The 576,716-nt window shown below is 33.1% G+C and overlaps 4 protein-coding genes and 1 pseudogene across 11 annotated transcripts; 3 read left to right on the top strand and 2 right to left on the bottom strand.

The window, feature by feature from the left end:
* The first annotated feature begins 3,010 nt into the window (after positions 1 to 3,010).
* Positions 3,011 to 477,495, top strand: LOC146995278 (uncharacterized). 4 transcript variants are annotated; one of them, XR_015042920.1, is made up of 5 exons: positions 3,011 to 3,367; positions 9,829 to 9,891; positions 123,816 to 123,878; positions 160,644 to 160,781; positions 166,901 to 167,173. XR_015042920.1 is itself a non-coding variant. In XM_085823161.1 (5 exons), the coding sequence occupies exons 2-5, from the start codon at positions 9,831 to 9,833 to the stop codon at positions 375,578 to 375,580; spliced, it is 327 nt and encodes a 108-aa protein (XP_085679287.1). In that variant the 5' UTR covers positions 3,011 to 3,367; positions 9,829 to 9,830; the 3' UTR covers positions 375,581 to 376,149. The 4 variants fall into 4 exon arrangements, 3 of the variants coding, with proteins under 3 accessions (XP_085679287.1, XP_085679288.1, XP_085679289.1); XM_085823161.1 differs by lacking the exons at positions 160,644 to 160,781; positions 166,901 to 167,173 and adding exons at positions 370,287 to 370,390; positions 375,482 to 376,149; XM_085823162.1 differs by lacking the exons at positions 160,644 to 160,781; positions 166,901 to 167,173 and adding an exon at positions 476,977 to 477,495.
* LOC146995279 (uncharacterized) lies at positions 96,420 to 155,009 on the bottom strand. Of its 4 annotated transcripts, none has more exons than XM_085823159.1 (3): positions 154,876 to 155,009; positions 142,161 to 142,295; positions 96,420 to 98,711 (listed from the first exon to the last, which is right to left on the bottom strand). In XM_085823159.1, exon 3 carries the CDS (start codon positions 98,624 to 98,626, stop codon positions 97,517 to 97,519), a length of 1,110 nt encoding a protein of 369 aa, XP_085679285.1. In that variant the 5' UTR covers positions 98,627 to 98,711; positions 142,161 to 142,295; positions 154,876 to 155,009; the 3' UTR covers positions 96,420 to 97,516. The 4 variants fall into 4 exon arrangements, 2 of the variants coding, with proteins under 2 accessions (XP_085679285.1, XP_085679284.1); XM_085823158.1 differs by having other exon boundaries at positions 142,161 to 142,349; XR_015042919.1 differs by lacking the exon at positions 96,420 to 98,711 and adding an exon at positions 107,009 to 107,024 and having other exon boundaries at positions 142,161 to 142,349.
* On the bottom strand, positions 176,248 to 177,581 carry LOC146995280 (uncharacterized; annotated as a pseudogene).
* On the top strand, positions 240,199 to 259,624 carry LOC118201591 (charged multivesicular body protein 5-like). Of its 2 annotated transcripts, XM_085823157.1 has the most exons (6): positions 240,199 to 244,077; positions 245,273 to 245,377; positions 245,465 to 245,511; positions 248,235 to 248,319; positions 251,995 to 252,087; positions 258,375 to 258,542. In XM_085823157.1, exons 1-6 carry the CDS (start codon positions 244,009 to 244,011, stop codon positions 258,399 to 258,401), a joined length of 426 nt encoding a protein of 141 aa, XP_085679283.1. In that variant the 5' UTR covers positions 240,199 to 244,008; the 3' UTR covers positions 258,402 to 258,542. The 2 variants fall into 2 exon arrangements, with proteins under 2 accessions (XP_085679283.1, XP_085679282.1); XM_085823156.1 differs by lacking the exons at positions 240,199 to 244,077; positions 245,273 to 245,377; positions 245,465 to 245,511; positions 248,235 to 248,319 and having other exon boundaries at positions 258,375 to 259,624.
* Positions 306,905 to 321,883, top strand: LOC146995281 (uncharacterized). The gene is made up of 2 exons (XM_085824510.1): positions 306,905 to 307,300; positions 320,440 to 321,883. Exon 2 carries the CDS (start codon positions 320,557 to 320,559, stop codon positions 321,523 to 321,525), a length of 969 nt encoding a protein of 322 aa, XP_085680636.1. The 5' UTR covers positions 306,905 to 307,300; positions 320,440 to 320,556; the 3' UTR covers positions 321,526 to 321,883.
* Positions 477,496 to 576,716: the final 99,221 nt, after the last annotated feature.

Below are 576,716 nucleotides of genomic sequence, written 5' to 3' on the forward strand. Positions count from 1 at the left end.
CGCAATCGAATTTTCCAATACTTCGAAAATGTTATATGCTTGCTTGACAACAAATTTGGTTAGAAATAGGGAACACAAGTGTGTAAACTATGCATATTACAATTATCGCTGCGCGCTTTGAAATTCGATTCTCGAATTGTTCAAGCATAACGCCTGAATCAAGGGGAAAACAATACAATCAAAATTAATATATGGAAATGATTAATTTAAAATTCCTAGTAAATGTTAAACATCCAAAATTCTTTTCAAATGCCGTTATATTTTTTGTTGTCAAATAAATTTTTTTTTGAATTTAGCGACCCCCCAAAATTTCTTCGCGACTTGCGTACCATTGCCATAATAACGCTTTGTATTCATGTAAACCTGATTAATTCTGAAGTGGTTTAAATTCTGTCAGAAACAGTACAAGTGATCTATTTTTCAATTGCATTTGGAAAAAATGATTTCAGACTTGTTTTCAACTGCATGTAACAGAGTATTATCAGAATTACGGGAAACTGCGACTGTGAAAATGGATAAACATCAGCTGTCCAATGTGAAAAATAATGTTATCATTTGGATATTGTTATCGAATTGCAGAACGCCCTTCAGTTTGTATACGAAAACATGGAAAATACATCGCTTATTGTGATCAACAGTTCGGTTAATACGATCCAAATATTACAAATACATTTTTTTAAACAAGGTTTCTTTTAAATTTTAATATGGTATATCAATAGAGTTTATGGATGGACATGGGTCAAGTGGAATAGCGACACATTCTACAGGATATTAGATGAATATGCGTTTAGACTAACATATAATATAACATCTTTCATATATTCCAAAACGAAAAAAGACTTTCGGCCCGCCGCGTATTTAGAGTGCCCCCCATGCCGCACAGACACTATACATTTACAAACATCCATGCAGTCTCCGGGATTCGAGCGCGAGTCTTTCGGTACGGTACTCAGAGTCACTAATCACTATCCCGGTTGGAAAAATGTGATCACATTTAATGGAGTCTTGGTGTATCACGATGGAACGGTGTTTGGACACAACAAGGTGCCCAGGCACAGTCGCCTTAACCCTTCTACAACAAGTAAAAAATTCCTAAATAGTGCACGAAATAACTAGAGCAACGCATATAATTTATATGTATATTTGTATCTAATTTAATTCTTGCTTTTAATTTATTCCTTTTACAATTGAAATTTTGTTATTCATGATTTAATTCCAGTCCCCGTTAAACATTTTTAACAATTTTCATTCAAGTTGCTTAAAAACATCTTTCGAAATAGAACTTACTAAGTATGGATTCACTCTTTTCAGATAAATCTACTATAATTAATCTTAGAAGATAAATATAATCAATATTATTTAGTAAATAAATTATATGTATATATATATATATATATATATATATATATATATATATATATATATATATATATATGGATATGGTATGTGTGTGTGTGAGAGAGAGAACACGTTTTAATTCTAGTTTGCAGTACATACGGGATTCGGCGGCATTATGTGTCATTTTGGTGTTGGCGACGATTTTTAAAGTCGCGTCAAATGCTGTTCCGTATACTAGGATTTTACCTAGAACAGGGTTTCTTAAACTGTAGGTCACGACTCCCGTGTTGGTCGCGGGACCTGCAGTAGGATGTTGCCAAAATTTTAGCAGTTTTGATATTTCTTTAACTTAATATAATAATTTTACAGTTATCAAATATTTTTACACAATGTATCTGAAAATAAAAAAAGCTAGACAATACAGACAAAGGGAAAAACGAAAACGTTTCGACGCATTCTTTTTATAATATAAACGTTCATTTTCCTTGCTTTGCACGTGAAGCTGTCATTTCGTTTGTTACATATTTAAAAATTTCACATCGTTCTATGTCTTAAAATTAGAAATTAAAGGGAATGACCTGAAACTGCAATAGTATATTACAGTACAAGTGAAAAAAATTGAGAGTTTCACTCACGCGTGTGTCTTATTTGCGCAATACTTATGGAGTCCCACAAAATTTGTGTAAATATTACGGGGTCCTGAGGTTTAAATGAAAGTTTATTGCAAGGTGGTAGTAGAAAGTTTTCCCTGCCATTTATATAACCGTACTTGCTACAATAAGATATTCCGCCTCTCCCGAGTAGCTAGTCAAATTATTTCGTTTGTCTAAAACTGAAGTGAAACTCATTTCAATTTAAATCTGACAGTTTTCGGAAGCGAAGTGTTTGTTTTAGACTAAAAAAATCACCAGCATTAATTGAAATGGTAACAAAGGATTCGAATTTGCAATGACCAATGCCTTTATCCCCACATCATCAAAGAATTATTTTTATCGCCAAAAAGAGGGTTCCGCAAAGAGGTAAAATTTAGTGCCAAATGTTAAATTTAACAAGAGTAACTGCCTTCTACAGTGAAAAAAAGGTAAAAACACTGAAGGACTTAATTTAGTAAATTTTTTTGTGTCAAAAAAGGGCCAGAATCAATTTTGTGAGGGGTTACATCATGAATTTTGACAAGCATCGACGTTTCCTTGATCAGTGGTTGTTAACAAGAGCAGAGTGAAAACGCTCCAACTTTATGTCACCAAGTGCTTCGGGTCTGGGAGGGGGCCGAAATTTACAATTAGCAAACGGTGCAAATCCATCCAATGAAATTTTAGTGTAATTTTTAACTGATTTTTCTGATTGGCTAGAAAGGGCACATGACCGTTCGCCACTGACTTCGCGACGAAGTGCAAAAGCTTTACGGCTCATACTAAGGCTATACTAAGGTTTAGAGGAGCCTTAGCTCATACTAGTCTTTAACTTTGTTGGATCTAGGTGCTATTCTTGCGATTATAAATTCTCTATATATTTTTCATTGTCTAATTTGATCTAATTTTCTAATTCTTTTTAAGATCTTTAATAGCTTTCTGTTTGATATATTTTTTGTATAATTTTCTAATTCTTTTTAAGATATTTAATCTTAAATATCTTTGTATTTTTGATTTTTTTAATATAATTTTCTAATTCTTTTTAAGAATCTTTACTATTTTTGTATTTGATATATTTTTTATAAATTTTCTAATTCCTTTTTCAGATATTTTATCTTTGTATTTGATATATTTTTTTATATAATTTTCTAATTCTTTTTCAGATATTTAAGCTTTAATATCTTCGTACATAACTAACCTTACTAACATTTGTATATAAATACTAATTTTTCTTACTAACTATTAACATTTGTATATAATATTTTTGTAAATAATCTTTGTAATAAATACTTTTTTTCTTGCCATTAAAATTTTTGTATTGTAGTATATATATTGTAATTTACTTGTGTAATAAAAATAAAAATTTCTGAAATGGAGTCCGAGCCTTTCAGCTCCAGGTAATGTATATTTGCGTATTTATATTGTTTTATTTATTTTTTAGCACTTCACTCGGTTTGTCGGTACTACCAATGTCCCGGTTAAATCTTTGTTGATGAAAATTAAATTATCTGCATTAAGTTTTTCATAATAAACTGTAGTTAAATTCTTTTAATGTATTGCATCAGTCTATTCTATTGGTTATCTATTTAATTAAGTGTTAATATTTGTGTTTAATTTTTTACATCAGTAATTGTTACTTAACGAAAGTTCATCCACTCATTAGTATGTACATGATTATTAATTTTATTTTCATCGTATTTAAAAGTACAGTTGGCGTCGTTTGATTTGCGTAACGTTTGTCTAGAGCTATTTTGTTAACTATATATATCGTTGAGCATAGCAGCAGAATTCAATTAATTTACTATAAATATAACTATAAACGGATAAATCGATGCTTTCACAGTATATTAGGAAAAGGAAACAATTGGTTTAATCCTCTGTTTGAAACAACGCAACAAATATAAAATTAGGGTGTGAAGTGCAGAATCGCCCACTTATTTGGCGCTTTTTACAAGAGTAAGAAAAACTGGATTTTTGTCAATTTCCTTTGACTTTTTTACATCAATGTGTACTTGAACAAAGGAAGATGCACATTGCCGATATTGTGCAATTCTCTGATGTTTTTTTAAGTGAAAATACGTCGATGTGTTACCGGATAGGGTAAATCATCTTTATATGTCACAAATTTCATTTACATGATCAGCGCAAACTGATGCAAAACGGTGATATACAATCTTTTCTAAATTTGAAAAACTGAGATTTTAGTTGGAAAATGAGCTAGACAAGTTAAGGTACTGCTAAAATGCAGCTTTGTATTAACAAAACACAGAATCACAATGAACAGTATTTCGATAGACTTGCTTTCGATCGAATTTCGGATCCTTTAAATTCGGTGATATCGGAAAAGCTGTGATAGAAGTGGCGGTACGCCTCAATGCCGTATAGGCTATCTATCTTGTCCGGAAAAGGTCTAATATTTTTTGCCGATTTGAATATTTTTTTTAAAGTTTGTTCAGCATATTGTGAATTTCAGAAATGTTGCATGAGTATATGAACACAAGATTCATGTAATGAGAAGTGCAGTGCATATGGATTGCTTTTGGAGCAAAAGCTTTAATCTGAGCTCCAATTCCCTTTTTTATCACGTTACCTGCTCCATCATAACTCATAGCTAATGTTGCTACCATCTAACCCGGATTTTGAAATTATTGAGATTATAGAATTATTATTGAGTGGACCTGTAATCTTAGCTAGTCTGAGAAAATGTAGGATGTCTTTCTTATCTAATATTTTTTGACTGTTCACAAATCATCTTGTACACCATCATAAAGTTTCCTTATTATTTGAAGTGACTTCATCAGTTATAATGGAATAAAAGTGAGCAATGGTATTGCTGTATGAGAAAAAAATTTTGTTACCTCTAGCACGCAAGGCTATTGGAAATTTTGAAGATAGGCCTTTTTTAAATATTTTTTTTATATAGCCGTTTACTTGAATTTTATGTGATTTATGTACGAAGAACAGGCTATTTGAGAATTAAAGGTAACACACAAAACATTAAAAGAATTCCCTTTGGGTGTAATATAAAATTTGAAATCTTTCAGCTTTTATTTTAATATTTTTAATTTTATATTTTTTTCTAAAGCACAAATGTGAATTACCCCAGAAGGGCTATTAGTTTCAAAATGGCATTTTGTGTCAAATCACTTTAAATGTCCGAAGCACTTTTCTAATTGTTGTCACCAAATATTATCACCCTGTATCATATTTCATGAAACTAAATAATGATAATTTGCATGAACATATGTATGTTTACGCATTGTTGAAAAACAATGTTGCCTATAGTCATTAAATTTTGGATAACATAGTCCTCCACCCGAACATATAGGCACTTGGAAGCCTGAATTTGGAATTAACATATTTTTATTATCTATTTTATACTTTGTAGAAATTTAACAAATTTTTGATTAAAAATCATAGTTTTAAAGTGAGCAGTGTAATTATTTTACATTTTGTAAAAATTTAACTAATTTTATATTGTAAACTGAAATTTAATAAAAGTAGTTAAATAAGAAATTAAAAGATCCAACTCAGTAAGTCAGAGCCGGAACAGCTAATGAAGGTTATGAGACTGTGATATTACTTTTGGTTTTGTGAAACGAAGGATTACTAGGATACTTTCAGATTGAAGTTCTGTAGAAACAAAAGTTTAAGTACCCTCCCCCTTTCTGAAGCTCTTTATTTGTTTATTGACTTTTGCTTATTAAAATGTCACTAAAGGAGATATGAGCAGAAAAACGTACATTCGGAGTTGCGATTCGTATGTTACGCTGTAAGAAAGAAACGTAGTGCCAGAGTGTCACTATGGTAAATAAATGTATTGAAAGTAAAAGTGTTATTTTCTGTAATGTGTGTGGTGTTATTTTATTGCGATATATAGCTATTCATGAGAAATAGAATAATTCAATTCAAGTGTGTTTGGTGAATTGAATTATTCTATTTCTCGTCAATAGCTATATATCGCAATAAAATAACACCACACACACATTACAGAAAATAACACTTTTACTTTCAATACATTTATTTTCCATGGCGACAGTCTAGCGCTAGCTTTCTTTCTTACAGAGTAACATATGATTCGCAACTCTGAATGTGTACAACAAGAATCAAGTTTATCGAAAATATATTTCAGCGGCGATTCTAGTGGCGCATGCGCTATTAGACAAGATTCTGCTCTGTCGCCAAGTATTTCTCAGCTAATACAAAACAAAGCCACTGTACTGAAGATAACACAGTTCAGTGAAAGAGTTTCTAAATGTCAATTACATTTAATGTTGCTGACGCAGACTCATTTTGCGTAGGATGCATATTCATAAATCGTTTCAGATGAACATACACTTGTTCGTGGTGATTAGAGAACCTTTCTTCTAGTAATGAAAAGGCTAATTTATAATTAGAGTCAACTATGGATATTGACTGAACAATACGATTAGCATCTCCTCTTAGCTCAGATTTTAAGTACTGTAATTTGACCACATCTGTTAAATTAGGATTTGAATCAACACTGGCTAAAAAATATCTTTAAGTGAAAGCTACTCGTGTAAGTTACCCGAAAACATTGGCAAAATAATTTTGGATAATTTAACATTGACCTAAGCATTCGTGAAAACCAAAGGTTCCTATTCAATTTCTTTGGAAAGCTTAGCTAATTTACGATTTAATTCGACTTCTACATCTAAGACAATATCGTCAATCTCTTCTTTCTCTTTTACATAAGCATCAATACAATCAAAAGTCTTTAATCCGGACTTGTCAGGACTTCAGCGATTCCAGATTATCGGTTTTCCCGGATTATAGATCATCAGTTTAAATCTGGTAAAATGGCATGCATAAATTATAAAATTAAAAATATAAAACCGTAATTTATGAAATAAAGAGCAATTATGATCTAAAGGGTATCAAAATTTACAAAAAAATCTTAATATTTATTTGTTTACTTTATTAAACATTTCTTTCAACAAGCACATGCGTAAAGCATACATTAAACATAGTCGAAATTAGAAAATTGCAACCAGAAAACTATTTGATGTGTACTTGTGATATTTATAATGACAAGGAATTTGATTTAAATCATATCAAAGAGGGAGCAAATCGAGATGAAATACTACATTTAATAAGGAATTATAAGCTGATTAAAATAAAAACATCTGCCATGAAGATGAGGATAGTGCTGAGAGATCAATTTCCAGTTCATTGCACGCCGTGACGTCCCCCCCCCCCCCCCCCGCAGAGCAGCTTGAAATTGATAAACAGATTTTGGAATGGTTAGAGAAACAAAGGATATGCCTTTATCCATTTTTTGCAGCAATTCCACTTTTTGTTTAATGGACATCGAAACATGCTTTCCCTTTGTAGATTCTTTGCAGCTCCAGTATCGGAAATTGTGTTTGACATAATCGAAAGTTCCAACTTACTTTTATTAAATTGCTCTAATAGTCTAAAAGAAAATAATAAGCCGTATCCAATTAGAAGATTAAGGAACAACACAATCTGCAACATTAACTGAAATAGATTATTTTAGCTTAGCTTATACCGTCCGTTATACATTAAACGCGCATGCGTAAACGTATTATGCATATGCGTAAACGCATGCGCGGAAAATTTGTAGCTTTGAGGTCCGGATTATAGATCATTCCGGATTATGGATGTCTGGATTAAAGACTTTTGACTGCACTTTCTTCAATACATAACCCGAACAAAGAATCTAAATTGGAATTTATCTTTGTCTCGAACACTTTAAACTTATTCTTCAGCACTTCCAAATCACTTCTTTGGATATTTTTGCCGGCAACGTTTTGTTTTAACTTTGTTTTCAATGTATGTTTTTTCGCTGATATCTCCTTTAGTGACCTTTTAATTACCAAAAGTCAATAAACAAATAAAGAGCTTCAGAAAGAGGGATGGTACTTACTTTTTTGTTTCTACAGAACTTCAATCTGAAAGTATCCTATGTAATTCTTCATTTCACAAAACCGAAAGTAATATCACAGTCTCATAAACTTCATTAGCTGTTCCGGCTCTGACCGCCTAAACAATTAATTAAACAACGTTGAACAATTTAATTAATTGTAACAAATTGCCTCAGGCTCTTTTATAAGTATTAGTTTATGTTTTATAAAAATTTAGCAAATTTTTGATTAAGAAACATATTTTTAAGGCAAGCAGTGTAATTAATAAAACATTTGTATTTTAAGTGTGCAAGACAGTCTGTCTGAAATTGTAGCTTTTAAATACTTTTAGTCCAAAGTAGCATTAGCCCAAACATCTAATGATTGTCTGTAAATGAAAAAAATTGCCCGTTTGGACCTAATTTTTATCCTATAAAATCTGAGATTGTTTTCATTATTTATTTGAGGGGTACTGAACCCAAGGTTTGCATAACTTTTCAACCACAAGGTTTGTGCTTACATTATTTTCTTATTTTTTATAAAAAGTTTTAGAAAAGTATTTAAAATAAATGGATCTTATATCGAGTTAAAGAAAGTGCTTACAGATTGTATTTTTTAAATAAGCTAATTATCTTTAAGATAAATGCTATTATTTTTTTATGATGACAATAATAGGAAAATAAGGGGAATAAAGTCTCCTGAATATTTCTTTTTGCAGAGTTATTTATATTAAAATAAATTTCATAATCCTTAATTTTATTTGCATGAATTTCACATATTTCATAAAAAAACAGATGCATATTTGTATCCTATAAAATAATTTGTTAAAATTCTACAGGATATTTGAGTGGGCTTCCCAGACACTGTTATTTCATAAAATAACAAGCAAATATTTATATTGTATACATCAATGCCTTTAAAGATTACGTTATTTCATGTAATTGTAAGATACCTGTTTAAGTATTTATTCCATGCTAAAAGAAATTATTTGTAAATTAGGTGATATTAATTTCTTTAAAAGTAATTCATGGGTTCAGTGCAAATTGCATTTTATTTTATAGAAGAAATTTTGTTTCACAAACTTTTTGCATACACAAAGCTTTCGGTCGAAGGCTTCTTAGTATTTTTCGGTTTCGGCACGAAAATCGCCTACAGGTCGGCAGATAGTGTGGCTGGATACGAGGTTTTTATTTATGAACCTCACGCTGTAACATCTTTCTCTATTGATTGCTATTTCCCTACTGCCAGTTGCCGCATTCATTCGAAACCATTTCGTATTTATCAAAATCTGACAAGAATATTCTGCGTGTCGTGATTTGGAAAGCCATCTTTCAATACGAAATAATCCGTAGATACACCTAGAAGATTAAAGGTGCCATTTAGTTGTTGAGTTATCGATGAAATGGTTTCATTTCATGGTTCTTGGACTATAGTTTAAGCCTAATTTTCTATCACGAATGAGGCCCACCAGCGGCCGAGCGGTGGAGTCACCGAACGCTGGTAGTCGGTCCGAGGTTCGAATCCCAGGAACGGGCTGGGCGTTTTCGTGGTTTTCCCCATGTGTAACGTGTATACAAGCCAGTTTCCCTTAGAAAGTGCTCCACAAAGGCACAGGCAGATAGCCCTTGAGGCTTTGTCATAATCACACACAATCATGAATGATGCCTTTTCTTTGTCAAAATTTTATTGCAAATTTTTCATCTCTGGCAATTTCTAAATAGATAGATTCGATGCACTTTTAAAAAGTTTAAAAAGTATACCAGTATTTCAGTGGTAAATTAAAATTTAGAGCTATCTAAATTTATGTGCAGTCATAATTCACTTGCATTTAGAAGTATCTAAATTTATGTGATGTCAATTTATGATTTAAATGGATGTGTGTGCCAAGTTTGGTGCTTTTATGCATGTACTGTCACTGTGGTTTATTATGGTCTCGGTAATAAAATTGTACCTATTTTTGTTTATTATAGGAATGCGAAGCGCCCAAGAAGAGGATGTGAGCAAACAAGCCCTGTGGATGTGGAGGCTGAGAGGTAAGATACCAATTTTTTCTCTTGGCTTCTTTTTTTTGTTATTGTTGCTTCTTTGTCTTTGAGTATGGTAGTAAAGTCATGCTGCGATAATGATGTTAATGTCACACTGCGACTTTTGTATAACTTCACAAAGTGACATAAATTTAATTGCTTTAAAGCAGCGGTTCTCAACCTTTTGACTAACACATACCATCTAAACAAAAATTTAAAAACCTTAGTACAACCAGTATGATTATTGTACATTTTATAATACTTATTCAGTTTCTCAATATAAATAGAAAAAATAAATGTTTTGCCATTTGCACAAGCTATTGGCTATCTGTATTAAATAGGCACACATAAAAAATATTAATTAAGAATTGGTTACCATTTTAATTATCAAAATTTAAGTTATATACTTAAATTTAGTGTAAAATTTGGGCCTGTTTAAGAGAGATCAATTTCTTTGTCTGGCCTTATTTCACTTAGCTTTAAGTGTGATCCACTTTTAATTTTATTCTGTATTTATTTTTCAAATAAAACATGGAAGAAAATCCTTGTTCACACAAATAGGTTGTGCGAAAAGGCAATAAAAATTTAGCTTTATTTGAAATGCCTTTAAATTCTTTTTTTCGGTGTAGCCAAAAGTTGTTATTTATGAAATCTTCAGTGGAAGTGCAATCACAGGAATTTTCTAACAATTGTTCTTTTTTTCTTCATAGAATTTTTGAACTTTGTTTCTTTGCCTACAACCTATTTTTTATCTTGTGTACCACCTGTTGAGAATTGCTGCTTTAAAGATCTGTGTGGGTGTCGCACAGTGTTACATTAGTTTAATCAGTATAATGTCGCAATAGCAGTATTTCAGACATCTCCTCCAGTAAAACTGATAACAGCAGAAAAGCGTTTTATTGATCCAGTAAGAAGTTACTCTTCCAGTTATTAAAATCTTACTGGAATCTTTGGAATTTTTTAATTATTGAATATAGTCATCACAATCATATCAGATTTCCTCAGTGATTATTGTTATATCTCATTGTATTGAAATTATATAACAGATGCGTTTATGATTCATTTACATTTTTATGTAAAACTTTGCTCTCATAAATTGCTATAAAACTATATGCTCATAGTTTTTGTGTATCACTTTTGTGTACTTGCGTGTATTGCTATAAAACATATGCTAATAGTTTTTGTGCAAATAAAACTTACATTTCTTCATTCAAATATTTAGTATAGCCAATAACTACAGTGAGCATAGTTATGTGAATGAAATTAAGCATATAAAACAATTTGTTTTCCAATAAATGTAAGAAAGTTTTAAATAGCAAATTTTCTAGTGTATAAGACGCACTTTTTTTCTTTGAAAATAAGTCGGGAAAAAAAGGAGGTGCATCTTGTATGTCGATACTCAGTTTTTGATTGCATTAATTTCTGGAAATTTCCTCTTTTTTTGGAGTTATGTGATTTTTTTCTTGTTTCCTTGCGATGTGTGGGAATATTACAGTTACGGAGAGCTTAGTAAATGTGCATCTGGCATGAAAACTGCAATTTTTGCGAACGACTTTTAAGTGTGGGAAATTTCAACTGTTTGGTGTTTCTTAAGTTTGTTGGCAAATTATGGTTCAAAAACAATGTTGAAATTGCTGTAACAAAGCATGCAAGCTGGATGCAGGCTTCAAATTTTGAGGTTACACCATCAAGAAGAAGGGGAAGGCCTAACATTTGGAAAGTTTGTGAATGGGTCAAAGCATCTTGGGATGCTGTGAAAACAGAGGCAGAGGTTAAATCATGTATGAAGTGTGGCATTATTAATACACTGGATGGTACAGAGGACAATCTGTTGTATGAGGACTCGAATGCTGATTTAGGAGAGGTTTCAAGTGACTTTTCATTTAGCTATGGTGATGAGTGTTTAGGTTTTGATGAAGAAAATTAAAAGCTCTTCCCCAGATGAATTGTGGGTATAAAGTATTACTTTGTATTTATATTTAAAATACTGTAAATTCATTATAATGAAATGTGTATAAAAAAAGGGGGATGTGCCTTATGCGCCTGCAAATACGGTAATAAAGATATAAAAATATCCATTCACTTAAGAGAAACTTAAATTCATTTCCTGCAAAAATTTTAAAAGATCCTTTTAATATATTTAATGCAGCCTTTTCTTAATTAATAAGAAGTTAATATTGTTAATAACATATTTTATTTATATCGGCAATTCTGTCAATGTATACATGTTTTTCGAATGGCCTTTCATCGAATTTTACAAAATATGACTCGTATTCATAATATAAGTTTACAATGTCTCCTTCAGCCTCATGAAATTAAACAAAATATGCATTATTATTATAAAAAATTATAATGCTATTATATGCATTGAGATGAGCAGTGACTGGCAAGAGTTTTAAAGCTATTTATTAAATTTTAAATTACTTTAAAATTGAAAGAAAGCTCCAAATTTTTAAATAGGTACTAAACATTTTGATGATTGTTTGATTTACTATTTTGAAGCTTTATTATTTATCATTTATACTTTTATTATTTTTGAAACTCGGACGCTTCCAAACATATGAATTTATAATACTTACAATTCAGTAAAAACAAATACAAACTTAAAATTTTAGATTCTAAGCTTTCAAGACAGCTTCTGTACACAAAAGTACTCGCTGTTATACACTCATGTCCATAAATTAAGGATAATGCAAAATCAGGCAAAGGAAAAGTTAGAAGCAAAACAAATTTGACTTATTTGTAAAGCTTATTTATTAAACAAAAGGTAAAGAGCAAAAACAGATGCTATATGTTTGATATTATTAAAAAAATTAGCGATTTTTTTTTCTCCCTGGAGCAAATTACCAAAAAAAAAAAAAAACTTATTTACAAAAAACCAATATTACATGGTTGGTTTGATTGTTAATACATTGTATGTCTCCCAGACGATGCAATACAGTCCGTACAACGCCTAGGCATCTGAGTATCAAATTATCGATCTGATCTTGGGGGATATTACATCACTCAAAAAGCAATGCACTCCGAAGTTCCGGTAGACATGTAGAAGGAGGTTGACGGGCTGCAACTCGTCGGCCAAGCATGTCCCACACGTGTTCTACTGGTTCAAGTCTGGTGAGAATGCTGGCCAGTCTGTACGGGTGATATCCTCCGATTGAAGGCATTCGCTTACGATATTTGCACGGTGAGGACTGGCGTTGTCATCCATAAACAAATTGTGTGCCCATGGCACCCCGAAACAAATGTACATGTTGTTCCAGAATGACGTCCCGATAGATATGGCTTGTCATGATTCCAATTTGAACATGAAGGTCAGTTCTGGAACCCAGAATAATTCCACCCCAAACGAGCACTCCTACACCACCGTAACGGTGTCGTTCAATGATGCTTTCTTGGTGGTAACGAATACCTGGAGCTCTCCATATGAAAGTCCGGCGAGAATCAGACTGCAAGCTAAACCTGGACTCGTCGGAAAACATCACACAAGCCCACTGTTGCGGTGTCCACAGTGCATGCTCTCTACTCCAGGCTAACCGCAGGCGACAGTGAGTTGCAGTAAGTGGAACGCATCTGACAGGTCTACGAACATATAAACCAATCTGCCCTAAGCGTCTGTACACGGTCTGCCTTGAAATTGTCGTACCAGTGGTTGAAGAGAGCTGACGAGGCAGGTCTCAGGCTGTGCTCCACCTGTTTGTTTTGGCAGTAACTGCCAAATACCAGTCCTTATTCGGCGCTGTAACTCTGGGGCGACCTGTGCTGTAACGTCTACTCACATTACCATCATCTGGGAATCGTTGCCAAAGGCTGGAGATGACACTCTGGGCAATTCCAAGTTTGTCTGATACTTCCAGTTGGGTACGCCCACATTCCAGACGGCCGATAATTCTACCACGTAAAAAATCATCCAAATGCGTCCTTTGTCGGTTATTGCACTGAAATGCTTATAAAGCCCCTGCGAACTATTTGGTTATTGCACTGAAATGCTTATAAAGTGCCTGCGAACAATTTTACTTCTTTGCCTGTATTCGTTATATATCACTTTCTTACATTCTCGTCATTGTGAAGTACCATCGGTGTCATCTGGTTACTTCCTAAAATTTGCATATGATTCTTGAAGATGTGTGTTGTGATGTTACAGGTAATATTTTAGTATATTTTAGAGTTCGATTTCCACGTGACTCCGAATTATCCTTAATTTATGGACATGAGTGTAGTAGCAACTTTGTTGCAGCATATTTTGGGTGCCCCCATGCTGCACAGACACCATACATTTACCACCCACCAACCTTTTTGAGATTAACTGTTATAGTAGCACCTTTCTTTTCAATTGTTGCAGGGAGATGAGTTTGCACTATCTCTAAAAAATACATTAAATGGAAAATTTACTTGTGAATTTTTAATTATAATTACTGCATATTTAAACAGAAAGTCAATTAATTAAAAACCATAACATTTTTGCGATGCAACTATCACACGGAGGACGAGTCCAAGGATTTTCAAGTTCTCTTTCCCTACGATCAGCTTCTTGAAAGAACTTTTCGGCTTGCAGCATATTTTGGGTGCCCCCATGATGCACAGACACTATGCATTTACAACCCCCGAACCTTTTCCGAGATTCGAACCCGAGTGCTTTGGTACGGCAGTCGGCCTGATCGAGCGGTAAAATATAATGTAAAAGAACAAAGCTTTACTTAATTCAGCTCAATTACTGACAAATGGATAGATAACAAACTAAGTAACAATACATCATAAAAATTAAATAGCAGAACAAATGAGGATTAAACATCATTTTAAGAATAAAAAAAAGTTAGACATTTTAAATAACATTTTAAACATTTGCGATCAGATAAAACTGCTATTTTATGTTGTCTTCTAATTCATTTAAAGTCTTCTTGACATAACAGGTTCATACACTAAATATATTACTCTTCCTTCATGCATTGGGATATCTTTCCAGATGCTAATATCTACCTGCTTTATTTCTTCTGGGATGGTCACATATGCATTTAGTAGCACTATGCACTATTCATGGAAGTCTGGTCTTATTTTATTCGATTTTTTGAATAATTAAGATTTGACTCAGGCTGAGAGCTACGGGTGCTGGGTGTGACTTAATTTGGCAGATTTCATATTATACGTAATGTAAGTTATCAAGATATTTTGTAAATGATGATGTACATAAAAATATATTTATAAATGTTGACTTATGTAAAATAACCTATGATAACTTCAGGGATTTAAATGCCCCCCTTTTTTTTTTCACTTACCCAACTGTACTCTTCGGCTAGCGTGTCCGACATCACTTCAAAATATTTGTTACGATTACTATTAATATGTTTACGTTAGTCTCCTTTAACATTAATATGTTTCAATTCATTGACCTAAATAAATAAATATATAAATAAAAATTGACTTTAATCTATAAATGCATAACCAACAAGATTTCTTATTCTATCATTTAAGAAAATTATTTCAACTTCACAGAACACTCAAGAAATCTAACTTTCCTCAAAATAAAATGCAAATGTAATGGAAACTTATTTATAAAATCATAACGTTTTCATTGCTTTGAGTTCCATATTTGTATTTTAGTACATTTTATGCAGTTAGTTTTTATATAAAGAAAATAAGATAATTCTGAATTTTTCGGTTGATTGCACAGTTAGGAGTTTTCAGCAACTCCACCTTTTCTTGCAATATTTGTAATCTAGATAAAGAATTTAAATTTTTTAAGATTAGATGTTGAAGTTCTGCGGAAGAGAAAAGGTCAGGGTATTACATATTTAATTCAGAAGTCAAACAACAAAAATCAGCGTTATATTTACAAAATTTTCACAGTAAACAGTCACTGTGAAAATTTTGTAAATATAACGCTGATTTTTGTTGTTTGACTTCTGAATTAGTATTTATTCGGCGTGTTATTGTGTCTTTATTACATAATTATTCTAAAAACCTGAAAACAGAACACTTTTAAAAAATTGACTATTGGCAAATTCAGAAAGTTACTGTTAAAAAATTTCCAGCTGCGGTAAGATAGATTTCCCACAAAGCAGGTTTAGGATTTGCTAGATTTGGCGAGAAATCACCCATTTGGCAACATCTTTCAGCGAAATTGGCAATATGCCGTAGACGGATGGAGAACCATTTAGAACGAGTTCTTACTGGTTTGACTTAGAATGTTCTCGAATGCATGCTAAAAGCTATATAAACCCTGCCTGTATGCGGAGTAGCAGTAGTATCTCGAGTCTATCGAGTTGATTTTCAGTCTAGTATTGAGTTGATTGGGGAGTGCGTAGAGAGAGTCTCTTAATGTATCGCGAGTTAGTGCATCATCGAGTCTTATCTTGGAGTGTGTTGAGCTCCAAGAACGATTGAACTGAGTCAGAAGCTGTATTCTAGTGCTTATTGTGGAGTGCATCGCGAGTTGTAGCGTCGAGAATCTCGACAGTACGTCGAGTTCTGAGAAGACTGAACCTAGTCGGGAGCTGTACTCTAGCACTTTGCTGTGAAGCTGTCTTCACTGTTACAGCCTAAAGGCTCTGTTGCTGATTGTTTCAATGTGCTTGTCGCAGTTTTTGGACGACTGTAAACATGTTTTTGGAGATGTCCTGAATAATACTGGCAAATACATTGTGTGTTTATTAAGTGTCATCGTTAATCACTCCAAATTGCATGAACCTGTACAGGAATGCAACAGTACGAAACCTTTATTGGGTCTTTCTGATGAGCCTGCTTTTGGAGTATTAGTCCTCAGATTTGCAGTGAGGACTAGCTAAAACAGATGCAGAAAATTCTGGTTGAAAATATTTTCCTTGTGTGCACTCTGGTAGCAATGGCAAGCACAGCTCTGCTAGCTTTTTTACTATAGTACTTTTTTACTGTTTTTTACTTGTTTACTTTTTTTACTCATCTGAAGAATCGGAGAATTTAAATCGCTGGTGGTTTTTTTTTTTTTTTTTTTTTTTTTTGTTGTTGTTTCCGCACCAAATTCTGCACTTTTCGATGTCTGAAAACTTCATAGCCAACTTTAACTTTTCTATGCCTTTTTCACTGAAAATTTTAAATTTCCGTTATCACTCATAAACAATAATTTAACATAAAGCAAAAAGAATGAATTAAATAATCGTTTAATGTTAGATTAAACATCTAAATGTTCTAGCAGCATTTATTTGCTCATGTATAATTATCGAAATATTTGATGTAAAATTAAATTAACAGTCATGGCTACATTATTTTATAAAATTCTGCAAATTTCAGATATTTTGCAACAATTTATTCAATAAATAAATCAAATAGAATTTTTATGGTTTCGAATTGTAGGATTATACTATTTCATTATTTTTCCACTGCAAAATTAAGGTGACCGAATAGATTTTGAGAGCATCAAATTTGTATAAAAAAATGCAGTTAAATGTTAAAGCAAATATATATTATATCCTGATATGATTGTTAATTTTTGAATTTTTTAATACATGCATTCCTATTTTTAAACAACTAGTCTGGTAATTAAAATAATGTTAAGATTCAAAAACCAAACTACCAACTCGTACTAATAATTTATGGATAAAAGTACTAAAAATGGAGATGTTACTATATTTTAAAAATATTTTGGTACTGATGTCATTCATAACAGCATTTTCCATGTTCTATTCAGCTTTCTAAATTATACAGTGAGAAAAATGAGCAACAAGAACACATAATTATAGAAAATATCATACTTGTCGATGCAAAAATTTAGAGAACCCGGTGAAATTGCCAAAGTTCTCAATAATCTGGGGCTTGATGTGATGCAATCATTTTGTTCAGTTTGATTCATTTTTTCATATTACATATGTCATTTATCCATATCAGCCCAAAACCAAGAATTTGGCACCGTTTGTACACCTTCATCAAATTCAGCAATGTAAAAGAAACTCTTGAAAAGCTAAAATAATTATTTTAGGTATTTTAGGTAAATTTAAAATAGATCAAGTCTTAAAATAAATAAAAAAGCACTATTTCATTCAAAATATTTCAGGTTCAAAGCATAAGTTTAGAGAAGAACAATTTACAAATAGATTTGAGTTTTAATACAATTTATTCCTGTGTTCTTATTAAATACGCATTACTGTTCTTTTTTAATCGATACAGATTTAAGTTTTGGTAGAGGGATAATTTTTTTTTACTTTGGTGTAATAAAGGCGTTTCTTCGAAAACATAAATTGGAAGAAATATTCTTGATGAATACTTACAAAATAATCTCTCTCTCTCTTTATTTATTTATTTATTTATTTTTAAATCTTAAATGATCATAAACAGCGTTTTTGTTAAAAATGCTATCTGTAAAATTTTCTTTAGTAAACACCAGCAAAATGGAAACTGCCATAACATAATTAGAATTTTATTTATTTTATTAATGTATGTATAATGATGTATCTAAGTATGAAATCAATTAAAAATCAGCTTGCCATTTAAAAAAAAGCCTTGCTTTTATCAATTAACCCAAGTACATTTAGAAACAAATTTAATTGGTTTAATTATTCAGAGACTACTTTTAAGGAATGACTATATAGAAAATATTTCATATGAAATAAAGTTGCAACACTTAACTAATAGGATCACGTTCATTATTCTTTGCAGAACTTTATTGACATAGCTAATTTTATCTGCATATACATGTTTATGAATTAAATGTATATTCAACTGAGTAAAAGGAAATAATTATTTAATTTAAATTTTGTATATTTTGCTCTTTAAACAACCTGTTATTAGTAGTATATTCTGAGGCAGGAAAGTGATGTTCTATTTTTATTGCATTGCATGATTATTTTCGTGTTATTTAAAAAAACATTAGCAAGCCTTGTGAAAACATAATCGAGTATATTTAGTTATCAATTAAATAAATTACATCATCAATTAAATAAATTACACAGACATCAGAAGTATGCAACCTGATAATGTAATGAAAGTATGTAGCATTTATGAAAAATTGTGGCTCGAATTGAAAGAACAGGAAATTTCTACAAATATTCTCATATTTAGAGTTGATTTTGGACTGACATCACTTTCATGAATTATTAGTTTTTTCTTCTTGATTGGTATGATGTCTCTTTCATCACTTGAGTATTCGTGATACGATTCTGCTTCAATAGATGATAAATTAGGGGAGATCTCACATCGACTAGACTTCATGATGAAATCCATAATTAACAATTGCCTGTTGTTTTTTTGTCCCCCTAAATCTTTTTAAACATCTGTATATAGATTTAAACACTTACTAAGCTCCCCTTGGAATCGGAGATTTCATTCGACATTTGTGTCATATTGTAAAAAATGATTACCTAATTTTCTTCCCAATTCAAGTCCTACACTGATGACTTTAGCTGTGAATGCAGCTGGTTCAGATTGGTCTTCATCATGTTTATTTGTTTCATGAATCATGTTAACTAACTCATCCTCATTTAGTTCTTCATCAACCATTATTCCTTTAATATATGCTTGAGCTAAATCCTCAAAACCTTCTCCTACTACAGTTTGAGCCAATTTAGTGATCTGAGAATATTCACACTCTAATGGTAATCTATCATTCTCATCTTTAGCAACATCCAGCGTATTGCTTTCCAGCATGCGTTGAGCATTGATTGTTTAATCTGAGTATATGACAGTCCAACACAATCTAAGATTGTAAATTTCTTCCAAGCATCCATAAGAGTAAGATTCATTATTCTCCATTTTTTCTAAAATATACCTAAAGGTTTGTTTGATATACACAATGTTGTAAAAGCCAGAAAATATTACTTGATTCAATGGCTGTAATAAAGAAGTTGTATTTTTTGGGCAAAAAGACTATTTCTACTTTTTTGTGTTGTAAATTTTGAAGATGACCAGGTGCATTATCTATTAAAAGAAGAGTCTTAAAAGGCAATCCTTTTTTACCTAAATAATTTTTGACATCTGGGACAAACATGGTAAGAAATCATTCATTGAACCTTATGGCAGTGACCCGTGCTTTCCTGTTAGGCATCCAATAAAAGGGAAGGTTATTTATATTTGTTCCTTTAAATGAACATGGTGTTTTTGATTTGTTAATAACCAATGGTTTCATTATATAATTGCCTGAAGCATTGCAACAGAAAAAAATTGTATGACTTTTCACTACCTTATGACCACTAGCTGATTTGCAAGGTACAGTCAAAAGTCGTTAATTCGGACACCTATAATCCGGAATGATCTATAATCCGGACCTCAAAGCTAAAAACTTTCTGCGCATGTGCCGCGTTAGCACAGGCGTTTTACGCGAGCGCGTAAGAACTTGACTACTGCGCATATGCGTGTGAGCAAGCGCAGAATACGTTTTCGCCTGCGCGTTTAATGTATAACGGACGGTGTAGGCTAAAATTATCTAATTATCTATTTCAGTTAATGTTAATGATTGCGTTGTTCCTTAATCTTCGAATAGGATCCCGCTTATTATTTTTTGCAGACTGTAAGAGCAATTTTATAAAAGTAAACTTGAACTTTCGATTATGTCAAATAGAATTTCCGATGCTGGAACTTCCAAAGGATCTACAAAACGAAAGTATGTTTCAATGTCCAACAAACAAAAAGTGAAATTGCTGAAAAAAATGGATAAAGACATGAAGAATGTGACAGAGAGGTTAGTGAAAACGAAAAAATTTCCATTGACCAGTTAGTCGGTATTCTCGGCACAGCAATTAACGGGACTTGAACAGCAGAACTCTTTAACTGAAAAGAAATTATGTCTGTTTATAGAATTAAAGAGAAAGTATTAGTATCACATAAAATGAAGCAACTTAAACAACTTACATTGAAAGAAATGTTTAATAAAGTAAACAAATAAATATTAAGCTTTTTTTTTTTGTAAATTTTGATACCCTTTAGATCATAATTGTTCTTTATTTCATAAATTACGGTTTCATATTTTTAATTTTAGAATTTCTGCATGCCATCTTACGAGATTTAAACTGATGATCTATAATCCGGAAAAATCGATAATCCGGAATCGCCGAAGTCCCGACGAGTCCGGATTAACGACTTTTGACTGTATTTTTTTTTTTTTCAGAACAACGTAGACACATCAGCATTGAAGATCTGATCAGAAATGTAGGAGATCGTGGCAATTGATTTCAGCAAATTTTGCTGGATATTGTTGTTACATTCGAATCAGCAGATGCACTTTCTCCTTTCAATCTTAGATTATGTAAAGAATGCCTTTGTTTAAATATTATTAAATCTCTCAAACCAACCATGACTTGTGGAAAAAGATACCTTTTTTTCATCTGACAAAGTCGATAGTGACCGATTCTTAAGTGCTTTATAAATTTTTAAAGCCTTGTTTCTAATAGCATCAGTATCAATTGGAATCCATTTTAAATTTTCGTCTTCTACCCATATCTAATTCTTTTTCTAGTAGAGTCTTCATTTTTTTTTTTTAATTGTCCTTATTGTGGCTTCGTTCATGGAGTAAAATTTAGCAACATTTGTTACTCCTTCTCTATTACATAGATGATCTAATATTTTAATTTTTGCTTCTAATTTCATTTTTGATTTTTTTTTAAAAATCGTTTTGGCATTATAATACTTTAAAAAATTTACATAAATTATAAAAAATGCCACAAAAACTATAAATGTTGAAAACTTGCTAGTAAACATTCAGATATGTAGATAAAAATGATGTAATCCTTGCTGCTAAAATACTGATACTGCATTAGTTCGCGTGAACCATATAATTTAAAATTTTACTGTTATGAAATACATATACATACTATTGAGATTCCCCTAACACGGGGAATCCCCATCCTTGTTGTTGCCACCAGTGTTACCAAAGAAATGAGATTAAAAAATGACTTCAAATGTATGTATTTGCATTTATGCAGCAAATACTATTTTACTAAGTTTTTGAAATCTGTTAATTTTTAAACTGTGTAAAACTGAAATCATGTAAAACAAGTAAGTACTGTATAAATCGAGGGATAGGTGTATTTCCACGAGATGTTAATACATCAGAACTTTAAATGTCTGTACATATATACTTGAAGATGAAATCCTGCAAAGTTGACAAATGTTTTTAGGAAAATGAAAATTAAAATGGAAATACAAATTTAAATTTCAATAAATTTGACTTTCTTATCGTCAAGACTGCACTTGCATTGTTTTAGAGTGGAATTCATACAGAAAAGCTTCTAATTTCAGAATTGTCGTGTAGTTTTTGTAGTAAAATATATTCCTGTTTCTAACTTTTCCAGGTCTAATAAAGAATACTGCTTTAACATATGGTTAAATAAAATGAAAAGGCATGATCTTTTGTAGTATTTGTAATAATTTGTCTGTCATGTTACCACAAGTTTTTGTTGGTGTTAATTGTTTTTTATTTTCATTTTTTACTCAGAATTGCAGAATTCCAGGTCTTTAAATTTCTAAAAGATAAGCAACAAAGCATAGTATTTAAGAAAAATTTTTATTATTTGCACTTCAAATGCCGCATATGTCAACTAAGTTTAAAGTTGTATATTTTAATACAGAATTAAAAAGAATTAACACCAACGTGCTGCTAATTTGTGTGTGTCCAGTGAATTAGAGGAAAGACCATTCTTAATGCCCATCAACCATGATTTACCAACAATGCGAGAAACAGGCCATCTTTGGAAATCAGAATTTATTTTAGCAACATAAACGTTATTTATACTAGATTTGCATTTGCTGTCATGTAAGTTTTTGATGGGCTTCTGAAACAAAAGAAAATATTTGTTGGTGGTATGATGAAATAAAATATTTGATACTAATACTCTCCGACTGTCATCTAAAATCACACAATCGTTTCCTTTGTTGAAACAATTTATTGTGAATAGGTTTTCTTTTCCTTTTTTATTTGGACATCTGCAGCTTCATTTAGAGTATGCCCTTCCTCGATGAACTAATGTTCAGTTGTAGTGGGTTCCTGGGCATAGCCTTATCCCAGTGTAGTAAGTTAATACTTTTACGAATGTTAAAGAAATAATGTTGCTGAAGTTCGTAAAAATAAAAATTCGAAGAGCAGTTATGGCAGTGAAATGAAATGAAAGCAATTGTGACATTATAATCAGTAGTAATGGCAGAGTTTGCAGCAAATATAAGATGATGAGTTTTGAAGTTAAAACCTAGAGCTAGTTGGAGTGTGAGCAGCAGAGGCAATCGGGGGCGGAGAGAGAAGAAAAAGCCCTTTTCTTCTTTTTTCTTCCCCCTCTCCTCGAGTATTCAAGGCTGAATGGTTCAGTAGTCAGGTGGTAGGCGGGAGCTTGTTGAACTTCTGTTGGCTGGCAGAGGAGTAATCCTATTGGGTGAAGTGTGATTTACAGTGTGCTACGGGGAAGGCCTAGGCTGTTTTCAATCCATACTCCTTTAGAAGGGTACAAAGACACACATCATTTCCAGGTTCCTGGGTTGTACCTTATCCTGTGTATAGCACGTGAAATACACTGGTGTGCAAAAATTAAGGACGAAGTCGAAAAATTAGCATATCAGCTGAACGAAGAGGCAGAGCGGACAGAAAGACCAATCCCGAGATTAAGTAAGGTGATCTACGGTAGCACTTGCGCAGATATGCAGGTAGACATAATGGGGGAGTGTCTGAGTTGTATAAAGCATGTTCTCGGTGAAAGATCAGTATTTCTGGCAAAGAGATTGCACACCGTATAGCAGTTAAAATCACACTGAGTTGCTGCCTCGGCGAGAAATGGCGAATAATCAATCTGTTAGATGACATCTGGATGCTTTTACCCGAGGTCATTGGGAAGTTGGAGGAAGGCCGCCGTGTGACAAGTGTGGCTGCAGAGATCGGAATTGCTCACAGCATCGTTTCACGACTTTGGAGAAAATTTAAAACTACAGGAACAGCTATCCGGGGGTTTAGTAGTGGTCGTTCACGAGGAACCACACCTGCAGATGACCGGTATATTGCCTTACAGGCCAGAAGAAACAGGCGGCAGACAGCGGGAGAAATCGCTAGACACACGACGCAGGCGACTGGACGACAGATATCGCGTTTTACCGTGGCCAGAAGACTGCAGGGTGGTGGTCTGTTTGCACGACGCCCTGTACGGTGTGTACCTCTAACGCCTGCCCATCGGAGAAGGCGTTCTCTGTGGTGCCGGGAACACCGGAATTGGAGAGACAATGAATGGGGACGAGTACTCTTTACAGATGAGAGCAGATTCAGTCTGAGTAGCGATTCTCATCGCAAACTCATCTGGAGAGAGCGGGGAAGCCGCAATAATCGATCGAACATCATTGAAAGGGACAGGTATGGAGGTGGCGGTGTTAACTTCCGAAGGTTTAGCAAGACGGATGTTGTCTGTTTTTGGTTATGAAAAGTATAAATTGTTAGTGTAACTAACTGTGCGTTCTGTGTCTGGGTGTGAGATGTTAATGTAAAACTGAGTAGCGTAGTGATCAGCTAGTGACTCAGCTTTCTCAGTTTCTGTGTATGTGATCCCAGAGGGGCCATTAAGGGGCAGAATATTTGTGTAGCATCTATTATATCTAGAAGCAGCTTTCCATATACATGATCATCAGTAGAGAGTGATTCTAAATATCTAGACCATTTGTTTTGTGCGTGTACTGACTTCCTGATTCAGCCGATTTAAAATTCTCTTAACTTCTGGGCATCTGGTCCTCTGCCATATTTTTCTAGCTCTCTTTCTGTTAGCTAAAAGTTCTCTAATAGCAGGATCTCTGGCCCTACCAGTTAACGGGACCGCCTTGCTATTTTTCAGAGCACGGTTAAGTGTGCTAGTAAAATCTTCGATAACTGCGTCTAACTCGTCTTCACTGTGTATCGCGGGTAACGGGTACTGAGTGTTGTTTAGAGCTACCCAGTTCATAATAAAGGCTCTTTTGTGTGATGTACTATAGCTACTGATATTCACCTCCATTAAAACAGGGTTATAATCAGAGAATAGTTCACGTAATCTTTCTATCTTTGATGGTTGATAAATATTTTTTAGCAGGAAAATTTCAATAATGCTTGCAGATCTATAGCATGTTGGGTAGGAGGGAGCTACAACAGTAAAGTTGGCCGTTGAGGCAAATTGATTAACAATGTGACCATTTGAATTATCATTTCTGCAGTTCCGATTTTTGTGGTGTGAGTTAAAGTCTCTACCTATGATAATTTTATTGTTTAGTTTGGATATAGCCATTAAATCGGCGAAAAATCCTTCTGTGGTTTACGGTTGAGTAACTAGATCGAGACGAACGTGATTGGTTGTAGAGTGTGTGGTATGATTATGATAGCTACCGCCTTCATGGCCGAAAGCTGTTGAACTGTGATTACAAAGTGAGAGATGGAGCGCTTAAGGATCCTCGTTAAGCGCTCCATCTCTCACTTATTTCAATTTTTTCCACCAGCATTTTTGTGATTGGTTGAAATTCTTTCTTGTCTTCAATCCATACTAATTTAAAGGGATGGCTGAGTGAATGAGGGGGTAGAGGACATGATGGAAAAATTAAATTAAGCCTGCTTCAATATTAATTAGTGATCCGATAGGAATAAAAATTTTAATTTTTCCCAATTTTTGGTGCTAAGCTAGGCAATTAGGTATATTACAATAATTAGTTAAAGAATAATTAATTAGTTTTTTGGGTCTTTTTTAAACTGGTGTAAAGGCCCTTATTTTCGTGAGCCCGTCGTAATCGCAAAAATCAAAGCTTTGCGAAATACTTTTTTTTTCCCCCAACTTTACTTAAGTACTTTTAAAATTTTTCAACTTTCTGTTCTGTTCATATAAAATTCGTGAAATTTTCAACTCGCAAAATCACCGATATATTCATTTTTGTGAAAATTACGGCCTGCAAAAATAAGGGCCTTTACAGTAATTAAACGTTTATCAAAAACCTTTATTGTATGTCTCTGAGGATGGTTTTAGGCCTTTTCCTGTGTTCTTCGGATTTGATATGATTTAAAATTGGTATTGTGGACTTGTTTGCCCTGGTTATATCATTGTAGAATTTTTGACTGGAGGAACAACTTTTGGTTGTGGTGGTGTAGGTAAATTTTGACTTGAAGTGCTTCGTTGATTTACAGTGTTAACTGCATTCTGGACATAATTAGTATCGTTTTCAGGGTCCAGAGGACGAAATATATTTTTCATGGCAATGAAATTTGATGCATCTCTAAGAATTACAGTTTTTTAAAATCTGTTTTACACGGGAACCGATTGTCCGATTTTGATGCGGTTTCCTGCATTCAATAGCAATTTCATGCTCCACAAATTTTATATCTGCATCTCAAATAGAATGCAAGTTGTAGGAAAATGCTTTTGAAAGCAGCAAGCCGCATCAAAATCACACGACTCGAAAGTTAATGATCCATTTTGATGCGTTTTGCTGCTTTCAACTGCAAATGCATGCCCCATCATTTTGATATAAGTTTTATGTCTGTATCTCAATTAGGGCGTAATTTCGCCGGGTTGTCTGTCTATACCAGGGTTTCTTAAACTGGAGTCGCTGGACTTGCAGCAGGGGGTTGCCTAGAATTTTAGCAGTTTTGATATTTCTTTAATTTATTATAATACTTTTACAATTACCAAATATTTTTACATAATACAATACATCTTAAAATAGATATGGCAATACAGACAAAGAAAAAAAAAATGAATCCGTTTCGACGCCTTCATTTTATAATAGAAACGTTCATTTTTCTTGCTTTGCACGTGACGCTGTCATTTCATCTGTTACTTATTTAAAATGTTCACATTGTTCTATGTCTTAAAATTAGAAATTAAATGTAGTGACCTAAAACTGCAAGTGTTCAAAAGAAAAAATTGACAGTTTCACTCACGCATGTGTCGGATTTGCGCAGTACTTATTGGGTTCCACAGAATTTTTGTAAATACAGTCAAAAGTAGTTAATCCGGACTCGTCGGGACTTTGGCGATTCCGGATTATAGATCATCAGTTTAAATCTGGTAAGATGGCATGAAGAAATTATACAATTAAAAATATGAAACCGTTATTTATGAAATAAAGAACAATTATGATCTAAAGGGTATCAAAATTTACAAAAAAAAGCTTAATATTTATTTGTTTACTTTATTAAACATTTCTTTCAACAAGCACATGCGTAAAGCATACATTAAGCATAGTCGAAATTAGAAAATTGCAACCAGAAAACTATTTGATGTGTACTTGTGGTATTTATAATGACAAGGAATTTGATTTAAATCATATCAAAGACGGAATACATCGAGATGAAATACTACATTTAGTAAGGAATTATAAGCCGAATAAAATAAAAACATTTGCCCTGAAGATAAGGATAGTGCTGACAAATCAACTTCCAGTTCATTGCGCGCTGCGATGTCCCCCCCGCAGAGCAGCATGAAATTGATAAACAGATTTCGGAATGGTTAAGAAACAAAGGATATGCCTTTTTCCATTTTTTGCAGCAATTCCACTTTTTGTTTAATGGACTTCGAAACATACTTTTGCTTTGTAGATCCTGTACATATTAGTAAATATATATCGGAAATTCTGTTTGACATAATCGAAAGTTCAAGCTTACTTTTATAAAATTGCTCTAACAGTCTGCAAAAAATAATAAGCCTGATCCAATTCGAAGATTAAGGAACAACGCAATCTGCAACATTAACTGAATTAGATAATTTTAGCTCAGCTTATACCGTCTGTTATACGTTAAACGCGCATGCGTAAACGTATTATGCGCATGTGCACAGGCAAAGTCACAGCCGTAAAGGTCTTATGAGCACACGTAAACGCGACGTATGCGCAGAAAGTTTGTAGCTTTGAGGTCCGGATTATAGATCATTCCGGAGTATGGGTGTCTGAATTAATGACTTTTTGACTGTATTATGGCGTCCTGGGAATCGCAAAAAATTCTCAGTGGTAATAAGGTATTGCAACTGAAAAATATACTATACGTATGTATGCCTTATAGGCTTACCATCCTCGTGGTTAGAATTAGCGTTTGAATTATCCGAGATTTCATGTTGTTTTCTTTTTATATTTAACTTAAAATTATCATTAAAAGCATTAGCAAGGCTATCTAAGGGTTTTTTTAGCATACTGAGATATTTAAAAACACACTTACCCTTAAGGGGCTCCAGTACTTTCAATGTATCACAGTTTGCTTTTGCCGTAAGAGGTGTATGCTGGTCCATGTCCGATGCGACTCGTACAGCATCCAATTGTTGCTTGAGGAGACGAGTATTCTCAATCTTAGCTTCTAAGGGGATGATTTGAGTATGGAACGAGTTAAGAGAAGATTAAGAGACATATCCTAAAATAATATGTCCAATTGTATCAAAATATTAGCAGTTTACAGCTATAAGGTGAATTATTCAGTATAATGATTTTTTAATGTTGACACTGATGGCAAATTGCTGCTAGAAATTCTGTGGTTTAGAGATATATAATCGTCCAGAATATAATATTTCATCACAATTATTCTTTTTCAAAGTAAAAAAATAAAATTTACAATAAAGCTTAGAACTAACATGAAAACTAATAGATAGTTCTTGTAACTATGCAATACATCTGGATTTATATCATAAAAATATTTTTCAATAAATAATAGATCAATAAATAAGTATCTTAATATTTTATTCATACTTACAAGCCAGATGATGGGTAACAGGTATAAGAACACACCTCTATTTTCCATGCAATGGAGAAAAATACATAGTAGCTTCATCTGCCAAACGGTCTAGTACATTTATGCAGCATTGTTGTCTAACAAGACTCCAGGTAACTCGAGAATCATGGGAATATTCCAAGTAAACACCACTTTCCCATTGAAATTTTTAAATTTCAGTCACTTAAATCTAATATCCATACATAATTTACATAATCTTACCACATAAAAGATTAATCATTATTATAATTAAAAGATTTACTTCAAAAGATATTTTACAAATAGATATTTTAGATAGGAGAAAAACATATTTATTATATATGCCTTGTACAATGACTAGAACTTTAAGCACTTAAGTGTAACTAAGCAGATGGAACAAATAAATATAATACTGGTTTTTGAGTAAATGGAATCTAATTTCAAATTTTTAAACAAAGTAAGGGGGGTATCAAAGTATCAATATACGACAATTCCAATAATGAGTATAAGGATGGTACCTTACTCTAGATATAATATTACATGAATAATTAATTTTTATTAATCATGTATAAATATTCCTTTCTTTAGTTTTGTTAGTCAAAACATACTTTTATTTTTAATTATTAACTGTACAATGTTTGTCATTTCACAGCAAAATGCATTGTGAAGGAAATACATAAAGTCCATGCGGTGACCAGACAAAAGGACGAAAGTGCACACGACAAAAGCCCACAAAAATGACCCCACTGGGATAATTGCCCACGCGACTAATACCCACACCGATGAAAGCGCACATTGATGAAAGCCCACACAGATAAAAGCCCACATAGATAGAAGGGCACGCTGATAAAAGTCCACACTAACAAAAACCCACACCGATATATACGTCATGAATAGAGATAAAATAAAAAATAAATGAATAAGAAATAATTGAACAATAAATTTAAGTAGCGGAACACATTTCATTTTCGTCTCCGGCTGAATTAAATTCGTATATATATATATATAGTACAGAGAGTCAATCAAAATAATATAATTAAAAACATATACATGTATGTATCTTTGTTTTTATATTTACGCAAGAAATGGAAGTGCCTTTGTATAAGTGTGACAAAGGGAGGTGAAAGGGAATACTGGCCACACAGCTTATTTTAATTCTACAAAATTATAAGGAGTATAATATGTATGTAAATTTTCATCATATACAGAGAATAATTTATGAATAATTTAACACTACAGAAAATTTTGCATTATATGAATTTAATATGGAGAATTAAAGCCGAACTTTCATTTTAACGAAAAAAAATAAAAGTACAGTATTCTATTATGATTAAGCGCAAACACCATTTTAATGGTGAATAAAAAGCATGGTTTCAAATAATCCAGTTAAATTTTGACAACTTGGATTTTACATAAATTAATTTCATTCCCACTTGAAATTTAATTTTTTTAATCATAATAATTACTCGTAAAATTTTTCAGGAAGTCATAGTTATTTTGGATTTCCTGAAAATGTGTGCTGGTTTTAAGTGGGCATTCGTCTTGTGGGCTTTTGTCATGTAGTTTTCTAACTGGCCGCTGGCTATTCAGGCAGGAAAGCATTGCCTTCCTTTTCTTTTGCCCCCAGCTGTGTGAAAAAGCAGTTAAAGAGAGGAGAGTCTTGCTTAATTGCTTTATTCCCTATGGAACCTGGGGCGCCAAAGAAGGCCTCAGAAGGGAGGGTGTGGCAGGAGAACAATTAAAGAGGATTTTAAATGTTTTTTGTTAGTTACCTACTAGAAAATAACATTATCTGAAATTCCGCTTGTAACTGAAGTTAACCCCTTTCTTACATTTCTTTAGTATAGTTCTTGAATAACCTTTTGTCTAAGGATTTAGTTAGAATTTCAATTATTTTAAAAATTTCAATAATTGGAAAATGAAAGGAATTAAATATTTTTTAACCATTTTTAAAGGGATAATTCACTGTTTTTGCAGTAAAACTGCAGAGTGGAAAAATATGCTAGTTCCTGATTTGATAGTGTCTCTAACAACTTTTTGATGAACTAATTAAACATGCTTGTTATATCAAAGCCATTGTTTAAAAGTAAAACTACTGAACTATTTCTAAAAACATTAAATTATTACATATATTAAAATTTACGTACAAGTAATATTTTTCATTTTAACTTTCATATGGTTGAAAACGCAACCATGTGAAAGTTAAAATGAAAAATATGAAACCGTAATAAAAGTTAAACTATTCGAATAATTTTAATAACACAGGTTTCTGAACTTAGCAACAAGAGGATTTAAGAACCATGAGCCCAGCGTTGTAAGAAAAGTAATCTTGCACATTAAAAATAATTTTTATTTCAATAAAAATATTATATTACTCGATTAACTGTAAACGCTTAAAAAACAGTTCATTTCAATTTACCGTAATTATTTATATACAAAAACTTTGATTGAAGCAAATTTAAACAGCATTTAGAAACTGAAAATTCACTGGAACACTTCTTTTGTGGGTTTTATGCTGTTATTACGTGTTGAATATTATTTCGCCTAGATTAAGAAAAAGAAACTCATAACATGTAAAAATTTATTAGGTAGAAAAACTATCAAATTAAGGTCATTTTCTTCTCCTCGAAGTGCATTGATTTCCTTATACGAATTTCATATTCTGACAGCACAGAAATAGTGGCCACATATCTTGTAGGAGGTATTTCTTAAAAGCCTCATGTGTTGACGATCAAGTAGAAAAAAAATGTTTTGTTATGGAGTTACGTTTTGAATAACTTTTTTCTTCTATTGAATGAGTTCAAAGTTTCTAATATTTTGTTTTCTAGCATGAAATGTTTCACCAGTTTTTCAGGTTCTTTTCTAAGAATAATTCTAATTCATTAAGCAGAAGTTAGTAAGAACAAGTAAGGTGTACTTCAAATTTGATCTCTTAGGTTTATTAGGTCTGGCTACCAAATAACTGTTTTTGAATTCAACATCAAATTTTAAACATATATTTTTTTTTAAATTTGTGTCTTTTATTTTCAAAAAACATGCACGTAATCCTAAGTTTCTGTGACAAAAGTTAGTATAAGAAAAGTGGGACAAATTAAATTATCTGTATATTTAGTCACTATTAAAAACGAATTCTGGCTAGACTATGGGTCCTCAATCAGGAGGAATAGCCCTAAGGGGAATTTCAAAGTTTCAGAGAGTAATTTAGTCCACCTTTTCTTTACGTATTAAGTATTTAGATTTAGTTTATGAATACAAAAAAGAACATTTATTCAAATTTTGGTATTTACCAACATGTTTGATACTTGTTTAATTTACTTAAAAAATAATCCGTATTTAAACAAACACATATCTACTTTTCAAGTTTTGGGAAGGAGAGGTTGAATGATCATTTAGCAATGGTGGAAAGGGTATATGGGGAAAAAGCTGGTGAGAATCACTGGTCTAGACTGAGCCAACTTGATTTAAATTTAGAATTTTATACTCTATATAGAATTTTATACGAATCTTTAGTTCTTACTGTAGAGTCATTAGGTTTTATATATATATATATATAATGTTGTATGATCTTAAATCCATTTAGTGCGAATACAAGTTATTATTACTTGCGCAATTGCTGCAAAGTTAGTTAATAATAATTTATTTCCTAAACAGTATTGATTAATTGATTATATTATCTCCCGAGTTTAATTAAAGTAGAATTATTTTAAAAGTGTGAATCTATACTGTATATAGGTATACAAAGATACACATACATATACATGTATGTGTATCTTTGTTTTTATATTTACGCAAGAAATGGAAGTGCCTTTGTATCAGTGTGACAAAGGGAGGTGAAAGGGAATACTGGCCACACTGCTTATTTTAATTCTAAAAACTGGTAAGTTATAACTGGTAAGTTACTGGTTAATACTGGTAAGTTATATTTTGAAAGATGTTTTGAAGTAATTTGAAAGCAAAATGTTAATAATGTTTTAACGGGGACTGGAGTTAAATCATCACGAAGAATAAAATTTCAATTGTAAAAGGAAAATTAAAACATGTAATCATTGTCATTGATCGAAAATTAGTTGACTTTTCAAGGGAATCAAACCAACTCCCGTTCAATGAACAATAATTGATAAAAATACGTAAATACGAAAGTGTTTCGTCTGGTGTCCGCCGACAACATCGCGGAGGAAAACGTCGCGGAGAAAACAACGCAAGGCGAAAACGTCGTGCTACAAAACATCGTGGGAGAACACATCGCAAAGAGAAAAACATCGCAGTTCTAAAACATCGTGGTGCAAAATATCGTCGTCGAAAATAAAGCGGTTCAAAAACTTCGCAATTTAAAAACATAGTCGTCGAAAATATCGTGATAAAAAATCAAGTATCTACAAATCATCGCATGACGATAACATCGCAGACATGCTTTTTTCAGACATGCTTTAATAACTGTAAATGGATATTCCCATAATGATTCGTGAGCGCAAGAGGGTAAGAAGGATAATTTTTACTTTCATATTTTTTATTAATACATTTTTGCTGAGAAAATAAAAAGGAAACTTAAGTATAGAAAATTAATGCAACTTATAGCACTTAATAGAATTTTAAATCGACATAGTTAACTAACAAAGACCATAATAAATTATTTTTAATAAAGATTTTACAGGTAATTTTTCATAAAAAGTATAATCTATTAAGTTGCATTTAATTTTCTATGCTTAAGTTTCCTTCTTATTTTTTCAGCAAAAATTTATTAGTTAATAAAAAAATGTGAAAGTAAAAATTATCCTTCCTTACATCACTTGCGCTCACAAATCATTATGGGAATATCCATTTACAGTTATTAAAGCCTGAAAAAAGCATGTCTGCGATGTTATCGTCATGCGATGATTAATAGATACTTTATTTCTTACCACGATATTTTCGACGGCGATATTTTTAAACTGCGAAGTTTTTGAACCGCTTTATTTTCGACGACGATGTTTTGTACCACGATGTTTTAGAACTGCGATGTTTTCTCCCACGATGTTTTCGCCTTGCGTTGTTTTCTCCGCGATGTTTTCGTCCGCTATGTTTTTGCCGCGATGTTTTCGGCTGTAACCGTTTCGTCTTTACTCGAGTTATAAGTTAAAGCCAAACCGGCAATTCTAGTCAGGCCAAATATTTCCGCGAATAGAAGGAATTATGAACCAATGCTGATATTGAAAGAACTTATTCTTATGAAGCATTTTAGTCAATTCAATTTGGAGTAAAAATCAATTACTGTAGAGAAATCCTATTTAACTCGAGTAATCGTCCCCGACACTTTGATGTTTATGCATTTGAGTACTATATTATTTGTAGAAATTAAACATTGGAAATTGTCATTATGAAATCGAATTCAAAGTAAAGTTGAAATAAACATAGAAGATTATAAAAAAAGATAAATAATGCAAAATTTGTAAAAACAAATCAAAGACAATATAAAAATAATATAAAAAATAATATAGAAAATAATATAAATAAGATCAGTGAATGTACATGAAGATATAAAGGCCAGAAAAGGTATTAAGTAACTGTCTATTAGCTCTTGGACAGTGAAAATGCTTTTTTCCTTTCTTAAATTCTTAATCATTGCGACACGACAATTAGCCAGAAATTAATTAATTTCCATTCACTAGTATTTTCAAAAAAATCTTAACAGATGGTGTCTCTCAGATAAGAACTCCACAAAATACATCCCTCAAGAATTCCAAGTCCCACCCACTACCATAAATTGCTTCAAGTTTTACCGACTGATATTATTCAAAGCCCCTACTGCCGTTAAGAATTTTCGGACACCCTACACTTCTGAGTCAGACACGAAGAGAACACTTTGCCAACTCCCCCACTAGAAAGAATGTAAGTTACTTAATACCTTTTCTGGCCTTTATATCTTCCTGTACATTCACTGTTCTTATTATATATTATTTTCTATATTATTTTTTATATTATTTTTATATTGTCTTTGATTTGTTTTTACAAATTTTGCATTATTTATCTTTTTTTATAATCTTCTATGTTTATTTCAACTTTACTTTGAATTCGATTTCATAATGACAATTTCCAATGTTTAATTTCTACAAATAATATGGTACTCAAATGCATAAACATGAAAGTGTCGGGGACGATTACTCGAGTTAAATAGGATTTCTCTACAGTAATTGATTTTTACTCCAAATTGAATTGACTAAAATGCTTCATAAGAATAAGTTCTTTGAATATCAGCATTGGTTCATAATTCCTTCTATTCGCGGAAATATTTGGCCTGACTAGAATTGCCGGTTTGCCTTTAACTTATAACTCGAGTAAAGACGAAACACTTTCGTATTTACGTATTTTTATCAATTATTGTTCATTGAACGGGAGTTGGTTTGTTCCCCTTGAAAAGTCAACTAATTTCCGATCAATGACAATGATTACATGTTTTAATTTTTCCTTTTACAATTGAAATTTTATTCTTCATGATGATTTAACTCCAGTCCCCGTTAAAACATTATTAACATTTTGCTTTCAAATTACTTCAAAACATCTTTCAAAATATAACTTACCAGTATGGATGCACGCTTTTAAAATAATTCTACTTTAATTAAACTTAGGAGATAATATAATCAATTAATCAATACTGTTTAGGAAATAAATTATTATATATATATATATATATATATATGCGGGAGAAAGGAAAAATAAGCAATGCCCTCTTCGAGACTCGAGCCTGGATCTTTCGAATACGAGCCAATTGTACTAACCGTTACACCATGAAGGCATTCTAGAAGGAGGGAGAAAATACCTTATATTAATATCAAGTGTCATACATTACAAGTTTAAAAAATTGTATTTGAACTCGAGTGGATAAACTTGAGTATTTTATGAACGATTGGAAATTCGAACAAGATATAGGCAGAGTGTGAGCTAATAGTAGAATTTTAATAAAGGCAATTTTACAGGAAATTAAAGTATTTCAAAATATTTAACCTCATTTTACACTTTTAAAATATATTAAAAGTATTTTAATTGAAATTAATATATTTATATTCAAAATTCTTGGAAAGAAGATTTGGCTTGTCATCCCAATCGTTTTTCTATTTATTATTCTTAATATTATTACGTTAAAAGCCTTTTTGAAAACAGTGATTTTTTAATATGATAGCTTTATAATTCGTGATGACGAAATTTCTTAAAAGGAATTAAAACAAAATGTTGAATTATACTCCATCCGTCCCAAATTAGTTGTTACGTTTAGGTCGAAAATTTTGTCCCAAATTAGTTGCTACATTTCAAGTCGGTGGAGTTATAAGTAACTTTCTAAGCAGTTTAGTAAATTGACATCCGTAAAATTATATTAACAGTTACAGCAGTTTAAAATCAGATACATCCCATCTACATTAAACATCTAAAAGTTGTTATAAACATAAAAAGCATTTATTATTGGAAACTTTAAATCATATGTTTCAAGTAAACCTTCAGCAAGGGAAAATCTTCAGCAGAGGGAAAAGAAAAAAACACAAGTAGTGTCTTTGTGTGTATGTATGTTTTACGAAAACGAGTACAAATTTTTTTCGCTGGGTAAACATTGTTTGGTTCTTTCCACAAACAATCCGATACGGGCTAGTGTATCCGATTGTTTCGAGAAGAGCTGTTGAGTTGGCCCTGAAAAGGCAAAGACGTCTGTGTATATTCTTTGGAAAATTGTCGTAGCATTGAAAATTTTTTAAACGTTAGCGATGGAAAAATAGACGGGAAAATCGCATGTGCAAGAATTCTAGCTTCCCTCTTGGATGAAAGTTATAGAACCGCCTCACATACATACTGACGTTTCGAGATGTAGACAGGAGTGCTGTAATGCCACACTTTATATAAACACCGCTTCGCCTCAAGAGACAACGCAATTTGATTAAAAAAAGAGAAGATACGGCCACGTAATATTAAAATCGTAACACTAGCTGAATTGTTCTAACGTAAAAGTGTACGAGAAATCTGGTGAGTAATAAACAAGTAGTAATGTTTTGTAGAGACTACTAGTTTCGTTAACATAATAATAAATCTAGGATGCCTGTTATGAATCGATCACCCTCTCAAGCGCAACCCTGGTTGGCATTGTGCCAAAACACATAGACTCGTCCAAAAGGGGTGGTATTACTTGCTGCGACGTGAAAGGTCTTCTCATCTCCGGAAAAGCTATGCTGGAGGGAAAGAAAGTCCCCATCCTTTCACCCTATTTTGAGAATAATTCGGTCCGAAATGCGCATGCGTGTTTGCGATCATGGTCGCGGATGAGTCGGTCATGCTATATCACAGTTCTTTGTGTTGCCCTCTGCAGCTTAAGCGATGGTGTAAAATTGAAATTACAAACGATAACCGCTTCGCCGACACAGCGTAATGCAAAGTTATGTTCGGGCTGGTAACCCAACATAGCGGAGAGGCGTGGCTTATAGGATGATTATGCTTGGTGGAAGTAAACACAGGAATTTAATTGTAGTTTAAATAACAAGCTTGAAAGATGGTACGAGACAACTGACGAATGTTCGAATTCCGATAATGAAAGTAAACATGCTTTAATTCCGAGTTTTATAAGTAGTGCGAAAAATTGAGAACTAAATGCGAGATAAATGTGATAGATGAAAACTACCAGTTTAAAAGGCAGGTGGTTGATATTTGGAAACCCGTCAGGATACATAATCTAGAGTAGACACTCCCATATGATAGTCAAACATTAAGGCATTAAGCTATACATTGAGGCAAAATTTTAATTATTAATTACAAGTGAAAATTAAGTATTTGTAATAAAATATCAAACGAGAGCATGTTAATGTAAATCCGGGCATAGAATCATAGGTTTAATAATTGAGAATTTCTTTTAAAGGAATGCCATTGATGTAGAGTTGGCTTCGATCGCATCGATTCGATTTATTGCATCTTCACGTAGTTTTGATAAACGTTAAGTTGGAGTAGAAGAATTAAACCACCGTGAAATTAAAAAGAACAGTAACTGATTTTCTGTTTGTGAAATCCGATAGGAAAGAATGCAAATAAATGTTAATCTTCAGTGAAGTGTAGGCGTCAGACAAGTGTTTTAGCCTTTTACATAATAAAAACGTTCCAATAAAACCGTTGAAAAAAGAATGCAGAAAATTAAAAACTTGCATTGTCGACTGGTAAATAAAGTTATTCATTCATGATACTGCTTAATATGAGAAATGAACACAAGTTTAAACTGACATGCAAACATTTTAACAATATCTGCTTCACAGCCTAAGCGATAAAATGAATTTAATAACTATTAATCACCCCCTGTGACAGCATATAATTGAAAAATCTCCTCTCTCCACAAACACTTTCATGCGTATGAGTTTTCCTATATTTTAGAAATTAATTTTATCAGATTAGTGGGAAAAGGTTTATTAGTAGTTTGTGACTCAGGACAGTTTAAAGGATTACTTGTATTCTTACACTGTTTAAAACATTCTGCTTTGTACATAGTCCTACACTTTACAAATTTTACTCTGTACAAATTGGATATATTACACACAATATTTGCCTTTGTTAATAAAATAATTTTATCTTTTCAAATATGTAGTAGTGCACAATATGGGACATCAAACTGAACTCTGACCATCATTAGTGCACACCTGCTTCCTGTTCAAAGTATATGAAATGCAGATATGAAATGTTCTCAGTGATAAATAAACTCACAATTAGGGTTAATTCCCTAGAGAACTCGAGCTTAAATAAGCCTGAAAATTAACCCTCGGGCCGACGCTATCGAACACTTTAGCCACGTTTATCATGACTAAGACAACACATTGTTTATTATTAAAGGCACCTCTAATAAATTCTGTCAGACGCACCAACTGCTTCGTCACAGAGATTTTTTCTAAAGCCAAATTGCTGTGCGGGAAATCTGTCAAAAAAGGATGTATTCTGGCATGGATAACCTTTTCAAAATTTTGCTCGCATCGAAAAGAGGGCTGATAGTACTCAGTTTTTGTGAGGTCTTTGTGAGTGTTAGGCATCTTTTAACAGATTACGCAACGAGTGATGGTGTAGCACCGGGGTGCCTGGGTCTTAGACCCTATCCACAAATGAAAATATGCCACTTCGGGTACAATACAAAGTTACAACTTATAGTATTATATAAATATGCCCAGGATATCTTAAGGGTTTTTTTTCAAATAATTATTTATAATGGCCTTAATAAATGACTTGATGAATATTTGTAACACGCATACATGATTCGGTGATGAAAATGCTGTCCAGAAAAGCTGCAAACTCCGTCGAGCCATTGGGAACAATAATAAATGAACACATGAAAATTGTCAAGCAAACATTTGGTAAATACAAGACCCAGTCAGCATTATTAAAAATGTGATCATAATCATAGAATAAAGTAAGGAGCTCAAGTTAAAAGTAAACAGTTACATACAATACAAAATCATACTATATATAAGGTAGCCATGGTGCAGTTAAGCTTAATCAAGAGTGTAACTAAGAACGGCCATAGGACTTTTGATATTACATTGATCATTTGCGTCGTAATCATAAATTTTAATTGCAGTGTTGTTAATAAACTCTATGTCTTTATAGAATTTCTTAGCAAGGCGATAGTAAAAGGTTAAAATGTGGTCAATTTTCAGTTCAGCATGCAAATCTGTAAATCCGAAGCTACCATAAAACATTACTAATTTGTCTCAAAACCCCGTTTTGTGCAGTTTTCAATTTCTTCCTTAAGGATCAACTAGAATAAGCCCAAACAGAGCAAGCATAAGGCAATATTGGACGTAGAAGGGACTTGTTAAATGAGTAACTTGTTGTCTATAGAAAGAATGCTATTTCACGCTGTTAACCCGCGAAGACGCGCGCTGCTTTTAGCTACGCGAGGACGCGCGTCGGGCTCCGTAGGTCCGAAACGTTATTTCTTAACGAAATAAAAATAAAATTGTTTGTGTAATCGAAGAAAAAAATTAAATAATAAAAAGTATATAAAATATAAAAATATACTTTGAATTTAATAATTCTAAAAAAATTGTATTTTAATACACTTTTAAGATTGAAATTATTTATCATTAACAGAAAAAATCAGACTGATTTCTTTTTGTGAGCAAACGAAATTTAATACTAATTTATGTAATATTAAATTTTTACAGAAATATTTTCAAAAAAAAACTTACATTTCACATTTTTTTTGCAAAAAATCGCGCTGTGTTTACCGCAAACATTTTTCTCTCACTTAGCGCAGCAAATTTGTGGTTTTCGGTCCTTTACGCTATTACATATATGGCATCTTTCCCTAGAACACTCCTGTTTTTTTGGCGAGTGTCCTTCCCAATTTTCCCTATATCTGCAATTTCATTTTTCACTCAATTCGCGTGGAAATTTTGCTGCGAGCTTCTTTCTTGAATGTGATCCTTGAAAAGTTCTAATGCAAATTCTTTGATAAATAAACTTCGTTTTCTATATTGCACTACTGGCGTCCTCGAAGATAACAATAATATTCTAGTATTCATAGCTGCAATGTTGAACATACTAAAGAATACTGCCATTGGTCATCTGTTGCTAATTCTAGCAGTACTATAAATGGTTACTACATCTATAGCACCCTTTGTTAAATCATTAAAAGTCATAATTTCTGTTTTTTTTATTTGCTTCTCCAGTCGAAACATCGATGGCTCTGTCATTATGCATGGTGGACAATAGAACAACGCATTTATTTTTGTTTGGTGTGTAGGAAACTAATGTCATATTTCTTTGAAATCCAAATAATGATGATCAAACTTCTCTTTTTCTGCCACAAGTAAAATATATTGGCAGTTCTTTTTTATTTTTTCTGATAGTTCCCACGAGCGTAATTTTCTTTTCAAGGTGATTCTTTACCAAGGTATAACTGGTAAACCAGTTGTACACGGTACGGTTGCGCCCTGGATTCAAAATAGGCTCTCTAAACCTCTTGACTACTTTATCAAGACCATTTTCTGAGCTGCACGACCGTTTGGGTTGTGTTCCTGCATGAATTTCAAGATTTGAAGTACAAAATGTCCTTGCATCAAAAACAGCAAAAACTTTAATTCCATATTTTGCAGGTTTACTTGGAATGTATTGAAGAAAGGAGCATCTTCTTATAAAAGGTCCTAATTTTTCGTCAGTTGTGATGTATTCGCCAGCATTTTTAACGAACTTTTCAAAATCATTTCTTACCGGAGCCAGTTTATCCATTTCTCTTCTAGAAGGACGATCTCTTAGGTCATCAAATCCCAAACATCTCATTAGGATTAAAAAACGTTTATGAGACACTGTTCGATGAAAAATGTCAAGCCCTGTCCCGTCAGTCGCCCAAACTTCGCAACATTTACGTGAGAAGCCTTCTATTTTAAAACAAAATTCTCCAAAACAAAGAAGACAGATAAATGATCTGATTTCTGTAATATTCTTGTGTCGAGCAGCTCTCTACCTTTCAAATTTGATGGCTATCTTTGACAAGATATCAATTCACGGAAACAGAAATGCTGAATTCATTACTAGATTCATCGCTTGAATCTAATGTCTCTTCAGAATTCGATTGGTGATCACTAAACTGTTCTTCATCAATTATTTCTTCGTCTTCTTCATTAACTGAATCTTCATCAGTCAACATTTCGGCTAATAGTTTCTGTAATCTTTTCATTTCATCGTCATAAATCAAATAGCGCGACATTTTTGCAACTGCCTGACATGTTTCACATTTTTAAATGACAATGCTAGCGAGGGTCTCGGGCCTGGGAAGCCCGGCTACTCAGTTTCTGAGAAAAGATGGAGGGATAAATTCCGGAAATGATTGTGAATGACATGTACCTGACCTTAAACTCAGCTACTAAGAAGTTCGATAAATTTCACCAAAGGGTGAAATTTTTGTATTATGTTTTTGTAACGACCGGGCCTGGTCGGACTTACCTGTACCAGGGAATTGACACTCCGTAGAAATGTAGGTTTTTATTGAACTTCTCCTTTTTTGTTAACAGGATTGCCTGAGTCTTTTCCACATTAACCTTAATTTTCCATCTGATGAGTCAAGTCTCTAATGCATGTATGTGGTTTTGTAGCTGTTGTATAGCCGGCCTTGTGTAAGGATCACAGTGTCATCAGCATACATTGCGAGTTTTGTGTTGTTCAGAGTGGGTATGTCATTCACGTATATATTAAAAAGTATAGGTCCGCGAAGACTTCCCTGGGGGACGCCTGCAAGGAAAAGTTTAGGTGTAGAGAGAATTCCTGTGACACGAAAGACAAAGTGTCTACCTGTCATGCAGCATTTAATTATGTGTTTAATGTACTCTTGGAGCCCCGAAATGTGTAAATTGTAAATAAGAGCACCCAGCCAAACACGATCGAAAGTCTTAGCTTTGTCGAGAAAAAAGCCTCTTGTGACGTTATTACGTTGCAAGCCTTTACTGATTAATTCTAAATCTCTATACAGCTCTACACAGTAAAAGAGTCACAGAAAAACGGCTCAGAGTAAGTTTGTAATCACGTAAGTCAGGCACAGTCTTCTCATTTTCACTTCGATTAAGGATTCTGTACATACTAGCATAAGAAATATATTAGTTCATGCAGTTTTATACGTCGATATTTATAGATAATTGTTTTGGCTATGTTTATTATAATCTTGTTCACCGTAACGGCTGGAGTGCCTAAACCATCATGCTGTGTAAACAAAACTGAAATCTTCATCTCTGAATACTGTTCCACTAGTGTTTAAACCACTGAAATGGTGATTATGGTAGAACATCTTTGGTAAAAATTTACTCTACGGTAACCCTTGGCAAATCGTTTCTTATTTTATATCAAGATCGTCACCTGGAAGAATCGGCACAAATTTCAAGATTGCCGTTACACAAAACCAAAATAAGAAGTCAAAGACATACACAAACTTGGTGTCCATGTACACATCGACCTATTTTAACTTAAAAAAAAAACAGAAAACTGCACAAACTAGGTATTGTGCACTGCCTTAACTTTGCACATGTACACATTGATCTATTTTCACTTTAAGAAAACCAGAAAGTTAAAAATATCATGTTTACAAGAAAATATTCGCCACTGTCTTAACACACAGAGACAACCAAAAATACAAAAACAGAGAGGAATAAGTTACCAAAAATACATATTTTCTAACATAAAAATATTAAACAACAAAAAGAAAAATTAACACACAGAGACGAATAAATAAATGAAGCGTCATTTTTTTAACATACCTTTTTTTTCACATGCATACGTTTAGGCTTTCCACCACCATTTCCTCCATCCTCCAGATAAGCAATTCAATTAAATTCATCGTCTGTTATTCACCTCAGACATACTCAAACGATGGTACCCACACCAAAATAATAGCAAGTTCAAAATACAAGACCATACCACTTACGTGCAACCAAACATAGCAATTAAAAAGAATGGTAAGAACCAAAAACACGGGTCCGTACAAAAGGCTTACTATTACAAAATGTAGCCCAAAACTAAATTTATCACAACACGTTGGCAATATTTCCAGAAATAACCCCTTTATATTGACAAAAACTTATTTTTTTCAAAGGCTATTTTCGCCAACATTATCAACATTACAATAACGGAAAAACTTATTTGTCGCAATGGGCTTCCAGATTTCACGAACAACCAATACCACTTGGCGATTTTTTCAGACAAAAAACAAGGTGTACCATACAGTAAAGATTAGCCGCATCTTGATTTACTACTGCTACAACATAAAATATACGTCTTTCGTAGATTTCTGCAGTTAAACTCAAAAGTTTAAAATTGCATTTTGCTTATCATGACCAGATTTTATTTTCTGCACGTAGTTAACAATTACTTATGTGTTGTCAGATAAATGTTACCAGATACAGTTAATTATTTTTTACTATCTCATGAGACAAGTTTTTTTGCTCCTGCAAGACAGCTTTACTTTGTGTTGCAAAATAAATTCCTTCTCACTCTTTTTAGACTTGCCTACACATTAAATTTTATGATTAGGTAAGATGTGATTATCATAATTTTGTTTCTCTCCTTATTTTGGCAACTTTATATGTTGATTCGTTATTTAGGTTACCTACCAGTGGCTGACTGATACAACTGCTCATATGGTTCAGCTGGTAGGTTGAGTTTAATTTCTGACATAAAAAATTTAAAAGGCATACCCCATGTTTATTTTACTATAATCGAATAGTCAAATTGAAGAAATAAATGAGCCTAAATAGATTGTAATATCAATGAACATTTTTAATGACAGAGATTAACTTAAACATAGTTGCATACAGCAGAGAAAAAAGGGCGAAGAAGTAAGAATGGTATACATATACATACATACGTAATAAACAGTTACGTCATCATACACCGCGCGGATAAACGCGAACGGCGCATGCGTCAGGAGAAGCTCTCTTAAGCTAAACGTCGTATTATAATTTATGATACAACACAAATAATGGCTACTCTGTTTATAGGTACTATATGTTAAAATATTTTAAAAGCTTCCTTTAATTTGCATTCTAATAGTGATTTGTTTAAATTTAATTATGAATTATATTCACATGTAGTAATTGCATTTTATTTATTTTTGGCAATGGCTAAGCTCCAGTTTAACTCCAGTATTTAGAGTTTTTATATACAGATGAATACATATTCCTCTTTTACATGGATATAAGATTATTTTTCAGGAATTTAAGGAAAATGTGATAAATTGGATTTATAAACACTATTTTGAATTTTGAAAAGTGTTTTTCCTCTGTTAACCATAATATAGTGCCATAAATTTCTGAATGTGTTTAGTTTTCATCCAAATAAATAGGTTTACAAAAATTTGTCATATTAATAGTTATTGCAGGATTTAGCATTATTATAAATATTTATTATAACAGATTTAGCTGAACTACATGTTTAGTCTCTCTGCAGATGAAGTCAAAAGTAAGTGGTTAGATATTTTTCTGTATTCCCCATTACGTAATTTTATCTGGTAAATTACCATTACTTATATACTAAAGGTGAAAGAATAAGCTTTCCTTGAAAATACAAAAATTTTTAGACATTTAAAAAAATTGGTATACTTAAAAAAAATCTCAAGCTGCCACATATGCGAAACTGAAAATGTTATATATAAAATATTTCAGAAATATAAATATTTTCACTGTTTGTTAACTATAATTCACTGAATTTGTTATATATAATCACAGATTAAGGTAGCAGTGCTTTTTCTCACTGCGATTTCTCATGTATTTTGATTCATAAATACATAAATATGTTGTATAAATATTTTCAACATTTCTGATTTTTCGATAGTAACCATAGGAGAAGGATTTGAGACTATCTGTGTAAAGTAATTAGGTTTTAGATCATCACTACACCTTCATATACTTTCACTGGAAGTTTTCTCTGTATATATACTGGGATGTGACACTAAGCAGTTGACAGTATGTATTTAAGAGGTCAAAGGTATATTGTAATTAGTATTTAAAATCCTGATAACATCCCATACACTGTCGGTGGAACCTAGATAGGATGTCCAAAGGATATACTGGGATGTGACATTAAGCACTCGGGAAGATGAGTTTAGGAGGAAATTGGGATATTGTGGGATGTCCTGAGGATGTAGTAAGTAGGACTTTAAATACTACCAACATCCCATACGCTGTTGATGGGACATAGATAGGATGATTTTTGGATAAAATGGGTTGTGTTTAGGAGGTGAGTGGGATGTCCTGAGGATGTAATAAGTAAGAGTTCATATCCTAATAACATGCCGTACGCTGTCGATGGGACTTAGTTAGGATGTCCTGAGGATATACTGGGATGTGACACTAAGAACTCTGGAGGAGGTGTTTAGGAGGTTCGAGAGATATTCCGCGATGTCCTGAGGATGTGCGCATACCCCGCGAGCAACATCTTCGGGATATCCCAGGCATGTTTTTGTGCTATGTGGGTTATTTGTTTTTTCATCAAACTTGTTTTCTGATTCCAGTTACATAGCTTTTAAGGCCAGAAATTCGTCAACAAGTTAAAGTAAATTTGAATGATAGACGTTAGATGCAGTTTTCACAAATAGTTTAGCTTTCTAACAAGGTTTACTCATCTCAAGCGAACATAGTTTGCAGATTAGGTTACCGTGCTGTTTGAGCTGTGACAGATTAACAAATAGAATATGGTCTTTGTGCTGAAAATACAGCAAAGTCTAATAAATCGATACCATGAACTATTAGACCAAAACTCTGTTAAAAATTAATGTTTCATTCTGCTCAAAAACACTAATCTTAAAAGCTATTGGTCTGAACCTAGAGGCCATCCAAGTAATCTTAGAGAGCCAGCAAATGCATTTTTCTTCAGTTATTTAGCATTATTATGATACTATTTATCATGTCAAGGATTTGTAAGAACAAAATCGTGAAAATCCTGAGGATTTTCATGATTTTGAATTCAAATTTATATTATTTCGATTCTCACCAAAACCGGAACTGAAAATTGTGATATTAAACAAATTCAGAAATTTGAAGTTATTCATTTGATTATTTATGACTTGGCATTAAAATCGTTATAGACTATTTGGTTTTCATAATTATTTTTTACTTTCACTGCTGCTTGTATACTCATGTTTAAAGAATCAGGGAACTTCCCGAATTAATACAATATACACATTGACTACAGACAGATATATAAAAAACTAAATTTAAGGAAAAAATATCTAGTAACAAAGTGCAGATCAGTGTTTTCACACACGCGTTTTGATACCCAATTGAGACACTTAAACTATACCTGGCTAGTAGAGAAAAATAATATAAAACTGTTAAAATTAAGACTTGGATGTTGAATAAATCTCACAAATACTTCGTTTCTGTTTTTGAACAAATGCATGGTATTCTCGTTCATTACTGTCGAGGAATATTATCATTTGTCTCCGACAGCTCTTAAAAAAATCTGTCATAACACTTTACTAAAACAAATGCATGCAACTTATACGGATTCGAGTATTAAATATTTAGGAAAATTAGTTCTTCAAATTTCACATTTCTTTATGCAATACATGTGACATGGAAACAGGTTTCGATACGATATTGCTATGGATTTTTAAAAGTTTATTTCAAATTTGAAATTATTATGAGAAAAGTTATTACCAATTTCTTACTCAGTGGTTTTTTCGTACATTCTTGAGGTACATACATTATTAAAATTGCGAACTACAACACAATATTTAAGAAGAACTAACACGGCATTTTATGACGCCGCTAAGGAGTGCCAACATATGGACATTTTCAACCTATTTCACTATGAAATTTTACACGAGGACAGGCACCTCCGTCCATATGCCGCTTTTCTACTCAGTGGAAACCAGGATTTTCCAACATAATTTGTGTTTTTAAGTATGTAGTACTCTGAAAAACTTATTTGACTTGTAAATAATGATGTTTAGAAATCTTAGCCGGATGATCATGTGACACACACAGCCATGCCCACAAGATATTACTTATATTTTTCCTGTATATACTATTTTACTTTTTGGAATCGTATTTTATTTTCTGCATTTATGACTGCAACACACACCTTTTATGAACTGATTTAGTACTATTTTATGTATAACTATTGTAAAACTTCAGATTTACAGCGCTACGATGCCTGGATACCTCATCGCCAACCAGATGTCTTATCGCTCATCACGTGACATTGGTCTCACCCCCTGCATCTGCTATCCTGTCTCCACGAGAACTACGTTCGGCATTTCCTTACCTGCAGCGCTCCTAGAAGCACCAAAGTTCGATAGCCGGAACACAACCTGCGATTTCGCAGGTTAATCGCGGCAAATAAGCGAGTTGGAGTTGGAGACTGCAACACATAACAATAAATAAACATTTTGTTTTAAATGAAACTGCTTTGTCTTTTTAAGGCAGAGCGGTGGCTTATGAATAAATTCTATTTTTGTATTAATTTGTATGCTAGGTTCTGTCCCTAAATTATTTCTACAGTTTTATGCCCATCACAAAAGATAATAAAAATGTAAAGCTTATGTTTGATTTGCAGCGTGTTGAAGATTTTAATATTTTTTGATTAAAAATTTGATTTATGCCTTCAAAAGCTGAATTATGTTTAGTTGAGGACCGCTTTTTATGTAGCCCTTTAAGACGGTCAGAGCATACGCTTGGTTTCAAGATTTCTTTCACGTGCGCGTTCGAAGTTTCATGCCGCATTTCGCTATATAGCTCCCCACCGTTCCCTGGGTATTTATGCCTGTTGCGATCCTTGCTGTTTTGTATTTTTTGAGTGATCGTTTTGCTGTGTTTAATTGCTGCGATATTTTTGGATTACTATGAATATTATTTCGGCCATAGATATTGAATTTTCCCGCTGGGACATTCTTCGAATTTTACGAGCTAAAATGGCACCAGACCTAGTTCGTAAGCCGATACCTCGTGCTCTTCGTATAAAGATACTATGTCCCTGGATGTGTAATCTTCTACTAATTTTTTTCGTGTGACACTTCAGACATTTTGGCTATTTCCGAATAATAAGATGTTCGACCATAATTATTTGGATAAATTATTATCTCTGGATGTTTCAAAATGTGATACTTCGCGCTGTGCACGTGTTGACTTGCTCATCGAAAATTTGAAACGTATCGGTATTGAAGCATACGCTTTCGCTCTTAAGGATAATATCGGTTCTCTGTTGCATTACTATAATTTACCTCAATCCAATGACCTTCAGGCGTGTGAGCAACAATTTCGTTGTGATAATTTCAAGAAAATTAACAAATGTGAAGACTGTTCTACTTCGATAATGGGTAAATTCGATTTCTTTTGCCAAGCAGAGAACGCGTATCATCAACGGGCAGTATCAAAGGAGTTCCTTGCAGTATGACCCTCGACATAACAGCCAATTTCACCATCACAGGGAAAAATTTAACTCAAAAATTTAGAGATAACCTCATTTAGACGCCATCCTGTGTTACACTTCAGATTCTGTATGGTGACAAAATATCATCTCTGAAAGATGCTAACTTTTTGCAAGGCTCCTCCCTAACTGCGCAGTGACATATTTATTCGCGATTACCAAACCAATTTTAGTTCGAATATCAGATATACAATTTACGAAATACTCGAATATAACTGACAAATGCCCTTCAGAATCACTTTCATTCAAAAATATTTTCTTATATTACCGAAATTAATTTTATGCTTAGCTTTATGAGAAAACATTTACTATTTGTTTGAAACAATTGACACTTTAAATGATTAATCGTATTCTTGCAATGTTTACAAATCCTGTTTTTACATACTGGATATGTAACATACAATAATTTATTTTTGTTAACTCATTAACCGCTGGTGTTGCGTTCACGCAACGGTCAAAATAAATGCGTATATAAATATAACTACCTAAAATATTTTATACCAGCAGATGATTTTGTGTAGGGAATATTATGAAGATTATATCTGTAAAAAATATTTGCCTTCAACAATTCATTTTGTTTATAATAATTAATCTCATACTTTAAGCAAATTTAAGCAAAATTATCGACCGTGTATTTTTGCTGAAAATATTTAAAGAAAGAATCGCCGTCTTTATGAGTGATCTATTTTTAGTCAAGGTCACCGTTTATCAGAACATTACATCACTCAGATGTTTAAATTTGATTTGGAAAGGAAAGGAAAATAAGTGTTGCGCTGACGTCAGCAGGAAAAGGGTAGTCGATCTTCTTTTTCACTCATTCCTTTCGATGTTCTGGTTCATGTTCTGGTTGTTTAAAAATGCCTAGAACGAGGTATCTTACATTAGAAGAAGCCCTACCCTTCAAAGATTTTTTGATGAAGAAATAGATGATGATAATGTTAATAATGACCAGAATGAAACTGATATTGTTGTTGTTCCCCCAGAAATTGCAGAATCTGGTGGCGAACAAGAAAGGAATGGCAAGACCTAGTATATTCAGCATTCAAAAACCATTGTATGGAGATGGTAGACATTTTATCGTAAAGTCCGTTGATAACAAAAGACTTTGTTGTAAAGAGTACCATAGCCAGACTATTTATAGATGCGAAGTATGTAATGTAGCTTTACATCATGATTGTAATCAAGCTTGTCATGCTTGAATCTTTCCATTGAAATAATCTGTATTTGTAAAAGAAATACAATGTATATTTTAATATTAAATTAATTAAAAGTAAAGTGATTTGGTAGATTTATAAAACGTTATACATCAAAAATGTAATCCTGCGCTCCACTCAAAAGAAACATCACACGAGTACAATCCTACTCACTAAACATCCGTAGTCTTATTCCGCTGACGTTGCGCGAACGCAACACTCGCGTTTTCCACAGGTGAGAGCATTTTTTTTTTTTTTTATTTTTTTATTTATTTTTTTTTTTATTTTCAATGTAAATTTATATTATAAATGCTTAATTTGATATTTGTTATTATTTTCATGAGAAAAGAAACATTCCTTGTAGTTTTGGCGATTAATGGGTTAATAAAGGTATTTTACCGTTTTAAATATGAAAGTCTTAAGATTCTCCTCCCCCGACCATAGCCTACTCACTTCCTCTGAGATTACACTTATTTTAGTATCATCTTTTCCTCTTTTTATCATTTTACGTCTCTATAATAGTTTTTATTTTTTAGTATTCCTTTCGCATTTGGTTATTAATGAGCAGAAACGGACGTTTGTCCCTGATGGGACATTAGACTCGAAACAGCATTTTTGTCGAAGCACTTATATCCGTTGTATTACTTTTCATGTTGATCACACACGATATTATCGCGCTGTACTATATTTAAAGAAATTATATGAAACATCCCTGGGTTAGGTGCTCATTTTCAGCCGGTTAGATCCTCGTGAATGGAAAAAATAAAAACTGGAGCTATATTCCAGGAAAACACTTTTCACAATAAAATGTTCAAATTGCTAACTTTTGCCTCTTAGTTCTTTTATTTAAAGAAACAAGTCTGGATTGCCATACTGCTGTGAAAATTATTACTATAAAATAATTTTGAAATTTTCCTATATATTCGCACACTATACATTAAATGCAGCATTGTTGGCACTGAAGTTTCCAATCTACGTTCGGAATTACGTTGCTGCAACGCATAGAAGTAATAAACATGCAGAAAAATTTTCCAGCTGTGACAGAAAACATTAGAAAACCACCGCTTCATCTCTAAGAGACAATGCAGTTCCATTCCAAAAATGAGAAATAGAACATTTCTTGATGCGAAATCAAGGAGAGTATATAAAGTTTTATACCGTATAAAAAATACTCGAAAACTGATATGCAAAAAACGAGCAATATTTTTTAATTGAAAGTACAGGATTCGTTTTGTTAATATTAAAATACAACCATTGCCATAAAAATTTGTGTAAAGAGAGAGTTGTCAGAATTAAACGAAATTTTACATATATAATTATTACTTTGATATAAGTAAGTGATTAGAAAATCAAAGAAAAGAGGATAATTTATTGCAGAAAAAAGTACACATGAACGGAAGTTTTAGTACTCTGTTAAACCACCTGTAGCGCGAATGCACGATGCAATACGAGCGAGCATTGTGGCATACAAGTTCCGTACGGTGTCCTGAGACATATCGTTACACAGTTGCTGTAAATGCGCCTCTGCTTCGGCTAATCTCGTCGGCTGTCCAACTCGCCATCCCAAATGATCCCAGATGGACCCGCTTGGTGACGAATCTGGGGATCGAGCAGGCCAGATAAGGATGGTAATGTGCCGAAGGCAGTCTTGTGAGATCCGTGCTGTGTGTGGCCGAGCATTGTCTTGTTGAAAACAGGCTTTTGGGTGCCCTGCCATGAGTGGCAACACATGTGGCTGAAGGATGTCATGGACGTACCGCTGGCCTGCCATTGTGCCATGGATCAATATTAGGCGTGACCGTGTATCGTAAGCAATGGCACCCCTTACCGTCACACCAACTGTGGGAACGGTCTGTCGCTGTAAAGCGGATCCAGGATTGAGGCGTTCACCACGAGTGCTCCACACACGAAAGGGATTGTCATCACTGGTCAAATTGAATCTAGATTCGTCGCTGAAGGTGACCTGGTTCCATTCCGTTAAAGTACAATCTTGTTGTGCGCGAAATCACTCGAAACGGAGGCGTCGTCGGGTGGGTGTAGTTGGCAGCACACGTAATGGGTGCTACTATACTGGATGTCCCTCAAACCAGGCGCTTTGCGATGGTTCGGGAAGACACAGGATTCCGTATTGAAGCAGCTGCCTGTGTCCGGATAGCGGCCAATGAGGCAGTTGGCTCTACGCGTGCATGTTGTATGATGTGACGGTCGTCTCGACGACTGGTCTGACCAGGTCGTCGCCCTGTAAATGACGTCACGCAGGCCCACAATAAAAATTAATGGAGAGCGGATTAAGATAGTGTCGAAACTCAGATACCTTGGCGTCATTTTTGACGAAAAAATGAATTGGATCCCCCACGTGCAAAGCCTTAAACTAAGGACAACTGCAATAGCTCGACAAATGAAGATGTTCTATGGATATAAATGGGGACTGAACCCCCACATACAAAAGGTGCTGTATTCCACAGTGGTAGAAAGAATAGTCACGTATGCTGCGGCAGTATGGGCCTATCCAATGCAAGGGAGAAAGGTTAAACACACCTTAATGCCATTCAACGACCCTTTGCATTGGGTATTACCCGGGCCTATCGCACCACTTCAAGCGAAGAAATTAATGTGCTGGCAGGCTTACTGCCCCTGCACATCCGTGCTGAGGAGGAGGCGGCACGACAGCAAGTCTTACAACTAAAAAAATGGTCACATTTGATGAAGAAATTTACTCCCCTGAGGAGTATGAGGAAAGCTGCAACCCGTTGGATGTACACCCAGCGACTAAAGGAAGAGGGGTATACGTCTCGGTGAAGCCTAAGGATAATAACCAGCCACTTGGCCTGACAGCTTACACGCACGGGTCAAAGTTGGACTAGAAAGTGGGCTGTGCCTACGCCGCCATGAGGCAGGGTTCATCATAGAAAAATGGAAGGGCCGGCTCAGACAAAACAACAGCGTTTTCCAAAGTGAAGCCTTGGCCATATTGCAAGCAATCCACTATGTACATTCCATAAGATGCAGGCAGGCCACAATAAAAACTGACAGCTTGTCAACATTACATGCGATATGGAACCCCGACCATCCCTCTGAAATTATTCAAGAGATACAGAAGGCCCTTAGAAATAATCCAAATTTTAAGATCACATTAGAATGGATAAAAGCACACGAGGGCCATGAAGGGAATGAAATGGCAGATCAGCTTGCAAAGGAGGCCACCACAGAAACAGCAATAGCAGAGACAGTTATACCATGGCCGCGTTCTTACTTTAAGCGTACGCTGAGATTGAAAGCCATGGGGAAGTGGCAATGTGAATGGGACGAGAGCAACACAGAGAGGAGGACCCATTACTTCTGTGGTTATGTGGACACAGACAGAAATATAGCAAACACGCAGCTCGCAAGGTTTATCTCAGGGCATGGTCCCTTTCCTGACATTTTCTACAAATGTGGTTTCTGCAATACAAGTCAGTGCGCATGTGGAGAACCGGGCTCGCCAGAGCATTACTTGGAGACATGCCCGCTGACTGAGGGTCTCCACATTAGACTACCAGATAATAACAGACAACCGTTCTGTAAATATCTGATTAAGCAACGGCACCTAATTAAAAAGATTGTGCAGCTAATGGACAAATTAGCGGAACTTAATCTGGATTTGTGCCAAATTGAGCTCCGTCACATAAACCGTATGTTATCCTCAAAATAAAATACCCTATGCAACTATAAGATTTAATTTCAGCAGTAAAAATTATAGACCCAGAATCAATGAGAGTATTAAGAATGTAAATATGTAAATAAATATAATAAGCTCGCGAGTAATACTATATAAATTTGCATGAGTCATACCTTCAACAAGCAATACAAACAGAAATGTAGAGTGGTGCAAGCAAGCAATGTACAGTGCATCCCCCTCAAAGTACAACGTAAATATGCTCAGTGCAAATGTGTTTATTAAGCAAGCGTGTTAATCAAGTGTGTTTTCAAGTGTACTCCAATTTACTGGCACACAGCATTATCACATATGTACCCGAAAATGTGCACTGTATACTCGAAAATGTGCATATAGGCCATCCTTAATATAAGAAATCTTATGCAATCATAAGGCCCAATGGTATCAGTAAAGATTATACATCTAGTATTTAAGAGAATACTCAAGAATGTAACTATGTAAATAGATTTCATAAGCATCGCTTGTAATATGTAATATGCTCCGCGTAAGTAAATATGTAAATATGATTGATGCGAAAGTATTAATCGAGTGCGTCGCAAATTGATTTCAGCATAAATAGTGCAAATATGTAATTAAGCCTCCTCAGTCTAGCAAGCAACATTACAAGTGTTGCCTCAATGTGGAAAGAGAGTTATGTAATGGTGTAAATATGTAAATAAGTTTCTATTGATAGCAAGCACTATTACAGGTGCAAAAACAAACGTTCACAACAGGATATGAATATAAAACTGCAGCAAATAAGGGATGTGAATATAAACTGCAGCGAATAAGTTTAGCAGGAACCCGAGGATGGACGACACTATGAATGTCTCAAAGCTTATAACACATGAACTACTACCAATGAACCGAACTAATAAACAGAAATCCAATGACTGTACTATATGTATCAGTAATTACAGACAATCATATGTAATAATCGAATAACAATGTAACAAACAGAATTATAATGTACTAGAAAGCAATATAATGTGCCAGAAAGAAAAATCTGTATGTAAAACCAGAAAATGCATGTAATCATATGAGTAGCCATTGTAATGCCATCTGTATATTATTTCTATGATTAAATAAATAATGTGCCCGGGCGGTAGGATGGAGTGAGCTCCCGGGGGCAGTTTTAGACAGTAGGACCGCCACCGGGGTGAATTAGGCGTTGGGTTTGGGCGCCAGGTGTGGGGCCCTTGTGTGGCTTCACGGCTGTTTTAGATAAAGGTGGACGTGGTGCTACACCAATTAACCTATGGTGGAGGGGTGGTGCCCACGTCCTCCGTCGCATGTCCACTGGGTCGAACACCTCCTCAAAGAAAACTCAGAACGGCCAACCTGACGAGCTGCTCGCCGAGCTAACCACCCAGCTTCCATCATCCGGATGATTCTCCACCTCTCGAACTGTGACAGCTGCTGATATTGGCTTCGATGGCAGCGTAACGGCATGTCAACCTCAGCGTTTCCTGAGTAAAATATTAAGTACACTCAAACAATTCCTAGTTCCGCTGATATGCTAGAATTATCATGCGAACCTGCGTAACGTGATCCGTCTCTCTGAAGTAGTGCCGTTCGAAGCCTGGGTGCGGCATTTCTTGACTAACTGCTGTCGTGTTTGAAGGAGCGCTGAGGGTGAGGTAAGGAGTGTGACCATTGCCACGTGGGTGGGGAAATTTCAACTCATTGGTCTGGAGGAGTTTTGATTTGCTGTCCTGTGTCTCGTGAGTTGATAATGTCTGCTGATTTGTTGTGAGGATATTATACAGCATTTTTTACAAACAGTAATACAATATGAAACTTAAGATGGATAAGATAAATTTATTTACACTATATACAGGTCACGATAGCATTTCAATATTCGCAAATTAGTTAGGAAAATTTGTATCAATCATATGAGCTACAAAGGGTCTTAGTGTTCGATTTTCGTCTAACAGTTCATAATGGAAGGTAGCGAAATAGCTCAGAGTATCGCACTCAAGGGCTTTCGTAAAAAAACCTTCATTTCTTCGATTGAGATATTTTTACGTCCAATTTGAGGTCTTTATGCAGCTGGTCGTTACGCACGTAATAGTGTGCATTAATTACCAGACGGAGAAATTTAGATTGTAAAATTTTCAGTTTACAGATGCTCTTATCCGTAACCACAGCGCAAGCAGATGAGGCGTAAATTAGGATAGGCCTAAAGGTTAAAGTATAAATAAGTTTTTCTTCTTCAGGTCCACTCTGGAATTTTTCTCTATCATTGAGAAGACACTCAAACAATCTCTGCTTACCTGTTTTATACCCCAAGAAGAACCAAGTTCAACGCCATCAAGTGGCATTACGCAATTGGCTATTTCTAACGCTGCATTTCTAAGCATTTCCATATTTACCCGACATGTATCTTCATGCCAAATCTCCTTACGATCTCACAGTTACTTCTTGGTGTGCAAATTTTTATGGCAATGAGTGTATATTGCGTTGGCATGTGGATGCCTGTTTCCAGAATTCCCTTTGTTGCTGTTTCCAGCTATGTGTTCTGTATGAATCTACAGATGTTGATGAACGCTTTACTCAGATTACCATATTGGGTTTGATTACCATATTGCGCACCAGTACATTAATTATAAAAATTTGCAATCACAGAAATAAAAGCAATAGATTTGTAAAGATATATATTAAGGCAAATTCCTTTCTATTATTAAATTGCATTAAATATGAAAATTATTTGAAAATAATTGTAGTATCAGTACATACGGATTTAAACTGCTCTGAAATTTTGTTTACACTGTTATATACAATTTTAGAAGCTATTTCTATACGCTCAGCATGTGAGGGTCCCACTAGCAATAGAGAATTAAAGTCGCTGGGCACTAGTTCCAATCCACGCGAACGAAAGGGCCAGCTGCAAGGGCGTTTTCTTGATTTTGACTTTCTGCATGCCTTCGTGATGTAACAATAGCATACTCGGAGCGTATTCGAGAGATCCTGGTTCGAGTCCCGGCTGCGGTATTGCTCAATTTTTATGTTTTCACTACGTGATCAGTGCTGGTGTTGTGTTGTACCCCGACAACATCTGACGCATACGGCGAATTCCATAGGTGTCTGAGCCTCCATCCTATAGCTCCCATGTTGCTTTCAAGTATTTCCACTGGTTCTTGCATCTGAAGACTTTCCTGTCCGGGCATCACTTTACCACAAGAGAAATGTTGCAGGCAACTATGACAGGCTGCCTTCCTTCCCAGGCGGCAGACTTCTATGAGACTGGACTGCATATACTTAACCGACGATATAACAATTGATACAGTTCCGATGCTTGTTATGCTGAGAAGCAGCTGAAATATAGCTGTATCTTTTGCAGTAGGTCTTTAAAAGTTATAGTGCTTTGTTTTTTTTATGGTGTGCGGAAAATTGATTTTTCAGATGACCCTAGTATTGTTTAAATAATCATCATCTAAATCAGTATCTAACCCATTGAAATGATCATCTAAATATAAATCTTCAAAATCCAATCAAATTCATCCGCTAAATTTAAATCAGCATCTAAGTCAGCTAAATAATCATAACTATCCAAAAGATATCATCATTTCAAACCGTCATATATATATCATTTCATCATCATTGAAAACATCGCCAAATTAAGATAAATCATCATCGTTCAAATTAAATAAAAAAATCAGTATAATCTAAAGCTTCATCATCAAGAACACCATTCTCATTTGATCAGTATCTTCATCATCTAAACCATGTAAATGATCATCTAAATTTTTATCTAAATCACCAGAATATAGATTATAAAATTATCACCAGATAAATCAAAATTATCATCTAAATCATTTAAATTATCCCCATCATCCAAAACATATCATCAGGTTAAACCGTCGGTTTAACATCAGTTTAACATCGTCACTAACCTCATCGTCGAGATAGATAAATTATAATCCTCCAGTTCACCTAAATAGAAAGCAATGTAACCCAAATCATCTTCTTCTTCATCGTCATTTAACCATCGTCTCCACTGCCGAAACCCTCTAAACTATTCTATAGATCACTATCATATCAGCTATAAAATCCTCATCAGTCAAATCTATATCATCATCAAAATCATCTAAATATTCCTCACCACACAAAACACATCATCATTTTAAACCATCGGATCACTATCACCATCGTCAGAATAAAATAAACCACAATCACACAAATCACATCATCATTCCCATACTAATCATACGAAACTATATATCATATACACCATCATCATTGAAGTCGTCAAATAATAAAATCACCTGAATACAAAGTACTATCACCTAAAGTTTTATTACCATCATACTCATTTAATCACATTCTTCATCACTATAACATATAATCACGATAACTTAAATAAAAAATCATCAGCAGTTAGTATAAATCCTCATCCTTAAAATACCAGCTAAATTATTTAAATCATCATCATTTAAATCAAGATTTTTTTTTTTGGTGTTTCGCTAGTATAACATCAAAACGAGCCACTTTCATTTAGATACATACATGTACAGGTAAAAGTGTTGGAGCTTCATTAAAGATTGCACATCTATAGCTCCCAATCACTAACCGAATAGAGCACGGACGGAAGCCCAGAAGAAGAATAAACCTGCTGATAGTTCTTTAAAGAGAGATTTAGAAGTTAGTTTTTAAGTGAGGAGGACAAAAAGGGAGAACGGTTAATAGAAGAAATGAAAAAAACTAGAAAAAGGGTCATTAGAAGGTAGTAGTAATATTGTAGTGGGTAAATCAATTATTAGCCCATCGGATGAGACCAGAACTCGAAACTTTGTGCTGTTGGGAAAGGAGGGAAATCTAATAAAACAGGTTTTACATCAAGCTTGTATAGAACACTAGCAGCTTCGTCTGGCTATAAATGTACCGGAAAAATGGCTGAAAGAAACACCAAACGGTAAATTTAAAAACAGCGTAGAATTTTACTCTGCAGAACAACTTCATAAAAAAAGTTATTACGTGTAACAAAACTACAATGAAATAAGCAATATCCCTTAATACAAATATTAATTATCCTAATAAATAAATTAACCAACTTCTCTTTGCAAAATCTTAAGAACTCAAATGGTATAAAGGAGGTTAAGAACTTTGTTTCCTAAAAAAATCACTCAGAACTTTTCAAAATCTTAAAAACAGTGAAATGAGCAATAAATAACACAAAATAATACAAGAAACAAAAAATTTCTTGAAAACAAAGTATAATTAATGATATTTTATCTTATATTTTCAAGAGAAAAAAATTACAATGAAATAAGCTATATCTCTTAATGCAAATAATTATTAACCTAATAAAAAATTAACGAACTTTCCGTTTAAGAAAAAAAAAATATGCAAAACTTTTCAGTATCTTACAAAAAGTGAAATAAGCAAAAAATAACATGAAAACAACTCAAAAAACATAAAATTCCGCGCAGAATTTTACTCTACAGAACAACTTTATCAAAAAAAATTAATAAAAATGTATTATATATATATATATGTGAAGAATTTCAATCATTTATGCTGTGTTTTTTTTAGCAGCACAAAAACGAGCAAGATTAAATAGTGTACTCAACAGCCAAGTAAGAACATATTTTAAGAAATTATAATTTTTTTTTTTGAAGAATCATAAATGTAGTCTTAGCTTAAATTATCAGATGATAAGTTTAAAAAAAAGAATCCATTTATTATTATTCAGGCGAAATAGCAGTTACAAAAATCAGATATGCGGAGTAAATAAAAAAGAATTATTAATAACTTTTTGTATGAAGTTTACTGCATCGTAACATTTAACAAAAAGCCCCGATATTCCTTTTGCGAGTCTTTTTATAGCCTCTGGAAAGGCGGAGCTTCCAAAAATGACGTCAGCCAATCCAGTTCGCTTTAAATATTTCGAGAACATTCTATAACTGTACGTGTAGAAAAGGCGGGAAAAACAACTTGACTACGGGGCTGTGGATTTAATTCCGCGTACTTTCAAATAAGAGCACGTCGCCATTAAAAATGAAAAGACATACAGATAGAATTTCAAGTGTATTCTTGATTATGGAATATTATTATTACATATATATAAATGACAATGAAATATGCCAATCTCTTAAAAACAGTGACATAAGAAATACGATGAAAACTTGTTGCCAAACCCATATTTCTAAAACAATGGTGTATTGGTGTGTATTTTAATTATGGCAAAGCACACTAGAGCTATCTGCCTAAGAGGAGGGATGCCTTCGTGGAGGACTTTCTAAGGGAAACTTGGTCGTATACACGTGGGGAAAACCACGAAAACACCCATGCAGCCAGCCCGTTCGCGGGATTCGAACCTCAGACCGAACTACCAGTGTTCAGCGACTTTACCGCTCGGCCGCTGGTGCGCCCTAAAAGAATGAAACTATTCAAAATGATGCGATTTCATCAAAAATCTATCAACAACAATAAGACAGGAAAATTGTTTCCAAAATCACATTTTTAAAGATGTGAGATGTGTGAAGTGTACTCGGAAGCTTCATTTAAACATATTTTTAAAAGTACAAAATATTATCAGTTTTCCAAAATTACTTTTGTAAAAGCAGTCGCAAGGATGAAAGTTTAACGTGTCCAAAAATCAAAGAAAAATAAACTGTACATTTTTAAAAATAAACTTTTTTAGAAAATATCCCTTTGAAAATGTGTTAAGCTCCATTTGTTAAATAAAATCGTATTTAATCGATTTATTGAAACAAGAAATATATTTTAAAATCGTAAAATATCTAAGTGCTTACGTTTCATGACGATTTGAAAATGGAGTGTGTAGAGTAAAATCTCGCTTTCCTATAGGCCATTATGTCTCAAAACGACGCGATTTCGTCACAAAACATAAAATTAAAAAAAAATTCGAATTAGAATTTCGAAACAATCGCTTCGAGGTGCACTGGCCCTTGTCTAGATACACCTATGTAGCAAATTTTGTAGCCGTGTGTCTATTAGCTTACGCGCAGTGCAAAGGAAAGAAACACACAGAACACACAGACAGACTCTTTCTTTTATTATATGTAGAGATATCATATGGCAAATTTGGAATAATTCTTAAAATAGAAGAAAAATATATGTAGAATAATACATCAAGTATACAATAACACATAATGTGCCATTATAATAAAATTATAATTTTGAATAAAGTGCTAAAATATAGGATAATACATGATGAATCATATAATAAAATTAATAAAATATAAGTATAACATGTAGAAGAGAATAAAATTGTATTTTAGAATTCATGATCTCAAATAGTTTTCAGTATTCATTAGGCAGAGTTCATAAGTCAGTAAAGTGTTCATGATTAGAGAGATCATAAAAAGTTCCTCGTTTAAGTTCATATATTTTACATGATTCATACAATATTCATAGCTCATTTTTGTCATGACACAGCAAATCAGTATCATGACTCACCTATTCAGTTCTAGTTTACTCTCACGACTCAATTTTTATATTTCATTCTGTTTATTATGGATTTTGCAAGGCTTTTTTTATTACGATCAGTAGAAATAAGTATTTGTGACAAAGATCGATAATTATCTTAAAATTCTACAAGGGTGAAAATTAAATATTTTGTTATATTTCGTCTGTTGTAGATGGGGTTACTCTGCATGGATTTAATCCAATTGTGTTAAGTTTTGGTGAATTTGTTTCATATTAGAATGAACATGTTGAAATTTTCTGATCGTCGTTCTTTTGAATGATATATCAATATTTCTGGGTGCGCGAACAGGATACGTTTTCTTGAGAGGAGATGAGAAAAGATAGTGATCACTGTCTCCTTTCTAGCAGCATATACAGAAGTCAGTGTTTATTAAGTTTCTTTGACGAAAATAAACACGATATGGCCCATGGCCAGTAATATTACATGTTAAAAAGGATTTTGTACTCTTGGTGTCAGTATTGCAATAGGGGTAGAACTAGTAATTTCGTCGACCTGTAGATGCGTTATTCCATTGTTCTTGGCATATTTGGGTAATTTGTTCTTTTATGGAGAATCGAAGATAAGATTTGGGAAATTTCGTATATAGGAAATTGCTTTCTTGATTAGGAACAGCTTCTTTGCAAGTTTGTCGAATGTTTCGTTACCGGCATTTCTGCTATGGCCTCTTATCCATGATATATGAATTTTTAAATTATCTGTTTCTTAGAGAGGTTATTGATGTCATGAGCAATAAAAGACTGATTTTCTGGGTTAGAGATAGCATAGATGGCAGATTGACGGTCAGTATTAATATTTGATTCTATAATTAAATACTTCAATTGAATTGTTTTTAGTTTTAGTTTTTATTGATGTTTTCATTTTTGGGTGTGATACAGCAGGAGATGTCTATTGTAAGGAGCAGGGCGCATTTCGTAATCCTCTGTGATGTATATGGTTTTGTTATAAGTAATATTATGGCGAAGTTGATATATTGTAGAATAAATTGCTTCTTGAATGGATTCCACATGGAGTAGAATAGTTCCAGCTAAGATATTAAGAGCAGTACTGGAGGTAGTTCCAAAGCCTCTGGTAATATTAAGCGTAAATTGTCGTTGTGTTGAGGTAAGAATTTTTTCTTTTCTTGTTGTTATAGGGAATGGCCAGATGGCAGAGCCGTATGTAATAATTTTGGTTATTACTGTACGATATAGTAATTTGGTGATATGGCGATTTAAACCCCAGTTTGTGCCATGCACATGTCGAAGATTTTGACTTATAGAATGTGTACGAATTTTAAGTTCTTTGAGATATTCGATAAAATTTTGTTTTGATGTATTATAATTTCCTAGGTATTTGATTGATTTAGTATGTTTGATTTTTTTTTGCCATTTATTTTAAGAGAAAGTTGCTTAGTAAGATTTTGTCCAGGTTTATTATTTGTCATGATTCTAGATTTGGAGGATGAAATATCAAGTTTAATTTTCTTGCATTCTTGCTGGAATATGGCTATTATTTCTTGACAATTTCTTCGAAGGATTAAATGGGACCTTCCACTAATAACAAATGCGACATCATCGGCGAAAGCAGTAATTTTAGCAAAAGGAAGCCAGGCACTTTTTATAATTTTATTAAATGTAATATTCCATAATTCTGCGCTCATACATGCGCCTTGTGAACATCCACGAACTTGTTTTCTTCTGATTAAAGTATTATTATATAAAATGAGACTATGCCGATTATCAAGGAAATTATTGATAATTTGATAGATATTATAAGGACATTCAATATTTCTAAGTGCTTCTTTAATTGAGGGCTGCCATAATGAATCAAAGGCTGATTTAAGATCTAAGTTGATTATTGCGGAGTGTAGGTTATTGATTTTATTAACATTGATTTGGTTTAGGACTGCACTGGTTGCATGAATGGTAGATTTTTGCTGCCTAAATCCATACTGATTTTCATTAATGAATTTATGATGGTGAAAATGGTATTCAAGTCTTCCTATAATACAACGTTCAAGAATTTCTCCAAGAGCTTGAAGAAGGTTAATTGGCCGATAGGAATTAGGAATATCAGGAACTTTTTTCGTTTTGAGGAAGAGTGTGATTTGTCCTGTTTTTAAGCAGTCTTGAAAAATACAAAGTTGAAGACATTTATTGCAGATTAGAATTAGCTTACGATTAGTTTTATGTATAATTTGGATGCAGATTCTATCTGGTCCAGGAGCATTTTTGTTATTGAGTTTTTTAATAATTCGATTGAGTTCCATGGATGTAAATGGGATATCATTTTCGTGGAAGTAGATTAAAACGAATTAATCTTTGTTCAGTTGAATCATCATATATGCTTTCGTTTGGTAGAATAACATCTAGGATGTTTTCTAAAGTCATCTTCGTAACATTTTTATCATTATTTCCCGTATTAGTGACTGTAAGTTGCGTTGGGTGGAAGATTTTGTTGGTTTCAATTTCGTACAATGAGCCATACGTATCCTGGTTGTTTGAACAATAGTTGCACCATGCTTAACGTTTTGCAGATATTATTTGCTTTTTATGTGAGGCTTTTCGTTTTTTGTATTTTTGAAGTAGGTTGAGTCGTTCTTCATCAGTTTGCGATGATTTGAGTTTTCTTGATCTTTTGAAGAAGGTACGTTCTTAGGTATCTTGAAACTTTCTGATAAGTTCCTTGGTAATATTATTAAGTTCTGTTTTAGTTGTACACAGAATAATAGAATTTAGAAAGTCATTTGAAATTGGATTGAACTTTCTTTTCTTTGTTATTATTGATTTTAAATCTTGTAAGTGCAGTAAAGGACGTATATTCAGTTATATCAAAAGAGATATATTTGTTATCAGATTCAGTGTTCATTTAGTATTGATCTGTTGTTAATTTTATTATCAAGATGTGTTGTAGAAATAAGAAGATCAGTCCAATCTTTATTGTAGGTATTATCAAAGGTAGGTCGGTCAGTAAAATGATTATGTAGAATGAGATTGTTTGCATTTAAAAATTCTTCAAGTATTTTTCCTCTGTGGTCTCCTCTGATCGGTTTGTAAGTATCCCCATTAAGTACTATGGGAGTTAAAGTCTCCACTAATAACATGCGACTATTATTATTGTTGTAAGATTTCATTTAGTATGGATAAGTTTTGATTTGGATTTTTGACGGAGATACATAGATACTAGTAATAAGAAGCTGAGATGCATTAGTATTGATTAAAATTGTGATTATATCTCGAGTATTAATCATTATTGTAGAATTCCATTTATTGTTTGGAATGAATATGGCTGTACGAGGAGATAAAACACCGCTTGAAGCATGACGTTGAATAATTGTCCAGTTATTTGGAATTTTTCCTAGTCTGCCAGTGATGCAATAAGATTCTTGTGTTATAATAAAATCTGCCAGATAATCTACTTGATACTGACTTAGTTGGTCGGTGACGGTCTTCTCTCTTTGAAGATTTATTTTGAGAAAGCGGATGCCATTGTTATTCTTTTTATTGAAGGAAAGGGTCTATAGATAGTCTGCAGGATCTTGCATTATTGTTGATAATATGTATTGGATTTTACTCGTCTAACTTCTGTTTGATATGTGGACCAGGAAATAGCTAAAGCTGGATGTTTACAGTCAAATTTTGTTTCATACTTTTCATTGTTAATCCAACAGTTTATGCAGTACGGAGTTTGGGAATAACAGCAAGAAACATGATATTTTCCGCCGCAGAATGAGCATTTTGGTTTGTTTGTCTTATGAGAGAAATCCTGACAGACTTGACATCTGCGTACACCGATAAACTCGGTTATTTTATTGGTGCGCCATCCAATATTTATTTGTTTTTTACTCATAAGATTTTGGAAAGTTTGACCGTGACATTTTATGATCCATTTATCAGTATTATTTTGATCATTCAGTTTAAATAAAGGTCTTAGCTCGGAAATATTTGATTATGTTTCTTGGGCTATAATTTGAATCAAGGCGTCAGAGTTGAAATGTTTTTGGAATATTATGAATTGTACATTTTGGTATTCTGGCTTCAGGAAATTTTACGTTAACTATATCTTTTACAACTGTTTTGGCAATGAGGTTATAGCTGATTTTTCCTATACCTTCTAGGTTATGACAGTGTATTGCAAGGCTTCCTTGAAGAAGGGTGTTTATTTTTTTGACGTTGATATTTAATGCTTGCAGTGGTATTATTTTCAGTGGTATATGATTTATTTGTTCTATTTTTCTTTTCCGGATCTTGCTTCGTTTGGTCATTAAATCAATCGTTCTACAGTCGTTATCCAGTTCTGGCTCTTTTCGGTGTTCATCCGGTTTCCTTTTCGGGTTTGACAGTTCTTTTTCGGTTCCAGCTTGTTTTTCAGATTTGGATTCTTTTCCGTTTTTTGCTTCTTTTCCAGGTATTGCGACTTTTCTGACTCGTCTATATTTTCCAGTTCTGGCATCTTTTCCGGCTCTTGCTTCTTTTCCATTTTTTGCATTTTTTCCAGTTTCTTCTTCATTTTCAGTTCTTTGTTTTTTATTTTTTGCATTTTTTCCAGTTTCTTCTTCTTTTTGAGTTCTTCTTTGTTTTTTAGTTTTTGCATTTTTTCCAGTTTCTTCTGCCTTTTCAGTTCTTCTTTGTTTACTTGTTTTTGTATCTCTTCCAGTTGTTTCTCCGTTTTCAGTTCTTCTTTCTTTTCTAGTTTTTGTATCTCCTCCAGTTTTTTCTTGTTTTTTAGTTCTTCTTTCTTTTCTAATTTTTGAATCCATTCCAGTGTTTGCTTCTTTTTCAGTTCTTGCTTCTTTTCTAGTTTCTGTTGCTTTTCCAGTTTTTGTTTGTTTTTCAGTTCTCCCTTCTTTTCCAGTTTTTGCTTCTTTTTCTGCTCTTGTTTCATTTTCAGTTCTTGCTTCTTTTCCAGTTTTTGTTTCGCTTCCTGGTCTTCCTTCTTTTTCAGTTCTTGCTTCTTTTCCAGTTCTTGTATCTTCTCCGGTTCTTGATTCTTTTCTAGTTTTTGTATCTTTTCCAGCTTTTTCTTCTTTTTCAGTTCTTGCTTCTTTTCTAGTTTTTGTGTCAATTCCAGTTTTTTCTTCTTTTTCAGTTCTTGCTTCTTTTCCAGTTTCTCCTTCTTTTCCAGTTTCTCCTTCTTTTCCGGTTCTTCCTTTTTATTCAGTTCTTGTTTCTTTTCCAGTTCTTGCTTCTTTTGCAGTTTCTCCTTCTTTTGCAGTTTCTCCTTCTTTTCCGGTTCTTCCTTTTTATTCAGTTCTTGTTTCTTTTCCAGTTCTTGCATCTTTTCCGGTTCTCGCTTCTTTTCTAGTTCTTTCTCGTTTTCCAGTTTTTGCTCCTTTTCATGATCAGAAGGAGGGTTTTCCAATCTACAAAATAATCAGTATATCTTTATTTCAGTAGTAAAAAAGTGAAAGTAATGCAACGACGATCACGTTTAACATGTACAACACTTCCATATTTAGATACTATATAACACTTTGGGCTCAGTTTCATAGAGAAAAATCTCCCCGTAGGTTTATTGTTTGACAGAATGTTTTTCTACAAAGGGCGAATTTGTTGTTTTCGTTATAAGGACCTAAAGCCAAGCAAAGAAGTTAAAGAATTTGGCGTGATTTGTATGCAATAAGCTACCACCATGAATCTCACGTAGAGCGTGATAATTTGCAAAGTTTCACTGCCTTACTTTTCCTTACTTAATTTTTACATATGTTGTAATAATAATAATAGTAATAATAAACAGGTGTCTTAAAAACAGAGGGAAAGAATGGCGAAAATTGCAAAATAGGAGGAAAAAATGAAACTGAAATGAAAAATGAAACAACTACAAACAAAGGATGGAAAAAGCATTTTAGAAGATATACACCTAACGTACTTTCTGAATCAGCAAAACCTGTATTTAAACGAGTATAAGTTTGAGAGCTTTAGATTCATTTATTTTTTGAATCAATTACTATTTCTTACGCATGCCAGATATTTTAAATTTCTTCAATTTTTGTATAATTTACTTACGTATTTTGTATTTTAACCTTTTCTTATTATTATCCCAGTAGAGGTAACCTTACACATCATTAAATTATCTCCGAGTTTCATCATTTAAGTCATCTTTCTCTCAGAACAATCTCTTTGCATCGCTGGCTGCACAGGTTTCAAATTTTCTCTCGTTATTCCAAATTCAGAACATTTTGCTGGTCTATTTCGTGGTCCAGCAGAGCAGCACTAGGAGTCTTGCCACCATTTGTATTCAATTGAAAATTTTATTCTCATTCTTCAGTTACATTCTTTAAGTTTTAATCATTTATACAGGAAGAAAGAAAGAAATCAAACACAGTAAAACAAATTAGGAAAAGAAATATCTGTTTTCTCCTATATTTATTGTTCCCTGCAATTTCTTTTGCCTGTTCCATTAAATTTATTGAAGGAAAATTTGCTAAGTTTTTCAGAATGTATTTCCTAAATCCTTATGCGAATTAAGCCTTTCGGAGCGTTTCGGCTACACTTTAATGGTTTTTAAAATGTAATGTTTGAATATTGACAGCTGCCTATACTGAAATATTTTCTCCATAGTCTTTAAAAAAAGAAGAATTAAAGTTCCAGGAGATTTTTTTAATGAAGGACACACATTTCTTATTTGAAGGGCAAGAGGAAAAAAAAAGATATTTTCGGATGGGAATATGTAGCATTGTAAACACCGTGTTTGTAAATTTCATCATATAGTAGCGACACTTGAGTCATAAGTAATTATGCACATATATGAGAGAGACGACATCGTGGAAAAATGAAATGGCAAAACAGGGCCGAAACAACTTTCCTGGCCGCTACAAACAACACAAAACACAAGAAAGAACGGACACCAATTATGCTTAGCACAAGAGAAATTAAAAAATAGGAACAAAATTAGACACTTATGGACCTCAAAGAAGGTGTTCGAAATTACGACCTGCGCCCTGATGCAGGTATCACATCTCTCGCACATCGACCATAAGATGTTCTGGAAAATACTGTGCATCCTGAGGACTTTCCCAGCAGCTGCCACGATATGTGCCACAAGTTCCTGTTGGACTTCTAACAGGGATTTCGTGCACTAATGTGTTGACGTACCCCGAGCGGAAGTGATAATGCAAGTGAAGTCTCGTGATCTTGCTGAACAATGCACTGGACTACCCCTACCAAACCCATGTTTAGGATACTTTCCTAAGGAACTTTCGAATACTTTCTTTGATGACGATCCAATGTTTTTGTTCTTATTTCATAGTTTCCGCTGCGCTAAGAATAATAAAGAAATATCTTTACACTGTTCGTACCCTATTTTTCTTGTGTAGTCTCTCGTCACTATGGCGCCAGGAAAGCATTTCCGACCATGCATTGCAATAAACGATTATATATATATATAATTTATTTCCTAAACAATATTGATTAATTGATTATATTATCTCCTAAGTTTAATTAAAGTAGAATTATTTTAAAAGAGTGAATCCATACTGGTAAGTTATATTTCGAAAGATGTTTTGAAGTAATTTGAAAGCAAAATGTTAAAAATGTTTTAACGGGGACTAGAGTTAAACCATCATGAAGAATAAAATTTCAATTGTAAAAGGAAAATTAAAAACATGTAATCATTGTCATTGATCGGAAATTAATTGACTTTTCAAGGGGAACAAACCAACTCCCGTTCAACGAACAATAATTGATAAAAATACGTAAATACGAAGGTGTTTCGTCTTTACTCGAGTTATAAGTTAAAGCCAAACCGGCAATTCTAGTCAAATATCCTAAATATCTTCGCGAATAGAAGGGATTATGATCCAAAGCTTATAGTCAAAGAACTTATTCTTATGAAGCAATTTTGTCAATTCAATTTGAAGTAAAAAGCAAAATCTGTAGAGAAATCCGATATAACCCGAGTAACCGTCCCCGACACCTTCATGTTTATGCATTTGAGTTCTATATTATTTGTAAAAATTAAACATTGGAAATTGTTATTATGAAATCGAATTCAAAGTAAAGTTGAAATAAACATAGAAGATTACAAAATAAGATAAATAATGCAAAGTTTGTAAAAACAAATCAAAGACAATATAAAGTAATATAGAAAAATGTAAAAAATAATATATAATAAAAACAGTGAATGTACATGAAGATATAAAGGCCAGAAAAGGTATTAAGTAACTTACATTCTTTCTAGTTGGGGAGTTGGCAAAGTGTTCTCTTCGTGTCTGACTCATAAGTGTTGGGTGTCCGAAAATTCTTAGCGGCAGTGGGGGCTTTGAATAATATCAGTCGGTAAGACTTGGGTAATGTAATTTATGGTAGTGGGTTGGACTCGGAATTCTTGAAGGATGTATTATGTGGAGTTCTTATTTGAGGGAGACTGTGTGTTAAGATTTTTTTGAAAATACTATTGAATGGAAATTATTAATTTTTGGCTAATTGTCGTGTCACAATGATTAAGAATTTAAGAAAGGAAAAAATAATTTTCACTGTCAGAGAGCTATTAGACAGTCATGAAATAGGCCCATTTTTTTTAGCTAAAGTCATGAAATAGGCCCATTTTTTTAGTAACAGTATAATAACAGCATGAGTCTGAAGACAATTAGCTTTTTACAATATATACAATTGAGTAATTACATTATATACAAATCCTTCAACTGATAGTCATACAACTTATACCGCCTTCTCAGGTTTAGGAACAAATTATCATATCCCTATCAGTTACATGATTTAGAGTGAGTATTTAACGCCTGCTCTTTTAAGGCAATGGTTGATAAATTGAATGGGTATTAGATTATTTTTGAGAATTTTAATAAGGAGCAAAATTTCGCGTTGTAAATCTATTGTATCTGTGCATATAATTTTAATTCGTTGTATTTGATTAATTATACTATTGTTAATTACTTTTTTGGATATGTTGGAGTTCCAATTTATTAATTTCTTAGTATTGAAATTGAAGTTTCTTGTTTTGTCAAAAAGTAAAATTTTTTTGTAGTTAATGATTTGAAGATCTAGAAAGTCTATGCTATTTTGTGAATTATTAGTTTTATTAAGTGTAAGACAATTCGGATAAATCTCGGAGTGTTCAATTTTATCAAAATTATTAATTGTAATAAGGTCATCAATATATCTGTAGGTGTGTTTGTAGTAATTTAAATCTTGTAGTTGTAGATTTTTTTGGAAGTTAAATTCTTTGACAAATAAAAAGATATTACAGATCGAGGTGCTGGAATGTAAGCCCATTGGCAATCCTCTGACTTGTTTAAAAATTTGATTTTGAAACTTGATGTAGTTATGAAAAAGTGTGCATTTTAGGTAGGTTTCCCATTTGTCAAGAGTCATGATATTGAGCATATCAGGGAAGAGTTTAGTTAGATCAAGTAGACTGGTATAGATTTCTTCTAGAGGAAGTGAGGTATATAAGTTTTCAAAGTCATAGCAATTAATGTTTTGGATGTTAATGGTTTGAATGGTATTAATGACAGGAGTGTTATTATGAATGATCCAGGATTGTTATGATTAGTCTTACAATCATTGAAAATAAATTTACAGATTTTATTAAGTTGAATTAAAAAATAATAGTCTACATTTTTCTTGTAATTTATTAGTTCCATTAGCAATAAATCTGAATTTTAATTGAATTTTAATTGTGTTTTATGGAAATTGGGAATCGCCTAAAGATTAGTAAATCTGTTGTAGTTTGCATTGAAAGTAATATTGAGTTTCTTATGAAAAGTTTTAAACCTGTTTATTATAGATGTTTCTGTAAGGTTGGCTAATTGATAAGTAGTTGCGTTGAGAAGTTCTTTATGAATAATTTCTGCGTAGAATTGTTTTCATATAATAAGTTATTAGTTGCTTTATCTATTTTTGTAATAGTAAAAAGCTGTTTTAATGTTTTAATATCTGATGTAATTTGTGACCAATTCAGTGTACTTTTAAACTTGAGGTGACTGATTTCGGTGGATATGCGTTGAAGAATTTTAGCTTTCCATTTTTAGAAGGTATCTATGGGTAAATTCAGTTGATAGCTTGCTTTAACTATAACTTTGTTGATAGTGTTTTCGAAAGTCTTGTAACAGAAATTTGTAGTCATGTTTCTGACTGGTCTAAATTTTGTACCATAACTCATTAGTGTTTTAAGTTGATGGTTTTATATGATATTCAGGTTGCCAGTAATTATGTGCTGGTGATGAGAATTCACGTAATTGCTGTAAATTGGTGTCTTACAATGTCATTCTGCTGTTTCATCTATTTCATGGTGGTTAGTCAGCAAGTTGCTTAAGGTCCTTTGATATTTAAATGCAACCATAGGTAATGTGTAAACTGCGGGGAAGTAATCTTTACAATCTCTGATTATTCTTGAGAAATGAATATTGTCAAACTGCGGATGTAGAAAATTGACTTTAAAATAAATTTTGCGTTGAGTGAGACTATTAGAGAGTCCGAAAAGACTAAAATGGAGAATCATGTCTTTAATGATTTGTATATCATCGTAGCTTTCTTGAATGAATTTTTTTAGTTTGATAAGGAATTTATTAGTACAGGAGTGTAACAGTTGAAAAGTTTCTTGGGAAAGTTGTCTGAGTCAAAAAAACATTTCAATTGTTTTTTCAATGCAAATGTATCCAAAGTGGATAAAAATCTTGCATTATTTTTTATTTTGCTTCCTCTTATTTCTCTCTGCGTTTTGTTGCTGTAGTGCTTAAATTGGCTGAAAATAGACTTCTTAGAAGTATCTCTATGACTATGTATATAAGTGTTAAGTCCATATGGATAAAGTGAACGTTGTTTTAGTATATAGAGAGATTCCTAAAAAATTCGTGTTTTGTGATTGGGTATTATATCTAGTATCTGAAGTTGAATAGAGTTGAAGTCATGGTGTTTAAAGTGCTCTAATTCTGCTGTATTGAGTTGTGATGGTGTACTTATTTTAATGCTATTTTTTGTGCGTTGAATTTTTTGATTTGAGCTCTATGGTTATTGATTCGAAAGTTAAGATTGTTTTTAGTCTGTCCTATATATTTTATATGTCAAGTGCCGCATGTAATCATGTAAATACAGTTAAATGTTTTTTATAAAAATTGTTTTTTGGGTTTATCTGTAGCAGGCATGGCGTTAAATTTTCAAGTTTTTCATCTCGTGGAATGACATTTAATGATTTCAATTTGAGATAAACTAGCAAGATATAAAAGTAAGGAGGCTGCTAACCTTCAATACAGTAAAGGTTTTGTATAAGAACTTTATAAATTTTAAAAATTGAAATATTAAAAAAGAAGAATGGAGGTAATATATAAAGTGGGTACATTAGGCAAGAGATAAATAGCGCTAATAGCTGCTATTTAGCATATCAAATGTTGTATGATCTTAAATTCATTAAGTGCGAAAACAATTTACTATTACTTGCGCAATTGCTGCAAAGTTAGTTAATAATAATTTATTTCCTAAACAATATTGATTAATTGATTATATTATCTCCTAAGTTTAATTAAAGTAGAATTATTTTAAAAGAGTGAATCCATACTGGTAAGTTATATTTCGAAAGATGTTTTGAAGTAATTTCAAAGCAAAATGTTAATAATGTTTTAACGGGGACTAGAGTTAAATCATCATGAAGAATAAAATTTCAATTGTAAAAGGAAAATTAAAAACATGTAATCATTGTCATATATCATATATATATATATATATATATAATCCTTATATATATATATATATATATATATGTTACCGTAAAAGACCGAAATTGGAGAATGTCGACTTTCACCGGAGAATGTCAACATTCACCAAATACGTCGGTGAAAGATCGAATATTGCATTACATTCTTGTACTCGTACATTCGGACCCTCACCGGTGTATGTCGACACTCACGGATGTGCTCTGGTGTAGGTTGAAAAGAGAGGAGTATATGTACACGCTGTCATTGCAAAAGGAAGTGTTCCACAAATATATGCTGTTGTAAAAGCAAGGGCCTCTTGTGCAATTGAAAGTGTCATAAGAGTTTAAGTTTTTGCAATAAATAAGATTTGAATCACGTAATTTAGTAAGTTTTAAACTTCTATTATTTTCCTTTCTCATTTTGAATGTACAGTGTGTTTTAAGTTCTTATATTCTTAAGTTCTTAATTTAAGTGCGTTTTTTCGTGACCGAATTACGGAGAAAATATAATATTCTTATGTGTTCAACATTCACCATAAGTAGATGGTGAATGTGGACATTTACCGGTGTAAGTCAGAAATAAGAGTATTTGGAAAATATTTCGGACATACAACAAGCGACTACGTGAATGTTGACATTCACCGGTGAAAGTCGACATTCTCCAGATTTCGGCGTTTCACCATAACATATATACGATAAACGTATATATATAGATATATATGTAAATGTGTGTGTGTGTGAATTAATGTTAGGAATTCTGATCGCACATATTGATCTATAATACAGAGCAAATTTGGCAGATGAATAAGATAAAATATTCAGATTTATTTCAATTCATATTTGCGGCTCCAATTCATTTGAAATTCTAAACCTACCTATTTCTAGAATATTTATATTTCTCATATTGTTGGAATAGGAAGAAAGTAGCACGACGTCGTGTCAGCGGTGACAGAGATAGAAAAAAATGTGCATAGTTCGACAATATTGTGGCTTAGTAAGAGAAATATTTGATTCAGGAAATTTAAATTCCCACTTAGCTAGATCATCATCTTTATGTAAATCATGTGATGGGGATATATATATCTACATAAATATATTTTAATTAATTAATTTTTATTTTTTAATTTTCTATTAATTCAAAATTATTTAATATTATATATTAAAAAAATAATTACAATGAAAAGTTGGAATCTGGAAATTTTTATTATGTTTGATGAGTACATTCTCTAAACTCGAGCTAAATAATATTCTAAATCTCTGTAAATCTAGAAATATATAGTCTAACAGAAACAGATGAAGAGAACAATTTATATTAGATTTGTTCCGAATAGAGTATAGGATGGATTTCAGTGTTTACGTAATTTGTTTTACATACATATATATTATTATTTATAAACATAAAGTCCTTTTTGTCTTTGTTACTCTAATTATATCAACTATTTGACATTCAACAACTAACTTCATAACAACTTCTCATTCACAAATTTTACAAACTGGCCGTTTAAACACGTGTATTTTGTATATTAGCTTTCTGTTTAGATATTTCATTAGTTAATGCAATAACGTTTCCTCATAATCAAAAGGTATGACAATAAATTTGAATTCTTCACAATAGGATTTTCCATCTTAAACATTTATAATATATTTTTGTAATGAAGGATTGAAAAAAACATTAAGCATTATAAATCTGAAAACGTATTATTTTCCAGACCAGCGTTTTTGTCAAAAAATTATTAAAGGTATAATTAAACTGGACCTGAAACATTATGTTTTGTTTTATTATTTTTTCCGAAAAGACTTACGTTTCCGACACGTATTGCAATCTTAAACATTGGGGATCCAATTCTTCTAGTAGTTGATCGCTGTAGTATATTCCTGCTTCTCCTTCTTCTTCTTCAAATATACGTCGATAATTATTTGCGCTGAAATATTTTTATTTTATTAAATATATATGTTCATATGTTTGAATTCATTAATTTAATAAATGATTACTTATACGTTTTTTGTCAAAAGTAGTAAGTTACAGTTTGCGAGCATTTTTACAGATTGTCAAAGATTTTTAAACGCTCAATGTTCCACGAAGAAAATATCTTTACTTATTCAAAATCTTTTAAAAACAATAAATATGGAAATGAATATTCCTCTTATTAGCCTAAATTCCATTATGAGAATATACAGGTATAATAGGAAATGAAGCTGCTGGCACCAACAGCTCAGGATGCCATATTAAAAGGTCTGATTGACATCTATCATCTCAAATCAAACCATGCAATCAGGAAAAAATTTTCCAAACACGTTTTAATAAAATAACAAACAGGATGGGACGAGACAGATACAAGAAGATTGCTCGACGGTTACCTCCCGCAAGTATCCCTATAAAGAATAAATTTTTTTCTCCAATTAGATTGGCAACAAGTCATGGAAAGTTCCCATTTTATTACCAGAGATTCTTAAGAAGCACGTAAAATGCGAGCGCGAAAAACCTGCAAATCTAGCAAAATTTAAGCTTTATAAATGGCACACTTTCTTACTTTCCCTTCTTAGAAAAGATAACCAGGATTTGCATCAAAAATTCCAGAGAAACGTTTTTCTACAATATGAAGTGTGTGTCTGCACTTCAACAATTTATGAAATATATTATTGAAAGTGAAGGAACTGTGATTATAAGTATCTAGTAATATTACAAAAGTGAATAAGCATATATTTAAGAACAAGAAAATTTTTTAAACGGTGGCTTCCGTTGACCATGCTGATGAAATTTCCAGTCGAGCGCAATTAATCAATGTTTGGGATCTCAACCTGATGGCTGCGTATGCTGAGTCGATGACTGATCATTCATTTGGACAATTTCCGCACAGGATTAAAAATTGTCTTCCTACAGACTTCTTCACTTAACGGGCCATGCGTTCAAAACACAGATTTACACGTTAACTGAAATGTATAAAAAAATTAGCGAAAACAAAAAAAGTATTTAAACGCACAATATCTCTTCGGATCTTCCTATGTTCCTGATTATTACATCTGCTGAAAACAATTTAATACGTTTAAATGCAACTACATTTCATTGAAGTGATCTATTAAATGTTTAACAGTTTTCTGCTGTTGACTTCAATAAATTTAATAATGTTTGGTATTTCATTTGTTTCCAGCAACACCTAGTCTCCTTTGCAAAGAAAATTAATATTAACTTTTGTAATTAAGAAATGATTTAGATGAAAAATTAAATTGGACTGGAGATAATGTCTCGGTTGTTTTCGTTAAAAGAAGTTGGTGCTTTCCTAATTCAAAAAATATCTCCATATATATACATAACATACATGTAATTAATTTACACACTTAAAAAAAGTATTCTTCACATGGTATCTTCAAATGGGTAGATACGATAGCTGAAAAACAAGTGTCGGACTAAAGCGGAGCTGCAAAGAGCGATTTGTTGTACTGATACTTCCGTTTATATAATTCTTGTTATTCGATGCATGTAGTTTTGTTGAAATTCGTGTTACAAATTGCTTTATTCTCTGATGTAAAATGAATTATCCCAAATTTTATTCAGAAGATTTAAATAACGGTTTCGATCACAATACACAGCAGTTACTAGTAAAATATCTGGATCAGTGACTTTTTGACGTCATTTAAAACGCTTAATTACAGGGCCGTAGTACAATTCCCAACCGGCCCCAAACCCAGGGGTATAGCGATATACAATAGTGACATGATCGAAGATTCTTTGGAAATAATCGCTATCATCGAATGACATGCATATTCTATTTAAGTAATCATAGTCATCAGCTTTTAATATTCGTTGCAAATAATCATTGTCATCGAATAATCATTGTAAAGAATTATTCTCATCGGATAATCATTGAAAATAATCTTTGTCGTTACATAAAGGGGCATAATAGCTGATGTATAAAGAATTGTACTCAAATTCTCAATAAAACAATCGAATATGTATTGCAATTTATCATATGATCATTATTTACAGGAATGATTCTTAAATGATTTCGACCTACGGCTCCTAATGACGCCGAGAAAAACTTGCGCAACTGTGACAAAAAGAAGATTTTAAAATACAATAAAAGCTTGAAAGCTAGGAAAAATGTCTGAATTTAATTTCCTTTTGTTTAAATGAAGCTTAATGTTTTTAAAGGAAACTGAATATAACGTCATTGTATGTCGAAAATCTTTCGTTAATATCAGTATTTTAAATGAATAGCTGCTTTTGGCAACTTTTATGTTTCACCATTGGATACGTGACACGATATGCTATCGCTACGTTAATTCCTTTATTGAGATTTTGAAATTTTGTTATATTGAAATAAATTTAAATCATAAACTCTAATGTATTACCTGAAGTGTCAAAGGTCTTTGTTTCCTGAGTTGGCAAGAAAAATTTATTTACGAATCGCTGGTTGCTTGGAAAGAATGAATACATTTTCTTCATAATGAAATGTTTCTATGCAGTTTATGCTATTCTAATTTTATTTATAAAAATTTAATTTCTTTTATTGTATAGTTCCTTTCTGAGTAGAAGTTTAAACTTCTGTAGGTATTTAACGTAATTTAGATGCAATGTTACTTTACTACAGTTACATAATTTTTTTTTTCCAATTTACTAAAATGCCTGAACGCAAGAAGACAGCACAAATGTTACAGCGAGCTGCATAAAAATGAAGTAAGAAACACTGGGAAACTCAGCAGGCAAGTACAAGAAAACTTGCGAGCTTCAAAAATGAATGAAGATACAACTAGAAACTCAGCAGGCAAGCATAGTGACAAGAAAGCTTACACATTCAAGAAAGTGAAGAAGAAACGAATAGGAGTTCCAGCAGACAAGCAGCAACTCAAGAAACTTCGCGTGCTCAAACTGTATCAGAAACTAGTAGAACACACAAAAGACATTCAGAAAACCAAGAAACACTGCGTGCTTCGGAAAGGGAAGCCGAAGCGAAACGGAGGCCCATTAGATAAGTGGAACGTCAACAGAATATGCGCGATGAAGAGAAGCGATGAAGATAAGTTGCGCGATGAAGATACGTTGCAAGTAAACGAAGGATACAAGACTCTCCGCGTCACCGTAAGATTCGACAGGAAATAACAGAACAGCTCAAGAACCTGCATAAACAACTCAAGACGCTGCAGATTACGAACAATTTCGGTTCGAAGAGGCAGAACTTGTACGAGAAAACAAGCTTCGCAAGAACGCATTAAGTACTCTTCACAATGCAGGAAGTTTACTTTGAGCAACACACTGTATACATAGAACTGGTAGACATATATAGTAAAGATTTTGCTTTGGCAACAGCCCCCTAGTAAAATGTATGAAGTTTATATTGGTATCTCACAATACCTGAACGAAATTTTTCTATTTCTTCATTTACTATTTTCTTAAATTTTTTATCAGTAATCCTGTCTATCTATTATAGATATAAAAATCAGAAAAATTTAATTAATTATCTTTAAATGTATCTAAGTAATGAAAACTTCGCCCCTATTCATACCGAAACAACACGATGTAATTGTAGATAGCTAGAAAGTAAAATGTATTCAGCAGGCTGTACAGCAAGCGGCATGTATAAATGGTGATAACACAAGAATGGTATTTAATGTTATATACTGGCAGAGTTTTAAAATAAGAACATATACATCAGTGTTTTAAAAATACGAATTTTGCATCAAATTGCAAAACAAATATCTTAAAATCTGCCTTTTCATGCATAAGAGTTCAGCATTCGGAAAATTATATTTTCGTAAACGGTTTAGCAAAAATAACAAAAATTATTGCCTTGAGAAATGGATAATCTTGGTATGAATCCGAATTACGCCAAGACTACCCGTCAATGGTTGTTTTGAACACGCCCTAAATGTATATATATATAACCCTTAAAAAACGTAAAGTGAGTGAATCTACTATCCGAGTGTGTAATAGTATGATAATGCTATGTCGTATGAACATAACTTCTTGCATTGTAAATAATCTGTAATATTATGATAATGCTATGTCCTATGTGTTGAAGTATGTTGTAACAGTAAGTTGCGCTATGTCCTAAACGTTGTTAGTGCTATGTCCTATGTTTACTGTAATCAGGTCCCCTGTGTCCAGAGAGCTAGTACATGGGGGCTATACCATTTTTGTCAATGGCGATGGCGTGGTGCCCCCTGTACTTGTTCCTGTCCTGTCCTGTCCTATCCGAGTGTGTCTTTATGTCTTGAGATTTTAAGAAATAAGAAATGCATTTATCAATCTGGATAAAGCTAACGCTATTGCCCGAATAACAACGTTTATTTAACACTTGATATAACCAATTTCATATACATCTTGAAAGAAAAACATAAATTTCCTAATCAGATTCTACCAATTGCAGAAAAAAGACAGAAATAATGGAATTTCTAATAACACTACAAGTAACATACCGAGGAATAAATTGCGCGGCAAAACTGATGCAATCTACAATATGTAAACCAAAAAATTTAGGTTCCGCTATAGAAATGCAATAGAATGAGAAATGAAACTATGATGAGATTTATAATGAAAAATTTACCATAAAGTATTAATATATGGTATTAGTAAATATATACTTTTAATACTACTGATTTAAATATGCTGAAACTTTCATAATATTCATTACTTACAAACGCTTTTTCATCCATCGAAGCATAGCACAAGCCATTCTCAATTCAGTGCTGGTGCACGTCAATAAAATAAGGATAAATCCAAATTTTTACAAAAAATCAATCGCCTTGACTCGTTTCTCAGAAAACGTATGTCTACAAATGCAGTATTAATATATCACATCAATATAATTCGGGATCATAAAATCTCCAAACAACGCATTAAACGCAAAAAATCGCATTAAGGCAGAATGAAGAATTTTCACTCTTACAATGGCTTTTACAACAATATACAATAGAATCTAATTTCTAAACTAAGTGTTCATTGTTACACCATATTTCATTCTTGAGGAATCTTTCATGGTTGTTCAGTAATTCTAACTGTTAACTGGTTTAAATCGAATTATGATTTCATATATATGCACAGACTTATATATGTATATATTAATACGTATCTGTAGTAACATACATCATCTTATTATATGTAGGCGCATAATTCTAAATTAATTATACTAGTCAACATAATTTATATATTGATAGCATCAGACTTTAAAAATTATTTATTACTATCTGCTTGCTAACTATTATATAATTACGTACAGTGGTACCTCGACATACGAGTTTAATTCGTTTCGTAACCTTGCTCGTATCTCAAAGCAATTTTCCCCATTGAAATAATTCGAAATGCCATTAATCTGTGCCAGCTCTCAAATCACGACCTCAGTTGTTTTTGTTAAGTGTTTTCGAATAAGAAATATGTATTTTCTTATTCAAAAACAAGAAGAAACAATTATTTATAAATAACAAATACATATTCTATAAAAACATAATTAAAAGAAAAAGTGAAGTGCCTACGGAAGCGCTTAATTTTTGTCTCTGGTCTTCGCTTTTTTCGTCATGCTCTGCTCATTTTCACCCGCAGATCGTTTAAAAAACTGTCGAAGGAGGTTTGTTTCTTCCTCCGTGTCAAGGATGCACGACTAGTTGCAACATTTTCGCGCGTTGATTTTTATCCACGCACTCTACAACTTTCTCCCACATTCCCAAGACCTAAGATCACGCTCTCTAGAAGAATTTCGGCTCGACAGCAGTTGTCGCCCAACAGTGGCGGAGGGGTAAAATCGCTGAGCACTGGTAGTTTCAAACTGGTTTCGATTCTAGGCGAATAGATTGACTGCATGGGAGGTTTCGGAGTTTTTCCTATGTGTAACGTGTATATTAGCCAGATTCCCTTAGAATGTTCTCCACGAAGGCATCCTTCATCCTAGGCAGATAGCGCAAGTGTGCTTCGTTATAATCAACTAAATCAAACCAAACACCAGAATTGCCTGTGTGGCACAGACAGACTAAACACTTGTCGAGCACCGAAGCTAGAATCCTAAGATTCGAGGACGAATACGAAGGTTGTGGAAACCGGCTTTCCTATCTCCATGCCAGAAAACCGCTAAGCGGAAAATATTTTCAAGTTTTTTGTGGTGAGTAGGCGAAATAAAGCAGGATTACGATTATCGTAGGATTTACGTTATAATCATGATGGTAAAGTGATGTAATTATATTAAAATCATGACCAGTATATGAAATTATTCGTCAAAGTTTTGGAATGATTTTGGTATATATGGTTCAAAGGTAGCATTTATGACATTGAAGCATCCTTTTTGAATATTTATATAAATATGTCGCGAGACTGCTCAACTAAGGTGAGATCGTTATAGGCAAGGTCGATTATGCTGACATTTTCTCAAGTCAGTAAATTGACCAAAGTATTATACTTTGGTACTTTAGTTTTACACTAATGTTGAGAGGAAATAAATGTTTCTTTGCTCTTATCTGTTCCGTAATAGAGTTCCAGGTAGAGTGTGATATATGTAGGGATTATAGCGATGTTCAAAGTAAAAGGTATACAGGAAAGAAAAGTGACAAAAAGAAAAATGTGCCTTAAGTTATAGTTGATTTCTTTCTTTCAGCAAATCATGTATATTCTAAACGCGATCGTCTAATACTATAACCAAAATTTATCGAAACATCGCGGCATAAAAATACATAGCAACGAATTTTCAAGCATAATTTTTTTTTATAAACTGACTAACATATTTACATTTTTGTGAAGTAGCATATTTACATGTATACGAAATGAAAAATAGATATGAGGTAATAATAAAAAACTAAATAAAATATGCTCCCAAATAAAGACGTTAAGGCAATAATTGCTACACAAAGACAGAAAGTTGGTAACTAAACTGAGAACTTTTGCGGCGAAGACAATTTATTAGTTCAAAAATCTATAAATATGTCAAAATAGAATAAATTCTATGTAGAAATGTTAGCAAAGATACTGTTACGAATTTGGTATTTAAAAAGCTAATGTTACTTCAATTATAAATTAAATGGTTTTATTTCTCGCGCAGTGCAGCGCGTGACGAATATTAAAAGAAAGCTAAGCAGGAAAATTGAAAATACAAGATGGCGTGCATTAAATAAATAAATATCTCTTTTTGATTTCGAGAAAGTACTGGAAAATTCTAGCGCGTGATTTTAAAATCTTATAAAAGGAGGAAAACGTCTCAGTTCGCAGTAGTTGCTTAGTTTGTTGTTGTTTAGAAAACTGCTCTTGTTGATTGTAGCGAATTCGCGGATTAGCGTTCTTTAGCTGTTTTGAATTACGTTCTATTGGACATTTGAGTAGTTAAAAGATAACTACTGTGAGATATTGTAATACTGCATGATAATTTGAGAAAATGTAAGCATTTTTGTTGTGATAATAATAAATTTTTGTTCATTTTTCATCGGACTTGTGCATTCATTTCATAACGAACTCGTACGCACGCAACAATTTTTGGTGTCAGAAGTGGGATTTGAATGCCAATAACAAGAGCGATGGAAGAGCAATTAAGGCAGTTGATCTCAGCCTTTACCTCGTTGAAAGAAGATATGAAATCTAATCAGGAAAGGATTGAAGCGGGACAAGAATCCGTTAAGGAAGAGATAAAGGCCATTCAAGCTGGTCAATTAACTTTTAAAGACGAAATAAAAGCCGTACAAGTAAAGATTGAAAAGAGTCAATACGAAATGAAAAGAGAAATTGCCTGCATAATGGAAACCAAATTCGATGCTATGGAAGGCAGAATAGATGTGGTTGAAAATAAAGTTGGGCAAATTGAAGAAAAGGTTTCTTCCGTAAAAGGTCAAATTGAAGAAAGAGTTTCTTCGGTGAAAGAAGAAATAGAAGAAAGAGTTCCTTCTGTAAAAGACCATATAGAAGAGCGAGTTTCTGCCGTCGAGCAACAAATTGATGATAGGGTTTCAGCCGTTGCGAAAGAAGTTGACACTTTAAAGAAGAGCATAGCGAACGAAAGAAGCAATTCTGAGGGTTTTAAATTCTTACCGATGCCTGCTCGTCCATCTCTGAAGATATCCACATATGATGGGAATACATCCTGGCAAGTGTATAAAACACAATTTTCTATCGTTTAGGATGCGAATGGATGGGATTCCCAAACTAAGGCCTGCCATCTCGCCGCTTCTCTGAGAGCAGACGCAGCGGATATCCTGCAGACGCTTCCAGAAAACCAAAGACTTGACTTCGAAGCTTTATCCGGCGCATTGGAACTGCGCTTTGGCGAGAAATGTTTAAAAGACTGCAGCAGGCTTCAATTAAAATCCCGTCAACAGAAGCCCACCGAATCACTCCAGGAACTCGCCACAGATGTTGAAAAGCTGTCCCACCTCGCCTTTACGGAGTGCCCGAGAGAAACGAGGGAAATCCTGTCCCTGCAGTACTTTATCGATGGCATCCGGGATCCCGAAATACAGAAGGCTCTACGAATGGCGGATGTTAAAGATTTGAAAAGTGCTTTAGTGTACGCCATGAAATTCGAGGCAGCCCAGCAAGCCACTCGTCGAGACCGCCACCCCGTGAGAGCTGCTCAAGTCCAGCAGCCAGAGAATCAAGTCACTGCTCGTCTAGACGATTTAACTAGACAACTCAACGCCTTGAGACGGAATATTGGTGATAAGAAACCGACCGTTAAGTGCTGGAACTGCGGTGCTGAAGGACACATACGACGAAACTTCAGAACACCCCAGGGCACGGATGTTAAGACCGCTCCTAGCAAGCAGCAGGGAAACTAATTAGTGGCCATCTCGTGGGGCGGAGGTTGCCAGATAATGAAAAGCCCCAGTTTAAAGCGCTTCAGATTTCTGCAGTGAGAGGCGACAGTAATGGACTTTTTGTAATAGGACATATTAATGGAGTTCCCTGCAATATGACAATAGATACAGGAGCCAACGTTACCATCATCCGAAAAGATTTGGCTCAACAATTGGGAAGCAAACTTATCTGGACGCCGCCCTGCGTTACCCTCCAGACTGTGTCCGGTGAGAAGATCGATATCGCGGGGAAAGTGAACGTTAATATCAGGTTTGGAAGTGCCGCTTACCATCACATAGCATATGTAGCAGACGTTACAGATCCTTGCATACCCGGATTAGACTTTTTAAGGAAATATAATTTTTCCTTGGACTTTAAAAATAATGAATTGCATTCTGCGTCTGAGGACATAACGTTATTTGGAATTAATAATGAAGAAGTTAAATCTGTCCACAGAATCATAGCACAAGACAATATCACAATACCGGCAAGAACAGAAATTTTACTCCCTGGATCTATAGCCGAAAACAGAGATTTTCGCTACGGCATCATAGAATATCCCAATAACTCTAATACCCCGAAAGGAGTACTAGTAGCCTCAACACTCGTCGACTTATCGAGAATGGTTATTCCTGTGAGAGTTGCCAATGTAACTGAGAAGGCGAGAGTTATTAAGAAAGGCGACGTGGTTGCAGCATGTACTCCAGTAACCAGCGTTGAAAGAAAGAGCAACATCCCAGAACCCGTGTCCTCAGAGAGCATTACATCGGAGTTATTGCAGAATGCGCAATTAAACGATGAAGAGAAGAATGCTGCCGATCGCGTCATTAAAGATCTTCAAGTTGTTTTCTCCCGCTCGTCTTCTGACGTGGGTCGAACTAGTTTGACGCAACATAGAATCGATACAGGCGATCATCACCCGATCAAGCAACATCCAAGACGCCTACCGTTTGCTAAACAGGAAGAGGTACGAACACTTTTAAAGGATATGGAAGAAAGCGATGTTATCGAGCCTTCAGCAAGTCCATGGGCATCTCCCATCGTTCTTGTCAGAAAGAAAGACGGCTCAACAAGATTTTGCGTTGACTATCGCCGGTTGAATGAGGTTACGAAGAAAGACAGTTACCCTCTTCCTAGAATTGACGACATTTTGGACACTCTTTCTGGAAGCAAGTGGTTCTCAACACTTGATTTAAAGAGTGGGTATTGGCAGGTAGAAATACACCCTGATGACCGAGAAAAGACGGCATTTACTACGGGACAAGGGCTTTGGCAATTCAAGGCGATGCCGTTTGGACTGTGTAATGCGCCGGCAACATTCGAACGTCTTATGGAGACTGTTTTGAAAGGCCTTTCCTACGAAGCCTGCCTGATATACCTGGACGACATCATCATCGTCGGAAAGAGTTTTGAAGAACATTTAGAAAATTTTAGGAAGGTGCTTCAGAAACTGAAAAAAGCCAATCTGAAGCTGAGCCCCGCTAAATGCAAATTGTTCCGAAAGGAAGTGACTTATCTGGGACATGTCATCTCTGCAGAAGGTGTACGCACGGATCCTGAAAAGATATCAGCGGTTAAATCCAGGGCACGTCCCGAAAATGTCCATCAGCTGAGAAGCTTCCTAGGGCTTTGCACCTACTATAGGAGATTCGTGAAGGACTTTTCTTCCATCGCAAGACCCCTTCACAAGCTGACAGAGAGCAAGCAAACGTTCTTGTGGACAAAAGAATGCGAGGATGCATTTAACAACTTAAAGGAAGCTTTAACATCTGCTCCAATCCTGACGTATCCTCAGCTCGACAGACCATTTATTCTCGACACGGACGCGAGCAATGACAGTGTCGGTGCGGTTTTGTCCTAAGAAATAGACGGCCAAGAACGTGTAGTAGCGTACTGGAGCAAGTGCTGGTCTAAACCGGAGAGGAATTACTGTGTCACCAGGAAAGAGTTGCTCGCCATAGTCAAAGCTGTAGAACATTTCCATCATTATCTATACGGCAGAAAATTCCTCCTCCGCACGGACCATGCATCATTAGCCTGGCTTTTAAATTTTAAGAATCTTGAGGGTCAAATAGCCAGGTGGATACAGAGACTGCAAGAATATGACATCACTATCCGTCATCGAAAGGGATCATCACACGGGAACGCCGACGCCCTGTCTAGAAGACCTTTGCCAGAAAGCTGCCGATATTGTTCCAGGGTGGAAGCGAAATACGAGCTGCTGACTCCGGTCGCAAGACAAATTACAACATCAACATCGGCTGATCGAGACCCGTGGAGTGATGATGAAGTCAGGAAAGACCAGCTGGAAGACCGTGACATTAAACCCATACTTGATTTAATAGAGTCATCAAACAGAAAACCTACATGGCAGGACATTTCTATCTGTAGTCCTACAACAAAACAATACTGGGCACTCTGGGATTCACTTCACATTCGAAACGGCGTCTTATACCGGAAATTCGAGTCGGATGATGGGAAGACGTGGGACCTCTGCCACGAACTGCTGATGGTAACAAATACATACTCGTTGTCATTGATTACTTCACCAAGTGGCCTGAAGCGTATCCTATTCCTGATCAAGAGGCTGTTACAGTAGCTGAGGTGATGATACAGCACTGGATTTCCAGGTTCGGGGTGCCTCTTCAGTTACATTCCGATCAGGGAAGGAATTTTACCTCGGTAGTAATCAAAGAACTATGCAAACTACTCGGCATTGACAAAACCCAAACGACGCCATTACATCCCCAGTCGGACGGCATGGTAGAGAGGTTCAATCGAACCATCCTTAATAACCTCTCATTAGTGGTTTCCAGAAGCCAGCAGGACTGGGACAAGAAATTACCACTCTTTTTACTGGCTTACCGCAGTGCTGTTCACGAGACTACCGGCTATTCCCCATCACAGATGGTCTTCGGTCGTGACCTTCGTCTGCCTTGTGATCTATTGTTTGGACGCCCTCCGGATTCTCCTTCATCGTCTGAGGAATATATTCAAGATCTCCAGGCCCGGTTTGAAGTGATGCACAACTTTGCACGAGAGAGAGTCAAATTGGCGACAGAGAAGATTAAGACCCGCTACGACACAAGAGCTACTGAACATCAATTCCACGAAGGAGACAAGGTGTGGTTGTGGAATCCGACTCGACGGAAAGGACTTTGTCCGAAATTACAGTCACCTTGGGATGGCCCGTACACAGTCCTAAATAGGCTGAATGACATCGTGGTTCGGATTCGTAAGTCTTCGAACTCTAAACCTAAAAAACCTTCGAACTCTAAAGTCGTTCATTACGACAGGTTAGCTCATTACTATGGCCATAGTACGTAATGTAAATAATTGTAAATAGTATAAGACCATGGTCCTTTTTGTTTTTAAATGTATATTTGATTTGATTTGTATTTAGTATTTGATTTGTATTTGATAGCATTTGATTTGTTTTATTTATTGCATTTATTGTTCATGTTGTTCATTATTGTAATGTAATGCTTATTAATGCATGTATGCCACAGTTGTAAGTTTAGCTTCCTGTCCAGGGATTGTACTGCCCGGGACGTGCAGTCCTTGGGAAGGGGGCAGTGTTACGAATTTGGTATTTAAAAAGCTAATGTTAGTTCAATTATAAATTAAATGGTTTTATTTCTCGCGCAGTGCAGCGCGTGACGAATATTAAAAGAAAGCTAAGCAGGAAAATTGAAAATACAAGAGCGCGTGCATTAAATAAATAAATATCTCTTTTTGATTTCGAGAAAGTACTGGAAAATTCTAGCGCGTGATTTTAAAATCTTATAAAAGGAGGCAAACATCTCAGTTCGCAGTAGTTGCTAAGTTTGTTGTTGTTTAGAAAACTACTCTTGTTGATTGTAGCGAATTCGCGGATTAGCGTTCTTTAGCTGTTTTGAATTACGTTCTACTGGACATTTGAGTAGTTAAAAGATAACTACTGTGAGATATTGTAATACTGAATGATAATTTGAGAAAATGTAAGCATTTTTGTTGTGATAATAATAAATTTTTGTTCATTTTTCATCGGACTTGTGCATTCATTTCATAACGAACTCGTACGCACGCAACAATACATTACTGAGAGCCTGCAAACACAAATTGTAAAACGAGTTTTCGAAACAGTACAGTGGTTGGCTTGTTTACACTTAGATGTCCATTGCAATGAAATGTTTCCATGGCGTATTTGAAGGGCTCGATTTGCAATAGCAAGAACTTGGCATCCAAAACATATCCTCAGCAATCATTCCGCTAATGTCAATGGCAAGCAACTTAATAAGAGAATAAAACTGTATGCATAACATTTGGCCCATTTCACTTTGACTGCAAAGAAAGAAAATTTAAATGTTTACCTAACAAACCTAACGGTTTTGGTAATTGCATGACAACTAAATATTCACTAAAACTCGAAAACTGTTTTAATGTTTGGCTCTGAAACAGCCGTACCTTCCACAACGGCGTGGAAAAGACAGTGATCATTGTTAAAAAATACCGCTAGTACTTTTTGGCAGGTTCTTACATGATTTACGTGTAAATACGGCTGGCTTTTACATTTATTTTTTTCTTCTAAACATTGGTCATTGCCTGCCCATATTTTAAGATTACACGTTAATATATAAAAGTATCGTTCAAAATATTCATTGACGTATGCGCTCGATTTTTTAATATATGTTGCGGTCACTTTAAATTAATATCTGTATGAGTTAAAGAAATGTAGAAAGCAACGAGCGAATGAAGGACAAGAATCGAAAGATAACTTCTTTGTAACCATTTACAGAAAATGTAATAACTGGTTTAATTGGACTGGGTGATGAAAAATCTTCCATCATTTTCATATTTTGGTATATTGGCTTTAGAGCATGAAATAAAGCAAGCTCAAAATATGACCTAAATCAACAGTAGCAGTTAGATACTCACTTCTCGGAAGTTATATCAGAGCGTGAAATAAATGAAGCTGGATGTATATAAATTGGCAAGATATAATATCGTTGAAACAAACGTAATTTTCCGGGAAACTTTTATTACAGATCTGGTGGCATGGGCAATCCAATGTAATTCTGAACCCAAATGGCTGTCTGAAAATGGAAATTGTCAGATTCTCGGAAAGAAGAAAAAACTGAAGTCAATCATTAAATCAAGAGCTAATTTTTTCTACATCAAAGAAAACTTTTGACCTAATCTGTAAACGATAGAACATAATCTGTTAGATATAGTCACTTTGTCGACATGGGATTCGGTAAAATAGATGAAAGTTGTAAAATATTTATTCATTTTAATTTACCAGGTATTTTATGGTTACGCATCTTTACTGTGAGTTCTCTCTTACCTCTTCCCTGTCAAAATGTAAACCTTAGTTCGTGCGTATTTAAATGAGGTAGAAAAAGGTAGTATTAAGGGAGGTTTTAGATTAGAACGTGTACGGCTTGCTGAAGGACACATTACCAGTTCGAATTCTACGATAGCAGTCTGTCGTTATTGTTGTATATTCTTGGCAATAGTACTTGTCCTCCTCGTATATGATTCAGTGAACTTCGCGTTAATAATTTCTCTGCAGCCTTTGGGCTAGCTTAATATTTAGCTAATTTTTTTTAATAGAAATACCTTACTTTTAAATTGCAAAAAAAAAATAAAAAAACATGCGTTTAAAAATCGCGATGCAGTCTTAACTGGTGGCATATATATATATATATATATATATATTTTTTTTTTTTTTTTTCATTTTTCTATTCAGTCGTTTTTCAGCTAATCACCTCAACGCTCAGTTTTCTTACTAAGATGGCTTTAAAAACTTATTTTGCCTTCTTAATATTAACACTCTGTGCGTTTACTTTATTTATTAAATATGATACTTTTTGCCCCTTAAACCACCTAAAATTGGATTCAACTACAAAATTACAATATATTTCACAGCAGCATAAATTTAGAATATCCGATAAACGGTCTCGCGTGCTGGAAATAAAAATGTTTTATTCGGTACAGTGTTGCCACTGCTCGCTGGGTTTGTTAATAAAAAATTTGTTTTACAAAATATGAAATAGGTAATAATTCCAAATTCGGCTTTCCATGGGGCCTTGCTGGGGTGAAGGGCAGCGCTACTCTAAATCTGATGGTTATCGGAACAGTTGTTTCTTCACAGTGCGGAAAACCTACATACATCCACGCAGATTCTTCTTATTGAATTCCTTTAAATAAAATACAGTGCGATAATATTTGGTGGGAATAATCTGAAAACTGATACAGCGCATTTAAATGTTTCGAATCAAACTGTCGTTTCGAGACTGATATCCCGTTCAAGATAAACGTCCATTTTGGGGTAATAAGTACAATATGCGAAACAACTGCAAAATTAGCAAAAAAAAAGCTATTGTAGAGAATTCAATCGCAAAAAGAGAATGATTCAATCGCAAAAAGAGATGACACCAAATTACGTGTAATTACGGAGGAGGTGATTAGGCTACAGGCGAGGTTGAGAATGTTTTGACTTTTATATTTGAAATGGTAAATTTCCTTTATTAACTGTTATTAGCTATTGTTGTATGTATAATATCCAATCTGTACAAGCAGAATTCGTAAACAGTGCAAGAATGCATTTAATCATTTAAACAGTCCCTTGTGTCAAACGACTCGCAAACATTTTACCAATAAGTTAAGTAATTTCGGAAATATACGAAAAGATTTTTGGTATGAAAGTGTTTCTTCAGGAAAGGGCTCTTTCAGTTTCACAAGAGTATTTCTTGACTTGCAAGTCTGATATCCAAATTAATATGGGTTTCGTAATACTTAATAAATATTTTTAGAGCCACAGCGCATTTAGAGAGGGGCCTTGCAAAGATCAACATTAGAATTATACGTATCGAGTGCTCTTGGAAAAATTAGTAGCCTTCAGAGATGCTATTTTATAAATGTTTGTAGAAAAGGAGAATTAATATTTGTTAAATTCATTTTATCGTTTAGGCTACTAAGTCGATATTTTAAATTTTTACGTTTATTAAGGTACTGTTAAATAGTTTAAATTTGTTTTCATTTTTCATAATAAGCCGAATCATGAAAGAAAGAGATTGCTTACCAGTCGAAAATGCATGTTTTTAATTATTTTTCCTTTAATGATCTTTTTTAAAACTTTTGTATGGGAACTTATATTATTTCATTAAAATTTTTTGAAATAGATTTGATAAGATCGAATGAAGTGTCAAGAATTTAAGAAAATGCTAAACATTTCTCTGACTCCGATAAAATTAACATTTAATTTTCATTTCTCATATCGAAATTCACAAATAGGAAACCAGGCATTGTTCTTTTTCATTTCATGGTGTTCTAATTTTTCCACTTCAACTGAACTTTATCAGAAACTAGATGATGATGCAATAAATCGATGTCATCGAAACGACACTACTATATTAGTAGTGTTCCTTTATAGGAAATTATCAATATTATAGGTTTTTATAAACAAGATTTTATGCCGCTGTTTACATCAACATCCACACGTTTGATATTTTAATATAAATATTTAATTTTCCTTTGCAGTTAATAACAAAACTTTTGCCTTAGTATATGGCTCTACAATTGCATTGCTTTTATTTCTGAGAATGCATATTTTTATAGTTATTATATCCATGCTCACCCCAAACCCAATACGGTAATTTAAGTAAAGTGTCCGTGAATATCTGTAGTCGAAGAATATAAAGCCGTAGATGGCAACACAGGGAATTTCTGAAGACAGCGTAGACGCATTGTATTTTAATATTAAATAAACAAATCTTGTACTCTATATATAGAAAGTATTGCCCGCTTATTGCATACCAGTTTTCTCGTCCGCCTATACGGTATAAAAGTTTGTCTCTTTCTTGCTCAGGATACATTTAGTTTCTAAGTTTAATTGTTTTACTTTTTTGAATGAAACTGCATTGCTTCTTAGATGTAAAGCGGTGGTTTTGTAATGTCTTGGTGTGGAGAAAATGTTTTTCCGTGATTACTAATTTTATGTAACATATATCCGAACTTTTTGGAAAGGTGAGTGCCGACATTTCTCCTTTTAGTGTTACATGTGTGAACTTATAAGAAACTTCCGAAATTCTTATCTAAGGAAATTTTTCTCAAAAATATGGGTAAACCAGACCGGCTTCATGAAGTAAAAAATTCAGCAATTTGAACGTTTTATTGCGAAACTTTCTTTCCCGGAGGACATTGCACCAAGCTCCAGTTTTTTATTGTTCCATTTACGGGGATTAAGAAGGCTAATGAGCACGTAACCCAGTGAACCAGCTGTTGTGTCGATGGCGAAAAGGAAGAAGGCAGACAATAAATTGCTATAAAAGTTGCTTAATTTTGAACTCTCCACTCCCACGATTTAGACTCCGTGCTTGTTCTTCCTTGCTTATTGACGCTGAAAAATTAAACTGTGTAGATTAGAGATGATGGGATGAACATAAGTCTGAATAAAATTACATGAAAGAGGGAAGCCGAATAAACAGTGAAAGATTCCTTGGGAGATGTGTTGCAAACGGCCTACTTCCGTTTACTAGCGTATTTTTGACATTTTCGCTGACATTGAATTTACAGATGAAACTCCTACTAAATTTCTTTAAGAATGCTTTACTATTCCCAAATTCAGGATCCCGGTGCAGTTATTTATTGCATAATTCAGCAAACCTGAATTTTTTATGCAAAATTCTAAGTGGCAGAGCGAGCAGGAATTGTGTAGAAAATTGATGTAGTTTTATTCCGGGATAAAATTTTCTTACAAAGTGAAATAGCTAGTACTATTACACTTTCCAGTTTCCTCCTCTCGTATTGCAGTTTTAAAGCATTATTTTTATTCCTTCCCATTTCAACTAAAACTGTCAGTGAAATTCAGTCACTAAACATTGTGGTCGAGCGGAAACAAATAAGAAAAGCTACCTTCAATATCGATGCAGTGGTGAATAGGAAAAATTTGACAGAAGCAAAGATTTAGAAATAAAATATTTAGGAATGAGATTACTATGAACGAGTGCTACTTCAACGAGTGTTTCGTAAAGTTAATTTAAAATAAAAACTCGGATGCAAATTTAAAGGTTCAAATCCCGCGAACGGGCTGGCTGCATGGGCGTTTTCGTGGTTTTCCCCATGTGTAACGTGCATACGAGCCAGTTTCCCTTAGAAAGTCCTCCACGAAGGCATCCCTCCCTTTAGGCAGATAGCTCTCGTGTGCTTTGCCATAATTACGGATGATCTGCTCGGAGGATTCGACAGAAGGAGAGAGGCTTGTGACTCGATTAGTTTTCATTATTATCATTTTTTTCTTTTCTGCGAACAAAACGGGGAAATCCCTTTTTATGTCTATGTATAAATTAGAGTAATGTAACATTTCCACTTGTGTGAAATATCGAAAAACATCTCGACATTGAATGATCCGTGCTCCGATTATTTCAACTGTAACGTGCACTTTGTAACCTAGTGGGTTGCAATATATTGAATCTCGAGAACATAGAGTCCGCGATTTTATTTTTCGTTAAGTACGGATACCAAAATTTTGAAAGCAAAACGAAAGTCGCGTTTAGGGTACAGAAATAGCTCAGTCGTATTTAGGGTGCAGATTTAGAATAAAATCGCATTTAGGTTACAGATATTAGTCGCCCAGATATAGCTCAGAAGATTGAAAACGAAAGTTTTAAAGATGGTTTGATTTAATGATGGTTTGGTTCAGATTTATGTACGGGATCCATTTTCCATAGTAACGAAAAATGCTGCTGGTCGGATTAAATGAGATTTAGCTGAACTTTATGATTTACTTGAGAGCAAGCTCATGGCCCTCGAAAGCTCAAAGGTAGAACTAAGGAAGAGTTTGCTGAATTTTTGGAGCCACTTGTTGAGTCCTGCTTACCAGAAACTGTTCAATGGATGATGCTTCGTCCCAGCAAGATAGTGCGCGCTCTTTGGATAAACGTTTGTGCTTTCTTCGAAACCAAGTGCAAAGGGAGGAAAGGATTAAGCTCGCACGTAGCCGGGTCGGGAGCTTCCCTTTCTGCTCATTCACGTCCACATTCTGATGTTCCCTATTGCTCTACAGCTGCTGCCTTCGTAAATTTCCAAGGCAATACAGGTAGGCGGAATTTAGGTTGTATTTTTTGTTAGAAATCCCACAATTCTGCCGAATGTTTTTCTGCTCGCAAAATGTGTTTAGAAGATAAACTAAAGCCTTTGGTGCAAACGCCTGTCTATTTTCGCCGCCTACGAGTTGGACATAGCTCACAGGCCTTCAGAAAAAAAGTAAAATGTTTAACATGTGTATAAATTTCACTATACCAATATGTGCTCTAATAGCGAAACTGTAAAGCGAAATGAAACTGAAAGTACTGTTTTTTCAAGTAATGCATTGTCTAATCAGCCAACTGTTAATAAAAATGTGTCTTTGCAAACATTTGATTTAAAAATAGTTTTCGAAGGTACACAACTTACAGTTCGTACGATTTTCGACAGTAGTTCACATAATCTTATCTTTCAGAAAGGGTCATCACGTTTTTGCAACTGCGTCCCAAATAGAAACAAACCATTCTTGGGGAGAGAGAGACAAGTCCTAATTGCCATTTAGTGTTTGATGTTAATTTAAGAAATTTTGAGGGAACGTATGAACATAACTTTGAAGTACTTACTCATAACAAAATATGCGAATCTGTTCCAAAAATAGTTGATCACAATACCCTAAATTAAAAGGTAGAAATATCACCTTGTCTGATTTGCAAGCTAAGGAATATAACATTGAATTACTTTTAGGAGCAGATGCCATCGGGGACATTATTGCTGGCAGCTCTCTGAAACTGCACTCGGGTGTGTCTGTAGTGGCGACTGAATTCGGATACACTGTGATTGGTAAAGTAAACAGCTTATCTGAAAAATCTACTTCAGCTACTATTCTAGCATTACTGGAAAATAATTTGTTCAACAATATAGTGTCGTTGCATTCCTCTAATCTTGTGTAACCGAACTCTGGAATTTAGATGCCATTGACATAACAGACCCAACCGAAGATGTTAAACTAGAACTTGCTCACACCAACACAGTTAAGCAATTCAAAGAGATATTAAATTTTCTTTCCGATGGCCGATATGAATTGCCACCATCCTTTAAATTTGAAATTCTGTTACCTAACAATAAATCTATGACCTTTAAAAGTCACAAAAGAATGTGTCGACGAATTGATGAGAAAATCAGTTAGGTGAATATAAGGTAGTTTTTGAAGCAACGGGAAGATCTAAAAGTAATAGAAAAGAATTTAGTATGCTTGATTTTTTTCGCCATTTATTTTAACAGAAAGTTGCTTAGTAAGATTTTGTCCAGGTTTATTATTTGTCATGATTCTAGATTTGGAGGATGAAATTTCAAGTTTAATTTTCTTGCATTCTTGCTGGAATATGGCTATTATTTCTTGACAATTTCTTCGAAGGATTAAATGGGACCTTCCACTCATAACAAATGCGACATCATCGGCGAAAGCAGTAATTTTAGCAAAAGGAAGCCAAGCACTTTTTATAATTTTATTAAATGTAATATTCCATAATTCTGCGCTTATACATGCGCCTTGTGAACATCCACGAACTTGTTTTCTTCTGATTAAAGAATTATTATATAAAATGAGACTATGCCGATTATCAAGGAAATTATTGATAATTTAATAGATATTATAAGTACATTCAATATTTCTAAGTGCTTCTTTAATTGAGGGCCGCCATAATGAATCAAAGGCTGATTTGAGACCTAAGCTGATTATTGCGGAGTGTAGGTTATTGATTTTATTAACATGGATTTGGTTTAGGACTGCACTGGTTGCATGAATGGTAGATTTTTGCTGCCTAAATCCACACTGATTTTCATTAATGAATTTATGATGGTGAAAATGGTATTCAAGTCTTCCTATAATACAACTTTCAGATTTTCTCCAAGGGATGGTAGAAGGTTAATTGGCCGATAGGAATTAGGATTTTCATGAGCTTTGTTCTTTTTGAGGAAGAGTATGTTTTGTCTTGTTTTATAGCAGTCTTGAAAAATACCAAGTTCGAGACATTTATTGCAGATTAGAATTAGCTTAGGATTACTTTTATGTATAATTTGATAGCAGATTCTATCTGGTCCAGGAGCATTTTCGTTATTGAGTTTTTTAATAAATAGATTGAGTTCCATGGCTGTAAATGTGTTATCATTTTCTTGGAAGTAGATTACAACGAATTAATCTTTGTTCAGTTAAATCATCATATATGTTTTCTTTTGGTAGAATAACATCTAGAATGTTTTCTAAAGTGATCTTCGTAACATTTTTATCATTATTTCCCCTATTAGTGACTGTAAGTTGCGTTGGGTGGAAGATTTTGTTGGTTTCAATTTTGTACAATGAGCCATACGTATACTGGTTGTTTGAACAATAGTTGCACCATGCTTAAAGCTTTGCAGACATTATTTGCTTTTTATATGGGGCTTTTCGTTTTTTGTATTTTTGAAGTAGGTTGAGTCGTTCTTCATTAGTTTGCGATGATTTCAGTTTTCTTCGTAATGCTCGTGTTTTGTGTTTGACTTAGCGGAGTTCTTTCGTCACCAGTTGATTTTTATAATGGGTATTGATGATCTTTTGAAGAAGGTACGTTCGTAGGTATCTTGAAACTTTCTGATAAGTTCCTTGGTAATATTATTAAGTTCTCTTTTGGTTGTACACAGAATAATAGCATTTAGAAAGTCATTTGAAATTGGATTGAACTTTTGTTGAAATTTCTTTTTTTTTTTTTTTTTTTTGTTATTATTGATTTTAAATCTGGTAAGTGCAGTAAAGGACGTATATTCAGTTATATCAAAAGAGATATATTTGTTATAAGATTCGGTATGTTCATCTAGTATTGATCTGTTGTTAATTTTATTATCAAGATGTGTTGTAGAAATAAGAAGATCAGTCCAATAATTATTGTAGGTATTATCAAAGGTAGGTCGGTCAGTAAAATGATTATGTAGAATGAGATTGTTTGCATTTAAAAATTCTTCAAGTATTCTTCCTCTGTGATCGGTTTGTAAGTATCCTCATTAAGTACTTTGCGAGTTAAAGTCTCCACAAAAAACATGCGGACTATTATTATTGTTGTAAGATTTCATTTAGTATGGATAAGGTTTGATTTGGATTTTTGACGGAGATATATAGATACTAGTAATAAGAAGCTGAGATGCATTAGTATTGATTGAAATTGTGATTATATCTCGAGTATTAATAATTATTGTAGAATTCCATTTATTGTTTGGAATGAATATGGCTGTACGAGGAGATAAAACACCCGTTGAAGCATGACGTTGAATAATTGCCCAGTTATTTGGACTTCTTCCTAATTTGCCAGTGATGCAATAATGTTCTTGATTTATAATAAAATCTGCCAGATAATCTACTTGATACTGACATAGTTGGTCGGTGGCGGTCTTTGCTCTTTGAAGATTTATTTTGAGAAAGCGGATGCCATTGTTATTCTTTTTATTGATGGAAAGGGTCTATAGATAGTCTGCAGGATCTTGCATTATTGTTGATAATATGTATTGGATTTTACTCGTCTAACTTTTGTTTGATATGTGGACCAGGAAATAGCTAAGGCTGGATGTTTACAGTCAAATTTTGTTTCATACTTTTTATTGTTAATCCAACAGATTATGCAGTACGGAGTTTGGGAATAACAGTAAGAAACATATTTTCCGCCGTAGAATGAGCATTTTGGTTGGTTTGTCTTATGAGAGAAATCCTGACAGACTTGACATCTGCGTACACCGATAAACTCGGTTATTTTATTGGTGCGCCATCCAATATATATTTGTTTTTTACTCATAAAATTTTGGAAAGTTTCACCGTGACATTTTATGATCCATTTATCGATATTATTTTGATAATTCAGTTTAAATAAAGGCCTTAGGTGGGAAATATTTGATTATGTTTCTTGGGCTATAATTTGAATCAGTTCATCAGAGTTGAAATTTTTTGGAGTATTATGAATTGTGCATTTTGGTATTGTGGCTTCCGGAAGTTTTACGTTAACTATATCTTTTGCAACTGTTTTGGCAATGAGGTTATAGCTGATTTTTTCTATACCTTCTGGCTTATGACAGTGTATTGCAAAGCTTCCTTGAAGAAAGGTGTTTATTCTTTTGACGTTGATATTTAATGCTTGCAGTGGTATTATTTGCAGTGGTATATGATTTATTTGTTCTATTTTTCTTTTTCGGGTCTTGCTTCGTTTGGTCATTAAATCAATCGTTCTACAGTCGTTATCCAGTTCTGGCTCTTTTCGCAGTTCATCCGGTTTCCTTTTCGGGTTTGACAGTTCTTTTCCGGTTCCTGCTGGTTTTGCAGATTTGGATTATTTTCCGTTTTTTGCTTCTTTTCCCAGGTATTGCGTCTTTTCTGACTCATCTATCTTTCCAGTTCTGGCATCTTTTCCGGCTCTTGCTTCTTTTCCATTTTTTGCATTTTTTCCAGTTTCTTCTTCTTTTTCAGTTCTTCTTTGTTTTTTAGTTTTTGCATTTTTTCCAATTTCTTCTGCCTTTTCAGTTCTTCTTTGTTCACTTGTTTTTGTATCTCTTCCAGTTGTTTCTCTATTTTCAGTTCTTCTTTCTTTTCTAGTTTTTGTATCTCTTCCAGTTTTTTCTTGTTTTTCAGTTCTTCTTTCTTTTCTAGTTTTTGAATCCATTCCAGTGTTTGCTTCTTTTTCAGTTCTTGCTTCTTTTCTAGTTTCTGTTGCTTCTCCAGTTTTTGTTTGTTTTTCAGTTCTTCCTTTTTTTCCAGTTTTTGCTTCTTTTTCTGCTTTTTCAGTTCTTCTTTGTTTTTTAGTTTTTGCATTTTTTCCAGTTCCTTCTGCCTTTTCAGTTCTTCTTTGTTCACTTGTTTTTGCATCTCTTCTAGTAGTTTCTCCATTTTCAGTTCTTCTTTCTTTTCTAGTTTTTGTATCTCTTCCAGTTTTTTCTTGTTTTTTAGTTCTTCTTTCTTTTCTAGTTTTTGAATCCATTCCAGTGTTTGCTTCTTTTTCAGTTCTTGCTTCTTTTCTAGTTTCTGTTGCTTCTCCAGTTTTTGTTTGTTTTTCAGTTCTTCCTTCTTTTCCAGTTTTTGCTTCTTTTTCTGCTCTTGTTTCATTTTCAGTTCTTGCTTCTTTTCAATTTTTTGCTTCGCTTCCTGCTCTTGCTTCGTTTTCAGTTCTTGCTTCTTTTCCAGTTCTTGTATCTTCTCCGGTTCTTGCTTCTTTTCTAGTTTTTGTATCTTTTCCAGCTTTTGCTTCTTTTTCATTTCTTGCTTCTTTTCTAGTTTTTGTGTCAATTCCAGTTTTTTCTTGTTTTTCAGTTCTTGCTTCTTTTCCAGTTTCTCCTTCTTTTCCAGTTTCTCCTTCTTTTCCGGTTCTTCCTTTTTATTCAGTTCTTGTTTCTTTTCCAGTTCTTGCTTCTTTTCCAGTTTCTCCTTCTTTTGCAGTTTCTCCTTCTTTTCCGGTTCTTCCTTTTTATTCAGTTCTTGTTTCTTTTCCAGTTCTTGCATCTTTTCCGGTTCTCGCTTCTTTTCTAGTTCTCTCTCGGTTTCCAGTTTTTGCTCCTTTTCATGATCACAAGGAGGGTTTTCCAATCTACAAAATAATCAGTATATCTTTATTTCAGTAGTAAAAAAGTGAAAGTAATGCAACGACGATCACGTTTAACATGTACAACACTTTAATATTTAGATACTATATAACACTTTGGGCTCAGTTTCATAGGGAAAAATCTCCCCGTAGATTTATTGCCTGACAGAATATTTTTCTACAAAGGGCGAATTGGTTGTTTTCGTTATAAGGACCTAAAGCCAAGCAGAGAAGTTAAAGAATTTGGCGTGATTTGTATGCAATAAGCGACCACCATGAATCTCACGTAGAGTGTGATAATTTGCAAAGTTTCAGTGCCTTACTTTTCCTTACTTAATTTTTACATAAGTTGTAATAATAATAATAGTAATAATAAACAGGTGGCTTAAAAACAGAGCGAAACAATGGGGAAAATTGCAAAATAGGAGAAAAAAAGAAAACTGAAATCAAAAATGAAACAACTACAAAAAAAAAAAGGATGGAAAAAGCATCTTAGAAGATATACACGTAACGTTCTTTCTGAATCAGAAAAACCTGTATTTAAACGAGTATAAGTTTGAGAGCTTTAGATTCATTTAGGTTTTGAATCAATTACTATTTCTTACGCTTGCTAGATATTTTAAATTTCTTCAATTTTTGTATAATTTACTTACGTATTTTGTATTTTAACCTTTTCTTATTATTATCCCAGTAGAGGTAACCTTACACATCATTACATTATCTCCGAGTTTCCTCATTTAAGTCATCTTTCTCTCAGAAGAATCCCTTTGCATCGCTGGCTGCACAGGTTTCAAATTTTCTCTTGTAATTCCAAATTCGGAAAATATTGCTGGTCTATTTCGTCGTCCAGCAGAGCAGCACTAGGAGTTTTGCCACCATTTGTTTTCAATTGAAAATTTTATTCTCATTCTTCAGTTACATTCTTTAAGTTTTAATTATTTATACAGGAAGAAAGAAAGAAATCAAACACAGTAAAACAAATTAGGAAAAGAAATATCTGTTTTCTCCTATATTTATTGTTCCCTGTAATTTCTTTTGCCTGTTCCATTAAATTTATTGAAGGAAAATTTGCTAAGTTTTTCAAAATGTATTTCCTAAATCCTTATGCGAATTAAGCCTTTCTGAGCGTTTCGGCTAATGGCCGAAATCACTTTAATGGCTTTCACAATGTAATGTTTGAATATTGACTGCTGCCTATACTGAAATATTTTCTCCATTGTCCTCGAAAAAAGAAGTATTAAAGTTCCAGGAGATTTTACAATGAAGGACACACATTTCTTATTTGAAGGGCAAGAGGAAAAAAAAAAGATATTTTCGGATGGGAATATGTAGCATTGTAAACACCGTGTTTGTAAATTTCATCATATAGTAGCAACACTTGAGTCATAAGTAATTATGCACATATATGAGAGAGACGACATCGAGGAAAAATGAAATGGCAAAACAGGGCCGAAACAACTTTCCTGGCCGGTACAAACAACACAAAACACAAGAAAGAACGGACACCAATTATGCTTAGCACAAGAGAAATTAAAAAATAGGAACAAAATTAGACACTTATGGACCTCAAAGAAGGTGTTCGAAATTACGACCTGCACCCTGATGCAGGTATCACATCTCTCGCACATCGACCATAAGATGTTCTGGAAAATACTGTGCATCCTCAGGACTTTCCCAGCAGCTGCCACGATATGTGCCACAAGTTCCTGTTGGACTTCTAACAGGGGTTTCGTGCACGAATGTGTTGAATTACCCCGAGCGGAAGTGATAATGCAAGTGAGGTCTCGTGATCTTGCTGAACAATGCACTGGACTACCCCTACCAAACCCATGTTTAGGATACTTTCCTAAGGAACTTTCGAATACTTTCTTTGATGACAATCCAATGTTTTTGTTCTTATTTCTTAGTTTTCGCTGCGCTAAGAATAATAAAGAAATATCTTTACACTGTTCGTACCCTATTTTTCTTGTGTTGTCTCTCGTCACTATAGCGCCAGGAAAGCGTTTCCGACCATGCATTGCAATAAACGATTATATATATATATAATTTATTTCCTAAACAATATTGATTAATTGATTATATTATCTCCTATGTTTAATTAAAGTAGAATTATTTTAAAAGAGTGAATCCATACTGGTAAGTTATATTTCGAAATATGTTTTGAAGTAATTTGAAAGCAAAATGTTAATAATGTTTTTGGTTAATAATGTTAATAATGTTTAGCAAAATGCAAAATGTTAATAATGGGGACTAGAGTTAAATCATCATGAAGAATAAAATTTCAATTGTAAAAGGAAAATTAAAACCATGTAATCATTGTCATTGATCGGAAATTAATTGACTTTTCAATGGGAACAAACCAACTCCCATTCAACGAACAATAATTGATAAAAATACGTAAATACGAAGGTGTTTCGTCTTTACTCGAGTTATAAGTTAAAGCCGAACCGGCAATTCTAGTCAGGCCAAATATCTCCGCGAATAGAAGGGATTATGATCCAATGCTTATACTCAAAGAACTTATTCTTATGAAGCAATTTAGTCAATTCAATTTGGAGTAAAAAGCAAAATCTGTAGAGAAATTCGATATAACCCGAGTAACCGTCCCCGACACCTTCATGTTTATGCATTTGAGTTCTATATTATTTTTAAAAATTAAACATTGGAAATTCAATTTGGAGTAAAAAGCAAAATCTGTAGAGAAAGCCGATATAACCCGAGTAACCGTCCCCGACTCCTTCATGTTTATGCTTTTGAGTTCTATATTATTTGTAAAAATTAAACATTGGAAATTGTTATTATGAAATCGAATTCAAAGTAAAGTTGAAATAAACATAGAAGATTACAAAATAAGATAAATAATGCAAAGTTTGTAAAAACAAATCAAAGACAATATAAAGTAATATAAAAAAATGTAAAAAATAATATATAATAAGAACAGTGAATGTACATGAAGATATAAAGGCCAGAAAAGGTATTAAGTAACTTACATTCTTTCTAGTGGGGGAGTTGGCAAAGTATTCTCTTCATGTCTGACTCATAAGTGTTGGGTGTCCGAAAATTCTTAGCGGCAGTGGGGGCTTTGAATAATATCAGTCGGTAAGACTTGGGTGAAGTAATTTATGGTAGTGGGTTGGACTCGGAATTCTTGAGGGATGTATTATGTGGAGTTCTTATTTGAGGGAGAATGTCTGTTAAGATTTTTTTGAAAATACTAGTGAATGGAAATTAATTAATTTCTGGCTAATTGTCGTGTCGCAATGATTAAGAATTTAAGAAAGGAAAAAAGGAATTTTTCACTGTCCAAGAGCTATTAGACAGACTAAAGTCATGAAATAGGCCCATTTTTTTAGTAACAGTATAGTAACAGCATGAGTCTGAAGACAATTAGGTTTTTACAATATATACAATTGAGTAATTACACTATATACAAATCCTTCAACTGATAGTCATCCAACTTATACCGCCTTCTCAGGTTTAGGAACAAATTATCATATCCCTATCAGTTACATGATTTAGGGTGAGTATTTAACGCCTGCTCTTTTAAGGCAATGGTTGATAAATTGAATGGGTATTAGATTATTTTTGAGAATTTTAATAAGGAGCAAAATTTCGCGTTGTAAATCTATTGTATCTGTCCATATAATTTTAATTCGTTGTATTTGATTAATTATAGTATTGTTAATTACTTTTTTGGATATGTTGGAGTTCCAATTTATTAATTTGTTAGTACTGAAATTGAAGTTTCTTGTTTTGTCAAAAAGTAAAATTTTTTTGTAGTTAATGATTTGAAGATCTAGAAAGTCTATGCTATTTTGTGAATTATTAGTTTTATTAAGTGTAAGACAATTCGGATAAATCTCGGAGTGTTCAATTTTATCAAAATTATTAATTGTAATAAGGTCATCAATATATCTGTAGGTGTGTTTGTAGTAATTTAACTCTTGTGGTTGTAGATTTTTTTCGAAGTTAAAGTCTTTGACAAATAAAAAGATATTACAGATCGAGGTGCTGGAATGTAAGCCCATTGGCAATCCTCTGACTTGTTTAAAAATTTGATTTTGAAACTTGATGTAGTTATGAAAAAGTGTGCATTTTAGGTAGGTTTCCCATTTGTCAAGAGTCATGATATTGAGCATATCAGAGAAGAGTTTAGTTAGATCAAGTAGACTGGTATAGATTTCTTCTAGAGGAAGTGAGGTATATAAGTTTTCAAAGTCATAGCAATTAATGTTTTGGATGTTAATGGTTTGAATAGTATTAATGACAGGAGTGTTATTATGAATGATCCAGGATTGTTATGATTAGTGTTACAATCATTGAAAATAAATTTACAGATTTTATTAAGTTGAATTGAAAAATAATAGTCTACATTTTTCTTGTAATTTATTAGTTCCATTAGCAATAAATCTGAATTTTAATTGTGTTTTATGGAATTTGGGAATCGCATAAAGATTAGTAAATCTGTTGTAGTTTGCATTGAAAGTAATATTGAGTTTCTTATGAAAAGTTTTAAACCTGTTTATTATAGATGTTTCTGTAAGGTTGGCTAATTGATAAGTAGTCGCGTTGAGAAGTTCTTTATGAATAATTTCTGCGTAGAATTGTTTTCATATAATGCTAAAGTTATTAGTTGTTGAACTATTTTTGTAATAGTAAAGAGCTGTTTTAATTTTTTAATATCTGATGTAAGTTGCGACCAATTCAGTGTACTTTTAAACTTGAGGTGACTGATTTCGGTGGATATGCGTTGAAGAATTTTGGCTTTCCATTTTTATAAGGTATCTATGGGTAAATTCAGTTGATAGCTTGCTTTAACTATAACTTTGTTGATGTTGTTTTCGAAAGTCTTGTAACAGAAATTTGTAGTCATGTTTCTGACTGGTCTAAATTTTGTACCATAACTCATTAGTGTTTTAAGTTGATGGTTCTGTATGATATTCAGGTTGCCAGTAATTATGCGCTGGTGATGAGAATCCACGTAATTGCTGTAAATTGGTGTCTTACAATGTCATTCTGCTGTTTCATCTATTTCATGGTGGTTAGTCAGCAAGTTGCTTAAGGTCCTTTGATATTTAAATGCAACCATAGTTAATGTATCAACTGCGGGGAAGTAATCTTTACAATCTCTGATGATTCTTGAGAAATGAATATTGTCAAACTGCGGATGTAGAAAATTGACTTTAAAATAAATTTTGCGTTGAGTGAGACTATTAGAGAGTCCGAAAAAACTAAAATCGAGAATCATGTCTTTAATGATTTGTGTGTCGTCGTAGCTTTATTGAATGAATTTTTTTAGTTTGATAAGGAATTTATTAGTACAGGAGTGTAACAGTTGAGAGGTTTCTTGGGAAAGTTGTCTGAGTCAAAGAAACATTTCAATTGTTTTTTCAATGCAAATGTATCCAAAGTGGATAAAAATCTCGCATTATTTTTTATTTTGCTTCCTCTTATTCCTCTCTGCGTTTTGTTGCTGTAGTGCTTAAATTGGCTGAAAATAGACTTCTTAGAAGTATCTCTATGACTATGTATATAAGTGTTAAGTCCATATGGATAAAGTGAACGTTGTTTTAGTATATAGAGAGATTCCTGAAAAATTCGTGTTTTGTGATTGGGTATTATATCTAGTATCTGAAGTTGAATAGAGTTGAAGTCATGGTGTTTAAAGTGCTCTAATTCTGCTGTATTGAGTTGTGATGGTGTACTTATTTTAATGCTATTTTTTGTGCGTTGAATGTTTTGATTTAAGCTCTATGGTTATTGATTCGAAAGTTAAGATTGTTTTTAGTCTGTCCTATATATTTTATATGTCAAGTGCCGCATGTAATCATGTAAATACAGTTAAATGTTTTTCATAAAAATTGTATTTTGGGTTTATCTGTAGCAGGCATGGCGTTAAATTTTCAAGTTTTTCATCTAGTGGAATGACATTAAATGATTTCAATTTCAGATAAACTAGCAAGATATAAAAGTAAGGAGGCTGCTAACCTTCAATACAGTAAAGTTTTTGTATAAGAACTTTATAAAACTTAAAAATTAAAATATTAAGAAAGAAGAATGGTGGTAATATATAAAGTGGGTACATTAGGCAAGCGATAAATAGCGCTAATAGCTGCTATTTAGCATATCCAATGTTGTATGATCTTAAATTCATTAAGTGCGAAAAGAAGTTACAATTACTTGCGCAATTGCTGCAAAGTTAGTTAATAATAATTTATTTCCTAAACAATATTGATTAATTGATTATATTATCTCCTAAGTTTAATTAAAGTAGAATTATTTTAAAAGAGTGAATCCATACTGGTAAGTTATATTTCGAAAGATGTTTTGAAGTAATTTGAAAGCAAAATGTTAATAATGTTTTAACGGGGACTAGAGTTAAATCATCATGAAGAATAAAATTTCAATTGTAAAAGGAAAATCATATATATATATATATATATATATAAAATCTTTATATATATATATATGTTACCGTGAAAGACCGAAATTGGAGAATGTCGACTTTCACCGGAGAATGTCAACATTCACCAAATACGTCGGTGAAAGATCGAATATTGCATTACATTCTTGTACATTCGGACCCTCACCGGTGTATGTCGACACTCACGGATGTGTTCTGGTGTAGGTTGAAAAGAGAGGAGTATATGTACACGCTGTCATTGCAAAAGGAAGTGTTCCACAAATAAATGCTGTCGTAAAAGCAAGGGCCTCTTGTGCAATTGAAAGTGTCATAAGAGTTTAAGTTTTTGCAATAAATAAGATTTGAATCACGTAATTTTGTAAGTTTTAAACTTCTATTATTTTCCTTTCGCATTTTGAATGTACAGTGTGTTTTAAGTTCTTATATTCTTAAGTTCTTAATTTAAGTGCGTTTTTTCGTGACCGAATTACGGAGAAAATATAATATTCTTATGTGTTCAACATTCACCATTAGTAGATGGTGAATGTTGACATTTACCGGTGTAAGTCAGAAATAAGAGTATTTGGAAAATATTTCGGACATACAACAAGCGACTATGTGAATGTTGACATTCACCGGTGAAAGTCGACATTCTCCAGATTTCGGCGTTTCACCATAACATATATACGATAAACGTATATATATAGATATATATGTATATGTGTGTGTGTGTGAATTAATGTTAGGAATTCTGATCGCACATATTGATCTATAATACAGAGCAAATTTGGCAGATGAATAATATAAAATATTCAGATTTATTTCAATTCATATTTGCGGCTCCAATTCATTTGAAATTCTAAACCTACCTATTTCTAGAATATTTATATTTCTCATATTGTTGGAATAGGAAGAAAGTAGCACGACGTCGTGTCAGCGGTGACAGAGATAGAAAAAAATGTGCATAGTTCGACAACATTGTGGCTTAGTAAGAGAAATATTTGATTCAGGAAATTTAAATTCCCACTTAGCTAGGTCATCATCTTTATGTAAATCATGTGATGGGGATATATATATCTACATAAATATATTTTAATTAATTAATTTTTATTTTTTAATTTTCTATTAATTCAAAATTATTTAATATTATATATTAAAAAAATAATTACAATGAAAAGTTGGAATCTGGAAATTTTTATTATGTTTGATGAGTACATTCTCAAAACTCGAGCTAAATAATATTCTAAATCTCTGTAAATCTAGAAATATATAGTCTAACAGAAACAGATGAAGAGAACAATTTATATTAGATTTGTTCCGAATAGAGTATAGGATGGATTTCAGTGTTTACGTAATTTGTTTTACATACATATATATTATTATTTATAAACATAAAGTCCTTTTTGTCTTTGTTACTCTAATTATATCAACTATTTGACATTCAACAACTAACTTCATAACAACTTCTCATTTACAAATTTTACAAACTGGCCGTTTAAACACGTGTATTTTGTATATTAGCTTTCTGTTTAGATATTTCATTAGTTAATGCAATAACGTTTCCTCATAATCAAAAGGTATGACAATAAATTTGAATTCTTCACAATAGGATTTTCCATCTTAAACATTTATAATATATTTTTGTAATGATGGATTGAAAAAAACATTAAGCATTATAAATCTGAAAACGTATTATTTTCCAGACCAGCGTTTTTGTCAAAAAATTATTAAAGGTATAATTAAACTGGACCTGAAACATTATGTTTTGTTTTATTATTTTTTCCGAAAAGACTTACGTTTCCGACACGTATTGCAATCTTAAACATTGGGGATCCAATTCTTCTAGTAGTTGATCGCTGTAGTATATTCCTGCTTCTCCTTCTTCTTCTTCAAATATACGTCGATAATTATTTGCGCTGAAATATTTTTATTTTATTAAATATATATGTTCATATGTTTGAATTCATTAATTTAATAAATGATTACTTATACGTTTTTTGTCAAAAGTAGTAAGTTACAGTTTGCGAGCATTTTTACAGATTGTCAAAGATTTTTAAACGCTCAATGTTCCACGAAGAAAATATCTTTACTTATTCAAAATCTTTTAAAAACAATAAATATGGAAATGAATATTCCTCTTATTAGCCTAAATTCCATTATGAGAATATACAGGTATAATAGGAAATGAAGCTGCTGGCACCAACAGCTCAGGATGCCATATTAAAAGGTCTGATTGACATCTATCATCTCAAATCAAACCATGCAATCAGGAAAAAATTTTCCAAACACGTTTTAATAAAATAACAAACAGGATGGGACGAGACAGATACAAGAAGATTGCTCGACGGTTACCTCCCGCAAGTATCCCTATAAAGAATAAATTTTTTTCTCCAATTAGATTGGCAACAAGTCATGGAAAGTTCCCATTTTATTACCAGAGATTCTTAAGAAGCACGTAAAATGCGAGCGCGAAAAACCTGCAAATCTAGCAAAACTTAAGCTTTATAAATGGCACACTTTCTTACTTTCCCTTCTTAGAAAAGATAACCAGGATTTGCATCAAAAATTCCAGAGAAACGTTTTTCTACAATATGAAGTATGTGTCTGCACTTCAACAATTTATGAAATATATTATTGAAAGTGAAGGAACCGTGATTATAAGTATCTAGTAATATTACAAAAGTGAATAAGCATATATTTAAGAACAAGAAAATTTTTTAAACGGTGGCTTCCGTTGACCATGCTGATCAAATTTCCAGTCGAGCGCAATTAATCAATGTTTGGGATCTCAACCTGATGGCTGCGTATGCTGAGTCGATGACTGATCAATCATTTGGACAATTTCCGCACAGGATTAAAATTGCCTTCCTACAGACTTCTTCACTTAACGGGCCATGCGTTCAAAACACAGATTTACACGTTAACTGAAATGTATAAAAAAATTAGCGAAAACAAAAAAAGTATTTAAACGCACAATATCTCTTCGGATCTTCCTATGTTCCTGATTATTACATCTGCTGAAAACAATTTAATACGTTTAAATGCAATTACATTTCATTGAAGTGATCTATTAATTGTTTAACAGTTTTCTGCTGTTGACTTCAATAAATTTATGATGTTTGGTATTTCATTTGTTTCCAGCAACACCTAGTCTCCTTTGCAAAGAAAATTAATATTAACTTTTGTAATTAAGAAATGATTTAGATGAAAAATTAAATTGGACTGGAGGTAATGTCTCGGTTGTTTTCGTTAAAAAAAGTTGGTGCTTTCTTAATTCAAAAAATATCTCCATATATATACATAACATACATGTAATTAATTTACACACTTAAAAAAAGTATTCTTCACATGGTATCTTCAAATGGGTAGATACGATAGCTGAAAAACAAGTGTCGGACTAAAGCGGAGCTGCAAAGAGCGATTTGTTGTACTGATACTTCCGTTTATATAATTCTTGTTATTCGATGCATGTAGTTTTGTTGAAATTCGTGTTACAAATTGCTTTATTCTCTGATGTAAAAGGAATTATCCCAAATTTTATTTAGAAGATTTAAATAACGGTTTTGATCACAATACGCGGCAGTTACTAGAAAAATATCTGGATCAGTGACTATTTGACGTCATTTAAAACGCTTAATTACAGGGCCGTAGTACAATTCACAACCGGCCCCAACCCCACGGGTATAGCGATATACAATAGTGACGTGATCGAAGATTCTTTGGAAATAATCGCTGTCATCGAATGACATGCATATTCTATTTAAGTAATCATAGTCATCAGCTTTTAATATTCGTTGTAAATAATCATTGTCATCGAATAATCATTGTAAAGAATCATTCTCATCGGATAATCATCGAAAATAATCTTTGTCGTTACATAAAGGGGCATAGTAGCTGATGTATAAAGATTTGTACTCAAATTCTCATCAAAACAATCGAATATGTATTGCAATTTATCATATGATCATTATTTACAGCAATGATTCTTAAATGTCTTCGACCTACGGCTCCTAATGACGCCGAGGAAAACTTGCGCAAATGTGACAAAAAGAATATTTAAAAATACAATAAAAGCTTGAAAGGTAATAAAAATGCCTGAATTTAATTTCCTTTTATTTAAATGAAGCTTAATGTTTTGAAGGAATTTGAATATTGTACACAGGAATCAACAATATAAATATCTGTGGATTTTTGCCTCCTTGTTTTTTTCTTCGTAACATCATATCTCCGGAACGGGGAGTTTGAGTTTAGAAGGAGGTACCCCCGGATTTCAAAACTTCTTGGTAAAACTTTCCGACTATTGTTATCTTCCTACGACTATCACTCGAGATATTATATAAAATTTCGGAAAACGGTAATTTTTCGTATTTATTTTTCCAAGTAGCCGAAGTCTAGCGCACTGGACATCAAAATGCTTTACTTGGAAAAATGTTGGCCGTTCTCACTTTCAAATCGTAGAGTTTGTTTAAGAGATATTTTTAAGTTAAAAAAAATATGAAATAAATAGTATTGCCAAACGTGAAACTTATTGTTATTATTATTTACGGTCATATTCTGAAGTTGAAGAAAGCACGTGATTCCATATAACGTCATTGTATGTCGAAAATCTTTCGTTAATATCAGTATTTTAAATGAATAGCTGCTTTTGGCAACTTTTATGTTTCACCTTTGGATACGTGACACGATATGCTATCGCTACGTTAATTCCTTTATTGAGATTGTGAAAATTTGTTATATTGAAATAAATTTAAATCATAACCTCCAATGTATTACCTGAAGGGTCAAAGGTCTTTGTTTCCTGAGTTGGCAAGAAAAATGTATTTACGAATCGCTGGTTGCTTGGAAAGAATGAATACATTTTCTTCATAATGAAATGTTTCTATGCATTTTATGCTATTCTAAATTTATTTATAAAAATTTAATTTCTTTTATTGTATACTTACTTTCTGAGTAGAAGTTTAAACATCTGTAGATATTTAACGTATTTTAGATGCAATGTTACTTTACTACAGTTAAATAATTTTTTTTTTCCAATTTACTAAAATGTCTGAACGCAAGAAGAGAGCACAAATGGTACAGCGAGCTACAGAAAAATGAAGTAAAAAACACTAGGAGACTCAACAGGCAAGTACAAGAAAATTTGCGAGCTTCAAAAATGAATGAAGACACAACTAGAAACTCAGCAGGCAAGCATAGTGACAAGACAGCTTACTCATTCAAGAAACTGAAGAAGAAACGAATAGGAGTTCCAGCAGACAAGCAGCAACTCAAGAAACTTCGCGTGCTCAAACTGTATCAGAAACTAGTAGAAAACACAAAAGACATTCAGAAAACCAAGAAACACTGCGTGCTCCGGAAAGGGAAGCAGAAGGGAAACGGAGGCCCATTAGGCAAGTGGAACGTCAACAGACCATGCGCGAAGAATAGAAGAAGTAGCAAGTAAACGAAGGATACAAGACTCTCCGCGTCAGCGTCAGATTCGACAGAAAATAACAGAACAGCTCAAGAACCTATATAAACAACTCAAGACGCTGCAGTTTACGGACAATTTTTGTTCGAAGTGGCAGAGCGTATACGAGGGAACAAGCTTCTCATGAACGCATCAAGACATACACGTAGTACTCTTCACAATGCAGGAAGTTTACTTTGAGCAACACACTGTATACATAGAGCTCGTAGACATATATAGTAAAGATTTTGCTTTGGCAACAGCCCTCTAGTAAAATGTATGAAGTTTATATTAGCATCTCACAATACCTGAACGAAATTTTTCTATTTACTTCTTCATTTACAATTTTCTGAAATTTTTTATCAGTAATCCTGTCTATATAATATAGATATCAAAATCAGAAAAATTTAATTAATTATCTTTAAATGTATCTAAGTAATGAATACTTCGCCCCTGTTCATACCGAAACAACATGATGTAATTGTAGATAGCTAGAAAGTAAAATGTATTCAGCAGGCTGTGCAGCAAGCGACATCTATAAATGGTGATAAAACAGTAATGTGATATAATGTTATATACTGGCAGAGTTTTAAATTAAGAACATATACATCAGTGTTTTAATAATAAGAATTTTGCATCAAATTGCAAAACAAATATCTTAACTTCTGTCTTTTCATGCATAAGAGTTCAGCATTCGGAAAATTATATTTTCGTAAATGGTTTAGCAAAAATAACGAAAATTATTGCCCTGAGAAATGGATATGCTTGGTATGAATCCGAATTACGCCAAGACTACCCGTCAACGGTTGTTTTGAACACGCCCTTAATGAATATATATAACCCTTAAAAAACGTAAAGTGAGTGAATCTACTATCCGAGTGTGTCTTTATATCTTGAGTATTTAAGAAATGCATTTATCTATCTGGATAAAGCTAACGCTATTGCCTGAATAACAATGTTTATTTAACACTTGATATTACCAACTTCATATATATCTTGAAATAAAACATAAATTTCCTAATCAGATACTACCAATTGCAGAAAAAATACAAAAATAATGGAATTTCTAATAACACTACAAGTAACATACCGAGGAATAAATTGCGCAGCAAAACTGATGCAATCTACAATATATATACCAAAAAATTTATGTACCGCAATAGAAATGCAAAAGAATGAGAAATGAAACTATCATGAGATTTATAATGAAAAATTTACCATAAACTATTGATATATGTTAATAAATATATGCTTTTAATACTATTTATTTAAATATGCTGAAACTTTCATAATATTCATTACTTACGAACGCTTTTTCATCCATCGAAACATAGCACAAGCCATTCTCAATTCAGTGCTGGTGCACGTCAATAAAATAAGGATAAATCCAAATTTTTACAAAAAATCAATCGCCTTGACTCGTTTCTCAGAAAACGTATGTCTACAAATGCAGTATTAATATATCACATCAATATAATTCGGGATCATAAAATCTCCAAACAACGCATTAAACGCAAAAAATCGCATTAAGGCAGAATGAAGAATTTTCACTCTTACAATGGCTTTTACAACAATATACAATAGAATCTAATTTCTAAATTAAGTGTTCATTGTTACACCATATTTAATTTTTGGGGAATCTTTCATGGTTGTTCAGTAATTCTAACTGTTAACTTGTTTAAATAGAATTATGATTTCATATATATGCACAGACTTATATATGTATATAATAATACGTATCTGTAGTAACATACATCATATTATTATATGTAGGCGTATAATTCTAAATTAATTATACTAGTCAACATATTTTATATATTGATAGCATCAGACTTTTAAAATTATTTATTACTATGTGCTTGCTAACGATTATATAATTACGCACAGTGGTACCTCGACATACGTGTTTAATTCGTTTCGTAACTTTGCTCGTATGTCAAATTGCTCGTATCTCAAAGCAATTTTCCACATTGAAATTAATCGAAATCCCATTAATCCGTTCCAGATCCCAAAACACGACCTCAGTTGTTTGTTAAGTGTTTTTAAGTAAGAATCAAAAACAAGAAGAAACATTTATTTATAAATAACAAATACATATTCTATAAAAACATAATTAAAAGAAAAAGTGAAGTGCCTACGGAAGAGCTTAATTTTTGTCACTGGTCTTCGCTTTTTTCGTCATGATCTGCTTATTTCCACCCGCAGATCATTTAAAAAAACTTTCCAAGGAGGTTTGTTTCTTCTTCCGTGTCAAGGATGCACGGCTAGTTGCAACGTTTTCGCGGTGATTTTTATCCACGCACTCTACAACTTTCTCCCACATTCCCAAGACCTGTTTTATATCTCTTGTAGCGATAACCTCCTCCACCTCTGGCTCCTCTTCAAAACTAATTTTTCGTTAACACAACGTATGCTGCTGCAAATACAGATCGTGTAACTCCTCGGTTGTCAGCTCCTGAGACTGTTGTTCGACGAGTTCGTTCACATCTCTCCCATCCACCTCCAGACTCATGGATTTTCCCAGAGAAACAAGCTCCTCTACCTATGCGACTTTGGGTTCCAATCCTTCGAAGGCCCTTTCAGCAACAGCCTCAGGCCACAGCTTCTTCCGTGCAGAGGTTAAGGTCCTCGTTGTAACACCCAGCCAGGCCTGATCAATAATTCCTAGGCATATGACGATCTTAAAGTGGCCTTTCCAGAACTCTCGAAGGGTAAGGTTTGTGTTCTCCGTCACCTCAAAGCAGCCCCAAAAAATGTGCTTGGTGTACAATTTCTTAAAATTAGAAATCACCTGCTGATCCATCGTCTGCAGGATAGGAGTGGTGTTGGGTGGTAGGTAGGGAACTTTTATATACTTGAACTATTAGAGTAAATCAACTTCGTGATTTGGTGGGTGAGTAGGGGCATTGTCGAGGAAGAGAAGGGCTTGCATGGGTAGGTTGTTTTTCTGTGGGTATTTTTTAACAGAAGGGCCAAACACCAGGTTTATCCACTTCACAAAGAATTTCCTGGTGACCCAAGCCTTCGGATTTGTCATCCACATACCTGGCAGATTTTCTTTTGAAATATTATATGACTTAAAGACTCTGGGATTTTCCGAATGGTATACTAGCAGAGGCTTGATTTTACAGTCGCCAATCTCATTGGCGCAAATTACTAGAGTTAATCTATCCTTCATGGGTTTGTGACCTGGCATCGTCTTCTGCTCTGCCGTTATGTAAGTTCTATTCGCCATCCTTTTCTAGAAAAATACTGTATCGTCACAGTTAAAGACTTGCTGGGGGGATGTATGCTTTGGCTAGTATCAGTTCGGAAAACATTTTGATGTGAACCTCAGCTGCCTTCACATCGGAACTTGCTGCCTCACCATGTCTGAGGACGGAGTGAATGCCGGTCCTTTTCCTAAAGATGTCAAGCCAGCCCTACTGGATTTAAACAAGTCTTCCGATTCCTCATTTTTAGAAGTGTGTGGGATCTTCTTTAGCAAATAACCGTAAATTGCTCGTGCCTTCTCACATATGAAGCTTTATGTTAAGGTTCCTCCTTGAAGCTGCTCCTCTCTCACCCACCCCATCAGTAGTTTCTCCATCTATTCACGGAGAGAGGTCCAGAGTTTAGACATTATTTTATCGGCCTTAGATGGCGTTATACCCTTTATCAACTCCTTTTTTTTAAGCACAGTACATATCATTGATGTGCTACGACCGTACATCATCGCCAAGTCAATTACTCGCACACCTTGCTCATGGTTTTCTATGATTTCACGCTGTAATTCAATAGACAACATCTTATTCTTTGTACCCATGGTTATAAAAATAAATATGATAATGTTTTCTAAATGTACAAAAAGCAAAAAGCGCCAACCCAGCTTATCAAATATGCTTCCAAAACGAGGGAAACAAGCACACAGACTGAGATCTTGTCTGAGGTGGGAGAAACTGTTAGACGCTGCATCTAAATATAAATAACCATCGTCTTCACTGCCGAAACCCTCTAAACTATTCTATAAATCACTATCATATCAGCTATAAAATCGTCATTAGCCAAATCTACATCATCATCAAAATCATCTAAATATTCCTCACCACACAAAACACATCATGATTTTAAACCATCGTATCTCTATCACCATCGTCAGAATAAAATAAACCACCATCACACAAATCACATCATCATTCCATACTAATCAATCGAAACTATATATCATATACACCATCATCATTGAAGTCGTCAAATAATAAAATCACCTGAATACAAAGTACTATCACCTAAAGTTTTATTACCATCATACTCATTTAATCACATTCTTCATCACTATAACATATAATCACGATAACTTAAATAAAAAATCATCAGCAGTTAGTATAAATCCTCATCCTTAAAATACCAGCTAAATTATTTAAATCATCATCATTTAAATCAAGATTTTTTTGGTGTTTCGCTAGTATAACATCAAAACGAACCAGTTTCATTTAGGTACAGACATGTACAGGTAAAAGTGTTGGAGCTTCATTAAAGATTGCACAGGTATACATCCCAATAACTAACCGAATACAGCACGGAGGGAAGGCCAGAAGAGGAAGAATCCTACTGGTAGTTCTTTAAAGAGAGATTTAGAAGTTAGTTTTTAAGTGAGGAGGACAAAAAGGGAGAACGGGTTATAGAAGAAATGAAGAAATCTAGAAAAAGGTTCATTAGAAAGTAGTAATAATATTGTAGTGGCTAAATCAATTATTAGCCCACCGGATGAGTCCAGATCTCGAAACTTTGTGCTGCTGGGAAAGGAGGGAAATCTAATAAAACAAGTTTTATATCAAGCTTGTACAGAATACCAGCAGCTTAGCTGCCAGCCTTCGTCTGGCTTTTAAATGTACCGGGAAAATGGCTGAAAGAAACACCAATTTTTAAACTTGAAAACAGCGTAGAATTTTACTCTGCAGAACGACTTCATAAAAAAAAAGTTATTACGTATAACAAAATTACCATGAAATAAGCAATATCCCTTAATAGAAATATTAATGATCTTAATAAATAAATTAACCAACTTCCCTTTGCAAAATCTTAAGAACTCAAATGGTATAAAGGAGGTTAAGAACTTTGTTTCCTAAAAAAATCACTCAAAACTTTTCAGTATCTTAAAATCAGTGAAATGAGCAACAAAGAACACAAAAGAATACAAAAATCAAAAAAATTCTGGAAAGCAAAGTATAATTAATGATAATGCAAAGTATAATTAATGATATCCCTTGTAATGTTGCGCGCTTCCAACCTGCACGCAACAATAGTGGTGACTGCTAACAACTGGAAAGTAGACAAATTCTTGAGAAGGGTTTAAATCCCTTTTTATTCAACTTTAGAAATTACAAATGCGTGCTCTTGACGCTCGCAAACTACGCCGACCCGGCGGTAAAATAAAAATAAAAAACTAAAAAAAGAATAATAACATGTGACTAACTACGAGGCTCTCTATACGTAACTAACCTCACCGCGTTCTAAGATACCGCTGATAATTCAGCAAACTTCTGAATATAACGTTGAAAAATTAACAACAAGAACTTAAACGCGTGGTTCTTCAATTTCTAACTAACCACCTCCACGCTCGTGCAGCAAGAAACACACTTTCGAACTCGTTTCCCTTCTATTTAACTCAGATTACTTCCGCTGACAATTTGAATCCTTTGCGCGTTCTACTAAAATTTACATACTCTGGCATTGGCAATTCCAGGGGAAAGTAAGGCTTAACAGGAAAGATAGTTTAAACTTAAAATAAATATTAGTTAAAATAAATATAAACCCTACATTTCCCGCTGCCAGAATTTGGAAAACTTGGAAGCAGGTCCTAGAAACGACCTATTGGAAAGTTTCCACAATTCTGATCTAAATTTTAAGAGCCTCGTTGACATAAAAAAAATCTGTTATCTCACAAAAGGTAGAACAAATTTCTGTAGATACTTATTTAATTCTCTCTTCTTACAGCAACCTTTCCCGGACTTCAGCAATCAATCTGTTCTCTTCCTTCCAGTATCTGGAAGGAATAAGTATCAGTATCTTTCTAAATACATTATAATTTACACTTTCTTGACACTGAATAAGTTTTTGTTTTTGAACGATTTATTTTCCTTAGTTACTGCTTAATTCACATTCATTCAAGTATTCAAACATGAATTTAACTTTACCCTGGCTCTCCACCATGTGAGGAGTCAAACGGGAATATTCGTGTTTTAGTATTGCAACACTTCTCCTAACCACAATGATTTGTTAGAATTCAACGACCAAATAGACACACCTTACTCGACATTATACAAGTCGATGAGCTACTTTAACATTCTTAAAATTCAAGTGTAGGTGGAGAACATTACAAAACACATTCATTCTAAATTCCCCCTCATTTATCTATAGACATGCAGGCTTTCGCTCTAAAGCATGATTTTATCTACAGTTTAATAATTAAATTTGAATTCATTGCTTTTGAGCATTTACTTTTAGCATCTAAAATTTTATGCTTCTAGACTAAATTCTACTTTTACATAACTTTCAAGCATTTACGTATATTTACAAAATTCTAATACATATGATTTTTACAATTTACCATAAAATGAATAAGAGAAAAATAAATTTTTACTTTACTCATTCTTCGCCAAGCTAGAGGCACTGAAACTAAAGTTGTTATTAATACAAGAATACGAAGTTATTTTTATCTTCGGCCAAATTCTGGCTTTAACATAAAAGAATTAGTCTTTCGACCAACAGAAACTGCTTGTTCCTAGATTTTATACTTAAAGAAAATAATACTTTTGCATTAGCTAAATAAAGTAAAATAAAAGTAAATCTCAACCGAAACACATTGACTTTCGTCAAAACATAGAACTTTGTATTTACGCATAACATTTCGGAACAAAAGAAAAAAAATGTTATAGAAGATTTTAACTTATCTTTGAGTTTTCGATGATTGTAACTCCGACATTCTCTTCTGGCAGAACTGCTCCCATGTTATAGATTCCAATTTTTTCTCTTGGCTTCTTTTTTTTGTTATTGTTGCTTCTTTGTCTTTGAGTATGGTAGTAAAGTCATGCTGCGATAATGATGTTAATGTCACACTGCGACTTTTGTATAACTTCACAAAGTGACATAAATTTAATTGCTTTAAAGCAGCGGTTCTCAACCTTTTGACTAACACATACCATCTAAACAAAAATTTAAAAACCTTAGTACAACCAGTATAATTATTGTACATTTTATAATACTTATTCAGTTTCTCAATATAAATAGAAAAAATAAATGTTTTGCCATTTGCACAAGCTATTGGCTATCTGTATTAAATAGGCACACATAAAAAATATTAATTAAGAATTGGTTACCATTTTAATTATCAAAATTTAAGTTATATACTTAAATTTAGTGTAAAATTTGGGCCTGTTTAAGAGAGATCAATTTCTTTGTCTGGCCTTATTTCACTTAGCTTTAAGTGTGATCCACTTTTAATTTTATTCTGTATTTATTTTTCAAATAAAACATGGAAGAAAATCCTTGTTCACACAAATAGGTTGTGCGAAAAGGCAATAAAAATTTAGCTTTATTTGAAATGCCTTTAAATTCTTTTTTTCGGTGTAGCCAAAAGTTGTTATTTATGAAATCTTCAGTGGAAGTTCAATCACAGGAATTTTCTAACAATTGTTCTTTTTTTCTTCATAGAATTTTTGAACTTTGTTTCTTTGCCTACCACCTATTTTTTATCTTGTGTACCACCTGTTGAGAATTGCTGCTTTAAAGATCTGTGTGGGTGTCGCACAGTGTTACATTAGTTTAATCAGTATAATGTCGCAATAGCAGTATTTCAGACATCTCCTCCAGTAAAACTGATAACAGCAGAAAAGCGTTTTATTGATCCAGTAAGAAGTTACTCTTCCAGTTATTAAAATCTTACTGGAATCTTTGGAATTTTTTAATTATTGAATATAGTCATCACAATCATATCAGATTTCCTCAGTGATTATTGTTATATCTCATTGTATTGAAATTATATAACAGATGCGTTTATGATTCATTTACATTTTTATGTAAAACTTGGCTCTCATAAATTGCTATAAAACTATATGCTCATAGTTTTTGTGTATCACTTTTGTGTACTTGCGTGTATTGCTATAAAACATATGCTAATAGTTTTTGTGCAAATAAAACTTACATTTCTTCATTCAAATATTTAGTATAGCCAATAACTACAGTGAGCATAGTTATGTGAATGAAATTAAGCATATAAAACAATTTGTTTTCCAATAAATGTAAGAAAGTTTTAAATAGCAAATTTTCTAGTGTATAAGACGCACTTTTTTTCTTTGAAAATAAGTCGGGAAAAAAAGGAGGTGCATCTTGTATGTCGATACTCAGTTTTTGATTGCATTAATTTCTGGAAATTTCCTCTTTTTTTGGAGTTATGTGATTTTTTTCTTGTTTCCTTGCGATGTGTGGGAATATTACAGTTACGGAGAGCTTAGTAAATGTGCATCTGGCATGAAAACTGCAATTTTTGCGAACGACTTTTAAGTGTGGGAAATTTCAACTGTTTGGTGTTTCTTAAGTTTGTTGGCAAATTATGGTTCAAAAACAATGTTGAAATTGCTGTAACAAAGCATGCAAGCTGGATGCAGGCTTCAAATTTTGAGGTTACACCATCAAGAAGAAGGGGAAGGCCTAACATTTGGAAAGTTTGTGAATGGGTCAAAGCATCTTGGGATGCTGTGAAAACAGAGGCAGAGGTTAAATCATGTATGAAGTGTGGCATTATTAATACACTGGATGGTACAGAGGACAATCTGTTGTATGAGGACTCGAATGCTGATTTAGGAGAGGTTTCAAGTGACTTTTCATTTAGCTATGGTGATGAGTGTTTAGGTTTTGATGAAGAAAATTAAAAGCTCTTCCCCAGATGAATTGTGGGTATAAAGTATTACTTTGTATTTATATTTAAAATACTGTAAATTCATTATAATGAAATGTGTATAAAAAAAGGGGGATGTGCCTTATGCGCCTGCAAATACGGTAATAAAGATATAAAAATATCCATTCACTTAAGAGAAACTTAAATTCATTTCCTGCAAAAATTTTAAAAGATCCTTGTAATATATTTAATGCAGCCTTTTCTTAATTAATAAGAAGTTAATATTGTTAATAACATATTTTATTTATATCGGCAATTCTGTCAATGTATACATGTTTTTCGAATGGCCTTTCATCGAATTTTACAAAATATGACTCGTATTCATAATATAAGTTTACAATGTCTCCTTCAGCCTCATGAAATTAAACAAAATATGCATTATTATTATAAAAAATTATAATGCTATTATATGCATTGAGATGAGCAGTGACTGGCAAGAGTTTTAAAGCTATTTATTAAATTTTAAATTACTTTAAAATTGAAAGAAAGCTCCAAATTTTTAAATAGGTACTAAACATTTTGATGATTGTTTGATTTACTATTTTGAAGCTTTATTATTTATCATTTATACTTTTATTATTTTTGAAACTCGGACGCTTCCAAACATATGAATTTATAATACTTACAATTCAGTAAAAACAAATACAAACTTAAAATTTTAGATTCTAAGCTTTCAAGACAGCTTCTGTACACAAAAGTACTCGCTGTTATACACTCATGTCCATAAATTAAGGATAATGCAAAATCAGGCAAAGGAAAAGTTAGAAGCAAAACAAATTTGACTTATTTGTAAAGCTTATTTATTAAACAAAAGGTAAAGAGCAAAAACAGATGCTATATGTTTGATATTATTAAAAACATTAGCGATTTTTTTTTCTCCCTGGAGCAAATTACCAAAAAAAAAAAAACTTATTTACAAAAAACCAATATTACATGGTTGGTTTGATTGTAATACATTGTATGTCTCCCAGACGATGCAATACAGTCCGTACAACGCCTAGGCATCTGAGTATCAAATTATCGATCTGATCTTGGGGGATATTACATCACTCAAAAAGCAATGCACTCCGAAGTTCCGGTAGACATGTAGAAGGAGGTTGACGGGCTGCAACTCGTCGGCCAAGCATGTCCCACACGTGTTCTACTGGTTCAAGTCTGGTGAGAATGCTGGCCAGTCTGTACGGGTGATATCCTCCGATTGAAGGCATTCGCTTACGATATTTGCACGGTGAGGACTGGCGTTGTCATCCATAAACAAATTGTGTGCCCATGGCACCCCGAAACAAATGTACATGTTGTTCCAGAATGACGTCCCGATAGATATGGCTTGTCATGATTCCAATTTGAACATGAAGGTCAGTTCTGGAACCCAGAATAATTCCACCCCAAACGAGCACTCCTACACCACCGTGACGGTGTCGTTCAATGATGCTTTCTTGGTGGTAACGAATACCTGGAGCTCTCCATATGAAAGTCCGGCGAGAATCAGACTGCAAGCTAAACCTGGACTCGTCGGAAAACATCACACAAGCCCACTGTTGCGGTGTCCACAGTGCATGCTCTCTACTCCAGGCTAACCGCAGGCGACAGTGAGTTGCAGTAAGTGGAACGCATCTGACAGGTCTACGAACATATAAACCAATCTGCCCTAAGCGTCTGTACACGGTCTGCCTTGAAATTGTCGTACCAGTGGCTGAAGAGAGCTGACGAGGCAGGTCTCAGGCTGTGCTCCACCTGTTTGTTTTGGCAGTAACTGCCAAATACCGGTCCTTATTCGGCGCTGTAACTCTGGGGCGACCTGTGCTGTAACGTCTACTCACATTACCATCATCTCCAGTATCGGAAATTGTGTTTGACATAATCGAAAGTTCCAACTTACTTTTATTAAATTGCTCTAATAGTCTAAAAGAAAATAATAAGCCGTATCCAATTAGAAGATTAAGGAACAACACAATCTGCAACATTAACTGAAATAGATTATTTTAGCTTAGCTTATACCGTCCGTTATACATTAAACGCGCATGCGTAAACGTATTATGCATATGCGTAAACGCATGCGCGGAAAATTTGTAGCTTTGAGGTCCGGATTATAGATCATTCCGGATTATGGATGTCCGGATTAAAGACTTTTGACTGCACTTTCTTCAATACATAACCCGAACAAAGAATCGAAATTGGAATTTATCTTTGTCTCGAACACTTTAAACTTATTCTTCAGCACTTCCAAATCACTTCTTTGGATATTTTTGTCGGCAACGTTTTGTTTTAACTTTGTTTTCAATGTATGTTTTTTCGCTGATATCTCCTTTAGTGACCTTTTAATTACCAAAAGTCAATAAACAAATAAAGAGCTTCAGAAAGAGGGATGGTACTTACTTTTTTGTTTCTACAGAACTTCAATCTGAAAGTATCCTATGTAATTCTTCATTTCACAAAACCGAAAGTAATATCACAGTCTCATAAACTTCATTAGCTGTTCCGGCTCTGACCGCCTAAACAATTAATTAAACAACGTTGAACAATTTAATTAATTGTAACAAATTGCCTCAGGCTCTTTTATAAGTATTAGTTTATGTTTTATAAAAATTTAGCAAATTTTTGATTAAGAAACATATTTTTAAGGCAAGCAGTGTAATTAATAAAACATTTGTATTTTAAGTGTACAAGACAGTCTGTCTGAAATTGTAGCTTTTAAATACTTTTAGTCCAAAGTAGCATTAGCCCAAACATCTAATGATTGTCTGTAAATGAAAAAAATTGCCCGTTTGGACCTAATTTTTATCCTATAAAATCTGAGATTGTTTTTATTATTTATTTGAGGGGTACTGAACCCAAGGTTTGCATAACTTTTCAACCACAAGGTTTGTGCTTACATTATTTTCTTATTTTTTATAAAAAGTTTTAGAAAAGTATTTAAAATAAATGGATCTTATATCGAGTTAAAGAAAGTGCTTACAGATTGTATTTTTTAAATAAGCTAATTATCTTTAAGATAAATGCTATTATTTTTTTATGATGACAATAATAGGAAAATAAGGGGAATAAAGTCTCCTGAATATTTCTTTTTGCAGAGTTATTTATATTAAAATAAATTTCATAATCCTTAATTTTATTTGCATGAATTTCACATATTTCATAAAAAAACAGATGCATATTTGTATCCTATAAAATAATTTGTTAAAATTCTACAGGATATTTGAGTGGGCTTCCCAGACACTGTTATTTCATAAAATAACAAGCAAATATTTATATTGTATACATCAATGCCTTTAAAGATTACGTTATTTCATGTAATTGTAAGATACCTGTTTAAGTATTTATTCCATGCTAAAAGAAATTATTTGTAAATTAGGTGATATTAATTTCTTTAAAAGTAATTCATGGGTTCAGTGCAAATTGCATTTTATTTTATAGAAGAAATTTTGTTTCACAAACTTTTTGCATACACAAAGCTTTCGGTCGAAGGCTTCTTAGTATTTTTCGGTTTCGGCACGAAAATCGCCTACAGGTCGGCAGATAGTGTGGCTGGATACGAGGTTTTTATTTATGAACCTCACGCTGTAACATCTTTCTCTATTGATTGCTATTTCCCTAGTGCCAGTTGCCGCATTCATTCGAAACCATTTCGTATTTATCAAAATCTGACAAGAATATTCTGCGTGTCGTGATTTGGAAAGCCATCTTTCAATACGAAATAATCCGTAGATACACCTAGAAGATTAAAGGTGCCATTTAGTTGTTGAGTTATCGATGAAATGGTTTCATTTCATGGTTCTTGGACTATAGTTTAAGCCTAATTTTCTATCACGAATGAGGCCCACCAGCGGCCGAGCGGTGGAGTCACCGAACGCTGGTAGTCGGTCCGAGGTTCGAATCCCAGGAACGGGCTGGGCGTTTTCGTGGTTTTCCCCATGTGTAACGTGTATACAAGCCAGTTTCCCTTAGAAAGTGCTCCACAAAGGCACAGGCAGATAGCCCTTGAGGCTTTGTCATAATCACACACAATCATGAATGATGCCTTTTCTTTGTCAAAATTTTATTGCAAATTTTTCATCTCTGGCAATTTCTAAATAGATAGATTCGATGCACTTTTAAAAAGTTTAAAAAGTATACCAGTATTTCAGTGGTAAATTAAAATTTAGAGCTATCTAAATTTATGTGCAGTCATAATTCACTTGCATTTAGAAGTATCTAAATTTATGTGATGTCAATTTATGATTTAAATGGATGTGTGTGCCAAGTTTGGTGCTTTTATGCATGTACTGTCACTGTGGTTTATTATGGTCTCGGTAATAAAATTGTACCTATTTTTGTTTATTATAGGAATGCGAAGCGCCCAAGAAGAGGATGTGAGCAAACAAGCCCTGTGGATGTGGAGGCTGAGAGGTAAGATACCAATTTTTTCTCTTGGCTTCTTTTTTTTGTTATTGTTGCTTCTTTGTCTTTGAGTATGGTAGTAAAGTCATGCTGCGATAATGATGTTAATGTCACACTGCGACTTTTGTATAACTTCACAAAGTGACATAAATTTAATTGCTTTAAAGCAGCGGTTCTCAACCTTTTGACTAACACATACCATCTAAACAAAAATTTAAAAACCTTAGTACAACCAGTATGATTATTGTACATTTTATAATACTTATTCAGTTTCTCAATATAAATAGAAAAAATAAATGTTTTGCCATTTGCACAAGCTATTGGCTATCTGTATTAAATAGGCACACATAAAAAATATTAATTAAGAATTGGTTACCATTTTAATTATCAAAATTTAAGTTATATACTTAAATTTAGTGTAAAATTTGGGCCTGTTTAAGAGAGATCAATTTCTTTGTCTGGCCTTATTTCACTTAGCTTTAAGTGTGATCCACTTTTAATTTTATTCTGTATTTATTTTTCAAATAAAACATGGAAGAAAATCCTTGTTCACACAAATAGGTTGTGCGAAAAGGCAATAAAAATTTAGCTTTATTTGAAATGCCTTTAAATTCTTTTTTTCGGTGTAGCCAAAAGTTGTTATTTATGAAATCTTCAGTGGAAGTGCAATCACAGGAATTTTCTAACAATTGTTCTTTTTTTCTTCATAGAATTTTTGAACTTTGTTTCTTTGCCTACCACCTATTTTTTATCTTGTGTACCACCTGTTGAGAATTGCTGCTTTAAAGATCTGTGTGGGTGTCGCACAGTGTTACATTAGTTTAATCAGTATAATGTCGCAATAGCAGTATTTCAGACATCTCCTCCAGTAAAACTGATAACAGCAGAAAAGCGTTTTATTGATCCAGTAAGAAGTTACTCTTCCAGTTATTAAAATCTTACTGGAATCTTTGGAATTTTTTAATTATTGAATATAGTCATCACAATCATATCAGATTTCCTCAGTGATTATTGTTATATCTCATTGTATTGAAATTATATAACAGATGCGTTTATGATTCATTTACATTTTTATGTAAAACTTGGCTCTCATAAATTGCTATAAAACTATATGCTCATAGTTTTTGTGTATCACTTTTGTGTACTTGCGTGTATTGCTATAAAACATATGCTAATAGTTTTTGTGCAAATAAAACTTACATTTCTTCATTCAAATATTTAGTATAGCCAATAACTACAGTGAGCATAGTTATGTGAATGAAATTAAGCATATAAAACAATTTGTTTTCCAATAAATGTAAGAAATTTTAAATAGCAAATTTTCTAGTGTATAAGACGCACTTTTTTTCTTTGAAAATAAGTCGGGAAAAAAAGGAGGTGCATCTTGTATGTCGATACTCAGTTTTTGATTGCATTAATTTCTGGAAATTTCCTCTTTTTTTGGAGTTATGTGATTTTTTTCTTGTTTCCTTGCGATGTGTGGGAATATTACAGTTACGGAGAGCTTAGTAAATGTGCATCTGGCATGAAAACTGCAATTTTTGCGAACGACTTTTAAGTGTGGGAAATTTCAACTGTTTGGTGTTTCTTAAGTTTGTTGGCAAATTATGGTTCAAAAACAATGTTGAAATTGCTGTAACAAAGCATGCAAGCTGGATGCAGGCTTCAAATTTTGAGGTTACACCATCAAGAAGAAGGGGAAGGCCTAACATTTGGAAAGTTTGTGAATGGGTCAAAGCATCTTGGGATGCTGTGAAAACAGAGGCAGAGGTTAAATCATGTATGAAGTGTGGCATTATTAATACACTGGATGGTACAGAGGACAATCTGTTGTATGAGGACTCGAATGCTGATTTAGGAGAGGTTTCAAGTGACTTTTCATTTAGCTATGGTGATGAGTGTTTAGGTTTTGATGAAGAAAATTAAAAGCTCTTCCCCAGATGAATTGTGGGTATAAAGTATTACTTTGTATTTATATTTAAAATACTGTAAATTCATTATAATGAAATGTGTATAAAAAAAGGGGGATGTGCCTTATGCGCCTGCAAATATGGTAATAAAGATATAAAAATATCCATTCACTTAAGAGAAACTTAAATTCATTTCCTGCAAAAATTTTAAAAGATCCTTTTAATATATTTAATGCAGCCTTTTCTTAATTAATAAGAAGTTAATATTGTTAATAACATATTTTATTTATATCGGCAATTCTGTCAATGTATACATGTTTTTCGAATGGCCTTTCATCGAATTTTACAAAATATGACTCGTATTCATAATATAAGTTTACAATGTCTCCTTCAGCCTCATGAAATTAAACAAAATATGCATTATTATTATAAAAAATTATAATGCTATTATATGCATTGAGATGAGCAGTGACTGGCAAGAGTTTTAAAGCTATTTATTAAATTTTAAATTACTTTAAAATTGAAAGAAAGCTCCAAATTTTTAAATAGGTACTAAACATTTTGATGATTGTTTGATTTACTATTTTGAAGCTTTATTATTTATCATTTATACTTTTATTATTTTTGAAACTCGGACGCTTCCAAACATATGAATTTATAATACTTACAATTCAGTAAAAACAAATACAAACTTAAAATTTTAGATTCTAAGCTTTCAAGACAGCTTCTGTACACAAAAGTACTCGCTGTTATACACTCATGTCCATAAATTAAGGATAATGCAAAATCAGGCAAAGGAAAAGTTAGAAGCAAAACAAATTTGACTTATTTGTAAAGCTTATTTATTAAACAAAAGGTAAAGAGCAAAAACAGATGCTATATGTTTGATATTATTAAAAAAATTGGCGATTATTTTTTCTCCCTGGAGCAAATTACCAAAAAAAAAAAACTTATTTACAAAAAACCAATATTACATGGTTGGTTTGATTGTTAATACATTGTATGTCTCCCAGACGATGCAATACAGTCCGTACAACGCCTAGGCATCTGAGTATCAAATTATCGATCTGATCTTGGGGGATATTACATCACTCAAAAAGCAATGCACTCCGAAGTTCCGCTAGACATGTAGAAGGAGGTTGACGGGCTGCAACTCGTCGGCCAAGCATGTCCCACACGTGTTCTACTGGTTCAAGTCTGGTGAGAATGCTGGCCAGTCTGTACGGGTGATATCCTCCGATTGAAGGCATTCGCTTACGATATTTGCACGGTGAGGACTGGCGTTGTCATCCATAAACAAATTGTGTGCCCATGGCACCCCGAAACAAATGTACATGTTGTTCCAGAATGACGTCCCGATAGATATGGCTTGTCATGATTCCAATTTGAACATGAAGGTCAGTTCTGGAACCCAGAATAATTCCACCCCAAACGAGCACTCCTACACCACCGTGACGGTGTCGTTCAATGATGCTTTCTTGGTGGTAACGAATACCTGGAGCTCTCCATATGAAAGTCCGGCGAGAATCAGACTGCAAGCTAAACCTGGACTCGTCGGAAAACATCACACAAGCCCACTGTTGCGGTGTCCACAGTGCATGCTCTCTACTCCAGGCTAACCGCAGGCGACAGTGAGTTGCAGTAAGTGGAACGCATCTGACAGGTCTACGAACATATAAACCAATCTGCCCTAAGCGTCTGTACACGGTCTGCCTTGAAATTGTCGTACCAGTGGCTGAAGAGAGCTGACGAGGCAGGTCTCAGGCTGTGCTCCACCTGTTTGTTTTGGCAGTAACTGCCAAATACCGGTCCTTATTCGGCGCTGTAACTCTGGGGCGACCTGTGCTGTAACGTCTACTCACATTACCATCATCTGGGAATCGTTGCCAAAGGCTGGAGATGACACTCTGGGCAATTCCAAGTTTGTCTGATACTTCCAGTTGGGTACGCCCACATTCCAGACGGCCGATAATTCTACCACGTAAAAAATCATCCAAATGCGTCCTTTGTCGGTTATTGCACTGAAATGCTTATAAAGCCCCTGCGAACTATTTGGTTATTGCACTGAAATGCTTATAAAGTGCCTGCGAACAGTTTTACTTCTTTGCCTGTATTCGTTATATATCACTTTCTTACATTCTCGTCATTGTGAAGTACCATCGGTGTCATCTGGTTACTTCCTAAAATTTGCATATGATTCTTGAAGATGTGTGTAGTGATGTTACAGGTGATATTTTAGTATATTTTAGAGTTCGATTTCCGCGTGACTCCGAATTATCCTTAATTTATGGACATGAGTGTAGTAGCAACTTTGTTGCAGCATATTTTGGGTGCCCCCATGCTGCACAGACACTATACATTTACCACCCACCAACCTTTTTGAGATTAACTGTTATAGTAGCACCTTTCTTTTCAATTGTTGCAGGGAGATGAGTTTGCACTATCTCTAAAAAATACATTAAATGGAAAATTTACTTGTGAATTTTTAATTATAATTACTGCATATTTAAACAGAAAGTCAATTAATTAAAAACCATAACATTTTTGCGATGCAACTATCACACGGAGGACAAGTCCAAGGATTTTCAAGTTCTCTTTCCCTACGATCAGCTTCTTGAAAGAACTTTTCGGCTTGCAGCATATTTTGGGTGCCCCCATGATGCACAGACACTATGCATTTACAACCCCCGAACCTTTTTCGAGATTCGAACCCGAGTGCTTTGGTACGGCAGTCGGCCTGATCGAGCGGTAAAATATAATGTAAAAGAACAAAGCTTTACTTAATTCAGCTCAATTACTGACAAATGGATAGATAACAAACTAAGTAACAATACATCATAAAAATTAAATAGCAGAACAAATGAGGATTAAACATCATTTTAAGAATAAAAAAAAGTTAGACATTTTAAATAACATTTTAAACATTTGCGATCAGATAAAACTGCTATTTTATGTTGTCTTCTAATTCATTTAAAGTCTTCTTGACATAACAGGTTCATACACTAAATATATTACTCTTCCTTCATGCATTGGGATATCTTTCCAGATGCTAATATCTACCTGCTTTATTTCTTCTGGGATGGTCACATATGCATTTAGTAGCACTATGCACTATTCATGGAAGTCTGGTCTTATTTTATTCGATTTTTTGAATAATTAAGATTTGACTCAGGCTGAGAGCTACGGGTGCTGGGTGTGACTTAATTTGGCAGATTTCATATTATACGTAATGTAAATTATCAAGATATTTTGTAAATGATGATGTACATAAAAATATATTTATAAATGTTGACTTATGTAAAATAACCTATGATAACTTCAGGGATTTAAATGCCCCCCTTTTTTTTTCACTTACCCAACTGTACTCTTCGGCTAGCGTGTCCGACATCACTTCAAAATATTTGTTACGATTACTATTAATATGTTTACGTTAGTCTCCTTTAACATTAATATGTTTCAATTCATTGACCTAAATAAATAAATATATAAATAAAAATTGACTTTAATCTATAAATGCATAACCAACAAGATTTCTTATTCTATCATTTAAGAAAATTATTTCAACTTCACAGAACACTCAAGAAATCTAACTTTCCTCAAAATAAAATGCAAATGTAATGGAAACTTATTTATAAAATCATAACGTTTTCATTGCTTTGAGTTCCATATTTGTATTTTAGTACATTTTATGCAGTTAGTTTTTATGTAAAGAAAATAAGATAATACTGAAATAGAAAATTTCATTTAAGCAAAAACGTAACAGAAATTACTTTATAAAATGAAAATGTGTGCAAAAAGTAAACAAAATAAAATAAAAAAAAAAACTATTAGGATTAATGTAAAATATTATTTTATAATACCACAGGAGCTATGTTGTTGAGAAACATTCTCTCTAAAAATTGAAGTTCTAATTCAGTTTTTAATTGGAATATATTTAATTCTGAATTTTTCGGTTGATTGCACAGTTAGGAGTTTTCAGCAACTCCACCTTTTCTTGCAATATTTGTAATCTACTTGATAAAGAATTTAAATTTTTTAAGATTAGATGTTGAAGTTCTGCGGAAGAGAAAAGGTCAGGGTATTACATATTTAATTCAGAAGTCAAACAACAAAAATCAGCGTTATATTTACAAAATTTTCACAGTGACTGTTTACTGTGAAAATTTTGTAAATATAACGCTGATTTTTGTTGTTTGACTTCTGAATTAGTATTTATTCGGCGTGTTATTGTGTCTTTATTCCATAATTATTCTAAAAACCTGAAAACAGAACACTTTTAAAAAATTGACTATTGGCAAATTCAGAAAGTTACTGTTAAAAAATTTCCAGCTGCGGTAAGATAGATTTCCCACAAAGCAGGTTTAGGATTTGCTAGATTTGGCGAGAAATCACCCATTTGGCAACATCTTTCAGCGAAATTGGCAATATGCCGTAGACAGATGGAGAACCATTTAGAACGAGTTCTTACTGGTTTGATTTAGAATGTTCTCGAATGCATGCTAAAAGCTATATAAACCCTGCCTGTATGCGGAGTAGCAGTAGTATCTCGAGTCTATCGAGTTGATTTTCAGTCTAGTATTGAGTTGATTGGGGAGTGCGTAGAGAGAGTCTCTTAATGTATCGCGAGTTAGTGCATCATCGAGTCTTATCTTGGAGTGTGTTGAGCTCCAAGAACGATTGAACTGAGTCAGAAGCTGTATTCTAATGCTTATTGTGGAGTGCATCGCGAGTTGTAGCGTCGAGAATCTCGACAGTACGTCGAATTCTGAGAAGACTGAACCTAGTCGGGAGCTGTACTCTAGCACTTTGCTGTGAAGCTGTCTTCACTGTTATAGCCTAAAGGCTCTGTTGCTGATTGTTTCAATGTGCTTGTCGCAGTTTTTGGACGACTGTAAACATGTTTTTGGAGATGTCCTGAATAATACTGGCAAATACATTGTGTGTTTATTAAGTGTCATCGTTAATCACTCCAAATTGCATGAACCTGTACAGGAATGCAACAGTACGAAACCTTTATTGGGTCTTTCTGATGAGCCTGCTTTTGGAGTATTAGTCCTCAGATTTGCAGTGAGGACTAGCTAAAACAGATGCAGAAAATTCTGGTTGAAAATATTTTCCTTGTGTGCACTCTGGTAGCAATGGCAAGCACAGCTCTGCTAGCTTTTTTACTATAGTACTTTTTTACTGTTTTTTACTTGTTTACTTTTTTTACTCATCTGAAGAATCAGAGAATTTAAATCGCTGGTGTTTTTTTTTTTTTTTTTTTTTTGTTGTTGTTTCCGCACCAAATTCTGCACTTTTCGATGTCTGAAAACTTCATAGCCAACTTTAACTTTTCTATGCCTTTTTCACTGAAAATTTTAAATTTCCGTTATCACTCATAAACAATAATTTAACATAAAGCAAAAAGAATGAATTAAATAATCGTTTAATGTTAGATTAAACATCTAAATGTTCTAGCAGCATTTATTTGCTCATGTATAATTATCGAAATATTTGATGTAAAATTAAATTAACAGTCATGGCTACATTATTTTATAAAATTCTGCAAATTTCAGATATTTTGCAACAATTTATTCAATAAATAAATCAAATAGAATTTTTATGGTTTCGAATTGTAGGATTATACTATTTCATTATTTTTCCACTGCAAAATTAAGGTGACCGAATAGATTTTGAGAGCATCAAATTTGTATAAAAAAAATGCAGTTAAATGTTAAAGCAAATATATATTATATCCTGATATGATTGTTAATTTTTGAATTTTTTAATACATGCATTCCTATTTTTAAACAACTAGTCTGGTAATTAAAATAATGTTAAGATTCAAAAACCAAACTACCAACTCGTACTAATAATTTATGGATAAAAGTACTAAAAATGGAGATGTTACTATATTTTAAAAATATTTTGGTACTGATGTCATTCATAACAGCATTTTCCATGTTCTATTCAGCTTTCTAAATTATACAGTGAGAAAAATGAGCAACAAGAACACATAATTATAGAAAATATCATACTTGTCGATGCAAAAATTTAGAGAACCCGGTGAAATTGCCAAAGTTCTCAATAATCTGGGGCTTGATGTGATGCAATCATTTTGTTCAGTTTGATTCATTTTTTCATATTACATATGTCATTTATCCATATCAGCCCAAAACCAAGAATTTGGCACCGTTTGTACACCTTCATCAAATTCAGCAATGTAAAAGAAACTCTTGAAAAGCTAAAATAATTATTTTAGGTATTTTAGGTAAATTTAAAATAGATCAAGTCTTAAAATAAATAAAAAAGCACTATTTCATTCAAAATATTTCAGGTTCAAAGCATAAGTTTAGAGAAGAACAATTTACAAATAGATTTGAGTTTTAATACAATTTATTCCTGTGTTCTTATTAAATACGCATTACTGTTCTTTTTTAATCGATACAGATTTAAGTTTTGGTAGAGGGATAATTTTTTTTTACTTTGGTGTAATAAAGGCGTTTCTTCGAAAACATAAATTGGAAGAAATATTCTTGATGAATACTTACAAAATAATCTCTCTCTCTCTCTTTATTTATTTATTTATTTATTTTTAAATCTTAAATGATCATAAACAGCGTTTTTGTTAAAAATGCTATCTGTAAAATTTTCTTTAGTAAACACCAGCAAAATGGAAACTGCCCTAACATAATTAGAATTTTATTTATTTTATTAATGTATGTATAATGATGTATCTAAGTATGAAATCAATTAAAAATCAGCTTGCCATTTAAAAAAAAGCCTTGCTTTTATCAATTAACCCAAGTACATTTAGAAACAAATTTAATTGGTTTAATTATTCAGAGACTACTTTTAAGGAATGACTATATAGAAAATATTTCATATGAAATAAAGTTGCAACACTTAACTAATAGGATCACGTTCATTATTCTTTGCAGAACTTTATTGACATAGCTAATTTTATCTGCATATACATGTTTATGAATTAAATGTATATTCAACTGAGTAAAAGGAAATAATTATTTAATTTAAATTTTGTATATTTTGCTCTTTAAACAACCTGTTATTAGTAGTATATTCTGAGGCAGGAAAGTGATGTTCTATTTTTATTGCATTGCATGATTATTTTCGTGTTATTTAAAAAAACATTAGCAAGCCTTGTGAAAACATAATCGAGTATATTTAGTTATCAATTAAATAAATTACATCATCAATTAAATAAATTACACAGACATCAGAAGTATGCAACCTGATAATGTAATGAAAGTATGTAGCATTTATGAAAAATTGTGGCTCGAATTGAAAGAACAGGAAATTTCTACAAATATTCTCATATTTAGAGTTGATTTTGGACTGACATCACTTTCATGAATTATTAGTTTTTTCTTCTTGATTGGTATGATGTCTCTTTCATCACTTGAGTATTCGTGATACGATTCTGCTTCAATAGATGATAAATTAGGGGAGATCTCACATCGACTAGACTTCATGATGAAATCCATAATTAACAATTGCCTGTTGTTTTTTTGTCCCCCTAAATCTTTTTAAACATCCGTATATAGATTTAAACACTTACTAAGCTCCCCTTGGAATCGGAGATTTCATTCGACATTTGTGTCATATTGTAAAAAATGATTACCTAATTTTCTTCCCAATTCAAGTCCTACACTGATGACTTTAGCTGTGAATGCAGCTGGTTCAGATTGGTCTTCATCATGTTTATTTGTTTCATGAATCATGTTAACTAACTCATCCTCATTTAGTTCTTCATCAACCATTATTCCTTTAATATATGCTTGAGCTAAATCCTCAAAACCTTCTCCTACTACAGTTTGAGCCAATTTAGTGATCTGAGAATATTCACACTCTAATGGTAATCTATCATTCTCATCTTTAGCAACATCCAGCGTATTGCTTTCCAGCATGCGTTGAGCATTGATTGTTTAATCTGAGTATATGACAGTCCAACACAATCTAAGATTGTAAATTTCTTCCAAGCATCCATAAGAGTAAGATTCATTATTCTCCATTTTTTCTAAAATATACCTAAAGGTTTGTTTGATATACACAATGTTGTAAAAGCCAGAAAATATTACTTGATTCAATGGCTGTAATAAAGAAGTTGTATTTTTTGGGCAAAAAGACTATTTCTACTTTTTTGTGTTGTAAATTTTGAAGATGACCAGGTGCATTATCTATTAAAAGAAGAGTCTTAAAAGGCAATCCTTTTTTACCTAAATAATTTTTGACATCTGGGACAAACATGGTAAGAAATCATTCATTGAACCTTATGGCAGTGACCCGTGCTTTCCTGTTAGGCATCCAATAAAAGGGAAGGTTATTTATATTTGTTCCTTTAAATGAACATGGTGTTTTTGATTTGTTAATAACCAATGGTTTCATTATATAATTGCCTGAAGCATTGCAACAGAAAAAAATTGTATGACTTTTCACTACCTTATGACCACTAGCTGATTTGCAAGGTACAGTCAAAAGTCGTTAATTCGGACACCTATAATCCGGACCTCAAAGCTAAAAACTTTCTGCACATGTGCCGCGTTAGCACATGCGCACAAGCGTTTTACGCGAGCGCGTAAGAACTTGACTACTACGCATATGCGTGTGAGCAAGCGCAGAATACGTTTTCGCCTGCGCGTTTAATGTATAACGGACGGTGTAGGCTAAAATTATCTAATTATCTATTTCAGTTAATGTTAATGATTGCATTGTTCCTTAATCTTTGAATAGGATCCCGCTTATTATTTTTTGCAGACTGTAAGAGCAATTTTATAAAAGTAAACTTGAACTTTCGATTATGTCAAATAGAATTTCCGATGCTGGAACTTCCAAAGGATCTACAAAACGAAAGTATGTTTCAATGTCCAACAAACAAAAAGTGAAATTGCTGAAAAAAATGGATAAAGACATGAAGAATGTGACAGAGAGGTTAGTGAAAACGAAAAAATTTCCATTGACCAGTTAGTCGGTATTCTCGGCACAGCAATTAACGGGACTTGAACAGCAGAACTTTTTAACTGAAAAGAAATTATGTCTGTTTATAGAATTAAAGAGAAAGTATTAGTATCACATAAAATGAAGCAACTTAAACAACTTACATTGAAAGAAATGTTTAATAAAGTAAACAAATAAATATTAAGCTTTTTTTTCTGTAAATTTTGATACCCTTTAGATCATAATTGTTCTTTATTTCATAAATTACGGTTTCATATTTTTAATTTTAGAATTTCTGCATGCCATCTTACGAGATTTAAACTGATGATCTATAATCCGGAAAAATCGATAATCCGGAATCGCCGAAGTCCCGACGAGTCCGGATTAACGACTTTTGACTGTATTTTTTTTTTTTTTTTCAGAACAACGTAGACACGTCAGCATTGAAGATCTGATCAGAAATGTAGGAGATCGTGGCAATTGATTTCAGCAAATTTTGCTGGATATTGTTGTTACATTCGAATCAGCAGCTGCACTTTCTCCTTTCAATCTTAGATTATGTAAAGAATGCCTTTGTTTAAATATTATTAAATCTCTCAAACCAACCATGACTTGTGGAAAAAGATACCTTTTTTTCATCTGACAAAGTCGATAGTGACCGATTCTTAAGTGCTTTATAAATTTTTAAAGCCTTGTTTCTAATAGCATCAGTATCAATTGGAATCCATTTTAAATTTTCGTCTTCTACCCATATCTAATTCTTTTTCTAGTAGAGTCTTCATTTTGTTTTTAATTGTCCTTATTGTGGCTTCATTCATGGAGTAAAATTTAGCAACATTTGTTACTCCTTCTCTATTACATAGATGATCTAATATTTTAATTTTTGCTTCTAATTTCATTTTTGATTTTTTTTTAAAAATCGTTTTGGCATTATAATACTTTAAAAAATTTACATAAATTATGAAAAATGCCACAAAAACTATAAATGTTGAAAACTTGCTAGTAAACATTCAGATATGTAGATAAAAATGATGTAATCCTTGCTGCTAAAATACTGATACTGCATTAGTTCGCGTGAACCATATAATTTAAAATTTTACTGTTATGAAATACATATACATACTATTGAGATTCCCCTAACATGGGGAATCCCCATCCTTGTTGTTGCCACCAGTGTTACCAAAGAAATGAGATTAAAAAATGACTTCAAATGTATGTATTTGCATTTATGCAGCAAATACTATTTTACTAAGTTTTTGAAATCTGTTAATTTTTAAACTGTGTAAAACTGAAATCATGTAAAACAGGTAAGTACTGTATAAATCGAGGGATAGGTGTATTTCCACGAGATGTTAATACATCAGAACTTTAAATGTCTGTACATATATACTTGAAGATGAAATCCTGCAAAGTTGACAAATGTTTTTAGGAAAATGAAAATTAAAATGGAAATACAAATTTAAATTTCAATAAATTTGACTTTCTTATCGTCAAGACTGCACTTGCATTGTTTTAGAGTGGAATTCATACAGAAAAGCTTCTAATTTCAAAATTGTCGTGTAGTTTTTGTAGTAAAATATATTCCTGTTTCTAACTTTTCCAGGTCTAATAAAGAATACTGCTTTAACATATGGTTAAATAAAATGAAAAGGCATGATCTTTTGTAGTATTTGTAATAATTTGTCTGTCATGTTACCACAAGTTTTTGTTGGTGTTAATTGTTTTTTATTTTCATTTTTTACTCAGAATTGCAGAATTCCAGGTCTTTAAATTTCTAAAAGATAAGCAACAAAGCATAGTATTTAAGAAAAATTTTTATTATTTGCACTTCAAATGCCGCATATGTCAACTAAGTTTAAAGTTGTATATTTTAATACAGAATTAAAAAGAATTAACACCAACGTGCTGCTAATTTGTGTGTGTCCAGTGAATTAGAGGAAAGACCATTCTTAATGCCCATCAACCATGATTTACCAACAATGCGAGAAACAGGCCATCTTTGGAAATCAGAATTTATTTTAGCAACATAAACGTTATTTATACTAGATTTGCATTTGCTGTCATGTAAGTTTTTGATGGGCTTCTGAAACAAAAGAAAATATTTGTTGGTGGTATGATGAAATAAAATATTTGATACTAATACTCTCCGACTGTCATCTAAAATCACACAATCGTTTCCTTTGTTGAAACAATTTATTGCGAATAGGTTTTCTTTTCCTTTTTTATTTGGACATCTGCAGCTTCATTTAGAGTATGCCCTTCCTCGATGAACTAATGTTCAGTTGTAGTGGGTTCCTGGGCATAGCCTTATCCCAGTGTAGTAAGTTAATACTTTTACGAATGTTAAAGAAATAATGTTGCTGAAGTTCGTAAAAATAAAAATTCGAAGAGCAGTTATGGCAGTGAAATGAAATGAAAGCAATTGTGACATTATAATCAGTAGTAATGGCAGAGTTTGCAGCAAATATAAGATGATGAGTTTTGAAGTTAAAACCTAGAGCTAGTTGGAGTGTGAGCAGCAGAGGCAATCGGGGGCGGAGAGAGAAGAAAAAGACCTTTCCTTCTTTTTTCTTCCCCCTCTCCTCGAGTATTCAAGGCTGAATGGTTCAGTAGTCAGGTGGTAGGCGGGAGCTTGTTGAACTTCTGTTGGCTGGCAGAGGAGTAATCCTATTGGGTGAAGTGTGATTTACAGTGTGCTACGGGGAAGGCCTAGGCTGTTTTCAATCCATACTCCTTTAGAAGGGTACAAAGACACACATCATTTCCAGGTTCCTGGGTTGTACCTTATCCTGTGTATAGCACGTGAAATACACTGGTGTGCAAAAATTAAGGACAAAGTCGAAAAATTAGCATATCAGCTGAACGAAGAGGCAGAGCGGACAGAAAGACCAATCCCGAGATTAAGTAAGGTGATCTACGGTAGCACTTGCGCAGATATGCAGGTAGACATAATGGGGGAGTGTCTGAGTTGTATAAAGCATGTTGTCGGTGAAAGATCAGTATTTCTGGCAAAGAGATTGCACACCGTATAGCAGTTAAAATCACACTGAGTTGCTGCCTCGGCGAGAAATGGCGAATAATCAATCTGTTAGATGACATCTGGATGCTTTTACCCGAGGTCATTGGGAAGTTGGAGGAAGGCCGCCGTGTGACAAGTGTGGCTGCAGAGATCGGAATTGCTCACAGCATCGTTTCACGACTTTGGAGACAATTTAAAACTACAGGAACAGCTATCCGGGGGTTTAGTAGTGGTCGTTCACGAGGAACCACACCTGCAGATGACCGGTATATTGCCTTACAGGCCAGAAGAAACAGGCGGCAGACAGCGGGAGAAATCGCTAGACACACGACGCAGGCGACTGGACGACAGATATCGCGTTTTACCGTGGCCAGAAGACTGCAGGGTGGTGGTCTGTTTGCACGACGCCCTGTACGGTGTGTACCTCTAACGCCTGCCCATCGGAGAAGGCGTTCTCTGTGGTGCCGGGAACACCGGAATTGGAGAGACAATGAATGGGGACGAGTACTCTTTACAGATGAGAGCAGATTCAGTCTGAGTAGCGATTCTCATCGCAAACTCATCTGGAGAGAGCGGGGAAGCCGCAATAATCGATCGAACATCATTGAAAGGGACAGGTATGGAGGTGGCGGTGTTAACTTCCGAAGGTTTAGCAAGACGGATGTTGTCTGTTTTTGGTTATGAAAAGTATAAATTGTTAGTGTAACTAACTGTGCGTTCTGTGTCTGGGTGTGAGATGTTAATGTAAAACTGAGTAGCGTAGTGATCAGCTAGTGACTCAGCTTTCTCAGTTTCTGTGTATGTGATCCCAGAGGGGCCATTAAGGGGCAGAATATTTGTGTAGCATCTATTATATCTAGAAGCAGCTTTCCATATACATGATCATCAGTAGAGAGTGATTCTAAATATCTAGACCATTTGTTTTGTGCGTGTACTGACTTCCTGATTCAGCCGATTTAAAATTCTCTTAACTTCTGGGCATCTGGTCCTCTGCCATATTTTTCTAGCTCTCTTTCTGTTAGCTAAAAGTTCTCTAATAGCAGGATCTCTGGCCCTACCAGTTAACGGGACCGCCTTGCTATTTTTCAGAGCACGGTTAAGTGTGCTAGTAAAATCTTCGATAACTGCGTCTAACTCGTCTTCACTGTGTATCGCGGGTAACGGGTACTGAGTGTTGTTTAGAGCTACCCAGTTCATAATAAAGGCTCTTTTGTGTGATGTACTATAGCTACTGATATTCACCTCCATTAAAACAGGGTTATAATCAGAGAATAGTTCACGTAATCTTTCTATCTTTGATGGTTGATAAATATTTTTTAGCAGGAAAATTTCAATAATGCTTGCAGATCTATAGCATGTTGGGTAGGAGGGAGCTACAACAGTAAAGTTGGCCGTTGAGGCAAATTGATTAACAATGTGACCATTTGAATTATCATTTCTGCAGTTCCGATTTTTGTGGTGTGAGTTAAAGTCTCTACCTATGATAATTTTATTGTTTAGTTTGGATATAGCCATTAAATCGGCGAAAAATCCTTCTGTGGTTTACGGTTGAGTAACTAGATCGAGACGAACGTGATTGGTTGTAGAGTGTGTGGTATGATTATGATAGCTACCGCCTTCATGGCCGAAAGCTGTTGAACTGTGATTACAAAGTGAGAGATGGAGCGCTTAAGGATCCTCGTTAAGCGCTCCATCTCTCACTTATTTCAATTTTTTCCACCAGCATTTTTGTGATTGGTTGAAATTCTTTCTTGTCTTCAATCCATACTAATTTAAAGGGATGGCTGAGTGAATGAGGGGGTAGAGGACATGATGGAAAAATTAAATTAAGCCTGCTTCAATATTAATTAGTGATCCGATAGGAATAAAAATTTTAATTTTTCCCAATTTTTGGTGCTAAGCTAGGCAATTAGGTATATTACAATAATTAGTTAAAGAATAATTAATTAGTTTTTTGGGTCTTTTTTAAACTGGTGTAAAGGCCCTTATTTTCGTGAGCCCGTCGTAATCGCAAAAATCAAAGCTTTGCGAAATACTTTTTTTTTTCCCCCAACTTTACTTAAGTACTTTTAAAATTTTTCAACTTTCTGTTCTGTTCATATAAAATTCGTGAAATTTTCAACTCGCAAAATCACCGATATATTCATTTTTGTGAAAATTACGGCCTGCAAAAATAAGGGCCTTTACAGTAATTAAACGTTTATCAAAAACCTTTATTGTATGTCTCTGAGGATGGTTTTAGGCCTTTTCCTGTGTTCTTCGGATTTGATATGATTTAAAATTGGTATTGTGGACTTGTTTGCCCTGGTTATATCATTGTAGAATTTTTGACTGGAGGAACAACTTTTGGTTGTGGTGGTGTAGGTAAATTTTGACTTGAAGTGCTTCGTTGATTTACAGTGTTAACTGCATTCTGGACATAATTAGTATCGTTTTCAGGGTCCAGAGGACGAAATATATTTTTCATGGCAATGAAATTTGATGCATCTCTAAGAATTACAGTTTTTTAAAATCTGTTTTACACGGGAACCGATTGTCCGATTTTGATGCGGTTTCCTGCATTCAATAGCAATTTCATGCTCCACAAATTTTATATCTGCATCTCAAATAGAATGCAAGTTGTAGGAAAATGCTTTTGAAAGCAGCAAGCCGCATCAAAATCACATGACTCGAAAGTTAATGATCCATTTTGATGCGTTTTGCTGCTTTCAACTGCAAATGCATGCCCCATCATTTTGATATAAGTTTTATGTCTGTATCTCAATTAGGGCGTAATTTCGCCGGGTTGTCTGTCTATACCAGGGTTTCTTAAACTGGAGTCGCTGGACTTGCAGCAGGGGGTTGCCTAGAATTTTAGCAGTTTTGATATTTCTTTAATTTATTATAATACTTTTACAATTACCAAATATTTTTACATAATACAATACATCTTAAAATAGATATGGCAATACAGACAAAGAAAAAAAAATGAATCCGTTTCGACGCCTTCATTTTATAATAGAAACATTCATTTTTCTTGCTTTGCACGTGACGCTGTCATTTCATCTGTTACTTATTTAAAATGTTCACATTGTTCTATGTCTTAAAATTAGAAATTAAATGTAGTGACCTAAAACTGCAAGTGTTCAAAAGAAAAAATTGACAGTTTCACTCACGCATGTGTCGGATTTGCGCAGTACTTATTGGGTTCCACAGAATTTTTGTAAATACAGTCAAAAGTAGTTAATCCGGACTCGTCGGGACTTTGGCGATTCCGGATTATAGATCATCAGTTTAAATCTGGTAAGATGGCATGCAGAAATTATACAATTAAAAATATGAAACCGTTATTTATGAAATAAAGAACAATTATGATCTAAAGGGTATCAAAATTTACAAAAAAAAAGCTTAATATTTATTTGTTTACTTTATTAAACATTTCTTTCAACAAGCACATGCGTAAAGCATACATTAAGCATAGTCGAAATTAGAAAATTGCAACCAGAAAACTATTTGATGTGTACTTGTGATATTTATAATGACAAGGAATTTGATTTAAATCATATCAAAGACGGAATACATCGAGATGAAATACTACATTTAGTAAGGAATTATAAGCCGAATAAAATAAAAACATTTGCCCTGAAGATAAGGATAGTGCTGACAAATCATCTTCCAGTTCATTGCGCGCTGCGATGTCCCCCCCGCAGAGCAGCATGAAATTGATAAACAGATTTCGGAATGGTTAAGAAACAAAGGATATGCCTTTTTCCATTTTTTGCAGCAATTCCACTTTTTGTTTAATGGACTTCGAAACATACTTTTGCTTTGTAGATCCTGTACATATTAGTAAATATATATCGGAAATTCTGTTTGACATAATCGAAAGTTCAAGCTTACTTTTATAAAATTGCTCTAACAGTCTGCAAAAAATAATAAGCCTGATCCAATTCGAAGATTAAGGAACAACGCAATCTGCAACATTAACTGAATTAGATAATTTTAGCTCAGCTTATACCGTCCGTTATACGTTAAACGCGCATGCGTAAACGTATTATGCGCATGTGCACAGGCAAAGTCACAGCCGTAAAGGTCTTACGAGCACACGTAAACGCGACGCATGCGCAGAAAGTTTGTAGCTTTGAGGTCCGGATTATAGATCATTCCGGATTATGGGTGTCTGAATTAATGACTTTTTGACTGTATTATGGCGTCCTGGGAATCGCAAAAAATTCTCAGTGGTAATAAGGTATTGCAACTGAAAAATATACTATACGTATGTATGCCTTATAGGCTTACCATCCTCGTGGTTAGAATTAGCGTTTGAATTATCCGAGATTTCATGTTGTTTTCTTTTTATATTTAACTTAAAATTATCATTAAAAGCATTAGCAAGGCTATCTAAGGGTTTTTTTAGCATACTGAGATATTTAAAAACACACTTACCCTTAAGGGGCTCCAGTACTTTCAATGTATCACAGTTTGCTTTTGCCGTAAGAGGTGTATGCTGGTCCATGTCCGATGCGACTCGTACAGCATCCAATTGTTGCTTGAGGAGACGAGTATTCTCAATCTTAGCTTCTAAGGGGATGATTTGAGTATGGAACGAGTTAAGAGAAGATTAAGAGACATATCCTAAAATAATATGTCCAATTGTATCAAAATATTAGCAGTTTACAGCTATAAGGTGAATTATTCAGTATAATGATTTTTTAATGTTGACACTGATGGCAAATTGCTGCTAGAAATTCTGTGGTTTAGAGATATATAATCGTCCAGAATATAATATTTCATCACAATTATTCTTTTTCAAAGTAAAAAAATAAAATTTACAATAAAGCTTAGAACTAACATGAAAACTAATAGATAGTTCTTGTAACTATGCAATACATCTGGATTTATATCATAAAAATATTTTTCAATAAATAATAGATCAATAAATAAGTATCTTAATATTTTATTCATACTTACGAGCCAGATGATGGGTAACAGGTATAAGAACACACCTCTATTTTCCATGCAATGCAGAAAAATACATAGTAGCTTCATCTGCCAAACGGTCTAGTACATTTATGCAGCATTGTTGTCTAACAAGACTCCAGGTAACTCGAGAATCATGGGAATATTCCAAGTAAACACCACTTTCCCATTGAAATTTTTAAATTTCAGTCACTTAAATCTAATATCCATACATAATTTACATAATCTTACCACATAAAAGATTAATCATTATTATAATTAAAAGATTTACTTCAAAAGATATTTTACAAATAGATATTTTAGATAGGAGAAAAACATATTTATTATATATGCCTTGTACAATGACTAGAACTTTAAGCACTTAAGTGTAACTAAGCAAATGGAACAAATAAATATAATACTGGTTTTTGAGTAAATGGAATCTAATTTCAAATTTTTAAACAAATTAAGGGGGGTATCAAAGTATCAATATACGACAATTCCAATAATGAGTATAAGGATGGTACCTTACTCTAGATATAATATTACATGAATAATTAATTTTTATTAATCATGTATAAATATTCCTTTCTTTAGTTTTGTTAGTCAAAACATACTTTTATTTTTAATTATTAACTGTACAATGTTTGTCATTTCACAGCAAAATGCATTGTGAAGGAAATACATAAAGTCCATGCGGTGACCAGACAAAAGGACGAAAGTGCACACGACAAAAGCCCACAGAAATGACCCCACTGGGATAATTGCCCACGCGACTAATACCCACACCGATGAAAGCCCACACAGATAAAAGCCCACATAGATAGAAGGGCACGCTGATAAAAGTCCACACTAACAAAAACCCACACCGATATATACGTCATGAATAGAGATAAAATAAAAAATAAATGAATAAGAAATAATTGAACAATAAATTTAAGTAGCGGAACACATTTCATTTTCGTCTCCGGCTGAATTAAATTCCTATATATATATATAGTACAGAGAGTCAATCAAAATAATATAATTAAAAACATATACATGTATGCATCTTTGTTTTTATATTTACACAAGAAATGGAAGTGCCTTTGTATAAGTGTGACAAAGGGAGGTGAAAGGGAATACTGGCCACACTGCTTATTTTAATTCTACAAAATTATAAGGAGTATAATATGTATGTAAATTTTCATCATATACAGAGAATAATTTATGAATAATTTAACACTACAGAAAATTTTGCATTATATGAATTTAATATGGAGAATTAAAGCCGAACTTTCATTTTAACGAAAAAAAATAAAAGTACAGTATTCTATTATGATTAAGCGCAAACACCGTTTTAATGGTGAATAAAAAGCATGGTTTCAAATAATCCAGTTAAATTTTGACAACTTGGATTTTACATAAATTAATTTCATTCCCACTTGAAATTTAATTTTTTTAATCATAATAATTACTCGTAAAATTTTTCAGGAAGTCATAGTTATTTTGGATTTCCTGAAAATGTGTGCTGGTTTTAAGTGGGCATTCGTCTTGTGGGCTTTTGTCATGTAGTTTTCTAACTGGCCGCTGGCTATTCAGGCAGGAAACCATTGCCTTCCTTTTCTTTTGCCCCCAGCTGTGTGAAAAAGCAGTTAAAGAGAGGAGAGCCTTGCTTAATTGCTTTATTCCCTATGGAACCTGGGGCGCCAAAGAAGGCCTCAGAAGGGAGGGTGTGGCAGGAGAACAATTAAAGAGGATTTTAAATGTTTTTTGTTAAGTTACCTACTAGAAAATAACATTATCTGAAATTCCGCTTGTAACTGAAGTTAACCCCTTTCTTACATTTCTTTAATATAGTTCTTGAATAACCTTTTGTCTAAGGATTTAGTTAGAATTTCAATTATTTTAAAAATTTCAATAATTGGAAAATGAAAGGAATTAAATATTTTTTAACCATTTTTAAAGGGATAATTCACTGTTTTTGCAGTAAAACTGCAGAGTGGAAAAATATGCTAGTTCCTGATTTGATAGTGTCTCTAACAACTTTTTGATGAACTAATTAAACATGCTTGTTATATCAAAGCCATTGTTTAAAAGTAAAACTACTGAACTATTTCTAAAAACATTAAATTATTACATATATTAAAATTTACGTACAAGTAATATTTTTCATTTTAACTTTCATATGGTTGAAAACGCAACCATGTGAAAGTTAAAATGAAAAATATGAAACCGTAATAAAAGTTAAACTATTCGAATAATTTTAATAACACAGGTTTCTGAACTTAGCAACAAGAGGATTTAAGAACCATGAGCCCAGCGTTGTAAGAAAAGTAATCTTGCACATTAAAAATAATTTTTATTTCAATAAAAATATTATATTACTCGATTAACTGTAAACGCTTAAAAAACAGTTCATTTCAATTTACCGTAATTATTTATATACAAAAACTTTGATTGAAGCAAATTTAAACAGCATTTAGAAACTGAAAATTCACTGGAACACTTCTTTTGTGGGTTTTATGCTGTTATTACGTGTTGAATATTATTTCGCCTAGATTAAGAAAAAGAAACTCATAACATGTAAAAATTTATTAGGTAGAAAAACTATCAAATTAAGGTCATTTTCTTCTCCTCGAAGTGCATTGATTTCCTTATACGAATTTCATATTCTGACAGCACAGAAATAGTGGCCACATATCTTGTAGGAGGTATTTCTTAAAAGCCTCATGTGTTGACGATCAAGTAGAAAAAAAATGTTTTGTTATGGAGTTACGTTTTGAATAACTTTTTTCTTCTATTGAATGAGTTCAAAGTTTCTAATATCTTGTTTTCTAGCATGAAATGTTTCACCAGTTTTTAAGGTTCTTTTCTAAGAATAATTCTAATTCATTAAGCAGAAGTTAGTAAGAACAAGTAAGGTGTACTTCAAATTTGATCTCTTAGGTTTATTAGGTCTGGCTACCAAATAACTGTTTTTGAATTCAACATCAAATTTTAAACATATATTTTTTTTTTAAATTTGTGTCTTTTATTTTCAAAAAACATGCACGTAATCCGAAGTTTCTGTGACAAAAGTTAGTATAAGAAAAGTGGGACAAATTAAATTATCTGTATATTTAGTCACTATTAAAAACGAATTCTGGCTAGACTATGGGTCCTCAATCAGGAGGAATAGCCCTAAGGGGAATTTCAAAGTTTCAGAGAGTAATTTAGTCCACCTTTTCTTTACGTATTAAGTATTTAGATTTAGTTTATGAATACAAAAAAGAACATTTATTCAAATTTTTGTATTTACCAACATGTTTGATACTTGTTTAATTTACTTAAAAAATAATCCGTATTTAAACAAACACATATCTACTTTTCAAGTTTTGGGAAGGAGAGGTTGAATGATCATTTAGCAATGGTGGAAAGGGTATATGGGGAAAAAGCTGGTGAGAATCACTGGTCTAGACTGAGCCAACTTGATTTAAATTTAGAATTTTATACTCTATATAGAATTTTATACGAATCTTTAGTTCTTACTGTAGAGTCATTAGGTTTTATATATATATATATATAATGTTGTATGATCTTAAATCCATTTAGTGCGAATACAAGTTATTATTACTTGCGCAATTGCTGCAAAGTTAGTTAATAATAATTTATTTCCTAAACAGTATTGATTAATTGATTATATTATCTCCCGAGTTTAATTAAAGTAGAATTATTTTAAAAGTGTGAATCTATACTGTATATAGGTATACAAAGATACACATACATATACATGTATGTGTATCTTTGTTTTTATATTTACGCAAGAAATGGAAGTGCCTTTGTATCAGTGTGACAAAGGGAGGTGAAAGGGAATACTGGCCACACTGCTTATTTTAATTCTAAAAACTGGTAAGTTATAACTGGTAAGTTACTGGTTAATACTGGTAAGTTATATTTTGAAAGATGTTTTGAAGTAATTTGAAAGCAAAATGTTAATAATGTTTTAACGGGGACTGGAGTTAAATCATCACGAAGAATAAAATTTCAATTGTAAAAGGAAAATTAAAACATGTAATCATTGTCATTGATCGAAAATTAGTTGACTTTTCAAGGGAATCAAACCAACTCCCGTTCAATGAACAATAATTGATAAAAATACGTAAATACGAAAGTGTTTCGTCTGGTGTCCGCCGACAACATCGCGGCAAAAACATCGCGGAGGAAAACGTCGCGGAGAAAACAACGCAAGGCGAAAACGTCGTGCTACAAAACATCGTGGGAGAACACATCGCAAAGAGAAAAACATCGCAGTTCTAAAACATCGTGGTACAAAATATCGTCGTCGAAAATAAAGCGGTTCAAAAACTTCGCAATTTAAAAACATAGTCGTCGAAAATATCGTGATAAAAAATAAAGTATCTACAAATCATCGCATGACGATAACATCGCAGACATGCTTTAATAACTGTAAATGGATATTCCCATAATGATTCGTGAGCGCAAGAGGGTAAGAAGGATAATTTTTACTTTCATATTTTTTATTAATACATTTTTGCTGAGAAAATAAAAAGGAAACTTAAGCATAGAAAATTAATGCAACTTATAGCACTTAATAGAATTTTAAATCGACATAGTTAACTAACAAAGACCATAATAAATTATTTTTAATAAAGATTTTACAGGTAATTTTTCATAAAAAGTATAATCTATTAAGTTGCATTTAATTTTCTATGCTTAAGTTTCCTTCTTATTTTTTCAGCAAAAATTTATTAGTTAATAAAAAAATGTGAAAGTAAAAATTATCCTTCCGTACATCACTTGCGCTCACAAATCATTATGGGAATATCCATTTACAGTTATTAAAGCCTGAAAAAAGCATGTCTGCGATGTTATCGTCATGCGATGATTAATAGATACTTTATTTTTTACCACGATATTTTCGACGGCGATATTTTTAAACTGCGAAGTTTTTGAACCGCTTTATTTTCGACGACGATGTTTTGTACCACGATGTTTTAGAACTGCGATGTTATCTCCCACGATGTTTTCGCCTTGCGTTGTTTTCTCCGCGATGTTTTTGCCGCGATGTTTTCGGCTGTAACCGTTTCGTCTTTACTCGAGTTATAAGTTAAAGCCAAACCGGCAATTCTAGTCAGGCCAAATATTTCCGCGAATAGAAGGAATTATGAACCAATGCTGATATTGAAAGAACTTATTCTTATGAAGCATTTTAGTCAATTGAATTTGGAGTAAAAATCAATTACTGTAGAGAAATCCTATTTAACTCGAGTAATCGTCCCCGACACTTTGATGTTTATGCATTTGAGTACTATATTATTTGTAGAAATTAAACATTGGAAATTGTCATTATGAAATCGAATTCAAAGTAAAGTTGAAATAAACATAGAAGATTATAAAAAAAGATAAATAATGCAAAATTTGTAAAAACAAATCAAAGACAATATAAAAATAATATAAAAAATAATATAGAAAATAATATAAATAAGATCAGTGAATGTACATGAAGATATAAAGGCCAGAAAAGGTATTAAGTAACTGTCTATTAGCTCTTGGACAGTGAAAATGCTTTTTTCCTTTCTTAAATTCTTAATCATTGCGACACGACAATTAGCCAGAAATTAATTAATTTCCATTCACTAGTATTTCCAAAAAAATCTTAACAGATGGTGTCTCTCAGATAAGAACTCCACAAAATACATCCCTCAAGAATTCCAAGTCCCACCCACTACCATAAATTGCTTCAAGTTTTACCGACTGATATTATTCAAAGCCCCTACTGCCGTTAAGAATTTTCGGACACCCTACACTTCTGAGTCAGACACGAAGAGAACACTTTGCCAACTCCCCCACTAGAAAGAATGTAAGTTACTTAATACCTTTTCTGGCCTTTATATCTTCCTGTACATTCACTGTTCTTATTATATATTATTTTCTGTATTATTTTTTATATTATTTTTATATTGTCTTTGATTTGTTTTTACAAATTTTGCATTATTTATCTTTTTTTATAATCTTCTATGTTTATTTCAACTTTACTTTGAATTCGATTTCATAATGACAATTTCCAATGTTTAATTTCTACAAATAATACGGTACTCAAATGCATAAACATGAAAGTGTCGGGGACGATTACTCGAGTTAAATAGGATTTCTCTACAGTAATTGATTTTTACTCCAAATTGAATTGACTAAAATGCTTCATAAGAATAAGTTCTTTGAATATCAGCATTGGTTCATAATTCCTTCTATTCGCGGAAATATTTGGCCTGACTAGAATTGCCGGTTTGGCTTTAACTTATAACTCGAGTAAAGACGAAACACTTTCGTATTTACGTATTTTTATCAATTATTGTTCATTGAACGGGAGTTGGTTTGTTCCCCTTGAAAAGTCAACTAATTTCCGATCAATGACAATGATTACATGTTTTAATTTTTCCTTTTACAATTGAAATTTTATTCTTCATGATGATTTAACTCCAGTCCCCGTTAAAACATTATTAACATTTTGCTTTCAAATTACTTTAAAACATCTTTCAAAATATAACTTACCAGTATGGATGCACGCTTTTAAAATAATTCTACTTTAATTAAACTTAGGAGATAATATAATCAATTAATCAATACTGTTTAGGAAATAAATTATTATATATATATATATATATATGCGGGAGAAAGGAAAAATAAGCAATGCCCTCTTCGAGACTCGAGCCTGGATCTTTCGAATACGAGCCATGAAGGCACCATGAAGTTACACCATGAAGGCATTCTAGAAGGAGGGAGAAAATACCTTATTTACTCCCCCTTTTAAAGGCCACTGGGTATTAGGGGACCCAGTCGTCAAATCTTGGTGGAGAAGAATCATCATCCACCACCTTTTTTTTAGTTCAGGCATCATGCAGGAGATATGAAAATTTAGCAATGTGCTTGCCTGGACTCTTAACTTGAACCTCTCGAATACGCGCCGAGTGTGCTAACCATTACACCGCGAAGGCATGCTGGAAGGAGGGAGAAAATACTATCCTGTTATGTATTATTTCAGCCTGTACTGTCAATTCTACTTTCCGCTTCCTCACCCGGATGTAAATAAGTTAGTAAGTAAACATGTTTAGAATGCAAATGAGTGAAGAGTATTTATGGCGAAGCTTTTGCGATTGAAAGGAATTGCGAGAATTGGCTATGTCAACTTTTGCTGTCAGGGTTTAGCCGTTGCATTAAGTGCACCAGTAAGTTAATTTTCTGAAAAGGCCTGTTAGGCTAATCTTGAAATCCTCTATTTATTACCTTGAAAATTTAGGTTTATTGGTTGTGCTGATGCTTTAGCAACTCAATATTTTGTCGATTGAGTTGTTAAAATATCAACACAACAATTTAAGTATTGTTGTATGGTTGTGCTGAAACTTTAGCAACTCATTCGTCAATACTGAGTAGCTAAAGTATCAGCACATCTGTACAACAATATTTAAATGTAAGCAGTAAGCATAAATATGCAGAATGAAGTAAGCTTTGTAAACAATTTTATAGCTAACTTAATTTTGATAGCAAACACTCATGTAAACAGATCATGTTTGCAAACACGCCCTAAAAGAACATCATCTACATCATGCCTTTATCTACTGCAATATGCAATGTCCTGAAAGATGATGCCTGTACCATTACAATAAATAATGCCATAAAACATATACATGTACAACTATGTATCGCTATATATATCATGTAATGTAATGCATTTTAATTTAACGCCCGACGGTGCAGAACTTGCGGTGTTGGCTGGAGTCACAATTTCATTGTGACTCGAAGACGCCGGAATGTTGTTGTTTTTCTAGTTTGTGTTTAGAGCTAATGTGTACTTACTTCAGGTAAATATTAGGTGGCTCGTTTACTTCTACGTAACATAACATCACAAGCAGTAGTCTATATGTTAAGCACAAGGTGTACTCTTGGATAAAAGGTTTCAACCTTTAACCTTATTCTATTGTTACTGAACATCAAGTTGATTAGTGAGTTTGGTTTGGTTTAGTGTATGTGAGCACAGCAAAGCCTCGAGGGCTATCTGCCTGAGTAGAGGGATGCCTTCGTGGAAGTCTTTCTAAGAGATACTGGCTCATGTACAAATTACACATGGGGAAAACTACGAAAAGGCCCATGCAGTCAGCCCGTCTGCGGGATTGGAAACTCTGACTGAACTTCCAGTGTTCCACGACTTTACCGCTTGGCGGACTCTTTTGACTAGTGAGAAGTCACCAGCAATCTTACAGAAGGTCATTGACAGTTTGCATGCTCCTGTGAAGGATTATAACTTGTTTGTTAGCTCCATTCTTGAAGCTAACATTCAAACATAAAATTCTATGTTTTACTGGGGTTAGTTTCATAAAAAAAATTTCTATTGATTTCAAAAGAGAAAAAAAAATTGAGCATTTTTTGAGATAAGAATAGTTGAGATAAGCAGTATGCATAACAACTTACAAATGTTACATTCTAAACGTGAAAAAAAATTTTTTGATTGGTAGAACGTATCTCATCTAAGACTTAATCATTTATTTTGGATTCGCAAAACTTTCTAGACATTGTTCCTTTGAAAATAAATCTGAGAAAAAGTTCAAATATCAGAAAAAATAAATAATTAGTTAGACAAATAAAAATTAATAAATAATGGAGTAAAAGCTGTACATTAAGCAAGCGTCAGTCATCCAATTCTCAAGCTTTTCATGTAGGCACAAGGCTCAACAGCGGCTAAGCGGTAAAAAACATGGAGGTAGGAAGTAAGATGGAGTCGCCCTAAACAAGTTTCTCCGTACCCTGCTCTGAAGCACCGGCGATCCCTACGTGGTGACCAAAAAATTGGGTCATTTACCATTGAGTTCTATGGGATTTGACGCGTTCTGGTGTAAATATTTTGTAATTACGTCGCAAATATACATATAAATGTATATATTTTCTTTTTCTACAACACTTCAGAGTCCTAAGTATGTGAAAACAACATATTTTTAAACAGCATTTCATTCTGAACTGAATTAAATGCTATACTTTTCACAGGACGGTTTAATTTGAATGAAATATTTTCACAAGTTTTCGTTAATTACATTAGGAAAAAAAATTAAGGTAATTCGATTTTATTCGGTTAAGGTACAAAAATTAAGATCAAAGTTTATTGTATTATTAATATTAAAATTATGCATTATTTCTTTTCTATATATAGAGCTTCTTCCTAAAATTCTTTCTTAAATATGACATGGTTTTTTGGCTTCTTTTAAATCGAAAAATGTAAGTCAATTTATAATTAATGCTCTATTCGGTTCATTTTAAATTAGAGAATTATTAGGAATTAGCGAAAAGGGAATAATTCTTTTAATTATACTTATCAGAATTTTTTTTTTTTTTTTTTTTTTTTTTTTAACCCTTCATTTCAACAATACATATTCCAAAACTCTTTATTACGTTCTTAAGTGCACATCTCATAGCATTTGCTTTACAATACCTTTTAGCAGATTGCTTTCCAATACGAACAATTCTTGCTTAAATAGTTTTATAACGTATTTGTCAACAGGATTTCAATTTATGTTTACAATTCAATATTAAAGTTATTATATATTTAGATAACATTTATAATCATTATAAATTAGATACATTTAATCATTAGATTTCTTCACAGTACTTTCACAGTTGTTTATAAGTGAATAAATTCTTCATTTCAAATACATTTATAAATAATTTAATGAATATTTAAGTATTTTGTCAAAGGCAGATATATGCTTTTTGCAAGCACGTGCATAAATACCCATACATATTTCCTATTTATCATTTCCGGCATGTGCAAATCTTTAATTTCTGTGCATTCACTATATTTTTCGTGTAAAGTAATTTACACTAATTTAGCATACACCCGAAAGTTTTACATAAAAAATATATATGAATATAATTTGAATGAAAATTATAAGTATTATTTTTAATACCCACTCAAAGGTCAGTTTTTCTTCAAAATTCCTCCACGATGGCATCTATCTCTTTAGGCAGATAGCCCTTGCATGCGTTACTCTATTTAATAAAAACTTAATCTGACCTATGTGCCTAATTACAAATATTTTAACATACATAATTTTATATTTACATTTAGCCATCAAGTTTCAAACTTTTCAAATCTTCTAGAAAATAAATTTTGGCAGATCTCTTTTAGCAATTTTCTTAAAATCTATATTTTTGTAGTGCAACAGCTTAGAATTTTATAAAACAAATTCATAATCAAAATCGCTGTTGTTAGTTATCGAAAAATAACCAAGATGCGATTTTTGCGTAAATGTCAGTAAACTATACAAATTGCTATTATCCATCACACTATGAATGTTTCTTTCATGCGAAAGTGTCCCTTTTTCGATTTCTATGGAACTGTCGTGTGTCGAAATACTATCAGAATCTTGTCAAGCGAGCTTCTGAATGTAAACAAAGAACACCCCGTCTGGTGACCGAAGCTTCAAAGCAGTGCTTCACTTCTACCGCGGAATGGCCCCTCCTCCCTTTCCTACCTCCATGCTAAAAAACGCTGAACACTGGTAGCTCGGTCCGGGGTTTAAATTCCGATGGAAAGGCTGACAGCATGGGCACTTTCGTGGTTTTCCCCTTGCGTAACATGTATACGAGCAAGTTTCCTTTAAAATGTCCTCCACGAAGGCATGCCTTCCCTTGGCTTAGTGTCATTTCGTCCGTTCTCTTTTCATGCCGAGTTTGAAATAGTGTCGTTCGTCTGCTGCCATTCGCACTTATTCTGTCTTTCCCATTTCATTCGATGTTCGAAAAGTCACATTATGATTAAGAAAAGATATTATTCAAACGAACTGACCCTTACTACTTTGACCTAAGTTAGCCTTTGTGTTCTAATATTTATTAAACATTTTCTTTAGATAAATTTTTTCTGAGCAGAATAATGAATTTCAGACATGTTCAAGAGGTGTGTGTTTGAATGTAATTCCATTTTTGTCATATAGTGTCTTTTTTTTCAATTTCACATACTTCTAAATAAAAATAGAACGCCTGTTCCTCTGCTTTGACAGAAAATCAAAATGTAGCAAGTGTATAACGAAGATGTACATGTTTTATTAAAAATATAGCGAGCCCTCTATAACGCAACCGTTCATGGTTTTAAAGGATTTTGGTTGTAGATATGGTGATCTTAGAAATGTGATATTCACTGGCAATGTTTGTTTATGTTCACAAAAAATACAGGTTTCTTTCAAAAGGTGACCTCTTAGAAATGTCGTCAATAGATATAATTCACTGTAATTATTTTCTAATGGATAATGGAATTAATTTAATCTAATGTCTAGAAAACAGCTATTTACCGTAGGGAGATTTAAAAGCACTATAACTGTAATTAAGAGCACTGTAATTGTTCCTTCACAATCAGCTGTAATATAAGATTAGCTGGTTTCTGTGTATTTTTCATGTTATGTAACTGATATCCATAAATCTTGAACAAATATACAGCAAATGCAAGAGAAATTATTAAAAAATTACAATTTGAAACATTAATACTATTTTTCTATTACTATATATAATACTATTAATGAATGATGAATTTATATAATATGTATACTTAGAATCTAAAAGCGATGAACTTTGATGACTCTATAAATATATATTTATGTAGTTACAAAATTTTATTAGATGTTATTATATGCATAGTTCTTTATAATCTTCCCAATCTCTAATGAAATGTTACATATTTATTACTACAGTTTGAGATGATTTTACTTAAATTTGTAGATATGCTGACTTCTGAGAGTTGTTCCATCCCCACCCAAAATAAATAAATAAATAAAATAAAAATTAAAAACACTATTCCGAATTGCTGTAGTTTAAAGATTAAGAGGTTACATTTGGAATTCATTTTTTTGACAGGGTGTCAGCTGACAATTTTAATTTATTCTGAAGTCCAAAAGAAACTATTTCTAGAAAATCACCAAATTATAATTGTTACATTCAAAAAAGCTTTCAGTGAGAAATATGTTTAAACTTTGATAATAAGCTCAGTCTAAAGTAAAGAATAAAGTATCTCTTAGCCAAGTTTTCATTGTGCTTAACTGTTTTAATATTCCTAAACTAAAAAGGAACTAAAATGAACTAAAGGAAAAACTAAAAAGAAATTTAAAAAAAAAAAAAAAAAAAATCTGAAATGTTTCAGATTTTAAATTACGTCCAAAGGGGCGTTTTTTAACATTTTGTGTGTTACCTTTCTTTATCAAATATCATGTTCCTCGCACTTAAACCATAAGATCCAGTGCAACAGCAATATCGCAAAATACTCGTAGTTTTAAAACGAGCATATCTTTAGAATTGCCGATACAGAGACTCACGCGCTGGAGATAAAAATGTTTTTTCTGCACAACGTTGCCATTGCTCGCTTTGAAATCCTTGAGTTTGTTAATCAAAAATTCGTCAAAGTTTTAAAAAATAGGAAATCGATCATAAAACAAATTTCAAATTTCAAATTTGGTCTTCCACATGCTCATATTCGTTGGAGGATTACGTTATTCAAAATTCGATGACTCTATGTACCATTGTTTTATCACAATACGAGAAATATACATACATTTATGCAGATTTTTCATTATTTAATTTCTTCAAATATAATGCAGGACTCTAACATTTTGTGGCAACAGTTTGAAAAGTGAACCGACGTTTATGAGTCCGACGCAAAATGCCAAAACGAAACTAATAGTCCTTCAGGATTCAAATCCCTTTGGACTAAAAATAAAATTCAAGTGTTTTTAATTAAAAAGTTAATGGTTTTAATAATGAAACATAATTATATTTAATCTCAGTCATATTACCTTAAAAATGGCATGTGAGAAACTCCGCAATGATATTTTTCATTTTCACATACTCATACCAAAGTTAAATAAGTAAATAAATAATAAAATGCAATTTCAGATTTATCATCCAAACGTTATAGCTAATCACTTAATCAGAGAGTATAAAGTTTGCTTTCAATGTAATAAATTAAACAAATAAAGAAGTGATAAAATACAAACTAGACATATATTTGAAACATTGAAATTCAGATTTGAGTACTCCATTTATTATAATTAAAATTATAAATACACGATTTAGTAATAAAAAAATAAGCCCCTTTTATCGGCGTGTGCTTATATCTGTGTGGACTTTTATCAATGTGCGCTTTCATCGCTGTGGGTATTTGTCGCATGGTCAATTATCATAGTGGGCCTTTTTTTTGTGGGCTTTTGTCTGTTAACCAGTCCATGCATATCATTAAAGCTTCTTTTGATAAACATTAAACATAACAGTAAATGGCAAAAAATAAAAATTATCTAATATAAAGTATAACTGTGTGTGTCAGTAAGATAGAATAAGAAACAGACTGTTGTTTAATGCAATGAATAAGTAAGAATAACAAATAGTTTATAAAATACACATCATAATACGTGTACATCCAATGCACATTAACTTTTTGGAAAATTTTGGAATGTGTATATTGAAATCACTTGTGAAATGCAGAGTTGCCAACTCTCCCGATTTAGGCGGGAGACTCCCGATTTCCGACCGCTCTCCCGCCAATCCGATTTACAATATATTTCTCGCGACTTTTTCTCACGAATCTTTTAATTTTTCTGGTGGCTTCATAGTTCGTGCTGGTCTTTTCTGTACAGAATTTCCATGACTATCATTTCCAGGTTCTTCATTTATTTGTGGATACTCGGTTGGCTTTTTCAATGAATTGTTATCATCGTGTTCATCATCACTGTTGGATGGCAAAATTTTCTCAGCTTCTTCATCTGTTGTATTATCTTCTCTATAGTATCTGTCAGTTATTTCTGAATTATTTACATTTCCATTAGTTTGTTCCTTATAAAAAATAATAAGTTCTTCTAATATTTGATTTTTATCGAATTTTAAATAATTTTCTTTTAGTAAAGGTGATCTATGTTTCTGTTCATCAAATTTTACATCCCTCACTTCTTGAATTTTATTTAGTTCAGGGCTATAAATTTTGTATGCTTTTCTCTTCATGCTATAGCCTATCATAATTCCTTTTTTAGCTTTTAGATCCATCTTTCTATGTTTCTCTCGTCTTATATGAACATATGCTTCACATCCAAATCTTGTAAGATAAGTAATGTTTAGGCTTGCGTTCTTTATATAGTTCATATGGTGTAAACCTTTTATCATTTTTGTGACTCCTGTTATTCACATGTACAGCTACCTTAACGCTTTCAGACCAAAATTTTATCGGTAATTCTGCATCAATTAACATAGTTCTAGCAGATTCAATTATAGTACGATTAAAACCTTCAGCTTTTTCGTTACTTTCCAGAGTATAAGGCGTTGTAAGTTCATGTTTAATTCCCATTTTTTCAAAAAAAAAAAAAAAAAAAAACTTATATTTTTAGCTAAAAACTCACTACCATTATCACTACGAATTCTTTTTAGTTTGTTTCCTGTATGTCTTTCTACTTGAATGATAAGTTTGATTAGAGCTTCTCAAGTTTCACTCTTCTTCTCAATTGTTATCACAAATATGAAATTACTGTAATCATCTACCACTGTTAAAAAATAACAGCTTCCATCTATTGATTTCTTAATTGGTCCAACTAAATCTATGTGCCATAATTCTAAAATATCTTCAGATTGCTTAAATTTCACACTTTTATAAGATGTTTGTGTTATTTTACCTAATGTATAAGGTTGACAATTGTTTTCAGAAATTTTTACATTTTCTAACCCAATGACCGATGAGTGTTTTTTCATTTCTATCAGCCTTTGATAATTTATATGACCTAGTCTCTGATGCCATAGTACATCATTAACATAACTAATTTTAGCTTCTTCAACAATATTTCCTTCAACTTCAAATTTATTTCCATTTCTGTTAGCTATATATAGAATGTTTCCCTGTTTATGATCACTTCTGCTTTATTCTTGATAAAAATTACTTTTAAATCATGATCTACAATTTTTGATACTGACAGCAGATTTTCCCTTAAATTCGGTACTTGCAGAACATTTTCTATCAGTTCTTATTTCTATCAGTTTGCATTTTAATGTTACCAATACAACTCTATTTGATCATGGCCCCTTTTTCAGCCGTCATTATTTGTCGTTCTTCATCTTTAAAATGAGTAAATATTTCTTTATTAGTTGCCATGTGAGATGTGGCTCCTGAATCAATAATCCATTTAATTTTTCTATTCTGTTGTTCATTTATTTTATTCTTTCCATCATTTCTATCTTGATTAAGATATGTGCTTTCTATTTTCTTAGGTACTTCAAATAAGCATGTAGCTGATTCATATTCTCTTTCCTTGACATTCTATAAGTTTTATTTGTTACATTTCTCTGCTGTCGGTGTTCTTGTTTAGTTTTCATTTTACATTCAGTTGATTTGTGGCCGAATTTTCCACAGCAAAAGCATTTTATAATATTATTATTATTTCGACATTCTTTTATTAATTGTCCTAATTTTCCACAATTAAAGCATCTTCTTTCATATTTCGATTTTATCCAGTTTTCTTTTGCCTTAGAACTTACTTCTATTTCTTTTCCTCTTTGTTTATTTTTTCCTTCTGTTTCTTTTAAAGCTTGTCTAATTGAAGCTAGATCTTTCTCTTTATTGCTTTTAATAATTTTAACATCAAATTCCTTTCTAAGTCCTTCTAGTATGAAGTAAATTAATTCTTTATCTCTTATTTCATCTCCAACTTGAATACTTTTACTTTAGAATTACAGCTCTATTCATATAATCATCTACTGATTCATTTTGAGTCATTTTCAGTTGAACTAATTCTATTCTACATTTGATTTGAATATCTTCTGTTCTTGCTGTGGGCCCACCAGCAGCCGAGCAGTAAAGTTGCTGAACACTGGTAGTTCGGTCCGAGGTTCGAATCCCGCGAACGAGCTGGCTACATGGGCGTTTTCGTGGTTTTCCCCATGTGTAACATGTATACGAGCCAGTTTCCCTTAGAAAGTTCTCCACGAAGGCATCCCTCCTCTTAGGCAGATAGCCCTAGTGTGCTTTGCCATAATTAAATACACCAAATGAATGAAATGTCTGTTCTTGCCGCCATTTCATTTTTGATTTTCTCCCATAACTTCTTTGCGTTCTTTTCATTCGCATGTTTTAACGCTTGTGGAGCTGTCATAGTTTGATTCATTATATTTCTTGCTATCGCGTTATTATCATCCCATATTTCCCAAGTTTTTATTTCATTTTCGAAATTAACATCATCCTTTTTATATGGTTTTGGTGGTTCATCAGCTTCTATCATACTTCTCCATATTTTTAAACTTTTTAATTCACTTTCAATTCTGTTGGCCCAAATAAAATAATTATCATCACTTAATTTTTCTGTATGACTCAAATTTATCATATTATATGCCATATTTTCTGATTTATATTCACTAATTATAATACAAGTCTAATTTTTCTCTTAGAGAAATTGGCGATTTTGTTAAGCCTAAACAACATTAATGTTCTGAAAGTTATAATGAAACTCTCCGTCTTCCAGATACATTTTTAACTTATTCATTTTACAATTTACTATCAATGTTGCCAAAATATTAAAACTTAAAATTATGCTTTATAAACAAATACTATCATTTTTTCCCCTAAATCTTTGTAAACATCCTCATATTGATTTAAACTCTTACTAAGCTGCTATTGGAATCGAAGAGCTCGTTCAACATTTGCGTCATATTGCAAAAAATGATACCTAATTTTCTTCCCAATTCAAGTCCTACGCTGATGACTCTAGCTGTGAATGCAGCTGGTACGAATTGATCTTCGTCATGTTTATTTGTTTCGGGAATCATGTTAACTCATCCTCATTTAGTTCTTCGTCAACCATTTTTTTCTTCAATATGTGCTTGAGCTAAATCCTCAAAAACCTTCTCCTCCTATAGTTTGGGCCAATTTAGTGATCTGAGAATATTCATACTCTAATGGAAATCTATCATTCTCATCTTTAGCAGCATCCAGCCATATTGCTTTCTAGCATGCGTTGAGCATTGATTGTTTAATCTCAGTATATGGCAGTCCAACATGCTTAACACAATGTAAGATTGTAAATTTCTTCCAAGCCATCCATAAGTGTAAGAGATTCATCATTCTCCATTTTTTCTCAAATATACCCAAAGATTTGTTTGATATACAATGTCATAAAAGTCGGAATTATTACTTGATTCAATGGCTGTAATAAGGAAGTTGTATTTTTTGGGTAAAAAGACAATTTCTATTTTTTGTGTTGTAAATCTTGAAGATGAATAGTCGCATTTTCAATTAAAAGAAGAGTCTTAAAAGGCAATCCCTTTTTACTTAAATAATTTTTGACATCTGGGACAAATATGTTTAGAAACCATTCATTGAACGTTATGGAAGTGACCTATGCTTCGAGATTGTAACATGAATCTTTGGCATTCGGTAGCATTACTAGATGAAGAGTCTGTGCTAGCAGCTAGATGAATATGCGTTTAGACTAACATGGGAACAATGGTTATACCTAAAAAGGGAGAAAATATATATTATAAATAATTCTGCATGAATTAAATGTTTTAAATTAGCTATATTGTGAATTTTTATTTAACTGAATTATATTCAAAAGTTAAAAAAATTAATCTATTGCTTTGTTATTAATATTATTAATCTGTTTCTTAATGTCTTAGTTTATTCATCAGTAGGAGACCAAATAACTTTAAAACATAATTATCTTGTATTTTTTCGAATGGCCATAGGCTAGTAAATGTGTTAAAGTAAAATAACATAAAAATTGCATTTCAAGACTATTGGCCCATTTGGGCTAATAAATTCATCTCTAATTTCTATGATGCTAACTATTTTCTTGATCCATTGAGTATTTCTGTAAGAAAAGAGTATGTATTAATGTTATTATAATTCATATTGTAGTTTTTACAATTGCTGAACAGTATTCTTTACAAATTCTTCTGTTTAAACGAATTATAATATAATACTGTGTAATTTAGGCCAGGCAGGATGTTAGACTCCCTGTCGTTTCAAAACCTGGTGGCGTAGGAGGTGATGTGAGGATCCAGAGGAGACACCACCGATGTCCCCTCGAGTTGGGACTGAGACACAAAATGTGCCTCCAAGGAGCGACCTGGGTAAAATTAATACTTTATTTTAACTTTTTCTTTTTGTACTTTTCATGAACAGCTTTCTTTTATAAGCTAAACGTTTGGAATAGTAATTTTTCCATCTTTTCTCAATAACAAACTCTTTTTAGAAAAGGCCTGGTTAATTTCAAATTGCGTTAATAGGGAATCTTTCATAAACTAGCAACAAGCATTCCAGAATTCCTTTGTTATTAAATTAATTTTGTCCCTTGTGCTGAGAAAGGACTATGATTTGACACAAGATGCTTCCTAACTGCATAAATAAGACATTTTTCTTAAATCCTTTATGAAAGTCTTTTTCTATTGAGTTGAATTGAATTTATGAATTTTTGTGGAATTTTTGCATGCTAAAAACAGACTTTTTTGTTTTACATGATGCTAAATTTGACTTTTGAGTGCCATTTTTTTTTAATACAGTTGCAAAATGTATTGCAACTGTATTCAGGGACTACTGTAGTTCTCTAGGAAAAACGATTTGACGATTTAAATGAGCATCTGAGATGCTGCAATTTCTTCTTGGTCTATGATATCTAAAATAAATAAAATAACAGCATTGGAAATTTTTGCAGATTTTATGTCCTTCTAGGAAAGTGAATTTTTATATTATACTGATATATGACATGCTTTTATAAGATGGTAATGTTCTTTTCCATGTAAAGTCATTAAAAATGGGAATCTAAAATATTTTTTGTTTTATGGAAGAATTACTTTTTCCAATATCTACAATTAAAATAATTTCGCAGATTATTTTTCTTTGACTGAAACATGTTTACTACGGGTTGAGAAGTGAATAGAGTGTTTATATCAAACATTTAACTGTATAGAACTTTGAAAGTGATTTCAAATATCAATACTGCTTATATTTCCTTTCAAAGAAAAACCTTTAGCTGTCCCCATTAAATTTTAAAATATTTGCCAGAAACAAGAATACTGCTTGCACTGATTAAGAAAAAGCAGAGCTTTTTGCCAACTCTCTCAAAAATCAGTTCAAGCCAAACGTTTTTCCAGCTAACAACCCTCTGGATCAAGAAATTACGAACTTCATGACTGATGGGATTTCCTCCCCAAAGAATATCACACTTTACCTCTCCACCTGAAGACCTCATGCAGCTCATTAAGCTAGATAAATTAATTACTAATATATTTCCACATATTTGCTTTAATTCCCACATCTAATGATGAACTTGCAAATCAGTCATTTGCCTGATCCATATGGCAAGCCGCCACTGCCTGTCACTTACGATATCTGATAAGAAAAATCAAACATTTATTTAAGAAATTAAAATTTTGTATTATTTCATGTTTCCATTAAAGTAGGGGTTTTCAACGTTTCACGCCTGAGAGCCACATGGATAAATTCATAAAGATCCGCGGGCCACGTGTCTGACAAAAAAATAGTGTAGTCTGAAAATTTATAAAAAAGGGAGCTTTGTTTTGTAAGACTATAACTCATTCTAGCCAAAGATATAGTGTTACAGATTTGCATATATATATATATATATATATATATATATGACTTTTTGGAACCAAAACATCAAATGGAAATTGAATTAAAACGTTTTGGAACTTTTTTTTAACTATGAAAAAAAAAGCGTAAAGATGATTGTACGGAACGATGTTACAAAATGCATTTACAATAAAAAAAGAAAACAAATTACATTACTGGCGGGATATGGTAGATACTTTAGTTTTAAAGTAAAATTTGACGTTGTTTTTGCTTGATTAGAGCTTCAATATCCGGTTTAATCTGTCTTGCTGAGTTTCCTCCAAATGTCTGTTTGTCAGCCGTGTTCTTGTTTTCGATTTTAGGATTTTAATTTTACTACAGAGCTGTTCACGTATGTAGGTACTGCCAAAGAAAGAAGACAAGAAGTGTGTATGTTTACGAATTCCCTGGATACTTGTCTTCGGTCACGTACTTCGAATAAAAATTAATTAGTGTAGGATTTTCAAGAAACTTGTGTTTTACTGCAGTCACACTCTAAATCTATAAATTCTAATTGAAGTTCAGGTGAAACACTTGCAACGTCTACTGAAAATGGTAAGGAGAACAATCTAATTTCATTTTTACGAAAATCACAAAATCTGCTTTTGAATTGAAATTTGAAATGCATTGTACATAATTATTTGTATTCCACGCTGTAGAGTTCTTTGCACACTCCACCAATTTTAGAAAAGTGAGTGGGATTCTTATTTAACTATTGACTTTCCCAGAGGATTAATTTTGTATTAAAAGCTTTTTACAATATAACAAAGATTATGAACAAGTAGATCTTTTAATTAAGACGCAATAAAACGTCAAACAAATATAGTAGACGATACTTTTACCCTGTTTGAAGGTAATAAAGATGATTTAAATAAAGTTCTTTCAACAATGAATTCCATTGATCCTGCTATTCAATTCACTTTTGAACTTGAGACTTGAAAATCTCTTCCGTTTCTCGACACTCTAGTCACGCAAAACACATCCATCTTCAGTACTACGGTTTACTGAAGCCTTCCACCTCACTTCAAATCATGTCATCCGACTAAACAAAAGTTAGCTTCATTTTATTCCTATGTTTTCCGGGCTCTTCAAGTTTGCTCCTCCAAACTATCCTTTGATGAAGAACTAAATTATTTAAAAGCGATAGCTATTGACAGGGGCTTTTCACCCAACATTATTAATGAAGCAGTTAAAAACTTCTCATCTCAACACACAAAAAAGCCCACTCTTGTTTTAGGAGATTATAAAAATTCCGTTGCCATTCCCTTCTTTCCATCAATTGGCTATAAGGTTGCACATATTTTGCAGAAAATTGACTTTCGGGTCATTTATTCTCCGATCAATAAAATTCCGAGTTCTATACTCAAGGACCCCATTCCGGATATGAATTCCTGGGGTATTTATAGGATTCCTTGCCAGTTTGGTTTAAATTACATCGCCCAAACTAAGAGAGCCTTAAAATTTCGCGTTAAAGAACATGAGGCATATGTTAGGAAAAAGGAAACACAGAAGTCTTCTGTTGCCCAACATTGTTGGTATGAAAATCACAATTTAAATGTTTCTGCTGCCAAAATTATTCAAAAAGCATCTTCCATTGGTGAACTGGATTTTCTAGAGGCATTTCACATTAAAAAAATCTTTCTGTTCTAGTTAATGACCCTGATTCCAATCCACTTGCCTTCAGCCTTTAAAGAAATTATGTTTTAGTTCTGGTTTCTTCAACAGATGGCGCCAGTAGCTTGTTTCTTGTCCTGGCTTTTCTTGTCTTATGTTGTCATTATATCTTATCTCGTTCATTTGCTCTTTTGCAGCTGAATATGATGGTTCGGTAAAACCATCGAAACTAGTCCTGCGATATTTGAAAATATAACGCTGATTTTCGTTGTTTGACTTCTAAATTAATATAGGTAGATCTTTTCCCTGTAAGCGGTAGTTCATATCATTGAGATGACCTGCAATGTCTGCAAGAAATGCAAAGTCTCTCAACCATATCTCATCACTGAACTCGTGAATAGAGTTTCCTTTAGATTCCATGAATTGTTGAATTTCGCTCTTCAAACAAAACAGACGCTGAAGCATCTTTCTTCAAGAGTGGACAAGATCAAACAAGAGTGGCCTCAACCAAGGTACTTCCACATAATACACAACATCACCATATTCAGCTTCCAAATCAATCAAGAACTGTTCAAATTACCTGTGATTAAGTCCTCTAGACCGAATGAAATTAACCACTTTTACAACAACACTCATCACATTGTTCAAAGTTTGAGAATAACTTCTTGCACAAATTTTCTTGAAGAATGATGCAGTGGAAAATCATCATAGTATTATTTCCACTAGCCTTCATATGAGATATGAGTAATGTTCTTAATTTCATTTTGTCTCCAGTCATAGATGTAGCACCATCCGTGGTTATAGCAGATATATTACCGAAGTCAACATTACATTTATCCAAAGTTTGTGTCAGACTGGAATATAAATCCATTCCTCGTATTGTACTTTTAAGTGCAACAACTCTGGCTTATTCCTCTAATATTGTGAAGTCTCTATCAACGCAACGAATAAAAATGGTTACTTGTGCAATATCTAAATTGTTGCATCTGTCGATTCATCTATCGCTACAGAATAAAACTCAAATTTTTTGCATTTACATTTTAATTTTCTGAATATATCTCTTGCGAGATCCTATATGCGCTTGGCTACTGTCACACCAGACAAGCTAATATTCGATATGACTCGAAAGCCAAAGTACATCAACTGCACTCTGAAGACATTCTTTTGAAATTCTCCATAAGAAAATGGTTTTCCACCCTTAGCAATTTTTCTGCTATTACGTAACTAACACGAACACTATTTTCATATTCTTTATTCGCTGTGGTGAAGAAAGACTGCTGAAAATTTAGTTTTGATTTTAATTCACTCACCTTATCACTTCGAAAATGACCTTCCAGTGCAGAATGTGTCTCACTGTGCTTAGTATCATATCTCTTAATGTTGTATTCCTTCATCACAGATACACTGCCGTTGCAAATAAGGCAAACTGCCTAAAATTCGTCATTTTCAGAAAATTTTACCTCAAATAATATGAGGCATGTCAATAAAATGTTTTAAATATCAAGAATAGGAGGGATTTTTTTTTACGAGAAAAAGCTGACAAGGCAAGTTTTCTTGAAATCAAAAATTCTTCAATGTTTCTTCAAATTCAAATGTGGGGTCACTAAAACACCTTCAGCGGGCTACGGGTTGAAGAACCCTACATTAAAGTAATGGCAGCAACATCGAGTTAATTTGCTGACTTGTTTGACATTTTATACATAAAACATTATAATAAATTCAGCGGCAATGATTAGACCCCATAAAATTTGAGTTACTTTCGAAGTTTGAGAAAATAATGAATTAATGTTCATTTCGATTGAAGTGGTTGCCATTTGTATGAGGTTTATTATGCTGAAAGCCAGCTTTGAACTGCGACCGCAATGGTTAAGTGTGGAGCCATATTTCTGTGATCCTTCACACGCGCATCGCGATTGCACTAATACCTGCTCTACTATTTCTTTGGTTATTTTAACGTTCATCTGGAATCTCTCCGCTTAGTTTTGTACAATAACTTATAGGAATAACTATTCATGCTCGATTCAAAACTGTTCGATAATTTTCTAAAATGTTTCAAAATTTATCTTTGTATGTCTGAAAACGGACGACATTCGCATTTTCAGACTTGTCTTTAACAGAGACGATTTCAACGAGGAATATCTTCTATACTTCAAAATCTCCTTATAAGTTGGCTGTGATTCGTATAATATATATGCATTCCGATGCAAAACACAACGAAAGACCATATTAGTCTATGAAAGTCAATATTACGTAAAATGAAATAAAAAAATTACAGTATTCAGCGTTAGTAACAATTATTATGTCACTGGAAACTGCATATGTGTGCCGACAATAAAATAATCACCAGTATATGAGGCGAATGAAGAAATATGGTGAAGTGGAAAAAAGGTTAAAAGCAGTAAGAAAAAAAATTCAAAGGTTTCAGATTTTAAATTAATTAAAAATTTAATTGCGTTAAATTACTTTTTTAACGTTTTCCTTATTTTTTAAATATCATGTTCTTTGTATTCAAACCATGAAACTCAGTTCAACAGCAATATCACAAAATAATTTTTAAATGAGTATATCTTTAGAAATTCCGATACAGTCTCGTGCCCTGGAGATAAAAATGTTTTTCTTTCGCACAGTGTTGCCACTACTTGCTTCAAATCGTTTAGTGTTTTGGTCAATAACACGTTGAAGTGTTTCTGAACAAGAAATTGATAATAAAACAAATTTCAAATTCAAACTAGGGCTTCCACATGCCCATATTCTATGGAAGATTACGTTATTCCAAATTTCAATGGCTTTAGGTTACGCTATTTTACAGTGCGAGGAATATACATACATTTATGCAGATTCTTCACTATTTAATTTCTTTAAATATAATATAGGGCGATAATATTGGGTGGGAACAATTTGAAAAGTGATTCGCCGTTTATAGTTTTTAACGCCAAATGCCCATGTACTTTAAGTTTACATTTCTCAGCTTTAAAACAATACTTTTATTCTATTTGGGTCTTTCAAGATGACGTATTTATCTGTTTTGGAAAATTTCAAGATGCAACATTATTTGACACATCTTTTCAAATCAAGAAAGTATCTCTGCCCTGAATGCTGTTGATGTGTAGTTGTGAAGAATATCCAGTTGCGTTGATAATATTGTATGATACTTCAGTATTCCTTTCTGCAATGGCAATGAAATTCAAGTACTTATTTAACGTTCAAAATTGCATTTCTTGTCAATTTTTTGTCAGCAGTGTATTATACAAGCAAATAAATATTTACTTAATTATATGTAGTTGAAGAAAGTCTGTCGAAGAGAAACCTTTATTTACAATGTATTGATTATACATTACGGTTGCAAGTAATGAGGTTTTCTATTCGTTCAATTTATATCTTTAAGACAAAAATATACCCACTGGCAAAATGATTTGTGTAACATAATATGTATATTATTTGATTACGACAAAGCATGCATGGGTTGTCTGCCTAAGGGGAAATGTCTTCTTGGAAGGAGTTTTAAGGGAAACTAGCTAGTATATTCCTTAAACAGTAGACAAATCATGAAAACGCCGATGCAATCAGCCCGTCTATCTAGAATCGAGCTCAGGTCAAAGTACCAGTGTTCAGCATCATTATTGCACGGCTGCTCATAGGTCAATGTAGCTGGATAACACAACAACTCTGTTTTCACACCATCTATATATATAAAGAAGAAAATTTGTGCGTTTCTCACCAAACTTTCTACAATTGTTTTCTGGGTCTTGCAAAGGTCGACCACCACTTTTTTTCCAAAATGAAGTAGCTAAAATCAGAGATATTAATTAAAAACTTGGGAAAATGATAATTTTCGCCCTAATATTTCCGAGTGGCAACCCTCTCGCAATCAAATCCTAGAGATTATTAATAAAAAATTTCTAAGTTTGACAATGAAATAAAAATAGAATTGCCAAACATTAAATACATTATTCCCGATTCCAAAAATCCGTGGTAAGCCATTTCGACTGGTCCCATCTTCTTTCGAATTTAATCAGCTGACATACTAATTAGAAACTCTGAAAGCGCTGATTTTCGCACACATTTTTCCGAGTGGCAACAGTCTCGAGCTTTGGAGATAAAAATGCTTTATTTCGAAGTGTTGCTACAGCTCGCTTTCAAATCATGGAGTTTTTTAATAAAAATTTGTAAGTTTTACAAAATCTATACATATGTATGTTTGTTTGTTCATGTTATTAATTTCTGTTGAATAAAGGTCAAGATTTTGCCACATTTAATCAACTAAAATTAATTATAGGTGAAATATTGAATGGAAATTAAGCTTTTAGGACTATTTGATAAGAAAAACAAAAATCATTCAAAACTGCGTGCCATTGTTGCTGATATAATGAAACAGAATTAGCTTATTTTTCTATCGAAAATTTTTATGTGGGTTCCATATCGCATCAGACTGAAAAGTGTATGAATGTGAATTGTACTTTTTTTTATCGTTTTTAGGGAAGGATTATAGCGGTATTACAGATCTGTGCTGTTAGATGCATTGCTCTCAATCCAACTTGTACTTCCGCTAGTCTCAAAATAAATTTGCAAGTTTTATTCTTTTGAAACTAGTTGAATTTTATCTGCAATCCACGTTTACATGGAAACTTTGAAAGAGAAATTAAAGGGCCTGTTTTATACCTTGATGCAGATATAAGGATACTGCACATAGCAGGTAATTCTCAGTAATCTGAAATACTTCCACAATGGATCTTTGAGAATTTTCCTAATTAAATACCAAAGGACCAACGATATAAATTTCCAAGCACCTACTATCTTAAATATCGTTTCATTCCACGCGCTTTACCAGCTCATATCAAGTGAGATGTAATTAGTACTTTGACACATACGTGATTATACTGAGTTCTAGAGCCAAGTGAACCTGAATAAGAGTTAGGGGGGGAAATGCTTAATGTTGTAACAATTCTGAGGAAACATTTATGTGGAACAAAATTTAAAAGAGTATAAACAAACACGACACTCAGACAGCAACTCTAAATTATTATTAGGTCCCAGGCAAAATTTCTGTATATGGAACATGAGTCGTTTTCTTAGAAATGTTTCTACTGTTGGCTTTTTCGGAGGGAAGGAGAGTTTCGAGTTACTTGAGGGTTTTGGTTAGTTAAACGAGACAGTCCGAATTTCAATGTGCTACCTGTTATTAAATGATTTAGCTTAAAGAGCTATTTTGAGCTGTGATTTACATGATTATTGGATGAATGCTAAAACTTTCTAAAAAATCTTTTTAGTATCATAATTATAATACCTGAGACATCATGTTCTGTATAAAGGAAAAACGGTGACAGATATCAGCGATAAAAAACTAACAGCAAAGTGATTTGTTGAGGCACTTGTGTTGAAAGCGACCTCTGTTATTTATAAAAAGAATGATTATCCTATCTTAACGTTGAGCTTCTATTCAGAAAACTATGAGATTTCTTTTCTACCTTATTTTCTATTACGTGATATCAGATATTTAGAAGAGATCTGTTTGGCAAAATATACTTTAACAAAAAAAAAATTTCTTCCATCAATCTCAATAGTGGCTTCTTTGGACCTTGCACGAAAGAGACTGAGTGGGCCGGACTTGTGTTCTTCACATCTCGGAAGAATATCATGTGATGTACCAACAATTTACGTTGTGTGGTATTAGCGTTTCATAATACAGCCAAACCCCAAAACACACGCCAAAATAATAGTAATACATATTTATCTTGTGAGTAAAATTGAGAAGACTTGGACTGTTGATGCTTTAAAAATGAATTAGGTATAAAAGATTAGGCATTAAAAATTGTTTGCTGTATTATTTTATAATTATTTATCTAGTTATTCGAATGTTTCAGTTTTTAGCATTTGAAATCATTTGTATACTTTGTTTCAGAAATTTCTTGCAAATATTTCTGAAGAAGTAAGGATTCTGAAACTGAATTAATTTCATGTAACGGTTATATTAAAAAACGAAAGATGATAAGAAGCAATACTTTTTTAGTTTAATTAATTAACTGCTGGAAAACACAAACTGCAATCATTATTCCAGCTCCAATAAAAGTAAAATATAATAATCAAAATAAAATATTCTAGCAACGATAATAACGATAAGTCATATAAATAATTAAATATATAACTTCAACTCTTTGAACAAGATTTGTATCTGTGATTGTAATCTTATCCAAAGATTTGTAATTTTTGAATAAGATGTAAATTTTCAGAGGCCGGACTCATGTTAATTTTTAATGGTAATCAAAGTAATGTGAAAGTGGACTAAAAGGCAATAAAATTTTAAAATATCTCCCAAATCTGTATACAGGAGGACTGGACTGGTTCTGTTAATTGGCAAGAAAACTTGATCATGCTTTTATTGTCGCAGATAATTTAAATATAATTCTAAAAAAGCTTTCCTTCCATGCAAATGTTATTTCTTGCTTGGTGTTATTTATAACAAAAGTGCTTTTATTGGGTTACAAACTTTTCCATTTGTGCATTGTTTTGTTGTTAACATATGATATATGCACACCTTTCTTCTTGCTTGTTTATACTATAGATATAGCGCAACTTTTATAAATTATGACAGCAAATATTGTAAGAATGTAAAATAATAAAAGAAGTGTTATTTCAGCCCCCTCAAAAAAGGAAAATGCATACTTAGCAATATTTTACCCTTTATTAAACTTTACAACTCAGTACATCATACATAATTAGAATAATCATCGTACATAATTAGAACAGTCTTTGAGTTGTAAGCGTCTTATTAATAATGGAGGTAAACCCAGTTGAAAGGCATCTCTTTCTACATTCTGAAGTCTTTTCCTGATACTAATGTAACACAAGTTTTCCAGCGTATGACACTGCTTGGATTTATCATTTATATATATAAGCATCTTAATGCTTTCTTCATTTCCAGAGATTATCAAATTATTTCTCCAATTCTGTGTGCATAATTTAGCACCAGCAATTATAAGTAAATCCACAAATCTCTGGCTACCTCTTCTACATGCATAGAACAATGGGGTAAAACCATACTCATCACGCCTGTCGATTTCAGCTCCAGAAATGAGCAATTTTCGCACTCAAATTTCTTGTTTTTCGATAACTGCCAAGTGAAGAACAGTACTACCCAACCTAGTGGCATTAACGTCACATCCCCGTTCTATGAAGAGCGTAAATAAATCTGCATATGAATATTTTTCACTACCTGAATTTATTTCGTCGAAAGCAGATCTGAATACAACAAACATCAATAATGTTGTTCCGATATCATCGGTGAGGTGAATCTGAAAAAAGAAAAAGTTTAGAACTTTGTAAAAGGGAAAATATTTTAATAATAAAAAAATTACAAAAGCATACAAAAATAATTGATAAACAATAAAGTCATAAAAATGTCTATTTTTCATCTGAAGAAAATCCACAGCTGTCAACAATGAAATCTCAAAACCTGGAGATTTTTGTAACGTGATTGAAAACCAGTAGAGTTAGCATCTATGAAAACCCTAAATATGAGCAATCTCTATGCAAGATATACAGAAAAATGTGGTTGAATATTTCCCCAACTGAATTAAATAAAAAAACAAATGCATGTCCAGTAATTAACAATATGGATACAAAGCATTATAAGAAATTCCTTTTCGTCAAGAAAATAATGCATTTATTTATTAAAACACAGAATTTTTCTAACAAAACACCTAATAGTTGTAACATTTTTGACCCTTAAAAGAAATTTCACTGCTGAAAATGCAGCTGTGAAATGAATTGCTTAATTTCTAACTTAATTTGGACCTCACCATCGTTACTGAGATTTTCCAGGTACTTTTTTTTTCCCCTCGATTTTGTACTAAAATTGGAGGAAATTGTATATGTCTCAAATGAAGAATTTCAAAGTAAAGAAAAATGAAGTTAAAGAATGAGAGGGGCGTTCTAAAATACAATTTTGAAAAATAAAAATGATAATATAAAATTAAATTCAGTAGGTAGGCAAGCATATAATAAAAAAAAGACATGTAAATTTTATTATTATCCTCAGTATTGTAACATGAATGGCATTTCACATCAAGAACAAAATATTTTAACACTAGTATATGTGTCTGTCACAGCTCTGTTATTATATGATACATGCAAACAGTTAGAACTGGATAAACCATTTAGCAAAATAAGCGTATTTTTAGGGCAACAAGGAAATGGTCATTAGGAACAAAACGTCGTTAGAAACTCGAGGAAAGGATGTACTTTTAAAGGAAAGGATGCAGTAAAACTGGCATAAAAAAAAATTTATGCCAGTTTTACTGTGGATTGAACCAAGACCAAGAAAGAAGAAATGGGGGGGGGAGAAGTAAATGTATATGAGGCTTAGTCTAAATCTGGGTCTACATATTTTATATATACAGTATGTATATATAAAATAATAATAATCTTCATAATATGCACATGGAAATGTAAATTTTAAAATTTAGTTTAATTAAATATTTATTTTATAAGGCAAATGGATAATTTTAAGAAAAAAATTGAAAATTATTTTGAGTTTTCTTTTTCTGTGTGACAAGTGAAATATCTGTTAAGAATCTATGATAATTATTTAGGAAGATCAAATTAGATTCAACATTTCAAACCTAACAATTTTTATTTCATCTTCACCTCCAAACTACACACGTGCACCATCGCGCGCGTTCGACGACTGACTCTCTCCTTGAGAATCTTGGGATAGAATTTTGTGGTCTGTAATTATATGCTGCCATCTCTCAGCTGTTCTGGGGTTAAATTGGTATGATATTTTTTTAGACTTTTTCAAATAAGATAAACCACAACAAGAGTATCCCCCCAGTGAACAAGCGAAGTGAGAGAACGACAGTATTTACACATACATAGCATAAACAAAAGGGAATTGGGATGCTGGGTTGTGTCAGTTGCTGAAATCACTTACATACATGAAATTAAATAAAAGTAGAAAACAAAATAAAGTAATACAGGTTAAATCTAATTGACATGAATAAATGAAAATAAAGGTTTTTCAGTTCTGAAATTTGTAGAGAATAATTGTGATATGATGAACATTGAAAATCGAGTAACTCAAGAGTAATTATGATCAAGTTAACCAATTTCTGTGATGAGTCTCTTGCTAAATTTCACAATTCATCCAGATTTTGTGGTTTTGGAATTGTTGACAGAGTTTCCAGTAGTATTTCCTGGGACTTTAGGTTCATGCTCGTGAGGAATTTGTTGTATTTCATCATTATATATGAATGCAGGTTTCACTCTGTCTAGGGAAACATTGCTTTGCCTGACATTTATGGATATTTTTATAACTTTGTCGCTTCGACTTATGACTTTGTGGGGACCTGTATATGGTTGAGTGAGCGGTGGTGTTATTTTGTCCACACGAAGGAAAACGTGTACACTTTTGCAATTCTGAGTGCACAAAGATTCTTGTTTGGTGATTTTGGTTGGGAAATGGCTTTAACTGCTGCATTTGTGCCTGGAGTTTCTCGACATACTCATAAGATGGAGTTGTATTTTGGGCACTTTGGGAAAATAAATCTGCTGGAAGTCTTAGTGAAGTTCCATACACAAGATCAGCACTTGATGCTTGTATGTCTGTTTTAACAGCAGCTCGAATGCCAAGGAGAACTGTTGGTAATGATTCAGTCCATCTTGGGTTTTCATGGGCTTTTAAAGAATTTTTCAAGACTCTGTGAAAACGTTCTACTAAGCCATTTGCTTGGGGATGAAAGGCTGTAGTACGAATTCTTGTTGTTCCCATAATTTGTGTGAGCTCACTGAACAGAGGTGACTCAAACTGGCGACCCTGATCTGTGGTGATGGTAGATGGGCATCCAAAGCGGGATATCCATCCTTCGAACAAGGCTCTGCATGCTGTTGCTGCTGTCATATCAGCGATGGGTATCACTTCAGGCCATCTGGTGAACCTGTCGATGATGGTGAGGCAGTACATTTTGCCCTCTGAAGGAGGCAAGGGTCCGATTAAATCCACATGCAGATGAGAAAATCGTGCGTCTGGTGTAGCAAATGTACCCAGAGGTGTTTTTGTGTGTTTGTGAACTTTGGATCGCTGGCATGCATCACAACTTTTTACCCAGTCTTTAATATTCTTTTTCATATTGGGCCAAACATAGCGAGCAGAAATTAATTTGCAAGATCCTGTTGTTCCTGGATGCGAGAGGTTCTGAAAATGGTCAAACACTATTTTACGAAAAGATGCTGGCACAATAGGTCTTGGAATTCCGGTTGATACATCACAGATGAGTTCTGTTGCTGACACTGGGCTGGGCATGGACTTTATTTCTAGTGAATGATTGCTGTTTTGCAGATTTTGTAAATCATCAGCTTTCTGAGCGTGACTAAAGGCTTCAAAATCAAGAAATGAGGAATTTGAGATGTTGTTTATCTCAATTCTGGATAATGCATCTGCAACGCTATTATTAACACCACTGGTATGACGAATGTCAGTGCTAAACTGAGAAATGAAATCAAGTCGACGCCATTGGCGCGGACTGCACTTCTCTGGATTTTGCTTAAAGGCGTAGATAAGAGGCTTTTGATCAGTGAAAATGATAAAGTTCCGACCTTCGAGCATGTGCCGGAATCTCTTCACCGCAGTGTAAATGGCCAATAGTTCTCGATCATAGGTGGAGAATTTTTGTTGACTGTTGGTGAGCTTAACAGAGAAGAATGCAATCGGTTCCCAGTTGGTTGTGTTGAGTTGCATCAAGGAACCATCAACTGCCAGGTCACTGGCATCAACCCAAACACTAAGTTTGGCTCCTGGAATTGGGTGACGAAGAAGAGTTGCGGTAGCTAGTGAATTTTTGGCATCTGTAAATGCCTGTTCGCTAGCCTCAGACCATTGAAGTGTTTCTTTGGGATCGTTTTGTTTAGGTTTTCTGCTCTTTTTATTATTTTTGATACCTTCTGAAAATTTATTTAAGGGTGCTAATATGTGTGCTGCTCTAGGAACGAAACGTCTATAGAAATTGAATAGACCTAAGAAGCGTCTTAATTGAATTATGGTAGTAGGTTTAGGAAAATTCAAAATACAGTCTACTCTATCTTTCAGGGGTTCTGTTCCTTCTTCAGATACTTTGACACCTAAGAAATTTATTGAGGAAACACCAAAAACACACTTAGAAGGTTTAAGGCTAAGGCCATAATTTTGCAATCTTTCAAAAAGTATTCTTAGATGCGAGATATGCTCTTCCTCAGATTTAGATGCTACTAATATATCGTCTACGAATGCATAAACAAATTTTAAATCTCGAGTAACTTCATCGATGAATCTTTGGAATGTGGCTGCAGCGTTACATAGGCCAAATTGCATGCGACAGCTTTCAAATAAGCCGAAGGGGGTGATTATAGCACTTTTGTGGATATCATCAGGATGTATAGGGATTTGATGATAGGCTTTAATTAAATCAAGGTGCGAGAAAATTTTGCAGCCATGTAGTTCAGAAGTAAAATCTAAGATATTAGGAATGTTATAATTATCTTTTATTGTTTGTGCATTGAGGGCTCTGTAATCTCCTACAGGACGCCATTCCGTGCTGTCCTTTTTAGGGACCATATGCAAAGGTGATGCGTAGTTACTTTTTGAAGGACGAATGTGGCCTAATTCTATCATATTTTGGAATTCTTCTTTGGCGATTCGTAGGCGGTCTGGGGCAAGACGTCGTGCTTTAGCAGTGACGGGAGGTCCTGTGGTTTGGATGTGATGCACTACTGTGTGCTTAATTTCTTGGTCAGCACGGGGTGGTTTTGTGATTTCTGGAAATTCTAATAATAATTTATGGTATATACTGTCGCCAGATACTGTCTTTATTGAATGTATTGCACTAACTCGTAAACTGCATTTAGAGCCAAGATTAGTGTTACCGTCGATTAATCTTTTTGTGTGGAGGTTAGGCATCAAGTTGAAATTATACAAAAAATCTGCACCAATAATAGGGGTTGAAACACTGCCGACAAGAAAGGTCCATCTGAATATGCGTCTTAAACCTAAGTCTAAGGAGAGATTTTGGCTAGTGTAGACGGAAATTGGTGTAGTGTTTGCTGCTGAAAGGGTCATTTGGATGCGATTTCGCCTTTGCAATGCTGTTGCTGGAATTATAGATACGTCAGAACCCGTGTCGATGAGGAAGTTGACATTTGTGCGCGCATCTCTAACAAAAAGGCGACGAGAATTGGAGGGCAAGGCTGTAGTCGCCGCTATGCCTCGCCTGGGCCGTTTTTTGAAAATTTACAGGGTGGGGTACACTTTATAGCTCTCTCACCAAATTTAAGGTGGTACCAACAGGTATCAAACTTGTTTTTATTTTGAGAGGGGCTGCGTTCTCTTTAGCCGCGATATTTATTCTGACTACGAGTGCGGCGACGATCACGCGATATATTATCGATTCTTACGTGCAATTTTTTTATCTCTGCGAGTAAACGTTCTTCAATGGAATCTGAAATATTAGCAGAACAAATATTTGTGGCACTTACCGCTACAGGAGATGGTGATACATCGATGACACGATCCGCAACTTCCGCAGCTTTATCCAAGGTTAAAGGCGTGTTCGCTGCGAGTATCGACCTGTACGAAACTCGGGATATGCTGTAAAAACAGTTAGCATTAGTTCATCGGAAATGCTGTATGACTCAGCGCGTCGTCGCATTATGCGTAAGAGTTCACTTGGCCGGCGATCTCCCAACTGTTCGCCGCCGAGGAGTTTTTTCATTTCTTGATGCGTCGATTCTCCGCACCGCTTGATTAGCTCAGTTTTAATGTGATTGTAAGGATCCGTGGAGTTGGGGGCTTTGATTACATCTCTCACAATTGATGCGGCTTCGGCGGGCAGGTGCGAAACAATGTAATTATACTTCGTGCGAGACTCCGATATCGCTTTCGGTGTTCCCAATTCAAATGTTGCTTCGCACATAGTGAACCATAGTGAAGGATCGGCGAAGTTGTACACAGGTATCTTTACTGCTCCGATTATTGCTGTTCCTTCAGTCATTTCCAGTCACGTGGCTAAGTCCCAAGTAATATGTAAAAAAAAGAGAATTTTTTTTTTTTTTTTTCCGTGCAAATATTAGTTTAAAACAATAACGCTTGGTTGCTGCAAGGCCGGGTCACCATTGTTAAGAATCTATGATAATTATTTAGGAAGATCAAATTAGATTCAACATTTCAAACTTAACAATTTTTATTTCATCTTCACCTCCAAACTACACACGTGCACCATCGCGCGCGTTCGACGACTGACTCTCTCCTTGAGAATCTTGGGATAGAATTTTGTGGTCTGTAATCATGTGCTGCCATCTCTCGGCTGTTCTGGGGTTAAATTGGTATGATATTTTTTTAGACTTTTCCAAATAAGATAAACCACAACATATCTAAAAGAAGTTACTTCATCCTTATACCAAGCATTTTAGGCCACTTTCTGTGGCACGTTTGCATGATTCCTGAGTTTTGCAGAATTACATAGTTGTTGTAAAGAAAATAAACAAATCATTTAAAAAACAGTGCAATGAATGCAGTAATGTATGAATGGCAACATGTCTTTTGACCAGGTCTGGCACTAGTAGGAATTTATTCACTCAGTGGCTAAATATATTATGCAAATCAGATCATATTCACACTACATACCTAGGAAAGGAAAAAAGTTAATTCCCTTCCAGTCCTACTATTATTTTTTGTAATAAAATATAATAATTGTGTAACCACTTTTTCATAAATTTCAGATTCACATGCTTCACTAAACCATCTAAAAGACCGAGACAAAATTATTGTCATTCAAAATACAGACAAAATTATGTTTAAACTCTCCCCCCCCCCAATTCACCAGAACTAATACTAAGTTCTGATTTCTTTGCAACAGAACGCTTTTAATTCTGTGTAGGAAATCTTTGCCTTTCTTTTAAAACACTGACAAAATTTATAAAAAAATACCTTTCTGTCAAATTTTTTAAGTCTGGTTTAACCCTTTGCGACACGCATATTTAAAATATATTTTAATCTTTAAAAAAATGCCTTAGAATAAGTCAGATGGACTTACTTAAGTGCCTTTAAGGCTTGAAAAAAATTCTGCGCTTTTATTTTTTACGGTGGAAGGTGGGATACCATTTGTCCCACCATGCAACTAGCACATGTCTTATAGCATATTGGTGTATAGCAGGGAAAAAAAATTATATGTGGAATGAATAAACAAAATAAAGCGTGCATTCTAAAATATTCATAATAAACACACTAAAATGCATTTTGTACTTATTGCATATATGCATGACTTGTAAAATTTTGCATATGCACATTTTGCATGTAGTATATATTTAATATTTTTAAATTTTAGGAACAAAAGAAAATATTTTCTTGAATATTATTTTAAGATTAAAATTTGATACTCGTACATATGATACTAAATAAAATATTAAAATTGGCACTTGATTCAAAAACATTTATATATGACTAAAATTGAAAAAAAAGTCACTTTCATGAAACTTTGAAAAACATGTTATTTCATTCTTTTGTAAGCATAGAGGCACTTCACATGTTTCACACATGCAAAATGTTCGTCGTTATTCTTTCGATATGCTGCAATATGCACATCTTCTCCTGCTCGTTCTCTTTGGCGTTTTACTTACATTTTTTAGTGTCTTTTCTGGTTGTACGAACGGGTTTTTAGTTTTATTTGAACTGGGGATTTCAGTTTTCTTTTCAGCTCTTTCTTGCCTGCAAGTGCCATTAGACCTTCTGTAACTGAGAGAAGAAAACCTTTCATTGTTTTTACATCATGATCAGGTTCGCGAACAAACTTGAATAAATGTGTTTACTATACTCGCATCTAAAAAGTAAAAAAAAAAAAAAAAATCATGTGCCACCATTTCTTGCTTTTGCGGTCTATTTCATATAGTCCTTTCAGTTGATCAATCAGTCGACATATCCCATATTCTTATTGTATGAAATAATGCTGTTTGGGCACAGTACTTTTTTTTTTTTTTTTTTTTTTTGTCTTTCCATCTCGTTCCTTTCTATTAATTTCTTTCATTTCAGTTGCCTTTTCCAGGCAAGACAGGATAGAAACGGATCTTTTATCCTTCCATTTTATGCAATAAATTGAATCATCGCTAACTGAAAAGTCTATATATCCTCTTGACATAAATTTGTGGGTAGATACTTCCGATTCATATTTACAGTGCCACATGCATAGATGCATCTGTGTCTTTAAAAAGCGAAACAAATTATGACTACTTCCCTTTCTTCTTCAGCAATAACTTCAATTTCAGTTATTCTCTCCTGGATTTCAATTTCATCTGAATCAGAAACTGACATCTGAAGCATTTGAGTCGCAATCAGATGGCAATTCAGCAAAAAGATCCAAAGCTTCCTGAGTTGTTAATTTTTTCCTAGACATTTTAGCACATCAGAGCATACAACGGATGTAAAAGCGCGCGCAATCACGAAAAAAGTAGATGCAAAAAAGAAAAGAAAAAATAATCGTGAGTGCTGCCATCTATTGAGCGGAAATTCAAGTGTGTGGTGGGACAAATTTTAACCCACTTATTTCAACTGCAAAATTAATGTTATAAAATATTGAATACAATTAAGATTTTTGAAAATAAAGTACTTTTGAATATTAAAAAGTATCATACATATCATAAACTGTATACCAAAATTTTTAAAATATTGAAAAATGCGAGATACAGGGATATCACTCTTGTGATCCTATTTTGAATATTTTTTGCTTATAAACTTAAGCCCTGGTATAGTAGTAACATCTACTGAGAAAAATAATAACTAAAATAGATTATTTTTAAAAGATTAGAAAATTTCTAACGGAAATTGCTAACTGAGAAAATAAATATTAATTAGGTGGGACATATATTGACCCACCATGCCGCAAAGGGTTAAGTAATTTATTATGCATGAATTGCATTCTTATATAATTTTTTAATATTATAAAAGCTAATATAATATAGTACAGTCAAAAGTCGTTAATTCGGACACCCGTAATCCGAAATGATCTATAATCCGGACCTCAAAGCTACAAACTTTCTGCGCATGCGTCGTGTTGACGCATGCGCGTAAGACCTTTACGGCTGCGAATTTGCGTGTGCGCGTGCCCAAAATACGTTTACGAATGCGCGTTTAATGTATAACGGACGGGATAAGCTAAGCTAAAATTATCTAATTATCTATTTTAGTTAATGTTGCAGATTGCGTTGTTCCTTAATCTTCGAATTGGAGCAATTTTATAAAAGTAAGCTTGAACTTTCGATTATGTCAAACATAATTTCTGATATATATTTACCAATATGTAAAGGATATACAAAGGGAAAGTATCTTTCGGAGTCCATTAAACAAAAAGTGGAATTGCTGCAAAAAATGGATAAAGGATAAAGGATTTGTTTATCTAACCATTCCGAAATCTGTTTATCAATTTCACGCTGCTCTGCGTGTGTGTGTGGGGGGGGGAACGTGGCATATCCTTTGGATAAAGGCATATCCTTCTTTTATCTAAACTTTAACGTTTGTTTACCTAAACTTTGTTTATCTTTAACGCCGCGGAGCGCAATGAATTGGAAGTTGATCTGTCAACACTATCCTTATCTTAAGGGCAGATGTTTTTATTTTATTTGGCTCATAATTGCTTACTAAATGTGGTATTTCCTCTGGATGTACTCCGGCTTTGATATGATTTAAATCAAATGCCTCGTCATTATAATTCGCTTCCAATAGCGAAGAAAGTGACAGAGGTTATTGAAAATGAAAAAATTTCGATTGACAAATTAGTCGGTATTCTCGACACAGCAATTATAGGACTTGAACAGCGGAACTTTGTAACTGAACAAGAAATTATGTCTGTTTATGGAATTAAAGAGAATGTATTATCACATAAAAAACGAAGCAACTTAAACAACTTACACTGAAAGAAATATTTAATAAAGTAAACAAATAAATATTAAGCTTTTTTTTTTGTAAATTTTGATACCCTTTAGATCATAATTGTTCTTTATTTCGTAAATTACGGTTTCATATTTTTAATTTTATAATTTCTGCATGCCATTTTACCAGATTTAAACTGATGATCTATAATCCGGAAAAATCGATAATCCGGAATCGCTGAAGTCCCGACGAGTCCGGATTAACGACTTTTGACTGTAATATGCAAGACTGTCTGAGTTTTACTCCAGTAAAGTATTCATCTGAGAATTTATTACAAATTTTATGAAGGTTGATGATATATTTTTATTTCAAATATTTTATTTCACTTTTTTAAACATGAAGTGGAACAAAAATTTCATATTATTCATGACATTATTAAACTACCTTCTCTATGGTTTTGCTGACCTCAGAGTATTGAGCTAATACTTTAATTCGAAAGCCTCTTATACTATTCAGTCACTTATAAATTACTCCTTTTATCCTTAATTAATTTAAATTTTAAATGTTGGCATGTCTTTTGTGTAAAGCTTAAACTGTAATTATATAATTTGAACATTTTAGGCATTTTAAATTTGTGTGTGCATTAAAACAGTTGTCAAAGCACACTGTTATAATTCTTGACACTATATTTAAATACAATTCATCATAGAAAATTTTTTAAAGAAAAAGTTTATTGTGTTAAGGCTATTGAAAATCTATACAATAATTTTTTAGTAAAAATCTTTTCCTTTATGCATATAATTTCTAAGTAAATATTTTTGTTTTAAAAAATCGTCATGTTTAAAAAACTATTAAATAGATGCAAAGTAGTTTATGAAAAGTCAGTTATTAGGTTATTAGAGGAAGAAAATTTGCGTGGCACAATATATAGAAATGTGTAAATCTTTTCTGGGGAAATTTTAATCAATTTAATAATATCAATGTTTGTTGAAAAAAAAAAATGTCATTTTATTATGAGGAGTGGAAATAATAAAATTGTATGCTTTAATTTGTGCATTTTCTTATTTTTATGTGCAGTATGTACTAATTCTGTAAAATATAAAAACATGACTGCACTTAGTTGAAACATGACTGTTTAAGGAAATCGGTTGTTTTATAAAAATTTGTGAATTTAACAGATTTTATTGTTTGAAATAATTAGCGAAATTATTGTATTATGAAGATGCATAAATACAATTTTTGAATGAAATTTTAACATGCATTTGTATTATATTTATATAAAAAAACAAATTTACTTTTTATTGAGATAATTATGTCCATCTTTATTTTTTGTGTATCTCTTACAACTAAAAATATTTTATCAGAAATGCTAACTTTCCATAAAAGTTCTATTTTATTAGAACTGAGTATTTTTTTTAATTGTTTTTTCTTTATATATTGATGAGCCAAACTACATTTGCATGCAAAAATATTTTGTTTTATGTATTTTAATACATTTTTCTCATTTTATTGAACATTTGTTCATTTTATTGAACATTTTATTGAACAGTTCTTGGCTATGTTGACCCATTCTGGCATAATCTGTTATAACTTTCATCATGTTAGGTTATATTTCTGTGTATTTGTTTTACACATTAACTCAGTATATTCTGCTTAATTCTGCAGTTTCATCTTATGTTATATTTTGATGATAAAATCTAAGCATTTTGCTTTTAAATGATCCTCTATGCACTTGAAATGTTATTCATATTTTTGAATAAATTTGCTACCATTTGTGAAAAACATTTTTTCGCTTATGCATCTCCAGTAGGTGGGGGGAGGGCACTGAATAGGGCACACTGCTCATTCCCTCACATATATGCATTAGACACTCATCAGCTGAGCTGTAATACACAAGTTTGGACCGCAAGGAGAAAAAAAAAAAACTTTTATGCTCAGCCAGAAATGAGAGATATTACTGGTGCATTAAAATTAAGTCACCAATTCTTGTCTCTCTTTGACTTTTTTTTCTGATGTTAGAAATCATCAACCTCACAGGACTGCCAGCTCCAGCAGTTTACTAATTATGACTGAATTTGCTACTTCAACATCGTCTGGAAAACTGGATGAGAGTTATTGAGCGCCAACACTGTGTGATATGATTTTAAAGCTTCTCTTTTCAAAAGAGATCTTTTGTAAATCAAAAATGAACTTCTTAACCACAGTAAAATCTGTTGCCTTCATCATGCATTCTTTCTTGACTGCATCAATTCCGACATGAGAGCTTTCAACATTTCTATGAACTCTTTTTGTTGCCTAGGGCAGATGGATTTATTGGATACAGCGTCCCACCTCCCGTGGAAAAGAAATGTTGTCTGCTTCCCGTAATGTGCCTGCGACCTCAAGTCATGTGGAAAGAAATCTGTTTTCGGCAAAAATAATATCGATGCCCCCATTCCTCTGCAGTGTCACCTTTATATGTTCCCAAAGAAGGTGAGACTCTACAAAATCGTAAATGTTTAGGAGAATGTTCCTGAATGTTCCATGACTGGCACAGCAGAGAACGGGCTGTCAGTGCCTTTCGGTGCAAAAGAACAACTTCCACTTAAGGTTGTCGTATGTGGCTTAATCAGTGGATGAAAACTCTGACTCCACCAGAAGCAAAATACAGATCAGGGAAGCAAACAACCAGCAGCTGTTTCAGGTGTCAGCACTTTGGGCATATGCAAACTGGATGTCCTAACCATTCTGGATGTCTTTACTGCTTATCATGTACCTGCAAGTTCCCAGGAGATGCAAAATACCTGCATAAAATGTAACTCATACAAATTTGGTGACTTTTACAAAATGTCCTTTCCATCACAGCCATAGCTGGGAAAATTCCAGCTTCAACTGAAAGCCTAGAGTTTTGGACTTTATCGAAACGACTCCCGAAAATCGAGGCAAACTTTGTCGAACAATTTGAAAATAAGGAATTTGACCAAAATTTCAGTTTTAAGGTCCTCCACGATTTAGGACTTTCTGTGCAAAATTTTAGAGACTGTAAAATTGTGTTCACTTATGTTTGGCGAATTGTTTCGAGAAAAAACTGTAAAGGTGTCGACAATTTCCATAATAATGATTCGCCTGGACAGTTCCTGAGCAAACAGGCAAGAAGTGCCTATCTGTATTGATTTTTCATACCCCCCCCCAACAGAGGAATCAAATCAGGTACATTTTACTGCCAGACTCCGTAAGAAACACTCTGAATGTCTGCAAAGTATCACTGCAGCTGTGATTTGCCTAAGTTTGTAAGTTCACTGTGTGTTTTCGTAGCAGTTCCTTTCTAGGTTAACTACCTGAAAGGCAAGGACACTTATTATGAAAGAGAACACTTATTTGTTATTTAACTCAGGACTTGCAGTCTGCATTGTTCAAATGTATGTTTCCTTGCTCCTGCTGACAGAAATACTCACAATGTATTTCTAACATTACTTAAGCAGGAGAAACTGTGTTTCGAGATTCCGTAGTATTTAAGTGGGAGAAACTGTATGTATTTCGAGCTCCCATAGTATTTGTTTAATACTTATTGATACAGGTACATGATGGCAATGAGTTTTTGCATCTATTATCTTTTTGTATTGTGTTAAATAACTGATGTTTCTGACAAATTCATCACTCCCCAGTGATCTGTATTGTTTAAACATGTACAGAAAATTTATGTAAATGAATTAAAAAAAAGAAATGTGAATAGATGAACATGTTTTAGAAGGCAAATAATTTTGTGTATTTAATAAATAACCAATTTTTTAAAGTTTATTTATCTTGATTAATTTTCAATTTAAATATTGAAATTAATTTTTATTAACTTTTTCTGCTGTTGATAAACATTTAATGCTCTGAACATTCATATTTAAAATAACTTTCTATTTTTAACATTTTAAAAATTTATATTATATGAAATTATATATAATTCTTTTATTTTTAGAATTATTTTGATTTAGAAAACTAAGAAATCGGGAGATAAAGATGAAATTTGTCACAAAAAAAAAAAAAAAAAAAAAAAAAAAATCTCCAAGATATATGTTGTCTTTGTTATTGATATTTGTTGTTATATCTGATCATGTTTTTCTGCTTGCAAAAGTGCAACTTCATTTGGCATTTCTGTGTAAATTAGAAGCACTAAATAACAACATAATGCTTTGTAATTTCAATATTGAGAATTGAATTATTATTCAGAATGAATAATTCCTAAAATTCAATATTTCAGAATTGTGCCATGAAATGTTTAATTTTCTTAATTTGGAAGCATTATTTTACAAATATTTTGAAAAAGGATAAAAATCTTTTCAATACTTTATATTTCTTACATTTATATTTTTTGCCTCCTCCTTGAAATTTTCCAATTAATATCTAATGTTAATTAGTTGTTAAAAGAAGATATTTTTGAATTTGATATCTGAATTTTTTGTTTTCTGTGAAAAAAAAATGGATGCAAAAAAGTATGTCACAAGACATATTTTTAAGATTTTAAAATTTATTCTTTTTGACAATTAGTCAGTTTTCGAAGAGCTATTATTAGATTTATTCTGAATTTTATTAATTGCTTTATGTTGTTCAATATATTTAATGCAAGATATCTTGCACTAAACAGTAGGTATGACAATGACAGCTATTTAAAAAAAAAGAAAGAAAGAAGAAGCATTTCTTGTGGAAAAAAATTATTTCTAATTATAATTTTCTCTGTTACTGAGAAACGTTAATTCCTAATATTAATTCAGAAGTTATTAATATATTTTTATTTTCTGAATCTGTAAACATTATTTAACAAAATAAAGGTTTTTTCATATTTCCAAGAGTTTTATTAAAAAAAAGCAGGAAGTGTGGGAACATTTTTCTCAATTTATTATTTTTTTTTCTAATCATAGAATTGCTTCTGTCTTGAAAATTTCTCATTAATAACTAATATTCAGTAATTGTTAATATGAATTAAATTTATTACCTCAACATTTTATTTTATATATCTGAAAATTATTACAACAAAATATTGCTTCAGAAATAAATTTTATATGTTGTGGAAAAAAAATTAAGGAGGCTGGCAAAATTGTCTGTTATTATGTAAACCAAACCCTGGTACCTTGTGTTACTATGGAAATGCATGTATTACCTAAGAATTACGTAAAAAAACTTTGCATCTATTTCATATTTCATAAGAAATATATTTGATATTTTTTGTTGTAATTATATATTTGTGAAACTTAAATTTACATAGTATTAAATACTACATTTCTCTGAAAATTTCAAATGGGAAATGACAGTTTTGCATTTTAAAGCTGGGCTAATTTTTAGCATTCAAGAAGTATTTCAGGTCTTGTATTTAATTTTTTTTTTTTTTAAATAAGATCTTAGGCTAAAAAATGAAGTCTAAGAGGATTTTAATATTAGTGTTTCAACCTATAATTAATTGTTTTTTGTTAAAACCCATGAATTTTTATGCAGGATAAATCAAAGCACAGGATAAAAGAAATCCACTTTTTTTGTTAATTTTTTCCTTTAAATATAAGACCATGTGGAATTTTTTAAAACTTTTCTGTTGTCTTTCATTCTGAAATACTTCATTTAGTTGTGAAATCTGTAGAGTTCACAGCTAAGTGTTAAGGAAAAATATAATTTTTTATTCTTACGTGCCTTAACGTTTAGCTTTAAACAAATTATGCTTTGAAACATTCTGCATATACTTTTTAATTGTAAAACAGTATATTATTTTAATATTAATAATATATTAAATAATAAATATATATTATTTTATATATTAAATAATAAAAATATATTATTTTAATTATAAATAAGTATTTTGTAAGGAGGCAAAGCTAATCTTTGAGGAGTAGTATGCATGTGCATCAAACTCTCTTCAGAGGATAATGCACCTGGTGAAAGGGAGACATGAAGTAATTTTCTTCCTTCAATTCCTTTGTTCCTAAACATCTTTCATGTGTTTTTTTTTTTTTTTTAATCAGCACGATTCATACAATAAAATTGATGAAATGCAATTTTCACTACAGGATAGGAGGGAAAATAATGCTTCAAAATAATTTTATCCAAGTTTTTTAAAATGGTTAGTTAAGGTAAAAGAATTGTTGTAAAATACGTTTTTGTGAAAAACTAGTCATAAAATGATATTTTATTAAAAAAAAATAATTGTGAGAAAGGAGGGGAATCACTTTTTTCCCTTCATAGATATGTACTGTGAATTTGATCAATTTTGCATTGGAAATTTCTTCATGAAGGCAGTCCTTTTCATCAGTCAATATCATGTATCATGTCAGTGTCATGTATCAAGAAAAGGACAAGTCAAATAAATTTAGATGAAAAAACAAATTAATTATAGAAGGACTGTATCCTGTCCTTTTTAAATAATTTATTTGCATGTTGTTATCGAATATTTTGTCTAATATTCATGAGGAACTGGATTGAAAGTTTTAAAACTTGAATGTCTGAAACATAAAAATACCCTTTAGCTTAGAGAATTAAGAGAATTAAGTTTATTAATTACGAGAATTAAGATGTAGAGAATTAATTTTTAGTTCATATATATTTTAATTGTGTAACTATATTACTGAGATACCAGATAAATCATTTCAAGGGAATAATTTATTAGTTTAGTCTTAAACAAATCATTTCTACCTCTCCATGTGCATATTGTTTTTATTTAACATTTTGGGGCACAAATGATAAGCCTTAATAAAGATTTAAAAATGTGCGTTTTTGCTTAACTAATGAAAAGGCATTCTGTGAATTGAATTTGCAAGGAGAAGGAATAATTTAATTGAACATTGTGCAGGTGTTATTGAAATAAAACTCAAAACAACAGTTTTTAATTTATATAGGGAGAATAATTTATAAAATTTCTAAAACATTTATTTTGGTAAGTTGTAAAATTTCTTTACAAATAATTTTATGGAAGGATTGCATCCATTCACTTGCTAATAGAAAATGTTGATTTTTGTTTTAGAATAAATTTAATTTAAAGCAGTTTTCTAATTTCTCCACCAAATACTCAAAACTAGGCTTGAGTTTTCACATGTGTTATCATTTACCCAGGCTTACACATAGCATGTGAGGCATGAATAATCATGAGATATTTAAGAATTAAATCTTAAATGATTTTAATTATTAAATAATAGTTGCATTCATTCCGAACCCTTCTTACGTAATTTTTTTAAAAAATTGATAGCTTAATATCTCTGTTGCAATGAAGTGAATGAAAAATCCGACTTTTTCACTTTAGATCTATATTTGAATTATTTGAAAGAAAAGTACTCTGAGAATTTCTGCTTTTAAATTGTGTTTTATATTTATGCTTATGAGAATTACCCCACTTTAAATTTCTACACTTTTTTTCTGCATTAATCATTTTCATTTTGCTGAGCTACTGTCTGTGTACTATAGCAAGTTACTTTATTATGATTAGCTTTGTCCTTACTGTTCAGTAATCTTAAAAATTATTTACAGTACATGTGAATATGAAGTTCATAATAGTTGAAGATAACAGAGCATGCAGTTATATCAGTATTTCTATGATAGGGAGAGGTTCTAAAATCACAGATTCATAAGTGAAAGCTTTTATATTCTGTGTATAAAATCTCAGGAAATTGTACAGATAGCCTTAAACGATTTTTATTTTTAGTCTTTTCTTCTTATTTTGATTTTTAATGTATTCCCCCCACCCCATATTTAATGTGAGTGATACTGTTTATTTTGCAAAATGAAAATAAGTCTATGATTTTAGCAGACATTTTTGAACAACTTATTTTTCTATGCATAGACCTGATATGCAGTTCTGTTCTAATATATATGAATAAATGTTCTGATATGAATATTTCATCCTACAACCCCTCAAGGCAAATCAACAGTTATATATTTAATAACTTTAGTTATTATGTGTTTTTGTTTCTGGCTTTCACAGGAATAACACCTTTTCTAATAAAAAGCTATGTTTGAAATTTATATTGTTGAAAATATTTAAATGTCCGCTGAAAAATTATATAGTTAAAATATAAATAAGTAAACAAAATGAATAAACTTTTAAAATGACTTTTTCTAAATTATAAATAAAAAATATTTGCTCTCTATGGTTGCTGATTTAAGTCAAAGATTACTGCATATTAATTACCGTATTTTTCGGCGTGGGACGCCCACCAGTGTATAATGTGCATCTATAATTTTACGCTAGATTTTTAAATTTTTGTTTGTATATCTGTATAACGCGCCATTCGAACAATAATGTACTGCATTGACAAGTCTTAAGAGGAACAATATGTGTGTGGGTTAAATGCTTGAGGGAGTAAATATTCCTGCAAAGAGGATGGATTCAATGCAAATGTCCAAAAGAATGCTATGGTAGGGTTTCGAGAGAAGGTGGATGTAATCTGGAGAAAGAATGCACTTCCAACACGAAAGAAGTCATGGAATTAGATTTCAGATGTTTTCTCTTTCTGTGAAGCTGTGATTTTCAAGTGAACATCGAAGGTTTTAGTTGAAATACAGTTGATCTTGTGTTAATTTTAGTAGTAAATATGGTTCCTGCAAAAAACACACTGCTAGTTTTAAATGCAAAGTCATTCAGTTTGTGAAAGAAAATGGAAATTGTGCTGCAGCAAGGGTGTTTGGTGTTGGTGAATGATAATGATTCACCAACAATGATGTTTGTTTATGTACCAGATTTGCAGTGACGGTGAAGGTAAAACAGAAATCGATGATGTGCCTGAGGATATAACGGAATACCAGCATGTTGAACATTTTATGCTATCCGATAATGAAAAGATTTTAAATTTAAGAGGTATGTCATTTCTTTTAAAACAGTATAAGTAAACACAAAAATGTAACTTATGTATGCCGATTTTTTTCCATATTTTTAATTTATTATTTTTATATCCGTCGTGCACTCGTATAACATGCACTCGTAAATTTCAATCATATTTTTGGCAAAAGTGCATGTTATACGCTGAAATATATGTTATGTACTGTGTAGAAATACATTACTTGCCATTTAATGTCAGAATTAATAATATAGCTGCTAAAAATAGAACATATTTTGGGTTTCATATGTTAATTATACCAAAATGTATCATATTTGCATAAATTTATACATTTTGAGCAGAAGGCTTAAATAAGGAGGGATAAATATTATTAATTCAGTAATAAGAATAGAAAATAGGCAGAATATAATTGAACATTTAAAAATTGATACTTATTGGAATGAACTATGCTTCAATGCGTATGTTACTTTGTACATGAAATACTAATGACAATTTTAAATAATCAAAATGACAATAAAATTTAATACATCAAAGGCAACCTCATGGACAGAGGACTGCATATCTAGTAGAATAAAATATTGTTAGTTCTGTCTTGAGACAAGTTTTGGAATTTTATTGTTGAAGAGACTTTAATAATGAATAGTCTTTTAACAAATTTTTAATTCTTTTTTCAATTAAAATAATATGAGATTAAGCATAAATATGAAATTCTGAGACGACAATCATTTTAAACTGCTTAATATGTATTAAAGGAAAAGATTTGTCTATTAAATAGTTGATATTTTGAAATATGTAATTATAAAATTGAATTAAATAAATATGTAAAAATTTATTTTGCTGCTGTCATAAAAGAAATACAGGAATTCATAATTTGTTTCACCTTTTCAACAACATCTCTTCACTGAATATATAAATATTCATGATAGCTAATGATATTCAATTATCTACATATCTTGTTTACCAATCACCAGTTTACCAATTATCTTGAGAGTTTATTGCAATGTTTTGGTATCTGAATGTAATAATTATGATGGATGTAGAATTTTTGAAATATAAACCAGGTTACAAAATGCTATAAAATAAAAAAGAACATTTATTAACACAATGTAAAGAGGAATAAATGGACAGTCAGCAGCACTGCATGACCGAAAGTGTAAATCAGTCCGGAGAATACAGCAGCACTGCTATGATGACGTGGCTATTTGACATGGCAGTAATGAGCCATCTTCATCACTTGTAATATGCTGCAAATGTGGGTAAAAACACAGATCCCATGTGGCACACAGCCATCACACCTGTCCTGAAGAAGTGGATTCTTAATTAACTTGCTTGAAATAAAACTTGAGCTTACAAGAGCAAGTCCATGTTGTGCTGGATATATCTCTACTATTCTTTTTAATGGCCATGTAGCTGGGAAAATGTCACCTTTTAGCAGAATAATATCACCAATTTCCAGGAATGACCATTCTCATCTGGATTTCAGCATATGCAAGCATTCACTGTGCCATCTCTCTTCTTCATCTTCTTTATTTTCTGCAACAGAAACCTCATGGAATGAAGGGGAGGCCTGATACAATCACATTCAGGAACACTTGTAGTAGTTTCTCATAATTCTTTCAAAGTTCACTCAGTTTTCTCTTTGCTGCAATAAAGTTACTTCCTTATCACAGGAAATGTGAATGTAGGCAGGAGAATTAACTTGCTTGAAATAAAACATGAGCAGTAATTGTTACAAACACAAACAAGTCCATGTTGTGCTGGATAAACCTCTACTATTCTTTGTAATGGCTGTGTAGCTGGGAAAGTGTCACCTTTTAGCAGAATAATATCCCCAATTTCCAAGATTGACCATACTCATCTGGATTGCAGCATTTGCAAGCATCTCTTCCAGAGCTTTATTTTCTGCAACAGAAACTTCTTGGAATGAAGGTGTGAGGCCTGATAAAATCACATTCAGAAACACTTGTAGTAGTTTCTCGTAATTCTTTCAAAGTTCATTCAGTTTTCTCTTTGCTGCAATAAAGTTACTTCCTTATCACATTAAATGTGTCAGGTATGCCTTGGCTTGCAGCAAACCTCTTGAATGCAACAGTCAATTGTTAAATCTCAGACAGCTTCTTGGTGAGCTGTTGTTGCCATGCAAACGAATACAGTCAAAAGTCTTTAATCCGGACTCGTCGGGACTTCGGTGATTCCGGATTATTGATTTTTCCGGATTATAGATCATCAGTTTAAATCTGGTAAGATGGCATGCAGAAATTATAAAATTAAAAATATAAAACAGTAATTTATAAAATAATGAGCAATTATGATCTAAAGGGTATCAAAATTTACAAAAAAAAAAAGCTTAATATTTATTTGTTTACTTTATTAAACATTTCTTTCAACGCGCGCATGCGTAAAGCATACATTATGCATAGCCGAAATTAGAAAATTGCAACCAGAAAACTATTTAATTTGTATTCGTGATATTTGTAATGACCAGGAATTTGATTTAAATCATATCAAAGACGAAGTACATTGAGATGAAATACTACATTTAATAAGGAATTATAAGCCGAATAAAATAAAAACATCTGCCCTGAAGATAACGATAATGTTGACATATCAACTTCCAGTTCATTGCGCGCCGCCACGTTCCCCCTTCCCCCCCGCGCAGAGCAGCGTGAAATTGATAAACAGATTTCCGAACGGTTAAATAAACAAAGGATATGCCTTTATCCATTTTTTGGAGCAATTCCACTTTTTGTTTGATGGACATCGAAACATACATTCGTTTTCGTAGATCCTTTGGGAGCTCCAGCATCGGAAATTCTATTTGACATAATCGAAAGTTCAAGCTTACTTTTATAAAATTGCTCTTACAGTCTGTAAAAAATAATAAGCCGGATCCAATTCGAAGATTAAGGAACAACGCAATCATCAACATTAACTGAAATAGACAATTAGATAATTTGAGCTTATACCGTCCGTTATACATTAAACGCGCAGTGAAAACGTATTCTGCGCTTGTGCACACGCAAATGCGCAGTCGTAAAGGTCTTACGCGCACGCTTAAACGCTTATGCGCATGCGCAGAAAGTTTTTAGCTTTGAGGTCCGGATTATAGATCATTCCGGATTATGGGTGTCCGAATTAACGACTTTTGACTGTAATACAGCATAGCTGTTAGCAGTCCATTTACCATGTCCTTAGTTAAATTTTAAGTCATTGGGACCGTATAATTAATACTACAGTTAGCAAATGGCCCTTATAATTTGCAAACTATGCATTTTGCTTTGAAACTTTTAATAATTTTCTTTGCTCCATTGATACAACGGTTGTGTTTTAAAATGGAATTTACCACTATACAACTTGCATATGGAATTTCATTCAGCTCAATCAAGAGTTCATCCAGTCTATTAGGAGACTGAATAATAAATGAATGGTTAGCATTATAATTTATTCTAGTATGCTGAATACAACCTGCCACTTGTAGGAGGCTATCTTCAAAAAAATTATTTGATGCTGCGAACACTATAATTTTCAAAGGTTTCTTGCAACTTAATAATTGTATGCCATCTTTAAAATGCACTTACTATACCCACAATACTAAATAATGCCTTGATGCTTTTCTACATTCCAAAGAGTTATAGGGAAATGTTCACCCTTGAAATTTGGCAAACAGTTTTGTATCTTTTCGATAAGGGAGCTGTGCTATTTAAGAAAGTACTTAAAGTTTCAATTTTTAAACTGTGTCATGAAAGTATGGTATTAGTTCTCTTTTCAATCAATGCATCTGATCCTCAGTGATGTTACAGAATTCAAAAATCAGTCAAATTCAAGGGGCCTCTTTTACCACCACAGTCAGTTTATTTTGAGCTTTTCTAACAGACTTCCCAGGAAGCAAGGTCTGTTGGGTATAATTTTGATGGAATGTAATTCTGATCGAGACCTCAGTAAAACTCCGAGATTTCCGTACTTCAGTTAACAGTAAATGTTTTCCATCTGCGACAAGGTGATGATAACCTTATTAGTGCAACAACATACCATGCAAAGATTTGAAACTTATAGTAACTCAGAATATTTTGAATGGAACCAACAAACTTTGATAGCATTCAGTTCTAATCTAGGAAAAGAAGAATAACTGTAGTTATGACAGCTATTGTAATATTAAGTTCTTGCTGTTATAATTAATCACTTTTTGGTATGCAAAATCTGATGCATTACGAAATGTATCTCAACTGCATTGTCTGGAAGTGAATGCATCTAGGAATTTTAATATACTGAAACTTTATCCATTTTTCATTAATACTATTAGGAACCAGATCATACCAATCACTATCGGAAATCCAAAGATGTCGATACGTAATCTCCATCGCTTTTACAGCTATTGAAAGGTTAAAAAATCTCCGATGATTGTAATTGTAATTTTCTTCAACAGCCAAGACTGTCTTAATCCCATTTTATAATAATGTTGAATCAGATTATAATTTCGACAATTTAGACAATTTATTAGGCATAATTTGCACATTGAGAGAACCAGTTTCCTGGTTCAACAAATATTGGCTTTAGGAAAAGCTAATTGGTTCACCATTTCCTTAGTTTAAACCACTTCTTTGGTTCCTTAATTTCTTTAGTCACCTGTTTCGTAGCTTCCAATATATAAACTGCCTACAAGTATCAAAAGCCTTTTCAGTGCTTTTCAATCTAAAGAAAAGATCATCGCATAGAAATAATTTCTTATTATCTCTGATGCGTGGCGAATCTTTTTCACCATCCACTGGAATTGTTTCAAAGTATCATTGGCAGAAATGAAAAGGAGGCATGAAATAAGTTACCATGATTAATCGATCCCATACTTCTGAATCTTTTTCCCCCACTCACTGCAATTGTTTTAAAGTATCATTGGCAAAAATGAAAAGGAGGCATGAAATAAGTTACCATGATTAATCGATCCCATGCTTCTGTTCTGCGAAGCATTTCTTCCTTCTTTAGCTATAAGAATGTGCTCATACAATTCGGCAGTATCAGACATAAACACTACAACATGTATTATGAAACTTCCAAGTACCAAAACTAATCCCACTTGATAGTTAGTCCTACAAATAATATGGAATTCAAAGACTTTCCTTTATATTAGGTTTAGAAAAACCATAGCACTATTTGGTATAAATGCAGAATGTTGAGGAATGTATTATGCATTATCAGGTAAACCTGTGTGTTAAATTAACTAGACTCATAGACTCAGTTTTTCATAATCGGACATGTATTCTTTATAACCTTTTTACAAACTAGGATTTCACTTAAATTTGTGATCAATGGCAATTAAGTGTGAAATTGCCACTTCTTTATATTCTCTCATATTTTCAGCAGAATCTCAAAACGGAAGCTTCACGAAGAGTCTAATCAGAATTCACTTTGAAAAGCTTTAGATGATATTTCTCTTTGTGTGCTAGCACTGTAACCCTTTGAAGTAACTCACTAGTTTCCCAAAACCACTTCAGGGCTTTGTCAGTGTTTAACTCAGTCCAAAAGTTGTCTAGTGCAATTGCGGTTTCATTATCACGAAATGTGTTTCGAATTCTTCCAGAAAGTACTCAACCAAAATATGTGTGTTGTGCCACTACTGAATTTTTATTTATACCTGGCAACAAAAGGCAAATCCATTATAACTGCCAATAAAAATGTCAATTTTTCTCACTATATTCAATATCAGCTAACAACAGAATCTTCAGATGACAGAATATTATGATCCGTATGCCTCGGTGGAAGAGGAGAGGTAACTTATTTAGCATAACACTCTCTTGCAGAATGAAATTTTAGAATCATGAGCGGAAAAGCACATCTGGATAAACAGTAGATAGAGCATAACTTCTTTTCAGTGGTAACTTCAGTGTACAAGACTCCAAAATAAAGCTGCATTCATTACCAGTATGCAGAACAGAACAACTGTGCTGGTTTCCCATTCTATCAAGTGCTTGAATGATTGCAGTGGGAAACAATACTTCTTATTTTTTCCATGTTAAGCTTTAAATTATAAGAATTTGAGATCACAACTGGATTTAAGTCAGCTGTAAAAAAACTGACTTACTGTTCTCATGTAGCAGTGTGTATTACTTAAATTTCGAAAAACTAATGCAAGTATGTTAAGTACCACAGAGGCAATTAAAGCATGGATTATATATTTTTTATGTTATCTTTCCCTCTGTTACATCTAATTCCTTAAATTTAAATATTTTAATGGTACCCATTCTTTAAACAAATAAACATAATTTATTCCTTTACATTGATAAGAAGCAATTTTATTTGCACTTGTATTAGAAATACATTGGCATTTTCGCTAAGGTCTCTTTTCATGCTCAGTATTACAAATTTCTAATGAAGCACATCTATTACTTAAATTCTAAGAAGCTGTCACATAAGGAATGTCAATAGCTACTTTCTGAGACCATAAATAATGAGTATTGGAGCCTACGTTTTGACACAAAATAAATATTAAAACAACTGTTCTCTTGTAGAAGCTTCTACATGCAATGAATATAAGTTCCGAATTATCTCATTAGAAACATCACCCTAACACTGTAAGCTTGAATGATTTGTTACTGGTTAATCTGAAAAAGTTTTTAATAAAGATATTGTTATCTCTTTTTGTCATTATATTGCTTGAAATCGTTGTATTTTCAAAAATAACAGTTACCCACTGATTAATATAATGTACTTTAAATACCCAAAATATTACCTGCCTTATTAAATCTACCTTAGCAGCTAGAAGCATCTCTCATTGGTCTTACTGGGATACTGCACATCTACTGTATCTACATATATTATATATATAAAATCTTGTGGCACTTTGCATGTAATATGCAGTTCTTCTGTATAAAGTCTGAAACTTTCTGAGTGAAAATTCACTTTGCAGCCCATAGCTACCATATCGAGTTAACACTAATCTAAAACAAATGGCCACTGTAAGATACATAATCTGTTAATTACTGTAATGAAAGTCGGTACAGAACAGGAAGTCTTTTTTGGAGAAGTTTTCTGTTACGAGAAGTTGATTCTCTCACAAGTGGGATGGAGTTGGAAGTTATCTTGTCTATAAGAAGATGTCCAAGACTGTGGCCAGTAATAGACACTTAGTAAGGTATCAGGATGGTAAGTAACATCATCATATTTTCATCTATTTCGCAGAGTATATAGAGAGCAGTAAATGCTTTTACCAATTTCTACTGCACTTCTACTTTTTATATAGCCTTAAGAATAGAAATAATTTTTTATTGCTTTGAATGTTTAAATGCACCTTGAAGATTGAATATCTAAAAATTTTTAAAAAAAATTAATAAATAATTACTTTGAATGTATGTTCATTCAAATTAGAAATATTTGTGTTAATTATATATTTTTATCTAATTCACAAAGTAGCAAAAATAAGTGTCTGTCTTAATTGCTTAAAGCAAAACCAGGAAACACAATTTACTGCAAAAAGAACTGCATCTGTGTCATCTATCCTTTTCTCAATTTAAGGGAACCACTTACTATATATGTATTTAAAAGAAGACTGTTAATTATTTAAAAATTTTTAATCTGTTTGTTTTCAGTCCCAAATTTAATTAAGTAGAAACCTATATTCATATAGAAGAGCATCTTATTGCTAGAAACTAATTAATAATAGAGCCTTTTAATGCAATCTTCTGAGTCCTAATATCATGTAAATGTGATGTGTTTGAATTCTGCACATTTGTTATTGAGAAAGCTGATACAGATGACATGGCAAATACTGTCGTTCCATTAGAAGGTTACCAAGTTATGAAGTAAATATGAGGAGTATCATGTTTTCTGATTGATTTCTCATATCAAAAGTTACATGCTGATGTTGTAGTGACACAGCAATCTCATTGTGCATAATGTTGCAAAGTCACAACATTATGTCATCTTTAATATGTCCAGAAGTCCGCAAAATTCCATGCTTCTGCGACCATCGCAACTTCATGTAATTTCATGCAAAGATATTGCTTTCGCATCTTTCCATACCACATTCTTTTGAAAAAACATACGATCTTAGGTTGTAACTATATGGTATTGTGATGACGTACTAAACATACCATTTTTGCTCAATTACTGAAAAACGAATTCCTTATTAGTTTTGTAATTACCTTTTTTTGGGATTGTTGCAAAGACTCATTATAATGAATACCTTTTTGTAAATATAGTCTGTTTTATTAAAAGATTTAATTTTTTAATTCATTCTTTTCCTAAGTTCCGACATATATCTACTTACTTGTTATTGAGAACATCTGAATATTGTGCATATTTAATATAAAACTACATCTTTTAACAAACTGTTCAGTACCTCAGATTGACTTATAAAATAATGAACTTAAAAAAGGCATATTTAGATCTTTCTGCATAAAATATAACTGACCTAATAATATAAGCATCATTATGAATTTTGCTTGATTTTCATTGTTTTTGTACATAAAAAATTATTACATTTAGAAAATAAATTTTGCAGGAGTCCTGTTTCTTCCAACGATTTGTTTCAGTACATTAATACTGAATTTAATCTACAGATTTTTATTAAAATATTTACCTGATAAATGAAAGTACAGCAAAATATTATTCTTTGTTTCTGCTGAACATACAGAACTTTGTTTTTACATGCTGAGTTTTAAATATTTTTCTTTCATTAAACACTACATACATTTCAACTCTTCTTCAAATTCACTGCTCGTTTGTCCCACATTTTCTCAAAATATAAATTGTCTGCTGCATTCATTGTTTTATTATCTGCTTCTATGTGAACTTTATATAAATTGTCAATTTTTACCCTATTCATGATATACCAGTTTCATTAATCAAAACGCATAAAATATGTTCCTAATTAAATTCCACAATATTGGTTATTAATTCACATAGCATACTATATAAAGAACAGTGTTTACTGAAAAGATAATAATGTTTTCAAATTCTGTTAATCCCTTCTGGGTACATTCATAAGCCGTTTTAACAGAAATATTACATAAAGCATTGGATTTTAGTACGAAGGAATAACTTTTAATTGAACTGAATAACCTTCACTGAAATTTAATGTAAAACAAATAACCTTTTAATGCCGCTGTTATGCAATAACAAAGGATATCTCAAACTGCAGAGTAATCCATAATTTCATATTTTCTACATCCCACTTATTAAATTGTAAATCCACAAGAAAATTTTTTAAGTCTTGCATTCATAGTTTAGAAATTAAAAATTACCTTTAGTTACGACAAATCTTATTAATGAATATTAAAACATTTTCTGAAATATTTTTAAATTAATATAATTGATTATTAAATTAGAAAACTTTTAAACAAAGTTTTTAGTAATTTTTTTTTTTTGATTTTTGTTGTAGTAAATTCGTCAAATATTTTCGAGGTATGGATATCATTTAGCACTTCTTGTTCCATATATAATATAGGTGTACTGTTTAATCATTCTTCCCACTTCGTACTTCTTAAATAGTTTTTAAAACAGAGGAAGATCTTTCTCCTGATGCATTGGAAACTGTAATGGTCAAGAAAATTTCCAAAATAATACATTGGGAAAAGTTCATGACATTTCTCGGGCAGTGTGTACTTCTGTGGCAGAACTAAATATGTCTTCATCTTTCTTTAAAAATCATAAAAATTGTCGTACTTCATCATCAAATTCTATAACACTTATATCACCTTTATAAATATTTTAATTTTTCCGTGCAGACTTTTTGCTCTTAACTCGAAAAATTTAAAAGAATATTTTAAAATTTTCTGTGTTATTTATGTGAGCTATTATATTGTTCCTCTAATATATTGTCACAAATAACAATAAAAGAATTAAAAATAAAGTCTTCATGTTGTGAAAGTGATTTCGATTCTTCAATAATCTTGTCAAAAATATTTTTTTTATTTGTGGTCTGCGATTCCGCTTTTGATATGTCAGAGATGTTATAGAAGTTTCTTCTTCTTTTATGTTAAAAAATTCATGACGGAATCCTGCAATAAAATTTTCTAAAGATTTTAAGAAATCAGCTCCTTTAAATATGTTGCATTGAGCTGATTGTATGGATTTGCTAGTAGCAATGATTTTCTGTAAAATGGTGTTCCAAATTATTATAATGAGTATAGTTCCGTATCTGCACATTTTTTAAATTAAAGATGTGTCCTCCACTACAGTTACTTTTTTTTTCTGAAAGTTCATTGTTTTGTTCCAGATTGGATGTTATCCAAAATTAAAATACAAGTACCAGAAAGAAATATCTAGAGTTTAAATGAAGCTAAATTAAAAGCATGTTTAAATATGAGAACATTTGGTTTCATTCAGAATATTACAATTTTAAAATTTTAACTAATCTTCATAATATAGTAATTTTGTAAATTGTAATAAAACTACATAAATGACGTTATATTATTTATTACAGTATAAATAACATTATATTATTCGAATATTATTCTGAATGCTTATACTTATCAGTTTAGCAAATGAGACATAGGAATAATTTTTTCATGTATGAACAAAGCAAACTGAGCAGTGTACTGAAGCAATGTTTAAAATGTTAGAGCCGTATTATAACAGTCATTGATGACTTTTTTGTATAATGCTGGCAAATTTAGTTAGAAAGTGAGGAAGTCGTTTGAAGCTTAACGCTTCATCCAAAGTCATCAATAAAAAAGATCATCTGTCAAACAGAACAGACAAAGAGGAGATAGATTGTTTTATTGCAGTTTCTGGCACAAAACATTACGAGGTTATCTGCACCAAACAAATGGTAAAAACAGGGAATACAAAGTATGTTAAAAGTTTCTTATGTATAATTACTATACAATTTAGGTGTGTTAAAAACACAATTAGTATGCATTTTAGGTGTCATATATAAAGGTGTCTATTTTATGTGTCATATATAATAAAAGTCAGACTCCTTTAAAAACTGTAACACTTTGCGATGATGGTTTTCCCCCATTGAGTTGTTTAAATCTGATTTTAAACATTTAAAACGTTTTTGGCAAAGATAACTAAAACTCCAACATTATAACAAAATATGGCCTACTGTCAGATTTTCATTACAATTTGTGCAATGGGGATTCTTGCCGTTCAGCAGATATTCCTGAGTCAGTCCAAAATGACCTATTCTCAACTGGGTCAAGATAACTTGTTCTCCTCTATTTGCCATATACAGCCAGCATTCAATTGTGCATTTAACACTTCTCAGCTCGTTAATCATTTGGTCACCCAATGCCTCTCTGCCATTTAAGATTCATCATCGTACTAATATCTATGAGTGGAATCTGGGAATTGGATATTGTATTTAGCAGTTTTAGCTGTAATGTCCGCAAGTTCATTCGCTTTTATGGCACCCTGGCCAGGGATCCAGAAATAAAGAATCTGATATCCTCGATATTTTAGTCTGATTAAGCTTCAGAATTCTGGTAATACTGCAATGTGAATTTATACTTAAGCTCTTTCAATGATGTTAGGACACTCAATCTGTATAGATAACGAAAGTCCTGCAATGTTCTTTTGACATAAATGTCAGAGCATGACAAACTGCAGTGAGTTCAGAGGTAAAAACGCAGCAAGCCATGTGTAATCTCGATACCCCCAATTTTTTTTTCCTACTACAACGTGATCTCGAAATTTTAATCCATCTGTACAGAGGGATATCATTTCTGTATTTGTGTCTCTGTTTCACAATGATCTGGCTGTAAATAACATCACTTTATTGAGTTGGTGTGTTCTTTTTGGAAGTATACAGTGTGAACTCTGTATAAAAGACAAAGTAGCGAATACTCGCTATGTCTTTGAGGAATAAATAGTGCAGAAGAAGGTTTTAAATAACCTTTATATTTCAACTAAATTGAACAGATGCATGTACTTGGTGCTCACAATTCACCACCACTTGTGGCTAACGAAATTAACAGAAAATAAAAATGTGAAATGCACATTAAATTAAGATGGCTATCGATTGGCTCCTTAGCTTAAAACTAAACGCTAAATTGGCTGCACATGACAAAGCCAGGCCTAGGAATATCAGTATGAACTGAAAGGTGTCTAACGCTGACTAGAGAGCTAATTGCGAATTCAGAATTATCTCTGCTACTACTCCTTTTCGAACTTTTGAAACGCAGCTCAAATACTGCTTCTGAAACACACTTAGATTAGCACATGATGTCTTTAAAAATTTACATTCCATCAGGAAACTGAAATCAGGAGGGAAAGGAAAGCAAAACTAAAAACAATTGCTTAGAAATAAGGTCGTTACAACTTGTGCTAGATTTATCCCAGTGTTGGAAGGTATCTAGAGACTGACTGTTCCAGTCCTCCTATGGTGGCATCTCAAAAGGATTCTCCAGCTGTGTATTTAGGTTAGTCATATATTGTAAGGTGCAAACTCTTAAACCAAGCGACGGGATACATGTTGGGCATGCCTGATATAAACGGGAGCATGAATCATTGAGTAAGTGTAGACGGATGGGATTCTGGATCTGTGTTTAAAATAGGACTTAAGACAAAGGTGCTTGCTTCTTAAACTCAGAGAAGTCTCATTGCTTTTCACTAAAGAAAATCTAAACTCATAAGCATAGATCCCAATTGCTTGGTGGTGTACTGGCTCAAGTTTGTCGAGCACGAAAGACCTTGCTCATCCGTAAATGACTGATCCGTAGTCGAGTATTGAACGGATAAGGGACCTATATATAAGAAGCAATGATTTAAAATTTTTTCTTTGTCATTTGTTTTTGGATTCAGGCTTTTTTTTTTTGTTTTGTTTTTTTTTGTTCTGTTCTGTAAAATGTGTAAAGTTTGGGTGCATATTGATTGACAGATAAGATTTGGTGGCTTCAAGTCTTTCTTGGTTGACCTGTGTTGTACAGTTTTCTAGCGTCAGGATAAGGAGGTTTTATTTATTAATCTTAATATGCTGTATTTCTTTCTTTCCATTTAGGCCATTTCGTGAGTATGACGGATGGTCGGCAAGACGGTTTACGCATTTTGGATCGGCTATTTAGTCCTGATTTTCGCGACCGATTACAGAGCAGCGAGCACACGCCAAGTTTCCACCACATGCAGCTTTTGGATGACCAATCCAATGGCACTTGAAAGCAGCATAGTGGGTTCAGAATGTAAGTCTGATGGGACAATTGAAGTAACCTGCCTTTATGGCTTTCAGTAGATCTGGAGATGAGCATGTCAGGATATGTTTTGTGTTAACTGTGTTCTGTCCCTACGGATTATAATTCGACGAACTTCAGATACGTTTTGCTCAGCTAGTTTTTCTAACAGGTCTGCCTCAGATACTGATATCTTGTCTATTTCTGAAATAACACCTCAGGCTGAGTTCAAAGACTTATGTGGGGACACATTAATAAAACACATATGTGGGGTCGCCCACGTTTCTGATTTTGGGAAGAGAGAAGGATTGTGCATCAGATAGAGCATTTTTATGTATTTTGTCCCTCCAGCTGCAGCCAAAATATACTCGTGGACGAGGAATGGTGATAGATTTCCTAGTTGACCAGTAATGACTAAGAACTTTCGACTTCTATTCGTGTTAACAATGGTAAAAGTGCACATTCACTTAGCTTAACCAAAATTTTTCATTTCCATGTGATTGGGGGAAGAATTTAAAGTTTCCATATTCTAAGTAGGTAGGATTCGGGTCCGACCGCCCCACTCACAAGGACACAAATATGGAGCTCAACAAGAGTCCTGTATTAGAGCTAGCCAGACGTATATGCAGACTGAAGTCCCTCAGTCAGCTTTCGTAAACGCAAGAACTTCCAAAAGCTTGACTTCAATCTGCTGACCAGTTAAGACTAGTGACTAGCTGGTTGACACTAGCGGTCACAGCTAAGTGCCTCCCGTTTAGGCAGAAGCAGAAGCCAAAGGATCGTGTTGGGAATTGTATTTTGTCCATCAACTAGCAGGATCACATTTTCCTGCCATACGAGTCTCTATGGGTGATGCTGCGCAGCTTCAATGTTAAACGAGCCCAAAGAGTTACAACAGCAGCTTATAGTGTGCAAAAAGTAGGCAAGCCAATTGCATATAAATGATGTGCAAATCATTCTGAACTTTTCGAAATCGACAATTTCTCTGATCCATTTGAAACAAAAACCTTGGGTGTGTCATGGAAACCAATAAAGATCGCATTTCCTTCAAAGTAGAGCGTAGTGTTATCATAACATAAGAGATGTATCATATCACATACATAAGTGATGTGTCTTATCTTCAATTGCTAGATTATTTGACCCTTTTGGCCCAATTATAGCCAAAGCAAAGATTTTTATGCAGAAACTGTGCCGTCTTAAAATTGATTCGAATGATGGACTTCCTTCTGCAGAAAATTAGGAACGGCATCAGTTTCTTTTGACACTAGAGAGCATAAACAGCATCAATGTTGTCAGACGTGTAGTGGTTGATCAAGCTAAAAATGTTGAAATCCATTGTTTTGTCGATGCTTATGAACTTTGTTTCAGAGGAGCAGTTTATTGCAAGTCTGTAGATTCTTCTGGGAGAACATTGGTAAGGTTAATCTTGAGCAAATCAAGAGCTGGTCCTTTTAAGAGCCTATTGATTCTCGAGGCATGAGCTATGTGCCACTGTCCTATCGTCCGAGTTGGTGAAAAACGCCCATATCGCCTTGAAATTAGTGATGTCTCAAGTCTACTTATGGACAGACTCAATGATAGCCCTCGAATGGATATAAAAGGAACCTATGGATGATAAGATGTTTGTTCAGCATAGTGTGGCCACAATTCAAGAACTTTTTATCTGTTCAACCGTGGCATCGAATCAGAACCCGGCGGATCTCCTGTCACGGAGTGTGGATTCTGATAAGCTAAGTGCATCACAAATTGTATTGTCCAGCGTTGCTGGTGGGCAGTGACTATCCAACTCATGCAGTATCTATCTGAGATTAATATTTTACATAATTTACTGAAATTGAGTAATAAATATATAACTATTTTATGTGTTAGTAGTTATATTTTCAGGTTTATTTGAAAATGCCCCTAGCAAGATTGTCACGACCAGCTAAGTGTTCAGTATAGCCAAATATTCCTGATACAACAAACAGAAAATGATTGCTTTGGAAAGGACATCCACCAATTAATATGGCATAGAACTGTCTTGGGTAAAAAGTAAGTTAAAAAATGCGTGAATCCCTACCTGGATTCTGATTATAGTTCTCAGAGGCTGTTTTTCAGTCACATTTTTGAAGGAACAACCAACTTTATTAGTCAAACATACAGAATAACTGAGAGACATTTTAAGCGCATGCATCTTCCCGCACTGATATTCTATGCTCCAGGTTTCCCTACATTTCTTACTGGTATTATGTTGGTAGCATAGCAACGTAAATACGTTACAATGCTTATTAACTTTACATTAGATTAACACCTTTAAACCTGAGCTGTATGAGCAAAATTGAATGAAAGCTTAATGGTGCCGCATATATAATGATCTTTAGCCTCATCTTTTGAGCAAAATTCAAGCAAAACTTTCATTTATTTCATCAAATGATGATCTTATGAGTCCTAGATTCACCAAAAAAAGTTTGCCTCATACCAGAGACGAGCCAACTTTCGTCTTTGGTATCTAAAAACTTCCATGGTATTCCAGCAACAAATTTTACAGCTTTTTTTCATTTTATTTGGAAAATTTTCACAATGATTAATATGAATACTAAACCTGATGGCTAACAGGGTAACCTTAACATGCTGGTAAATTAAACGTGTTAAGTTCTCTCTGATTATTAACATACATACTTACAGATATCCGGTTCATTCCTGGTGATTTATAACTGAAATTTAACTATAAATTTGGACAAGGCCTAACTAAACAAAGGTGAGGCTACTTTGCCTGCAGTTAAAACTTCGATATAAGTGCTAGCATAGTTACAACTCAAAGTGGAAGACTGTGAATGGGCCTAGCCCAGATGTTTCCCCCCCCCCAAGTTTAGAGATAAATATAACCAAAATGTCTGTACATTTTAATAACAGGAATAAGAAGGCTAGAAAATATTTTTGACCTTGTCAGGCGTATGAAATTACCCAAGACTGCTCTTTGCAAGGTTTCAGGATATGTTTAAAAAGGGGTGTTTTCTTAGAAGACCGTATTGCATGAAGACTAATTAATTAATATGTCTAGAAAGACTTTAATAAGTCTAGTTTTATATCACAGGAAAGGATCTTCCTGCATTTTTTTTGCCGAAAATGGGTAGCTACTAGATCACTTATACTTTCTATGCTGCATTCATGAAAGTCAGATACAGCAGGACTCGGCCACCTTGTCGCCTAGAAGATGTCCAAGAACTTGTACGCTGACTGTTCTCTTGACCGTGATGAATTAATTCGGCTAAATAAGATTATGTAAGGTAAGCCCATTTTATGTATTTAGTCTATATATTTAATGTCGGCAAGAAGTACCAACTTACTGGTAGTGTTAGCAGTATTACTTATCTTTAGATATCGAGAAGAGTTTTTTTTTCGGGGGGGGGGGCATTATAGACGAATAATTTTCTTTGCAAAGATCTGAAGTATAGCCTTTCATCCACGACTTCTTTAAAAGCGCCATTTTGCATAAGAATAAAACTGCCAAGTAGCAGATGATTATTTATACCTTTAAAAATATAATCAGTGAAATAAAGAACTTCCCAGCAGACGGCATTTTTTATAGCAAAGCAAAATCATGTAAAATATGTGCAAAAAGCCTCTGTATTCTTGCGGACAACCAAACACATTGGTTGTATGATGAAAATATATTTATATGATAAAAATTCTGCTTGAAATGGTAACTTGTATATATACGTGTTGTTATTGAAATCAATTATAATTTACACCTGATATTTTTTCATTTACAGAGATATTAACAATATTTTTCAAATAATCCAAAGATTTTTCTAATATATAAAGCTATGCTTTAATTTTATATTGTCTTCCATGTTAATGCACCTTGAAAGATTAAATTGTTAAAAATAAAATAAAGTTAAAAAATTAAACAAATATTTACCATGCATGCATATTTGTTCATTTGAATTAGAAAAATGTTATTATAGATATTTATTACGCATTATAGTTTATCCTTTGTTTGTGGAATTATTAATATAGCAGAAAAGTGTTGAAGAGGGCATTTTATGTTAATATTTTACCCGTAATAAACTTTTAACTCTTTAAATAAATAAAATTAGGTGACAGGATGACTTGAGAAAAAGAACACAACTCATTTATTTTTCATCAATTCAACTTACCAGTTGTTGGTGGGCAACAATCCTATGTTGTCATCTTACGAAAATTAAAACATACAGAAATTTAAAGATAATATGAAGGAGAAACATAGAGGATGTTAGAGTGTGTGTCTTAATTAAAGCACAATCTGGAAATAAAATTTACCACAAAATCTAATCCTTAAACACTGCATCTATGTTAGGCCTAAGACTTCGTGTCGGGAACCACTTACTGTATACTTTAAAAAAACCTTAATATTTCAAAAATTTTAAATCTACTAGTTTTCTTAAACTTGATCTGGAGGAAGCGTACATTCAAATAAAAGAGCATCTTGATGCTAGAAATTAACATCAGAGCATCTTAATGCAATCTTAATATCCTGCAGTATGAGTATGCAGGAAATCTATATAGTTAATAGAGAGAGCTGCTATGGATGGCATCACAAGAACTGTTATTGTTGGAGTAGAAGGGGACTGAATTCTGCAGTAAGAATGAGGAAAAATTGGCTATACGGATTATTCGTATTTTCTGTTTGTCACCTCATATGGTGGTTTCCCTGAATTTAACTCTTGTCATGAACTTCCATTTCCTTGATTTGCAGTATTGGAGGAATAATTTCTAAATAAAACCAATTAATATTGAGTTTTTTAGCTCTGTTGATGACCTCTGTTAAAATTTTATCATGTTCTTGTATAGTGCTAGCAGCAATGAGGATGTCATCAAAATAGACCAATACTCCTGGTATATCACCAAAGTTTTCAAGATTGCGTTTTTGAAAAATTTCAGGTGCACAGGAAATACCCATTGGAAGCCTTAAGAATTTATAGCATCCAAATGGTGTGCTAAAAGTACAAAAATCACTACTATTTCCATCTAACGCTATTTGAAAAAAAACCCATCCTTTAAGTCCAAAACAGAGTAAATTGATTTATTACATAGCTTTGGTAAAATCTCCTCAATTGTTGGAATCAACACATGTTCTCTTTTTATTGCTTTGTTAAGATCTTGAGGATCAAGGCATATTCTTAAGGATCCATTAGCTTTTTCAATTATTACTAGATTGCTAACCCAGTTCAAAGGTTGATCAACTTTTGCAATAATGCCCTGTCTCTCTAATTCGCTTAATTTTAATTCAAGTTTAGGTTTTAAACTAAGTGGTACTCTATGTGGTGGTCTCACTACAGGAGCTATCTGATCATCAACCATGATTTTATACAATTCACTAAATTTTCCCACACCTTCAAACACTTCTGAATTATTAATAATAAATTGATCTTTAGATGGAGGTAAAACAATTGTATACTGATCCAACTTACCTTTAATTGATATTCCAACCTTATTTATAAACTGAATTAAATTAAGTTTAACACATGCATCAATTCCTAATAATGGACGTATATGCTTGCTAGAAACAATTAAAAACTCTAGAGTATGATCCACACCATCTGAGGAACACTGTAACATTAATGACCCATCAGGTTTAACCTTGGACCCCCCTCCCCAAATGCTTCTAATACAACATTATACTTGTTTAAAATAAGATTAGAGTTCTTAGCACTCAGTGTTTCGTAAGTTTTCACAGGCAAAACATTCACTTCAGACCCTGTGTCCAACTTAAAAGTCACAGTTGTCCCTTCAATTAAAGTTTTAGTCCACTCTTTTGTAGATGATGTTGAGCACAGACTTTTAGTTCTTTGAACATTTATGGAATTCACGAAGAATTCATTATCAGATTCCCTATATACATCTCTGTTATCATGCTGAGAAACAGTTTGGATGTGCTTCAGTCTGCACATAGTCAAAAAGTGATTTAGTTTGCCACAATTAAAGCATTTTTTCCCATATGCCGTACACCGTCCATTAACGTGATGTCTGTTGCATTTTTTACATAAAGATGTCTCAGTATTTGAAGTGTCATCACTCCATCCTCTGTGCTTCCTCACTTCACTTTTTCTCTAGTTACGCTGTCAACATTGTGTTCTCTTAATGTTTGAGCACGAGCTTTGCTTAATTCAGCTGCTTTCCCTAATTCAATTGCTTTTTCCAAACTCAGATTATTTTCTCGCAGCATCCTCTCCTGTAAACTGGCATCTGATACTCCAAGGACAATGCGATCACGTATGACAGAGTCACTCTGCTCACCAAATCCGCAAGATTTTACAAGTTTTTTCAGGTCGGTTACGAAACAATCAAAAAGTTCCCCTTCTTCTTGTTTTCTCTTATTGAATAAAAATCTCTTCCACAAAATTTGTTCTAGGTGTCGTGAAAGCTTCAAACCTCTCAAGCACTTTTTCATAGTTACCCTGATCTCCTGTTGAAAGATTGAACGTGTTGAACACTTCAACTGCTTCCTCACCAGTGGCATTTAAAAATAAAGCAACTTTCACATCTGAATCTTTTGAAGCATTTCCTAAAGCTTTCATATAAATCTGGAACAGCTGCTTGAATCTGCGCCAGTTTTCAGCCACATTGCTGTCGAAACTTTGGCCTTGTGGTGGGCGACAAAATTCCATCTTTCGTCTGCTGAGAAGAAAAACAACAAAGGCGATTGATTGCCTGGCAATTAGTTGTAATACTATTCCACACGACTACGCCATGTTTTAATCATATTAATATTTATTGATATATAATTAAGTTCATTACAACACTTTCACATAGCACATTGTTTATTCCACACGAACATTAACTGACAATTACTTCAGTTTGACCAGCAACTAGTGTGTTTCCACATATATGTAACAGATGTTTCCTCTGGTATTGATGTTTGAATCTCTTATTACTTTTTCCAAGACCAGATTGAAGAGAAGGCATCCTAGTGCATCACCCTGTTGAATGCCATTTTGAATTTCAATTGGTTTGGATTGTTCATTCTGTAATTTTACTAAGTGATGCAGGGAAAAAGAAGGAAGCATGATTAGCATGATTTTTAATTTTCCTCTATTTCTGAATAGAATTAAACAGTTAATTTTAGCTGTTATCTTTCTAATACTTCGAATGTTTTTCTGTCCTATCCCAAAAAAATTCACTATTGAGTTTAATTGTGAGGACCCCATTTGTAAGAGAGGTATTTTCTTCCTTAAAAGACAATTTCAAAGCTAGTGATAAAATTATAGGATGACTAAGAATTAAATCTAATGTATATGAAAGTGCAGAATGGGGGGAGGAAAAAAACTGCATATTAAAATTACAGTTTGAGAACAGATTCATGCTGTTGATGATCTGTAAATAATTTTTTTTTTAAATGTGGGTTTGAAGGTTAGTTTTTTTTGGGGGGGGAGGAGAATGCTGTAGTGCTTTGGTATTATGTCATTAACCTGTTTCATATCCTTGGACAAGAAATCCTGCCCATTTGAGATCTAAACAAACTTTTCCAATAAGGGGGAAAAAAAAAAAAAAAGGAAGAAGTAATTATTTGGTTCCTAGAAAATTTTATAGTTATTATCATAACACTTCTTAATACTAAAATGCAAATACAGTGGGTGTAATGCATATCATACATAAATGAAGCACAGCACGTGATAATAGCCATAAATGTTTTTCTGCTATGCAGGTCATAAGCAATTTTTCAACATATTATAATGTCTCCAGTCTTTCTTTGTGATCACTTTCACACCTTTCAGAATGTTAGCCTATTTAATAATGTCACAATCATAGACACCTTTATTCTCAACAGATGGTAATCAAAAACTAAATCATAGAAACATCAAGAAAAGTAATAACCCAGTTCTTAACCACTGAGCATCTTCAATCCATGATGAAGATGAATTTTTAGTTAACTTCTGTAAAAGACTACAAGCTTTATCAGAATCGAAACATCAAGGTGTAGTGAGAAGTAATAAAATATTAAATTAACTTTTTCTAATTTGCAAATAATAAATATTTGCTTTATATTGTTATTTGTTTAAGTCAAAGAAAATGTAACTAATTAAAAAATAAATAAAATTTTAAATTAACTTTTTCTTATTCATAAATAAAAAAATATTTGCTTTCTGTGGTAGTTTGTTCAAGTCAAAGCTTACTCTGTGTTAATTATGTATTACAGTTTGTCTGCAGTATTAATAATGTAGCAGAAAAAAGTGGAGAGAATACATTTTGGTTTCATGTTTTAAAACATATTTCTGTCTTTCATGTTTTGTGAAAGAGGGAAATTTATTTTTTAAAATAAATATAAATTTATAAATCATATAAATCTATATCTATATATATATATATATTGAATATATAAAGAATATAAGGCTTATATATATATATAGGAAAGTTAAAAAAAATATTAGTTTAATAACTATAAAAATGAATTTTTTTTTAAATTAATATAGTCATTGAAGTTGACTATGTTTCTACACCTGTGTTATTTTATATATGAAATATTAATGATATTCTTTAAATAATTTCATACATTAATACATTTAGATAATTTTTTCACACAAGTCTTTCCAAAACGAAAACAGGTTGTTACTTTATGAATGCAACCCCCATTAAGGTATGTAACATCAAAAGAGCTTAGACACAAGGTGTTTAAATTGATTGCTAGCAAAGGTAAAACCTCAACTGGTTGGTTTTTTGGATCATTACATTTGATTGTCGATTATTTAATTTACTACAGGTAAAATCAATGATAGATTCCCAGTAGAAAATTTATTTAAAAATGTGGTAAGCAAAGTATTTGCCGATAAATTTACTTCAGTAAAGAATTGTTTGAAAAAACTCATGGAAAAAGGTATACAACTGATTACTCAAATCAGAAGCAATATGCAAAATGCTTTTATGCCAATATGGGATAATTACAGCTTATGGACTAAAAGAGAAAAAAAAAAACTTTTATAAATAATATATATGGCTCATTTAATATAAATAAAATCCAAAACTGATGCTCTTACGCCCAGTGGGAGCGAAGCTACAATATGGGGACATTTGCGAGAGGTTTCAGGAAAAAAAGTAGTATACTACAGTATTCACAGATACTGGGCAAGATAAATCTGAATGGAAAGATGTATGGGTATTGACTCCAGAACAAATTTCGCTATTGACTGGCATGACTGATAAAGGTCGCCTTGGTTTTTTTAGCCAGTTAAAATTTATGGAGATATATGGCAGGTTTCCGGGATCAGCCTGGGATATCAGTTCCGATGTTATTCAGTACCTTTTTCAACAGCTCGGGGTTCCTTATAATATTTTTTCTTTGTACGAACCTACCGATCGCCAGTTTAAAATGGCATTGTCAGACTATTTGTCGTTTACTTGGATATCTTCCTTCCTCCGATGCTGACCTAATAAGGGTATTAGGCAAAATGGTGCATAAATGACTAAGACTTAAATCATTTAATTAAATTTTTATTTATAATGTACTCTCCGTATAGCAATACATTATTCCATCCGATATGGCTAATGTGCTCCAATAATTTAAATCCTGTGTTCTTGCCTTCTATAGCATAGCCGAGGTGATTGTCTAATTCTGCATCCATGGCACGTTCTACGGTGAGTTTTGTAGTTGCTTGCTGAAAACAGCTAAATCTTCGATAATTCATTTAGTAGATTGGGATCTATGCTTATTTGTTCTTGTTCCATTGCTTATTCTTCATTTATCATTAGTACTTTAAGGTGCTAGCTTAGTTAATAATAAGCACTTACACAATTTTATTTGCAGACTCGGTAAAGACCATTGAAAAGTATAATGAAGTATTGTTTAATCAGGGATTATCTGACAGTTATGGATTCACTGATAGAACTATCTAATGAGAGAGTAGAAGTATCACTTACGTCCCTCTTTAGAACCATCATCGTGCAAATTTCTTGCAATGAGCTCAAGATAAATTCACTCACTTGATCGGGCTATAGATTCAGAAGAGTGTATAGATGAGTTTTGCTTTTGGAAGTGGATTGGCTAATAGAAATAAATGAAACCTTTTCCAATTAATCGGTTTCCTTTGACTCCTACGGTTTAACCATTTAAACAAACATGATCTGCTTTGTATGATGCAGGAAAGTTTCTATCCCTTTAATATTATAGCTTAGCCATAATATTGAATGTGACTTTCAAGTTTAATATAAAGTTTTTGCCATATTATTTTGAGTTTATATTAATTACGAACACCTTTAACCCATTGGCTCACCTTCGAAAGTTTTAGTCTCATTCTTTTCCCTTCTGTCTTGAACTTGGGTATCCTAAATCCATTACGGGATTTGCCCCAATAAAATGGAAAGCCTAAGAAATTAAATGATGACCTCCCGTCTTTATTACGATTAAAGTTTAGCATTTTTGTCTTCTCTGCATTCAACTGCAATTTGAATCCAGACAGACGTTTGGCTAAAGTTGACCTAATCCATCTGGAATCATTTTCATATTGGCAACATATGTCATCTCCATAACGTAATAATATTACCTCGCTTTTGCAATAAATTTTAACAACATTCGTCTATTACATAATGAGCAAAAATATTCGCAAAGATAGTGCTGCAGCAACTACCTTGCACTACTCCTCTTTCATGAACACTCATTTTCCCATTTGATAATGTACCTGATTTCAACATTCTGATAATATATCGTATAAGACTGTCTTTGATTTTTATTTGTAATACTTTAAGCAGTGTTTCTTGATTTATGTTTCTGAAAAAGTTTTCCAAATCGACATCAATGACAGCTTGTACAGGTCTGGAATATAAATGATTGCGTAGTTCCTTAATTGCTAAATGACAGCTCCTTGGAGGTCTGAATCCAAATGAACAATCTAGCAATATAGGCTCATATATGCTTTCAAGAACTTTTTGCATCATCTTTTGAACCAGCTTATCCTCAAAATTACTAATCCCTAAATTACGAAACTTGCCTATCCTATCTCCTTTTGGATAGATATTTGACACATATATCCAGGTCTATAGCGCATTTGTTTCATATTAGTTATTAGCTTTCTTAGATTGCTATCCAAGTTTTGACCATAACTTTGCTTATCTACTTTATCTACCCCAACAGCTTTATTACCGTTTACTTGATAGTAACATTTTTTTAAAATATTTTTCATTGAAGTAATGCATTAAACATTTGAATTCCTTGGTCGCATCGTGCTAAGATACCCAAGCTATCCTTAACATTTTTGTATCCGTTATTGTGTGAGCTTCTTTTGTACTCATAGCGTTTCCTTGTTAAGGGTAAATTTATCCACCGACCTAACCTCCCAACTTCATTAGTAATATGCTGGATCTGACTTCCTAATCATGTTTTTAAATTCCTCGCATTTATATTTGTCCATTAATACTCCTTTAATAGGAAGAATGATAAGGATTTCCCAAGTACACTTATAAACTTTCATAACATGCTGTGCTCTTCGATTTCAGGAACGTTATCTGTATCTCTCCTATAATGATATAGATAATGTTGTCTTCTGGTAATCTTGAAACTATCGACCATTCCTATACGGCCTATTATGTCTCTGTCTACGCTTAACTATATTTGTTACCAATTATAGCCCAAGACTCTATAACAGTATAGTGGGTCAAAGGTTATATAAGGCTTGAAAAGACTCAACAGATTTACTACCAGAGCCATTTAAGATACTGGACATCCTCTCTAGATTTATGCCTTCTTTTAGATTTTCTATGTAGTACGTTGGGTTACCTTTTTTTATCAAGTCAAAGGTTATATAAGAAAGAAAGCAAGTAAATCTGTGTATAAGAAAGAAAGTCGTAAATCTGTAGAGTCTTGAAAAGACTCGGCAGATAAATCCAAGACTCGGCAGTAAATCTTTTCAAGATAGATTTCTTTTAGACTTTTCAAGACTCGGCAGATTTACTAGCACAGAGCCACACAAGATACTGAACATGCGGGTATTAATCTTCATCTCAAATGCCTTATTGAGCATAGTTTGCCCCTTCATTAGCTAAAAATTTTTCAAAAATAAGACTCTTTTTTTCCCCCTTTCTTTTTCCCTTTTTTTTTCTTTTGTTTGTTATTTCCACTTATTGAACTAAAATTTAGATCAGTTTTTATCAAATTCACTCGATATACGTTTTTACTAGAAAATGCTTTTTCTACAAAATATTTTCTAATTTGATCTATTTTTATGGGGCTTTTCTGTAATAAACAGTTATCTAGCTTTTATATTCTTAATATTATATTTATAATATTTCTTATTCTTAATATTATATTTTTGACTACAAAATCTAACGGCTAACATTACCCAATGTCCATTATTTACCTCACTATGAAGATTAATAATGGACTTCATCATCGGTCAGCTTTTTCTTCTCAATTTCCATGTTTGTAATACCTCTCCTAATTTTTCTAGGTTAATAACATTAAAACAATCTCCTTCTTCTCACCCATATTTAGAGCTTGTAATATCAATAATATCCTGTTGCGTTAATTCCTTTTTAGAGCTCTCAGTTCTTTTAAGCGCCGAATCTTCTATACTTCCTTGCTTTATACGCTCAGTAAAAATTTCAGTGGTATCATTTATAGGAGTGTTATAGGAATTATTATATGTATATGAATATAACCTGCTTATTTAGATATGTCTGTTGTAGAATTTTCCAGAGCTACATGAGACTCATCTTCTTGATCAATAAAAATACCCGAATCATCTTTGCTTAATTCATCTGCAAGTTTTATTCTTTCACCTTCAACATCTCTATTACCCATTTCTAACATGGCTATTATTTTAGAATAGAGTTGAGAAAGCTGTTCTGTTGGAGTAATTTCCTGAAAGGAATACTCATTTTTTGTTGATCAAACTCTACCAGTATACTATTAATATCTCGAGCAATGCTCACAAACCACAATTATATCCATCAGATTGCTGTCGCTTAAATTCTATAAAATCAATCTTTTTATTTTCTAAATCTTATTTAATAACAGATGGAATTTCCCAATTGTAAAAATCCACGTAGAACGCATAGTATTAATCATTGCGACCCACTACTACAAGTGTAGCCCAATGAAAGTTACCTGTATTAATATAAAATGTCCTTGAGGATAATTCAGAAAAGTTAAAAAAGCCATCAATGAATAGTTCTAATTGACTATTTAATTCATTACCTAATGAATAGGACTTTTTTCATAATCATCATGAATGGCTTGGATACGCGTATATGGGATATAAATTTGAACAACATCCCTTATATCTTGATCTTCAAGCCAATATTTACTATCATTAGTTTTATAGACTAGATTATTAGTATGAATACGATAAGGAATACTGGAATTATTATTTAAAGTTGAAGGTATGACCTCTACACTAGTATTACTCAAATACGGATTGGTATAATCAATAAAGGAATTTCTGTTTTCTTCTTTTACATCAGATTGATTATAAGTACTTGAAAAATCAATACCATACTAATACCTTAATCATTTAAATTATAAGTATATAAATTATGATTGATTATAAGTACTTGATCTTTTCCTTTAATTGTTTTTAATTAATAAAATTATTGTTTAAATCTGATGGTAGAACATGAGAAGTTCTCAACTCTTTACCAGTATTATTCAAATACTGATGAGTAGAATCAACTTTGCATTTTTTTAACTCATTTTGTACATCAGTGTTAGGTGAATCTTTTTTTATTCCCGAAGATCTCTTAGACTGCTGAGGAATTTCTTGTTGACTAACCTGCAAGTATCCTGACAAACGAAAAAAAGATGAAGTTACACACAATATGACAAACAAAACAAAAGATGAAGTTACATTGACACAATAGCTAAAACTGTGTATAAAGTATTATAATGGTCCTGTCGGCGTCTGAATAGTTTGATGTCTAGTGTTTTAAGATAAGGAAAGCTCTTGTGCAGGATCTTGATGAGTTGATCGTCGATCCCATTCGGATTCATTGCTTCAGTAAGATTTTGATTATTTTTGAAACTCAAAGGAAGAGAACTTAAATCTCATTGCTTGTTCCTGGTGGTTGTGTGTTGATTTTGCTCATACTCTGGAGTGACGAGTTTTTATTTGAGAAATCATGGAGGAATGCAACATCCATTATTTTTCTTGATGCTGTGCGTTGTTGCATCTTCGCTTCTTTTGTTTTGGTTAATGGAATTTGGAATAGCAATTCGACACGTATTGAAAACTTTGTTGGAACATTTTTGATTATTTAATATAATTTTATGGATAGGAAGGACTTTTTAGAAATTTTCTTACAGTGATCTTTGGAGATATTTTGTTGGGAAAAGGAGAAGGGTCGGTGCATTTCTTTTCTTCTTAGCACCTCTGAAGAGGTGATCAGGTTTGCTGGTGGGTGCTGGTTATTCCCGTGGCAGCAAATCTGCTCTCTTCTTTTTTTGTGTGCATCCACGGAATAATTGCAATGATGGCTTGATGTATTGGGAGGTATAATATCTTGTTGTTGGGATGTAGTGCTTCTTGGAATTTCCTGATGCTGTGAAACTGATGTTCTCTGCGATGAGTTCTGGAGCGCAAACATTAGTATTGGATATTTCACTTCTCTGAGGTTGTCTGTTAGGGGGCTTTGCAAATGCAGAGCAGGAGACTGACGTTAATTACGGAAGGGGAAAGTAAACGGCTGTGTCAGGGATCATAAGGGGAGATATATTTTAAAAGAAAAGTGTTTTTAGGTCTCATTCAGGATCAGTATATCAGAAATAAAATCTTCAATGGAGCTAGAGTTCTCTGTTCTTCAGGAATTTCCTCTCACCCTCCTCTGAGCAATACATACAGGTACATGTAAGTCGGCTGAAAAGCACTGCTATAAACAAATAATTCGACCCAATTCCAGTTGAACAGCGCTTATTATACTAATTGTTTATGGAAAGTATCCTAGTTTTTGAAAAGCTTCATATCATCTAACATAAAATTAATTAATTAATCATCTTAAGAATGATTTTGTTGGGATTATGTGTTGAATATGGCAAAACATATGAGGGTTGGCTAGGCATGATTTCATGGAGAATTTTTTAGGGAAAATGGGCTCATATTTACATACCTTAAAGAAATCCATGAAAATGCTTACACAAAGTGGTAGGTTGTAATAGGGTTCCTTCAATCCATCTGTTAAATTTGCATCTAATTGTCAAGTTCTCTCCCCTTTTTTGGCTAGTTTATACATTCAAAGGAAAATACATGTTACTCACTGAACTTCGCACGTTAGTCTGAATAACCTTTAAACCCGATGAACAGTATATTTCTGTGACAAGGCGAGCTTTCTGAGTGTACAATCTGTTTTACATTTAGCGAGCTTATGCCGATTACATTTATTCGCTATTTTATGTAATTTCTGCAATATTTTGTAATTCTTTTATTTTTTTCATTTACATTTTATTTTTTTAAAGACAATTTCTTTTTATTCACAAATATTTAGATTTTCTATTTTTCTAATAAGTGAAACATTTAATTAGATTCTGATATTTTGTTTTCATAAGATAAAGTACGAAACCTTTGTTAAAATTTTCATAGCTCACTGTGTCTTATGTCACTGTGTCTATTGTGTCTTAGCTCACTGTAGTTCAGTGACCGTATTTTAATGTGCCATTTTTCTTGCGAGTCCATTCATCCAATTTGAAACTTGGAAATGAATTAACAAATCGATCTTTTGATTCAATTGGTCCTATCGACTTGAATACATGCGACGGGGGACGTGGGCACCACCCCTTTACCGTCGGTTAATTGGTGTAGCGCCACGTCCACCAATATCTAGAGTTGAACCTTGAGTCTTTCAAAAGAGCAATTACATGGCCATACAAGGGCTGTTAATATTTAGTATTACATTCTTGTTTGCTGGTTAACATATTCTATGGATAACGTGATTTACAGAGTTACATACTGACTTTGTCTCTCATTTCCGGCATACAATGCATATGCATTACCTGAATTACATTAATCTTACATTGCGTTGAATTACTTTTGTGTACAGTTACAGTTTTTAGCTGTACATTTCAATAAATATACCTACATTACTTGTAGATTGCATATAAATACAGTTTGCATGTACAGTTATATATGCCAATATTACATGTGCCTTACGTTACATTATTTTTATATACATACATAGTCAGGCACGCTTGCTTCACATATTACTTAATTTTTGCCTACACTGCTTAACTTAAGGTTACATATACGTGCAGTTGCATACAGATACGTGCAGATACATTATGATTAATTTTGAGATAGAAATATTTACAAACATAATAGTCTTACAGGTTACTTACATTACATGTTATTTGGGTAGTTATTGCATAATTTTCCAGTACATGAAATAGACATTCCAATATGTACATTGCTTTGCGTTAGACATCCTATATCCCTTATTCATAATACAAAACATATATGTTACCCATGCATTTTTATTAGACATTTCTGCATTTATATTGCATTACTTTAAATTGCATAACTTACTAATACATAGCTTACTGATACACAAAAATATTTACTTATTTACATATATTACTCTCCCTTACATTACATTGCTTACAGATATATGCACTTTCATACATTCGTTATGCCTACATTATATATCAGTTCATTATATATGGACTTACGGTATAATTTGGCGAAATTTATTTACACAGTACATGCACATTGTTAAATGCAACTGACTTTCCAGGTATGAATACAGGCAGTCTTTATACTGTGAGTTTCTAGTCTACATTATAGTTTCTTACAATTCACTTGAATGACAGTTTTCCTACATTGCAATACATGCCCTTTTTAAAATGCTTAAGTTGTTTTTACATGCTGGGTGACACAAGTCTGTATCTAAGTCTGACAGTCTGTCCATCAACTGTACCAGCTTTTTAAAAAAGTGCTGCTGTTTTATCATATATTTACAGAATGGCTGGCGATTTGTTTCAGGGACATTGATATGCAGTCCTTCTGTTAATGGGCATGACGTTAGATAGTGCTCTGGTGAGCCTGAGTCGCCTCATGCACATTGACTTGTGGGACTTATGCCACGCTTGAAGAAATATTCCGGGTAGGGTCCATACCCGGAAATGAACCTTTCCAACTGTGCGTTCGCTACATTTCGGCTAGTGTCCACACAGCCAATGAAGTAGTGGGTCCTTCTCCCTGTGGTGCTTTGGTCCCATTCGTACTGCCACATGCCAGTGGCCCTTAGGCGTAGTGTCTTCTTTAAATACGAATGCGGCCATGGGATGATAATTGGTGCATCAGGCGGGTCAGTTGTAGCCTCTTTGGCGAGTTGGTCGGCAAGCTCATTGCCATAGTGGCCAACATGAGCCTTTATCCACTCTAATTTTGTGCGGTATTGGGGGTTGCTTCTAAGATCTCTCTGGATTCCCTGTATAATCTCCGAGGGATGATATGCATTCCAAATGGCATATAACGATGATAAGCTGTCCGTTTTAATGGTAACATGGCTATGCTGGTGCGAGTGCAGGTAGCGAATCGCTTGTGCAATTGCCACTGCTTCGCTTTGAAAGACACTGTTATGTTGTCTTAACTGTCCCTTCCATTTCTCGATTGCGTTGTCTTGTTTCATGGCGACATAGGCGCATCCCACTCTTTCGTCCAATCTAAACCCGTCTGTATAGATGGTCATTTCCCTTGAGTGATGAGTTGCAGTAGGATTAATTGAGATAAGTATCCCTTTGCCTTTCTCTGCCGGGTGGACGTCAAGAGGGCAGAAGTTTGTTTCGTACTCATCCGGGTAGTATGTTTCATCGTCAAAAGTAACTGCCTTCTTAAGTTGCAAAATGTGTTGGCGTGCTGCCTCCTCCTCAACCTGGATGTGCAGGGGAAGGAGACCAGCAAGTACGTTAATGGCATCGGTGGAGGTGGTGCGGTAGGCCCGTGTGATTCCCGATGCGAATGGTCGTTGTATGCTGTTAAGATGTCTGACCTTCCTTCCTTGCATTGGGTAGGCCCATACTGCGGCAGCATACGTCACTATTTTCTCGATGACTGTCGTGTACAATACCTTTTGAATATGAGGGTTAAGCCCCCATTTGTGACCATAAAAGAGTTTTATTTGTTTGGCTATGGCTGCCGTCCGGAGTTTGAGATCCTGCACGTGAGGGATCCAGGTCATCTTATGATGAAAAGTGACCCCTAAATGTCTTAGCTGGTCCACTATCTGCAAACGTTGGTTTTTAATCTTTATGGTGGGGCGTCTTACTAAGGATCCTCCTTTTTTCGGAATTAAAAGGACTTTTGACTTATGTTCTGCAATTGTGAGCTTAAGTTTGGTACACTGGTCATGAAAGATCGCGCAAACTTCATTGCAATTTTTCTGTAATTTTTCTCGCGTGGTACCCTTTACGATGAGCGCCGCGTCATCCGCGTATGCAATGATTTTAGTGTGCGCCGGCCACGTCGCTGTCAGTACTTCATTGAACGTTAAGTTCCATAAATGCGGCTCAGCACACGATCCTTGCGGACATCCTCTAGTTTGCACCTTTTCGATAATGCCTGCATTATGCACCGCTAATAGCTTCCAATCCTGCAGGTAATTGCTTATTATACTATATATGTTACTTGGGCAATTTGCCCTTCGTAATGCCTGCTTGATAGCCGGCCACCACAGCGTATCGAAAGCATTCTTTAGGTCTATAGTAAATGGGAAGTATCTTTCATAAAATTAAAAAACATTATAAGCGCATTTCTTAAATAATAATTTTAACGGGGATGGCTGTATTGGCGTTTACGAGGTTTGCCCCTCGTGTAACGTGCTTAAGAGTAAGTTTTGCTTAGAAAGTTCTCCACGAGGCACCCTTACCCTTAGGCAAATAACTGTCGAATGTTTTGCTATAATCAAACAAACCAGACCAAACAATAGATATATAAATAAGTAGCTTATAAAACTGCTATATTTTATGTATATTTATCAAGGAGTATTTAAATATATATAAGGATTAAAAGAAAGGAAAATTCGGATCCTAACTGTTTGTATATAATGTAATCCCTATGGAGGCCCTAACAATTCTTTCTCACTTAAAGTCGTAACCCAAAAAGAGAACAAGTAAAATTAAATTTCAGATACGTATACAATACTGAATCTAATACAAAAGATTACAAAAATAATAAAGATATTTTTCTTTGATATTTTATACCTTGTTCTATATTGGTTCCATTTATATATACCTATGCATAGATATATATAATATAAGGATTCCATTTAAGGTTTATAGTAGTAGTTAATACTACTACATATAAAACCCAAAAGTGCATCAATAATGTATTTTTCAGTATTATTTAACTTCATTCTGAAGAATTTTCTGCAGTCTAGTTTGCGTTATTTTATTCATAAGTCTCAAATAAAAACAATTATTGTTTATATGTCATTAGAAAATTAACTCAAAAGCAGCGACCACAATGTAATTGGAAAACAGTCCTTAGACGTGAAAAGGTCGAAAGCCATTTGGTTATGACTATTTTTTCAGATACTCAGCTACTTCGCATACATGGAACATAGCATTCGAAATGAAAAACTCAATATTTACTACAAATTCATTGATGTAACAAATATCTGTCTTTCTACTCCTATGGGTTTAAAAAAATATGTTATTTGCCTTACAGTTTATCGTTAAGTAATACATCATTTTCAAGTAATACAAAATTTTCAAGTAATACAAATATCGTTAAGTAATACAAAATTGCATTCATTCGAAGAATTCAATTTGTATTTTCCTCTGTATAAAACTGAATGTAGAGAAGTTAGATGTTTAAACAACCCCCACATTTTTTCAAGATCTCGAGCAAGATTGTCCCCTCCTTGTCAGTTCTCCCCCTGAAAAAAGGGATTGTAAATTTACGACCTGACCGCATATGGGGTGATTTCGTCTGTTAGTGCCTCGGAGATGATAAAGGGACTTCTTCTTCTTGTGTTAATTCTAGTGTTAGTTAGTCCGAGAAAGTTTGAGTGTAGTTTTTGAATGTCTTCTGGATGAAGGTCTTCAAAGCTCGGAATAGAACCTTCGATGATTGTGATTTTGCTCTGTGTTGAAAGACCCTCACGCAGCTGGATGGAATTTTGTTTTTGATATTAACAGTTATAAGCGACTGGGAGAGGTTGTCGTTGTCGTTGTTTATTGACTCGTGAGAATTTTCTTGGCATGCTGATGTGATTTTGGAGGTTATATAGTAGTCTGAATACTCAGACAGACTATACAGACTACTGAATACTCAGACTACTATACAGTCAGTAGTCTGTATAGTAGACTCAGTCTACTATGCAGTGAACAGGCAGTCAGTAGAGATGTGGATTGTTACAAGCGCAGCTTGTGGGGGGGGGGGTAAAGAGTTCTCCTTCCACCTATATCTGCAAAACTTTGGCTAGGAGGAAGAAAAGGAAAAACTTCAGAAGTTGGTAAGTACTACTTCCGTGTCCTTCCGTAAGACCGTGGTTATACGTAGTAAATACATTTAATAAATGCTTAAAACAATCCCCGTGTATAGCTATACCTTATACATCTGAAACAATGAAACAAGAAATCATAGAAATGCATACCAAGTAGGTGCTTAAAAGCAAAATTATTGTACCTGAAATTGTCTCTAAGCTAGTCCAGTAGTTTCGGAAAAAGAATAAATCAAACACAGCATAAGTCGTTGTGCTTTGCTGTCGATTTCAGAAAGCTACACAGCACAAATTTACGCTCTTCTCAAAACAGAGGCTATAATTAGGAACCTGTTATTAAATATATAACACTTGATTTAACTTCTTGGCACTTTGAGCCAAGCAAAAGGCCAGGAAATATGTTAGAATGCCATTTACCACAAAATCTAGCCTTTCTAAGATGGTCATTTGGATAATGCGAAGCTCCAACTACGCTTCAAGAAGGCGAGGAACATAACTCTAAGACTCGAACTAAACAGGTAAACGTTCATCTCTCTAGATGACATAAGACATAATAGTTACTAATAACTCGATTGATGGGCACATTGAGAAAGTGCGAAATTGATTTGAAACGTAAATGGGTCTAAACATAAATTCAACTTCGTTACTTGAGATACAAAATATCACATCGAAGGACTGAGACATGAAGCCAAATAATTGCAATTAAATATTTGATTCAAGCTGTCTTGAAATTTCCGAATCTGGAGGAGAAATTGGAGATCTGTATAGATGCGTCTGATATGGTGGTAGAAGCTGTGCATAACCAGGATGGTAAGCCGTATTGCAGTTTCGTATGATCCTTAAATGAACCTTTTTAATTCATTTAAAATTTTTAAAAGTGTTATAATAAGTGTACTAATTAAAAATATAACAACAATTTTCTTATTTATTGTTTTTTAAGCTTGAAAGCTAGTACTAGTATGTTAAAAATGAAAACAAATGAAAATTGTCTGATTTTTAAGATTTCATTTTAGTTTTATGAATGTCCTGCAGATGGTAGCACTGAAAATCCTTTTATAAAAATAAAATTTTAAGGGAACTTTCATTAAGCTGGGTAAGGAGCTTAATAAAAAGGAAAAAAATATTTCTTATTGCTTTTGTGAAAATCTTCATCTGTTAGTGGACCTTTTGAACTGTTTTTTATCGATACTGTTGGTAGTCAGAATTATTATAATTCTACTAAAAAGTATATTCACATTATTACAGATCATTATACTTAATATAAATAGATATGCACTTAAAATAAAAATTCAAATGCTTGAAATGCTACCTTTACCTCAAAATTTAAGCATTTTTTTGAAACCATAATGTTACATAGCTATTAGCTACCGTTATAGACTAGAGACCTAATGGTAAAGTAGAAAAAGTTAATCAAACTCTTATGACTAGATTAAAGTGTAATTTAAATTCTTATCAATATTGTATGTATAAAATTATTCCTCACGTTAGTGAAGAAGGAAGCATGTAACAAAATTTCCATCATCTTACTATGGAAAATTACCATGTGATCAAAAATTGGGCTGTGTATCCACCAAGTGAAGAAGCTAGGAAAATTCTTTCGATAAGGTCTGTAACAAGTAATTTTAAACCTGGTGCTTTACTAATGTATGAGGAAATTCAATATCCTAACACCAGAAAAATCTCCTCCTTTTTCATGCCCCTACAAAATTTTAAAACAATATTCTGAAGTTATTTTTGAAATAAATAAGCCAAATTCTTTTACCAAAAAGGATTCAGAAATCGCCCATTCTACGCCAACCTATTCTACCTGGCTCTGGCGTGGCAGAGCGTTTTCTCGTTCATCCCCGGCCGTCACAAATTTGTGCCAGTGTCTTAAAACATTTTAAAAACTATAACTTTTGGCACAAGATGGCATTGTATGTCCATATGGTTTCAGATACATGCAGATTTTACCTTTTACTCAAAATGAAAGTAGCGTACACGTGGTTTTTTATTATATAAACATAAGGGCAAAGGAATGTTTCCGAGTGGCATGCTTTATGACGGCTCTTTAAGCTATCATATATGTTAAAATTAGCGTTTAAGTATCTTCTTCCTTTACATGAAAATATATAAAAAAGAAATTTAGAAATAATTTTTGGAAGCGATATTTAAATTATTCCAAAGTTTTAACTGATGAAATACATTACTAAATTTTTAAATTTATAAAAAAATACAAGAAAAATCTTACAAATGGCAAATGAGTTATTACGAATGCAAGGACTGTAACGTAGTACTGTGTGTAGATCCCCCTGTTCAAATTTTAAATTCATACATAAATTGTGTTTATGAGTTTATAAATTGTGTTTACTCCGAGGCACTAATACATAAATTGTGTTCAAATTTTTCATACGAAAAAAGAATTTTAAGTAGCATATTTAGTTTTCAGATATATAATATTAAAAGTCATTAAATGGTAAGTAAATAGTGAAAATGTGTAAAATATATATTTAAACAAGAAATAACTTAAGTAAATAAAGTATCTATAAAAATATAATATAAAGCATATGCTGTTTAAATACTCCATAGAACATTACTAAACAACGCATTGATATTTCGGTAATTTCAAGGATTTAGGCTTAATAGCAAAATAAATATTTATATATATTGGTAGACATATATTGTCATCCAATAACAGTGCATTTAATTCTCCAAAAATATGTACGATTGCAAAGCAAAATGTCTTTACGTATTCTCAGGATGTCCTATTTGAGTCGCAACATATGAGTATGTTGATTCTCAGATGTCCTGAGGACGCTGTAATGTAACATACCGAGGATGTCTTGTTTAATTCGCTATGCTTCTGGATATGTGAGGATGTCCTGAAGATGCTGATTCTCAGACATTCTGAGAACTTCGCTGACTCCGAGAACTTTTCTGACTGTCCTCCCTTTACATTATAAATTAATGTTGTTCATATTTTTTATTGTTTCATTCCCTGGATTGTTCTTTAAAAGCTTTAAATCCATCCTATGGGGATTATTGTTCAAGTAACCAAAACATTTGTATGAAACTCTGAATATAGTTGGTAAACTTAAGTAAAATATGTGGTTAACTGCATGATGAGTATTCGAATATTCAGGAAAAAGTTAACTGTTATTAAAGAGGTGAAACAAATTCTTTCAAAACAAACAAATTACTTGAATTACAAATTTCTTATATGACAGCAGTGAAATAAATTTTGCTTTATTTGATTGTCTTAATTATTTGCTCTAGAATAATTATTTTCATATATGGTATGGCTGATAAGCTTCTTAATTTTTTTGTTATGTGTTCATTTTTTGTTTTTGAATGAAACTTATTTTAAGTAAAAAAGAATTGGAATCTGTTGGAAAAACTACTAGTGTTAGACTCTTTCAACGATAAAATCAGAACTCTCGTCTCCTCTAATATTTTATTCTCTAAGCTCTAAAATGTTCCAGGTTTGGTACAGTAAGGAAATTTATTTTGACAGTGTGTAGGTGAATAGTGCTTCAGGATGCTGGTGTTCCCAGATTTTGGTTTAGATTAATTTTTTTTTTTTTTAAATTTATTTAGTGGTTACTTTAATAAACTGGAATGACTTGAAATAAATATCAGTGTAAAATTTAATATATAGCTGCTATCAATATGTTTCAATTTCAAAGTATAAACAAAAGAAATTTCTTGCAGGTTTCAACCTCTAAACTTCAGGTAGGAAATAAATATGAATTTTTGCATGTTATTCAAAATGGATTATTATTAGAATTACTTTATAAGTTTATTTAATAATAATTACCTTATAAGTGAAATTTAAAATTTAGTTTAATCTTTATTTTTGTTCTGTTAAAACTGTATTTAAATTTTCTCAAAAAAATGTTCTGGTCCATCGGCTGTTTTCGTATTATACATTTTGCCAGCATGCAATCAGAGTCTAAGACCATGACATATAAACTTTGAATCTTATCAGCATACCATTAAGATAAACTTCTCTAAGAGGTTTTTCATAGGTCTAAGGAACTAAAGCTTTCTTCCCCACAGAACTGGAATACTACTGCTGAAGATACAGCAGCAGGGTTCGTACGGTCCTTAAGAGTCCTTAAGTTTTTGGAATTGATTTTTGGTCCTTAATTTTGGCCAAAATCGGCAGAAGGTCCTTAATTTTAATCAGCTGAAATTTCTGTCTGTTTTATGACTGCCATTCTGAGTGTGAATCAGCATTTTGGAGTAATATTTTTTGGCGATTCACTGACAAATATGGCTATTTTTTGAATGGGTTGATGAGTTATAATTTGTTCCTATTTGTAATATAAATAATGGTGGGATACTCGAATTTCTGAGCAGGAAGTGAAACATAAGCATTTGAAAAGTATTTCATTTTTTTGTAATGAACGAGCCCTCAAACAACTTTCCGCTTTTGGGAATGTGAATTCTATTACAGGGTTCTAAATTTGGTGATTATCAACATTTTGGCGATTTTAAGATCGGTTTCTATAGAAAATTTTTAATTCCGAGATCTGGGAATTTTTTGTCAATTTTTTTAGAACATTCTAACATTGATAAATTTTATTAAAAAATGGTAACATATTGGGATTATATTTAAGAAATAACATTAAAATAAAGCATTTTTATTTTTCACTGTCATATTATAAAGTTTCATTTTGGCCACATTTTATACAAGTTTTTGAACCTATGCTGAATGCATTGTATCGCATAACGATCTTGGAGCACGAAGTGACATCGATTCTGGTAATCTCCTTAACACAAATAATGAACTAGGAATGAATGGCAAAGTGGATCAAATAGACAGAATAGAACTCAAACCAATTCAAGATTCTCAAGAACACCCTGTTGATGTTGTCCTTGGTACCGTCCCTGTTATCTATATTGATGACGAATACACTCAACATCCTTCTTCGAATCATAGCAAGCGTTTCAAAATTTCAAACCTAAGAAAACCATTACTAAAATATTTCTGCTTTAAAAAATTAAAAATAAACAAAGGACTTATAGCATATTATCGAGATCTCAGATAAGTTTACACAATTTCAATTCATATTCGTCAAAAATTCGTTTGCCATGACACCAATCTCATTCACTGACCAGTGACTACCTAAAAATTGGACATTGACTGAGCAATGACTGATTAAGTGACGATCTCATTGACTGACCAGTGACGGACTAAAAATTAAGCATTCACTGAACAGGGACCGAGAAAGGGAAGATCTCCTTGCCTGACCAGTGACTGAATAAAAATTGGACTTTGACTGAAAAATGACTGACTAAGTGACGATCTCCTTGACTGAGCATTGGATTTTGACGGAAAAAATTGCCTTTTTCGATAAGAGAGAGGAAGGATGTTTTCAGTTCAATCGATTTCGCTACAGCTGAAATGCAAACATGCTGAAATGACAAAAGAAAGTCATTTTAAAATGCTTTTTTGCAGCTACATTTCAGAACTGTAAAATAAAAATGAAATTATATGTTAACCTGAAATTAAAATGATTATTTGCAGTTAAATGCTATTGCTAAATTACTTTTTCTTGTGTTCTTAAATTAATTTACTAGTTTACAGACTATATTCAGTTATGATTTACCAATATGCTCTATTTTTAACTATAACTTCTCATTGAATTAAGGGAAGCTGTAGCTATTATTGAAATTTTTCTTAGGCATATTTTCCCTTGCTGTCTGTGCTCTCAATTCGAAGTGACCGTCAGCCACTTCCTTTCTGTTTTTCGTAAGTTATTTGTCGGCATTTCGCATAAAAATCTCCAGATTATCATTAAAACACGAATAAGGATGTTATTTTTTATTTTAGATTTTTTCTCTCTGTGGTCTGTATGTGAAAACGTACTAGAAATAATAAATGAGAATTTATTGCTTTCTTTTCAAACGAAGTATTTTCAATATGTGTCCCACAGCAATATGCTCTGTCATTAAGATTGCTAATAGTTTTACCCTGTTTGAATCCTCGGCAACGTGCTGGCTGCATGGTTGGCTTCTGCAGTTTCCCTTATCTCAACGTATATGTGGCAATTTCCCTTAGAACGTTCTCCGCAAAGTCCTCCCTCGCGCCAGGTAGGTAACCATTCTTTTCTTTTACAAAAAACCTGACTTTTACTCAAACAAATCAGTCATGACATGAAGTTTGGAAGAAATGGTTTTAAATAATTTTTATAAAAATGTCTCGATTGGATATATACTGGAAGTTAAAAGTCGTAATGTCTTGAAAATTAAAATAAATTGGAATCAAAGTTTGGTCATGCCCGCATTTGCAGTTGTCGACCTATTTAAAATCTCTGCCTGGCGATTGATACCAAAATTAATTAAATTTTAATATTTTAAAAGTTAGAAGCATATCGCCCCAGGATTGATATCCAACGATATTGATATCCAACGAAATTTCAATAATTTTATCCTAAACTCAGTTCATATTTAGGCAGTTATGTCTTTATCTTGTGAAAAGACACTTCTACTTAATTCTTTGACAAGAAAGTCACATAATGTCAGTTCGCGCGGTGTCATAAAACCAAGTGGTAGCTTAACTCCCAACAGCTCATTAAATGATATTCTTAGAATTCCTTAATCCCGGTACAGGAGGATACTGAAAAAAATATATTAGCACATGATAGATCAATTCTACTCTCAAAACAGTAATTTAAGTTCTACAAATAATATCCTACTAAACTCTGTCAGCAATAGAAAATTAAAATCAGCAATAGAAAATTCCTGAAAACATCAAGGTTGATTTTATGCCACTTCTCCTTCAAAATGTTCCACAGTCCATCCAATATTTGGGGATGCCACGTATAAAGAGCTTGTTTTAAACGTGCAAATGCACATTAATCCATAGGAGACACATCAGGAGATTTCGGGGATGTGCATCTAGAAGGTACAGCTTTAATTCCGGTTTCATATCTCATTTTTTCAAACCATAAAGCAGTAGATTTAGAGGTATGAATTGTAGCCTTTACCTGATTGAACTTAATACATTCAAGATCTTTTGGATAAAGAGATGAAATTTCGTCTTAAATATAGGTGTTTAAAGTTTTTTCTGATTGTAATCCGAATTAGTTTTGATAGTTCCTACTTTCTTTACTTTAAATTTCTCATTATAGAAGAATCCAATAAGAAGAATAAAACCTTTAGAAAAATTGTCCTTGATTTTTCTGAACCAATATACTATGTCTTTTTCTCCTCTTTTTTGGTAGTAAATTAATCTTTTTCTATTGCAATAAAAAATAAGATTTAAAAATGCGTGTGTCGTTAACAATTCTTCCAAAAGAGACTATGTGCCCAGTGAATATATAATAATAAAGTGCCAAATATAAAACTAATCAATTACCACGCAGGAATGATGTGAAGGGGATTATGCGATTAAGAACTATCTTGTGACATAATATCTCTTCCTTGTGACTATAAAATATTTTAAATAAATTTATTAACGCTGTAAGTATTATATTAATCTTATGATAGTTATTTTTAATTTTGAAATCCTTTCTTTCAAATTCTTGTTTTCCACTTCCAACGTCCTACCAGATTGAGTTTTAATTATCGCTTTGCGTGTAAATCAGGTAGAAGGAGTATTTAAGGAAGGCTCAGCTTACTTAAGTAGGAGAGCTCAGGAATCCTTAGTGGCGTGTTTGCCGTCAGGCTACTTCGTTATTAAACCAAGTGCGCTCGGCCGTATTGTACGTGCCTGTTGATAATTGCCGGCTAATTTAATTAAGGCCAACTACGTTAAGTAATTGTGTCTACCTTCGGCTCAGTTTAGTTTAGTATTAGATTAGTTTCTTATTTTCATATCTTGATTTTAAAAGCCAAAATGGAAGCTTTCCTGTAAGCCTGAGAAGGGGCCATCTGCTAGCATTTTCTTTGAGTCTTTGAACCTTTAATAAAATATACTGACACTGTTTAGCGAAGTCCGTGTCATATAAGAATATATCAAACGCTTCCGAATATAATTTATGGAAAAAAAGTCATTTATAACTGGCATCACAATTAATTACTTTATGAATATTAACACAAATAGGACAATTTAACATGTGACGCCATCTATTAATGACTTTTAAAACAATTTTAACTGATTAAAAAAGAATATATCATTTAACTAAATTTTATTGCAAACTTGATTTATAACTTTACCAAACCAAAGCTGAGGTATTATTTATATAACTGTATTTCTGACAAATTTAATGTATAGTTATTCCTTAAATAACTGCCTCTACGGCATGCAGTACTTCAGCTTAGTAATTTTACCGTAGCCTTTGTGTTGATAACCATATTTGACTAAAAGGATCTAAACTACACCGCGTTTACTTTCAAAATAAATCTAGATGTGCTTGACCGGATTAATGCTTATGCAAAGCAACTAATGTCTTTACAGAACAATTGTAAAAATTTTAGCAACACTTTTGCGCGTTGCTGCGAATAATACAAATAGAAAATAACAAATGTAATACTTTTAACTAAATTAATTAAATTTTTACTTTAAACTAATGTAATACTTTTAACTTAAAATCCGCCGTTGATCAAAAGTACATTTCTTTTATTTCTAATGTTACAAAGTTTATTCAAAGAGATAAAAATTTTGTGTCACTAGGATTTATGAGAAATGACATTAAATAATAATTAAGAAAGCAAAATGTTGAAATTATATTAAAAAAATCAGCACAAATATATATATATATATATATATATATATTTTTTTTTTTTTTTAATCCACAGCTTTCTTCTTGAATTTTTCTCCTTCATGTTTGCAATATTTGTTTATAATGTATGCAAAAGTATTCTTAAACCTTCCAAAAATGGTCGATAGGCGGTGAACGGATTTGAAAATGCCTGCGTTGTCAACAGATATCTATGTTGAAAATAAATATTTTATTAAATAATTAATTTTATGCACTCCATGATGTGAATGTAAAGAATGAAACGTCTGTGCGTGTGTCCAAATTTTAGTCACATTTAGTGATGCATATGTTAAAGCAAGAAAATAGAATTTTTAATCGAATTTTAATTGTTGTTGATGATTTCTTCACTAAAAAGCGGAAAACTTAGGACGGTTGTCTGTCTAAAAGACATGTCATTAAGGTTTTTGTTGAAGCAGGAGACGTGAAAAATGAGTAATGCCCTTGCAGGGCCCAAATCCTGAACCTCTCGAATACGAGTCACACATGTTTCCAATTATAGTATAATGTATTTCTCCCGCCTCCTTAGAGTGCCTTCGTGATGTAGTGGTCTGCATACTGGGTGCGTATTTCACAGGTCCGTGGTTCGATTCCTGGCCTTCCTCATTTTTCATCTTTCCAGCTTACAAAAAATGCCTAATGTCTCTACAATACCATGAAGGTATACGGAAAGGAGGTGAAAAATACCTTTTAGATGAAAGATCTGTTAAAGCGATCTGTAAAAACGATTACACGTTTACTGTTGGAGTTCATCTAAAAAAATTCTAGGAAAATAAATTAATTTAAAATAAAATTTTATTTTTTGGCAGGATCATTTAATAATAAAAAAGGACAGAACGTAGACGATACTAATGGTAGAAAAAGACAATGGACAATTATGACTTTTTTCTTTTTAATAAAAGTTAATCAGTAATTTATACATAATTAGACTTAACGTAAGAAGTTCAACTATTTAAATCTCACTTTTCTGTAGCCCACCAGCGGCCGAGCGGTAAAGTCGCTGAACACTGGTAGTTCGGTCCGAGGTTCGAATCCCGCGAACGGGCTGGCTGCATGGGTGTTTTCGTGGTTTTCCCCATGTGTAACGTGTATACGAGCCAGTTTCCCTTAGAAAGTCCTCCACGAAGGCATCCCTCCTCTTAGGCAGATAGCCCTCGAGGCTTTGCCATAATCACACACACACACACACACACACTTTTCTGTATATTCCAATAAAACATATTACATATTTCCATCAGTCTTTAAGCTGCAGACGCTTTAAAAGCAATAGAGGCAGTCCGAGATGAGTTGCATCTCTTTCCAAATATCTAACGTTTTTTCTGATTGTGATATAACACAGGTCTTCTAAGGAAGAACAATACTTCGATTTCCAAATAACGTAATTGAACAGGCTAAATCTTCTGCACCTAAATTCGTGTGGTCGTAAATTCGCACCAAAATTGATGAGTAAATCAACAATTTTCTTGTTTCTAGTTTTGCATGCATAGTATAATAGAGTATGACGAAACTTGTCACAAATGTCGGCATGACTTCCAGAAAACAGAAGTTTTCTAACTAAAATTTCATGTTCAATCTCAATTGCAAAATATAAAGCAGGGTGACCCCAGCGATCAACAGCATTTACATTGCATTGACAATCTATCAGAAACATACACAGATCTAGACGTGAGTGATTTTCAGATATTGGAACAAATTTCAGTGCATCCCATCTAAACCTTACTATAGCAGTACTCAGAGCTGTACTCCCATACACGTCGGCATGGTCAATCTTCGGAAGAAAGTCGGTATTAAAATTTCGCATAATTTAAAATATTTCAATAAGAATGGTTACATAATCGATTCCAAACAATTAATGAGACATGAATTTGCAAAACGTATCTTCATATAAATTTTAAAACTGTAGAAATTCAGTACAAAGGAAATGTCCCGTAAATCCCAACTGTTCAATAAAATACTCAAGGAACATTCTTGTACTCATTATTATGCACATAAAAAATGACAGAAAAGTAAGAATATAGCGAATTTAAAATTTAAATGAATATAAATGAATTTAAATGGTATTGTAGATTAGTTCGGGAATTAAATCTTTTATATGTTTGCACATTTTTTAAAATTTTTTTAAAAAATTATTTTGGCTTTTTTTTCTTTATTTTGACTTTAAATTTGCTTTTTTACTTTTATACGTGTTTGTTAAAATTTAAATTTAAATTTGTTTAAATTTATATACATGCATATATACATTTCTGAATCTGGTTCTGGTAGCAGAAAAGCACCGAGGAAATTAGTTTTTTCTATAGAGGGAAATTTGAGTATTTTCTCTTTTTCTACACCTGTTCTCACCAGTGGTGTAAGTAGAACTCTTGGGCCCCTATGCAAAAAATTTTCTTGCCCCCCCCCAAAAAAATACAGTAGTAAAAAAAAAGGAAAGAAAACAGACTGAAAGGTTTTAGATTTAAACGGTCAACCAAAAGGGTTTGTTAAAGTTTTTTACCCTGAGCACGCAGTCTACCAGTCTGCTGTTGTACTCATTCCTGCTAACCTTAGCTTTCGCACCTTTTTTTCCTTTGTATGTGTATGTTTTTTTAGTTTTATTATTAAGCATCGTTTTCTCCGCAATTACGCCACATACAGTTCAACACCAAAATCACAAAATTCTTTAAAAAGCTGAATAACTGCATATGTTTAGAACTCTAGATGCAGTATTAAGTGTTGGCATACATTTTTATAGTCTTTTCAGTTTTTTTCCAGTTCTTTATATCAGTATCCAATTTTCTTAGTAAGATGGCTCAAAATTTTTTTTTATAATTAAGTTTTTATATACTAAATTTATTTATTAAGTATCACGTTCATATAACATACGCTCTAACTTGCGCCATATAAAACTCAGTTCAACAGCAAAATCACAATATATTTAAAAACAGCATATTTATATTCGCTACATTATTTTTTTTAAAACTAACCGTTCGCACCGGCAAGCCGCATAATATAGTTATCATAAAAAAGAATAATGATTTTAATGAGTCAGCTAATATATATAATTTTTAAATACTGAATACTTCTAATTAAACATGCCATGATTTTAAACACGTTTACTTAAATAAATCATATCAGAAAGTGGTAAAAAATGTTTTTAGGAACTGCGCTTGTTGCTTTTTAAACGCTTAGTTTATTATTCAGTAACCTTCCAGATTAAATATGAAAGTATCTTAGGCTTTTCTGAACGCGTGGAAGACAAAAGAGTTTTACTTCTAGCAGCGGCAACAGATTGCTTTCAAAGAGACGACTTTGTTAATTAAAACTGAAAGATAAATAAATATCTTACATTTGTGCACATGTTTGGGTAAAGGACTACGTTATTCAAAATTTAATGGCTCTAGGTACCGTCGCTTTCTTAAAATGCGAGAAACATACATTCATACATGCAGAATCTTCATTGTTTAATTTCTTTAAAAATATTCGCGGGTGATAATATTTGACGGCAACAGTTTGATGAAGGATATGCCGTTTATAGTGAACCAAAGCAAAGCGTATTATACTGTAAACTGTAAGAATCATTCACATTTATGAATTTAATTTTAAGTTTGATACTAGGACTGATTTTTGGAGTTGGTTAATGGAAATGCCAGTAACAGATTAAATATATGAACAAAATTAAACTCTCGAAATTATATGTTTTGAAAATTGAGAGCTGCAAATAGTGTACCATAAGTTCTCTTTTATTTTTGAAAAATTCATTCCAAATTAAGTATTAGAATCATGCCTAGTTACTTCTTTGATTTATACTTCAAAAATATATCTGTTGATTATTCGATTATAATAACGAAATATATAGAAACAAAATAATACGCAAAATAATTACACAAATATAAAATAATACCACTTTAATAAAAATTATCGTACTTGTTTTCAGGCATCTGGTAATTTAATTCTTGTAATTTTATACCTTGTTACATATTTTGTTCCATTCATATATGCCTATATACATATATATATAATTTAATGATTCCATATTATGTATATAACCAAAAATTGCATCAATAATGTATTTCTCAGTATGAATAACTTAATTCTTGAGAATTTTCTGCAGACTAGTTTGCGTTATTTTAGAAGTCCCGAATCAAAAACAATTAAACAGGGCGTTAGAAAATTAACCACACAGTAGCCACCCTCAATGTATTTGTAATTTGGTAAACAGTCCTTAAACGTGAAAAGATTGAAAGACATTTGAGTTGCGTCTATTTTCTCATATACTCGGATATTCCGTATATATGTAACATAGCATTCGAAATGCAAAACTCAGTATTTGCACTATAAGCTGCCCAGTCGGTATAGTGGTCAGTGAAGATGACTGCGATGCCGAAGGGCCTGTGTTCGAATCCCGGAGAAGGCATGACTGTAACTGTCCGTCCCTTCATAGGATAGGCGATGGTGGCCCACCTATTAGGTGCCTCCATAATAAAGAGACCACCACATCTGGTCTTGTATAGATTAATGGACTGGGTTACATTTGTAATTGTTCACAATCTGCCATTGGGAAAAATGTTTTAGTTCTTATTTGGGCGGTGGGTTACCTTTTTGAACTATTCAGAAAAATGATTGTAACCTCGACACCAGTTGACATTACATAAAAAAAAAAAAAATTACAAACACAAAAAGAATGTATTTAAAAATATGCATATGTGCGTTATAAGGTATTTTCTCCCTCGACTGCGCATGCCTTCCTGGTGTAATTGGACGCTGATGAAAGCGCACATTGATAAAAGCCCAGACAGATAAAAGCCCACACTGATAAAAGCCCACACTGATAAAAGCCCACATAGATATAAGTGCACGCTGATAAAAGCCCACACTGACAAAAACCCACACCGATATATATGCTACGTTAAAATTAATATTTTTTCCCTTTTTTCTTCAGCTTCACAAAGCAGGTTCATGAATAAAGATAAAATAAAAATAAATTAAATTAATAAAAATAATTGAACAATAAATTTAAGTAGCAGAACACATTTCATTTTGGGCTCCGGCTGAATTAAAATCCTATATGTATATAGAACAGAGAGTCAATGGAAATAATATAATTAAAAACATATATATGTATGTGTAACTTTGTTTTTATATTTACGCGACAAATGGAAGTGAACCTCGTATAAGTCCGACAAAGGGAGATGAAAGGGAATACTGGCCACACTGCTTCTTTTAATTCTACAAAATTATAAGGAGTATAAAATGTATGTAAATTTTCATCATATACAGAGAATAATTTATGAATAATTTTCACTGCAGAAAATTTTGCAGATAATGAATTAATTATGGAGAATTATAGCCTAACTTTCATTTCAAGGAGAAAAATAAAAGTACCGTATTCTATTATGATTAAGTAAACATTTGTGTGCGCTATCACAAACACTGTTTTAATAGTGAATTAAAAGCAGGGTTTCAAATAATCTAGTTAAATTTTGACAACTTGGATTTTAAATAAATTAATTTCATTCCCACTTGAAATTTCATTTTTAATCATAATAATTATTACTTGTAAAATTTTTCATGAAGTCATAGCTATTTTGGATTTCCTGAAAATGTGTGTTGTTTATAAATGGACATTCGCTCGTGGGGTTTTCTCTTGCAGCTTTCTAACTGGCCGCTGGCTATTCAGGCGGGGAACCATTGAGTTCCTTTTCTTTTGCCCCAACTGTGTGAAAAAGCAGTTAAAGAGAGGAGAACCTTGCTTAATTGCTTTATCCCCTATCGAGCCTAGGGTGCCAAAGAACGGCCTCAGAAGGGACGGGATGGCAGAAGAGCAATTAAAGGGTGGTCAGGAATAAATTAAAGAGGATTTTAAATGTTTTTTGTTAATTACTAGAAAATAACAATATCTGAAATTCCGCTTGTAACTGAAGTTAACTCTTTCCCTTGCATTTCTTTAGTCTAGTTCTTGAATAACTTTTTATCTAAGGATTTAGTTAGCATTTCAATTATTTTAAAAATTTCAATAACTGGAAAACGAAAGGAATTAAATATTTCTTAACCATTTTTAAAGGGATAATTCACTGTTTTTGCAGTAAAACTGCAGAGTGGAAAAATATGCTAGCTCCTGGTTCGATAGTGTTTCTAACAACTTTTTGATGAACTAATTAAACTTGTTTGTTCTATCGAAGTAAAGCCATTGTTTAAAAGTAAAACTACTGAATTATTTCTAAAAAAAGTTAAATTATTACATGTATTAAAATTTACGTAAAAGTAATATTTTTCATTTTAACTTTCATATGGTTGAAAATGTAGCCATATGAAAGTTAGAATGAAAAATAAGAAGCCATATAAAAGTTAAACTATTCGAATAATTTTAATAACGAAGATTTCTGAACTCAAGAACAAGAGAATTTAAGAACCATGAACCATTGTAAGAAAAGTAATCTTGCGCATTAAAAATAATTTTTATTTCAATAAAAAATATTATGTTACTCGATTAACTGTAAACACTTAAAAAACAGTACATTTTAATTTACCGTAATTATTTATATTCAAAAACTTTCAATGAAGCAAATTTATTAAACAGCATTTAAAAATTGGATTTCACTGGAACACTTCTTTTGGGGGTTTTATGCTGTTATTACATGTTGAATATTATTTCACCTAGATTAAGAAAAAGAAACGCGTAACATGTAAAAATTTCTTATTTAGAAAAATTATCAAATTTAAGTCATTTTTTTCACATCGAAATGTATTATTATCCCTACACGAATTCTATATTCTGACAACACAGAAATAGTAGACTTCTAGGAGATATTTCTTATAAACCTCGTGTGTTGGCGATCAAGTAGAAAAAAATGCTTAATTATGGAGCTACGTTTTGAATATTTTTTTCCCTTATTAAATAAGTTCTTTTTTTTTTTTTTTTTTTTTTTTTTTTTAAATTTGTGTCTTAACTTTTATTTTCAAAAAACGTGCACGAAGTTTTATATAACAAAAGTTAGTATAAGAGAAGTGAGACAAATTAAATTATATGTACATTCAGTCACTATTAAAAACTAATTCTGTCTAAAAGCTGTACATTAAGAAAGCGTCATTCATCCAATTCTTAAGCTTTTCATGTAGGCACAAGGCTCACCAGCGACCAAGTGATAAAAAAGCTGAACACTGGTAGTTCATTCCAGGGTTCAAATCTCGGTGGAAAAGCTTACTGCATGGGCGCTTTCGTGGTTTTCCCCTTGCGTAACATGTATACGAGCGAATATCCTTTAAAACGTCCTCCACGAAGGCATGCCTTTCCTTGGCTTAGTGCCATTTCGTCCGTTTTCTTTTCATGCCGCGTTCGAAACAGTGTCGTTTGTCCGCGGCCTGTCGATCTTATTCTGTCTTTCCCGTTTCATTCGTTGTTCAAAAAGTCACTTTTTGATTAAAAAAAGATATATTCAGACGAAATGACCCTTACTACTTTGACCTGACTTAGCCCTTGAGTTCTAATATTTATTAAACATTTTCTTTAAATAAATTTATTCCGAGCAGAATAATGAATTTCAGACATGTTCAAGAGGCGTGTTTTTGAATCTAATTCCATTTTTGTCATTATAGTGTCCGTTGTTTAATTTCACATACTTCTAAAGAAATAGAACCACTGTTCCTCTGCTTTGACAGAAAATCAAAATGTAGCAAGTGTATAACGAAGATGTACATGTTTTACTAAAAATATAGTGAGCCCTCTATAAACGCAACCGTTCACGGTTTTAAAGGATTTTGGTTGTACATATGGTGGTCTTAGAAATATAATATTCACTGGCAATGTTTGTTTATCTTCACAAAAAGTACAGGTCTCTTTCAAAAGGCGACGTCTTAGAAATGTCTTCAACAGATATAATTCACTATAATTACTATTTTCTAATGTGTGTGTGTGATTATGGCAAAGCCTCGAAGACTATCTGCCTAAGGGGAAGAATGCCTTCGTGGAGGGCTTTCTAAGGGAAACTGGCTCGTATACACGTTACACATGGGGAAAACCACGAAAACATCCATGCAGCCAGCCCGTTCGCGGGATTCGAACCTCGGACCGAACTACCAGTGTTCAGCGACTTAACCGCTCGGCCGCTGGTGGGCTTATTTTATAATGAATAATGGAATTAATTTAATCTAATGTCAGCTACAAAACGGTTATTTACAAAAGGGAGATTTAAAAGCACTGTAACTGTAATTAAGAGCACAGTAATTTTTCTTTCACAATCAGCTGTTAGATAAGATTAGCTGCTTTCTGTTTATTTTTCACGTTATATAACAGATATTCATACGTCTTGAACAAATATACAGCAAATGCAAGACAAATTATTAAAATATTACAATTTGAAACATTAATACTAATTTTCTATTACTATATATAATACTATTAATGAATGATGAATTTATATAATATGTATACTTAGAATCTAAAAACGATGAATTTTGAATCTAATGACTCTATAAATATATATTTATGTAGTTACAAAATTTTATTACATGTTATTATATGCATAGTTCTTTGTAATCTTCACAATCTCTAATAAAATGCTTCATATTTATTACTATATTTTGAGGTGATTGTACTTAAATTTGTAGAGATGTTGACTTCTAAGAGTTGTTCCATCCCCCCCCCAAAAATAAATAAATAAATAAAATGAAAATTAAAAACACTATTCCAAATTGCTGTAGTTGAAAGATTAAGAGGTTATATTTGGAATTCATTTTCTGCCAGGGTGTCAGCTGATAGTTTTAATTTATTCAGAAATCTAAAAGAAAATATCTCTAGGAAATCGCCAAATTATAATTGTTACATTCAAAAAAGCTTTCAATGAGAAATATATTTAAACTTAGATAATAAGCTCAGTGTAAAGTAAAGAATAAAATATCTCTTAACCAAGTTTTCATTGTGCTTAACTGTTTTAATATTCCTACACTAAAAAGGAACTAAAAGGAACTAAAGGAAAAACGAAGAAGAAATAAAATAAAATTCAACTGTTTTTAATTAAAAAGTTAATAGTTTTAATAATGAAACAGAATTATATTTAATATCAGCCATATTACCGTAAAAATAGCATGTGAGAAACTCCACAATGATATTTTTCATTTTCACATACACATACAAAAGTTAAATAAGTAAATAAATAATAAAATGAAATTTCAGATTTATCATCGAAACGTTATAGCTAATCACTTAATCAGAGAGTAGAAAGTTTGCTTTCAACATAATAAATTAAATAAACAGACAGACAAATATTTGTCTCAAATATATGTATACAAACAGACATATGTGTGAGACGTTAAAATTCAGATCTGAATAACTCCATTTATTACAATTAATATTATAAATACATGGTATAGTAATAAAAAACCATATGTCCATTTCGATTATGTGCGCTTTTAAATCAGTATGGGCTTTTATCAGCGTGGGCTTATATCAACGTGGGCTTTTATCAGTGCGAGCTTTTATCAATGTGCGCTTTCATCGTTGTGGGTGTTTGTCGCGTGGGCAATTATCATAGTGGGCTTTTTTTTTTGTTGGGTTTTGATGCATTCTTTTAAATATCGTCGATAAAAATTAATAAGACCTCACAACGTTCTGAGTTCATGAACGGTTGTTGGAAGTTTGTAATTAACAATAGTTTGGACTTTGTTAGGTAAATTTCTGTATAAGTTCAAACCACAATACATTCATACCTTCGTGCAGATTCTCCATTATTGATTTCTTTAAAGCGATAATATTTGGTGACAACAATTTGAAAAGTAAATTACTATGAGTCAATGCAAAATCCATTTCGAGACATTCCATTCGGGACAAAAGTCCGTTTGGGGCTTATTATTATGAAAAGTTTTGTTAAAAGAAGTCAGAATCTCAATCCACTGACAACACCCGATTGATATCTGAAATAACTTAGCATGCATATTAAGCAACTATAGATATACAAATGTATGTGATTGATTTTGTAGGAAACGGTGCAATGCACGCATACATACAATTATTAGATATTTACTCTTGAGGACGTGCAGCACGTGTAACTTTCTTTCTTTTTAATCTGAATTTGCTTCAAGTTGTTTCTAAAATTCGCTTTTAAACATATATTAACATTTTTCTTATTTTAAGCAGATACTTGATTTTTTTCATCAATATTCTCATCTTTTTTAATACAACATAGATTGGGGTTACCACATTCTGAGGAAAAGAAGTCAGGGATGCTCCAAACAAAATTTTAACCAGTTTTATCGTTCGGAAAGGAAAATTTTGCCAGAAATTTAATTTCCGAAGGATATGGTTAGAGCACGATAATAATAAATGAAAAGTAGTCATGCATAAACTACCGGCTGCTATCAGAAAGTTATTATTTTGTAAACCTACATTGCAGTAAGAATACAGAGGCTGTTCACACATTTTTTAGACGATATATATTGTATTCACAAAACTAAGGGGACTCATCGGGAGATTTAGTAGGGATATCAGCTAAGAGTATGGCCTTGATACCAGTTTTTTGTTCCATTTCTTTTAGGAAATTTACAGTGGATTTTGTAGTGTGACTGCTAGCTTTGTCCTGATGGAGTCTCACACATGGATGGCACTGTGGGTAAAGCGATGGTATTTCATTCAGAAAAATTGGCGATAAAATCTGTTCCTGATAGTATTTGGAGTTAATCTTGACATTTGTTTTGCACTCTCTTTATTTTTAACTTGCCATTATAAGAAAAACCAGCAACAATCATGAATCCCTTAGGAAAAACTTTCTTTCGATTCTTTGAACCATGTACTTAAATTTTTTCTCCCCTTTTATGATAATAAATGGCTTTTTTTTTTTTTTTTTGTTACAATCATTTAGATAACCCATGGTTCATCTATTGTTATAAATATTTTCCATTTTTCTTGGGATACGAGTTTCTCATATAGAATTCTGCAGCGTGTCCTGCATTGAACGATATGCTTTGGAAGAAGACGATGCACATTGCGTTTTCTTGCTTTCTTAAGGTTTAAATCAATGTTTATCATTTTGTTTACAGTGGACACCGGGCATTTTAATGATTTTGCAACTGTCCTTTGACTTGTAATATTAAACAACGTACCTTTGCAATAGTCGAAGATGTCCGTTTTTTCTTTGCATACTTGTTTGGAATTTTTGTCCCACTTGTGGCTCCAATTTGAAGCTTTTTTCCTTTATTGTTGATGATATTACCTATCGACGCTTTAGATATCACTAAACAATGACTCTCACATCGTTTTTGGATAACGGAGTATGCATTATTGTCGTCGGAAAGAGCGTCAATGTAACCTTCGAACCACTGCTTTGTTAAATTCGCCATTTTGAATAAAAACAAAACTTTCAAGCCACAGACGATAATTTTGACTTTTAAAAACATAGTACAAATGAAATTACTTCTTTTGCAGCAAACGATTTTTTATTACCGCTTACCAAAATCGTCTAAAAAATGTGCGAACAGCCTCTGTACATAGTGATATTAAAATAACAATATGCGATAGTAGCTGAGTCGAACACGTTGCACAGAGCGCCATGAATCCGGCTCATTTACCATATAAAGAAGCCTGAGGGACACCTCACAATCATGAATCTTGATGGCATTTCCCAGGAGGGACATCGGAGGAACAAAGAAAAAGGGGGGCCAGGATTTCGAAAGATCCAACACATGAGCAGTAGATAAGGCTACAATGAGTTGGAGCATAAAATAACAGATGTAAGGTGAAATCGCATGTTTGGAAAGTTTTCTAAGTGTGAGAACAATTGCGACGTCCGGTTAGCTTAACAAGAATCTACAGAAAAAAATGGTTCAGATAATAAATGTAAGGGAAAATAAAATGGATAAAATGCTGTTACAAAAATGCAGATACGAAATTGAATAGAGTGAGAAAATAACCAAAGAAATATAGTTTAGCAATTACAATAAAGGAAGGAGAAAATTATGCGAATATTTTTAAAACTTTCAGAAACTAGCGCTAAAACACCTAGTTGGGAAAATACGCGAGCCCAAATAGGGTATTTTTCTCATATGAGGTTTCCTTTGCTTAATTTTTTAAGTTAAGGTTTTGCATTTTCCCACGTTCTACCTGTTTTCGAGTAGTAACCTAGATTGTATTACTTATAATAATTTATACTCCTGTTGATATATATTTCTATTTATTCTTTCCAGATTTAAGTTTTCTTTACCTAGCAACATTATATTCTTTTCAGGTGCTTTTGTTTGTTACTACCATTTCCAGTTTCTTATATTTCATTTACATTTAACGTGTAATTTTAGATTTAATTTATTGCTCATTTATATAGGTAAATTCAACCATGGATCGGTTATCTAGAAAGACAAAACCTAAAGAAGTTGCACCAAATCTGTTAAAATATATGGCAATGGTAAGTACCATTTTTCATAATTTTCCCTCCAACATGACTCAAGTTTTCCTCATAATCAACCTAGCCTCTTATTATTTTCACTGAAGAAATTCTTCCATAATTGGCATATTTAATATTTTATATAATCTGATTATTCCTATTCTTACTTAAAAATAAATTTTATGTGTGAAAATATTTGCTCTCATTTATGAGTCGAAACGAATACAGACAAAATGACAAAACGAGTTTTTTGGAATTATGGATCATCTTTGCCAAACTTACGGATTTCTCTTTGAAATTATGTTACAATTTTTATTTGAATTATGTTCATAACAGCAACTTTGTTTATCAGCAGCAGACAGATTGAACATAAAAAAAAATAATAATATCTCATGTTTTTCAAATGGCAACAGACTAGAATGAAAAGTAAAAGAAGGCGTTAAAGTGAAAGAAATCAAAATCGCATTTCGAGACTAAAATTCCGTTAGGGTTAAAAATCACGATCCCTTCTTACGAATGAATATCGAGTTGAATTATAAATATAACTACATCCAATTGACTTTTCGTCCAGGCAAAACGACTACAGCCCTCACATTAACTTAGACTTGTACCTAATAATAGTCGATTCATTATTTAAAGTAGGTCAAAGCCATGAGGATTATATGCCTGACAGGAGGGATGCCTTCATTTAAAGCTTTCTGAAGCAAATTTGTTCACCGTTTTGTTCTTATCATTTCTTCATTTAAAGCCAGTTTGTTTGCCTGGGATCCAACCCAAACTTCCTCGAATTCAGTGGTCTTAATCACTCGGCCAAGAATGAGGTGCACCTGATAATGAAAAGAAAACAATTCTGAAAAAATAATTTTTAGTCTTAATGCATAAATTTTAATACCTAAAATATATTTCATATTTCATTTCTGAGGGGGGGAATTTAATTAAATTATTTGTTTTTCTGTTATAATATTTGTGAGTTACAAACGAAAAAGTTTTTCTGTTATAATATTTGAGTGACAAACAAAATTTCTGTGGTCCTTCGTGTGAAATGATTCGATAACTTGAAGACAGACAGAAATGGTATTTTTTTAATTGGAACTGTCTGGTATGTTACAGCCCGATTTAAATTATATTTACTTTTCATTCGTTTTTAAAGTACATTAACCATATAAGTTTTTATTTTAATTTAATTATTCCTTTTTTCTTTTTTTTAATAATGCAGGTTAATAAAAGGATTGAGTCCATAGATATGAAAATAGCAGAGTTAGATGAAATATTAGTAAATTATAAAGATCATCTGGAAGAAATGAGAGAGGATCCAGCAAGAGTGAGTTTTTCAACCCTTTTGCAAGTAAAAAGAAATATGTGAAATTGATTCAAGATTATTTAATTATATGATTTTTTTCTTTTGTAGATTTGTATTGAAATCGCAGAGTCGAGTGTACAAAAAAGAAAAAAACTGTAAGTACTTTTTTTCCCCAATTTTCAGATACAATGATCTGTCAACAACCTGTTTTTATATTTCATACTGAATTTTACCTAACAAATGTTTTTATGTTTGCCATTTTTCAATGTAAAAATAAGCTGGATGCATATGTGAGGTTTTGGAGACTACGAAACCTGTCCGGTATTTATATATGGAGTAGATAAAAATGTAAACTATATGTCATAGAGCTGTTTTTATCTCCTCTTAAGTGTGGAAAATCTTATATCAGACTTTGTATAATTGCAATCTTACTTTTTTTATTTTCAGCCACTTTTCTTATTTACTTTATTTCAAAAAAGAATTACGTTTTTCATATCTCAAAAGCGCGACTTAAAACATATATTAGATTTATATATAGCATTATTCTAACATAGGCATTTTGACACAAATTCGGACTTTTTCCGAAAGAAACATATCATTTTTTTTCATTTCGATTCTACGAAACAAATTATGTTTAGATGTTAAATTTTGTAATTTTTGGTGAGAAATTGAAAAATTTATCTTGGCGCATTTCTTTTGAGTTTGGCCAAGAATAATTCACTTGGCGGAATTCTTAATTTATATTAACCTACTTACTTTCCTTATTTTTCATTGATGCACGAGAGGAAAAAGGTCCATCGTTCATTCTTTCAAATAAGTGTAACAAAGTGCGTGAACCACATTTTCGTTATTATCGCTTATATAAAATACGCCAAATTTCAAAACGCACCAAAATGTAAATTTACATATATCTTAGGAAATATTGAATAAAAAATTCTGAGTTTTTGCTGATATGCTTAGAAATACATCTACTTTAAGATGATGTTAAAATTTTTGTAGGTTATAATACAAACTTTTTTCGAAAAATTTATAAAAAGTATTCAAAAATACAAATTTTTAAAAGATATAATAAAAATGTACGAATTATATTTGGATTAAGCCTAAATTCGAATTCTGGAAGAAGGAATCAAGTTAGTTTAATAAAAAAAAGAGATATTAATAAATATGTATCTAGTTCAATTAAACATTGAGGAGCTAAAATTTTTAGAACTAATTTTTATAAAAGTACTCGTGAGATTTTTACAAAACTTGGCAGTTTCGCATAATTTGAGTCGCGGAATCGAAATACGAAAAAAAATTGGCATATCATTTCAGAAAAAGTCCTATTTTGTGTCAAAATACCTATATTAAAACCATGCTATATATGAGGGGTCGTCAAACTTCATAACGACAGGAGCCGCATAGTAGATTTCATGAATGTTCGAGAACCGCAAATACATATTTATACCGTTTCAAAAATAATAAGACATGTATTCAATGGAAAGAAACTTTTGAAGTAAATTAATGAGAATTTCGCATTTTTTATGTAATTAAACATGGTTACATATAAATGCAAATACATGTTTTGTTTTCTGCTGGCCTGTATTCAGTAAAGTAAGTCCCAATAAAATATAAATTTGAAATTACTGTATTATGTAGTACTGTTCAGACAGGAAAAGGTAAACATTTTCTTTTTGTTTCCTTTATCCTCCTCCTTTTATAATTGCCGTTTGATTTTAGTAGAAATAAGCTAAAATCCGAAAAATATAAATTGGTCTTTAAGAATACAGTTATGTAAAACATTTTTCATTTGAGTGAATTATAAATAATTAATTAAAAAAGTGTTTTTTTAAAAAAGTGATTAATAAAGAAACGTGACCATGCCTGCTATATATAAATCTAATAAATACCCTAAGTCGCCCTTTTGAGACCCGAAAAAAGCAAGTTGAAATTTGTCAAACGGGAGATATAGAAATGTCCCATTTTTTTAGGGGGGGGGGGCTAGTGTACATGCATACATACAATTCTAAATCCAGTCCACCGGTAATTCTAAATTCATATATTACGTTCCTCAGATTAAATTGATTCCTAAAATAAATAAGTGAAATTTTGAAACAATCCTGTGTAATTACCTTTTTGAAATCTTAACTTTTTGATCACCATTGTATTTAGGTATAACATGGAAGTACGTTATGGGAAATTTTTAAAGCATGTAGAATTTTAATATTATTACGGATTTTGTATTTAGTTAGCTATTTTTAGTAGAACTGTAATTAAAATTGTTTTATATCTAATCACAGTACAGCAGGAGACTTTTAAGAGAAAGCTACGTTGGAAAAGTAAAAATACAGAAGCACGCGCATTTAACAATGAATAATTAGATATCTCGTAATTCTATTCTTTTGCTTTCCAGAAATCTCGAGAAAACGGAAATTACCAGAAGCTTCTCGTGACTGATTAAAAGGCTTTAAAAAGCTGGAGAGAAACATCTCAGTTCAGTTGTCTACTGACTGTTGTTATTGATTGTAGCGAATTCGCGGTGAGATCGGATTAGCTTTCCTTGCGCTTTGGATTGCGTACTATTTAACGTTTTATTAGTTTAAAATATAACTACTGTGTGATATTGTACGAATATCTTTGAGGGAAAAAATCTAGCATTTTATTACAATACTTGTGATAAGAATAAATTTTATTAACCTTTTATCAGACTTGTGCATTCAATCTATTACGAAACCGTATGCACGCAGCAATATTTTTATATACAGTTCATTGTGAAACTCTTATCATATGTTATATGGTTACTGTACACTGTGGATATAAATACCTCCACATGTAAAATTAAAAATATATTGATATTTTATTCTTAACAATTTTATTACATTTAAATTCCTCTTAATAGATACGAGATGGAGAAGGATCGTCTGGCTGATCAGTCTTTTCGTTTGGAGAAAATAAAATCTCTTGTGCAGAGATTTAATGCTATTGTGAGTATTATTCTTTAATGTCTGTTAGGCTTAGTGATATTTATTAATGATCTGTCGTAACGAAGGAACTAAACTGAAATTATAATAATAATAACAATAAAATACATCTGTGACAAGTTTTCGACCTTACGGCCTTGGTTCTAGTGTAGAATTGGGTGCCCCTTCGATTAGCGATAATTTTTGTAAAATTTTGGCGACGAAATCTTATTTCTGGTTACCATGATAGTGTAACTTTGCCTCCTGATTTTTTTAAATAAAAATAGATTGATGTGTACATGGACAAATTTAAACAGTGCGCAATGCCTAGTTTGTGCAATTCTGGGATGTTTTTTTCTTTTTAAATGAAAATAGATCGATGTGTACATGGACACAGAGTTTATGCAATTGTTTGACTTTTTATTTTGGTTCTGCGTAGCGGCCATCTTAAAATTGTGTCTTCCTGGCGCCGATCTTGGCGTCAAAAAAGAATCGCCAAAAAACAAGGGGCACCCAATTGTAAACTTTTACCACGGTCTTTACTTCCATAAATCTCCTATTCCCTAGGGTCACCTATTAGTTCGTACAATACTCCGGAAGTTAAATTTTCCGAAAAACTACAATGAAGATATACGTCGGGTAAGTAATTTCTTGGACGGAAAAGCAGTTTTCTTAAGTTTTAGCAGTAGTTAGATGAGGTATAATGCTTATATGGCATAAATGTACTTTAGAGTAAGTCCTAGGAAGTAGCACGTGATCACTATACACTAACCAAAGTACAAAATCATGATAAAATAGAGATGCAAATAAATGTAGTAAAAATGCAGAAATCATCGTAAAAATAAAATAATGCTTTAAAATATTTGGGTAAACAGTAAAGATGAAACTGAAATTATATATCTATGTCGTAACACAATTAAGAGGCAATCGGCCTAGTGCGGCCTTTACCAATATACACTCATGTCCAAAATTATCTTTACATACCCAAAAATGATGATATTCAATGAAATATCGAATTAATGTGATCCGTATTTGCAGGGAATGTGTGAAAACCAAGCTTAATGAGCATTATCCAATCAAAAGTAATCAAACGGTTTGTGATATGCAAATCTAGGCGTTACGTCATCCAAGGGTGAATCAAGCGCTTTGCGCAAACTGAATATTTGAGTGAATTTCTGCAACATAGCGTTTGATTTCAGTGTGTAGGGACTCAAAGCGGTTTGTTATGGCTTCGAAGTATCATTTGGAAGAATCTGTAAAGTGGCGAATTATCGGCCGTTTAAAAGCAGGGCAGTCAATCATGGAAACAGCCACATGTTTGAATATTTCAAGACAGACAGTCTCTAAGCTATGGAAACAGTTTCAAAATGATGGAAGTGTTGCAAGAAGGCCTGGACAAGGTCGGAAACGAATGACAACTTCTTCTGAAGATCGGTATCTGGCATTAACTGCCCGTCGTAACAGAAAGGCTATTGCTCGCCAGTTAAATTCAGAGCTTGCAGCCGCCACTGGAACTCTTGCATCACGGCAAACAATATACAGAAGGCTTAATGAAAAAGGCCTGTATGCCAGAAAGCCAAGGGTATGTGTTTTACTGTCTTCACAGAAAAAGAGGGATCGCTTTAATTGGTGTAAAGAACATCAAAACTGGACTGAACTTCAATGGTCCCATGTTCTCTTTACTGATGAGTCGTGGTTTAGTTTAACTGGTGATTCTAAACGTGTTTACATCTGGAGGGAGTCAGGAACACGAAATGATCCCTCGAACATTGTGGAACATGACCGTTTCGGTAGTGGAGGTGTCATGGTATGGGGTGGAATAATGATTGATGGACGTACGCCCCTACACGTGTTCAGCAGCGGATCTGTGACAGGCCAGATATATCGAGATGAGGTCTTAGATCCTTATGTAAGACTTTTCAGGGTTGCATATGGACCTGACTTTTTATTTATGGATGATAATGCCCGTCCACATCGAGAAAACCTCGTTGATGAATTCCTTGAAAGTGAAGACATTAAGCGAATACCTCGGCCACCAAACTCTCCTGACCTTAACCCGATAGAGAACTTATGGGACTACTTTGGAAGAGCAATTGCATGTATACATCCTCCTCCTAGAGATGTAAATGCTCTGAAGACGGCATTGCTGGAAGAGTGGAGATTAATTCCCCAAACTGTGGTTAACAACGTTATTTCCAGCCTTAAAACACGTTGTGATATGTGTGTACAAGTCAGGGGAAATCATATTCCATATTAAATTCGTAAGACTTAATTCTTTTTCTGAATCATTCCTTTTTTTCTTAACTCTTTTTGTCACACTTTATTACCATTTTTATTGTTTCATGCTACAATTTTATATCATATGAGGTGATCTTCAATTTTTTCTTTTGCATTTATGTGTCATCATGTTATGTATGATTCCACGAAAATTCATTAAATTATAAGTCATAGTCTCTGAGAAATCCGTGAATTTATGCATGTAAACATAATTTTGGACATGAGTGTATTATAAGTAGGGTGTCTTTAATGATTTATTAAAATCCTGACACCATTAATATCTGCCATCGTATTTAACCTATATTCCATTTTAGTTGATTAAATGTGGCAAAACATTTATCGTAATTGATAAGTAATCAATAAAACAATTCGACAAAATAACTGATGATCTGTGGTCATGTTTAATCCATCATAATCGAAATTAGTTGAAACAGTGGATACAAATTCAGCATTGCATATTGTTGTTTCAAAGCAAATTAGAAATCGATGAAAATCTGTGGTTTTATTTTTATTTCCTCCATAACTTTTGATATTAGAATCTTGAGTTGTTCGTTTCAGATTGAGCCCACATTCCTTCAAAATTTTCCTGCTATTATACTGTTCTTTTCTTTTTGTATTTGCGCATGCGTATATATTAGATTGATAGTGACAAGCAAAAATTTCACCAATCAAAATCAAAGAAACAGGAGATTATATTAAATTATTAGATTATTATAGATTATATTATTAGAACTATTATAGATTATATTATTAGATTATTATTAAAAAATATTGAATATTGGTAAAAGCGCAGTTTGAAGAAGCGGGTATTCACTCAGGTAGAGAAAATATATATGCAATATAGATAAAATATGTGAATGCCACGCATGTGCACTCAGATGGTCTTCGGCCGCCTTCGCTACCGATTAATTTGGTCAGTTCCATAGACTGCCCGTAGCAAGCGATTGAACTTTTTTGGGAAAAAAGGTGGACGTCGACCTTTCCCAGCACCCAGAAAAGAATTATAGAAAGTTTGGTGACGATAGCTATAGTAGTGACTGAGTGTATCATGAACAAACAAACAGACATTCTTCTTTATATATAGAGAGAGAGATGTATGAAAGGGTATTGCTAATCTTTCAGTAGAGCCTTGAATACTCCAATATAGCCTTGAAATTAGCTTGCTTATAGTTTCTCAAGGCTATTAGAGTTAAATCTCTTGCTCTAGCAGTTATAAATTTTGATCACATGACTAACAAAATACGTAGTATTTTATGTTAATAACAATTGCCAGGAGTTGTATCAAGATTTATTGTCACATTGAAATAGTTAATGAACGCAGTTTTTTAAACTTTGGAGCAAATCTTATTTCAGACTTTTCTTGTACAGACTGTGCAATTATGTGAGTTTAGGAGTGGTAATTTTTTTCAATCTATATTACAGACTGATGCCATGAATATGACAGTAAAAGAACTGAAAAGACTGTCCAGAAAAGTAAAGACTAATACTGTAAGAAAAGTAAAGATTGATACTGAGGTAAGAAATTTATATTTTGCTATTCCGTAACATGAACAAAAAATATGATATGACCAGAAAATGACCAATTCCATGTTAAGACGTAGAATTGGTGGAATAGCAACGAGCTTTAAGTAAACTATCAACTTCTGGTTGATGGTTTTGAAGTAAAATCTAATTGGCTTATAAACCCTATGGTTCAATGTTAATTATAAACATCACTCATTTTTTAGTATTCCATTCTCTCATACGATGGATATTTGTAACTGTACAGGCTCATGTACACATCAGTTGACACACTTAAAAATATCCCGTCAATCGTGGTATATCCTCTGGTCATCGCATTCACAAATCAATCGCCTAACAAACACAAAATTTTTAAACGCAGCATATCTATAGAATTTAACGAGCTCACAATTTATTGGTCCGTCTTATTTTTCAAGTTAAATAATACCGGTACATAGAAAGGTCTGAAAAAAACCATTTTTTATTTTAGTCAGCCACATAGATGCACAGAATCCGTTATAAGTTATCAAACATGTTGTGGTTTACGACATATGCTTGGAATACGATTCGAGTTCGATGAGTCACGTTGCACACACCACCCTTGTTTACATTCTTCGAGACACTACTACAGTCTGTCTACCACTAGAGCTGTTTCATCGGCATGTCCAGGTGGTGACGGTCGCTAATAGGAACAATGAATAGTATATGCAATTAGAGTGAACCAAATCATTTTTTTTGATGAATGCTGGCAGCGAGAAAATGTTTATTATTCGGCTAATAGCTCTCGTAAACCTCATAACTATTTAGTAGTAAGTTCGAATGAATAAGTAGAAATTTGAAAACAATTATTTGAAGAAATATTATTCAACCACGCAACTCCAATAATTAATATAAAATTCTAATAAAAATATCTAAAAGTGAAAACATTTTTATGATTTTTAAGTAAAAAGTAAAGTTTTGTTTATGTGATAAAGTAAAAATATCTCCAAGAAAGAAAAAACTGTATGCTTTTTCCGACTATGCAAAATAGATGGGAAAATGAAAAGGTTAACATAAAATGAAAGGTTATGTCGGCAAGTGAAAAACTCTTAGGAGAAAGTAAAGTATCTGATGTGGGCACCCCACGACTTCATTGAAAGATCTAGGAAAGTACACACATATATATACATATATTTTTTTTTCTGCACTTCATTTAAACTTATTTTCTGGAATTCCATTAGAGATGCATTTCTCATTCAATCGATTCGTGTCTACGCAAAAAATAAATAACTCAAAACATCTTCATTCAAACTTGTAAAATACAAAAAAAAAATTAAATACCAAATACAATTAAAAACAGCTAAAAAAAGAGTTTTTGCAAAATAACGTATGTTAAAACAATATATATAAATCTAAAATATACTATAAGTCGCGCGTTCAAGACATACAGTGTCTCACAAAAGTGATGGGACACTTGTGCTTTATAAAAGGAAACTGTGGTGAAATAAATTTAAAAAACATGTAAAAATTTTTTGTGAATGTCTTTCATACTTAAATTTAGTAACAATTATTACATAACATACATTTTCTCAAAATATTAAAATATTCATTTAATAAAAATACAATTGTTTAGAACGAAGCAAAAAATGGCTCGCATAAGTGATGGGACACTTACTTTTCCATCAAATATTTATCCAAAAAATTTACTTTTTAAAAGGTTTTAATATTTTGTTTTATTTCCTTTTACTTTTAAAACATGATTTAATCTTCTTGAGATGGACTAATTTTTTTTGTGATTTCTGGAGTGATCTTACCCCATTCTTCCTGAAGCACCGATTTTAATTGTTGTTTTGAAGAAATGGTGTGTTTGCGAATTCTTGATTCCAATTCTTGCCAAATATTCTCTATGGGATTTAAGTCTGGAGATTGTGATGGGGTTTTTATTATTTCAGGACAGTTATACAGCAGTCTGTGTCTGACGTTCAAAGCAGTGTGCTTTTTTTATACCATTGTCCTGGGAGAATTTAAAATCGTTATGAAGGTTCAATTTTCGTGCTGAAGATTTCAAATTTTGATTTAAAATGTCAATATACTTGTACTGATCCATTATACTGTCGATAAAAACAAGATTACCAACTCCAGCGGACGACATACACCCCCATACCATAACTCCTCCTCCACCATGTTTTACTGTTGGCACCAAGTTCTGTTTGCGAAATTCTTCCCTGGGTTTTCTCCACACCAAGATTCTACCGTCAGAACCAAATATATTAAATTTACTCTCATCAGCAAATATAACTTCATTCCAGTAATCAGAATTCTTAATGTTGGATTTTGCGAAAGCCAGTGTGAGTTTTCTATTCTTTTCACTTACGAAGAATTTTTTCCTGTCTGCTCTACCGTGATATTCAGTAGATCGAATTACTCTTCTAATAGTGTCAGCATTAGCAATTACTCCATATAATGCTTGTAAATCAGCAGTAACTTAAGGAGCACTTATTCTTGGATTTTTTTAATATTTCGAACGATAATTCGCTTTATTCCATTGGATAGTTTTGATGGTCGGCCAGGTCTTCTTTTATCCTGGATCATATGATTCTTTTTATATCGTTTAATGATACTGAAAACTGTTGAATGACTCAAGTTAACTGTTTCAGCAGTTTCTCTAATAGATTTTCCACGTTCAATATCCAAATTAATAACTAATTTTCGAATTTCAGGAAAAGTTTCTTTTTGTTTAGCATTCATGGCTGTACAGAGCTAAAAAACACAAAAATTTCGAAACAAACTGGAGAGAAATACTGCAGACGATTTTATAAATTATTGCCAATTGCTTTTGAGTAAAAATAAAAACCCAAAAAAAATTTTTTATAGTAGTACGTAGTAGTATCTAATGGTGTCTCAGCACTTATGTGAGCCATTTTTTGCTCCGTTCTAAACAATTGTATTTTTATTAAATTAATATTTTAATACTTTGAGAAAATGTATGTTATGTAATAATTGTTACTAAATTTAAGTATGAAACACACCCACAAAAATGTTTACATCTTTTTTTTAATTTATTTTATTACAGCTTCCTTTTGTAAAACACAAGTGTCCCATCACTTTTGTGAGACACTGTAGTTCAGTTTCGTCATTCGACCGAGTAGAACGAGAGATATAGACCCCGCCCCCCTTTTGATTTGATGTACTTATCCTAGCAAGTTTTATTTTCTGTTCTGTGTCTTCTCAAAATTATCCCGTTCAGAGCAAAAAATGTCGTTGTTTTAGAAAAAAATATTTTGGTTTACCTAGTTACAGCAGAGAAAGCAGTCTATGTATCTTATGGGGAAAACAGAAACAAATGTTCAAGTAAATTTAACCCATGAGAATTCTAAAGTAAAGCCCGCTTAAAGCTCTCAAATGTAAACTGTCTTTCACTATTGATAATAGGGAGAAAGCCAACAATAGCTGCCAAAAGTTTTCCCTTGAACTCAAAAAATCTAGTTGTACTTAAATGTATTAATAAATTTCCATTTTAGTGGGAGCTGATGAAAGTAGAAGTCACAGTAAATACAAAATAATAGGATAATTGTTTAGCAAAAATAAAACACTACAATCGCTATCATACAACTTAAATAATTTGAAAATGAAGTTCTTAAGTACTTAAGTACAGAATTTTTATAACTATAAAATTCAGATTGAGCCAAAAGTTTCACAAAGCTTTTACATCTATGATTTAAAAAAAAAAAAAAGAAATTTTACATCATAATGTTTAGGAATTAACTTAGGTGAAAATTTTGTCTCTCGAGACTGCCTTCCAGCTTTCCTGCAAAACCATTTTCTGTAATAGAGTAAATAATGACTTTCTCGCAAATAGATACTAGGCATAATGTCCAAAATAGTAGACCGTTTGTTTTCCGATCTAGATATCAAGTATAAACAAGATAAAAATCTTACCTAGTCAGAAGATTTTCTTTCTTTAATCCAAGCAATCACGGGATATTTTTTATTTACTGAAAAAAATCTACTCAGAAGCAGACAAAAGCCCTCATTATAAACTAAAAATTATATTTTAATTTCACATTGCACATTACTACCTACAGTGGATCTCAAAAGTGTTCTCCACTTTAAGAATTTGCAGAAAAAGTGCTATAGCCCGGAACTGAATTCGAATACAGAGCTCAAATAATTTTTCATGCCATCTTCATGCTGATTTTGAATAAAACCAAATTTTTTGGTTTTAAATATTGGCAAATTTTCTTTTTCTGAAATTGAAAATATAAGGAGGCATAAATAAAACACAGCAGAAAAGTTATCGTACACCGAAACATTTTCGTAAAATTCCATAAATAAAATTATCGTCTGCCATTTTTAAAAATTTTTGCATTTAGGAGACGTTTAAAAAGGTGTTTCGCTTTATTCTTTGCTTGATTATGCTCTTATATTTCATTTAATATTTTTAAATGGGTCGTAGTCATAAGGAAACAACTAGTAGCATTCAAAAATTGATTGTTTCATCATAAGAGTGGAAAATCTATCCGGAATATCGCTAAATTAATAAATTTATCCCATTCTAAGGTGCAATATGTGATAAAATGCTTTAAAGAAGAAAATTGGATCGAAAATAAAATAAGAAGAGGTCATCTGGGAAAGTCTTATCAGAGATTTATAGTTATAAAATTAGTGAAAACTCTATCTTTGAATGTTGTAAAGATTTCGACAGAATTTACTGAAAAGTTTTCTACTTCAGTTTCACCTGAAACTGTTCGACGAGTACTCAGATCAGCTAGATTATTTAGATCAGCTGATCGAGGAAAATATAGAAAACCTAGGCTTTCAATCGCAATAATTATTAATGGTAAATAAGCCTGAAGCGTCTTATTTGCAGACGAAAGCAAATTTAACGTTTTGGATTCCAGTGGGCGTATAATTGTAAGGAGACGAGAAAATGAGGAACCGAATCCCGAGAACTTCGTTGGAACCATGGAGGTAGGAAGTAAGTCCTTTCTTACCTCCATGGTTGGAACAGTAAAGCATGGGGGTGGAGGTGTCCTTGTGTGTGGGGGGGTCATGTCAACACATCAGGATTAGGTAATTTAGTGTTTGTTGGTGGCATAATGAACCATGCTCTTTATTTAAATCTTTTACAAGATAATTTAAAATTACTCGCCCAAAACTGGGGTACTGCCAAACTCGACATAATCTAGTAAATGACTTCACTATACGACTTCCTTCCATACAGAAACTTAACGCTTTCAGTAATATAATCGATATTAATTCTTCCCCTACCACCTGATACTTTTCGTTTAATTCCGATTCCAACCTGATGCCATTAACTAGAGCGGCCTTCAGAACATGAAAGTAGTGTGTCTCGCTGCAGTATTGAACTAAGAGACTTTTACCAATGTCTTTAAATCAACCCAGAGCCTTCCCTTTAAAAACGGAAGCTGATGTTTCTATCTTCTGCCTCCCCAACTAGATACGATAGAAAGTGACTTTTCTAACCCTTTCACAAAATATATTGCAAAGCTTCTACCATCAAAACTGAAGGCTGGATTCATCGAATTAGCCTTATCGTTTTACGGCATCTACAGTGTACTCTATTCCTTCACTTAGGATCCACCAGCTGTTGAGCAATACAATCGCTGAACACCGTCAGGTCTCCCTGGGTTTTGATGTTAGAGCATTTTCATTGTTTTCACTATGCGTAACGTTAATAGGAGCCAGTTTCCCTTAAAAAGTTCCTCCACGAAAGTATTCCTCTCCTTAGGCAGATAGTCCTCGTGTGTTTTGTATTAATGAAATAAACCAAATTGAACCTTCGGTTGCATTTCCCAGCGTTCCTCCCACTTCCAATATGGCAGGGGCTAAACTAAAACTTTTGGAATCTTCAGGCATCCTTAACTATGCATGTTGGGCATTAGTGTGCTGAACTCCATCTACTCTGAATGTTAATTCCTTCAACCACAAAAGACAGACAGACAACTTTTTCCGCCGTCTTAGCTTCTAAGTCAAATTTTGTCATGCTTCCAATAAGGTCGTAACATTGTCAGCGCTTCATTAAAATTCTGAATACTTACGAAAATAGTCTGCTTTCATAGCTTGACCTTTTTTTTTATGCTTTTAGAAATATATGTTTTGTTCTACCATTTGTAAATTTTTTAATGCATGCATAATAAAACAGTTGTTTTAATACAGATGTAGCCAATTTTAACTGTAATTTTTAGCATCATTCTATAATTTAGATAAACAAATTGCAATGCTAGAACTTGAGGGCAAATTCTTGTTTCCGTTGTACAACTTGAAGCTTAGTACTGACAATATTTCCATTTTTATTACAGACTGAGGCTATGAAAAAAAAAAGTTAAAAACAAGAACAAAGAGTGCAGAATGAATGCTGGTTTTGAGGAATTCGTATTGGTATTGAGAACTCCAAAGCGAAGAAAAGCAGCATCTTCTGAAGAGAGTGAAGCATCATTCAAAGAAACAAAGCCAAAGAAAAAACCAAAGGTTGGTAAATGGGTCAGCTCCGATTCTGAATCTGAAAAGAGCATGAGTTCCAGCGAAGAAAGTGAAAGCAGTCAAGAATCAGAAGATCAGTGGAAAGTCAATAAAAGCTGTGAAGGGAATCGAATAAAACTCAACATAAATAAGAAAGCCATTAGTAGTGAAGATGATGATGAATCCACTTCTCGAGAATCTGCACCGAGGAAGCGGGAGAACAAAATCGTCTCAGATGAGAGTGAAGAGGAGGAAAGTTCATCAGAAGATGACAAACAAGACTCTCGGCCATCATATCAGCCTAACTATGGTCCACCTGAGCAAGTCCCTCCTTTTATTTCAAATCCATATGTAGCAACACCAGTGCCACAGCCTAATGGAGGATTTATGATCCATACTTTGTTACGAGCTAGGAATCCCGAAAACGAAGAAGATGAACTGACAGGTGTTACTGACATAGTTTCATACATCACACAAGAATAAATCTAAATCATGTAAATTACCATTCAGCATTTTAGAGAGCATTTATCAATGTAGATAACTTGTATGTATAAAATCATATTTGCAATATGTTTTATTTCTAGTTTTATATTTCATGCTAAAAGTTTACAAGCTGTTGTCTTTTTTTTTATTGATATTTTGTACATTGATTTGACATTTTTTATGGCTTTACAAAATTGGTACCGATTCTTTGGTTATTTTCACGTCCTGTTCTTTTTGGAATGGGTTTATTAGTTACTGTTTCTAATGGTAAGTATCAGCTAGGTACTTAAAGTGTAAATATGCAAAGTCCTCCTGGTAGTAGTAAATGCTGTAAGGATCTGTAAGGATGTCTTTTCTCCCTCTCCCCCGTTAAGCTGCCATTACATATGTATATTAAAAAATATTCTGCTTTGGATTTGTATCATGTATTCTGTGTTGCTATTTAGCACCATAGATTTCTGTACACGTGAATGATCTGTATGTCTGTTATTTATATAAGTGTATTGTTTATACATCCTACTTTATCACATGTGTTATAATTTTCATAATTCATATCTATTCAGATGTAAGCTATTTTGTTTTTTAATATTAAACGAATGAAAATTCATTTTTCTGGTGCCTTTATGAACATCTACTCCTAGACTTTAGGTACCAAACCTAATCATTCCCATTTCATGAACTCTATGAACAGATTCTACTTAGTATACTGTCGCTTAAATGTGTAAAAACAATTAACACAGGACTGATTTAATGTTTATTTTACTTTCCTTTCCTTTTCCCACTATTTCCGTGTGTAGCTTGCTGATAGCAAGCTGTATACCGGCTGTATACCGGCTGAATTAAAAAGTACATTGCAGGTATAGCAAATGCATGAGTGTGTCCGGAGGACAGGATGCAAAATGAAAATTTATTTTACTGTATGACAGATTGGTTTAAACTAAGAGCTGGTTTGGCTGTTTACTGGTGACCAAAAAAAGTCGTAAAAAATTCCTTAAAATATACAAATCATTTATTTAAAAAAATGTAGACTGTGCATAAGTGATTTAATTTTTTATATTAGTTTATAGTTTCTGAATGAATTCTGTATTTATTAATATTTCTTAATGCATTCTGGGTTACATGTAGAAATGAAAAATATAGAATTCTCAATAAAAATTACCTTCGTATCGATAATGAAGGAAAATTTCAGAAAACATCATAGTTTTTGGAAGCTGATTCTTTTTTTGTTTGTTTTATATTCTTATATGTAGGATAGAAAGATTTATCTGCAATAAATTTAGTTTAAAACTATAATATATATTAAAATACTAAAATATGCACATGTTGGAGCAGTCAGTTTAGTATATACAAAGTGTTAAAAAAATATGCTAGTTTAATTTTGACTTAATAATCTCACTTTTCTGTTTTTCACCTGTTTTGAGGAATATCCTTATTTTTTTATAAAGTCTAAAAGTTAGTGAATGCTGCTGAGAAAGGAGACAAATTATGGATTAGAAACATTTTACAAAATACAGGACTGTAATTGTTCTTCTGGATTCATTTTTTTCCCTCCTGTTAAAATTGTATGTCAGAATGAAAAATACCAAAACTTTTCCAAAATTCAAAACTGATCAAGAAGTACTAAAAGTACAATCAAAATATCAAACAATACATAAAAGAATTTAATATGTAATCAACTTATACATCTATAACTATGAAAAGAAAATTTTTTAAATTTATGACATAGCAGAAACTGATTTTTAACTTAAAAAAATTTCTCATATATCTTCAGGTTCTCCCAATTTTTTTTCCTTCCCCTTCTTGATAGCATAATATACTTTTTTTAAATGCATGATAGTTTTCAATTTCAAAATTAGTCTGATTAAACTATGGCCTTTTAAAATTCAAAATTAATACATTTTTAATTTGCTATGAAGTTTTATTAGCTTAAGCAATTGATAGTAATTTTTTTAATGTGAAATGCTGAATTCAAATGCACACAGTCTCATTAAGTGATTAATTACAAATTAGCTAGCTGATGAGTTGATAGTACACTATGAGCATTTTATTTCTAGGATAACAAATTTTTTAACCACCTAACATTTGTAATTACATCATGATTACTTATTTTTCATTTTAAAAATAATTCTGTAATTGAAGTTGTCTTACAGCAGCAATCACTGAATTCCTAAAATTTTAAGCTATTTAGCAAGTTTCTTACCTGTTTAAAACATTTGAATTATTTCAATGTATTGCGATTAAAGTACATTGATACACATAATGATTAAGTTTTATAATGTATTATAATTTCAATGTATTACATTTTATAAAGGTTTATAATGAACAGATTTGTAATATATAAACATAAAATAAATTAGATTTTAATAAAATATATATATGCATAGGTAATTTATTAATAATCTAAACAATATATATTTATTTTTATTTACTTTGATAAGTCAGATATGTAAGTAGAACAATGCAAGGTGTTTACACAAAACACTATTCAAATCAAAATTAGTTTTTCCCCCTCCTAAAGAACAAAAGGCCGAACAGATTAGTTGGATAAGTGAAATGGTGCTCTGTGATGATAAACTGTATTTAAATTTTGGTGAAAGATCATCTTCAAAATTCTCAGCTGCATCATAGAAATAGTTTTAAAATCAATTCTGAATAGTTCAGGATTTAACACAGTTTTATATAACACAGTTTTATGTTCTATATGATGGACAACTTATGATTTGATTTTTCTACATGGTCATATATTTGATATATTGACTTTTAAATATAATTAACCAATACTGATTTTTAATATTATGCTGAAAAGGAAAATTTCTGATACAGGTTATTGAAAATGCTAGAGTAAGCTATTAGAAGTCCAAGTTAACAATTTAATGACTACTTTCTTAACGGCATTCATGTTATTCAAAATGTTCGAACATTTTGTTATACTCGCACATTTAAGCATATTCTTACAAATTTTCTGAATGTTGTTAGTATGTATTTTTATGAACATATTCTTTCTTTCTTTTTTTACTGGAATTTCATTGAATGCAGCTGATGAAAAGCTCATGGCAAACTGAGTGCAAGCATATGCCTTCAAAATTCACTAAATTTAAGATGGAAAATATTTTGTCCGATTCTGCCAGATCCATTCGTTTAAACTTTTAAATCAGATTTATATTATTTTATGAAAGTATTCTTTGCCTGAATTTTTTTAATAAAGTCCTTTTATGGAACAATATGCTCAGCACATTCCAAGATAAGTGAATGAGTCACAAATTATTCTTATTTCTTCATATAAATTAGTAGGAACTGTTCTTACATTTCAGATACTAGGTTGGGCCTAGTGCATCAGATGATATGCCAGAGCATTTGGACAGGTGAGATTTGCTTTCACTAGAGATGTTAGAACATTATCTGAATATTTTAATAGATTGCAGTTTTACATCATGTGAAGAAGTGAATGATTGCGGTATTTCAGAAATTAGGGATATTCATATATCCACAAGAATAATATTGGATTATAAGTCTTACTAAAAAACAATATTATAAAGTATTTCAGAAAAGAAAATTATAAAATCGTAGTTTTATTGATTTTCATAAAAAATAAATACATCTATAAATATTTGCTATTAAACACTTTTTAGTTGTAATAATTGTAATTGAATCGTGATTCAACAAATAAATATTTTCATAATATAAGTAAACACAAATTTTTACATTTCAAATCTATGTACATTTACACAATAAGTTGCTTCAAGGAATTTGTCAAGATAAATGATTTATACATTTGAGGTTTTTTTAGACATACAAAAGTACTTACTTAAAAACTTGCATGATTTATACTTTACATGTCACCATATATTTGTAGTAATTTTTGCCACGCAACTCGTATTAATATTCATATTCGTATTGTGAAACTCCTGAAAAAGAAGTTGCTATTATTGCAAAAACTCTTAAGATCTCAGTTTGTCACAACAACATTAAATGAATATTTGTTAAAAGTCTTAGTTTTATTGGAAAATGCTGCTTGATGAGATGTCACAGAAGTTCTTAAAATATGAAGCATATTTAGGATACAGTTCTAAACATCTCAGTTTCTGTTTGCAATTTTCTCAATTCTTGTTAATTACATAGGATACAAAATCATTACGAAACTATAAAGACTGACTGTTTCTCATATAAAGAAAGGCATGTATTCAGAAGTTAGAATCGATTTTTAATATAATTTTTTTTTTATTAAAAATAAAATTTTCGAGATCAAATTTCTGCTGAATTTGTTGTTCAGTTATATAAAAGAAGTGTCAGAGCTCTGTTATTTAGGGTTCCTTCCTGTATGCTCTGGCTAGACTTATGATTTATCCCTAAAATTAAGAGAGGCTCCAGTGCAATAACATATAAAAATATTTGAGGTAAAAGTTTTGCAACACGTAAATGAAAACCAAAACCAAAACATGACACCTTTTATTTTCAGAATGATAAGGCTAATAAAGAATTTGACCATATGATGTATCTTTACACGCCTCACAATAGACCTTCACCCTTTAAATGAGGTTATTAACCATAAAAAAACTTGTCGCAACAAATCCCATTCTTCTATAGGTAATGATTTTAATGTTTAAAGCAGGGGTTCTCAACCAAGGGAGATGTGGTCAGACTTTTATTTGGCTATTAAATATTTAATTTTACATTATAAACATAAAAAACTACTTTTAAGTTTTGTTATCAACATTTTCTATACTTTTATCTGCTTAATTCATAAAAAATATGTTATTTTTCATGTTCTGGAAAGAAGGGGAGATGATCTTCTAACAATGGTGAAAGATGTGCATGGGGCAAAACAGGATAAGAACCACTGGTCTAGAGATCCCTGGAAGGGTGTTGATGTCGTGCTAACTCCCCTATAGCAGCGGTACTCAAATGTTTTGGCTCACGGAACCCTTTTTAGAATCGGTGTCTACAGCGGGCAGTGTTTAGGAGTGCTTAGGAATAGTGTTAAAAGAAGAACGTGGGAAATAAAACAAAGTAATGTAAATACAGGACATATCTAAACAGCAGCAATATGTTTGTGCTATGAAATTATTTTTTAAAAATTTAAATTTTAAAATTTTGAAATTTACAATCGTATTTCAGTATTTTCTCAGCTACCAATTAATGCCATGGTTTCGTCAAGACTTGATCATACAGCAAAGTTACTTCAAAATTCAATAAATTGAATTTGCATTACAACAGACTGTTGGTGAAAGCAACAATAAAAAAAGTCCATACAATAAAACACATCGAATTCAGCTAAAATACTCGTAAATACACTGGTGTACAAAATTAAGAGATGGAAAACATTTTCCCTCATTTCTCCTAAAATACCACGCAAAACCTGGACAGTTTATTGCCATATAATGCCACTGTGGTGCTGGGAGATGAGTTTATGTATTGCTGTGCATGTTGCTACATCAGCAGGAGATATACAAGTCTGCATCCAGCTGCTCAACTCTTTCCGCTTTGCAACACAGTAACGATTTTTATTGTCTTTCTTAAATAATCTTATTGTTTTTCGCTGTTTTTTTATGAGAACACATCATCGTTTGGATGCTGGTATGAGATGAGAATTGTGGGTATGCTTGAGGCAGGGCAGTCCAAACTTCAGGTTGCAAGGGAACTGGATGTAACATCAAATTTCATCTCTAGTTTGAGGACAGTTTAAAAACAGAAGACTAGGACATGGTTGCCCGAGTGCCAGAAAGACCAATGATGATCAGCATTTGGTACTTCAACCAAGCGCCAGAGAACGTCTACAGCCATACAACCTGTCTTGTGACCTCATTACTGCCACAGGTTCAAAAGAACAGAAGGCTCCATGAGACAGGACGATATGCTAGAAAGTTCGCTATTTGCATTCGACTCACTCCCTCTCACAAAAGAAAGCATTTACAATGGTGCATACAACACCAACACTGGACACAGTTTCAGTAGGCTAATGTTTTCTTCATGGATGAGTCCAGATTCAGCCTACAACCCAATTCTCAGAGATTATTGATATGGAGGGAACCTGGGATCCGATGCCATTCCAGCAACATAATGGAAAGGGAGCAATGTGGTGGTGGAGAAGTGATGGTCTCAGTAGAGATCATTCAAGATACCCGCAAGCCGCTCCATTTGTTTCACACTGGGTCCATGAACGCCCAGAGTTACACACAGGAGATCCTAGAGCACAATGTGTGACTTTTCAGGGGAGCTGTTTGCCTTGAGTTCATTTTTATGGATGACAACGCACTACCACATAGGGCCCACCTAGTTGATGACTATCTGGAAAGCGAGGATATACACCGAATGGATTGGACAGCCAAATATCCTGACTTTAATCCTCCTGAACATCCTTGGGATGCTCTTGGGGAGGGTTATTGCAGTACACCAATGCTCACCCAGAACCAATCAGGAGTTAAACTGCTGTATATTTATTTATTAAATATCACCATAAAATACAGTTCAACAGCAATATCGCAAAATAATTTTTAAAATGAGCATATTTTTAGAATTTCCGATACACAGTCTCGCACGCTGGATGTAATTTTTTTTCATACAGCGTTGCCATTGCTTGCTTTGAAATTGTTGAGATCGTTAATAAAAAATTCGTTAACGTTTTACAAAATATGAAATCGGTAATAAAACAAATTCCAAATTAGGGTTTCCGGATGCCCATGTTTGGTGGAGGATTACATTATTCAAAACTGGATGGCTGTAGTTACCGCTGTTTTATCACAATGAGAGAAACATACATACATTTATGCAGATTCTTCATTATTTATTTCTTTAAATGTAACACAGGGGGATACTATTTGGTGGCAACAATTTGAAAAGTGAAACGGACATTTAAAGTTTTCGACACAAAATCCCAAACCGAAATTAATAGCCCTCTTCGGCTAGCGCCCTTTGGGATTAAAACAAATTGGAATGGTTCAGGTTTTAACGTTGCTCAAAAGAAATCGTTTTTTCCTCGATGTCAGCTCCTCTAATTCTGACGCTTGAATTGTTTATTTTATATGACGTTTGGTTTCCAGACCAATATGCTTTGTTGCTTCAATTTTATTTGTTCTTACACATAACTTTTTCAATCGCTTTTCATGTGATAAAAGCTTTTTCCCTTTTGGTTAACCGATGTTGTAACATCTTTTTATTTGGAAAGTAATACGGACATCGAAAGTGATTCGATGAAAAATTGAGGTTCGAGGCTAGGATTGATTGATCCGCTCCGGAATGGATTCAAAGGATCAATTTACTTTACTTTGTGAATTTAATTCCGATTCTAGAAAACGTAACTCTTTTACCGTTCACGGAGAGCTGTAGTTGGAATAGTGTTAGGAATATATAGTTTTGCAATCGGATTCGGGAAAAAAAGAGCAGAGATCTTATTGGAAACGTGTCAGGAAAGTTCGGTTCTCATATTAGGGTAGAAAAGAATAATTATCATCCTCGACGTTTTGAAACATTTTCATTCTAGCATTTTATTGTTAGTTCTGTGTAGAAAGGCAATCTTCAAAACTACAGATGAAAGAAATCAGTTTAGAGAGTTAGCATTTGATGAGTCAATTTTTCAGATCCCACGACCCGTGCAATTCTTTTCGCTCCAGCTTCGTTAATTGGTCCCGATCCGCTCATTCCATCCTTTCCGCCCTTGGATCCATACTCGCTAACTGCTCAGATTCACCCCTTGTTCTCGATCTTTTTCATTAATGTTATTACTGGTGAAAGATGAGACATAAAAAAGAGCTAATTCATTTCAGAGAGAAAACGGCTCTGATTCGATCCCAGAAAACAGAGGTTTTGTCCATCTCTGTTGAAGACTAGTAGTCCTTTCGAGCTAAAAGGAAAGAAAGTTTTCGTCACAAAATGCACTGAATCTCATCCATGAATGCCTTCGTCCAGTTGTGCCTATTCCAGGTATACCTTCGTCGAGGACTTTCTAAGGGAAACTGGCTCGAATACACATTACAGATAGGAAAAACCATGAAAACACCCATGCAGCGAACCCGTTTGCTGGATTCGAACCTCAGACCGAACTTCCAGTGTTCAGCGACTTTACCGCTCGGCCCCTCGTGGGCTAGAGTGTGATCTGGATATTGTTTCAAGATTATACATTAGACATTTGAAATTAACAGCTTTTACCGAAGATGATATTTAACTGAAATATCTGATCTGAGATTTCGAAAGAATATGAATATGAATAAGGAGATTACGGTTGAGGAAGTAATAGAAGAAATTCTCGTCTCATCAGCTGACGAGATAGGCTCTAAAAAGCAATCAGGTGGCAGATTTAAATGTGAAGTAGTCCCTTCAAATTCGAAGGGAAAATTTTATCGTATTTTATCCCTAAAATTTATCATATCTCTGTTAGGGGAAAACGCGATAAAATTCTGGCGATTCTTAAAAAAATCGAATTTAGCTTGCAGCTTGCAATACGACAGTTCACATACTTCAAAATAAAATGAAACACTGAAAAGTGTATAGCATTTTTACTTTGAAAGAAAGAGAGGATTTTTAATGGAAATGTCTTGCATTTGCCTTAGTCATGAGGAAAAGCACTTGACCAATGATGACCTAGAAATTTTTTAACTTTTGGAATTCGATTCCTTTCGCTGACTATAATTGCGTAAATCGGATAATTATTTGTTCACATTTTTATTGCATTTTGTTCGCTTTATAACTTCAGTACGTAATCCACTACATTCTTATTATTACGTAAAGCAGTAGTATTTGTATTACACTAAAATGACAAAAATATGACGCATCTGTCCACAGCAGTGCTTCTAAAATTTTAAGATAAATTACCACTTTAGCCGGAGCGCACCGCAGCCCTAATTAAGATGAGCTCCGGTACTTCTTTTTATAAAACTGAATCACAATTTAAAGGGAACAAAATTTAGAATTCCTAACGTTTTAGTTTAACAATAAAAAGACCATGCAATATTCTTATTTCCCTAGACAAACAAACTCATGAGAAGTTCAAATAAAGTCCCCTCACTCACATGCGGAAACCTTTCCGCAAAGCAATAAATTTGGGGGAGTTTGTTTAGGAACGTCTAAATTTCTCGCCATGCCATCGTATCTAGTGTATTGTTATCGATGTTTACAGTTAGTTATCCTCCCAGGAAGGAAAATTCGTGTTCTTAAATGTGCGTTAAATGACAGCGAATACAAAAAGAGTGAAATACTGAGATAAACTGCTCAAGCACGTCCTATACATCGTCTTTCCCACAGTATCCACGAATGGGAGGGGGGACGTAACCCGCAACTTTACATTTAGGAGTCCCATTCAGGACTCATTTACCCCTGAAAACCATCTTCTTGATGGATATAATTATACCAACAGAGAGCTGCGGTCAAAGAGAATGTTCTCTCTCACCAAGATTCCCCTCATTTTTTGTTTCCACCCACTCATACCCTCATTCTGTTTCGCCTTGGAATTTTCATCAGCTATACTTTAAGTATGTTTAATTTTTGTGATGATAAAAGAACTCCCCCTCCCCCTACGATCAGAACTTAAATTGGGCCGGAACCCACCGTATCTCGGCTCCGGAGCTTCTTAGTTTTTGTAATAAATCATAATTCTAGCCGGAACGCACCGGAGCCCTGAATAAAAAGACTTCGGCACTTCTTTTATGTAGTTGAATAACAATTTCAGTAGAAATTTTATCTCGAAAATTTCATTTTAACAATAAAATTATATTAAATCGCGTATTAAATTTTAATTTATCTCTTTACATTTTATTTAATTTTAATTAGTTAATTACTTCAATCTTTAATTATTTCAATAAATAATAATTAATTATCTAATAATTATCAATTAATTTATAATGATATATAATAATTATTGATTAAATAACAATTTATAAACATTAATTAAATAGCTATTAATTAATTTGATAATAACTAACTATTTAATTTTAAAAGTATTAGAGAGTTTAATAGTCATTTTATTTATTTATTTACTCTTGTTCCTCTCTGCTGACGGTCTTCCATAGGGCTCCGGCACTTCTAATCTTAGAAATTAAGCCCTGGTCCACAGTAAAATGATTTATAGAATTTCTTGTATCCTGACCTCATTTTTCAAAAATTAAATTTCCAGCAGTTCTGTTAAATCCTTCTATTTTAAATTTGTGTCCATTGACAGCCAAAATATGTTTACTTTTGTTTGTTAGCTCTTCTTTCATTATTTTTACATTTCCGTTGCATGGATATGTCAATTTGGCGACTTTCCAAGTTTTCAGAACCTGCATTTTGAAGTTTGCCAAAGAGGGCTATATCGCCAAATCAGTTTATTTTTTACAATTTTTAACTATTTATCTATACCAGAGTTTCTTAAACTGTGAGTCGCGTCCTGCAGCAGCGGGTCGCCAAACATTTTGGCAGTTTTTGATTTTTCTTTAACTTATTATAATAATTTTACAATTACCAATTATTTTTACACGGGGTATCTGAAAATAGATGAAGTAAGAAAATATAGACAAAGGAAAAAACGATGTTTTGACGCATTCTTTTCATAATATAAATGTTCATTTTACTTGCTTTCCACTTGACATTTTCATTTCTTCTTCTACTTATTTATAATTTTCACATTGTTCTATGTCTTAAAATTAGAAATTAATGACCTAAAACTGCAATAGTATATTACTGTACAAGTGACAAAATTGACAGTTTCAGTCACGTGTTGGATTTGTGGAATGTTGATGGGGGTCCCAACGAAACTGTCGAATTAACGATTGAGTGACACCAACAGGATGGGGCCGAGCATTGTCATGGAGCAACACAATTCCTTTACTGAGCATTCCTCTTCGTTTGTTTTGAATGGCACGCCTTAGTTTTTTTAAAGTCTCACAATATCACCTCTGGGAAGAAATTCAGTAAGCAAAACGCCTTTTCTATCCCAGAAGACAGTGCACATGATTTTTTGTGATGATATTGTCACTTTGAACTTTTGTTTTTTCGGAGAATGAGTGTGTCTCCACTCCATCGATTGTTGTTTCGATTCTGGTGTGAAATGACACACCCAAGTTTCATCACCTGTCACAATTTGGTTTAAAAAGTTTTCTCCCTCATCATTGTACCGCGTGAGAAATGTCAGGGCACTACCAAGTCGCTTTGTTTTGTGAACATCAGTGAGCATTTTTGGAACCCATCGGGAACGCCGAATAAAACAGTACGTGACATTTGTGGAAATGCCTCTGAAAGAGTTGTCATTGTGAAGCGTCTGTTAAAAGAAAGTCTATACATATTCTTTACAATACATATTCTTTGGTCTGTTCTCATGAATTGCTTCATCAACTTTCCTTATCATCGGTGAAAACTGAAAACTTTTTAAACCAAATTGTGACAGGTGATGAAACTTGGGTGTGTCATTTCACACCAGAATCGAAACAACAATCGATGGAGTGGAGACACACTCATTCTCCGAAAAAACAAAAGTTCAAAGTGACAATGTCATCACAAAAAATCATGTGCACTGTCTTCTGGGATAGAAAAGGCGTTTTGCTTACTGAATTTCTTCCCAGAGGTGATATTGTGAGACTTTAAAAAAACTAAGGCGTGCCATTCAAAACAAACGAAGAGGAATGCTCAGTAAAGGAATTGTGTTGCTCCATGACAATGCTCGGCCCCATCCTGTTGGTGTCACTCAATCGTTAATTCGACAGTTTCGTTGGGACCCCCATCAACATTCCACACTCCGAGCCTCGGCGTGGACATTTGTTCGACCTGCATTAAACATTCTTACCCACTTTCTCACCATTCCATCACTTATCGCGTATTCACCGTAAACTTCTGTCACTTGACGATAAATTTAGGTCGGTTTAACATTCCTCGCGTTCAAAAATTTAATCACGGCACGAATCTCACAGTCATCGGGAGAACTAATTGTCTTAAACATTTTGAATGTGCACACCAAACTAAAAACACAACATAGAGCAACCAAAATGGCGCAATTGAAAGTCAGTGAACAAGAAAGACTAGTGCCCATGCGCGGGACGCCTACCACAGCGCTGCGACGGCGCTAGAATGAAACGGTACTTAGTTTCCGAATACGCTACGTACTTTATATACATATTTTTTAAATATATATATATTAATTTCAAGCTAAATGCTGCGTCATCTGCTTCATATATCCTGTTTAAAACTTCGTACATTCTTAGTACATTAATCTTTAACAGGACTGGCCGCTCCATTTCAAGTGACATCTCATATGATCTCATTTGTCACTTCATATGTCATCTCATTTGTCTGATAGTTTATTTCTTCATCTTTAGCTGGTTTATTAGCCCAAAGGAGGCGTTAGCCCAAACGGACTACTGCTCTCGAAACGGGGTTTACGTTTCGAGGTTTACACGGGATATCGCTTTTCAAACTATTGCTGCCCTACATTCTTTTTAAAGAAATTAAATAAAGAAGAATCTGCATGAATGTATGCATGTTTCGCGCACTGTGAAAAAACGACGGTACCTACAACCATCCAATTCTGAATAACGTAGTCTTCCACCTGAACATGGACACCTGGAAACCCGAATTTTAAATTTTTGTATTTACTTTATAATCTACTAGCAGCTTCGCTGCCAGCCTTCGTCTGGGTTTTAAATGTATCGAAAAAATGGCTGAAGGGAACACCAAACGTTAAATTTAAAAACTGCGTAGAATTTTACTCTGCAGAACAACTTCATAAAGAGAAAAAATTACAATGAAATAAGCTATATCCCTTAATACAAATACTTATTATCCTAATAAAAAAATTAACCAACTTTCCGTTGAAGAAAAAAAATCAGCAAAACTTTTCAATATCTTACAAATAGTGAAATAAGCAAAAAATAACATGAAAGAAACTCAAAAGAAAAAATTCCGCGCAGAATTTTACTCTGCAGAACAACTTTATCAAAAAAATAAATAAATAAAAAATAAATAAATAATTAAATAAAAATGTATTATATCTATATAAAAAAAATGACAATGAAGTATGGCAATCTCTTAAAAACAGTGACATCAGAAATACGATGAAAATTTGTTGCCAAACGCATATTTCTAAAAGAATGAAACTATTCAAAATAATGCGATTTCATCAAAAATCTATCTACAACAATAAGACAGGAAAATTGTTGCCAAAATCATATTTTTAAAGATGTGAGATGTGAGAAGTGTACTCGGAAGCTTCATTTAACAAATTTTTTAAAAATACAAAATATTATCATTTTTTTTCAAAATTCTTTTTGCAAAAGCAGTCGCAAGAATGAAAGTTTAAGGTGTCCGAAAATCAAAGAAAAATAAACTGTACATTTTTTTAAATAAACGTTTTCAGAAAAAATCCCGTTGAAAAGGTGTTAAGCTCCCTTTGTTAAATAAATTCGTATTTAATCAATTTATTGAAACACGAAATTTATTTTAAGTTCGTAAAATAGCTCAGTGCCTACGTTTCATGACGATGTAAAAATAGAGCGTGTAGAGTAAAATCTCGCTTTCCTATAGCCCATTATGTCTCAAAATGACGCGATTTCGTCACAAAACATAAAAAAATTCTAATTCGAATTTCGAAAAAATCGCTTCGAGGTGCACTGGCTTTTATCTAGATGCACCTATGTACCAAATTTCGTAGCCGTGGGTCTATTAGCTTACGCGCAACGCGAACGAAAGACACACACAGACTCTTTTATTATATGTAGAGATTTCATATTTTGTAAAATTAATGATTTTATGCTTAACAAACTCAACGATTCGAAATTAAACAATGGCAACAGTGCATGGAATAAAATATTTCTATCTCCAGCGTGCAAGATTGTCTGTCCGAAATTCTAAAGATATGCTGTTTTTAAATATTTGTTTATTTTCCCGCTGAATTGAATTTAATGTGGCTTAAGTGCGAAGAACGCGATATATAATAAATAAAGCTAACGCACAAAACGTTAATAATAAAAAGACAAAAAAAAAAAAAAAAAGTTTTGCAAGCCATATTACTAACAAACTGAACATGTTGCTTTGCTGCTTTTAAAATTCTTACAATTTTGTTGTTGAATTGCATTAGGCATAAGTGCGAAGGAAATTATGCTTAATAATAAGTCTAAATGACAAAAAATAACAGGAATGAATTCAACAGCAGACTGGTAGGCTTCCAGCTCAGAGAAAACATAAATAACCTTAATAAACCCTTTTGGGCGACCCGTTAATATCTGAAACCATTCAGATTTTTTTTTTTTTCGTTTGACTTTGTAATGACTTTTGTTAACGATTTTTTTTTTTTTTTCTTTTCAAGTGACATATTTGTGCCAAAGAATATGTTAAAGAACATAGACGCTCTTTGTTTGTGCTTTACCATTTTTTATAGCATTAACACTATTGAGCAAGTTCCTTAGATTGGTTATTTGAATATGGAAAGCACACGAGTGTTATTTGTTTAAATGATGCCTCTCGTTCAGGATTTTCTAATTTTATTGAATAGGATGATCTGGTAACAGCCATTGGAGCGGCTACGAGATAAGCAGCCCTCAATTTAGCCTATATAAGATGATATTGAATTGCTGTTGAATTCTTTTTCAGTTGTTTCATCTGAGTGATAAAATCCGCTTTGTTACAGAAATTTGGCGAAATATAAAGGAGGGAAGTTGGGGGTACTCAAAATAAATTTATCATCGATTAATTTCCTTTTCGAATTTGTGTTTCAGCAATATTCAGTCACAGAATTAAAAAAAAAAAAAAAAAAAAAAAAATTGTGGACACCACATTATTTCCTTGTACGGCCTACTAAATCATACACATTTTTTGTCGCACTTTATTTAAACATCTTTCCTTGAATTATTGTAAATTCATTAATCGATCCCTAGAGACAAGTTGAAAATGCTATAAAAAGACGCAAATTTCGAAATTAAATATTCTGGTCAATTTTTGTCGTTCGTTAGACACACTTCTTATCGTTTTATTTTTTCATAAAGCGTATAAAATTTTTCATATATAAGTATATAAAATATAAGTACTTATAAATATAAATATCCAAATATAAATACAAGAAACGGGAGATCGCATTAAAAGTTAGATTTCGTTATTTGTCGAAAATTCTTCCCCCCCCCCTCCTTTTTAATTTGACGATTACGACAAATGATTGTGAAAATAAAGGCCAAGAAAGAACCTATTACCTGAAGCTGACTGCGATGCCGATGGGCCTGGGTTCGAATCCCGGAAAAGGCATGGCTGTAACTGTCCGTCCCTTCATAGGATAGGCGATGGTGGCCCACCTATTAGGTGCCTCCATAATAAAGAGATCACCACATCTGGCCTTGTATAGATTAATGGACTGGGTTACATTTGTAATTGTTCACAATCTGCCATTGGAATAAATAAATAAATAAATAAAATATTTGCCCTACAAATCCATTGAAGTAATAAATTTGTGTCTTTCTACTCCTATGTTTTTAAGAAAAGATGTTACTTGCCTTAAAGTTTATCGTTCAATAACCCATTTTCATAGTAAATAAATTGCATTCATTCAAAGAATTCAATTTGTTTTCTTATTTTCGTCTTTATAAAACGGAATGTACAGAAGTTAGATTAAACGACCCTCATATTTTCCCACGACATCGAAGAGCTCAGTCTTCCCTTATTCCAGGGATAAATAGAAGGGCTAGGTCATTCCTTTGTTCGACTCCTCGCCCACGCGAGCCTCATGGAGGGGGGAACTGGAAGTTATCTGACGTGGCTCTGTTGCACCTGCTCTGATTTCGCACATTTAAAACTGTAGTTTCATTCAGTTGCGAGACGATTTTCTGGAGGTCGCATATCCCAAATTAATTTTAATCATACATACAGTGTCTCAAAAAAGTGATGGGACACTTGTGCTTTACAAAAGGAAACTGTAGTAAAATAAATTTAAAAAACAGTAAAAATTTTTTGTGGGTGTGTTTCATACTTAAATTTAGTAACAATTATTACATAACATACATTTTCTCAAAATATTAAAATATTAATTTAATAAAAATGCAATTGTTTAGAACGGAGCAAAAAATGGCACAGATAAGTGATGGGACACTTACTTTTCCATCAAATATTTATCCAAAAATTTTACTTTTTAAAAGGTTTCAGTATTTTGTTGGATTTCCTTTTCCTTTTACAACATGATTTAATCTTCTTGGGATGGATTCCACTAATTTTTTTTTTTTTTTTTGATTTCTGGAGTGATTTTACCCCATTCTTCTTGAAGCACCGATTTTAATTGTTGTTTTGAAGAAATGGTGTGTTTGCGGATTCTTGATTCCAATTATTGCCAAATATTCTCTATGGGATTTAAGTCTGGAGATTGTGGTGGTGTTTTTATTATTTCAGGATAGTTATACAGCAGCCAGAGTCTAACGTTCAAAGCAATGTGCTTAGGGTCATTGTCCTGGTAGAATTTAAAATTGTTATGAAGGTTCAATTTTCGTGTTGAAGATTTCAAATTTTGATTTAAAATGTCAATATACTCAATAAAAACAAGATTACCAACTCCAGCGGACGACATACACCCCCATACCATAACTCCTCATCCACCATGTTTTACTGTTGGCACCAAGTTCTGTTTGCGAAATTCTTCCCTGGGTTTTCTCCACACCAAGATTCTACCGTCAGAACCAAATATATTAAATTTACTCTCATCAGCAAATATAACTTCATTCCAGTAATCAGAATTCTTAATGTTGGATTTTGCGAAAGCCAGTGTGAGTTTTCTATTCTTTTCACTTACGAAGAATTTTTTCCTGCTGCTCTACCGTGATATCCAGCAAATCGAATTACTCTTCTAATAGTCTGAGGATTAACAATTACTCCATATAATGCTTGTAAATCAGCAGCAATTTTAGGAGCACTCATTCTTGGATTTTTTTTAATATTTCGAACGATAATTCGCTTTATTCCATTGGATAGTTTTGATGGTCGGCCAGGTCTTCTTTTATCCTGGATCATATGATTCTTTTTATATCGTTTAATGATATTGAAAACTGTTGAAGGACTCAAGTTAACTGTTTTAGCTGTTTCTCTAATAGATTTTCCGCGTTCAATATGCAAATTAATAACTAATTTTCGAATTTCAGGCAAAGTTTCTTTTCGTTTAGCATTCATAGCTGCACAGAGCTAAAAAACACAAAAATTCCAAAACAAACTGGAGAGAAATACTGCAGACGATTTTATAAATTATTGCCAATTGCTTCTGAGTAAAAATAAATACCCCAAAAGATATTTTTATTGCTTACTTCAGACGATTTTTGTTGCATAGTACGTAGTGTGCCATCACTTATGTGAGCCATTTTTTGCTCCGTTCTAAACAATTTTATTTTTATTAAATTAATATTTTAATATTTTGAAAACATGTATGTTATGTAATAATTGTTACTAAATTTAATTATGAAACACACCCACAAAAAATTTTTACATGTTTTTTTTATTTATTTTATTACAGTTTCTTTTTGTAAAGCACAAGTGTCCCATCACTTTTTTGAGACACTGTATTTGTTATCTAATAATGCAAATATTTAAAATAATTTGTGTATATATATATATAGTTTCAGTCAGTTTTACTTTTAAATTCTATATTTAAAGTATCCTTTATGTAATATGGCTTCTTGTGCTGTAGCAACGTGCCGTAACTCTTATAGAAATACGAAAGGAAGAGATATTGTATTTCATGCTTTTCCCAAGGACAATTTGCTTTTGACGAAAGAATGGATACATAAATGTCGAAGACAGGATTCTATTAATGTGAAAAACGCAAGAATTTGCAGCGAACATTTTCTGGGCAGTGATTATGAAGATGACATGAGAAATCGCTTGCTTGGATTACAGCAAAAGCAACTGTTGAAATTACTGTGTCGAAAGTAAATTTATGTTGTGCAGTAAACGAAATAACACCAAGAAATCGGAGACATTTGAAAAGAAAACTAATGCAGAGTGCTTTTGAAAGACTACACGAATTAAGCCCAAAGAAAATTTATTTTGAGGCCGAGAACGAAATTGAAGCTGACAATAATAAATCAAATGTGAATAATTTTGAAAAAAAACTCACAAGTGACAATATACCTGAATGCCCTAAGTGTAAAGATAAACAAGAATGTATTGATAATTTGAAAAACAAAATAATATCCTTATAAAATTGTAATAAAATATTGAAAAATAGAGAAAAGAAAAATTTTAGAATGTTTGCTCAGCGACAAAGAAGGTGGACAAGATCTAGAAAGAAATTTGTATCGGAAATTCAGAAATTAAAATCCCAAACAGCGAAATTTAGGAAAAAACAACACAGATCGGAGAATTTGGAAAAACGTCTAAAGCATATTTTTACAAAGACGCAGATTAACTCATTGCTGGAAAGAAGGAAAAAATCAGGTGGACTAGTGAAGATATTTCACGTTGTATTGTCATAAGAGCTCTGTCATCTAAAAGCTACGATTTTTGGAAAGAAAAAAATGGGAATTCCTTTACCTAGCACTAGCACATTAAAGAGATGGTGCGCTAAATTTTCATGTAGTCCATGAATTCAGAGTGATGTTCTTGCTGTAATGAAGGAAAGATGCGAATATTTGAATTCTGTAGAAAAAATATGCGTTCTCAGTTTCGACGAAATGCACATAGATTCTAAACTCTGCTATGACTCCAAACTGGACCAAATTCTTGGTCCTTTTCAAAAAGTGCAGTTTGTTTTAATCAGAGGTCTCATTTCGCAGTGGAAACAACCAATATTTTTTGATTTTAACACTCCAATGAAGAAAGAACTTCTTTTTTCACTCATAAGACATATTCAATCATCTGGAGTAGAAGTGAAAGCAATAGTGTCTGATTTAGGAGGATCTAGTACTTTGTGAAAAGAGTCACAGATTTCGATTAATAGTTCTCAGTTTCCAAATCCAGTATTGCAAACGAAAAAAATATGGGTTTTTTGCAGATTCAGCGCACTGCCTCAAATTACTGACAAACCACTTTTTAGATAAAGAATTTGTTTTAGAAGATGGAACTGTTTTAAATGTTGATATTGTTAAAGCGGTTTTAAATAAAGATTCAGGAGAAATTAAATTATGTCACAAACTAAAACCAAATTATTTAATGTCAAGGGAAACGAGAGACAAAAAGTCGCTCCAGCAAAAACATTATTTTCAAGAACTACAGCAAAAGGTATACTCCACCTCACAGGAAATAAAAAAGCATCCGACTTCATTGAGTTAATCGACAATTTTTTCGATATTATGACTAGTACCAAAACATACCCTCCTTCAGATAAAATATTTAAAGCAGCATTTGGATTAAATGAACATCATGAAAAAAATTCAAGTTTTGGAATTAATGAAGAAAGTCATTGGTGGATTAAGAGTTCAGGGAAAAGCCAACTTACTGCCTTTCCAAAAAGGAATAATAATTTCAATAAATTCTCTTTTTGGCCTACACCAGGATTTGAAATCATCGTATGATGCTAAATATATTTTAACCTCTAGATTAACCTCTAAATATATATTTTAACCTCTAGACAATTTTCGACCGCCGAAAAAGAAGCATTAACATATGTTGCAGGTTATATTGCCTATCGTGGGCGAGACAAAGACCCATCATTGGGAACAATGTCTAAAAATAGTGCTGATGAACCAATATTTAATTCAGAATGGATTAAATTTTTGTCGTTAGGAGGTTTGACTACAGCTTCTCATTCATGGATGAATACAGTTTATGAGTTCGAAAACATATTTTGTGCAGTTCATGGTACAACTTACTATAAAGGGAAGCATGTCATTGGCTCTTTAATTAATTTAATTAATAAACTGGAGAAACATTATCCTGAAGTTAACAGAGAAGCAATTCGTTTATTTTGCAGAGTGCGAACTTTTATTAGAATACATTTTTTAAATAGAAATGCATATGTTTTTTCCCAAAGAAAAGCAACTAAAAAAAAAAGGGGGGGATTGCTTTGAATGTGGCAGCTAATAAATAATGTTTCAACAACTTTTAGTTGCATTGCGACTGTACAAAAAAGCATATATAATATGTTTTGATTTGAAATATTTCTAGATGACATTTTAGAAGTTAATAGAGTAAAGCATATTTCAAATGACAACTAATTCTGTTAAGTTATTGTTACAGTTATTTTTATTGTATCCTCTGTTATTATTGATTCGATTTTGTGCTAGCTTAGCATTCTAGATAAAATATATATAAAGCATAACATTAAAGTAATTGGCATAAGAACACCTGCCCCCTTAACCCCCACTTTTGAAAAATTAAACATTTTTTTTAGGTACTGTGAGTAAAGTTGTTTTGTCTAAATTAAAATAACAATCTTACACGTATTTATTTAAATGAAATATTGATGTAAGCCTAAGTTGCAAAATTATTAAAAAAATATATGTTATTATATTGAATCGGGAGAAAAATATGCCAATGTAAAATTTAAAATGATAATATCTCGTTTAAGGGGAAAGGAATTTTTTGCGATAATAATCGGAGTCCAGAATGACTGTATTCATTCCCCCACACCGATATTGCATCCATTATTTCCTCCGAGGCACGCACCTGGGAAAGAACAATAAAGTTCTTAAACATTCAATGGTAAACACATGTTCTGATACTGTGCAAGTCATCACTATACTAAGACACTATTGGTCAAGTCTACTAAGACACTACTGGTCAAAGTGCCCACATTCCTCTTGATGAAACTATAGGGTCCTAGATTAATTCAAATTTTGCAAGCTTGTGAATAAGGCTGCGGATTATTTGTGCTATGGATACCAACGATATGGATCTTTTGGCTATGGAAAATAACGTAAGATTTTTTTTTTAAATTTCATTATACACTGTTGTTTTTAAGGCATCTTGAATTTATATTTGCCCTGTAAAATAGCTGAAAAAAAAAACAGTATGTTTTATTTGCATGTTTTAGTTTAAATTAATAAGATATGTTCTAGAACTTTCTTTTCAGAAATTTTAGCTAAAATAGACACATGTTGCTTTAGATTTAACTTAGATAGAACTTAGATAAACTACTTTATTTAACTTAGATAGAGTAAACGCGTTGCATGTTGATATGATCATATTATTACAGCAAAAGACATTTTGTGAAAATTTTCTATGAAGAACTCAGAACAGCTGTTCTTCATGTTTCAAAAATATTCTCTCCTTCTAAAAAATGACATTTTCAGTAAATTAAAGAATTCAACATAGCAATGAACTTCATTTTGTTACTACAAGGAATTAAAAATTTTGTTCATGCGCTTGAATTACAACGTCTAACTAATCTTTTTATTCTTATCTGCACTCAGTGTTTGTCAACAGTCTGCTATTGTTTGAAATAATGCATAACTTTTTTACTTACCTTCAAATAATTTCCTTTGAATTAACAGTAAGAAGTCTTCCATTAAAAACCTAATGTCATGCTTTTTGAATAAGCATAAAACTTCGCCAACTGACCTTAATTTTTAAAGCCTTGTTTCCCTTAAAATTCTTAATACAATTATGCCTTTAAGAAATTTATTTCTAAAATTAATACTTCAGTTTAGCTTAAAATTTAATGCATTTTAATTTTACCTATATTTTTTTACAAACATAATATGTAATAAATCTAAGCTTAATATTTACCATTTTGAAAGTGATACTAAAAAAGTATTCCTAGTTATTATAAATTTCGAGATTCGCATACAAAATTGTGAAATATACATGTGACAACAGAAAACAAACTTTATGCTCTCTCTATATTACAGAATGTTAATTAAGAAGTTTATTGAATTTATAATTTTATTGTGAAACACTATGAAGCAAATAATATGCTAATTAAAGTACAGAAGTAAAAATAATTTATTACTTAATTCATAAACTTTACATAAAAACCTGAAAAAAGAATAATTAAAAAATAATACAATATAGCATTTCATAAAAATTAGTTTCGACTGCTTGTTAAAAATGAATGGTTTTTCCTCTTTGCACATGTAAACCATGTCTCCTAAATAAAGAAAAAACATTTCTTTTAAAATCATAATCATGCTCTTAAAAAAAGCTTATAAAAATAATGTTAATAGATGTTTAAAACATGTAGTTATAATCATATTTCTTTATAATATCTTAAGTAATTAAGAACAGCTTAAATTCTTTAAAAAATTGGATTACAATGATCCGTCTCATTACCGCAAGATACCTCAGTCAATCGCTTTTTAATTTTAACCAGCATTCCTCATAAAATAACTAGTTAGTAAACATAACGTCTCTAGGATGCCCACTATTATTGAAGATCAAAATCTTCAGGAATCACGTATAGAAAGCTTAGTTCATTGTACAAAAACAGCGAATATGCAAATCTTTTCATAAATGAAGCCATCATAGATATTAAATATAATATACAGTATACTTATATTCAGAATTCATAACTTGAATAAATTTCTCGAACTGTTCTAGCATTCGAAAAATATTATATTTATTACCTTAAATTTCTAAAACAATATTACATATTGGTCCAAATGAATTACTGGGACTCAGACAACATTTCCTCCCTAGCTTTCTTTTAGCACAGGATTCTGAAATTGTTTTAATGATTTAGGTAATATTTGTCTTCCGTAAGGCGCTCATAAAACGAGTTACCCTAAATTTTTCGTCCGCGTAGATTCAGTCCGCGATTTCAGTTTGCTTTTAAAATTCGTCTTTTTAAAAAATTACTTCAACAATTTCGTTCTGTATGAATGTTGGAGAATTTCGAAGTTTAGGCTTAACATTCAAAACACTATACTCACTTCACCATAAAATACAGAGAATTCTGACCCATGTCTCCGAAGTCTAGGATTCGCTATTGATAGTTTCTATGTACCCTGCTTCTTTAAAATATACGTTTTATTTGAGAAGGTGTTTTCAAAGCTAATAAAAACTTTTGAGCGGGAAAAGCAATTAGCAAAACCTCCCGTTTAAAAAATAGCAATCAAAAATATCTCATTAAACTTCTGTGAAATTCTCGCTAGAAAATCATGTTTAAAATAAAGCTTCATCGTGACTAGTTATGTATGCACGGTTATTAATATTTCTCAATGAATAATCAGTAGCCCAAGCTGGCCAACAAAAATATCTTTCCGATGAATTACGCAATTCAGTGGAAAATAGGGAATAATTAATGGCCCTTATTCCCCATTCTGGATCCTTTTCAGAATGTACAATTTCCTTAGATTGAAGATTATGCAACATTAGTTTTGTTATAAATGAACGCAACATTAAACTAATTCAGTAAACCAAATTTAACCTTGTAACCAATTAATATTTACTTAGATGTGAGTCAAGTTTCTCCAGGATATTTTGGGAACTTCATCAACGAAACTATCCAAATCGTATTATTATGAAAAGACTCTTGGGGAAAGTGTAGGAGTAGTCATGTTTTAAACCTTGGAAAAAGAGGAAAATTTGCACAAATTTCCAAGAACAGTTACCCGGCTGAGCTAATAACGAGTAGTGATATTTCCCGCACAATTACTAGAGGAATTCTAAACAAATAAGAAAACATTGCCGTAGAGAATGCCGTAATATAATTTTAATTCTAAAAACGCCTTATAATGATACTTGTAAATATAACCGAGTACAAAATCACAGAGTGTAGTGAGATATACAAATATTAAAAATATGCCTGTGTCTTGAGATGAATTTCCTAAGTAGATTGCCGAAGAAAATATTCCCAGTTGACATTTAGTAAATTTTTAGAGAGAGCGCCACACATTTTGTTAAGGTATTAGGAAATTCATTTGATTTGAAACAAAAAATAAAAATATATTACTCTTTAATAAGCAAAACATTTCTGAGAATTCAGTGTTATCAGCTGTAAAATATTCTTATTATTTAATTAAGTATTACTGATAAAATTACAATTATTTTCAGTTTGCTAATGACTTTGCAAAACTGTATCATTTATCTGTACTGATTATTTTCAAGGCCATATCTAAAATAAATATAATAAAGCAGAAAACTACATAGGCAGGTTTGGAACACATTTCTCACAAAAATTTCTTAAAGGAAATAATTTCCCTGGATGAAACTAGCAAACGCTATCTCATGCAATTGACATTGGAAGACATCACTGATAATGCGAAAAACAACTTTCCAATTCGCCCTATCCCACGACGAATGGCAATAGAGCCACATCTTAAGGGCGGAGCTTACTCGGGATCTCGAATATTCAATGTTAAGGAAAAACTTACATGAGTAAATAAATGTACAAATATTAGGGATTTGATTAAGAAACTCTAGGATTTCAAAGCGAGCAATGGCAACGTTATACAGAAAACATTTTTATCTTCAGCGCGTGAGACTGTATCGGATGATCAATTTAAAATTATTTTGCAATATTGCTCTTGAACTGAATTTTATGGTTTCAGTGCAAAGAACATGATATTTATTTAAAAAAGGTAACACACAAAATGTTTAAAAATACCCCCCCCCTTTATACGTAATTTAAAATCTAAAACGTTTCAGTTTTTTTTTTTTTTTTTTTTTTTGTCCAAAAGGATTCGAGTCCCGTAGGACTACTTTCGTTTTGGCATTTTACATCGGTTAACTGTTGCCACCAAATGTTAGAGTCCTGCATTATATTTAAAAAATTAAATAATGAAAAATCTGCACAAATGTATGTATATTTCTCGCATTGTGATAAAACAACGGTATCTAGAGCCATCCAATTTTGAATGACGTAATCCTACTGCAAATATGGGCATCTGAAATCCCAAATTCGGAATTTGTTTTATTATTGATTTCGTATTTTGTAAAACTTTAACGACTTTTTGATTAACAAACTGAAGGATTTCAAAGCGAGCAATGACAACTATGTACAGAAAAAACATTTTTATCTCCAGCGCGAGAGACTCTGTATCGGAAATTCTAAAGATATGCTAAATTTAAAACTGTTTTGCGATATTGCTCTTGAGCTGAATTTTATGGTTTAAGTGATATTAGTGAATAGTGCTGAAGTTTATGGAATGTGATATTTAATAGGTAACGGTAACAGAGAAAATGTTAAAAAAAAAAAAAAAAAAAAAAAAAAAAAAAAAAAAACGCCCGTGATATTTAATAGGTAACGGTAACAGAGAAAATGTTTAAAAAAAAAACGCCCCTTTGGGCGTAATTTAAAATCTGGAACCTTTCAGATTTCTTTTTTATATATATACATTGCGTTGTTTCTTAATTTACCGTCAAATGCTGTGCATTTTGGATTATGCTCGTGTGACCACAATGAATTATTTAAATTATAAAATTAATATGAACATATTCCAAATAAATTAACACGTACCAAATTTCAAGTTGTTTTTAAGTATTATGAAATGTAATACTTGAAAAAGAAATGCACACGAAATTAATTTATAAATTAGTTTTATTTTTCAGGCGTTCGAAAACTGCAATAAATGTTAAATAATAAAAACTAACGAAACTGTATTCGTCAACTGGCCCAGTAGAACGCTAGATATAGAAGTATCCTTTTTTTTTTTTTTTTTTTCCGTGCAGTGTACATACATACACATACACACGCATACATGTAACACACATTTAATCATTCGATCCGAATTAAAAATAGCTAAATGTTACTTGGCATTAAAAAAATTAACCAAAAAGCAGCCACCCGCAATGTATTTATAATTTGAAAAAATGGTCCTTAGACATAAAGAAGTTGGAAGCCACTTTAGTAAAGACTATTTCTCAGATATTCAGATACTTCATGTCATCATTCGAAGCACAAAACTTATTTATTGATGTATCAAATATGTCTATTTCTACCCCTGTGCATTCAAGAGAAATTATTTGAGCGATAATTATCACTTAATAATTCATTTTCATAGTACAAAATTACATAAATTTTACTATATTTTCTGGCCTCACAAAAGTTAGATGTTTAAACGGATTCTTGCATTTTTGCACAGCTCCGAAGCCCACAGACACCCCTCTGTTTCTAGCACCCCGTGTTTTCGTTTCTTTAGAATTTACGATTTGACTGAAACTGGTCAGCATTCGATTGAGCAATCGGAAAATACGTTGCCATTTTTTTTTCATTCCTAGAAACTCGTTCCAATAGAATATACACTTGCTTTGAATAATGTCACGTGGTATACAACCATGTCGAATGGATGTTATGTGTTGCTGAGAATTCTTAATGTAGATAAAAATTCTCACGAATATTAAGCAGACATATAGTCAGTTGAAAGAATGCTGACTCACGTTTATTTCTAAACTCTTTAAAGTGTAATTATTGAATGCTGTAACACAAAAATAATTGTAAAGCTTGATTTTTCGTTTCTCTTTATGTAGCATTATTAGCAGCTAAGTCACAAATCTTAAAAGGTATATTATGTCATTCATACCAATGAGATTTCAGTGGAGAATAACTGCTCTTTCCTATTTCGCCTAAGATTTTATATGCGCTTTTTTTTTTTTTTTTTTTTTTTTTTTAAATTTTAATAATGTATATAGTAAGAGATTTACTGTGTACGACACAATCAAACTCATTTATGGCGAACCAAGTTTATAATAAACTCAATGTGTTTTTTTCAGTTTTCATGCATTCTGAAAAACGAAAGATATTATCCTTTCATATTTAATCTGTACGTTATTGACTAACACTATGAACTTTTTAAAGGCAAAGCTATGTTAGAAAACGATATTTATAATATGATTTTTTACTTTTTAACCGGATTAATATAAATAAAAATACTTTTAATTCATGATATATCTAATTAAAAATATGAAATATATTCTAATTATTAAATTGCGTGTTTTTCTTCAAATTTTAAAAATACAGGTGATACATAACAATCTCATGCATTCGAAATGGGTATTCCACTACTATTCTTTAAAATATTTTCTATAGCACTAAGCTACAGAAATACTATGAATAATCATTACTCCTAGATCATATATTAACAGAATAGAAAACGTGAAGTTTTCAGTCATGTATTACTATGCAACTAATCAAAGTTCAACGCACGTGTCCTGAATGACGACACGATTTCAGTTCATTTTCTATTTGTCTTTATGTATCATTAAAATTATTAGTAGATAATTAAGAAAGCTTAGGTGTGATATTACGCCATTCATATTGATGAAAATTTAATGTGCAATAGCTGCTCTTTCCTATTTTTTCTGAGTTTTTATTTCCGCAAAATATTTTTTTTTTTAATTTATATAATATATATAAGAGATTTACCTTGAACGGTACAGTCAAAATCATTTAAAATTAAACCAACCCATGTGTTTTTCGCTTTCCTTTCGAGACTGTTGCCCTTCGGGAAAATTAAATAACTTAATTTTCATAGTTAATCTGTTTGTTATTAAATAACAATCTGAACCGTTTAAAGCCAAACCTGCGTTAACGAAAATATTTATAGCACTATCTTGCACTTTTTAATCTGATTGACATAAATTAAAAAGCATTTAATTCATTATATATCTAATTAAAATATTAAATACGTTTAAATATTTAATTAATCCAAAGGGGCAGTTTCCCTAGATGGACTATAAATTTCGCTTTGGGGCCCACCAGCGGCCGAGTGGTAAAGTCGCTGAACACTGGTAGTTCGGTTCGAGGTTCGAATTCCGCGAACGATCTGGCTGCATTGGCGTTTTCGAGTTTTTCCCCATGTGTAACGTGTATACGAGCCAGTTTCCCTTAGAAAGCCTTCCACGAAGGCATCCCTCCCCTTAGGCAGATAGCTCCAGTGTACTTTGCCGTAATTTAGTACAAACTACTTTTAAATAAGTAAAGAGAAATTCCTTTTGTAAACATTGTTGCAGAAATTCTGCCATTTGGTTTTGGTTTGGTTTGGTTTATTTAATTATTGCAAAGCACACTAGGGCTATCTGCCTAAGGGGAGGGATGCCTTTGTGGAGGTTTTCTAAGGGAAACTGGCTCGTATACACGTTACACATGGGGAAAACCACGAAAACGCCCATCCAGCCAGCCCGTTCGCGGGATTCGAACCTCGGACCGAACTACCAGTGTTCAGAGACTTTACCGCAGGACCGTTGGCGAGCCTTCTATTACACAGGACCTGTGTGTGCAGGATCACCTTCGAAATTAAGAGAGTTGTATTTAAAATCGGTGCTAAACTAAAGCTGCTTTCTTGCCTAATTTTATACTATTGAAAATACCAGTAATTGTCAAAATTATTCGTATACAATATGTGCAAGATTATTAATGAGCTGCCAAACCGCAGTTAACCATCTAATATACTACATTCAACGTTATTATTTTTCTTTTTGAATGTCAGGTTTTCATTATTTCTGCCAATATATCTGTAACAAGACATAAAGTTTGAGTTAATGTAGAATAGAAAATTACCTTGCAGCATATCCAATACGACTTAGTGGCAGTACTTCATTTTCTAGAAAAAACATTTTAAATTATTATACTTAATACTGCCATTTGAAGGGAAATCAATCAAAGAAATCATTTGCCATCATAGACAATGATAACCTATCAAATCACTGTGATGATAAATGATTTCCTATGAAAGAAAATCGTTTCCCAACATACAGGAAATTTAAACACGATTATTATGCATAAAATATTTTTCTTTAATATAGATATATAAAATGCTCATTGATTGGATGAAATTTTATATATTACCAACTTTTCTACATTAAAATTAAAATTAGGCAAAAGTTTACATTAAGTAATGTCAATAGAATATCATTTTACAAAGTGGTTAAAGTCTAATTTAGAATGCAAATGCAGAAAAATAAAACAAAGGGCCATACGGGCATCTTTTACATTAACGGTATTCCTAGGGGCATACGACAAAAGAAGCAGTAAACTTTCCTAGCTGTTCCGTAGAAATCTGATCTTCAAACATTAAAACGTGGGGGGGGGGGGGACTAACAGTGTACTTTTGAGAAATGGGATTATTTCTTCCTTTTGACCTGATCTGCATGTATTTATTAGTATTTAGTAAGCACTGAAGGTCTGAGTGACCTAAAGTATGAAGTTCTGTGACCGAGCTTTCAAAATTAAAATACATTTATAAAGAAAGCGCACCAAAATTATTTCTAAGCAGTATCACCAGACAGTGTCTTTGAACTCTTCTAGAAACACTTAAATTATTTAAACAGAGAAACACGAATTTAACTGTGTTATTGCCGGATTGAAGCAACGAATCTTCAATTTGTAGGTCGGATGTTACGTGTTAACAATGGCTTATGAAAGAGTCATCATCGGCACAGGGGCTACAGTGGCTAAACATTTTCATAAGTTTTAAGGGTTATTATAAAAACATAGTTTCCTGTTATAATGCAAGGTACTTATTATTTAGCAGTCATTTTCTTATGCAAAACATAAACGTGCCAAAAACATTTAATAAAAGTAAAGGCATGCGAAACGCGAGATTATACACCCAGATCTTCGATGATGTTTAACCGATACTTTCAATACTGAATATATCACAAAGTAAATACAGTTTAAATTACATAAATAATGCATATCTTTGCTTATATTTTAGTTTATAAAGAATTTCTTAGAATTTGTCTGACGGAAATGATGAATATGTGATATTGAATGTTATTTGCCTGTCTCATAAATTTATTAAGTATAAGGGAAGAAACCAGCTTTCATTGTACAAGAAAGACGATGCCTTTATTACGTTTAATATTTACGTGAATAACCTGTCCCTGTAATATTAATTTTTTATTATTATTTTTTTTTTTTTTCAGGCAACGGAACTTCGTCTCTTAATTAAGGAGGTCTACGAAAGTTACACGAGTGACTTTTCTGACGAAATTAACTCTAATTTGTTCTACTTGATGGAAAACAGTGATGTTCAAGTAAGAATTAATCTACTGATGTTTTATCAGCTTACTGTTATGTATTTCATTTAAGACATTTTAATTATAGCAGATGTTTATTTCCCTTGATAATTCCAAATTAATATTTTTATTAGTACTTAGAATTGTATTTAAACCTATTTTAATATGCGTTGAATTATCTTAGAACCACATGTAATTAATACAGTAAGACAATACACGTACACTAGGCACTTAATAACATTATATCACATGTCCCCCCTCTTCTTCTTCTTTTTTTTTTTTTTTTTTTTTTTCCTCTTTGCGTGGGTGTGAACACTCGCGCGTATGTGTATGTATGTGATTTAGGCCCAGAGATACAAGAGGAGGAGTTATTTAATGTGAACTAACTACATAGTTTCCTTTTTTTTTTTTTTTTTTTTTTTTTTTTGAAGACACGTCAATGAGGATTTAAGACTACCATCAATATCATAGATAGGTAGATAGTCCTGTGATTCATAATTATCAGTAAAATTTGACTAAGACTGGATCGGTGCTCCCTCCAGTTAGATGCGAAATTTATTGACATTCCTTTTTGTAAGATAAAATTCTATTTTCAGATTCCATTTGTTCTCATTTCGCATAACGAATCAAAAATTTCTGCAAGTGATTATTTTTAACTTTCTTTCTCTTGTTTGTTTAACTCAAGTTGAATATTTTAGATTGACTTTCATGTACACATTTTAAAATTGATGATGAAAATTTCATGAGCATATTTTTGCTAAAAAGTAAATATTATTTACAGTTATTATTACAAAATTATTTACAGTTCTAAATGCACTGTACATATCCGCTTTCACAAAGCATTCTAAAAAACATTCTATCTTCAGGAGGGTAATTTCTGTTAGGTAGTAATTTAATCTCGGATATCTTAATCTTTTCTTCTTATACATACTTCAGTTTAAGGGGGGGGAAATCTGTGCTAATTAGTTGCGATTTATCCAATAAGTTTTAAGAATTCTTTTGCACCAATTAATGAAAGCGAGAACAACTCCAGGATTCTCATACTCCGCGAACGTTATTCCTGAACGTTCAAATGCATTCGTATAATTTGTAATCTGATCTTCACAATGGATTTCAATTTAAGGGAAAAAGAATAATATGTTAAACTGTTATGATTCACCAAAAGGTTTTAATTATTAATTAATGATTGTTGGAATAAATTATCAATTAATTATTTTGCAAGCAATGATTGTATGAGCCATGACCATTGAGACAACGAATGCCTCTTATCGGCTACGAATGCTTCGAATCGGCAAAAATTACGCACGGTGAATTAAATGGGACTTTTTTCTCAGATTTTTATAATATTAAACAAATAATTTAGAAAAATACACTAAATTTTTAACACACTTGGATTGTAAGAAATGAATTTTTTATTGTTGAAATTTTTCAACACACTCTACAGGCCAAAAATTGTTTATTCAGTTTTACCATTGGCTGGATTTTGAATTCGGACTGAATTACTACGAATTACCCCTCCGCCATGTGAGACGTTTAAAAATTGAAATCATTCTTAAACTAAATTTGTTGCCTTCAATGGCTTAATTCTCAATTTCTTGCCTTAAATTGTACTGAAAATATAAAATGTCAAATATATCTGTATCTGATCTTACCATGTTTCAGAAATTTTAACATCATTTTATAACCCTTGAGAATTTTTAAATTCTTAGCGTTTTTAATAACTATCTGTGCATTTCCCAGAAATCAATAGACAAATAACTTTATTTTTTTTTTTAATTTGTGTCTACAATGGCACTGCGCTGAAGATGATTTAAAGCGATTTGTTTCTGCGAAATATTCTAATTTATTTAAGTGAGTATAGAATTGTTGAAGGAATTTTTTATTCACGAGCATTTGGAAACCAAGCGTTAACAAATGTATATTCGAAAAGGTGGATAGAGAGTTTGGCCTCAATAGTGCATTTTCTTTGATGTTTAAGTAAATTACGGCAGTTATTTTCAGTGAAACTTCAAATATTCATAGGAAAATAATTTGAATCACAACCATAGCTTATAAAACAGTTTCTAAACTATAGTTCTTGATTTTAGCTTAAGTGAAATAGAAACATTTTATTTTTCAAAACCGTACTCTAACAACAGCTTATTTCCTTTCCCAAACAGGATAGCAGCAGCCCTGACGAGTCTAAGAACGACCACGGAGTCAAATCAGTCCCATCAATTGCTGATCACGTGAAACTGATGAAGAGAAATTGCAAAAGAAGATTCTCCGAACTGGAAAACATACCTTTAGACATGAGGGTTCAAGCCAAGAGAAACAAAAAAAAATCAGCTCATAAACGGAGAAAAGTTAGCGGTGATGTTAATTGACTGGTAAGTACTTAATGTATTTTTGAAATGCATTTTTATTAAATTATACACTTTGTGTTAAAAGGTCTAGCAAACATTTATTACTGAACTTTTATTTTAAACATAGTTTTCTAAAATTAACTAAGTTTTTTATAAATGAACTCAGCATTTTGTATAAAATTTTATAACAGATAACCAGCGGTTCTTCACCTTTTGGCTAACGCGTACCATCTAAACAAAATTGAAAAACCTTAGAACCACCATTACATTTTACAGGGATTATTTTTCAATTTCTCAATAAATATATTTTGCCATTTGTGCAACGTATTGGCTATTCGTATTAAATATGCACGAATAACAAGATTAGATTGAAAATTGGGTACCATTATACTTATTACAACTTCAGTTATAAGAACTAAATTCTAAAATTTAGTGTTAAATTTGGGCTTGTTAAACGGAAATCAATTGTTTATTTGTGGTCTTAATTTCACTTCGTTTTAACCGTAAATTATGATCCACTTTTAATATTCTTCTTTATTTATTTTTCAAATATAACACGGAAGAAAATCCTTGTTCACACAAATAGGTTTGCAAAAAGGTGATAAAAATATAATAGCTTTATTTTAAATGCCTTTAATTTTTTTTTTTTTTTTTTTTTTTTTGTGTGCGTGTGTGTGTGTGTTCGGCCAAACGTTAATAGATGTTATTTTTTAAATCTTCAGTTAAAGTTCGATCACAGGAAATTTATATCAAGTGTTCTTTTTTTCACACGATTTTTGAATTTAATAGTTAAAACTATTTAGTTTCTTTTACGTACCACCTATTTTGCTCCTGCGTACCACCGGCTGAAAATCGCTGATCTAGACTATCGCTAGAAGGGAATTAAATGGTGGCTAATAGTTGAATTTTTATGAAGCAAAAATATGCAGTGCATTGGGAAAACTGTGAAAAGTGACAATATGGTTTCCTCCAGCCCTCAATGTTTGACGTATTCATTCTTAAAACCTTATAGGCGCGTGGTTACTTTATTGAGATTTTCTCCTTGTGAATTTTATAATGGAATTCTATCAGGGACAATAATTTAGGAAATAACAGGTTTTAACTCATATTGTTTTTAAAAGTGTGTTAATTACATGCACAGCTTTTTTTCATTGTTAAATTACTTTAACATATGATGGTTATTGTTTGTGACTTTTTCATGTTTTAAGCTTTATGCTTATTTTGTAGGTAAATTTTCTTGGCCGCTAAAGAAGTCCCTCTCCAGCTGTATCATACAGATCAACATGCCAGATCTGGGAAAAACTTTTCTCCTCCAGTGTGGGAAACCTGACCTTTCAATTAGGAAAACAATCCATATTTTTCTCCAACTTCTCAAACCTGTGATTTGTAAATACAAAATCAACTTGTCAACTATTTTAAACAATTTTTCTATGTAATTTTTTAATTACTGTGCGGTAATAAAGTTATTTTAATTATTTGCATCTTTAGTGCTTACGCTTGTATTTATGAGTTAAATGCTATGTTTGTTAATGTGTTTCGGCCAAAGCGTTTAAATTACAGCTTTACTGAAAGTCTTTGAAGAATTTATGAAAAAAGTAGCAACTCAGAAATTTAAATGTAATTTAACTGATTTTAATATATATTCAGTAATGTAACTAATGACATATATTTCTGCACGGTGCAGGATTTTCGAAAATATTAATAGTCTAACAATAATTATGATATTCCAAATAATAAATAACAAAAATTTGGAATAATTATATTATTCAACTAATTTTTATAATTATATTATTTACTTCTTATTCATAAATCCGAACTTTCTGAATAAATTAAACAATTTTTGCAAAGTATATTCCTATGCTAATATGTTCATACGGACAAAAAAATTTAAACTTACTACGCACGACTAAGATAGATTAGTAATTAAGCAAGAATTAATATACCGAATTGTGTTTATATTTATTTCCTCTACAAGTCTCTTGTGTCACCCAACCGCACATTGTAACAAATAGCTTACAAGCGAATAAAACATATTGCTTCTCTTAAAAACTAAAGGCGGTTTAATTGTTTATCGCAGACCTAAGTTTCTTATTTACTTCTCATCATTTTCAATTTAAAATTTCAAATATATGACATTTATTCTTCAATTCCTTATATCCAAGTTTCTAGTCAAAATGGTTCTTGTTATACATACACCGAATGACGAAAAACACCTCAATTAAAAAAAAAAAAAAAAGTTTGTGTGTTAAATTTGCTATGCAAGGCTTTTTGCTATTCTCTGTTAACCTTATATCCCTGTATTTCATGATACATGGATGTGAATATTAACGCTAATGTACTTTATAAAGTTTCCCATATATTTTATATTAATTCACACGTTAAGAAATAAGCAATAATTAAGTATTCTGCTATGCTTGAGCCTACAGTTTAGAAACAAGGTTAAATTTACTAGAAACTAGGTTAAGATTATCACGCGCAATGCTTTTTAAATTCTATGTAGTATATACAATTTGGTATGAATACAGTCTTTATTACATAACAATGTATGCAATTAACCGATGTATGTTCAGCAGAAATAAAGGAAGAGCGGATTCTGCAAGTGATGGTATATTATCTAAATACAGATTTTTAATTAATTTAGAAAATTGTATAATAGCAATTACTCATGAAAAGGCAACTTTATGACTATTTAAGAGGTTTTTGAATATATAAATTTATTTTAATAATAGTTTTAATGAGAAACAAATTGTAAGTATACATTCAAATGACAGTAAATTAAATTTCAATAATGTACTTTAAATGAAACATCAGTTTCCTTCTCATGAGCAGAAAAAATTACTTATTCTCGCTATCACAGTATCCCTCATGAACGATCTATAAATATATTTTTAAGACATCAAAACATGAATATTCACACAAAAAGTAATGGAAATTCACTGACATATACCAACAGTAAAGAGTAATTATTTTCTTAAAAACCAAAAGGCTATCGACAGCGCAGTCTAAAATAGGTTTCGTAAAAGTAAAATGAAGTCTCGAGTACGTACATTTTATGGAACATGGAATTAAACTCCAGTATGAAAAGGTTTCTTTGAAAACACAACGTTATCGCAAATATGTAACTTCTGCGGAATAAGTAAATATTCCATAATTTGTGTTTGAAAGTTTAGTTGTGATGCAGGAAAATAAACATTAAAGGATTAAATGTGATAGCCGTGTGCATTTTTGTAAATAAGCAAACATATGAAACATTTAGGAAACTTTTCCATATTTTCTGCTTTGTGTGTATTATTGACAACTCAAAGGAATTTTCTGTATTGAGCTTAAGTGATTACGAAATGAATTGGAAAATCGAAAATTTAATAATCACTTCAATATTTTACCAAGAATGAAATGTCATATATAAATAGTTTAAAAAAATAACAGGAGCACAACAAATACGTGTATAAATTATTTTCTTAATAAGAAAGAAACTCCCGATTTACTAATGAAACATTCAGGTCACCCTTTGAATATTTTACCTATTTGTAAAGCGATCTATGTAACAGTAGAATATTGCTTGAGACAGCGCAAATAGAAGAAAAAAAAAAAAGCTTTTTTTTTTATTATTCACATGATATGCAATAAAATATTAAAACGTGACTCTCTGTCCATCAGTGCAATACAAAGTGTCAGCAAGTATAATTTTCTATACTGAGCTTTTGTCAAATACGAAATGGTTAAAAAGCAAAAAGTAGAAATATTTTAGTACCGGAGTACGAACAAAATTCCCCCTTTAAGCAAATGGTTTGAAAATTAATCAGAAATGTATACAAAAGTACGTTCATATATTATACTATTCTTTGTAATAAGTGATGAATGATTTCTTTTTGGTGGAACGAAGTCATAACCTACCAAACTGGTAACGATACACTTAATTCAACTTCAAGACTTACTAACTTGCAGTAAATACTTGGACAGATAGAGGAAAATTATGACTTTTTTCATATAATCAAAGGAAACGTCAGTAGTAAGCCACGGTCCTCAGCCAGCGGAAGTGACGTCATAAAAAGGGGCGTGGCCTCCGCCATCATGGATGTTGGATGTTGGATGACGTAGACGGAATAACATCATCAAAGTTTCTTTTATGTGGCAACAATCCTACTTTTCAAAGTTTTTATTTTTTGTGGCAACGACACTATTTTTTATGTTTATGGCAACGGTATCTTGAACCACGTGTTTGGCATGATATCCGTTTTATTTTATTATTTTTACTTATTTACGCTTTTTTAATTGTTTAATACGTTATTATTTTTAATTGATTCCATTATATTTTAATCCATTTTTAAGGAATTTAATACCATTTTCCCTGAATTTTAAAAACAACTCCACAGCGCAGATTCGAACTCGCTATCTATGAGATGGGAGGCTGGCGTTTTACCGCTCGGCTACCCCTTCATGTTATCAAAACTATACAAACTTTGTTGATTCCCTTTTACACGTCTTACTTTTATTCAAAGGATTCACCAAACTATGTCTGACAAATGTAATTTTTACACTTTCCATTTACACATTTACCCTTATATTGAACTTATAAAACATATTCATGCTGTATTTCTGATTCCTTTTCCCCATAATAAGTACAGACTTACACATGTTTCTTTATTGTAAGACCTACTGACTTTAAACAAATCTTATAACGAGCAATAAATTTTCATGGTATGAAGCCCACTCAAACCAGTGCATGGAGCATTTCTACCCAGTTAAGTTTAGATACGTACCAATTGCACTTCATTTCTTCTTATTTTACTCTACAGGCATTTATGCATATATATTCAGAACACTCCCTTTTATTCAGTAAGATTCATTTATATTACTAACACAAATTTTGTTAACTCTTTGAAATATTTTACAAAAATTTTTTCTTGCACACATCCTTCTTAAATCACCAAACATACAGTGAACCTTGATTTTTCCTTCATGTAAAAACGTCACTCGGATTCTTAATATGATTCCACCATTTACCGCAGAAATTTATAAACACTGCTCTATTTGAACTTATCACAGCCTTACTCTCTTAACAAGGTACAGAAGGTTGAATTATATTTTAACTACAGAGAAGAATATCCACTTTGTAACGTATTATTTTAAATTTGAATTATAGTCTCATACTGTGAAGGAGAACTTAAAGTCTATAATACACATGAAATTAATATTCAGCCATGGAAATGAAACTTTATTGCCTTTTTTCCAACTTGGAATATAAAAATTTGTTAACTTGGAATATTTTTAACGTATTCATTGTAAATTAACTGAAAAATACCCATATTTCACATTGTCAATAATTTATTTAGCACTGAACTCTTACAGCCTTTCGAGAACGAAATTTAATTTACCATACCTGACAAATGACTCCTACATAGTTATGATACATTACACAAAATATTGAGTAGAGTTCCAAATAATGATCTAACATAGTAATTAACGTAAAAGGCATTAACACAAATAATGTTAAGATAGAAATTTCAAACTGACATTCCTTAATAATGAGATTTTACATCTTTTTTGACATTTAACTTTTCATAGATAGTAAATAAAATTACACACAAATAATTATACAAAATAGGTAATAATGACAGAAAATCCATATAAAGATCTACCATAGTCACCAACTTTAAAAATTTTAAAGCTTTTTTTAATATGTCATAAGAAAGACCACACTTTTTTGAAAAGCATTATTTTAATTAAACATCGGAACCACACAGTCCTGCGCACATGTATAACATTTTTATTTATTATGAGCATGACACATAATAAGTAATTAAAATTTTCACAAAGTACGAAACACATTTCTCTTTTAACTGACTGTACTCTTAAGAAAAATGCAGTATGGAATGCTTAGAACACTCAGTGCCACAGTTCCTCATTTCCCCACGCATTGACCAAAATATACATGTACTTTAAAATCAGTTAAACAAATTCAAATGTTAGAATTCAAACAGTAATACTTCACAAATTAGATAAAAGAGAGGTACACAATGAACTTGAATGATAAATACAGAAAAGTATGTAAGGACCGAGAAAAAGATGTATTCGTGGAGAACTTTTTAAGATAAACTTGCTCTATTTTTGCACCCATATTTCTGCATTTTAGATTAAGGAAACATTCAAGATAATTCCTGTATAACTGGATTTTATTCACACTTGTTAGTAATGTCATTTATTAGAACAGTCGCAGATATATAGGATAAGTATGCCATTTCCACGGAAAAGAATTTTCGCAAGCCAGACTTTAACAGTGAAATATAAAAGGGAATAATAAAATTCCATATTTCCAACAAAATTAGTATCTGAGTTTGCAAAAACATGAACAAGAAGCGAATATTTTTTCTGAAAATGTTCCGAATGGGATAAGTCAGGACTAGTTTCATGAACAGAGCATGAAAAATAATGATGAATTTTTTAATTTTATTTTGTCTGTAGTACATTTACTTATGCTAAAATCTTTCATTTGGTTTCATTTGGTAGGCACAAGTTGATATATCAGAGTGATTTTGTGTTTTAAAGCTTCAAATTCAGAAATACTACAACTCAAAAGCAAGAAGATTAAACGACAAGAGAATATACTGCAAGCAAGCGAACGTGATAAATGACTTTTGGGGCTGATTTTTCATGAATTCATAGATCGGGTGCAAAATTTTAATGCACTGTATATGAACTATTTTTCAAATGTATTACGATCACCGTTTTCCAACTTTACATAGACTTTAAGTAAACATTTCATGTTAATTTACCATTTTTTCCTGAGATTTATCTATGTATTTACTAAATTTTGCATTTTGTTTATAAATATAATGCCAAAAGGACATAAGAGAACATTTGTTTCTTGAAAATATCCATAATTTTGCCGAACTGTTATTTCTTTCATATCTTTGAAATAACCTATTAAACACATAGTTGTCTTGTATTGACCAGACAGCCGTTGGTCCTGCCAATGTCTGAGGGAAGTCACAAAGCTAGAGAATTTAAGTAATATTTTACCAGTACGGAGAACTTCTTACGGCGTTTTTGATGAAAATTGACCGAATTTAGTAGTTCATTACTAACCTAGGAGCCTTTAACTATTTTTTTTATTCGAAAAAAACACACCAGAAATTATCATTAAGATTTTCCATACAGATTTTCCATGTACTACTTTTCATGCCATTACATTTCCAATGAAATTTGATTCATTGTCGGATAGTTAAATGTTTGTTATTTTTTGGTATACGAATGCATTGTCTCACATACGCTCATTACATATGATTTAACAAAATTGCAAACAAGTTAGAAGTTAATGGAATATTTCCTGAAATATTGTACATTTCATTCCGGAAAGTTTACATGAGTACCTTCATTTCGAAACCCCTAATGTTTCTTTTCCTGCATTCAAAGTAAATTTTGAGTATAGAATTTTCAGTTTTGACAGAAGTTATTTGTGGGTGGCTGTGATGTGTTCGTGTTTTCATAAACCGTTTTTGTGAAGCACTTTATTGGTAACCTTTAGAACACTTTGAATATTACCATTTTTTACCTTACTGCCACTGCAAACCATTGAATTTTCAAATATTTTCCTATTTATGTTTACAATGCCCCGTAAAGTCATGAGAGCAAATTTTTACTAAATAGTTATATTATTTGATTTAATAATTTTGTTACACGTTTGGAAGATTTAATTTCAACAACACTTTCACGCTAAACCAGAAGTTAAGAAAAGAAATGTAATTGTTATTTTAGTATTCTATGGGGATAGATTAATTTTCTCTGACATTGACGTATTCGTATGTAGATAATAGAGACTTTGAACACAGCTCATACAGACTTGGAATATTTTCTCTAAGTCACCACAATCACTGACTTGCATTGTCATAGACTTTTTCTCGTGAAGTCTATTTCTTTCTGAAAAGTTTATATACTAATTTCATTAGAAACATGTCTAAGAAAATACCTCATCTTCATAAGAAACATCAGAGCTTTGCTTGAAATTAATAATAAAATAAGAATCATTGTTTTTGACTCAAAAGTTTCTTCTTTATCATATTCGAAATGTACAATTAACTGTACATAACTAATATATTGTATTGATGAACCAAAGTTATATTTTAACTTACTGCATTACATTTCAAGTGAATATGTTTTATTGCACCTTTTAAAAAAATCTTAAAGGCTTAAATGTTTCATTACAAAATTTGTACTTTCTAACTTCATTCTACTGAAACGAAAGCATTCATAACTTACTGCGAAGAAACATTTTTACATATTATACTTTTTGATTAATTTTCAAACCACAGTATTATATTTGAAAAATTTGTTTCCTAGTCCACTGCTAATATATTACTAATTTTCGCTCTTTCAATACATTTCATACGTGACAAAAAAAACTCAGTTTAGAAACTTTTTTTCCCTTAACACCTTGCATTGCATTGCTGAACTGGAGCCATGCTTTCATTTTTATTATTTTTAGCGAAGTATCGAAATGATTATTTACTTTCCGCTTTTTCCAAAGAATTTCATAGACACATATGTTCAGTATAGAATATTTTCCTAACTTAAAAGTATTATTACCAAAATAGAAAAATATGCAAAAGTTTGCTAAAAATTTATATATTTGTTTTTACAAACATGTACACGAATACCCACATTTAATTACGTAACGTGTACTTTCCTATATCAGAACTCAAATTTCGAACACAAATTTTTAAATAATGTCATATTCCATAAAAAGTATGTCTTTGTGAGGTCATTGTCTTTTCGTAAACAGAGAACGAAATTTTCAGAATAGAGAATTTTCAGAGGAGGAAATATGTCGAAAGAAATTAATGGTGTTACCGCAATTTCGGTTTGCGCATTTTAAAAAATCCATACAATATGCACAAATCTATAACAATCACTTGAATGATATTTAATACCCAATTTAGAAGACAGACCTGATATTTGATCAATATGCTTTCGGTTTTATCTTCTTCTCGGTATTAATAGATTGAATACGTAATTCAATTAAACTTTTCCTTGAAAGCATCAATTTCATTTGTAAATGTTTTACAATACTAAATACTAATATTATTAAAATTCAGTAAAAGGCCAACCACTGGCAGAGTGAATAAGACTACTGTAATTGTGTTAAGCCGGCGTTAAAATCCCAGAGAATGAGGTGGCTACTTAATCGTTTTTGTATTTTTTTTTCCCCCATGAACAATGCGAACACGTGCTAGTTGCCCTTAAAAAATCCTCCTCGTATTCGTCCTTTGCCTTAGGGAAATAGCCCTCGTATGCTATATCAGGTGCGCTGCAAACTCGGGAAAGTTTATGTTCTTTCATTATAGTTAATTAAAAAAGCAATCAAACCCAATAATACTGTTTATGAATGTTTCAGAAGTTATTCAAGACTTAAAGAAACATACTACTTGTTCCTTTCGCAAGCGTTACTAGAACAGAATTTTTGATAGGATTAAATTAGATCAAGAAAATTGCAATCTATTTGCTATGCATTAAAGAAAAACAATTAATTCCACATTATCATTCATTTCAAAATGTTATGGACAAATCTTTAAATAAAAAATACGTATTTATAACAAAAACAAGATCAAAAGAGGAAAATATTTCAATTTTTCAATTTGATTGTGAAGAAGGAGAAAAATGCAGTAAATTTTTTGTATTCTTTAAGAAATCTTCAATTTCATAGCATCGACCTAGCGGTAATGTCGCTGAACTGGTAGTTTGACCTAGGCTGAAATCCTAGTGAACGGGTGGACTGCATGGAAGTTTTAATGGTTTCCTTTACTGTAGCGTGAATACGAGATATTTTCCCTTCAGAAGTCTTCACGAAAGCATCCTTGTTCATAGGCAGATAGTTTTAGTCTCTTAATTAAGAAGAATCGTAGGTTACCTCACTTGCGTAAACAAACGAAAGCGAGTTCTCGCTCTATATTGGCTCTTATAAACTTTTGCATTGATTTAAGTTTAATGTAAATTTGAACGTAACTGTAAAATTAATTTTTTTATTTCACAAATATTATTAAATTTATATAGCATAATCATTGGAATGCAAGTGAGCTAACCTGTTCTTCTACGGACTTTGAGTCATTACGGCTTTTGATGCTGCACACTTGAAAAATGTACATTGCCCTTTGCCGGTATTCGAACCCTGGAGCTATCGAATACGCGTCGAGTATGCTTCTAATTACACCGCGATGGATTACGTAAAGGAGGGGAAAAAAACCTTATTAATTAAACTAACTATCATAGTGTCCAAACTCTACTATTCTATTCTAAGCAAGACATTGAAGAAAGTTGCTCTGCAGTAACTCTTATTCTCGAAGTAAAGGAAAACAAACTACTGAAATATTATGTCCTTTGATTGTAATGAATTTTGAGTTTTCTTCGTTTGAAAATATAGTTATTTTAAAGAATTTTTTTTTCCTTTTATGAAAATACACGATGTACTGTTTACTGAGATCAATGTACTAGGAAAAAGAAACATAATTTATCATATCAGATATACATGAAAACAATGAACAAATTAGAACTCACTTCAGTTATCTGCAATCAATGCATATATTCTCTAGGAATACATCAAAGATGAATGCGTTGATTATATAATGGAGTTCACGGATTTATATGAGATTAAAAGCATTTCCGTCATTAGGGACTTCAAAACGAAATCTAACGACGCAGGTGTGGAATTGCAATTAAAAAGCGCGTAGGATAAGCGATTTTGTAGAAGAATAACAAATATCATAAGCTTGAATTATTTTGTCGGTTATGGAACTTAGAATTTCCAAATTGTGAACATTACTGATAAAACAGTAATAATAATAAAATAATATTTAAATAATAAATTATAAAATATTATATATATTATTAAATAACTATTAATAATATATATTATTAAAATAATAAATTATGCAATAAGGCGAGTTTTTTTTAATGTTTTGTGCGTTACCTTTATTTATTAAATATCATGCTCTTCACACTTAAACCATAAAATTCAATTCAACAGCAATATCACAAAATAATTTAAAAATAAACAGATCTTTACAAAATCAGAAGACAAACAACAAAAATCAGCGTTATATTTACAAAATTTCCACAGGACTAGTTTCGATGGTTTTACCGAACCACCATCCTCTCAGCTGCAAAACCGCAAATGAAAATCTGCAAAACCGCAAATGAAGATCTTTACAATTTCGGATTCAGAGTCTCGCGCGCTGGAGGTATATATATATATATATATTTTAATCCCTTACAATGTTGTCATTTCTCGCTTTGAAATTGTTGAGTTTGTTAATCAAAAATTCTTTAATGTCTGACAAAATATGAAATAGATAGTAAACCAAATTCCAAATTAGGGCTTCCAGAAAAGTGAATCAACACAGAAAGTGAATAGACGCAAAATGCCAAAAGGAAATTAATATCCTTTCTGGGCTAATGCCCTTTGGGCTAAAATGAAACTACACAAAATGATTTTTTTTTTTTTTTTTTTTATTTATCCAAGTTATTTACATTTGCAGAATAAAAGAAAAATCTGAAAAGTTTCAGATTTTAAATTACGTCCGAAGGGACTTTTTTTAACATTTTGTGTGTTACCTTTATTTCTTAAATATCACGTTCTTTGCACTTAAACCATAAAATTCAGTTCAAGAGCAATATCGCAAAGTAGTTTTAAATTGAGCATATCTTTAGAATTTCCGATACACAGTTCCGCGCGCTGGAGATAAAAAGGTTTTTTCTGTACAACATTGCCATTACTCGCCTTTAAATCGTTTAGTTTGCTACTCAAAAATTCGTTAAAGTTTTACAAAATATCAAATCGATCACAAAACAAATTCCAAATTTCAAATTTGGACTTCCACATACCCATATCCGCAGTAGGATTACGTCATTCAAAATTCGATGGCTGTATGTACCAATGTTTTATCACAATGCGAGAAATATACATACATTTATGCAGATTTTTCATCATTTAATTTTTTCAAATATAATGCAGGACTCTAACATTGGGTGGCAACAGTTTGAAAATTCAAACTGACATTTATAGTGAACCAACGCGAAATCGCAAAACGAAAACAACAGCCTCCAAGGACAAAGGCCCTTTGGACTAAAAAGAATATTAATGAAAAGACTTGGATATTATTCTTTAAATTGTTAAGCATTATTCGTTAGATTAACCTTTGAGAGAATTTAGGGAATAACGTAAGAGTTTCACTTATCATACAGTGTTAAAAAATCTTTACTATCCTTTTTTTGTTGCTTTATTATCCTTTTTTTGTTGAAATGCTTTTAGAAATTTAAAGCTTTTGGAATAAGATAGCTCAAATATTTTTTATCCATTTTTAGTGTAGACTATACCTTTTAGAATATAAAATCATAAGAATTCCAAACCTTTACTCTAAAATATTTCCAAAATTAATTAAAATCTTTATTCATCTACTTTTTAAAATTTTTATGTTTTGAATGCGCACTCATCGTTCAGTGGATAATACTTTTAATGGATGGACAACAAGAGGTCATCCGAAACTCTAAAACGAACGACGTAAAAATTTTAAAATATGCCATTATACGAATGATTGATATTTTATCGTAAATTATTATTCAGTGATTTAAGAAAATAATAATTTTAATATGATTAAATTTGATTGAAATTGAACTAAGGATTTACATCTTCTGTATTACACACTTTTAGACAACAGATAGGAAATACAAAATATCAGAATTTTTCTTTAATGTGAAAGCTTAAAAAATCCTTCAAAAGGAAAAAAAAAGGGGGGGACCAAAACGTTACAATTATTGCAACGTAATTTAGATGAAGGGACAACTTCTCCAGCAGCGCGGGAAAGAATTTAGGGGATAACGTAAGAGTTTCACTTATCATACAGTGTCAAAAAATCTTTACTATCCTTTTTTTGTTTGTTTTGTTTTTAGTTTTTTTGTTTTGTTTCTAAAAATTGTTGCAACAAACTGTAGTTTTATTCTTGAAACGTGATTCTAACTTGAAACATGAATGAAAGCTTGAAAAAAATCTTCAAATGAAATGACAGATACTTTCTCACGATTCCGAAAATCAAAGATGTATATCGTCTGCATCTTTCCTTTTGGATACAGGGCCAAGTCAAAATTGCTTGAATGCGGCGGGGGCGGGGGAGGAACAGAAGAAAAGGCAGGGACAACCCTGCAGTAGGTTGTCCCTGCCTTTTCTTCTTTCCCATTCTGTCTGTTTCATTGTGACTGAGGGTAATAAAATTTCCCGCGCTGCTGGAGAAGTTGTCCCTTCATCTAAATTACGTTGCAATAATTGTAACGTTTTGGTCCCCCCCCTTTTTTTTTTTTTCCTTTTGAAGGATTTTTTAAGCTTTCACATTAAAGAAAAATTCTGATATTTTGTATTTCCTATCTGTTGTCTAAAAGTGTGTAATACAGAAGATGTAAATCCTTAGTTCAATTTCAATCAAATTTAATCATATTAAAATTATTATTTTCTTAAATCACTGAATAATAATTTACGATAAAATATCAATCATTCGTATAATGGCATATTTTAAAATTTTTACGTCGTTCGTTTTAGAGTTTCGGATGACCTCTTGTTGTCCATCCATTAAAAGTATTATCCACTGAACGATGAGTGCGCATTCAAAACATAAAAATTTTAAAAAGTAGATGAATAAAGATTTTAATTAATTTTGGAAATATTTTAGAGTAAAGGTTTGGAATTCTTATGATTTTATATTCTAAAAGGTATAGTCTACACTAAAAATGGATAAAAAATATTTGAGCTATCTTATTCCAAAAGCGTTAAATTTCTAAAAGCATTTCAAAACATTTTTGATTGGTGCTATTATTAAATAATACGAAATATGAAAAACAGATTTTGGTTTTTAAAATAAATTTCTATCATGAAACTACATTTATAATATTCTGTTGCATTCTGATGACCATACTTTAGATACTCCTTTCAGTTTTTAAATTAAATGTTGAATCGAATTGCAGATACAAATTTATGCACAATGAGAATGAAATTTACGTATGGTGGAAATAATCATACAATACTTGCCACCAAGAATAATTCTCAGTAACTGAACAGTACTTCAGATTCTGCATATAAAACTGTACAATGTTAATTATATTATAAAATGTTCAGGAAACATCAAGAATTTCACCTTATTTGTAATCATTCTCATTAAATAACCATTAAATAACACAAGCAGTATTTTGAATTTGGATTAACTAAGTCTCAAGTTGTAAGTCGCAAGAATAAATTAAAAAAAAAAAAGTAAATTATTGTAATTTCCAAAACTGGTATAACTGTGTATAGATTTCCAAATGATAAAGTTTTCTTATTTTTTAAAGATCTAAAATTTCACAAATTTCATTTGTAAAATTTAAAACGGAATTTTTTAAAATTTGCTTCAGATTTTTTAAAAGAGAAGTTGTAGAAGAGTTTTAAGTTTAATCTCGATTTAATTATCTGTATTTTGGTTTTGAGCGATTGTCTAGAAGATTATTTGAAGCAAAACTAAAAAACTGTGTATGTCTTATTATAAATTTTAATTGTTTATACATTTATATACTTAAAAAGCAGAATTTGTTCATAATACAGCTAAAGCTTCGTATCTGAGACACACTGTGTATACTTAATAGATTTTTCTAGTATAGTTCACGATGATCTGTTTTCTCTTTGAAGAAATGAATAAGTGCACTCCTTGTACGAATATTGTTTTTGATCAATTAGAAATGTTACTGCTGTTATATAATTATTAATATGGAAAGAGATCAGCATATGATGCTGAAACTTTGTTCAGAAAATTTATTAAGGATATTTAGACAGTAAAGCTCAACAATTTACGCAATGAGTATTTGTTTTATAGTGGATATTTTCATTGAAAATTATTTTAATTGGAATAGGGCTGGGAAACCATTTACAGTCCAAAATTCAGAAAAAGTGGGCGATCAGTACTGAAAGCAGAATTCTGAATTAGTATTTAGTGATTTTATGTAAACATGATAATCTGGGAAAGAATAAGAAAGGTCAACAATAACTTTACAATTTTACGAAAGTATAAATTAAGAATCTCAATATTTTAATATTGCACAATTTGGATGGCGACAAGAACGAGAAATACAGTTTAAGAATACTCAAGCGGCAAACTTTCAGATTTGTGGGTTTGTTACACTATGCAAAATGTGCTATTCTATGTAAAATATTTAATGAATTATTCATAAAATGTAATTTTAAGAAATCGATAACAAGATGAAACTTGGAAAAATCATATTTTAATCCAGGATTTATTTTGTTGAAATCGAAATTGTGCTAAACCTTGCTTTCCTCAGTATCCCCACTCGAATGACGTAATGTTAGGAAAAGGTTTCAGATGTCTTTCATGACCTCATATCACATGAATTTGCAGCTGACCAGGAAATCTAAGTTCCCGAAGGTCACATCTCAGCCCCCTTTCCAGCTTTGGCAAGAATAATCTGAAACACCATAACAATGGATCACTTTCTTCTTTTCTACCCACTCAACCTCCCATTTATGTGGATTTACCTATTATGGAACATTCCATATCTAGGGCCAAAAGCTCAATTTTTCATCAGAACTGGCATATTCATTAACGTTTATAATCATCAATAATGTTTACGATCTTATACAATAATATTTTAGATTCTTATTCAATAAAAGGATATTTCGATTCTCGTAAAAAGCTGTTTGCCTCGTGGAAACTAATTTCTGAAAGCTGCGTTTCCTATTTTTTTTTTTTTTTTTTTTTCGTCGCCAGTTCGACAATTTCCTAGGGGCAAAATTCTTATCGGGTGTGGGGCTTCACTTATGCGCCTTATAAAAGTTATTGTTTCGCAACCTATTGAAAAAATGTTTTCGACTTGGGGTAGGGTCTTCAGGATTCTAAGCCCGTTCTACTCTTTGACATTTAGCAAACACCTGTCTCCTTTGTGACAAGGTCAAGTAACAATGCCTTTGTTGGATAGTATTGGTTTCCGCTAATGCAATCATTTTCTCTGACTTCCTCAGAAATCGGATGAAATGCAACCTTCATGAAATATCCAATCCCTCAATGCAAAAAAGCATTTGCTCTCAGCCGTGTTGGAGTTGTGTGTTTTGCTGCCCAAACGTTTCCTAGCAGAATCCTTCAGGGAGTAGCAGAATCTCTTCACCCGTGGTAAGTATAAAACATTTTTTATTCTAAGTAATCTAATAAGCATTTAATAATCTAGCAGAAATGATTATGCCTACTTTTTTGCGAGGTTATTCATGTAATTTTAGGAATTCCTGCGCGTCTTATCAAAATTTTTAGCCTTGGAAGAATTTCTGCACTAGATTTTGTAGTTGGATTTAAATTTGTAAGTATAATATACAAATGTTGGATAAAGGCACACATTTTTTTCGAAACCCATTAATACCTACATTTTATCGAGAGAAAAACAAAAAGTGTTAACTATTACAAATAATAGGACATATAAAATTCTCGGCCAAGATGTTATGTATCCGCTGTATGAAATTATCTTTTATTTCGGAAAATTCACTTAAGTTCCTTACTATCAAGTGTTTTATTTGTTGCATGTTAAAAGTTTTAGTTGGCAATACATTTTACTAATTTAGAACATGACTTCCTGCAGCACAAATTTAATGGAAGAATAAATTTTATGCATTTTATAATGTATGGCAAAAGGCCTTCTTTCTTTCCAAATAAATAACATGTGATTCTAGATATTACAATAAATTGTTATTATTGTTAACTATTGTATTATCCTTTAATCACTAGATAGCATGAAATTTATGTGTAGTTACAAAATTTTTGTTTCACGTTCAGAACAAAGTTCAAAGCTATCTGAACGTAATTGATATCTAGTTATTCGATATTTTAAAACATTCGAAAGATTAAGCATTGTTTCAATTATTGGCTATAAATTCGTGATTCCAGTATCATTAGTGAACCATTAAGGTAAACTATTACTACGGCAATTTCAAGCTTATTATAAATTACTGTAAACCTAAATTTCATACGATCGTTTTCTATACAATTTCTTACTTAAATTCTTCACTTTGATAAAAAAAATTTTGGCCTGTTGATTTTATATGAAGAATCTCAAAATTGCATAGTTTAAAACACTAAATGAAACAGTGATAACATATATTTAAGAGGTTGCATAGAAATTAAATTTCGTAAGACTTAAGATAATCATAAAATTTATAGAAATAAACTTTCTCTAATTTAAATAGTATTCTACAAAAAACGTTCAACCCTCGTAAACTTATTTTATAGAAATTCGTGTAATTTTAATTATCTATTGAAAATATTAATTACTATATCCTTGGAATATTTTAACCGCATAAAGCTATGGTCTTTTTCCCTCTTCTTCTTCCCACTAATTAAAGATACAGATCCTTACAAAAACTTGCGTTTAAAATTTTAAGTGAAACGTTTGGCTAAATTTAAAGCTTACACTTTCCTGTCCATTTGTAGAATTGAATGTATCACTAGCAAGAGTGTTAAGAGATGTGCAACCTCTCTAAACACATTTTCTCAAATTTAATTTTTTATAGTTCATAATTTAATGCTTTAAAAGCGTAATGCGGAAGTTCTTAGTTTGAATATTACAGACAAAAATAGCATAGAGTTTTAGCAATGTAGGATATATATTTGCTTTTGTGTCAGAACTAATAGTGCATGATAGAGATGGGATGTTTTGAATACCGCAAATCTTAAAAAGGATTCAAGATTCGAGCCTTTTTTTTTGGGGGGGGGCATTGAGATCATTCCATATCTTAAGTTGAAAAACCATTATATGTTTCAACGCAGAATTTTGAAAAACTGAGTTTTATTATTAAACAAACGAGATTGTTACAATTTCAGTATTACTACATGTCATCTCATTAGCGACCATGAAAGCTATATTGGTGTCGAACTCCTCTTTAACAAACTTCAAGGTGCCGAGAATTTGATTCACTCTATCCGATCTGAAGGGTCGAAGTTGATTGATAAATTACATAAGAACGTCTGCTTCTTTATAATTATTATTGTCATAAACAAATGTTAATAGTAACTTTAATTAAAAAAATGCATTAAAAGTTAATTATTATTATGCAAAACAGCTAAATTTCTGGTTAGTTGTTTTTCGGTTTCAACACAATTGATATCTGCTTTGCTTATGTGCGTGCTCATCATGGTTTCTACGGAAATGAAAGAGCTGATTTCTTAGCTAAAGATGCCTTAAATTTACCCATTGATATCAACATTAGCATTCCAAAGAGTTATTGGAAGTCCTTTCATTATAAAAAGCTTTTAGCTATGTGGAATGAGGAATACATTTCATCTTGTAATGCTGAAGTCACCAAAAAGTTCCTTCCTTCTATTTACCATAGACTGAATTCCGAGTCTTTCCTCTCGTTAAATTTTAAAGTGTCTCAGTTTTTATCTGGTCACGGTAAATTTGCAAGTTATCTGTTTCGTTTTAATCTACGATCAAACAATTTATGTGAATGTTCAAAAAGAGTTCCTCAGGATGTGGAACATTTGATTTTCTCGTGCCCTACATTTGATGGGCCTATATTATGCTTACAGAACGATTTGAAAATGTTCGGAGTGACTTGGCCAGTGAACTTATCTGTTTTCGTGAAGTCCAGACTGCTGTTCTCTGCTTTTGTTCGCTTTATTTATGCATGTGATTTTTAATGTTTATCTATACATGTAACCTTTAATGTTCTAGTTAACTTACTTCTGTAAGCCCCGTGTTGTACATATGTGGTGCACGGGGAGTCTGTATGTTCTCAAAGGAAAAAAAAAAAAAAAGTTTAATAATCTTACACGAAACATTACTTAGCATAAAAACGTGTCTTTCCGATTACACTTTTCCATTTAAAACGAGTATTTATAATTATAAATAAACATCGAGCTTGAACAGAGTGCTGTTTGATTACTCAGAGAACTAGAATGAAATTAAAAGCATTTTATCTCAATGTATCAAAGTTTCTTTGGCTTGGTGCGTGACACAATAGGTTTTCCTAAGATATATTGTGTATTCTGATTTTACAAGAAGGTGTGTTATATTTTTCTCTCATAGCCTTTTGTTTAGAACACAGCCAAAGGTGAAGTAATCCAAACGTAGTTTTTCCTATTCTAACCGCAAAGAGGGGAATTTAAGAGTTAATAATTTTCCAGTTGAAAGTTGCAGAAAGACCGCAAAAATGTTTTATACAAAATTTTTCAGTCCAAGATTTCCACAAAAGGTGTTATCTGATTTTTGAACAACTGAAACCGTAGATAACCGTATAAAGTAACATTAAGTGTAAAATGTATAGGAAATTGGACGGGACCAGATAGTTTGTTAGATCTGGGGGTTTAGTATAAACTGGGTTCGCTGTACAGGGCCGTTCCGTGACCTTCGAGAGGTAGAAGGCCATGACATTTAATAAACATGGCGGAGCTTTCCGTCCGACGTTATCGTCGGAAAGTCGTCTGAATTTTTAAATTTACGTCGGAAATATAACTTTATCATGTTGCTTAGTTAATCAAAACAGCTGAAAGAAAGGAGGCTTTATATACATACACAATTTTTAAGCTTTTTACAGATAGTTTAATTAACTTTGTGCATAAATATAATTGAAAGAACCGAAAAACAAACGAACATTTTACAAAAATTTAAACGCTAATTGAAAATTACCACTGTCATGATAAATTGGGAAGGGGTTCTTAAGATAATAATTAATATTTTACCTAAGCTCAAGTATTAATTTATTCGCGTTTCAGAGAAAAATATATAACCATCAACTTCTATATCTCCAGCATATGTAAATGAAATGCTATATAAATTAGCTAATAAATGTGATAAAAATATTTCATACAAGAAACATACCTAAATCTTATAACAAAAAAGCCTTCCAACATTCATATTTGAAATGAAATAACCTAACAAACAACATACACAACTGGCAATAAAAAGCATATACACGACAATCATAATTCGCATTATCCTAAAATTTAGAACCTAAAAATATGTATATGATTGAAAGAAATGGTGCTAAGAAACATCAGCATTACTACTAAATATTGTAACCCATAATTATTTCATTTTTAATCATACAATTTTTAAAAACATTAAATTTTACATTAACTGCAAATTGCAGTTCTGTTATTTTTCTTTTGGAATTTGTAGTATATCTCTTAGTATGAATACAAATGTTGCAAGTTATGTTTTTTAATTATTACATTTGAATACATTCCATTTTCATTTTTAATTTTTGTACATGCTTGTGATAGCAAAAAAAAATTCAAGATAAATGGGTGGTGTGTTGGTGGTGTATTTAATTATGGCAAAGCACACTAAGGCTATCCGCCCAAGGGAAAGGATGCCTTCGTGGAAGACTTTCTAAGGAAAACTGGCTCGTATACACGTTACACATGGGGAAAATCACGAAAACACCCATGCAGCCAGCCCGTTCGCGGGATTCGAACCTCGGACCGAACTACCAGTGTTCAGCGACTTTACCGCTCGGCCGCTGGTGGGACTCAAGACAAATGAGAAAAAACATTTTGTTGTGTGCTATTTGAAGAAGAGCAGATTTAAATGTGCAGTTCTTACTATTGTGTATATTATTCAAATTATTTCTGCCCAGTATCCAAGGTAAAGTACCCAAAGGAATGTTATAGATTTGGAAAAAGGAGTAAAATGACCGTGAGAATCTGCCATTGTCTAAATTTAGTGTATATAAATATATTTACATATGATCGAAAGAAATTATGTTAAAAATCATCAGCATTGCTACTAATTATTGTACTTTTAACAGCTTGCTATTTAAAAAACATTAAATGATTTTTTATATATTAAATGGAAATAGTAGTTCTGTTTCTTTTTTCTGGTAACTTTCAAACACTGCATAGTTTATGTGCTTTTTAAAATATTGCCACATTCACTAAATATGTCAAAGTATTTCCTTTACATACGCTGAAGTTGATGGTCATATATTTTGCTCTGAAACGCGTATAATTAAATACTTGACCCTAGGTAAAATATTAATTATTATCTTAAGAGCCTCTTCCCAATTTATCATGACAGTGGCAATTTTCAATTAGCGTTTAAATTTTTGTAAAATGTTCGTTTGTTTTTCGGTTCTTTCAATTATATTTATGCACAAAGTTAATTAAAATATCTGTAAAAAGCTTAAAAAGTGTGTATGTATATAAAGCCTCCTTTCTTTCAGCTATTTTAATTAACTAAGCAACATGATAAAGTTATATTTCCGACGAAAATTTAAGAATTCAGACGACTTTCCGACGATAACATCGGACGGAAAGCTCCGCCATGTTATTAAGTGTCACGGCCTTCTCCCTCTCTAACGTCACGGCCGTTCCCACTGGGGTTTATCTGAGCTAACGAAGTCAGTTCCATGTGTCGACTAGCCGAAGAACGTGTATGTTTAATTCAATAATTGACAATACATATTTTTTGGACTAGCTCCGCTATGCCTGCAGTTCAGATTTTTCAACTTGAGGCCCTACGGAAAAAAAAAACTGGTTTTGGAGATGCGTCGGTTACATCAACTGTCTCCGTTAACTCAGATAAACCCCAGTGGTAACGGCCCTTTGCAGTTTGATTGTATATGAGTCTGCAATATTATGAAATGCATGAGAATTTCCAAGCAATCGGTGCGCTGCCCTTGCTCGAAACTAAATTTAAATCTGGACGATAATTCTGGACATCAATAATCTATCAACAAATAAATTCTGAATGGTTTCAACAACTCACGCTAAGGCATAAGTAGCATAGAAAGTGCTGCATCCCGTACGATTCGTGTTGTTTACCAGATAAACAGCTCAATCACGGCTGCTGAATTTTGAAATGTTCATTAAAATCTGAATTGCTGTTCGAATTCTTTATCAAATTTTAACAAGTGAATGAGCCCCAGGATTCAAAAGATTAAATTATACGTTTTATTTTTCTAATTTGTGTTTTAACAAATGCAGCAATATTTTTTAAATCATTTTCTTGAACTTATATTTCATTAAATGCAGGTTTTTAAGTTTTTTTTATTTTTTTTTTATTAAGCAACTTTTAGAAATTGAGTGATATTTTTCTTTATTTGTGTTTCTCGAATTCTTATTTGATGGATTCGCGAATTGTTCAGAGCTCAAATTCAAGAAAATTTAGATTTAGGTTACTTATTCAAATGAATTTATATGTTTTTGCCGAAACAGAATTCGAGCACCTGAATTTGGCAGAATTTTAGCTTTAATTATGCATATGGTGCAAGCACATTTTTAAGAGACTATTATATATTTATGGCAAAGTTTTGTTTCCAATAACTCATTTAAAGTCTGGCCGACTGTCCGTGTTACGAGTTGCTAACATTCCATGAAACAACATATTTTTAATTTGTTTGCAAATTATAACAGTAATATAGCAATACTTATAACGAACTGAGTGATCTGAAAAGAAGATATTTGCTTCTTTATAATATTATTAACTTTTTGAAAAATTCATATATTTAACACAGGACTCCAAATTTTATATATAACTGTTTTCCGATATACATTAAGGATATTTTTATTTTATTATCATGTAGCATTGGAAATGCTATCTGTAAAGCATATACCATGTACACATTGTACAATATACTAATATAAATTATATTGTATATATAATAATATAAATGCATAGCAGTTGTAAGGTATGGGAAAAAGCGGTGAATGGTGATGTATTATTATTTTCGAAACCTATTTTCTCTTAAGTTAAATTTCAAGAAATTTTTAATTAATTAATATTGTTAATTTGCTGAAGCAATCTGAATATTTTTAACATTACATTATTTAACAATAAAACAATTAAAAAACAATCAGAATAGCAGGAAAGCCGAGTATGGCTTGGTTGTAGGCTTCCAATTAACACCACGAAGGCATGCGGAAAGGAGGAAGAAAATACCTTACATCCTCCCCCTTTTAAAGGACGACTGGTGATTAGGGGAACCAGTCGTCAAATACTGGTGATTGTGAATTATCATCCACCCCCTTTTAGTTCGGGTGTGACTTGCAGAACTGCTAAGATCTTTTGATGCTGGAGACGTGAAAAATGTTCAATGCCCCCGCCGGATTCGAACTCCGGACCTCCGAATACGCGTTGTGTATGCTTCCAGTTGTACTGCGAAGGCGGAGGAACGAGGGGAGAAGAAAACCAAACTCACCCTGGACTTTTGTGCCGTAGAAGACGAAAAAGAATGTTGTTAATGCAATAATTAACCTTGGATTATTTTCGAATATCTGATTACTTTAAACTACAGACTTCAGTTTGATTTGTCTTTCAATATTTTTTTCCTCCTATCAGTACTACGGCCACAAAATGTTATTTTTTACAACTGTGCAATTTATACGTTTCATTAATCCTCTACTGTAAGATTTATGAACGAAAACTTTTGCGTGAAATAACCGTTTAATTAAGATACAATAACACCCCCGAACAAGTATTAACTTAGAAGTCAAACAACAAAAAGGAGTGTCATATTTTCAAATTTCAGTCACAAAATCAAAGTTATATTATTAAATCTGAACATATAACGCTAATTTTTGTTGTCTGACTTAAAAATTAACCGTCTAATTATTATTGAAAAAAAAAAGTTTCATTTTATAGTACGGGTACATTGTTAATTACAATTTTAATTTCTTGCGTAAAATCAAAAATGACAAAAAAGTAAAGTTAATCTTAAATAAGATATACCCAATAGTCTTCAAGCGTGTGATAGTTTGAAAACGTTCCGGTAGGTGCAAAGGAATCCTCCATTATTTACACTGTCAAGGTGTCACTTCTAATTTTATTCTTGTAACACTACGTCCCCTTTTAAAACGTTTTATTTTCATTTGAGTTGTAGGAATGTGCTCTGAAAACGTCCCCATCTTTTGGCTTTCAGTTTAACTGGTTTCGTTTCAAGGAATAGGGTAGCCTCCTATTATTATTATCATATTCAACAGTAATTTACTCATGTGACGAGTATAGCTCGTCATCTGGTTTCATGACATATAGTACAATATAGAGCTACGCTCCTCATATGACTAAAGTTACTCTTGAGTTTCATAATATGGAGGCTGCCATATTCGTCAAATCGAAGTTTCGGAGCAAGAAATTATATAATAATGGTGTAGTAATACTCAGATTTCCAGTTAGCAAAGAAATGATTTTACATTCTAACGTAGCACGTAATTCAACTCGAGAAAATATTTTTTCCCCCCTCGGATCAAATTTTATTTCTTTTCATTTTGAAATGTGGCGATACTGATGTTTCAAAGAATAAACTGCAGTGGAAATTTTGCAATGTATAATTAGATATCCCGGATAATGGAAATTCAAAATACAATAAATATTGCTTAAAGCTATGATTGGCTATCCTAATAATTTCCCATAGTAATGCAAAAGGGAAAGATTTTTTTAGTTTTATTTCTAAACCAAAGATTGAAATTAGCCCCCTTGTTAGTGATAGTATAAATTTTTATTAACAGTATGATATAAATTTTACAAGATACACATTTTTATTAGCATATGTGCTAACTGACGTGTACAAAATCTGACCCTGCTGTTAGCATTTGTACTAAAATTGATTACATCACTGCATTTAAAGGATACAGAGTATGAAATATCTTTTCTACATGTTTAAACAATTTGCATTAAAAATTAAAAATTGCTCTTCCAGGTATTAAATACTATTTAAATTTAATACCTTAGTTTTGAAAATATATCTTTTTATATATTTTTTAAAACCCATTTTGTCACTCTTCTTGTTTCTTAAATTATTTAGTCCCATATAAAGTAGAGTCCATTTGGTTTAGTCTGGATTGTTAAACAGATCTAGATTGTTTAACAATCCAGACTAAACAAAATGGACAATTTTGACAATTGATTGACAATTTGAAAACCAAACAACAATTTGATTCATTATTTCAAAGCTTGAAATCTAGAAATACGGTATACTGTTAATTAATCTAACACATTTCAGTAAGATTTGGATTAGTAGATGTAGAAGTAAAAATTGCTGTTAAAGAAAGGTATGGGCGTCATGAGGAAATTCTACTTCTTTCTTAATTCTCTTGCTTTAATACATATCTAATTAGTTGCTTAATAATGACCTTTAGAATTGCTTTTGGAGAGGATTTTTTCTAATGCTAAAAAGATTCAAATTTATTTGTTAGAAAATGAAAAACTATGATCAGAATAAAATATTAAACTATAATGGAAGATTAATAAGAATAAAACGAATAAAATATTAAGACTCTCGGAGAATTCCCTTAAATATTCTCAGATATATTATATTTTTAAAACTATTGAGCTACTATTTCCATGCATTTCATTAATCGATTTAGGAATAGATTAAAGATTCTATTAAAAATATACAATAAAAAATTTCATTTAATCTGCACATGATCATATGAGTGAAGTTACACACTGAACGGAACTAAATGGGAAATAAAATTAAAATTTGTACTTGAAATAAACAAAATAGCAAATTAAGTAAGTTAATTTATTTGAATTAAGCAAAGCACAAGATGGCTGTCTGCCAAAGGCAAGTTATGCTGTCGTGGAGGATTTACAAAGGAAACTTCCTCATATTCATATTACACATCCTCAACATTACCCATAGCAGCTTCTTTGGCCAGCATGTCTGCCCTCTCGTTACCTAAAACACCAATATGGGCTTTCACCCAGTTCATTTTTACTTCATGTAGTTTCTCAACTTTTACAAGTTGATCTTTTATATACTAGACCAAAATATTCCCAGAAAGCCTTCCACGAACGCATCCCTCTCATTAGCAGATAACCCTCGAGTTACTCTGTGTCAATCGATTAATATATATACATTTACAAGGCAGCAGCTGTCGCCAAATATAAATGTTGGCACAAAATTTGGATTGAAATAATTAGGAGAATGCGGAAGATACATTCAAGTCGTACCTGGATTTTAGGTGAAAAAATTACAGAATTTTGTGAAAAGAAAAATTCCATTCAACCAATTTTGTGTTTTTGCATTCTTTTTTCTCTTGGCATGATCGTCCATTTCGAACTTGCATTTAGCACTTGAAAATAAAGTAAATTTTTCCTTTTCTTATAAGAAATCAGATAGAGAGCCTTTATTATTTGGCAAAGTCGGATCGTAAAATCCATCTTTAGTCATCCTTAAAATTTCGTACGAACCACGTGTCTGGATCGAAACGTTAATGAGTCATAATGTTTTAGGTGGTTAATCGTGTAAGGTTGCTGTAAATAACGTGCTTGCCTATATTTTGGCTGCTGCTCATTTAATGGTTAGGTTATTAGAGCACGGCAAAGCACGCAAGAGTTGTTTGCCCAAGACCAGGGATGCTTTCGTAAAGGACTTTTTAAGGTAGACTGACTGATTAATGTAATTATCAGTCACATGGAGAAAGTCACGAAAACCAACCACACAGCCTTCGGTGGATCGCTTCATTAAAGGAAAAGTACAAAAATACCAGCTACTGCAGTCTTGCATGCATGTATGCGGTGTCTCCGTAGCTCGGAAATAATCACCCCAGTACTGTAGATTCATACATTTATTTTTAGACAATGACTACGTATAATTAAGGTTAATTGAAGAAATGAACATGAAGAGATTACATACGTCGATGCCGAACAAGAAGTTAAACATCTGCTCCTACCATTAAATTACTGAAGGATACGGAACATTATTGAAGCGACTTGCTATAAATGTCTAGACTTGTCCTACTTTTGAGTGTCAGCATCTTTCCGCCAATCTGCTGTCTCTGTTCCGACAGAAAGCTTTCCAACACTCCAAGAATACGATAATAAGTCCATCTGCTGACTGAGAAAGTAACGTACGCGATCCCACATGCATTGTTTAAAGGACATATGATTAATCTTCAGTTAGAAGCATAAGTTTAGTGACTTTTGGCAGAATATTTATTCAACAACAACTATAAAATGATAACCCATGAACCGTAGCTAACTACAATATTGAATGAGAAAAACCTATCGCCAAAAAAGCATTCAAATGACATAAAAAAATCTCCAAAACAATTTGCATTTTATTGTTGACATCTGAGGGATTTCACCGATTTGAGGTGCTGGCAGGTTTTAGATTTTCTACCGCATTAAATGTTGAGAAATTAGGAATAAGTTTTCTGCTGGAGTAAATAAAATTTAATTTTAATATGTTTCTTATCGAGAGGGGTATATAATTTTTGTTCTGAGAATAAAAGCATTAATTTTTTTAATTACGTAATCTTGTTGAAATAAAATAAAAATGTACACGAAGGAATATAATTTTCTCACTAGCATTAAAATAAATATATATTTGGCTTATAAAAAAGATATTACCCGACTATCGAACCTTATTTTAATATCCAGATGGGTTTAACTTCCTCAAAGTTTCGATATTCCGATTCGATTCTTACAGTTCATCCAATTTTAATGGACAGCACGCGGGGGGGGGGGCGGGTCCGAGGGTCTTCCACTCCTCTCGCCTTCCACCAAACCACACGAGAAGACTTTCGGCTCGCGGCATATTTAGAGTTCCGCCATGCCACACCGACACTATATATTTACAAACAACCATGCCTTCTCCAGGATTCAAATCCGGGCTCTTCGGCATGGCAGTCAGCGACGCTAACCACAACACCGGTTGGGCAGCTAGACCTTAAATTCGTAGCACATACAGTTCCTTTGAACTAGACCTTTAGTACTTAAACTAAAGGCGGCATATACGTATATCTCTAGATAAGTTACATTCGCTTAAATTTTACGCCTTATTTTCATATTCAAATTTAAGGCAGAATGCGCAGAATCTAAACGGAAACTGATTACAATAAATAATTTAGCACATACTCGCAAAGTTTTAGAATAAAAAGCTGGTGTTTTCAATATATACAAGTGCATTGGGATTCAATATATACAAATGCATTGCATTATTATAAGTGCATTAGGAAACTAAAAACGAAGGGAAAGCTGAAAAAAATGGATTAAAAGGATTTAGAGTGGGGGGGGGGAAGGAATAAATAAATTCTTACAGGTATGAAATATATTTTTGCTTTAGATATTACATTGAATTTTTTATATTATTCTTTTATTACGAATGAAGTAATAAGCTTTTGGGAATAAATAAGTACAGAAAAATTATCAGAAGTTACATTTTATAAAGAATGCCATAAATTTAAGTTTAATGATGCTACTGAAATTATTAATTTAATCGGATAAATTTCGCTTTAAATCAGTAATACATTATTCATATTTTTCAGTGTTTGCATTAATTATAATTGGAAGAAACGGAGTGGTGTTACAAGAAACTTTCGAAATTTGTTCTTTTAATTGTAGCCGTGATGTTTTAAAATTTTATGTATTTCATAATGTGAATTTTCCTGTTTACAAAGTTACTTATAATTTTAAAAAATTGAATCTTTTTTTTTTTTTTTTTTTTTTTTTTTGAGATTTCAGATGGGGTAAGGCCTAAAAAATAAGGCTTTATTAAATGTTCTTCACCTTAATAAAACCTTTTTCACAGTTGTTTTCATAGGCAAAACTAAAAAAAAAAAAAAAAAAAAAAAAAAAAAAAAAAAAAAAAATATGTGATTTGAATTGCTTTAACGAAATAAAAGGTTGTAAGGTATTTTCTCCCAACCTTTCCGCTGCCTTTGTGACGTAACTGGAAGCACGTCCCACAGATAATCGGGAAGTAAAAAGTTCGAATCCCGTTGATGGCACTGCGGATTTCTTTGATGTTCTTAGTTCAAAAAATTCTTTAAAAAACAAAGAGAGAGAGAGACTGTACAAGTAGTCTTAACTACAAGGTGGTGGATGATATTTTGTCACCGCCAGAATTTGGCCCGTGCCTTCATGGAGTAACTGGATGACGCGCGACGCGCAATCGAGAGATTCGGAGTTCGAATCACAGCGAGGGCAGTGCACACCTTTCCTGTGTCCCGTAGCGACGAACTCTATGTCTCTACGAGGTAACATACGAATTACATTTTAAGGGTTTATGAGACAGTTTTCTTCCCATAAAAAATAACAATAGATTTGTGTATAATTAGGCTATTTCCTGATTAAAAAGTGTTGCCCTTTAATTCATTAAATTAAAAAATTTAACTCTGTTCCATGTAGTACTAGGAATGAGTTTTATTATCACAAAAGTCAGATAAAATGTAATATTACATGTTCTTTAGAAAATAATGTTTTTAATAACGTTCAAAAATAAGTTCAGAATTGCTGAATTTGTTTCTTTTAGTTCATTTTGTTCAGAGGTATTCAAATAAGTACTCTATATTAATAATTATTTTATTTTAATTTTTAGGCGAAGAAAATTGTCAAAGAAGTATTGTTCGGAGAAAGCTTCTTTGACGACTGCAAGCGGACTTTTTTGGGAAAAGAATTTGTTAATAGAAAGTAACAAGAGGAAAACAAGCTAAAAATGATCTTCAACAAAGCGTACGTTGATGGACTCATGACAGAGGGTTCTTCCAAAACCCCAACATTGTTAAAGGAACAGGCGCTTCAAAAAATTGCTTTGCAAATGTGTCATAACTTTGAACTCAAGAAACATATTTTTTCCATTAAACTGAATCGGGCACATTTTTATTCTGTTCAGCTCGTAACAATGGATTGGGAAGAATCTATTTCGAAGCGCTCTACAGAAGTGTGCAAGGAACTTTTTCTGCCATGCACAGTGCAGAAATGCTTAATTGATAGCATTCGAGCAACTGCACAAGAGCTATTAGTTTGGAGTGGAGAATGGAAGACAATGTTTAACATCCCTTGCGACTTCACTGCACAGTTTTGGACGCCGGCAGATTGGACAAACGGCCATTTAGATGAGAAGAAAATCGCGGAACGCTTGATTCGAGACAACAGAATTTCAAATGATCAGCGGTATAGATTATCATGCATATACGGTATAGAAGAATCCGTTATTCAGTTATGGAATCAAATGTCATCGGAAAAGAAAGATTCACTAGTTGCAGGTATTCATCATAATTTTACAAGATCATCAGTAGTCCATCTGTGGTCTAAATATATGAAAGATCCCGAATCGTTCGTATGCCAGGAATGTTTTTTTCTTAATTTGTTTCAAAAAGCCCTTAACGAGTCAAATCTAGCGGCAGTTTTGTTTTCTTGGCACAAATTAAGTAGCAGAATAAAACGAAAAATACTTACGAGGGAATTACGCATCGACGAAGACGCCGATCTTGACAATGGTGATATTAGAATTTATGTTCCTGATAACGATGACAATCAAGATTATGATAAGGAAATGTTCACAAAATATTTTAGTTTTATAGTTGAACATAAGTGGAAAATAAACCATTGTACAGATACCTATCCGTTTATGAATTCCTGTAGTATAAGGCTAATTTTGGCACCGAGACGTTTGCATATTTGATGACATTTTTATTAGCACTGGCCCATTATTCCGGATGAAAGAAATCCAGATGAAGGAATACGAATGCATGGTAAAGAATTTTCTAGTATGATATCACAATAACCACCGATCTCAGAGTATTCTGTTTCAGCTTATATCTACTAGTCAGCTAGAACAGAGTTACACATTTTATCGTTTTCATCGCTATTTCACTTGTACGAGTTGGTTTTAAAAACGTTATCTTAACAGATGTAAATCATATGATTTGTAAATTTTAAGCTTTTTTATATGTACTTTTTGATATTGAGAAAAGAGTAAAACTAAACAACTGTAAAAGAAACAGTTTTAATAAATTCTGAATTTTTTAGAAAACTATGAATTTAGTGTTTCTTCCTTGAATCGATTCATAATATTAATTATCGTATTTAGTGGCGAATTTTTCTTCTCATCAGGCTCTGAAATTTTAAAATTGTTCACCCAGTTTTCCCATTCCATTCCTCAAGGAGTTCAATAATCGAGCTCGCCTAAATTTTAGAATGTATTTGACCTCGCAATGAATGTTTCCATTTTACTGATTTGCTCAAGGAATAAAGGTGAATGGTTGAATAAAGGTGAAGGAATAAAGGTGAATATATCTTTACACACACAGACCACACAGACACTACTTCCAATAGCATTAAATAATTCAAAGCTTAGACATTCACAGTAAACAACAATAAGAGCGAGTGAAATACGGGGAAGTAGAAATGAAGATAGTTTATTAATTTTAATTTTATTATGAGTTCTTATTGAAAAATAGTATTAATTTAAATTAATAATATTGTGATAGTTACAGATAATGTATTCAAGAGCGCTTTTCTTTTACTTTGTTTTTACTGTAACTGCTACCACCGTTTAACCACGTTATTCGTAAAATTAAATTATTTTCAAAATGTTTCCCTCTCTATTTTCTTAAAAAAGGGAGTGGATGCATGAGTCAATAGGCTAATTATTCCCAGTTTATGCTGTTGAATTCTTTCTAGCACTTTTCGTTTTGCTTGTAACGTAATAAAGAGATTTACAAGAAAGAAAACTTAACGTACATTTATATTAAATTTTCTTTTTATACAAGAAATGTTTCAATAAAAGACAGCGAAACAATCATTAATCAGAATACGAACTATTCTAATATAGAATATTTATAATTACGTGCTTATAACAGTAAAGCAACCCCAACGAAAAAATTAATTTGAGAGCTTAACGTTGGAAATTCAAATATCTTTTTATACAGCAGACAAGCAATGAATAAATTTATCATTTAAGTAACTCAAAATTCGTCATTAAATTTTATCTCACTATGTCATTTTTACGTGTAGTGGGATACCTGGAGTTCCTGGAATATTTAAAAGAAATCTCTATGAATATTCTAGCTTTAAATTTAAATTTAAGTGACCTTCTCAAATGTAACTATCAATTTTTAAATAATTATGTACTCATAATCATTTATTTATGAAAACAACTTCTGAAAGTCATTAGTATTTCTAGAATGTAAATAAACATAAGTACTACTAATTACAAAAGTACGCTCTGAGCTATCCCTTTCTACATCGGTAGAGACTATTATATGTATATATATATATATATATATATATATATATGTCAAATATATCGCGGTCTTCAAAATATATATATATATATTTAACAAACATTCTCTATTCGTAAAAAGCAAATTTAAAGTTCATTTTAGTTTGCAGCAATAATAAATCATTTATTTGTAATTCACTTAAAGTTTAATTAACTTTAAATTTGCTTTTTACGAATAGAGAATGTTTGTTAAATTCAAATTTCTTTCCTTCCAGCAATGACGCAAGATTTAATTTCGCAGTAAAACTAAAATATCCAATACGATAAGAAAATTATAGAGTCATGTTTTCAATTCTGAATATAAATGCACAGCTATTTTTAAGGCAAGCAACAATTAAACATTTTTAAGCTATTAATTTATCTTTACTAAGCGTAGACTAATTTATCATATAAATTCGATTCAGCGATTAGGTTGCAAAATTCTTTTCGTGGCTAAAATCATTCTTAAACATTTTACAACACTGTTCCATTTCGTTTCTGTGCATAATATATTAAAATATCTTGACAGAACCTATGTTTACGGCTTTGACTTTTCAATTGATTTAGATTACAACTTTAGTAAAGTACAACTTTGATATCTTCATTAACTGAAGATATAGAAGTATGTAATCATAAACGAAGTCGCTAAAATTCAATCTTAGATACATTGCCAGAGGCTGTCAGTTATAAAACTTGGAATACCGTTAAGTACCTAATTACCTTAAAATGTTCAATTATTCAAGGTATTTTTTACTTCTGTTTTACACAAAGCATTTAAAAGAAAATATCGTGTTTGGAAACGCTATGTGTTGCTAGAAATAAACCGAAAGTTATACCAAGATTTGCATGGTCCAAGTACATCTCTCCTTCGAGAGTCATTCCTGAAAAGTTAGTGGCTAAACATGAATGAACTGCAGTTAAAAAAAATTAGCATGTTAGGAAAAAACCATAAAGACTTCAAATTGCATTAAAAAAATAAGACGCCGCAAAATTTAGTAAATAGAAAATGACGGAAATAAGTACAAAACCTGCAAAAGTTGACAGCTTAAAAATATTTACAAAACAATATAAGTGTCTAAAAATTTATAGTTAAAAATTGTTTGAAAATACATAAATTATTCCTAACTGAAATACCAAACTTGACTGAAATAAAATATCTAAGGTGGTACCTAGCGAAAACAAAGCACAACGTCTGTTTAATAGACGAAAAGTCTGTTGCTGTTGTTGTGACTTATCTCAATTGTCTGAGAGTAACATCAGGACAGGCCCACGAAATTCATCGGGGCAAGAAGTGCAAGATTGCGTCTGTCGTTGGCAAGAGCCTTGAGCACCATGCAGAGAACAGTAGGACTGTGCTCAGTTTCCACGCAATTTTGATAGACAGCTTGCCCGGGGTGACGGGTCGGAAAGTCTCCAACACCTCCTTCCCCTACCATCGTCGTCTCAAGAGGACATTTGGTTTGCCTATTTCATGGAGGTAGGAAAGGGAGGAGGGGCCATTCCGCGCTAGAAGTGAAGCACTGCTTTGAAGCTTGGGTCACCAGACGGGGTGTTTTTTGTTTACATTCAGAAGCTCGCTTGACAAAATTCTGATAGTATTTCGACACACGACAGTTCCATAGAAATCGAAAAAGGGACACTCTCGCATGAAAGAAACATTCATAGTGTGATGGATAATAGCAATTTGTATAGTTTACTGACATTTACGCAAAAATCACATCTTGGTTATTTTTCGATAACTAACAACAGCGATTTTGATTATGAATTTGTTTTATAAAATTCTAAGCTGTTGCACTACAAAAATATAGATTTTAAAAAAATTGCTAAAAGAGATCTGCCAAAATTTATTTTCTAGAAGATTTGAAAAGTTTGAAACTTGATGGCTAAATGTAAATATAAAATTATGTATGTTAAAATATTTGTAATTAGGCACATAGTTCAGATTAAGTTTTTATTAAATAGAGTAACGCATGCAAGGGCTATCTGCCTAAAGAGAGAGATGCCATCGTGGAGGAATTTTGAAGAAAAACTGACCTTTGAGTGGGTATTAAAAATAATACTTATAATTTTAATTCAAATTATATTCATATATATTTTTTATGTAAAACTTTCGGGTGTATGCTAAATTAGTGTAAATTACTTTACACGAAAAATATAGTGAATGCACAGAAATTAAAGATTTGCACATGCCGGAAATGATAAATAGGAAATATGTATGGGTATTTATGCATGTGCTTGCAAAAAGCATGTATCTGCCTTTGACAAAATACTTAAATATTCATTAAATTATTTATAAATGTATTTGAAATGAAGAATTTATTCACTTATAAACAACTGTGATAGTACTGTGAAGAAATCTAATGATTAAATGTATCTAATTTATAATGATTATAAATGTTATCTAAATATATAATAATCTTAATATTGAATTGTAAACATAAATTGAAATCCTGTTGACAAATACGTTATAAAACTTTTAAGCAAGAATTGTTCGTATTGGAAAGCAATCTGTTAAAAGGTATTGTAAAGCAAATGCTATGAGATGCGCACTTAAGAACGTAATAAAGAGTTTTGGAATATGTATTGTTGAAATGAAGGGTAAAAAAAAAATCTGATAAGTATAATTAAAATAATTATTCCCTTTACATTTTATAATAACTCAGTTACAAGTTTTAAATAATACTAAAAAAAAAAAAAAAAAAAAAAAAACCTTATTTTATTCCCTTTCAGAAATGTTCAGAGAAAGTCAAATACTATTTTCCTAATAATTCTCTAATTTAAAATGAACCGAATAGAGCATTAATTATAAATTGACTTACATTTTTCGATTTAAAAGAAGCCAAAAAATCATGTCATATTTAAGAAAGTATTTTAGGAAGAAGCTCTATAAATAGAAAAGAAATAATGCATAATTTTAATATTAATAATACAATAAACTTTGATCTTAATTTTTGTACCTTAACCGAATAAAATCGAATTACCTTAATTTTTTTTTCTAATGTAATTAACGAAAACATGTGAAAATATTTCATTCAAATTAAACCATTCTGAGAAAACTGTCCTGTGAAAAGTAGTGCATTTAATTCCGTTCAGAATGAAATGTTGTTTAAAAATATGTTGTTTTCACATACTTAGGACTCTGAAGTGTTGTAGAAAAGGAAAATATATACATTTATATGTATATTTGCGACGTAATTACAAAATATTTACACCCGAACGCGTCAAATCCCATAGAACTCAATGGTAAATGACCCAATGTTTTGGTCACCATGTAGGGATCGCCGGTGCTTCAGAGCAGGGTACGGAGAAACTTGTTTAGGGCGACTCCTTCTTACTTCCTACCTCCATGGCCTATTTAGAGTGCCCCATTCCACATATACACTTAACAAACATCCATGCTTTCTCCGGGATTCGAGACCCGGGCCTTTCGGTAGGGCAGCTCCTGGAATGCGATGAAACCTTAACCCAGCATCCTAATATTAGACTGTTAGGTATCTGAATTTTAATTCTCTTAATGTAAACATTCTTGCAGTATGATCCCGGACTGTAATCTGTTTAATGTATTCGTACCATGGCTCGCTTGTCATTCGCCCTTCTTTTGTTCCACTAGAATAATTTATTCGCTTACAAAACTAACATCCTCTGGCCTTGTTTTTTTGTATTGTATCAGAAATGTATGACGTCGTAGATGAATTCCGGTTTGCTTATTCGAGTCCGTAATGTAGTGATGTGGAAAATCTTTGAAGAATGTTTGAAAATAAATTATATGTTTTTCTTTTAAAATAATATAGAGCGATAACACTTGGTGGCAACAATTTCAAAACTGATTCAGTCTTTTACAGTGATCCGACGCAAAATCCAGTTTCCAGACTAACACTTCTGAGCAAACTCTCCTGTAATCTAATAAAGAAAATAAGGTAAAAAAAATCAGAAAGCTTTCAGATTTTATATTACGCCCAAAGGGGCGTTTTCTTCACGTTTTGTGAGTTACCTTATTTATTTCATGTTCTTCGCTCTTAAACCATAAAATTCAATTTAACAGCAATTTCACAAAATAATTTAATAAAAAGAGTCTTTAGAATTTCTGATACACAGTCTCGAGCGCTAAAAATTACTCAACAATTTCAAAGCGAGTCGAGGCAATACTGTACAGAATAAAATATTTTAATCTCCACCTCGTAGGGAAGTTGATTTCAAAACTATGTTGTTTTTTAAATATTTTAGCCCAAACGGCGTTAGCAAGAATGCTCTTGAAAGGACTGTCATATAAATTTCAAAAGCACCATAGTCGTGCATGTTTGAATTCACGATGCGCCGTAAGTATTGACATACATTTTTCTGTTCTTTTCAGTCTTTTCTCAGTTGATCATATGAATTCGGCTTCACGAAACTCTTTTTTGTCTTTTAATTATTAACGTTCTGTGTATTCACTTTATTTATTAAATATCACGCCGCATAAAATGCCATTCAACACTAAAATCACAAAATATTTAAAAACAGCACATATTTAGGATTTTCGATAGACAGACTAGTGAGATGCAGATAAAAATGTTGTACTCCATACAGTGTTTTCCACACAGCTCGCTTTGAAATCGTTGAGTTTACAAATGAAAAAGTCATTATTAAAGTTTTACACAATATGAAAAACACTCATGTCCACAAGGATTGTCCATCATTGAGGATAATGCAAAATCAGGCAAAGGAAGAGTTAGAAGCAAAACAAATTTGACTTATTTGTAAAGCTTAATTATTAAACAAAAGGTAAACAACAAAACAAGATGCTATATGTTTGATATTATTAAAAATATTAGCGATTTTTTCTCCCTGGAGCAAATTACAAAAAAAAAAAAAAAAAAAAAAAAAAAAAAAAAAAAAAAAAAAAACTATTTACAAAAAACCAATATTACATGGTTGGTATGATTGTTAATACATTGTATGTCTCCCAGACGATGCAATACTGTCCGTACAGCGCCTAGGCATGCTGAGTATCAAATTATCGATCTGATCTTGGGGGATATTACACCACTCAAAAAGCAATGCTCTCCGAAGTTCCGGTAGACATGTAGGAGGAGGCTGACGGGCTGCAACTCGTCGGCCAAGCATGTCCCATACGTGCTCTACTGGATTCAAGTTCGGTGAGAATGCTGGCCAGTCCATATGGGTGATATCCTCCGACTGAAGGCATTCGCTTACGATTTTTGCACGGTGAGGACGAGCGTTGTCATCCATAAACACAAACGGTGCGCCCATGGCCCCCGAAACAAACGAACATGTTGTTTCAGAATGACGTCCCGATAGATTTGGCTTGTCATGGTTCCAATCTGAACATGCAGGTCAGTTCTGGAACCCAGAATAATTGCACCCCAAACGAGCACTCCTGCGCCACCGTAACGGTGTCGTTCAATGATGTTTTCTTGGTGGTAACGGGTACCTGGAGCTCTCCGTATGAAAGTCCGGCGAGAAGCAGACTGCAAGCTAAACCTGGACTCGTCGGAAAACATCACACAAACCCACTGTTGCGGTGTCCACAATGCATGCTCTCTACTCCAGAATAACCGCAGGGGACAGTGAGTTGCAGTAAGTGGAACGCATCTGACAGGTCTACGGGCATATATAGACCAATCTGCCCTAAGCGTTTGTACACGTCTGCCTTGAAATTGTCGTACCAGTGGCTGAAGAGAGCTGACGAGACAGGTCTGAGGCTGTGCTCCGCCTGTTTCTTTTGGCAGTAACTGCCAAATACCGGTCCTCATTCGGCGTTGTAACTCTGGGGCGACCTGTGCTGTAAGGTCTACTCACATTACCATCATCTTGGAGTCGTTGCCAAAGCCTGGAGATGACACTCTGAGGAATTCCAAGTCCGTCTGATACTTCCAGTTGGGTACGCCCACATTCCAGACGGCCGATAATTCTACCACGTAAAAAATCATCCAAATGCGTCCTTTGTGTCATAACTATTCGGTTATTGCACTGAAATTCTTATAAAGCGCCTGCGAACAATTTTACTTCTTTGCATGTATTTCTTATATATCCCTCTCTTACACTCTCGTCATTGTGACGTACCATCGGAGTCATCTGGTTACTTCCTGAAATTTGCATATGATTCTTAAAGATGTGTGTAGTGATTTTACAGATTTATTTATTTCAGATTTCTTCATGAACTGGATCTTACATGAAAATAAGTTTCGATTCGATGATGCCATGGATTTTTAAAATTACAGTATTAGATTAGAATTATTATAAAAACAATTTAACCAATTTTTTGCTTACTCGTTTATTTGTATACCACTCTGCTACATACATTTTAAAATTAAGAAGCGATATACATATAAACTTTTCTCAGATTTTTTTCAAATGAAATGGCCTTGACAATTTTAGGCGGAGCGGTGGCTTTGGAATAAATTTAAGTTTTAATGTTCACTTTGTTTGGTTTTTGTGCTTACGTATTTTTTGTTTTCTGATCACCACCATTGCTTTTAAGAACGTAGTTGAGAAATTTTATTTAGAAGTGTGCGTGACGATGACGTAACCCATCATGTAAAGCTGATAGAATTTTAAAGAAAATTTTAAAGAAATTCTAAAATCCTTATCCAGGGTCGCATGCTTAAAAATATACGTAAAGGCATATTATTCAAGTGAAACAAAAGCAACAGTTTGAAGGTTTTAAACGTAAAAATAAAGTCACTATTGATCAATTACGTTAACCTAAACTCGTATTTATTTTAACATAACCGTCCTTGACTTTTAAGCATTATGAAATACTTGTGCCCTGTTTACATATGCTCTGGGTGTATAAACCCCCAAGAATATGCCTAAACACTAACGTTCAAGTCGTACATTTAGTACAAACTCAGTATACATCTTTAGGTAATTTAAAGCGAAACATTCTCGTGTAGAATTAAAAGGTTTAGTATTAGGCGAAAGTAAAAAAACTTAGCATTTTTATTACTACTTTCAGTTGCACTTTTGTTTCAATTTTGATTCGAGGTAAGATTTTTCTTACACAATCTCCATCCTTCCAAACATGTTTTCTGTTAAATACTTCTGAATTTTCATTTTACGAAATATTTGGAATTTATTCTGCCATAAATATTAATGGTAAGAACGAAATCTGGAAAGCTTTAATGCTCTCCTCAGTGCACGAGTGGAGAATGCTGTCTCTGACTAATAGAGTGGTTCGTGTTGGAAACTCGAGAACGAGCGGAGAAGGTGTTTTTTTCATATTTAACTTTTGATAAATCTGAATATAACCCCTTTTCGTACAATATTTCGTATATATTTCGTACATTTGGTGCAAAATAATAATATTTGCACAAATAGATCTTCGGTATTGAAAAATATTTTAGCATGTTCTAAGTACTTAAACCGAAGAAACAAATTCTTTCCCCCTGTTCGCTAACGTATCTTCTAAATCTAAATTTATTAAAAGAAATGTGTTAATTAATTGGACTGTTTATTAAAATGAAATCTTTCTAAACATATTTACAGCTGTGGCATTTAATAGTGAATTTATTCTTTGGTGCTGTATCAAAATTTCCGCTAAAAATAAAATATAAACTTTTTATCTTTCTTTTTTATCTTTAACTATCTGTTTATAATTTTCAGATTTTGCTTTACATGCAAATTAATATATGTTCGAAATGCAACATTTTAAGGATCAATTCTTCCGATTTTTATACATAATATAAAGGATTACAGTTTCATTTAATCAGACACTCTTGCAGGAAAATACAATAGCTTTCAAATATCAAAGCAAACTTTTGTCATATCTTTACAAATAATTTTAAAATACTTATTGTTAGAAAAAAATTTAAATGGTGACTTCTGCATCTTTCACGCAGTTTTGTCCAATAATGTAAATCTGTAGTAAAAGTATGCTTTAAATAAATGCGTAAAGAATCCGTAACTTTGAGCGCTGGCCTTTGATGAAAAATGAAGATTTCATCTCTAACGGTATAACAGAAGCTTATGTTAGTTAAATTATTAAACCAATATTTAAGACAGATTTGACCGAAACTGTGTTGACATATGATTAACTGTTCTTTCTGTTGATTAGACGCTGATCCCTCCAAAAATATTCCTCGTGTATAAATTGTTCTTTTATAAACAGTTTGTTCAAGAGATAGGTTGTTCGTTTTAGTTGTTCAGCTGTTTGCATTTTATTAGTGTGTTAAGGAATGTTTAGGCGTTTGCTGGGCTATTTCTGTCAGTGTTTGAGGCGTGTTTGGCCTGCAGTATTCGGAGTTAGGTTATTTGAATACGGCTAAGCAAAGGACGGCAATTTGCATAAGAGGGAGTGATGCCTTCCTGGCGGACCTTCTAACGAAAACTTTCTGGCATTCTCCCTGCATAAGAGAAAATCTACCAAGCAGCCATTATTTCTCCTTGCTTCGGGCCATGATCGGATCAGTATTCACCAGTCCTAGAGACTCGGCCACTTTCGATTTTTATGTCCTATATACGACAGCTCGAGATACTTATTTATCGACCCGAACCTTTTGGGACCTCTCTCAGGTAACAAGTAGTCAACTCCTCATTTTCATATTCGCAGCAATCTCTGGTGTAAATACTTACGCAACAAGCTTGGCGAGTTTGCTTCATTTTGTGTATTAGGTATTAGAAATTAACAAATATATTAAAATGTTCATTACTGTTGAGGGCACTCGCCTTATGGCGTTTGTTTAATGCAGCGCATTCCTATAAATGTTATACTGAGGAAAATAATTATTATTCACTCTGTCATGTAATAAAATCCTTATTAAGTACTTTTAATCTGTACTTGTGCACTGATCACTGTACAAGGGTGAGATAAGTCTTTAGTCATTCTTAAAAGCCAGGTATTGAAAGCGAAACGAGTTGCGAAGAATTAAACTTCATATCTTTCTATCCATTCCTCATGGTAAAACGATTCTGCATGCTGAAGATCATCAGCATTTAGGCAATGGAATATTTAAAATGGCGCAGAGCGAAGGTCATCTTCCCCCGCACAGCAAGGAACTGGAAAAAATTCACTTTTTACCATGCTGTCGCATCATAGCTGTAAGAAGAGAATATTCCATAGTTCAACATTGAATTTAAAGCAATTTATCACTGTTTCAGTACGTTAGAGTCAAGTGTTGTGTCTTAAGATTTTCATTGTACTACACATTTAATTTATAAATGATTTATTACTCCTTTCAAAGTTCTATATAATAATGTGGACTAAGACCGCAAGATTAAGGGAAACCGAAAATTGTTATAGGAAGGTTGTCTTTTTAATTGTTTGGTAGTGACAAGACAAATGTTTAAAGCTAAAATAACCAAATTTCCCGCATTAAAGACGAGATAATTTAACACCTCTAATTATTTCGCGGAAACTTTTCCCTCGAGGGCGTTGTCCCATTTTAGGAAGAATTAGTATGGTGTTTTCTGGGGAACATGAAAGTTGGAAAACTTCACCGCAGGCTGCGTTTTGCGAGCACTTCGATCTTTGAAATTGGGGAGGCGAAACGAATTGGTAAACACATTATCAAGCAGAAGATTAGAATTTCGAATCACATGTATGCCGTAGGTCCGCAGCTGCTGGCGATTTTTTCCCTTTAAGTGCAAATTATCGTTGCGTTTTGATTGCTTTGGTCACATTTATTTGGCGTAAAGAGTGCGTATTGGAAAGTAGGTATACATCCAAATGATCCACAAAAGATCTAATGTTACGTTCCGACAAATGTACACTATTCAGATAGGCAATGACTTACCTTTGACATACCGTCTCTGCCAAAGATAAGAGTATGGATCCAGAAAACGTGTCAGCAGTTAAAGAATGAAGACGCCTGGAATTCGATAGCAGAGACGTTTCTTGTGGCTATGCACATATTATAGGAGATTTGTGAAGGAGTTTTCTTCCATCGCAAGCAGCTTTTAGAAACTAACAGAGAGCAAGCAAAAATTCTTCTATAAATGTAAGTGAGGATGTATTTGACAAACTAAAGGAAGCATTATATCTGACAATCCTGCCGCATCATCATCTCGACAAATCATTTAACCTTCACACAGATGTGAGGAACGACAGAAACGGAGCTATTTTTTCCAAGAAATAAACGGTCAAGAAAATATCATACAATACTGGAATAAATGCTGGTCTAAGCAGGAGAGGAATTGCCGTGTCAATGGGAACGATTTGCTCGCCATAATTAAAGCCGTAGAATATTTCCATCGTTACCTCTGCGGCTGAAAATTCCTGCTCCGGGACAGACCATGCATTGTTGACCTGGTTCTTAAATTTCAAGTATCTCGAATCTAATAGCCAGGTGGAAAGTGTCTGTGTGCATGTGGAGAGTCCAAAAGTATGGCATAAATATCCGTCACCGGAATGGATCATCACATGGAATCGCCGTCACTTTGTATAGAAAACCCTGCCTAGAAAACTGCCGATATTATTCCAGAATCGAAGCGAAATACGAGAGCCATGTGGCAAGTAGCCGTGCGCATGTGGAGAGTGCAAGTTTATGGCATAAATATTCGTCACTGGAATGGATCATCACATCGAATCGCCGTCACTTTGTCTAGAAAACCCTTCCTAGAAAACTGCCGATATTATTCCAGGATCGAAGCGAAATACGAGAGTGAGGTGGCAAGTAGCCGTGTGCATGTGGAGAGTGCAAGATTATGGCATAAATATTCGTCACCGGAATGAATCATCACATGGAATCGCCGTCGCTTTGTCTTGAAAAACCCTGCCCAGAAAACTGCCGATATTATCGGCATCTTATCCAGGATCGAAGCAAAATACGAGCTGCTTAATCCGGTTGTACGTCAAGTTACAAAGTTAACATCCTGTGATTCCGCTATCTCCAGTTCGCGAGAATGTCTATCAGAATTCCTCAATATATGCTGTTTGTAAATATTTTTTGCCCAAAGGAACATTAGCCGAAATACTCTCGAAAGTTGTATGTGTGCGTAAATAAAAAAAAGTACACTTAGCGTAATATAAAATCTGGACGCTTTCAGATTATTTTAACTCTTTTTTTTACTTTTGTTATAAATTGTTGGTGCTCAAAATGTCAAACGGAAGAAAATGTTAGGAAGTACTCCTTTGAACTTTAATGTTTTAAATTATTGTCTCTTGACGAGTCGATTTGAAGCATTAAAGTATGAATAATTAATTTGCATTTTCATAGTTTTAATTTCAAATGTTTTAAAAAATTTCATTATTTACTAAACTTTTAATTTCCATTTTACTTCTTTCTAAAATTTACTAGTCCTAATATTTAACTTTTAAATTCATTTTAAACACGTTTTCTAGGATATCGTATTCAATTATATTCTGATTTTAAATTGTAGCTTATAAGACGTAAGAACTATCAATATTTAGTGAAAGAGTTTGGTGAATGCGAAACTGAAAAAATTTATTCTTTGAGTTTTAAGTAGAGATATGCATTTTCAGGTAAGCTGAAAAATTTTAAATCGAATTTCTTGAAACAAGGTTTGCTTCAGAGAAGTAATGAATTTTAATCCAAATATAATCCAATCTAGTACCAAGTATGAATTATTGGGAAATGGCTGATCACCAGTTTTTCCATCTCTTTCTGTGGTATAAATGGTTGAACATTTTATTATGTGAAGATAGCTCTATGTTATTGTGCCCATCCGGCATAAATTTGATTGAGCCAGATAAACTACTGATCTCAGTGGTATTCTGCCTATAAGTTATCAGTCAGTCAGTCAGAACGTCGACAAAATACTTCGATAACTAAACATATGTTAAATAAAACTGCGCTGTCTCTTTGAGGCAAAGCGGTGGTTATTAACAAGTATAAGATCACTGTTTGCCATTGCGTTGTCGGTGTTTTTCGGAATTTAGATTTGTAATGCGACTGAAGGCAGTTCAGTTAATGTTGAAACTTTCACTCAGTTTGATCGGTTTGTAGAAGATAAAATAACTATAGTGGGCATTTTCAAATGACGTTAACAAGCATCTAATTGAAGTTATAATACAGCTCCGCGCGAATAGTAGTAGTAAAGCTTTCCTAATTCGTAACTGTTGTGCATTTTCCTACTTTAAAGATGAAGGTCATTCAACTATGTTTTTAGCACTGAAATAAATTTAGGACATTATTAAAAGTGGCTATTAGTTTAAGTAGCTTGCTGCTGTACATCGCCTATTGTTTTAAAAGTAGTCAATCTTTTGTAAACTGCGGGATGAATATTGCACCCATAATGATGTGTCAATCAAATATTGCGTCTTCAGAATTTCTTTATTCGACAATAAAATTATGTTGACCTCGGCCACGTCTGTTTGGATGTCCATCATTTCATCTACGCAATAAAGCCTTCACAGTTCAATGGAAAGAACCATCAACAAAGCATTCCAGCTATTCCAAAATTATTTCGTAACGGATATTTTCTCACATACCTATTCCCAAACGGGTATTTTATCTAATATCCGTTTATTAAATTCAAGAACGGGTTCCGCTTCAAATTCAGAAACAAACATTGAAATTATAATATAGACGTTTTCTTTTTATATTTGAAATGAAATAATTTCCATTATAGTTGAATCGAATTATTCTATTTCTCGTCGATAGCTGCAAACCACGATAAAATAATACCACACATATTATAGAAACAACGAAATCTAACTTTCAATACATTTATTTTCCATAACGACACTCTAGCGCTAGGTTTCTTTTTTACAGCGTAACATATGAATTGCAACTTCGATTGTGGAACAAAAATCAAGTTTCTCACAGACTCTAATTCAGCGCCGATTCTGGTGCCGCATGCGCTATTTGACAAGAATTTCCTCTGTCGCCAAGTATTTCTCAGCTAATACAAAACAATAGTGATGATTTCAGCGAACTCACATATTTTCGTATTTAGAATAAAGGGCTGAATTGCAATGCAATATAATTACAATTTCTCGAATTAATAATCTTACTCGGTTCAGAATAAATACTGCCTAATTTTGTGAACGCAACTATCAACTTGAAAATGGTAAGATAATTTCTGGTTATGGAGAATTATATTTCTTATCACGGTTTCCTCTGAAATAATTTTGATATTTATGATTAAATATTTCGAAATTCCTAATGCACTTAAATAAAAATATTAAGTGGAATTAAAATTTCAGTTCACAAAGAGATGTAGACTATGATCATATCACAGAGGTGCTAAGCAAGATAATTACTACTTAAATATAAATTACTAAACATTAAAGTACTACTATAAAATTACAAAACTATTAAAGAAAATAAATGAGTACTTAATTAGGACTACTACTTAAAAGCAAATTTTAAAGCTTTTTTAATTACATAATTATTTTTGAATTTTCAAGATCTTTGATGTTTAAATAAATATTTCAAGTGAATAAAGGTTTTAAAAGTGTTCTTTTTGCAAGAAATACATCAATCAAAATCAAGAATCATTCAAATACAAAGAAAAGGAAAATTTTGTATTTGGAGATTAAAATAAATATCCGTATGAGTATCGAAGGCAGGTACATATGGCAACAGTTTAATCAATAAGACTTTAGATTTTTGCTTAAACCTAAATATCTGTTCTTAGCTACATGTCGAGAGTTAAAAAAAAAAAAAAAAAAGTCTACTTAATTGTTTTCGGGTTACACATTTCGTTACCTCAGAGTGCTCGAAGGCAGCCTTTGTGTAGTAGATGCTTCGTAAACATCATTCGAGTAGACAGTGTCGTATCTAAGTTACGTGCCACTAAATTCACAAAGGTAGATTTATAATCATGGCAACTAACGGAACGGGTTGAAGTTTATTAAGAATATTTATACCCTTGTACTTTGATCGGTTATTCTGGCACACAGCGGTAGATGCACTATTCTCGCTCTTTACAGATTGCTGAACGTAAGTGAAAGCCCAAAAATGAAGCTTCTTCAGTTTCGATAGCCTTGCAAAAGCAACAGACAGATGAAGACCTGAACTTCGGTGATCAGCAAGCTATGTCTGGGGCAGCTGTAGAACAAACCCTTACCGAAAGAATTAAATATATTACTTAAATTATATAAATAGTACTTAACATTAGTTGAAAATTTTTTCACACTGTGAGCAACAAGTTTAACAAATGACAGACATTTTTTTTTAGTTGTAAGGTAATAACTGCAGCCTTTGTTTTGCTACTGCATTTTGGAAAGGAACTGAATATATATCTAGCATATCAAAAAATACAACTCGTTTCCATGCCTGCAAGCGTATATAAGAACTTCCATAATTTTCCACATGCGCCGTAATATGCATAGCAGCTTCTTTGAAAACGTGTTTTTGGAATTTCTCCAAGAAGGATCGTAGAAAATGAATCAAATATTCAAATATATAATAGATTTAAATAATATTCAATTGCTCGATGCAGAAAACATGCGAAACAGATTGTTTAACCAGATGCTTGTGTGCTACATTATCTTAATTTAAAAAGATCTTAATTTAATTTAAAGACAAACATATTCCGCCGGTATAGTGGTTAGGCATTCTGACTACCGTAACGATGCGCCCGAGTTCGAATCCCGGAGAAGGCATGATTCTAATCGCCCATCCCTTCGAAGGAGACAAAGGTTCCGTCCCTTGTAGTGACTAAAGGCTATTAAATAAAGCTCTCGTCATTAAAAAAACATTCGTGTAAAATTTAAATGTTTAGTACCGGTTTGTTTAGATTTCGAATAATCTGTACGGAATTCTAAGCCATTTAGTAATCTGGCCCATTTCTTCCGGAGCAAAATGTATTTCTAAAGGTGGAAGGAAAATATAAAGATCTAAAATGTGAAGTATTTATTGGATCACTAGAAATTTCGGACTCCCCATTGTTCACCCTGATAAATGTGTGGAAGGTAAGAAATTTAAATTTTTTTTTGCATTAAATTGTACGTTTATTTCGATTTTAATCCTACTTCCCACTTTTCTTAATCAACCTTCATCCTCCCAAGCAATAGTCACAAATGTGAAAGAAGTGGCTAAATACAGAAGTACTCCTTCGCTCCATAACGTAACTGATAGGACATTTGCTTGCACAGCACGGTAAGAGCCTGTTAGCTGCATTTATAATTATCTGAGACTTTAATTTTTTGGCTACAGAAATATACGATTCTTTAAATACAATCTTGTTCTAAGAATGATTTGGATATCTACGTATTCCTCCTGTGTAAAGGAGAATTTTATCTTACTTCTGTTTCTTTTTTTTCCTTTTGGACTGCAGGTTTTGGTCTTACCATATGAGCTGATAATTTGACCGTGCAATTTAAAGTCTTCCGTTTAACCTAAAATTCATATTTAATTTTAAGGCTAAACTTCGCATTTCGATAAATTAACCATTTTAACACGCAGATTTATGATTCCTTTAAAGCACGTTTCTGCGACTTTTGCAAAATACGCTCTGTGAAAAGGCAACTGCGGTCGTCTTTTCATCTCCTAAAATTAGCTTGCTTTAATTCTCTTCAAATTTAAACGTTCAGGCGATGCGTTCTAAGTAATTAGAATTAGATAGTAAAATCTATTCAAACGATTACTTTATCTCCTTTATGATATAGCTTGTGAACGTGTTATGCCGCTACTGAAGAACTGCAGACGACTTTGAGGTGAGGCACGTGCAATCCAGGTATAACTACTTCCCCATTTCCCGTAATACGTGCCATTATGAACATAAGGAACAGTTTGGAGGGTAAAAATGAAACGAAAGCGGCAAATAATTCGTTATTTCCACTGAAAGTGTGCGGGTGCGAGAAATATTTTCTACAATTGTAAAGGTCTCTTCGAAATGACAGCTGTTAGACCTATTGGAGTTGAATAAAATTTAGTTGCATCAAAACTTAAGTTTCTCACGTCTTCGTCTGCCTATGAGTCGATCTTTAGTCACTGTTTTTCGTTAACAGTGATATGAAATTTCAGCGTTCAGTACTGAACTTTCCAGCAAGCTGTAAAGTAATGTAATTGTTTCTCTTGTTTTGTGATTATGTTAATCAAAGTCTGCTTGTAGTACTGAAAAGTGAATTTTCACTAAAGAATCTTATATTCTTCCTTTGGTGTTAGATGTTGTAATGCATAAGTCTATCCTCAGATTTAAGGTACGAGTAATATACAGCATATCTGTTAGTATGCAAATTATAAAGTAGCCAAATAGGAGATGTGACGAAGATAGCATAGGGAGAAAAACTAATTTTGCTTGCTAAATTCAACGGAAAGGAAAATTAGCCTAATTATATCTACATGGTAAGGGGGGCTCGCTCCAATGCCAATGATTTCAAATTACGGAGTGCCTATGGTTTAAAACCATTTACCTCCTAATCAGAATTAAATAAAGTGACCAGAAATAAGAAATTTGCATAAGTTAGTTTACTTGATGCAAGCTAGAGGGAGCCACATATGCTCGACAAAGGTTAGGGATAGAGATAAATATAAACAATTGATAAAATAAAATATTAGTTTTTATAATCCTTTTACAAAATTTTTAACATTTTGCAACAGACCTGGTGAGTACACACGATTAATTATGCCGTTTCCTAAAAACGCCGAACCGTTCAGGGGGTTAATTTGGTTACTGAGATAATTATAACGTGATAATTTATTCCTGTTATATTTATGCCAATCATAAGCACTGAAACGTTTTAGAACGTCATCTTGCTCTTAAATCGTAATAACATTCATTAACCCTGCATTATCCGATATTAATTATTAAATCAAATAAAAAACTGAAACTTAAAAATATTATTAAATACCATTTCTAGCATTAAAAAAATTTGCATGAAATGGTAGTACATGTATCATCCCTGAATTATCGGAGATACAAAACAAGATTAAAAGTCAACAATGATATGTACTTAGATAGAACCCTGTAGCTAATTCCTATAAATGTTTAGATGTTTACATAGATAAGTCCTTCAACTTCAAAGATCATATTTCTTACATCTTAAACAAAGCAAATTCAGCCTACATGGCAATTTATTCTATTATCGGCAAAAAATCAAAGCACAATCTAAAAATAAAGAAAATGCTTTACATATCTCTAATTCGACCGATCATGCTATATGCAGTGCCGACCTTGGCAATCTCCAACAAAACTGAGCGCAAAAAACTGGATATACTTCAAAATAAAATTCTACGTAGCATTGTGAATGCACCTTGGTACGTGAGAAAATCTGTAATTCATAACGGCCTGGATATTGCATCTGTGCATAACTTTATACTGATGACAGCTCACATCTTCGAGAAGATGAAAGATAGTCAGTATAACGCAATTAAACAAATGTTGGATTATGATCCAACCATTGAATACACTGTCAAACGCCCAAGGACAATTCATCACAATTCGTCATGGTTGTAACTTGTAAATTTTAATTTTAAAATTTACTTGAACTCTGAATGTTTTTCGCACTGACCACAGGTCATTAACTTTGCTTAACTTTCTCCGATCGAGAAATTGGACTCTATCCCATTATTTGTGTTACATCTTATACTTATGTTAATTAAAAACTTATTTTATTCAAGATTTTTATGTTTCATTACGGCCTATCTAGCTACTGCATACTTCTGAAGGACTTTGAACTCTTATGCCATCAACAGCTTCGAACTGTCTTCGTTTCTTTTGTTGTGTTGAGATGAGAAATTATAATAATTATGTTGTCATTCACTTCTTTCTATCAATTAGCTATAATGTTGCAGGTATTTTGCAGAAATTTAACTTTCGGTTCGTTTATTCTCCCATCAATAAAATTCCGAGTTCCATACTCAAGGACCCCATTCCGAACATGAATTCCTGGGGTATTTGCAGGATTCCTTGCCAGTGTGGCTTAATTTACATTGGCCAAACTAAGAGAGCCTTAAACTTTCGCGTTAAGGAACATGAGACATATGTTAGAAAAAAGTCTTCTGTTGCACAACATTGTTGGTCCGAAAATCCCACTTTCAATTTTTCTGCTTCCAAAAATATTCAAAAAACATCTTCTATTGTTGAGCTGCATATTCTAGAGGCATTTCACATTCAAAAAAATCTTTCTGTTCTAGTTAACGACCTTAATTCTAATCCATTTTTGCCTTCAGCCTTTAAAGAAATTATATGTTAGTTCTGTTTTCATAAACAGATGGCGCCAGTGGCTTATCTCCTGTCCAGGCTTTCTTATCTCACCTAATCATTATACCTTATCTCGTTCATTTGCGCTTTTGCAGCTGAGAATGATGGTTCGGTAAAACCATCGAAACTAGTCCTATGAGAATTTGAAAATATAACGCTGATTTTTGTTGTTCGACTTCTAAATTTATAAATACAGCATACTAAAATTTGTTGTCAGTACGGAAGATCTATTTCTGCAAATATTATGCGAAAAGGGGTTGGATTTAGAATTTTCCAAAAGTCAAATATGAAAAAACACGTTTTGTCCGCTCGTTTTTGAATTGACCAGATGTCACATGTGGCCATGTCTGGGCGCTTTGGCGTTAAGTCCTGTTCACCAAAATACGGCAGACGGTAGTGGTATTGGTAGGTAGCATTATTCAGAATTAGTCAAATACTTGTAGCGTGGATAATTCCCGCCATTGTTCTCCCTGAAAACTGGTAGTGTTGAGCCCACGCGTTCGGTGGTAGTAGTGGTTATAGAGAACAATTTTAAGTCTCCTGTCTCGGATGAGCTTAAATTTACCTCTCACAGATGTTCGAGTGGTCACCTACCATCTGCCTAATATGAGGACTACTCACCTGTGACCGCTCCGCGTAGGGCCAAATAGGCGAAGCATGTATGACAATTATTATCGCCATCATTATTATGTAATATGTTAAAACCGTTTTTGCTTCGTAACTTAAAAAGCTAACAATTTTTTGCATAACAAATTTCCCTTTGGAGACCCGAATCTGAATAGTCTGAATTGTAGGAGAAGTAGTGAATTGGATAATATATTTGTTTTCAGAGTGGTCAGTATTCGCGTATAGTAAGTTTAAAGAAATGAAATTGTTTTACTGATTTAGTGTAATATCATTCTGATATTATAAATGCTGTAACGAAAAGTTCCAGTGTTTTCTTTAAAATAACGTCTTCAGTATAATTACAGAGAGTTCAACACTTATTGCTACAACTTTCTGGTGAAAATGTAAATATAACGCTAAATATGTTTCTTTATACATAAACGGTAACATCAGATATAGCTATACGTATAAATACGAACTGGTGGCAAATAACGTTAAGATACTGCGCATCTGTCGGTTAAAGAGCGCTTAAAACACCTTCAAATGCTGGTAACTGGACATGATTTCAAATCCAGGCTTACTTGTTGGTTTTACCGATGTATAGCATTAATACGCCCTGGATGGTATTAGAAGCCCCCTCACTCAGGGCAGATTTTTCTGCAGACTGAGAGCTCTTCTGTGCTTTTTCTTGTTAAAAGAATGTAATTTAACTTTAAATATTATGCGTCACACGCTTTGAAATAGCAGGAGTAACGGTGCAATATATTCTGAGTGCATATTTTAACATGATAATCAACTCAGCCACTAATCTGTGATCGCGTTTCTCGTGACGTAAGAACAAGAATTAAACAGAACTGATTCAGACATAATACGTCTCAAACTTTTCTTAGGCCCCACCAGCGGCCGAGCGGTAAAGTCGCTGAACACTGGTTGTTCGGTCCGAGGTTCGAATCCCGCAAACCGACTGGCTGCGTGGGCGTTTTCGTGTTTTTCCCCATGTGTAAACGTGTATACGAGCCAGTTCCCCTTAGAAAGTCCTCCACGAAGGCATCCCTCCCCTTAGGCAGATAGCCTTCGAGGCTTTGCCATAATCACACACACACACAAAGTTTTCTTATTTTTTTGTATTTTATCTTAAGGTACACACCTTTATGGTGGACTAATTTGATGAGCCCTTATGTGTGAGGCCCTTCGTGGGATTCCGTGATAAGCTGTAGTAAGAACGGAATTAATTCCAGCTGTAAACAGAATATGCAACCAAAGCATCAGAACTGAGTTTTCTCTTTCCACCTTTCGCTGATCAGCGCGATTATCGTGCGTTCCGCAAGACTCATTCCAGCTGTCTGTCTAACTAACCGCGTAGTTGCCCTACGTGAGATAACAAAATTTTTTGAAAGAACAACGAAAAACAATTTCGCATTCTCACCACCACTATTTCAAAACGAGCCAAAAAATTGGCTTTACGAGAAAACTCTCGCATACGGAACAAGGAAAAGTTTAGGTGTAACGCAGGCGGAAAATCTCAAGTTAACGAATTTTATTCCTATAGCGGTGATTGTTGATATATTATGCGTGCATTTATTTTGAAAGATACGTTCTAGAACGTATTGAACTAGGAATGAAATTGTCTCGCAGTTAATAGTATTAATAAAAAAAAGAAAAGAGCTAATTCACTACAATATGGTTTTATTAACTCTTAGTTGCTTAGAGAGGAATTAGAGTCATTATGCGACATTATCTATCAAAATTCTTCTTGATTTGAACTCTAAAATACAAGTCACTCCGAAATTTGAAACTAGCATATCACTACCATTGGCAATCAATTACCTTTTTTACTTTTAGATTAGCCATCCATTACCTGCCAATTAAAATGCAGTGACTGTTAAAGAGAACAATTCTGATAGCGACAAGCAAAAATTCAACCTTATACCTTCAATGACTGAAAGTTATTTTTTTATTGGTACCACCGGTTAATGTGATTACATTATATTTGTTTTTCATTTTAAGCACTTTTGCTGCGCCGTACTGGTAATTTTCCCTACGGCATTCGAGTTCAAGTTCCAAATCAGCTACGCCGTAAGCGCTACGATACCCATACGAGATGGATTCATTTACAAACGACGCAGCTTAAAAAAATTATTACGTATTTTAGAATAGAGAGGGTAAATTTAAAATTATTGCTAATTATAATTATGATTTTCACTTACATATTTTTATCTCATAATTTTTATTTACATCTTCGCATAGCTATGCTCAGTCAGTGACTCTCGATTTTAAGTTAAATACGCTTTGCATTACTTTGTGTATAACAGTCTTAGTTTAAATACTGATTATACTCTGTGATACTGTGAAGAGTTGTACAGCTATGTTTTTTGGAAACTTCCAGAATACTGAGGTGTTTCTTTTTGAAAAATAACTTTTATCAACCTCTCATCGTACCTAAATGTATTCAATATATTACGAACCCGTAACCACACAACAATATATTATCAGAAGAAAACGATATGTAAAACATATCTTAATGCTTTTGAGCAATATTATGCTTTAACTAAATTATATGTGGATCCTAAGATCAATATGTTAATCAGCTGTTAATTATATTTGAATTGTGAGTTCACTATATTAATCATGTGTGAGTTATGTGTTGATTATGTTTGAAATGTGAGATTAAATCATGCTTCTTTCTTCTTGTAAAGCATTTCATGAAATGATTGCGACTTTGAAATAAATGTTAATTTTATCATTTGCGATGTTCAAAATATTTGCTAAAAATTGTTTAACGTTACATGTGTTCATTTCTATTACAACAGTGTCACGAAATTATTATTTTGCTATTATGATACCTTAATTACCTCCTCAGGATTTATGTATAGGTGCTGCTATTCGAACAGAGGATATCTGTGTACATGCTAATCATTATCTCTCTCTCTATATGTGTGTATATATAATATATATAGTTACAACATATATATGTAATATAAAAGGACTTTGCGATACTGATGGTATTGAATATATAAGGTTGAATCCGTAATGAAGTACAATAATTTTAATTGAGCAAAATGCTAATCTATAATGAATAGATGACTGGCAGCCGAGGAAGATTAAATCTTCACTTTATTTCCAGTAAATATATTGCGGCCGCAAAATACTTGGCACATTATTTGTGCCTATAAAAAATGTTTGCATTTTTGATAGATTTTCAATAAGAAGAGATCCGTCGTCAGCAAACCAGCTACTCGGAAGAGTGGAAAGCGAGTGCGTTATCCTCAGGATGAAATCGTAGAAAGAATATAAGATTCTTTAGTGAAAATTCACTTTTCAGCACTACAAGCAGAATTTGATTAACATAATCACAAAACAAGAGAAACAATTACATTACTTTACAGCTTGCTGGAAAGTTCAGTACTGAACGCTGAAATTTCATATCACTGTTACCGAAAGACAATGACTAAGGATCGACTCATAGGCAGACGAAGACGTGAGAAACTTAAGTTTTGATGCAACTAAATTTTATTCAACTCCAATAGGTCTAACAGCGGTCATTTCGAAGAGACCTTTACAATTGTAGAAAATATTTCTCGCACCTGCACACTTCCAGTGGAAATAACGAATTATTTGACGCTTTCGTTTCATTTTTACCCTCCAAACTGTTCCTTATGTTCATAACGGTACGTATTACGGGAAATGGGGAAGTAGTTATAACCTGGATTGCACGTGCCTCACCTCAAAGTCGTCTGCAGTTCTTCAGTAGCGGCATAACACGTTCACAAGCTATATGATAGAGGAGATAAAGTAATCGTTTGAATAGTTTATACTATCCCAATAAAGGACTAATCTCTTCGCAGAACGCATCGCCTGAACGTTTAAATTTGAAGAGAATTAAAGCAAGCTAATTCTAGGAGATGAAAAGACGACCGCAGTTGCCCTTGCACAGAGCGTATTTTGCAAAAGTCGCAGAAACGGGCTTTAAAGGAATCATAAATCTGCGTGTTAAAATGGTTAATTTATCGAAATGTGAAGTTTAGCCTTAAAATTAAATATGAATTTTAGGTTAAACGGAAGACTTTAAATTGCACGGTAAAATTATCAGCTCATATGGCAAGACCAAAACCTGCAGTCCAAAAGGAAGAAAAAAAAAAAAAAAAAAACAGAAGTAAGATAAAATTTTCCTTTACACAGGAGGAATACGTAGATATCCAAATCCTTCTTAGAACAAAACTGTATTTAAAGATTCGTATATTTCTGTAGCCAAAAAATTAAAGTCTCAGATAATTATAAATGCAGCTAACTGGCTCTTACCGTGCTGTGCATGCAAATGTCCTATCAGTTACGTTATGGAGCGAAGGAGTACTTCGGTATTTAGCCACTTCTTTCACATTTGTGACTATTGCTTGGGAGGATGAAGGTTGATTGAGAAAAGTGGGAAGTCGGATTAAAATCGAAATAAACGTACAATTTAATGCAAAAAAAATAAATTTAAATTTCTTACCTTCTACACATTTATCAGGGTGAACAATGGGGAGTCCGAAATTTCTAGTGATCCAATAAATACTTCACATTTTAGATCTTTATATTTTCCTTCCACCTTTAGAAATACATTTTGCTCCGGAAGAAATGGGCCGGATTACTAAATGGCTTAGAATTCCGTACAGATTATTCGAAATCTAAACCAACCGTACTAAACATTTAAATTTTACACGAATAATTTTTTAATGCCGAAAGCTTTATTTAATAGCCTTTAGTCCTGAGCCACTACAAGGGACGGAACCGTTGTCTCCTTCGAAGGGATGGGCGATTAGAATCATGCCTTCTCCGGGATTCGAACTCGGGCGCATCGTTACGGCAGTCAGAATGCCTAACCACTATACCGGCGGAATATGTTTGTCTTTAAATTAAATTAAGATCTTTTTAAATTAAGATAATGTAGCACACAAGCATCTGGTTAAACAATCTGTTTCGCATGTTTTCTGCATCGAGCAATTGAATATTTTTTAAATCTATTATATATTTGAATATTTGATTCATTTTCTACGATCCTGCTTCGGAGAAATTCCAAAAAGACGTTTTCAAAGAAGCTGCTATGCATATTACGGCGCATGTGGAAAATTATGGAAGTTCTTATGTACGCTTGAAGGCATGGAAACGAGTTGTATTTTTTGATATGCTAGATATATATTCAGTTCCTTTCCAAAATGCAGTAGCAAAACAAAGGCTGCAGTTATTGCCTTACAACTAAAAAAATATGTCTGTCATTTGTTAAACTTGTTGCTCACAGTGTGAAAAAATTTTCAACTAATGTTAAGTACTATTTATATAATTTAAGTAATATATTTAATTCTTTCGGTAAGGGTTTGTTCTACAACTGCCCCAGACATAGCTTGCTGATCACCGAAGTTCTTGTCTTCATCTGTCTGTTGCTTTTGCAAGGCTGTCGAAACTGGAAAAGCTTCATTTTTGGGCTCTCACTTATGTTCAGCAATCTGTAAAGAGCGAGAATAGTGCATCTACCGCTGTGTGCCAGAATAACCAATCAAAGTACAAGGGTATAAATATTCTTAATAAACTTCAACCCGTTCCGTTAGTTGCCATGATTATAAATCTATCTTTGTGAATTTAGTGGCACGTAACTTAGACACGACACTGTCTACTCGAATGATGTTTACGAAGCATCTACTACACAAAGGCTGCCTTCGAGCGCTCTGAGGTAACGAAATGCGTAACCCGAAAACAATTAAGTAGACTTTTTTTTTTTTTTTTTTTTAATTCTCGACATGTAGCTAAGAACAGATATTTAGGTTTAAGCAAAAATCTAAAGTCTTATTGATTAAACTGTTGCCATATGTACCTGCCTTCGATACTCATACGGATATTTATTTTAATCTCCAAATACAAAATTTTCCTTTTCTTTGTATTTGAATGATTCTTGATTTTGATAAGATGTATTTCTTGCAAAAAAAAAAACACTTTTAAAACCTTTATTCACTTGAAATATTTATTTAAACATCAAAGATCTTGAAAATTCAAAAATAATTAAGTAATTAAAAAAGCTTTAAAATTTGCTTTTAAGTAGTAATCCTAATTAAGTACTTATTTACTTTCTTTAATAGTTTTGTAATTTTATAGTAGTACTTTCATGTTTAGTAATTTATATTTAAGTAGTAATTATCTTGCTTAGCACCTCTGTGATATGATCATAGTCTACATCTCTTTGTGAACTGAAATTTTAATTCCACTTAATATTTTTATTTAAATGCATTAGGAATTCTGAAATATTTAATCATAAATATCAAAATTATTTCAGAGGAAACCGTGATAAGAAATATAATTCTCCATAACCAGAAATTATCTTACCATTTTCGAGTTGATAGTTGCGTTCACAAAATTAGGCAGTATTTATTCTGAACCGAGTAAGATTATTAATTCGAGAAATTGTAATTATATTGCATTGCAATTCAGCCCTTTATTCTAAATACGAAAATATGTGAGTTCGCTGAAATCATCACTATTGTTTTGTATTAGCTGAGAAATACTTGGCGACAGAGGAAATTTTTGTCTAATAGCGCATGCGGCACCAGAATCGGCGCTGAATTAGAGTCTGTGAGAAACTTGATTTTTGTTCCACAATCGAAGTTGCAATTCATATGTTACGCTGTAAAAAAGAAACCTAGCGCTAGAGTGTCGTTATGGAAAATAAATGTATTGAAAGTTAGATTTCGTTGTTTCTATAATATGTGTGGTATTATTTTATCGTGGTTTGCAGCTATCGACGAGAAATAGAATAATTCGATTCAACTATAATGGAAATTATTTCATTTCAAATATAAAAAGAAAACGTCTATTTTATAATTTCAATGTTTGTGTCTGAATTTGAAGCGGAACCCGTTCTTGAATTTAATAAACGGATATTAGATAAAATACCCGTTTGGGAATAGGTATGTGAGAAAATATCCGTTACGAAATAATTTTGGAATAGCTGGAATGCTTTGTTGATGGTTCTTTCCATTGAACTGTGAAGGCTTTATTGCGTAGATGAAATGATGGACATCCAAACAGACGTGGCCGAGGTCAACATAATTTTATTGTCGAATAAAGAAATTCTGAAGACGCAATATTTGATTGACACATCATTATGGGTGCAATATTCATCCCACAGTTTACAAAAGATTGACTACTTTTAAGACAATAGGCGATGTACAGCAGCAAGCTACTTAAACTAATAGCCACTTTTAATAATGTCCTAAATTTATTTCAGTGCTAAAAACATAGTTGAATGACCTTCATCTTTAAAGTAGGAAAATGCACAACGGTTACGAATTAGGAAAGCTTTACTACTACTATTCGCGCGGAGCTGTATTATAACTTCAATTAGATGCCTTTTAACGTCATTTGAAAATGCCCACTATAGTTATTTTATCTTCTACAAACCGATCAAACTGAGTGAAAGTTTCAACATTAACTGAACTGCCTTCAGTCGCATTACAAATCTAAATTCCGAAAAACACCGACAACGCAATGGCAAACAGTGATCTTATACTTGTTAATAACCACCGCTTTGCCTCAAACAGACAGCGCAGTTTTATTTAACATATGTCCAGATATAGAAGTATTTTATCTAAAAATGTTCAACCATTTATACCACAGAAAGAGATGGAAAAACTGGTGATCAACGATTTCCCAATAATTCATACTTGGTACTAGATTGGATTATATATGAATTAAAATTCATTACTTCTCTGAAGCAAACCTTGTTTCAAGAAATTCGATTTAAAATTTTTCCGCTTACCTGAAAATGCATATCTCTACTTAAAACTCAAAGAATAAATTTTTTCAGTTTTGCATTCACCAAAGTCTTTCACTAAATATTGATAGTTCTTACGTCTTATAAGCTACAATTTAAAATCAGAATATAATTGAATAAGATATCCTAGAAAACGTGTTAAAAATTAATTTAAAAGCTAAATATTAGGACTAGTAAATTTTAGAAAGAAGTAAAATGGAAATTAAAAGTTTAGAAAATAATGAAATTTTTTAAAACATTTGAAATTAAAACTATGAAAATGCAAATTAATTATTCATACTTTAATGCTTCAAATCGACTCGTCAAGAGACAATAATTTAAAACATTGAAGTTCAAAGGAGTACTTCCTAACATTTTCTTCCGTTTGACATTTTGAGCACCAACCATTTATAACAAAAGCAAAAAAAAAAAGTTAAAGTAATCTGAAAGCGTCCAAATTTTATATTACGCTAAGTGTACTTTTTTTTATTTACGCACACGTACAACTTTCGAGAGTATTTCGGCTAATGTCCCTTTGGGCAAAAAATATTTACAAACAGCATATCTTGAGGAATTCCGATAGACAGTCTCGCGAGCTGGAGATAGCGGAATCACAGGATGTTAAATTTGTAACTTGACGTACAACCGGATTAAGCAGCTCGTATTTTGCTTCGATCCTGGATAAGATGCTGATAATATCGGCAGTTTTCTGGGCAGGGTATTTCAAGACAAAACGACGGCGATTCCATGTGATGATTCATTCCGGTGACGAATATTTATGCCATAATCTTGCACTCTCCACATGCACACGGCTACTTGCCACCTCACTCTCGTATTTCGCTTCGATCCTGGAATAATATCGGCAGTTTTCTAGAAAGGGATTTCTAGACAAACTGACGGCGATTCGATGTGATGATCCATTCCAGTGACGAATATTTATGCCATAAACTTGCACTCTGCACATGCGCACGGCTACTTGCCACCTGGCTCTCGTATTTCGTATCGATTCTGGAATAATATCGGCAGTTTTCTAGGCAGGGTTTTCTATACAAAGTGACGGCGATTCCATGTGATGATCCGTTCCGGTGACGGATATTTATGCCATACTTTTGGACTCTCCACATGCACACGGATACTTGCCACCTGGCTATTAGATTCGAGATACTTAAAATTTAAGAACCAGGTCAACAATGGATGGTCTGTTCCGGAGCAGGAATTTTCAGCCGCAGAGATAACGATGGAAATATTCTACGGCTTTAATTATGCCGAGCAAATCGTTCCCATTGACACGGCAATTCCTCTCCGGCTTAGACCAGCATTTATTCCAGTATTGTATATTTTTTTGACCGTTTATTTCTTGGAAAAAATAGCTCCAATTCTCTCGTTCCTCACATCTGTGTGAAGGTTAAATGACTTGTCGAGATGATGATGCGGCAGGATTGTCAGATATAATGCTTCCTTTAGTTTGACAAATGCATCCTCACTTTCATTTTTACAGAAGAATTTTTGCTTGCTTTCTGTTAGATTCTGAAAGCTCCTTGCGATGGAAGGAAACTCCTATAGAAATCTCCTGTATTATGTGCATAGTCCCAAGAAACTTCTCTGTTAATGGATATTTTTCAGCTGTCTCCAATCTCTAACTGTTGACACTTTTTCTGGATTTATACTCCTATCTATGGCAGAGAGGGCATGTCAAAGGTACGTCATTGCCTGACTGAGTAGCGTACATTTAGCTGAACGTAACTTTAGATCTTTTGTGGGTCATTTGGATGTATAATTACTTGACAATACCCACTCTTTAAGCCAAATAAATGTGACCAAAGCAATTAAAATGCAACGATAATTTGCACTTAATGGAAAAAAATCTCCATCACTGTCTTATCAGCTACTGCGGACCTACGGCATACATGTGATTCGAAATTCTAATCTTCTGCTTGATAATGTGTTTACCAATTCGTTTCGCCTCCCCAATTTCAAAGATCGAAGTGCTCGCGAAACGCAGCCTGCGGTGAAATTTTCCAACTTTGATGTTACCCAGAAAACACCATACTAATTCTTCCTAAAAAGGGACAACGCCCTCGAGGGAAAAAGTGCCAAACAATTAAAAAGGCAACCTTCCTATAACACAACTGGCTAAATTTTTCGGTTGTTTACATTGCTACAGATTTCTAGAAAAATTATTTCCTTTAATCTTGCGGTCTTAGTCCACATTTTTATATAGAACTTTGAAAGGAGTAATAAATCAGTTATAAATTAAATGTGCAATACAATGCAAATCTCAAGACCCGACACTTGGCTCGAACGTACTAAAACAGTGATAAATTGTTTTAAATTGAATGGTAAACTACGAAATATTCTCTTCTTATAGCTCTGATGCGACAGTGTGCAAGAGAGTGAAATTTTTCCAGTCCCTCGCATTGCGGGTGAAAAGGAGCGGGTGAAAAGGAGTGGCGTTCGCTCTCACCATTGTAAATATTTCGTCACCGAAATACTGATGATCTTCAACAAGCACAACCCTTTTACCACGAGGAATTGGTAGAAGGATATAAGAAGTGACACTTGGCAACTTGTTTCGTTTTGAATACTCACTGTCAAGAGTGATTAAATATTTATCTCCCTCTTGTAGAGTGATCTGTGCACAGCCACAGATTAAAAGTAGTAAATAAGGATTTGAAGGTGAAATAATAATAATTATTATTATACTGAGTAAATAATAATTATGTTTCTAGTTTATGATTAATAGGAAAGCGCAGCATGGCAGGGCGAATGCTATCAGAACCTGATGATTTGAGTAAAGTTTCAGATTTGTGTATTGTCTGTGTCCGCATACTTTAATGCGACATTGATGTCATGCGAATATTATTTAAAGAATAAAAAAATACGTATTTTCTTCATTTCCATATTGTCGTGATAAATGTTTTAGAGAGTTCGCAATTATTAATTTACAAAATATGTCTTAGGTTTAAAATACAGTAATGAACATTTTAATAGTTTTATTGTTAATACCTAATACATAAAATGAAGCAAACACGGAATGTTTATTGAGTAAATTATGACACCGGTGATTACTGTGAATATGAAAATGAGCTGTTCACTCATTGTTCTCTGACAGAGGTCTCGAAAGGTGCGGGTCGATAAATAACTTTCTCGAGGTGATGTATACAGGACATAAAAAATTACAGTAGGTAAATCACTAAAACTGGTGAATACTGATTGTACGATCATGGCACGAACCCAGGCAATAAGATGTCTGCTTGGTTGATTTCCTCTTACATTTAGGGAGAAGACCAGATATCTTTCGTTAGAAGGTCCGCCAGTAAGGCACCACTCCCTCTTATGCATATAGCGATCGTTTGCTTAACCGTATTTAAATAACTTAACACCGAATACTGCATGCCAAACACGACTCAAACAACAAGAGAAATAGACCAGGACATCCCTAAAACTTTCCTTAACCCATTAATAAAATGCAAACTGCTGAACAGCTAAACTGAGCAAACTTTCTCTTGAACTAGTCTTTATAAAAGAACAAACTATGCGTTGGAAATATTGCTCAAATTTTTGGAGAACTGCGTCTAGTTAACAGAAAGCACAGTGAGTCATATGTCAACACAATGTGGAGCAAATCTGCTTTACATAACCGCAAAACTTCATTTAATAATTCAACTAACATAAACTATTATTAGTCCGTTCTAGATTAAAACTGCATTTTTCAGCAAAGACCAGAACTGAGAGTTATGAATTCATTTCTCAGATATTTAAAGCAGAGTTTTATTACAAATTTACATTATTGGACAAAACTGTACAGAAGATGCAAAAGTCACCATTTATTTTTCCTAACAATAATTATTTTCAAATTATTTTTAAACATATTACAAAAATTTGCTTTGAAAGCAGTTTTTTGATTCATGGATGTACGTCTGATTAAGTTAAACAGTTAAAATTTATACTATGTATTAGGTATACCTACATAATTTATATTATGCATGTATGTATTTCAATTTATATTACATATCAAAAGCGGAAGACTTGATAGTTAAAATTTTGCACGTAGAACATATATTAATTTGCATGTAAAGTATCTTTTGAAAGTTATAAACAGTAGGCTAATAGGTTTATATTTTATTTTTTTAGCAGAAATCTTGATATATCACCCAAAAATAAATTCACTGTTATGTGCCACAGTTGTAAATATGTTTAAAATAATTTCCTTTAAATAAACACACTAATTAATTAACACATTCCTTTTAATAAATTTTGATTGAAGAAATACATTAGAGAACAGCGGGAAAGAATTTCTTTTGTGCGTTTAACTAAATACAGCATGCTAAAATTTGTTGTCAATACGGAAGATCTATTTGTGCATATATTATTATTATTATGCGAAAAGGGGCTGGATTTAGATTTTCCAAAAGTCAAATATGAAAAAAAAAAAAAAAAAAAAAAAAAAAAAAAAAAACGTTTTGTACGCTCGTTTTTGAATTTCCGAAGAGGATGAAATCTATTAGTCATCGGCCACTCGTGCACTGAGTGTGTTAAAGAAGAGCTTTTGCAAACGTTTTCCAGATTTTTCAGATTTTCCAGATATGTTCCCATTAATATTTATAGCATAGCAGTTTTCAAATATTTCCCATTTAGCTGACAGTGTTCATTGTACTGGCACGGATCTAGTCCCTAGCGAGCCTGAGTGTTTCACTTGTCCAGATGTCACATGTGGCCAAGTCTGGGCGCATTGGCGTTAAGTCCTGTTCCCCAGAAAACGGCAGATGGTAGTGGTATTGGTACGTAGCATTATTCAGGATTAGACAAATCCTTGTGGCATGCATGGTTCCCGCCACAATTCTCCCCGAAAATTGGTAGTGTTGAACACACGGGCTGGGTGGTAGTAGTGGTTATAGAAAAGGACTTTTAAGTCTCCTGTCTCGAATGGGGGGCCCGGGTCGGTAACATGATTAGCTTAAATTTACCACTCAGAGATACTCGACTGGTTACCTACCATCTGCTTAATATAGGGACTTCTCCCCTGGAACCGCTCCGGTTAGTGCCGACTAGTCGAAGCATGTATGACAATTATTATCGCCATCATTATAATGTAATATGTTAAAACCTTTTTTGCTTCGTAACTTATAAAGCTAATAAATTTTTTTCATAAGAAAACTTTATTTTTTTCTTTGGAGACCCCATATCTGAATAGTCTGAATTGTAGGAGAAGTAGTGAATTGGATAATGTCTTTGTTTTAATAGTGGTCAGTATTCGCGTAAAGTAAGTTCGAAGAAATCGAATTGTTTTACTGATTTATTGTAATATAATACTGATATTATAAATGCTGTAATGAAATGTTTTGAGTGTTTCCTTTAAAATAACGTCTTCAGTATAAATGCAGAGTGTTCAAGACTTTTATTGCTGCAGTTTTCTGGTCAAAATGTAATATAACGCTAAATATGTTTTTTTATGCGTAAACCGCAACATCATATGAATACGAACTGGAGGCAAATAGCCTTTAGATACTGAGTTACCGAGTCAGTTACCGAGCGCTTAAACACCTTCAGATGCTAGTAAGTGGACATGATTTCAAATCCAGGCTTACCTGTTGGTTTTACCAATGTATGGCATTAATACGCTCTGAATGGTTTTAGAAGCCCCTCACTCAAGGCAGATTTTTCTGTACTGAGACTGAGAGCTCTTCTGTGATTTTTCTTCGTAAAAGAACCTAATTTAACTTTGAATACTGTACGTCACACGCTTTGAAATAGCAGGATCAACGATACAATACATTATGAGGGCATATTTAAAGATGATAATCATGTCAGCCACTAATTTGCTATCTCCTTTCTCGTGACGTAAGAACAAGAATTAATTAGAACCGATTCAGAGATAATGCTTCTCAAAGTTTTTTTTTTCCTGTATTTTATCTTAAGGCACACTTCTTTATGGTGGACCAATTTATGAGCCATTATGTGTGAGGTTCTTCGCGAGATTCTGTGTTAAGAGCGAAATTAATTCCCAGAATATGCAACCAAAGCATCAAAACTGAGGTTTCACTCTCCAACTTCCGCTGATCGCCGCGATTATCGTGCGTTCCGCAAGACTTATTGCAGCTGTCGAATGTAGTTGACTCTACGCGGTTAGTTAGACAGAATGAGATGACGAAAATTTCCTGATAGAACAACCCTAAACATTTTCTCATTCTCCCCAGCACTATTTCAAAACGAGCCGAAAAACTGGCTTTACCAGAAAAGTCAGATGTTAAATCGCTATTTTGCCCAAGTTATGCCACTGTTACATACTGCCACATTGGATGCCATTCAACACTTCAAGTGTACAGGTTTATTCCAATATTTGGAATTTTTTTTTTCACTTTTAGGATTCCTACTAAGGACAGTTATAGATTGGCAAAGACTTCAGGGTCATATACCTATTGAATAAGTGAAGACCTAAGACCTCCGCATTAACAATAGAGTAGTATAATTTTATATGTCTATGTCTATGTCTTATCACTTAGTAAGAGGCAATCGACCATTAACGGCCTTTACCAATATATGACACTTGACTTTTAAATGCTTGAAGAATCGAGTAAGTTGTATCCAATAATATGGAAGTACTTGTACACATGCTGTGCTAGAACTCAGAGATTACTAGCGATGGAGGCTCCTATGCCGCCGTCCGTAAAATAAGTAAACTTTGAACAAAAGAGGTGCTCGTGTGGCGCCATCTATTAGTAGTGATCAAAAGCATTTTAGTTGACTGGAGCCCTAGTTGCGCCATCTCTTGCAGGATGTATTGTAAGGCATTTTTAAAATTTCATAAAAATTATTCTTTTGATAAGCAATAATTGGCAAGTAAAATGATGAAAAACACAATTTGAAGTACATTGAAACGTTTCACAAGAATAAAAACTATTTGCACACAAAGTCTACCTGCTTTGGCAGAAACAAAGTCCACAGTGCTTTGTAATTTGATAAGTAAATCTACAAGTAAAGAAAATGAAATAAAATTTTGGTACAATTTCAACAGAGACGGAAAATGTTAGGTTAACGAATTTTATTCCTTTAGCGGTGATTGTTGATATATTATATGTACATTTATCTTGAAGGGCACGTAGTAGAACGTATTAAACTAGAAATGAAATTGTCTCGCAGTTAATTATATTAATAAAAGGAGAAAAAGCTCATTCACTATAATATTCACTACAATTAACTCTTAGTTGCTTAGACAGGAAAAGTCAGTATGTGACATTCTCTATCAAAATAAATCTTGATTTGAACTCTAAAATCCAAATCACTCCTAAATTTGAAACTGGCATATAACTACCATTGGCAATATATTACCTTTTTAGTTTTAGATTAGCCATCCATTACCTGCCAATTAAAATGCAGTGACTCTTGAAGCGAACAATTCTGAAAGCGACAAACAAAAATTCAACCTTACGCCTTCAGTGACTGAAAGTCATTTTATCGGTACCACCGTTAATGTGGTTACATTATATTTGCAAATATTGATCTTATTTTTTATTTTAAGCACTTTTGCTACCTTGTACTGATCATGCTTCTGACGACAAAATTGCCTCAGTAATATCAGTAGCTAAAGAGAAACAAAAAGTTTCAGTTCTCGAAATTTTAAGTTCCGAATTTGCTACGTCGTAAGCGCTACGCAAGCCATACGAGATGGATTCATTTACAAACGACGCAGCCTAAAAAAAATTATTACGTATTTTAGAATAGAGTGGGTAAATTTAAAATTCTTGCTAATTATAATTATGATTTTCACTTACATATATTTATCTCATTATGTTTATTTACATATTTTTTAATCTTACGCATAAAATTTCCTTGCTACTGCATTAATGCTTTCGCTAAGAAGTATTTTCTATTGCCAAGCCTGTTTCCCTTTGAAGGGTGGATATGTAAGAGTGAACTCATACTAGGGAGATATCACAGGGCTATGTTTTATAACTCATTCAACTGGCATGAGATGGATATTTCGCATAGATTTTAAAGGAGCCGCTGTGCTGAGTCAGTGACTGACGATTTTAAGTTAAATGCGCTTTGCATTACTTTGTGTTTAACAATCTTAGTTTAAATACTGATTATATTCTGTGATACTGTGAAGAGTTGTACTGCTATGGTTTTTGGAAACTTCCAGAATACTGAGGTGTTTCTTTTGGTAAAATAACTTTTATCAACCTATCATCGTACCTGAGTGTATTCAATCTATTACGAACCCGTACCCACACAATAATGTATTATCAGAAGAAAACGATATGTAAAACATATTTTAATGCTTTTCAGCAATATTATGCTTTAACTAAATGATATGTGGATCGTGAGATCAATATGTTATTCAGCTGTTTATTATATTTGAATTGTGAGTTCACTATATCAATCAGGTGTAAGTTATGTGTTAATTATGTTTGAAATGTGAGATTAAATAGTGCTTCTTTGTTCTTGTAGAATATTTTATGAAATGACTGCAACTTTGAAATAAATGTTAATTTTATCTTTTGGAATGTTCAAAATGTCTGCAAAAAATTTATTTAACGTTACACGCGTTCATCTGTATTATATGAGTGTCGCGTCATTATTATTTTACTATTAAAATACTTCAAAATTCCTTTCTTAGGATTTATGGGTACGTGTTGCTGCTCAAACAGAGGATATTTGTGTACATGCTAATCATACCTTCCCTCGTTTCTTCTCTCTTGCTCTCTCCATATGTATATATAATATATTAATATATATTGACAACATATATATGTAATAAAGAAGGACTTTGCCATCCTGATGGTATTGAACGTCGAAGGTTGAATCCGTAACGAAGAGAAAGAATTTTAATTGAGTAAAATGCTGATCTGTAATGAATAGGAAACTGGCAGCCGAGGCAAATTAAATCTTCCTTTTATTTCCAGTAAATATATTGCGGCCGCAAACAACTTGGCACAATATTTGTGCCTATTTAAAAATGTTTGCATTTTTGATAGATTTGCAATAAGAAGAGACCCGCCGACAGCAAACCAGCTACTCGGAAGAGCGGAAAGCGAGTGCCTTATGTTCAGGATGAAATCGTAATTCAGACTGAGTTGCATTATTTTGTTATGGTGACAAAATGTCACGGTACCAATATGTTATGTTAAAAAATCACATGGTACCAAAATTGTTTCCTTTCCTACTCTGTTGACATAACACTTAAAATTTTTTAACAGTAATATACTAATATCAATAAGCCCTGTACATTTGCGTTGTGTTTTCGGATTAACCCTGAAATCAACTTGAGAATGAGACGGGTGAAGATCATGAACACACACACAAAAATTTAACCTTTGAATGATCTAGAAAAACTTATTTATTTAACTATTAATGCCAAGTATAAATATATATATATCCATTAGTTGAAAAAAAATATCAAAATAGATTCAACAAAATTTGAACTATTGTTTTACACATCAAACATTCCAAGTAATTATTTTTTTTCTTTTTTTACATCCTTGTAATTACTATTAAATTTAATATTGCAAATCTGGTAAAACATACCAAAATAATCTATAAATTTAAGAACACTACCCTCCCCGGGGAGAAAATAAAAAAAAAAATTAACAAGTTACACTTTCCACTTCACACAGAATTCCTCAATACAACAAAAATTATTGCTTAATATTGCACTCAATATCATCATTTAAATACTATTATTGCACATAACAATTTTTATTATTTAATGTTTTTTTCTTAGATTAATTAAAATAAGGTTTAACCGGATAAAGATAAGTAATGACACATTTACTATTCTACAAACAAGTCGTCCTGAGAAACAAGAATGCTCTAATACAAGCACTATTTCAAATCATCCTCACCAATGAGTAATTCAAAAAAACATTCAAGTAAATAATTTCCTGAAGAACTTAATTTTCTTAACCATTAAGTTAAGTTACAATAATTTTAATAAGGTTATAAATCTTTATTCCATTTAATGCTTTTACTTGATTGATACACCAAAGAAAAATGATTTCTATAGAGTTAGGATAAAGTTATCAACTATAAAAAAAATTTAGGGGTCAACAAATTAACAAATTAAGTTAATTCAATCATTTTAACTGCAGAAATCTATAATATTTAACTAACCAAGAATTAACCAAAAAGAAAAGAACTTATCTGTTAAGGAGCATCAAACAAAAGAAAACCATCGAAGCTCATGAGGAATGCTGGCAGCCTGTTGAATGAAAAAAAAATGTTCGTCGAACAGTTTGGATTCATTACGGTAGCCTAGAAGTTCTAGTAGATTTTAGGATGAACAAATGAGGTTCCAATACGGCAAGATAAGTGAAATACAGTGCTGGCGGCCTGTTGAATGGAAAAAATGTTCGTAGAACAGTATGGATTCATTACGGTAGCCTTGAAGTTCTAGTAGAATTTAGGATGAGCAAATGAGGTTCCAAAAACAACGGTTGTAAATTAACGCTCTGGTCTCGAGTGAAGCGACGAATCAATGGTGCGCATCATTTTTCTAGAAATTTACTTCTGTATATTTTTCTTGAGATACACAAACACACACAACAAAAAACTGATGAAAGAATTTCGATTTTTTTTTTGAAGACATAGATGCCCATACCTACGGCCCGCGCTCACAGCGCTTAGCCAAGAGGCCCGTAGGTCTATCGGGGCGAAGCTCCATTTTCTTCGTCGGAGTCAGCTGTCGCCTCCGGCCAATTCAAAGGGCAAAAGAAGTAAAGTGCAAAAAGTGTCAAAAAGTGTGCTCGTCCCACAAAACAACCCGTTAAAAGGGAAAGCGCCGGACTGCCAAGTTGGCGCAACCCATTTTTCGCCGAAAGTTGAAATAGTTGCAACCACAGCATACCCTCATGTTATCAAACTCGCCAAAACCACTATTTTGAAACCTCAACGGAAAATCTATGTCGCCAAACCCTCGCCAAATAAACACCACCTGCGACCGGGGGAGATTAGGAATTTCAACAACCCTGCAAGGGTCCCAACGAAGGAACGCTGAAAACTCGCAAAAAGTGACTTTTCAACCGGAAAGAAGGCATTTCATCCCACTTTAACTAAATCACAAGCGAAACGAAGAAAATCTACTAATTAAAGCTCATAACTGAAATGCAATTAAAGTTAGAAAAATGAAAGTTATGCCAAATTAAAGAGCTAATTTTTCTGAAACTAATGATATTAAATACTAAGAAATCAAATTAATTTTTGACATGAAAAACTGAGTTTATTACGTAGAAAAAAAATACTTATCCATTGTTTGCGTGTACAAGATTGAAGACGCAGTTCGCGTAAATTCGGAAAGCCAAAATATATTACACTAGAATTAATAGGCCCAAAAAGAATATAACCAAACTAGCGTAGCTCAAATTTTGAATAATTACAAATTAAAATTTTGATTTTTATGAATCACTTAATTAAATTAAATTCGCTACACAACAATTTCATTGCTACATTGCGAATGATTTTTTTTAGTTCAATCCAAAATGAATTCACTTGATCTTTGCACCATGAAATACTTCAAATTATTTATAAAGATCTTCAACAAAGTTGCAGAAAAAAAGTATAAAAGCAATTTGTTGATAATTCTTTTGCACGGAATTTAGAAAAAAGGTTAGTCATCACACAGCTTTTTGGAAAAGCATATAGAGCCATTAAATTTACCTGTCTCGAAACTCAAATCTCAATTTACAGAAGAAGAGTTACGAAACCGGTAAAACATTCTGAGACGATTATGTTTTCTAGCTGATTTAACATGCATGAGATGTATGCTTCGCGTAGCATTTAAAGGAACCTCTCAGTGACTGTCGATTTTAATTGAACGTTGTACTGTGTTACAGTAAGAAAGTGGTGTTTCAAATCTAATCGACGGAACTGTAACAGAATAGATTTAAGGAAAACGGTTCCTATATCTGCAAGAACAAATTTGAGAGAAATTTTCTATTATAAGAAAAATATTAATGCATTTTCTTCTTAGAAGTGTTACACGTTTACCGAGCCCGTTACATTGTTGTAGTAACAATGAAATTTATTATAGGAATTGATGTATTGATTTCCTTTTGTTGTAACGCACTTATAAAGTAAACGTGGCTAGAAACTCCAAGCGGCGGTGATGACTGATTCTCGTCTGTCTCTTTTTAATCTGATTTTCGTCTATTGATATATTTTCTACGAACAATTTTTCAATAAAGATGTCGACTGAGTGCAATCAGAAGATTAAAGGAGCACATCTCAAGGTAAAATGCATGTAAGGAAAAAAAAAAAAAAAAAAAGGACAGTTTCAAATTTACATTTTATTGCGGAAGGAATTCTTGCTCAGGAACAGATCAGGCATCGTTGACCTGTCCCTTAAATTTCAGGAATCCCGAATCTGATAGTCAGGTGGCCAAGTAACCATGTGGATGTGGAGAATCCAAGATTATGAAATAAATATCGGTCATCGGAAGGGATCATCACATGGAAAGGTCGATGGCTTGTCTGTGCCTTGACCATGCCTTGACCATTGGAGGGACGAACACGTCAAGAAAGACCAGCTGGAAGCAGGCGGCATTAAACTCTTAATTTATTTAATGGAATCTTTAAATAAAATACCTACCCGGCAGCACATTCCTATCTAAAAACCTTTTAAAAAATCTATGATTCAGAGAACCTAAAGTTTTATTTTTCATTTTGCAGTTTGTTCTTCCCTTTGAACCCCCGCCCCCAAAAAATATATATATATGTGTGCAAAATAAAGGTTTTTTTTAATGATTTTTAATGCCATATACTAATAATATATATATAATGAAATGATACTGCGCTCTCTGGGACTCACTCCATATTCCAAATGGAGTTTTGTATCGGAAATTTGAGTTAGATGATTGGAAGGCACACCGATGCGGATGGTGCTTCCAAGATCCCGGATCGCGGACTTGCTAAAAAAATTGCATAGCAGTCCAACAGGAGGAATAATGAAAACTTTGTACATAGTTCGAAAACGGTGCTACTGGAGTAATGCAAGATCTGACGAGCAAAATGGGTGTCAATCATGCGATGCTTGTCCAGGTCGGAAAGGACCAATGAAAGGCAGCCGAGGGAAGAGGCAACGTTACAGTGTAGTAGCGCTCTGACATTGTCTCTGACATCCTGGGATCTGTGACATCCTGGGATCTCTGCCACCAATAGCTGATGACAACAAATGCATCATCTTTGTCATTGATTAACTCTCCACGTGGCCTGAAGCGTATCGAATTCCTGATCAAAAGGCTGCCACTGTAGTTTCAAGTGACGACTGCCTCTACTCTGTGATGCTGGGGAAAGAGGTACGACTATTTTTGTGAAATGTTCCAGAAATCTGAAATTTTTCTTCTGATAACATAAACTTTATCAACCTATCATTCGAGCTGTATGCATTAAATCTATTACGAAGGCATACGAAAGCAACAGTATTAATATGTATATGTAGGACTATAAATGTATAGTTTATAAATGTATGGATTATAAATATCTGTTTCACTTTTCAAATTGTTGCCACCAAATATTATTGCCCTGAATTATATTTGAAGAAATTAAATAAGGAAGGGTAATGAATTTATGTCTTCTCACACTGTGGAAAAACAACGGTATCTAGACCCATCATATTTTGAATAGCGTAGACTTCCATCTGAATATGGGAGCCCACCAGCGCCCGAGCGAGAAAATCGCTGACCACTGGTAGTTCGGTTCGAGGATCGAATCCCGCGAACAGGCTGGCTGCATGGGCGTTTTCGTGCCTTAGAGAGTCCTCCACGAAGGCATCCTTCCCCTTAGGCAGATGGCCCTAGTGTGCTTTGCCGTATTCTCAATGCACCAACACCATCTGAATATGGGTGGGAAAGCCCCAGTTTAGAAATTTTTTTATTGTCTATTTCACATTTTTTAAAACGTTCACGAATTTTAACTCAGCAAGTTTAGAGTGAGTAGTGGTAACTTTGTAAGGAAAAGAATATTTTTATCTGCAGCTCGCGAGAGTGTCTATCAGAATTTCTAAAAAATATTATAATAAATAAATTTGTTTGAAATATTTTTTCCCAAAGGGACATTAGTCGAAATGCTCCCGAAACTTGTCTGTGTGCGTAAATGAAGAAAACTCACATTGTTTTAATTTAAATTTAGTCTTTGGTTTAATTTTTGGTGTTCAAAATGTCAATTGCAACAAAACGTAAGAAGTTATTATTTGTTTGAAATTTAATATTTTAAATTATATCACTTGACGAGTCGATTTGAAGCATAAAAGTATGAATATTTAATTTGCATTAATTGCAAAGTTTTTAATTTCAAACGTTTTTAATACTTTCAGTATAGTCTAAAATTTCAATTTACATTTTACTTCTTTCTAAAATTTATTAATCGTAATATTTTATTTTTAAATTCCTTTTAAACACTTTTCTAGGATACCATATTATTTTATTTTCTGATTTTAAGTTTTAACTTATAAGACATAAGAACTATTAATACTTAATGAGAAAAAAAGAAGCTTGTACTGTTTGGTGAACGCAAAACTGAAAAAAAAATTATTCTTTGAAATTTAAGTCGAGATATGCATTTTTAGTTTAGTTGAAAAATTTGAAATCGAATTTTCGGAAACAAGCTTTGCTTCGAAGAAGTAATGAATTTAAATTCAAATATAATCCAATCTGGTACTTAATATGAATTAATTCGAATTTGATGACCACCAGCTTTTTTCATCTCCTTCCGTGGTATAAATTCTGAAAAATTTTAAGAACTTCCGAGAACTTGGCTAAACAGGGTCAATTTTTTAAAGGAAACCGCGTTGTCTCCTTGAAGGCAAAGCGGTGGTTATTAACATACATTTGAGATCGCCTTATCGTTAGTGGCTAGGCTGCCACTGTTGTTTGGCATTTGCTTTCGTGATGTATTTCGGACATTCATAATGCGAGTGAAGACAATTCAGTTAATTTTAAAACTTTTACTCAGTTTCATAGGTTTGTAGAAGATAAAGCTGGAATAGTGGTTATTTTCCAAATGGCATTGTCAAACACGGAATTGAAACCATGCACAGTCATAAAGAAATTTTAACACAGCACCCCGAAATAGTTTTTTTTTCCAGTGGCAGATGTGAACAATTACAAGTGCACCCCGAAATAGTAGTAGTAAAGGTTTCATAATTAGTGACTGTTGTTGCATTTTCCAGTTTCAAAGATGAAGGTCTTTCAACGATGTGTTTAGCTTTGAAATAAATTTAGGAACTTAATAAAAGTGTTTATTATATTAATATGCAATATTTAATTATAATGTATTATAATATATAATATTTGCTTTAAGATTAGTCAAGCTTTTATAAACTGTGGGATGAATATTGTACTCATAAAAATGTGTGAATCAAATATTACGTCTTCAGAATTTCTTTATCCAACAATAAAATTATGTTGACCTCGGCCACGTCTGTTTGAAATTCCATCTACGCAATAAAGCCTTCACATTTATTACAATGGAAAGAACTATTGTTAACGCATTGCAGCTATTCCTAAATTATTTCGGAATGGATATTTTCTCACATACGTATTACCAAACGGATAATATATCACATTCCCAAACATGTATTTTATCTAATATCCGTTTATTAAATTTAAGAACGGGTTCCGCTTCAAATCCTGAAAGAAAGTCGGAAATAATAAAATATAGTTTTTTCTCTTTATATCTCAAATGAAATCATTTCCATTATAGGGATGATTTCAGATATATTCGTATTTAGAATAAAGGGCTAAAGCGATGCACTATAAATACAATTTCTCGAATTAATAATCGTACATATTTCAGAATAAATATTTCCTAATTATGTGAAGCTATTATTAAAAAATGATAAGATATTTTCTGGTTATAGAAAATTATATTTATAATCACGGTTTTCAAAGAAAAGAGTTTGGTATGTATGATCAAATATTTCAAATTTCCCATGCTTTTGAAGAGAAACATCCAGCGGAATTAAAATTTCCGTTATACCATCACAAAGAGATGCAGAATGCCATTTTACAAAGGTATCAAGCAAGAGAATTACTACTTAAGTATAAAGTACTTCCTACTGAAAGGAAATAAATTAGTACCGTATTTAATTCATGCTCCGATAAATTCACAAAGATGCATTTATAATCAGATCATCTATCGGGATCGATCGACATTTATTATGGAATTTTTAAAATTTCAAAGAAAGAATTAAACATATTATTAGCACTTTGCATGAGTTTTTTTACACTGTGAGCAACAAGTTAAAAAAATAACATACATTTTATTTTTTAGTAGATAACTGGAGTCTATTGCTTTGTTACTACATTTCGGAAAATATACATAAAAAATATAACTCTTTTTCTATGCCCCCACAAATTCCACATGCACCATAATATGCACAGCAACTTCCTTGGAAACGTTTTTTGGAATTTCTCAGATGCAAAATCTTAGATAATGAATCAATTATTCAAATATATTACAGATCTGAATAATGTTTTATTGCTCGATACATAAAACATCCAAATATATCGCATAAGAAGATGGTGGTGTGCTACGTTCTGTGAACTCAAGTGAAGATCTTAATTTAACATATTCCGCCGATATAGCGGTTAGTGATTCTGACTGCCGTAACGATGGGTCCGAGTTCGAATCTCGAAGAAGGCATGATTCCAGCTGCCCGTCCCTTCAAAAGAGGCCACGGATCCGTCCCTTGTAGTGGCGCAAGGCTAATGGCTGTTAAACTAATCTCTCGGCAATTAAATAAATATTCGTGTAAAGTAAAACGTTTAGTACCAGTTGGTTTAGGTTCTGAATACACTGCACGGAATTCCAACCATTTGGTATACAGCACCATTTCCTCCGGAGTAAAATATATATTTATAGAGGTGGAAGTAAAGATCTAGAATGTGAAGTATTTATTGTATCGCTTAAAATTGCAGATGCCTAATTGTTCACCCTGATAAAGGTGTGAAAGGTAAGTAATTTAATTTTTTTTCTCTAAATTGTACGTTAATTTCGATTTTAATCCGACTTTAGACTTTTCTTAATGAATCTTCATCCTCCCAAAGAATAATCACAAGTGTGAAAGAGGTGGCTAAACATAGAAGTACTCCTTCGCTCCGTAATGTAACTGATAGGACTTTTGTTTGCACAGCACGATAACTAAGAACCTGTTAGCTGCATTTAGTTAACTGAGAATCTTTCATTTTTTGGCTGCGGAGTATATGATTCCTTAAATACTGTTTTGTTCTAAGATGAATTGAGTATCTACGCTTTCCTCTGTTAAGGAGAATTTTACTTTCTCTTTTTTCCTTTTGGACTGCAGGGTTTGATCTTGTTATATGAGCTGATATTTTTTAATACAATTTAAAGTCTTCCTTTCAACCTAAAATAGATATTAAAGTATAAGAATAAACTTGATATTTCGATAAAGTAACCGTTTATGCACTCTTATTTATGATTCCTTTAAGATAATTTCACAAACTTTTTAAAATATACTCGGTGCAAAAGCAGCTGAGGACGTTTTATGATAACCTAGTAATAGCTTGCTTCATTTCTGTTCTCGACCTTTAAACGTTCAAGCAGTGCGTTTTGTGAAGGGTAGTCCTTTATTGTGATAGTACAGACGATTTAAAAGATTACTTTATTTCCCTTATGAAATATCTTATTGACTTGGTATTTTTCAATTGAAGAACTGCTGAGGACTGTAATGAGGGGAGTGGAATCAAGATTATAACTATTTTCCCACTTCTCGGAGTATATACCTGAGTGAACAGAAACATTTCCAAGTTTGGAGAAGAAACAAATTAAAGGAAAGTATCAATTTGTTTCTTATGTCCACTAAAAGTGTGCAGATAAGAGAATTTTTTCCTTTGATGGTAAAAGTCCCTCCCGAATGACCGCAGATCTTTTGCTTGGATTCGAACTAAATTTAGGCGTAGGAGAAGTATGTAGATGAAACTATGTAGATGTAAGTATGTAGTGTGTAGATGACACAATAATTGTTATAATGTCATGAATCCACAAATTGAACCTAAGGAACCTAAACGAGCCGAAGGAAATCCCACACCATATTTCATTTCTACCATCACCAACACCAAAATAACCAAAACGAAAAAAACAACACACACAAAAAAAGAAAAAAAAATTGAAAGGTTTTTCAGATTTTAACATGAGTTAACATGAGTTTTTTTCATGTTAACTCATGAGGGTTTTTTCAACATGAGTTTTTTTCAACATTTTGCGTGTTACCTTTATTTGTTAAATTCCATGTCTCTTCGCACTTAAACCATAAAATTCAGTTCATAAATAATGATATGATAATATGATAAAATAATTTTAAATTGCCCATATGTTTGGAATTTCCTACGCAGTCTCACACGCTGGAGATAAAAATACTTTTTCTGTAAGCGTTGCCCTTTCTCGCTTTAAAATCGTTTAGTTTTTTTAATCAAAAATTCGTTAAAGTGTTACAAAATATGAAATCGATAACAAAACAAATTTGAAATTATAATTAGGTCTTCCCCATGCCCATACTCTATGGAAGATTACGTTATTCAAATTTTGATGGCTCTAGGTACCGTTGTTTTATCACAACGCAAGAAACATACATTTATTTATGCAGATTCTTCATTATTTAATTTCTTCAAATATAATACAGGGCCATAATATTTGGTGGTAACGATTTGAAACGTGATACAGTATTTTAAAGGTTTCGACGCAAAATCTGAAAACAAAAACAATAGTCCTTCAGGGGAAATTCGCCATTTGGACTTAAAGAGATCAATAATAACCGCAGACCAGTCGCTGCTCTTAACGCTAGTAATATACCTTCCGGAGTCTCAACTCCAGTGTTGTAACAGGAGAACAACATGTTGCTCTCCCCTCTTTTATAAATTTATCGGTACCCGAAGAACGAAATTTTATTCTAAATTGTAACGATATTCTTTCGGGAATCATACAAATTTCTAATCAGTCTGGTTTTGACCAGAGAGTGTTGCTGTAACTCTCAAAGCCGCTCTGCCACATCTTAGAGTGGCTCACTCTGGAGCTGACACAGCCTACTATAACTCTAAGAACTATATTACGCTCCAATTTTACGATTCCCCTCAGCATGAAGATTCAATACTTTTAACGACGTTATAAAACTCTGTTTATGGAATACCAATGATATCATACCTAATCTTAGCAAATTCAGAGTAAAATCTGTATGAAAAGTGTTTTCACCCTATTCTTATGCAAGAAACCAAACTCCAGCCAGGGAGCGTTCTCATGCTTGCAAATTACAATTTTTCTTCATGACAGGCAAACTGTCAGTCGGCTGGAAATGTATCATTGTGGCACATGTATAGATATTAAAGACCATACCCTTCACAGAAGGATGAATACACTGAGTCTGAACAAACCCGAAGCTAATATATCGAATTTTTTTCCAAATTCAACTTCAGTAATTGGGATCTCTTCCAAAGGTTTTAAAATCCCTGAGGAAGATATTAACAAACTGCTCTAAACTCTCAACAATATTATTATTGCTGGTGATTTAAATTTTCATAATCAGTTTTGTCGTTATAAAAATTCGAATTTTGTCTTATTTTCCAGAATGGGATGAAGACATCACGCGACCAGTTCTTCTAATCACAATATCCAAAATATATAAAGTCTCTAACGGCTAGTGGCAACAATCTTGGGCGTGAATCTGCCGGGTAACACAAGCAGAAAACACTGATTCCGTTCTTTTTGTAGATGCAGTGGTAGCTCCCACAGACACGAAGAAAGCCGAGTTCTATTGTTAAACCTTTAACTGTCATGCCCGAGATAATCTCGGGCACAGCACTAGTGTTCGAAAATGTCACGCCCGAGTATTACTAGGAGTAATTTTTTTTGAGTGCATCGTATTGTTATACCCGAATATATATCGGGAGACGTTTATTTCGGCTTCATCTCTTTGTCAAACCCGACTGTATCTCGGGAAAAGTTAATGTGCGCTCAGTTCAATAGATGACAGCACTTTACTGAAGATTTCAAAGGTTAGAGGTTATTTGGTTCAAGGTGCATGGGATCTTTTTGTTGTAAAATAGCGTCCAGTTCTTTGAAACGTTATATAGATGATTTAGATTCTTCAACCGAAGATGAAGGATGTGTGTTTGATGAGCAGTATTCATGATACTTCCATGGTCAGCCTCAAAAATAAAAAATGGAGATATACTCAAGCCGAAGATTGTTTCTAATTACGGTCTAACTATGGGTGGTGTAGATCGCTGTGATCAGGAAATATCCTTTCATCCAACAATTCGAAAACGTCAGATAAAATATTATAAAAAGATACTTTTACATTTACTAGACAAGGTACTCTGGAACTCATATTTTCTCTATAAAATTGTAGTTAGGAAACGTATTACATTTTTATCCAAGTTGTAGAAGAGTTTTTCATAAATATGATGATGCAGCTTCTGGACAAAAGAATGTTGGCAGACCACTACAATAGATAACCCTGCCCGTCTTACTGAACGACATTTTATATCCCATTTTCCTCCTATTCCTGCGAAACGTGAGCCTACAAGATAGTGCAAAGTGTGTTGTTCGAAAAAGGATAAAAATGGGGAAAAGATAAGGAAGGAATCACGATTCTGGTGTAGTGATTATGGAGTTGGTTTGTGCTTGGAAAAGTGTTTCCAGTTGTACCACATAAGATTGAATTACTGAACTACTAATAGGTATTCACTTATATTTATTTATGTTTTAGAAAATAGTTAATTTTTTTCATTTTTAGAAAACAATGCTCCACTAGAAGCGAACTTTGCAACTGCCATGTTGAGTGACAGCTGCCTCAAAGAAAATATGCAGTGGCTACAAAACTTTAAAAATTTTACCCATGTAAGTCAAAATATCAATTTTTAACTTCTTAAGTATATTTTATTTTGTACTAAACATTTGGTTTTTGAAATAAAAAAATTTGACAATTTGTGTACCCAAATCATCAAAATAACTTGACAGTTAAAGGGTTAACAGTCTCCAAACCCAATTAGCACTCCATAGCGAAGATACTATATTTCGCGAACAACACTTATACCTCCCCACAAGATGTCGAACGTTTCTTAAACCCATCTTTCAAGAGACTAAAAGTTAACTTCGCTTTTTGAGGTTAGCACTTATATTGCTAAACCACAAGCCTAAATATGCTCCTTGACTTAACTCTACCTCCAATCGTATGATAAAAAACGTTAAGTCCAAATTTGTTTTTTCCTGTAATAATGGTAATTACTAAACTGTCTCTGCACATTAACAATGAACATTATTATTCCCATAATAATGTTCATTGCTAATTAACTACATCGCTATATTTAAAGAAAACAGAAATGTGAATTAATATTGCCTATTCGAAACCTGAGCAGTACCATTCAAACCCTCAAAATTAACTAACTCTTATCTTCGTTATCAAATGCAACACGAATTTACGTTTCCTGAAAACATCAATGTTTTCCTCCGAAACGAAAATAGCAATATTATTAAAAAGTTTGGATTCGAAAAAAAAAATACTATGCGACTCACCAGCTTCTACGAACAGTGGAATACATTCACGTAGGCTTCATCAATAAAATGCTTTAAGTTTTAATTTTTGTATATACTATATATACATAAGATGTAAGAAATATAATTTATGTATTAACATAATACCGAAGGAGAAGCGAACTCGCTCTGTTTGGTGAATGAAAAACTGGCAAAATTATTTTTAATTTATGCTTTCTTACTTTGGATGAGTAATGTGAAATTGAATTTTTGCGACTAAGTTTTAATTCCCAGAATTAAACAATTTCATAATCAAATTTAAGCCAAGTTTGTTGACCACCAGTTTTTTTCCTACTATCTTGTGGTATAAGAATTTTAAAATGAGCTTTTGATGACACGCGTGGATTATAATGTTGTTCTTTTTTGAATAAAACTGCTTTGTTTCTTTGAATCAAAGTGGTGCTTTCGAAAATGTGTTAGCTGACAGTTTGCTTTCTATCTAGGTTGGTTTTAGAATGATTTTGGCTGCTAAACGTATTCACGTTGCGTTTTGTCACTTTGATTTGCAACGTGAGTGATGGCAATTCCACGGAAACTGTAAGAAAAACAAAAGTCACTAACCGTAACATTTTCCTAAACAAATATGCTTAAATCAGCACGGTTTTTCAATGAATAAACAATAATCCAACCAGCTGTGCATATTGAAATTAATTCTTGATTCCAAGTCGACCTAATTGATGTACAGTATAATCCTGATTGTGGTATGAAATTGATTTTAATATATAGAGATCATCTTGCAAAATTAGTCCTACTCCGAAGTCTGCACGATAGAGCTTATAAAGTAACATATCGTCTTCTGGATATTTTCACAATTTTTAGAGCCCCGAACATTCTCCATTCCGACAATGAAGGGAATTTTGCAATCAGCTCATAAAGAGTTTATGTGAAATGTGGAGTGATATAAAAATAGTTCAGTGTAATTCAAGACACATTCAATAGCAAGGTTCTGTCGAACGGGCGAACGAAGACGTTGAAAGCATGTGGCCAACACGGATGTAAACAAACAAGACATAAAAGTGGTCGAAGGATTAAAATTTGTTCAATCAATGAAAAACAAAGCATATCACGAGGGAATCAAATTTTCACATTATAAAGCTATGTTTGGTTGTCCTATGAAGCCGAGACTTGCTAACTTAGTTTTGCCATGTCATTTGAATAGTAACATGGCCACTGAAGAGTACGTAAAAAGTTATAAATATTAATAATGAATGCAGGGTTAATACAGAAGACAAAGACACTAATCTCGAATGAACAATTGATTTAGAATCGCAAGATAATAATAATAATACATGTGAAAAAGGATCATGCATAACGATGGAAGTAGATACTGAAGTTCAAATTCTAAAAAGAAAGAAAGAAACAGATATATGCTCTGACAAAACGAGTGCGATTATCAGCAAAGCTCAAAATTTGAAAGTGTTTCGAATGGCATCTAAGGAAGGACTTCAGAAGCAGGTAAAAAAGATGAAGATTGCAGCTACTAAAATCTTTCCGAAACGTAGTGTAGGATAAAATGTTGAAATAAAATTACCTGATATTTATAGATCGAAAATGGAATCAAAATTAGTAACAGCCATTATTAGAGATATTAAAGATGATGAGTTTTATATTCTTCATACTACGCTTGATAAATTAAAATCGTTGTATGCAAGAAACCAGGTTAACTTTTGAAAAGAAAATGTTTCCAACATCGAAGAAGTTGGTAAAGGAGAAATAAGTGTACATGAAGTAGTAAAAATCTTTCTTTAATTGGGGGAGGGCAAGAAATCAGAAAATGCAACGGTTCAAAGAAGTGTACTACGAAGATGTGTTTCTGCAAATCAGCTGATCTACTTGGTAATTCAAAATGCCACAACAATCAACCTTGTTGTAACAGGTAGTAAGAAGTATTAGATGTATTCAAGAAAAACACACTACATTTTTCTTATCTTTTAAATTTCGTAATTTTTAGTTTTATTTCTTTTCTGAGCTATGAATTAAATGTTTTAACTGTTGCCAAAATTATTTTTAAAAATTATTCAAATCTCTTCAGTTGTTATCAAGTGAATTGTACATTAGTTCAGCTTTTTCACATGGGATCTTATTTGTGAAATGGCAAAATATTGTATTTTTTTATTTCTTGTAACTGTTTGAAAGATAATTGTAGGACAGTTTTATCAATATAACCTTAAATCAGACCTTATTTTGAACACTTTTGCAATTTATGCTAACAATTCAAAAATTGAAGTGTTTTCCAACCTTTTCGGGACACACTGTATACATTATATCTGAGAATAGAAAATTCTATCATAAGTAATCCCTCGTTTCGGTCTTTTACCGGAAGGCGTTGGTTACTCCTTGGCTTTATCGCAAAGGCTCGGTAAAAGGCCGAAATGGAATAATATTAAAGCCTACTTCGGACTAAGCCACAGGTAAATGCTATGTTTTAGACCTAGGAAAACTTCTTCTGGTTTTTACCGTAATATAATATTCGTAGAAGCTCACCAGCTCACCAGTCGTGCACCGTTGTTTTTAGAATCCAAATCTTTCATCAATAACGATATTTTGGTTCAGAAGTCGTTCAGACATTCAAGCAGTACGAATCTTTGATAACGAACATAGGAGGCTCATAGGTCTATAATTTTGAGGGTTTTGGATTTTTTGACTTGCCAGGTTTTGGAATAGACACATTTAGAGCACGTTTCTAGCTTTTCGGAAACTAAAAATGTAATAGTTAATTAAATAAAGAATAAATAATAATAAAAAAATAAAGTTAATTAGCAATTTTATGAAAACACGAAAATTTAGTGGTAAGTCTTTTAAACATACCAACTTGACTTTAGAGGTCCACATAAGTGGACCTTCGATTTTGAGTAGCTGGTTAGATTCCAGTATCATTCACTCAATTTCAACCTGATCATCATGTCTGTGAATTTTTCAGCTTTTAAGTTTTAAGAAGGATAGCAGCAGATGTGCGTGTTTTTGAAAAAAAAATCAGAGCAACAAGCGGATTGTATTGAAAAAATGGCGTTGTCGCAAAACCTTCGAAAACACGAGTAATAATTAATTAACTAACAATTTATTTATAATTTAAAAGTGCATATTTAGAAAGACTTAGGTTACAGCTTTTATTTAACGTGGTTTTTTTGTTGGTTAAAGTGATTTTTTATTGCACTGTATGGAAATGTATATGGTCCACAAACGTGTACGTTAATCCGCTAGATAAATTAGGCTCACCTGTTAAATTTTGGGGGGATATTTCTGAATGTCAGTTGCTGTTCTTGAAGTTTATGTTTCCGAAACAGCCCATTGATTACATAAATGATTATACAGAACTAGTATTTAATTGTAATGAAAAACAAATTATATTTTATAGATTTTTTGGATCTTTTCTTACCTCCTTTTTAATTAAAATGCAATTTTTATAATCTTGGCGTTTTATTCTCCATATTTCTAGACCCTTGAGAATAAAGCGAGTCCATAGCTATTGTTGAGCTAATTTAGTATTTTTAATATAATTTATTTTTTGTAATTACTTTGTTCTTTCATGATATTAGTTGTAACTGATATCATTTACAAACTAAAATTAAGTTTTCCTAACAAATAGGGGCCCACCAGCGGCCGAGCGGTAAAGTCGCTGAACACTGGTAGTTCGGTCCGAGGTTCGAATCCCGCGAACGGGCTGGCTGCATGGGCGTTTTCGTGGTTTTCCCCATGTGTAACGTGTATACGAGCCAGTTTCCCTTAGAAAGTCCTCCACGAAAGGCATTCCTCCCCTTAGGCAGATAGCCCTCGTGTGCTTTGCCATAATTAAATACACCTACACACACCACACCCAACAAATAGGAGCAAGCGGTGTAATAGATGGTTTTCAATGCAGTTCTGTGAACGTAAGATATAATATATTTTACTTTAGACATTTTAACTCCTGAAAACATAAAATGTCTTCTGCAAAAAACTGATTTGTCAGAAATTTCTGATAACAGTGATGATGAGTGGCCTACCTCTGTCAACAGGGAAGATAGTGTCTGTTCAGAATCACGTTTTGATTGAGATGATGAGTTGTTTGATTGAGTTGATGAGAATACAAGTGAAAATGTCTCAATTTCGTTTAGCATTGTAAATAAATTGAAAGAGTTGTATAGAAGAAAAAATGTACGATATTTAATACAATGTAATGCATGCACAAGCAATATACTTTTGGATCATATTTTTAAATAATTTCAAGCATAGAGAAATGTACAAATTAATCAGTATAGCTACTAAAAGTCGAGCCTACTGAAAGACAATAATTATTTAATATTTTGAAAAGAAATAAAACTTATTTTAAATATACTTTCCTGAATCTAATTTTTATGATGCCAGGTACGTTATTATTATTATTATTGCAGAATGACCGAGAAATTTTTATGCTTGCAGGGTGACTTTGAGAATGCCCTACAGTATCTTTCACCATCGGCTTCGTTTTTTGAATACCTGAGGGCTGAATGTTTTGAAGAAAAGAGCTGCCCAAACTAATTTATATTCCACTCAGTTCTCCAAACATTAATCTGTAATGAAAATGCAAATAAAATAATTCGACTTGTTCTTCTCCATATTTGGATCGACACACTGAAATTTCTCTCAATCAAAATTGTATTTGTCAAGAGACTTATCGATAGGATGTTTCCTTGAAACCTTGGCAAGAGACTATTCACTTTGCGCCCAAATCTGCATTTTTCAGATAATTTAGTATCCTGCTATCACAAGCAAAATAATCTCACAGGTGCTAAATCTATCATGGAATATCGCTTGCTAGTCCCATCAGCGTTGTGCAGATATGAAAGAAATCTAATCATTAATAGATGAAGGCTCAAGACATCCTTCAAGCTCCAATGTGGAAGAACACCTCAAGAAGCAGAGGAACGTAATTGCTCAACCAGGTAAAAGACTTGTGTCTGTATGGTGTAAATAACGTACCAAAATTCCTACATGACAAAAATGCATCCAAATGTAGAATTCTTGGCTGTACATCAAAACAAGGGTCTTCTGTACCAAACGTAGAGTACATTTATGTCTTTTAAAAATAATTGTGTTGAAGTTTCATACAAAATAGTGTGTTGCTAAAGATAAAATAAAAATTAAATTTCCTTAAAATATAATAAATTTTATAAATTAGGATGTTGTTGTGAATTTCCTTTGGGTATCACATTTTATTTCATATTTTAATCTAATGGCTGCTTTAAATATTAAAATTTAGAATTATTAAAATATGAGATTATTTACTTATTTGTATCCAGAGGTACACATATGTGTACCTAAATATTTTGCTCCCCAAATATACTTGTACAAAAAAAAACCCTGTTTGTTTTCCATCTATAGACAGAAAGAAAGCAAGTAGATAGAAAATGGGGGTTCACCTGCACGCAGTGTGGGGTGTGGGCGTGGCCAACGACGTCACACAGAGGGCGGGACCAAAGGCAACGTCATCACACTAGGAGGCGTGGTCACGAGTGGAGTTGAGGTGTTGGTAGATTGTTGATTGAGTTGTAGACCTCCTGCTTTTCATTTAAAGTTAGTTTTTTATATTGGCAACGGGAAATATTTTCTGCATCTTAATTTTGATGATATAGCGATGCTGCCCTCTATTAATGAAAAAGTGAATGATATGTTTTAGAAATATATTTTTACGTCTGGTGTTAAAATTATTCAATGCGCGACTCTGAAAACAATGTAAAAGAAACAAATATAAAAAAGACTTTCCTTTAATAATAGTTCATCATGTCATGAAAATGAAATTACAAGATAATTTGTTTTTATTAGTCAATTTTATTCTGATACTTTTATCCTTTCTAGTTTTTCATGAAACTTTAACTTATTTCTCAGGTTTTCTGTTTCATAATAACATATTCATTTACTGTCATATTTTTTTAATACTTAACACGTTTCTAATTTGTAATATTTTATTTAATTTCCCCATACTATTTTTTTTCATACCTTTCATAATTTCAGAATACCTGATTTTTAACTTATACGTTATATTTCACAAACGTTCCCGCACGTGCTGTTTATTTGTTACATTACTTAATTTTAGATGCAATTTCACACTTTTTTTAACGTTATAATGTTCAATATATTCTGAATTTTAACTTCATTTACTTTTCATTTTATTTCATTTTAACTTCATTTCTTTCATTTTTTTTTAAACCATTCTAGTATTCTATACACACTTTAACTTAGTGGTATGAAATTGTATTTAAAAAGAAACGTTTATTTTTCATGATCTTAGTTCTTTTACTAAATTTTCTACAGAATTTCTAATTTCTTTCACGTGTTTAACAATATCTTCCTTACATCACCGAATATTTTTTAAAAAAAACTTAAGTCTATAACTGTTAATTGCTTTTCTTACGTTCATGATTTCCCTTCTGTGTTTATATTTCTTAATTCTAGCTTAACTTATTTATTATAATGTTTTTATTTCTGTCTCATCACTCGTAATTCCAACATTTTATCCCTTTTTATTCATTTTAACGATATGGATTGTTTTCATTTACTCCATATTCAAATATTTCCTTACAATTTTTATAATACTTGTTTTATTCCTCGATCATAATAGATCATCTACAGGTTTTACTCAGAAATTTCCATTCACAACTTTACAGTTTAATACCATTTATATCTAAATGTATTTCTTTCTCATATAGTTTTATGGTCTTGAAAGTTTCTAACACCATATTTAGTTTTAAATCCCGATTACCTTTAAGTGTGTTGATAATTTTCATTTCTAATTTTACAACCACGTTCAGTGTTTCATCCACACATACCAAAATATTTCTTACATTTTCTGATATTTAGTCTATGTCATATTTCAGTACTTCAAATGAATTTACACTGCTCACACTATTATTTTTTCATGTTTTAGAGACACTGACTATACTAATTTTACTATTTTTCCTGCACTAATTGCATCTATGTCAGCACTCATGATAAACTAGCAATTGTTTTGCATCACATGCATAAAGAAATTCTTAAAACCAACTTTTTCAATATCGTACTCAAATTACTGTTTTCCAGATAGGAATTACCAGTATTCTTTGGTTTTACTCTGTTACATCTTTTTAAACTTTAACATCTTACTTTTAATTCTAACATACATCTTTTAAACAGTTTTTTCTTTTAATGATAGCCTTACCTTATTTGTTCGAATTAATTCTTTCATTCACCTTCTTTACTACCTTTCAGTACCTTCATAATTCACTATGCAAACGCAATGTCTTTCAATAACATTCTGTTTAATAATACCACAAGTTTCCTTAATTGACAAAAAGCGAATTATTTCTCATTTCAAAATAGAACTACTATATTTTTGCACAAACATTTCCTTTATCCATTCAAGCCACCCCTTAACCTGTAACTGATGTAGCGATAGGAAAGGAGATTCTTATCATATGCTCTTTCGACATTTGAGGTTTCTAGAACTTCTTTGACAAGTATATCAATACCATCAGAAAATATACTTAACACTTTTACCCAGTTTAAAGGCAACATACTGTTATAAGAATGGTTTTAGTTAAATTTATAACACAAATAAACGCATTTTGTGCTAAATAGGCATAAACATTTAGATTCAGAGTATTTCTTTTTAATCCGATGTAAGACTTGAATTTCATTCATGATACGGATTGTCTCTTGATTTTCTTTTTGTTTACATTACACTAATAGAAAATTTTTATTTTACAAGTTCAGCTTTTAATGAAATAGAAATAAAAACTACGATACACCTGCTGATTTTAAGAAAAGGAACTTTGATATATTTCTGGAAATGTAAATGCTTTTAGAGTTTTCTTTCAATAGCGTTGATTTTCATTACTTTACTAACTTCAATAATTCTCTTATTAGCTAATACGAATGAAAGAAGATTGTCAAAAATGTGACACAGTATAATTCTTACGAACATATGTACCTTTACCAGCATACAGATATTACCGATTGAAATGAAGAAAGATACAGATATTTTACTCCAATCTACATTAAATTAAAAAAAATATTTAAACTTTCATACATTCCAAAGAATAAACGAAAACTCAATAGATATTGTCATGTTTGTATATATGAGATAAAAGTTTTATGAATGGTATTTAAAGTAATGCTTAGAACTTCATAAAAGCGAACATTCACTATGTTAATACACATATCATCAGTTATTTACATTAATCAATGTAATATTAATCATTACATGTACTATATGCATATATATTTAAAGTTTAATTGTCTTACAATTGAATAATTAACTATTGAGAGAAAGAGGTTCATATCTTACACTATTTAGTTCACATGGAACAAATTTTTCCATCAACCACATTGAACCAAGTTTTTTAAATTCACCAAAGCTCTTTTATTTCTGCATTTTCACACTCACGACACATTTTAAATGTGACTATTGATTACCATTTCAAACACCGATATCATAACTCAGTGTTAACTCAGTGTAACTACATCATAACTCATTTTTTCCCTACTAACTACAATTTTATATATTCAAGAAGTACATCTAAGACATGATCATTTTCTATGTTCTAGCAAATCGATTCAATTGCGAACATACTATTAAGACTTGCGATTTTAGAAGACTTGCATGTATTAACGATGTCAACGTTTCTTCATTTTTATAACATTCACATCAAATCATGTCGCATTCGAATGTGGTGTAAGAGATCACTTTTTCTTTTAAACACTTGTAAACAATGGATGCAATTTATAAGAAGAGAAGTATCATGCTGTTTCAAAACATCATCATCAGCATATTTCTGTTTCTTTTGACACCGGCAAAATTAAAAAAAAAAAAAAAAAAAAAAAAAAAAAAAGGTTTGTGAGATTTTCTTCAAATTCTGTTTTACTTGAAAAAATGTCCAAACATTCAATACGATGTAAAGATTCATATTGTTTTAAATTCTTATGCTCACTAAATATTTTTTATCACGATTTACTCTTAAAAGTAACTTTATAAGTTTTCATATCCTTTTTACATGAAAAGAACTTGTGATTATTCACTACAAAATTCTAAGACGAGGAGCTTCGCGACTTTTCAAACTACAAACTTAAATTTCTTAGGACATACACTACATCTGATGTTTCTTTCATGAGATTTCAAATATCTCTTCAGATTACTCGTATTCAAGAAACCTTACAAATATATCACATAAGTTCAGCGAACAATCGCTTCATAAACTATTAAATTTTCAACACGAGTGAATCACTTGAAGCATATACTGCACTGTAAACATACAATACTTAAAAAAATTGTTATAAAAAATAAAAATACATTCATTTCACCAAGAAGCTTTTCTATTTAAATACATTTATTTATTTCCAAAGAACAAGTTTCTGTATTATACATAAAATATACTTAGAATTTTCTTTCATTAGTTAATATCAAATTAACAACAATATCCATTTACTGATATTTGATATACATGTTTGCTTTAAAATTAAAACTAAAATTTCAATATATTTCTATTAAAAAAAACATAAGGAAAAAAAAATACTCATAACATCAACCAAAGACAGAAATTTAAATAGAATAGCTGTACTTATATTAGTGCATTTTTATAATCTTCATAACATTTCGATTCAAAAAACCTATTACAAAATAAATGAAACATTTTTTTCTGCCTTAAAGAATCTCTTATATTTTTAAAATTAATACATAAAAATATATCTTCCCCAATATATTTAATTCTATCCTCAACACTTATTATAATGCAATCATGTCTTGTTTGTGAAGGATGATTTACAATACAACCTTCGCATTTAAATAGTTTTTTAATCCTGAATTTAATTCAGTTTTGATAGAGTTTATGAGTTCTTTTAAAAAGTTCATCATCATCACTTACCATATCCGAACAATTGTTTTTACATTTGATTTGCAACGGTAAAATAATTTCAAAAATACTTTTATATAAAGTATTAGATACATCAGGAATAATTTCTTTTAATTTTTTTTAAAATATCACAGTTTACTTTTAGGTATGTAGGTTTTAGTTTAAAAGAATTTTCATCTTGTTTAAAAACTTGTTGAAAAATACACTCACCTTCTTTGTTGAAAACTACCAACTCATTATTGCAAATGATGCTGGCAGTCGTATAGACAAGATTAAATTCATATATTTTTGAGGAAAATTCTTGCCATGTTGCAGGAGTTATAACAACACCGCGTGTAGTAGGGTATAATATTTTATTTTGTTCCACACATTCACGTAGATGAATGTTCATTCTGTTTTCAAACTGATTTATGGACACAAAATATCCCCAACCAAGAGTCCACTGTGCAATCAACTTCGAACTTTCTTTTTTCTGTTCTCGATTATTCGGCATGAAGATATTTTCAGGAACAGACTTCATATATTGGGCAAACCAGTCATCCTCTGGAAGTTCATCCTCATTATCTTCCAAGCGTCGTTTTTTAATTTTCGAAATTTTTATGTTTCGGAATGTGATACTAATTCTAGGATCTTTAACGTCAGGTTGAGAGGGTATTCCGTGCATCCAAAATTGATTCGTTGGGGGTTTCATTACAAGGAGAGTTCCATGAGTTAAGTCCACGCTTCGAGATGTGAAATTTCGCCTGGTAAATACCATTTCACGTTTTGCACCTAAACTGATGATAGGTATATCACTTTCAGGTTCGAGACAAGTTTCATTGTCTTTATGCGTTGAAATTTTCGCCACTCCGTCAGGATAATAGTTCAATAAAGCAAAATTATATTTTTTGCCAGTTATCCTTTCAACATAATCTTTTACATTTAGAAGAGTTTGAGTCCATGGTTCTGCACAAATGCTCGTTCCAGAGAATTCGTAACTAAGTCCTTCATCACCAAAACTGAGTACTTTTCTTCGTGGAACGTACTGAGTCTCATTAATTAATTTCAAAACTAATATTTTTAAAATCATAATTTGATTGTTCATCTAGCAAAATATCAGCTTCATTTCGTGAATAAAATTCTTCGTATAATTCCACATTTAACTCTGTATCACATATATTCCTCATATTCGCTTCTGAATCTAACGACAATTCTGAATGATATAGAAATACGTAGCATTCTTAAATAGCAAAAATTATCTAAAACATACATTAACGAAATGATTTCATCAACACTTATCGTAATACATTCTTGTCATGTCTTGTTTGTGAAGCCAGTCTTTCCGGCATCATATGTGTAAAAATAATCATGATAGGATAGTGGGAAAGAGTTATAGTGTCCTAATGTTGTTATACTGAACCTCGATATTACATATATGCATAAGGAGAATCTTAAAAGCATCATCCACTTATCATGATAGAGTAATGGAAAATTTCTAAAACTCTGATAATCATACGCGAAAGAATGTATTATCTTAAGGTTATTGTTGCTATTCCAAATTTGACAGTACATACAGAAGTGAAGGAAGATCCTTGATAAGCGCTGTAGACTACACGTTATCATGATAACGTGCAGCACTTATCAAGGGTCTTCCTTCACTTCTGTATGTATTGTCAAACTTGGAATAGCAACAACAACCTTAAGATAATACATCCTTTCGCGTATGATTATCAGAGTTTTAGAAATTTTCCATTACTCTATCATGATAAGTGGATGATGCTTTTAAGATTCTCCTTATGCATATATGTAATATCGAGGTTCAGTATAACAACATTAGGACACTATAACTCTTTCCCACTATCCTATCATGATTATTTTTACACATATGACGCCGGAAAGACTGGCTTCACAAACAAGACATGACAAGAATGTATTACGATAAGTGTTGATGAAATCATTTCGTTAATGTATGTTTTAGATAATTTTTGCTATTTAAGAATGCTACGTATTTCTATATCATTCAGAATTGTCGTTAGATTCAGAAGCGAATATGAGGAATATATGTGATACAGAGTTAAATGTGGAATTATACGAAGAATTTTATTCACGAAATGAAGCTGATATTTTGCTAGATGAACAATCAAATTATGATTTTAAAAATATTAGTTTTGAAATTAATGGGACTCAGTACGTTCCACGAAGAAAAGTACTCAGTTTTGGTGATGAAGGACTTAGTTACGAATTCTCTGGAACGAGCATTTGTGCAGAACCATGGACTCAAACTCTTCTAAATGTAAAAGATTATGTTGAAAGGATAACTGGCAAAAAATATAATTTTGCTTTATTGAACTATTATCCTGACGGAGTGGCGAAAATTTCAACGCATAAAGACAATGAAACTTGTCTCGAACCTGAAAGTGATATACCTATCATCAGTTTAGGTGCAAAACGTGAAATGGTATTTACCAGGCGAAATTTCACATCTCGAAGCGTGGACTTAACTCATGGAACTCTCCTTATAATGAAACCCCCAACGAATCAATTTTGGATGCACGGAATACCCTCTCAACCTGACGTTAAAGATCCTAGAATTAGTATCACATTCTGAAACATAAAAATTTCGAAAATTAAAAAACGACGCTTGGAAGATAATGAGGATGAACTTCCAGAGGATGAGTGGTTTGCCCACTATATGAAGTGTGTTCCTGAAAATATCTTCATGCCGAATAATCGAGAACAGAAAAAAAAAAGTTCGAAGTTGATTGCACAGTGGACTCTTGGTTGGGGATATTTTGTGTCCATAAATCAGTTTGAAAACAGAATGAACATTCATCTACGTGAATGTGTGGAACAAAATAAAATATTATACCCTACTACACGCGGTGTTGTTATAACTCCTGCAACATGGCAAGAATTTTCCTCAAAAATATATGAATTTAATCTTGTCTATACGACTGCCAGCATCATTTGCAATAATGAGTTGGTAGTTTTCAACAAAGAAGGTGAGTGTATTTTTCAACAAGTTTTTAAACAAGATGAAAATTCTTTTAAACTAAAACCTACATACCTAAAGGTAAACTGTGATATTTTAAAAAAAATTAAAAGAAATTATTCCTGATGTATCTAATACTTTATATAAAAGTATTTTTGAAATTATTTTACCGTTGCAAATCAAATGTAAAAACAATTGTTCGGATATGGTAAGTGATGATGATGAACTTTTTAAAAGAACTCATAAACTCTATCAAAACTGAATTAAATTCAGGATTAAAAAACTATTTAAATGCGAAGGTTGTATTGTAAATCATCCTTCACAAACAAGACATGATTGCATTATAATAAGTGTTGAGGATAGAATTAAATATATTGGGGAAGATATATTTTTATGTATTAATTTTAAAAATATAAGAGATTCTTTAAGGCAGAAAAAAATGTTTCATTTATTTTGTAATAGGTTTTTTGAATCGAAATGTTATGAAGATTATAAAAATGCACTAATATAAGTACAGCTATTCTATTTAAATTTCTGTCTTTGGTTGATGTTATGAGTATTTTTTTTTCCTTATGTTTTTTTTAATAGAAATATATTGAAATTTTAGTTTTAATTTTAAAGCAAACATGTATATCAAATATCAGTAAATGGATATTGTTGTTAATTTGATATTAACTAATGAAAGAAAATTCTAAGTATATTTTATGTATAATACAGAAACTTGTTCTTTGGAAATAAATAAATGTATTTAAATAGAAAAGCTTCTTGGTGAAATGAATGTATTTTTATTTTTTATAACAATTTTTTTAAGTATTGTATGTTTACAGTGCAGTATATGCTTCAAGTGATTCACTCGTGTTGAAAATTTAATAGTTTATGAAGCGATTGTTCGCTGAACTTATGTGATATATTTGTAAGGTTTCTTGAATACGAGTAATCTGAAGAGATATTTGAAATCTCATGAAAGAAACATCAGATGTAATGTATGTCCTAAGAAATTTAAGTTTGTAGTTTGAAAAGTCGCGAAGCTTCTCGTCTTAGAATTTTGTAGTGGATAATCACAAGTTCTTTTGATGTAAAAAGGATATGAAAACTTATAAAGTTACTTTTAAGAGTAAATCGTGATAAAAAATATTTAGTGAGCATAAGAATTTAAAACAATATGAATCTTTACATCGTATTGAGTGTTCGGACATTTTTTCAAGTAAAACATAATTTGAAGAAAATCTCACGAACCTTTTTTTTTTTTTTTTTTTTAAATTTTGCCGGTGTCAAAAGAAACAGAAATATGCTGATGATGATGTTTTGAAACAGCATGATACTTCTCTTCTTATAAATTGCATCCATTGTTTACAAGTGTTTAAAAGAAAAAGTGATCTCTTACACCACATTCGAATGCGACATGATTTGATGTGAATCTTATAAAAACGAAGAAACGTTGACATCGTTAATACATGCAAGTCTTTTAAAATCGCAAGTCTTAATAGTATGTTCGCAATTGAATCGATTTGCTAGAACATAGAAAATGATCATGTCTTAGATGTACTTCTTGAATATATAAAATTGTAGTTAGTAGGGAAAAAATGAGTTATGATGTAGTTACACTGAGTTAACACTGAGTTATGATATCGGTGTTTGAAATGGTATTCAATAGTCACATTTAAAATGTGTCGTGAGTGTGAAAATGCAGAAATAAAAGAGCTTTGGTGGATTTAATAAACTTGGTTCAATGTGGTTGATGGAAAAATTTGTTCCATGTGAATTAAATAGTGTAAGATATGAACCTCTTTCTCTCAATAGTTAATTATTCAATTGTAAGACAATTAAACTTTAAATATATATGCATATAGTACATGTAATGATTAATATTACATTGATTAATGTAAATAACTGATGATATGTGTATTAACATAGTGAATGTTCGCTTTTATGAAGTTCTAAGCATTACTTTAAATACCATTCATAAAACTTTTATCTCATATATACAAACATGACAATATCTATTGAGTTTTCGTTTATTCTTTGGAATGTATGAAAGTTTAAATATTTTTTTTAATTTAATGTAGATTATAGTAAAATATCTGTATCTTTCTTCATTTCAATCGGTAATATCTGTATGCTGGTAAAGGTACATATGTTCGTAAGAATTATACTGTGTCACATTTTTGACAATCTTCTTTCATTCATATTAGCTAATAAGAGAATTATTGAAGTTAGTAAAGTAATGAAAATCAACGCTATTGAAAGAAAACTCTAAAAGCATTTACATTTCCAGAAATATATCAAAGTTCCTTTTCTTAAAATCAGCAGGTGTATCGTAGTTTTTATTTCTATTTCATTAAAAGCTGAACTTGTAAAATAAAAATTTTCTATTAGTGTAAGGTAAACAAAAAGAAAATCAAGAGACAATCCGTATCATGAATGAAATTCAAGTCTTACATCGGATTAAAAAGAAATACTCTGAATCTAAATGTTTATGCCTATTTAGCACAAAATGCGTTTATTTGTGTTATAAATTTAACTAAAACCATTCTTATAACAGTATGTTGCCTTTAAACTGGGTAAAAGTGTTAAGTATATTTTCTGATGGTATTGATATACTTGTCAAAGAAGTTCTAGAAACCTCAAATGTCGAAAGAGCATATGATAAGAATCTCCTTTCCTATCGCTACATCAGTTACAGATTAAGGGGTGGCTTGGACAAAGGAAATGTTTGTGCAAAAATATAGTAGTTCTATTTTGAAATGAGAAATAATTCGCTTTTTGTCAATTAAGGAAACTTGTGGTATTATTAAACAGAATGTTAGTGAAAGACATTGCGTTTGCATAGTGAATTATGAAGGTACTGAAAGGTAGTAAAGAAGGTGAATGAAAGAAGTAATTTGAACAAATAAGGTAAGGCTATCATTAAAAGAAAAAACTGTTTAAAAGATGTATGTTAGAATTAAAAGTAAGATGTTAAAATTTAAAAAGATGTAACAGAGTAAAACCAAAGAATACTGGTAATTCCTATCTGGAAAACAGTAATTTAAGTACGATATTGAAAAAGTTGGTTTTAAGAATTTCTTTATGCATGTGATGCAAAACAATTGCTAGTTTATCATGAGTGCTGACATAGATGCAATTAGTGCAGGAAAAATAGTAAAATTAGTATAGTCAGTGTCTCTAAAACATGAAAAAATAATAGTGTGAGCAGTGTAAATTCATTTGAAGTACTGAAATATGACATAGACTAAATATCAGAAAATGTAAGAAATATTTTGGTATGTGTGGATGAAACACTGAACGTGGTTGTAAAATTAGAAATGAAAATTATCAACACACTTAAAGGTAATCGGGATTTAAAACTAAATATGATGTTAGAAATTTTGAAGACCATAAAACTATATGAGAAAGAAATACATTTAGATATAAATGGTATTAAACTGTAAAGTTGTGAATGGAAATTTCTGAGTAAAACCTGTAGATGATCTATTATGATCGAGGAATAAAACAAGTATTATAAAAATTGTAAGGAAATATTTGAATATGGAGTAAATGAAAACAATCCATATCGTTAAAATGAATAAAAAGGGATAAAATGTTGGAATTACGAGTGATGAGACAGAAATAAAAACATTATAATAAATAAGTTAAGCAAGAATTAAGAAATATAAACACAGAAGGGAAATCATGAACGTAAGAAAAGCAATTAACAGTTATAGACTTAAGTTTTTTTAAAAAAAATATTCGGTAATGTAAGGAAGATATTGTTAAACACGTGAAAGAAATTAGAAATTCTGTAGAAAATTTAGTAAAAGAACTAAGATCATGAAAAATAAACGTTTCTTTTTAAATACAATTTCATACCACTAAGTTAAAGTGTGTATAGAATACTAGAATGGTTTAAAAAAAAGTAAATGAAGTTAAAATTCAGAATACATTAAACATTTTAACGTTAAAAAAAGTGTGAAATTGCATCTAAAATTAGGTAATGTAACAAATAAACAGCACGTGCGGGAACGTTTGTGAAATATAACGTATAAGTTAAAAATCAGGTATTCTGAAATTTATGAAAGGTATGAAAAAAAATAGTATGTGGAAATTAAATAAAATATTACAAATTAGAAACGTGTTAAGTATTAAAAAAATATGACAGTAAATGAATATGTTATTATGAAACAGAAAACCTGAGAAATAAGTTAAAGTTTCATGAAAAACTAGAAAGGATAAAAGTATCAGAATAAAATTGACTAATAAAAACAAATTATCTTGTAATTTCATTTTCATGACATGATGAACTATTATTAAAGGAAAGTCTTTTTTATATTTGTTTCTTTTACATTGTTTTCAGAGTCGCGCATTGAATAATTTTAACACCAGACGTAAAAATATATTTCTAAAACATATCATTCACTTTTTCATTAATAGAGGGCAGCATCGCTATATCATCAAAATTAAGATGCAGAAAATATTTCCCGTTGCCAATATAAAAAACTAACTTTAAATGAAAAGCAGGAGGTCTACAACTCAATCAGCAATCTACCAACACCTCAACTCCACTCGTGACCACGCCTCCTAGTGTGATGACGTTGCCTTTGGTCCCGCCCTCTGTGTGACGTCGTTGGCCACGCCCACACCCCACACCGCGTGCAGGTGAACCCCCATTTTCTATCTACTAAAGCATATAAACTTCGATAATATTTTAAAAATAACTTTGGGTATGAAGAACGTAAGTGAGAGTCGTGGTAATTAAAGAGATATTACAGATTGAGCGTTTAAGTCCAAGATGTTTAATTCCGCAAAGGCGACGAAGATTTGCTTATATTTAGCTTTGAAAATCTAAAATTCTATGATTCTACGCTGCCCGGGAAGAGACAGATGGCCATCTTAAGTAATAATACGTAAATAATTCATAACGTGTCTGTATTTTGTTTCCTTCACCGTAGAAATTTGGTAACATTTTATGGCTTCTGTTATTAGTGTATTTGGAATGTTGCCTAAAATTGTTCCACTTGCTGGGTAAATTAGCTGCTTTGATTAGAAATTTTAGCATTAACAGAAGTCACGAGGATATAATAACCTGTTAAATTTGCTAAGCGGTCAATGTCCTTATAACGTGTTTCGTTTATTTCTTAAGTAACTCCTTATCACCATCAATGGTTCGGATAATAAAATATTCATAATAAACCAATCAGCTTCGATAAAGGTTTTCCCAGTCCTGCGGGACCAACATCCCTTTTACTCGCATAAAGGAGAAACGCTGAGTAAGTACTACATGACAATAATTTATGTTACTCTATTTATGACCAATTAGAATAGGTACAATCCACAAATTTAGTTACAGTAGATTTCCGATTAACGGAAAACGGTATCCACGGTTAGCTAAAGTCATAGTTATAAGAACTGAAGTTTAATAAGACGAAGAAAGGAAGATTAATCTACATTATAATTAACAGATAATAATAAATAATACACCCACATTTTACATCAGTATACTTTGAAAAATAAGTTAATTTTTTACGTAAATTCATCATTCAAGAAAGAAATACCTTTCAAATTAGAAGAGAAAAATTTTGCTTACATTATTTTTATGTTTCGATCGGGTTCTATATGAAATGGAAAATGCACAGGTACATATTTAATTTAAAGTTTGGATTTTTCCGGATTCAAATGGATAACGAATAACAGGTTTGGGTGGATGATTTAGCAAACACTTACGTATTTTAGGCTATATACTGTTGTAATAACAGCGCAACGACTGCCTTACCATCAAGCTTTACGTGAAATCTTTCTCCTTCGCTTGTCTGGCACTGCACACACTGTTCCAAATTTTTCTTTAAGTCGCTATTAACATGCAATATGTGCATGCTGTATTCCGGCTGTCCTGATATGGGTGCTTCTAAGAGCGCTGAAGGTGAACAACTGCATGAGCTGGCCAGTGCAGAAGGCTGATATGGGCACAATTGTCCTGAAAAAAATTTATAAGAACAAGCTTTAACGTAAACAGTGTAAAAAATGTACAAAATTTTCGTGTTTGGTTCTGTTTATAGTTATGGCATAGTACTCGATGTATGCCTTTGTGGAGAATATTCTAACGAAAAATGGCTCAAGAAAGTGGGGATAACAAGGAAAGCACTCATGCAGCCAGACCGAGTTACTAGCTTTCAACGACTTTACCGCTCGTTCGCTGGTGGCCTTTCGATTTGATAGGAAAAGAAATTATACGATATAAAAGAGCAAAACAAAATAAGCAATGTTTTTGTATTAATAATACAGAGGAAAAGAAAAGAAAGACACGAATCTAGCTTGTGTTTCACCTCAGTTACTTGGTTACTTAGAGTGAAACTTCAAACCAGCAACATTTGAGTTAATTTCATTTGAGCACGTGCGCCCACCTACCTAATGAAATCCATATTCAGCCTTCGAGGAGGGACGTGAAATAGCTTAGTAAATGAAGGGGTCCAAAAATTCACAGCTTGATTTAAGAATCAAACGCACACTTTACATTACGCTTATAAGACCGATTTTGCTGTATGCAGTGGCTGCATGGGCAACTGCAAATAAGACGGAGAGAATAAAAATAAGTGTGCTACAGAATAAAATACTCAGAGCTATTACAGATACACCGTGGTTTGTGCGAAATCAACAAATTAATGATGACCTGAAAATTCCCTGCATTCATGATCAAATTCTTGTCAATGCGCATAATTTCTTTGCAAATATTCAAAATTCACCATACAGCGCCATTAAAGCACTTACAAACTATGATTCTACCTAAGAAAGTATCGTGGAAAGACCGCGATCTATCCACTACAATCCAAAGTGGTGATTGTGTACATACTCTACATATTTTTGCCATATCTACTAGTATTTAACCAAGAATTGTGTTTTGTGTTTATCTAGTATCAACTGTTTTTTGTGTCACTTAGGACTTTGTGTTTACCCAGAGTGGAACTGTTTTTGACAAAGCCTTAGGACTTGTGTTTCTTCATAAAATTTTTTAATTACTATATTTTTTAATTACATTACGTGAATAGTTCCTATCATTAAGATTGCGTTATCATCTGTTGTAACTGCTGTTTTTAAACTCATTTTATATTTTGGCATTTTTGGTAGAAATTTTGCTTCATTTGTATAATTTGTAATGGGAATTTTTAACTCGTTCCTCAAAAAGCGAAGTTAATCTTCAAATGAAACTGAAACCAGCGAAATCTGAATCTTTTTTTTACACCAAATAATGTAATAGTAATCCTTCGAAGGATCACGAAGGCTGTAGAGTAAAGACCGCTTTTTGTTGCCCGATAAGCTGCCCATAGAAGATATTAGAACCCTGAAAAAACTTTCAAATGCCTTGGCATCTGTAGAATTTTGTACAAGCACTTGAAATATTACAAACTATTATTGTATCACTACAGAACACAAATAAAAAAAATTAAATTGTTATCAAATTTTACTGTAATTAAGAGAAATAAAAATAAATGTTCACTTAATATTAAAAATTAAGGAAAACCGCCTAGGTGGTGCGATATTTTTGTAAAAAAAAAGTGTATCAATCTAGATGATAAACAGAAAAAAATAGATCTGGAGGAAAATACACATCAGGGGGAGTCTGGTCTCCATATATTTCTCTGGATGGTTTGTCGTCACTGGCAGCTGCTTACACCAGTTGTGTTGTGAACAGATTATTATGAACATAGGTCATATTATATGATTGGCAATATCCTAGAATGAAAAACATACGTAATATATATATATATATATATATTCATTATAAAGACTGTGTCAGTCACTTTCGACAGTTCTTCAAGACCATATTCCCTACCTTCAAATAGAAGAATCCATCGAAACTCCTAATTTAATTAAATAAACTTTAATAGAGTGACAACAGTTTTTAACTTAAAACACAAAAATTGATTTAGATGTTGAAACTTCGAGAACGTTCAAGAAATAAGGTAAAAGTGGAGACACCATTGTCCTCCTGTACTGCATGTTTGCTAATCAGATGAAAAGCGACGAGAGATAAAAGTCACACCGTGCAAAAAAGAAAAAATATAATATAAAATATAAAAAAGAAATTCAGCAGTCAAAATTAGATTACGAAGTTGCGATCTTTAAGCACATGAGAAGGAAAAGATCCGATCCAATCATCTTGTGGAATGATTTGGTAACTAAGAACTTCTGAAAAATTTGCATCATTACAGTTTTGAAGAAACGCTTGCTTAGTTATTATGTATTCCACATAAATAATCGGTCGAGTTTCAAGTCATCGTTTATCAGTTCGTTTCTCTCATATTATTTTTCCATGCTACATGAATTTCGTGGATTTCTGCATTTGAGTCCGACAGCCAGGCTGCACAAACATACATAGAAGTGGCCTTGTAATACGTAGATGTAGTATTGACTTTTTTTTGAAGAACCGTGCAAAAAATTTCTCTAGGACTGTAGAAAGATGGCTGAAGATGGCAATCTTATGATGTACGAATAATTCTCTAACTGAAATGTGAGCATAAATATTAAAGTACGTTGCACATTATCTATCGAGCAATAACAAAAAAAAAAAAAAAAAAAAAAAAAAAAAAAAGGAAAAAAGGAAAAGAGAAAAAAAGAGCATTTTCGTCGCACTACAGATTACCATAGATATTTTAATAACTATACCAGATTTTTAGAAAGAAATTTTAATTTATTAAAATGAATAACACATGCAGGATATGTATTTCACTGATTAATATTTAACGAAAGAGAAACAAACATACGCTGTTTACTGAAAGAAAAGCTGGGTAAATTTGTTCTTTGAGTTTTAAGTCAAAATATACATTTTCAGATTGAGTGAAACATATGAAAACGAATTTTAGAAACAAGCTTTGATTCGAAGAAATAATGGTATTTAAAATGAAATATAAACCGACACTAAATGCTTAGCAAATTTTATTGTCAAATTACTGACCACCAATTCTTTCGTCACTTTCTGTAGTATAAAATTTTGGAAATCGCTTCTCTTACAGTAAAATCTGGTAATGTACAGGAATTTTCATTAATATAACTGCATTGTCTCCTTGAGGCAAAGTGGTGGCTTTAAAGTATATGTTAGATATTTGTTGTTTAGATTGTACTTCGCTGCCCAATGCGTTTCTGGTTTTTTTCGGAACTTTGATTTGTGTTATAAGTGAAGACTCTACACTTAACTTAGAGTTTGGAGACAGTTTAAGAAAATTTAAAAACTTATCTCTACTTTTCTGCCCTCTAACAAATAGGTGTTCTTAAACCAACATGGAGTTTCAATTGACATACAACTAGCAATTCAAGAGTTTTGGAAGCCTTTTACGAAAAATGAAGTTAAGCTAGACATAAAACAGAGCTTCCTTTCATTCAGGAATTTGTTTAATGCTAAATGGAGTGATTAATCAATAAATTCTCTTTTATAGCAGTACAGATTATTATTAAACTCTTCCAAGTATAAATTGGGATTTCAAATAGAATTTTATATATTTACTTTGCGTGCCAAATTCACCATTTTATTTGAGAAATGCTAATTTTTATTGAAATGATGATTGGCAATGCCAAGAATCTTCAATAGTATTCAAATTTTCTAGACTAGCACTTCAAATAAAGCTAAAAGCAAGCATAAATATTTTACACAAAATTTACCTCTCGACATCACTTTCAACATCAAATATTCTCGAAATCTTTAACCAGGGGAGAAAATGTCCCATATGCCAAAAAATAATAGCTTTCATTTCAGAGTATTTCATTTGCTGTAGAAAGACACAGTTTTATTTTTTAAAATAAATCAAACGGTTAGTCGGAATATTTAAGTAACTGTGCTAGCAATGGCTGTGTATACAAAAGGAATTAAACGAATGTTTAATTCATTTTATATACTTACTTAATAATAACAAATTATTTAATTTAACATTTTTTGTAATGAGTGAAAACTAAATATAACTACAAAAATACTAAAACAAATAGAAAGGAAACCGTATTTTTCCAGTTCCAATACTAATAATGTCCGAGTTAGGACTAATTTCTTTCAATTAAGTGATAATTTAGTTTCTTTGGTGTGTAATATTTATGAACAATTAAATTCTTGAGTTTCTGGACAGTTTAAAATTTTTTGTCTCGCAAGACATTAAAAATAGCAATACAATATAACAGTTTTCTTCAAATATTTAAGTAATCACAAATTAAAAGCTTCATTTAGGGCATAACATTTCTTTTTAGAAATTAGAGACATTTGCGTAATTAAAATGGGTCTTTCATTTGGAGCATTTAACAAGGTTCAGTATTTGAAGTCGAAGCTTTATCACTTGTACACTATACAGAAATAACTAGTTCAGTGTCGTGTTGCCAGACTCTTAACAGCTGCTCAACTATATATTATCAAAATGGACATTAATTTAGATTACAGCTCCGCTATATTGTAAGTTAATAATTGCGAATTGTAAGATCTTGGATCATATGAGCCCAGTTTTCTATACAGGGTGATTCTAAATTGTTACAAATTAAGAATAATATTACTAAGTGAATATTATAAACCTACTCCAACGGCAACGCTGAATGCCGAGATTAGCATGAAACGTTCATGCTGTGTTCCGGCAGTCAGAACTTCGTGTCCCATAGAAGGGTGCTTCAAGTAGAATGAGCGCAGAACAGTATGTCCAGGAGGGCAGGATAGAAGATGGCAAAGGGGAAAAATTGATACTTTGATTGGATTGGATTATTTAATTATGGCAAAGCACACGAGGGCTATCTGCCTAAAGGGTGGGATGCCTTCGTGAAGGACTTTCTAAGCGAACTGGCTCGTATACACGTTACACATGGGGAAAACCACGAAAACGCCCATGCAGCCAGCCCGTTCGCAAGATTCGAACCTCGGACCGAACTACCAGTGTTCAGAGTCTTTACCGCTCGGCCGCTGGTGGGCTTGATATTTTGATATCAATGTATTCAGCCATTCATTAGATAATTAACTTGTTGCGATCGTTTACGAGGTTGACATCTTGCGAATCAAAGCTGTGCATTTGATTGTTTGCCTTCAAAGTGAGCACGAAGTAACACTGGAATGCCAAGTTTTCGGTTTTTTCCTTTTTGTGCACTTTCTGTGAGTTTTTCATTAAACTTACTGAGCACCTTTTGGTCTCATTCATTCGCTTTTCAATACTGTTTTTTTTTCTTTCTTTGAGAACACACAGACTCCCCTTGCACCACATATGTACAACACGGGGCTTACAGAAGTAAGTTAATTAGAACATTAAAGGTTACATGTATAAATAAACATTAAAAATTACATGCATAAATAAAGCGAACAAAAGCAGAGAACAGCAGTCTGGACTTCACGAAAACAGATAAGTTCACTGGCCAAGTCACTCCGAACATTTTCAAATCGTTCTGTAAGCATAATCTAGGGCCATCAAATGTAGGGCACGAGAAAATCGAATGCTCCACATCCTGAGGAACTCTTTTTGAACATTTACATAAATTGTTTGATCGTAGATTAAAACGAAACATATAACTTGCAAATTTACCGTGACCAGATAAAAACTGAGACACTTTAAAATTTAACGAGAGGAAAGACTCGGAATTCAGTCTATGGTAAATAGAAGGACGGAACTTTTTGGTGACTTCAGCATTACAAGATGAAATGTATTCCTTATTACACATAGCTAAAAGCTTTTTATAATGAAAGGACTTCCAATAGCTCTTTGGAATGCTAATGTTGATATCAGTGGGTAAGTTTAAGGCATCTTTAGGTAAGAAATTAGCTCTTTCATTTCCGTAGAAACCATGATGAGCACGCACATAAGCAAAGCAGATACCAATACCTCTAATTCTAAGTGAACTAACAGTTACTAGGGTTTCGATAACCAATTTATCGCAGCTGGTAATACTGTTCAAAAGTTGAAGAGAAGAAAGAGAATCAGAACAAATAAGGTACTTTGAGGATGTTGTCCCATAATCCTGGATCCCATTTGACGGCAAGATAAATGCACAGAAGTTCTGCTTGAAAAACTGTACATTCATTCCGTATACGGTGAATTCCGTATTCCGTATTCCAATACTGTTGTAAGATCAGGTTGGAATTCCAATATTCCTCTTTTCTGCCTCTCAGAGCGGAATGCGACCCAAAGTTCTATGGTAATTATTGCTCATCTGGATGAGTACTATAATCCCTCCTAATTTGTAAACACTATTTAGAATCACCCTGTATAATCAGACAGACAAAAGGTAGATTAGTGTTTCTAATGAAATGCAAAATTTTACAAGCAGCTCATTTATCCTATATATTAAAACAAAATGGAAAACTTTATGTACGATTACCCGATCATATCTTATTATGTAAATGATTCATGATGTGTTATCGCTCTTAAGAGCACTGTGTGTGTTTAGAAGAATGTCATTATGTGTCGAATTCAGCTCTCTGTGCCTTAGACATGGAGATGCAGGGGTATAAATCAGATTTCTGAAATTTAAGATGTACATTTTACATGAAGTCAGTGAGAACGGAGGTATTTTAGAATACCATAGTCCCTCGTATTACTAGTTTTTCTGACTTGCAATTTAACTATAAAGCCTATATTTTAATAAGTGGATAATCATTCACATAAATTGATTTCTATTTCCACTTTACAGCTGTGCATAGCTTCTTTTTTTATCGTATATTGTAGGCATCAAAGCATTCATCTTAAAATCGAAGAGCTACGGTAATTATCCTTAATGATAGAAATTTGAAAACAATTATACGCCCGTTTCAGTGGGAAAACTATTAGTATAGAAATTGTAGGTGCTAAATTATGTTTAATTTTTTCTGAAAGCACATCCTTAATTTTGATTCCATTTCTTGTGAGGTCTTCTGGTAACGTTTACCAGCTGAATCAGATCTGAATTTAACTGTCTATTGTATAACAGTGTTTAGATTGTATAACAGTTCTTGAAATGGCAAAAGTGGGAGATGATTACGCTTCAATGAAAGCCGCTAATCTTTCGAATAAGACATGAATTCGTTTTAAAGGGGAAAATGTTAAGGGAAAAAAGAATTCTAACCATGAAAGCAAAATTATGATTGAGAGTCATTTTTATTAAAACTAAAATGTTACAGCAAACGGAAACCAGAATTTCTTATTTGCTTTAAGACTATTAATTTTATGTATACTGCGTTACACTCTTTCCACGAGAATTTTTGATGGCGAAATTTTACTCTATTTGGCATAAATTTCTTTGTATGTCATAAATGCATTACTTAACAATGCACCCGCTCTCTTCCTAAAATCAGTTAGGCAGAGCTTCAAATGCTTGGACTTTAAATATCCAAAACACATGTCATCTACAGGTTTTTTTTTCTATTTCTGTATCAAATGAAAGAAGAATGTTGAAATTATTTTTTAATTTTTTTTTTTTTTTTTTTTTACTTGATTGTAGAATTTGTACTACTTGATTGCAGATTACTCGCTAGAATTACTGGTATTATTTGAAGCGTCTTAGAAACATCAGAGTTTGAGCACATTTTCTCAAGTATACACAGTCCTCGTGTGCCTCATGAAAACTAGCCTGATAGTTTGACCACATATTTTAGTCTCTGTGGGTTGAAGCAATAATAATTACTTCTCGTTATTTGATTTTGGTTCAATTATTATGTAACATAATACGTGTTTATTTTCAAATAATGTGTTAACTCAATCCCTGATCGCCCGAATTACTTCGTGTTGAGAGAACTATCACGCAGTGATTGGCCCGAGTTAACTCGTTGTCCTCAAGCGCTTAACATGCAATTAGCATGAACGCTAAAAGTAAATACCCACAATTTTTACTGCAAAGCAAATGTTCCTCTCTCTAGCAATTAGAGATATAGTAGCACTAATGAAGGAATTTCCACTTGAGAGTCTTTCATTGAAGAACAAAGTGCCTCTATATTCTTCTTCTGCTTATGACGCTTTATAAGTTGACACCGCGGGGTTGCGTTTAACACAATGGATTTTCTACAAAACGGAATTTATTTCTTTGAGCTTTCATTTTAAGGGCTTAAACAAACATGCTTATACTATGAAATTTCTGTAGCCACGCAAGAAGTACTTGTTTTGAAATGTGAAGTCAAATAACAGTCAGTTATTTTCTGTAACTTTGCAGTGTACGTCACATTGTATTTAAGCTGATAATTTAGCTTTCAAATTATGTTGTCACTCTTTGTTAAGTATAAATTTTCGTACTTTTTACCCTGTTAATAATTCTTTTAAATATTAATATTGCTACCTGACTGTCTGTTAAGAGACATCTTTACTCCTTTGCTATCGTTGACTAGCTAAAATCCGGTAATGCGCATGCGAAAATAATTTTTTCCTTAGTGATTTGATGGCATTTGATTTGCATTTCTAATGCTGCTAACTGAGTGGTTATATTAATAATAAATGAAATTAAAATTTCAAAAAATATTTACTTTTCGTCATTTCCTAGTTTCCGTCTAAAACAATTGAAAAGAGACGAAATCTTAAAAGAAAATGTTTTAAAGCAGTTCACCTTATTAATAATTTTGGAAGTTCTTTAAACATTTTTTTCCAATGGTCTTTCCGAAAATGAGATGGCTAAGCACTTTCGGTTACTGAGTATTTCTGTTTTCTCTGAGACAGATAAACCTCCAGTTGTTAGTCCTAAGTGTTTTTATTTCAGTAGTATAATTCTTTTCTCTAATTATCATTTCTCTTGTTTCCTACGCCGCCTAAGACTCTTTTTTGTATATTTTAAAATGCTTGCAAATGTAATGACTCGAGTTACCATTAAAAATTTTACATTACTTATAGCTTCCAACTGTGACCAAAACTCTGGTCTTCCTTCCTGCATTATAATTAAAACGCTTCAGAGGAGAAAAAATTACTGTTTTTATTTTGCTATAAAAAGATTAATATTAGCATATCGAATTTTGCATTTGTTTTTTTTTCTCTAATTTTAAATTTATGTTTCACATAAGCTCTTTCTCTCCCTTTTAGATTTGTTCAGGTTATGTAATTTAACATAAAGACTTTCACAAGAGGACATGCTGCGGTTGAACAGAGAAGCCAAATCCTGGGATTAAAATGTTCGCCATTTGTAATTGAAATGTTAATGAAGCCTGACACTGAGTATTAAACTAACATATCGAATTTCAGAGTTTATTTCTCGGTTTAGTTAGGTACAACTGATTTTTTTTACAATGAGCTTTATTAAAATAGGCTTATATGGAGTACTTTTCACTAATTCACAGTGTAATAAAATTGTGTTTGTGTAAGAAATCCAGAGGAAGGTTTTTAAAGAAGACCTAGTTTTAGTTTTTCGAAGAGCAAATATTTTCAACTAATTCTTTGGGAGAGGAAGCTAACACTTCAATTTGTAACGAAAATGAATGAAAACTTTTTTTCCGTGTTGTGAGTATTTATTATATCCTAATTACGTACAAAAGTTACTTTTATATCTGGGGATAGGCATAAAAATTCTAGTCGATCTGTTGTTGCCTCTCACATTCGCATGAATGTTTGATCCGCAAAAGAAAAGGGTTCTCTTTTAGCCACATTTATAATAATGTGTGTTTAATGATAGCAAGGAGAAATATTCAAATCACGATTTTCTTGAATTATTTCCTTATAATAATTAATAAAGATAACAAGTGACAGTAATGGCAACAAAATATTGTTTTATTTAAAAACAGTTTCAATAAAGTGAGATTACAAGTCTGCATTTCAGAAAAAATAATTTTGAGAATGGAATTGCATAATGCATTTGCAAAATAAAGAATACTTCCAATTTTGAAGTTCATTCTCTCAATATGGTTTAAGAGAAATTAGTTAAATAACGTTTAAACATTTTACATTTTCTAGAATCTTTGCAAATCAAATCATGTTTCAAAGGAAGAGGACAGTTTAAGCTTCAAAGGACAGTTAAAGAAGTACAAGCTTCTTTTAATAGTTCAAATGCACAGTAACCTATAGGAGATACATCAGGGAACTTGATTGGGATGGATATAGAGGTATGGCTTGGAGTCTTGTCCTGAGGAAACTTAACAGAGTGAAGATTATTTGGATAAGGAGATGGAATTCCTTCTTTAAAAATAGGTGCTAAAACATATTTCTGATAGTAATTCGAATTAATTTCGTCTTTTTTTCTACTTTCCTTATTTTGGTTTTCTACTATAAGAGAATCCAGTAATTACCTATACCTTTAAAAAAACTTCCGATGCTTTCTCGGAACCCATATTTTCAGTATTTTTCTCCTCTTTTTCGGTAGTAAATGGATCTCCTTTTATTTCAAGTAGATAAGTATATCCACGCCTTATCAATAGTAATTATATATTTTCCTTTTTCACCTAACAAATAATTTTCATACAGAAATTTGCACATTGCCTTACGCTGAGAAACATGTTTCGGCGTTAGGCGTTGAACATCATGTTTTATTGCTTGTTTGTTTGTTTGTTTGTTTGTTTTGTTTTCATTAGCTTTAAATCAGATTTTATAATTGATTTTATAATTTTGTTCACAGTTCCTACAGAGATATTTAAAGATTTTTCAATAGATCTTTGGGAGTGGGAGCTAGATTTTCCTTTAAAACATGAGATACGACTGTAGATTTAATAAGAGTGGAATACACCATAAGAGTGGTATGGTATTGATCGGTATGGCCTTTTTTCCTTTTTTCCCAGTCAGATGTAAACTTTGACGTTTCATATCAATTATGTAGAAATAGTAAAACCATGTTTTTCACATCTTTTTTAATAATTGAATAAGAGTATTTCTCTTCTTACAGCGTGAAAATATATTTGATGATATATATATATATTTGATCCATCGTTTATTTTCAACGACATTTTAAAGAAAAGAATATTTTTAATGCTGCAGACGATAATTAAACCTTATTCCAATTTGATACCAGTCATGCCTATGAACATAAACGCCAGCTAGCTCTATAAGTATTTATTAACAGAGCCCAGAATATGTTAAAAACAAAATGATCAAAACAGAAATACTCAAAATAGAATACAAAAATTTAAAAATTGACTTTCATGTAATATAACAAGATTTCGAGAGTAAATACAGTATAGAGAGTATAGATGTTACAGTGAAACACCGAAATCTGGAGAATGTCGACTTTCACCGGTGAATGTCAACATTCACATAGTCTCTTGGTGTATGTCCGAAATATTTTCCAAATACTCTTATTTCTGACTTACACCGGTCAATGTCGACATTAACCGTGTACTAATGGTGAAAGTTGAACATATAAGAATATTATATTTTCTTCTCCGTTATTCAGTCGCGAATAAACGCACTTGAGACTTGAAATAAGAACTTAAGAACATGAGAACCTAAAACACACAATACATTCAAAATGAGAAAGGAAAATAATAGAAGTTAAAAACTTACTTAATTATACAGTACGTTCTAAATGAGAAAATAAAATAACAGTAGTAAAAAACTTATTAAATTATGTGATTCAAATCTTATTTATTGCAACAAGTTCATGACCTCTCTTTTCGACTTTCACCAAAGCATATCTGTGATTGTCGACATACACCGGTGAGGGTCCGAATATACAAGAATGTAGTAAAATACTCGGTCCTTCACCGACGTATTTGGTGAATGTTGATATTCTCCGGTGAAAGTCGACATTCTCCAATTTCGGTCTTTCACGGTAACATAGATATATTGAGATACAGCATAGATATATTGAGATATTTAATCATATTAATGATTAAGTATCTCAATAGTACAAGTATTCCGTAGTAATGCATAGATTTCAGATTCTTTTAAATTTTTCCCCAAGCATATAAATACAGGATAATTTTTGCATTTTTGTATTGCTATGATCAAATACGACAGATAGATATAAATAATTACTTTTTCCAAAACATTTAAGAGAATAAAGATCAATAGCGGTTGCAAAGGATGTTTAGACATTTTTGGAATAATTTCGAGGGCGTTTAATTAAAGCTTAAAATGTAAAGAGTTTCTTTTTAAATATTTGATTTAACAGCATTTTTTCTAGACTATAGATCTACGTTTATATTGTAAAATTGTTCTCTAGTTTTTAAAATATTCAAAACTAGCACATAACACATAAGCTTTCCGTCACATGCGCGTTCCAAAATAGCAGCCTTGAAAGGAATTTTGAGTAATATCTTTAAAAGTCCCTACGATATCTGGATAGTTACCAGGCGTCTATCTGGTCCAAGACCATGGATTAAAATTTACAGAGAATCTTTTAAAAAGTGAGTAGAAATACATAAAGATTATAATGGGAAAAACTACAGAGAGCCACATGGTTCGAGATAGCCTAGAAGGAAGAGTAATAATGATATTATTTTTCTCGTTGTTTTTTATAATGTTTTTCTTTTTTATATACACAACGCAAACATTACGGTTAGAATATCGATTAATGATAATGGAACTTAAATCAATTAATGCTAATGGTACTTAAATCATAAAAGTCGCAATTCATGAATGTACTTTTGGAAATATATGCACGGCAGAATACATTTCTTCGGTTCAGATGCGATTTGTAAAGCTAACAGACTGATCCAAGCTCCAAGTGAAAGAAATCAACTTAGGGGATGAAGAAGGAGAAGGAGGCTGTGACCAACTGTCACTCGAGCTAACAGACTGATCACCATTAGTTTTAAGACGACCTATTACTTCGCTTCTAAGAAAAAAATCTATACATAAAATTTCTATAACCACCGATGGCTGAGTAAAATTTAAATTATTGGGAATTTTCGTGTTGCATCTTCACTTCGGTTTGTAAGAGTGATTTTTCTCGCAATGCTACTTGCCATCTAAAATGTCAACTACTAGTTGGGCAAATAGAACCGATGACTCTGAACACTCCACTCATTCGACCGCAAATAATATGAGTAATGAAAATAAGACTAAACGCGAAGCACCGTTACGAGCATCTGAAATAAATGACTCACTGCAAAAATTGAAATCAGACCCAAATTGGGCCAACGATAAATCTAAAGCGAAAATAGTCACTATTTTAGAAAGAGACCGAATTGCAACAAAACAAAAGTGTCCAGCTTTGAATAAACCTACCGAAGATTTATTAGAGAATTTTGCAAAATATTTGCCCCCTCTTGAAGAAGAAACTCAAAAACGCCAAAATTCTATTATGGAAATCATCAAACTTAACACCCAGGAATTAAACAGAAATAAGGATAACAACAGCAAACGGTAAAGCCATCAAAACGCGCAAGAAAACATAGCGGGTAGTCAATGTAATGAGTCTTCCAATTAGCACTTTAAATGGAAATCAAAACCTTGATCAAATGGATAATGACAGTACTCCTGTCACACAAAATAATAGCAACACTCAAAGTAATTCCAGCTCACAAAGCTTTAAAAATGAACCATAAAAATATCGCCAATTATCATAACTAGCAATGTTAACTGGTTACAAATAAGAAAGGAAATTAAAGAAAAGCTCGGAGTTACAAAACTCGAATGTAAGAAAGAAGATGATACTTTAAAACTTCAGCTTTACACTGCAGACGACTTTCCAAGTGTTCAAGAAAAAAATCACTAAGGAAAAGATCGAACTCCACACTTTTCTCCTAAAATAAGAAAGAACCATAAAACCCTTATTAAAGGACTGACCCTTGAAATGCCGGTCGAAGACGCCAAACAAGAGCTCTTAAACCTTAACATTAAAGTAATAAAATGCCAGCAACTACAGAGAATGAGAAAGCGTCCCAACATTTCAGCCTGTATTTTATCTAGAAATCCCTAGAGGTCCCGACGGAAAGAGAATTCATCAAGTTACACATATAATGGATATGCGTGTCAAAATTGTCGGATATAGATCTCAGCCCGGTTCTGTGCAATGTTTTAAATGCCAGTGATACGGGCACACACAGAAAGCATGGCATAATACCGCTAGATGTGTTCGATGTCTCGAAACTCATAGAAAACCGATCATGGCATGAACCCAGGCGAAAGGATAGCTGATTGGTTGATTTCCTCTTATGCAGGGAGAATACCAGAAATGTTTCGTTAGAAGGTTCGCCAGGAAGGCATCACTATCTCTTATGAAAATAGCAGTCGTTTGCTTAGCCGTATTCAAATAATTTAACACCGAATACTGCGTGCCAAACACGGCTCAAACAACGAGAGAAATAGCCCAGGAGATGCCGAAATCTTTCCTTAACGCATTTTTAAAATGCATACAGCTGAACAGCTAAAATGAAAAAACTTTCTTTTGAACTAACCGTTTATAAAAGAACAATTCATGCACGAGAAATATTATTCGATTTTTTTTGGAGAACAGCGTCTAATTAACATAAAAAACAGATAGTCATATTTCAACACAGTTTGATCAAATCTGTCTTTCATAACCGTAAAATTTCATTTAATAATTTAACTAACATAAGCTACTGTTAGTTCGTTATGGATGAAATCTGCGTTTTTAGCAAAGGCCAGCATTTAAAGTTATGGATTCATTACTCAGATATTTAAAGCATAAAAAATTTACATTTTTGGACGAAACTGTGCAGAAGATGCAGAAGTCACGATTTAAAAATCTTTTCCCTAACAAAAATTATTTTCAAAGATACGACAAAAATGTTCTTTGACATTTAAAAGCAGTTTTTGTTTCCTGCAAGAATGTCTGTTTAAACGAAACTGCAATAATTTATATTATGTGTCAAAAGCGGAAGATTTGATCCATAAGATGGCGCATTTCCAACATATAGTAATTTGCATGTAAAGCATCTTCTGAAAATTATAAACAGAAGGTTAACAAGTTTATATTTTATGTTTTTAGCAGAAATCTTTATACAACACCAAAGAATAAACACACTGTTATATACCACAGTCGTAAATATTGTTATAAATTTGGTATTTAAAAATCTAATGTTAGTTCAATTATAAATTAAATGGTTTTATTTTCCGCGCAGTGCAGCGCGTGACGAATATTAAAAGAAAGCTAAGCCGAAAAATTAAAACACAAGAGCGCGTGCATGAAACATTTAATAAATATCTCTTTTTGATTTCGAGAAATTACTAGAAAATTCTCGCAAACGATTTTAAAATCTTATAAAAGGAGGAAAACCTCTCAGTTCGCATTTACTTACTTAGTCTGTTGTTGTTTAGAAAACTGCTCTTGTTGACTGTAGCGAATTTGCGGATTAGCTTTCTTTATCTGTTTATAATTAAGTTCTTTTGAACGTTTTAGTAGTTAAAAGATATCTACTGTGATATATTGTAATATTGCAAGAATATTTGAGAAAATTTAAACATTTTTGTTGTGATAATAATAAATTTGTTCATTATTCATCGGACTTGTGCATTCATTTCGTAACGAACCCGTAAGCACTCAGCAATATAATTATAAAGTTTTCAACACATTCCTTTTAATAAATCTAGATTTAGGAGATACATTAGAGAACAGCGGGAAATAATTTCGTTTGTGCTTTTAGTTAGAGCATGCTAAAATGTTTCATCAATACGGAAGATCTACTTGTGTAAATATTATACAAAAATAGGTTGATTTAAATTTCACAAAAGTAAAATATGACAAAACACGTTTTGTCCACGCATTCTAGAATTTCCAACGAGGACCAATATCAGTCAGAGACAGCATCGTATACTGAGTGATTTTAAATAGAGCTTATGCAAAAAGTTTCCAGATTTCTTTCTTACCATTGATATTTATGGCAGAACAAATTCCAAATATTTCGCAAAAATTTAAAAAAATGTATTTAACAGAAAACATGTTTGGATTGATTAAGAAAAATCTTATATCAAATGAAATTCGAAACAAAAGTACAATTGAAAGTAGTAATAATGATGGTAAGTGTCTTACCATTCGCCTACACTAAACATTTTAATTCTCCACGAGTATGTTTCGCTTTAAATTACCTAAAGATGCATACTTGAGTATGTACTAAATATACCACTTGAATGTTGTTGTTTAGACATATGCTCTGAGTGTTTATATATAAACAGGGTACAAGAGATTTCATGACGCCTTAAAGTCAAGAAAGATTACTCTCCGTCCTTTGGTAAATTTGTTAAAATAAAAAATTGTTTAGATCACCGTAATGATCAACAAGTGAATTTTTAGTCTACGAGATTTTATTTTTACTTAAAATTCTCAGTAATATCTAGAATACCTGCGGGAAATAAAGTATGCTTTGTCTTCTTGCATAAAAGTCTCCGCTGTGCAATGCTTGATGGAGGCATTCTGTCAGGTGGAATTTTCTTTTGATATTTCAAACTTTTAATAACTTTTTAACTTATGAGTGTCTATGCCCGTTTCATTATTTTTTAAAGCGTAACTTCATGATTTATGGTGATGAATTCAAACCAAAAGTTCCAAACACTGTTGTGTAACATTGTTTCCAAGATTCGGTGTATATGACAGATCATTCAATTTACCTAGTTTATGATTGCTTCGGTGAATATTGCTTCTAGGCAATTAGATACTTGAAGAATGAAGCAAACCTTAGTCTCACGGGGTACATACCTTTAAAATTCTCTTTTCACGTCGAAATTTATTTCTGGATTTAGTCATTATTTTTTTTTTCATTTTTATCTGAAAATATGGTACTATGAATTCATGTCAGATAATTATGTGACACAGATCACAAGTAAAGAAGCATTCCTGTCTGTTTCTCTGGCTTCTCCACTTTCAATCATCTGGCTCGCAGAGTTTCAGTGATATTCAATTATCTGCTCTAGGATTCAAGATCATAAAATTGTGAGAAAAGACATATGCGTTTAATCTCTGTACACACGTTTTTCGCTCTGTCAGGATCGTAATTGTCTCGCTCTCTAAGGAACTCGAGACAAAGTGTCATTTAGTGATTAGAATCTTTCTCGGTACTCAGAAATCATTTTCTTAAAACCAGGTTTCTATTCGTTTCCCCAAAAAAATAAAAATCTCATATTTTCATCATTAAATTTATAATCTAAATGTAAATTTGCACTCAGAAATGCTTTTTAAAAGAAGCAGTATTTTAGGTTTTTCATTGCTGAAATGTTCGAGTGCTTCCTTTAAAATTTCGCCCTGGTATAAATAGCAACCTGACTACTTTTGATCCCTCACCAATAAGAAAGTCGCACACCAAACATACGCTATAAATCATTCGGCGCTCGATTTTTAAACAAGTGACTTACTTTGTTACTCGTAATTAAATCTGGTGATTACTTTTATCTTACCGCCATTTGGCTGGCAGTCTTTCTTGTACTGGTTCGCAGCTATACCTTAGCAGTCTCGACAGCGGGGGAGACCAACGCGAGACCAACCAATTCACTTGTACAGGTGTCAGATGCCGCCCAGGTTGGGCGGATTAGTGTTAAGAACTGTTCCAGAGAATACGGCAGACGATGGCGGTATTCGTAGGTAGAAATACTGAAGATTAGCCAAATCCTGGTGGCTTGCATGTTTCCCGCCACTTTAATTCCTGGGAACCGGGAGTGTTGACCCCATGCGCTGCTGGTAGTAGTGGTTACAGAGAAAACTCTTAAGTCTGCTGACTCGGAATGGGGCCCTGGGCCGGTAGCATATTTTTTTTTTTTCCTTTGAGAACATGCAGACTCCCCGTGCACCACATATATACAACTCGGAGATGCTCGTCTGGTCACCTACAACTTGCCTAAAATAAGGACATCTCATCTGGGACCGATCCGTATAGTGCCGAATAGGCGGGGCATGTGTGACAATTATTATTATCATCATAATTATATAATGTATTAAACCCTTATTACTTCGAAACTTATAAAGCTTATTTGTATAACAAAACTTTTTTTTTTCTTTGCAGACCTTTCTTTAGTTTCAATTGCAGGAGAAGTAATGACTTTTATGAGGTATTTGTTTTGAGAATGGTCAGCATTCTAGTAAAGTAAGTTTGAAGAATTTGAATTGTTTTACTGATTTAGTGTATTATAATACTGATATTATAGATGTTGTGATGAAACGTTCGAGTGTTTCCTTTATAATAGCGTCTTCAGTATAAATACAGACAGAAGAACAGTTTTATTGCTACAATTTTCTGCTCAAAATGTAATATGATGCTAAATATATTTTTTATGCGTAACCGGTAACATCAGATATTGCTGTACATATGAGCAGAAAGTTGTGGCAAGTAGCTTTTAGATACTGCGTATTCGGTCAGTTACCGAGCGCTTATAAAGACCTTCAAATGCTGGTAACTGGACCTGAATCCAAACCCAGGCTTACTTGTTGTTTTTTCCTATGTGTGGCTTTAATATGACCTAGCTGGTTTTAAACGTCCCTTATTGAGAGCAGAATTCCCTGTAGACTGAGAGCTCTTCTGTGCTTTTTCTTGTTAAAAGAACCTAATTTTACTTTGAGTACTATGCGTCACACACTTTGAAAAACCAGGAATAACGGTGCACTGCATTCTGAGGCACTAATTTGCGATTGCGTTGCTCGTGACGTAAAAGTACCATTTAATGAAGTTTCTGTCTCCTTTCGCTGATCGCCGCTATTGTAGTGCGTTCCGCAGGACGTGTTCCGGCAGTCGAATGTAGTTGACTGTACTGGGAGGCTTAAAATAGTTTGACAGAATGTAAGTCCAAGTAGAAAATATGAAAGCGACGAAATTTTCTGAGACCGAAATAACAATGAAAACATTTTCGTATTCTGCCCATCACTATTTCAAAACGAGCCAAAAAATTGGCTTTCCAAGAAACCTTCAACAAGCACATGTAATTTACAAGAAATTATTCCAAAATGAAAATTCACGAGTACACCAGTTTTATTTCTTTAGCGGTGACTATTGATTAATTATGTGTATATATGTTTTGAATGTGTGTATTAGAACGTCTTAAATTAGCGATGAATTAATCTCTCACTTAATAATAATAATAACATAAACCGGAAAAAGTTAATTCACTACAATGTGTTTTTTTTACTCTTAATCGCTAAAGTCAGGATGAGTTATTTTGCGATATTCACTTTAAAAATAAATCTGCTTCATTTGAACTATAAAATCGAAGTCACCCCAAGCATTTGAAACTTGCATATCACTATCATTGGTAGTCATTTACCTTTTTAGTTTTGAATTAACCGTCAATTACCCACCAATTAAAAATGCAGTGACTCATGTAGCGACCAATTTTGAAAGGCGACTAGCAAAAATTCTACCTTACCCCTTCAGAGACTAAAAGTCATATTAGCACTAGCGTTAATTGTTCTTTATTTTTCATTTTAAGCTCTTTTGCTACATTGCACTGCTCAGTTTCACGACGAGGGGGAAAAAACTCTATATATCTCAGGAGCTATAAAGAAGCAAAAGGTCTCAAAACTTCAAGTTCCGAATCAGCTACGTCGTCAGTGTTACGCTAATCATACGAGATGGTGGTGGTTGTGGTGTATTTAATTATGGCAAAGCACACTAGAGCTATCTGCCTAAGGGGAGGGATGCCTTCGTGGAGAACTTTCTAAGGGAAACTGGCTCGTATATACGTTACACATGGGGAAAACCACAAAAATACCCATGCAGCCAGCCCGTTCGCGGGATTCGAACCTCGGACCGAACTACCAGTGTTCAGCGACTTTACCGCTCGGCCGCTGGTGGGCCCATACGAGATAGATGAAGCTATATATGACGCTGTCTAGAAAATTTATTATTTATGATTTATATTATATATTATTATGATTACTTTATGATTTTAATTTACATATTTTATATCCTCATAATTTTGGTATGCATATTTTTTAATTTTACATTTAAAATTTCCTTGATACTGCAGTAATACTTTTGCGAAAAGTCTTTTCTGTCGCCAAGCCTGTTTTTCTTTGAAAGTGGGGGGATATGTAAGAGTGAACTCAAAGTACTGAAATATCTCCGGGTTAGCTTCGCTCTTTAGATGAACCTTGCATTATGTTGTCTTTAAAATTTTTAGTTTGAAGTGTACTACTGTTTGTACTCTGTGGTACTGTGAAGATTTGTATGACTATTTTTTGGGGGAAAGTTCCAGAATTCTGAGGTGTTTTCTTTGGTAAAATGAATTTTATCAACCTCTCATCGGAACTGTGTACATTCAATTTATTACGAATCCATACCCACGCAACAATATTTTATCAGAAGAAAATAATATTTTAACATCCCGGAATGCTTTTGATCAATATTATGCTTCAACTAAATTATATTTGGATCGTCAGATCGATATGTTTATCAGCTGTGAGTTATATGTTAATTATTTTTGAACTGTGAATGCACTATATTAATCATGTGTGTGTTATGTGTTAATTATGCTTGAAATGTGAGATTAAATAATGCTTCTTTGTTCTTGTAAAATATTTTAAGAAATAATTGCCACTGCGAAATAGAAGTAAATTTTATCATTTGCTATATTCAAAATATTTGCAAAAACTTTATTTAACGTGACATGAGTTCATCTTTATTACATCAGGGTCACGATATTATTGTTTTACCATTATGATACCTCAAAAATCCTTTCCTTTCCTTCTCTCTTTCTGCATATGTATATATAATATATAAATACATAATGACTACATATGTATGTAATAAAAAAGAACTTTCATACTGATGGTATCGAAAGTAGAAGGTTGAATCCGTAATAAAGAGCAAGAATTTTAATTGAGTAAAATACTATTCTATAATGAATAGGAAACTGGCAGCCGAGGCAGATTAAATCTTCATTTTATTTCCAGTAAATATATTGCGGCCGCAAACAACTTGGCACAATATTTGTGCCTATTTAAAAATGTTTGCATTTTTGATAGATTTGCAATAAGAAGAGACCCGCCGACAGCAAACCAGCTACTCAGAAGAGCGGAAAGCGAGTGCCTTATGTTCAGGATGAAATTGTAATTCAAACTAAGGTGCACTATTTCATTGCTACATTGCGAATGATTTTTTTTAGCTCAATCTAAAAGGAATCCAATTGATCTTTACATAATGAAATACTTGAAATTATTTCTAAACACCTTCAGCGAGGTTGCAGAAATAGGGTATAAAAGCAATTTGTTGATCTTTTGCAGGGAATTAAGAAAAAAGGTTAGTCACTATGCAGATTTTTGGAAAAGCAAATAGAATCATTAAATTTAACTGCAGTCTCGAAACCCAAATCTCAATTTACATTGGAAGAGTTACGAAACGGGTAAACCAATATGAGACGATTATGTTTCATAGCTCACTCAACATGTCCAAGAAGTATGCTTCGCATAGCATTTAAACAAACATCTGTTCTCAGTGATCGCCGATTTACTGTGTTACAGTAAGAAAGTTGTGTTTCGTATCTAATCGACGGAACGATAAGACCTGACAGAACAAATTTAAGGAAAACCGTTTCCAGTACAGTTTTACCAGACCCGTTACATTTTTGTAACAATTAAATTTATTATTGGAGTTGATTTATTGATTTCCGTTTGTTGTTATGCACTTATAAATTAAACGGGATTAGAAAATCCGTGCTGCAGTGATGACTGATTCTCGTCTGTCTCTTTTAAATCTGATTTTTTCGTATCGTTATATTTTTTAATAACCAATTTTTCAATAAAGATGTCGATTCAGTTAAATCATACGATTAAAGTAGCACATCTCAAAGTAAAACGCATGTAAGAAAAATAAAAACAGAAGTTCTAAATTTTGCATATTATTGCGCAAGAAGTCTTGCAAACCTTTCGTCTAAAAGAACAGGTTTTAAAATAGCAAAAAATACTAATATTCACCAATACTAATAATACCAGCTTTGTAACAGTATACTCATAAAAACGATAGTAAATAAGTATTGTTTTGTTAACATAACTAAGTTAAACCTAAATAAAAGGTTTTCTTGGCTAACATTTCATTAAAATAGAAATTAAATTACAAAAATTTAAGGCTGAATCCTAGGACATGCTGGAGAAATCAAGACATTCTTTACTTGTCCTAGGCTTGGACACGCCTTTTTATAACGTAATTTTGGCTTGGTCTCTTTCTAGGAACTAGTTACAGTCCACCATAGCTTCATATTTGAAGAAACTTTAAATTATATTTGAACTGAGTAGAAATGTTAGCTGTACAATATTACTGCGCGAGATTTTTTTACTATAAATTTACTTGCTGTCGTTAACATTAAACACAAAGATTTAACGTTCAAAACTTAATTATTAAAATTAAATTTACCAAACGATTAAAAGAATTAGATGAATAATCTAAATTTATAATTGCACCTGCTCGAAATGCAAAAAAACGAATGCCTCAAAATAATTTTGATAACTTATCAGGAATAAATATTTCAATATTTTAAATGAGTACGTCTAATATGACGGATTCCTGCAATAGAGATGAAAAGAGCTTCATCGCATAGAAAGACCGGCGATAAAGTATATACTTCTGTTCCATATTCCACAATAAAATAAATTTCTCTATGCTTTAGTATTATATTAAATAAAGATTCTTGAAATAAAAAACTTTGCTCATCAAAACAAATACATTTTGACTATATGAAGCATTTTATTTAGAATTTTTAAATGTAAAAAATTAGCTACCCTGTTTTCAGCAATTTAATAATAGGATTTTAGCTCAGAAGGGTTCTAGTCTCGGAACGAGATTATGCGCCGAATCACTGTAATAGGCTATATCAGTATTCCAAATTAGCAATTAAATGTATTATCTTTCTTTACTACATTTAAAGAAATTAAATGATGAAAAATCTGCATAAACGTATGTATTTTGCTCGCATTGTGAAAAACAAAGATACCTAGAGCCATCAAATTTCGTATTGGTTTTTGTGCACTTCGTAACTGGAGGATAAGCGTTATCTGAAAGCGACTTTCCGCCAGTTCTTATTCATATGTACAGCAAAATCTAATGTTACAGTTTACACATGAAAACGTATTTATCGTCTATTACATTTAGAGTCAACAATTGTAGCAATAAAACTGTTCAACTGCCTGCATTCGCACTCAAGCCGTTATTTCAAAGCAACCATTCGAACATTTCATAACAGCACTTATAATATCAATATTAATACACTAAATCAGTAAAACAGTTAAATTTCTTCAAACTTACTTAATTCGAATGCTGACCATTCTCAACACAAATACCTTATATAAGTCACTACTTCTCCTACAATTCATTAGAAGGTCCTCCACGAAGGCATCCTTCCCCTTAGGTAGATAGCCCTAGTGTGCTTTGGCATAATTAAATACACCAAATACTCCTACAATTCAAACTATTCAGATTCAGGTGTGCAAAAAAAAGTTTTGTTTTGCAACAAAATCTAAATTTAAAGGTTTCGAAGCAATAAAGGTTTGGATATATTACATGATAATGATGATAATAATAATTGTCATAATAATTGCCTTTCATTCGGGTTGTCGTACGGATACGCGTTTATCGAATATAATTTCAGAGGATAGTCGAATTTTAGTTGGATGTACGTTAGTTATTTTAAAACTTTATGACATATAACCGCTGCAGGTTACTTTAATCTCTATAGCATTGCACATTTTATTACCGCTATAGGCTGTTTTTAACTTTATGATATGTACCTTTTCTTATTGTAAAAACTCGTATTTGTTTAATAATTGTGAGAGTTTATTCCTACATATTTTTTTTCATCAAATGACCATTAAAAAAAGCTTGATATTCGCGGTTTTCAAGACCCTTTGACGAATTCATATCGATTCCTACAGCCAAAGGATCCTCCTCTATACTTGTGTTACGTCGCGATAGCCTCGTATGTCGCACTTCAGGTGTATAAATACACTTTCAAATTAAACGCCTGTATACATTTCAGAACTACTATGAGAAATATGAACTTATAAGTTGGTGTTGGTGTATTTAATTATGGCAAAGCACACGAGGGCTATCTGCCTAAAGGGAGGGGTGCCTTTCGTGGAGGACTTTCTAAGGGAAACTGGCTCGTATACACGTTACACATGGGGAAAACCACGAAAACGCCCATGCAGCCAGCCCGTTCGCGGGATTCGAACCTCAGACCGAACTACCAGTGTTCAGCGTCTTTACCGCTCGGCCGCTGGTGGGCCATGAACTTATAAGAAGAGCTATTACTGGATACAAGATATAGGTTACATTTTTTTTTTTTTTTGGTTAAACAAATCTAAAGCGACCGAATATAGTTTCGTGATTGTTCACTGTATTGTTGCCACGGTTGAGGGATTAGGGTTACCATCTCGGTAAATCTTGAAAGAAACCTCATTCTAATGATAAACCTACTCCTATCGGGCGGAGTATTTAACGTAATCTGCGTGAAACGTTCTTCAGACTCCAAGAAATGTTGCAAAGGGAATTCTTTACGGCTTCAGATGCGCTTCGTGGTATATTTATTGTTTGTCTATGAAATCCTTGATTTCTTTAAGAATATCAACCGCATGTAAGCCTGTTGAGCTGATGCTTCAGGGCCTATAGCCAAATTTCTAAACATCAATCTCGCGATTGAGTGACTGCAGTAAAAATGCAAAGTATTGGAATTTGTAAAATAAACTTGAAAATTAATACATACTTCACATCAACAATAATCAGATAATAGACTTGCTTAACAGATGTATTTCGCGCTAGAGTTTTCTTTTCAGTCAACGTCATAGAAAAATGTATATTTCAGTGTTTTATAGGCATGCTCATGCTTTGCCAGCAGGATCGCCATTTGCTAGACAAGCTTTATTTACGCGTAGATGAAAAATGTTAGAAAAGTTTTCCTGTCTGCATTTTAATCTCCTTGGCAAAGCATAAGGTGCAGAGATAATTGAAACTGATCTCAGAAACAACGTACTGTCAACTACTGAAGAGCCCAAGGTCGATATCAATGCCAGGATCATTCGGAGCTTCTTCGTCGAAGGCGCCTCGCTTCTGTGACTTTTCACTTTGCGCATTTTCGAATGTTATTTGTTTGTTATCATTGCGTATTGCTTTGATTGCTTATAGCCAGGCAGCAACAGTCCCCATTCCGTTATTTTCTATGCAGTCACCCAGAACATTTTTGTTGTATTTGAGAGGTTGACTATGTCTCTTCTTGGTGTAACCTGATTAAGAGTTTATAGCTATTTTTGACAACAAAGAATGAAACAAATTAAAGAATTTCGAATCTTGTCGTGGTCTAGGACAACACACCCTGCGGGAAGAGGCTAATACCAAGCTAGAGAAAATAGATGTAAAAATTCATAAGGGCATGCAGCCTGAGTTCTTGATGAACACTGAGTCGGTTAATAAACCTCGACTATTGATAAGTGATAATTAGACAATGGTTTAAGGGTCAACTAGAATAGGTGGAACTAAAAAAAGAAGACTATCTTTGCACAAGAGCCTTTATTTCGTATGATTGTTTCACAAGCTCTGGAATGGAGGTTTCTATGCAACTGGGAAAAAGAACGGAATTCAACAAAAAATAATATTGAACTCTCCTTTGATGAGTTTTTAAAAGTGCAAAAGGCAGATGAAATATTTATTTCGCTGAAACGTGATAAAGAAAGAGAAAGAGAAGAGCATGTTTTTTTTATTATATCGAAATAAAGCCAGAGGTTTTTTGGAGAAGCAAAATCAAAATTTCTAGATGTAATAGATGCCACGAAACTTAAAACCGGTATCAAGAATGTAAGGAAAAAATCAGAGGTGGTATACTGGTTGAATGCATGCATCAAATGCACACGAAAACTTTAGGTGTATAAATAAAGTTAAATGCTTTATGAAAAGACGAAATTTAATCACCGTTACCGGCTGAAATAATATAAGATTATTACTTACAATGCTGAAATGACTCGTGATAAGAATGAAGGTGCTATCAAAAGACAAAATAAAAGTTTTGTGATGGTGCTTTTCAACTTTCTATAAAAATTTCTATAAAAGTTAAAAATGGTAAATTGCGTGGCTTTGCTGAAGTGCATCGAGGAAAATATAAACATTTTCTTAAAACTGGAAAATTTAATTTGAAATGGTTAAGAGAATACTTGACTGAAGAATATCGTGAAGAATTTATCTTGACGTGATAAAATATTTTAATGCCAAGGTTATGGACATTTTATCGGAACGAAATCCAATTTTCTCTATATATAAGATCAGGATAAAAAGAGCGGGAATATAGGAGTGATTTTGAATGCATGGATTGTAAAAATGCCAATGTTAAATATACATTGCGTCTTTGCGTAAAAGTCTAATGTCTTGACAAGATATGCGTCTGCTTTAAAAGATAAATAGACTTCTTAATCAGAAAACCAGATTATGGATCTTAGAATATGGAAACATCTTAAGAAAGATAAAAGCTTTAGAAGTATTCATACTTTTGAAAAAGATGTTTAAAAATATTTTTGTTAAGTGTGAATGTGAAATGTGTTTTTTTACTATTTGATGTTAGCGAATTTGAATGAAAATTAGTAAAATAAAAAATGAGCAGAATTGCATTTTAAACGAAAAAAAAGTATATTTTGTTGACTATTACGGACTAATTTGTAATTTATTAAATGTAATGAAAAGCTTTTCTTCAAATATATTTGTTATATGAGATGTAAACGTACGATTGCGTAGTATTCTGAGTTTTCTTAGTCATGATGTACTTGCCTGTTGTGTATTGAACTACTGCATATCAGGTTTATATATTTTGGTAATCCACCAATCCTGAGATCGAACACTCAAACAAATTTCAGTCCCTCCAACTAGATGATGAAATGAACTAGGGAATAACAGACAGTAATCCTGAATCAGATCATGCAACAGCAATGAAGACATGAGGAGTATCACGCAACAGCCATCAAAACAGAGCCACTAGCAATAAAGATAGGAATCGGATAACGAAACAGCAAAAATGACATGAGAAAATAAAATCTGTAAGGAAAGCTGTTAATAAAATTCAATCTCTTATTATTTCGGATTTACATATTAACTGGGAAAAGATGAAAGAAAATATAGACTTATTCTTCAGCATATATATATAGAGAGAGAGAGCCCTTAAAATGGAAAACTTAAATTTTAAACTCTACGATGCCGAAGATTATAAGAAAGCTACAGGTTGCATACTCGAAAGGAATATCTATTTACTTTGTTTTTAAACCCAAATCCTTCATAGTAACGCGCAGTTGTAGCATACTAAACAAGAGGAATAATAATTTTTAAGCAATCTGAAGAGCTTTGTGCTGAATGTGAAATGATACTTGCTCTTTTAACAACTTTTACATGTATAGAGATTAACTATTGTGTTTTCTTATTAGATTACTGAGCGTACCAGCGGCCGAGCGGTAAAGTCGCTGAACACTGGCAGTTCGGTCCGATGTTCGAGTCCCACGAACGGGCTGGCTGCATGGGCGTTTTTGTAGTTTTCCCCATGTGTAACGTTTATACGAGCCAGTTTCCCTTAGAAAGTCCTTAGAAGGCATCCTTCGACTTAGGAAGATAGCCCTAGTGTGCTTAACCATAATTAAATACACACACACACACTCTTATTAGATTACTATAATACATATGTTTTAAATATTTGTGGAATATTCTGAGGAGGGTAGGAAATGAAATGTTCGCAACTCAGTAAATAGAATATTCGCAAGCTTGTCTATCAGCACCATGGAATCTGCTATCAGAACAAATGTTTAGACTTGATAAATAAGCACGTTATATAATTTATGTTAAATAAAGACCTTAATAGCAATTAATTAAATTATATTAACACAATTTAAATTTACGACACAACACATATAAAACTGCAGAACGATTGAGATTTAGACCTGTTATGGCTTATATTTTTCTAAACATTCTTTAAATATTTTCTAATACATTAGTCATGACGTAATCACCATGTAATTACTTTATTTCTTTAGCGTGCTATTTTTCAATTGCTGACTTATAATAACAAACTCTAAGAAATATAGAAAAAAAAGGTAATTTCCTTCAGTTTTGCAGACACATATTTATTACTAGTGAATTAATTTAAACTGATATTTATAAGAAAAATCACGAAAAGGTAATTGCACATTATATTGACTATTACAACAAATAGCACTCAAAACTTGACATGCCTTAAAAAGACATGCAATGTTTCCCTTTTTAGCCCTTCCTTCAATCAGGAGGCCCACCTATATGTTCTCTACACTTTATATTTAATATGAAGTTATTGGTAATGAATTTCTGGACAAACCTCTCAAGGCCTTATGCGCCAAACACAGGAGACATTAACAGGTAACAGGTGACGGAGGACGGGGACGCTTGGTGTCTAACATAGGTAAGCAGGCATGTGTCCCGCGTCCTCCCCTATTTAGAAGCATTAACTCCCTGGAGCCATAGAAGGCTCCACCGGGAATTTATAATGATTTGAAACATAGAGGTAACAGTATCATACTGGAGCGGTTTCAGATTTACATTGGTGATAGAATAACATAATGCTGTGATTGTACAAAGGTGCATATAAATATAAATAAACATAGAAGAGTAACAGAGAGAGAAGGCAGGAGAAAGAATGACAGTAACAAAATGCGGTACTTACAGTACTTACAAGTTCACAAGACTGGAGCAGATACACAATATTTACAGATACGCTGATGCTAGTTATTACAAGTACACAATTCCTACATTAGCAAATACGTAATACAGTTTCTAACACATGCGCAAATACATCATATACATGCATATACATGCGCAAATACATCATATTTACAAATATGCTGGCACTAATACTTACAATTGCATGATACTTATTTAAAAAAAAAAAAAAAAAAAAAAAAAAAAAAAAAGCAAATTCGCAATTCAAAAGCAAGTACGCAATTACACATATACAAATACCCTAATGTAGATACATTAAAAGCAGATACACATTACAGTTACATCGATTATAATATTGTATAGAAATCGTAAATAGGGGGACAATAGCTATGCATGTTGACATTCCTATTATGTAAATAATTATGCTATTATAGAAATGCTGGTGTTGTGGATTATTCTGGTAATACACCGATATAAGTGCTTACAATACAATACTTACAGGTGTCAATACTGGAGTAAATGCATGATTTTTACAGATACGCTGATATTAATATCTACAGGTACACAGTTCTACGGAAGCAAATACACAATACAATCGAGAATACGCAAATACAAGATATTTACAAATGCGCTGTCACCAGCGCTAACAAGTACATGATACTTACAAAAACAGATTCGCATTACAAACGCAAATACGTAGTTAAGGAGACATTAACACCAAGTCGGGCTATATTACCTGGCTGCTTCTAGAGCGCCTTAGCATGATTCACAGCCTCCCTCAGACGACTGTGCCGGCGGGGCGCCAACGCACCGAACAGCTTGCAGAGACTTCTCATGTTCATCGCAACAATTCATCACACTGCGGGCTGCGTGGGGAGTGGTCCCCCCGGCACAGCGCTTAATATCTACATGAGAGCGTCCCTATAGCGAAGGCAACAGACACGACAGTACTAGTACGGTCCCTGCCAAGCCTGCAACTACCATAGGATAGACCTATGGTTCTAGTCCTGTGAAGTCTGATTATATACCCAAAGAGACCGACGCTGTCAGGACACAAGTCTAGCCAGTGGTCTGAGAGAACCCCAGGGCTCCTCCCATAAATGGTCGGTTCCGGAAATTCCCAACAGTCGATCCCCTGGAATCGGTTTGCCCAGCGTCATTAGATTATACGAGCCAGGGCTTGGACCAAGGCATCGTATAGTTTCCAGCGGGGCCACGAGGAGGCTGACGCTGAGCTGTGGGAGACGTAAGCAGGCGAACCTGAAGCCATTCCCACAGCCCCTGCCCATGGATCAAACGTCGGGTTTCCTGCCTTCCTCCACTGCTTACGACAATGTCCCGCGCACGGTTCACGTCGCTTACAGTGTTTTCCAGCCGATTCCAGGCATCCGACCCCCGGGTCAGGGAACCGGCAGTTCGGGCTTTGGATCAAACAGCAGGTCTCCTCCCGCTATGCGGTCGGTTCTGGATATTTGTCCTCGGGTCCGAACACCACCCGCTTAAACCCAGGAGACAATATGAAGTTGCTGATTTAAAGTGCCAATTGAAAGAACTTCACACCTAGAGATAAGAACACATGAACTAAGTCTCACTCGTAAAGACTGAAAAGAAAATATTAAAATTGAATATTGATCAATGAACGAATCTTAATTCTTTTGTCTGTCTAAAAAAGTATACAATATTCCAATCATCTCTTAAAACAACGATAACCTACTCACCAGTCTTTTTCTACGTTTTGCATGATATAAAAGATTTTTAAAAATCGGTTTTTAGCACTCGTACAAACTTACTTTGAACAAAACTGCGTTGCTTTTATAAAGCAAAGCGGTGGATGTATATTGCACTGTAGGCATTCTGAGACCATAAAATTTGAATAGCGTAAAACTTTCATAGAATATAGGCGTGCGGAAGCCCAAAGTTGAGTTTGAAATTTGTTTTATTATGTTTCGTAGCAATTCAACGAATTTTTGATTAACAAACTAAACTATTTCAAAGCGAGCAATTGCGACACTGTACGAAAAAAACATTTTTATCTCCAGCTCGCGAGACTCTGTATCGGAAATTCTAAAGATATGTTCATTTTAAAATTATTTTGCGATATTGCTGTTGAACTGAAATTTATGGTTGAAGTGCGAAGATCATATTTAATAAATAATGGTAACACAGAAAACGTTAAAAAAAGTCCCTTTCGACGTAATGTAAAATCAGAAAACTTTCAGATTTTTTAATTATTATTATTATTTTTTTAATTTTATTTTGCTTTGGTTAGGACACTATTCCGAACTTCCTAGTATACTTGCGAAGAACATGATATTTAATAAATAAAGGTAACACACAATATGTTACAAAAACGCCCCTCTGGACGTAATTTAAAATCTGAATCCTTTCAGATTTTATAGCCGAAAGGAGCGTTAGCTCAGGAGGGTTGTTAGTTTCGTTTTGGCATTTTGCGTCGATTCACTTTCTACGTTGTTTTAATTTTTTATTTTATTTTATTTATTTATTTATTTATTATTTTTATTTTATTTTATTTTATTTTTTTTTTTACTTTTGGTGCTCCAAATGTCAAGTGGACGAATTGAAACGAGTCTTTACTCTTTTTTTTTTTTTTTTTTTTTAATTTTAGTGCTTTGAATTATTAGCCCTTTACGAGTCCATTTGAATCATTAAAATGAATAATTAATTTGCATTTTCATAGTTTTTAGTTTAAAATAGTTCTAAAAAATTTCAACATATTTAACATTTCAATTTACATTTTACTTCATTCTATAATTTATCCTTTTAAATTGGTTTCCTAGGATACTATATTCTATTTTATTCTGATTTGAAATTTAACTTTTATGTATATATATATATATATATATAAGATGTATATTTATATTATTAATATTTAACGAAAGAGAAGCAAGTTTATATTGTTTGATAAATGCAAACCTGACCAAACTTATTCAGTCAGTGTACGTATTTTCAGTTTGAAACCGAATATATCGAAACAAACTATTATTCGAAGAATTAATGGATTTTGAAATTAAATACAATCTAACATAATTAACTGCTAACCTGCTGACCGCCAGTTTTTTCTTGCCCTTTCGCAGCATAAAACTTTGAAGACGCTACCAAACTTAAGAGAAAATGTTTTTCAAAAACCTCCTTCTTTTAAACAAACAACTGTGCGTTGACTCTTCGGGGCAAAGTGGTGATTATAGAATAATTCTTAGAAGGAGGCGCAATTAATGTGATACCTTACGCAAACTAGTGGGTGAAGGAAAGGTTTTTCCGGTAAAGAATAAGGAAGAGATAACCATGCATTTGGAATGTATATACATGCATGCATACGCCTTACAGCATAGTTCTGTACTTGACCGTTCCCATCAGCGGAATTGTTTTCCTATTTCCATATGTTTATGTGGGTTTGTTCCCTCTTGATGAATTTTCTGCCTTTTCTAAAAGTGCAAACAAATATGCGTGATGGCAATCCATCACGCTTTAATGAATGAGCGGAATTTTTTCTTAAATTCTAAAATATTTATCGAGAGTTTTTTGCATCGAATTAAGTATAAACCTGCAAGGTTTTTCAACTAAAAATATATATACAACTCAGAATATATTGCCCTATAAACTCCGACGAAAAATGTATTTGTTCTGGGAAAATTCGCCTTTGAAGATGGATTTTCTTTAAGCTCCGTGGATAAATTTTTAGTAAGTATACATGACAATTTTCCATGTTACGATACTATGAATAAGTAGAATAGGTAGTATTCCAAAAATTCATGGTCATGATATACATGTCATGATTTCTCAATCGAGAGTAGACTTGCCATTAAAGAAACAAAGCTTCTACGGGAAGCAAAATCTTAGTTACCCGGACAGAATTTTAATAAGACACAGAAAGGACGATTAATCTATATTATATTTAACAGAATATAGTAAATTCATCTAAATTTCTAAACAATTCATATAAATTTTCAATTAAATTAATTTGGGAGCTAAGTTAATTTTTTTAAATTGAGTCAGGATTCAGAAAAAGAAAACCTTTCAAATTAGAAAGCGAAAATTTTGTTCATATTGTTTTCTTTATTTCGATCGGACTCAATGTGAAACAGAAGATTAGTAGGCAAATATTTAATATGTATTTGGGGTTCAGTAATTTGGTTTCAATGGAGGATTTAACAATACTTATGTATTTTAGATTCTGAACGTTTAAATTAAGCATATAGAACTAAAATATGCGAATAAAAAATCTTTGGAATCATAAATATTTTTTAATTATCAGCTGTTACTTTTCGTTATCATGCTGATTTTCTACCTTTGGATTTCCCGTAGAAATAGCTTCATTCTGATAGTTTATGACAGTAGTTTTTCCTACGTTCCGGCAAAAGAAAGCAAAAATTGAAATGGAATACAAATATAAAATTTTAAATTATTATTAACCCAAAAGGAAGCTAGCGCAGAAAGGCTATTAGTCTCGAAGTAGCATTTTACTTGGAATCACTACAAACGGCTCTATCACTTTTCGAATTGTACCACCGAATATGATCGCACTGTATTCTATGTAAAGAAATTAAATAATAAAAAATGAACGTATGTATTTTTCTTGCAGTGTTAAAGATCAGCGTAACCTAGAGCCATCAAACTTTAGAATAACTTAGTCCTTTGTTAAAATATGGGCATCTGGAAGACCGAATCTTTGAATTTCGCTTTGTTTTATTATCTTTATCACATTTTTAAACTTTTAATGATTTTTTTATCAAAAAACTCTACGACTTCAAAGCTAACAGTGGCAACACTGTAGGGGGGAAAATTATTTTTATTTCCAGTACATGAGACTGTGTATCGAAAATTCTAAAGATGTGCTGTTTCTAAATATATTACCTCAAATGTTCTCGAAATTTGTGTGAATGAATGCATGTGTGAATGAAATTTGTATTCATGAAATTTGTATGCATGTGAATGAAAAAAAGCCTCCGTGAGCGTAATATAAAACCTGAAACCTTTCTGATTTTTTATTACTTTAAAATTAATGAAAAAAAAACTTCCTTTGGCGCATACCTTCAGTTTTTTTCCTACAGCAAGAGACCCGTGTCTTATTATCTTCTAACTCCATTCCTCCTTATTCAGAGCCTTTGCCTCATTCAAACTGCTGTTTTGTCTTGACTCTTTTTTTAACACAAAGGCCTGGGTCAAAAGCCCTGTATTTGTAATCGGTATCTGATCCTGTTTGCATTTTTCTTCATTATAGATGGTATTGATTATCTCATTATTGATCATAAATATATAAATAGATCTACACATTCAATTCCCAGGTTTTTTTTTTTTTTTTTGGTTAATTTCATACAACAAGATATAAAGTTTCTTACACTTCACGTTTTATTTTTAAAAAAGTATTATTTCCAAGAAATGTTTTCTGGGAAACTTTGCATACACACTATTGTCTCCAGACAGATTCCCTTTTATTTGGCTTTGCATTAAAATTAGAGATATGAATTCAAACCTTCTCATATAATTATTTGAGAAAAAGTGATAAAGTATAGGAAATACGTTCTGTCTAATTTGAGCGTTGCAAAGTGTTTTATATAAAATATAATTTCGGAGGTTCGCTTAATGTTGCAAATATTTTGCTTGTAACGAATTAGTTACAAAGTAGTTTTGCGCTGAGTCGTGTGGTTTCTTCCGAACATGTGCTGTACCACTACGGTAGTTAGATACCAGGGTACATTTGCACACTCTGATACCACTTCTAAATCCATTCTTTAAAAGTTGCTAAATAAATTTGAAAAGGTAACTTGGTGAGTTAGAATAAGGATTAAAAAAAAAGGGCTATTCAGTTGGTAATTCAGAAAGCCGGTGAGATGGGGACAACAAATGCAACTTACCATTAAGCGCTACTGAGAAAACAATAAAATAAATGCAACATATACACACAAATCGTAATTAGAAATCCAAAAACACAGCACAAAGATTAGCATATTCACAGATGACCCTTTTGCTGATGATGGGTGTCTTAGAGTTTTAAACGTTTAAATTTCGTGGTTCTTTATATCGCGGAAGACGCAAGAGCTGCCCATCTTTCAGTTTTTTAACCTAAATATTTTTTCTAAGCAATATTTGTTTTTTATTTTTCGAAGTAACGGAAGAAATATTACAGCTTTTTCTTACAGAATCCCTGTCTATGTTCCCTTTCAATGACAGAGTTAATCCTATGTTATTTAGATAATTAATAAACAAAGGCGAAGATCTTATTGTTATCGCATAGTCCTATATGCATATATACGTATTTGATGAAATATATTTTTCTAGAAATTTATTCACTGAAGTAAAAAATTCCATATACCATTTACTAAAATTTCTTCCCAGTTTATATCAATCTATGTCAGGATACGAACATTTCATTATTAATTTAATAGAGTTCTTTTGATAGCGAGAACATAATAAAGCCCTCGTACATGAAACTCAATTTTTTATAAAGGGCATATTTATAAAGTTATAAAGTTATATAATATATATATTTATAAAGGGATCCTTTAAGCATGAAAGATGAAATTTATACTTTTACGTTTCAATAGTAAAACATAATCGTTAGTGAACATAATCAAAAGTGAAATTAAGGGAATATTCTCCCAAGAGTATACAAATAAATAGTTATTTACAGCAATATGTACTTTGTATTGCTTTTGCATATGATATAAATATTCGTTGCTTTCTTCGTCCATTTTGAACCCTAGCCATTTTAATCTTAGCCTAAACCTAACCAAATTTTAGAAATAAAAGTGGGTGTAGCAAGTATTTTATATCTTAATCTCTTTTCAAACTGAAATAGGATGTAAATTTATTTTATGTGAAACTTCAAGCTACTTTCGTAATAGATGTTTTGTTCATATGAGGTATTATAACCAGTTACAGAAAGAGTTAAGTCTTCTGTACTGAATTCAATATTCGTCATAGAGTGTAAAGAAGGACTCCAATCTTCAAATATCGTTTTGACTAGAAGTATCAGTGCGTATTTTGTGCTTGCAGTTAAAAAGGGAACAGGGCTGATTTAGTGCATCAGTTTAACGTACAGTATTACCAGAATTATAATCACCAGTTTTAATTGTATAATTGAATTAACACCAGTTTTAATTGTATAATTTTAAAAAGACAGGAATTATTTGGCACCGCAACATAATACTAATTACTTTTCTATAATAAACAAAACTTCTATTTCAAATATTGGTAGTACATATAACATTACAGATCAAAATAAGCACTTACATGTGGTAACTTTGTGTTACTTCGGACATCCGTTTATTAACATTGGGATCCGGAAAATGTAGAAGATTTCTTTTTATTGGTTTTGTATTTTTTTAGTTATGCTTAATTTTAAGTCATTTTGTAAAAATGTTACATTATCAATATTATATTGATAATGAAACAAATTAATTATGAGTGACATATTAATTATCAATATTAATTTGTCACTATAAGTAAACTGAATTACATTGTTGAAGTCATTATTTATACAAACCCGTTTGTAGCACAGTTATTTAAATCTTGTTAAATAACTTTTAAATTATTTAAAAAAAGGCTGAATCTTTCTTCATCAAACGAGATGTACTGGATAAGGGAATTGATTTTATTTACCATATACCCCATTATGTCCATTGGATAAAGATTCCGGAATATTTGATACTGAAAGGGATGCTGAGAGGCACATTTTGGGAGGCATATTTTTATGCATTGCTTCTGTTTGTAGCTTTATTTGCAAGCTAGTCTAAAGAATTTTAATTTCTGTAGACATTACGATCCATCATTACAATAACCAGTGTCAGTTGTTAATTAAAATGCCGAAATTTGACGGCACAGTAAGTACAAGTTCTATCAGAAATCCGAATTCATATTTGGGAAAGATGAATAATAATAATAACATCTAGTGGTACTTAATAGGGCTTCTTGGTGAATCATTCCATTCAACATTTAGCCTTAAATAAATTCCTGAATGAATCTTAACTCACTTTTATATCCAACTTAATTCCTCATTTTCTGAAAGAAAAATGTCTAGACTACGATTTTTGAATTTTATTGCAATTTCGGGCGATTTTAAATTAGCAGAATTTTCTTCACTGACATTACAAATAAAAGTTCCGAATTATATCGCAGACACATTTAGTAGCCAACACCATTCTTAGGAATAATTAGCTACAGAAAAAGCAAAACAATAATCTAATGTTTTCCTAAACCACCGCTTTGCCTTAAAAAGCAACGCAGTTTTATTTAAAAGCGTTCAGCACGCCATTTCAGACACACGATTAATCTTACAATTGTTTCCAATTATTTATACCTCAAGACAGAACGAAAAAACTGGTGGTCAGCAATTTGGCAATGCTTTATGTTACCTATTACACTGTGTTCCATTTTATTTTAAACTCCGCTTTTCCTTAAAAAAAATTCGATTTTAGAGTTTTCATCCAAAGTGAAAATGCATATATATATATAACCCAAAAGAAGAAATCTGCCTAGTCCATTCTCTAAACTGTGTATGTTTTCTTCCCTTTCGTTAAAAATTAGTAATTAAAATACATATCCTGCAATTTATATATATATATACGTACATATATATATTAAAAATAAAATAGTATCTCGAAAAGGTTTTTAATAGATTTTAAAAATAAAACATAACTAGCTATTAAATTTTAAAACCAAGTAAATTGTCAATTGAAATTCTAGAATACATTAGATTTTTTTTATAAATATTTTAAACTAAAATGATAAATAATTATTTAAATGTATTATTAAAATAATAATATTAAATATTAATAAATATTTAAATAATAAATTTAATAATATTAAAATTTTAATATTATTAAAATAATATTAAAATGCAAATATGTATATGTATATTATTTCAAAATAACTCATCAAGGGGTAATAATATAAAACATTAACATTCGTAGAAATATGTTCTTTTGGCCACGCGTTTCGTTCCACTTGACATTTTGAGCTCCAACGAATTCAAAAATATAAATCTTAAAATAAAAATAGCATCATAATAATGATAATATACATGTATATATAGAGAGATGTAGATAACTAGATGGAGATAAATAAACGTCTCAAATAGATAGATACGCATAGGGAAATTCAGGCGTTAATCTAGAATAAATGTAAAATTAATTACAAGGACAGTTACGATGCAGAGTAGTATTTTAAATTTTAAGATTAAAGTCCGAATATGCAGCACTCAGCTAAAAGGCAAGTTGCCTCAAGCAACCGGAAGATTTTCCAATTTTAAAACTTCATTCCCCTTAGGAAAAGTAAGCAAATAAGGGACTTGAGGTCTTTGTAAAAGATATCTCTCACGTAAAACTAGGCGTACTAAAAACGTACGTACATACTTTGGATGAGGTGGTCGTGGCATTGCCCATTTTCTGTAATGATAACTTCGTTCTTAAACTAAACAGTAAATCTTTTTTTAATCTACCAGATGAAGTACTTTATCTACAATACGAAATACAGCATTCTGTAAATAGAAAAAATTGAATTTAATTCACAGTTTTTCACATTTTAAACATGCTTTATATTAATGGTTGTTTTTTTTGCCTCATTTCATAAAACAGGTACTTATTTTTGAGATAACTTCTCTATGCGACCCCGTGGCCGTCATTCGCCCAGTAAAAATATCTGCGAACATACCAGTGATTTTGAGGATCTGAAAAATTCAAATAAATCTTATAAAACGAGCTTTTTGTGGGGGAGGATGTAAATATTAGATTTGTTAAGTTTTTCGATTGTATGTAGCCGTTACGAAAGTCTCAAAGCGTGTGAGGGCCTCTCTTGTAGCGACATCAAATGACATTAAAAAGGTAATATAGGGCTTTCATAATGATTCATACGTTAGTAATACATGCCCGGAAGAAAATAATCCACTCAACTCAAAAGGGTTTTGTAGCTAATTCATTTATAACGTTAGGTAAGTCTTCGAAATTATATTTTATCTAATACATTTTGTAACTCTCAAATTAAGGAGAAATTTTCGCCCCATATTTATAGAGGCCGCTGCCTTTCCACGCCCAATTTATCGTTGTTTCTCAAATCATAGTATGAGAAGGTTTGAATTAATATCTCTAATGGTAGAGAAAAACAAATAAAATACGCTGTCTGCATGTAATAATGTATGCAAAGCTTCACGCAAAAATATTTCTTCACATTTTCAAAAACATTTTTGAAAGCCATTTTGAAAAAGGAAAATGTTAAATGTAGAATATATGTATTTTGTTGTATGAGAATCAGAAACAAAATCTAATAATGGACTCTTTCTATATTGCCCACCAGCAGCCGAGCGGTAAAGTCGCTGAACACTGGTAGTTCGGTCCGAGGTTCGAATCCCGCGAACGGGCTGGCTGCATGGGTGTTTTCGTGGTTTTCCCCATGTGTAACGTGTATACGAGCCAGTTTCCCTTAGAAAGTCCTCCACGAAAGGCATCCCTCCTCTTAGACAGATAGCCCTAGTGTGCTTTGCCATAATTAAATACACACGTTTCTATATTTATTAGTAGTAATGCGATAATCAATACCATCTATAGTGAACAAGAATGCAAAACACAATCAGATACCGATTAGAAATCTTGGGCGCTTAAACCAGTCCTTTTATAAAAAAACGTTAAGGGACGAATTAATATGATTCCTACAACAAACGATCGTCCCCTAGACGTGTGTTATGTCGCGACAGACTCGTATGTCGCACGTCAGGTGTACAAATATATTTTCAAACTAAACATATGTCCACATTTCAGAATTAGGATGAGAAATGTGAACTTATAAGAGGGGCTATTAAAGCATATGAGATATAGGTTACATATTTTTGGTCAAACAGTTGGAAATAAATCTACAGCGACCGAATATAGTTTCGTAATTGCTCACTGTATTGTTACCACGGTTGAGGGAGAGGGGTTACCATCTCGTTAAATCTGGAAAGGAACCTCATTTTAATGAGTTTGTTCTCAAGGCAGAGCCAATAAACTCAGAAATCCTGATTAACTGATGCGTCGTAGAAAGACCCTTCCTGAAGCCTTATTGCTCATTTGGGAGAAATCCTAGATGTAGTAGTAGTCTGTTATAGAAGAGATCTTCGAGTATCTTCCCTAGTAAGGAAAGGATGCTTATAGGGCGATAACTTGGATGTTTGCCCGGTGGTCTTTTGGGCTTGGGATTGAGAAAGATATCAACGTGCTTCAAACAGATGAGAAATGCGAGTTATTAAGACAGGCGTTGTAGATGCTCACAAGCGTGCAGATAGTACTGTGTGGGATGTTTTTCAGCAGTTTATTTGTAATTCTGTCGTTTCCGAGGGCTTTCATGCTTTCGGAGTGCTTTATAATTTCCCAGACCTCTCTGGGAGTAGCAAATTTAATGGTATTGTGCGGAGTAGGAGTTGCGATCCAGTCTTTAACGTTACCAGTAATGGCGGCGATCGAGCCTTGATCGGAAGGAGTATCGTTCGCGATGAACTGCTCGGATAAGTGACTTGCGAAAACAAAATCATTTTTTTTTTGTTGTTTTGTGAAGGCAAAGCCGTATTGGCTTTTGATTGGCGGGATGATCTATGAGGGTTTCTTGATTCTTCTCAGATAGTTCCAGAATGAACTGTCTTCTAGATTTAAATTTTAAATTTTTGCATTCCAAGTTTCAGTGCGATGATCTTAAATTTTGAACTTGGTTAGTCTATTAATTTCAGTTTTTATTGCAGAGTTTCAAGTGCGGTTAGATTGTTTCCGTTTCCTGGTTATATTTCTCAGGGTGATGATTGATCTGATGTGTGAGGAAAAGGTGCCGTGAGTGTAGGAGTCGATCTTCTCTGTCGTGGCCTGAATTAGGAAATCATTCAACTTTTTCTGAGAATTTTTTCACAGCCGTGTCAATATTCTCTGGAGTCCTTAGGTTAACAATATTAATTGGTGATGTCAATGCAACCTTATAGAAAAGCTTCCAATCTGTTATTTTCCTTGGGTGAGTAAAATTAAGTTTGTTAACACCGAGCCTTGCTAGTACAGGTACGTGATCCGAAGCTAGATCCGTAATCACTTCCATAGAGAAGGGAAGATTGAAGTTTGCAATGAAAATGTCCAAGATATCAGAGCGTCTGTTGAGGATGTTTGGACGATAGGTCGGCTGATCTGGTACAAATATAAATAGGTTCGTTTTCCACGTAATGGTGAATTACATTCCCATTTGCGGTCGAGTTGAAGTCGCCTCCAATATTTGTGGGGGTTTGATTACTGAGATAGCATTCCAGGTCTTCTTCTGTGATGCGATTGTTAGAGGGATTATAAATTGCGCAGAAGCTAACGTTGTCTAGTTTAGGAATATTTACATTTGAACATACGATTTCAAATGATTAAATGCAGAAGAAAAACCCTTTTCAAAATTTAAAATAGATTTTAGTAATCTAATTTATCTAATTTTCTTTCAAGTCTTGCAAAATGATTTAGAAAGTGTGTCCAGTGAGGGTACAATCATTTCTCTCGAGCTATCTATGACTTCGACAGAAAGATTCAGCAGTCTTTGTAAAGAATATCTTCTGTCTTTCATAATAACCCCCAAAAAATTAAAAAAACCCTACCAAACGCTTATCACTTTTAAAATTTAATAGTGCTAAAATACTATAGTTTATTATTAAAGTTCTTAGAAATTCCAATAATTCAAAAACAAATCTACTATTCATTAAAAATTAGGTAATTGTCAAAATCCAGTTTTAAAAAATTGCATTTTATTCTTTCATATAAAAAAACTTCATTCAGCCATCGATTTCAAAGGAAAAAAAAAATTAATGTAAACTTTTTATAAATTGAGCTCTTATTTAAAACTTATAAATCTATTTATGAACTCAAAGGTGGAAAATCTAAAGAAAATTTATTTAAAAGATCTGTTCATCTGTATCTGTTGGTACAAACAGTAATAGTTTCTGAAATTTTCCCCTTGTTCGGTAAATGAAAATATGCGCGGAAAAACGGTTTCAACAGAAAATATATATATAGATAGATAAAATTGTAAAAAAAATCGTTTCTGCACGTTGCCTTTTGTAAGCAATGTGAACACAGAACTTAGACACGATAGTTTATCAAAAATTTTTTTAAAAAAGGATGCATTTTTGGACCATAACGACAGACACCAAGAGTTTAGCTAAATAAAAGCTTGAATTACAGATTAACATCGATGACACTTCCTTACCCGCAATATATGTCAGCAGTAAAAGCTGTTTTACAGACGATAGCTTTTCACTAAATTTCAGAATACTCTTGAAATACTTGCACATTCTGCTATTTCTTCTGTACAATAAAATGAAGCTTTTTCAAGCGTGGGTTCAACTACATAAATTTACAGCTCTATCGATTCAAACTGAAAACCACATATAGCTTTCTACGCTTAATGAACGCGGCTGAAGGTATTCAACGTTCTAATCTAATGAGCATCTTTTTAGACAAGAAGTTGCACACAGTTGAGAATTTGATTCAGAACGTGAGTTCCAATTACAACCTAATCCTAACCTAGCTAGTATGCGTAAACGTCTGGACTGAGCGAGAACATTATGAAACAAAACATAAAATAAGGAAATTAACTTGAAGCTAACTGTTTAAAAAAATAAAATTACAAATGCCGCAACTCTGGCATTAGGTCTGAAATAATGTGTCATTAGAACCTGTAGCGCCTTGGTCCTATAGCCTTTTTCTTGTAGTATCAAACAAAAGCCAGCATTGGAACAAAAAACAGGTTTATTTCTGAAATATAACTTTGATTTAAGACATTTAAAATTAAATTGAAGACCATTAGTGCGTATAAGAATAATTAAAGCATTTTCAAGTTGTGCGCCATCTACAATTCTTTAAAAAAAAGTATTATCAAATAATTCTGTAACTTACTATTACAGTAACTTTAGTTTTAAAACAAGTAGTGGCTAGGTAACACTACGTCTTTACAAGAAATTCATAGTCCACATTTTTATAGTTAACATATTTTAAGTTTGGTTATTTGTGTCTGTCCGTTAGTTCAAAATTAAAAGGACATTTTAAATGGGCTATAAAAAGACGATTTTTTTAATAATTTAAACATACTGTTTTTCAGTTTATTAAATACATTAATTAAATTTTCTAAAACATTTAGTAACATTTCATTTAGTCAAATGTTTAGAGGCATTTTGCTACGAAGTGAGAGACTGACGACATACCAGCCTACGCATGGATTGATTTCGTGTATTTAATTATGGCAAAGCATTCGAGAGCTGTCTGCTTAAGAGGAGTGATGTCTTCGTGGAGGAATTTCTAAGAGAAGCTGTCTCGGAAATGCGCTACAGATGGGAGAAAACCACGAAAACGCCCTCGCAACTAGCCCGTTCGCTATTAACAGTGTTCAGCGACTTTACCGCTCGGCCGTTGGTGGGAACGAAGATCACGCTGGGAAGAGCGTCAACATCCTGGTACTTTGATGATGATCACGAATAAACGACAGCTAATTTGAACATATAAATGGTATTAAAACAATTGAAATACCAAAGTAATAACAATTTTACAAAATCATATGACTTCAATTCATACATTACGTGTATAGAAAATCTATGAGAAATATAACATTCCGTGTAATATTTATATTAATTCACAAAGTTTAAAGCTGTAAGTTGCATGATATTTTATTGCTATTGTGTTTTAACTTTATATCGTAACACCACTGGTAATATTGTCCTTATCATTATGCACGTTGACAATTCTCGCAAGATAACGTTTTAAATATGCTGCGCCATCAGATTCTTTTTTTAATTATCATTTCATCGAAGGAAATACAATATTTTTCTAAGACTTTAAAAATAACGAATTCTATTCATCTTCTGAGGACATAGCCCTGTTGTAATGCTGCAGGAGTTACATCTGACCGGAAAATCATAAGACGATATCACAATACCAGCAAGAACATAATTTTTACTTTATGGATCCATAGCCAAAAAGAGAAATTTCCGCTACGCCATCAGATTATCACAAGAACTGTAACAGCCCGAAAGGAGTACTGCTAGCCACAGCACTCGTCCACCTATCGAGGACTGTTTTGTCCGGGTGAGAGTTGCCAATGTAACTGATAAGGAGAGAGTTATTCAGAATGAAGTAGTTGCAGCATGTACTCCAGTGACCAGTACTAAACGAAACCGTAACACCCCGGAATCCGTCTTCTCACAAAGCATTAATAAGAGTTATTGCAAAATGCACAATCAACTAAACGATGAAGAGAGGAATGCTGCCAAACATGTCAGTTAAGAAATTCAAGTAATTTTTCTCCCGCTCATCTTCTGACGTGGGTCGAACCAGTTGAGAATTGATACCGGGCTTCATCCACCAATTAAGCAACATCCAAAACGTCTACCAGTTTCTAAACAGGAAGAGGTAGAATCATTTCTAAAGGATATGGAAGAAAGCGATGTAGCATTTAAAAGTCAAGTATCATATATTGGTAAAGGCCGTTAATGGTCGATTGCCTCTTACTAAGTGATATGACATAGACATAGAAAGCGATGTTATCAGTAAGTCCACGGGCATCCCCCAATGGGCCTTGTCAGAAGGAAAGACGGTTGAAGAAGATTTTGCATTGACTATCGCCAGTTGAATGACGTAGCAAAAAAAGACAGCTACCCCTTTTTCAGAATTTGACGATATTCTGGACACTCTTTTCTGGAAGCAAGTTGTTTTCGACGCTAGATCTAAACAGTGGAGATACATTCGATGACCGAGAAACGATTACCATTTATGATATTAAGCATTTAGCTCTGATAACTGTAACATACGTCTGTGATAATTTATAACAAACTTCTAAATGATGTGAATGTAACACTGCAGCAACTGGCAAATTTATAGTTTTCTCTGAAATCCATTTCGCACTTCCGCTTGGGTTCTCTATTTTGGGTAATAGGCATAAAATCTTTCGCGGCTGCATCTTAAAATGATCCAATATTATGCTTATCATGAAAAAATAAAAATTTCTGTCGAATCTTTGTCTACCAATTCCCTCTTGCAAAAGTGTGATACAAAGATTTTCAATAAATGTGCCTCACATCCGCATTAAATTCCATGATGAACTCTTTTAAAAAAAACTGCTTTGTCACTTTCAGGCAAAGCGGTGGCTATGAAATATATTGTTGATCACTCTCCGCTGTTCCTTAATGTTGCAGCAGTAGTTTCAAGTTTTTGCGTTTTGATATACCTGCCATCAATATTTAGAACTTCTGATGCTGTTATATGCTATACTTCCTCAATCCCAAATTAGTTGCATTTTAGTTTGAAAATTTTGTCTCAAATTAATTGCTACATTTAAAGTAGGAGTCATAAATAACTTTCGATTCAGTTAGTAAATCCACAAAAGTAAAATTATACAATATTATACAATGAACACAAATAGGTAATGTAACTAAATTTTCATTGTCAGTTTTTACTTTTCAGAAATGTAGCACATATATTAGGACAATTTTTCGTAGCAAATTCACAGGGTTCGCGCGCTCTTAAAATTCACGCCCCATTTTGTAAGGACTCTACGCCAGTATATCCGAAAGATCATGTTTATATGATTAAGGTAAAGCTTCGAGGGCTGTCTGCCTAAGGCGATGGATGCCGTCTTGGAGGACGTTATATGTGAACTGGCTCGCATACACGAGACAGATCATTGAATTCACAATTTATTAGCTAGAAGTTAGTTTTACGCAATTACTGATGGAAGAGTCCTTACAAAATGAGGCGTGCCTTAAGGGAGTCCGAACCCTGGATTTTTTAAACTAATTTGGTACTGATTTAAGGAGGGAATGCTTGGTAAGTAAATGTTGATTGATAACGTAGCGCTCTTAAATTTCTGAAAAAAATATACAAATGATTTCGTAAGATCTTCAGTATCAATAATCAGTACAAAAGTATTCAAATGTAGGAACTAATTTGGGACAGAGTTATAACGTGTACTTTCCTATATTATACTCAAAAGATTTTGTTTCTTCATATGTTAGAAATGCTTATGGTCCGACTATGCTACTATGCTTATATAAAATAATGTTCTTTTAATCACCATCACCTGCACTTGTTTCGTAAAACTGCTGTCATGGAATGCTTTTTTACATGCTTCTACAGCATGGGCACATTGAAAAATAAAATATAAGGCATTACCAATTTATAAACTCTGAAGATTTTAGTTCTCACTTTTTTTTCCTTCATGGATAATCTTTCTGATGAAACTCACTATCCCTGATATTGTCTGAACAATATTTCCCCGTTGGCACAATAGTAACATTAATTTATTGGCATTCTTTATTTCACAACAAGTACAGTAAGCCATTTTTTTATTGTCACCTTTCAAGTGATCCTTTTATTCTATTGCGTCTAACTATCCATGCCTAAGATTGAGAGCTTGGTTTTTATATCACTGTTTAGATACCTTTGTTACGAATCTTGTGTTCGGTTAGGTATTTTTAGTAGTGCTAAACATAGAAAATGCCGTGGTCTACAAAGCTAATATTTATTATTGAGATATCCAGAGATACAAGCACAGATAAGTAGAAGCAGAATAATACTAAGTACAAACAAGGATAAGCGGTTACAGAGGTCATATATATAACTTTATAACAGATCATGGTTTAACAAATCATAAACAAGACACAATAAATAACCAATCAAAAGTAACGTACAGAATGAGATTTAAGTTTCAGAATAACTCGGACCTGGCTGAAAGCTAATGTATGTATCGGACGTGACAGAAAGCTATACTTCCTTTTAACCAGTAAGAATGCGATTACAAATATCTCAACACTCCCCCTTAATCGCACATTATACATAACATAGAAGAATTACACAATTTTTAAACAGCTCAATGATAGCAGTTCATAGAATTTTGTTTTTTAACAAAGACTTAGTTAACATGTCTGCAATTTGTAAACCTGATTTTACATATTCAATTCTAATATTATTTTCCTTAACAATCTTACGAGTGAACTTTAATTTTGTATCTATATGTTTCAACCTACTTGAAAAGTTTTCATTAACAATACTTTTAATACATGATTGGTTATCCTAAAAAATATAAACATTTTTATCACTGGAAATTTCATTTACTACATTTTTTATCCATAAAACATCTTGAATACCTTTACATAAAACAATTATTTCAGCTTCTGTTGATGAAAGTGCAATACACTTTTGCTTGTTACAGCACCACATAATAGGACAGTTTGAAAACATTATAAAGTAACCAGTAATTGATTTCCTATCTTGAGTATCTCACCCCCCCCCCAATCTGCATCTACATACAAACACAAGTTTGCCCTTTCCAAATCACCCTTGGTGCTACTTTGGTAGACGGTTGCACGGATTTTGGCGATTTTTTGGCGACTTTTCTTTTGGCGAGTAATACAACTTATGGTAAACCCATTGCTGGATAAGTTATTTATGGTAACCGATACTTTGTTGTCATTTTATTAAAAAAATAATGCGTTTTATTATGCACAACTTCCATGTTTTAAATATTATTTATGGCTTCTAAATATTAAAAATCAATTTAATTTAACATTTTTATTTGAAATAAAAATTTTGTTGTTTATAATATTTTATATAATTTTATGCTGTTGATGATGTAATCAATGACGTTACCTTACTTAAAAAGTAATTGGTTTTATTAATATCTATAAATTTAATCTAAAGTTTTAAACATTATTTATGGCTGTTAAATATTAAAATACAATTTATTTTTGCATTTATTTTAAAAATTATTTTATTATGAATGATTATTTAAATAATTTTAATTCTATGCGTGATGTAATCAGCTGCCTGATTGGTTACTGAATATTTGGGCATTACCACGCCATTTTAAAATTTTATTATTCATCTCTTCGAATTCGTCAGATTTCAAATGGAATGGATATATTCGTTTCGAAGATGAATGTTGGTATTGGTAATTACCAAGAATTATTGGTATTGGAATAAAAAAATTTCCCTTTGAGACCTTATTTTGGCCAACCTGGCTTTCCTAATCAAAGGTTTATTTATAAATTGTTAATAGCGTCAGAGGAAATTTATTTAAAATTTTTGGAGGAAATGACTACCTCTTCAATGAAATGCGAGATATGTGGATAACAGATGAAGATGATTAAAAGAGACGATTCAATTATGATTTCGATTTTTTTGTGGTACTTATCAATAAACACGACGTTAAATTACTCAAAAAATATAAGTACATATTTTTCTTTTATTTTGTAATTGTATACTGCAATTTTTGTTAAAAAAATTAATACACTATTTTCAAAAATTGCTGAGATAATTATTGTCACATATGTTTTAATGCTAATTATATTTCATATAACGTATTTTAAAGTATTTGAATTTAATAATATTCTAATTCTTTTAAAAGTTGGTAGGATGGTTTTTAATTCGATATTCAATTTCAGTAATATTTTATCAAATTAAACGTTTGCACAATGTTTTTATAGCCGTGTTTTTATTCTTTTTCTTTTTTTTTTTTGCTAAGTAATAATAGCCTTACTTTAGTATTTTATACTCATACTAAATGTATTTATTTACACTTGCCTGCCATCTTAAAAAACAACATTTTCAACAAAAAATTAATCCAATTACTTTTAACGATATTTAATTTTTTTTTAAGTTTCGAATACTTTACTATGCGTAAAAACAGCGTTTTTCAAGATGGCTGACGATTGCAAAAATCGCGCCAACAATTGCGCCAACGTAAATCGCCAAAAATCCGTGCAGTCGTCTACCAAAGTAGCACCTCACCCTTTTTGTATATCAATTTTAAATTTAAGGTGTTTTTCAAGTACCTAAGAATTCTTTTTAGAGCACACCAGGTAACATCAGTAGGATGCTCCTGCAGTTGGCTTAAGCAATTTACTGCAAAAACAATATCTGGCCTTGTGATATAGGCTAAGTAAAGTAAAGATCCAATTAATTCTCTGTATGGGCCATGAAATGCATTTCCTTTCTGAAAATCAGCTGCTGTAGATTTTGGTTCAATGGAAGTTTGGGCTGTTTTACAATCAGACATTTTAAATTTATCAAGTAATTTTCAATATATGGTTTCTGATCTAAATATAAACAACCAGATTCAAATTTCAGTCTAATGCCTAAAAATTCTGAAACCCTTTCAGATTTTGACATTTGAAATTCACTAGACAACAATGATATTATAATATTTGTTTCTTTTACATCTGAACCTGCAATTAATAAGTCATCAACATAAAGAGCCATAATTACTTCCTTACAATTTAAATTTCTAATGAAAATACATGGTTCAGAGTCCAATTGCTTAAAATCTAATTTAATAACATAATTAAGAAATTTCTGATACCATTTTAGCACAGATAGCACAGATAAGTAGAAGCAGAATAATACTAAGTACAAGCAAGGATAAGCGGTTACAGAGGTCATATATATAACTTTATAACAGATCATGGTTTAACAAATCATAAACAAGACACAATAAATAACCTATCAAAAGTAACGTACAGAATGAGATTTAAGTTTCAGAATAACTCGGACCTGGCTGAAAGCTTATGTATGTATCGGACGTGACAGAAAGCTATACTTCCTTTTAACCAGTAAGAATGCGATTACAATTATCTCAACAAGTAGAATTATAATTACATTTTTTTTTTTTATATTCCGTGAAATGCAGCACGAGATATATTTTAAGAGAAATCTACGTCCGAAAAGTAAAAATACATGAACACGCGCGTTTAATATTTAACAAATAGATATCTCGTAATTTATATTTAAATTGAATAAATGTAACCGTAATTCTACTCTCTTGGTTTTTAGAAATCTGGAGAAAACAGAAATGACCAGAACTTTCCCGTTACCGATTAAAGAGCCTTAAAAAGGAAAGGTTTTCTTGTAGTACTTCCATCGGCTCTGAAATAACAGGAACTTTCCCATGACTCTTGGGAATAACCCATTCCTTTCCTTTGTCTTCATCAGTAGGTAGACGTTTTTCTTCTGTGCAACGTTTTTTCGCTTGTTCATCACCCTTTTTTATCTTCTATTTCGCAAAAACTCCAATAACATTTTAAATTCCATGTGCTTTAATGAATTTCATTAATTCATGGAAATTTGCATCCTCTTTGTCCTTCTGCGGGACTAGAACACTGCTTCTTTCTGTGTCGGACATCGCTTTTGAATGCCTTTCTCCCTTTTCGTTTCTTTGGGATTGTCGGATGTTTCAGGAAATCATCTCGTTGTGGAAAGACAGGCTGTGACATCGTAGAATTCTCAGGATCAGCGTAATCGCTGAAATCATCCTCGTCTCGAGAATTAGCTGTCCTAAAAGAGGACATTTTAAGTGAAACCCGAAGGTAACAACTGCAGTAGTTGAGCAAATTATTAGACTGATACTGGAAACAGAGCTATGTGTAATACGTTTAATAGCCACTTAATGATTGACAAGTAAAAATGGAAATGAACGCTGATGATCAAAGGCCTATACGATACCGCAACATTAATGGAGTGGGTTATTTTATTCTAGAAATAATGACGTTAACTGCTTCTTACACAGGTCAAAAGGAATCTGAAGCGTCTCCAATCGCTAAATAGAAACTTAAAATGTATCTTTTTGTTCTTATTTTTAAAAACAATACAGTTGCTAAACCAACCTCCATCGCAAATATTTCGATAAAATGTATAATTCAAGAATAACATTGATTTTTATTTCCTTATTCAAATTTGGAACTTTCTTGTCATTTTGTACCATCTTATTTATTGAAATAAAGCCTATAATTCCATTTTCATTTGGAAGCACTGTTGCATGATCTCACGAGCGGAATAGTAACGAAATGTGAAAAGGTAAGAGATAGAATTTTGAAAGCGATGGGAAGAGAAGGATTAGAAAATTAATGTCAGTAAATCAAGAAGAAATAATATTGTTAATATGAAATTATTCAGAGAACACCGGATTACTAAATGAAGAAGCTTTGTGGACAATTAATGCAGATACAAAACAAAAAAATAAAGAAGTGTCCTTCGGTGATTATTTCTCCTTTTCAAAAATACGATTCATGTCCCCTGAACAGAAATTTCAAAGCTTTTTCGATCGGATATGTTAAATCATACAGGAATGAACGCAGAAACGTAAACTTTCCCCGAATATGGGCATCTGGAAGACCAAATTTTGAATTTGTTTTATTATCGAGTTCATATTTTGTAAAACTTTAACGAATTTTTGTTAACAAGGATTTCAAAGCGAGCAATGGCAACGTTATGCAAAAACAACATTTTTATCTCCAGGGCGCGAGACTGTATTGGAAATTTTAGAGATATGCTCATTTTCAAATAATTTTGAGATAGAGCTCGTGAACTGAATTTTATGGCTCAAGTGCGAAGAACATGATATTTAATAACTAAAGATAACACACAAACCGTTAAGAAAACGCCTCTTTGGACTTAATTTAAAATCTGAACCCTTTCAGATTTTTTATTAATTTTTTTTAATTTTATAAATTTTGGAGGATTTTGTATTTTTTAAACATATATAAAACACTAAAGCAGAAAGAGGATAAGAAAGATTTTACGAATTAATAAGGATCTTTGACATGTGTGGCTAAATCAAAGAGCTGTAAAGTTGTCGAAACGCTTGGAAATATTAGATCATCTTATATATCATAGACCATCACTCATAAAAAGGGTATATGACCCTGAGGCTTGTGCCCTACTATATTTGTTCCATCTGGGAGTCCTAAAAAGAGAAGAGTAATCCAATAAATGTGCAAATCTATGCACTATTTGTTCTGAAAACTTCATATATACCAGAGGAGAAATATCATAAAATATTGTTTAACATTTATTACTGGTAAGAACATTGGAACATCAATTTAATTTTTAGCAATCTATGCAGTACGAAACCCAAGATTGGGAAAGTCCGAACTTCTGAAAGTCTTCATTTTCAACGTATTTCCTCTCTTTCATTTCTACCAATTAGCTATATTTCCTGTATTTAAAAGAATAGTGGAATTGCCTGTTAATTTGACGATGACTGGGGTTTTGTCACTGCAGTTAAACGTCTGATATATCTACTTCATTTAGTGTCCCTTTTCAAAATTTCGTCTTAAATTCCATTAATTAGACCATTTTTGTCAAAGTCTCGAAAACAGCAATTTATTTCCACCAATGGTTAAAAGTGTCGTCAGAACACACTCATACTTCTTACATGGCCGCAGACCACAAGCATAGACCTTATAAGAAATAGACTAACCCAAGCGGGTTTCCTCCCTTGTCTGAGGCGTTGCCGGCTGTCACCTTCATCACATCCGGAGGAATGGGGACGACTTCCAGAAATTTACATTGATTGCCTATTGCAGCATGTATAATTGTCAAGAGAAAGCTAGTTGTAGCGTCTCATGAATTTCTACATGTTTTTATTTTTGAAATTGAAATTAATTTTTAAAAATGCAGTATATTTATCGAGCATAATTAACATTCCAAATTATTATAAAGCTATTGCATGCTTTCAGGACTGGATATTTTTTTAGCTTTTCGTATGCTGTAAGGAAATTTGTAACTACTTCTTTTAGAAAATAATATTTTAAATCTGAACTAATAGAAAATTTCAAACAAGCAATTTTCTCTTGCAATTTTTATGCTTTTTATTGATGTAAATAAGTAAAAAATATTAAAATATTTGAAAACGAATTTTTGAAAGTTTTGTTTAAAATTCTAAATTGTGCTGCTTTTTTAAAATTATAGATGAGTATTATAGCACAATTTCTGTAAGGGAATTTTATTTCAATTATATTTCATAATACATCATCGTGATAAACACTTTTGACTCCTTAATAATTTTTATACATTTAATTCTAATATTAAAATTGTATTTAACCATAATAATTAATTTTGCTTGCATTTTATAATGATAATTTTTTAAAATTTATTTTTAGTTCTGCATAAGATTTTTTTTTATTTATCGTTAATTTAATTTATTAGCCCATGCATGAATATATGTATGTTTCTCGCACTGTGACAAAAACGACAGTATCTAGAGCCATCGAATTTTGAATAATGTAATCCTCCACGCGAACATCTGGACGGCCGAATTTCGAATTTGTTTTAATCTATTTTACATTTTGTAAAATTTTAACGAATTTTTGATTAACAAACTCAGCGAGTTCAGAGCGAGCACTGTACGGATATGCTGTTTTCAAATGTATGTGGTTTACGGGCGAAAAACATGATATTCAATAAATATAGGTAACACACAAAACTTTAAAAAAAGAGTGCTTCTAGATTTTATTTTATCTTTTCCTTCATTACCCTCAGAAAATTTTATGCTCCGAATTGTATGAATTATTAAAATAACTAATCCACCTTAATGTTAATAATTTAATGATCATATAATCAAATAAATATGATCGTTTTGTAATGTTATAGTTTCGAAAATCACTGCCTGAAAATGCTCATTAAATTTTAAAAAAAAATCATCAGATCTTGTTTAATTTTATCTTATTTATTTCAAAGCATCGCGTACTATCAATCTCATTTAATTTTACTTTATTTTTAAGCAAAATTAAGCTCATAAATTTTGTGCTTAGAGTTTTTAGTGTTTTACCAAAGTAAAGATGTTTGTACAAAAATTACGCGTGAAAAGTGCGCGAAATGCAGTAAAAAGTGCTTTAATGAGATATATTAAATCCTATTTGGAAAAAACTGTGGCTTTCATAATCTCATCATTATACAACGTATCACATTTAATAATTAAAGAGTTATGTGATACAAACGCCATAGGTTTCAGTGTTAAAGTAAACCAGATTGTCCCTACTCTTTCTTGCCGACATGTCGGTGCCGCGTGCCCCGCCCACTGGGTTAGTCTATCTCTTATAAGGTCCATGACCACAAGGTGTTCCTGGGCAGAAGTCCTATCCCGAAAATCCACTCCTAAGAACTCAAGCTTTTACAAGAGAAGGAATTGTGATTCGCATCATTAAGCCTATAAACTCAAGAATTATGCTAATATTTTGCGTCTCTTACAAAGTTACGAAAATGAACCATTGATATCCGCTAGATATTATACATGATATCCGCAGAACATAATACAAACTGAACGGTAGGCGGAGCTTAGAATGGAAACAGGTGTAGCAATAATTTGACATATGTCTTTTTAAACGAAAAGAGTGCAAATTCAGTTTCTATGAATAGAAGTTTTGTAATATGAGATACTCTATTGTAAATAAGATGTAAAGGTATTTTGTTTTAATAAACAATAGGAAATGCTACTAACTCATTAAAGAAACATATTTAATATATCAACAATCAATCATTAATTACAAATTAATGCTTTCTGAAAATCTTAAGAGTAAATCTCTGATCTCATAACACAGATCATTTTTACTAAATGCCGTTCTTTGTCAATAAAATTAGTTCTTATGCAATTAAAGATATGCTTCCTAACTGAAATCTTGATTTAAGTTTTTCTTTTGTATATATTTAAGTTTTCAAAACCTAATCTATCCATGCATTAGATACCACAAAATATTAATTTAGACGTTAAACAACAAAAATAAGCGTTATATTTTAAAATTTTCACAGGACTAGTTTCGATGATTTTACCGAACCATCATCCTCGGCTGCAAAAGCGCAAATAAAGGAGATAAGATATAATGATTAGATAAGATGAGATAAGAAAGCCTGGACAGGAGACAAGCTACTTTTGTTCGGCGTGTTATTGTATCTTAATCAGAATAGACGTTTAAAATTAATGTTTTACGCTAATTTACCTAAACAAACTAATTTAATTAACCAAGAATGTAAATGGCATATTAATTTTTAAGGGTTATTATAATTAATTTTGTTACGAAATGTACAGGCGCTGTAAGATAGCTTCCCGGCAAAGCAGTTTTAGGTTTGGCATAAAATAACAAGGGAAGGCAGTGTTGCCACATCAAGCAAAAAATTGCCCATTTGGCGACATTTAGAGACAAAATTGGCGATATCCCATGGAAGGATGGAGAACCTTCTGGAACGAATTCTTACAGGTTTAGCCCAGAATGTTTTCGAACACAAAACGAAAGCTATATAAACCCTGCTGGTCCGCAGTCAGTTAGTGCGCGTCTTTCATCGAGTGAGTGTGTCTCGTCTAGCGAGTCAATCCCTGCGGAGGCGATCGCGTTGACAGCCGGCTAGCGAATGCCGAGTGGGTTGTCGAATGCACCGAAAGAGTCTCGTAGATTATCGTGGTTAGTGCATCGTAGAGAGAGGGTGTTGAGCTCCGGAAACGACTGAACCGAGAGTCAGGAGCTGTGCTCTTTGTGTCGTCGAGTGCATCGCGAGTTGTAGCGTGGAGTGTCTCGAGAGTACGTGGAGTTCCGAGAACGACCAAGCAGAGTCGGGAGCTGTACTCCGGAAAGCAGAGTTGGGTGCTTTGCAGGAAGCTGTGTCCACCGTGATAGCCTGATAACCTGAAGGCTGTGTCGCTGATCGTGTCAGCGTGTCTATAGTAGTTCATCGACGACTGTAAAACGTGTTTTGGAGCTGTCTAATTGCGTATTGTCTAAGTAAAGTGTGTTTCGATACATCATCAAGTGCCGTCGTTATTCACTCCAAATCTACGAACCCCGTACGAACGTGAAGGAGGAAAATAACGTAACAACTGGTGTCAGAAAAAGAAAAACGCAACAATTGGTGTCAGAAGTGGGATTTGAGGGTGAATGCCAGTGACAAGACCAATGGAAGATCTATTAAAGCAGCTCGTGACTGCCTTTGCTGAATTCCAAGAAAAGATGGAAGCCGGACAGGAGAAGTTGAAAGCCGGATATGCTGATATAGAAGTCGGATATGATGAGATAAAAGCTGGATATGAAGAGATGACAGCTGATATGAAAGCTGGACGAGAAGAATTAAATGACGCGAAAGAAGCTTTTTATTCTCTAGTGCCTGGAGGGGAAGTGGGAGAAAGTGAAAATGAGACTGTTAAGTTCGTCAAATCTGTTAGTGAAATTACGAAGTCGCAGTTCGCAAGAATTGAACCATCTGAAACCATCATCATGCATGTGATGCAGAGATGGAAGAGTCTAACGTAGAGCTTATGCAGGGTGCACCAGTATTGCAAGAAGATTCTCCCATTTTACAAACTGAGTATGTATCTCCTAATACAAGATGAACAGACACGAACTTGATTTTAAGCGAGGATTCAGAATGGGATGCAGAATTTGGAGCTGGTTCCCAGGAAACGAAAGAAAATAAGCACGTACCATCTACTAAAAGTATCGCGGTGAACTGTACACGTGATGCGAACAAACTTCAGAGTAGTGAACAAACTGTTTCAGATTTTCCTGTGGATGAAATTTCTGAAAGGACTGAATCTTCAGACTGTATGCAAAACAGAAATGTACTTGAAAACTGGAGTGGAAAAGTATTTGACCCGGGTATATTTTAATGAAAAGACTGAGACTGAATTTCATTATGAACTATAATTTTGGGATGTTTTTAATTTGTGTATATAACTTGAACATAGTGTAAGCATTTGTTTCCTTTAAAATTGTGATGTGTCTAATTTGTGCATATAACTTGTATACAGTGTAAATATTTGTTCCTTTAGTTATGTTATTTTTAAGTTTTAAAAAATTTTGTATCAAATTTGGCTTCTGACCAAGGGTTGTACTGCCCGGGACGTGCAGTCCTTGGGAGGGGGCAGTGTTACGAAATGTACAGGCGCGGTAAGATAGCTTCCCCGGAAAGTAGTTTTAGGGTTGCCATAAAATAACAAAGGAAGGCAGAGTTGCCACATTTGGTGAGAAATCGTCCATTTGGCGACAAAATTGGCGATATCCCATGGACGGATGGAGAACTTTCTGGAACTAATTCTTACCGGTTTAGCCCAGAATGTTCTCGAACACAAGCCGAAAGCTATAAAAACCCTGCTCGTCCACAGTCAGTGTGCGTCTCTCATCGAGTGAGTGTGTCTCGTCTAGCGAGTCAGTCCCTGCGAAGGCGATTGCGTTGACATCCGGCTAGCGAGTGCCGAGTGGTCGTCGAGTGCACCGAAAGAGTCTCGTAGAGTATCGCGGTTAGTGCATCGTCGAGAGAGTGTGTTGAGCACCGGAAACGACTGAACCGAGAGTCAGGAGCTGTGCTCTGTGTGTCGTCGGGTGCATCGCGAGTTGTAACGTGGAGAGTCTCGAGAGTACGTGGAGTTCCGAGAATGACCAAGCAGAGTCGGGAGCTGTACTCCGGAAAGCAGAGTCGGGTGCTTTGCAGGAAGCTGTGTCCACCGTGATAGCCTGATAACCTGAAGGCTGTGTCGCTGATCGTGTCAGCGTGTTTATAGTAGTTCATCGACGACTGTAAAACGTGTTTTGGAGCTGTCTAATTGCGTATTGTCTAAATAAAGTGTGTTTCGATACTTCATCAAGTGTCGTCGTTATTCACTCCAAATCTACGAACCCCGTATGAACGTGAAGGTGGAAAATAACGTAACAACTGGTGTCAGAAGAAAAAAGAAAAACGCAACAACTGGTGTCAGGAAAAGAAAAACGCAACATTATCATTATTGTTAGTGAAAATTAGTTGAAAAGAGAATTTCGCCTGTCTTGCAAGGTAAGGAGGATAAAGACCATGTGAAAGATCCATTTTAGTATTAATTCAATTGCATTTTAATTCCCTTATTAAGAATTTTGTTTTAGGAGTCACTACTTTTAATTTACAGTGTCTTTGTTATTAATTAAGTCACGATCTTTACAAGTCACGATCTTTACAAGTCCCCCCACAAGAAGCACATTCGTCACCGTAGAGACAATGCTGCTCAGAGTTCATTAAGAGAGAAAGAGTTAACTGCTAACCTTGACAAAGCATCAGCATTCCCATGTGAACTTCCTTTGCGGTATGTCACAGTCTGCCCATTTTAGAGAATCGCCTATCTGTAGATCACTGGGTGGTCCATTGTCGCTGCTCCAGAATAGCCGCTGGCTACGCATTATTTCCCTCTTCTTATCAGTTTGGCTACATTTTGGCAAAAACCGCAGGTTTCGTCTCGCGCCAATGTACTTAAAAATCAAATAGAGGCCATCTCTTTCTCAATCTGTCTCATAATTTTAATGCTAATTTTTTTAGTACTGACTTTTGCTGTGATTAAAATGTCAGCGATTTTAAACGCTAAGCTTACCATATTTAGGGTTTTTTAATCATAACAAATAAGAATAGATTAATATTTTAGATTTAATGCCCTTCTAGAAAATAGGTAAAACCGCTTTTATCGTTTACTTCCTTTTCATACTTATGAATAAAAAGATTTTATTTTGACATTTTTTGTGGAGTGCATAAAATCCTTAAGAACTGTTAACTCTTTCAAAGTGCTTCTATTATGTAGGCAAGTTTGTCTGATTTATCAGGAGATAAATAAGAGACAAATGTATGCATAATAATTTTTGTGATTTTCATTCATTCAGTGATTGCTTTCAATGATTTTCATTGATTGTAAATTAAATAAAATCAATTTATCTTTAGACCCTCTTTTAGGGTAAGATCTGCCAAAAAGTATTTAAATATCAGTAAAGCTGACGTTACTTCTAAATTGAATCAAAACATCAGTTACATTGTATAAAATTTCGGCCAGTTTTATTTGCTGGAATTCTTATACTCCTCAAGAGATAAAGGATATTCAGATAAGTTAATAAAAAAATACCTTTAAAAAATTTTGTTATTTTGTCTGTAATAAGGTGTATGTCAACTTACTACTAAATGTATGAAAATTAGGATTGGATGACAGAAAAGAACGCGAACGCTATCTGCTTAAGGGGATGGATGCTTTCGTGTAAACCTTTTTAAGAGAAAATTGCTCGCATTTACGTTCCTGGTGGTAAACTCCACATGTAATCAACCCGTTCTTCGGGTTTGATTGGATTAATTTTGTTCGCTTACTGAATTACATCAAAGCACACAACAATTACCTGTATAAGGGGAGTTATGCCTTCGCGGAGGACTTTCTAAGAGAAGCTGGCTTGCATTTACGTTACACAAAAACCGTGAATCCAACTATTTAGCCAGGATTCAAACACAAGCGAGCTACAAGTGTTTAGCCAACTTTACCGCTCTACTCAAGAGCCCGTAAAAATATTCATAAAGGAAAAGTATTGAATTAACCGGTTTCATTTACTAACCTATATTTCTCAATCGACAGTACATAAATTGCGCATATGAGGGGGATTATCTGTGAATAAATAAACTGTATTGCACTTTTCTCCACTATTTCATATTACGATGGAATTATTGCATTTCAAAGTTATTTCTCATGAATTAATTTTGCTCAGTTCATGATTTTTGATATTTTCAAAGAGAAAATTCAATACTATAAATAAAAAAATACACAAGAAGATACTTTATGCAAAATTTGGCTTAAACGGTTTTTTTAATTTTGCTTTGAAAATATTCCAGGGTAATCGTTTTCATTACTGGAAGAAATATGAAAAACAGATTTACTACATTGTGTCAACACCCAGTATATCCTTATTCTTTTGAAAACGTGAAAGATTACTCTTTCTAAAATAAATTAGAAAATATATTATGTGCAAATAGAATATTCGTTGAAAATGAAATAGACTTCAACCTTTGGATATAACGATAGTTTTAGACGAAATTTCTACTTTTGAAAAGAAATTGACGTATAATTAATTCTTCATGAACATTTAAAACTGTTCTCAAAATTCTTTTGATGATTGCATGTATAGTTCAGGGAATTTTTTCTCTCCTAGCATAAACAAAAGCCAATTTTACAAAGAAAAATTCTCGTTAAAGATATACCTTCTTTGCCTGATAGTCCAATGTAATATTTGTTAAAGTTAAATGATTAAACGCAACCAATGTATCTCGGATTTTGATTTTTATAATATAATAACAAAACTATCGAAAAAAGCAGATTTAAATCTCTGTTATTGTTATGTAAAGCTTTATTATTGCTGTAAGTTCATCTCAAAATCTAATTGTATTGAATCTCATTCTAATCACCTAATGGTAATAAATATTATTATTATTATTATTTCATTAAATTAGTCATTAACATTATTTTATTAATGAAAATATGTTATTAAAAATCGCATTCCAGCCTACAGACTTACAAATCTAGTCCGTATTTACTATATTTTGTTAAATTTTGTTCTCGCTTTCTAATTTCTAATACGAAAATACGCGAATATAAATGAAGAGTGAAAACAAAGTTAAAAAATTCACAAATTATTTACGAGATTGATTAGAAATAGTGAGTGAAATGTAAACATTGCATACATTTTGTTCTAAATAAATTGTGCACTGGATATGCATCCAGTACTGCATATTTATTTATGCACTATTTAGTTAGAACTTCATTTAAATGAAACAAAATTATCAACGAAAAGATTGCAAATCTAGCAACCCCTTCACTATGGGACGTAAGCGTCCGACTAACATGTAAATTTTACTTCATCCATGGAGGGGGACTAACGACCTTTCTCATTAGGAAAATGTCAAAGAGGGGGCAAACCTGTTTCAGATCGCGCCGGTCTGAAGGCTATATTATGAGAATTTTGGCCCGGTTTTAGAAGGTTAAATCACACTAATGAGAGTCAGTAAAGAACAACTAATGTCGGCAGTATAGTATTTTCTATGAAATTTTAGTCTATACAATTCGTTACACAAAGTGTAATTAGCTCACTAAAGCTACTTGCAATAACAAATTTTAATCTTAGAAAATATTATATACACTACTGTGAACGTTCATGTCTTGTGAGAATAAATTAATGCTATTAGTTTTTCTTATTTTAATTGGATAACTTATAACACAAAATTCTTTTAATATTCACTGAACTATTCCGAAATTAAAAGTTCAAAATCAGAAGTTTCAAAAATAAATTTCTGAATTTTCGATCGAATAGCTTATTTGTCACCCTTTCTATTTCTTCACCTGACACAAATGCCTCACCTTCCCCACCCCCGTCCGGCCCTTCTGAGAAACAAATTTAATGTTTTTGTTTTTTGCAGCTGATTGCGTGCTTTGTTTCAAATATCATATCCTGTAAATTTGCTTCACTTTTAGCATAATATATTTATAATTGCTACCAAAAACATTTTGGTTTGATTTCAGTGTAGAAAAGCGTCCGTAGGGCCTATGTATCTACCTAGAGAAAGGAATGCTTTCGTGGAAGACGTGTTAATCACAATAGACGGATTTATACAATTAAAACGTAGCGTGCCATTTTGATACAAGTTGCAGGAAGTCCAGATAGCAATTGAAAGATCCATCAATCTAAACCCGCAGAGTGTCGTTACTTTAGATCACTAGATTTTTCAAGTTTCTAGTTTCAAAAACATTTTTAAAGGTCGAGTATAAAGAAAATTAATTTAAGATATTCGTTGCTTCCGTACCGGTTCGTAATGCATATAATACACAAAATAGTAATAATATTTTGACAGAATTTATTTTCCTGGAGAAACTATTTACAGATCTCATTAGACAAATCTACTTGTAAAGGTCTTCTCTATACAACAGAGCACAATATCAGTAGTTACAATTAGTAGTTACTCCTTCAAACTACTTAAAATGTTATTATGTAATTATTAAAACTACTTAAATGTTGGTAACAGTTATATATAGGAATTAAGCACAGATAAAGTATCAGGTTAATTAGATAGACAGGAATCACAGGAAAGACTTCTCAAGACGGCTTCGTGTGGCATTCGAATGTTGCCGCCGTATTACTAAATTCAAACGATATTAGCTTAAACTAGCAGAGTTGTTGCTCGGTAGTAAATGTCGTCTTTTCTTAGACATCAAGATGTTTCTCTACCTGTCTGTATCCGCTCTATAAGTCAGGTGTCGCAGACCACTTGCTTCCAAAAGAAATGTCTAGAATGTAGTCAATTCTGGGATCATAGTAGCTGTCTTTCTTCGTGATACTGAGGTCGTACAACTGGCGATAGTCCAACCACAATCGTAATAAACTAGTCTTCTTTCCGACTAGGACACTGGGAGTGACGCAAGAACTCACTGAAACCTCGCTTTTCTTCATTTTCTTTTGTATCTTCTTCCTGTTTAGCAATCGATAGACGTTTTTGCTGTTGTGAGATTATTAGATGACCACGCGTATCGATTTTATGCTGCCCAAACTGAATAAGTTTATTATACCTATATCAGAGGATAAACAACAGGAAACATCTTGAAATTCTTCAACAAAACTCTCTTCAGAAGTGCTGTATTCAGCAAAAATTTGAAACTTAAGGTTTCTAAAGACACAGAGGGAGAGGGACTGTTGGTTCGCTTAAGGGGTCTCATACATCTTAAAATCTCAAAAAAAGTGATTTTTCAAATTTTGGCTCACTTTAAAGCTAATTTTTTTTTCTGCTTATTTTGACACCACTCCCAAGGATATAACTGCAGTAGTTTTTTCCCTATGACCAAATATAAAATTTAAGTCAGGCGTCATTTTGTTGATTTAAAGGGGCCATTTTGTTGATTTAAAGGGCTGGCGCAGCTGGCGTCAGCAATGAGGCTGTCTGTTTGGGTTTCAACACGGATATTTTGTAAACATTTTTTGCACAACTTGTTTTATAATTTGTATTTTTGCTTGAGTTTTTTCTAAGTTGTGTGTTGAAATCTAAATCCAGCTTTGGATTAGCGTGAAGCGTGATTGTTTACAAGCTCTTTTGCGATTTATAAATTTCTTTTGACTTTTTTGAAGGTGTTTTTATTATAACATTGCAGTTTTTGTTTAGTATTTTTATCACCTGATAATTATGGAAAATTGTGAGGAAGATGTAAAAAATAAAAGATCTTCTGGTACTCGACCAAAAAAAAGAAAGTTACAGGGAAATCAGCATAATGTTACAATGAATAAGAAGTGTGGTGTCAGTTCTTCGTTTAAAAAATTAAATAGTGACACTGTTTTGCCACCAAGAGATAAACATAATTTTAGAGCCTAATTTTAGTGGTTGTAGACTATTTGATTTGGATATCCTATTTCAATTTATGGAAAATAATTTATGTTGTAAAATTTGTAAATGTAATGTTCATTTAAGTGAACTATTTCATCATGGTTTAAGCTCAAAATTTGAGTTACTATGCTCAAAGTGATCATGTAAAAGAACTTTTAGAAACTCTCATATGTTGGGTGTCCGAAAAAATATATCAGAGCTAAACAGAAGATTTACTTTTGAAATGCGAACTCTTCGTCAAGGGAAAGCTGCTATGCAGAAATTCTGCTGCGTTATGGATCTCCCTCCTGTGATTGCACATCGTTCTTTCAAATTCGTCGTTAAATGTGACTGTAAGTGGAGACGGTACGTGGAAGACTCGAGGACATACGTCTTTGGTTGGAGTCTGTTCCGTAATAGGGTCAGAAAGCAACACAGTAATCGATACAGAAGTACTGTCTTTATATTGCAAAGGTTGCGAGTCATTTCTAGAAAATGGCGTAAGTGAACACAAGGCCTGTTTGGAGAATCATGCTGGTTCTTCAGGAAAAATGGAAATGATTGGAAAGATAAAACTTTTTTCATGTTCCATGGAAAAAAGAGGTGTAAAATATACTTCTTATATTGGTGACGGTGATGCAAAAACGTTTGCAGGTATAACTGACGCCAAACCATATGGTTCATTAAATATAGAAAAAATTGAGTGTGTTGGACATATTCAAAAACGAATGGGAACAAGGCTACGCAAATTAAAACTTGAAAGAAAAAAAGTAAAATTAAATGACGGTAAACCTCTGTCTGGGAAAGGGAGCCTAACAGATAAGTTAATAAATGAAATAACTTCGTATTATGGTAATGCGATTAGAGAATATAATGAGTTCGTTAGTGATATGAGAAAAGCCATTTGGGCAATTCACTAACACAAAATATCGAGTGATGAAAAGCCGATTCATGACTTTTGTCCTACAAATGAAATCACATGGTGCAAATACAATAAATCTAAGCAAAATAAAACTGATTATAAGCATATAAATTCTGTACCAGTCGCTGTAATGGAGGCAATAAAGCCAGTTTTTATAGATTTGTCACAACCTTCGTTTTTGAGACGTAAGCTTGGCGGCAAAACACAAAATAATAATGAATCATTTAATTCCTTAATTTGGAAATTTTGTCCAAAGACATATGGTGCTGGTAGTAGGATAGTTCAAATTGCTGGAAATGAAGCAGTAATTGCTTTTAACGAAAGGTCTGTTGGTAGACATTCTGTAATGGATGAGCTACAGCTTTTTAGAAGTAAGTTTTCTATTGAAGGATTTTTACAAATTGATAACAAGAGAATAGATAACGCAGAAAAGAAATGCTTGTCAGAAACAAAACAACAGCGTAAACTTAAAAGGCAGCAAAAAATGTCAGAAGTGCAGGCCTCCATAAAAATGATGGGGATGTTTATTGTGCTGGTGCGTTTTAATTTGTAAATAAAATTTTAGCAGTTTAGCGTACAATTTGAAGTAAGTCGTAAAAGGTTTTTTCACCCATGTTAAATAAAATATATATGATACAGTATAATACATATCATATGCTTAAATGCTTGAGTTTATTTAACTAAACTGGTTACATAAAAATAAATTATTTGTGCAAATATGCTACATGTATTTTAATATACGGCTATCATTCTGTCATGGTAATGTATATAGTAAGGAAAATTTAACGTGTATCATACTAACAAAAGCTTATGCAATTTATTAGGATTTATACTTTTTAAATATATTTTGAAAATAAATATACTATGCACTTTATTATTAGAAAGTTATATACTGAAGTATTGGCATTAAAACTAAAATTTCTTAAAATACGGTTTTTCGCAGTTGTATACATAGCATTTAAAGTATGCTAAAGTTACCCTGTGGAAGAACTATTAAATGTTTTATATGTTTGATATACAGTAATATATTATAGAAAACTTTAGCTAAGACATTTGGCTATAAGTAAATTCTAATTTGTAAGGAAGTTTTAGTTGTATCATTCTTAGTCGGTATGTTGTACTTCGATGAATGTAGCAGTTTAGCATACAATTTCAAATAAGTCGTAAAAGGTTTTTTCCCACCAATTTTTAAATAATATTGTATAATATGATACATTTCATATGCTTAAGTGCTTGAAAGTATTTAACTGAAGTGGTTATGTAAAAAGAAATTATTTATGCAAATATGCTACACCTATTTTAATACACGGCTATCATTCTGTCATGGTATTGTATATAGTATGGTAATTTTAATGTGTTTCATATTGACAAAAACTTATGCAATTTATTAGGATTTATGCTTTTTAAATATATTATTTTGAAAAGAAATATACTACGCAATTTATTATTAGAAAGTTGAATACTAAAGTATTTGCATCAAAACTCGATATTCTTAAAATGCATTTTTTCGCAATTGTATACATAGCATTTAGAGTATGCTAAAGTTACCCTGTGGAAGAAATATTAAATGATTTATATGTTTGATATACAATAATACATTACAGAGAACTTTACCTGAAACATTTGCCTATAAGTAAGTTCCAATTTGTAAGAAAAATTTTAGTTGTATCATTGATTGCGTAGAAGTTGCAAATCATTTTTAGTTGATATGTTATACTTTGATGAAGGCAGCTTATTTTACATTAATTATGCTTATACCAACTATTGGAAATTGTATAACATTACAGTATCTCTCAGAAAATAAGCTTTTTATATATTTCATAACAAGAAAAGTATTTAAAAAAAATATTTACATTAAAACTTGATTATCTCAAAACATGAATTTTCACTGTTGAGCGCATGATATTTTAAAAACGGTTCTTGGTACACACTTTAAATTTAATGGACTTCTTTATATGAGAATTATCATCTAACTGAACCAAAAATATATTGAATATTTTAATAGTCAAAAATTTTATGCATGGAAATATTAAATTTTTTTTTATTAAAATGCATTGTATAAATTGAGTTCTAAATAAAATGAGAATTTAAGATGAATTTCTTAAGATTTTTGGTTCGCAGTAGTCTTTAGATGCTATACAAGCTATATATTAACTATGAAGTTAAAATATATAACAGAATGTTTTAAATTGTGTGCGCAAGGTGGGAGTATTACGTGAACATATAAAAAATTACCTCACAAAGAAGATTAAATTATAAAAACATTTGTGGAAACACAAACTATTTGCTTACTAATTCACAAAGCAGCTGTGCTATGTAGTCAGCTGTAAAAAACTGGAAGTAATTGCTTTAAAAATAAATAAGCTATCCCAATTCTTACAACAAGATCATGTTCAGAGATTTTGAGGGTTTTAAGGTGTACGAGACCCCTTAAGGTAGTTCAATGGAGAACGTGATGCAACCACTTCGCATTCCGCAATGACTTTCGGTTTGGCACTTACGTTTCAACCGTCACCGGAATGACGGCCTTGATAATTTAACGAAAGCATATATTACTGTTACTCCTTTCGTGCTCTTAACGTTCTTAACATATTTCATAATGCCTTACTGGAAATTTCTGTTTTCAGCTATAATCCTGGAAGGAAAAGTTCTGTTCATGCTGGTTCTATCATCTCGACTTGAGGTTTTTGGGAGTTTTTTGAAAAGCCTTAACTTGTTTTTAATTCCTAATAGGATTACATAACCAGATGCTGAATGCCATTCCATATTTTTAAAGTAAAAAAAAATTAAAACAATATTTCATTAGAAAGACTAATCCGAGCAAGGGTCGGTACTGTTTGCCACATAAGCCATGTGATGGTTGTCAAAAATTCCAAACGGGACATTATCGTATAAGTTTTCATCGATGTCGCTTTTATCACCGAATACTTTCAAGGCAGGGCAACGTTCAGATTCGTTTACCTTCAATCGTTGAGCCAGAACTTTTCGGATGATGGTAAATTACTCCTGTATCGATTGTTATACTAAAGGAACTCTATTTGTATGCCTCATGATTGAAAAGTCCATTATTGCCACCAACCATAACAGAAATCTGAAAGGATTTTATGTGGGACTTCTCAATATCTGGCAATCTCTGGCAAATTCCGCTCAACATCCACGATTTGTTTTCGTGACTTCTTGCTGATTAGCAGCATTATCTTCTGTGTCCTAATGTCTTCTGCAGTTCTTTCGTAAGTGTTCATCACCACTGCAGTTCTAGCATACTAAGGTCGCTTTCGTCTGACGTCTGTTCCGCCTTAAGGCACTTACTTAAGTGGGTAGACTGCCTGGACGAGCTGTCACTTGTCCACTAGCTTCTGGGTTGGAGTAGTTCCGATTGGGCAATGGTGTGTGCAAGTTTCTGAAAGGACTGCCACGTTTTTCATGGCGTACACTCTAGACATTTTTTAAATCCTTGAGATCCACTATTCGCAGTTGTTTCTATACCTCAGGTTCCCGTATGCCACCGAGGAAGTATTTCATGGATTGTACTTCACGTATTTCTGTTGAGCAGTCAAAAAAGGAGAGATGGGAGAGCATTTCGATATCAGTGGCGAGCTTCTGGATTATTTTGGTGAGCTTCTACTATCGAGATATTAACTGCAGCCTTCTGTAGCCTTTTAAACACTTCTTAGTAGAGTATTAGCGTACCGGTACAGCATCAAAATCTAGCCTCTGGTTTTCTGGAAGAGTGGGACCGATATCGTCTTCTTCTATTCTCAAAGAATTTGCGAAATTTCAGGTTTTTCTTCGGAATCCTACCCATTTCCATTTGGAGCTATACAGAACTGAGCCTTGTACATATGCCGAATGTTTTTTCCATCACACGTGTAATGCATGAGAAATGGGTCGGAAAACATAGGTACCAATTTAAAGGTATCAGAATCGTCTCCAGTAGTCATTATGAATGTGTTCAAGCTGTCAGATTCTTTGGCGACAACAGCAGAAACTCTGTCATCGATTTGTTGTTCGACATCAGAAACTCTTCCTTTGATTTGTAGTTTGACAGCATTAACTCTTTCTTTGATTTGCTGTTTACCAGCAGAAACACGTTCTCCAGTTTCTCTAACTCTCCTTTCGACCATGTTATTTCTGCTTTCAAAATCCTCGAAAATCTTCTACTGTTGTCTTTTATTTCTTCTTGACAGGCTTAAGTATCAATTTTGGATAGATTCCATCTTTCCTTGAACTGATATTATTTCCCCTTCCCCTCTTTTGTTGGACGCATTTATTTCTTCTGTAAAGGATTCAACCTCTCCTTTTATATCTTCCTGGAACGCAGCAAAGACTGTCACAAGCTGCCTCAGATGCTCCTCAATTGTTCTTGTCACTAGCATTCTGTCCTACTTCCAACACCCAAAATTGTTCCTGGCATAAAGGTTCGTAAAGCATGCGGAAGAGCTGGTAGCTTGTTAGAATTTATTTGTCCCGAAAAAACACTAAACAATTCTGGAGTTTTTCGAAAAGTACGAGTAAAAAAATATAATTCCAAAAATATTCGAAATATAAAGGAACACTGCTAGTAGTTATCACTTTAAAGTGCTGAGGATGATGAAGAAAATACGATGAAAAGCGCACGTAAAGAGCGAACTTAAATCTGTCAACACTCCTTATTCTATGCTGAACTGCAAAGTTCAGAACTGAAGTTCATTCTGGTCTTATCTCATTTTCTCACTCTCCATACCAAAAGCCCGAAACTGACAAAACTGTTGGACGTTCGAAATTTTGGAAGAGAAAACAAATGAAGCCACAAGGAAAAATCTACATGGCTTATAATGATTGTCACATTAAAAAAAACTATAAACTGTATTTATAGTGGTACCTCGATATACGAGTGCCCCAACATACGAGTGTTTTGAGACACGAGCTACCGAGCGAGCGATGTTTTTGCTTTGAGACGAGAGCAAGATTTGAGATACGAGGAATCGCACACTACACCGCTGTACACGACCGCAACATGCGCGCGCATGTTGGTGTCGTGTGCAGCGTCCAACAGTTTCTCCCACCTCAGACTAGTCCTCAGTCCTCAGTCTGAGTGCTTGTTTCCCTCGTTTTGGAAGCATTTTTGATAAGTTGGGTTCGCATTTTTTGCTTTTTGTACATTTAGAAAACATTATCATATTTATTATTATAACCATGGGTCCAAAGAAGAAGATGATGTCTATTGAATTAAAGCGTTAAATAATAGAAAACCATGAGCAAGGTGTGCGAGTAATTGACTTGGGGAGGATGTACGGGCGTAACACATCAATGATATTTACTGTGCTTGAACAAAAGGAGTTGATAAAGGGTATAACGCCAACTAAGAGTGTTACAATAATTTTTAAGCTCCGACCTCTCTCCGTCAAGAGATGGAGAAACTACTGATGGTGTGAGTGAGAGAGAAGCAGCTTCAAGGAGGAAACTTAACACAAAGCATCATATGTGAGGAGGCACTATTACGAATTATTTACGAGCGATTTACGGTTATTTTCTAAAGACGACCCCACACACTTCTACAAACGTGGAATCGGAAGACTCGTTTAAAGCCAGTCGGGGCTGGTTTGACAATTTTAGGGAAAAAACCGGCCTTCACTCCGTCGTCAGGCATGGTGAGGCAGCAAATCCGGATGTGAAGCAGCTGATTTTTACATCAAAATGTTTTCCGAACAGATAGTAGCCAAAGCATACATCCCCCCAGCAAGTCCTCAACTGTGACGAGACAGGGTTTTTCTGGAAAAGGATGCCGAATAGAACTTACATAACGGCAGAGGAGAAGATGCCAGGTCACAAACCCATTAAGGATAGATTAAATTTAGCAATTTGCGTCAATGCGAGTGGCGACTGTAAATTCAAGCCTCCGCTAGTATACCATTCGGAAAACACCAGAGGCTTTAAGTCATATAATATTTTAAAAGAAAACCTGCCAGTTATAATTTTAAGAAGATATGTGGAGGGCAAATCCGAAGGCGTGGGACAGAATGAACTTCTTTGTGGAGTGGATAATTCTGGTGTTCTGTTCTGGTGTTGGCCTCGACAATGCCCCTACTCACCCATCAAATCTCGAAGATGATTTACTCGAAGAGTTCAAGTATATAAAATTTCCCTACCTACCACCCAACACCACTCCTATCCTGCAGCCCATGGATCAGCAGGAGATTTCTAATTTTAAGAATTTGTACACCAAGCACATTTTTCGAGTTCTGGAAAAACCACTTTAACATCGTGATGTGCCTAAGAATTATTGTTCAGGCCTGGCTGGGTGTTACAACGTCTGCATGGAAGAAGCTGTGGCCTGAGGCTGTAGCTGAAGGAGAATTCGAAGGATTGGAACCCAAAGTGTCAGTGGTAGAGGAGCTTGTTTCTCTGGGAAAATCCATGAGTCTGGAGGTGGAGGAGAGAGATGTGAACGAACTCGTAGAGGAACAGTCTCAGGAGCTGACAACCGAGGAGTTACACGATCTGCATTTGCAGCAGCATACGGTGGTTCAACGAAAAATTAGTTTTGAAGAGGAGCCAGAGATGGAGGAGGTTATCCCTACAAGAGATATAAAACAGATCTTGAGAATGTGGGATAAAGTTGTAGAGTTCGTGGATAAAAATCACCGCGAAAAAGTTGCAACTAGTCCTAAATCGGAGTTGTTCAACGAAACTTGCCTAACTCGATTCCGCAATACCTTGACAAGTAGGAAGAAACAAACCTCCTTGGACAGTTTTTTTAAACGATCTGCGGGTGAAAATGAGCAGATCATGATAAAAAGAGCGAAGACCAGTGACAAAAATTAAGCGCTTCCGTAGGCACTTTTTCTTTTAATTATGTTTTTATAGAATATGTATTTGTTATTTATAAATAAATGTTTCTTCTTGTTTTTGAATAAGAAACTACATTTTTCTTATTCAAAAACACTTAAAAAAACAGCTGAGGTCGTGTTTTGGGAGCTGGAACGGATTAATGGCATTTCGATTACTTTCAATGCGGAAAATTGCTTTGAGATACGAGCAAGGTTACGAAACATATTAAACTCGTTTGTCGAGGTACCACTGTACTTAATTATATAATCGTTAGCAAGCAGATAGTAATAAATAATTTTAAAACTGTGCTGCTATCAATATACAAATTATGTTGACTAGTATAATTAATTTAGAATTATGCGAAAACATATAATATAAGATGATGTATGTTACTACAGATACGTGTTAATATAATACATATATAAGTCTGTGCATATATATGAAATCATAATTCATTTTATACCAGTTAACAGTTAGAATTACTGAACAACCATAAAGGTTCCCCAAGAATGAAATATGGTGTAACAATGAACACTTAGTTTAGAAATTCGATTCTATGATATATTGTTGTAAAAGTCATTGTAAGAGTGAAAATTCTTCATTCTGCCTTAATGCGATTTTTTGCGTTTAATGCGTTGTTTGGTGATTTTATGATCCCGAATTATATTGATGTGATATATTAATACTGCATCTGTAGATATACGTTTTTTGAGAAACGAGTCAAAGCGATTGATTTTTTGTAAAAATTTGGATTTATCCTTATTTTATTGACGTGCACCAGCACAGAATTGAGAATGGCTTGTGCTATGCTTCGATGGATGAAGAAGCGTTTGTAAGTAATGAATATTATGAACGTTTGAACATATTTAAATGAATAGTATTAAAAGTATATATTTACTTATATCATATACTAATAGTTTATGGTAAATTTTTCATTCTAAATCTCATCACAGTTTCATTTCTCATTCTATTGCATTTCTATAGCGGTACATACATTTTGTGGTTTACATATTGTAGATTGCATCAGTTTTGCAGCGCAATTTATTCCTCGGTATGTTACTTGTAGTGTTATTAGAAATTCCATTATTTTTGTATTTTTTCTGCAATTGGTAGTATCTGATTAGGAAATTTATGTTTTATTTCAAGATATATATGAAGTTGCTTATATCAAGTGTTAAATAAACGTTGTTATTCGGGCAATAGCGTTAGCTATTTCGAGATAGATAAATGCAATTCTTATTTCTTAAATACTCAAGATATAAAGACACACTCGAATAGTAGATTCACTCACTTTACGTTTTTTAAGGGTTATATATATACATTAAAGCGTGTTCAAAACAACCATTGACGAGTAGTCTTGGCGTAATTCGTATTCATACCAAGATTATCCATTTCTCAAGGCAATAATTTTTGTTATTTTTGCTAAACCGTTTACGAAAATATAATTTTCCAAATCCTGATCTCTTATGCATGGAAAGGCAGCTTTTAAGATATTTGTTTTGCAATTTGATGCAAAATTCGTATTTTTAAAACACTGATGTATATGTTCTTTTTTTAAAATTCTGCCAGTATATAACATTATATAACATTCTTGTGTTATCACCATTTATAGTTGTCGCTTCTGTACAGCCTGCTGAATACATTTTACTTTCTAGGTATCTACAATTACATCGTGTTCTTTCGGTACGAACAGGGGCGAAGTATTCATCACTTAGATACATTTAAAGATAATTAATTAATTTTTTCTGATTTTGATATCTATAATATATAGACAGGATTACTGATAAGAAATTTAAGAAAATAGTAAATGAAGAAGTAAATAGAAGAATTTCTTTCAGGTATTGTGAGATGTCAATAGTCTACGAGCTCTACGTATACAGTGTGTTGCTCAAAGTAAACTTCCTGCATTGTGAAGAGTACTACGTGTATGTCGTGATGCGTTCATGCGAAGCTTGTTTCCTCGTATGAGCTCTGCCTCTTCGAACCGAAATTTCCCGTAATCTGCAGCGTCTTGAGTTGTTTATGCAGCTTCTTGAGCTGTTCTGGTATTTCCTGTCGAATCTGACGATGACGCGGACAGTCTTGCATCCTTCGTTTACTTGCGACATCTTCCCGTCATCGCGCATATTCTTTTGACGTTCCGCTTGCCTAATGGGCCTCCGTTTCGCTTCTGCTTACCTTTCCGGAGCACACAGTTTTCTGAATGTCTTTTGCGTCTGCTACTAGTTTCTGATACAGTTTGAGCAAGCGAAGTTTCTTGAGTTGTTGCTTGTCTGCTGGAACTCCTATTCGTTTCTTCTTCAGTTTCTTGAATGCGTAACCTTTCTTGTCACTATGCTTGCCTGCTGAGTTTCTAGTTGTATCTTCATTCATTTTTGAAGCATGCAAGTTTTATTCTACTTGCCTGCTGAGTCTCCTAGTGCTTTTTACTTCATTTTTTATGTAGCTCGCTGTAACATTTGTGCTGTCTTCTTGCGTTCAGACATTTTAGTAAATTGAAAAAAAAATTATGTAACTGTAGTAAAGTAACATTGCATCTAAAATATGTTAAATACCTACAGAAGTTTAAACTTCTACTCAGAAAGGTTCTATACAATAAAAGAAACTAAATTTTTATAAATAAAATTAGAATAGCATAAAATGCATAGAAACATTTCATTATGAAGAAAATGTATTCAATCTTTCCAAGCAACCAGCTATTGGTAAATAAATTTTTCTTGCCAAGTCAGGAAACAAAGAACTTTGACACTTGGGGTAATACATTTGAAGTTATGATTTAAATTTATTTTAATATAACAAATTTGCAAAATCTCAATAAAAGAATTAACGTAGCGATAGCATATCGTGTCACGTATCTAAAGGTGAAACATAAAAGTTGCCAAAAGCAGCTATTCATTTAAAATACTGAAATTAACGAAATATTTTTCGACATACAGTGACGTTATATGGAATCACGTGCTTTCTTCAACTCAGAATATAACCGTAAATAATAACAATAAGTTTCGAGTTTGGCAATACTATTTATTTCATATTTTTTTAACTTAAAAATTTCTCTTAAACAATACGATTTGAGAGTGAGAAGAGCCATCATTTTTCTAAATAAAGCAATTTGATCTCCAGCGCTTTCCGAAATTTTAGATAACATCTCTAGTGATAGTCGTAGGAAGATAACAATAGTCGAAAAGTTTTACCAAGAATTTTTGAAATCCGAGGGTACCTCCTTCTAAACTCAAATCTCCCCCCCCCCCGTTCCGGAGGATATGATGTTACGAAGAAAAAAAAAACAAAGAGGCAAAACCCCACATATATTTAAACTGCTGATTCCTGTTTACAATATTCAATTTCCTTTAAAAACATTAAGCTTCATTTAAATAAAAGGAAAATAAATTCACACATTTTCCCTAGCTTTCAAGCTTTTATTGTATTTTTAAATATTCTTTTTGTCACTGTTGCGCACGTTTTCCGCGGCGTCATTAGGAGCCGTAGGTCGAAAACATATAAGAATCATTGCTGTAAATAATGATCATATGATAAATTGCATACATATGCGATTCTTTTGATTAGAATTTGAGTACAATTCTTTATACATCAGCTACTATGCCCCTTTATGTAACGACAAGAATTATTTTCAATGATTATCCGATGAGAATGATTCTTTACAATGATTATTTGATGACAATGATCATTTGCAAAGAATATTAAAAGCCGATGACTACGATTACTTAAATAGAATATGCATGTCATTCGATGACAACGATTATTTCCAAAGAATCTTCGATCACGTCACTATTGTATATCGCTATATTTCTGGGGTTAGAGGGGGTTGTGTATTGTACTACGGCCCTGTAATTAAGCGTTTTAAATGACATCAAAAACGTTAGTAAAACTTAGGATCCTTACATACTATCCGCCAGAGTTATTAGTTTGAAACTGAGGTCTAAAACGACCTTGTTGAAAACTTTTAGCTCTAGAATCTAACGCGAGGCCAATCTTTTACAAACATTTCTCTCCAGAAACTAGATATTAAAAAGTCGTTTTTACATTATCATCTCTATGGACAAGTATTTTCATCTGTACTGCATCTATAAACAGGAGTTTCTTAGTTGAAATCTGGTTCCTTATGGAAGGAAAACTAGTTTAATGAAATGTTACACAATCAAATGGCAAGTAACATGAATATTTATATTTCTCCTTTAAAATTCTTATTTCATTCATGACGTTATTTAATTTTCTACCCGTGCTCTCTGACTTGTGTTGTAAAGAAAAACACCAAACACGAGCGTGTCTATGAACAAGTGTTCAACACTACCGCCTGCAATCAAAACACTAACGTCTTAAAATTCAACATAACAAAACCTCAGAACACACCTTATATTCATCTCTAAACCCTGAGGTACTATTCTGAAAAGTGGCTAACTCTGAAGTGTAGCGTCAGAGAGCCTAACTACATTCATTCAACCTCTATCACATATTCACAATAATTTGCTCTTTTTACAGTCACACGAATAAGTTAAAATTTTTGGCATTACTCTAATATTTTTTACTTTTAACATATCACAATATTTCTTAACTTTTAAGATAACAGTTCACATTGTATATAAGGACATATTAACATGCCGTTAATTTTACGCATTTTAAAACATACATTAGTAGTACATTGTTAACTTCTATTCTTTTCCAAGCAAGTGCCAATTCTTCTGCATTGAAATTCTACATTTCAAAAGTCTTTCAGATTAAAACTTCTTTCTTGCCAGAATCTTTTAAATAAAATTTTATACAATAATTTTTACAATTTTCTTAAGGTACCTTTCTCAAAGATTATCAATGCTTTTTCAATATTCAAGTATTTACACATTCCTATTATACATTAATTTTAGTTTTACTCGCGAGTAATTGAAAAACAATACCAAAATAGGTAACAACTCCTTTCTCGCCTTTTTGGCGATAAAGGTAGGACTCACATGAGGTAAAAATTCTTGAATTCTGCCACTTGCAGTAAGATTGAAAAATTAACTTATGGTTTCAAAGTAACATAAAGTTTTACTTATCTTTGTGATATTCAGACATCCTTTTTTCTGCCCAGTCCTGGAAGGTGGCGAAGACTACGGTCTGGTTGATCTTCCTTTTTGTGCGGGTTCGCCCTTCGGTTCCTTCCTCCATGAGCTTTCTTTTTCTTCCAGTTCGGTCACCCTTGAAGACCTTTTTTTTAGCATCTGCCTGTGGTCTCGGCCGTTTGATGGCAGCTGGTCTTGGCGGAACCGGGACAACTGTCTCTCGTTGTTGCCTGGATCTCGTTGCTGGCTGTTCAAATTTTTCTTGCGTCTTTGCATCTGCAGCTGGTCTTCCTTCATCAATTCGTCGACATTTGCTGCGTAGACTCCTATCCGATGGGTAGATCTTCTGTTTTGGAGCCGTGTTATAGTTGCTGTCATTTCTCTTGGCTTTCTTTGCATTAGTCGTACTTCTCCCTTCTTCATTCTGGGGGTGGTCGTGCCCTCTCTTCTCTGGTCGGTGGAACGACTTCTTTTTCTTGTTACCTTCAGTTTTCCAACGGGGGAACTTTCTTTTCAATTGCTCCTGTCTACTAATGGCTTGCCCTTGGGATTGTCGTTGTTCCACCTCTGGAGCTTGAGCCTGCCGTGTCGTATCCTGCAAAAGATCTTGAAATATTGGCATTTTATTACGATTATAAAATGGTTTTATCTGGTCTACGTTTGCGGTGCAGGTTTCACCATTCCTGGCTTTTAACACCACTAAGCCTGAGTTACTTTTTCTATGACATATGGTCCTTCAAATCGTGGATAAAATTTGGCAGTTTTATCTTCTGGTGCTGAAGAAAGTTAATGCTTAATTTTTAACACTTCATCTCCTACTTTATAAGTTACTCCCCGTCGTTTCATATCATAATAAAGCTTCTGTTTTCTCTGTGCTACTTCAGTGTTCTTTTTTGCTTCTTTAATTTATTTTTCTATATTGCCCATTTTAAATTCTGGGGCTCTTTGTTGAACATAAAATAATTTATCTAACGCGTTATAATCTTTCTACCTAAAAATAACTCAGCAGGAGTTTTGCCCGTCGTATCATGTTTTGCGGTCCTAAGGGCGAAACCTAATTCATTGACATAGTTAACCCAGCTTTTATGAAAATTTTTAACATAGCTACGGACAATTTTCATTATATTTCTTTTGACCCGTTCCGCTATATTTGATTGCGGCCGATACGGGACCATTTTTAAATGACGTATGCCCAGTTTTTGGCACATGTCTTCAAATATATTACTTACAAATTGAGGACCATTATCCGATATTACTTTTAGGTGCGCCCCATATTTTAAAATATATTTATTTAAAATAGAATCAGTAACTAATTTCGCGGAGGCTCGTTTTAACGGAACAATTTCGATCCACTTACTAAAATGATCAACCATAACAAGGAAATAGCGACTTTTATTTAACTGACTTTTTGGGAAAGGGCCCAATAAATGGATGCCAATTATTTCATTTGGAAATTCCGATTTAATACTATTTAGAAACCCGGCCGGGCGGAAATTAATATAATTAACTGCTTGACATGTTGGGCAGGACTGGACATACGCCCTGGTTAACTTTTGCAGCTCAGGAAAATAAACTGCTTCGCGTACGCGTTGGATGGTTTTTCGAATACCAGCATGAGAAGCTAAAGGGGAGTCGTGTAACTCCTGCAGTATATTTAATCTAAGACTAGCTGGGATAACAGGTCGAAATTCGTTGTTGGAATTCGTAGTTTTTGTATAAAATAATAGACCATCTATTAGTTCGTAATGGGCCGCCCTATTTCTTATCGCCACAATATATTGGTGGCTAAAATTTTCAGGATCCTTTAAATAATCATAAATATTTTTAAATTCAGGATCCTTACTCAGTTCGGTTATCACAGTTTCTCGGGAATGTAACTTACATGCTGTGAGCATTGCCACCTTTACAGTATTAACTTCTTCATCTATTTTTATTCTGGATAGGGCATCTGCTACGATATTTTCCTTTCCGGGGCGTGTGCTTAATTACCAGATTATACTCTTGTAACTTTATTGCCCATTTTATTAACCTTGGGGATAAGTTTTTCCCTGAGTACAATCTAGTTCCCGCCGCATGATCAGAATACACTGTTATTGGACCTTTCCAAAATAGACTCGGAACTTTTGCACTGCTAACAGAGCTGCAAGTGCCTCTCTCTCAGTCGCGGAATAATTTCTTTGTGTTTGATTTAAAGTTCTACTAAAAAATGCCACGGGCTGCTGATTTTGCGAAAGTACCGCTCCTAGCGCATAATCCGAAGCATCCACTGAAATTTCTAAATTCTCATCGTTTTCAGGAAATTTCAAAACAGGGGCTTGCGTTAATGCTTGCTTTAATTTTTCGAAAGCACTATTGGCTTCGGCCGTCCACGAGAATCTTGCCTTTATCCTTTTTAATTTTAACAATGGTTCAACAATAGCTGCAAAATCTTTTATAAAACTCTAACTTCAATCTTTGGAAGAGTCAAATTTTTCACAATAACTGTATTTAACTTGAAGAAAGAGGACTTTTCTTGGCCTTCGGATTTCCGCATCCTCCCGTCAGCAGAAATCCGTTTTAGTTTAATTTTCTTTCTTCCTTTCCATGCCTTCCTTGTTTTTCCGCTGGCCTTCAGACTTTTTTTCTGGCTTACTATTGAACTGTCGACGTTCGCCGGTTGTTTTTGGATACTCAGGTTTCCTTGCCCTCTGATTCGTTTTGCTTCCGTAGCCGTGTTCTTGCCTTTGCTGTGGTCTTGGCGCACCAAATTGGCTTCGTTGCTCATACTGGCGTCTTCATTCGATGTCCGCCGTTCTTCTACTTTCAAACTGGATTGTTAGCTCAAATAACTTTACCAGTGTAGTCGGATTCCTTAATTAAATAAAGTCTTGTACTTGGGGAACTAAACTCGGCAAAATCACTTGGATTATCTCAGGATGCGGACGGTTTCCATACAAGAGTTTAAAGACGTGAATGTTTCTTAAAATAAAGGTGGAAAGATTTTCGATTCGTTGCTGGTATATGCTGAAGAGTTCCGTTTCTAAACTTGCACGATCTCTTACGACAGGGAAGGCTTTTACTAAGGCAGTCTTAAAATTTTCGTAAGTATAGGTGGGACTTCCCGCTTGACCCAAGAGGCTTCTGCCTATACATTTGAACCAATTAAGCGCTTGGCCCCTCAAAGCGCTGGTAGCTAAGGTGACTTTACGGAACTCATGGACTGGATACAGCATGAAGTGGTCATCCAATTTTTCCAAAAAACTGGTTACCGGTGAGTTTCCATTAAATGTTGCTTCTGGTTTCATCGATGCGCGCATGGTCTGGACGATGTACCCAAATCCTTCCAGGGCGGCAGCTGGCATTTCTGGATTCTGAGCCGCTTCTGCAGGCACCACAGGTTCTTCTTGAAACTCGGCCATGGTTATTTTTCTTCGTCGGGCGCCACTATCAGGACTTATATTCCTCTTTACTTGCTTTGGAAACATGAACTATCCTGACTCGGAACAGGGAGCTTACTCAAGCTATGTTTACTAAATTACGTGATTCAAATCTTATTTATTGCAACAACTTAAACTGTTATGACACTTTCAATTGCACAAGAGGCCCTTGCTTTTACAACTGCATTTATTTGCGGAACACTTCCTTTTGCAATAACAGTGTGTACATATACTCCTCTCTTTTCAATCTACACCAGAGCATATCTGTGATTGTCGACATACACCGGTGAGGGTCCGAATGTAGAAGAATGTAATGCAATATTCGATCTTTCACCGACGTATTTGGTGAATGTTAACATTCTCCGGTGAAAGTCGACATTCTTTAATTTCGGTCTTTCAAGGTAACATATTTTTATACGATTATATACATATATATATATATATATATATATATATATATAACACTTTCAATTTCGCAATAGGCCCTTGCATTTACAATTGCATTTATTTGTGGAACACTTCCTTTTGCAATAACGGTGTGTACATATACTCTTCTGTTTTCAATCTACCGAAAGTCGACATTCTCCAATTTCGGTCTTTCACAGTAACATATGTTTGTACGATTATATATATATATATATATATATATATATATATATATATAACACTTTCAATTGCACAAGAGGCCCTTGCTTTTACAACTGCATTTATTTGTGGAACATTTCCTTTTGCAATAACAGTGTGTACATATACTCCGCTCTTTTCAAGCATATCTGTGATTATCGACATACACCGGTGAGGGTCCGAATGTAGAAGAATGTAATGCAATATTTGATCTTTCACCGACGTATTTGGTGAATGTTGACATTCTCCGGTGAATGTCGATATTCTCCAATTTCGGTCTTTCACGGTAACATATGTTTATAAGATTATATATATATATATATATATATTGTTTATATATATATATATATATATATCGTGTATATATTTTTTTATATATATATATATACAAACGTTTATTGCAATGCATTGTCGGAAACGCTTTCCTGGCCCATAGTGACGAGAGACAACACAAGAAAAATAGGGTACGAACATTGTAAAGATATTTGTTTATTTTCCTTAGCGCAGCGGAAACCAAGAAATAAGAACAAAAGCAGGGGATCGCCATAAAGAAAGTATTCGAAAGTTCCTTCGGAACGTATCTTAAACATGGGTATGGTAGGGATAGTCCAGTGCATTGTTCAGCAAGATCACGAGACCTAACTTGCATTATCAGTTCGTCTCGGGGTACTTCAACACATAAGTGCACGAAACCCCAGTTAGAAGTCCAACAGGAACTCGTGGCACATATTGTGGCAGGTGCTGGGAAAGTCCTGGGGATGCACGGTATTTTCCAGAACATCTCATGTTCGATGTGCGAGAGATGGAATACCTTTAACAGGGTGCAGGTCGTAATTTCGAACACCTGTTTTGAGGTCCATAAGTGTCTAATTTTGTTCCTACTTTTTAATTTATCTTGTGCTAAGCGTAACTGGTGTCCGATCCTTCTTGTGTTTTGTGTTGTTTGCACTGGCCAGGAAAGTGTTTTCGGCCATGTTTTGCCATTTAATTTTTCGTCATCGTCGTCTCTCTCATATATGTGTATAATTACTTATGACTCAAGTGTTGCTACTATATGATGACATTTACAAACACGGTGTTTAAAATGCTACACATTCCCATCCGAAAATATCTTTTTCTTTTCCTCTTGCCCTTCAAATAAGATATATGTGTCCTTCATTGCAAAATTACCTGGAACTTTAATTTTTCTTTTTTCGAGGACAATGGAGAACATATTTCAGTATAGGCCGCTGTCAATATTCAAACATCAAATTGTAAAAGCCATTAAAGTGTGGCTGAAATGATCAGAAGGGCTAAATTCGCATAAGGATTTAGGAAATACATTTTGAATGATTTTGTAAATTTTCCTTCAATAAATTTAATGCAACAGGCAAAAGAAATTACAGGGAACAATAAATATAGGAGAAAACAGGTATATCTCTTCCTAATTTACTTTGATTTGATTGATTTCTTTCTTTCTTCCTGTATAAATAAATAAACTTTAAGAATGCAACTGAAGAATGAGAATAAAAGTTTCAATTGAAAACAAATGGTGGCAAAAATCCTAGTGCGGCTCTGCTGGACTACGAAAAAGACCAGTAATATGATCCGAATTTGGAATAACGAGAGAAAATTTGAAATCTGTGCAGCCAGCGATGCAAAGAGACTCGTTAAAATACAGGTTTTGCTGATTAAGAAAGAACGTTACGTGTATATCTTCTAAAATGTTTTTTCCATCCTTTGTTTGTATTTGTTTCCCTTTTCATTTCAGTTTCCTTTTTTCCTCCTATTTTGCAATTTTCGTCATTGTTTCCCTCTGTTTTTAAGCCACCTGTTTATTATTTCTGTTATTTTTATTGCAACTTATGTAAAAATTAAGTAAGGAAAAGTAAGGCACTGAAACTTTGCAAATTATTACGCTCTACGTGAGATTCATGGAGGCCGCTTATTGCATACAAATAACGCAAAGTACTTTAACTTATCTGCTTGGCTTTAGGTCAGAACAACGAAAACAACAAATTCACCGTTTGTAGAAAACAATTCTGCCAGGCAATAATTTACGGGGAGTTTTTTCCCTATGAAACTGAGCCAAAAGTGTTATATAGTATCTAAATATGGAAGTGTTGTACATGTTAAACGTGATCGTCATTGCATTACTTTCACTATTTTACTAGTGAAATAAAGATATACCGATTTTTTTGTAGATTGGAAAATCCTCCTTGTGATCATGAAAAGGAGCAAAAACTGGAAAACGAGAAAGAACTGGAAAACGAGAAGGAACTGGAAAAGAAGCGAGAACCGGAAAAGATGCAAAAACTGGAAAAGAATCAAAAACTGAATAAAAAGGAAGAACAGGAAAAGAAGGAGAAACTGGAAAAGAAGCAAGAACTCAAAAACAAGAGAAAACTGGAATTGACACAAAAACTAGAAAAGAAGCAAGAACTGAAAAAGAAACAAAAGCTGGAAAAGATACAAAAACTAGAAAAGAAGCAAGAGCAGGAAAAGATACAAGAATTAGAACAGAAGCAAGAACTGAAAAAGAAGCAAAAATTGGAAAAGAAGCAAGAACTGAAAATGAAACAAGAGCAGAAAAAGAAGCAAAAACTGGAAAAGAAGGAAGAACTGAAAAACAAACAAAAACTGGAAAAGCAACAGAAACTAGAAAAGAAGAAAGAACTGGAAAAGAAGCAATTACTGGAATGGATTCAAAAACTAGAAAAGAAAGAAGAACTGAAAAAGAACAAAATACGGGAAGGAATACAAAAACTAGAAAAGAAAGAAGAACTGAAAATGGAGAAACATATTGAAGAGATGCTAAAACAAGCACACAAAAATGAACTGGAAAGGCAAAAGTTGAGGGAAAAATTGCAAAAACAAAAAAAGAGAGACCTGAAAATGAAGAAGGAACTGGAAAAAATGCAAAAACTGGAAAAGAAGCAAGAGCCGGAAAAGATGCCAGAAATGGAAAATATAGAGGAGTCTGAAAAGACGCAATACCTGGAAAAGAAGCAAAAAACGGAAAAGATTCCAAATCTGAAAGACAAGCTGGAACCGGAAAAGAACTGTCAAACCCGAAAAGGAAACCGGTTGAACTGCGAAAAGAGCCAGAACTGGATATCGACTGTAGAACGATTGATTTAATGACCAAACGAAGCAAGACCCGGAAAAGAAAAATAGAACAAATAAATCATATACCTGCTTCATTTTACCAAAATTTATTATCAACAACATTTTTATTATCAAGAACTTTATGGTATTCTTAGTATATGGACGGCATTTGATAATATTTTGCTCGGTAAGTGTAGCTACTGATATATTATTAGCTAGTAATTAGTCATGCTAACTTTAAGATACCAGTATTATTTTAGCAGCAACTAAGTACACTCTTTCGTAGTTCAGATCTATGTTTTCAGTGCCTTTCATGGCTGCGAGGTCTTCCGGTTTTACCTGGAAAGTCACAGTTTATTGACTTTTTTAACACATAGCTTTACACATGACAATATTTTTCAACAATAAATTTATGTTGTGCTACTGGCTTTAAATTGTGCAAATAAATATTGCACGGCATATCTTTCATAATTGAACTCATGAAATTAATTTATACAAATTTCATTTTAAAATTTGTTTGACCCTGAGCTGTCTTATCCAACTGCAGATATTCATAGAACTTTATATCAAGGTTCAAAGAAACGTTCAAAAAGGAATGTTTATCCACTTTTAATTATTTGTTAATCAGCATGATTTGCATTACTAAGATTGTAATTCTAAACAAATTAAAAGCTATTGTAGTATGTACATTAGCTTTTCATTTGCTTTCACCTTGTTTAAATTCAGTTTGACATACCACAGTTTCCGTCTCTACTCAGGATTTTTTCAGTGTAAAAATTCAAGATTACAAATTGAAATGAGCGAAAGAAATAACTTTTAAAATGTGTGTATACATTACATCAGAATCATAATATAATTAGATAAATAAACTGAATAATATGTTGTAAAGCGAATTTATATCAATTTCGATTTCTTTCAAAATAGAAATTCCTTCGCACCTCACAAATCTCACAGAAACTCTCGGTTTGTGATTCGTGAGCTTTAGTTTTTTATATTTGGAATTTGGCAGCAATATGATTCACTGTTACGATGCAAATTCTTGCTCACAAATTGGTTATCTAACTAGAAAATGGTATAATTAAAATAAAATGAGTATTATTAGATGGAAATGTTGGTTTCCTTTGCGTTTATCTGAATGGTATCGTATATATAAACCTGTTGGAGACGTTTTTTCCCACACATCGAAGAGAGACACATAGTCACATATTACAAATAATATGAATACAAGAATATAGTGTAAGATGAAGCTCTACCACATTTCTCTATTACTTAAGACTGCGAAAGATTTGTTAAAGCATTACAGGATCATACTCTGATGGATCTCGCCGTTCTGTTTCATTTTCTGCCCTCGAAAACACATTATCTTAGACCAATAGATTACTTTTGAAGGAATGGATTATTTGAAAACATTGTAACTGTAAGAATTATTCTCTGACGTTATTACTGAAAAAGCGGTTGAGAGCATAATCTTTGGCTATGCGCTTTAAGCTGTATTAAAACCATTTTGAAATGTAAGGCCTACAAACTGAAACGTAGCTTCATCTTATTTCTGTACTATTCATTAGAGTTATATACATTCCCATCAATAGATACTGAATGGCTAAATATTCTGCTTACCCAAATCAGTTATTTATTTTCCTCTCTTCTTTTTCTTAATTTTAATTAGTCCGGAAAGTAAAGCTATAGAGAATTTCACTTCTTCATTAGAAATCTGATTTAGAATTTTGTTTTCGGAGATAAAAGTTTGAATTCTTTATCCCTTTTCTAAACACAAAGATTCAAAAACGTAACGTCGAAATTTTTAAAACATTTATACACTAATAGAAGGAAAAAAAACAGAATATAATGCTTCAGCAAGCATGTAAATATCTCTATCTCTTAAGTTTCAGCTATGTTTGTTATAGTATATTCAGGCGTATAAGGCGCACTTTTAAAAGAAAATGCAAGATGGAAATTTATGGGTACGCGCTGTACGCCAGCTATAAAAATGTTATGTTTAGAAATATGGAAAAAGTGATTAGAATTAGATAAAATTAGATTTATGCGTGTAATTAAATGCTTTTTATTTAAGAGAAATAACATAGTTTATGTACTTAAAAATTTTCGTTATCGGATTCTGTTTCATTTTCACCTTCACCTCTGATCCATACTTGCATAGACAGATCCAAGTTCCTCATATACGTCTCAAGCTATAACTTGAAGCACATCATCGAATTCTGTTTCAGTTTTGCCGTTACTTTTACTCTGATCCACACATAAATAATCATCTTTCGTTGCATCTAGACCGTCAGATATACCACATAAATTAAACGGGGTTTAATTTTATTACGTGATTTTATTATCTACTGACACACTATTTATGCACTGGCATGACGTATTTGGTCTCCATTTGTAATTGTTTTTTTCACCTTCACTTTTGTTCGAGTATTCCACTAACGTTTAAAATATTCTATCGATGATTTATTGACATATATGTCTAATATCTGAACTAATGGCAATAATCCGCCTGGATAAACTGTCATATCTGTATAACACTCTTTCAACAACATATTTGTGTTATCCGTTAGATGGAGGCTGAGCATGTCCCAAAGTATTATACTTTCTTGATTATCTGAGGCAAAAGGAAGCTTTTGCCAAATATTTCTTATCCACAGTTTCACAACATTTTTCTCCGCCGATCATTTCTCGTGAATACGGGTGAAAACACTTTCGGGAACCTGCACTTCAGCAAAGTCTTTCTTTTCAAGATATCGATGAGCTTTTAATTTCGTACGGTCGGCTAAGCAGGATATCAGTACAGTGAGGTGAGATTTCTCGTTGGCCTATTGATGTTATGTTAACCGTTATTTTTCTTTCATATCATTGTTTCTTTATCTCCTACTATATCAAAACTACAGGAATGACAACCATATTTGCAACACGTGATAGTAAATAAATTTTTACATATTTTTAAAAACTCATCAAAGTTTTATCTCTATATTTTCGAAGCCTTTGAAAAAATTTTATCTCTTTTTCTCGGAGAACTGAATTATTCCGTGAAGTAAATCGAATACACAACCTCAGTTTGCTTTAGAGTTTTCACTTCCATTTGCACTCCATTTTTCTATTTTTAAGGCAAAGAAACGTACGCTGTTTCTTGTTACAATTAATCCATTCTAGTGATGATGGGGATTTTCTACAATGCAGTTTCCAACACTTTCGCCGACGGTAAGCTATTTCATTACTTCTTTATGCAATACACATTTATTCTTTGGCGCAATAATCATTGTAAAATTTTATGCCTCTTCCACTCGTGTACGAAGCATTCACGAAAACCATCCTGCATGATTTCCATTTTCTTTCGCAAACTGAATGACGTAACATTTGAAACTTGCATTGTGTTTGTTTCGTTCGGCGAAAGCCATAACTACTGCTGAAGAAAGCACTGGATGAACTACACTTCACTAAAATCAAATGTGATATCTTTAAGTCTTTGATGTTGACATCAGAACCACGGCTTCAAATGACTTCAGAAAGAAGAAACATGACTCCTAATTCCGCAAACTCACTTTGGTCGAAAGTGCACTCTTATCCAAATTATGTTCCTTATTTCTCGAAGTCCTAGAATAACATTCTCTTCCACATCCAGAATGAATACAAATCACCTCCTACCTTGCAGAAATATTTTCCCCGATAATCAATTCTCCTGCGCACCACCTTATCGCTTGCCAAACTGCAATGTTTCCGCAATTGACACATTTGCTCGTGTTTCCTAAGGTATGAAATAATCAAGAAGAGCTGTTGCGGGATATGATGTTTTTGGGATTGCCAAACCAGCATGTGTATTTTATTGCTTTCTTTATTTACTAAAGATCTGATGCATCGTAATTAAGCGATATAAGAACTTGATTTATATGCGATTACGTTTTCTTATACAAAATGTTCCAACAATGTGCTTATGCGTTGTGATTTCATTTATTCAAAACTCAGTCTAGTTATATTTATAAAATTTTCAATAGCAAACGAATGTTTTAAGAAAACAGTTTAAACGTTTTGGGTCAAGATACTTTTCAAAAAAAGTCTAATCCAAGAATTATTTATATGAGAAATTTTATGTAAAGCCAAATGGCGCACATTTTTACGTTTGAAATTTACTGGCATATTCCATGACAAATTTACTAAGAGATTTCAGGATTTTACCAGCTATAGGAAGTCAAGGATTTCTAGAATAATTTACAAAGTCAAGGACGAGTTCTGTCTATTGTTAATTGGTATTTTTATTTCCAAAATAGAACGTTGAAAATTAAATTTTGAGAGAAGTCTTTTTAATTTTTTTGGCACGCTGCATAATGATTTCATTTCAAAAAAGCTGAAAATAAAAGTATCAGTTTTCTACATTTTACTAATTATTCTTTCCTCCAATACCTAGACTTCATTTCGAAAACTTTCCTTTTGGTTATAAGAAATAAATCACAAAACAATTAACTGATGTCAATCGAAATCAGACGGAGATACTTATGTTCAAAATTATTTCATAACAAGGCAAACTTTTTCCTCATAAAATTATGAGTGTCGGAGAAACATATGAAGAGCTAGGCTTCGTAATTTTTACAAAACAAATGACTTTAAATTTAAAAGTACCAAAGCGCAAACATTTACGTTTTTCAAAACACATTTGTACTTGCAAGTCAATGCCTACCACAAACGACCAAGATCCGGTCTGAACTTTTGCAGACAGTGCACAGACATGCGTTTCGAGTACCTTTCATTTTGGTTATTTGCGTATGCCATATAACCTTCTCAAATATTCTCATGCTTGTGACTCAGAATTGAATTATCATTTTAACTGATATTTTTATGTGATGTGTAACAATAATTTTGTTTATTTTTCAGGATGAAGATTCAGGCCCCCTTTGCGCATACCGACTGTAATTTGAATAGCCAGTTTACAATAACAAGCTTAATAGTAACCGACCGTCATAGGAAGACGCCCGAGGCTTAAGGGAACGCGAATCTCTATCAAAGTTGCAACTTGTGTAAATGCAATTTTGACTTTTAAATTCCTTTATTTTCCCTTTCTCGTGTCAAAAATGTTTTTCTCTTCAATATTTAGTTTAATAACGTGAAACTTTAATTTAAATTTTTCTTTTCGCTATTTTTACTTTAAAAAGATTTTAAGTTCTTTCATTTTACAAAAGTAATACTGATTTTAAAAACTATAAATATTTCCTTTTGGTTTTTTATTTTAAAAAATTGCTTTTAAATGCTCACTTTATTTATTTTACAGAAATATTATATACTCTTATAAGCTAAACATATTTCTATTTCGTATTTCCATAAATGCCATTTTTTAAAAATATTTTACTCCTTTTTATTAAGGGGTGTTGGAAACCCTATAGCAACAATGTTGAATTGGCCATTTTTGGATTATCTTTTCTGAAAATCTGCTGTTCTTACAGGTTTGAAGGCTTTTACGTAATCAAAGTACATCTATCACCTCGCGCTCTTTCAAGCACGAGGCAGCTTCGTCTATGCACTCGCCATAGTAGGAAAATAATCTCTATCTTTGAAATTTTATCCTCTAATTTATTACACATGACGGTACACAATATACAATAAAACAAATATCACTATTATAGTATACATTTAATTATATACATAATATAAGGCGCGCAAAACATGTTTTAAGTAATCTCTTTCCACACGGCATGGCTGCCGGTGCAATCGCTAAAGTACCAAGTCTCGTATTCACGCCACCAGCCTGCCTCGATCGGTTTTTCCGAGCAATCTCGAATTCTTTTAATACGGTGTCTTTAATCATAATATTGTTATTTCAATCCATTTCATCGAGAATCGCGATCAAACTTTTAACTTTTGTTTTTAAACTCTGCAAAATAATTTTTCCTTCTTCAGATATTTTATAGAGATTAAGAATCACTTCAGCATGATGTAAAAAGAACAGCCATTTCTCAGCTTTCGATGGTGGGTCAAACATAACTCCTTTCATTATTTTCAAATGTTTCAATAATCGTTTCCCTTGCTCTAAGAATCTCTAAGAATCTCCTATATCTTGATAAAAATAAGAACCTTAATTTCTCATTTCCATATAAAATATACTTTCTCGGTGTCTACTGGCTTTAACGCCTGACATTCGAATCATGTTATTAACAGACATAAAAACAATTATAATTTTCTAAGTTAATATGGTTAATATATAAATTAAGAAGGACTTACCTTTGATCCCGATAGTGAAAATATCGAACGAAGAGCACAACTTGACGCTGTTAACTTTAATCATGAGCACACTGCAGTGGCACGTAACTTGACATGATTACAACACGGTAATTCACATTACCCCTGATTTAACTTTTCACGATTTCACTAGGATGATGAACACTGATGATCCCATTTTACCACTCACTGGCTGTTAACTTTTTAGCACATCACGCTTTCACAAATCGGATGAATTTATTCGCACACATGGCCCTAAACGCGCCATTTTCTTTCGTCATAAAAATCTTCTCTCATCGTAAATCCATTCGTGAACTATCACCGAATTTCATTTTATAACTTTCAGTAACTTTTCACAACCATATTTATTTATTATTTTCACTATTTAGTGATTTCCTTTTTCACAATCTTATCCTATCGACTGCGCCGATTTGCACCTCGCGCCGTTTCAACTCCGAGGCGGGTTCGGTCATTTCTCATGCACTCGCCATAATAGGAAAATAATCTCCATCAGCTTTCAAATTTTATCCACTAATTTATTAAACAATACACAATAAAACAAATACCACTACTATACATTTAGCTTAAATTATCTCTTTGCACACGGCATGACTGCCGGTCCAACCGCAAAAGTCACAAGTCTCGTCTTCTTCCCACCAGCTTGCCTCCACTCTGTTTTCCGGCGTAACTACGTCCCTTCCTTTAACCGTCTTTCGCCCCTCGCGGATAAAATGTTCTGGAAACGTCGTTCGCTAAGGGAAGGAACATCACAATACCTAGCTGAATATCCTGAAACGAGCTTTTTTATCATTTTAGATTTTAGAGTATTTTACAGTATATTTTGTTACGCATAGTAAAATTTAGCACTGATTATGATCAAAAGCTCATTTCGGCAAATATTTGGAAGCGTAGTAAATAAGGTATAAAAATTTCAGATACCTGTGAGCAGTAGTTCTTGAGAACAGGTACTACATCGAGTATAAAAAATCACGTTTGGGGGAAAAACGCGATTTTATGTAAAAATTCTCAATTATCAAAGTATTCAATGACAAATTAAAGCTAGATTTTGTACAGTCCTAATTTTCATAGAGATTAAAGAACGGTGTTTTAAGAAAGCTAAAATTGTAGAGAATTTGAAAATGCAAATATCAGAAATCCTCATTTTATGAAATGTTTTGGCTTTCAACACCCCTTCAACTATTCTATTCTTTAAAGTCCTTTCTCTTTTTTTCTATTCTGGTAAAACTTGATATATAAATTTAATTCTTTGTCTTTTAATTTTTAACTTTATATCTCTGGTCGCATTTCTCTTTAAGGATTAACATTTTGCATTTGGCTTATTATTATTATATTAAAATTATGCGAAATGAACAAACAGTAAATAATGAGATGCTCAATTAAAAACAAATACAGATTTAATGATAAAAGGGAAATTTTTAATGTCATTACAAACAAGATTTCAAGGGGTTCAAGAGGCCGTTGCCTAAAAAAAAAAGAAAACAATTCGTCGTTTCCGGAAGAAATGAAACTTTAAAAAATATTTTCGTTGTCACAAAAACCAAACTTTTTGAAACATTACGTTATTCAAACTCTTACGTCACTTCCGAGTGTCACGTTATCTAAGATGGCATAGGTTTCGGCTACGTCACCAAGCCTCTGGCATCTCCTGAGGGCGGTTGGTTACTACACCTGTACCAACGATAGTGAACTTCCGGTGATATCCTTCTGTCTGTACCTGAATGAAACTGGCTCTATTTGACGGCACACTAGCGAACACTAAAAAGTCATGATTTAAACGACGATGATTTGAATAATTTAACTGGAATTTTGAGGACGACAATTTAGATTAACTGCTGCTGATTTTTTATTTAGGTGATCGTGAGTATATGGTTTAGTGATGAAGAGTATGAATAATTGAGTAGGATGATAATAAAACTTTAGTAGATCGGGCTTTGTATCTAGGTGAAGTTCTTTTATTCTGACGACGACTTCAATGATGATGATGAAGATGATACATAGGATGGTTTAGAATGACTGATGTGATTTGGGTGATGATGGTTTATCTTATTCTGACGATGATCATGGTGACGCGATATACATGATGGTTAAAATGACGATGTGTATTAAGTGATAATAAATATTTAGATGAATTAGATGGTGACATAGTTTTGACTGATGACGATTTTATACATGATGTGAGAGTGATTTATATAATAATTTAGAGGACTTAGACAATGAAGACGATGATTAAATGAGGATGAAGAAGATGATGATTTGGTTGATATTGCTTTCTATTTAGATGATCTGGAAGATTATGATTTATCTATCTCGACGATGATAATGGTGATGATGACATATACGACGGTTCAAACTGAAGGTATGATTTCGATGATGATGATTATTTAAATGATGGTTTGTAATTATCTGGTGATAATTTTATAATTTCTTTCTTGGTTATTCAGATAACAATTTTGATGGTGAATTAGAAGGTTGAGGTGATGAAGACGATGATCAAATGAGAATCATATTGTTGATGGTGGTGATTTAGATGATACTGCTTTTTATTTAGTTGATTTGAGCTATGATGATTTATCTTAATTTGGCGATATTTTCAATGACGATGATGATGATAATATATATATGATGGTTTAACATGAAGATGTGTTTTGGGTAGTTATGCTTAGTTAGATGTCTTAGATTAGCAGATGAAGTTGATTGGATTTAGAAGGAAATTTATATAGATGATGATTTCAATGAGTTAGATATTGATTTAGATGAAGGTATATTCATTTGATAATGATTATTTAAACAATAAGAGGGTCGTCCGAAAAATTACTTTGCCGTAAACCATAAAAAACAAAGTCTTATTACCTGGAAAACCTATTGCAAAAGATACAGCTATATTTCTGCTACTTCTCAGCATAAGAAACATCGGAACTATACCAATTGTCATAGCGTCGGTTACCTATTTCCATTAGAGTGTCATAGAAGTCTGTCGCCTGGGAAGAAAGGCAGCCCGTCACATTTGTCTGCAACATTTCACCTGTAGGAAAGTGTGCCCAGACAAGAACGTCTTCAGGTGCAATAACACGTTGAAGTATTTAACAGCAAGATCGGAGCCATAGAATGGATGGTCAGACATCTCCCAGCGAAACGTCTGCAACATATATTTTGTGGAATTCCCCGTATGCGTCCGATGTTGTCGTAGGACACCACAACACCAGCACTGAGCATCCCAAACCATTTGTTCTGAATGGCTCTTCAGATGTTCTCTAGTAAAGCGCAATAAAGATCAGCTTCCACCGGAGCACCACTCGCCAATACGTCAATGAGCAGTATGCCTTTACTATCCCAGAATACCGTGGACTTCAATTTCCGTGCATAGACTGAGGATCGTCCGGCGCGTGGATCCCTGTGACGCCAATCAATCGTGAGTTGCTGTTTTCTGTGGTGAAGTGAGCTACCCACATCTCATCACCTGTAACGATTCTGTTAAATTGCGTTCAATAAACTGATTTATGTATCTGCTGCCTCTAGTTCTTTGTGTTTAAGTTTTGAGTATTCGAAATGGAACTCAAATACAATCAATCATATATATAGATTACATATCAATTCATATATTTGAATTAAATACATATTTACTTACCGGCCCGAAACTTTCTTAACACGTTGAGCGGGGCGCCGGTCTCTGGGGACCGACAGTGAACTTTCCGTGTGGCCGGCGTCGGTCCCTGGGAACCGACACTGGAATTTTCGTTTGCCTGGCGTCGTTCCACGGAACCGACAGTATAAGTTAAAAAATAAATATAGTCTCAATGAAATGTGATCAAATTTAGCATTAATGAAATGTATTGAAACATTCTAAACAAAAATACGGCTTAGCTTTAAGGCTTAGCTCCCTGCCGGCTGAACGGAAAGGACAGCAAATTCGGCGCCGAACTCAGCGTGTTAATTAGAAAGCTACCGCTCGGCCTTAAAAACGCACAGCAGTTTGGTTTAAATAACCATTGATAACACTATTCTATAACGTTCTTTCTATAACGTTCTATAACGTATTATTCTATAACGTTCTTTGTACGTTAAAGTACATATAGCACAAGAGTGTGCAAGGAAACTGATATATAACAAATTTATTTAATATTTTTCATATAATAAGGATAATTTCAAACTGTAAACATAATTCTAAAATTCCATGACATTATCGAATTGAGACCTGTTTCGATGTCAGATATATCTCGTAATGAAATCTGAAATTTTTTGAAATTTAACAACTAATTTTTCGAGGTATTTGACAGTCCAATCTGTATAAGTTTCATTTATTTGTTTAAATGTTTGTAAAGTGTTATCACAGATTTTCATAAAAAAAGGGTGTGAGAGATAAATGATAAAATTGATAGATAGAAATGGCGGGAATATTATGCATTTGTTCAGAAACATAAACGTAGTATTTGTGAGATTTCTCGCACAGGCAAGTTATAATTGTTTTGTTAAATTCTTTTTTTTCATATTTAATTCTTTTAAATTAATTTCTCAAAGTTTGTCATAATTTATGTGACTCAACTAGATACGAAAAATTGATTCGGAATGTAAAAGAAATATATGTATTCTGTAACATTATTTTTTGTAAAGTTTAATTTTTTTTAATTAACAAAGTCTGTAACCAATGTTTGCACTTATTTAATGCACGGAGTTCCAAGCAATTTCACTCATCATCCTACAAGCTGCAATAAACACAAAAACACAACTCTGAAAATGAAATATTCTAACAAGGATTGTAAAGCCAAAGGCATATAACTAGTCTCCTCTGTATGCTCACATCATTCAATATGATTTCTCTCACAGCTTATAGATTTTCAGATGAGTTACTCACGTTCGTTTTTAAGCAAAATAATGTAAAACTGCAATTAAAAAGTTTAAAATTTCGACAAATTGACTAAATGAAAAATATATTCGCTGGTCGCTTAAAATTGCTTCAACGGTACCTAGTTCCAAATTGCAAGACGGCTATTCCACACACGGATAATCGAGAATTAGTATAACATTCTACAGCAAAATAATGCAAATTCCTGGTTTTTTTCATATAATGCATTCATGCTGTCAGATTTATAATGTCTAATCTTATAATATTATTGTAAAATTACTGCCGGTAGAAATCATTCCTTGAAAATGAAGGCCCCTTGCCACCTTCTTGATGCCTAATTTCAAATGGATAATTCAAACGTGGCCAAAGGAGAAATATTAAAATTTTCAAAAATTCGTGTTTACAGTTTTTTAATACCTAGATTTACCACTGCTAACTATAATATTATGATATAATAATATATTAATAATTAGTCAAATGAAATTTATGTGGCTTCGTGTCAACCACTTGGTATTTTTAACCCTGTGTTTGAGCAAAAACAGAATATTGTTTATTAAGCTATAATAAACATCCTACAGTAACATTTAGTTATTGTACATTGTTTTTTATCAGCACTTACGAGCTGAAGTTTCGTCTTATTAAACTATCCATATTGGTGTTTTTCATGCTCCTGTATTGTTTTTGTATATAAATAATGGAAATTACAATTGGGATGATCAGTTCCATAAAACTCTCAGTATTCTGCAATCCTAACCACATGACCAATGGTGCCCCAAACATACAAGAAACAAACAGGTATTTACAAGTAGGAATGATTTTCGAAACGTTTGCTTGAACAAAACTCAAAATAAAATTCGGCGAATCAAAATGTCGAATCAAAATGTTAATGTTTCATAAAAATGTGCAGGATAATGTTAGACGTAAAGCCTGTTTTCGTTTCCCTGGCAGACGTACTAGAAAGTTTCATAAATGAAAGTTTTCTCTTTTGGTGGGGTAGTGGCTGTGACCTATACATCGAGCATTCATTGCTGGACAGTACGTGTATAATTACAGATAGATAGAGATAAGTAATTAATAGAGTATTTCACATATATAAACTCATCATTCAGATCTTCGAAAGTGTTCAAATAGTAAAAACACGATACCGTATGCTTTCACCACTTCACTTATGATGTATACTATGCCCATATGAGGTACTTCTCCCTGTTAGAGTTAACTAAATCTTAGCTATTGAAATATTGCATTTTCAAATTCTTTCCATTTGAATTTAACATGAATAATTTTACTCTGATCTCTCTCTTTCTTTTCTGTTTGTTTCTTACTTCTAGCCATTTATATCCAGTTCTATATCTTCTACTTGTGCCTCTGATATTTAATGTAACGGCATTTTGCTTTAGAGTAAATAGATTTAAAATAATTAAAAATTACATTCCTATTTTCAAAATAGTTTTATTAATATTTCAAGGTAAACATTTTGATATTCGTCAAATGGAACTCGAACCTAAAATTTAATTTTTTTTAAATCTTTAATCTATTTCCAGCACTATGCATAAAAACGCCCTTTCTTGTTAAAATAACGAAACTGATTTCAGGTTTACTAGTAATGAATCAAATTGCAAATTGCTTAGATGACATTTTTCAGCTCTCAGAATACATTCCATTTAACTATGCAGTAAATCGAATGATTGTTTGCAGTTAACAATATGTAAAAAGCTGTTTGGGCCCGGTCGAGAAACAGGTGGTTTACATCTGGAGGAAACGAATGTTTGACAATGTCTATATACTATATATAAACTAATAATTAGAAACTTCCGCGTAATGCCCTTATGAAATAATTCACTGTATATTAGAAAAGTACGAGAAACAGACGCATATTTTTTCGAATGAAAAAAATCGAAAAATTATGTGCTTACTAAAATCAAAAATCTCAGGCGAACAACAAATAAGGCCTTGTAAGGCCTTATGTGTTGTTCCTTATAAGTTATGTAAATTTCCTTATAAGGCCTACTAAAATATACACACTTTTTGCTGCTGATCATTTAAATTTATTTCTTCGAATTGCTTTTTCAAACTTGAATACCCGATTCCTAAAAGAAAGTTGCTGATTTTGAAATTACGTATACTGCACAATTTTGGTCGTGCGTTTATGAATTTTTTCTAATTTTATTTCTTTATTAGCGGAAGTACCCGATGTCAATTAAGTTAGATTGAAAGCAATGTATCTAACAACAGAGAGAACGATACCGTTGTAATCCTTCTCTAACGATGCAAAAAATACGATTCATAGTTATACATTTTTCAGTCTGGTGCGATATGCAACCCCACATAAAAAATTTCGATAGAAAAATATAATTCTCTCTCATTGTATCAGAAGCAATGTCACTCAGCTTTTAGTGATTTTCGTCTTTCTAATCAAATGGCCATAACAGATCAAGTTCATCCAATATTTCACCTATATTCAACTTTAGTCGATTCAATGTCGCAAAATATTTATCATAATTGATCAGAAATCAATAACGCAAACAAACAAACAAACACACAAACAGACATTCTTCTTTATGTATATAGGTTATGTAAAACTTACAAATTTTTTTATTAACAAAATGTACGATTTGCAAGCGAGCAGTAGCAACACTTTTCGAAATAAAACAATTCTATCTCCAACGCCCGAGCCTGTTACCACTAGGAAAAATGAGTGCGAAAATTAGAACTTTCAGAATTTTTAATTAGTATTTTGGCTCATGAAAGTGGTTAAGATGAGAATAGTCGAAATGGCCTCCCTCGAATTTTCGCAATCGGGAATAACGTATTTAATGTTTGGGAAAGCTATTTTTATTTCATCTTTTATCTATTTTCGTATTTTAACAAACTCTAGGATTTGAAAGAGAGTAATGGTAACAACTTTCGAAATAAAGCAGATTTTCGTCTCCAGCTTGCGAGACTGTTGCCACTCGGAAAATGAGAAAAATTATCGTTTTTCCGAGTTTTTAATTTATAGCTCTGATTTTAGCTACTTTTTTTTTTTTTTTTGGAGAAAAGTGACGTCGACCTAATTGTAGAAAGTTTGGTGGTGATAGCTATAGTAGTGACCGAGTTATGAGAGGACAAACACACAAACTTTCTTCTTTATATACTATATAGATAACAAGTATGAAACGTTCCCAAATGTAAGTATGCGAACCGCGAGACTGTATCAAAATTTGGATTTACTTATTTGTCAAAAAAGAATTTTTTTAATTATTCGACATCGCCAAAACATGAATATTTTCGTGATTTAAAAACATTTCGATAACTGGAAGTATATTACTACAAGCAACGATTGCAAAAATAAAGGTCGTGTAGGGACTTTTAAGCCGGATAAAGGATGTTGGTGTACATATACGTGAGCATATACATATACGGTTGGTACAGCTAACCTGCAATATAAAGAGAGAAGCAAGCCTACTCTTTAGAAAATTTCAATATTCTTCGGCTAATCGTTTTTGAGTTATGCGAGATACGTACACACATATATTATATCTACATACATACAGAGAACACGAAAAAATCCCTTTTGAATGCATTATAAAATATACTATGAAAAGGAAGAAGTCTTTATTCTGTCCGTATGAGATGTCGCACAAAAATAATCCAAATGGATTCAGATATGGACAAAATGGATATTTCCACTGAAATGTGATACTTGAAAATTTTCGTGATTATAATACTTCCTTTATATTGTAAAATGCAGTAATAAAATATTACCTAAATGGGAAATCTTAAAAAGATGAGAATTAGTACCAGAATTCCACAGCTATACTTTTAAGAAGTGGTCGTAAAAAAAAGTGGTTCGCTGAGAACTTCGTTCTAAAAGTTCAAGCAATAACTAAAACATTTTCGAATAAATTGTGTGTGAAAACTGTATGTCCCGTCGTTCAAAAGTAGTGGACTGTAAATTCACTTGATGTTCCCTCAGTGTAGAACCCAAGAAACCTCAGAGTCATAATGTTGACCGAAACTACTTTATTGGCTTTCAAACATTAAGTTGGCTGAGGAACGGCGAAGAACTCTTTCAAACCTCCGACTTCAGTAGCGGCTCACCAAGTAAACTCAGGAGAACCTCTGCTTAGTTGAAACTCACCGCAACTTAAAAGCTCTAAACCCGAGCTTTGCGATCCTAACAAATTTGTGTCTGCGCCTCTCCTCGGTACAAAGAGAGAAATACAATTTACGTAACATAGAACTAAAATATTTAATCCTTTGCGGCGCACTGTACGTTAAAGTCGGAATTTCAGCAAGAAACGTTGTATTCAGTCTATTTTGTCCTAAATAAGTATACAGGTAAAATGTTGTAAAAATTGCACTTACCGTTTTAATTCTGTGGGTGTTCCATGAGGTGGAACACTGCGCCGCCAGAGCTTTTAAAAGTGCGACTAAGCGAGCATTGCAGTGAAGCACGAAAATGAGTAGAAGCGTTTGCATAAGAATGAAAAACCTCTGTATTATGGCTGTATACATGGTTTCCTGGATATACACAATATTCTTGAATATATACGGATAAATGAGGTACATATCTATATACACAAGTCCTATATACAAAAATGTTTATAAATTTTCCTATTTCTTATCTTCGTGAAATTGTTCAAAGCAAGTCACACCTTTTTGATGGAAGCACAAACCAACTAAGATTAAAATAATTAACTACGATTAATATTAACAAAAAAGAAAAATAAGCTTATAATATATAGATACACGAAAAATATCTACACAATTATTGAAAATAAACGGGAATGAGACTAAAATGACAGCAAAAATTTCGCGTAGGTCTAAGTAAAGATGAGTCAAGCTACTAATGAAATTCCCGCCTAAAAACTACCCCCAAAAATTTCGAGATGCCAATATTAATGCTTTCATAACCCAAAAACCACCTCGCCCCTCAATGCTGCTTTGTTTGAATTCATTCCCTCCCCAAAAAAAATCAACGGAAACAGAAAACGAAAACAACGGATGTTCTCTCCTAAGAGCACAGATGTTCTGATTAGTAAGAGCATGAGATTGCTAAAGGCGCAGTGTTCCCGCTAATGGAACACCTAGTTTTATTCAATGATTCTGCGTATGATTTTTGTATGAAAGATTAAAAAAATAATTTGGAGTACAGCCAGCAAAATTATGCCTTTCTCCAAATAAAATTTTTATATCATTAAAAAAATAGAGAAAATTACTTGAAAAAAATGGATTTTAATAACACATAATAAATTAAAGTTATGCCTCCTTGTGATATGCTGCTATCTACGGTTTAAAAAGAAAAGTTCAAAGTATATTATAAAAGCATTTTTATCTATTTACGGTTGAATTTAGAGGCTTTCGTAGCGATTCAATTTGGGTGTTCCATGTAGTGGCACACTGAGACACAAAAGCTTAACCATATTTTAGAATCATTTATTTACTTATTTTCTCAGAAACATCGGTCATCTTAGGATGGTAATCGACAAGAGGATTTATTGTACCTATATTTTCTTTTTGTAAAATTCTGCCTTTACATTTTCTAGATCTAAATTTAAATTTGATCTTTCTCAAAAAATAGTGTGAAAATGAATGCATTTCCGTCAATAATCTATTCCGTTAATAACTCTATCTGGCTGCAGTGGTCCAGAGGTAAAGTCGTTGAACGCTGGTAGCTAGACCCAGCACAAAAACACGCTGCTTGAGAATTTTGTGGTTTTTCTAATGTGTAATGTGCGTACGAAACTTTTCCTGAGAAAGTCTTCCCCAAACGCTTCCCTCCCCTTAGGAAAAGAGCCCTAACGGGCTCTTCCAATAATCCAATAAATATAAATACGGTACTGAAATATTACGTAGTTCATCCTGACTTGTGTCATCACAACTAACGAATCGCAACATGCAAAGGATACTTATATAAAAAAAGATTACTTTGAAGAAGCTGAAGGAAAAAGAACAAAAGAAGTCTTAATTTTATTCAAAGAACATAATATTAGAAATTTCAGACATGCATAAAACTTTTAAATACATTTAATCTAAAGTAAATGCTCCTTTTCCCTTTTTTAATTTTTTAAAAATATATTGTTCATGAAGAACTGCCAATACAACTTTATGAAATGACTTAATTAAATAACAACGTTTAATAGTTAAGTAAATAAATTTAAAATTCTCTTAAAATAAAAAATAAAAAACTGCGTAGTACTCCCATACGTATCATTAATTTTCTACTTTTCAATGCAAGAGTTCCTTCTTGGATTTTTAGCAAAAAATTATTAATGAAAGGAAATATATGAAATATAGAGGTAAAAATATTCCTCATTCTTACTCGCACCTGGAATTCATTACTCGAATACGCACCAGCACCTTTTAAAAGTAGAAAAGATATATCTGCAGAATAATCGTCATGCGATTATTTTATTTACTCTCTTTTATAGGAATATATTTTCCACGACGATATTTTTAAACTGCGAAGTTTTGGAACCGCTTTCTGTTCTTCGTCGATGTTTTGTACCACGATTCATTTTTTCGATGATGTTTTAGACTTACGATATGTTTTCCTGCCTTCTTTTCTCCCACATGTTTTCTACAACGAAGTTTCCGTCTTACGTTGTTTTCTCCGCTACGTTTTCGTCCGCGATGTCTTCGTCGGACCTCCTAGAATTCACTCGCAAGCAAGCGAAGTAATCGTTCCATTTAGACTCTTGTCCTTCGACAAAATAATACCTGGCCCATTATGGATTTATGCAAATGTACAGAGACGTATAAGATTATGGGGTTCATTTAAAAATGACTTTTCAGTCCACTTTCAAATTAGTTTGATTACCATTAAAAACGAACATGAGAAAGGTGTCTAAAAATTTGCGTCTTATAATTAGGAATTTTTGAATAAGATTACAATCAATTTTTTTTTTCTTATGGTTGGCACTTGCCTATGTCGGCATCGTCCTGCCCTAAGGCCAGATCGGTAGTCTCTTTATCATGGAGGCGCCTAGTAAGCGGGCCATCATTGCCTCCTATAAAGGGACAGACAATTTTACATCCATGCCTTCTCCGGGATTCGAACTCGAGCCCTTCGGTATCGCACTCAGTTTTCCCTAACCACCATAACGCTAAAAAAGGCTTGCAGCTACAGATTTGATTTTATTCTTGACTTATCATTATAGTCGTTAGAATATTTTATTCTCACAATTAAATATTGTTTTTTTTTTTTTAGCTTGTACAACGATGATTCAAATTTTAGTGTTTTTCCAGCATCAAAGCGGTGCGCACATTGATTACAGACATGTTGTTTAAAAAAATAAAATTTACGAAAAAAAAATGCAGATCAATTTTTTAACAGTGGGAATCAATTTTTCGTAACTATTTCAGTAGTGTCAGTTAGGTCAGACTTGTAGAGATTAATATTAAAATATTAAAACTGATACTCGGTCTTTCAGAAAGCCTCACAAGTACTTTCTCTCTTTCCATAACAATGTATGTTATTGTCGTTATGATTGATCAATACCAGTATTGATCACCGATAATTTTTAAGAAAATCTGTGATAACTCTTTACCGACGTTTAAACAAAGGAATGAAGCTTATACAGGGTGAGCTGTCAAGTACTTCAGAAACTGTGTTCTTAAACGTTTAAAAATATTTCATATCTTTTAATGAAATACATCTGACACTGAAGCATGTCTCCATTCGATGATGCCACCGATGCTTGAAATTTTATTCACAGTTTCAGCATGTTTATAATAAAAATTGTAACCAATGTGCTACTCACTAGTTTTCTCATATACTCCTGCGCTTTATGTACTTTAAAATTACAAACGGCTACAACTGTGTCTCTGTTCACCTTGTTTATTTAATCAAACTACTTTGTCTTTAACTGACAGAGTGTTGGCTTTATAGTAATATATACTTCTCACACTTCTGCTGCTTTGTTTTGTGTTTAAAATGTTTCTTCAGTTTTATTTGGACCGTAAACGCTTCAAGAAAGTAATTCAGAAATCTGATTTAGAATGTGCGTGTTGATGATTGACTGATTCAGATGCTTGATTATTTTCTGATTAGATCTCATTTGCGTCTGCAAGAAGTGCCAATAATTAGGTAATAAATCTATGCAGTCTTTTCGTCAGAACTCGTTGGTATGCAAGTAAATAAAATGCTTACACAAATGAATAAAATACTCCTCATATTACCATTTCGACGTTTCATATACAGATAATTTGACTAAAACCTGAATTTATATTTTCTCTCTCATTGTAATGTTTTTTATACTTTTATAAACGTTCTTCCAAATAAATGTTTCCACAAAATTATTACAATAGGTTCTCAAGCATTACCCTCTTAACCTTCTAAAACCGGGCCGAAATTCTCATATTATAGCTTTCAGACCAGCGCGATCCGAAACAGTTTTGCCCCCTCTTTGACATTTTCCTAATGAGAAATGTCGTTATTTCCCCTCCATGGATGAAGTAAAATTTACATGTTTGTCGGACGCCTACGTCCCATAGTAGAGGAGTTGCTAGATTTGCAATTTTTTCGATGATTATTTTGCTTTCAAATTTAAATGAAAGCAAAATTCTAAATAAATAGTGCATAAATAAATGTGCAGTACTGGATGCATATCCAGTGCACACTTTATTTAGAACAAAATGTATGCAATGTTTATATTTCACTCATTATTTCTAATCAATCTCGTAAATAATTTGTGAATTTTTTAACTTTGTTTTCACTCTTCATTTATATTCGCGTATTTTCGTATTAGAAATTAGAAAGAGAGAACAAAATTTAACAAAATATAGTAAATACAGACTAGATCTGTAAGTCTGCAGGCCGGAATGCGATTTTTAATAACATATTTTCATTAATAAAATAATGGTAATGACTAATTTAATGAAATAATAATAATAATATTTATTACCATTAGATGATTAGAATGAGATTCAATACAATGAGATTTTGAGATGAACTTACAGCAATAATAAAGCTTTACATAACAATAACAGAGATTTAAATCTGCTTTTTTCGATAATTTTGTTATTATAATATAAAAATCAAAATCCAAGATACATTGGTTGCGTTTAATAATTAATTTTAACAAATATTACATTGGACTATCAGGCAAAGAAGGTATATCTTTAACGAGAATTTTTCTTTGTAAAATTGGCTTTTGTTTATGTTAGCCGAGAAACAAATTCGTGACTTATACATGCAATCATCAAAAGAATTTTGAGAACAGTTTTAAATGTTCATGAAAAATTAATTATACGTCAATTTCTTTCCATAGGTAGAAATTTCGTCTAAAACTATCGTTATATCCAAAAGTTGAAGTCTATTTCATTTTCAACGAATATTCTATTTGCACATAATATATTTTCTAATTTATTTTAGAAAGAGTAATCTTTCACGTTTTCAAAAGAATTAGGAAATATTGGGTGTTGATACCATGTAGTAAATTTGTTTTTTATATTTCTTCCAGTAATGAAAACGATTACCCTGCAATATTTTCAAAGCAAAATCCTAAGAAACCCAAGAAATTTCCAATCCTAAGAAAACCGTTTACGCCAAATTTTTCATAAAGTATCTTCTCGTGTATATTTTTATTTAAAGTGTGGAATTTTCTCTTTGAAAATATCAAAAATAATGAAGAGCAAAATTAATTCATGAGAAATAACTTTGAAATGCAATAATTCCATTGTAATATGACATAGTGGATAAAAGTGCAATACAGTTTATTTATTCACAAATAATCCCCCTCATATGCGTAATTTATGTACTGTCGATTGAGAAATATAGGTTAGTAAATGAAACCGGTTAATTCAATACTTTTCCTTTATCAATATTTTTACCTGCTCTTCAGTAAAGCGGTAAAGGTGGCTGAACACTTATAGCTCGCTTGGATTTGAATCCCGGATAAATAGTTGGATTCATGGTTTTTGTGTAACGTAAATGCAAGCCAGCTTCTCTTAGAAAGTCCTCCGCGAAGACATAACTCCCCTTATACAGGTAATCGTTGGGTGCTATGATGTAATTCAGTAAGCGAACAAATTAATCCAATCAATACCGAAGAACGGGTTGATTACATGTGGAGTTTTCCACCAGGAATGTAAATGCGAGCAATTTTCTCTTAAAAAGGTTTACACGAAAGCATCCATTCCCTTAAGCAGATAGCGTTCGCGTGCTTTTCCGTAATCCAATCCTAATTTTCATACATTTAGTAGTAAGTTGACATACACCTTATTACAGACAAAATAACAACTTTTTTAAGATATTTTTTTTATCAACTTGTCTGAATTCTCTCTATCTCTTGAAGAGTATAAGAATTTCAGCAAATAAAACTGGCCAAAATTTTATAACATTTAACTGATGTTTTGATTCAGTTTAGAAGTAACGTGAGCTTTACTGATATTTAAATATTTTTTGGCAGATCTCATCCTAAAAGAGGGTGTAAAGATAAATTGATTTTATTTAATTTACAATCAATGAAAATCATTGAAAGCAATCACTGAATGAATGAAAATCAGAAAAACTATTATGCATACAATTGTCTCTTATTTATCTCCTGATAAATCAGACAAAATTGCCTGCATAATAGAAGCACTTTGAAAGAGTTGACAGTTCTTAAGGGTTTTATGCACTCCACAAAACAATGTCAAAATAAAATCTTATTATTCATAAGTATGAAAAGGAAGTAAACGAGTAAACGATAAAAACGGTTTTAAATATTTTCTAGAAGGGCATTAAATTTAAAATATTAATCTATTCTTATTTGTTATGATTAAAGAACATTAAATATGGTAAGCTTCAAGAGCGTGCAAAATCGCTGACGTTTTAATCATAGCAAAAGTCAGTACTAAAAAAAAAATAGCATTAAAATTATCAGACAGATTGAGAAAGAGATGGCCTCTATTTAATTTTCAAGTATATTGGCGAGAGACGAAACCTGCCGTTTTTGCCAAAATGTAGCTAAACTGATAAGAAGAGGGAAATAATGCGTAGCCAGCGGCTACTCTGAGCAGCGACAATGGACCACCCAAAGATCTACAGATAGGCGATTCTCTAAAATGGGGAGGGCATGGATGGTACGACAGTTGTACCAATGCCGGCGTCTGAGAAAGTCATTCTCCTTGTACAACTGCTGTACCAGCCGGCTTCGAGAGGTTAATCGCATTTACGTTTACTCGGCTGGAGAACTCAGTAAAGGACTTCTTACCACTATGCCCACAGTTGGATAATCTACGGTTTCTGGCAAGTACTATCTTAGCTGGTAAAAGGCAGCAGACCAACAATAAAGGCTATTCACATTCAATGTTCCCATGTTTAGCTATTGTCTATTTTGCCTTTCTGCTCACTTTTCGAATATTTGATTTTGAGTGAAAGGATCGTTAAGATAGTAGATTTATAATCATTCATCCTTTGGTATTTAATTAGGAAAATTCTCATCGGAAGACTCAGTGTGAAAGTAATTCAGCTAACAGGGAAGTACTGCTATATGCGGTAGAATTACATTTGCATAAAGGTATAAAACCGGCCCTTTAAAAGAGCTTCAACGTTTTCATATGAACGTGTATTTCTGTTGAAATTCAACTAGTTGCATAAGCACAAATCTTCAAAATTTATTTTGAGATGGTGGAAAAACAGTGCTGATGTGCTATCAAGCTAAAAAAAAAAAAAAAAAAAAAAAAAAAAAAAAAAAAAAAAAAAAAAAAGAAAGGGGAGGACTGTGCTATATCTCCCGTTCTACTGGGCCGATTGACAAAATTCAAACTGCGTTTTTCATGTCTCGAAAGCGCGACTTAGGAATATATTAGATTTACACATAGCACTATTCTAACATAGGCATCTAACATAGGCATGTGTTGAAATCTTACTCCAGCTTTGGATTAGCGTGAAACGTGATTGTTTACAAGCTCTTTTGCGATTTCTAAATTTCTTTTGACTTTTTTGAAGGTGTTTTTATTACAACATTGCAGTTCTTGTTTAGTATTTTTATCAGCTGATAATTATGGAAAATTGTGAGGAAGATGTAAAAAATAAAAGATCTTATATTCATCGACCAAAGAAATGAAAGTTCCAGGCAAATCAGCATAATGATACAATGAATAAGAAGTGTGGTGTCAGTTTTTCGTTTAAAAAATTAAATAGTGACACTGTTTTGCCACCAAGAGATAAAGAGAACTTTAGAGCCTAATTTTAGTGGTTATAGACTATTTGATTTGGATATCCTATTTCAATTTATTGAAAATAATTTATGTTGTAAAATTTGTAATGTTCATTTAAGTGAACTATTTCATCATGGTTTAAGCTCAAAATTTGAGTTACTATGCTCAAAGTGTTCATGTAAAAGAACTTTCAGAAACTCTAATATGATGGGTGTCCGAAAAAATATATCAGAGCTAAACAGAAGATTTACGTATGCAATGCGAACTCTTGGTCAAGGGAAAGCTGCTATGCAGAAATTCTGCTGCGTTATGGATCTCCCTCCTGTGATTGCACATCGTTCTTTCAAATTCGTCGTTAAATGTGACTGTAAGTGGAGACGGTACATGGAAGACTCGAGGACATACGTCTTTGGTTGGAGTCTGTTCCGTAATAGGGTCAGAAAGCAACACAGTAATCGATACAGAAATACTGTCTTATATTGCAAAGGTTGCGAGTCATTTCTAGGAAATGGCGTAAGTGAACAAAAGGCCTGTTTGGGGAATAATGCTGGTTCTTCAGGAAAAATGGAAAAGAATGGAAAGATAAACAATTTTTCATGTTCCATGGAAAAAAGAGGTGTAAAATATACTTCTTATATTGGTGACGGTATCAGGTTCAATGTTCTGTCTTACTTTCTTCGGGAACATGCAAGGACCTGACTCGGAACAGAGAGCTTACTAAATCTATGTTCAATAACTGTGGGAAGTAGACAGGATACACAAGAAGGGTATACAAAACCCTTTGTTTTTCTCTCTTTACAATAATTTCCGTACTTCGGAATACAAAGACCCACTACTTGTGGTCTAAACGTAAGAATATAAAAATATTAAACTAAACTCTAACTTAACTTTGGAATAATAAACATGGAAGATTGGTCTTATATTAACAGGAAGCCGTATGTAGTACAGAGAACTGTTAACACTACAATACGTTTAAAAATTATCACGAGGATTAAACCTCTGGCCTGGAAGCCAACCAGTAACTGAGTAAAACTTCTAAGGTAAGCGGCCTGCTTCGACTAACTCCATCCTCTCTCTCGCTTGGCAAAAAGCCACAACTTAAGTACTTGGAGTTCGCCAGACAAATTTTGCATAAATAAGTTAACGCTTTTAATTCTGGCCGGAAGTAGAAAATAAGAAGTGATAGTAAAGATTTAAAATAAAATAAACGTTAGTAAAACTTAAGATCCTTACATACTTCCCGCCAGTGTTAATTAGTTTTAAACTGAGGTCTAAAACGACCTTGTATAAAACATTTAGCTCTAGAATCTAACGCGAGGCCAATCTTTTACAAACATTTCTCACTAGAAACTAGAAATTAAAAAAAAAAGAAATTTGTTTTTACAATAGCAGCTCCAAGGACACGCAATTTTTCATCTGTAGTGCATCTAAACAGGAGCTTTTATTCAAATCTGGTTTCTTCCAGAGATCTGGAAGGAAAACTAGTTTAATGAAATGTTACACAATGAAATGGCAAGTAACATGCATATTTATATTTCTCTTAACATTCTTATTTCATTCATGACTATTTTAATTATCTCTACCCGTGCTCTCTGACATGTGTTGTAAAAGAACACCAAACACGAATGTGTTTATGTATACGTGTTCAACACTTCCTCCTACAATCAAAACACTAACGTGTTAAAAATTCAACATACCAAGACCTCGTAACACACCCTAACTTCAACTCTAAACCCTGAGGTACTATTCTGAAAGTGGCTAACTCTGAAGTGTAGCGCCAGAGAGCCTAACAACATTCATTCAACCTTTAACACATATTCACCATGATTTGGTCTTTTTACAGTAACACGAATAAAAAAAATTTTTAACATTACTTTCACTTTTACCATATCACAGTATTTCTTAACATTTAAAATAACAGTCCACATTGTATATAAGAACATATTAACATGCCGTTAATTTTACGCATTTGAAAACATACATTAGTAGTACATTGTTAACTTCTATTCTTTTCAAATCAAGTGCTAATTCTTCTACATTGAAATACTACATTTCAAAAAGTCTGTCAGACTAAAACTTCTTTCTTGCCAGAATGTTTTGAATAAAATTTATACAATAACTTTTACAATACTTAAGTCTTTACATATTCCTATTATACATCAACTTTTGTTTTACGCGCGAGTAATTGAAAAACATAATACCAAAATCGGTAACAACTCATTTCTCGCCTTTTTGGCGATAAAGGTAGACCTCGCATGACGTAAAACTTCTTGAAATCTGCCACTTGCAGTAAGAATGAAAGATTAACTTACGTTTGCAAAGTAACATAAAATTTTACTTATCTTTGTTATATTCGGACATTCTTTTCTGAGCCCAGTCCTGGAAGGTAGCGCAGATTCTCGTTTGTTTTATCCTCCTTCTTGTGCGGGCTCGCCCTTCAGGGCCTTCCTCTAGAAGCTTTCTTTTTTCTCCAGTTCGGTCACCCTTGAATACCTTCTTTTTCGTTTGGCCGTTCGATAGCAGCTGGTCTTGACGGAACCGGGAGAATCCTTTCGCGTTCCTGCTTGGACCTCGTTGCTGGCCGTTCAAATTTTCCTTGTAACTTTTCCTCCGCCGCTGGTGGCCCTTCCGCAGTTCGGCGACATTTGCTGCGGAGAGTCCTGTCGGATGAGTAGATCTTCCGTTTTAGAGCCGGATTATAGTTGCCGTCATTTCTCCTGGCTCTCTTTGCATACGTCGTCCTTCTCCCTCCTTCATTCTGGGGGTGTTCGTGAGCTCTCATTTCTGGACGGTTTTTCTTGTTACCTTTAATTTTCCCGCGGGGAAACTTTCCTTTCACTTGCTCCTGCCTCTTAATGGCTTGCCCTTGTACTTGTCGTTGTTCCACCTCTGGAGCTTGTGCCCGCCGTGTCTGCCGTGCCGGATCCTGCAAAAGATCTGTAAATATTTGCATTTTATTACGATCATAGTAGGGTTTGATTTGATCAATGTTTGCGCAGCAGGTTTCACCATTCCTGGCTTTTAACACTACTACAGCGTGAGGTATTTTTTCTATGACATATGGTCCTTCAAATCGTGGAAAAAATTTTGCAGTTTTATCTTCTGGTGCTGAAGAAAGTGAATGCTTAATTTTTAACACTTCATCCCCTACTTTATAAGTTACTCCCCGTCGTTTCAAGTCATAATACAGCTTTTGTTTTCTCTGTGCTACTTCAGTATTCTTTTTTGCTTCTTTAATTAGTTTTTCTATATCACCCATTTTAAATTCTGGGGCTCTTTGTTGCACATAAAATAATTTATCTAACGGCGTTATAATCTTTCTGCCTAAAAATAACTCAGCAGGAGTTTTGCCCGTTGTATCATGTTTTGCGGTCCTAAGGGCGAAAGCAAATTCATTGACATAGTTATCCCAGCTTTTATGAAAATTGTTAACATAACTACGGATAATTTTCACTATATTTCTATTCACCCGTTCCGCTATATTTGATTGCGGCCGATACGGGACCATTTTTAAATGACGTATGCCCAGTTTTTGGCACATGTCTTCAAATACATTACTTACAAATTGAGGACCATTATCCGATATAACTTTTAGGGGCGCTCCGTATTTAAAAATATATTTATTTAAAATAGAATCAGTAACTAATTTCGCGGAGGCTCGTTTTAAGGGAACAATTTCGGTCCACTTACTAAAATGATCAACCATAACAAGGAGATAGCGACTTTTATTTAACTGACTTTTTGGGAAAGGGCCCAATAAATCGATGCCAATTACTTCATTTGGAAATTCGGATTTAATAGTATTTAGAAACTCGGCCGGGCGGAAATTAATATAATTAACTGCTTGACATGTTGAGCAGGACTGGACATACGCCCTTGTTAACTTTTGCAGTTCAGGAAAATAGACTGCCTCGCGTACGCGTTGGATAGGTTTTCGAATACCAGCATGAGAAGCTAAAGGGCTGTCATGGAGCTCCTACAGGATATTTAATCTAAGACTAGCTGGGATAACAGGTCGAAATTCGTTGTTGGAATTCGTAGTTTTTGTATAAATTAATAGACCATCTATTAGTTCGTAATGGGCCGCCCTATTTCTTATCGTCACAATATCTTGGTGGCTAAAATTTTCAGGATCCTTTAAATACTCATAAATACTTCCAAACTCAGGATCTTTACCCAGTTCGGTTATTACAGTTTCTCGGGAATTTATTGTACATGTTGTGAGCATTGGCACCTTTACAGTATTACATTCTTCATCTATTTTAATTCTGGATAGGGCATCTGCTACGATATTTTCCTTTCCGGGGGTATGCTTGATTACCAGATTATATTCTTGTAGCTTGAGTGCCCATCTTATTAACCTTGGGGATAAGTTTTTCCCTGAGTACAATCTAGTTACCGCCGCATGATCAGTGTACACTGTTATTGGCGCCTTCCCAAAATAGACTCGGAACTTTTGCACTACTAACAGAACTGCAAGTGCCTCTCTCTCGGTCGCGGAATAATTTCTTTGTGTTTGATTTAAAGTTCGGCTAAAAAATGCCACGGGCTGCTGATTTTGCGAAAGTAGCGCTCCTACCGCATAATCCGAAGCATCCGCTGAAATTTCTAAATTCTCATCCTTTTCAGGAAATTTCAACAGAGGGGCTTGCGTTAATGCTTGTTTTAATTTTTCGAAAGAACTATTGGCTTCGGCCGTCCACTAGAATCTCGCCTTTTTCCTTTTTAATTTTAACAATGGTTCAGCAATAGCTGCAAAATCTTTTATAAAGGACCTATAATATGAACAAAGTCCTAGAAAAGAAGAGAGCTTCTTCGCCGTGTTTGGAGTCGGATACTTTTGTACAGCGATTATTTTTGATTCGTCTGTCTCTATTCCTTTCTGAGATATTTTGTAACCTAAATATTTTAATTGAGGGGCTGCAAATTTGCACTTTTCGACATTAACTTTTAGACCGGCTTCATTTAATAAAGAAAACACCTGTCTTAAATCCTGTACATGTTGGTCGAGATTATCACTAGTAATAATGATATCCTCTAAATAGATAAATGTGGACTTTCCATGAACAGGCCTTAACACAATGTTCATATATCGCTGAAATGTTGCCGGTGCCCCTGAAAGGCCAAACGGCATACGCAGAAATGCATAAGTGCCAGACGTGGTTATAAAAGCAGTCTTAGGCACGTCCTCAGGCCTAACCCCTATTTGAAAATAACCAGTCGTTAAGTCTAAAGTCGTCATATATTTGGTGGATGTTATGTTCCTTAGAATTTCTTCAATAATAGGTAACGGATATACCGGATATTTAGTTATGGAGTTTAATTTACGGTAGTCAATTGCGAATCTCCACCTTTTTGGATGTGTCAATGGATAGTCATTATTTTTCTTACATAAAACCACCGGGCTAGCATAACTACTTGAGATGGGCGTTATGATCTTTTTACGTAACTTATCGGTGATATGCCATTCTATAATTTTTTCCTTATTCTTATCATACCGGTATGCTTTGTGGCGAACTGGCATTGAATCTCCGGTGTCAATACTATGGTTAGTAACCTGAGTAAATTCTGGAATATCACTAAATAACGAAGCAAATTCACTTACCACTTGTCGGATTCTTCGTTGCTCTTCATTAGGCAGGTGGTCAAGGTTTAATATCGGCGGTTCAGCCTTTTCTTCACGAACTGGTTTCATTGTCAGCTTAAGGGACGCTTCTTAAAACTCTAGCGTTGCTTGTGCCTCTGAAAGAAAATCTATTCCTAAGATAATATGTGCTTGCAGATTCTTTACTATGAAAAACATAACCTTTACTTGGTCGTCCTTGATACGGACATACAGCGGTAATTTACCTATACACTTACATCTTTCTCCTTGCGCAGCTAACACTGTCGTATTATCCGAATTATATATACGATATTTACGAAAATACTTCCTAAAAAAATCTTCTGCCACACAGGAACACTGCGCGCCTGTATCCAGGAGTGCGGTGGCTGGGATATTATTCACCAACACTTCAATCTTCGGAAGAGTCAAATTTTTCACCATTACTGTATTTAACTTGAAGGAAGAGCGGTTTTCGTGGCTTTCGGATTTCCGCACCCTCCCGTCAGCAGAAATTCGTTTTAGTTTAAATTATTTTTCATTTCCGTGCTTTTCTTCTTTTTCCACTGGCCTTAAAACTTTTTTCCTGGATTGCTATTGAACTGTCGACGTTCGCCGGTTGTTTTTGGATACTCAGGTTTCCTTGCCCTCTGATTCGTTTTGCTTCCGTAGCCGTGTTCTTGCCTTTGCTGTGGTCTTGGCGCACCAAATTGGCTTCGTTGCTCATACTGGCGTCTTCATTCGATGTCCGCCGTTCTTCTACTTTCAAACTGGATTGCTAGCATAAAATAACTTTTCCAGTGTAGTCGGATTTCTTAATTCAATAAAGTCTTGCACTTGGGGCAGTAACCTCGGCAAAATCACTTGAATTATCTCAGGATCCGGACGGTTTCCTAACAAGATTTTGAAGACGTGAATTTTTCTTAAAATACAGCTTGAGAGATTTTCGATTCTTTGCTGATATATGCTGAAAAGTTCCGTTTCTAGTTTCGCACGATCCCTTACGACAGGGAAGGCTTTTACTAGGGCAGTCTTGAAATTCTCGTAAGTATAGGTGGGACTTCCTGCTTGACCCAAGAGACTTCTGCCTATACATTTGAACCAATTAAGCGCTTGGCCCCTCAAAGCGCTGGTAGCTAAGGTAACTTTTTGAAATTCGTGCACGGGGTAGAGCATGAAGTGGTCATCCAATTTTTCCAAAAAACTGGTTACCGGTGAGTTTCCATTAAATGTTGCTTCTGGTTTCATCGAAGCGCGCATGGTCTGGATGATGTAACCAAATCTTTCCAGGGCGGCAGCTGGCATTTCTGGATTCTGAGCCGCTTCTGCAGGCAGCACAGGTTCTTCTTGAAACTCGGCGATGGTTATTCTTCTTCGTTGGGCGCCACTCTCAGGTTCAATGTTCCGTCTTACTTTCTTCGGGAATATGCAAGGACCTGACTCGGAACAGAGAGCTTTCTAAAGCTATGTTCAATAACTGTGGGAAGTAGACAGGATACACAAGAAAGGTATACAAAACCCTTTATTTTTCTCTCTTTACAATAATTTCCGTACTTCGGAATACAAAGACCCACTACTTGTGGTCTAAACGTAAGAATATAAAAATATTTAACTAAACTCTAACTTAACTTTGGAATAATAAACGTGGAAGATTGGCCTTATATTAACAGGAAGCCGTATGTAGTACAGAGAACTGTTAACACTACAATACGTTTAAAAATTATCACGAGGATTAAACCTCTGGCCTGGAAGGCAACCAGCAACTGAGTAAAACTTCTAAGGTAAGCGGCCTGCTTCGACTAACTCCTTCCTCTCTCTCGCTTGGCAAAAAGCCACATCTTAAGTACTTGGCGTTCGCTACACAAATTTTGCATAAATAAGTTAACGCTTTTAATTCTGGCCGGAAGTAGAAAATAAGAAGTGATAGTAAAGATTTAAAATAAAATAAACGTTAGTAAAACTTAAGATCCTTACATAGGTGATGCAAAACCATTTGCAGGTATAACTGACGCCAAACCATATGGTTCATTAAATATAGAAAAATTTGAGTGTGTTGGACATATTCAAAAAAGAATGGGAATATGGCTACGCAAATTAAAACTTGAAAGAAAAAAAGTAAAATTAAATGACGGTAAAATCTGTCTGGGAAAGGGAGACTAACAGATAAGTTAATAAATGAAATAACTTCGTATTATGGTAATGCGATTAGAGAATATAATGAGTCTGTTAGTGATATCAGAAAAGCCATTTGGGCAATTTACTACCACAAAATATCGAGTGATGAAAAGCCGATTCATGACGTTTGTCCTACAAATGAAACCACATGGTGCAAATACAATATAGCTAAGCAAAATAAAGCTGATTATAAGCATATAAATTCTGAACCAGTCGCTGTAATGGAGGCAATAAAGCCAGTTTTTATAGATTTGTCACAACCTTCGTTATTGAGACGTTGCCTTGGCGGCAAAACACAAAATAATAATGAATCATTTAATTCCTTAATTTCGAAATTTTGTACAAAGACATGTCGTGCTGGTAGTAGGATAGTTATAATTGCTGGAAATGAAGCAGTGATTGCTTTTAACGAAAGGTCTGTTGGTAGACATTCTGTAATGAATGAGCTACAGCTTTTTAGAAGTAAGTTTTCTATTGAAGGATTTTTACAAATTGATAACAAGAGAATAGATAACGCAGAAAAGAAAGGCTTGTCAGAAACAAAACAACAGCGTAAACTTGAAAGGCAGCAAAAAATGTCAGAAGTGCAGGCCTCCATAAAAATGATGGGGATGTTTATTGTGCTGGTGCGTTTTAATTTGTAAATAAAATTTTAGCAGTTTAGCGTACAATTTGAAGTAAGTCGTAAAAGGTTTTTTCACCCATGTTAAATAAAATATATATGATACAGTATAATACATATCATATGCTTAAATGCTTGAGTTTATTTAACTAAACTGGTTATATAAAAATAAATTATTTGTGCAAATATGCTACATGTATTTTAATATACGGCTATCATTCTGTCATGGTAATGTATATAGTAAGGAAAATTTAACGTGTATCATACTAACAAAAGCTTATGCAATTTATTAGGATTTATACTTTTTAAATATATTTTGAAAATAAATATACTATGCACTTTATTATTAGAAAGTTATATACTGAAGTAATGGCATTAAAACTAAAATTTCTTAAAATACGGTTTTTCGCAGTTGTATACATAGCATTTAAAGTATGCTAAAGTTACCCTGTGGAAGAACTATTAAATGTTTTATATGTTTGATATACAGTAATATATTATAGAAAACTTTAGCTAAGACATTTGGCTATAAGTAAATTCTAATTTGTAAGGAAGTTTTAGTTGTATCATTCTTAGTCGGTATGTTGTACTTCGATGAATGTAGCAGTTTAGCATACAATTTCAAATAAGTCGTAAAAGGTTTTTTCCCACCAATTTTTAAATAATATTGTATAATATGATACATTTCATATGCTTAAATGCTTGAAAGTATTTAACTGAAGTGGTTATGTAAAAAGAAATTATTTATGCAAATATGCTACACCTATTTTAATACACGGCTATCATTCTGTCATGGTATTGTATATAGTATGGTAATTTTAATGTGTTTCATATTGACAAAAACTTATGCAATTTATTAGGATTTATGCTTTTTAAATATATTATTTTGAAAAGAAATATACTACGCAATTTATTATTAGAAAGTTGAATACTAAAGTATTTGCATCAAAACTCGATATTCTTAAAATGCATTTTTTCGCAGTTGTATACATAGCATTTAGAGTATGCTAAAGTTACCCTGTGGAAGAAATATTAAATGATTTATATGTTTGATATACAATAATACATTACAGAGAACTTTACCTGAAACATTTGCCTATAAGTAAGTTCCAATTTGTAAGAAAAATTTTAGTTGTATCATTGATTGCGTAGAAGTTGCAAATCATTTTTAGTTGATATGTTATACTTTGATGAAGGCAGCTTATTTTACATTAATTATGCTTATACCAACTATTGGAAATTGTATAACATTACAGTATCTCTCAGAAAATAAGCTTTTTATATATTTCATAACAAGAAAAGTATTTAAAAAAAATATTTACATTAAAACTTGATTATCTCAAAACATGAATTTTCACTGTTGAGCGCATGATATTTTAAAAACGGTTCTTGGTACACACTTTAAATTTAATGGACTTCTTTATATGAGAATTATCATCTAACTGAACCAAAAATATATTGAATATTTTAATAGTCAAAAATTTTATGCATGGAAATATTAAATTTTTTTTTATTAAAATGCATTGTATAAATTGAGTTCTAAATAAAATGAGAATTTAAGATGAATTTCTTAAGATTTTTGGTTCGCAGTAGTCTTTAGATGCTATACAAGCTATATATTAACTATGAAGTTAAAATATATAACAGAATGTTTTAAATTGTGTGCGCAAGGTGGGAGTATTACGTGAACATATAAAAAATTACCTCACAAAGAAGATTAAATTATAAAAACATTTGTGGAAACACAAACTATTTGCTTACTAATTCACAAAGCAGCTGTGCTATGTAGTCAGCTGTAAAAAACTGGAAGTAATTGCTTTAAAAATAAATAAGCTATCCCAATTCTTACAACAAGATCATGTTCAGAGATTTTGAGGGTTTTAAGGTGTACGAGACCCCTTAAGGTAGTTCAATGGAGAACGTGATGCAACCACTTCGCATTCCGCAATGACTTTCGGTTTGGCACTTACGTTTCAACCGTCACCGGAATGACGGCCTTGATAATTTAACGAAAGCATATATTACTGTTACTCCTTTCGTGCTCTTAACGTTCTTAACATATTTCATAATGCCTTACTGGAAATTTCTGTTTTCAGCTATAATCCTGGAAGGAAAAGTTCTGTTCATGCTGGTTCTATCATCTCGACTTGAGGTTTTTGGGAGTTTTTTGAAAAGCCTTAACTTGTTTTTAATTCCTAATAGGATTACATAACCAGATGCTGAATGCCATTCCATATTTTTAAAGTAAAAAAAAATTAAAACAATATTTCATTAGAAAGACTAATCCGAGCAAGGGTCGGTACTGTTTGCCACATAAGCCATGTGATGGCTGTCAAAAATTCCAAACGGGACATTATCGTATAAGTTTTCATCGATGTCGCTTTTATCACCGAATACTTTCAAGGCAGGGCAACGTTCAGATTCGTTTACCTTCAATCGTTGAGCCAGAACTTTTCGGATGATGGTAAATTACTCCTGTATCGATTGTTATACTAAAGGAACTCTATTTGTATGCCTCATGATTGAAAAGTCCATTATTGCCACCAACCATAACAGAAATCTGAAAGGATTTTATGTGGGACTTCTCAATATCTGGCAATCTCTGGCAAATTCCGCTCAACATCCACGATTTGTTTTCGTGACTTCTTGCTGATTAGCAGCATTATCTTCTGTGTCCTAATGTCTTCTGCAGTTCTTTCGTAAGTGTTCATCACCACTGCAGTTCTAGCATACTAAGGTCGCTTTCGTCTGACGTCTGTTCCGCCTTAAGGCACTTACTTAAGTGGGTAGACTGCCTGGACGAGCTGTCACTTGTCCACTAGCTTCTGGGTTGGAGTAGTTCCGATTGGGCAATGGTGTGTGCAAGTTTCTGAAAGGACTGCCACGTTTTTCATGGCGTACACTCTAGACATTTTTTAAATCCTTGAGATCCACTATTCGCAGTTGTTTCTATACCTCAGGTTCCCGTATGCCACCGAGGAAGTATTTCATGGATTGTACTTCACGTATTTCTGTTGAGCAGTCAAAAAAGGAGAGATGGGAGAGCATTTCGATATCAGTGGCGAGCTTCTGGATTATTTTGGTGAGCTTCTACTATCGAGATATTAACTGCAGCCTTCTGTAGCCTTTTAAACACTTCTTAGTAGAGTATTAGCGTACCGGTACAGCATCAAAATCTAGCCTCTGGTTTTCTGGAAGAGTGGGACCGATATCGTCTTCTTCTATTCTCAAAGAATTTGCGAAATTTCAGGTTTTTCTTCGGAATCCTACCCATTTCCATTTGGAGCTATACAGAACTGAGCCTTGTACATATGCCGAATGTTTTTTCCATCACACGTGTAATGCATGAGAAATGGGTCGGAAAACATAGGTACCAATTTAAAGGTATCAGAATCGTCTCCAGTAGTCATTATGAATGTGTTCAAGCTGTCAGATTCTTTGGCGACAACAGCAGAAACTCTGTCATCGATTTGTTGTTCGACATCAGAAACTCTTCCTTTGATTTGTAGTTTGACAGCATTAACTCTTTCTTTGATTTGCTGTTTACCAGCAGAAACACGTTCTCCAGTTTCTCTAACTCTCCTTTCGACCATGTTATTTCTGCTTTCAAAATCCTCGAAAATCTTCTACTGTTGTCTTTTATTTCTTCTTGACAGGCTTAAGTATCAATTTTGGATAGATTCCATCTTTCCTTGAACTGATATTATTTCCCCTTCCCCTCTTTTGTTGGACGCATTTATTTCTTCTGTAAAGGATTCAACCTCTCCTTTTATATCTTCCTGGAACGCAGCAAAGACTGTCACAAGCTGCCTCAGATGCTCCTCAATTGTTCTTGTCACTAGCATTCTGTCCTACTTCCAACACCCAAAATTGTTCCTGGCATAAAGGTTCGTAAAGCATGCGGAAGAGCTGGTAGCTTGTTAGAATTTATTTGTCCCGAAAAAACACTAAACAATTCTGGAGTTTTTCGAAAAGTACGAGTAAAAAAATATAATTCCAAAAATATTCGAAATATAAAGGAACACTGCTAGTAGTTATCACTTTAAAGTGCTGAGGATGATGAAGAAAATACGATGAAAAGCGCACGTAAAGAGCGAACTTAAATCTGTCAACACTCCTTATTCTATGCTGAACTGCAAAGTTCAGAACTGAAGTTCATTCTGGTCTTATCTCATTTTCTCACTCTCCATACCAAAAGCCCGAAACTGACAAAACTGTTGGACGTTCGAAATTTTGGAAGAGAAAACAAATGAAGCCACAAGGAAAAATCTACATGGCTTATAATGATTGTCACATTAAAAAAAACTATAAACTGTATTTATAGTGGTACCTCGATATACGAGTGCCCCAACATACGAGTGTTTTGAGACACGAGCTACCGAGCGAGCGATGTTTTTGCTTTGAGACGAGAGCAAGATTTGAGATACGAGGAATCGCACACTACACCGCTGTACACGACCGCAACATGCGCGCGCATGTTGGTGTCGTGTGCAGCGTCCAACAGTTTCTCCCACCTCAGACTAGTCCTCAGTCCTCAGTCTGAGTGCTTGTTTCCCTCGTTTTGGAAGCATTTTTGATAAGTTGGGTTCGCGTTTTTTGCTTTTTGTACATTTAGAAAACATTATCATATTTATTATTATAACCATGGGTCCAAAGAAGAAGATGATGTCTATTGAATTAAAGCGTTAAATAATAGAAAACCATGAGCAAGGTGTGCGAGTAATTGACTTGGGGAGGATGTACGGGCGTAACACATCAATGATATTTACTGTGCTTGAACAAAAGGAGTTGATAAAGGGTATAACGCCAACTAAGAGTGTTACAATAATTTTTAAGCTCCGACCTCTCTCCGTCAAGAGATGGAGAAACTACTGATGGTGTGAGTGAGAGAGAAGCAGCTTCAAGGAGGAAACTTAACACAAAGCATCATATGTGAGGAGGCACTATTACGAATTATTTACGAGCGATTTACGGTTATTTTCTAAAGACGACCCCACACACTTCTACAAACGTGGAATCGGAAGACTCGTTTAAAGCCAGTCGGGGCTGGTTTGACAATTTTAGGGAAAGGACCGGCCTTCACTCCGTCGTCAGGCATGGTGAGGCAGCAAATCCGGATGTGAAGCAGCTGATTTTTACATCAAAATGTTTTCCGAACAGATAGTAGCCAAAGCATACATCCCCCCAGCAAGTCCTCAACTGTGACGAGACAGGGTTTTTCTGGAAAAGGATGCCGAATAGAACTTACATAACGGCAGAGGAGAAGATGCCAGGTCACAAACCCATTAAGGATAGATTAAATTTAGCAATTTGCGTCAATGCGAGTGGCGACTGTAAATTCAAGCCTCCGCTAGTATACCATTCGGAAAACACCAGAGGCTTTAAGTCATATAATATTTTAAAAGAAAACCTGCCAGTTATAATTTTAAGAAGATATGTGGAGGGCAAATCCGAAGGCGTGGGACAGAATGAACTTCTTTGTGGAGTGGATAATTCTGGTGTTCTGTTCTGGTGTTGGCCTCGACAATGCCCCTACTCACCCATCAAATCTCGAAGATGATTTACTCGAAGAGTTCAAGTATATAAAATTTCCCTACCTACCACCCAACACCACTCCTATCCTGCAGCCCATGGATCAGCAGGAGATTTCTAATTTTAAGAATTTGTACACCAAGCACATTTTTCGAGTTCTGGAAAAACCACTTTAACATCGTGATGTGCCTAAGAATTATTGTTCAGGCCTGGCTGGGTGTTACAACGTCTGCATGGAAGAAGCTGTGGCCTGAGGCTGTAGCTGAAGGAGAATTCGAAGGATTGGAACCCAAAGTGTCAGTGGTAGAGGAGCTTGTTTCTCTGGGAAAATCCATGAGTCTGGAGGTGGAGGAGAGAGATGTGAACGAACTCGTAGAGGAACAGTCTCAGGAGCTGACAACCGAGGAGTTACACGATCTGCATTTGCAGCAGCATACGGTGGTTCAACGAAAAATTAGTTTTGAAGAGGAGCCAGAGATGGAGGAGGTTATCCCTACAAGAGATATAAAACAGATCTTGAGAATGTGGGATAAAGTTGTAGAGTTCGTGGATAAAAATCACCGCGAAAAAGTTGCAACTAGTCCTAAATCGGAGTTGTTCAACGAAACTTGCCTAACTCGATTCCGCAATACCTTGACAAGTAGGAAGAAACAAACCTCCTTGGACAGTTTTTTTAAACGATCTGCGGGTGAAAATGAGCAGATCATGATAAAAAGAGCGAAGACCAGTGACAAAAATTAAGCGCTTCCGTAGGCACTTTTTCTTTTAATTATGTTTTTATAGAATATGTATTTGTTATTTATAAATAAATGTTTCTTCTTGTTTTTGAATAAGAAACTACATTTTTCTTATTCAAAAACACTTAAAAAAACAGCTGAGGTCGTGTTTTGGGAGCTGGAACGGATTAATGGCATTTCGATTACTTTCAATGCGGAAAATTGCTTTGAGATACGAGCAAGGTTACGAAACATATTAAACTCGTTTGTCGAGGTACCACTGTACTTAATTATATAATCGTTAGCAAGCAGATAGTAATAAATAATTTTAAAACTGTGCTGCTATCAATATACAAATTATGTTGACTAGTATAATTAATTTAGAATTATGCGAAAACATATAATATAAGATGATGTATGTTACTACAGATACGTGTTAATATAATACATATATAAGTCTGTGCATATATATGAAATCATAATTCATTTTATACCAGTTAACAGTTAGAATTACTGAACAACCATAAAGGTTCCCCAAGAATGAAATATGGTGTAACAATGAACACTTAGTTTAGAAATTCGATTCTATGATATATTGTTGTAAAAGTCATTGTAAGAGTGAAAATTCTCCATTCTGCCTTAATGCGATTTTTTGCGTTTAATGCGTTGTTTGGTGATTTTATGATCCCGAATTATATTGATGTGATATATTAATACTGCATCTGTAGATATACGTTTTTTGAGAAACGAGTCAAAGCGATTGATTTTTTGTAAAAATTTGGATTTATCCTTATTTTATTGACGTGCACCAGCACAGAATTGAGAATGGCTTGTGCTATGCTTCGATGGATGAAGAAGCGTTTGTAAGTAATGAATATTATGAACGTTTGAACATATTTAAATGAATAGTATTAAAAGTATATATTTACTTATATCATATACTAATAGTTTATGGTAAATTTTTCATTCTAAATCTCATCACAGTTTCATTTCTCATTCTATTGCATTTCTATAGCGGTACATACATTTTGTGGTTTACATATTGTAGATTGCATCAGTTTTGCAGCGCAATTTATTCCTCGGTATGTTACTTGTAGTGTTATTAGAAATTCCATTATTTTTGTATTTTTTCTGCAATTGGTAGTATCTGATTAGGAAATTTATGTTTTATTTCAAGATATATATGAAGTTGCTTATATCAAGTGTTAAATAAACGTTGTTATTCGGGCAATAGCGTTAGCTATTTCGAGATAGATAAATGCAATTCTTATTTCTTAAATACTCAAGATATAAAGACACACTCGAATAGTAGATTCACTCACTTTACGTTTTTTAAGGGTTATATATATACATTAAAGCGTGTTCAAAACAACCATTGACGAGTAGTCTTGGCGTAATTCGTATTCATACCAAGATTATCCATTTCTCAAGGCAATAATTTTTGTTATTTTTGCTAAACCGTTTACGAAAATATAATTTTCCAAATCCTGATCTCTTATGCATGGAAAGGCAGCTTTTAAGATATTTGTTTTGCAATTTGATGCAAAATTCGTATTTTTAAAACACTGATGTATATGTTCTTTTTTTAAAATTCTGCCAGTATATAACATTATATAACATTCTTGTGTTATCACCATTTATAGTTGTCGCTTCTGTACAGCCTGCTGAATACATTTTACTTTCTAGGTATCTACAATTACATCGTGTTCTTTCGGTACGAACAGGGGCGAAGTATTCATCACTTAGATACATTTAAAGATAATTAATTAATTTTTTCTGATTTTGATATCTATAATATATAGACAGGATTACTGATAAGAAATTTAAGAAAATAGTAAATGAAGAAGTAAATAGAAGAATTTCTTTCAGGTATTGTGAGATGTCAATAGTCTACGAGCTCTACGTATACAGTGTGTTGCTCAAAGTAAACTTCCTGCATTGTGAAGAGTACTACGTGTATGTCGTGATGCGTTCATGCGAAGCTTGTTTCCTCGTATGAGCTCTGCCTCTTCGAACCGAAATTTCCCGTAATCTGCAGCGTCTTGAGTTGTTTATGCAGCTTCTTGAGCTGTTCTGGTATTTCCTGTCGAATCTGACGATGACGCGGACAGTCTTGCATCCTTCGTTTACTTGCGACATCTTCCCGTCATCGCGCATATTCTTTTGACGTTCCGCTTGCCTAATGGGCCTCCGTTTCGCTTCTGCTTACCTTTCCGGAGCACACAGTTTTCTGAATGTCTTTTGCGTCTGCTACTAGTTTCTGATACAGTTTGAGCAAGCGAAGTTTCTTGAGTTGTTGCTTGTCTGCTGGAACTCCTATTCGTTTCTTCTTCAGTTTCTTGAATGCGTAACCTTTCTTGTCACTATGCTTGCCTGCTGAGTTTCTAGTTGTATCTTCATTCATTTTTGAAGCATGCAAGTTTTATTCTACTTGCCTGCTGAGTCTCCTAGTGCTTTTTACTTCATTTTTTATGTAGCTCGCTGTAACATTTGTGCTGTCTTCTTGCGTTCAGACATTTTAGTAAATTGAAAAAAAAATTATGTAACTGTAGTAAAGTAACATTGCATCTAAAATATGTTAAATACCTACAGAAGTTTAAACTTCTACTCAGAAAGGTTCTATACAATAAAAGAAACTAAATTTTTATAAATAAAATTAGAATAGCATAAAATGCATAGAAACATTTCATTATGAAGAAAATGTATTCAATCTTTCCAAGCAACCAGCTATTGGTAAATAAATTTTTCTTGCCAAGTCAGGAAACAAAGAACTTTGACACTTGGGGTAATACATTTGAAGTTATGATTTAAATTTATTTTAATATAACAAATTTGCAAAATCTCAATAAAAGAATTAACGTAGCGATAGCATATCGTGTCACGTATCTAAAGGTGAAACATAAAAGTTGCCAAAAGCAGCTATTCATTTAAAATACTGAAATTAACGAAATATTTTTCGACATACAGTGACGTTATATGGAATCACGTGCTTTCTTCAACTCAGAATATAACCGTAAATAGTAACAATAAGTTTCGAGTTTGGCAATACTATTTATTTCATATTTTTTTAACTTAAAAATTTCTCTTAAACAATACGATTTGAGAGTGAGAAGAGCCATCATTTTTCTAAATAAAGCAATTTGATCTCCAGCGCTTTCCGAAATTTTAGATAACATCTCTAGTGATAGTCGTAGGAAGATAACAATAGTCGAAAAGTTTTACCAAGAAGTTTTGAAATCCGAGGGTACCTCCTTCTAAACTCAAATCTCCCCCCCCCGTTCCGGAGGATATGATGTTACGAAGAAAAAAAAAAACAAAGAGGCAAAACCCCACATATATTTAAACTGCTGATTCCTGTTTACAATATTCAATTTCCTTTAAAAACATTAAGCTTCATTTAAATAAAAGGAAAATAAATTCACACATTTTCCCTAGCTTTCAAGCTTTTATTGTATTTTTAAATATTCTTTTTGTCACTGTTGCGCACGTTTTCCGCGGCGTCATTAGGAGCCGTAGGTCGAAAACATATAAGAATCATTGCTGTAAATAATGATCATATGATAAATTGCATACATATGCGATTCTTTTGATTAGAATTTGAGTACAATTCTTTATACATCAGCTACTATGCCCCTTTATGTAACGACAAGAATTATTTTCAATGATTATCCGATGAGAATGATTCTTTACAATGATTATTTGATGACAATGATCATTTGCAAAGAATATTAAAAGCCGATGACTACGATTACTTAAATAGAATATGCATGTCATTCGATGACAACGATTATTTCCAAAGAATCTTCGATCACGTCACTATTGTATATCGCTATATTTCTGGGGTTGGAGGGGGTTGTGTATTGTACTACGGCCCTGTAATTAAGCGTTTTAAATGACATCAAAAACGTTAGTAAAACTTAGGATCCTTACATACTATCCGCCAGAGTTATTAGTTTGAAACTGAGGTCTAAAACGACCTTGTTGAAAACTTTTAGCTCTAGAATCTAACGCGAGGCCAATCTTTTACAAACATTTCTCTCCAGAAACTAGATATTAAAAAGTCGTTTTTACATTATCATCTCTATGGACAAGTATTTTCATCTGTACTGCATCTATAAACAGGAGTTTCTTAGTTGAAATCTGGTTCCTTATGGAAGGAAAACTAGTTTAATGAAATGTTACACAATCAAATGGCAAGTAACATGAATATTTATATTTCTCCTTTAAAATTCTTATTTCATTCATGACGTTATTTAATTTTCTACCCGTGCTCTCTGACTTGTGTTGTAAAGAAAAACACCAAACACGAGCGTGTCTATGAACAAGTGTTCAACACTACCGCCTGCAATCAAAACACTAACGTCTTAAAATTCAACATAACAAAACCTCAGAACACACCTTATATTCATCTCTAAACCCTGAGGTACTATTCTGAAAAGTGGCTAACTCTGAAGTGTAGCGTCAGAGAGCCTAACTACATTCATTCAACCTCTATTCACAATAATTTGCTCTTTTTACAGTCACACGAATAAGTTAAAATTTTTGGCATTACTCTAATATTTTTACTTTTAACATATCACAATATTTCTTAACTTTTAAGATAACAGTTCACATTGTATATAAGGACATATTAACATGCCGTTAATTTTACGCATTTTAAAACATACATTAGTAGTACATTGTTAACTTCTATTCTTTTCCAAGCAAGTGCCAATTCTTCTGCATTGAAATTCTACATTTCAAAAGTCTTTCAGATTAAAACTTCTTTCTTGCCAGAATCTTTTAAATAAAATTTTATACAATAATTTTTACAATTTTCTTAAGGTACCTTTCTCAAAGATTATCAATGCTTTTTCAATATTCAAGTATTTACACATTCCTATTATACATTAATTTTAGTTTTACTCGCGAGTAATTGAAAAACAATACCAAAATAGGTAACAACTCCTTTCTCGCCTTTTTGGCGATAAAGGTAGGACTCACATGAGGTAAAAATTCTTGAATTCTGCCACTTGCAGTAAGATTGAAAAATTAACTTATGGTTTCAAAGTAACATAAAGTTTTACTTATCTTTGTGATATTCAGACATCCTTTTTTCTGCCCAGTCCTGGAATGTGGCGAAGACTACGGTCTGGTTGATCTTCCTTCTTGTGCGGGTTCGCCCTTCGGTTCCTTCCTCCATGAGCTTTCTTTTTCTTCCAGTTCGGTCACCCTTGAAGACCTTTTTTTTAGCATCTGCCTGTGGTCTCGGCCGTTTGATGGCAGCTGGTCTTGGCGGAACCGGGACAACTGTCTCTCGTTGTTGCCTGGATCTCGTTGCTGGCTGTTCAAATTTTTCTTGCGTCTTTGCATCTGCAGCTGGTCTTCCTTCATCAATTCGTCGACATTTGCTGCGTAGACTCCCATCCGATGGGTAGATCTTCTGTTTTGGAGCCGTGTTATAGTTGCTGTCATTTCTCTTGGCTTTCTTTGCATTAGTCGTACTTCTCCCTTCTTCATTCTGGGGGTGGTCGTGCCCTCTCTTCTCTGGTCGGTGGAACGACTTCTTTTTCTTGTTACCTTCAGTTTTCCAACGAGGGAACTTTCTTTTCAATTGCTCCTGTCTACTAATGGCTTGCCCTTGGGATTGTCGTTGTTCCACCTCTGGAGCTTGAGCCTGCCGTGTCGTATCCTGCAAAAGATCTTGAAATATTGGCATTTTATTACGATTATAAAATGGTTTTATCTGGTCTACGTTTGCGGTGCAGGTTTCACCATTCCTGGCTTTTAACACCACTAAGCCTGAGTTACTTTTTCTATGACATATGGTCCTTCAAATCGTGGATAAAATTTGGCAGTTTTATCTTCTGGTGCTGAAGAAAGTTAATGCTTAATTTTTAACACTTCATCTCCTACTTTATAAGTTACTCCCCGTCGTTTCATATCATAATAAAGCTTCTGTTTTCTCTGTGCTACTTCAGTGTTCTTTTTTGCTTCTTTAATTTATTTTTCTATATTGCCCATTTTAAATTCTGGGGCTCTTTGTTGAACATAAAATAATTTATCTAACGCGTTATAATCTTTCTACCTAAAAATAACTCAGCAGGAGTTTTGCCCGTCGTATCATGTTTTGCGGTCCTAAGGGCGAAACCTAATTCATTGACATAGTTAACCCAGCTTTTATGAAAATTTTTAACATAGCTACGGACAATTTTCATTATATTTCTTTTGACCCGTTCCGCTATATTTGATTGCGGCCGATACGGGACCATTTTTAAATGACGTATGCCCAGTTTTTGGCACATGTCTTCAAATATATTACTTACAAATTGAGGACCATTATCCGATATTACTTTTAGGGGCGCCCCATATTTTAAAATATATTTATTTAAAATAGAATCAGTAACTAATTTCGCGGAGGCTCGTTTTAAGGGAACAATTTCGATCCACTTACTAAAATGATCAACCATAACAAGGAAATAGCGACTTTTATTTAACTGACTTTTTGGGAAAGGGCCCAATAAATGGATGCCAATTATTTCATTTGGAAATTCCGATTTAATACTATTTAGAAACCCGGCCGGGCGGAAATTAATATAATTAACTGCTTGACATGTTGGGCAGGACTGGACATACGCCCTTGTTAACTTTTGCAGCTCAGGAAAATAAACTGCTTCGCGTACGCGTTGGATGGTTTTTCGAATACCAGCATGAGAAGCTAAAGGGGAGTCGTGTAACTCCTGCAGTATATTTAATCTAAGACTAGCTGGGATAACTGGTCGAAATTCGTTGTTGGAATTCGTAGTTTTTGTATAAAATAATAGACCATCTATTAGTTCGTAATGGGCCGCCCTATTTCTTATCGCCACAATATATTGGTGGCTAAAATTTTCAGGATCCTTTAAATAATCATAAATATTTTTAAATTCAGGATCCTTACTCAGTTCGGTTATCACAGTTTCTCGGGAATGTAACTTACATGCTGTGAGCATTGCCACCTTTACAGTATTACCTTCTTCATCTATTTTTATTCTGGATAGGGCATCTGCTACGATATTTTCCTTTCCGGGGCGTGTGCTTAATTACCAGATTATACTCTTGTAACTTTATTGCCCATTTTATTAACCTTGGGGATAAGTTTTTCCCTGAGTACAATCTAGTTCCCGCCGCATGATCAGAATACACTGTTATTGGACCTTTCCAAAATAGACTCGGAACTTTTGCACTGCTAACAGAGCTGCAAGTGCCTCTCTCTCAGTCGCGGAATAATTTCTTTGTGTTTGATTTAAAGTTCTACTAAAAAATGCCACGGGCTGCTGATTTTGCGAAAGTACCGCTCCTAGCGCATAATCCGAAGCATCCACTGAAATTTCTAAATTCTCATCGTTTTCAGGAAATTTCAAAACAGGGGCTTGCGTTAATGCTTGCTTTAATTTTTCGAAAGCACTATTGGCTTCGGCCGTCCACGAGAATCTTGCATTTTTCCTTTTTAATTTTAACAATGGTTCAACAATAGCTGCAAAATCTTTTATAAAACTCTAACTTCAATCTTTGGAAGAGCCAAATTTTTCACAATAACTGTATTTAACTTGAAGAAAGAGGGCTTTTCTTGGCCTTCGGATTTCCGCACCCTCCCGTCAGCAGAAATTCGTTTTAGTTTAATTTTCTTTCTTCCTTTCCATACCTTCCTTGTTTTTCCGCTGGCCTTCAGACTTTTTTTCTGGCTTACTATTGAACTGTCGACGTTCGCCGGTTGTTTTTGGATACTCAGGTTTCCTTGCCCTCTGATTCGTTTTGCTTCCGTAGCCGTGTTCTTGCCTTTGCTGTGGTCTTGGCGCACCAAATTGGCTTCGTTGCTCATACTGGCGTCTTCATTCGATGTCCGCCGTTCTTCTACTTTCAAACTGGATTGTTAGCTCAAATAACTTTACCAGTGTAGTCGGATTCCTTAATTAAATAAAGTCTTGTACTTGGGGAACTAAACTCGGCAAAATCACTTGGATTATCTCAGGATGCGGACGGTTTCCATACAAGAGTTTAAAGACGTGAATGTTTCTTAAAATAAAGGTGGAAAGATTTTCGATTCGTTGCTGGTATATGCTGAAGAGTTCCGTTTCTAAACTTGCACGATCTCTTACGACAGGGAAGGCTTTTACTAAGGCAGTCTTAAAATTTTCGTAAGTATAGGTGGGACTTCCCGCTTGACCCAAGAGGCTTCTGCCTATACATTTGAACCAATTAAGCGCTTGGCCCCTCAAAGCGCTGGTAGCTAAGGTGACTTTACGGAACTCATGGACTGGATACAGCATGAAGTGGTCATCCAATTTTTCCAAAAAACTGGTTACCGGTGAGTTTCCATTAAATGTTGGTTCTGGTTTCATCGATGCGCGCATGGTCTGTACGATGTACCCAAATCCTTCCAGGGCGGCAGCTGGCATTTCTGGATTCTGAGCCGCTTCTGCAGGCACCACAGATTCTTCTTGAAACTCGGCCATGGTTATTCTTCTTCGTCGGGCGCCACTATCAGGACTTGTATTGCTCTTTACTTGCTTTGGAAACATGAACTATCCTGACTCGGAACAGGGAGCTTACTCAAGCTATGTTTACTAAATTACGTGATTCAAATCTTATTTATTGCAACAACTTAAACTGTTATGACACTTTCAATTGCACAAGAGGCCCTTGCTTTTACAACTGCATTTATTTGCGGAACACTTCCTTTTGCAATAACAGTGTGTACATATACTCCTCTCTTTTCAATCTACACCAGAGCATATCTGTGATTGTCGACATACACCGGTGAGGGTCCGAATGTAGAAGAATGTAATGCAATATTCGATCTTTCACCGACGTATTTGGTGAATGTTAACATGCTCCGGTGAAAGTCGACATTCTTTAATTTCGGTTTTTCAAGGTAACATATTTTTATACATATATATATATATATATATATATAATATATATAACACTTTCAATTGCGCAATAGGCCCTTGAATTTACAATTGCATTTATTTGTGGAACACTTCCTTTTGCAATAACAGTGTGTACATATACCCTTCTGTTTTCAATCTACCGAAAGTCGACATTCTCCAATTTCGGTCTTTCACAGTAACATATGTTTATACGATTATATATATATATATATAATATATAACACTTTCAATTGCACAAGAGGCCCTTGCTTTTACAACTGCATTTATTTGTGGAACATTTCCTTTTGCAATAACAGTGTGTACATATACTCCGCTCTTTTCAAGCATATCTGTGATTATCGACATACACCGGTGAGGGTCCGAATGTAGAAGAATGTAATGCAATATTTGATCTTTCACCGACGTATTTGGTGAATGTTGATATTCTCCGGTGAATGTCGATATTCTCCAATTTCGGTCTTTCACGGTAACATATGTTTACAAGATTATATATATATATATATATTGTTTATATATATATATATATATATATCGTTTATTGCAATGCGTTGTCGGAAACGCTTTCCTGGCCCATAGTGACGAGAGACAACACAAGAAAAATAGGGTACGAACATTGTAAAGATATTTGTTTATTTTCCTTAGCGCAGCGAAAACCAAGAAATAAGAACAAACGCAGGGGATCGCCATCAAAGAAAGTATTCGAAAGTTCCTTCGGAACGTATCTTAAACATGGGTATGGTAGGGATAGTCCAGTGCATTGTTCAGCAAGATCACGAGACCTAACTTGCATTATCAGTTCGTCTCGGGGTACTTCAACACATAAGTGCACGAAACCCCAGTTAGAAGTCCAACAGGAACTCGTGGCACATATTGTGGCAGGTGCTGGGAAAGTCCTGGGGATGCACGGTATTTTCCAGAACATCTCATGTTCGATGTGCGAGAGATGGAATACCTTTAACAGGGTGCAGGTCGTAATTTCGAACACCTGTTTTGAGGTCCATAAGTGTCTAATTTTGTTCCTACTTTTTAATTTATCTTGTGCTAAGCGTAACTGGTGTGCGATCTTTCTTGTGTTTTGTGTTGTTTGCACTGGCCAGGAAAGTGTTTTCGGCCATGTTTTGCCATTTAATTTTTCGTCATCGTCGTCTCTCTCATATATGTGTATAATTACTTATGACTCAAGTGTTGCTACTATATGATGACATTTACAAACACGGTGTTTAAAATGCTACACATTCCCATCCGAAAATATCTTTTTCTTTTCCTCTTGCCCTTCAAATAAGATATATGTGTCCTTCATTGCAAAATTACCTGGAACTTTAATTTTTCTTTTTTCGAGGACAATGGAGAACATATTTCAGTATAGGCAGCTGTCAATATTCAAACATCAAATTGTAAAAGCCATTAAAGTGTGGCCGAAATGATCAGAAGGCCTAAATTCGCATAAGGATTTAGGAAATACATTTTGAAAGATTTTGTAAATTTTCCTTCAATAAATTTAATGCAACAGGCAAAAGAAATTACAGGGAACAATAAATATAGGAGAAAACAGGTATATCTCTTCCTAATTTACTTTGATTTGATTGATTTCTTTCTTTATTCCTGTATAAATAAATAAACTTTAAGAATGCAACTGAAGAATGAGAATAAAAGTTTCAATTGAAAACAAATGGTGGCAAAAATCCTAGTGCGGCTCTGCTGGACTACGAAAAAGACCAGTAATATGATCCGAATTTGGAATAACGAGAGAAAATTTGAAATCTGTGCAGCCAGCGATGCAAAGAGACTCGTTAAAATACAGGTTTTGCTGATTCAGAAAGAACGTTACGTGTATATCTTCTAAAATGTTTTTTCCATCCTTTGTTTGTATTTGTTTCCCTTTTCATTTCAGTTTCCTTTTTTCCTCCTATTTTGCAATTTTCGTCATTGTTTCCCTCTGTTTTTAAGCCACCTGTTTATTATTTCTGTTATTTTTATTGCAACTTATGTAAAAATTAAGTAAGGAAAAGTAAGGCACTGAAACTTTGCAAATTATTACGCTCTACGTGAGATTCATGGAGGCCGCTTATTGCATACAAATAACGCAAAGTACTTTAACTTATCTGCTTGGCTTTAGGTCAGAACAACGAAAACAACAAATTCACCGTTTGTAGAAAACAATTCTGCCAGGCAATAATTTACGGGGAGTTTTTTCCCTATGAAACTGAGCCAAAAGTGTTATATAGTATCTAAATATGGAAGTGTTGTACATGTTAAACGTGATCGTCATTGCATTACTTTCACTATTTTACTAGTGAAATAAAGATATACCGATTTTTTTGTAGATTGGAAAATCCTCCTTGTGATCATGAAAAGGAGCAAAAACTGGAAAACGAGAAAGAACTGGAAAACGAGAAGGAACTGGAAAAGAAGCGAGAACCGGAAAAGATGCAAAAACTGGAAAAGAATCAAAAACTGAATAAAAAGGAAGAACAGGAAAAGAAGGAGAAACTGGAAAAGAAGCAAGAACTCAAAAACAAGAGAAAACTGGAATTGACACAAAAACTAGAAAAGAAGCAAGAACTGAAAAAGAAACAAAAGCTGGAAAAGATACAAAAACTAGAAAAGAAGCAAGAGCAGGAAAAGATACAAGAATTAGAACAGAAGCAAGAACTGAAAAAGAAGCAAAAATTGGAAAAGAAGCAAGAACTGAAAATGAAACAAGAGCAGAAAAAGAAGCAAAAACTGGAAAAGAAGGAAGAACTGAAAAACAAACAAAAACTGGAAAAGCAACAGAAACTAGAAAAGAAGAAAGAACTGGAAAAGAAGCAATTACTGGAATGGATTCAAAAACTAGAAAAGAAAGAAGAACTGAAAAAGAAGAAAATACGGGAAGGAATACAAAAACTAGAAAAGAAAGAAGAACTGAAAATGGAGAAACATATTGAAGAGATGCTAAAACAAGCACACAAAAATGAACTGGAAAGGCAAAAGTTGAGGGAAAAATTGCAAAAACCAAAAAAGAGAGACCTGAAAATGAAGAAGGAACTGGAAAAAATGCAAAAACTGGAAAAGAAGCAAGAGCCGGAAAAGATGCCAGAAATGGAAAATATAGAGGAGTCTGAAAAGACGCAATACCTGGAAAAGAAAGAAAAAACGGAAAAGATTCCAAATCTGAAAGACAAGCTGGAACCGGAAAAGAACTGTCAAACCCGAAAAGGAAACCGGTTGAACTGCGAAAAGAGCCAGAACTGGATACCGACTGTAGAACGATTGATTTAATGACCAAACGAAGCAAGACCCGGAAAAGAAAAATAGAACAAGTAAATCATATACCTGCTTCATTTTACCAAAATTTATTATCAACAACATTTTTATTATCAAGAACTTTATGGTATTCTTAGTATATGGACGGCATTTGATAATATTTTGCTCGGTAAGTGTAACTACTGATATATTATTAGCTAGTAATTAGTCATGCTAACTTAAAGATACCAGTATTATTTTAGCAGCAACTAAGTACACTCTTTCGTAGTTCAGATCTATGTTTTCAGTGCCTTTCATGGCTGCGAGGTCTTCCGGTTTTACCTGGAAAGTCACAGTTTATTGACTTTTTTAACACATAGCTTTACACATGACAATATTTTTCAACAATAAATTTAAGTTGTGCTACTGGCTTTAAATTGTGCAAATAAATATTGCACAGCATATCTTTCATAATTGAACTCATGAAATTAATTTATACAAATTTCATTTTAAAATTTGTTTGACCCTGAGCTGTCTTATCCAACTGCAGATATTCATAGAACTTTATATCAAGGTTCAAAGAAACGTTCAAAAAGGAATGTTTATCCACTTTTAATTATGTGTTAATCAGCATGATTTGCATTACTAAGATTGTAATTCTAAACAAATTAAAAGCTGTTGTAGTATGTACATTAGCTTTTCATTTGCTTTCACCTTGTTTAAATTCAGTTTGACATACCACAGTTTCCGTCTCTACTCAGGATTTTTTCAGTGTAAAAATTCAAGATTACAAATTGAAATGAGCGAAAGAAATAACTTTTAAAATGTGTGTATACATTACATCAGAATCATAATATAATTAGATAAATAAACTGAATAATATGTTATAAAGCGAATTTATATCAATTTCGATTTCTTTCAAAATAGAGATTCCTTCGCACCTCACAAATCTCACAGAAACTATCGGTTTGTGATTCGTGAGCTTTAGTTTTTTATATTTGGAATTTGGCAGCAATATGATTCACTGTTACGATGCAAATTCTTGCTCACAAATTGGTTATCTAACTAGAAAATGGTATAATTAAAATAAAATGAGTATTATTAGATGGAAATGTTGGTTTCCTTTGCGTTTATCTGAATGGTATCGTATATATAAACCTGTTGGAGACGTTTTTTTCCCACACATTGAATAGAGACACATAGTCACATATTACAAATAATATGAATACAAGAATATAGTGTAAGATGAAGCTCTACCACATTTCTCTATTACTTAAGACTGCGAAAGATTTGTTAAAGCATTACAGGATCATACTCTGATGGATCTCGCCGTTCTGTTTCATTTTCTGCCCTCGAAAACACATTATCTTAGTACAATAGATTACTTTTGAAGGAATGGATTATTTGAAAACATTGTAACTGTAAGAATTATTCTCTGACGTTATTACTGAAAAAGCGGTTGAGAGCATAATCTTTGGCTATGCGCTTTAAGCTGTATTAAAACCATTTTGAAATGTAAGGCCTACAAACTGAAACGTAACTTTATCTTATTTCTGTACTATTCATTAGAGTTATATACATTCCCATCAATAGATACTGAATGGCTAAATATTCTGCTTACCCAAATCAGTTATTTATTTTCCTCTCTTCTTTTTCTTAATTTTAATTAGTCCGGAAAGTAAAGCTATAGAGAATTTCACTTCTTCATTAGAAATCTGATTTAGAATTTTGTTTTCGGAGATAAAAGTTTGAATTCTTTATCCCTTTTCTAAACACAAAGATTGAGAAACGTAACATCGAAATTTTGAAAACATTTATACACTAATAGAAGGAAAAAAAATCAGAATATAATGCTTCAGCAAGCATGTAAATATCTCTATCACTTAAGTTTCAGCTATGTTTGTTATAGTATATTCAGCGTATAAGGCGCACTTTTAAAAGAAAATGCAAGATGGAAATTTATGGGTTCGCGCTGTACGCCAGCTATAAAAATGTTATGTTTAGAAATATGGAAAAAGTGATTAGAATTAGATAAAATTAGATTTATGCGTGTAATTAAATGCTTTTTATTTAAGAGAAATAACATAGTTTATGTACTTAAAAATTTTCGTTATCGGATTCTGTTTCATTTTCACCTTCACCTCTGATCCATACTTGCATAGACAGATCCAAGTTCCTCATATACGTCTCAATCTATAACTTGAAGCACATCATCGAATTCTGTTTCAGTTTTGCCGTTACTTTTACTCTGATCCACACATAAATAATCATCTTTCGTTGCATCTAGATCGTCAGATATACCACATAAATTAAACGGGTTTAATTTTATTCCGTGATTTTATTATCTACTGACAGATTATTTATGCACTGGCATGACGTATTTGGTCTCCATTTGTAATTGTTTTTTTCACCTTCACTTTTGTTCGAGTATTCCACTAACGTTTAAAATATTCTATCGATGATTTATTGACATATATGTCTAATATCTGAACTAATGGCAATAATCCGCCTGGATAATCTGTCATATCTGTATAACACTCTTTCAACAACATATTTGTGTTATCCGTTAGATGGAGGCTGAGCATGTCCCAAAGTATTATACTTTCTTGATTATCTGAGGCAAAAGGAAGCTTTTGCCAAATAGTTCTTATCCACAGTTTCACAACATTTTTCTCCGCCGATCATTTCTCGTGAATACGGATGAAAACACTTTCGGGAACCTGCACTTCAGCAAAGTCTTTCTTTTCAAGATATCGATGAGCTTTTAATTTCGTACGGTCGGCTAAGCAGGAGATCAGTACAGTGAGGTGAGATTTCTCGTTGGCCTATTGATGTTATGTTAACCGTTATTTTTCTTTCATATCATTGTTTCTTTATCTCCTACTATATCAAAACTACAGGAATGACATCCATATTTGCAACACGTGATAGTAAATAAATTTTTACATATTTTTAAAAACTCATCAAAGTTTTATCTCTATATTTTCGAAGCCTTTGAAAAAATTTTATCTCTTTTTCTCGGAGAACTGAATTATTCCGTGAAGTAAATCGAATACACAACCTCAGTTTGCTTTAGAGTTTTCACTTCCATTTGCACTCCATTTTTCTATTTTTAAGGCAAAGAAACGTACGCTGTTTCTTGTTACAATTAATCCATTCTAGTGATGATGGGGATTTTCTACAATGCAGTTTCCAACACTTTCGCCGACGGTAAGCTATTTCATTACTTCTTTATGCAATACACATTTATTCTTTGGCGCAATAATCATTGTAAAATTTTATGCCTCTTCCACTCGTGTACGAAGCATTCACGAAAACCAAACTGCATGATTTCCATTTTCTTTCGCAAACTGAATGACGTAACATTTGAAACTTGCATAGTGTTTGTTTCGTTCGGCGAAAGCCATAACTACTGCTGAAGAAAGCACTGGACGAACTACACTTCACTAAAATCAAATGTGATTTCTTTAAGTCTTTGATGTTGACATCAGAACCACGGCTTCAAATGACTTCAGAAAGAAGAAACATGACTCCTAATTCCGCAAACTCACTTTGGTCGAAAGTGCACTCTTATCCAAATTATGTTCCTTATTTCTCGAAGTCCTAGAATAACATTCTCTTCCACATCCAGAATGAATACAAATCACCTCCTACCTTGCAGAAATATTTTCCCCGATAATCAATTCTCCTGCGCACCACCTTATCGCTTGCCAAACTGCAATGTTTCCGCAATTGACATATTTGCTCGTGTTTCCTAAGGTATGAAATAATCAAGAAGAGCTGTTGCGGGATATGATGTTTTTGGTATTGCCAAACCAGCATGTGTATTTTATTGCTTTCTTTATTTACTAAAGATCTGATGCATCGTAATTAAGCGATATAAGAACTTGATTTATATGCGATTACGTTTTCTTATACAAAATGTTCCAACAATGTGCTTATGCGTTGTGATTTCATTTATTCAAAACTCAGTCTAGTTATATTTATAAAATTTTCAATAGCAAACGAATGTTTTAAGAAAACAGTTTAAACGTTTTGGGTCAAGATACTTTTCAAAAAAAGTCTAATCCAAGAATTATTTATATGAGAAATTTTATGTAAAACCAAATGGCGCACATTTTTACGTTTGAAATTTACTGGCATATTCCATGACAAATTTACTAAGAGATTTCAGGTTTTTACCAGCTATAGGAAGTCAAGGATTTCTAGAATAATTTACAAAGTCAAGGACGAGTTCTGTCTATTGTTAATTGGTATTTTTATTTCCAAAATAGAACGTTGAAAATTAAATTTTGAGAGAAGTCTTTTTAATTTTTTTGGCACGCTGCATAATGATTTCATTTCAAAAAAGCTGAAAATAAAAGTATCAGTTTTCTACATTTTACTAATTATTCTTTCCTCCAATACCTAGACTTCATTTCGAAAACTTTCCTTTTGGTTATAAGAAATAAATCACAAAACAATTAACTGATGTCAATCGAAATCAGACGGAGATACTTATGTTCAAAATTATTTCATAACAAGGCAAACTTTTTCCTCATAAAATTATGAGTGTCGGAGAAACATATGAAGAGCTAGGCTTCGTTATTTTTACAAAACAAATGACTTTAAATTTAAGAGTACCAAAGCGCAAACATTTACGTTTTTCAAAACACATTTGTACTTGCAAGTCAATGCCTACCACAAACGACCAAGATCCGGTCTGAACTTTTGCAGACAGTGCACAGACATGCGTTTCGAGTACCTTTCATTTTGGTTATTTGCGTATGCCATATAACCTTCTCAAATATTCTCATGCTTGTGACTCAGAATTGAATTATCATTTTAACTGATATTTTTATGTGATGTGTAACAATAATTTTGTTTATTTTTCAGGATGAAGATTCAGGCCCTCTTTGCGCATACCGACTGTAATTTGAATAGCCAGTTTACAATAACAAGCTTAATAGTAACCGACCGTCATAGGAAGACGCCCGAGGCTTAAGGGAACGCGAATCTCTATCAAAGTTGCAACTTGTGTAAATGCAATTTTGACTTTTAAATTCATTTATTTTCGTTTCTCGTGTCAAAAATATTTCTTTCTTCAATATTTAGTTTAATAACGTGAAACTTTAATTTAAATTTTTCTTTTCGCTATTTTTACTTTAAAAAGATTTTAAGTTCTTTCATTTTACAAAAGTAATACTGATTTTAAAAACTATAAATATTTCCTTTTGGTTTTTTATTTTAAAAAATTGCTTTTAAATGCTCACTTTATTTATTTTACAGAAATATTATATACTCTTATAAGCTAAACATATTTCTATTTCGTATTTCCATAAATGCCATTTTTTAAAAATATTTTACTCCTTTTTATTAAGGGGTGTTGGAAACCCTATAGCAACAATGTTGAATTGGCCATTTTTGGATTACCTTTTCTGAAAATCTGCTGTTCTTACAGGTTTGAAGGTTTCTACGTAATCAAAGTACATCTATCACCTCGCGCTCTTTCAAGCACGAGGCAGCTACGTCTATGCACTCGCCATAGTAGGAAAATAATCTCTATCTTTGAAATTTTATCCTCTAATTTATTACACATGACGGTACACAATATACAATAAAACAAATATCACTATTATAGTATACATTTAATTATATACATAATATAAGGCGCGCAAAACATGTTTTAAGTAATCTCTTTCCACACGGCATGGCTGCCGGTCCAATCGCTAAAGTACCAAGTCTCGTATTCACGCCACCAGCCTGCCTCGATCGGTTTTTCCGAGGAATCTCGAATTCTTTTAATACGGTGTCTTTAATCATAATATTGTTATTTCAATCCATTTCATCGAGAGTCGCGATCAAACTTTTAACTTTTGTTTTTAAACTCTGCAAAATAATTTTCCCTTCTTCAGATATTTTATAGAGATTAAGAATCACTTCAGCATGATGTAAAAAGAACAGCCATTTCTCAGCTTTCGATGGTGGTCAAACATAACTCCTTTCATTATTTTCAAATGTTTCAATAATCGTTTCCCTTCCTCTAAGAATCTCTAAGAATCTCCTATATCTTGATAAAAATAAGAACCTTAATTTCTCATTTCCATATAAAATATACTTTCTCGGTGTCTACTGGCTTTAACGCCTGACATTCGAATCATGTTATTAACAGACATAAAAACAATTATAATTTTCTAAGTTAATATGGTTAATATATAAATTAAGAAGGACTTACCTTTGATCCCGATAGTGAAAATATCGAACGAAGAGCACAACTTGACGCTGTTAACTTTAATCATGAGCACACTGCAGTGGCACGTAACTTGACATGATTACAACACGGTAATTCACATTACCCCTGATTTAACTTTTCACGATTTCACTAGGATGATGAACACTGATGATCCCATTTTACCACTCACTGGCTGTTAACGTTTTAGCACATCACGCTTTCACAAATCGGATGAATTTATTCGCACACATGGCCCTAAACGCGCCATTTTCTTTCGTCATAAAAATCTTCTCTCATCGTAAATCCATTCGTGAACTATCACCGAATTTCATTTTATAACTTTCAGTAACTTTTCACAACCATATTTATTTATTATTTTCACTATTTAGTGATTTCCTTTTTCACAATCTTATCCTATCGACTGCGCCGATTTGCACCTCGCGCCGTTTCAACTCCGAGGCGGGTTCGGTCATTTCTCATGCACTCGCCATAATAGGAAAATAATCTCCATCAGCTTTCAAATTTTATCCACTAATTTATTAAACAATACACAATAAAACAAATACCACTACTATACATTTAGCTTAAATTATCTCTTTGCACACGGCATGACTGCCGGTCCAACCGCAAAAGTCACAAGTCTCGTGTTCTTCCCACCAGCTTGCCTCCACTCTGTTTTCCGGCGTAACTACGTCCCTTCCTTTAACCGTCTTTCGCCCCTCGCGGATAAAATGTTCTGGAAACGTCGTTCGCTAAGGGAAGAAACATCACAATACCTAGCTGAATATCCTGAAACGAGCTTTTTTATCATTTTAAATTTTAGAGTATTTTACAGTATATTTTGTTACGCATAGTAAAATTTAGCACTGATTATAATCAAAAGCTCATTTCGGCAAATATTTGGAAGCGTAGTAAATAAGGTATAAAATTTCAGATACCTGTGAGCAGTAGTTCTTGAGAACAGGTACTACATCGAGTATAAAAAATCACGTTTGGGGGAAAAACGCGATTTTATGTAAAAATTCTCAATTATCAAAGTATTCAATGACAAATTAAAGCTAGATTTTGTACAGTCCTAATTTTCATAGAGATTAAAGAACGGTGTTTTAAGAAAGCTAAAATTGTAGAGAATTTGAAAATGCAAATATCAGAAATCCTCATTTTATGAAATGTTTTGGCTTTCAACACCCCTTCAACTATTCTATTCTTTAAAGTCCTTTCTCTTTTTTTCTATTCTGGTAAAACTTGATATATAAATTTAATTCTTTGTCTTTTAATTTTTAACTTTATATCTCTGGTCGCATTTCTCTTTAAGGATTAACATTTTGCATTTGGCTTATTATTATTATATTAAAATTATGCGAAATGAACAAACAGTAAATAATGAGATGCTCAATTAAAAACAAATACAGATTTAATGATAAAAGGGAAATTTTTAATGTCATTACAAACAAGATTTCAAGGGGTTCAAGAGGCCGTTGCCTAAAAAAAAAAAGAAAACAATTCGTCGTTTCCGGAAGAAATGAAACTTTAAAAAATATTTTCGTTGTCACAAAAACCAAACTTTTTGAAACATTACGTTATTCAAACTCTTACGTCACTTCCGAGTGTCACGTTATCTAAGATGGCATAGGTTTCGGCTACGTCACCAAGCCTCTGGCATCTCCTGAGGGCGGTTGGTTACTACACCTGTACCAACGATAGTGAACTTCCGGTGATATCCTTCTGTCTGTACCTGAATGAAACTGGCTCTATTTGACGGCACACTAGCGAACACTAAAAAGTCATGATTTAAACGACGATGATTTGAATAATTTAACTGGAATTTTGAGGACGACAATTTAGATTAACTGCTGCTGATTTTTTATTTAGGTGATCGTGAGTATATGGTTTAGTGATGAAGAGTATGAATAATTGAGTAGGATGATAATAAAACTTTAGGTGATCGGGCTTTGTATCTAGGTGAAGTTTTTTTATTCTGACGACGACTTCAATGATGATGATGAAGATGATACATAGGATGGTTTAGAATGACTGATGTGATTTGGGTGATGATGGTTTATCTTATTCTGACGATGATCATAGTGACGCGATATACATGATGGTTAAAATGACGATGTGTATTAAGTGATAATAAATATTTAGATGAATTAGATGGTGACATAGTTTTGACTGATGACGATTTTATACATGATGTGAGAGTGATTTATATAATAATTTAGAGGACTTAGACAATGAAGACGATGATTAAATGAGGATGAAGAAGATGATGATTTGGTTGATATTGCTTTCTATTTAGATGATCTGGAAGATTATGATTTATCTATCTCGACGATGATAATGGTGATGTTGACATATACGACGGTTCAAACTGAAGGTATGATTTCGATGATGATGATTATTTAAATGATGGTTTGTAATTATCTGGTGATAATTTTATAATTTCTTTCTTGGTTATTCAGATAACAATTTTGATGGTGAATTAGAAGGTTGAGGTGATGAAGACGATGATCAAATGAGAATCATATTGTTGATGGTGGTGATTTAGATGATACTGCTTTTTATTTAGTTGATTTGAGCTATGATGATTTATCTTAATTTGGCGATATTTTCAATGACGATGATGATGATAATATATATATGATGGTTTAACATGAAGATGTGTTTTGGGTAGTTATGCTTAGTTAGATGTCTTAGATTAGCAGATGAAGTTGATTGGATTTAGAAGGAAATTTATATAGATGATGATTTCAATGAGTTAGATATTGATTTAGATGAAGGTATATTCATTTGATAATGATTATTTAAACAATAAGAGGGTCGTCCGAAAAATTACTTTGCCGTAAACCATAAAAAACAAAGTCTTATTACCTGGAAAACCTATTGCAAAAGATACAGCTATATTTCTGCTACTTCTCAGCATAAGAAACATCGGAACTATACCAATTGTCATAGCGTCGGTTACCTATTTCCATTAGAGTGTCATAGAAGTCTGTCGCCTGGGAAGAAAGGCAGCCCGTCACATTTGTCTGCAACATTTCACCTGTAGGAAAGTGTGCCCAGACAAGAACGTCTTCAGGTGCAATAACACGTTGAAGTATTTAACAGCAAGATCGGAGCCATAGAATGGATGGTCAGACATCTCCCAGCGAAACGTCTGCAACATATATTTTGTGGAATTCCCCGTATGCGTCCGATGTTGTCGTAGGACACCACAACACCAGCACTGAGCATCCCAAACCATTTGTTCTGAATGGCTCTTCAGATGTTCTCTAGTAAAGCGCAATAAAGATCAGCTTCCACCGGAGCACCACTCGCCAATACGTCAATGAGCAGTATGCCTTTACTATCCCAGAATACCGTGGACTTCAATTTCCGTGCATAGACTGAGGATCGTCCGGCGCGTGGATCCCTGTGACGCCAATCAATCGTGAGTTGCTGTTTTCTGTGGTGAAGTGAGCTACCCACATCTCATCACCTGTAACGATTCTGTTAAATTGCGTTCAATAAACTGATTTATGTATCTGCTGCCTCTAGTTCTTTGTGTTTAAGTTTTGAGTATTCGAAATGGAACTCAAATACAATCAATCATATATATAGATTACATATCAATTCATATATTTGAATTAAATACATATTTACTTACCGGCCCGAAACTTTCTTAACACATTGAGCGCGGCGCCGGTCTCTGGGGACCGACAGTGAACTTTCCGTGTGGCCGGCGTCGGTCCCTCGGAACCGACACTGGAATTTTGGTTTGCCTGGCGTCGTTCCACGGAACCGATAGTAAAAGTTAAAAAATAAATATAGTCTCAATGAAATGTGATCAAATTTAGCATTAATGAAATGTATTGAAACATTCTAAACAAAAATACGGCTTAGCTTTAAGGCTTAGCTCGCTGCCGGCTGAACGGAAAGGACAGCAAATTCGGCGCCGGACTCAGCGTGTTAATTAGAAAGCTACCGCTCGGCCTTAAAAACGCACAGCAGTTTGGTTTAAATAACCATTGATAACACTATTCTATAACGTTCTTTCTATAACGTTCTATAACGTATTATTCTATAACGTTCTTTGTACGTTAAAGTACATATAGCACAAGAGTGTGCAAGGAAACTGATATATAACAAATTTATTTAATATTTTTCATATAATAAGGATAATTTCAAACTGTAAACATAATTCTAAAAATCCATGACATTATCGAATTGAGACCTGTTTCGATGTCAGATATATCTCGTAATGAAATCTGAAATTTTTTGAAATTTAACAACTAATTTTTCGAGGTATTTGACAGTCCAATCTGTATAAGTTTCATTTATTTGTTTAAATGTTTGTAAAGTGTTATCACAGATTTTCATAAAAAAAGGGTGTGAGAGATAAATGATAAAATTGATAGATAGAAATGGCGGGAATATTATGCATTTGTTCAGAAACATAAACGTAGTATTTGTGAGATTTCTCGTACAGCCAAGTTATAATTGTTTTGTTAAATTCTTTTTTTTCATTATTAATTCTTTTAAATTAATTTCTCAAAGTTTGTCATAATTTATGTGACTCAACTAGATACGAAAAATTGATTCGGAATGTAAAAGAAATATATGTATTCTGTAACATTATTTTTTGTAAAGTTTAATTTTTTTTTAATTAACAAAGTCTGTAACCAATGTTTGCACTTATTTAATGCACGGAGTTCCAAGCAATTTCACTCATCATCCTACAAGCTGCAATAAACACAAAAACACAACTCTGAAAATGAAATATTCTAACAAGGATTGTAAAGCCAAAGGCATATAATTAGTCTCCTCTGTATGCTCAGATCATTCAATATGATTTCTCTCACAGCTTATAGATTTTCAGATGAGTTACTCACGTTCGTTTTTAAGCAAAATAATGTAAAACTGCAATTAAAAAGTTTAAAATTTCGACAAATTGACTAAATGAAAAATATATTCGCTGGTCGCTTAAAATTGCTTCAACGGTACCTAGTTCCAAATTGCAAGACGGCTATTCCACACACGGATAATCGAGAATTAGTATAACATTCTACAGCAAAATAATGCAAATTCCTGGTTTTTTTCATATAATGCATTCATGCTGTCAGATTTATAATGTCTAATCTTATAATATTATTGTAAAATTACTGCCGGTAGAAATCATTCCTTGAAAATGAAGGCCCCTTGCCACCTTCTTGATGCCTAATTTCAAATGGATAATTCAAACGTGGCCAAAGGAGAAATATTAAAATTTTCAAAAATTCGTGTTTACAGTTTTTTAATACCTAGATTTACCAGTGCTAACTAATATTATGATATAATAATATATTAATAATTAGTCAAATGAAATTTATGTGGCTTCGTGTCAACCACTTGGTATTTTTAACCCTGTGTTTGAGCAAAAACAGAATATTGTTTATTAAGCTATAATAAACATCCTACAGTAACATTTAGTTATTGTTCATTGTTTTTTATCAGCACTTACGAGCTGAAGTTTCGTCTTATTAAACTATCCATATTGGTGTTTTTCATGCTCCTGTATTGTTTTTGTATATAAATAATGGAAATTACAATTGGGATGATCAGTTCCATAAAACTCTCAGTATTCTGCAATCCTAACCACATGACCAATGGTGCCCCAAACATACAAGAAACAAACAGGTATTTACAAGTAGGAATGATTTTCGAAACGTTTGCTTGAACAAAACTCAAAATAAAATTCGGCGAATCAAAATGTCGAATCAAAATGTTAATGTTTCATAAAAATGTGCAGGATAATGTTAGATGTAAAGCCTGTTTTCGTTTCCCTGGCAGACGTACTAGGAAGTTTCATAAATGAAAGTTTTCTCTTTTGGTGGGGTAGTGGCTGTGACCTATACATCGAGCATTCATTGCTGGACAGTACGTGTATAATTACAGATAGATAGAGATAAGTAATTAATAGAGTATTTGACATATATAAACTCATCATTCAGATCTTCGAAAGTGTTCAAATAGTAAAAACACGATACCGTATGCTTTCACCACTTCACTTATGATGTATACTATGCCCATATGAGGTACTTCTCCCTGTTAGAGTTAACTAAATCTTAGCTATTGAAATATTGCATTTTCAAATTCTTTCCATTTGAATTTAACATGAATAATTTTACTCTGATCTCTCTCTTTCTTTTCTGTTTGTTTCTTACTTCTAGCCATTTATATCCAGTTCTATATCTTCTACTTGTGCCTCTGATATTTAATGTAACGGCATTTTGCTTTAGAGTAAATAGATTTAAAATAATTAAAAATTACATTCCTATTTTCAAAATAGTTTTATTAATATTTCAAGGTAAACATTTTGATATTCGTCAAATGGAACTCGAACCTAAAATTTAATTTTTATTAAATCTTTAATCTATTTCCAGCGCTATGCATAAAAACGCCCTTTCTTGTTAAAATAACGAAACTGATTTCAGGTTTACTAGTAATGAATCAAATTGCAAATTGCTTAGATGACATTTTTCAGCTCTCAGAATACATTCCATTTAACTATGCAGTAAATCGAATGATTGTTTGCAGTTAACAATATGTAAAAAGCTGTTTGGGCCCGGTCGAGAAACAGGTGGTTTACATCTGGAGGAAACGAATGTTTGACAATGTCTATATACTATATATAAACTAATAATTAGAAACTTCCGCGTAATGCCCTTATGAAATAATTCACTGTATATTAGAAAAGTACGAGAAACAGACGCATATTTTTTCGAATGAAAAAAATCGAAAAATTATGTGCTTACTAAAATCAAAAATCTCAGGCGAACAACACATAAGGCCTTGTAAGGCCTTATGTGTTGTTCCTTATAAGTTATGTTAATTTCCTTATAAGGCCTACTAAAATATACACACTTTTTGCTGCTGATCATTTAAATTTATTTCTTCGAATTGCTTTTTCAAACTTGAATACCCGATTCCTAAAAGAAAGTTGCTGATTTTGAAATTACGTATAATGCACAATTTTGGTCGTGCGTTTATGAATTTTTTCTAATTTTATTTCTTTATTAGCGGAAGTACCCGATGTCAATTAAGTTAGATTGAAAGCAATGTATCTAACAACAGAGAGAACGATACCGTTGTAATCCTTCTCTAACGATGCAAAAAATACGATTCATAGTTATACATTTTTCAGTCTGGTGCGATATGCAACCCCACATAAAAAATTTCGATAGAAAAATATAATTCTCTCTCATTGTATCAGAAGCAATGTCACTCAGCTTTTAGTGATTTTCGTCTTTCTAATCAAATGGCCATAACAGCTCAAGTTCCATCCAATATTTCACCTATATTCAACTTTAGTCGATTCAATGTCGCAAAATATTTATCATAATTGATCAGAAATCAATAACGCAAACAAACAAACAAACACACAAACAGACATTCTTCTTTATATATATAGGTTATGTAAAATTTACAAATTTTTTTATTAACAAAATGTACGATTTGCAAGCGAGCAGTAGCAACACTTTTCGAAATAAAACAATTCTATCTCCAACGCCCGAGCCTGTTACCACTAGGAAAAATGAGTGCGAAAATTAGAACTTTCAGAATTTTTAATTAGTATTTTGGCTCATGAAAGTGGTTAAGATGAGAATAGTCGAAATGGCTTCCCTCGAATTTTCGGAATCGGGAATAACGTATTTAATGTTTGGGAAAGCTATTTTTATTTCATCTTTTATCTATTTTCGTATTTTAACAAACTCTAGGATTTGAAAGAGAGCAATGGTAACAACTTTCGAAATAAAGCAGATTTTCGTCTCCAGCTTGCGAGACTGTTGCCACTCGGAAAATGAGAAAAATTATCGTTTTTCCGAGTTTTTAATTTATAGCTCTGATTTTAGCTACTTTTTTTTTTTTTTTTTTTTTTTGGAGAAAAGTGACGTCGACCTAATTGTAGAAAGTTTGGTGGTGATAGCTATAGTAGTGACCGAGTTATGAGAGGACAAACACACAAACTTTCTTCTTTATATACTATTAAGATAACAAGTATGAAACGTTCCCAAATGTAAGTATGCGAACCGCGAGACTGTATCAAAATTTGGATTTACTTATTTGTCAAAAAAGAATTTTTTTAATTATTCGACATCGCCAAAACATGAATATTTTCGTGATTTAAAAACATTTCGATAACTGGAAGTATATTACTACAAGCAACGATTGCAAAAATAAAGGTCGTGTAGGGACTTTTAAGCCGGATAAAGGATGTTGGTGTACATATACGTGAGCATATACATATACGGTTGGTACAGCTAACCTGCAATATAAAGAGAGAAGCAAGCCTACTCTTTAGAAAATTTCAATATTCTTCGGCTAATCGTTTTTGAGTTATGCGAGATACATACACGCATATATTATATCTACATACATACAGAGAACACGAAATAATCCCTTTTGAATGCATTATAAAATATACTATGAAAAGGAAGAAGTCTTTATTCTGTCCGTATGAGATGTCGCACAAAAATAATCCAAATGGATTCAGATATGGACAAAATGGATATTTCCACTGAAATGTGATACTTGAAAATTTTCGTGATTATAATACTTCCTTTATATTGTAAAATGCAGTAATAAAATATTACCTAAATGGGAAATCTTAAAAAGATGAGAATTAGTACCAGAATTCCACAGCTATACTTTTAAGAAGTGGTCGTAAAAAAAAGTGGTTCGCTGAGAACTTCGTTCTAAAAGTTCAAGCAATAACTAAAACATTTTCGAATAAATTGTGTGTGAAAACTGTATGTCCCGTCGTTCAAAAGTAATGGACTGTAAATTCACTTGATGTTCCCTCAGTGTAGAACCCAAGAAACCTCAGAGTCATAATGTTGACCGAAACTACTTTATTGGCTTTCAAACATTAAGTTGGCTGAGGAACGGCGAAGAACTCTTTGAAACCTCCGACTTCAGTAGCGGCTCACCAAGTAAACTCAGGAGAACCTCTGCTTAGTTGAAACTCACCGCAACTTAAAAGCTCTAAACCCGAGCTTTGCGATCCTAACAAATTTGTGTCTGCGCCTCTCCTCGGTACAAAGAGAGAAATACAATTTGCGTAACATAGAACTAAAATATTTAATCCTTTGCGGCGCACTGTACGTTAAAGTCGGAATTTCAGCAAGAAACGTTGTATTCAGTCTATTTTGTCCTAAATAAGTATACAGGTAAAATGTTGTAAAAATTGCACTTACCGTTTTAATTCTGTGGGTGTTCCATGAGGTGGAACACTGCGCCGCCAGAGCTTTTAAAAGTGCGACTAAGCGAGCATTGCAGTGAAGCACGAAAATGAGTAGAAGCGTTTGCATAAGAATGAAAAACTTCTGTATTATGGCTGTATACATGGTTTCCTGGATATACACAATATTCTTGAATATATACGGATAAATGAGGTACATATCTATATACACAAGTCCTATATACAAAAATGTTTATAAATTTTCCTATTTCTTATCTTCGTGAAATTGTTCAAAGCAAGTCACACCTTTTTGATGGAAGCACAAACCAACTAAGATTAAAATAATTAACTACGATTAATATTAACAAAAAGAAAAATAAGCTTATAATATATAGATACACGAAAAATATCTACACAATTATTGAAAATAAACGGGAATGAGACTAAAATGACAGCAAAACATTCGCGTAGGTCTAAGTAAAGATGAGTCAAGCTACTAATGAAATTCCCGCCTAAAAACTACCCCCAAAAATTTCGAGATGCCAATATTAATGCTTTCATAACCCAAAAACCACCTCGCCCCTCAATGCTGCTTTGTTTTAATTCATTCCCTCCCCAAAAAAAATCAACGGAAACAGAAAACGAAAACAACGGATGTTCTCTCCTAAGAACACAGATGTTCTGATTAGTAAGAGCATGAGATTGCTAAAGGCGCAGTGTTCCCGCTAATGGAACACCTAGTTTTATTCAATGATTCTGCGTATGATTTTTGTATGAAAGATTAAAAAAATAATTTGGAGTACAGCCAGCAAAATTATGCCTATTTTTTCTCCAAATAAAATTTTTATATCATTAAAAAATAGAGAAAATTACTTGAAAAAAATGGATTTTAATAACACATAATAAATTAAAGTTATGTCTCCTTGTGATATGCTGCTATCTACGGTTTAAAAAGAAAAGTTCAAAGTATATTATAAAAGCATTTTTATCTATTTACGGTTGAATTTAGAGGCTTTCGTAGCGATTCAATTTGGGTGTTCCATGTAGTGGCACACTGAGACACAAAAGCTTAACCATATTTTAGAATCATTTATTTACTTATTTTCTCAGAAACATCGGTCATCTTAGGATGGTAATCGACAAGAGGATTTATTGTACCTATATTTTCTTTTTGTAAAATTCTGCCTTTACATTTTCTAGATCTAAATTTAAATTTGATCTTTCTCAAAAAATAGTGTGAAAATGAATGCATTTCCGTTAATAATCTATTCCGTTAATAACTCTATCTGGCTGCAGTGGTCCAGAGGTAAAGTCGTTGAACGCTGGTAGCTAGACCCAGCACAAAAACACGCTGCTTGAGAATTTTGTGGTTTTTCTAATGTGTAATGTGCGTACGAAACTTTTCCTGAGAAAGTCTTCCCCAAACGCTTCCCTCCCCTTAGGAAAAGAGCCCTAACGGGCTCTTCCAATAATCCAATAAATATAAATACGGTACTGAAATATTACGTAGTTCATCCTGACTTGTGTCATCACAACTAACGAATCGCAACATGCAAAGGATACTTATATAAAAAAAGATTACTTTGAAGAAGCTGAAGGAAAAAGAACAAAAGAAGTCTTAATTTTATTCAAAGAACATAATATTAGAAATTTCAGACATGCATAAAACTTTTAAATACATTTAATCTAAAGTAAATGCTCCTTTTCCCTTTTTTAATTTTTTAAAAATATATTGTTCATGAAGAACTGCCAATACAACTTTATGAAATGACTTAATTAAATAACAACGTTTAATAGTTAAGTAAATAAATTTAAAATTTTCTTAAAATAAAAAATAAAAAACTGCGTAGTACTCCCATACGTATCATTAATTTTCTACTTTTCAATGCAAGAGTTCCTTCTTGGATTTTTAGCAAAAAATTATTAATGAAAGGAAATATATGAAATATAGAGGTAAAAATATTCCTCATTCTTACTCGCACCTAGAATTCATTACTCGAATACGCACCAGCACCTTTTAAAAGTAGAAAAGATATATCTGCAGAATAATCGTCATGAGATTATTTTATTTACTCTCTTTTATAGGAATATATTTTCCACGACGATATTTTTAAACTGCGAAGTTTTGGAACCGCTTTCTGTTCTTCGTCGATGTTTTGTACCACGATTGATTTTTTCGATGATGTTTTAGACTTACGATATGTTTTCCTGCCTTCTTTTCTCCCACATGTTTTCTACAACGAAGTTTCCGTCTTACGTTGTTTTCTCCGCTACGTTTTCGTCCGCGATGTCTTCGTCGGACCTCCTAGAATTCACTCGCAAGCAAGCGAAGTAATCGTTCCATTTAGACTCTTGTCCTTCGACAAAATAATACCTGGCCCATTATGGATTTATGCAAATGTACAGAAACGTATAAGATTATGGGGTTCATTTAAAAATGACTTTTCAGTCCACTTTCATATTAGTTTGATTTTGATTACCATTAAAAACGAACATGAGAAAGGTGTCTAAAAATTTGCGTCTTATAATTAGGAATTTTTGAATAAGATTACAATCAATTTTTTTTTTTCTTATGGTTGGCACTTGCCTATGTCGGCATCGTCCTGCCCTAAGGCCAGATCGGTAGTCTCTTTATCATGGAGGCGCCTAGTAAGCGGGCCATCATTGCCTCCTATGAAGGGACAGACAATTTTACATCCATGCCTTCTCCGGGATTCGAACTCGAGCCCTTCGGTATCGCACTCAGTTTTCCCTAACCACCATAACGCTAAAAAAGGCTTGCAGCTACAGATTTGATTTTATTCTTGACTTATCATTATAGTCGTTAGAATATTTTATTCTCACAATTAAATATTGTTTTTTTTTTTAGCTTGTACAACGATGATTCAAATTTTAGTGTTTTTCCAGCATCAAAGCGGTGCGCACATTGATTACAGACATGTTGTTTAAAAAAATAAAATTTACGAAAAAAAAATGCAGATCAATTTTTTAACAGTGGGAATCAATTTTTCGTAACTTTTTCAGTAGTGTCAGTTAGGTCAGACTTGTAAAGATTAATATCAAAATATTAAAACTGAGACTCGGTCTTTCAGAAAGCCTCACAAGTACTTTCTCTCTTTCCATAACAATGTATGTTATTTTCGTTATGATTAATCAATACCAGTATTGATCACCGATAATTTTTAAGAAAATCTGTGATAACTCTTTACCGACGTTTAAACAAAGGAATGAAGCTTATACAGGGTGAGCTGTCAAGTACTTCAGAAACTGTTCTTAAACGTTTAAAAATATTTCATATCTTTTAATGAAATACATCTGACACTGAAGCATGTCTCCATTCGATGATGCCACCGATGCTTGAAATTTTATTCACAGTTTCAGCATGTTTATAATAAAAATTGTAACCAATGTGCTACTCACTAGTTTTCTGATATACTCCTGCGCTTTATGCACTTTAAAATTACAAACGGCTACAACTGTGTCTCTGTTCACCTTGTTTATTTAATCAAACTACTTTTTCTTTAACTGACAGAGTGTTGGCTTTATAGTAATATATACTTCTCACACTTCTGCTGCTTTTTGTTTTGTGTTTAAAATGTTTCTTCAGTTTTATTTGGACCGTAAACGCTTCAAGAAAGTAATTCAGAAATCTGATTTAGAATATGCGTGTTGATGATTGACTGATTCAGATGCTTGATTATTTTCTGATTAGATCTCATTTGCGTCTGCAAGAAGTGCCAATAATTATGTAATAAATCTATGCAGACTTTTCGTGAGAACTTGTTGGTATGCAAGTAAATAAAATGCTTACACAAATGAATAAAATACTCCTCATATTACCATTTCGACGTTTCATATACAGATAATTTGACTAAAACCTGAATTTATATTTTCTCTCTCATTGTAATGTTTTTTATACTTTTATAAACGTTCTTCCAAATAAATGTTTCCACAAAATTATTACAATAGGTTCTCAAGCATTACCCTCTTAACCTTCTAAAACCGGGCCGAAATTCTCATATTATAGCTTTCAGACCAGCGCGATCCGAAACAGTTTTGCCCCCTCTTTGACATTTTCCTAATGAGAAATGTCGTTAGTTCCCCTCCATGGATGAAGTAAAATTTACATGTTTGTCGGACGCCTACGTCCCATAGTAGAGGAGTTGCTAGATTTGCAATTTTTTCGATGATTATTTTGCTTTCAAATTTAAATGAAAGCAAAATTCCAAATAAATAGTGCATAAATAAATGTGCAGTACTGGATGCATATCAAGTGCACACTTTATTTAGAACAAAATGTATGCAATGTTTATATTTCACTCATTATTTCTAATCAATCTCGTAAATAATTTGTGAATTTTTTAACTTTGTTTTCACTCTTCATTTATATTCGCGTATTTTCGTATTCGAAATTAGAAAGCGAGAACAAAATTTAACAAAATATAGTAAATACAGACTAGATCTGTAAGTCTGCAGGCCGGAATGCGATTTTTAATAACATATTTTCATTAATAAAATAATGGTAATGATTAATTTAATGAAATAATAATAATAATATTTATTACCATTAGATGATTAGAATGAGATTCAATACAATGAGATTTTGAGATGAACTTACAGCAATAATAAAGCTTTACATAACAATAACAGAGATTTAAATCTGCTTTTTTCGATAATTTTGTTATTATAATATAAAAATCAAAATCCAAGATACATTGGTTGCGTTTAATAATTAATTTTAACAAATATTACATTGGACTATCAGGCAAAGAAGGTATATCTTTAACGAGAATTTTTCTTTGTAAAATTGGCTTTTGTTTATGTTAGCCGAGAAACAAATTCGTGACTTATACATGCAATCATCAAAATAATTTTGAGAACAGTTTTAAATGTTCATGAAAAATTAATTATACGTCAATTTCTTTCCATAGGTAGAAATTTCGTCTAAAACTATCGTTATATCCAAAAGTTGAAGTCTATTTCATTTTCAACGAATATTCTATTTGCACATAATATATTTTCTAATTTATTTTAGAAAGAGTAATCTTTCACGTTTTCAAAAGAATAAGGAAATATTGGGTGTTGATACCATGTAGTAAATTTGTTTTTTATATTTCTTCCAGTAATGAAAACGATTACCCTGCAATATTTTCAAAGCAAAATCCTAAGAAACCTAAGAAATTTCCAATCCTAAGAAAACCGTTTACGCCAAATTTTGCATAAAGTATCTTCTCGTGTATATTTTTATTTAAAGTGTGGAATTTTCTCTTTGAAAATATCAAAAATAATGAAGAGCAAAATTAATTCATGAGAAATAACTTTGAAATGCAATAATTCCATTGTAATATGACATAGTGGATAAAAGTGCAATACAGTTTATTTATTCACAAATAATCCCCCTCATATGCGTAATTTATGTACTGTCGATTGAGAAATATAGGTTAGTAAATGAAACCGGTTAATTCAATACTTTTCCTTTATCAATATTTTTACCTGCTCTTCAGTAAAGCGGTAAAGGTGGCTGAACACTTATAGCTCGCTTGGATTTGAATCCCGGATAAATAGTTGGATTCATGGTTTTTGTGTAACGTAAATGCAAGCCAGCTTCTCTTAGAAAGTCCTCCGCGAAGACATAACTCCCCTTATACAGGTAATCGTTGGGTGCTATGATGTAATTCAGTAAGCGAACAAATTAATCCAATCAATACCGAAGAACGGGTTGATTACATGTGAAGTTTTCCACCAGGAATGTAAATGCGAGCAATTTTCTCTTAAAAAGGTTTACACGAAAGCATCCATTCCCTTAAGCAGATAGCGTTCGCGTGCTTTTCCGTAATCCAATCCTAATTTTCATACATTTAGTAGTAAGTTGACATACACCTTATTACAGACAAAATAACAACTTTTTTAAGATATTTTTTTTATCAACTTGTCTGAATTCTCTCTATCTCTTGAAGAGTATAAGAATTTCAGCAAATAAAACTGGCCAAAATTTTATAACATTTAACTGATGTTTTGATTCAGTTTAGAAGTAACGTGAGCTTTACTGATATTTAAATATTTTTTGGCAGATCTCATCCTAAAAGATGGTGTAAAGATAAATTGATTTTATTTAATTTACAATCAATGAAAATCATTGAAAGCAATCACTGAATGAATGAAAATCAGAAAAACTATTATGCATACAATTGTCTCTTATTTATCTCCTGATAAATCAGACAAAATTGCCTGCATAATAGAAGCACTTTGAAAGAGTTGACAGTTCTTAAGGGTTTTATGCACTCCACAAAACAATGTCAAAATAAAATCTTATTATTCATAAGTATGAAAAGGAAGTAAACGAGTAAACGATAAAAACGGTTTTAAATATTTTCTAGAAGGGCATTATATCTAAAATATTAATCTATTCTTATTTGTTATGATTAAAGAACATTAAATATGGTAAGCTTCAAGAGCGTGCAAAATCGCTGACGTTTTAATCATAGCAAAAGTCAGTACTAAAAAAAAAATAGCATTAAAATTATTAGACAGATTGAGAAAGAGATGGCCTCTATTTAATTTTCAAGTATATTGGCGAGAGACGAAACCTGCCGTTTTTGCCAAAATGTAGCTAAACTGATAAGAAGAGGGAAATAATGCGTAGCCAGCGGCTACTCTGAGCAGCGACAATGGACCACCCAAAGATCTACAGATAGGCGATTCTCTAAAATGGGGAGGGCATGGATGGTACGACAGTTGTACCAATGCCGGCGTCTGAGAAAGTCATTCTCCTTGTACAACTGCTGTACCAGCCGGCTTCGAGAGGTTAATCGCATTTACGTTTACTCGGCTGGAGAACTCAGTAAAGGACTTCTTACCACTATGCCCACAGTTGGATAATCTACGGTTTCTGGCAAGTACTATCTTAGCTGGTAAAAGGCAGCAGACCAACAATAAAGTGCTATTCACATTCAATGTTCCCATGTTTAGCTATTGTCTATTTTGCCTTTCTGCTCACTTTTCGAATATTTGATTTTGAGTGAAACGATCGTTAAGATAGTAGATTTATAATCATTCATCCTTTGGTATTTAATTAGGAAAATTCTCATCGGAAGACTCAGTGTGAAAGTAATTCAGCCAACAGGGAAGTACTGCTATATGCGGTAGAATTACATTTGCATAAAGGTATAAAACCGGCCCTTTAAAAGAGCTTCAACGTTTTCATATGAACGTGTATTTCTGTTCACATTCAACTAGTTGCATAAGCACAAATCTTCATAATTTATTTTGAGATGGTGGAAAAACAGTGCTGATGTGCTATCAAGCTAAAAAAAAAAAAAAAAAAAAAGGGGGAGGACTGTGCTATATATCCCGTTCTACTGGGCCGATTGAGAAAATTCAAACTGCGTTTTTCATGTCTCGAAAGCGCGACTTCGGAATATATTAGATTTACACATAGCACTATTCTAACATAGGCATGTGTTGAAATCTTACTCCAGCTTTGGATTTGCGTGAAACGTGATTGTTTACAAGCTCTTTTGCGATTTCTAAATTTTTTTTGACTTTTTTGAAGGTGTTTTTATTATAACATTGCAGTTCTTGTTTAGTATTTTTATCACCTGATAATTATGGAAAATTGTGAGGAAGATGTAAAAAATAAAAGAACTTATATTCATCGACCAAAGAAATGAAAGTTCCAGGCAAATCAGCATAATGATACAATGAATAAGAAGTGTGGTGTCAGTTTTTCGTTTAAAAAATTAAATAGTGACACTGTTTTGCCACCAAGAGATAAAGATAACTTTAGAGCCTAATTTTAGTGGTTATAGACTATTTGATTTGGATATCCTATTTCAATTTATTGAAAATAATTTATGTTGTAAAATTTGTAATGTTCATTTAAGTGAACTATTTCATCATGGTTTAAGCTCAAAATTTGAGTTACTATGCTCAAAGTGTTCATGTAAAAGAACTTTCAGAAACTCTAATATGATGGGTGTCCGAAAAAATATATCAGAGCTAAACAGAAGATTTACGTATGCAATGCGAACTCTTGGTCAAGGGAAAGCTGCTATGCAGAAATTCTGCTGCGTTATGGATCTCCCTCCTGTGATTGCACATCGTTCTTTCAAATTCGTCGTTAAATGTGACTGTAAGTGGAGACGGTACATGGAAGACTCGAGGACATACGTCTTTGGTTGGAGTCTGTTCCGTAATAGGGTCAGAAAGCAACACAGTAATCGATACAGAAATACTGTCTTATATTGCAAAGGTTGCGAGTCATTTCTAGGAAATGGCGTAAGTGAACAAAAGGCCTGTTTGGGGAATAATGCTGGTTCTTCAGGAAAAATGGAAATGAATGGAAAGATAAACAATTTTTCATGTTCCATGGAAAAAAGAGGTGTAAAATATACTTCTTATATTGGTGACGGTATCAGGTTCAATGTTCTGTCTTACTTTTTTCGGGAACATGCAAGGACCTGACTCGGAACAGAGAGCTTACTAAATCTATGTTCAATAACTGTGGGAAGTAGACAGGATACACAAGAAGGGTATACAAAACCCTTTGTTTTTCTCTCTTTACAATAATTTCCGTACTTCGGAATACAAAGACCCACTACTTGTGGTCTAAACGTAAGAATATAAAAATATTAAACTAAACTCTAACTTAACTTTGGAATAATAAACATGGAAGATTGGCCTTATATTAACAGGAAGCCGTATGTAGTACAGAGAACTGTTAACACTACAATACGTTTAAAAATTATCACGAGGATTAAACCTCTGGCCTGGAAGCCAACCCGCAACTGAGTAAAACTTCTAAGGTAGGCGGCCTGCTTCGACTAACTCCATCCTCTCTCTCGCTTGGCAAAAAGCCACAACTTAAGTACTTGGAGTTCGCCAGACAAATTTTGCATAAATAAGTTAACGCTTTTAATTCTGGCCGGAAGTAGAAAATAAGAAGTGATAGTAAAGATTTAAAATAAAATAAACGTTAGTAAAACTTAAGATCCTTACATACTTCCCGCCAGTGTTAATTAGTTTTAAACTGAGGTCTAAAACGACCTTGTTGAAAACATTTAGCTCTAGAATCTAACGCGAGGCCAATCTTTTACAAACATTTCTCACTAGAAACTAGAAATTAAAAAAAAAAGAAATTTGTTTTTACAATAGCAGCTCCAAGGACACGCAATTTTTCATCTGTACTGCATCTAAACAGGAGCTTTTATTCAAATCTGGTTCCTTCCAGAGATCTGGAAGGAAAACTAGTTTAATGAAATGTTACACAATGAAATGGCAAGTAACATGCATATTTATATTTCTCTTAACATTCTTATTTCATTCATGACTATTTTAATTATCTCTCCCCGTGCTCTCTGACATGTGTTGTAAAAGAACACCAAACACGAATGTGTTTATGTATACGTGTTCAACACTTCCTCCTACAATCAAAACACTAACGTGTTAAAAATTCAACATACCAAGACCTCGTAACACACCCTAACTTCAACTCTAAACCCTGAGGTACTATTCTGAAAGTGGCTAACTCTGAAGTGTAGCGTCAGAGAGCCTAACAACATTCATTCAACCTTTAACACATATTCACCATGATTTGGTCTTTTTACAGTAACACGAATAAAAAAAATTTTTAACATTACTTTCACTTTTACCATATCACAGTATTTCTTAACATTTAAAATAACAGTCCACATTGTATATAAGAACATATTAACATGCCGTTAATTTTACGCATTTGAAAACATACATTAGTAGTACATTGTTAACTTCTATTCTTTTCAAATCAAGTGCTAATTCTTCTACATTGAAATACTACATTTCAAAAAGTCTGTCAGACTAAAACTTCTTTCTTGCCAGAATGTTTTGAATAAAATTTATACAATAACTTTTACAATACCTAAGTCTTTACATATTCCTATTATACATCAACTTTTGTTTTACGCGCGAGTAATTGAAAAACATAATACCAAAATCGGTAACAACTCATTTCTCGCCTTTTTGGCGATAAAGGTAGACCTCGCATGACGTAAAACTTCTTGAAATCTGCCACTTGCAGTAAGAATGAAAGATTAACTTACGTTTGCAAAGTAACATAAAATTTTACTTATCTTTGTTATATTCGGACATTCTTTTCTGAGCCCAGTCCTGGAAGGTAGCGCAGATTCTCGTTTGTTTTATCCTCCTTCTTGTGCGGGCTCGCCCTTCAGGGCCTTCCTCTAGAAGCTTTCCTTTTTCTCCAGTTCGGTCACCCTTGAATACTATCTTTTTCGCCGCTGCCTGTGGTCTTGGCCGTTTGATGGCAGCTGGTCTTGGCGGAACCGGGAGAATCCTTTCGCGTTCCTGCTTGGACCTCGTTGCTGGCCGTTCAAATTTTCCTTGTAACTTTTCCTCCGCCGCTGGTGGCCCTTCCGCAGTTCGGCGACATTTGCTGCGGAGAGTCCTGTCGGATGAGTAGATCTTCCGTTTTAGAGCCGGATTATAGTTGCCGTCAATTCTCCTGGCTCTCTTTGCATACGTCGTCCTTCTCCCTTCTTCATTCTGGGGGTGTTCGTGAGCTCTCTTTTCTGGACGGTTTTTCTTGTTACCTTTAATTTTCCCGCGGGGAAACTTTCCTTTCACTTGCTCCTGCCTCTTAATGGCTTGCCCTTGTACTTGTCGTTGTTCCACCTCTGGAGCTTGCGCCCGCCGTGTCTGCCGTGCCGGATCCTGCAAAAGATCTGTAAATATTTGCATTTTATTACGATCATAGTAGGGTTTGATTTGATCAATGTTTGCGGAGCAGGTTTCACCATTCCTGGCTTTTAACACTACTACAGCGTGAGTTATTTTTTCTATGACATATGGTCCTTCAAATCGTGGAAAAAATTTGGCAGTTTTATCTTCTGGTGCTGAAGAAAGTGAATGCTTAATTTTTAACACTTCATCCCCTACTTTATAAGTTACTCCCCGTCGTTTCAAGTCATAATACAGCTTTTGTTTTCTCTGTGCTACTTCAGTATTCTTTTTTGCTTCTTTAATTAGTTTTTCTATATCACCCATTTTAAATTCTGGGGCTCTTTGTTGCACATAAAATAATTTATCTAACGGCGTTATAATCTTTCTGCCTAAAAATAACTCAGCAGGAGTTTTGCCCGTTGTATCATGTTTTGCGGTCCTAAGGGCGAAAGCAAATTCATTGACATAGTTATCCCAGCTTTTATGAAAATTGTTAACATAACTACGGATAATTTTCACTATATTTCTATTCACCCGTTCCGCTATATTTGATTGCGGCCGATACGGGACCATTTTTAAATGACGTATGCCCAGTTTTTGGCACATGTCTTCAAATACATTACTTACAAATTGAGGACCATTATCCGATATAACTTTTAGGGGCGCTCCGTATTTTAAAATATATTTATTTAAAATAGAATCAGTAACTAATTTCGCGGAGGCTCGTTTTAAGGGAACAATTTCGGTCCACTTACTAAAATGATCAACCATAACAAGGAGATAGCAACTTTTATTTAACTGACTTTTTGGGAAAGGGCCCAATAAATCGATGCCAATTATTTCATTTGGAAATTCGGATTTAATACTATTTAGAAACTCGGCCGGGCGGAAATTAATATAATTAACTGCTTGACATGTTGAGCAGGACTGGACATACGCCCTTGTTAACTTTTGCAGTTCAGGAAAATAGACTGCCTCGCGTACGCGTTGGATAGGTTTTCGAATACCAGCATGAGAAGCTAAAGGGCTGTCATGGAGCTCCTACAGGATATTTAATCTAAGACTAGCTGGGATAACAGGTCGAAATTCGATGTTGGAATTCGTAGTTTTTGTATAAATTAATAGACCATCTATTAGTTCGTAATGGGCCGCCCTATTTCTTATCGCCACAATATCTTGGTGGCTAAAATTTTCAGGATCCTTTAAATACTCATAAATGCTTCCAAACTCAGGATCCTTACCCAGTTCGGTTATTACAGCTTCTCGGGAATTTATTGTACATGTTGTGAGCATTGCCACCTTTACAGTATTACCTTCTTCATCTATTTTAATTCTGGATAGGGCATCTGCTACGATATTTTCCTTTCCGGGGGTATGCTTGATTACCAGATTATATTCTTGTAGCTTGAGTGCCCATCTTATTAACCTTGGGGATAAGTTTTTCCCTGAGTACAATCTAGTTACCGCCGCATGATCAGTGTACACTTTTATTGGCGCCTTCCCAAAATAGACTCGGAACTTTTGCACTACTAACAGAACTGCAAGTGCCTCTCTCTCGGTCGCGGAATAATTTCTTTGTGTTTGATTTAAAGTTCGGCTAAAAAATGCCACGGGCTGCTGATTTTGCGAAAGTAGCGCTCCTACCGCATAATCCGAAGCATCCGCTGAAATTTCTAAATTCTCATCCTTTTCAGGAAATTTCAACAGAGGGGCTTGCGTTAATGCTTGTTTTAATTTTTCGAAAGAACTATTGGCTTCGGCCGTCCACTAGAATCTCGCCTTTTTCCTTTTTAATTTTAACAATGGTTCAGCAATAGCTGCAAAATCTTTTATAAAGGACCTATAATATGAACAAAGTCCTAGAAAAGAAGAGAGCTTCTTCGCCGTGTTTGGAGTCGGATACTTTTGTACAGCGATTATTTTTGATTCGTCTGTCTCTATTCCTTTCTGAGATATTTTGTAACCTAAATATTTTAATTGAGGGGCTGCAAATTTGCACTTTTCGACATTAACTTTTAGACCGGCTTCATTTAATAAAGAAAACACCTGTCTTAAATCCTGTACATGTTGGTCGAGATTATCACTAGTAATAATTATATCCTCTAAATAGATAAATGTGGACTTTCCATGAACAGGCCTTAACACAATGTCCATATATCGCTGAAATGTTGCCGGTGCCCCTGAAAGGCCAAATGGCATACGCAGAAATGCATAAGTGCCAGACGTGGTTATAAAAGCAGTCTTAGGCACGTCCTCAGGCCTAACCCCTATTTAAAAATAACCAGTCGTTAAGTCTAAAGTCGTCATATATTTGGTGGATGTTATGTTCCTTAGAATTTCTTCAATAATAGGTAACGGATATACCGGATATTTAGTTATGGAGTTTAATTTACGGTAGTCAATTGCGAATCTCCACCTTTTTGGATGTGTCAATGGATAGTCATTATTTTTCTTACATAAAACCACCGGGCTAGCATAACTACTTGGGATGGGGCGTTATGATCTTTTTACGTAGCTTACCGGTGATATGCCATTCTATAATTTTTTCCTTATTCTTATCATACCGGTATGCTTTGTGGCGAACTGGCATTGAATCTCCGGTGTCAATACTATGGTTAGTAACCTGAGTAAATCCTGGAATATCACTAAATAACGAAGCAAATTCACTTACCACTTGTCGGATTCTTCGTTGCTCTTCATTAGGCAGGTGGTCAAGGTTTAATATCGGCGGTTCAGCCTTTTCTTCACGAACTGGTTTCATTGTCAGCTTAAGGGACGCTTCTTAAAAATCTAGCGTTGCTTGTGCCTCTGAAAGAAAATCTATTCCTAAGATAATATGTGCTTGCAGATTCTTTACTATGAAAAACATAACCTTTACTTGTTCGTCCTTGATACGGACATACAGCGGTAATTTACCTATACACTTACATCTTTCTCCTTGCGCAGCTAACACTGTCGTATTATCCGAATTATATATACGATATTTACGAAAATACTTCCTAAAAAAATCTTCTGCCACACAGGAACACTGCGCGCCTGTATCCAGGAGTGCGGTGGCTGGGATATTATTCACCAACACTTCAATCTTCGGAAGAGTCAAATTTTTCACCATTACTGTATTTAACTTGAAGGAAGAGGGGTTTTCGTGGCCTTCGGATTTCCGCACCCTCCCGTCAGCAGAAATTCGTTTTAGTTTAAATTATTTTTCATTTCCGTGCTTTTCTTCTTTTTCCACTGGCCTTAAAACTTTTTTCCTGGATTGCTATTGAACTGTGGACGTTCGCCGGCTGTTTTTGAATGCTCGGGTTTCCTTGCCCACTGATTCGCTTTGCTTCCGTAGCCGTGTGCTTCAGTTTGCTGTAGTCTTGGCGCACCAAATTCGTTTCGCTGTTGATAATGGCGTCTTCTTTCAATGTCCGCCGTTCTTCTACTTTCAAACTGGATTGCTAGCATAAAATAACTTTTCCAGTGTAGTCGGATTTCTTAATTCAATAAAGTCTTGCACTTGGGGCAGTAACCTCGGCAAAATCACTTGAATTATCTCAGGATCCGGACGGTTTCCTAACAAGATTTTGAAGACGTGAATTTTTCTTAAAATACAGCTTGAGAGATTTTCGATTCTTTGCTGATATATGCTGAAAAGTTCCGTTTCTAGTTTCGCACGATCCCTTACGACAGGGAAGGCTTTTACTAGGGCAGTCTTGAAATTCTCGTAAGTATAGGTGGGACTTCCTGCTTGACCCAAGAGACTTCTGCCTATACATATGAACCAATTAAGCGCTTGGCCCCTCAAAGCGCTGGTAGCTAAGGTAACTTTTTGAAATTCGTGCACGGGGTAGAGCATGAAATGGTCATCCAATTTTTCCAAAAAACTGGTTACCGGTGAGTTTCCATTAAATGTTGGTTCTGGTTTCATCGAAGCGCGCATGGTCTGGACGATGTAACCAAATCTTTCCAGGGCGGCAGCTGGCATTTCTGGATTCTGAGCCGCTTCTGCAGGCAGCACAGGTTCTTCTTGAAACTCGGCGATGGTTATTCTTCTTCGTTGGGCGCCACTCTCAGGTTCAATGTTCCGTCTTACTTTCTTCGGGAATATGCAAGGACCTGACTCGGAACAGAGAGCTTTCTAAAGCTATGTTCAATAACTGTGGGAAGTAGACAGGATACACAAGAAAGGTATACAAAACCCTTTATTTTTCTCTCTTTACAATAATTTCCGTACTTCGGAATACAAAGACCCACTACTTGTGGTCTAAACGTAAGAATATAAAAATATTTAACTAAACTCTAACTTAACTTTGGAATAATAAACGTGGAAGATTGGCCTTATATTAACAGGAAGCCGTATGTAGTACAGAGAACTGTTAACACTACAATACGTTTAAAAATTATCACGAGGATTAAACCTCTGGCCTGGAAGGCAACCAGCAACTGAGTAAAACTTCTAAGGTAAGCGGCCTGCTTCGACTAACTCCTTCCTCTCTCTCGCTTGGCAAAAAGCCACATCTTAAGTACTTGGCGTTCGCTACACAAATTTTGCATAAATAAGTTAACGCTTTTAATTCTGGCCGGAAGTAGAAAATAAGAAGTGATAGTAAAGATTTAAAATAAAATAAACGTTAGTAAAACTTAAGATCCTTACATAGGTGATGCAAAACCATTTGCAGGTATAACTGACGCCAAACCATATGGTTCATTAAATTTAGAAAAAATTGAGTGTGTTGGACATATTCAAAAACGAATGGGAATATGGCTACGCAAATTAAAACTTGAAAGAAAAAAAGTAAAATTAAATGACGGTAAAATCTGTCTGGGAAAGGGAGACTAACGGATAAGTTAATAAATGAAATAACTTCGTATTATGGTAATGCGATTAGAGAATATAATGAGTCTGTTAGTGATATCAGAAAAGCCATTTGGGCAATTTACTACCACAAAATATCGAGTGATGTAAAGCCGATTCATGACGTTTGTCCTACAAATGAAACCACATGGTGCAAATACAATATAGCTAAGCAAAATAAAGCTGATTATAAGCATATAAATTCTGAACCAGTCGCTGTAATGGAGGCAATAAAGCCAGTTTTTATAGATTTGTCACAACCTTCGTTATTGAGACGTTGCCTTGGCGGCAAAACACAAAATAATAATGAATCATTTAATTCCTTAATTTCGAAATTTTGTACAAAGACATGTCGTGCTGTAGTAGGATAGTTCAAATTGCTGGAAATGAAGCAGTGATTGCTTTTGACGAAAGGTCTGCTGGTAGACATTCTGTAATGAATGAGCTACAGCTTTTTAGAAGTAAGTTTTCTATTGAAGGATTTTTACAAATTGATAACAAGAGAATAGATAACGCAGAAAAGAAAGGTTTGTCAGAAACAAAACAACAGCGTAAACTTGAAAGGCAGCAAAAAATGTCAGAAGTGCAGGCCTCCATAAAAATGATGGGGATGTTTATTGTGCTGGTGCGTTTTAATTTGTAAATAAAATTTTAGCAGTTTAGCATACAATTTGAAGTAAGTCGTAAAAGATTTTTTCACACATGTTAAATAATATGTATATTATACAATATAATACATATCATATGCTTAAATGCTTGAGTTTATTTAACTAAAGTGGTTATGTAAAAATAAATTTTTGTGCAAATATGCTACATGTATTTTAATATACGGCTATCACTCTGTCATGGTAATGTATATAGCAAGGTAAATTTAACGTGTTTCATACTAACAAAAGCTTCTGCAATTTATTAGGATTTATACTTTTTAAATGTATTTTCAAAATAAATATACTATGCACTTTATTATTAGAAAGTTATATACTGAGGTATTGGCATTAAAACTCAAATTTCTTAAAATACGGTTTTTCGCAGTTGTATACATAGCATTTAAAGTATGCTAAAGTTACATTGTGGAAGAACTATTAAATGTTTTATATGTTTGATGTACAGTAATATATTACAGAGAACTTGAGCTAAGACATTTGGCTATAAGTAAATTCTTATTTGTAAGGAAGTTTTAGTTTTATCATTCTTAGTCGATATGTTATACTTCGATGAATGTAGCAGTTTAGCATACAATTTCAAATAAGTCGTAAAGGTTTTTTTCCCACCTATGTTTAAATAATATTGCATAATATGATACATATCATATGCTTAAATGCTTGAAAGTACTTAACTGATGTGGTTATGTAAAAATAAATTATTTGTTCAAATATGCTACACGTATTTTAATACACGGCTATCATTCTGTCATGGTATTTTATATAGTATGGTAATTTTAATGTGTTTCATATTGACAAAAGCTTATGCAATTTATTAGGATTTATACATTTTAAATATATCATTTTGAAAATAAATATACTATGCACTTTATTATTAAAAAGTTGTATACTGAAATATTTGCATCAAAACTCGATTTTCTTAAAATGCATTTTTCCCAGTTGTATACATAGCATTTAGAGTATGCTAAAGTTACTCTGTGGAAGAACTATTAAATGATTTATATGTTTGATATACAATAATACATTACAGAGAACTTTACCTGAAACATTTGCCTATAAGTAAGTTCCAATTTGTAAGAAAAATTTAGTTGTATCATTGATAGCGTAGAAGTTTCAAATCATTTTTAGTTGATATGTTATACTTTGATGATGGCAGCTTATTTTACATTAATTATGCTTATACCAACTATTGGAAATTGTATAATATTACAATATCTCTCAGAAAATAAGCATTTTATATATTTTATAACAAGAGAAGTATTTAAAAAAATATTTACATTAAAACTTGATTATCTCAAAACATAAATTTTCACTGTTGCGCGCATGATATTTTAAAAACGGTTCTTGGTACACACTTTAAATTTAATGGACTTCTTTATATGAGTATTATCATCTAACTGAACCAAAAAATATATTGAATATTTTAATAGTCAAAAATTTTACGCATGGAAATATTAAAATTTTTTTATTAAAATGCATTGTATAAATTTAGTTCTAAATAAAATGAGAATTTAACATGAAATTCTTAAGATTTTTGGTTCACAGTAGTCTTTAGATGCTATACAAGCTGTATATTAACTATGAAGTTAAAATATATAACAGAATGTTTTAAATTGTGCACGCAAAGTGGGAGTATTAAGGGAACATATAAAAAATTACCTCACAAAGAAGATTAAATTATAAAAACATTTGTGGCAACACAAACTATTTGCTTACTAATTCAGCTGTGCTATGTAGTCAGCTGTAAAAAACTGGAAGTAATAGCTTTAAAAATAAATATGCTATCCCAATTCTTACAACAGGATCATATTCAGAGATTTTGAGGGTTTTAAGGTGTACGAGACCCCTTAACGTAGTTCAATGGAGAACGTGATGCAACCACTTCTCATTCCCCAATGACTTTAGCTTTGGCACTTACGTTTCAACCGTCACCGGAATGACGGCCTTGATAATTCAACGAAAGAACATATTATTAGTACTCATTTCGTGCTCTTAACGTTCTTAGCATATTTCATAATGCCTTACCGGAAATTTCTGTTTTCAGCTATAATCCTGGAAGGAAAAGTTCTGTTCATGCTGGTTCTATCATCTCGACTTGAGGTTTTGGATGATGGTAAATTACTCATGTATCGATTGTTATACTAAGGGAACTCTATTTTTATGCCTCATGATTGAGAAGTCCATTATTGCCACCAACCATAACCGAAATCTGAAAGGATTTTATGTGGGACTTCTCAATATCTGGCAATCTCTGGCAAATTCCGCTCAACATCCACGATTTGTTTTCGTGACTTCTTGCTGATTAGCAGCATTATCTTCTGTGTCCTAATGTGTTCTGCAGTTCTTTCGTAAGTGTTCATCACCACTGCAGTTCTAGCATACTAAGGTCGCTTTCGTCTGACGTCTGTTCCGCCTTAAGGCACTTACTTAAGTGGGTAGACTGCCTGGACGAGCTGTCACTTGTCCACTAGCTTCTGGGTTGGAGTAGTTCCGATTGGGCAATGGTGTGTGCAAGTTTCTGAAAGGACTGCCACTTTTTTCATGGCGTACACTCTAGGCATTTTTTAAATCCTTGAGATCCACTATTCGCAGTTGTTTCTATACCTCAGGTTCCCGTATGCCACCGAGGAAGTATTTCATGGATTGTACTTCACGTATTTCTGTTGAGCAGTCAAAAAAGGAGAGATGGGAGAGCATTTCCATAACAATGGCGAGCTTCTGGATTATTTTGTTGAGCTTCTGCTGTCGAGATGTTAACTGCAGCCTTCTGTAGTCTTTTAAACACTTCTTAGTAGAGCTTTCGCGTACCGGGTACAGCATCAAAATCTAGCCTCTGGGTTTCTAGAAGAGTGGGACCGATATCGTCTTCTTCTATTCTCAGAGAAGCTGCGAAATTACAGGTTTGTCTTCGGAATCCTACCCATTTCCATTTGGAGCTATACAGAACTGAGCCTTGTACATATGTCAAATGTTTTTTCCATCACACGTGGAAAGCATGACAAAATGGGTCGGAAAACATAGGTACCTATTTAAAGGTATCAGAATCGTCTCCAGTTGTCATTATGAATGTGTTAAAGCTGTCAGATTCTTTGGCGACAACAGCAGAAACTCTGTCATCGATTTGTTGTTCGACATCAGAAACTCTTCCTTTGATTTGTAGTTTGACAGCATTAACTCTTTCTTTGATTTGCTGTTTGACAGCAGAAACACGTTCTCCAGTTTCTCTAACTCTCCTTTCGACCATGTTATTTCTGCTTTCAAAATCCTCGAAAATCTTCTACTGTTGTCTTTTATTTCTTCTTGACAAGCTTAAGTATCAATTTTGGATCGATTCCATCTTTCCTTGAACTGGTATTATTTCCCCTTTCCCTCTTTTGTTGGACGCATTTATCTCTTCTGTAAAGGAATCAACCTCTCCTTTTATATCTTCCTGGAACGCAGCAAAGACTGTCACAAGCTGCCTCAGATGCTCCTCAATTGTTCTTGTCACTAGCATTCTGTCCTACTTCTAACACCCAAAATTGTTCCTGGCATAAAGGTTCGTAAAGCATGCGGAAGAGCTGGTAGATTGTTAGAATTTATTTGTCCCGAAAAAACACTAAACAATTCTGGAGTTTTTCGAAAAGTACGAGTAAAAAAATATAATTCCAAAAATATACGAAATATAAAGGAACACTGCTAGTAGTTATCACTTTGAAGTTCTGAGAATGATGAAGAAAATACGATGAAAAGCGCACGTAAAGAGCGAACATAAATTTGTCAATACTCCTTACCCTAAGCTGAACTGCAGAGTTCAGAACTGAAGTTCATTCTGGTCTTATCTCATTTTCTCACTTTCCATACCAAAAGCCCGAAACTGACAAAACTGTTGGACGTTCGAAATTTTGGAAGAGAAAACAAATGAAGCCACAAGGAAAAATCTACATGGCTTATAATGATTGTCACATTAAAAAAACTATAAACTGTATTTACAGTGGTACCTCGATATACGAGTGCCCCAACATACGAGTGTTTTGAGACAGGAACTACCGAGCGAGCGATGTTTTTGCTTTGAGACGAGAGCAAGATTTGAGATACGAGGAATCGCACACTACACCGCTGTACACGACCGCAACATGCGCGCGCATGTAGGTGTCGTGTGCAGCGTCTAACAGTTTCTCCCACCTCAGACTAGTCCTCAGTCTGAGTGCTTGTTTCCCTCGTTTTGGAAGCATTTTTGATAAGTTGGGTTCGCGTTTTTTGCTTTTTGTACATTTAGAAAACATTATCATATTTGTTTTTATAAACCTGGGTCCAAAGAAGAAGATGATGTCTATTGAATTAAAGTGTTAAATAATAGAAAACCATGAGCAAGGTGTGCGAGTAATTGACTTGGGGAGGATGTACGGGCGTAACACATCAATGATATTTACTGTGCTTGAACAAAAGGAGTTGATAAAGGGTATAACGCCAACTAAGAGTGTTACAATAATTTTTAAGCTCCGACCTCTCTCCGTCAAGAGATGGAGAAACTACTGATGGTGTGAGTGAGAGAGAAGCAGCTTCAAGGAGGAACCTTAACACAAAGCATCATATGTGAGAAGGCACTATTACGAGTTATTTACGAGCGATTTACGGTTATTTTCTAAAGAAGATCCCACACACTTCTACAAACGTGGAATCGGAAGACCCGTTTAAAGCCAGTCGGGGCTGGTTTGACAACTTTAGGGAAAGGACCGACCTTCACTCCGTCGTCAGGCATGGTGAGGCAGCAAATCTGGATGTAAAGGCAGCTGATGTTTACATCAAAATGTTTTCCGAACAGATAGTAGCCAAAGGATACATCCCCCCCAGCAAGTCCTCAACTGTGACGAGACAGGGCATTTCTGGAAAAGGATGCCGAATAGAACTTACATAACGGCAGAGGAGAAGATGCCAGGTCACAAACCTATTAAGGATAGATTAAATCTAGCAATTTGCGTCAATGCGAATGGCGACTGTAAAATCAAGCCTCCGCTAGTATACCATTCGGAAAACCCCAGAGGCTTTAAGTCATATAATATTTTAAAAGAAAACCTGCCAGTTATAATTTTAAGAAGATATGTGGAGGGCAAATCCGAAGGCGTGGGACAGAATGAACTTCTTTGTGGAGTGGATAATTCTGGTGTTCTGTTCTGGTGTTGGCCTCGACAATGCCCCTACTCACCCATCAAATCTCGAAGATGATTTACTCGAAGAGTTCAAGTATATAAAATTTCCCTACCTACCACCCAACACCACTCCTATCCTGCAGCCCATGGATCAGCAGGAGATTTCTAATTTTAAGAATTTGTACACCAAGCACATTTTTCGCCGCTGCTTTGAGGTGACAGAGAACACAAACCTTACCATTCGAGAGTTCTGGAAAAACCACTTTAACATCGTGATGTGCCTAAGAATTATTGTTCAGGCCTGGCTGGGCGTTATAACGTCTGCATGGAAGAAGTTGTGGCCTGAGGCTGTAGCTGAAAGAGAATTCGAAGGATTGGAACCCAAAGTGTCAGTGGTACAGGAGCTTGTTTCTCTGGGAAAATCCATGAGTCTGGAGGTGGAGGAGAGAGATGTGAACGAACTCGTAGAGGAACAGTCTCAGGAGCTGACAACCGAGGAGTTACACGATCTGCATTTGCAGCAGCATACGGTGGTTCAACGAAAAATTAGTTTTGCAGAGGAGCCAGAGATGGAGGAGGTTATCCCTACAAGAGATATAAAACAGATCTTGAGAATGTGGGATAAAGTTGTAGAGTTCGTGGATAAAAATCACCGCGAAAATCTTGCAACTACTCCTAAATCGGAGTTGTTCTACGAAACTTGCCTAACTCGATTCCGCAATATCTGGACAGGTAAGAAGAAACAAACCTCCTTGGACAGTTTTTTTAAACGATCTGCGGGTGAAAATGAGCAGATCATGACAAAAAGAGCGAAGACCAGTGACAAAAATTAAGCGCTTCCGTAGGCACTTTTTCTTTTAATTATGTTTTTATAGAATATGTATTTGTTATTTATAAATAAATGTTTCTTCTTGTTTTTGAATAAGAAACTACATTTTTCTTATTCAAAAACACTTAAAAAAACAGCTCAGGTCGTGTTTTGGGAGCTGGAACGGATTAATGGCATTTTGATTACTTTCAATGCGGAAAATTGCTTTGAGATACGAGCAAGGTTACGAAACATATTAAACTCGTTTGTCGAGGAACCACTGTACTTAATTATATAATCGTTAGCAAGCAGATAGTAATAAATAATTTTAAAACTGTGCTGCTATCAATATACAAATTATGTTGACTAGTATAATTAATTTAGAATTATGCGAATACATATAATATAAGATGATGTATGTTACTACAGATACGTGTTAATATAATACATATATAAGTCTGTGCATATATATGAAATCATAATTCTTTTTATACCAGTTAACAGTTAGAATTACTGAACAACCATGAAAGGTTCCCCAAGAATGAAATATGGTGTAACAATGAACACTTAGTTTAGAAATTCGATTCTATTATATATTGTTGTAAAAGTCATTGTAAGAGTGAAAATTCTTCATTCTGCCTTAATGCGATTTTTTGCGTTTAATGCGTTGTTTGGTGATTTTATGATCCCGAATTATATTGATGTGATATATTAATACTGCATCTGTAGATATACGTTTTTTGAGAAACGAGTCAAAGCGATTGATTTTTTGTAAAAATTTGGATTTATCCTTATTTTATTGACGTGCACCAGCACAGAATTGAGAATGGCTTGTGCTATGCTTCGATGGATGAAGAAGCGTTTGTAAGTAATGAATATTATGAACGTTTGAACATATTTAAATGAATAGTATTAAAAGTATATATTTACTTATATCATATACTAATAGTTTATGGTAAATTTTTCATTATAAATCTCATCACAGTTTCATTTCTCATTCTATTGCATTTCTATAGCGGTACATAAATTTTGTGGTTTACATATTGTAGATTGCATCAGTTTTGCAGCGCAATTTATTCCTCGGTATGTTACTTGTAGTGTTATTAGAAATTCCATTATTTTTGTATTTTTTCTGCAATTGGTAGTATCTGATTAGGAAATTTATGTTTTATTTCAAGATATATATGAAGTTGGTTATATCAAGTGTTAAATAAACGTTGTTATTCGGGCAATAGCGTTAGCTTTATCGAGATAGATAAATGCAATTCTTATTTCTTAAATACACAAGATATAAAGACACACACGAATAGTAGATTCACTCACTTTACGTTTTTTAAGGGTTATATATATACATTAAGGGCGTGTTCAAAACAACCATTGACGAGTAGTCTTGGCATGGAAAGGCAGATTTTAAGATATTTGTTTTGCAATTTGATGCAAAATTCGTATTTTTAAAACACTGATGTATATGTTCTTTTTTTAAAATTCTGCCAGTATATAACATTATATAACATTCTTGTGTTATCACCATTTATAGGTGTCGCTTGCTGTACAGCCTGCTGAATACATTTTACTTTCTAGGTATCTACAATTACATCGTGTTGTTTCGGTACGAACAGGGGCGAAGTATTCATCACTTAGATACATTTAAAGATAATTAATTAATTTTTTTCTGAGTTTGATATCTATAATATATAGACAGGATTACTGATAAGAAATTGAAGAAAATAGTAAATGAAGAAGTAAATAGAAAAATTTCTTTCAGGTATTGTGAGATGTCAATATAAACTTCATACATTTTACTAGGGGGCTGTTGACAAAGCAAAATCTTTACTATATATGTCTACGAGCTCTACGTATACAGTGTGTTGCTCAAAGTAAACTTCCTGCATTGTGAAGAGTACTACGTGTATGTCGTGATGCGTTCATGCGAAGCTTGTTTCCTCGTATGAGCTCTGCCTCTTCGAACCGAAATTTCCCGTAATCTGCAGCGTCTTGAGTTGTTTATGCAGCTTCTTGAGCTGTTCTGGTATTTCCTGTCGAATCTGACGATGACGCGGACAGTCTTGCATCCTTCGTTTACTTGCGGCTTCTTCCCGTCATCGCGCATATTCTTTTGACGTTCCGCTTGCCTAATGGGCCTCCGTTTCGCTTCTGCTTACCTTTCCGGAGCACGCAGTGATTTTTGGTTTTCTGAATGTCTTTTGCGTCTGCTACTAGTTTCTGATACAGTTTGAGCAAGCGAAGTTTCTTGAGTTGTTGCTTGTCTGCTGGAACTCCTATTCGTTTCTTCTTCAGTTTCTTGAATGCGTAACCTTTCTTGTCACTATGCTTGCCTGCTGAGTTTCTAGTTGTATCTTCATTCATTTTTGAAGCATGCAAGTTTTATTCTACTTGCCTGCTGAGTCTCCTAGTGCTTTTTACTTCATTTTTTATGTAGCTCGCTGTAATATTTGTGCTGTCTTCTTGCGTTCAGACATTTTAGTAAATTGAAAAAAAAATTATGTAACTGTAGTAAAGTAACATTCATCTAAAATATGTTAAATACCTACAGAAGTTTAAACTTCTACTCAGAAAGGAACTATACAATAAAAGAAATTAAATTTTTATAAATAAAATTAGAATAGCATAAAATCCATAAAAACATTTCACTATGAAGAAAATGTATTCATTCTTTCCAAGCAACCAGCTATTCGTAAATAAATTTTTCTTGCCAAGTCAGGAAACAAAGAACTTTGACACTTGGGGTAATACATTTGAAGTTATGATTTAAATTTATTTTAATATAACAAATTTGCAAAATCTCAATAAAAGAATTAACGTAGCGATAGCATATCGTGTCACGTATCTAAAGGTGAAACATAAAAGTTGCCAAAAGCAGCTATTCATTTAAAATACTGAAATTAACGAAATATTTTTCGACATACAGTGACGTTATATGGAATCACGTGCTTTCTTCAACTCAGAATATAACCGTAAATAATAACAATAAGTTTCGAGTTTGGCAATACTATTTATTTCATATTTTTTTAACTTAAAAATTTCTCTTAAACAATACGATTTGAGAGTGAGAAGAGCCATCATTTTTCTAAATAAAGCAATTTGATCTCCAGCGCTTTCCGAAATTTTAGATAACATCTCTAGTGATAGTCGTAGGAAGATAACAATAGTCGAAAAGTTTTACCAAGAATTTTTGAAATCCGAGGGTACCTCCTTCTAAACTCAAATCTCCCCCCCCCCGTTCCGGAGGATATGATGTTACGAAGAAAAAAAAAACAAAGAGGCAAAACCCCACATATATTTAAACTGCTGATTCCTGTTTACAATATTCAATTTCCTTTAAAAACATTAAGCTTCATTTAAATAAAAGGAAAATAAATTCACACATTTTCCCTAGCTTTCAAGCTTTTATTGTATTTTTAAATATTCTTTTTGTCACTGTTGCGCAAGTTTTCCGCGGCGTCATTAGGAGCCGTAGGTCGAAAACATATAAGAATCATTGCTGTAAATAATGATCATATGATAAATTGCATACATATGCGATTCTTTTGATTAGAATTTGAGTACAATTCTTTATACATCAGCTACTATGCCCCTTTATGTAACGACAAGGATTATTTTCAATGATTATCCGATGAGAATGATTCTTTACAATGATTATTTGATGACAATGATCATTTTCAAAGAATATTAAAGCCGATGACTACGATTACTTAAATAGAATATGCATGTCATTCGATGACAACGATTATTTCCAAAGAATCTTCGATCACGTCACTATTGTATATCGCTATACTTCTGGGGTTGGGGGGGTTGTGTATTATACTACGGCTTTGTAATTAAGCGTTTTAAATGACATCAAAAACGTTAGTAAAACTTAGGATCCTTACATACTATCCGCCAGAGTTAATTAGTTTGAAACTGAGGTCTAAAACGACCTTGTTGAAAACTTTTAGCTCTAGAATCTAACGCGAGGCCAATCTTTTACAAACATTTCTCTCTAGAAACTAGATATTAAAAAGTCGTTTTTACATTATCATCTCTATGGACAAGTATTTTCATCTGTACTGCATCTATACACAGGAGTTTCTTAGTTGAAATCTGGTTCCTTATGGAAGGAAAACTAGTTTAATGAAATGTTACACAATCAAATGGCAAGTAACATGAATATTTATATTTCTCCTTTAAAATTCTTATTTCATTCATGACGTTATTTAATTATCTCCCCGTGCTCTCTGACTTGTGTTGTAAAGAAAAACACCAAACACGAGCGTGTCTATGTACAAGTGTTCAACACTACCGCCTGCAATCAAAACACTAACGTCTTAAAATTCAACATAACAAAACCTCAGAACACACCTTATATTCATCTCTAAACCCTGAGCTACAATTCTGAAAAGTGGCTAACTCTGAAGTGTAGCGTCAGAGAGCCTAACTACATTCATTCAACCTTTATCACATATTCACAATAATTTGCTCTTTTTACAGTCACACGAATAAGTTAAAATTTTTGGCATTACTCTAATATTTTTACTTTTAACATATCACAATATTTCTTAACTTTTAAGATAACAGTTCACATTGTATATAAGGACATATTAACATGCCGTTAATTTTACGCATTTTAAAACATACATTAGTAGTACATTGTTAACTTCTATTCTTTTCCAAGCAAGTGCCAATTCTTCTGCATTGAAATTCTACATTTCAAAAGTCTTTCAGATTAAAACTTCTTTCTTGCCAGAATCTTTTAAATAAAATTTTATACAATAATTTTTACAATTTTCTTAAGGTACCTTTCTCAAAGATTATCAATGCTTTTTCAATATTCAAGTATTTACACATTCCTATTATACATTAATTTTAGTTTTACTCGCGAGTAACTGAAAAACAATACCAAAATAGGTAACAACTCCTTTCTCGCCTTTTTGGCGATAAAGGTAGGCCTCACATGAGGTAAAAATTCTTGAATTCTGCCACTTGCAGTAAGATTGGAAAATTAACTTACGGTTTCAAAGTAACATAAAGTTTTACTTATCTTTGTGATATTCAGACATCCTGTTTTCTGCCCAGTCCTGGAAGGTAGCGAAGACTGCGGTCTGGTTGATCTTCCTTCTTGTGCGGGTTCGCCCTTCGGTCCCTTCCTCCATGAGCTTTCTTTTTCTTCCAGTTCGGTCACCCTTGAAGACGTTTTTTTAGCATCTGCCTGTGGTCACGGCCGGTTGATGGCAGCTGGTCTTGGCGGAACCGGGACAACTGTCTCTCGTTGTTGCCTGGATCTTGTTGCTGGCTGTTCAAATTTTTCTTGCGTCTTTGCATCTGCAGCTGGTCTTCCTTCATCAATTCGTCGACATTTGCTGCGTAGACTCCTATCCGATGGGTAGATCTTCTGTTTTGGAGCCGTGTTATAGTTGCTGTCATTTCTCCTGGCTTTCTTTGCATTAGTCGTACTTCTCCCTTCTTCATTCTGGGGGTGGTCGTGCCCTCTCTTCTCTGGTCGGTGGAACGACTTCTTTTTCTTGTTACCCTCAGTTTTCCAACGGGAGAACTTTCTTTTCAATTGCTCCTGTCTACTAATGGTTTGCCCTTGGGATTGTCGTTGTTCCACCTCTGGAGCTTGTGCCTGCCGTGCCGGATCCTGCAAAAGATCTTGAAATATTGGCATTTTATTACGATTATAAAATGGTTTTATCTGGTCTACGTTTGCGGTGCAGGTTTCACCATTCCTGGCTTTTAACACCACTAAGCCTGAGTTACTTTTTCTATGACATATGGTCCTTCAAATCGTGGATAAAATTTGGCAGTTTTATCTTCTGGTGCTGAAGAAAGTTAATGCTTAATTTTTAACACTTCATCTCCTTCTTTATAAGTTACTCCCCGTCGTTTCATATCATAATAAAGCTTCTCTTTTCTCTGTGCTACTTCAGTGTTCTTTCTTGCTTCTTTAATTTATTTTTCTATATTGCCCATTTTAAATTCTGGGGCTCTTTGTTGAACATAAAATAATTTATCTAACGGCGTTATAATCTTTCTGCCTAAAAATAACTCAGCAGGAGTTTTGCCCGTCGTATCATGTTTTGCGGTCCTAAGGGCGAAACCTAATTCATTGACATAGTTAACCCAGCTTTTACGAAAATTTTTAACATAACTACGGACAATTTTCATTATATTTCTATTGACCCGTTCCGCTATATTTGATTGCGGCCGATACGGGACCATTTTTAAATGACGTATGCCCAGTTTTTGGCACATGTCTTCAAATATATTACTTACAAATTGAGGACCATTATCCGATATTACTTTTAGGGGCGCCCCGTATTTTAAAATATATTTATTTAAAATAGAATCAGTAACTAATTTCGCGGAGGCTCGTTTTAAGGGAACAATTTCGATCCACTTACTAAAATGATCAACCATAACAAGGTGATAGCCACTTTTATTTAACTGACTTTTTGGGAAAGGGCCCAATAAATCGATGCCAATTATTTCATTTGGAAATTCCGATTTAATACTATTTAGAAACCCGGCCGGGCGGAAATTAATATAATTAACTGCTTGACATGTTGGGCAGGACTGGACATACGCCCTTGTTAACTTTTGCAGCTCAGGAAAATAAACTGCTTCGCGTACGCGTTGGATGGTTTTTCGAATACCAGCATGAGAAGCTAAAGGGGAGTCGTGTAACTCCTGCAGTATATTTAATCTAAGACTAGCTGGGATAACAGGTCGAAATTAGTTGTTGGAATTCGTAGTTTTTGTATAAAATAATAGACCATCTATTAGTTCGTAATGGGCCGCCCTATTTCTTATCGCCACAATATATTGGTGGCTAAAATTTTCAGGATCCTTTAAATAATCATAAATATTTTTAAATTCAGGCTCCTTACTCAGTTCGGTTATCACAGTTTCTCGGGAATGTAACTTACATGCTGTGAGCATTGCCACCTTTACAGTATTACCTTCTTCATCTATTTTTATTCTGGATAGGGCATCTGCTACGATATTTTCCTTTCCGGGGAGTGTGCTTAATTACCAGATTATACTCTTGTAACTTTATTGCCCATTTTATTAACCTTGGGGATAAGTTTTTCCCTGAGTACAATCTAGTTCCCGCCGCATGATCAGAATACACTGTTATTGGACCTTTCCAAAATAGACTCGGAACTTTTGCACTGCTAACAGAACTGCAAGTGCCTCTCTCTCAGTCGCGGAATAATTTCTTTGTGTTTGATTTAAAGTTCTACTAAAAAATGCCACGGGCTGCTGATTTTGCGAAAGTACCGCTCCTAGCGCATAATCCGAAGCATCCACTGAAATTTCTAAATTCTCATCGTTTACAGGAAATTTCAAAACAGGGGCTTGCGTTAATGCTTGCTTTAATTTTTCGAAAGCACTATTGGCTTCGGCCGTCCACGAGAAAATTGCCTTTTTCCTTTTTAATTTTAACAATGGTTCAACAATAGCTGCAAAATCTTTTATAAAACTCTAACTTCAATCTTTGGAAGAGTCAAATTTTTCACAATAACTGTATTTAACTTGAAGAAAGAGGGCTTTTCTTGGCCTTCGGATTTCCGCACCCTCCCGTCAGCAGAAATCCGTTTCAGTTTAAATTTTCTTTCTTCCTTTCCATGCCTTCCTTGTTTTTCCGCTGGCCTTCAGACTTTTTTAGTGGCTTACTATTGAACTGTCGACGTTCGCCGGTTGTTTTTGGATACTCAGGTTTCCTTGCCCTCTGATTCGATTTGCTTCCGTAGCCGTGTTCTTGCCTTTGCTGTCGTCTTGGCGCACCAAATTGGCTTCGTTGCTCATACTGGCGTCTTCATTCGATGTCCGCCGTTCTTCTACTTTCAAACTGGATTGTTAGCTCAAATAACATTTCCAGTGTAGTCGGATTCCTTAATTAAATAAAGTCTTGTACTTGGGGAACTAAACTCGGCAAAATCACTTGAATTATCTCAGGATCCGGACGGTTTCCATACAAGAGTTTAAAGACGTGAATTTTTCTTAAAATAAAGGTGGAAAGATTTTCGATTCGTTGCTGGTATATGCTGAAGAGTTCCGTTTCTAAACTTGCACGATCTCTTACGACAGGGAAGGCTTTTACTAAGGCTGTCTTAAAATTTTCGTAAGTATAGGTGGGACTTCCCGCTTGACCCAAGAGGCTTCTGCCTATACATTTGAACCAATTAAGCGCTTGGCCCCTCAAAGCGCTGGTAGCTAAGGTGACTTTACGGAACTCATGGACTGGATACAGCATGAAGTGGTCATCCAATTTTTCCAAAAAACTGGTTACCGGTGAGTTTCCATTAAATGTTGGTTCTGGTTTCATCGATGCGCGCATGGTCTGGACGATGTACCCAAATCCTTCCAGGGCGGCAGCTGGCAATTCTGGATTCTGAGCCGCTTCTGCAGGCACCACAGGTTCTTCTTGAAACTCGGCCATGGTTATTTTTCTTCGTCGGGCGCCACTATCAGGACTTATATTCCTCTTTACTTGCTTTGGAAACATGAACTATCCTGACTCGGAACAGGGAGCTTACTCAAGCTATGTTTACTAAATTACGTGATTCAAATCTTATTTATTGCAACAACTTAAACTGTTATGACACTTTCAATTGCACAAGAGGCCCTTGCTTTTACAACTGCATTTATTTGCGGAGCACTTCCTTTTGCAATAACAGTGTGTACATATACTCCTCTCTTTTCAATCTACACCAGAGCATATCTGTGATTGTCGACATACACCGGTGAGGGTCCGAATGTAGAAGAATGTAATGCAATATTCGATCTTTCACCGACGTATTTGGTGAATGTTAACATTCTCCGGTGAAAGTCGACATTCTTTAATTTCGGTCTTTCAAGGTAACATATTTTTATACTAATTTATACATATATATATATATATATATAATATATATAACACTTTAAATTGCGCAATAGGCCCTTGCATTTACAATTGCATTTATTTGTGGAACACTTCCTTTTGCAATAACAGTGTGTACATATACTCTTCTGTTTTCAATCTACCGAAAGTCGACATTCTCCAATTTCGGTCTTTCACAGTAACATATGTTTATACGATTATATATATATATAATATATAACACTTTCAATTGCACAAGAGGCCCTTGCTTTTACAACTGCATTTATTTGTGGAACACTTCCTTTTGCAATAACAGTGTGTACATATACTCCGCTCTTTTCAATCTACACCAGAGCATATCTGTGATTACTAATTCAGAAGTCAAACAACAAAAATCAGCGTTAATTTAGAAAATTTTCACAGGACTAGTTTCGATGGTTTTACCGAACCATCATCTTCAGCTGCAAAACCGCAAATGAACAAGATAGGAAATAATGTTTAGATAAGATAAGAAAGCCTGGACAAGAATAAGCAAGTGGCGCCATCTGTTGTCGAAACCAGAACTAAAACATAATTTCTCTAAGAGCCGAAGGCAAATTTGGATTGGAATTAGGATCGTTAACTAGAACAGAAAGATTTTTATGAATGTGAAATGCCTCTAGAAAATCCAGTTCTCCAATGGAAGATGTTTTTTGAATAATTTTGGCAGCAGAAAAATTGAAAGTGTGATTTTCGGACCAACAATGTTGAGCAACAGAAGACTTCTGTGTTTCCTTTTTTCTAACATATGCCTCATGTTCTTTGACGCGAAATTTTAAGGCTCTCTTAGGTTGGCCAATGTAAATTAAACCGCACTGGCAAGGAATCCTATAAATACCCCAGGAATTCATATCCGGAATGGGGTCCTTGAGTATAGAAGTTGGAATTTTATTGATGGGAGAGTAAACAACCCGAAAGTTAAATTTCTGCAAAATATGTGCCACTTTATAGCTAATTGACGAAAAGAAGGGAATGACAACAGAATTTTTATAATCTCCTAAAATAAGAGAGTGGCTTTTAGTGTGTTGAGATGAGAATTTTTTAACTGCTTGATTAATAATGTTGGGTGAAAAGCCCCTGTCAATAGCTATTGCTTTTAAATAATTTAGTTCTTCATCAAGGGCTAGTTTGGAGGAGCAAACTTGAAGAGCACGGAAAACATAGGAATAAAATGAAGCTAACTTTTGTTTAGTCGGATGACATGATTTAAAGTGTGGTGGAAGGCAAACCGATGAAGGTTTACGGTAAACTGTAGTACTGAAGTTGGATGTGTTACGTGTGACCAGAATGTCGAGAAACGGAAGAGAATTGCAAGTCTCAAGTTCAAAAGTGAACTGAATAGCAGGATCAATAGAATTCATTGTTGAAAGAACTCTATTTAAATCATCTTTATTACCTTCAAACAGGGTAAAAGTATCGTCTACGTAGCGGAACCATGCCGGGAAGTTTAAAGTTTCAAATAATTTTGATTCATAATAATGCATGTAGATATCAGCCAGGATGGGACTGAGGGGGCTTCCCATGGCTAATCCCTCAGTTTGCTTGTAATATTTATTTTGGAAAACAAAATGTGTTTGTTTCAAACAGAGTTGAGTGAGAGAAATTAGCTCATCAATTTCGATGCAACAGAAATGAAATTCGCGAAGTCTGGTTTCTAGACATCTTAATGCACCCTCCACTGGGACATTGGTGAATAATGATTTTACATCAAAAGAAACCATGAGTAAATTACGAGGAGAAATGTTTTTAACCTTTTTTACAAACTCTATTGAATTTTTTATGGTGTAAATGTTATTGTCTAATAGAGTGGAAAATCTAGAAACTAAATATTTAGCTAATGGATACGAGGCAGTACCTAAATTTGATACAATAGGGCGGAAAGGAATACCACTTTTATGAATTTTGGGAAGAGCATATAATCTGGCACAATTCGCAACAGATGGGATAAGCGAATGTTTTAAGTTGCTTGAAATGATTTGCGAAGATTTGATCGCAGTTTTTATTTTGGATAAGTCCGAAGGTGAAGGATCTTTAGGGATCGGATTATATGGTTCTTCGTTTAAGAGTTTAGTGACACCATCGATGTAAGTGTTCTTATCCATGACGACTATCTGGCCACCTTTGTCGGCCTTTGAAATGACAATATCCGGGTTAGAATGAATCTCGCGCATTGTAGCTCTTTCTCTCGCAGTTAGATTTGGTTTCAAAGGTTTATTATTGAATTTCACATTATGAGCGATAAGATTCCTAATCATTTCTTTCTGTGAATCTGAAACTTTACTGAACTTGAAAGCTTTTTCGATAGGAGCCAAAATCTTTGGAATCGAGGGTTTACAGGTTTGTGAGAAGTTAAAATTATATTTTAGAATTCTCTCTTGTTCTTCTGAAAGACTAACATTAGAAATATTAACTATTGGCTTGATGTTTACAATGGGAAGATTTTTTGAACTACTTGGACTGGAAGACTGTAAAAGAAGTTTTTCGAATTTAACTGCAAGGGTGTTTTTATGACGGTTACCTGCATTCTCCGTTCTAGACCAAGACTTTTGTTCAAGGGCAGTGAATTTTGGATATGTTTTAGCGAGTTCCAGATGAAGCTTATAGAGTTCATGTTCAATTTTGGACAATTGTTGACGTGTATCCCTTATCACGGACCGAAGTAAGGCAAGTTTGCAATTTAACAGAATTCTTGAAACGCGACTCGAAGGTTTTTGATTAGATTTGATTTGAATAAAATTGGGGATCAATTTTTTACATTTACATTTAAGTAAAAAGTCAAGATGATTCAGGAATTTTTGCCGTTTCAGGCGTAATTTAGTGAAACGATTAACGGATGAAGGCATGATAAACAATGCAGAAAATCAAACTAAATTAACTGAGCAATAATAAAGTACACACAAAATAGCAGAAAAACCCTCACTGAAATGAATAGAAAACAAAATTTTTGTAATAAAAAATTCAATAGAGTTTGTAAAAAAGGTTAAAAACATTTCTCCTCGTAATTTACTCATGGTTTCTTTTGATGTAAAATCATTATTCACCAATGTCCCAGTGGAGGGTGCATTAAGATGTCTAGAAACCAGACTTCGCGAATTTCATTTCTCTTGCATCGAAATTGATGAGCTAATTTCTCTCACTCAACTCTGTTTGAAACAAACACATTTTGTTTTCCAAAATAAATATTACAAGCAAACTGAGGGATTAGCCATGGGAAGCCCCCTCAGTCCCATCCTGGCTGATATCTACATGCATTATTATGAATCAAAATTATTTGAAACTTTAAACTTCCCGGCATGGTTCCGCTACGTAGACGATACTTTTACCCTGTTTGAAGGTAATAAAGATGATTTAAATAGAGTTCTTTCAACAATGAATTCTATTGATCCTGCTATTCAGTTCACTTTTGAACTTGAGACTTGCAATTCTCTTCCGTTTCTCGACATTCTGGTCACACGTAACACATCCAACTTCAGTACTACAGTTTACCGTAAACCTTCATCGGTTTGCCTTCCACCACACTTTAAATCATGTCATCCGACTGAACAAAAGTTAGCTTCATTTTATTCCTATGTTTTCCGTGCTCTTCAAGTTTGCTCCTCCAAACTAGCCCTTGATGAAGAACTAAATTATTTAAAAGCAATAGCTATTGACAGGGGCTTTTCACCCAACATTATTAATCAAGCAGTTAAAAAATTCTCATCTCAACACACTAAAAGCCACTCTCTTATTTTAGGAGATTATAAAAATTCTGTTGTCATTCCCTTCTTTCCATCAATTAGCTATAAAGTTGCACATATTTTGCAGAAATTTAACTTTCGGGTTGTTTACTCTCCCATCAATAAAATTCCAACTTCTATACTCAAGGACCCCATTCCGGATATGAATTCCTGGGGTATTTATAGGATTCCTTGCCAGTGCGGTTTAATTTACATTGGTTAACCTAAGAGAGCCTTAAAATTTCGCGTCAAAGAACATGAGGCATATGTTAGAAAAAAGGAAACACAGAAGTCTTCTGTTGCTCAACATTGTTGGTCCGAAAATCACACTTTCAATTTTTCTGCTGCCAAAATTATTCAAAAAACATCTTCCATTGGAGAACTGGATTTTCTAGAGTCATTTCACATTCATAAAAATCTTTCTGTTCTAGTTAACGATCCTAATTCCAATCCAAATTTGCCTTCGGCTCTTAGAGAAATTATGTTTTAGTTCTGGTTTCGCCAACAGATGGCGCCACTTGCTTATTCTTGTCCAGGCTTTCTTATCTTATCTAAACATTATTTCCTATCTTGTTCATTTGCGGTTTTGCAGCTGAAGATGATGGTTCGGTAAAACCATCGAAACTAGTCCTGTGAAAATTTTGTAAATTAACGCTGATTTTTGTTGTTTGACTTCTGAATTAGTATTTGTTCGGCGTGTTATTGTGTCTTAATTATATCTGTGATTATCGACATACACCGGTGAGGGTCCGAATGTAGAAGAATGTAATGCAATATTTGATCTTTCACCGACGTATTTGGTGAATGTTGACATTCTCCGGTGAATGTCGATATTCTCCAATTTCGGTCTTTCACGGTAACATATGTTTATAAGATTTTATATATATATATATATATATATATATATTGTTTATATATATATATATATATATCGTGTATATATATTTTATATATATATATATATATAATCGTTTATTGCAATGCATTGTCGGAAACGCTTTCCTGGCCCATAGTGACGAGAGACAACACAAGAAAAATATGGTACGAACATTGTAAAGATATTTGTTTATTTTCCTTAGCGCAGCGGAAACCAAGAAATAAGAACAAAAGCAGGGGATCGCCATCAAAGAAAGTATTCGAAAGTTCCTTCGGAACGTATTCTAAACATGGGTTTGGTAGAGATAGTCCAGTGCATTGTTCAGCAAGATCACGAGAACTAACTTGCATTATCAGTTCGTCTCGGGGTACCTTCAATACATAAGTGCACGAAACCCCAGTTAAAAGTCCAACAGGAACTTGTGGCACATATTGTGGAAGGTGCTGGGAGAGTCCTGGGGATGCACGGTATTTTCCAGAACATCTCATGTTGGATGTGCGAGAGATGGGATACCTGTAACAGGATGCAGGTCGTAATTTCGAACACCTTTTTTGAGGTCCATAAGTGTCTAATTTTGTTCCTACTTTTTAATTTCTCTTGTGCTAAGCATAACTGGTGTCCGATCTTTCTTGTGTTTTGTGTTGTTTGCACCGGCCAGGAAAGTGTTTTCGGCCATTTAATTTTTCGTCATCGTCGTCTCTCTCATATATGTGTATAATTACTTATGACTCAAGTGTTGCTACTATATGATGACATTTATAAACACGGTGTTTAAAATGCTACATATTCCCATCCGAAAATATCTTTTTCTTTTCCTCTTGCCCTTCAAATAAGATATATGTGTCCTTCATTGCAAAATTACCTGGAACTTTAATTTTTCTTTTTTCGAGGACAATGGAGAACATATTTCAGTATAGGCAGCTGTCAATATTCAAACATCAAATAGTAAAAGCCATTAAAGTGTGGCCGAAATGATCAGAAGGGCTAAATTTGCGTAAGGATTTAGGAAATACATTTTGAATGATTTTGTAAATTTTCCTTCAATAAATTTAATGCAACAGGCAAAAGAAATTACAGGGAACAATAAATATAGGAGAAAACAGGTATATCTTTTCCTAATTTACTTTGATTTGATTGATTTCTTTCTTTCTTCCTGTATAAATAAATAAACTTTAAGAAAGCAACTGAAGAATGAGAATAAAAGTTTCAATTGAAACAAATGGTGGCAAAAATCCTAGTGCGGCTCTGATGGACTACGAAAAAGACCAGCAATATGATCCGAATTTTGAATAACGAGAGAAAATTTGAAATCTGTGCAGCCAGCGATGCAAAGAGACTCGTTAAAATACAGGTTTGGCTGATTCAGAAAGAACGTTACGTGTATATCTTCTAAAATGCTTTTTCCATCCTTTGTTTGTAGTTGTTTCCCTTTTCATTTCAGTTTCCTTTTTTCCTCCTATTTTGCAATTTTCGTCATTGTTTCCCTCTGTTTTTAAGCCACCTGTTTATTATTTCTGTTATTATTATTGCAACTTATGTAAAAATTAAGTAAGGAAAAGTAAGGCACTGAAACTTTGCAAATTATTACGCTCTACGTGAGATTCATGGAGGCCGCTTATTGCATACAAATAACGCAAAGTACTTTAACTTATCTGCTTGGCTTTAGGTCAGAACAACGAAAACAACAAATTCACCGTTTGTAGAAAACAATTCTGCCAGGCAATAATCTACGGGGAGTTTTTTCCCTATGAAACTGAGCCAAAAGTGTTATATAGTATCTAAATATGGAAGTGTTGTACATGTTAAATGTGATCGTCATTGCATTACTTTCACTATTTTACTAGTGAAATAAAGATATACCGATTTTTTTGTAGATTGGAAAATCCTCCTTGTGATCATGAAAAGGAGCAAAAACTGGAAAACGAGAAAGAACTGGAAAACGAGAAGGAACTGGAAAAGAAGCGAGAACCGGAAAAGATGCAAAAACTGGAAAAGAATCAAAAACTGAATAAAAAGGAAGAACAGGAAAAGAAGGAGAAACTGGAAAAGAAGCAGGAACTCAAAAACAAGAGAAAACTGGAATTGACACAAAAACTAGAAAAGAAGCAAGAACTGAAAAAGAAACAAAAGATGGAAAAGATACAAAAACTAGAAAAGAAGCAAGAACAGGAAAAGATACAAGAATTAGAACAGAAGCAAGAACTGAAAAAGAAGCAAAAATTGGAAAAGAAGCAAGAACTGAAAATGAAACAAGAGCAGAAAAAGAAGCAAAAACTAGAAAAGAAGGAAGAACTGAAAAACAAACAAAAACTGGAAAAGCAACAGAAACTAGAAAAGAAGAAAGAACTGGAAAAGAAGCAATTACTGGAATGGATTCAAAAACTAGAAAAGAAAGAAGAACTGAAAAAGAAGAAAATACGGGAAGGAATACAAAAACTAGAAAAGAAAGAAGAACTGAAAATGGAGAAACATATTGAAGAGATGCTAAAACAAGCACACAAAAATGAACTGGAAAGGCAAAAGTTGAGGGAAAAATTGCAAAAACCAAAAAAGAGAGACCTGAAAATGAAGAAGGAACTGGAAAAAATGCAAAAACTGGAAAAGAAGCAAGAGCCGGAAAAGATGCCAGAAATGGAAAATATAGAGGAGTCTGAAAAGACGCAATACCTGGAAAAGAAGCAAAAAACGGAAAAGATTCCAAATCTGAAAGACAAGCTGGAACCGGAAAAGTACTGTCAAACCCGAAAAGGAAACCGGTTGAACTGCGAAAAGAGCCAGAACTGGATACCGACTGTAGAACGATTGATTTAATGACCAAACGAAGCAAGACCCGGAAAAGAAAAATAGAACAAATAAATCATATACCTGCTTCATTTTACCAAAATTTACTAACAACAACATTTTTATTATCAAGAACTTTATGGTGTTCTTAGTATATGGACGGCATCATTTGATAATATTTTGCTCGGTAAGTGTAACTACTGATATATTATTAGCTAGTAATTAGTCATGCTAACTTTAAGATACCAGTATTATTTTAGTAGCAACTAAGTACACTCTTTCGTAGTTCAGATCTATGTTTTCAGTGCCTTTCATGGCTGCGAGGTCTTCCGGTTTTACCTGGAAAGTCACAGTTTATTGACTTTTTTAACACATAGCTTTACACATGACAATATTTTTCAACAATAAATTTATGTTGTGCTACTGGCTTTAAATTGTGCAAATAAATATTGCACGGCATATCTTTCATAATTGAACTCATGAAATTAATTTATACAAATTTCATTTTAAAATTTGTTTGAACCTGAGCTGTCTTATCCAACTGCAGATATTCATAGAACTTTATATCAAGGTTCAAAGAAACGTTCAAAAAGGAATGTTTATCCACTTTTAATTATGTGTTAATCAGCATGATTTGCATTACTAAGATTGTAATTCTAAACAAATTAAAAGCTATTGTAGTATGTACATTAGCTTTTCATTTGCTTTCACCTTGTTTAAATTCAGTTTGACATACCACAGTTTCCGTCTCTACTCAGGATATTTTCAGTGTAAAAATTCAAGATTA

Source organism: Stegodyphus dumicola, chromosome 9, assembly GCF_044657685.1.
Source record: "Stegodyphus dumicola isolate Sdum_Otavi_A_Nest chromosome 9, ASM4465768v1".
Taxonomy (NCBI): Eukaryota; Metazoa; Arthropoda; class Arachnida; order Araneae; family Eresidae; genus Stegodyphus; species Stegodyphus dumicola.

What these genes read in the sequence shown, in the direction of transcription:
- LOC146995278 (XM_085823161.1), top strand. Translation starts at nt 9,831, where the DNA reads ATGCGAAGCGCCCAAGAAGAGGATGTGAGCAAACAAGCCCTGTGGATG. An exon ending in GTGGATGTGGAGGCTGAGAG is followed by an intron (nt 9,892 to 123,815) that starts GTAAGATACCAA and finishes TGTTTATTATAG; the next exon opens with GAATGCGAAGCGCCCAAGAA. An exon ending in GTGGATGTGGAGGCTGAGAG is followed by an intron (nt 123,879 to 370,286) that starts GTAAGATACCAA and finishes TTTCATTTTTAG; the next exon opens with AAAACAATGCTCCACTAGAA.
- LOC146995279 (XM_085823159.1), bottom strand. Translation starts at nt 98,626, where the DNA reads ATGCAAGAACTGGAAAAGAAACAAGAACTGAATAAAAAGGAAGAACCG.
- LOC118201591 (XM_085823156.1), top strand. Translation starts at nt 258,424, where the DNA reads ATGAATGCTGGTTTTGAGGAATTCGTATTGGTATTGAGAACTCCAAAG.
- LOC146995281 (XM_085824510.1), top strand. Translation starts at nt 320,557, where the DNA reads ATGATCTTCAACAAAGCGTACGTTGATGGACTCATGACAGAGGGTTCT.